We start from the raw sequence: 576,716 nt of genomic DNA, 5'->3' as shown, positions 1-576,716 counted from the left end.
TATGTCAGTAGATAGAATTGCATAATTGGTCATAAAATATGTAAGTTTATCTGGAAAAATGTGCACGGTCTGATGTGTAACGACAAGAAAAGCGACCTGCTAACCTTACCTTGCCGGGCACTTGCGAAGAAAAAATATGATAATCATCAGTAATTTTTCATATAAATATAATTGCATAAGTGGTCATAAATCAGAAAATGGCATTACAGTGTGATAAATGATAAAGTATGTTCATTCAATAAAGGGTTTAATATTGGAGACATGGTGATTGCCCCTGCTTTTTCTTGTTCTCAGAGTTTCGACGTGTACTACATTGGGGTGAGGAATGCTGCGAATTCGATATGGACCTGAGTATAGAAGCTCAAATTTACTGCATCTACTCTTTCCCCTGTTGGATAAATAATGTGTGCGTACTAATATCTTCTGTCCAATGTGAAAGTCACGGCGTGTACAAACCTGTTTTTGCTGTCTTCTCCGGCGCTCTGCGGCACGTTTGATGTTGTTCAGTGCAATGTCAATTATTTCATGGTGGCGTAGGCGACGAGATGTAGGAAAGGATACTAATTCTTTAATTTTGTTAGGTGGTTTAACATTTTTCAATATAACAGTCGGAGATAACATAGTAGATTCATGTGGTATGGAATTATGTGTGTCCCTATCAATATGTTTTTTATGGCAGTATATTCTACATAGGTTACCAATTTCTTTCATTAGTCGTTCACAAGGGTTCGAAGAAGCGTGATACTCGGATATATAGATCGGAGAAATGTTTCTTGTTCGTAACATACGTGTCCATATAGCAGATCGAAATTTTGATCCATTGTCGGAAATTACTTTCAATACATGCCCTACATGAAATAGAAAATGTTGCGTAACTGTGTGAAAGTTACAAATTTCGAAGTGAGTTCAACAGCGACAAAGATGTAACAAAAACCTCTATTAGTTCTGGGAATTGGACCAAAAATGTCTACAACAGCCATGTGTCTCAATTTAACAGGTACAGTGGGATGTAATTGAGGAATATGTGAAGTCGTGTCTGACTTAGCTTTCTGGCAGATTTTACATGACGCTAAAACTCGTCGAATACGTTTCTACATGATGGCAAAATAACAGTTCTGTCTCAGTATAAGAAAACATTTTCTGGCTCCATAATGTGCGTAACTTAAATGAGTATACCAAATTAATTTGTTAACAAGTTCGTGAGGAATGCATGGTAACCAGTTGTTGCTGTCAGGGCGAGAGCGGCGAAACAGAATGTTATTGCGTACAGTGTAATGGTTTCTGATGGTAACATTATTCCTATCTTGCCAAAGTCGTTTAATTTATTTCCACGCTAATGACCATAGCAGTTTTGCGCCCTAAAACCAAAACAAATTTCTTTCCAAAAGTTGTCTTTGCTCTGTTCCTGTGCTATGTCTCGTAATGATGTCGAAATAAAATTTTCGAATGCAATTTGTTGAATATACATTACGCTAAAATTTGCTTGGCAGAAGTTGGTTGCGATGTCTTGCTGATTGTTGCTGAGAGAACGGGATAGTGCGTCTGCTACAATATTTTGTGTACCGGGAATGTGAACAATTGTAAAATTAAATTCCTGTAAATAAAGTTTCCATCTCCTTAATCTGTGAGGTGTAAATTTAGCGGAAAGTAAAAACTGTATCGCTCTATGATCTGTGTAAACGGTCGTATGTCTTCCATAAAGAAAATGCCGAAATCTCGTAAATGCCCATACAACACATAATGTTTCAAGTTATGTAACAGAATAATTGCGTTCAGCAGGTGACAGAATACGACTCGCAAAGGCGATGTTTTTAATTACTGTAGTACGGTCTTCTTCATTTTCCTTAAAAACGTGTTCGCCTAAAGCAGTGTCAGAACTGTCGGTGGCAATGGGAAAATTTCTAGTAAGCTCTGGATGTGATAGAAGTGGTGCATTCAACAATGCTTGTTTCAGATTGACAAATTCAGAATGTGCTTGGCTATCCCAGGACCAAATAGTGTTTTTACCCGTCAATTGACATAATCTAGGGGTGCCTAAAGCAGAGCAATGAATAAATTTACGAAAAAAGTTAATTAATCCCAGAAAGCTGCGTAATTGTGTCTTCATCGTAGGAACAGTAATGTCACGTAAAGCTTGAAGTTTTTCCGGGTCAGGCGCAATGCCTTCTGCTGAAATTACATGCCCAAGAAATTTTTGCAAAAGTGTGATTTGCTAAGATTAACTGTGAGTCCTTGTGCACGAAAAGTTTGCAACAGTTGTTCAAGAATCAAATTGTGTTCAGACCAGTTAGCTTCTGCAGTAAGAATGTCGTCTACATACGTTGTGATTCTGTCTTTTAATTCTGTTGGAAGTATAGTATTCAAACCGCGAATAAATGCTGCTGAAGAAATAGTTAAACCGATCGGTAATTTGCAAAACTGTTAACAGTCACCAAAACAGAGAAATGCTGTGTACTTTCTGCAGTTCGGATGGAGCTGAATTTGCCAAAATCCAGATTTCAAATCTAATGTGGAATAAATAGCAGTACCATGAAATTTCTGTAGAAGTTTTTCTAGTGTCTGTGGGCGATCTGTTTCATTAATAATAATGTCATTGATGTGACGCGAATCAAGTACGAGGGGAAGTAAACCATCCTTTTTCTTAACAATATGGAGCGGGTTTATGTACGGACTAACTGCCCGTTCAGTAATTCCTTGGTCAAGCATAGCTTGCAATTCTTTCTTAACCTGTTCTCTATGAATATACGGAATGGGATAATGTTTGGCTTTAAATGTATCGTGCTGTTTAACTTGAAATTCATACATAAAACCGGACATAGTACCAGGAACGTTGTCAAAAACTGGAGCTTGCTGTAAAAGAATTTTGCGTAGTTGTGTGCGTTCGTCGTCTGTATTAGCACTGCTCTGTTTAACTTTATCAGAAATCGTCTGTTAAACGTCATAGTCGGTTTCGTCTGGAATTACAGTCTATGTTACGTGATGCGGAAATGACCTCTGTACGATTAATTGTTTGTTCTTCTGCAGATAAAGAGTGCTGAAATTCTAAAGCCAGTTGTCCATTTTCATCCTTCAACATTAAATAAGAATTTTGAAAGTCAATAATGGCATCGTGTTGTACCAGAAAATTCGTACCTAAAATAATGTCTGTCGTCAATAAGGGAACAATCCAAAAATTTGAGTGAAATGTATGACCTGCAATAAAAAATGATAAATGTGTCTGTAATTTTACATCCACTCCTTTACTAGATACTGCTCCTTTCACTTTTGTTTTGCCTAATGGTAACGTAGGATAGGTATTCTCTTTGTTACACTCGTTGAAAGTTTCTTCATTTATACCTGACGTAGGTGATCCAGAATCGATTACTGCTGAAAATTTCGATGAACCAATTTTAACTTCGATGACAGGGTGTGAAACGGTTTTTTGAACAACTGGTCTTTCCTGCAGAAGAGTGTCTCGGATATCGTCAAAAGTAATAACATTTTCGTGAACAAGATTCTGTGTATCTGAAGTATTGCTTACGTTGCTGGAAGATGCAACCTGTACTGTTGACGTGTTATTTTCAGGAGGATTCTGTGGCATTTCGACTATTTGAACTGTTCTGTTATTTCTTCCAGACGTATTACGCTCTGGATGATACCTACTGTCTGGTTCATTCATGATAATATGTTGTGTCGGATGTTCTTGCTGCTGATAAGACCGAGTGTTATTAAATGTACGCTGAAAATTGTGCTCATTACTTTTACGTCTGTCATGATAGTCATTTCTATACGGCGCATTGCGATAGGAATTGAAATAGTATGTTTTCTGTACGTACTGGTTTCCTTGTTGCTGTGCATTACTATTTGTTGGGGCCGACGCTATACGCGTACGCGGCGAAACATTCAAGCCTGGTTGACCTTGTACATTACATTGTTGGTTAGGTATGCTAACCGGTTGGTTTTGTTGCTGTTGTTGGGAAAAACGTCTATTGTTACCAAAATGTGGTTCCTGTTGCTGATAATTTTGACGATACTGATAACTAAAATTTTGCCTGTTATTTAAGTTATGGTGGTTGTCGTTCCTAAAGCATCTATTAGCTTTGCTATTGAAATTGCGTGGCTGATCGTAATTGCTATATGTTTTTTGACCTTGGTTATTATATTAAAAATTTTTGTTTATAAAGGAATAATCCGATTGCTGCACTTCCAAAAGCTGTAACAGATCTCTGAATGCCGAAATATTTTCTTTCTGTTGACCCGTTAAAAGTGACACTCTTAATGATCGTGGTAATTTAGAAATACGTAATTGAATAAGTGCAGATTCACTGTATGGTTCACTTAAGTACTGGTTTTGTTGGACCATGTGCTCAAAAAATTGCGTGACAGTGGAAAAATTTGAGTTCTCATAATTCGGTAAACTAATTAATTGATCCTTAATTCCGCGCTGTGTCGTCTTCGACCAATACGCCGACAGAAAAGCATTCTGAAATTCTTCTACCGAATAGCATTGCCTCGCGATCGGTCTCATACGAGTCGCCGGTTCGCCTTCCAAAAAACTGCAAATAAATTCAAGTTTGTGCGTTACAGGCCAAGTCGGTGGAAAATCAAAGCTAAATTGTTGTATCCAATCCAGGGGGTGAATCTGTGTTCTGTAATTTTTAAATACTTTAAATTTTCTCACTGATAGAAAATGTTTGTAATCAAAATTATCGTCTCTGTATGTCTGAATAGGTTCACGATTGTATGAGAATCTATTTGTCTGTGACTGTTCGGTCAGAGATTCTGTCATGCCTCACCCATCGCCGGCGAAGCATACCCCTTACAAGTGTTTATAAACATGTGCGTGCAAATGTACATGTTGAATGAAGTGACGTGTACTAAATCGATGGAGAAAAGAATGTTTTCCGGTACTAAAACGTTAAAAATGCTTTCCTTGGATGACGTGGTGAGTTTACACTGTTCATTTTCCACTATTTGGCACGTATTTTCCGCGTTCGACTTACGAAGTTCATAACAAAACATTAAATCTATTCGTGAGAGGTATATGTATTTCACCTCATTCAGGAGAAGAAATAAAACATGTATTAAGACAAATTACACCTGACAATGGATCCACAGGGTCCGAAATTCGTCGCGTAGTTAATAAAACACGAAAAAGTTGTGACTGAAGACGTTGCTTAATTCATACCTCCTATGTTTTGAATACAGTCTCTTTTTAAGCTGCAAAATATGGATGAAATTAAAATATTTTATGTTTCTGATACGTATTCAATGCACTAGTTGTATTCCATTTCCTACGCTCTACTGCGGATCTCAGGACAGTCTTTGCTGATTAAAACCGGTAGTCTCAGGACTGAAAGTTTTGTTATCATTGGCGGAAATAAAGGAAATTCATCATACACTTACTGGATCACTGTTTTATCCGCGACCATGTTACAATTTCTGAGAAACTTTTCATATACATTAGGTACTGATATGCAACAGTCACTAATGTAAATCTCTCCAGTTGCTAGTATCCAGAATGTTAATGCTATTCTTCCTTCAGGCTATGTAGGTCGTCAGTAATTCGTGTTCTGCTTTTAAATTTCCTCCACAATTTTAATGCGAGACAATCAAAAAGTGTCAACCTACACATGTTCAGTGCTGAGCTGGAACTGCAGTTCATTGTTGCTGAGGCATGCGGCTCGATGCGAATTTGTTTACTTCGTGATCTTAACTCGATTTCTAACCACATTTGTTCCCTATTTTTCTAATTTTATTTATTTAAGTCTTGCCTGACGACCATTGCTACATTATAACAATCTCGACACAGTGGTGGCTTCAGAATTTTTCTTCTCGAGATTTGTTTTGAATGTATATTCTGACACCTTTTCGTATTTTTCTTAAGCTTGGGATTCCAAGACAGGTTTTCAGAGGCTGTCCTCTCGTAACTCACCGGAAGCTTCATACAGCTGTTGGTGTTTTTGTAGAGAACCTTTTTTCCACATTCATCCATACTCCGCTAGCCACCTGACGGTGTGTGGCGGAGGGTACCTTGAGTACCTCTATCGGTTCTCCCTTCTATTCCAGTCTCGTATTGTTCGCGGAAAGAAAGATTGTAGGCATGCCTCTGTGTGGGCTCTAATCTTTTTGATTTTATCCTCATGGTCTCTTTCCGAGATATACGTAGGAGGGAGCAATATACTGTATGACTCTTCGGTGAAGGTATGTTCTCGAAACTTCAACAAAAGCCCGTACAGAGCTACTGAGCGTCTCTCCTGCAGAGTCTTCCACTGCAGTTTATGTATCATTTCTATAACTCATTTAACTCATTCGCGATTACTAAATGATCCTGTAACGAAACGTGCTGCTCTCCGTTGGATCTTCTCTATCACTTCTATCAACCCTATCTGGTACGGATCCCACAACGGTGAGCAGTATCCTAGCAGTGGGCGAAAAGGTGTACTGTAACCTACTTCCTTTGTTTTCAGACCGCGTTTCCTTAGGATTCTTCCAATGAATCTCAGTCTGGCATCTGCTTTACCGACGATTAATTTTATATGGTCATTCCATTTTAAATCACTCCTAATGCCTACTCCCAGATAATTTACGGAATTAACTGCTTCCAGTTGCTGACCAGCTTTTTTGTAGCTAAATGATATGGGATCTATCTTTCTGTGTATTCGCAGCACATTACACTTGTCTACATTGAGATTCAGTGCCCATTCCCTGCACCATGCGTCAATTCGTTGCAGATCCACCTGCATTTCAGTACAATTTACCGTTGTTACCACCTCTCGGTATGCTACAGGATCATCATCAAATAGCCTCAGTGAACTTCCGATGTTATCCACAAGGTCATTTATATATATTGTGAATAGTAACGGTCCTCCCTTGCAGCACACCTGAAATCACTCTTACTTCGGAAGACTTCTCTCCGTTGAGAATGACATGCTGCGTTCTGTTATCCAGGAACTATTTAAACCAATAACACAGTTGCTCTGATAGTCCATATGCTCTTACTTTGTTCATTAAACGACTGTAGGGAACTGTATCAAACGCCTTATGGAAGTACAGAAATTGCTTTTTAATTTATTCTCCGCGTCTTCTTCGGTAGCTAAGTTCCTCCCACGTGGAAAATCCGTAAAAGGAAAAACTTATTAATATGTTTGATGAATGCGACAATCGAATAAAAATAAAAAAATTGGAAATACTTGAAGACAGTATAAAACATAAATTCCTTTTATAGCTGTGTAGTCTTTTTCTTTATCGTAGCTGCATACTTCGTGAAGCAGGTATGTCTCTCATATTACATAAAGAACTAACTAAACGTATCCTCTGATAATAATGTCTCCTAGAAAACAATTTTATCTTGATACATGAAATGTTCTGTCTGCTTAAATTTCCAGAGCCAAAATGAATTATTGTAAGAGAGTATAGCCTTCTTCTTCATTATGATGAAACTAAATTTTTCTTAATGCTATATCTTGAAAATTATAATTCTTTCTTGAACGACAGGAACTGTTTCAAACTGAAGTATGTTCGGAAAAGCACTTTGGCCGAAATCAGTGATCTCTTTCATAGCGACACCAACAGGTCCTCAACGTACTGTTGACAGAGTGGCTAACGAGGAGTTTCAACAAGTTCTGCGCAGGAAGACGCTTCGCCGCAGTGCTGCTCAGGCGCTGTAACGAGCTGTGCAACCGACGCTTGTCACTGTAAATGGATATGACACCCTATACAGGATATTACAAAAAGGTACGGCCAAATTTTCAGGAAACATTCCTCACACACAAATAAAGAAAAGATGTTATGTGGACATGTTTCCGGAAACGCTTAATTTCCATGTTAGATCTCAGTTTAGTTTCGTCAGTATGTACTGTACTTCCTCGATTCACCGCCAGTTGGCCCAATTGAAGGAAGGTAATGTTGACTTCGGTGCTTGTGTTGACATGCGAGTCATTGCTCTACGGTACTAGCATCAAGCACATCAGTACGTAGCATCAACAGGTTAGTGTTCACCACGAACGTGGTTTTGCAGTCAGTGGAATGTTTACAAATGCGGAGTTGGCAGATGCCCATTTGATGCATGGATTAGCACGGGGCAATAGCCGTGGCGCGGTACGTTTGTATCGAGACAGATTTCCAGAACGAAGGTGTTCCGACAGGAAGACGTTCGAAGTAATTGATCGGCGTCTTAGGGAGCACGGAACATTCCAGCCTATTACTCGCGACTGAGGAAGACCTAGAACGACGAGGACACCTGCAATGGACGAGGCAATTCTTCGCGCAGTTGACGATAACCCTAATGTCAGCATCAGAGAAGTTGCTGCTGTACAAGGTGACGTTGACCACGTCACTGTATGGAGAGTGCTACGGGAGAACCAGTTGTTTCCGTACCACATACAGCGTGTGCTGGCACTATCAGCAGCTGATTGGCCTCCACGGGTACACTTCTGCGAATGGTTCATCCAACAATGTGTCAATCCTCATTTCAGTGCAAATGTTCTCTTTACGGATAAGGCTTCATTCCAACGTGATCAAATTGTAAATTTTCACAATCAATATGCGTGGGCTGACAAGAATCCGCACGCAGTTGTGCAATCACGTCATCAACACAGATTTTGTGTGAACGTTTGGGCAGGCATTGTTGGTGATGTCTTCATTGGGCTCCATGTTCTTCCACCTACGCTCAATGGAGCACGTTATCATGATTTCATACGGGATACTCTACCTGTGCTGCTAGAACATGTGCCTTTACAAGTACGACACAACATGTGGTTCATGCACGATGGAGCTCCGATACATTTCAGTCGAAGTATTCGTATGCTTCTCAACAACAGATTCGGTGACCGATGGATTGGTAGAGACGGACCAATTCCATGGCCTCCACGCTCTCATGACCTCAACCCTCTTGACTTTCATTTATGAGGGAATTTGAAAGCTCTTGTCTACGCAACCCCGGTAACAAACGTAGAGACTCTTCGTGCTCGTATTGTGGACGGCTGTGATACAATACGCAATTCTCCAGGGCTGCATCAGCGCATCAGGGATTCCATCCGATGGAGGGTGGATGCATGTATCCACGCTAACGGAGGACATTTTGAACATTTCCTGTAGCAAAGTGTTTGCAGTCACGCTGGTACGTTCTCTTGCTGTGTGCTTCCATTCCATGATTAATGTGATTTGAAGAGAAGTAATAAAACGATCTCTAACATGGAAAGTAAGCGTTTCCGGACACCTGTCCACATAACATCTTTTCTTTCTCTGCGTGTGAGGAATGTTTCCTGAACGTTTGGCCGTACCTTTTTGTAACATCCTGTATAGGGTGTCAAATCCATTTCCAGTGACAAGCGTCGGTTGCACAGCTCGTTACAGCGCATGAGCAGCACTGCGGCGAAGCGTCTTCCCGCGCAGAACTTGTTGAAACCCCTCGTTAGCCACGGTGTCAACAGTAAGTTGAGGACCTGTTGGTGTCGCTCCGTGGTTAGAGTTACACGACGATAATTCCTCAGAATCATCGTCTACATCCTCCTGAAGCAACAGTTTGATATGACGTGTTTCTTCTAAAGCTTTTTTGCAATGAGGCCGTTTGTATTCGACTTCTCCTCCCGGTGGTTGGTCTTTGCGTCTGCTATAGCCTAGCCTTCAGGCTTTGCTTCGTGGTGTCATGCTGTAGTTGTGGTACAGTATCCCCCAGTGTAGTGTCCGACATGATGTGCGTGACGTGAGCCATGTCGTCATCAGGTGGCGAACCGATAGCAGCCCGCAGTCACCTTCACATGTCCGCCGACTCGTCCGTAAAAAACACAACTGCGCAGGTACTTCGGCGAATACGCCGAGAGCACACGCAAAACTCCATAAGTGACCAACGCCTCTGATACGTATATCTTGCTCTGTTACATAGCACAGAGTGCATCACAAGTCTGTTCCGTTTTCTTACGTTTTCGTTTTACTCTCGCGTTTGATGCTCCTTTCTCTGTTTACATAATACATTTTATTAACAAGATTATTTTATTTTATGACTGTCACAATTTCTTATTTTACTTGTCTAGGAACAGCGTATTGCAGGGTGCGTGAGGTTCTATGGAGGCAAAGTTCCTCCGACTTCTCGCCTATGCTGCATTCTGGTAGCTATGCTAACAGATATCGCTGATAACTTACTTTAATCTTTTTTATTCATACTTTCGATTCTTTTCTTCGTTATTCTATCGATGTGGTGTAATTGGATTAGCTGCATAAGCTTGTTATTGGGTATATTATTATTTTTATCGAAAATCACCACAAGAGCGTCTCAAAATCTAATATTATTACTTAGCCATTCCTTTTTAAAATTTTAAAGATACGCTATTGAAGATTTTAATTACTGTCCTTAATCAGTGTAATAACTTATGTATTTGGCGAGACAACCAAAATTTTACCTATTGTATTCGTCACTTATTGTATACTGTACAGTTTTTACAAATAACGGCTATGTGTAGCGACATTTAACGGGCTTACGGCACAAACATAGGTTGTGGCTAGTGTACTGCAGTTTGTTATGGGCTGTAGCGATAGAGACAGTACGACAGTATGACACCTAATTTCCACCCCATGATAAACATGTGCGACAATGCTATGCTGATTTTGTATATATTTTGCGACGACGCTACTATGGCATTTTTAGTTTAGGACAATTTATAAGATTGGTATGCCTCGTCATATTTTAGGCGGAGTTTCCATATCCATGAAACTTATAATTTTTCGTTGTAATATATTTTATTGTTCTAAGACGTAATCCCATGATTTGCTGCAGATTTGAAGATGGTCACTGCAGACAGAAACCAGTAGTGTAAGGAGCAAAATTTTATCTGGTCATTGGCGGAAATAAGAGAAAGTTTCTGATATATGTAATGACATACGTGAAATTCTTCATGGATTTTATTACAGTTGCCTGTAAAGAATACAAAAAACATCATTAACGTAGTGTGAAATGCACATACGTCCTGTTACGTGGGTTACTTGATAAATTCTGCAACAAAATTTCTTGGGAGGAAGATATCGTGCTCTTGAGTAAACCATTTCCATTTATCATCAAAAATCTCTAACATAACAGTGATACATTCACCATGTACTTACAGAAAGTGTGAACGTACACAGTGAGAATGATCTGGCCTTTCGTATTTTTGTAGTTTTCATCAGCTTAATCGATATATATCTTAAAAAATGTATGTTTGTGTTTATGGGTGTACGTATACAGGGTGTTTGGGGAAGAAAGGTCAATATTTTACACACTGATACTATAGGTAATACTGAATAAAAAGTGCTGTATGACATAGGTTTGTCAATGCTTCGTTAGGGAGGTATGGGTATTGAAAAGAACTTTAATTCTGCTAACTGATGTGCACAGCTTGAACATATACGCAATGCAATTGGACCGTAACGTGCTTTTCTTGTAAACAGTGTTACAGAGAAGTACATTTACGTTACAAATTTTACGTAATGTTTGTCCACTTTGCATTTAGTAAATAATACATTACAACATGCATGTTACATGTATTCAGTTGAAAGAGACGTTACACGTCTTTTACAAACGGCTTTAACACTTATCTTGTAGCTGTTGTACAGTTAGCAGAACAGGTTTGAATATCCCACCATGAACGTTAATGCGCTTATGCGTTCTAGTGATAACCTGTTGCTTGTTCAATTGCCTGTGGTTGGTTCCTAATCAAATCAACAGCGTCCATGACGCGGCGAAGCAGTTCATCTCGTGTATTTACCTTCAGTTTGTGCACCTCTGATTTCATCCAATCCCATAAACAGAAATCTAAAGGTGTATGGTCAGGTGATATTGGAGGTCAGTTAATAGCACCGCTACGGCCAATCCAGCGATTAGGGTAGGTGCGGTTGAGATGATCCCTCACATGTAAGGTAACATTTGGAGGGGCACCGTCATGTTGAAAGTACATTCCAGCTTGCTTGGCTAAAGGAACGTCTTCCATTAGTGCCACAAATGAATTTTCCAAAAAATGCAGGTACATCTCTCCCGTAAATCGCTGACAGTTAATAAATGGACCTATTAAAAGGTTACCGATCATGCCGCACCAAACATTTATGGCCAAACGAACTTGGAAATTTGAATTCACTGAAGCGTGTGTATTTTCCCGTGACCATCGATGATCATTGCGTGTGTTGTTTATTCCATGTCGTGAAAACTGGGCTACGTCAGCGAATAGTATGTATGGAAGAAAATGACTATTCTCAATTACCTAGTGACAATACTGAAGTCGTTGGGCATTGTCGCCAATGTGGAGATTTTGGACACGCTGTATGTGAAATGGATACAGGTTTTTCGAATGTAATGATTTCCAACAAGTGTCAGGGTGACATTCACAGGTAGGGACATTCTTCGTATGCTCGTACCGGGACTTCGCTCAACACTTGGCGATGATTTCTTCCCCTTCTTGTAAAGTTTTTTGACTAGCGCGCTCGGACGAAAAATGTCTACTTGGAAGAGAGCTTGTCGCGCGCAAAGTCTCAACACTTTGGTAAGCTGCCCGGAGTGGCCAAGTGGTTCTAGACGCTACAGTCTGGAACCGCGCGACCGCTACGGTTGCAGGTTCGAATCCTGCCTCAGGTATGGATGTGTGTGATGTCCTTAGGTTAGTTAGGTTTAAGTAGTTCTAAGTTCTAGTGCTCAGAGCCATTTTTTGAACACTTTGGTAAACACCCTGCGATCAGATAATCGTTGAGTCGGAAAGTGCCTGTGGTATTCTTCTCTTGCAGCGGTAGCACTACCCTCGTAGAAGTCGTAAACACACAAGGTATCTGCGTATACCTCATTACTGTAGATGTGTGGCATTATTAGCAGCGCTTTTAGGAACACATTTAATACCATACACTACACAGCTAACCGTTCCGTCGCCGATACACTACACAATGCGGCTTACACGGTACAACTGTGCAAACAACGGGTGATTGTACTACGTACGTCACATGACCATAATATGTGGTAGGTTGCATGGCGTAAACATGGCATGTATCCGTGCAATGTCTGCAAGAAAATGACGTTACGGTCTAGCTGTATTGCGTATACGTTCACGTTGTGCATATCAATTTTGCAGACTTAAAGTTCGTTTCAGTACCCATATCTCCCAAACGAAGCATTGCAGACATATGTTCATAAAACATTTTTTGTTCAAATTTAAACTATCATTGATAAAATATTGACCTTTCCTCCCCAAACACCATGTATACGTCCACATCTTCTCATAAACCACTGGAACAATTTCAATTAAACGTGGTACGTATCTCTTACAGTCTGGAAATCATCACTGTGGGAATAAAAACCACATATCCATCAACGAGGTGGGAGAGGGTGTAAGGAAGTGTAGGCCACGACCCTGGAACAGCACGATTTTAGACATCCAGTGTTCGAGAATGAGAGCATTTAGTGAGGTGTAACGAACTATGCATGTAATTTGAAGCCCTACGAAAAATTTTTCTCTTGAGAACCTCCCAAAAGTAAATAATTAAAGGAAAAATGTTTATCGATTATTCCATTTTCGCTGTTCATGCAGTAAAAGTGCCTCGTAAAGCATGCCGTTTTAATTTATTACTTCCTTACCAAAAATTGTATTCGCGTAACATATTCAGATAGTATTCACATGCAGCACTTAATGTATCAGCCAAATAATATCATTTTACGACTCATAAATATGACGTCTTAAATACTGAGACGTGTAAAACACTGCAGAATCATACAAAACGTTTACATTTGTTACTTCTTTGTTACTAACTATTCGCAACGCATTTCGCAGACAGTATCCACATATGCCGCAGAATGGACCTAAAAATAAATATCATTGTATGAAGCATAACTCAGAAGGTATGTCATCAAAACCGACATTCGTGAGAAACAGCTGCATCGTGCATGACGATTTAGTTTATTACTCCTTTATTGCTAACTCTATTCACAACAAATTTTATTACAGTACCTACATATATCACGGGATGTACATGCAAAATCATATCATCGTACAGCAAACAGTTCAGGGAAGAAGACCTCATAAACATTAATCTGCGCGCAAATTAAACTGTAGGTTGAAGTTCTCTAAAGGTGAAATGTATGTACATATACGTGTGAAATATGTTTAATTTAACTGAAATATATTTGACATGTGCGTATGCGGGATAAGGCACGGTAGGAAGCTCTTCTTAAACCTCTAAAAAATGTCAACAAAATTTGGAACACATATTGGTTACGACATGGAAAGATATACTTTAGAAAGACACACTTTGGAAATCATCTATTTGGGTGAACTTGGCGAGCTAACATCCCCAGATATGTTCGGGCTCACATGCGGTTCCTCTTCGTCGAAATGTCTTGGCTCAAACTCGTCTAGGAGTTGAACCGCATGTGTAGCATTACACGTCTTAAATTAGACAGTTGTCACGCTTTGGTTAAATTGTCTGGCTGATGGCAACTTTGGGAAATACAAAGTTAATATAGCATATAATAACAGCAAAAACAATATCGGGAACTAAATTAACGACCAATGAATGATGTAGGCCGCACAGTTGCGATATTGTTAGAATAATGTTTATTCAGAAAGCAAACTAATAGGGAAATTGGTCGTATTTAGATTTACTGTTACACTAGAGGACATATCCATTTGACACAGTTCGATCATTGACAATCTCATCGTGAAATACAAGTTAGATACTGCACCTCGTTAACTACGCGAAAAGGTAGAGTTCACGCCATGCGCGCGGCTGTTCACCGCTCAGAGATTAAGTCCCGCGATACCACAGCACGAAATTTCCTAAGTGTCTTCCCATCTTAGCTACCTAAAGACCAACCGTCAGCTTTCGCGTCTCCACGAGCACTGCCCCCTGTGGTGTCTAGAAAAGAACTGTCCGTTCTCGCGTCTCCATCAGAAATTTCCCTTTCGTGTCTCCAGCCGAACAGCACTGCCTTGTACCCGTCTCCGACCGCGTTTCCCGTGCGCCGAACATCTTCGCTCAACTGACTAGCTCAGTTCCCTTTCCTGAAGCCGTCCATCTGATTGGCTACAGATTGTTCTACATTACTTCACAGTTTAACAAATTTAAATAATCAAAGCTTGACCACTTTCACATTCTAAATAAAGTAACAGTAACATCCATTACAAAACAAACGTTAAATTCTTTTGCAGAAAACCAACACAATTTCCTTCTTAGCTTTGAATACCATGGCCAGTACCCATGCCTTGCACCAATGTGCTTTCTGATAAATAAATAAAGGACAGAAGTAACCATTATGCACTAAATTTTACAACAAATATTCTATTACCTAATGCTTGATCGACCAAAGCGTTCAGATTTTAGAACTTAGGTCTTTACAATAAATCTTATTAATTTCACTTTAACAGTAAATCTTAAACTATAATAGATCAATATTCAAGTTTTACTGGGATCACCATGAAATTTTATGGGAGATGGCAGATTAAAATTACTGTGGCCTGATTGTCTGCATTACTACAGAATTAAATAATTTCCATAAATGTTTCCCTTTATGGGCGATCTTAGGTCCGCCACATTTAACACTGCTACGTATCTCTGGCTACAAAAGCTTCTTACTGGTTTTCCCTATGACGTCGGTTCCCATCTGTCTCACTCGCACACTACAGCGCTTAGGCCCCAATTGACAATAGATGCCTTTGAGTTACCGCACCTCGTGGTGAATCTGCGCCCTTTGTACTCGGTCCTGAACGACAGGGCTCGTTTCACAATTTGTGAAGGCTGACTCTTTCGGCCTTATACTTAAATGAGAGCGAAATGCTCGTTAACTCACAACTTGATAACGTGGAGAGAGAAAATGGGACGAAGAGATGGTCAGATAGTGAGGGGGAAGGCGGAGATGGACATCCCGTACGGGGGAGGGGTGGGGAGGGGAGTAGATGGATACATATAGGGGGAGGAGGAGATGGGCAGACACAGGAGAGTAGCATATAAACAGGGGAGAGAGGAGAAGATCGACTGATAAAGGAAAGGGGAAGAGATGGTCTGGCACAGGGGGAGGAAGAGATAGGCAGCCAGAGGGGGTTGGAGGAGTAGATTAACAGATGGTGGACTGAGGAGGAGGCAGAACAATAAAGGAAAAAGTAGGTGAACAGTAAGTGGTGATAAGGAGATCGACAGTGAGAGGGAGGGAGGAGAAGGACAGAGAAGTGGTGAAGCATAAGAAAGACAGAGAGAGGGGGTGGGGGGAGGAGTACAAGACTATTAGAAGACTGGAATACTTACATGCCCGTGTAACACCAGGTCCTTACCACAGGAGGTGCTCACTCATATTCAAACTTGAAACTTCCTGGCAGATTAAAACTATGTGCTGGATCGAGACTCGAACTCGGGACCTTTGTTTTTCGTGGGCAAGTACTCTACCATCTGAGCTACCGAAGCACGACTCGCGCCCCGTCCTCACAGCTTTAATTCCGCCAGTATCTCGTCCCCTACTTTCCAAACTTAACAGAAGCTCTCCTGCGTACCTTGCAGAAGAGCTTCTGTGAAGTTTGGAACGTATGTATGTAGTGGAATCCATGGGGATAAAATCATCGGTCCACTCTACTTCCCAGGTACACTGAAAGGTGAGTTATATCGCGCGTTTATAGTCGACAGTTTGGGTGGTGTCTACACACGAGAGTACATGTGTGGATGCAGTACGATGGTCACCCAGCCCATTCTGCACGTGCTGTGGTGGAAGAACTAAACAATGGGTTTGCAGGAAGGTGGTTGGGGTGCCATGGTTCCCATTCATGGCCAGCAAGGTCGCCCAATTTACCATTCGACTTCTTTTTGTAGCGATATCTAAAAAATCGTGTTCATGTCCTGAGCCCACTTCCCCAGATGATCTAAAACGGCGCATCGAGGACGCATGTTGCTCCGTGACACCGGCGATGTTACATCTCGTCCGCAGATCCTTTAGAAGGTGCATTGCATTGTGCATTCAGCAACATGGACACACATTTCAACATATCATTTAAATCAACCTGTCACCACAAGAACATCCATCACTCACCACACAGCCGTGTATCATGTACAGCGTGTCGTATCGGCCCCGGAAACTTTAAAGGATTGTTGCACCCAAAAAAAAGTGATAGGTTATGTAATTTAAATTGATGTATACATAGCTGGTATTACTGATTCCAGTGCATGATAGAAACAAATATTGTTCCATTAAAAAAATTTTAAAATTTTTGCTGTAACTCGTTGGATAATAACACAATAAACTATGTTCATAGATCCACAGACAGTGTAACGTTTCTTACGGTGACCTACCGCAATAAATATTTCCGTCGCCTATTACTTTGTAACTTACAGAGTCAAACACATTTAGTGAAACACCTATATAATGTTGTTGTTGTAGTCTTCAGTCCAGAGCTTGGTTTGATGCAGCTCTCCATGCTACTCTATCATTTGTAAGCTTCTTCATCCCAGCAGCCTACATCCTTCTCAATCTGTTTAGCGTATTCATCTCTTGGTCTCCCACTACGATTTTTACCCTCCGCACTGCACTCCAATATGAAATTGGTGATCCCTTGATGCCTCAGAATATGTCCTACCAATCGATCCCTTCTTCTAGTCTAGTTGTGCCACAAATTTCTCTTCCCCCCAATTTTATTCAATGCCTCCTCATTAGTTGTGTGATATACCCATCTAAACTTCAGCATTCTTCTGTCTCACCACATTTCCAATGCTTCTATTCTCATTTTGTTTAAACTACATATCTTCCACGTTTCACTTCCATACATGGCTACACTCCATACAAATACTTTCGGAAAAGACTTCCTGAGACTAAAATCTATACTAGATGTTAACAAATTTCTTTTCTTCAGAAACGCTTTCCGTGCTTTCCGTGATGTCCTGTCTACTTCAACCATCATCAGTTATCTTGCTTCACAAATAGCAAAACTCATTTACTACTTTAAGCGTCTCATATCCTAATCTAATACCCTCAGCAACATCCAATTTAATTCGACTACATTCCATTATCCTCGTTTTGCTTTTGTTGATGTTCATCTCATATCCTTCTTTCAAGACACTATCCCTATCGTTCAGCTACTCTCCCAGGTCCTTTGCTGTCTCTGACAGAATTACAATGTCATTGGCGAACCTCAAAGTTTTTATTTCTTCTCCATGGATATTAATTCCTACTCCGAATTTTTCTTTTGTTTCCTTTACTGCTTGCTCAATAGACAGATTGAATAACGTCGGGGATAGGTTACAACCCTGTCCACTCCCTTCCCAACCACTGCTTCCTTTTCATGCCCCTCGACTCTTGTAACTGCCACCTGGATTCTGTACAAATTGTAAATAGTGTTTTACCCTGCCACCTTCTGAATTTGAAAGAGAGTATTCCAGTCAACACTGTCAGAAGCATTTTCTAGGCCTACAAATGCTAGAAACGTAGGTCTCCTTTCCTTAATCTGTTTTCTAAGATAAGTCGTAGGGTCAGTATTGCCTCCCATGTTCCAACATTTCTACGGAATCCAAACTGATCTTCCCCGAGGTCCGCTTCTACCAGTTTTTCCATTCGTCTGTAAAGAATTCGCGTTAGTATTTTGCAGCCATGGCTTATTAAACTGAGAGTTCGGTAATTTTCACATTTGTCAACATCTGCTTTCCTTGGGACTGGAATTATTATATTCTTTTTGAAGTCTGAGGGTATTTCGCATGTCTCTTACTTCTTACTCACCAGATCGTAGAGTTTTGTCAGGGCTGGCTCTCCCAAGGCTATCAGCTACATCTAATGGAGTGTTGTCTACTGGGGGGCCTTGTTTCGACCTACGTCTTTCCGTGCTCTGTCAAACTCTGCACGCAGTGTCATATCTCCCATTTCATCTTCATCTACATACTCTTCCATTTCCATATTATTGTCCTCAAGAACATCGTCCTTGTATAGACCCCCTATATACTCCTTCCACCTTAGTGCTTTCCCTTCTTAGCTTTGAACTGGGTTCCCATCAGAGCTCTTGATAATCATGGAAGTGGTTCTCTTTTCTCCAAAGGTCTCTTTAATTTTCCCGTAGGCAGTATCTATCTAACCCCTAGTAACTTTTTTTTTTTTGGTCATCAGTCTACTGACTGGTTTGATGCGGCCCGCCACGAATTCCTTTCCTGTGCTAACCTCTTCATCTCAGAGTAGCACTTGCAACCTACGTCCTCAATTATTTGCTTGATGTATTCCAATCTCTGTCTTCCTCTACAGTTTTTGCCCTCTACAGCTCCCTCTAGTACCATGGAAGTCATTCTCTCATGTCTTAGCAGATGTCCTATCATCCCGTCCCTTCTCCTTATCAGTGTTTTCCACATATTCCTTTCCTCTCCGATTCTGCGTAGAACCTCCTCATTCCTTACCTTATCAGTCCACCTAATTTTCAACATTCGTCTATAGCACCACATCTCAAATGCTTCGATTCTCTTCTGTTCCTGTTTTCCCGCAGTCTATGTTTCACTACCATACAATGCTGTACTCCAGACGTACATCCTCAGAAATTTCTTCCTCAACTTAAGGCCGGTATTTGATATTAGTAGACTTCTCTTGGCCATAAATGTCTTTTTTGCCATAGCGAGTCTGCTTTTGATGTCCTCCTTGCTCCGTACATCATTGGTTATTTTACTGCCTAGGTAGCAGAATTCCTTAACTTCATTGACTTCGTGACCATCAATGCTGATGTTAAGTTTCTCGCTGTTCTCATTTCCACTACTCCTCATTACCTTCGTCTTTCTCCGATTTACTCTCTAACCATACTGTGTACTCATTAGACTGTTCATTCCGTTCAGTAGATCATTTAATTCTTCTTCACTTTCACTCAGGATAGCAATGTCATCAGCGAATCGTATCATTGATATCCTTTCACCTTGTATTTTAATTCTACTCCTGAACCTTTCTTTTATTTCCATCATTGCTTCCTCGATGTACAGATTGAAGAGTAGGGGCGAAAGGCTACAGCCTTGTCTTACACCCTTCTTAATACGAGCACTTCGTTCTTGATCGTCCTCTCTTATTATTCCCTCTTGGTTGTTGTACATATTGTATATGACCCGTCTCTCTCTATAGCTTACCCCTACTTTTTTCAGAATCTCGAACAGCTTGCACCATTTTATATTGTCGAACGCTTTTTCCAGGTCGACATATCCTATGAACGTGTCTTGATTTTTCTTTAGCCTTGCTTCCATTATTAGCCGTAACGTCAGAATTGCCTCTCTCGTCCCTTTACTTTTCCTAAAGCTAAACTGATCGTCACCTAGCGCATTCTCAATTTCCTTTTCCATTCTTCTGTATATTATTCTTGTAAGCAGCTTGGATGCATGAGCTGTTAAGCTGATTGTGCGATAATTCTCGCACTTTTCAGCTCTTGCCGTCTTCGGAATTGTGTGGATGATGTTTTTCCGAAAGTCAGATGGTATGTCGCCAGAATCATATGTTCTACACACCAACGTGAATAGTCGTTTTGTTGATACTTCCCCCAATGATTTAAGAAATTCTGATGGAATGTTATCTATCCCTTCTGCCTTATTTGACCGTAAGATCTCCAAAGCTCTTTTAAATTCCGATTCTTATGGGATCCCCTATCTCTTCTAAATCGACTCCTGTTTCTTCTTCTAACACATCAGACAAATCTTCACCCTCATAGAGGCTTCCAATGTATTCTTTCCTCCTATCTGCTCTCTCCTCAGCATTTAACAGTGGAATTCCCGTTGCACTCTTAATGTTACCACCGTTGCTTTCAATGTCACCAAAGGTTGTTTTGACTTTCCTGTATGCTGAGTCTGTCCTTCCGACAATCATATCTTTTTCGATGTCTTCACATTTTTCCTGCAGCCATTTCGTCTTACCTTCGCTGCACTTCCTATTTATTTCGATCCTCAGCGACTTGTATCTCTGTATTCCTGATTTTCCCGGAACATGTTTGTACTTCCTCCTTTAATCAATCAACTCAACTATTTCTTCTGTTACCCATGGTTTCTTCACAGCTACCTTCTTTGCACCTATGTTTTCCTTCCCAACTTCTGTGATGACCCTTTTTAGAGATGTCCATTCCTCTTCAACTGTACTGCCTACTGCGATATTCCTTATTGCTGTATCTATAGCGTTAGAGAACTTCAAACGTATCTCGTCATTCCTTAGTACTTCCCCTAGTAATATACACCTCTAAATCATTACATTTGTCCTGTAGCCTTCCCTGCTTAGTCATTTTGCACTTCCTGTCGATCTTATTTTTGAGACGTTTGTATTCCTTTTGGCCTGTTTCACTTACTGCATTTTTGTATTTTCTCCTTTCATCAATTAAATTCAGTATCTCCTCTCTTGCCCAGGGATTTCTATTAGCCCTCGTCTTTTTACGTACTTGATCCTCTTCTGCCTTTACTATTTCATCTCTCAAAGCTACCCATTCTTCTTCTACTGTATTTCTTTCCCCCATTCTTCTCAATCGTTCCCTAATGCTTTTCCTGAATCGCTCTACAACCTGTGGTTCTGTCAGTTTATCCAGGTCTCATCTCCTTAAATTCCCACTTTTTTGCAGTTTCTTCAGTTTTAACCTACAGTTCATAACCAATAGATTGTGGTCAGAGTCCATTTCTGCCGCTGCAAATGTCTTACAATTTAAAACCTGGTTCCTAAATCTCTGTCTTACCATTACATACATTATATAATATATCTGAAACTTTTCAGTATCTCCAGGCTTCATCCATGTATACAACAGTTTTGTATGATTCTTGAACCAAGTGTTTTCTATGATTAAGTTATGCTCTGTGCAAAATTTCTCTTTCTTTCCTTACCCCCATTCCATATTCACCTACTGCGTTAGCATCTATTCCTTTTCCTACTATGGAATTCCAGTCACCCATGACTATAAAATTTTCGTCTCCCTTCACTATGCGAATAATTTCTTTTATCTCATCATGCATTTCATCAATCTCTTCGTCATCTGCGGAGCTAGTCGGCATATAAACTTGTAGTACTGTGGTGCGCGTGGGTTTCGTATCTATCTTGGCCATAAAAATGCGTTCACTATGCTGTTTGTAGTTGCTTACCCACATTCGTATTTTTTTATTCATTATTAAACCTACTCCTGCATTACCCCTATTTGATTATGTATTTATAACCCTGTATTCACTTGACCAAAAGTCTTATTCCTCCTGCCACCGAACTTCACTAATTCCCACTATATCTAACTTTAACAATCCATTTCCCTTTTTAAATTTTCTAACCTACCTGCCCGATTAAGGGATCAGACATTCCACGCTCCGATCCGTAGAATGTGTTTTCTTTCTCCTGATAACGACGTCCTCCTGAGTAGTCCCCGCCCGGAGATCCGAATAGGGGACTATTTTAGCTCCTGAATATTTTACCCTCGAGGACGCCATCATCATTTAACCATACAGTACAGCTGCATTCCCTTGGGAAAAACTACGGCTGTAGTTTTCCCTTGCTTTCAGCCGTTCGCAGTACCAGCACAGCAAGGCCGTTTTGGTTAGTGTTACAAGGTGAGGTCAGTCAATAATCCAGACTGTTGCCCTTGCAACTACTGAAAAAGGCTGCTGCCCCTCTTCAGGAACCACACGTTTGTCTGGCCTCTCAATAGATACCCCTCCGTTGTGGTTGCACCTACAGTACACCTGTGTGTGTGTGTGTGTGTGTGTGTGTGTGTGTGTGTGTTTATAGGTAAACCGGTCGTCCCGCTTCTAGTTACACTGCACAATACACACAGGTCCCACCCATTACCCAGAGATCGTTGCACGAGGAGATATTCTCTATGCGACAAAGGCAGCAGAGTTGCTACATCCCCACTTCAACAAAAGGGTAATCGGTATTAAGGTTACTGAAATTTTGCAATTGAAGCTGCATTAAGTAAGTCGTCACGCACTGATTTGCACACACCCAATGAAGAGACGAATTTTGGTCCGATTCATGACGATCAAGCTTGACTCCCACTAGACAAGCAATCAATAAATTTTTCAGTATATCTCTCTAAAAACTTCCATTCACCACATTTTAGCATCCAGACGGTATGTGAGTCACCGCCGTAGCTTGGGTAAAAAACCGAGTAAATCGTCATTACATTATAATTCAATAATGTATCAGAAGGGATCTCGCGTTCCTTGTAACAAAATCGTCGGAAAATGACTCTGAACAATATCAGAAACTTCGCTGAAGAATTTAGAGTTCCTGCTGTACACAAATCTTAGCTGCAGGTAAAAGAATGTGATAATCTTTGAACCAACTATAGAAATAAGCCGAAATTGGGAAATTGGAGCGTGGCTCTACTTTTATTTCCTAGAATTTGATGTAAACTGCCTTCATTGGTGTTAGCACTTGAGGAAATTAATTCTCCTTTCGTGAAGCGTTTCCTTCTGACAGTGAGAGTAATTGCTACTGTAACGCGTCCAAGGTTGTAATGTGTGGAAAAATCACAAAAAACAAACTATTTCTTCGAAAATAAAATCCTAAATTCTTTTCGTAAGTTTGCTATGGTTGAAATTCTTGATAGACAGTGAAATCTTCTTAGATAGTAAGGTCCACTAGCCCTTAGCCATCGAGACATGTTATCAGAAACAATAAAAAGCAGGAGATATGATGGAAATTTTTATTTTACTTCAAAGAAATCTGCTTGGATCACTATTCGTGATTGAAAACTTCAGAAAAATTGCTGCAACATGTCGTTGTGCACAGATTTTATCCTTACTTAAATAAATTTGAAATATGATGGTATTACTGATGTTGTTAATCCATAATTTATAGGATGTAAACATCAGGCAGGGGCATCAACATTTTTATTCGTATCTGTCGCTCATGTTCGATATTTCCCTCTCCTTGATGATGGTCACTCGAATCTAGCACATAATCAAGAGATGCTTTACTGTTCTGCAGCAGAATAAAAATAGTTGTTTAACACAAATTCCGAACAATACTTAACGTTGTGTACCCATGCACCAATGATAAGAATTTTCTTTGTTACAATTTTATAAATTTATATCAAAACCTATTGTTTCTGTTTTGATTGATCACATTTTCATACGACTGTTAACGCACATTTCTTCCACAGGCATCATTAGACTAAACTACTACAGTTACGTGTGTTATATGCAGTCAAGCGATGTTCGATTCATCTCTCCACGTGTGCGTGACTGTCTTTCACTTGATAGTCTTCATGTCAGCTGATTCACGAATATTTCTTATGCCACTTTTAGGTGATCGATGTTACTTGTCCGCCATGACAGATGACAAAGAAAAGATGACATCCCTCAGATCCAAAGCGGTGAAGTAATAAGAAAAACAGAAATTTATCTCTCTGAAAAACCAACATGGTGCGACGTGACTACAGAAAGGAGGCCCTACCGGCGCTCTGTGTTTGACACTTGCACAGAACTTCAAACGCCCCACCTGTGCGTAATGCATGCATGAATAAGGCAGCACAAGTTTCTCGTTAGGCCCGGCGGGACCTTTTTAGCTATGCACGCAAGCCGACGGCTTAGATGTTGAAGTTCTGCATAAATGGTGGGCGTTCGTGTCGTTTCCAGGTCCGTGCTGTTTACAGTCCGGGTCTAACAGGGAGTCACGAACGTGGCTCGTGCATTAAAATTCAGTCTTACGCTTTCGCAGCTTCGTAGTGAAATCAGCTTATGTTGCTTCATTTATTAGTTGTGATCAATCATCACCTACTTGCAATAACTTCGTCGAAAACAGTGATAAGTTGCTTAAACAAAAAACTCAATATTCTTTAAACTTAAAATTAGATAGTTTATGTTATTTATTTATTTTTATTTGTTTCGTTCGGCGGCCATCTAAGGAAATGATACGCTTACGTTATTTATCTTCTGAAAAACAGTAGTAATGGCAAATATGAAGCACAAAACGATTCAGTTGATCATCAGATACGGAACAATGTAATAGTTTAAAATATCTGGGCTAGTGGATTACAGTTAATGGGCTACATAAAGGAGCGTACTGCGATCCGTGGTTGTACACGTTTAACTTTGACGTGATACCTTGGCTCTTGTGCCTACTGATTTCAATTAGCTCCCTCAAGTATTGAAATATTGAGAGTACAACATTTAGCAGATACCTGTCATGATCATTTTACGGTGGATTACAAAATAACCTATGCCGTTCCGAGCACTTTTTCAACTTTTGTTAAGTGCATGTTGTTACCAGCGGAGTTTGCGAGAAAGATATTTACGATCTCTTTCTTTTGTGTTCCCAAGCACAGAATTTCAAAAAACTCTCCTAGTACATGTGAATTGAATAAACAATGTGTGGTATAGTGTGATAATGTCTGGTATATTCTCCATGCCACATAAACGGTGAACAAGCTCGATATTAACATAAATTACTGTGATATAGTGTCCAACATCACTTGTTCGATGGAGGAGACCAAAAGGCATTAATGAAACACCGATTCAATCAGCCTTTGGCTCGCCTCCATGTATTGACAGTTTTATTGGTTACACTATACGAACAGTGGGGAAAAGGGAAATATATGCTAGTATAAGTACCGTAGACCCAATCAGCTGTCATAAATGGCAACCTAACATATATTAACATAAACAGCAAAGGCGTAAAGGGGAAAAAAACTTTTGAATCACTCCAGTACTAGAATGTTGGAACTACTGGACAGATTTTCAGGGCAGTTTGATCGAAATGGACAGAGCAGAGCTTAGGAGAAGGTGTTAAGAGCGGAAAAGGCTGCATTTACTAATGAAAGCTATAGACTTATGATTGCCGGGCCTGTCTCTGGCAATCAACTCATTTACTGTGTGGTCTACCCATCAAATCTTCAGCTTTCTTATCTAGTACCACGTTTCAAAGTTTTGCGTTTTCTCTTCTTGTCTGAACCGGTACTCGTTGACATTCACTTCCATACAAGACTACGTCACGACGAATATTTGCAGTAAAGACTTCCTAAAAATTCAGTTTACTGTAATTTCCTTACATGGTGAGGAGAGCGATCTCTAGATCAGTGTGAGAATACATGCAAAACAGAGGTTTCATTTCCCATACCGCAGCTGATAGATATCCTGTTCAGTAGTTCCAGCAAAGCTATATTGCCATCAAGGGACCTCAAGTGTTACAATTATGTTACAAAGGTTTATTATTATCAAACGCATATTCGAAAAACGTTGACTACGTTTTCCATAACATCGGATAAGCATATTTCAAAGTCTCTACGTGTGGTACATTGCCATCTGGCCACTGAAAACATGGGGGTATATTGTAAAATTAAAAGTATTGTATAAAATGAATACCTACAAAAACTTACTAAGACTCCATAGTCATAGACTAAAAATAGTATCTACATAACAGAACAGATACTCCCTTGCAAGAATAAATACACGATAACCGTATAAGTAAGGCACAGAGGTATCGAACACAACAGATAGAGTACACCCACTGCTGCCAGGTGTGTGTATGATGATAAACTGCTCCCTACCGCCGGAAGGTTGTCAAAAGAACTACGTAATACTATATATATACATATGTGTGGTGTGTGTGTGTGTGTGTGTGTGTGTGTATGTGTGTGTGTGTAGCTATGATTATCAGTGATCAACATTTTATACCAGACGAGCAAGATAATAATAGCAGCAACAAATCAACGTCATAAAATGTGGAAATATTCTTAACAAATTCGTTAAGGCTGTTAACATAATTATAACGTAAGCTGTGGTAAAGCATGAAATCTCATGAAAGTCCAACTGGACTATGGCAGTCTGCTAATTTGAGCTTGACCTTAAGTGTAACATGTATATTGGATCACACACTCCACAGCTCAATTAAGATGGTAACGGATAAAGTAGAGAAAACTTAGAGAAAAATATTACTTGCAGTTTACAACTAAGATGAGACATGATTCTGATAGTTAGTTAAACATGCCGAACGGTTGGTGCTCGAGATATAAGTGAGTTTATGGTTACAGTAGACACTGAGATAAGGTAGAACTCCGATTAATAAGTAAAACTTACCATTTGATGCTCGAAATCTGGATCTTTTCTGGTGTAGAACTATTTTGATACAATCTTTGATAACATATTGTTTCACAAAGAGCTACAGCACTTCAGATTAACAGGAAAGTGAGAATGAATTCAGTTTATTAATTTGAAACATGTACAAGAATTTGGTGCTGGAAGTCCTGATCAGTTCCGATATGGGAAACTGACGCTCACTTAACCTGTACTATATACAGAATTCCATGTACTCTATAAAAGAGCGAAGGTTAAATGAGCGGGAAGGAAACACATGGACGACAAAGTCAGTGACAAGATTCATTTACGTTTAACAACTATCATCAGACCGGATTCAAAGCGTATACATAAAAATGCCACCACTTGGTGCTTGTAGTCTAGATAAGTTACAGCTTAGGTAAACCAAGACATAATGCCGCTCCTGCAAGTGTGTGTGTTACACATGTTGTAAAGAAATACTAACACAGAATTATCATATGAAGAGCGATAACAGGCGTAGTGAAATTAAATTACAAAATTTCTTCAAAAACATTAGAAAAATCGTTTTGATGAATTTCTGGTTAGTCATTTAATATTTTTTGAGGTGACCTTGCATTACGAGTGTATATCTGTAGATATTCCAAGAGGTCCAGTTTCCTTCCTTTGGGTATTTTATGTAGTACCTTCATATTTTGTCTAATGTGTATTAGCTTATGCTTGGTATTGTTATTATTACTGTGCTCTCGGTATCTAATAGGAAAGGATCTTCCAATCTGTCGTATGTAAAATTCGTGTCAGTCACCACATTCCAATTTGTATATACCTGAACCAGTAGAAACTCCCCAATTCGTCTATATGTTGGTACAATTTTAATTTCAAAGATGCACTAAAAGATAATGTCACATTAGACTTTCGAAACCTATACTCCGTTTTCTTAGAAATTTTCCCTCTATATCTCATATTGTCTTATTTCATTTTAGTAGTACTTTTGTTTTGTGTTTGGATAGTGTCTTATACCTGTCATTGTCTTTCTTCAACTGCTAATAAACTGTATTAACTAGTTATGTGATATAAGGAAGCGACGATGATTTGTTTCTAGATGGCTAGTTCATTATTTACATTGACCGAGTCAATGAGAGGTTCAGAGTACAGGCCGAAAAACATCACGTCACACAATCATTCACGTCTCAGCTACTGATTCCCTTTCATATCATTCGACTCATATAAGTGCCGTATGGGTTCCATACAAGTTGGGTATATAAACGTTTACTCCCCGAATTTTCCTCTGCTGTTAACAGAATTTCGAAAACCGTCTCTATGTCTACAAATGTTATGAACTTAGGTTTGCCTTAACTTAGCCTGAGAGAAGTCATAGGGTCAGTATTGCCTCATGTGTTCTTAGATTTCTGCAAAACCCGAACAATTATTCCTTTCACCTATTAATAATTTGTATCAGTGGATTTACAACTATGGCGTATTAAAATGATAGTTCATTGGACAACGGAATTATCAAATTAAAGGATATGGTATCTCATTTGTCAGTTATAGTAAGTAGACGTGCGGAAAACTAAAATACACAAAAAAATAACCGTAAGGGTAAAAGACGAGCTAGTGTGTCAAACACAGAACCATCTTAGTGGTGGAATTTAGCTTATAAGTCTATATCTACTATGGTGCACAGCGGAGGATACCTTATGCTATTAAATGTTGTTTTCCATCCTGTAAACTCGTAAATGAATCAATGGAAAAACGGCTGGTTCTATACTTTTGCACGATCCCTAATTTCTCTTCAATCTACTTAACAGTCGTTACGCGGAATGTTTGTTGGTGGCAGCAGTACTGTTCCACAGTCAGCCGAAAACGCCGGTTCTCTAAACCTTGTCAACAGTGTTTCACGAAAAGAACACCTTCTTCGTTTAAGGGAGTCCCAAAGTACTTAACGCTTCATTTCCGTTCTAATCGCGTGTTGATCAAACCTTCTGGACTACTGAACTCAAAATTGCTTCGATGTCTTAACACTCGAACAGTACATACAAATGAGCCGCAGGAGGTTATCGTTGGAGTCTCCTTTATGAAGGGCTACATTCTACTAGAATTCTCACAATAAATAACTACCGTTCGACTATACGTACTTGATCCATTTCATGCCGCCTGCGACGGTACAAGTAGGTATTAAATCGACATGGCTGTTTCCAACAGCATACCACCAATATCGTATTCACATGATGCTGGATTATGTTTTTCTGCTCATCTGCGTTAATTTACATCTTTACACAATTTGTCACTCAGCAGAATGAATAGAGTCAACATGTATCCCCCTGGAGTCACTCACCGATGACAATTTTCTTTACACTACTGTGGCTTCGTTAAACAGTCCCAGACTGCTGGTAACCATTTCAGTCAGATACTTTATGCATACAGAGAACATGATCGGTCCTAACACACTTCCGTGGGGCGCTGCTGACGATAGCTTTGTCTCTGATGAACACGTGCCATCCAGGACCACGTACTTGATATTATTACGTAAAAATTCGTTTGGCCCCTTACATATCTGGCAACCTAATCTCTATGCTCGGTCCTTCGGAAATAATCTGCCTCGGAGCACAAGCAAAACGCTCGCCAGGGATCTAAGAATATAGAATCTGTTTGTTGCCTTTCATCTGTTGTTTCATATCTTGTGACATAAGACCAGCTGAGTTTTGCAAGAGCGACGTTTCCTAAATCCGCGTTAATTTATAGATTGAATCTTTTCTCTCTCAAGGAAATTTACCATATTCTGTCTTAGAATGTGCTCAAAAATTCTTCAGCTAACCGATGTGAAGGATATTGCTGTGTAATCTTGGGATTCTGCGTTCTAAACCTTCTTAGACACCGTAGTCATTGGTGCTTTTTCTCAGAGTCTTTGCGTTAGCAGGGAGATTCGCTGTAAGCGCAAGTTAAGATAGAAGCTATTACTGTGGAGTACTGTGTGTAAAACCGAATTACGGATCCATCTGGACCTACTGGCTTAATTTTTCCTCCATTTAGTTCAGCTGCTTATCAACGCCAGAGGCACCTACTTCAATATCTTCAACACTGCAGTTTTTGCAGCCGCCAGACGATGGTACAGGTGCTGGACAAAAACGTGGAAAAACAGCGAGAAATGCATGCTAGAAGATAAAAACAGATGATAACCAAGCCTACAGGTTGCGCTGATATCTTTGATTACGAACGGCAACTCTGTGAAATACTTAATATATTGCAAGTGTAAGTCGTGGACAGAACAGTGTTCTGTGTAGTTGTGAGTCGAATATGTCGGAGTTAAGTGAGTTCGGACATGGTAAATTTTTGGTGCTCGTGTGATCGGTGCTTACGTAGCCAAGCTAGCCGAAGTATCTGGTATTGGAAGAGACATCTTATTTCACATTTATACCACCTACAGGGAAAGCGGAAGTACATAGTCTGTTACGTCGCAACATGCATGAGAGTGTGTGTTGCCTGAACGTGACAGACGGTCATTGAAAACGATTGTGTAGAAAAACAAGAGAACTACAGCTGCAAGGGCCACTGCAGAACTAAATGTCGCACTCGGCAAATCCGGTCAGTACCAAAACAAACTAATGGAGCTGGTATGCTAAGAATCTCCGTGTGAAATGGAATATCAGTTGACGCAGATGCTCTGAGCTGGAAAGCGTGGTGCCTAAACCATAAAACCGACTATGAAGCAATGAAAGAAAGCAATTTGGACTGATAAGTCTCGTTTTACACATTCCGTAACTTCTGGCCGAGTTTATCGCCCATGAGTAAAGCATGGCCGTGATTCGGTGATGATTTGGGCAGCCACAGAGTGATATTCCAAGGGCCTCATGGTCGCATTACTGCCACGCATTATGTGACGATTTTGTGTGATAAGATAAATATTATAGAATGTTTGCCCCCCAATGTTGGTGCTGTGTTCCAATATGAAATAACATATGTTCTCAGTGTTCAAATCATCCGGAACTGGGCTTTTTGAGTACAAGGATGAGTTGTCGCATCTGTCTTAGCCACCGTATAGTCACCAGATTTACAAAAAAAAAAAAAAAAAAAAAAAAAAAATTGTTCAAATGGCTCTAAGCACTATGGGACTTAACATCTGAGGTCATCAGTCCCCTAGGCTTAGAACTACATAAACCTAACCAACCTAAGGACATCAAACACATCCATGCCCGAGGCAGGATTCGAACCCGCGACCGTAACAGCCGCGTGTTTCCAGACTGAAGCGGCTAGAACCGCTCGATCAGAGCGGCCAGTCAGATTTTCATATTATTTGCCTTTCTCGTCTACTTTGGAGAGAGAGGACCGTAATTGGGATACACCACCATAATCGTTATCTCAGCTTGACACTACTTTGCAGAAAGAATGGTGTACGATTCCATTACAAACCATACAGAACTCTGTTTCATCATTACTTGACAACAGGAAGCCGTTTTGAGTAATGCCGGTTTTCCTAGACCACATTAAGCATGGTAATGTATTGTGTTTCCAACAAATCTACATCTACATCTACATTTATACTCCGCATGCCACCCAACGGTGTGTGACGGAGAGCACTTTACGTGCCACTGTCATTACCTCCCTTTCCTGATCCAGTCGCGTATGTTTCGGGGGAAGAACGACTGCCGGAAAGCCTCCGTGCGCGCTCGAATCTCTCTAATTTTACATTCGTCATCTCCTCGGAAGGTATAAGTAGGGGGAAGCAATATATTCGATACCTCATCGAGAAACGCACCCTCTCGAAATCAGGACAGCAAGCTACACCGCGATGCAGAGTGCCTCTCTGGCAGAGTCTGCCACTTGAGTTTGCTAAACATCTCCGTAACGCTATCACGCTTACCAAATAACCCTGTGACGAAACGCGCCGCTCTTCTTTGGATCTTCTGTATCTCCTCTGTCAACCCGACCTGGTACAGATCCCACACTCATGAGATATACTCAAGTATAGGTCGAAATAGTGTTTTGCAAGCCACCTCCTTTGTTGATGGACTACATTTTCCAAGGACTCTCCCAATAATCTTAACCTGGCACCCGCCTTACCAACAACTAATTTTATATGATCTTTCTACTTCCAATCGTTCCATACGCATACTCCTAGATATTTCACAGAAGTAACTGATACCAGTGTTTGTTCCGCTATCATATAATCATATAATAAAGGATCCTTCTTTCTATGTCCTCACAATACATTGAAAGGTGGCTACACTGAGTCACAGCGCCAGAGATTGCGCCAAAGAGTATTATTCCGCCACCTCCACTGGCGCAGTAGTTGTTCAGAGAAGCTCAAGAGCAGTTGTAGTTCAGAGGTTGCCGTGGGAAGTGCTTGTTGAGAGGTTTCGAGAGCAGTACTAGTTGAAACCATGTCGTGTGCAGTTATTGTTCTGCTGGGCGAGAGAGTAGATGCTGTTCGGTTGGTGTAATGTATATATGGAAGATGTTGCAATGATCACAGTGTATTTTTCGTAAATATATATGGAGGTAACAAATTTTTTTTTTTTATTTCAAATCTCCTTAATAATAATGCCTCTTGGTCACAGGTTCAGTCAACAAAGCATCTGGCTCGTGTTCATGTATTAGACTTGTAATTCTGGTTTCTATGTGCAATTATAGTATTTCTGGTTTTTCAATTAGTTACACTTGTGCTATGTTGTTTCGTAGCTTTTATAGTTGCCGGGGACTTAATTAATCAATTGTGTTAACGGAAATTTTTCATTGTTTATTGTTATTTTATGCAGTCAGATTGCGTACTAATCTTACTCAGGGCCAACCAGATACGAGACTTCGTAACCGGATACACAATTAGTAACATTACTTTTATTGTATTTTTTTTTAAATTAAGCCCCCATGCACGCGGCGACCCCGCCAGGATCGTCCCTTGGAATTCTTTTGATAGTAAAAATAGCAGACATTAGTATTGTTGTAGTAATTTGTAGTTTAGTAATTGCAGTCTATAATGCACATATAGATTTTGTAATTGAACATTTGTAGTTGTCTTGTCATTCTTCTGATGGTATTTTTGTAGAATTTAATTTTTGATGTCTCGTGTACGGGTTTGACAATTTTGTGCAATTATGAAGATTTCAATTGTTCGTTAATCGCGTTTGTCGGGAAGCCATTCGTGTGAATGGTATAGTTTCTGATAAAGTGTTATATTGTGTGTAATTTTCGTATAATGACGAGTTTTGTATGAATACGCGATCGATGAAAAAGGCAAAAATGATGGATAGTCAGAATGACGAAATTGTTAGCATGGTGAACTCGCCAACAACAGGAGAACAGTACGATGAATAATGAAGTAGAGAACAATTTACTAAGCCGGGAAAATAGTCTGGAACAAGTTAAAAAATTTTCACAATCAAAAAATTTTCAGAATACGAGATTAACGACAGAAGATTCTGAAATAGTATCGAACACAGATAGCTTTGCGGCTATGACGAAGGAAGTTAGTTTTACAGGAGATGTTAGGGGCGAAGACAATTTTCAACCAGTTAATATGAACATGAAAAATAAATACAAAACTTTAGACAATTCACAACCATTACAAATATTAAAAAATACATAATCAAAACTCTAAATTAACTTATATTCACCTGCAAACTGGGCTGACACTGGTGGATGGGTGACGCTTCAATTTCACATCCCACTACACTACACACACATTTTGTTGAATCAATAAGCAGTATATACTTTTTTTTTGGAGAGAGGAAGTATTTGCATATCTTGGCACACTGACAGTTGTTCAGCAAGCGTACATTTTGATTTGACTTGGCAAACATTGGTCTTGACATGATGACTATGACGTTGACTAACTATTATTGACTGTTATACACTGTTACCACTACTACTTGATACACATGTTGAACATCAAATTTTGACAGAATTGCATTTACACATTTAACACTATTCAATTACACAGTAGTAATTATATGTGCATGAAAGATGAGTGAGCGTGTTTTGTGTGTTTTCCTTTCCTAACCCCAAATAATTGGTACCGATCCAACACTTATGTATTGAAGTGACAACACTAGGACATGAACGCATTATAAGTGTTTTTTAGAAGTTGTCTCCAAATGAGGCAAAATCTGTTCATTTTCTACCGGCAAGTTACTATGTGGGGGGGGGGATTTTTTTTTATCATCCTTGGTCACCCTAGTTTGTAACAATGCATGGTACACACATCATAAACAAACAAATAATAATAAAATAAGAAAATACATACATAAATAAATTACTATACTTAAATTGCTAGGTAGCTGCTGTGCGCTACTGCCTCTAAAGTCTGTGCTTGCGTATATGGTGTTTCTTTGTGTTCATGTTTGTATTACTTTTTCCTTCCATCAAATATCTTCTGCCCAGATTGGACAAAATATTATGAACCTAGCAAAAAAATAAATAAATAAGTGTACTGCAGCCCTCTAAAATCAGCATACATCCTTAGTGTTTTCATACTGAAAAATAGATTATTAAAATCCTCTGGCGTTACTTAGTGTCTCGTATTGTATTTTTCAGTGATCTTTGTAATGTTTTATTACATCAATCGTCAAACATAGTGACATTAATGGAACTTAGTGGATTTTCTCCGCCGATTGAAGTCTCGCAGTACCTCGCCGAGCGCCACCTGTAAATAATTGTTTGTTTCGGCGTTGCCTCATTTTTTTTTTTGGCTAGTTGGTTTACTGTAACTTACCTTCCTTATACATACTCCTTTGTTTTGTTATAGGAGACGGTGATATGTTTGCCTCAGTTAACATTCACTAATCGTATCTCAACATCGTATTTGCATTCAAACATGTATATAAAGTTGAAAACAAATTATGTGTATGACAGTAAAATCAGATAAGTTGTTATTCACGAATCCTATCTTTAGGAGCACTTTCCTTAGATTAGGTTACTGTGCGTATGATATATAGTACGCTAAACTTTCATTCATAGCTAGAAATCATTTTTATAATTGCAGATCCAAAACAAATTTACATCATTTTCCATGTGATACATTTATAGAGAAAACCTCGTGGTGTGGATACGTCAAAACACACAATACTTTCTCAGCAACCTATAGTGTACTTGCGTCACACATTTATCCTTTGTACCTTAGGGAGTCCAATATTTTTCTGTAACTTACCCTGTACCTTATTGCTTTGATACACAAATGGCATAAAAAAATAACTTACATCTATATTGTTCCGAGGTCTGTGCTAATTGTTCGCTCCAGATACCTCCGTATATAAACTTGAAACTAGAAATACCACCGTGACCAAACAAAAACATTCCCTCAACAAAAAGATTCCGCCAAAACTTACAAGTACACTTCGTCTTAAACATCTCTAGTCACCAACTGACGCGTATGTCCTAGCTTACCTGTGTCTTGCGTCCACGTTCACTGACAAATGTAAACAATAATAGTGAAACGTTCTTATTCATTTAGCTACATAAGATGTACTTTCTTTATCCTAACCGTGTTCGTTCTCTTTTTCACAGTAACTTATTTTATATGTGTGCATTAATAGGTATGGCGTGTGATACATAATTATAGTAGAATTTTCTTAAGTCTCTGTGTGCATACAGTTCTTTGATCCTGCCGTTGTGAGGGTATGCAAGTAAATAACATCCGTCGTGCAGAAAATGTACAATTACGTACGTACGGACCAGTATATTTTATTTGCTACTTAGCGTTTTTCTTAGCTAACAAGGAAGATGTCACATGAGTTTTGAGTAACACCTTTTCTCTGACCGCAAATTGGTAGCACCATGTAGGTGTTTATCATAATGCTTCTTTCGGCGTTGGGCTTGTGTGATAGATATTAATACTTGCCTTATTTTTTTCATTTAGGGCTACAGGTTGTCTAGGAACAGATGGGATAGGGTTTACCCATTCATTATTCCCTTTCTTATTGCATATCAGGACCAACATTGGGTAGCATAAAGGGACCATGTTCAGTTTAACGCTCCGCAGTTCACATCTGTTTGTTTCGTTTGTGACTTCAATTATATTTACCCCTGATGTGTTGTTCCTTGGCTGAATATTCCTGTCGTGGTTTTGCCCTGAGTTGAGAGGCATATTGTCGCCTAGTGTTTGAGATTGATAGGCTTGGCTCTTAACTGGATATTGCCATTGCCTACATTGATGATCTCCCGTGTGGTTGCGGCTAAATTGAGGTTGGAAATTATTGTAACTGTTTCCCTACTGGTTCCTGTTGCCATTTCTGTTCCAGTTACGTTTTCGGTCATCGGAATAACCAGAAAAATTCCTATCACCGTTTTTTTCTTTTTCTATTGTACTGTGGATTGTAGGTCTGGTTGTAGCTGTTGCCGTAATTTCCTCCCGAACTCGGGCCTGGCTGGCGTCTGTGCTGTCGGGGCGCGATCGACGAAAGCCGGTTGCGACTCAGCCACGCCCGCTACATTGTTGACGCCGACATGCGGCTGGCGATGCGCAGGCTGGTTGCTACCGCTGCCACGAAAATTGTTTTGGTGGGCTTGATTTTGCCTGGCATCCTCATTAATTAAATCGATAGATTCTAATACAGATAGGAAAAATTTCGAGATTGCTCTCTGGTACTTGTACTAATTTTTCTCGGATACTGAACGATAATTTTGCCTTAAGGATGCGCAGTACGTCTGTGTGTGCGACGGGCTCCTCCCAGAACCGCGTTTTATTTAAGTATTTTCCAAAATACTTCCGGAGTGATCCAAATTTTGGATTTTATTGCTCCGGCTTGAACAAAGCTTTCCTTAATACCTCTTGTACACCTTGTGACCAATACTTAGATAAAAATGCACCTTCAAATTGTTCTAAAGTCTGACGGTTTTCTGACATTTCCATTGCCTATAGGGCACCATCGCCTTGTATATATCCAGTTACATACTGTATTTTTTCTTTTCAGAACAAGGTCTTAGGCAACACATTCTTAAATGGCTTTATAAGCCCGCATCTCGTGGTCGTGCGGTAGCGTTCTCGCTTCCCACGCCCGGGTTCCCGGGTTCGATTCCCGGCGGGGTCAGGGATTTTCTCTGCCTCGTGATGGCTTGGTGTTGTGTGACGTCCTTAGGTTAGTTAGGTTTAAGTAGTTCTAAGTTCTAGGGGACTGATGACCATAGATGTTAAGTCCCATAGTGCTCAGAGCCATTTGAACAATTTTTTTGGCTTTATAAAAATTACCGGTTGGACGGATTTTTTTTCTGGGATAAACACTTGGAACTGCCTGTGTTTTATAAGGCTTTCCTCTAACAGAACAGCCGACAAAGTTGGTTCGATTGTCTGGTGTCTCTCTCGTTCGTCGCGGTAATGTCGGTTAACGTTACGACCTTGGTTAGGTGAAAACACGGGTACATCGGGATAAAGATAACTGTTTGCCGCATCGTCACTCTTACCTGTGCGTCTGTCATGAAATTCCTCTTCTGAATGTTGTTCTCTCTCGTTCTGTGTAGGGTGTTTACTCTTTAGTTGCTCGTCTACATGTTATTTCCAGTCAGGTAAGTCCTGTGTCAGAGTCTTTTGTAACTGAACTAGGTCAGTTTGTAGTTTAGTTACGGACGTGTTCTGGGTAGTGTACACCTGTTCTACAGTATGAGTTACTGCTTTTTTTAGTTCTGTCTCTAAAGTATGGTTGATATGTTTCTCTTTTTCCTCTAAAAATTCGTCAAACTGTTGTTTTTGCTGTTTCGTCATGTCATCAACTTCGTCTACAGCCTCCTGCATTTTGACACTAAGCTCGGTCTGCTGTAAACTCATAGCTTCAAAATTTTCGGTTAAGGTACGGATCTGTTCTGGCATATCCTTAACTGTGGGCTTTAAGTTGTCAATGCCTTGGCTCATGTAATTTAAAACTTCGCCTACTACCTCTATCGCTTGATCCGCTACCTCTCTTCTTAACTGGGTCAGTTGAGTCGTCAGGTAGTTTTGCATGTCGGTCAGGTTCTTCACGCCATTTTCTATTTTGTTCATTTGTGTCGTAATATTTTCTACACGCGTATTTACAGTACCTATTTGTGCTACAACATAATCTATCTGCAAGGTGACATTTTCTGTGTGAGCGTGCATTTGTGCTGTCACATTTTCTATATGAGCGTGCATTTGTGCTGCAACATTTTCTACACGTGTGTTAACAGTGCCTATTTGAGCTGTGACGCGAGCTGCAAACTGTGACATTAAATTCGTCTGCATCTCTCTAAACATGCGCATGAGGTCTGGTTCTACTGGGTCTTGTTTTATTTTCAGTATTCGTGTCTGTTTCTGTAGTCGACATGTTGTCGCCCGTCGCTTGCGACTGAGCACTGCCGGTCGCTGCGACTGTGTTTTCAGTATTCGCAGTACTTTCTGCCTCAAGGTTATGTAAAGGTTGGACTATGGTTTCCTCATCTGACGAACTATCCATGGTTTTGGTTTGAGATGTGAGTTTCACCATGCCGATTCACAACTCAGAACAGCGTGCAGCCGAACTTCACTATCACTACAGCTCGTACTACACGTAAATAAATCACAGATGGCTTTGCGCTCGTCCGTGGAAATTCACGTAGTAAAATATGTCTCTGGCAAAACACAAGACTGATAAATGACTCTTTTCTTTTTCGCGCGCAATTAATAAATTTTGTCCGCCATCTTGTGATGCATTTACATATAATGGCAAATGAACTATTGCAATTTTTGCCTAAAAAAATGGACAAGAATTTGGAAAAAAGGAACTGATTCGTTCTACGCAGTGGGTGTCGAAAAAATGAAAAAAACAATCCCACATTTACTTTCAACTAAAGCGTAGTAGTGCTTCTGCTCTTACCTTACGTGTTTTTTTCGGACGGTTTTGTAGTCAGAAGAATTAACATTAAATGGTCCAACACTTTTCTCTAAAAAATTGGTAATTTCTATGGGTTTTTTTCTTTTTTGGTACGCAGCTCGCGTAACATGCAACAGAAACAATGAGTTGTAATAGCAATAACGGATGGCAAAAATGGCTTAATAATTCAACTATAATTTCTACTTATTTGTAGTGAAATAATCGCCATGGCACTCGGTCGCCACTGTAGCGTACCCTCTCTGCTATTGTTTTTGTTTTTTTCTTATTGTTTTTTGTTATTGTAGTTGTAGAGATATGAAATTATTGTAGCGGATTGCTTAATCAGCCGTACCTCGGAATTTTTTTGACATTAAATGGAGCCAGAAACTTGCGTAATAAATACTTCGCGTGAAGTGCGAATTGCGGCATAAACAAAAATTAATTGCAGAGATGCAATCCCTAGAATATCAACAGAAAAGCTTTAGAACAATGCGCACGACTGACTAGACCCATTCAGAGGGTACGTACATTCGCGTACGAGTGGTTGCGATCTGATGAGAAAGATCTATCTTTTTTTGTGTAAAATAATTACGTTGTAACACACTCGGAGATTGCGAACCTACAATCAGGGTAGAGGCACGTACTTTCTATCATTCCCCGTGGTCTGGGTAAAAGAATTGCAATTATTTAAATTTAAGAATATTTCTTTTTCAATCGGACTCCTATTTTCATACGAAAAGGAAGATTGCAGGTTCTGAATGTCGCGGCAAAAACACATCGAAATTAATCTTAGCGGCCACCAAAGGAAAGTAGTGAGCACAATCATGTACCTCTATTGTTGAGCAGCGTCGTCGTAAAGATCGTCGCCTCCATCTAAAATTCGCCTTCTCGAATTAACAGAATAATTTGTACTCCATTGGTATGGGATTTAGGCTTGATCTTGACAGAAATTATAAAACACAATTTTCATCATTTAACACACACATAGACATGAAACTATACAGTAAGTCTTTACGACAGCACATTGGAACAAAAAGGTAGCTAGTACCAGAAGTAATAAAAGAATCTCGAATTTAGTCGTTTGTCTCTCAATGATAAAAAATTTTTTTAGAGTATTCCTCTGGTATGACAGTCGAACAAATTTTCTTCTTGTATCTTTGAGATTAAAATACAACATTTTTAGTTCCATTTCAAACTGTAAGTTGTGTATATCACAGTAGATGAAGATATCATAAAATATGCATTACAATGTGTTCCCGTGAATAATCAACACATGCAGGATCATCAGACCATTTCGATAAGAACTGGAAAAGTTGTAATTTATTACAGCAAAGGTATCTAAATTTGCCCAACGCATACCACCCGAGTATTAATTCAGTACCATGCAGAGAGACATTAAATGGCGGTACTCATCTGGAAGAGAGAGCCTCTTGCTGGTAGCTCCATGACACGCTGAAAAGAGCTCACGTCTCAGTAGCACGTGCGCACTGATAGCGCCGTTCGTTCTCACCGAGCACACGTGCGCTCTCAGACTGACACGTGTCAGCCACAACGGAGAGGAACAGCGGGTGGAGACGCCATCGCTCCTCCCTTTCTCTGCGCTTCGATTTTGGCCCCCGTATCAAGCACGTCTACTTCGCGCTTTTACAACTGCTCGGTCCAGATTGCCAGCGGCGTTTGCCCAGGTTAGTGCCAGGAAGGGTGCGGAACGGGTAAGCGTGAGGGTGTGATCAGCAGCCGTGATTTCCTCACCTGCTGTCGTCGGGAGCTGAAACTGAACGAACGTGAGAGGCACCTCCCTTTCTTGACTCGTTTGGCGATACTACTGCACAGATTTTATTTCCAAGTAACTTCTGCAAGGGCGCTGTATCCTCCCTCCTGCTGGTGCCGAGAATATTATAAGTTTCTGCTTATAAAGGGGCTTCATTGGACCTAGTGAGCAATGTGTTAAGTCATCTTTTGCTGAAATACAGGTTGGAGAGGTTCTTAGATCTATGAAGATGACGACCTTGAACATAGTACACATGACTGCACTCCATTTTAACGTCATGCAACAACACTTATTAAACATTCCTAAAATAGAAACGGTCACTGTTGCAAGCGTTTCAGTAATAGCTAGCTGTACACGGACACTCTTTGCTATGGCCCAGTCTGCCTAAATGGAAATGAAATATAAGAGGAAGCACATACTTCTAATACGTATGGGAACTGGATATACATCACAGTCTCCTTCTCTTCCCTGTCTCTGCCCATATCACCCTCCCCCTACCCATGTCCATCACCTCCTCCCTCCCCCTCTCTCTACACATTACCTCCTCCCCCTCTTTTTGGTGATATTCTCCCACTCTCTCTCCCTCCCTCTCATACCATCACCTCGTCCACCTTTCTCTGTCCATCTCCTCCTCTCATATTCTCTCTCCATCTCCTACAGCCCCTGCCCTCTATCCAACTCCTCCCTATGTCCCTTTCCTCCCATACTTCATCTCCTCTTCTCCCCCCCCCCCCCCTCTATTACCTTAAGTTCTGTTTATTGTTATTGCAATTTCGGATTCTGTAGTAGTATTCTAATCAGAAACCAATAAGACATAAATACAACTTTCTCGTTTGCTAACAACGTTTAATTATTCAATATTTTATGTCTACATACATTTATATATTAAAAAGTATATTGTCTTCATGTGTCTGAACGTTTGTTATAGTAGCATATCAAAATTTGAAGTAAATCGGAAAAGTACATTTCGAGATTTTTGGTAGCAGTATTTTCTCTTCATATTAAAGAAGCAAGTACCTAAAATCATGCCCCTACTAGAATTCAACCTAGAGCCAAACTTTCAAAGCCATCGGTCAAGAATGATTCTGAGCAAACTAACATTTACATTTTTATAACGTTACCCTCTTTATTACACATGTTTTACATGTTACATACCAGATTTCGTTAGAGTAGGTGTATAAATGCACAAAAGTATTCTGATATATTGTAGCCGAAAAACTTGAAAGAACTCGTGAACAGCTTTCAGAGACTTAACATTTTTTAGAGCCGAACATTTACGTTCGTAGAGAAACTGTAAATGTTCGTAATCACAAATCTCTGAAAGTTTTGAGCGCATGCTTCGAAATTTTGACTCAACTTTGCATTGGAATACGCGTACGTTTTTATATACGTATGTTTTCATTCAAAGGACTCAGTCAAGAATGTTTGGACACACTCATTTTTAACAAATGATCACTTTAATTTTTATTGATATAGATCACGTGAATACAGTATCTTCAGATTATATGCAATTAGTAACGAAAATATTGCTACGTAATAGTTCATTCGCTAGCCTATCTAGCATCGTCAATTGAGATGTAAAGTTATTCACTTGTCTTGAACAGCGGAGACGGCATTGGTAATATTTATAGCCATTGATACGATGGCGCTAAAGCCAAAATTGCAATCGCCAAACATGGACTAGGAAAGCCTGAAATGGCAAGTCTAAAAGTAAATAAAAAGGCATAAACTTACAATTTCAATAAGAAATTAAATACTCGTAAGCGCGCAGTTAGGCATGAATAAAGAAACATACCAAACCGTGGCAATAAGCGGTGCCAAAACAGATTAGTGATTCCAGTCATAAACACTATGTGATCAAAAGCATCCGGACAACTGGCTGAAAATGACTTACAACTTCGAGGCGCCCTCCATCGGTAATGCTGAAATACCATATGGTGTTGGACCACCCTTAGCCTTGATGACAGCTTCCTCTCTCGCAGGCAAAAGGTCAATCAGGTACTGAAGGTTTTTTGGGTAATGGCAGCCCATTCTTCACGGAGTGCTGGACTGAGGAGAGGTATCGATGTCGGTCGATGAGACCTGGCACAATGTCGGCGTTCCGAAACATCCCAAAGGTGTTGTTCTATATAATTCAGGTCAGGACGTCGTGCAGGCCAGTCCATTACAGAGATGTTATTGTCGTGTAACCACTCCGCCATAGGCCGTGCATTATGAACAGGTGCTCGATCGTGTTGAATGATGCAGTCGCCGTCCCCGATCTGCTCTTCGATAGTGGGAAGCAAGAAGGTACTTAAAACATCAATGTAGGCCTGTGCTGTGACAATGCCACGCAAAACAACAAGGGGTGCAAGACCCCTCAATGAAAAAGACGACCAGACCATAACACCACCGCCTCCGAATTTTACTTTTGGCACTACACACGCTGGAAGATATCGTTCATCGAACATTCGCCATACCCACACCCTGCCATCGGATCGCCGCTTTGAGCACCGTCATTCGTCACTTCACATAATAATTTTCCACAGTCAAATCGTCCAATGTTTACGCTTCTTACCCCAAGCAAGGAGTCATTTCGCATTTACCGGAGTGATGTGTGGCTTATGAGCAGCCGCTCGACCATGAAATCCAAGTTACCTCACCTCCGCCTAACTATCATAGTACGCAGTGGATCCTGATGCAATTTGGAATTCCTGTGTGATGATGTGGATATATGTCTGCCTGTTACACATTACGACCCTCTTCAACTGTCGGTGGTCTCTATCAGTCAACTGACGAGGTCGGGCTGTACGCTTTTGTGCTATACGTGTCCCTTCAAGTTTCCACTTTACTATCACATCGGAAACAGTGGAAGTAGAGATGTTTAGGAGTGTGGAATTCTCGCGTACAGACGTATGATACAAGTGACACGCAATCACCCGACCACGGTCGAAGTCCGTGAGTTCCGCGTAGCGCCCCATTCTGCTCTCTCACGATGTCTGTTGACTACTGAGATCACTGATATAGATTACCTGGCATTAGTTGACAGCGCAATGCACCTAATATGAAAAACGTATGTTTTTGGGGATGTCCGGATACTTTTGATCACATAGTGTATAGCAGTGGTGAACAATTGCTGACCTCGGCAGCGTATGTGCTGAAGCGAGTAGGCTACACAGAAGACCGAAGTGAGAAAGAATCATAATGAAAGCGATGAGTGCCGGCACTAATAGTAAAAAGGGATTGAAGTAAAGTAAATGATAAACGGAAGCAATAAAAAACGGGGAGTACAGAATAAAAATGCTTTTAAAATATTATAATTAAACGAACTAATGATACTTAAGCTCAGCAATGTTTGGTATCGCCTTTCGGTACTGCTGAGACTGTTGTAATTAATTTTCAGTTAAACAGCCGCAAGTCGCGCACTATTTTTATTTGGCCGGCTTCGCTTATCACACTTGAGCTTCATCAGATATTTACGCCCGGCTCAAAATCCGTTAGGGTTTGAAAAATTCGTTCGGTGCCAACGTCGACAACAGGTTGGTGATACGAGAAGTTGCGGATGGGATAATACTCTTCATGATATCGCTATATCGTGACGATTTCCACAAAGGGTAGGAAAGAAACTGATTTACTAGTATCCGGCTCTGGTTCAAGTGAAAGTCCACACTGAAAAGCACGATTAATTGATGATCGGTATATCCGTTGAGCTTGAAGACGGCCATAAAGATGATCCACTTCCTGTGTCACATTTTCTGAATCAGAAATGGTATAAGCTCTCTTGACAAATGAGATGAAGGTATTGTTGCAAAATTTGCTAAATTTTCTCATCAATCCTGTCAAAAATCCTTTTCTGTTCCCCAGCAACAACCACTGAGAGACTATTCCCTCTCCACTCCTTATTAAGATAATTATGGAAAAACACAAATTACAGTAACGTCGTCAACGTCGTAATTGAGTCAAGCATACCACACCAAATCTATGATGATAGCTTGGTCCTGTGTAGGGACGCCACAAACTTAAGAAATTAAGCTCCAGCTCTATACATTGAGCAATAGCGATTTCTTCTCGTTTATTGTTATCAGTCTTTCGATTGGCTTAAGGTTGTCTTACACCTTTTATTAGTTTCAGCTGATTTCTTTTCTCCCTACGTAACTATTACAGCCAAAAACATTATAATCTCTTTTTAATACTCTAGTCTTAGTCTGTAGCCACTGATTTTCCCATTTACTGCTCCCACCATCTCTATGGTAACCATTCCTTGATATGGTGGTGTCTCAGAAAGCTCGCTCGTCTTATACTCTACTAAACTCCTGACGTACCATTTCAACATCTTCATAAACGCTGCAAATCAGAACCTTGTCTCACTAGAGTTGTTTCATTGCCGAAAGTTCTCGTCATCAGATCTGGTCTGCTTCTCATAGCTTACTCGCTTCGGCCACCCTAGACTAAGTCTGCCATCTTTCCACTACAGTCTCGTTCTGTCCTGATGACTACTGTTAGTACATACAAAACATATAGCCAGAATGTGCAAGGCAAACAATTTTAATGTGAGATACTTTCTGCAAGTGGTGCTGAAGACCTTTCATGAAAGTAAGGAAATGCTGTACACATCGGCTGATATTTTTATTTGGACTATCCATTTCTGTCACTATCTGACCACCCTCGGAGTATCCGTACCAAGGAAGAATAAGTATTTATATAACAGCGGTACATAATGCTTCATAAAACATTTCTCGTCGAGTATACATCTACACTCCTGGAAATTGAAATAAGAACACCGTGAATTCATTGTCCCAGGAAGGGGAAACTTTATTGACACATTACTGGGGTCAGATACATCACATGATCACACTGACAGAACCACAGGCACATAGACACAGGCAACAGAGCATGCACAATGTCGGCACTAGTGCAGTGTATATCCACCTTTCGCAGCAATGCAGGCTGCTATTCTCCCATGGAGACGATCGTAGAGATGCTGGATGTAGTCCTGTGGAACGGCTTGCCATGCCATTTCCAACCTGGCGCCTCAGTTGGACCAGCGTTCGTGCTGGACGTGCAGACCGCGTGAGACGACGCTTCATCCAGTCCCAAACATGCTCAATGGGGGACATATCCGGAGATCTTGCTGGCCAGGGTAGTTGACATACACCTTCTAGAGCACGTTGGGTGGCACGGGATACATGCGGACGTGCATTGTCCTGTTGGAACAGCAAGTTCCCTTGCCGGTCTAGGAATGGTAGAACGATGGGTTCGATGACGGTTTGGATGTACCGTGCACTATTCAGTGTCCCCTCGACGATCACCAGTGGTGTACGGCCAGTGTAGGAGATCGCTCCCCACACCATGATGCCGGGTGTTGGCCCTGTGTGCCTCGGTCGTATGCAGTCCTGATTGTGGCGCTCACCTGCACGGCGCCAAACACGCATACGACCATCATTGGCACCAAGGCAGAAGCGACTCTCATCGCTGAAGACGACACGTCTCCATTCGTCCCTCCATTCACGCCTGTCGCGACACCACTGGAGGCGGGCTGCATGATGTTGGGGCGTGAGCGGAAGACGGCCTAACGGTGTGCGGGACCGTAGCCCAGCTTCATGGAGACGGTTGCGAATGGTCCTCGCCGATACCCCAGGAGCAACAGTGTCCCTAATTTGCTGGGAAGTGGCGGTGCGGTCCCCTACGGCACTGCGTAGGATCCTACGGTCTTGGCGTGCATCCGTGCGTCGCTGCGGTCCAGTCCCAGGTCGACGGGCACGTGCACCTTCCGCCGACCACTGGCGACAACATCGATGTACTGTGGAGACCTCACGCCCCACGTGTTGAGCAATTCGGCGGTACGTCCACCCGGCCTCCCGCATGCCCACTATACGCCCTCGCTCAAAGTCCGTCAACTGCACATACGGTTCACGTCCACGCTGTCGCGGCATGCTACCAGTGTTAAAGACTGCGATGGAGCTTCGTATGCCACGGCAAACTGGCTGACACTGACGGCGGCGGTGCACAAATGCTGCGCAGCTAGCGCCATTCGACGGCCAACACCGCGGTTCCTGGTGTGTCCGCTGTGCCGTGCGTGTGATCATTGCTTGTACAGCCCTCTCGCAGTGTCCGGAGCAAGTATGGTGGGTCTGACACACCGGTGTCAATGTGTTCTTTTTTCCATTTCCAGGAGTGTATTATTCACAGAGTATACAAAGCATATCTTAGCAGAAGATGTTTTTACTCTGTGTTACACCACTGCATTAACTTATCGTTCTTGAAAACTTCAATTGTGATATAACCAACATGTACTACTGTGTAGGAGTAGATAAGGTGCAAGGGTTGTATCACGCCCTTTAGTGTATACAGTGGATGATGGTACATGGTTTTGATATTACATGTTATAGAAAATTGGGACATTTCAAGATTGAATTTCCTGGAAATGTTGAATGCACAGTTAGTAACGACTGTTTTTGGTATATTCTTTGTATACTTCTTGTACAATTCACGTATAATCGATGAAAAATGTCCCGTGACGCTCTATGTATATTTGTTACATGCACCTTATACCTACTTCGTCTACTTTCGTAGAGATGGCTCAAGACTAGTCAGAATGTAATCGAAATACACTGACATCGAAAAAAGACAGTAACACCAAAGAAATATTATGTAGAATATTGAAATTTCGGGAATACATTTGTCTAGGTAACATATTTTTGTGTCTGAAGTTGCAGGTTCACAGGTTAATATAAGCACGAGATAAGCCAAGGAGAATATGGAATGCACGTGCATTAATAGCCGGTGTAACTGCCAGACTGTTGACTGTAAGCAGTGTTACATTGTATAGGTCCCAGATCTCAGTTTGAAGGATGGAGTTCCATGCCTATTACACATGGCTGGTCAAAACATTAACGGCTATCGACGGTCGAGTTGTCTTCCGATGATGTCCCACATGAGGTCAATTGGCGACAGTTCTGGTGATCGAGCAGGCCTAGGAAATATATCGAAACTCTGTAGTTCGACTACAACGGCGGTATATGGGCCAGCGTTATCCTGTTGGAAAGCAACGCCTGGTATGCTGTTCATGAACAGAAGCCACAATAGGTCGAATCACAAGACTGGCGTACAAATTTGCAACCAAGGTGCGTGGGACAACCACGAGAGTGATCCTGCTGTCATATGAAGTGGCACCCCGGACCATGAATCTAGGTCCAGTGTGTCTAGCACGCAGACAGGTTGTTGTAGGCCCTCAGATAAACAACACGCAGCCATCATTGGTACCGAGGCAGAACCAGCTGTCATCAGAAAATACAATAGACTTCCAGCCAGCCCTCCGATGAGCTCTCTATTGATATCACTGAAGTCGTACACGGCTGTGGTTTGTGTTTAGTGGAATGCACGCTACAGAGCGTCTGGCTCGGAGCTGCCCTTGAACTATCCAGCTTGTAACAGTTCATTGTGACACTGTGGTGCGAACTGCTGCTGCAAGTACTACTGTAGGAGCATCACGATTTGCCAGAGCCATACACCGAAAACAATGGTCTTAGCTCTCGGTAGTGGTACGTGGTCGTTCGGAGACCTGTCTTCTTCGCACAGTACATTCTCGTGACCACTGCTGTCAGCAAATATGTATAGGGACTACATTCTTTCCGTAATATCACAGAAGGAACATGTACCTTCTCGTAGCCCTATTACATGACCTAGTTCAAAGTCCGTAAGGTATTGATAACATCCTCTTTGTCGCCTTAAATGTATTCTTGACTGTAATAAATTCACTACATCTAATCTCAAAGATATGGTAACTAAGGCTCTGATCGTTAGAGCGAAAACTCAGAGGAAACCTGATTTGCATCCTCTTAGTGACACATCTAGTGCCACTGTTATGCGACTAGCGCGAAATTTGTATAGAGTTCATCTTACGGTACAGAAACATACCTAAGAACTTTCGTTTAAGTCGCACAACCCCTTCATGGTGTTGCGATTATTTTTCAGTCAGCTTACATAAAGAAAGTAATAAGAAGTACGACAGTCTATTGCGTGATGAAGCTCCGCACCAATCTGAATGTTTTTTCTATTTCTGGATGCCATTTTCAAGCAGCGCGGGGTAGGCGAATAGTCTATGGGCGCCTTGTCACGGTCCGCGAGCCTTTCCCGTCGGAGGTTCGAGTCCTCCCTCGGGCACAGACGTGTGTTTCGTCCTTAGCGTAAGTTAGTTTAAGTTAGATTAACTAGCTTGTAAGCTTAGGGACCGATGACCCCTGCAGTTTGGTTCCATAAGACCTTCCACAAATTTCCAATTTTTGCCATTTTGAAAATTTCAAATAATGATATTCGACCGCTACTTTGGGAAATAAACGACATCGGTAATTTAGATGCGAAGTGAATAAAATTCCTTTGCTCATAACTTTTGTTATATGTGTTATGTATTCTGAAACCAGAATGAGAATTTCACTCTGCAGCGGAGTGTGCGCTCATATGAAACTTCCTGGCAGATTAAAACTGTGTGCCGGACCGAGACTCGAACTCGGGACCTTTCCCTTTCGCGGGCAAGTGCTCCACCAACTGAGCTACTCAAGCACGACTCACGCCAACGTTTGGAATGTGGGAGACGAGGTACTGTCGTGAGTCGTGCTTGGGTAGCTCAGATGGTAGAGCACTTGCCCGCGAAAGGCAAAGGTCCCGAGTTCGAGTCTCGGTCTGGCACACAGTTTTAATCTGCCAGAAAGTTTAATTCTGAAACCGTTCAAAATTCAACGTTAAAAGAAAGCACTACGTATTTTTCTGAAAATAAATTGCTGTTCAATATACTCTACATAATTTTTCTTTATGCGAATTTACAACCGTATAGTGTGGTTTACTAGACTAAAATTCTGTTACCGGGACCCAACCGGAAAATATCCCTTAACAGTTGCTACAATTAGTACATGGCTACAGACTGCTGCTGATAATCTGAGACTTAAACTGATAAAAACATTCCTCAACGAGTATTTCACTCTGCAGCGGAGCGTGCACTGATATGAAACTTCCTGGCATACTAGATCCGTGCCGGACGGTGTCGCCGAGTGGTTCTAGGTGCTACAGTCTAGAACCGCGCGACCGCTACGGTCGCAGGTTCTATTCCTGCCTAGGGCAGGTCGTTAGGTTAGTTAGGTTTAAGTAGTTCTAAGTTCTAGGGGACTGATGACCTCAGATGTTGAGTCCCATAGTGCTCAGAGCCGTTTGAACCATGTTCAACTAGATCCGTGTGCCGGACCGGAACTCGAACCCGAGACCTTTGCCTTTTGTAGACAAGTGTCCTCTAGATATGCGTTTCATTATTTACTCGTTAACCTCTGGTAAATATTTATAGACTCTTTTAATGTAAATGTAAGGTACTGAAGTCACATAAGATCTAGAGCCCCAAAATCGGCCTAAATTACATGGAACATTGAAGCACTGATCAATTTGAAAAGAATCTGTTAGAACTACTCGATGTCATTGCCGTAAACCTGTGAGAGCTCTACAGCTTGCGACTGAAGACGTAGTGACGTATACGCCGAAATTTTGCTGCTGTAGAATCGTAGACACGGTAGAGGTTCGCCCTTTCGTATCACAAAGGGAATATCGTTTCAGTTCATAAGAGGGAGACCGATGAAAATCCCTTGAGCCAGAAGAGCTTAGGCAAAACTGATACCTACCGTCAATGGAGCGATTCAACCCTTCCTGTGGCCGCGGGCTGATCTTGTCACTGAAGCCCAGGCCTTCGAGTCAACATCAGCTGCTCCTGTCTTTAGAAAGAAGCTCAGCTCAGCACAAAAAGGCTAGAAACTAAGCGGTTGGCGTGAAAAGTCGCTCCTTTATGTTTCCATTTTTAGTACTCGCTGTTTCTGTATGCACTTCGTACCAGAGTGTGGCATGTGCGCAGTAAAGCATAAAAGTAGTTCCTTCATTTTCAGTCCGGCGGAATTCCAGAACGTAATACGGATAGATATTTTAAAACTCACAACTGAAAGGATTGTTGGCGGCTACAGATTACAGATAAGATTCAATAACGACAAAAGATTATCTGCGTAGCATTAGCATCGTCTCAGTAAATACGTCTACAGTTACCGTCATGCGTCTGGTTCATAATCTAAGTAAGTATGATTTTTGGAAAGTCATTGCTAAACTATAGTATGCCTATTTTCTTTGTGAAAAGACGGTATTTATGTCTCAGTAGAATATAAAACTGAGCCGATCGAGAAATAGGTTCAGCCCATCATCCACTGTCTATTTACGTTATTAATTAGCTGTAGCCTGCTACACAAGGCACTCTTTTCGGAATTTTCCCCCTGCTTTCATTTTCTTTATCATTATTTACGGTCTTGAGAGACTAATAAAGTTTTCACGGGTGATACAAATATTTGAAAAGTGTCATGTTACGGCCTTGAGCTACTGGCAAAAAATCATATCCACCGACCATTTTCAGTCGTCTAACCATCGGCAAGATCGAGAAGTGTAAAATTTTTATGATTCTAATGATCGTCAGACGACTGGAACTGGCTGTATAAACGAAGTATTTTAATAGCAGCTCAAGACGGTAATAGGCCATTTTTCAAAGTGCTATGGCGCACCACTTTCTGAAAACAAAAAGATGAAATTATTCATTCCCTTTTTGAAGAGATTTTCACCTTTAGTTTTCTTTCCATATTTTCAGTATAGTAATTTTACTTATTTGATTTTCTGATGTAGTTGGATTCACACTCTCAGTTTGTTGGTGGCTAACGTCTAACACATGGTTAATTTTCAAATGAGTAATTATTCGATAAATACCCGACTAAGATCATCAAATCAAAAGCATGAAAAGATCTGTTAGTATTCTGTGACTACTAAGTTGCAATATTGTTACGGTTATCGGGCAAAATTATCAGTAGACACTTAACCAAGTGTGGTGATACGATTGCTAAGGCACTTTCAACTTAACCGAGAAGAGCAGTTTTACGGTTCATATCTAGTAATTCATGGCGAGCCGAATCAAAACGGTCAGAAGATTGATGACCCCCCCCCCCCCCCAAAAGTTGACAATCCAGATTTAAGTACTCTGAATGTCCTTGAAGTGCTATATGGTAAATGCCAGTGTAGTTCGTATGATGGGGCCTTCCGAGTCTACTCCGCGACTATGAACCACGTCACCGTTTCTACAAAAATCACTCTTGTTCCACTTCGTTTCACGAGGCATCTCCTCTTACTTAAATTACGGTTAGTTATTACTGCAACATTTTAAAATCTCCAATACAATCGTTGTTTGAACCTCTTGATCGCCATAGGCCTTTAGTTCAATGACTGTTGCTTGGTAGTATCTCCATGAAAAAAGAATACTGTCACCTGTAAACTAACTGCTCTATCACTTGCAGAGGTTACACTAAACTGTGGAAATACCGTGAGAAAAGCATGCTTCAACATTAATGCATGTGCTACCCAATCCTGCAGGTTGCGCTGTTGTATCTGACCACGAACGGCACCTGTGTAGTGTCCTCATTATGTTGGAAGTGGCACTCGTGGTCAGAGCAGTAACCAGTTAGTTGTGAGACCTTTTGTGTCTGAGTAAGTGAATTCGAACTTGGGCGGATTGTTGGTGCTCGTATGGTAGTAGCTAAAGTGTTTGGTGTTTCCGGAGACACTTTATCGATGATTTACGCCGCATACAAGGAAAACAGAACAAAATCCGCTAAGCCACAACGCGGCCGAAACTGTATGTAAGTGAGCGCATCGGACGATCATTGAAGAGGATTCTAAAGAAACATAACTGAAGAACTACACGTCGCAATAGTGAACTCTGACAGTACCAAAGCAACATGATGGGAGCTCCATAACTGTGGAGTTGCTGGGCGAAATGGAATTCCACAAAATCAAAAAAGTGATGCAGATGCCCGTGAATAAGAAAACGTGACGACGAAGGAACAAAACTTGGTCTGTGAAGCAGTGGAAGAGTCATTTGGTAGAATGAGTCTTGCTGTATACTGTTTACACCTTATGGCCGAGTCTACGTTCTAAGTGAAACGTATCGAAAGTTCGATGATGATTTGGAGGGGTCGAGGACATGTGATATTCCATGGCCTCCTTAGTTACTCTGCTAGGTTGCATTACTGCCAACGATTATGTGACGATTTTGGCTGGTTGGGTGCATCACGGGGTATAATGTTTGTTCCGCAGTGGTGATGCTGTGTTCCAAGAAGACAGTGTCCTCGTTCTCGTAGTTAGCGTCGTCCAGGACTGCTTTCGTGGGTGCGAGAGTGAAGTGTTTCGTTTCCACTGGCCACCACATCACCCATCACCAGACCTTAACGTTATTGAGCCGCTATGGTCTACTTGGAGAGAGTGATGTTTCATCGCTTTCCACCTCCACCATCGTTACTTGAACTTTCCACAATTTTGCAGGAGGAATTTTATAACATTTCCTTAATAATCGTTTTCGAGAAGACTGGAAGCTGTTTTGTATGCCGACGGTTTTCCTGCAGCGTGTTAGGCACTAAAATGTGTGTCTGTTTGGTGTTTCCATACTTTTGTTCACGCCATTACATCTGTACATAATCTGCAGTAGGACTCTTTACTTACATTTGACGGGTAAGTCCTTGATGTAGGCCTTAGATCACCATGGCATCTAGGATCCACTAGAGCGATGACTAAGTTCATTACTGTCCTGCGATTTCCATTCTACATTAATATTCTTGAAGTTCATATGAAAACTTATAATTGGGTGAAATCTCTTTGCTGAATGCAGAAATATAGTGTGTCAAACAATCACATAAGGAGAATGTCGTTATCCCATGATTTGTTATGAATACGTAGCGATTCACTAGGCGTACTTCTGTGTGAGATGGTATGTCACTGAGTTTCTTTCTACAATGAATTTAGTAAGCCAACCAGTGATAGCTGTACCTACAATATAACCTGAGCTTAGAATCAGGGAAGAAGTTGGCATCTTTTACATTAACCCAATCATTTTCAGGGCAAGAGGAAAACAGGAATATGCAGTGGAAAACATATGCCAGATTTGAGATGTAATCCTGGAACTTTTCATTTGGTTCTTGGTTCACATTGGTTTCTGCCTACATCTTCTAATTCATTTGATTCAAAATTATCTACGTTGATGTTATCTCCTGGCTAAAGAAATTGTCTTCTCAAGAACTTTCTCGAAATTTTTATTATTCTTCGGTTATTTCGGAAGAAAATGAGAAAAGGCGTATGATGGGAGCATCAAATTGTGTTTGCTCAGATCACTACCGAAAAAACAGCTGCAACAAAATCTGTTCTCGTTTACAGATTGAGAAGTACGTTAGCTGGGGTTTCGAAAAATTCATCACTAATCTACAGCATCGTCACATCGGACGCACGACATTCTGAGAGTATTCACAGATTTTGTACATTTTATTTGGGAACGACTTTACGAGGTCGCGCTAGTACTTTCATATTTGAATTATGATTTTAGTAAGATTATGTTCTTCACGGGTATGTTGCCGGATATAATCGTCCTCAAAAAACGATATTTCGGCAATCCATCTGGCCGCCATCTTGAAGTGTGATCGCTGAGACACAATCACGCCGGAATTGAATGAACATCAGAAACGGCGACTCATTCATACCCCAGGTACAGGCCACTGCGCCGGCGCGAGAAGCGGAAGAGCTGCCCCTGTGAAGCGAAAAATTGCAGCACCGCCGGCGGTAGAAACTGGCGAAAGTAATAAATCGCAAATGTTATGTATCGAAAGCCAGACCGTTGTTGTCTTATATCAGATAAAATAGGGTTCCATGTCTTGCTTAAAGGAAAACCTCTATCTCTGTTAATAATGTCATCGGATAATCGTACTTCGATGGATAACTTGAGTACACAATCCCAGTAACGAGAAGCCGGAGCAACAACTTGCGCCCGCATCTCGTGGTCGTGCGGTAGCGTTCTCGCTTCCCACGCCCGGGTTCCCGGGTTCGATTCCCGGCGGGGTCAGGGATTTTCTCTGCCTCGTGATGGCTGGGTGTTGTGTGCTGTCCTTAGGTTACTTAGGTTTAAGTAGTTCTAAGTTCTAGGGGACTTATAACCACAGCAGTTGAGTCCCACAGTGCTCAGAGCCATTTGAATTTGAACAACTTGTGTCTCTGTAAACGACATGTTATGCCCTTCGTTGAGACAATGTTCGGCGACGGCAGATTTTCCGGCCTGGAGCAAATGTACGTGACGCTGATGTTCCACACATCGGTCTGTCCAACATAGGCCTTTCCGCAATGACAGGGTATTTTATACTAGTACCCAGCCCTGGTTCACTTGATGGTCCAAACTGAAAAGCACGATTAATTTGATGACGGTATATCTGTTGAGCTTGAAGACGGCCTTAAGAAGATCTAGTTCCTGTGTGAAATTTTCTGAATCAGAAATGGCATAAGCTCTCTTGACCAATGTACGTAGAAATCCCATGCACTGACGTGGTGGATGACAGCTCGTAGAATGAAGATAGCTGTCCGTATGTGTGGGTTGATAATATACGACATGTCCCAAGGAACTATTTTCTGTTTTGTGTACTAAAACATCCAAAAAAGGTAATTTGCCATCATTCTCAATTTCCATCGAAAATTTTATGCGTGGATCAAGACAGTTAAAATGATTTAAAAACCGATTAAGAGCTTCCATTCCATGTGGGCAAACAATGAAAATGTCATCCACGTATCTCCAAAAACATGTAGGTTGAAGAGAAGAAGTCCTGAGTCTGATATCTTCAAAACCTTCCATAAAATGATTGGCGACAATGGGGGAGAGAGGACTCCGCTTATCCACACCGTCAGTTTGTTCAAAAAACACGTCATTAAATAAAATTATGTCGATGTCAACACAAGGCGACATAGCTCGGTAGTTTTATCATCCAAAAGTTGACCAGTTAACAACAAAGACTCTTCCAAAGGTACCTGGGTAAAAAGAGAAATCACATCAAAGCTAACTAAAAGGTCAGATGTTCCAGTGAGTAAGGACTTCAACTGTTGAATAAAATCAGTCGAGTTGGATAAATGATGTTCACATTTCCCAATGTAAGGGCTGAGGACGGAAGCAAGACATTTAGCTTAATCGTAAGTGGGAGTGCGCAAATGACTAACGATAGGACGAAGAGGAATTCCAGGTTTATGCACTTTCGGTACTGCAACTTTGGTGGTACTGCAGCCCCAGGATGAAGTTTCTTGGTGGTGTCCTTGGCCAAGGAGCTCTTCTTAATATCTGGAATGGTCTTACACTTTATCAGGTCCGTAGTATCGCTCCGAAGTTTACGGTAAGCAGAATCATCCAATAAATACGACATTTTAGCCAAATAAACTTCACGAGACAAAAGCACAGTGGCACTACCCTTATCAGCAGGAAGAACTAAAAGATCCTTATCTTCCCTCAATGAACGAATGGCCTTCCTCTCACTGGAAGAAATGTTACTCTGCGGTGTCGGTGCACGACGAAGATGATGAGAAACTTTCTGTCTAATGTCCTCTGCCACCTCTTCAGGAAAATGAGAAGCGGCGTGCTCAAAGTGCTAATAAAATCAATAGTAGGCAGGTTCCTTAGTGTAGGAACAAACTTCATACCTTTCTCCAAAACCGACAAACTGGCACCATCCAATTCCTTGTCGGTTAAATTAATAACAGTCCGACGTGGCTGCCTTGGCCGACCTTCGCATATTATCATGTGGCGAGGCGTGACTCAGCGCCACCGTTGGAGTGCTGAGCACTCAGACTCGCCACATCTAACGTCTGATGGGTGGAAGCGACTCCGCACGTTAGTCATGACTTGGGGTCACTTGCTAAACTAAGCTTACTCCGGTGACCGAGACCAAACTTCGCCTCTGGGATCCTTACTGCTGTCTAACACCACCTTGATTGATGTATTCTGACGTGGAATAAATGAATACGTGAAATAGTTATCTCGATTATTGGGAATGGGACATCTAATGTGCACTGCTGCAGCCACGCTGAGGATGGAAAGCAGAAAGCCTTCCTGACCACTAGCAGTCCTGCTCGACCACGCACTGTGCAGATCTTTCATACCCAACCTCCACATTTATTACACGTCGTATTGCTATCTTATGCATACACTGAAAAAAAAACAGTTTTTTAAATTAAGAACTCTCTTCATGTTAATACTCACTTCATTCCAAAATATGAATTAAGTGTGTTTAATTTGATGTTTTTAGTTTTTGGATTTCCACAATACCGATGTGAATAAAAACTTATTAATCAAAGTTTGACATCAGGAGTCAGTACTAGCGAGGATGATTCTAACTAGGATTAATAAACTAGGGTTAATAAAAATTCCAGTATAAAAACGTCCATGAACAACTGTTTACCCTTTACATCATATCAGTAGTATCGACGCATTTGCCGTTTATCATAGTTCCAACATAAGCGTACCCTCAGAGTTGTAGGACATGGTCACTGTAGACAGTGAAAAGACTATGTCCCGTCTGCATTGTTTGAATATTTAATTACTCTCTAAATATCCTATCTTATAGTATTCAATTCCAGTTTCAACCTCACTATCATCAATCTCTTATTTAAGACAGATTTCTGTGTCCTTGTTTGATGCCGCCCTCGAAATCTTTCTTCTCACTTTTGCAGACTTTGTAGCCATACCTAGTAGATAATCAATTTTCCCCATTCTAACATTTCCTCACTGCTATAGCCTTCACCCTTCGCTACGTCTTCCAGTCCCAAACTTTTCATTCCTGAATGCCTCGGGTAATGCCCCTCCGGTAAAAGGGCCTTTAAAGGATTCCTTTTCTCACTTTCTCTTTGCTCTTGTTGATCTACATTTCTCCTTCTCTGCCATTCAGATTTTGTTTTTCTATCCTTTTTTCACTCAGCACTGGTGTACTTGTTAAGAAACATACGACAATTTCATTCTCACATCTTTATTTCAACGAGACAGAACTGTATATCACACTGACCATCTAGTTCACAAGACGTTATACCTCAACCTTCCCTCCTTGTATCCTCTATTTAAATGGCACCTTAATCGATGTAATAAGCTCTCATCAGTTTCTTTTTAGATCTTATTTAACGAAAGTTTTCTTCGACGAATTCCAGTCTCTGATACAACATTTTAAAAAAAAAGATTAGAATCCAAGGTCGTATTGCAGGCAATTTTGGTATCCGGGAATCAACGGCTCGAAAAGGAGAAAAGAAAGATTGGAACCCATAGTTCCTCTTTGTAAGATACTTTCCCGGAGATTATCTTAATTTATTTAGAAACATTCAGGAAAACGTAAATTTCGATAACCACAAGAGGACCTGAACCACGGTAGTCCCGAGCATGATTTCAATGCCTCAACACTGCACCATCTCAGTCAGTGAGATTACTTAATTTCATTTCTCAGTCGCTTAAGAATTCCTTGAATGATATTATGTTCTCTTCCTTTCCACGTTATTTGCATAATTTGAATCGCAGTTTTCTTCCAGACTCTTGAACTACCACTAAAAAGTATTTGAATTTTCTGTTGCATGTAGGTTTGGTTTCATTCTAAATATTATAAAATAAGCATTGTAAAACTAAATTCGTATCTCTTTCAAGCTGTATCGAGTAGAAATTTGTTGGTCATAAATATGTCAGTCATCAGAACAGTACGTTACCAGTTAACAAACAGCACCCTGAAATTTAATTCTAATTTACCTCTTCCACTGGCTTTCAACACTACAACACTTCATCGCTGTTAACGAAGCTGGTACAAAAAAATTTCGTCAGTGAGTGGCATTGTCGCTACCTTCGAGTAAAGTCAATAAAATTTCCAGAACGAAAGTGAAAACCAGATACAATCCCGGTATTCTTGCTACATTCTGTCCCAACTTTGCCGCCATAGCACGAATTCGAGAGGGCTGTTATAGTAATGTCTTCATCGTTTCAAGAAGCCAACCATATAATTTAGTCACATACGAAGTGACGATGTTGCCGAATATAGGAATACAGCGTAGTTCTCTGTTCAGTGAGGCTGAATCAATAAACTGCATATTTTCTCAGAATCTAATTATGCGGCATAGAAATTTGTATGGAAGTATTCATCACATCACTTCAAAGGCATTTCAGCGCGCGCGCTTCAACGAATAACGATTTCATCGGCGGCAAGGCAGCCAGGTGCTCTGCTTGGTGTTCAAACGCTACAGCCACTAAATTTAATTAAACCCTCCACCCAGCAATGACTAGGTAAAGCGTTACGTGAAGTTACATGGTCTATGGCAGTTCGTGTCAAAGCCTGTATCAAGCATCGTGGAAAATTAGTTTCCTTTGCTGACCGTACAAGCATTTGCTATACAACTCAGGCGGTACTGAAAACACCTAGTGACTGTATAAATACGTAATACCCACGTAGAGTAAATTAGTCTGTCCCAATGTTGTTACCTCTGTCAAACAGTTTAGACATTCCGCCAACAGACGGCATTTTCTGGTGGCTCATTGAATATTATTGAGCACAGGAGAGAGTCTAGTTGTTTGAACGGAAAGTGATGGTCACAGGAAAGCTTTTCGGTTTGAGTAAATTAATATTTAGTGCTTTACACTTCATATTTAATTATTGTTCATTAATGACGATAATTGAAAACATATAGTTTATACAGCAATTACTGTCTACTCTTCAAATATTTTCAGCTTTTTGCAATGTTGTCGCCTCAAAATGACAGGTCGAAATCTATGTAAAGGATATACTTAGGTCCTTCTCAATTATTTGCTTTAGTGCAAAGTCTGTTGCAACTTGAAAGGTTCATTCCAGTGCCAGAGAACTGTTGTGGTTCTCATACAGCTAAAAAGCAGAAAACAGATGTACGCTTTCTCATCAAAAATATCCGGACACTTATTAATGTGCCACCCTTCACTCTGATAACGGCTTGATATCTGCTAGGGACGGTTTAGAGAAGGTGTTTGACTGTCTGTGGAGGAATGATAGCTCATTCTTCATCAATAAAAATGTTCAAATGTGTGTGAAAACTCATGGGACTTAACTGCCAAGGTCATCACTCCCTAAGCTTACACACTACGTAACCTAAACTATCCTAAGGACAAACACACACACCCATGCCCGAGGGAGGACTTGAACCTCCGCCGGGACCAGCCACACAGTCCATGACTGCAGCGCCCAAGACCACTCGGCTAATCCCGCGCGGCTTTCTCATGAGCTGACCCGGTGAAGACAGTGATATTGGACGCTCGGTTCCGGGGTGAAGTCGGCGCTGTAACTTATACAAAAGGTGTTCCATTGGGCTCATGTCGGGACTCTAGGAGACCAGTCCCTTTCAGTAATTTTATTGCCCACAAGCCATTGGCACACAGTTGCTGCTATCTGGCAGGGTGTGTTTTAATGGTGATACACTCATTGTCTCCCAACTGCTCCTCTACTTTATGCAGTACAAAAAAATGGTTCAAATGGCTCTGAGCACTATGGGACTTAACATCTGAGGTCATCAGTCCCCTAGAACTTAGAACTACTTAAACCTAACTAACCTAAGGACATCACACACATCCATGCCCGAGGCAGGATTCGAACCTGCGACCGTAGCGGTCACGCGGTTCAAAACTGACGCGCTTAGAACCGCACGGCCACACCGGCCGGCTTTTATGCAGTACACAATGCCGTAAACTGTATTCACATCCTGCCGGATTTAGCGTTTTCTCAGGCGTAATAACGGGACCACAGAGAAGCACCAACACACACCGTAACACCACCTGTTCCGTACTTCGCTGTTGGTATGAAACATGACGGCAGGCAAGGTTACCCAAACACTGGCCAAAGCCAAGCCCTCCTGATAGTTTGCACACAGCGTACAGCCTGATTTCTCACTCCAAATCACTCGTTTCCACTCGTCCAGTATCCAGTGACGTCGCTCTTTACATCGCCCAAAGTGTCACTTAACACTGACTACAAAAATTTGGCTTACGAGGAGCTTCTTTCCGTTGTAATCATTCCCTTTACCTCACTATGAAGTCATTGTGATAGCTAGATTTCTGGTAGCACTCGGGAATTCATGAGTGATTTCTTCTGCTGATTTAGAAAGTTGCGTTTTAAACGGCATTTTCAGTATTTTAGAAATTTTTTTTCAGTTACTCGCGATATAGTATTACTGATACTTTGTATTGGAACAAATAAGCCCTCGGTCATAAATATTAAGTCAAAATTGACCTGGTTTCGACGCTACTATGAGAGTCGTCTTCAGTCTCGTTGCAACCCTTGTTCACAGTACGAGCAGCCCTTAGCGGCTCGCCATCTCACAACTGTTGATGACGTCGCCTTTCCGGCTTAGATCTTTTGTAATATGTGACTTGTAAGTACTACATCTTTTCTAGTCAGTACAAATTTTAATTTTATTAATGTACTATATACCTAATATGTTTTAGAACAGTTAGTGTAATTCTGAAGACGACGCTCATAGTAGCGTCGAAACCAGGTAAATTTTGACTTAATATTTATGACCGAGGGCTTATTTGTTCCAGTTTAATTCTGACACGGTCACTGAACCTTAGCAGCTACGTTCAAAGTTCTACTAATACTTTGCCCTGTAACTAGCATCGACTCTTACGACTGAGTTCTTTGTCTCTACGTAGTTGAGGAGAACGCATGAATCATCACCCTAGCGGTTGAAAGTGCACGTTCACGGACGTATTTGAAACAAGTTCTAGGAAGCTTGCTGTCTGCGGTCGGAGGGCAGATGCGGTGCGGCGTGAGAACCGATATTCATACGCGTAGTATTACAGAGCCTATGAACCTTCGTGCATTCAGTAATGTTGAAGCTGGTCACAGGAGAGTATTCTGGTCATTCCGTCAGAAGCATTAAGTATTCAGTTTCGTCACTCTCCATTTCAGTTAGTTCATTCTAAGTCATATTAATTCAGTGCTTACATATTTTATTTATTTATTTATTTATGCATTTATTTTACCTGGCAAGATTAGGTCCTTCAGGCCCTCTCTTACACCTAACCAGGCATACTCAGATTCAACAAATTTCAGTTGTGTGGCGGCGATGGCGAGGCATTGTAAAGTCTCTGACCAGAGAGCTATTTGTCGTTCCTTGTCTGCGCTTGACTGCGCGAGAGTGCAGTTCAGTTGCAGTTCTGTAGCGCGAGAGGGCAGTTGCGAGGCAGTTTTGTGGTAGTAGCGCGCGAGAGATTGTCGCAGTTGTGTGTGAGGAGTCGGCGGGCGTCGACATGGCACGCTGGTCAAGATTCACGACAAGGTATATTTTTTAATAAGGTAATGAAGCAGCATTGCGCACATCTGATAATGTAATGTAAATTAACTGTAACTAATTTGTTCAAGAAACGCCCCAATAATAATTTGTTTTCAAACCAAGCATTTTAACAAAAGAAACATTTTATTGAAAGAAATATTTCCCTTGGTATTCCTTAAAGAAAAGTTCCCCTTAAATTCAAAATTTTTGCAATGCATCTCCTTCGAGCTATGGCGAAAAATAAGAGCAGATGCAGTTTTACTGAGGTAAGAATTTGAGTTTAATTATTGAACAGGGCCTAAAGATTGAGATTGAAGAAGATGGCTCAACAGTAATTAGAACCATCACATTTGCAAGCCGGATTTTGTCACCTGCTGAACGAAATTATTCCGTTACAGAACTTGAAACATTATGTGTTGTTTGGGCATTTATGATATTTCGGCACTTTCTTTATGGCAGACATACCACCGTTTACACAGACCACAGAGCGATACAATTTTTCCTTTCAGCTAAATTCACACACTATAGATTAAGTAGATGGAAACTATATTTACAGGAATTTAATTTTATGATTGTTCACATTCCCGGCACACAAAATGTTGTAGCAGATGCATTATCTCGTTCTCTCAGCAACAATCAGCAAGACGTCGCAACCAACTTCTGCAAAGCAAATTTCAGCGTCATGTACATTCAGCAAGTTGCATTTGAAAATTTTATTTCGTCGTCATTACAAGACATAGCAAAAGAGCAAAGTAAAGACAACGTGTGGAAAGAAATTAAACACCTTTGGCAAGATATGAATAATGTTACGATTAGAAACCACTACACTGTACGTAATGACATTCTGATTCGCCGCTCTCATCCAGACAGCAACAATTGGTTATTATGCATTCCTGACGAACTAGTTAACAAATTAATATGGTATACTCATTTAAGTTATGCACATTACGGAGCAAGAAAATGTTTTCTTATACTGAGACAGAACTGTTATTTTACCAACATGGAGAAACGTATACGACGAGTTTTAGCGTCATGTAGAATTTGCCAGAAAGCTGTCAGACACCGCTTCACAGATTCCTCCATTATATCCCATTCTACCTGTTAAATTAAGACATATGGCCGCAGTAGACATTTTTGGTCCAATTCCGAGAACTAACAGAGGATTTTGCTACATCTTTGTCGCTATTGAACTCACTTCAAAATTTGTTACTTTCACTCCGTTACGCAAAGCTACTGCTAAAACTGTTTCGAAAGCATTTGTAAAACATTTTCTATTTCATGTAGGGCATGTGATGAGAGTAATTTCCGATAATGGATCACAATTTCGTTCTGCTACATGGACACGTATGTTACGAGCTAGAAACATTTCTCCGATCTATATATCCAAGTACCATGCTTCTTCGAACCCCTGTGGACGATTAATGAAAGAAATTGGTAAACCGTGTAGAATATACTGCCACAAAAGACATATTAATTGGGACACACACATATTCTCATTCCAAGGTGTAATTAATTCCATTCCAAATGAATCCACTAATCTATCTCCGTCTGTTGTACTGAAAAACGTTGAACCACCAAACAAAATTAAAGAATTAGTGACATTTCCTACATCTCGTCGATTACGACACCACGAAATAATTGACATTGCGCTAAACAACATCAAACGTGCCGCAGAGCGCCGGAGAAGACAACAAAAACAGGTTTGTACACGCCGAGACTTTCACATTGGACAGAAGATATTAATACGTACACACTATTTATCCAGCAGAATAAAAGGTAAGTGCAGTAAATTTGAACTTCTATACGCAGGTCCATATCGGATTCGCAGCATTCCTCATCCCAATGTTGTACACGTCGAAACTTTGAGAACCAGAAAATCGACAGGAAACCAACACATATCCAATATTAAACCCTTTATTGAATGAAGACACTTTATGATGTAACATGCTATGATGCCATTTACTAATTTTTATGACCACTTATGCAATTATATTCACATGACTAATAATTGATGATTATCGTATTTTTTCTTGGCAAGTGCCTGGCAAGGTAAGGTTAGCAGGTCGCTCTTCTTGTCGTTACACATCAGACCATGCATATTTTTCCAGATGAACTTACGTATTTTATGAATAATTATGCAATTGTATGTAGTGACGTATTAATTTTATCAAATTCTCTCTCCATTAAAGTCTTTAATTCTCGCCTCTATTAACTACACTTCATACAAGCTGAACACAACGAACGTCACATTTTGTCTTTTTTATGTACGATTGTTTTCATGTTTTGTTTGTATGCACTGTGAAATAGTTAAGGTATAATACACCATTTGACTTCGACATTTTTTGCCCTATGATATCTCAACATCGTGACTATTTTACATTTTTCTCTTTTTTCTGCTGCATTGTGATATTCTCTGTACATTTTTGCCTTTGAACACTGTCTATGCTTTTGACATATTACGTTTTCTGTCATGTTATGCTGTATGCTTAATTATGTCACCATTAACCAGTCATTATTTAGAGAGTATATGATTTAAATGCAAGACATTAATCTTTGTTCATCAATTTCATTAAGAAATGATGCGTAAAGGACATAAATTAAACACAAATGGGAATTTCACATACGGAATAGACGAAAGAAGATGCAAAAACCTTATGAGGAAGAGTAAATGGATCAGAATTAACAAGCATTAACAAGAATATACTATGCACATCGTAGAATAGCAGTCTTAACTAATTTTTTCTTTCAGAATACAAGGCGATTGATGCAGGCTGTCAGACAGAACTACACATCTTAGTTTTAGTGATGAAATATGCTAGAGATAAGGAATAGTTGTGTAATGAATAATGAAGTGATTTTTTTTGCAGATAATAATGAATGGTGATGAATAATGATGTAGAATATGCTACTATGAATAATGAAGTTTTTCTTTACAGGTGATGATAATAATGAAGTTATGATAATATGGATAATGAAGTGATGGATAATGAAGTTTTTTTCTTTACAGATGAGGATGATGTTGAAATTTAGGTATTTATGCTATGTAGTTATTTAAGTATTTTTTGCAGTTGGTTTTGACAGTATGTTTTATATCGTATGGTATGATGACTGAAGGTTTTGGAAAGAACAGCTATGGAACACATTTTTATACACATTTCACTACCTGTTAATTCGAAGTTCACTACTTTTCAGCTTAGTCTGCGTTTCTTCTTTCAGCTCAATAATCCATTTTGTATTTTTTTTTCAGGAGAAGCTTTTCATGATACTTACTAAACCTGTTACTTATTATACCTGTTCTAGTACTTGCATTTTTTTTACCCAGTTGTGTCTATCATTTATAAATGTGATCACATATACTGCTTTGTTACATAACTTTGCTACAGATGACGAATGACGTTACCTATCCTCATTTGCAGCAATAGGTTAAAAGCAAATATTGTTATGCCTCAGCAATTAATTATCGATCCCAACGCAATGCATTGCTAGCACAAAAACAAAAAAAATGTATTACCAGTCCCAAATAATGCTACTAGTTTAAGAGAATTCTGAATAATACTGATCAGCTCTGAATAGTATGTACCTTCAGTAATGACTTCTTAATGATACAAAAAAAATTATAAAATAATGCTTTGTAACTGGCAAATAATTGCCACTGTTTATTGTAATGAGACTACTTATAATGCCCATGATTATTAATGCTATGACTGTAATTAACTGATTTTTTAATAATGACTTCTTAATGATGTGTATCACCTGTTTCAAATAATGCTACTCATTTAAGAGAGTTCTGAATAATACTGAATGATGAACAATGTTTTATACTATTCAATACTTGCTGGCCATTAAGTGCTGATAATTAATGTAACTAAATGAATTATGTTATTAATTATGCCATTAATTAGCTCCTGTTTTCAATGATGACTTTTCATGTTTTGGTAACTGGCCAATGAGTGCCAATAATTTGTATAACTCAATGAATTATGTTAATGCTATGCCAATAATTGACTCTCCTTTTCAATGATGACTTTTGATGAACATTATTCTGTCATACTAAATATGCTTAGTGACTGGCCAAGGATTGCCACTGTTTATTTTAATACGATTACCCATGATGCCAATAATTAAATTTTATGAACATTATTCTGTAATACTAAATACATGGTACAGAAATGTTCAATAACTGGGCTATGAATGCCGCAAACTACTAATGTAATCAAGACTAGTCTGTGACTTAATGTCCTTCACCTTCTGACCTAACTACTTGGAATTACTGTAATATCCATTTGTCCTGTCCATCCTCATAATCATGGAGCACTATATTTGGTTTTTGCACTAATTCTACGTTGGTGTGCCTTGTAAGAGCGTGGTGTTGACACGACATGCTGTCCACCACCGTGAGCGATGAAGACGTTATTATGGTCCCACTGTTTGGTGTACCTGATGTACTGCCAAAATGATAACAGGAAATATTACTAGGACATTTCAGTGTCTTGGATACGCTGACAAATACTTCTGGGGAAAGGTCTGCAAATTGTCTCACTTGGTGTTGTACTCCTGTGGAAAGATATGGACTTTCAGTGCAGCTGTGTGCAACCTAAGTGCTACAACCATGATGCAATCCTTCCTATCCCTTCCCTAATTCTTGTAAAATGAAAAAGTCATATACAGTGCGTGTGCACTTCCTTTCTTTTGTTAATAAGATCAGTTATCCTGAAATTACTAAAGACTTGTATAGTGCATGTGCACTTTATCACACTCCTTGATTTGTTTGTTTGTTGTAGAAAAATACTAGAGAGTACGACAGTCCGTGTGCACTTTTGTCATTTGCCAATATAATTTGTACTCATTAGGTTTATTTGTCGTTAAAATATTAGAGAGTTTTTCAGTGCATGTGCACTTTATGCCATTTGTACTCATTCGTATATATTTTGTGACTTACTGATATGCTCTGTACTACAGTGCGTGTGTATTTTTGCCGTTTATTAATATTTTCTGATTTGATGATATATTCTCAACTGCACTGCATGTGCACTTATGTCACTTGTCAAAATAATTTTTTTTACCTTTGCGTTTATTTTTGTTATGAAAATACTAAAGAGTTTTTCAGTGCATGTGCACTTATGTTATATGTTAATATGTTTTCTACTGAACTTCAGTGCCTGTGCACTTTTCTCATTTTTTCAATATGATTTGTACTCATTCTGTATACTTTTTATGATTTCCTGATATGTTCAATACTTCAGTGCGTATGCACTTATGTCATTTGTTACTCATTGTATATACATTTTGTCATTTGCTGATATGTTCTCAACTGCAGTGCATGTGCACTCATGTCACTTGTCAACATGATTTTTTGCCATTCTGTTTATTTGTTCTGAATATGCTAAAGAATTTTTTCACTGCGTGTGCACTTTGTTATCTACCAAATAATTTGTATATACATTTTTCTGATTTGCTAATATGTTTTGTACTCACATTTTGTCTTTGTCTGAAATGTTTTGTACTCGGTGCATGTGCACCACATTTAATTCATGTACTACATCTGTATATATGCTGTAATTGTAAATTTAATTAGTTAAGAAAAAATTTTGCCGCGCTTGGCAAGTCCAAATGACTCACCATCGCTGCCAAATTTTTGCCCCCCAGTGGAGGGTTATGAAACACGTATGTTGTGTGGCGGCGATGGTGAGGCATTGTAGAGTCTCTGACCAGAGAGCTATTTGTCGTTCCTTGTCTCCGCTTGACTGCGCGAGAGTGCAGTTCAGTTGCAGTTCTGTAGCGCGAGAGGGCAGTTGCGAGGAAGTTTTGTGGTAGTAGCGCGCGAGAGATTGTCGCAGTTGTGTGTGAGGAGTCGGCGGGCGTCGACATGGCACGCTGGTCAAGATTCACGACAAGGTATATTTTTTAATAAGGTAATGAAGCAGCATTGCGCACATCTGATAATGTAATGTAAATTAACTGTAACTAATTTGTTCAAGAATCGCCCCAATAATAATTTGTTTTCAAACCAAGCATTTTAACAAAAGAAACATTTTATTGAAAGTAATATTTCCCTTGGTATTCCTTAACGAAAAGTTCCCCTTAAATTCAAAATTTTTGCAATGCATCTCCTTCGAGCTATGGCGAAAAATAAGAGCAGATGCAGTTTTACTGAGGTAAGAATTTGAGTTTAATTATTGAACAGGGCCTAAAGATCGACATTTCGGTCTATTTGCATTTTTATTGTGACTGAGATTTCATTATCATTGAATTGTCTTACATTTTTTGTGGGCAGCTTACATTTGGATCAGATTGCTATTTTATTTTCATTTAATTGTCATTGTCTTTAAATTTAATTGCTGTGAGGTTACACTAGGTTCTATTTCTATTCTCATTTAAAATATTGACCTTTTAGAAATTTCTATGGGGGGGTTACAATATACGTGTCTTCGTGATTGCGAGAACTTCCGATTTATTTTGCACTGTGAACCTTGCGTGTCAAACGGCTTGTGTTCTCTGTTACTTGATCTGAAGTCAGTGTGTCCTTTCATTACGTTTCATTTTCTTCACTTCCACTTCCGTAAGTCATTCATTGAATATTTATGTATATTTTGATGTGTCTGTCGCTATTACATACTCACATATTCCCAAACAATACATATGTCTATCTAACTGGAACATGATAAAATTGACGAAGTCATTTTTCAGGTGGTTTTCCAGTGTTCCTAGTAACAAATATCCCATTCACTGCATACATTGTTTCTGTTATGGGGGTAACTCTTAATGTCAGTGGCTGAGTGAAGAATTGCTGTGGAATAAATTCCACGCAGCGTAAGTTTTCATGTTCGATGAAACTGACTTTCATAGAGTGATGTATCCACAACTACACAATAGTTCATGCGTATTAACTTCTTTTGGAGCGCTTTTTTATTCATATAACTTGGTGATACGTTACTACCAGTTAGTCTTTTACGTGTTTGAAATCTTTGGTCACACAAGGGGCTCCCAACACTCACTGCACATTGATCGACTACAATTCGATTATTATGACACGTATTATTTTCTGATAGTATCTTCCGAGTGACTTTCACATTCATTTATGTTTCACTGTATCAACTATGTCTGCCATTCATTAGTTGCGCGATATAATGTAATTATGAGCTACACGACTAAATTTATTTTTCTTTATCGAAGTGAAATAGGTTTACATTGATTATTTAGGCGAAATTGTATTTATAACAATGTTAAGTTTCTTGAAATAAGGGCTTAACGATTCGGCTTTTGTTAGTAGTGTCAGTTTATAATAAAGGACATATCCTATAAAACTGACGAGCGTTTTGTCCAGATTTCCTTCCGGTTATCTTCTGCCCTGCTGCTACTGCAAGGCTTCTTATTTAAAATATTATCCTTCTAGTTTAAACCAATGACAAAATTGGTTTACCGTCTGATGATTTTTGATTCCTGTGTTATTCCGATTACTACACAAATTGACTGCAAGGTCTCCCAGTTAACTTTTTCTCTGTGTTCATCAAATTTACATATTGTTTTTAAGCTCTGAGAGTCACTGTTAACAGTGTTGGTACATTGCGGAAAACGTTTTACTGTCCTTTCTTCACTGTTGCTTTTTTCCTTCCTTAAAAAGAAAAAGAAGCGAACTACTGTGTGTAAATTTACCTGTAATATACTATTGCTGATTGGTTAGCGTTAGTGTATCTTAACCATTTTTAATACATGAAAGATAGTTAAGTCATAAGTAGGTCATACTCCGCTATTTTACTTTCCATTTTTGTGATGGATATAGAAGGTAACATTACTTTGCTACTGGTGGCGTATGATTTTGAAAATATCAGATGTTCGTAGAATAAGCAGAGGAGATACAGATTCCACTGCTTTCACTTGTGAATAATTGGGAAGTATTTAACGTGATGGAAGACTTAGTAGTATTGTTAAAATTATTGAAATTTTTGGAGTTAGTAACTAAAGACTTTCTTCTTGTGAGAATTAAAGTAACGAACGTGGAGAATTTTTGAATGTATGTTGTTAGTTAAGTAATCTTGGCGACAACAATGCAGTAACATTACTTGTTGCTATCTTGATTACGAAATATTTCCTTTTGGGATGCTTTAAACCACTGAAGAGTAATTTTGCACTGATTGTTACACTAATGTGCATTTATATTGCTTCACTTACACGTTTACTCTACAATCCTGCTTTTGAGATCAACTCACATCTATCATACAATACAACATATTTCTTAAGCTGTGGCTATACTTCAAGATACTATTAAAGAAAACTTATTGGTAGCACATGTAATGCTTACTATAGTTGAGATAGTAGTGATTTATTGCAGTTTCAATCCCTTCTTTGAAATCATATCTTATTTTATAATATTTAGAGTGAATATATATTTATGGTATTACTGTACTGCTGAGAAGATTCTCTAATTTTCTTGTGCTGAAATTGATATTGAAGGAAATTCTTTTGTCTGGCAATGTGTGAAAAATTTATGTCTTACATGTTGTCTGCAAGAATAGTGAAGAGTTGTGGGTTACATTCTGATAGGATATTAAGTTTAGAAGCTACAAAGAGCCGTGAGCTAAGGAAAGAATTTAAAGACAGTTATGATTCTGTTGAAATTTAATGCTACACTGAAAAGTATTTCTTTTTATAATCACACATTCTTGTGGCTTGGTTTCTGATAAACGCAGAGGAAGGTCAGTTATCACACGGTGAAGTGACATTATTTCCTTTTAATTTCATTCAATGTTTATGACAAGAGGTTTTCATTTATTAAGGAATATTGTGGTTATCATGTCTGAATTTTGAACCTAAGTATTATTTTAGAATGTGATATTCTTATGTGTATTTCATTGTCTCGGACATACATTTTAAAATCATTAATTGTTCACTGGAGATGAGCTTGCTGTGTGGAGTACAGCTGCGGCTTCACCAAATACGCACAAGTTAGTACCTCATATTTTAGGGGTTCATTTGTGGAGTTTGTTGTGGAGATGTCTAGAAGGTAGTGCATGCCTTGGAATTACCAGTTTTGATTTGTTGTCACAGTTTATTTAATATTAATTAACGGGTATTTTAGATACAGAAAATTTTTGTGTCGGAAGCTGATTTGAGGTATTACTGATACTTGTAGAATTTTGGTTGAGCCATTGCATGGTGCTAAAATTATTGAGCTACCTTTGGTGATGAGTCATAAACATTTGTTGATTGATTATTTAACTTATTGCCAGTAATTCTGTAGAGATCCTTGAATATTTTCGTAACAGATTACCTCTGTCGCATGTCGAGTACTGAGAAGGATGTCTGAGAATCATTGTCTTGTGCATTACCATTGCGGTATTTCGCGTTAAGCATCTGATCATTTATTGAGTGATTATTTTGTCTTTTGGCTAATTGTTGGATCTATGAATTCCATGCATTTGCGTGGCCTGTGCAACTTGACATGCCTAGATTATCATAATACACTATTGGCCATTAAAATTGCTACACCACGAAGATGACATGCTACAGATGCGAAATTTAACCGACAGGAAGAAGATGATGGTTATGCAAATTATTAGCTTTTCAGAGCATTCACACAAGGTTGGCGCTGGTGGCGACACCTACAACGTTCTGACATCAGGAAAGTTTCCAACCGATTTCTCATACACAAACAGCAGTTGACCGGCGTTGCCTGGTGAAACGTTGTAGTGATGCCGCGTGTAAGGAGGAGAAATGCGTACCATCACGTTTCCGACTTTCATAAAGGTCGGATTGTAGCCTATCGCGATTGCGGTTTATCGTATCGTGACACTGCTGCTCGCGTTGGTCGAGATCCAATGACTGTTAGCAGAATATGGAATCGGTGGGTTCAGGAGGGTAATACGGAAAACCTTGCTAGATCCCAATGGCCTCGTATCACTAGCAGTCGAGATGACAGGCATCTTATCCGCATGGCTGTAATGGATCGTGCAGCCACGTCTCGATCCCTGAGTCAACAGATGGAGACGTTTGCAAGACAACAGCCATCTGCACGAACAATTCGATTACGTTTGCAGCAGCATGGACTATCATCTCGGAAACCATGGCTGTGGTTACCCTTGACGCTGCATCACAGACAGGAGCGCCTGTAATGGTGTACTCAACGAAGAACCTGATTGCACGAAAGGCAAAACGTCATTTTTTCGGATGAATCCAAGTTCTGTTTACAGCATCATGATGGTCGCATCCGTGTTTGGCGACATCGCGGTGAACGCTCATTGGAAGTGTGTAATCGTCATCGCCACACTGGCGTATCACCCGGCGTGATGGTATGGGACGCCATTGGTTACACGTCTCGGTCACCTCCAGTTCGCATTGATGGCACTTTGAACAGTGGACGTTACATTTCAGATGTGTTACGACCCGTGGCTCTACGCTTCATTCGATCCCTGCGAAACCATACATTTAAGCAGGATAATACACGATCCCATGTTGCAGGTCCTGTACGGGAGTTTCTGGATACAGAAAATGTTCGACTGCTGCCCTGGCCATCACATTCTCCAGATCTCTCACCAATTGAAAACGTCTGGTCAATGGTGGCCGAGCAACTGGTTCGTCACAATACGCCAGTCACTACTCTTGATGAACTGTGGTATCGTAGTGAAGCTGCGTGGGCAGCTGTACCTGTACACGCCATCCAAGCTCTGTTTGACCCAATGCCCAGGTGTATCAAGGCCGTTATTACGGCGAGAAGTGGTTGTTCTGGGTACTGATTTCTCAGGATCTATGCACCCAAATTGCGTGAAAATATTGGTTGGTTGTTTGTGGGATTAACGGGACCAGACTGCTAGGGCCATCGGTCCCCGTGAAAATGTAATCACATGTCAGTTCTAGTATAATATATTTGTCCAATCAATACCCGTTTATCATCTGCATTCCTTCTTGATGTAGCAATTTTACTGGCCAGTAGCGTAGCTGCCGATACCAAATAATTACAATGTAACCAGCACTTATACACAGTGACTATGGTCACTGATCATGCATTTCCTATTTCTAATAACGGTTAAACTGTCAAACTGTCTATAATGTGATTAACATTATCTTATCTGGAATCATATTGTTCAAATGGTTCTGAGCCCTATGGGACTTAACTTCTGAGGCCATCAGTCCCCTAGAACTTAGAAATACTTAAACCGAACTAAGGACATCACACACATCCATGCCCGAGGCAGCATTCGAACCTGCGACCGTAGCGGTCGCGCGGTTTCTAGACTGTAGAGCCTAGAACCGTTCGGCCACACCGGCCGGCTCTGGAATCAAAGCAAAGATTGTATTTGTAGGATTCTGTTTTATTAAAGTGTGTATTAAAATTAGAATTTTTTGTTTCATTACATTTCAAGCGACTTACGAGATACGGAGACCGAGTTTGACATACAAATGCCCGCGACATGGGTTAAATTGTGAGGTGGCTGCTGGACAGTTAGAGTTGTCACATATTCGCGTTGGAGTTACACTGAACTCCATAATGTGAGCGAGCAGAATGGCCCTGATTTGTCTAAATGCTCTATGATTATGATATCCATGGGTCCATTCATATACTGCAACGAACTTATGTCGTCTGGGGTGCCTCACGAAGTCTGCCAACGAGCCGTGACATCGTTAACTAGTGATGTCCTCAACGTTCAACATGCTTCGTCCATCTATGCAGAACGTTGCTGTCAGATGACCGGTAAGTTAGTATTGTTTGCTCGTATGAAACCATGAGGTTAGTATTTTTATGTGTGCATCACGCAAATGCATTCTCAGAAGTACGCTCCGTCTGTGAAGTAAATGTTAATAATAAACGTTAATAATGCAGCTAGTTAGTTTGTTAAATTCCCTCCCCCCCCCCCCCCCCCACTGTGTCTTCGCCAGCACATTTTTCCTCGTCCTGTAACCTTTAACGTCCTGTACCCTGTGAGAGGAAATTACATAATATGTTTAGGATAGCGAATCCCTCATCGGCCGGTCACTAATTAAAATTCTGTAGCGCTGTTTCCTCTTTCTGATAGAAAGTATTACTCATAATCAAATAAAATTCATGGAAAATCAGCGATTTTGCACTCAGGGCTGAATAAATAATGTTAAGTGAGGTATTTGAACACAGGTAGAGCTCAGTTATCGAAAAACCTTGCTATAAAGCGAAGAGCATTATTTTGTTATAAAAGGCGGAGTTTAGTTGAAGTGTGAGCTGCACTTTTAGATTCCATGGGCCTCATCGAAGTGAGATGTTACATCGATTATTGACTCATGAATTTATTTATAACAATGCTTAGTCTCGTTAAATCAGGACTTAACGTTTCTGCTAGCGTTAATAGTTTCAATTTCTAATAAGGTAGCTATCTTAAAATTTCATGCAGTGTTTGCAACTACACTCGCAATTCTTGACCGTCTTTGTCCGTCAGTACATGAGGTGTGCCTGGTCTTGTTTAAACTGTGATTCCTTTGCGTTTCCACTTCATAATCGCATCAACAACACTCTACTTGGACAGCTTTAGAAAGGGTCAAACGTCTCTGATGGACTTCTTAGGTGACATCCAGTGATTAGTCGGCGTTCGATGCCCTGAGATGTGACTGAACCTTTCTGTGGTTACAGATTCTCTCCTGGAAACGCAATACTCCCTGCCTCCTTTAATACTGGCGCGTCCGATTCTGAAATGTAGCTCTCCATGCTACTCTATCCTGTGCAAGCTTCTTCATCTCCCAGTACCTACTGCAACTTACATCCTTCTGAATCTGCTTAGTGTATTCATCTCTTGGTCTCCCTCTACGATTTTTACCCTCCACGCTGCCCTCCAATGCTAAATTTGTGATCCCTTGATGCCTCAAAACATGTCCTACCAACCGATCCCTACTTCTAGTCAAGTTGTGCCACAAACTTCTCTTCTCCCCAATCCTATTCAATACCTCCTCATTAGTTACGTGATCTACCCACCCTATCTTCAGCATTCTTCTGTAGCACCACATTTCGAAAGCTTCTATTCTCTTCTTGTCCATACTAGTTATCGTCCATGTTTCACTTCCATACATGGCTACACTCCATACAAATACTTTCAGAAACGACTTCCTGACACTTAAATCTATACTTGATGTTAACAAATTTCTCTTCTTCAGAAACGATTTCCTTGCCATTGCCAGTCTACATTTTATATCCTCTCTACTTCGACCATCATCAGTTATTTTACTCCCTAAATAGCAAAACTCCTTTACTACTTTAAGTGTCTCATTTCCTAATCTAATTCCCTCAGCATCACCCGATTTAATTTGACTACATTCCATTATCCTCGTTTTGCTTTTGTTGATGTTCATCTTATAGCCTCCTTTCAAGACACTGTCCATTCCGTTCAACTGCTCTTCCAAGTCCTTTGCTGTCTCTGACAGAATTACAATGTCATCGGCGAACCTCAACGTTTTTACTTCTTCTCTATGAATTTTAATACCTACTCCGAATTTTTCTTTTGTTTCCTTTACTGCTTGCTCAATATACAGATTGAATAACATCGGGGAGAGGCTACAACTCTGTCTCACTCCTTTCCCAACCACTACTTCCCTTTCATGCCCCTCGACTCTTATAACTGCCATCTGGTTTCTGTACAAATTGTAAATAGCCTTTCGCTCCCTGTATTTTAGCCCTGCCACCTTTAGAATGTGAAAGAGAATATTCCAGTCAACATTGTCAAAAGCTTTCTCTAAGTCTACAAATGCTAAAAACGTAGGTTTGCCTTTTCTTAATCTTTCTTCTAAGATAAGTCGTAAGGTCAGTATTGCCTCACGTGTTCCAACATTTCTACGGAATCCAAACTGATCTTCCCCGAGGTCCGCTTCTACCAGTTTTTCCATTCGTCTGTAAAGAATTCGCGTTAGTATTTTGCAGCTGTGACTTATTAAACTGATAGTTCGGTAATTTTCACATCTGTCAACACCTGCTTTCTTTGGGATTGGAATTATTGTATTCTTCTTGAAGTCTGAGGTTATTTCACATGTCTCATACATCTTGCTCACCAGATGGTAGAGTTTTGTCGGGACTGGCTCTCCCAAGGCCATCAGTAGTTCTAATGGAATGTTGTCTACTCCCGGGGCCTTGCTTCGACTCAGGTCTTTCAGTGCTCTGTCAAACTCTTCACGCAGTATCGTATCTCCCATTTCATCTACATCCTCTTCCATTTCCATAATATTGTCCTCAAGTACATCGCCCTTGTATAAACCCTCTATATACTCTTTCCACCTTTCTGCCTTCCCTTCTTTGCTTAGAACTGGGTTGCCATCTGAGCTCTTGATATTCATACAAGTGGTTCACTTCTCTCCAAAGGTCTCTTTAATTTTCCTGTAGGCAGTATCTATCTTACCCCTAGTGAGACAAGCCTCTACATCCTTACATTTGTCCTCTAGCCATCCCTGCTTAGCCATTTTGCACTTCCGGTCGATCTCATTTTTTAGACGTTTGTATTCCTTTTTGCCTGCTTCATTTACTGCATTTTTATATTTTCTTCTTTCATCAATTAAATTCAATATTTCTTCTGTTACCCAAGGATTTATATTAGCCCTCGTCTTTTTACCTACTTGATCGTCTGCTGCTTTCACTACTTCATCCCTCAGAGCTACCCATTCTTCTTCTACTGTATTTCTTTCCCCCATTCCTGTCAATTGTTCCCTTATGCTCTCCCTGAAACTCTGTACAACCTCTGGTTCTTTCAGTTTATCCAGGTCCTATCTCCTTAAATTTCCACCTTTTGCAGTTACTTCAGTTTCAATCTGCAGTTCATAACCAAGAGATTGTGGTCAGAATCCATATCTTCCCGTGGAAATGTCTTACAATTTAAAACCTGGTTCCTAAATCTCTGCCTTACCATTATATAATCTATCTGATACCTTTTAGTATCTCCAGGATTCTGCCAGGTATACAACCTTCTTTTATGATTCTTGAACCAAGTGTTAGCTGTAATTAAGTTATGCTCTGTGCAAAATTCTACAAGGCGGCTTCCTCTTTCATTTCTTCCCCCCAATCCATATTCACCTACTATGTTTCCTTCTCTCCCTTTTCCTACTGACGAATTCCAGTGACCGATGACTATTAAATTTTCGTCTCCCTTCACTACCTGAATAATTTCTTTTATCTCGTCATACATTTCATCAATTACTTCATCATCTGCAGAGCTAGTTGGCATATAAACTTGTACTATTGTAGTAGGCAAGGGCTTTGTGTCTATCTTGGCCAAAATAATGCGTTCACTATGCTGTTTGTAGTAGCTAACCCGCACTTCTATTTTTTTATTCATTATTAAACCTACTCCTGCATTACCTCTATTTGATTTTGTATTTATAACCCTGTAATCACCTGACCAAAAGTCTTGTTCCTCCTGCCACCGAACTTCACTAATTCCCGCTATATATAACTTTAACCTATCCATTTCCCTTTTTAAATTTTCTAATCTACCTGCCCGATTAAGTAATCTGACATTCCACGCTCCGATCCGTAGAACGCCAGTTTTCTTTCTCCTGATAACGACGTCCTCTTGAGTAGTCCCCTCTCGGAGATCCGAATGGGGGACTATTTTACCTCCGGAATATTTTACCCAAGAGGACGCCATCATCATTTAATCATACAGTAAAACTGCATGTCCTCGGGAAAAATTACGGCTGTAGTTTCCCCTTGCTTTCAGCCGTTCGCAGTACCAGCACAGCAAGGCCGTTTTGGTTAATGTTACAAGGCCAGATCAGTCAATCATCCAGACTGTTGCCCCTGCAACTACTGAAAAGGCTGCTGCCCCTCTTCAGGAACCACATGTTGGTCTGGCCTCTCAACACATACCCCTCCGTTGTGGTTGCACCTACGGTACGGCCATCTGTATCGCTGAGGCACGCAAGCCTACCCACCAAGGCAAGGTCCATGGTTCATTTTACTTTTTACTTTCCTTTTTATTATCGTCGCAAAAGTCGAACACCGGCCATTATATAAAGCCGTAGCTGATGTCACTAAACCTCAGCTGAAGCTATCATGATCTTCCGTCTTTGTGTGCACGTTTCTTCACCATTGATTCTCCCGCAAGAAAATACAGCAAGCTAAATTTTTCATGCACTTCTAACAACGTTAACACAATACATTAAATCATATTTTCTGATTTTTCTCCTCCGAACACATTGTGTATCTATTTCAACTGTTCTGAAAAATAAATAACATTACTCCCTGTTATTTAAGTCAGCTGATGATTTTAAATAGACTGACAGCAAAGCACAACGCAGATGCTCAGGCTACGTATGAGACTCGTCGAAATATCTGCCCTCATTTAGCATTCATTGTACTCATTACAAACCTGTTATCCAACAAATAATAAGCTCTACCCTGAGACGAAGAGGTTGGCACAGGCAGGGATATCATGGTTGCTCATTTCAAATCAGTCAAAACAATAAAGATGAGACAAAAATTCTTTTGTGACATCTCTTACCACTGTATACCATAATTAAACATAATATTCCCTGGCGCCGGCCGCTCGTGGCCGAGCGGTTCTGGCGCTACAGTCTGGAACCGCGCGACCGCTACGGTCGCAGGTTCGAATCCTGCCTCGGGCATGGATGTGTGTGTTGTCCTTAGGTTAGTTAGGTTTAAGTAGTTCTAAGTTCTAGGGGACTTATGACCTCAGCAGTTGAGTCCCATAGTGCTCAGAGCCATTTGAACCATTTGAATTCCCTGGCACATTAAATCTACACTCCTGGAAATCGAAAAAAGAACACATTGACACCGGTGTGTCAGACCCACCATACTTGCTCCGGACACTGCGAGAGGGCTGTACAAGCAATGATCACACGCACGGCACAGCGGACACACCAGGAACCGCGGTGTTGGCCGTCGAATGGCGCTAGCTGCGCAGCATTTGTGCACCGCCGCCGTCAGTGTCAGCCAGTTTGCCGTGGCATACGGAGCTCCATCGCAGTCTTTAACACTGGTAGCATGCCGCGACAGCGTGGACGTGAACCGTATGTGCAGTTGACGGACTTTGAGCGAGGGCGTATAGTGGGCATGCGGGAGGCCGGGTGGACGTACCGCCGAATTGCTCAACACGTGGGGCGTGAGGTCTCCACAGTACATCGATGTTGTCGCCAGTGGTCGGCGGAAGGTGCACGTGCCCGTCGACCTGGGACCGGACCGCAGCGACGCACGGATGCACGCCAAGACCGTAGGATCCTACGCAGTGCCGTAGGGGACCGCACCGCCACTTCCCAGCAAATTAGGGACACTGTTGCTCCTGGGGTATCGGCGAGGACCATTCGCAACCGTCTCCATGAAGCTGGGCTACGGTCCCGCACACCGTTAGGCCGTCTTCCGCTCACGCCCCAACATCGTGCAGCCCGCCTCCAGTGGTGTCGCGACAGGCGTGAATGGAGGGACGAATGGAGACGTGTCGTCTTCAGCGATGAGAGTCGCTTCTGCCTTGGTGCCAATGATGGTCGTATGCGTGTTTGGCGCCGTGCAGGTGAGCGCCACAATGAGGACTGCATACGACCGAGGCACACAGGGCCAACACCCGGCATCATGGTGTGGGGAGCGATCTCCTACACTGGCCGTACACCACTGGTGATCGTCGAGGGGACACTGAATAGTGCACGGTACATCCAAACCGTCATCGAACCCATCGTTCTACCATTCCTAGACCGGCAAGGGAACTTGCTGTTCCAACAGGACAATGCACGTCCGCATGTATCGTGCCACCCAACGTGCTCTAGAAGGTGTAAGTCAACTACCCTGGCCAGCAAGATCACCGGATCTGTCCCCCATTGAGCATGTTTGGGACTGGATGAAGCGTCGTCTCACGCGGTCTGCACGTCCAGCACGAACGCTGGTCCAGCTGAGGTGCCAGGTGGAAATGGCATGGCAAGCCGTTCCACAGGACTACATCCAGCATCTCTACGATCGTCTCCATGGGAGAATAGCAGCCTGCATTGCTGCGAAAGGTGGATATACACTGTACTAGTGCCGACATTGTGCATGCTCTGTTGCCTGTGTCTATGTGCCTGTGGTTCTGTCAGTGTGATCATGTGATGTATCTGACCCCAGGAATGTGTCAATAAAGTTTCCCCTTCCTGGGACAATGAATTCACGGTGTTCTTATTTCAATTTTCAGGAGTGTATGTCCCACACAATTACTCTAATTCGGAATCTGGCCTTCCAAGTTCAACGGTCTTACAGGCTGAGCTATTCTGGAGTTACTAGCGACCCGCATTTATAGCCTTACTGACGCTAGTCTCACTCTTCTGCCTTCCAAAGTTTACACAAGTTCTTGTGCATACTTTGTGGGACTGCGATTGTGAGGGAGTTAGAAATTTCACAGCATATTCTGAATCCCAACCCGCATGCTCATGCGTCATGGCCATTGCAGAGGGCAAACGCTTGTATAAGCTGGCGAGGGCGATGCCGTGACTTGGGGAGAAGCGGCGTGCTGTCAGAGCAACGAGCAGCCTGACAATGGGAGTGGGTTCGGCCACATCGACTTATGGCCAGCATCAGGCCGCTGTTGGAAGTGTTGGGCAAGTCTTTCGGTTTGGCGCAGGACCATGGCATGGTGTGCTGACAAACCTTGTTGATGTTCACAGATCCGCTGGCCCACGGGTAGGTATCCTCATCGGATGAAGTAGCAGTTGTTCTCATATTGGAGCCTGGCATTTGTAGCCAATGCGGCAACTTCACCTGGTACAATTTCCGACCCACTGTGTGCTTCGGCTGACAAGTCGTCGGTGTGTTGCCAGAGACACGCATGATGCGACAGCTAAACTTCTTTGGGTATATGTTTCGCTGGCTTGGAACAGTCAGCGTCAGCGCATTTCCTTGTATACAGAAGAAGGGTCACCGTTGTCTCTAATTGGAACAGCCACCCATGGTGGAGCAGAAGTTAAATGTGATCAGCCAGCAAAACTGGAAACAGCTAGAAGTTTGGTGGTCAATAGCGGCCTTCTCGAGACTGAGCTGAATGCGTGGCACAGTAGTAAGGCACTTCGGCTGGCGGGCTGTCAATGCTGGTTGTGGATTGCTATCAAAATGAGACATCGTCCAACTGCAGCAGCAAAAGATATGAAATGTGGTTTTCTCTCCGACAAATGGAAGATAGTGTGCAGTGATGACTTGTGCTATCTTCTCGTCTAAACTGTTGAGCTTGTACTGTAATACTTAAGTAACCAAAGATTAGAGGTGGTGCAACATAGACGAGCCCGTTATGCCACAAATCTGTAGAGCACTGCTTGACGTTATTGAAATGTATTCTTGGTGAAGCACACTGAGGTCGCCGTTAGGTCTGGAATTTGTAGAGCATCATTTTATCTGACTGAATTATACAGGGTGTTTCAAAATAAATATACGGGTTTTAAGAATTTGTAGCAAATATTACATTCACCTTACAAATATAAACAATATGCCAAGTAAAAGAGGGACACCAACAGTTCTTCTTACAATTATTCAGTGTGAACACCGATCACACATCGAGTCGATAGGCGAGTTGTTCCGAAACCTTGATCAATGTGGCAGGAGTAGCTGTTACAATAACACTGTTTCTAAACTCGGATAGATCACCTGGCATCGGAGGCACATAAACGTGATCGCGTCAGATCGTGTGTGAACGTGGAGGTCATGCATAAAATTCTGTGTCAACAGGACCCTTACGCCCAATCCACCGGTCGGATGAAACGTCGTTTAAGGAGTCGCGTACTGAGTTATGCCAGTGAGGCGGCGCACCATCTTGTTCCCAAATAAGGGTGTGTTGTTCAGCTTCTTCCCATTGACGCACGGGCCATAGCTGTAGCACATCAAGATAAGAAACATCTGTTACAGTTCATTCACCAAAAAAGAAAGTCCCATAAACTTTCCGCGGGGATATTTCTTGGGGCTAAGCATGAAAGACTTGCACTCATTCAACACATTTTTCAGTCACTCTTAGTGATTACATACTCTTCCCATTGCGCACAGGTATACAAATAAAACTGTTTGACTTGCTCTTTCATTTGGTGTATTATTTAAAATTGTAAGTTGAACGTAATAAACGCTACAACGCCTTAAAACCGATACGTTCAATTTGAAACATCCTGTATTAAAGGAATAACATCACCTGTTTTGGTATTCCTTTCTTTGTATCCTTGCTATCGAACGTACATTTGGATAGTGTGTTACTGTAAATTGTGTGTGTCTGTTTCCATTGCCTATTTCATGCTTGTTTAAGGTGTCTGCTTTCGTTGGGCGACTTTAATGATTAGCTTCTGGAACAAGACCCTTGGTAAGGCGTCATTGTATTCTTCTCTTGATATGTTTGTTATTATTTAATATGATAAACTGTATCTCCTTTATTGTAAAGTTTTGATCTCAGAGGAGCGGAATATTGATACAGGATTCTGTACATTAGGTTAACTGTTTCCGATTTTGTAAGCTTTTTTGTGATCCTTCTGTAAAGCTGATTCTTCCCATGAGGCTAAGACTCTTATACTGCTTTATTTCCTTGTACTTGGTATTTCTTAAAATTAAGCGCTAGTTTTTGATTGTTGTTTCTCATGTACACACTCTGATTTATTAAATTGTCCAAATTGCTTAGTAAAATTTATTTGCATCTGGCCAAGATTCTTTGCCTGTGCAACCACCAACCAGTTTCCGCTGCCATTATCATCCTGCTCCACATTCCTCTGGAGGAAAGGGGGCAGAAAGGTGAAATTTCTACACCAAAAACAATGCCTAAGTCTTCGGCTAGGCCATTTCTTAACAGCATCGTTCCATCAGGATTGATAACACCAAAAGGTATTCAGCAGAACTGTGAATTTTAGAAGGTAGGAGAGAGGTATCGGCAGAAGTAAAGCTGTGAGGTTGGGTTCCGAGTCGGACGCGAATAGATCAATCGGTAAGAGAATTATTTGTGAAAGCTAGATACTAACTTTGTGTTCTGCCTTATGGCAGGTCTTGTCATGGGGGAAGCCTCGTCAGAGAGGTCCACCACATGAGGGTCTAGGGAAGTGATTCCAGAGGTGGTTTCCCGTTGTGTTCCACTGCTGATGATGAAATGATAATGAGGACAACACAAAACCCAGTTCCTGCGCAGAGAAAATCTCTGACCCAGCCGGGAATCGAACCCGGGCCCCTTGGCGTGACAGACCGCCACGCTGACAACTCAGCTATCGGAGCTGAATGCTTAGATACAACATACAGTTTTAATTTGCCAGGAATTTTAAAATCGGCGTACACTTCGTTAATTACGTTGCAGACGCGCTGGGTAGCCGCGCGGTCTGGGGCGCCTTCCCATGGTTCGCGCGGCTACCCTCGTAGGAGGTTTGAGTCGTCCCTCGGCCATGGGTGCGTATGTTAGTTTAAGGTAGATTAAGTAGTGTGTAAGCCTAGGGCCCGATTACCTCAGCAGTTTCGTCCCATAGGAACTTATCACAAATTTCCAAATTAAAAAATAAAAAAAACAAAAAAAAAAACATTATCATAATCAGGGGTGAATAAAGTACACTTTGCAATAAAATTGACGGATTACTTTTTCCATACACCGTACTTGTCTCCCATTTCGACACAAAAGTTTGAAATTTGAGTCAACTTGGGTCAACGGTGCTTGCAACCTTCCTCTGTAACGGTGCAAAAGCAACATCACGCTAGGTGTCGGCGACACACGTAAAAAGAAGGCTACAGCGCTGAAGTTCATTTGAGTTGTGACTAGTGATGTGATTTAATAATGTCACATCGGCACCAGATTTACCACAATTCTACCCAGTGCCACAAAGCACTTGTCATGACGCCTCAGCGATGGAGGTCGGAACTACGACAGCCTGCGTTGAAACGATGCGGTTTTCCTATGGTAGCCGAGGAAAACACTTCAGACACATTATCGCTCAGAATCTAAACGAAAAGGTGTCCAAGGGTGGCATAAACGTCTTCAATTAAATCATCCCTCTCTTGGACTGTTGATTTCCACACATTCGTCCGTCTAAAACGACTGTTATTATGATGAGCAACAGGACAACATTTTTGGAAACGTTCAACGCTACTGCCGTCTCCTAGGCGTTTCACTACTCTAAGGAGAACGTGGAGCGCGACCGTAGTGAAGCCATTTGTCATAACCACTGAGGCCTTTACGAGTCAATTACGAGTGACGGCGTGTTTGAAATGTTTTCCTCGGTCACCTATAAGAAAAACCTTATGATTTCAACGCTGGGTATCGCGGTCCTAACCTCCATCGCAGAGACGTCGGAAGATGGGGTGAAATATGGACAAGAGGGCGCTGTGACGACTTTCGCATCGCGTGACACGTACATGGTGGCATTGAGCAGAAGTATGGTAAAATTAGGTGCCAATGTGACATCATTAAACCACATTACTGTTCATATGAACTTCTGAACTGTAGCTTATTCTTACGTGGGTCGACACCTTTTTGAACTGTCGCCGAGCTTGAGGGTTGCGTCACAGGCGCACACTTTAGCAGTGTTACAGAGGAAGGTTGTTGTAATAACTAAATCAGATTTCAAACATATGCGTCAGAATGGAAGACAGTTAAGGGGTTTCAAAAATGAGATCCTGTTCTCTTGTTGCTCCGTGTAGTATGAACTCAAAAGAAAGTTTTGTAGAAAATCATATCTGTTTCCTCAGAAATGTAATTATGTTATTCTGCAATATACAGGGTAGTCCATTGATCGTGACCGGGCCCAATATCTCACGAAATAAGCGTCAAACGAATAAACTACAAAGAACGAAACATTTCTAGCTTGAAGGGGGAAACGAGGTGGCGCTATGGTTGACCGGCTAGATGGCGCTGCCATAGGTCAAACGGATATCAACTGCGTTTTTTTTAAATGGGAACACCCATTTTTTATTACATGTTCGAACAGTACGTAAAGAAATATGAATGTTTTTGTTGTACCACTTTTTTCGCTTTGTGGTAGATGGCGCTGTAATAGTCACAAACATATGCCTCACAATTTTGGACGAACAGTTGGTAACAGGCAGGTTTTTTAAATTAAAATACAGAACCTAGCTACGTTTCAACTTTTCATTTCGGTTGTTTTCAATGTGATACATCTACCTTTGTGAACTTATCATTTCTGAGAACGCATGTTGTTATAGCGTGATTACCTGTAAACACCACATTAATGCAATAAATGCTCAAAATGATGTCCGTCAACCTCAATGCATTTGGCAAGATGTGTAACGACCTTCCTCTCAACAGTGAGTAATTTGCCTTCCGTAATGTTCGCACATGCATTGACAATGCGCTGACGCATGTTGTCAGGCGTTGTCGGTGGATCACGAAAGCAAATATCCTTCAACTTTCCCCACAGAAAGAAATCCGGGGACGTCAGATCCGGTGAACGTGCGGGCGATGGTATGGTGCTTCGAGGACCAATCCACCTGTCATGAAATATGCTATTCAATACCGCTTCAACAACACGCGAGCTATGTGCCGGACATCCATCATGTTCGAAGTACATCGCGATTCTGTCATGCAGTGAAACGTCTTGTAGTAACATCGGTAGAACATTACGTAGGTAATCAGCATACATTGCTCCATTTACATTGCCATCAATAAAATGGGAGACAATTATCCTTCCTCCCATAATGCCGCACCATACATTAACCCGCCAAGGTCGCTGATGTTCCACTTGGCGCAGCCACCGTGGATTTTCCGTTGCCCAATAGTGCATATTATGCCGGTTTACGTTACCGCTGTCGCCAAATACAACGCGTGCAAAAAATCTGTCATCGGTAATTTCTCTTGTGCCCAGTGGCTGAACTGTACTCGACGTTCAAAGTCGTCACCATGCAACTCTTGGTGCATAGAAATATGGTACGGGTGAAATCGATGATGATGTAGCATTCTCAACACCGACGTTTCTGAGATTCCCGATTCTCGCGCAATTTGTCTGCTACTGATGTGTGGATTAGCCGGGACAACAGCTAAAACACCCCCTTTAGCATCATCATGTGTTGCAGGTCGTGGATGACGTTTCACACATGGCTGAACACTTCCTGTTTCCTTAAATAACGTAACTATCCGCCGAACTGTCCGGACACTTGGATGATGTCGTACAGGATAGCAAATATGGCACATGCCCGTTGGGCATTTTGATCACAATAACCATACATCAACACGATATCGAGCTTTTCCGCAATTGGTTACCGGTCCATTTTAACACGGATAATGTATCACGAAGCAAATACCGTCCGCACTGGCGGAATGTTGCGTGATACTATGTACTTATACGTTTAAGACTATTACAGCGCCATCTATCACAAAGCGAAAAAAGTGGTCCAACTAAAACATTCATATTTCTTTACGTACAACACGAATATATAATAAAGAATGAGGATTCCTATTTAAAAAACCGCAGTTGATATCTGTTTGACCTATGGCAGCGCCATCTAGCGGGCCAACCATAGCGCCATCTGGTTTCCCCCTTCAAGCTAGACGAGTTTCGTTCTTTGTAGTTTTTTATTTGGTGCTTATTTCGTGAGATATTAGGCCCGGTCACTATCAGTGGGCCACCCTGTATATAGTACTGTCACATCACTCACGCATGAAAGTTTGAAAAACAGTGCGAACGGAGGTGCGAGAGGGGCAGCAAAAATCCATGAGGGTGTTGTCACGGAGAGCGGTATACAAGCGCTGGTGCAAGTCGGCTTGTGAGACCAGCTGGACAAACAGGACAGAACTAGAACTAAGACTGACGGAGTAACATGGGAGGGAAGCGTGGAGTAACACCGAACAGGCGGACGGTGCGGATTTGTCCGGAAGCCAGAGCAGCGGCGGTCTATTCGGCCGATAAGAAGAATGTGCTGTCCGAAGAGAGGAAGTATGACACGCCCGGTGCTGTTTTCTATAGCGCAGTCCATTGCTGCTGACTCCTGTAGGATACGAATTGGGGAAGCATCTTTTATTGTGTGAGTGTGTTGTTACACAGCGGTGTCCTCATTTCTGGTCCAAGTTGTTATCGTGCTTATACATCAGACAGCGTTAGTCTTGTGTAGATAAGTAATTATTCTGTGCGACTATTTACTATCACGCAGTTGTTAAGCATTTTTGCAACTGATTACCCGCATTTCTACAGTAACCATTTCTGTTACTTGTGCAGCAGTACCCATAAGTAGTAAACCACAGTCTGGAACCGCGCTACCGCTACGGTCGCAGGTTCGAATCCTGCCTCGGGCATGGATGTGTGTGATGTCCTTAGGTTAGTTAGGTCTAAGTAGTTCTAAGTTCTAAGGGACTGATGACCTCAGCTGTTAAGTCCCATAGTGCTCAGAGCGATTTGAACCATTTTTTGAACCTTACGTCCTTTTATATTTCTGGTTTCTGGTCACTGTGTTAATTAGCAGAGAATGTGAGCACGACTATTCCGAGGAAACTTTCATATACATGTTCTGATTGTTATAGCAACATTTTTTGCGTTCTTGACCACGTGCGAGCAATTCATTTTTGAGTGCAGTATATGTTTTAAAATTTTTCTCATTCCGTGTGTTGCCCCAGCGCAATTTTATTATGTTACTAGATGAGTGCGCGGCATTGCCCTGGAATGCACTTATATCTATCTTCTATCAGTCCATCTGCTCTTTCCCCTATCTGTACCTCCCATCCCCCCCCCCTACACGCACACACTCTCTCTATCCATCTCTCCTTGCCCCCTCTGACTGTCCACCCTGTCCAACCTCTTCTGTCAGTCCATCTCCACCTGCCACTCTCCCTTCCCTTCTCCTCCTCAACCCTTCTGTACATCTCACCTCTCATCTGTCGATCTCCTCCTCCTCTTCTCTATACCAAATTCCTTCTCATTCCTCTCTGTGTACACCTTGTCCTCCCCCTTTCACTGTCCACCTCCTCCACTCCCACCCTCTGCCATTCTTCTCCTACCCCTCTCTTCATCCATGTCATTCTGCCTCTCTCTATGTCTGTCTCCTTCTCCTGCCATTATCTCTTTTTTCCCCTTTTTCTGTCAATCTCACCATGTCATACATCCCCCCCCCTCTCACTGTCCATCTCTACCCCGAAACCTATACATCGACCTGCCCTCTCTTTGTCCAACTCCTGCCGCTTTCTCTCTGTTCACCTCTCATCTGTCGAATTCCTCCTCCTCCCTCTACCAGACAATCCCATCTTCACCCTCTCCCTGCACGTCTCCTCCCTCTCACTCTGTCCATCTCCTCCTACTATCTATGACCATTCCTTCCTTCATTAAGTAAAATGCGTACATAGTTTTGTTGAGATCGATCTTGGGTTTTAGTAGTTTTTCCCCCCACCTGCAACCGTGAACGCATGTCACATATTCAAGGTGTCCATAATTAAAGTTCTATTTTGGATATGTTCAGTATGACGTCAAATTAGAACAACCTATTATTGAAGGCGGAAACGTCATGAAACAAGAAAAAGAAGCAAATTTTGCCAACATATGTCGTCTTAAAGTAGACGGGGTCGGCTACGAATGACAGACGAGTCGCAGTAAGCGGCTATGGTTTGATCTGGACATTACATCTTCCATACTGCTCAATGTACATGACCGCACAAGCACGGTAGTCAATAGTTGTGGCACTGTTAGTTTGGTAAGCCTATCCACCACGGTAAGGTCGTACCACATAACATAGGATAATCGATTTTTAACCATCCTGAGGCCAAAAACCGCTTAAAAGCGATATATCATTGGTTTTTTAGTGTTATCTCTCCAAAAACGGTGCAAAAAGTAAAATGAGATCGGTTTCTGATTGTCCTGGGGTTGAAAACTGCATAGAAATCAAAATAACGTCAGTTTCTAAATGTCATAATATCATGAGACTGGCGAAAGACATGTTCAATATGCTCTCCACCGTTTTTCTCCACAAGTAGAAATCGAGGAACAGCATGTTCCACAACAAATCGTAGTGTGTCGTCGGGGGGTCATCTTCAGAATGTGTTGCGCAATGCATGCCTTCAGCTATATTCTTCATTGGAGCGCTGACCAAAATGTCTTTCAGGTAACCCCACAGCCAAAAGTCACACCGATGGAGATCAAGTGATCTGCACGGCCAGGCTCTAGGACGACTGATAGTTACAGCATTTTCTAACTGCCTCCGGAGCAGCCGTTTCACTGGCTATGCAATGTGCAGAGGAGCGCCATCTAGCATAAAAATGGACCTACCCACATATCCACGCCGTTGAAGGGATAGAATGAAGTTGGTGCGCAGTAGACCCTCACAGTAACGGTAGAAGTAACCGGAGTAGCAGAACTTATCTCCTCCTCCCCCCCCCCAAAAAAAAATACGGCCCTACGATAAAGAATGCCGTCAAACTGCACCACACAGTCGCCTTTGCGGAACCAAGTGATAACGGTTGATGGGCATGAAGATTTTCCGTTGTCCATACTCAGCAATTCTACTTATTGGCATGTAACTGGAGATGTAAATGGGCTTCGTCCGTCCACAGAATTCCCATGACCATTCATCGTCCATTTCCAGACGAGCAAGAGATTCCAGTCTTGCTGACGGGTCAGGAGGAAACAACTCCTGATCATAGGTGATTTAATGTGGACGCCAATGCAGGATGTTTCGTAGGATTTTATTTACCGTGCTGGCAGTCATGTCTAACATTCGGGAAATTCACCGTGCACTGCATGTTTGCACACCAGCGCTCGACCCGTTCTGCAGTTCTGTAGCCACAGCTTCGATAGATACTTAACACTTTCCTCACTCTGCCACTCTACACTTCAAAAAGGATTGATCTTCCCTAGACCTTCAGCAGATATCAGATCAATACCTTTCTTCATACCTTTGTGTGTCCGGAGATTGTCGTGGGCTGGCGTACAGTCACCTTTCTTGCAAAAGAGCTTAGCCAAGAGCACGTGATCCTTCGTAGGGACAATCGTGTTGGGCATCTCGGTCACAAACTGAGGAACAGCCGCGTCAGTTTGTGTTCACATTCTGTCGCTTACAACGCCATCTAACGCTCAAATATTCATTAAAATTTTTTGTTTCATTACCTTCACTCCTACGTCAGTAATATGGTGTTCAAGTTTGAAGTCATTCTGAGTAGTGGTTCTCTTTTTACAGCGATTTGTAAATGGAACATTAATTGTGGATTACCCGTATGTATGTATGTTCCATATTTCCTGTTACACCATCAGATCAATTTCAAACTTTGCAGACGTATCACTCACTATTTAGAAAGAAGCATTATTGGCGTAATAACAAAAAGTGTGGGGGGCGAGATGAATAAGAAACGCAGGCCACGACGAACAAATACCTAGAATTTATTAATCCAGTATTTGAGAATGGGAGTTCTTAATCCCTTGCAACAAACAATATACATATTTCCAAACGTTTACGAAACTTCTTCTGGCGGACGCCACGCGCATCCACCTTATGGCCCCACAAAATGAAGAAAGGCAACTGTTTTTGTAGTTTCAGGAAGCCAAACTTCAGTATCAGGAGTGATGTTCAATCCATTACTTCTTTCATACTAACTGCGACACATTATGCAGACGGTATTCACATATACTACTGAATCTACTTGCAAAACTGTACTATTGTGCGACACATAGTTAAGGAGATAGCACGTTATAACTGCTGAAATGGATGAAAACTGCCGCATCACGCGTGGCTTTTTAATTTATTACTTCTTTACTACTAACTATAATATCCACATATTTCGGAGACGCTGGATATACCTGCAAAATTATATCACTGTACGACACATAAATAAGGATGTTTGAAAACAAAAATGAGCATTTTGAGCGACAGAGAACAACTGACTGTTCTACGCACCGTCAACTTCAGCTGATGGTCTGTCTGAAGGTGGCCTAAGCCTAGGATGAACCGTCATTTTAATGAAGTAGCATCACGATCTTGACTGTGTTTACACTGATTTTATGTAGATTAGATGATCGCTGATGTCAGAAAATTTTAACAAAACTTTTCAATCTTTTATACTGCAGCTTCCTCTTCATCATTACTTCATTGTGATCGGAGTCTGTACCTGCTCCTGGGTACCCCTTACAATCCAGTATCTGATTCCGGACTATCTGTCCGACAATGATTTTATTTAACTGAAATCTTCCCATATGAAGCGGTCTTTTCCAAGTAAACTTTCTCCTCTTATGATTCTTGAACAGAGTATTTGCTATTACTAGTTGAAATCTGATATGGCTACGAAGTCTTACGCGACGTATTTCTTGAATAAAAGTCTCTCGGTGTACATGCCGCGTCAATTCAGGATAAAACTCCAAGTTTTCGACCACTACCTCCATGGTCGTCTTCAGGGCTAAAACTGACTGTCGTCAACTAGCGAGACTACCACTTTTATGTGCAAAGGACGGCTTCTGATTGGCTGGAATACGTCATAGCAACAGCGATATGGTGCGTAGTGAAATGGTGCCCTCTACTTCCATTGATGTAGTTTCTATCCCGCGTTGCTTGCAGCGCCATCTCTTGAATCAGGAGGTAAAGTGCGGGAAGTTTTCCTCTGCGATTTTTCTTTATACAATGCACTCTTCCACCTGTTACTAAGTGCATAGCCGTTGTCTCTGTTAAACAGACAGTGGTGTGCAAATATGCATCGCAGAGGAATTGTTAGAATGTTGGACATAGCTGCCAGCAGGATGTATAAAATCGTACGAAATATCCTGCATTGCCGTCTATACAAAATCACTCATGTTCGAGAGTTCTTTCCTGCTGAGCTCTCAGTAAGACGTTTGCCTGTGAATTTCTTGCTCGCATGGACGTGGGCAATGAATGACTGTGGAACATTCTGTGAACATACGAAGCCCATTTCTATCTTCAAGTATATGTCGGTAAGTAGTAATGCAGAAATAGGCAACTGAAAATCCGCATGAACATCAACCTTTACCATTTCGTTCCGCGAAGTTGACTGGATGGTGGAGGTTGACGGCATCGTTTGTCGAAGGCCTTATTTTTTCAAGGAGATAAGTCCTGAGGGTCCTGTTACATGTACAATTACTGGTAAACGCTATTAATGTCTTCTGCTCATTAACGTCATTCCAGTCCTTCAACAGCGTGGTTGTTTGGGTGAGATTATTATTACGCAAGATGGAGCTTCTCGGCTCATCGCACAGCCACTGAAGCGACTTGTGCAAAGGTATATCGGAAATTCTACCATTATTATCCGTCATTTTCCTACAACCTAGCTGTCCAGATCATCCGATCTCAATCCGTGTGACTCCTGGCTGTGGAGTTATCTGAAAGAAGTTTTATTCAGTGTTCCAATTAAGAACGTAGCTGAATTGCAGCCATTCATTACACAATACATTCTTAACATGTTCCCCTAGACTCTCGGATACATTATATAACATACTGTTTTCAGATTCAAACTTGTGGCAGAAAACGGTCGACAGCATATTGAAAGTACCTTACGCCAGAGCCATGAAAAACCGAAATCGATGTAATTTTTCTTTCTATAAGGATTTTGGCCACAGAACAATTAAAAACCGATGGCATTCTGCTTTATATACGGTTACTGGCCTAATGAGAGTTAAAAACCAATTTTCCCATCCGATATTGTACGACCTTGCCGTGTTGGATGTGCCACAAAAGTTGAATGCCGAACTTGTACAATCATGAAAATCGAAAAGTATGGATGGTATAATGAGGAACTAAAATCGTAGCCGTTATTTGCAGCCGACTCCATTTACGTTAAGGCCCCTACAACATCCACTATTGGTTAAATTTTTCTTAATTTTTTTCGTTCCATGGCGTTTCCACCTGCGTCATTAAAATGGTCGTCAAATTTGATATCATTCCGGTCAGTAGCCTCTTTCAACAGCGTTTGGGATGTGAATTTTAATTATGTACACCCTGTACATCAGGGCTTCACGACATACGTGCTCGCGGAGCAAGCTGTGAGCAGCAAGGCGCGAGCACGGAGCAGCGCGAGCACGCTACCCCCGCTACCGGACCAGAGCGGTGAGTGGGGAGAGTCATGTGAGGCACACAACAGCTGCCGCCAGTCAATGTAAATCCGCGGCCACCTGCAGGGATATCACTCACGAATTATTACTGCGACAAATGAAACAATAAAGGAGAATGTACACGTGCCACATAATTTTAGTAGCTTAGTGTATGCCTCTACCATCTGTAGACACTGAAACTAATGAATTCCACGACAATCCTATATTTTCAACACTTTCTTCAACACTACTTAAAATATAACCTCTGGTTGTAGTGTTCTTCATGGCTACTACCTCGAGGAGCTCCTCCCTCACCTGAAGATCTCTATTAACACCTCTAATAAATATGGCAAGCTGCGCTGTTCCAGTGATATGAACACTTTCGTCCAGAGCTAGAGAATACGCCATAAAATCTTTACAGATATTAGCAAGCTGGCTCTGGACGTCGTCTGCCATGTCCTGTATGCGACGCATAATGGTCATGTTAGATAATGGCACAATCCGAAACTGTTCAACTTGAGATGGACACAAATGTTCCGCTGTAACTACAAAACATTCGTTTATTAAACTTCCTGGCAGATTAAAACTGTGTGCCCGACCGAGACTCGAACTCGGGACCTTTGCCTTCCGTGGGCAAGTGCTCTACCATCTGAGCTACCGAAGAACGACTCACGCCCGGTCCTCACAGCTTTACTTCTGCCAGCATCTCGTCTCCTACATTCCAAACTTTATTAAATCGCCATCAGTTAAGGGGCGCAGGGATTTTGCTAAAAGCAAAGCAATTTTGTAACCCACTCTGAGAGCTGCCTCAGTTGATTTTTCTTCGTCGTCCAGATCTTCTTCGGATAGCTTCCTTTTAAGTTTAATAACTTCCTGTGCACGATCTGGTCAATCACTTCTCCCACGTCCGTAGTCTTTCGCGTGGTACGACATATAATGTCGCTGCAAATTAAATTTCGTAAAAGAATTCAGTGTTTTGTGACATAGTAAACATTTTGCAACACCATCTTTTTCAGTAAACAGATACAATTCCTCCCAATGGGGGTTGAACTGCGAAAGCATGGTTGGGGTTACACAATGGCGACTTCACATGATTCTTAACCAGCGAAGTGACTGTTAAGAGCTGATCGTAGTACTTTAAACGTTACACAGTCGGCGCGAATTCAATAGGTACGCTGCGGCCCTATTCAAACGTGCGCGCGCATTTCCCCTCCCTCCCCTCCCTCCCTACTCCGCGACCTTGCAGCTGCTCGCGAGCACGTGCCTGAGCACACGCGAGTACTCGCGCTCAAATCCGGCCAGTTGTTAAGCCCTGCTGTACATTGTTATAATGCAGGGAGCGCCAAAAGGACTTTACAATTTTGTAATAAAGATGAAATTTATTGAGATAACTTAGAGAATCGGTAGATGTTTAATTTTTCAGGAAAAAAACGTCAGATTTCACATAAAGGTGTCAAGCGTAATTTTAGTTGGAGGACTATCACCTGTGAAGCTGCAAACATCCCACAAGTAATCAATTTCTTCTCACATTCGTTGCAGTAAATCTGGCGTAACTTGTGCAACGGCAGCGTGGATTTAGTTTTACAGGTCGACTAAACTGTTCGGTAGGGGAGGAAGATACACACGGTCTTCTTTCGCGGCCAATATACCATTTTGGGAATTGATTATCGAGAAAAATTCGAACATCTGTGACGAAATCAGGTTGTACAGCGTCCTGCTGGTAGTAAATCATCACATTTCGGTCATCTTCATGGATCTGTTGCGTATAATATTTTCAGTCATATCCAGATACAAAAAATCAGTGACTGGTTTTCCATGAAGAAGAAAGGGCCGTGCACTTTCAGTTTGTTAGAGGCTCAAAACACATTCACTTTGGGCGTTGTCACGAACGTGTTCCAGCGTTGCATGTGGATTTCGCTGCCCCACATTCTGTTGTTCTAGGTGTTCAACATGCCACGAATATTAAATGTTGACCCTTTGCTCAAGATTATTGTTTGGAGTGCTTGTCGTCCTCTATAGTAAACATCTTTTCCGCACGGAATTCCTGAAGAGCAACCTTATCTGCATCAGCAGTAATGTGCTATGTCAATGTGTAAATGTCAACGCAGCACTCGCCAAACAGTGTTTTGTGGAATTCCAGTCTCGCGGGACGCACGTCGCTTTAATTTTTTTGGACAAAGCTCTTCCTAACCTGTTCGACATAATCATCAAGTGAACAACCCGTCTCAAGAAAGTTCTTATGCCAAGAGTAAATCCTAATGTTTTTTAGGTATTCGGTTCGAAATTTACTCCGAACAGTTGCTGCAGAACTCGTTCCACGAAGCCGATATACACAACGAACACCCTCCGCAACAGTGGTAGTAGCCATTTTAGCTGCTCTTTATGCTGGTGCTCCTGGTGGCGCATTTGCTTGTTACGAAATGACTCACCTACCGATTCTGTAAGTTATCTCAATAAATTTCTATATCATTCCAAACTGTGAAGTCCTTTTTGACTCACCATCTATACGTGGATTTGTTTTCGATATTATGGTTTGCACTTTTAAGACTTGTTACCTAGTTTGTTGTTTATTCAACCATTCATGCTTGTTTTTTGTAAACACTGATTGTAATATATAATCTCTGCCATGCTGTTAAAATTAAGATCACTCACTGCTGAACCCATTTCTACCACTTCATGTTATGTGACGTTTACGTACTCCCTTAAGTCCGAAATAAATAATATGTATTTAAAAAGATAATGATCGGAGGACAGTTATCTCCGTGTTCATGTTCATCGTCGTGGTCGATTCTGGAGTGGTAGGCCGGCATCACAAGCTGCGAGTTCTCATCCCAGGTTCTCCGCGGCGTGTCGCACCCGCTGGACGCTGGACCGGCTCCCTGAGGCCCGGAAATCACACTGACGCTAGTGCGGGCTGCGGCGCCCTCGGTAATTGCCCTGGGAGGCCGGCAGCCCGCAACACGGCGCGCTAACACGATTCCGCGACCAAGCACGGCCCGAAGCGAGCAACACAGAGCGGCGCTTTGCTTATGGCTGGGGGCGCGGCGTCCACTCACCTGCTGTCGGCGCTGCGCGATCGACTGCGAGCAGGGTCGTTAGCGACGCTGCGGCACACACTGCGCGGTCGGCCGTGGACTCTGGCGGCTCAGGTGCGCAGATAGCTGCTGCGAGCCTCTCATCTCCTCTCATCCCCTATCTCGTCAGCGTCGCACGTGTTCAGGCTTACGTTTACCAATGGGGTGCGTACACTACACCGTGCTAGAAACTGCGCTGATAGCATTAAAAGGCAAAGAGAAACCCTGATAGGGTGGATCTAGACCACGTTTCCGCTCGAGAGAGAGACAAAGTGACGAAATGCAGAATTAGCACCAGCGTGAGCTCTGGTTTTCTTACAAGTGAAGTATTGTCACAGATACGAGCCAAGCAAAAGTTTGCAATTTTGTTTTTAACATTTCACACATAGTCTTACGTTTCCAGAGAATTATTCACAAAGTAATGTTTCTACAATCAATATCTCGTCTAAATTAACATTTCACATACAGCCTTACGTTACCAGAGAATTATTCACAAAGTAATGATTTAGCAATCCATATATCGTCTAAATAGCATGCCAATGTAGAACTTCATGTACAGTGTGCCGTGATTGGGACTATTACAACGTGTGACCTAAGCCTGGCAGTATGAGTACTTGCTCCATCTACCATTTACGAGATCGCTAACAGAAAGAGTTTTATCTACAGATCAGGTAGAAGGAAGTGGATAGTAACAGTATGATAGCTTGTGGGCAGAGGTTGTTTATGCTCTGAAAGAGTGTATGTCGTATGTCGTTATCCTGCTGGGACTGTACAATCTAAATCCGCCTGCTTAGCGGAATGGTAACGAGCTTGCTTCCCATGCCGCTGACCCGGGTCCGATTTCTGGCCGGGTTGGAAATTTTATCCGCTTGTGGAGAGGGTGTTGTGTGGTCCTCGTCATCATTTCATCTTCATCAGCGGTATGTGATTCACCCAATGTGGCATCGACTGAAATAAGATTCGCACTTGGCGGCCGAACTTCCCTGGTTGGGGCCTCCCGGCCAATAGTGCCATACGATCATTTCATTTTTTGTACAATGTAAGAGTGTACATTTGATGTGTGTGTAGCGAGCCTGTGATACCCTTGTTATTAGTGCAAAAAGATAACCTCATATTTGCTGAATTACGTCTTGGTTGGGCTGCAATGCATTAAAAAACATATTTTTAGTTGGGGCGCGGACATTTCTGCTTGCTGTTTTCTGAATCCGAGTTGCATTCACGTGATTAATTATTAGCTACTGATATTTACGCTGATCAGCAGTTCTAGTGAAAGGAAGAGGTGTCGAACTCTCTTGACCTTAAAAACAGTGATTACTGGCTATCAACAACTGTTTGTTGCAGGTCCGATTCCCTTCACATTTATTACTTGAAAGAGTCGATGTGCTAAATGTCTGCCCCTTGTGGGAAGGATACTGATGCCGGTGCAGCACGCATTTAACATTGGGAAGCTAACATTGTTTACGCATTTCACTATCATGAATGTACTGTGTCTCTTATAGTAGCATTTTATGATGTTAGTTGGACGTGTTGATAGTTCTCCTCATAATTACTGTAACATTCTCTAAGCAGTTTCATTCCCTGTGTTGGTGTAATAATATACCGAACAACACCATATGATCAAGACTTTCCTTCCGTTGTTGAGGTGATATGTGTGTACTGCCTGGGCTTCAATTTAATCTTTTACAGTGAAGTTACACTAGCAGGCCTGTCTTAACTAAAGCATATTTTCCTCAAGGACATTATGTTTTTTATGGCACAGTTAGATATTACTTGTCAGTTTGTTAATAACTAAAGCATTATTTTCTTCTTCAGATAAGAATTTTTCAAATTTAGTCGATTACAGCGCCATCTGTCATGAATCGAAGACATTGGTTTCTGAAAACCATACGTATTTTTTCGCGTAATATATAAAATAAAAATTGTGTTTCCCCATTTGAAAATACAAAGTTAACCCCACCCATGCTGGAGGTATGGTTAGGAGATGGTCAGTTGTAGTAGACACTGACGTCCCTGTTACTAACACCAACTTTTGAGCTAGAAGATTTTTTTTCACGATGTGTCATTTTCGAGATATTTAGTTGTCTCAAGTTAAAACAAACAGCTTGTACAACTTTCATACGTCTTTTTCTATCTTTCTTGTTATTGCAACACTCAACAGTGCACCCAATGTTTCTTTATGACGAGAACGGTCGTTAGCCGAGAAGGTTTCGTGGCAGCAATTGCATCTGAACTTTCAGCCGGTATCGTGTGACATCAACGGCAGAGTACTTGAGAGATGAAATCAATCTACAAAGGACCGACACCACGCGTGCGACCCATCCTAGAATATTGCTCAAGTGCTTGAGATCCATACCAAGTGCGAGTAACAGGGTATACTGAACGAATACAAACGAGGGCGGTACGAATGATCACATATTAGTTTGACTCTTCGGAGAGTGTCACGGACATGGTGAAGAAACTAAAACGTTAAACACGAAGGTAGTCATAAACTGTTCCGTGGAGGCCTATTTGCAAAGTCTGGATAACCAGATTTAAGTGGTGACTCTCGAAGGATACTACAACCCAATATGTGTCGTCCCCGTAAGGCAAGCAAAGACAAGATTATATTAACAACAGTGCATGCAGAGGCGTTCAAGCCATATTTCTCCCACTGTTCGATCGTGAATGAAATGGGGGAAAAAACCTAATAACTGGGACTGTGGGAAGTACCCTATGATATGCAATTCGCAGTGGTTTGTGAATACAGATACATATGTATACTGAATATTTGCATCGTATGTAATCTGTAGACGTCAAAATCACCTGATGATAGCTGTCGACAAATTATTGCTCGTAGGTAACCCAAGATGAATTAGGTAGAACTGCACACTTCGTGGAGGGATTTATCGACTGTGGCAGTACATAGCAGTCTAAAAACGTTTCACTGGAACTCTATATGTCAATTATGAACGAAAGTACAAATCCCTACACCGTGGTGCGCGACAAGGTGGCCTAAGTAACAACTGGATTGGAAGACTTATCTTGAAGCTGGGCTCCCATTGTAGTAGAAAGACTAGAGGCTTTCAGATACCAATGCATGACTCTGCAGTCCCGCGGCTTTAACAGAGTAGTAGGTCAGTCGTGTTTTGGGCCGGCATCAAGTATGCTGTATGACAGATCTCATCACTAATGACAGTAATTTGAGGGCTGTGCTGACCTTTGTGTCTCTTCAGTCCTACAGTCGACATTGCGTTGGGTCGGTTTTCCATTTCGATTATGAGTTCCAGCAGCTGAATATCTGAACCCTCTTCTCCTGGAGATACGGATGAACCACGTGGAATGGTAGGTATTTGCTCAGATGAACAGAGATTGAAAATTCTTGTGGCCAGTTGAAAATTACAGTGCATCATGGCATCTCACAGTGGAAGACCTTAGAGCCGTTATCGAATAAGGGTCGGGCTTGAGGAACAATATCTCGAGCATCTAGTGAACAGCATGCCAATAGTATACAAAAGTTTCTCACGTATACTCTCAGACAGCCAGGTGAACAATATACGCAGATGTCACCACTTGAGAGAGGATGTGCAGTTGGGCTCAGAGAAGCTGATTGGGATGGTCAACAAATAGCTCGACATTTGAATAGGAACGATGTCGCTAAATGACAATGTTGGCAGGAATGAGTGCACCATAGCATACATGGCGTCAAAAACGAAGCTATCGACCTAGAAAAACGACAGAACGTGAAGAGCGAGTAACCATCAGAGAGGCACTCAGAGACCCGGAATCATCGTTATCACTGATCCGACGTGCAACTGGTTCCTTAGTGACCACAGGGACCACTAATAGGCGCCTCACTGAAAGGTAATTGTGCTCACGGCCCCCAGGCGCTGACTGCCGTTAACCTCTGTACACCAACAAGCCCGTTCGCTTTGGCGTTTGCCACTTTCAGCCTGATATCTCATTTACTGGAGCAGAATTGTCTTCAGAAAGAGCCTCGCTTCGAAATGGGTCCCGATGACCAGCCGAGACATATCTGGAAACGCCTCGGGCAGCAGTGCGATACTTCCCTGACTCATTTCTTCCCGCCATAGACCCCGACATCCAGGAGTAACTGTCTGCAGTGGCTTTATATATTTTCGTTGTCATCCGCGGCACCCTTACACCATAGCGGTACGTCGACGAAATTCTACGCTTTGTTTCATTGCTCTTCATGGTAAGCCACCCGGAACTTACATTCCAACAAAGTCGCCGGATCTCTCCCTAACTGAGAACGTTTGGTGCGTTACGGGCAGAGCTCTCCAACCCACCCGGACTTTCGACGACCTAAAGCGCCAGTTGGACTGATTTTGGCATGATACCGGTCGAGAGGACATCCACTCTGTTAATCAATGCCAATCCAAATAACTGCTTGCAGAAGGGACAGAGGTGGACCATTGCCTTACTAACTCTCTCAATTTGTGAATCTATTTCTCTTCAATAAATCTTCATATTTTTATGAAAGTATGGTTTGTTTGTCTGTTTATGTTCATCACATCTACCAATTTCCATTCGGAAATCTTCTTCATGATGAGTCGTTTTTTGTCTGAGAGTGTACCTTGGTCATCAATTAATTATATTTATAACATTGTTATATAATATTATAAATTTGTAATCAAATAGACCGTATAAAAACTACAGAAGATGTTTAAAAAACGTGTTATTGGACAAATAGAGACAGTAAGTCCAATTTAGGATATAAATAAATTAACAAATTTTCGTTGAGTTAAATTCACCTAATAAGCACAGCACCTCCAACATAGATCATAGATGCCGAGTGGTTCAGTCGTGTTTATACAAAATCGACAATCTTAAGGGATCAAAGTTGTGAAATATAGGATACTAAATGATGTGGTGAGAGTAACCCGTCATCGAAAATTTATAATTCAGGAAGATGATCAAGTCGTGTCAGGCACAATTTTGTAAAATGTGTATGTTTCCTAAAGTCGTTGATGGCGCTACCCTGAAGAAAATACCAAATTTTTTTGTGGGCGTGCTGCATCTACATCTACATCTTAATGCTAACTGTGCATTGCTTCGTAATCGCTTACATGAACTACAGTATATGTATAAACTAAAGTCTAAGTGACAAGTAGTGTCGAAGCTGCTTAACTAATCTTAGAACAGAGTTCCTGCATATATGAAAGCGTGCCCAAAACTTCTGTGCTGTTGTAAAGAGGCACTTTGCAGTAAATGAAGAACTTTTTGAAACCAGGTTACTTTTTCTTCTTAGGAAAAGATACTCGAATCGCATTCACGTCAAAATCGTGTTCCTATTTCCTAATGTGCACATCGTATACTCTCAACTTGAAAATTCACTAAAAAGTAACGGTGCCCTCTGCGTCAGCACGACCTCTGTTTTCTGCTAGTAATGGTAAGTAATTTAGCGAGGTTAACAGAACCTGTCCACAGAGATGGTTTATGCGATCTCTTACTTTCTGGCCAATTTGGAACATGGTTGAGTTTTGGCGACCATATCAATGTTTCAATGAAGTATAAAAAAAGCCAATCTATTGTATAAATATTGTTGCACTGATCTGGTTTCGATACCGAGTAACGGTAACTTTATCAGAATAAGTTGCAGTTATCTGCATTTTTAATTAACATAAGAGAATAACAGCAGTATCAGAAACCATAAGTGGCACTAGAAATATTATTCTGTTTTAATTACTTCTAGTTCTACTTACGGTTTTGGATATGCTTGTTACTTTTATACAGACAAAAAAATTTTTGTAGGTAACTATGACTTATCCTGAAGGCCTAAGATAGACCCAAATATATTGTTGTGAGTGGAAGGACTGTTTTTGAATCAATAATTAACACAATCAGGGAAAGAATTTAGTTCAAAAATGGTTCAAATGGTTCTGAGCACTATGGGACTCAACTGCTGAGGTCATAAGTCCCCTAGAACTTAGAACTACTTAAACCTAACTATCCTAAGGACAACACAAACATCCATGCCCGAGGCAGGATTCGAACCTGTGACCGTAGCGGTCGCGCGGTTCCAGACTGTAGCGCCAGAACCGCTCGGCCACCAGCGGCCGGCAAAGAATTTAGTGCTTTGATGGTGAATCTTTCTAGGGAGTAGTGGACTTACCTCAGGTTTCCGTGCACAAGATACCATTTACAAATGGAGAGGAATTTTTCTGCATCCATTTCTCCGTCCCATCCGCGACTGAGCACGATTATAAGTAATGACCTGACGTTCATTATAGTTGCCAAAGTTTTCTACACTTCCTTCCCCAGATTTTCGTTTAGGTTAGCAACTACATCACGATTCTCTTAGCGCTGATCATCGCGAGTAACAGTCGCTGGAGATCTGAACGCAAAACACCCAGAATGGAAGTCACGCATACGAAATCATAACGGCAAAAAACTGTACGAACATTCACTAGGCAGAAACTAAATTATACTAGCGCCGACTGAACCGACGCACATTCTGTATCAGAGGGGACACAGGCCAGACGTGATAGACATGGCCCTCATCAAGGGCATTACAGCGACACTCAACGTCGCCGTTGAAAACGATCTGCCCTCAAACCACCAACCTGTAATACTATACATTGAGGAAACACTGCAGCACACGGAACAACGCAAGATGTTGGACTACGGGCGTGCGAATTGGACATTGTTCAAGCAAACGCTTGATAGCCACATCCCACCTATACACCAAATTAACGAAACAGCACAAATTGACGAGGCAGTAGAAACCCTCACCAACGCCTTCCATGACGCAATGGCAGGCACCATACCTGATCGCACCTCACAACAACGCAGTGCGGCCCTGCCCCAGGAAATCCTGGGCCTAATCTCAATGAGGAATCGCCTCAGGAGACAATGGCAGCCCGTACTTCAAACGGCACATTAACAGACTACAGGGCATCATACACGATAAAATACAAACACACAGAACACAACCGTGGAACCAAAAACTCGAAGGGCTGGACACCACACGACCTGGCGTGTGGCAACTAGCCCGACACTTCACCAGGGAGAAAATATACACCCCAACGCTTCAAGGGCCTGACGGACCTGCATACTCAGCGGGAGAGAAAGCAGAAGTAATGGCCCGAACACACGCAGCGTCATTCACACCGAACCTGGTACCATCAGAACCAGCGTTCACACTTGTTACTGACCAAGAGGTTACACGCATTCTAGCCCAACCATCGCGCGACGACATTCGACATGCTAGCACAGCCGAAGTCTCCTGGGCTATAATGCATTCCGCTGCTAGGAAAGCCCCTGGTCATGATGGCATTCAAAACCGTGTCCTCCAGGAGTTCACGGATAAAGCAACTGAGTACCTAACACACATAACGAATGCCATACTAAAACACCAACACTTCCCCGGCTTTAGGAACACGGCCAAGGTCCTGATGTTCAGGAAGCCGGGGAAAGACCACAGCCTCCCACAAAATTACCGACCCATCAGCCTTCTGAGCTCGTTCAGTAAGGTTGTTGAGAAGGTGATTCTCAAACGCATCACTAGGCACTGCATAACAAATGACATCCTGAGACCGGAGCAATTCGGCTTCAGGAATCACCACTCCACAACACAACAACTCCTACGGGTCGTTGAATATATAACACATGGCTTCAACATAAACAAAGCTACAGGGGCAGTGTTCCTGGACATCGAAAAGGCTTTCGACCGTCTATGGCACAACGGCCTCATCCGCAAACTCAGCGACGCGGGATTCCCCGACGGGCTGCTGCGTCTAATACACTCATACCTCACAGACAGGAGTTTCAACACTGACGTGCAGGGAAAACAATCAACACAACACGGTATACACGCGGGAGTACCACAGGGAAGCATCCTAGAGCCCCTACTGTTTAACCTCTACATAAACGATCTCCCAACCACACACAACACAATGATGGCAATCTACGCGGATGACACACCATCCTTGAGCAAGATTGGAAACCATCAAACATTACGTCACGCCTACAGACTGCACTCAGAGTGGCCGAGCCTTGGTTGGAGAAATGGCGTGTTAGAGTAAACGTCGACAAGTGCGAAGCCGTTCTGTTCACTAAAAGACCGAAGCAACTGCGCATACACCGCTACTGCAGACCAATAACTCTACATGCACGTCCAATACGTTTCCGCGAGAAAGTCAAATACCTCGGTGTCTGGCTGGACCGGAAATTACTCTGGGGGGACCACATACAACACATGACCAACCGAGCTAGCGCGAGGCTCAAACAGCTCTATCCTATGCTCAACAGGCGTAGCACACTGAAAAGAAGGGTGTCAAGGTCCGACTCCTGATGACGTACGCAGCTCCCGTCTGGGGATACGCTGCGCCTACACGCCTGCGCCGTCTGCAGCTCATACAAAAAAAAGTACTCAAAATCATAAGCAATGCTCCACGATACACACGCATCGCGGACCTTCACCGGGAATACCGACTTGAGACTCTCACCGAGGTAATCCACAAACTCACCACAAGACTATACAGAAACTCCAGACATTCGCAGAACCCGTTTATTCTGAATCTGGGGAACTACGACCACAACCATAGATGGAAACATAAAAGACCAAAAGACTACTTGCAAGGACATAACATCTATGGCCAAGCATACGCAAACATAACGCCACAGGCGAGCCCCTGTTAATCAGACGCATTTACTGGATATCCAGCTGAAATACACTGCCGAATAACTGGCACCACACAGGGAAGCCGTACCGTACACTGCATGGAAACAAGTTCCACACATCCCCCACACAGTGAGATGATCTATGGCCGATCTCCCACTACTGTATAACGATCTTGATTGTTCCAGGAATGTAGCAGCTGCAGCAACTGGGACACATCGCCATCGCTTGTCACGGTAATGATGCACGATACCTATACTAACAATTCCAACCTTGCATGAGCTATCGCAGCTAGTAAGCCACTACTGCTCCCACTGTCGCAGAGGTTTTTTTCCCACGGCACGAGCCATGGCACTTTTTTCCCTCTGCTCTTCAAATCGCTACCCTCACTCGCGTTTCGTCCACTATCTATCACCTGATGGACCGTGTTAATGCGTAGCCTTACACAGACGCACGGACAACATCACAGCCCAGCATCCTGTGATCCACTTACTAGATAACTAACATGTTTACGGAGGTGACAGTAGAACTTTTGGTTTGGTCACCACGTTGGTGCGGGCGTGGAGGGGCCCCATCTCTAATCTTAGCGCTGACATCTCAGAGAGCAACGCAAATGAATCAATCGCAATGTAGTCTAGATCATGGTGATGTACTTCTGAAATATGTGACTCTGCATCTATACCCCCCAAAACACACACGGTGTGTCGGAGATTAATTCTGGGACCGTTGTCATTTCCCTCATTTCCTTTTCCATTCGCGAATGCTGCGAGAGAAGAACAATTCCATATAAACCTTTCTATCAACGGCAATATATCTAAATCCCTCGTTAGAGTTATTTCACGGGGCATTTGTCGGAGAAAGTAATACGTAGCCCGCTCGGAATTTCAGTGGTAAATCTCTTCCTGCAGCACCCGCCACTCACGTTCTGTTGAGCACGTTCGTGACGCTATAGCGATCTTCTCTATCAGTTTGTTCATCTAACCGGCTGTAAACGTACAAGCATGATGGCTAATTAGTCAAGAATTGCTTTTAGAAGTGTTCTGTAAGCACCTCTTCTGTAGATAGATTATAATATTTTAATATTCTTCCAGTGAATGTCAGCTTTGAGATCTGAATCTTCTACAATAAGGTTTATGGGGCATTTTTATTTTAGAACTCTTCGGACAGAGTTCCTACATGTTTTTTGGGTTTTAATGTATCCTGTAATTTACCACCAATTGCCTGATCTAACCGTAATGAATCCTTTTCTTCGTTTTTGCGCTGTATGTTACTCTGAATTAATCACTGAGCCACCAGAGGTTTATCTGTATCGCTACCAATTTGAAGCATTCTCGTAAACAACAGTATCTTTTTGCGAAAAGCCTCATAGAGCCTCCGACGTGGTCCAGTACGCACTTACATGTATTGTAAAAGTAATTACCCTGTTGCACTTCCTAGGGAACTCTCCAAATTACTTCCACATCTCTCGATCTCATATTAACAATATTAAAAAAAATAATAAAGGAGAGTGTTTAATTTTGGACTAAAGCGTATAGGTCTGTGTCTTTTAGTCCTTATTACATATTTCAGCGGTCCAGGTACATCGTGCTCCGCAGCGACATTGCAGTTTCGAGTGCATATCCAGGAATTTTATTTGAATCGGGCAAAAAACGGAAAGGAGAATGCCCCATCAACCACTACCGCGAATCGCATTGTGACATCCCTCCCCCCTTTTCGCCGCCATCAGCAAGTCGACAGGGTCTTCCTAAAAGCCCCTCGCGCGCAACCTGTTACGTACATATCGCGTTCCATCGCAGTCCACGCGGATGGGATGGTGTGGGCGGACGACCGGGGCGGTAACACGGAGCAGCGCTTCTCGAGTTACCGTGCGGAACTCGTGCTCCCGCTGCTTCCGTCCTCCTCCTCCCCTCCCCCCTCCCCGCCCACATTCACCCCGCCCCGACACACTACAGCCATTGTAATCCCTGCTTCGGTACACAGCAGCTCGCTCGGATACGACACTGCGACCTGTAGTTCCACAGAACCCTCAGCAGGGCCCAGCGCTACGTGACTCAAATAGACTATGCTGGGCTATGGAATTGAATTGCAACTCCTTCTTCTGTTGTTGCTGCCTCTTTCTGGCTCTCTAAGACACTCCACCACTGTACCTCACGTTCGCCAGTCCAGGCAAGAGTACTACATTCTGTCAGCTATGTATACACTGATGGAAATAAAATTGCAACCAACAAAATAATTAACATGGAGCAACGAAATTTTTGGAATACATTTTTCTAGGTAACTCATGTAAGCGATGAATGCTACAAGATCACTGGTTAAAGCGCAACAGGAGCCATTGTAAATGTCAAAAGCTGGTACATTAATAACTGCTGTAGCCACCCGAATGTTGAATGCAAGCATGAAATCGTACATGCATTTTGTTGTATAGGTGAGCGATGTCAGTTTCTGGGTTGGGGTTCGGTGCCTGTAGCACGTGGTCGGTCAATACAGGGACGGTAACTCCCGTTTGTGGATGACGCTGGAGTTGTCGTCCTACGAATCCCAAACGTGCCAGATTGCAGACATATTTGATGATCGATCCGGCCCAGGCAACGTGACGACACTTTGTGGAGCACGTTGCGTTAGAACAGCAGTATGTGGGCGAGCGTTGTCCTGTTGGAAATTACCCCCTGCAATGCTGTTCATGACTGGCAGAACAACAGGTCCAATCACCAGATCGACATACATATTTGCAGTCAGAGTGTGTGGGATAATCACGAGAAATAGCTGCTGGCATACGAAATTGCATCCCACGCCATAACTCCAGGTTTAGGTCCTGTGTGCCTAGCACGCAGAGTGCCATCAACGCACCACGCTCAATTCCAAACTAACGCTCAGGATCGTTACAGCGTGCATTTTAAGAAAACCAGATTGGAATACTCATAGCGGCACTACTAGCGTCACTCTTATGCGACTGAAGTTAAATTTGTTTGAACAGACACCATATTTCAAGTGTATAAGCACTACCAACTTTCGTTTGTGTCATACAACCCCTTCTGGGTGTTGATATTGTTTTCCCGCCAGTGTATGTTGTTCGTGTTTCAGAGAGTGTCACCTTTGAATAACACTTACACCAATGGTTCCTATCACAGCACTCAATGACTTGTGATTGCATTATACCACAATTCGCAAGATTCTTTGAACAAACAACACATCTGCGCAAAATGTGACTGTGATTTGTGGTATGCATCAATATCCTCAGTGGCCGGTGGGTACAGCGCCATCTATATAATTTCTGTTGAGAAGCTTTCTAATGTCATATTTACAGTCTTTTCAGCAACAATTTACGTCTTAAGAAAAACCTTTCTGGAAGTTTATTTTGGATTATCTGGACCGTGGTCTGCCTGTGGGTAGATGTAATTCGCATGAATACGTTCCTTTTCTTGATGTCGGGCTTGGTATTGCATTTTGTCAGACATATGGCTTCGGGGGCTTCCATTCTTCTTGTTTCCCCTTCGTTCTTGTAAGTATTTGTGTTGCTCGTCTGCTCCCGTAGCGTATTCTTATATTCCTGATGCTTAAAACTCCTCGCCAATATACTTTCTCGACGGCTTTTACTTGGTCGATAAATCCTATGAACGTGTACTGACTTTTCTTCAGTTTGCCGGCCGGAGTGGCCGTGCGGTTCTGGGCGCTACAGTCTGGAGCCGAGCGACCGCTGCGGTCGCAGGTTCGAATCCTGCCTCGGGCATGGCTGTGTGTGATGTCCTTAGGTTAATTAGGTTTAATTAGTTCTAGGCGACTGATGACCTCAGAAGTTAAGTCGCATAGTGCTCAGAGCCATTTGAACCATTTTTTTTCCCTTCAGTTTCACGTCTATTGTCGATAGCAACATAAGAACAACGTCTTTCGTTCCTTTACCTTTCTCAAAGGCAAACTGATCTTATTCTAACACATGCTCTATTATTTTTTCGATTCTAGCGTACCCATTTTACCAACTTTATGGCATGAGATATTAAGGTGACTGAGCGGTTGTTGCTGCACCCTTCTGCGTTTGTTGTTTTCTTCATTGTATGGGCGCTATTCTCCGGATGTATGTGCGCAGTCGAATATATCGTACACTGAAATACACCTGTGCCACTTCCCGCAATGATTTTGAAAACGGCATTTAACTGTTTACATTTAACTGTTTGTCCTTTATTGTTCGTAAGTCGTCCAAAGGTGTCTCAAACTACGTCTCTAATAATGGATGCTCTATATCTTCTAACTACACTCCCATTTCTTCTACCACGCCATCAGTCAATCCATCCGTGTATTTGAGGAATCTGTTCTATCCCATGCGTTCTCTCCACTGAATTTAGCCATCTCAGTCCTTATGCAGCATATGGGCTAATCCAAATTTTATACTTTTGTAGCTGAGTGAATAAACTTAACTCCCTGTGATAGTAGCACATACTTTACTTATTGTGCTTCCAGGACATCACTTGTTTCCTTTTCTCCATGTTGCCAGTGAGTCGTAGCATCTACTTAAGAAGCAGTTTATCGCAGTGTCAGTATCTCTTTGTAGAAATAAACATAATATTTTTCTAATTTTAGTAATTTTGGACTGGGATATGTTTTATGATGTAGTATGATAATATACCGTGTGCTAATGAATAAGTGAGTATTTCATGGTAATAATACAACGGTACATTTTTATCGATGCAGCACTGAAACTACACTTGGCAAAGACTTTTACTTTCGCATTCCTGTGGAAAAGTTTTCATAATTTTTGGTTGAGAAATATTCAGTTTCTTTTTACTACTCCACACACTCCATTTATTTTCGAACATTTCCAATATTCACTTTAAAGTGTTTTAAAATTTTAGTGAGCCTTACCAACTGACGAACAATGTAAACATTTCATTGTTAAAACCAAAGTCCAGGGCTGAGAAGGTTAACAGTAGAATTCCACTTGCACTCTTTATACTTTTCGTGCCACTCATTTAATTTTTAAGACAAAGGTATCTCTAAAATCATATCTCGAAAGCATCCTCTCCAGCAACAGTGAAACAAAAATGCTTTACCCTCCACCTCTGAGTAATAATTTGATTTTGGACTTCCTTTTTAAACAAAAATTCTGTACTTTTTACATCCGATTAGTAATTAAATATCTGAATATCTTTTCAAATATCCCTGTAAATTATTTGTACATTTCCTATCATTTAAAAAATGATGTTACAGGCCAAAATTGAATGCAGTTTGTGAGAATGTTCGGTGACATGTGGCCGCGTAAGTACATTAATATTCCCACACAGAACAATGTTTTGAAGAACGATTATCGGACTTCGTATTGGAACTGCAGGCTCAACTTTCAGCAATAAAACAGCTAACAATAGAACGCTGTGGCGCTCGATCGTTGCGTCACCAAACTAACCACCTCAAACTAAGTTAAAACAGCCAAAAACTTATTTTCGTAACTCAGTTAACACAAATGGAATAATAGGTTTTGCAATTTTGGGAAATATGACAGTTCTGAACTTACATCTGTATCAATCAGCGTCCACAAAAGGAAGAAGGAATAATTGAAGCCATCTACCAACGTTTGTCCTTACACAGATAATGATTACTTTCAAAGGTAGTTGCCATAATATCTCTGTATTATATGTACTTTGCTTTCTCACTACTGATTAAAAGAAGTATTATCTCTGTACTGTATACACTTTCCTTTCTTACTACTGATTAAAAGAAGTGACTTAACATTACCTTCAATAAAATAACATCACATTACGAATACTTTGAGTAATAATCACTACACCGTAACTCATAAATAATTAATTGTTTAATAGCGCTCTTTCGTAAGTTATCAACTTTTGGAGTGGGAATTTGATAAAAGATACGCTATATGCTCTTGCCTTTAATTTCATCAAACGTTATTCTGTTTCTTCTATATGCTGAATCTGTCCTTGCGAACACGATTTAGTTTATTATTTCTTCATTTTTCAATGCAGCCATTTCATTTTAGCAGCCATGCCGGTCTTATTAATATCGTTCCTGACGTATCGTGCTGTGTTCCCTTCTGCTGCTGAAAATTTTTGTAGTTATTCCTTTAGTCAACCTGTTGAGTTACTTCCACTATAAACCAAGGTTTCATCGCGGTTACCACCATCATACATACAAGCAGTTCTCGGGTTACACAATACTTGTGGAGTGAACATGGGGGATTTAGGATAACCGGCCTCTGTGACCGAGCGGTTCTAGGCGCTTCAGTCGGGAGCCGCTCTGCCGCTGCGGTCGCAGGTGGGAATCCTGCCAAGGGAATGGATGTGCGTGATGTCCTTAGGTTAGTTACGTTTAAGTAGTTCTACGTCTAGGGCACTGATGACCTCAGATGTTAAGTCCCATCGTATTTAGACCCATTTGAACCATTTTTGATTTAGGCTATACAGTAGTTTGAGGTCCTTTGAAGATCACTCGCCAGTCGATACGCAGAGAGCGAAATCAGTCCGAGTAAAAAGTAAAGACCTTTTGGCTGTCATTGGTTTCAAGTAAATTGTCGAAGTACTTGTAACGGAGGTCCTGAATTCCCTGCAATACAGGAAAGTTATCACGTTCAGATTGATCTCGGAACAGAGAGCTGACTGAAATCCGAAGTGGAGAGCTCTGAAACGTATAGCGAGGCATAATACGTTTATCTAAAAGACATACTAAAAGCCACTGGAGCTGAACTATTCACTTCAGTAGACAGAAATATTGTTTATATCGAAGTCGAAATTGAGTGTAACATATTTTGATATCATAGATAGGGACTGTGATTGCCGTGTTTAGATGCGAGCAGAGCTGGTGACTCTTCATTCGTAGTTCCAGGCGATACTGACTTCAGTCACGCAGCTTGGGGTTGTTGCCAATGGAAATCGCTGCGTGGGGGGTTGACATGAGAATGAAAGATACGTCCAGCTTATCCCTCGTCTCGCCCGATGGGTCAACTACTGTACTCGCTTGGGAGATTATTTCAAAGTTTCAAAGTGTGGTCGGCAGTCAAAAGGCTTTCCAGTGGGAGTGGGGAGGGGGAGGGGATCGAACGCCTCCCCAGATCGTCTGACGAGCAATTCGGGCGTTATCTGTGACTGACCAAGGATCTGAGCCAGATGCAGTTGCTCGCCCTGTCCCAGAGGAAGCCTTTCAGGCTTCATGTTCTGAGCATTCACAGACGGTGGGTTTACTGGTGGTTTGGAGCGCCATTGTCAGGCACTTAATTGAGCCCCTTAGGGGTAAGGCTGCAAAAGAGGGGAACAATTCCAGTGTGCACTATGTGTGTGCACTGTCTGCATTCCAGATGTGTACGGAGTATTTCTGGATGCCATGAAGAGCTCAGGGTACAGACAACTGCAACTGGTACCTCTTCCGGTACTAATGACATGTGTCGCTTTGGATATGGAGAAGAGATTCTGTCTGGTTTCGATTGCTAGCTGAAGTAAAGGCTGCCAGATTTGCTTGCATGACGAAGGCAGAGGTCACCATCAGTAGTATCGTTGCCAGGGCCAACTGCAGACGTTTGGTACACAGCCGAGTGGAGGATGTCAACCAGAGACTCAGTAGGTTCTTCGACCAGGTACGTTGCAGATCTTTCGACTTCGCCATAGGGTGGTGACGTTTCGGGTTCGGTTTGATAAGTCAGGCATCCACAGCATACTGGAGGCGGCTACATGGGTAGTGGGGACTGTGTAGAATGAACTGGGCGGTTAGTTATGTTAGAGAGTCTCAGGAAAGTGCAGAAAAGGCTTCAATTTCAAAGCGTGTAGGACGAACGCAGGAAGAGAGTAGATATAGCAACAATAAATGTTGTGAACTTCGGCAGCTGTATTGGGAAAGAACTAGAGCTCTAAAAGTTTTAGAAAGTCTGAAACTCAAATCGTTATAGATACCAAAAGATGGCTAAAGCCAGAGATTAGCGCAGCTGAAGTTTCTACGAAATACGTAACTGTGTTTAGAACTAAATATAGTTGGTGGCGGCGTCTTTGTTGCTGTTAGAAGTAGCTTGGTTTGTGGCGAAACTGAAGACTGTAGTACTGTGAATTAGTATGGTTAGAGGCTATACTTGAAAAGTGTAATAAATTAATAAATGGTTCCTGTTACCGAACCCCGACTCAGATGGTAAGGTCTGAACAGCTCAAAGAAAACTTGAGTCTCATCACAAATAGATGCGCTACTCACACAATTGGGGGGGTGACTTTAATCTAACCTCGATTTATAGGCGAAAGTACGTATTCAACGCCGTTAGTAGGTATAAAACATCGCTAGAAATTGTGCTAACTGCTTATTAGGAAAATTATTTTGAGAAATTAATTCAGGAGCGCACTCGAAGTGCACAGTGTAAATTGTCGGGTAAATGTACTTAATCTCTAAACAACAAATAATGCCGAGCGTATAGGGAACATAATGACGGATGCAGAGATTGGTGTTCACAAGAACGTCCTAGCGAGACTAACCTCCGCAACATCGAAATCCGCCAAAACTAAACGCAAAATAAAGCTATAGCAGATAAAAATTCGCTTCACTCCTTCCTGAGAGAAGGGCTCCACTCCTTCCCACCTATTTAAATCTAGACGAGGTATGGCTTAAATTCAGGGAAGTACTATCTGACGCAATTGAGAAATTTGTACCAAATAAAGAAATGAAAGATGCTTCTGATTACCTATGGTACACAAAACACCTAACAACACTACTTCGGAGGCACTGGAGAAACAATGCCAAATTTAAAAAACACAAAATCTCTCTTGATTAACAATTTTACTTTCTCTCGAAACGTAGCACAGACTTCAATACCAGATGTTTTTAATAACTTCTACAATGAAACTCAGTCTCTAAATCTAACAGAAAAGCGAAAGATATTCTGGTTCTATGTGAAATACACCAGTGGTAAGTCACAATCAGTACTTCCATTGCGCAATACCAATGATGATATTATCGATGACAGCGTCACTAAAGCGGAGTTATTCAACACACCTTTCAAAAATTGATCCGCTAAAGCAGACGAAGTGAATATTTCAGAATTCTAACCTAGAACAGCTTCCAACATGAATAACTAAGAAGTGGATACCCCAGGTGTAGCGATAAAGCTCTTTTTTTCTGACTGGCTCGATGAATACCTTTCCTGTCCCAACGTCTTCATCTCAGAGTAGCGCATGCAACCTTTGTCCTCAGTTCTAATGAAATTTTGTCATATGATGACATGATTGGAGACCGTGGTTGTTATTTGAATACAAATGTTGATGGTGTTGAGACAGCAACTAGCCACAAATTTCTTTCAGTTCCTTTATTCAAAGTGTACCGTTACCGGTTTCTAACCATTACAATTAATCTTCAGACTGTTTTCATGCTTGCTTTACAACATGCGGTGCGTTTTTTTACAGATTAATTGTCCTAAAATATAAATAATACCTAATTATAGGAACGCCACACAAATGGTTGCGTTACGGATTTGCATTGGATATGACTTACGTGAAATGTGGTTTGGAGTATTTGTTTTCATACTTTTCGTCGAACAGATGTGAATACATTCCCACTGCATTCTTATAGTTGCACACGTAATGTTATCTCACTGAACACTTTAGATTTGTCACAGAATTGATTTCTAACATGCACCACATATTTTGATCCATACAAAGTGCTTACAAATATATGAGTGTCAAGATGCTATGATATATCGTAACATTATAAAGATGTTCCACGTTTGGAAAATGATCATATATTCACTTACGCAACAAACAAAAAATGGAACAACTTTATAATTAATGTAACAGTATTCGTTCTAAAACTCACAAAATCAATGCCTCTCTGTGGTAGTGTAAAAGGTGTTTCAGAATGCTGATGTTTTATATTTCTCGTTTAGGAGATCATTTACGCAGCAGGACTGTCCAAACATATATTCGTTTGTCCATCGCACAGCCTCAATGGAGGACATAACAATAGGCACCGCTGGCGTAAAGCAGCAACTGGAAAGGCTAAACTAAATAAGTCGCCAGGTCCGAATGCAATCATGGAACGGTGTTACAGAGAGTAGGGAAGACCGGTTCACATTTACGCACGGGACGCAATTGCGCGGATGACTTTTTTTGAGAACCATTTTTCATACAGCACTTCAGATCACCGAAGCTAAGTGCTATCGGGCTGGGCTAGAACTAGGATGGGTGACCATCCGGTCTGGATAGCACTGTTGGCAAGCGGGGTGCACTCAGCCCTTGTGAGGCAAACTGAGGAGCTACTTGATAGGGAAGAAGCGGCTGCTGTTCTCGTATACTGACATACGGCTGGGTGTGCCGACCACATGCCCCTACATATTCGCACTCAGTGATGCCTCAGGGCTGAGGGTGACACGGCGGCTGGTGAGTACCGTTGGGCCCTCATGGCCTCTTCGGTCGGAGTTTAGTTTTACTATCGACAGTGGAAGATTGATACTGCCACTGCTGAGGTCTCGCACGGACATAACGTGACCAGTTGTTTGAACTTCTGTACGTGAGAAACGTATTTGTGTTTTTCGTGCAAAGTGAGTAAATTCTGTTATTAAAACATCGAAGAGGTGGGAGCATTTTAGAACTGAAAGTAGATAGACACTAGAATATGTCGGTTTTCCACTTCACAAGGCACATTTGTATAAACAAAAAGCATGAAAGTTACTACCCGTAATTTGTAAACTAACTCAAACGTATCGATGGGAAACGTTTGAGCATTTCTGCTGAGCACATTTACGCACTATTTTGCATAGTCATCCTAACGGATACTCCAGTCAAGAGAATGTTCAGGCAAGAATTGTTGCAAACGCAATCTAAAGGGATTGAAGACGCAGCGGATTAAGAGGTGGAAACCGCTAAAAAAGTTGTTTGAACCTGATGAATCTCAAGCAGAAAGAATTAATTCTATGAGAGCAAGGTGCAATAAGGGCAAGAAATTGCTAAAAGCAAGAACAAGGAGAAATGTGGATAGGCTTACTGCTGATGTCATCATTAGTTTTCTACTCAAAAACAGGTTTTCACGTATGAGATCTCAATGCTCTCCTACCACCGTCTTCAGGTCAGCGTAATTTCCGCTTCCCTTTACGTCCCCGATAATCTTGTCTCTACTCCTCCCTCTCAACCTGCTCTCGGAAACTAGTTCTTCCAAAGCGTCAGTTAGCACGCACTCCCGTCTCAACGAATGTCCCATCTAGTCCTTTTCTCTTTCTGTTGTAATGAGCAGCAGTCTGATAAAGAGGAGGAAAAGTGCCTTTGGATTTACTGCTTGAAGCGGTACAACTAATCAAAAAGAAGTCAAGAATGGGTTTCGCGCTTATGATGCAAAAGGCGATAAATTGTAACGATTACGAATAAGCCTTAAATTAACATTCAAACTTTTCTTTAGGTCATATGTGCTAACAGGTGAAAGTACACCACAAAATTGTTTACTGGCAGTAAAAGTTTTGAATTTTACCATGTTAATTGCTGCAAGAAAGCCTTTAATTTTTTTACTGCCAATAAAAACACATTTTGAAAATTTTAGTTGTGTGTTTCCTCTACGTATTACTGTGTTCCATCATTTACGTGAACGTGTCCCATAGGTGTGTAATTCTGCCTCATACCTGAGGCACGTTTACGCACTCAACTTGAGCACATATAAAATTAGTTATCACCCTTAAATGTAGTGTTAAGTTAGAAGCATATACCCCAAAATATAGTTTAATAACAACGTTATAAGATTAAACAAGATCAATGAAACGAAAAAAAATTAAAATTCCGGAAAGAAATCAGTATAAAATAGCCGGCTTCTCCTATTCTACGACGTTGGCACCTCACTTGGCTGGCATCTATCGCTAATCTGCCGACGAGCGCAAAGTCCCATGGGTCTGGAATAAAGCACAGGTGACGACTGTATACAAGAAGCGTAAATGAACGGATCCGCAAAATTACAGACCAACCAAAAATCAGCATGGATTTAGAATGCAAAACTCGTGTGAACTTCAGGTCGCCCTTTTCTCACATGATTTCTTGCCAAACATGGATGAAGGGTAACAGACCAGATTCCATATACATTGATTTACAGAAAGCCTTTGACACGGTGCCCAACTTCAAATTGTTAACAAACGTACTTACATCCGGAATTGGTTCCCAGATATGTGAGTGACTCGAAGTGTTCTTTAATAATAGGACCCAGTAGGTTCTTCTCGTCGGGGAATATTCATCAGAGCCAGGGGTATCGTCAAGAATGCTCCATGGAAGTGTGATAGGACCGCTATCACTCTCTCTATATACATAAACTATCTGACGGGCAGGGTGATCAGCAGTCTGCATCCATTTGCCGATGACGCGGTAAGGTGTCGTCGTTCAGTGACTGCAGGAGAATACAAGATGACTTAGAAAAACGTTGTAGCTGATATAGTGAATGGTAGCTAGCTCTAACTGTAGAAAATTCCAGGCTAATGCAGATGAGCAGGAAAAAAATCCTAATTTCAGAATGAGATTGAATCGTGCATGACACATGTTCGTGCCTCCTTTTATTACTTGACATCTTGTCTTTGCGGAACTGCCGTCCAGTTTCTTATTCGATTTACTGGCGTCACTAAGTTGCTGGCCTGCCTGCCCGTGAGTGGTAGAGGCAGCGCTATAGATAAGAGCACTGTCGTACTGTCTTTGGAGCGACCGCTAGTATTTCCGGGTCGTGGTGTGTCGGAGTTCAGTCGGGATGGAGCTCCAGTGATGTCTGCAAAGCCAGTACTCTCCCGACCGCTGGCGACACGTATGCAGTGTCCGACGGAAGGAGACTTGAGCGGGGACGACCGTTGGTTGGTCGCTCGGTTGGTCGTCTCATCGGGTGACGTGTATTTGCTCTTCCGATCAGTTCTGGACTCCTTCAATTGTTCATCTAGCGGGACTTTGGTCGGTTCCTTCATTGTGCAGAGATGCCGGGTGGCCAATGGGCCGGTGTTCCCTCTGCATGGTTACGTCCGAGCCAGTGTCTCCGGGTCGTCGTGTGTCCGAGTTGCGAACGGACATCAAGGAAGTCTGGACGGAGCAGCAATTAGGTGAGGACAGCCATGACTTGCCCTACCATTGCCGACACAGATGGCTTGAATGGGGACGACCTTGCTTCGTCGTTCGGTCGGTCGTCTCATCGGACGACGTGTATTCTGAATTCTGTGTGTGTGTCGACGTGTGATTCGTCCTTGTTGTTCCACAGTCACCGTTTTAGTATTGTTCGAGTTGTTTGTGAAGGTGTTTTCGTGGAACCGTGTGTAGCTTGTGTGTCTTTGACTGTGCAGCTATTTTATTGCTGTCTGCGTGCTGCAGGGTGGTTATTGTTCCCCTGGCTGTTTTAGGCGTAGTGCTGTTCGTATTCTCGTCCTCGGCCGATATTCTCCATCGTTGTGCCTTTGGTCGGACGGAAGGGAATTGGTTAAATTATTGGTCTGTACTTAAGCCGTCCCTAGTTTGAGTTACTATCCGATTATCGAACCTCAACTCTGGGCTGCCAGTCTCACCTCAGCTTACGTTTGAGCTACCTTGTCATGCCGACTCATGGGACACTTCTGAGCACCACTTGTTCTGTTGTTTTTAAATTGTGATTTTAATTTTACTTGAAGTATTGTCCGAGGCCTTCCGCCGTGTATTAATTCAGTTTTTTTTTTTTAATTTACATAAAGGTCTTCAGCCGTGTTGAATTAAAATTTTGTGCATTGATTAATAAAAAAAAAATTTCTTAAAAATTTCTGTCTGAAATTGTTTGTAATCCAGGCCCTAAGCCGTTAGTTGTTCCATGTGTTACGAGTTTTCAGCCAAGGATTTGCGTGAACCCCTTAATAAGCCCTTCAGCCTTGTGTATTCTTTAAAGGAATTTTTTTTTAATAATTCAAAACTATTTATCTGACTCGTTGTCCAGGCCTTCAACCGTAGTTTCAAACTTGTTTGTGGCCTTCAGCCGTGAAATAAATATTTCCTTAATCAGGCTCCGGCCATTCTGTTGTAACTTCAAAAGGAAATTTCTTGGTTAGAAAAATCGTTTATTTATGTGCTTTAATTAGAGTTGTCCTTCAGATGTGTTGTGTAGGCCTTCAGCCGCTAATTGTATTCATTGCATGTTTAAAAAAATTACCTTCTACTTTTATTGCCTTTGATTTCTAAGCCAGGCCTTCAGCCATTCTTATGTTTGCTGTGGTTTTGGGGCCTTCAGCCCGGATAGCATCTCAAGTTTTCTTTAACTAGACCTTCTGCCGTATTGTTTAATTGTGATCTTTTAAGCCAATGTGTAAATAAGTGGTTCTTAGAAAATAAAGTTGTGTGTTTGATTGTGCAACCCACAGTATCTGTTTACAGCCCCATCCACAAACTTATCCTGTGCACTCTCTGGATACCTACCAATCAGGTCTCAGAGATTTTCACTCTGTAGCGGAGTGTGCGCTGATATGAAACTTCCTGGCAGACTAAAATTGTTTGCCACACCGATAATCGAATGAAGGACGTTTGCCTTTCCCTTCTACCGACTAAGCTACCCAAGTACGACTCAGGACCCCCATTCTCACAGCTTCAATTCTGCCAGTACCTCTCTTCCTACCTTCCAAACTTCACAAACTACCTTCCAAGGTTCACAGAAGAACTACTGTGAAGTTTGGAATGTAGGAGACTGGCAGAATTGAAGCTGTGAAGACGAATCGTCAGTCGTGCTTGGGTAGCTCAGTCGGTAGAGCACTTTCGCGGGAAAGGCGAAGGTCGGAGTTTGAGTCTCGGTCCGGCACACGGTTTCAATCTGCCAGGGAGTTTCACAATGCAATATCGTTAGAATACCGACGTATCAGTGTGCTGTCTGATGGCGTCATTTCGGTTAAATATCTAGACAAAACGTTGTGAAGCGATATGAAATGGAACGAGCTCATAAGAACGGTTGTAGGAAGGCGTATGATCGAATTAGATTTTTTGGTAGAATTTTGTGGGAGGTCTGGTTCATCTGCTAGTGACACAGCGAATAGAAGATTCTTTCGATCAATACTTGAGTATTGCTCGGTTGTTTGTGATCCTCTTTCTGTTGGATTAACGGAAGACACGGAAGCAATTTGGAAACTGTGCGCTAGGTTTGTTACCCGTACTTTCTTCGGATGGAAAGATGAAATTCTTTCGTGAAAACTACAGAGAAAATGTAAATAACCGGCATCTGAAGCAACCTTAGGGCGATTCTACTATCGTGAAAGTAAATTTCGAAACCTCGAGCATAAAACAAGATACGTTAGCGCTCGTAAGGAGGCATATAGACGGTCGTTTTTCCCTTGCTCTATTTATGAATGGAACAGGTAATGAAATGACTAGTAATCATAACTACTTGACATGTATGCAGATGTAGTCCAACTTCAGAGATTGCCCATTTTGGAGATGTCTGTTTCCCTTCAACTAAACAGTCTACTGTATTATTCATAGCAGCATTATTTACAGCCTCCGTAATCCTCAAATCAATTCACTCTGGAGTCAGCCCCGCACCCCGCCCCCCTCCTTTTCTACACGTTGACTCTTCACGACGACACTCTTAAACTTCAGTGTGGTCTTCATCATTACGAAAGTTATTATCTGAGTCTGTATCTGCTCCTGAGAATTTGGTGATGTAACCCTGCTAGCATCTTCTCAGTTGCAATATCCGTGTGCAATACCGACCTCGACAGCCTCTCTGTTTCAGCTGATTGGGTAGAAAATTCCACCTAAATTCCGTTACGCATGGTAGCTTCTCTTTAGAACTCATATTTTGAGTACTATAGGAAGCTACTGTAAGCCGTTGATAACGATAAGGAGATGAAGAGCGAGGGGAGTTTCTCTCGAAGGACATTTGGTTTGCAGCCTAGTGCCTCGACATGCTTTCGATCTGGCACCGGCAGCTGACGGCATCCGCTTAGCATAATACAGTCATTTCGCTCGACGGGCGACGGCAGTCTGTAACGGCGTCTTGGGCGCGCCGTCGACTGTGGGAGCCAGCAACCAGGCTCATATCTTGGAATATAGCGACCATCGCGGCGTTACCGGCAATATTCAGGCCTAGCTGTTACTACACCAGTCTTGTCGGCACTTCGCGAACGCCAGTGTATAGCTTTCTATGTGGGAACATTGGTGTTCCTGTCTCGCTAGTCTCAAGACGCGAACGCATTCAAGATACTGGTATGTGACTCGTCTTTAAAACTTTCAGACGATGTGGTTCCGTTTGAAGCCACCTATGATTTTCTCGTTTCGTGAAATATGTACAATTGCTACATCTGGAGCCATACTTTACGTGTCCAGTACATGCTGCCCTCTAGGGTTTGCAGCTTCAACAGCTTCAGGTGTTTCGAATCTAACCAGTTAGGCGAGCAGGTGTAGGAGCCGGTTTTGTATGCAGTGCACAACTGTCCTTCTTTTCAAATTGTGAGTGAATTTGTCTCTGTAAGGCACTGTTTGCGCATGGTTTAGGTACAGAAAACGGTCCTGTTCAAATTTGTACACTGTGTATTGCGCTAATAATTAAATTTATGTATTTATTTGCATAATTACTCTGACGGTTCCTTCTGAAACAACTGCGTCTCTAAGGGCAACATGAGTAGCTGTTGACAGGTTATTGTGTTTCCAGTTTCTCACGACGTTCTCTCTCAGAATAAAGGATGAGGTAACCCTGGTGTGCATTTTGGATGGGATTTCTTCTCATGCTGACGCAGGTTGATAGTATCAGTGAAGGATGAGATGATGTGTTAACTGAAGACCGTGATCTCGATTTTATAACGAAAAAGTCAATGTTTTATTGCGTTATTTCAGAGAGCATCATCAAAGAACCGTTAGCAAAAAAAGTTAAAACTATTGCTACATTTGAAAACCTTGCATCAGAAGCAAAGCGTCTACCAATACATGGCACCTCAATGCATTGTGTTCACTGTAGCAGAAAGGAAGAACATCACAGAAGCACATGGAAATGTGCTTTCTGTCAAGTAACACTGTGCCTAACTGCAGAAAGGAAGTGCTTTTCACGTTATCACGTTTCACGCACAGTGGCTCCATTTGAAACCACCATGAATGAGTTCAGTTAATGTGTATAACACTTGTTTTACACATCGTTTTGTCTCAATTTATGTCTAATAATCTAATTAAAACAAGAAGGATCAAAAAATATAATTTTTAATCTTTCAGGTCCGTAAGGGTTATGTATTCATTTCGGACCACGACGTCTCTAATAGTTACTAAGTATCAATAGTAAACGTAGAGGATTTTCCGAAATTTTTAGAGCCTTGTTGTTTCTGCATCGATTTGTTAATCTCCGTTTACTTATAAACGATTACATCGTTTATCACCAATTTTTGTGTTTCTGCTATCTCATACTACCCGCCGTGTATTTTCATATACAGATTGCCGCTCGTTGAAGAACTCGTATATCCAATGACAATTGTAGCGAGTATCATGTACTCCTCGTAAAACAATCACAGTATCCATTTGGTGGGTTCCAGTTTATACACAGCTTTCAGTTGAATGTATATCGTTCAGTACAGCGCAGGTTAAATCCCCATCAATTCATACAATTCATTTCAATACATTTAATTCATTTCGTGTACATCAGGACAGTGAACTCTTAGGTACCCCCACACAGTTAATCCTCTACCTGGATGACGACGTGAAGTAGGCTTGCTATGATTCTGTTGTTTACTTGAAGTGAAATGTTTGATAGATGTCGTCATTCCTTCCTTTCAATAGTTTTTATGATTATTCTTGATCGTGCATCTACATAACGCTACCTGCAGTTGAATATGTAGGTCCTGTAACATCCTCATGTCATTACAATTGAAAACAAATTAGTTTCAACAACTTCCCAGTATTTCCAATTGGAGAACCACTACAATCAGGTAATAACGGCTAAAGATTTCACCAGAGAAATTAAAATTACTGTCCCACAAGGCTCAAACGGCAGTGGACGTTGATAAATTCTTTTATGGTCGCCGGAATGGTGCCTCACAGTAAATTCAACTGTCCAATTACCTCTACTATATTACTCTATATAACTGTTAGTAACCCAATGATCTCATCTGTCCACAACTGAGTTGCGTCATGTGAGTCTCCAAATGGTAACTTCCGATGTCGTGTGCCAGGAGAATCTACCGTGATGTACTACTCTGCTAATAAACATTCAAGGTTCATTTGCTTTGAAACCTTATGGGAAGCTACTTGTGTTTTCTGTGTCACAGAGATGCATTGCTTTAAATGGTATTGATATTCTGTTTGTAATGACCAGTGTCTCAATTTTACATCTTATACCACAATAGTGGGCCCTTCATAAAGGTATTGTATTTTTGACTGCAGTATTTTGAACAACCCTACCCCGAATATGGATAAGGATATTATGTACCTGCGTCATAAAGACTGACAGCAAACAAGCTTCAAATTTTCGTGATCGCTGGCTATTCCACACATGACAGAGTTGTACTCTAATAATATGTTTCTTTCTTTCTGTCTACGACTTGGCACAATGCATTTTATCTTGGCCTTAAAAGATTTACATTTCTTGTGCAAACTTATATAGCGTGTCGCAGGAAAATCATTGTGCTCATGCTACAGATAAAGTCGGCGCATTGTTTTCCTTCCGCAAAACAACTGTTATTTCTTCGTGGTACCAGTGGCGAACGTTATTCTTTGATGTTTTGTTTTACCAGAAAATTACACGAAGAACTGCAAAGTCCCTGAGTGTGAGGGAGTACAACACTCTTGCTATGACAGTTATGGGAGCCATGTTGTGAACATTACGTTTTGTAAAAGTGACACAAGTAGGTGATAACACCATAAAACATACATAACCATGTGTAGACAAGTTACAAGCCACATCAATTTGAATATCTAAAAAATTGAAAATATGTATCAGGATCACACAGACCAAAGACGTATCAGGGTATCATGTCTGCTACATCTTATTCCATAGCCTGCTGTGAATTTCAATGTGGAAATTTTCTTTAGTAAAGTGCTCGAGCAGCGAAAGATTTTGCTGTCGATAGGCGAAATTCCTTTTGGAGGATTATTATCCGTGATTATTTGAGCAAACTCAACTCTTATGAAGGTATAAACAAAGGAATGTAATACTTGTAAACAAGAAAACTTATGCAACCTTTAAAAGGGGATTTAACAAACACAAAGTATTACAGGTAAGTACATCAGTATAAGAAAGCGAAACTATTAGCACAACTTTTTTTCCTTATCCTTGTATTTATGGATCCAGATACATGTTGCGCTGGGAGATACTGACATTTTGGCATTACGCTGTGTACTGGATGAGTAGCATCTAATTTATTTACACCTGATGGGCAGGAATCCATTGAAAGTCTTGTTACTCATGCATGTACGTTATTCTTGTTAGGATATACAGAACACAATAAGTCAGTGAATGAATGAATGAATGGATACGCACAGGTCCCCAGAAGGTATCGACAATAAACGGCAGAATTGCAGAAAACTTGTATCCCATATGGGAAATTTAATATAATAACTTACATACCAGCCAATATGTCAAGCTTCCTTGAAGGCCTTAGAATTCAAACCGTTTGAAATTTAGTCCTAAATTCACAACGCAGTACCCAATAATGTTTTTGAGAGTAGCTTTGTTTTTCGAGTCATCTGTCTTCTGACTGATTTGCTTTCGCTCGTCACGAACTTTCATCAAACGTCCTCGGTTATTTGATGAGTGCAGATCAGTCTCTGGTCTTCCTCAACTGTATTTACATCAAAATACAGTTCCTTCTTGTACCATGGCAGTTATTTTCTGAAGTTGAAACTAATGATCTATAATTCTGCCCCTTCTAATTGACAGTGTTTGCCATTTGCTCCCTTGTTCTCCGCTTCTGCGGAGAATCCCATCGTTCTTAATCAGTCCACCTAATTTTTAACATCCTTCTATAGCACAACAACTCATACACTTCGATTCGCTTCTTGTCCAATTTCCCACTTTCCGTGATTCACTACTGTACAATGCTGTGCTGCAAACTTACGGTGTGAGAAATGTTCTTCCTCAAAGTAAGTCCTACGTTTCATAATAGTCGACTTGTTTTGGCCAGGAATGCAATCTTCCTCTGTGCTGTTCATTTCTTTATGCCTTCCTTTCTTCGGCCGTTGTATGGTACCTTGCTTCCAAGGAAGCAAACTTCCTCTATTTCATCTACACCGTGGTCCCCAATTTCAACGTAATTTTATAGCTTATCGCATTTCTGCTTCTGTTCATTCCTTTCGTTGTTGTTCGGTTTTCTCTTAGTCATTATTATGTCCTCATTACACTGTTCTTTTCATTCAACAGATCCTGTAATTCTTCTTCACATTCACTCAGGTCAGCAATGTCGTCAGTAAATCTTATCGCTGACACCCTTTCACCTTGAATTTTAATCCCACTGCTCAACATTCTTTTTATGTCCGTCATTGTTTCATCGATAAATAGATTAAACAGTAAGACGAGAGAGTACATCCCCGCTTAACAAGCATCTAATTCGAGCACTTGATTCTTAGTCTTACAGTCTTATTGTCCCATCTTGGTTTGTGATTATATTGTATGTTGCGCGTCTATTCCTGTAGCGTACTCTGATTTTTGTCAGACTTCCCAACACTTTGCAATTTTCGCATTGTCCAACTCTTTTTTCAACAAATTATATCAATCATTACTTTCTGCATGGACCCCACACTCTCAGTAAATTTGAAGAACGACATTTTCCCCCCTGCACTGTGTAGCCAAATGTCTTACTAGAGACATAATTGTGAATAGGCAAAGCCCAAAACCGGTGGTGCGAGAAATAAAAAGACTTTATGCACAGTCTTCAAACAAATCCTGTAAACGTGTTTTGATTTTTCTTAAGTCCTTCTTCCCCCATAAGTCAAAACGTTAGAACTGCATCCTTGCTGCCCTTATATTCAGAAACATAAATGAACGTCATCCTCAGTTTTCTTTTCTATTTGTCTGTATATTACTTTAACTCTGTACTTGGCTCCATCAGTCGTTAAGCTGTCTGTGCAACAGTTTTCACACATTTTTTTTGCTATATTCGGCATTGTGTGCACCACATTTTTCCAAAAGTCTAATTGTAAACAACCAAACTCATAGATTCAACAGACCAAACTTAACAGTTGCTCTGTTGCCAGTGATTTTAGAAATAACGATCTAATGTTATATATCCCTCCTGCCGTTTTTGATCGCAAATCTTCCGAAGCTCTATTACCTAACCCTGCATCCATTATGGCTTCCATACTGACCACCATCTCTTCCTCAATGACATCATTAGACAAGTCCTCCCTCTCTCTGCTCTGTGTTTAATAGTGGAATTCCCTTTGCAGTCTTAATGTCGAAGCCCTTGCTTTTAGTTGCACCTAAAGCTGGTTATGATTTTCTGTATGCTGAGCCAGTCCTCCAAATGACATTATTTTTCAATTCCTTCACAATTTTCCCGCAGCATTTACAACTTGGTTACCCTGTACTTCCCATCCATTTCATTCCTAAATGATATCCTCTCTTCCTGAACATCCTTTAACTTTTCCTTCTTCCCTCTTTCGTCTGTCAATTGATTTCTTGTTTTACACAAGAATTCTTCGGAGTTATCTTGCGTATACGTATGATTATGAGTCCAGTTTCTGCGATTTCCATTTTTTGAGAAGTCTGCATGTAGATCTGCATGTATATGCACCATATAGTGCACTGCGGAGGGTCCCTGTTACCACTACTAATCATTACCTTCCCTGTTTCATTCGCAAATGAAGCTGTGGAAAGAAGACTAACTATATGCCTCCATTAAAGCTCAAATGTCTGTTATATAGCCTTCGGAGTCGTTACGTGAAATGTATGTTGACGAAAGTACAGTCATTCTGCAGTCGGCAGCAAATGTCGTTTATCTATATTTTCTCAACAATGTTTCGTGAAAATATTGTCGTCTTCCTCGAGAGATTACCACTTGAATTCCTGAAACAACTGATTTAATTAGTATGCCATTACATGTTTCGATGGTTCACACCATCATATTTGTGTGGATAACTGTTTAGTTACATACTTGGTGTTGCTGAAGCATACAGACAACTTTCTGCCGTGCAAGTTGAGTTATGTAAAGTCTCTTGAAAGGAAGTGGAGTCCAAATAAGCTGGATGCCAGTAGAATATCAGTATCAGTCTTAGACCAGATAACGATATTATCTTAAGGCTACTGGCAGGACTTCTGGGAACCAACCCAAACCCCTCCCCCCTCCTATCCTCCCTCAGAAAGTGAGAAGTCGCACCTACTATTGGCGGGAAAATGAAGGTCACCCACCAAAACTGTGACAGTTCTATATCAGACAATAATCTGTGTATGTTATAAATTTGCGGGAAAATCCACGCTTACTGTCCCCATCCCCTTCTCCCCATGCCAAAAGGAAAGAAATTTACCCACATTCTCTGCTTTTGTGAGCACTGTCATTCGAGATCTGTATGCCATAGGTAAGGAACGTCTTGAAGTGCCAGCTGCAGAGATATGCCTCAGGCTAGAATAAAGGGAATAGCAATTACTAGTAGGTCCATTATTATTATTAATATTATTATTATTACTCTCAATAGTATTAAAATCCTACATTTTCATCACTTTTTTTCTCAAAATCAAATGTACCCAGAATATGCTACGTTTGACTTACGCCATCGCAGCAACTTGCAGTCGGCCTTCCAGATTTACCTGAGCCACAACCACAGATATTGGAGCTTCTCAACCTGCTGAGCTGCGGTAAGGTAGTTGTCGGATACTTTTCATTGCCACCAGCAGTTCGATGTGCTTGAATGTAGGCCTAGCACTTGGTAGTGACTTTGATGTAAGAATTGAAAGCAAGCATGTTCAGTGGTCTGAGTAGGACTACCTGTGCACCATGACAGATTACGTTAAGAGGAAGATTAAATCTGAGACAATCCATTCCATACACGAACTGACCTCCATGTGCTTGGAAGCAATGTATCCATAGTGGATATGTCAGGAGAAGTAGTGCTTGAATTAACAAGTTCCCTGTAGAGAAAGATTTGATGTCTTGTCTGTACTGCTTATCGGCCCACTGGTGACGTAAAGAAAACGTTGCTGAATTGCGGCTTGATTCAACGGTGTCACGAACGCTGCGAGTGTAACTATACTTCTGTATGAAGTCATTCACTACAATGGTGCTTGCTGAACTGTCTATAGCAAAGAGTACATATCACTGCGTAAACTTCTGTAGTAGTGACCAGTTAGATCCCTAAATGAGACCGAAACAATTTTTTTGTTAGACATTTTTACTATACTGCTTTATTTGGCAAACACATACTTTACAGAAAACAAAACAAAAATCGTTTTCAAATAAACTTCGCAGTCTTTGGCGACTGCAATCTTAAAAAGTCAGTCTTGGTTTGCTTGTCTCTTGCATTTATTTATTTTTAAGGACATTTAATCCTGCTAATTTATTTACAGAACACATAAACAGATTATACAAGCTATACAAAAAGTAATACTTATTAACATACCATTTACACCACTTGAACACTGAAATTTTAAAAACTCATTTCATGTATGTGGGTCCCATTGACAGAACTAATTCTGATTTTAGGTTGTCCTGGACAGTAATTTCAGAAGATTGTAAATTTCTTATTTCTGTTATGTACTACATTTTTTCCTCTTTTTTGGCCACATCTCTTCTGGGAGCCAGAAGTTACTTTGCAGATGTTCAACTAATAATTCTACTTTGTGAGTCTTGTCATTTACCTTATTCGTTTGTGTGGCCATATTGTCCGTAGTTACCAAAAACTCCTGAGGATATTTTCTTTCCGTCGTTGCAGCGACAAGAGAATGCGTGTTTATCTCAACAGAAGCGTTTCTCTTTGTTAAGGTAAAGATCATCAGTGGTCTTTAATTAAAGATATTTACGATTTTTTTTGTTTATAAGGTACAAAATAGTTTACGTTTCCAGCGGCATCGTTATCAACAGAACACCAGCAAGATAATAATGCTAGAAATCGACCACAAGGCGTGGCGGCTTTTATAACTGTACTTTCGTGCAGTGGATTGTTTGATCAATAATGTCAAATACCTTGGACATAATTTAATTCCATAATTAACATTACGCCAATAAACTTGCCTACTTCTTCAACCCAATTAGCTAGACGAGCTATTTTTTTCCCTGCTATTTTGGTCAGTTTCTGTGCTGCATATCTGTTTGTTTTCAACAAAATATAATTTAGTACTTCGGATGGTAACGTAGTCCCTCCTCAGCTGAAGGTGCACTACACCTTCGTTGTTTCCTTGTTACTGGCAGCCTAGAAGTCGATGGATTCACTTCTAGCTAAACGTCCAATGAAACGTGATTAAAGTTGGTGGCCAATCATAATTATTATAAAATATCGTCTCATAACCGTAAACAACATTTCGCTACATACCTTAACGTTAGGAGGACCCTAAAGGTCAATCTGACACCGTAAGTGTTGTTTATTAGTTGATAAATACCGTAAGTTTTAATTTAGGGATCTTGTATTTCATGACATTTAGCATACTTTTATAAAAGACGAACATGTGTTACAAAGCAGAAATACTAAAAGCCTCGCATGGCGACCGTTTTATTTAGACTATAGTCTTGCGTGCTTTCTAATCGCCCTGTACATCAGCCTCTATGACTACGTCATCGGGATATACGTCGCGGTTATGAGCGCTTTTCCCTGTTCTTTCTTTCTTTTTTCGTGCATTTTGTGGGTTATCTTAAGTTAACCTTCTAATCCTGTTTCCTCTGCTGTTTGCTTCACGCTACACGCTTCGGTCTTCCGGGTTTGTGTTGTGTGTTTGCGGGAGGCTCGTTGGTTTTCGGCTTGGCGAGTTGTCAGTGTATCTGTTAACAGTTGGTCTCTTTGCTCTGGTCTGTCAGTGATTATACGAGTATAAGGCAAATTTCCTGCGGTCATCGTTCTGCGCTGCTCTGTGTACAGCTGTCGGAACAAACGGGTGTGCTGCGTCACTTTACCCATAGAGTAAATGAGCACGTACGTTCAGTGTCTCAGTGGCAGTATTTCCGTCGTCATTGTGATTCTTACTAAATCATCATTCGCATTTGGAGGTACTTCTACCTGAGGATGTATGCGTTGGTACGAAATGTCGACACTTTTTCTAGACGAGTTCAAAAGTTTGCTTAAATACATGGGTCTGTTAGTCCTTGACCTGTGTAAGTGAATGAACGCGAGTATTCTTGAGCTGAAATGTTTTGTGTGGGTATGTTGTTTTCAAACGTTCCGTTCAGCCACAATGAGAGAACTGCGCGGCATTACATCGTAAATCATTAACACTAACAACATTAATGGAAGGATGAGGAGAAGGACGACTTAATTTGTGCCTAACCTTCTCTAAATATTGTAGTCTATTCATGTAATTCTCACTTTATGTTTTTTAAAATGTATGTTTTTATGACAGTCTGCAACAATTAACGAAACTAGTATTTTCTTCCTTTCTTGTTGTGGTCAGAAAGTAATCCACCGCCCGTCCACATCCCGTTGGTTTTATACATCATTGAAAACGCATTGATATTCCTGGGGTTAAGCGCTGGAGCCCTTGTATTACCAGTAACGACGGGATGTGTTTCTCGGTAAAAATTTTCAAGCCAATGCCCACGTTAGAGTGTTCATTTGCTCGTCCATTTTTTTCCTGGGTGATATCAAATCCACGCCGTGAACAGTAAGTGACATTAGGAATGCAAGATGAAAACACGTTCAGCAAAACGAATCCCAACCTGCTTTATCATGTCATTTCAATGAAAAATATATACAGATCCCTCATTTTGAGTAATTACTCTAAAACAAGTTTCATAGTCACATAGTTACTGTGTACGATATTTGCAACGAAATTATATTGCAAGCCGGTTATCTCATGAAGATGCAACCTAATATATTCAAAGAGGTAGTCATCGAGTTCGGAAATCACGGGGTGTTTAAATCCGTATTGAGACCAAAATTTTTTAGTACAGCGATGAAACAACTTATTTGTGCTGTTGATGGTCATGTGTTATACAACAGTTGTCCAGCTGAACAGCTGTCTCGCTGTCCGCACATAATGCGGTTATCCATAAGAATGTAGCAATGCCACAAGACAGTACCGATTTACAAAATGACCTAGAGGGGACTGATGAATGGTGATGGCTATGGCAGTTGACGTAAATCAATGTAATATATTGCACATACACAGGAAAAGAAATCCACTACTGTAAAACTGCACTATTGATAACAAACTGCCGGCCGAAGTGGCCGTGCGGTTCTAGGCGCTGCAGTCTGGAACCGCGAGACCGCTACGGTCGCAGGTTCGAATCCTGCCTCGGGCATGGATATCTGTGATGTCCTTAGGTTAGTTAGGTTTAACTAGTTCTAAGTTCTAGGGGACTAATGACCTCAGCAGTTGAGTCCCATAGTGCTCAGAGCCATTTGAACCATTTGATAACAAACTGCTGGGAACAATATATGTTGTAAAATATCTAGGAGTAACTAACCAGAGCAACCGTAAGAGAAATGAGTACCTAAAAAAAATACTAGGTAAAGCATATTCCAGACTGAGATCCATAGGAAGAATCGTAAGCAAATGTAACACATCAAAGAAAGAAGTGGTCTACAAGGCGCTTGTTCGGCCGATTCTTGAGGATTCTTCATCAATCTACGACCGTTACCAGGTAGGACAGACGAGATAGAGAAGATCCAACGGGGAGTGATGTGTTTCGTCACAGGATTGTTTCGTTGGCACAAGAGCGTTACAGACATGCTCAATAGACACCAGTGGCAGACCCTACAAGAGAGTCGTTGTGCATCACTGAGTAGTTAATAAGTGAAATTTCGAGAGAGGACTTCTCATGAAGAGTCGGACAGTAGATAACATACTTCCGCATACAACTCACGTTAGGACCACTATGAGAAAATTCGAAAAATTTGAGATAAATCAGTGGCTTAGCGACAATCATTCTTCCCAGACGTCATTCATGAGATGAACAGGAAGGGGGATCCATTAGTATCACCGAAAGTACGCTCCACCAATCACCGTCAGATTGCTAGGGGACTTTTGAGGTAAATGTAGAAGAAGGAGAACAGCCCAAGCACAGTGGATATGTCTTGGTAAAAGAAATCTCCTAACATCAATTATTGAGCCTTTGCTAGCTATAACGTGGCGAATGAGAAGTGAAAAGGGGAAAATATGTGATTTCTTACTTGCTGGCCGCCAGGCTTGATCAACATTAATTAAATCAAAAACCACTTCCTCAGTAAGTATGTGGAAAACTTCGGATCGATGTACACATATATTAATAACAAAACAGTTTATTAAACAACGAAAAAGGCATCATTATTAGATACAGAGTCTCCAGAGCCCTTGGACTACCTAGCCACGGCACAAACGTGTTCTCTGAGGAGATGGGTTGTCGGTTACATCCACCGAAGTTCAGAATCGGCCACCTGCAGCGCAGTATTGCCTGTCGGCGGACGTCGATCTGCGGCAACACTTGTCATGTGCTGTTGTGTTGTCCTTCATCTCTGCGGGTGGCCGGTCCATGGCAGATGACTGAAAGCTCTCAGCGGTTGAAAGGCCTGTTCCGTAGGTGTAGGCCGAGAGGATCAGTGCCGCAATACACTGGCGAGAGCTACATGGCTTGCACGTTCACTGCTCAGGTATTCATCCAACGAAGGGTCGGCTCTCTGACTGTGGTGAACAATAAGCTGATTTATAGAGCCGGCACAGAGGTGAAGTGCCGGTCTCGTTCTGACTATCAATTCTTGAAGCTAAAGTCTCTTGGAGGAATCTTCGTAAACTCTCTCTGAACGATATCTCAACCTAAAAAATTCAATACTTGGCAACTAAATCTGACCACTTTGCCGAAGATCCTTCCGTTGTCTAGCTCGCTTGTTTTCATGCACATATTCCCAGACTTCTTCTGATAGAGGGTGAAATTTTGTTATCACATATTATCATTAGCTGACTACATTTCAGTGTCAGTGTACAGGCAATACCTCCTGGACAATTATCTTCCTCTTAATTCTTCTTTCCAGGGTTTCGACTTTCTGCTGAACTCTCCTAGAAGCCCCTAATACATTTCAGCTGCAGCCAGTTGTTATGGCTTGACTTTCACGGTCAAGTAAGCGTTCTCATAGCGTTGCCTAGCAGCATGTCTCACTGCATGTGGCAAACAAACCCTTCGAGAGATCTTCAGCTGACTGCGTGGTGATCGTACGCCTGCAGGAAGGTTAGCTCCCTTATTACGTTCCTCGCGGAGAAGCATATTTAGCGAAAGAATGTGGTTCAAATGGCTCTGAGCACTATGGGACTTAACTTCTGAGGTCATCAGTCCCCTAGAACTAAGAACAACTTAAACCTAACTAACCTAAGGACATCACACACATCCATTCCCCGGGGCAAGATTCAAACCTGCGACCGTAGCGGTCGCGCGGCTCCAGACTGTAGCGCCTAGAACCGCTCGGCCACCCGGCCGGCGAATGTGTTTTCCTAGCGCCGATACCCGTCTGTCAATCATAAGCCTTTCACATTAGGCCTCTTCAGCGTGAAGCAATATTCTTCTCGGCATGTTTGCATTGTCCATCGTTGGAATTTGTAGGAATATCCACAGCCCACCAACCAGCACTTAACGTTCGATTTTGTTTGTAAAGCCACTGTGTCCCAGTCACGCCCACTAAGTTTGTCACTCACTATGCTACATCTCAGGATCATTCTTGAGTTCATGGCACGAAAACTGTATTAATTATCGTAATATAGCACACTTATTATGCTCGAGCCTTGTTATGCTCACTTCCTACGAGAAGCCATTCAACTTTGGAAAAAAAATGTTACTCTTCACACGTGTGCCGAACTGTGGTTTGGAAGGGTGTACAAGCAGTTTAACGGCCATAAACGTGCCACGCCCATTAATTAAACAATTCAAATACACGATCCTGTACAAAGCAGAAGATACTTATAAAAAGTGCATATTAAGTCAAAAACAAAATATAGATGAGTGATACACACGAATGGATAGTGTGCTCCGTTATCCAGTAAATCCTCCAACACTTCAGAGGCCGGATAAAATGCAGATAAATAACGTTATAGCAAATAAGGAAAAGAGTGTAATACTTAACGTTACATCCAAAGGATGCCAAGTGGCAGAGGATAATATGGTGGCCAGTCGGCACACCATTGTCCTTCAGGCCCGGTCGCAAAGTTACCTTTGGGTATATATCTTTGAGGAAGGCAATATCTTTGAAACATTAACCATTAGAAGAGACAGGAAGGTAGGACATGTTTAAGTCATCAGTAAATGGCTACTTCAGAGAGCCCCGTGTGGGGAACACTGGAATTTATTCTATAGATAGTTAAAGAAGTTTTTACCTTCACAATAGCAAGAACCTATGCTATATCCGACACTGAACTGCGAAGGCTTCTTTATTTTGCTTACTTTCCTCTGTTGTGACACTTGTGCTATATTTTGAGGTAAATATGTGCACTCACGAAGAACATTCTTAATTCAATGCGCCCAGACTGACGCACGATGTCGGTTCGCGAATTTCATGTAGGCCGTTGTTCATTCTCCATATTTTAACTCTGCCTTACGTATACATACATTTAATCATGTGGCTTCTTGTTGACAACAATGATTCATTTAGAAGCGGCGGTACCGTGAATCCAGTAAATACTTCAAGGGAAAATTGTATTCACTAGGGCAACACTTCCTTAAGTTTTGTACGGGAAAGTGTGTACTATCTAGCACGTATTGCTTTGAACAGGTTTTTCAACAGACCTGAAGAAGCTGGTGATAGTCCCGAAGTTGAAAGTTACCCTTTCGGCACGCTTCTTCTATCGTGCAGAGGAGTTCCGTGCAGAAGATCATATGTATACTCTGTAATGCGTTGTTTAATCGTATATTCTCATTTTTTCGTATTTTATTAATTATTTCACTATTCTGTTTAAGTATTTCATCAGCATTCTGTAAACCGTATACTGACTCGTTCCAGGCCCAAGCAAATTTGGCTCCCGTGGTCGCACGGAAATTGATAAATAAATAAATAAGTGGATGTTGCTCTGATTGGCACAAGTAAGGAAACCTTCACGGGCCTCATCGTATCAGTTAAGTGTCTGACGGCCTAGACACTTACTCACTGAGCCACTGAGACATTGGGCGATGAAATATTAAATTTTCATGAAATTACTCATGCCATAACAAAACTGAAGTAGCATCGATTTCTTTCAGTTTGTGGAACTCAGTACCAAATAACGTTTGTATAGCGCATCATAGGGTAGTTGCTCTTCGTAAACAATTTTCAAATGTTCAAAGATTAACGTTCTTTGGGTTCAGAATCAAATTCTTAGCTATTGCGCAAGAATGCCAACTGACAAGGTAGGAACAAAACTCTTTTTGAATAACAAAGTTACTTAAGTTTTTCCTTTCTGTACACTTTATTATACTGATTGATAAAAGTTGCTGATGAGTGTAGTGAATATCGTTCGTAACAGAGAATGGCTTTGTTTAAAATAAATTTACAATAACGTCAGAGGAAAACTTGTGAATGTCAATGCCGCTGACGTCAGCACTACGCCCTCTAGAGGCCTGAGGGTAGGTGGGCGATGAACCATGCGTTGTTGACCACGGTAGTTCCAAGGATCTCGGCCAAGGAATGGGATGACGGGAACAGCGATGATTGTTGAGATGAAACGTAAAAGGTACTCGTACAGTGCCACGCCTGTGGGGATAACATGAACATCAAACAATTTCCAATAAATTCGCGGGTTAAAAAATCTTATGCTTAAATAAAATTGGGTAGTACAAACCACTTTCAGCTGAATAAATCACTGCACAACTATAATGAGTTCCACGAAGTATCAAGTCCTTTCAGACTGCGAACTATATGGTGTAGACTTCAGACTCACATACTGTGCCCATAAGCACACACACACATTCGTGCATTAAAGCAACATATTAGATGCACAAATGTTCATTAGTGCGATAACAATACCGCCCATTCAATTCATTGTCAAGCAAGATCCCTGCACATCACGCTGGAGATCGGCTTGCCATTCCGCTCAAAATCGGGAGTCTTCTCACAACAGCTTCCAGCAACCTGGAGAGGAAATGTTTTAATGACTTCCTCGCTTCTTCTTCAGAAATCAAGACCACCTCCAAATGATGTTCGTTGTCTTTGGCGCTAACCATCACTTGCAAGCACTCTGTTTATCTCTCTCGCCTGATTTTTTTAATGCAAACGTTAATACGAATATATTACGTAGGTGAAAGGATTATCACAACCAAATTACTGAATTTAGTGCAGCACAACTCCACCAAGAAACTTATCATTTATTCAGTAGAAGCAGGGACAGGTGGGTAGTTGGAGCGCAACGTATCTTACAAGAAATTGAACGATCCCTTTCACCAGTACTATCTAGCTTAACATTCCTAATTACTTATCCCAAACTGAACCACTTCCACTGGAGTGAAATAAATCAAACCTCAACATGTGATATATCATGGGAACATTATAAGTCTACAATAATCTGAGCCACTATACTTAAAAGTTATGAAATGTATGAGCCATAAACTGATAAAACTATATTTACCGAATGATAAATTCTTAATAGTCACAAAATCATTGGATGCATTTTATATTCATTATACATGATTCTGAAAGAAATTTTGATTGCTCACACACAAATTAGCAATACGTTTCTTACTCACTAATGGAAGTCTATAAGAAATTAATGTTATCACACGAATATGATGTACACATATACTTAATCACAAATGGGAATCGCAACATAGAACTAATTACGAACACCCGATAAAAATTTCTTTTATGTAAAACCTTACCGTAACATCAAAGGTCACTTACTTTACACTTCCCAGCTTAAGCACAAAGTTACGACCTCTGCGATCAAGAATTAAAACATTATTAACTGAATGGTCGTTAGACCAATTCCTCCTTCCTTCTTTGCACACGTAGTATACTCTGTAGAATTCATACTGTCCATATGCTTAATGATCGCTGGATGAAGTTCATCTGTCCTTCATATATAATATATTTTGAAATGCTGATGAGAGTGTAACCTATTTTATTTTATGTCTGCTTGGAGGGTGAGGGTAGGTACTATAGTATATAGCCTCTGGGGGGAAATATTCTGATTCAAATGGTTCCACAAATAAAAATTGCCACTCCTTGTCTTCTATAATAGCGGCATGTGGAGATAGGTCTTCCATAAAACTTTCTCTCCAACTTGACACTGTTGTAGTCAAATAAGCCCTCTGGCGCAGACGCGCGGAGTGGCCGCGGGGTCTCGGCGTCATGTCACTGATTGCGTGGCCCCTCCCGCTCGAGGTTCGAGTCCTCCATCGGGCATGGGTGCGTGTGTTGTTCTTAGCGTAAGTTAGTTTAAGTAGTGTGTAAGTCTAGGGACCGACGACCTCAGTAGTATGTTCCCTTTGGAATTCCCACACATCGACCATCGATCATCTGGCGCACCCGCTCTGTGTCGGCTAGCTAACTCAGTCAAGTTGATTACTGCTTCCGAATTTGCAGTTTCCATTGTTACGTACCATCTTGAGTCTTTGGAAACGTATTAATGCATTCCTTTTTCTCCACTTGCGGCAGGGACTATTGAATGGCTCTGTTGGATCCCATTCAAACATCTAGCAGATTTCTCCATCTACTTCGTTTCTTTGGACTCAGGGCATGCGGTAAAAGAAACGGCAATAAGCTTGATGTAGAAAGACATCTATTTGTAGAGGACGTGTATAAGCACGGGTAATACCTGTATGTTTCGGACACGATGGGATGTTGCTGAATTATGTCCGCTAACTAATGTTTCTGTGCATTTGTAAGGTTTTCTGGTACTTGTATCGTCGTATGCCCTATATCCTACTGTTGAAGTACGCTAATAATGAGGCAGGAAACTTACCAGATCTTCAGCGTTATTTCACTGCGAGATAGAGCTGACACACTCTGTAGTATCTCCGGTGTTCACCTTCCTTCCTAATTGTATTTCTGTTCCGTTGACCAAGAGAGTCACTTTACCCATAGAAAAATCTATTTTGACTTCCTTCTCATGTAGGAAATAATGCTCAAAATAAATCCAACCACCAATCCCACGCTCAGCAATGATGGGCATGAAGTTGCTCCATTGTAAAGGTCCGTTAATATTTGAGCTTATATCCGGTCATTTCTTATTGAAAAGTTCGTATGACTTGTAAGAAACCCACAACGATCAGCTACTCAGCACAACTTATCACACAATGTCTTATAAAAAAATGTACAACACCTTCAGTAATGTATCACAATAAAATTAGAACAGAGTTGCAGTACATTTACAATACACCCATCTCCTGTAACTGTCGCCACTTCCATTTTATTCATGTATAACAAGCAAGAGTTTAAGTGTGTTTGAAACTTCGCATTCTACGCTAAGTAGATATAAAGTTAATTTAGAATTAAAGTGTATTTATTTCATTAAGACAGCCTAACACACGTCACAGGAAATCTGTCGAATTAACTCTAACGAGAACTATGTATGATTTCTTGGTTCCGAAAGCTGAGATCACCTGTCTTCAATGCGCATTCAGTTTTTCTTGATTTCTCTGATTCTGTCTTCCTGTCTGCTGAAACTGCTGTTTCCTAAAGTTTATCTTGAGAGACCGTGCAATGAGGAAAAACATTTTTCTTACGCTTAAGACGGCAAGGAATAAGTACAGTGTGCGTACAGTATTGAAGGGAAGATGAAGACGACTGTGAACCTTTGTTGTATTGTAATGCAAATAAGGATCTGGATGCAAGAATTACTTTCACAAATGGGATTCATAAATGGGTGCAGGTTCTACCAGACACCCATTATCCCTTCATCCTTGTGATCCTAAGGCCACGCTCTGTGAAATATTCGGGGACACAAAACGCCATTTATAAATAAGTACCCATTCGTCAGTAATTTCAGCACATGTCCCTGACGTAATTAGTTTCTTAAATTTCCGTTCACGCGTGTACTTTTTCGTACAGCGCAATTTACGTTTACAGTGTAGCGCTTCTACAACGAACAGTCATCGTAATCAAGAGATGCATATATTCCCCCTTCATTGAGAGCCACATAAAAGTTGTTTATGTTTTCAGACGATGAAATATTAAATTTACAAGAATTTACTGATGCCATACCGAAACAGAAGTATGTGTCGACTTCATCCAGTTTGTGGAACTCAGTGCACAATAACTTTTGTACAGTTCAATGTATGGTATTTGCACTTAGTAAACACTCTTAAAATGTTCAGGATTAATGTTCTTTGGCTTAAAACTAAAGTCATAACCTTGCACAAGACTGATAACTGACGAAGGTCTCAATTGGAACGAAACTTTTTTGAGTAACAAAATTACGTGAGCTTTTCCAGTCTATGAATGCTCACTGGTAAGTGTTGCTGATGAATATAGTGAACAGCGTTCGTAGTTGAGCCTGGCTTTGGTGACAACAATTTGTGAGTAATTATAGTCACCGTTATTTGTGTACATACACGTCTCCTAAGAAAAATTGCGTTGCTCCTGCAAGGAGTGCTTCACGATCACAGGTGCTTTAATGCACTACACCGTTCACGGTGTTGGCTCTGCCGTCAAAGATGACTTAGAAATGTGGAAACTTTGGACAGCATTAGGAATTGTTAGAACGTAAATGTTTTTCACTAGGTTCTTCACCTTCGGAGTACCTCATATTCCAACATATTACGAAACATAGTAACTGGAGATTGCTATTACTCCAATGAAGAGGCTGAAACCGGGGTCAGTGCACTGTGAAGTCTTCAGACCACGTACGATGGCTTGCAGTGTGTTACATAAAACTATAAGTTAAATTATTACGCACGCTTTCTGGATATTCATCGCCACGTCGGAAAATTTCTCCGCACCTACGCAGTTGCCAGTTTCGGCCATGACATGTTGTAACTAAACCTTACTCTTTTATGTAAGAGCACTGTAACCAGCAAAATTTTTATTGCCATGAATAAATGTTTGGAGAAGTATCGTACACTTATTAAGGAAAACATTACTTACTTCAAAGGAACGAAAGACATATGTTTTCGGTTCGATGTAACACTATACGACTAGTTAACTAGATTGTCTAAAACATGAAAAAGGAACACAATTTCTTGATTATATAATAATACTTTCTGGAATAGTAGGCATATCCTTATCACTTGCACAAAATGTTGCTGTTGTGGTGGTTGTTTCCCGTTCGAAGTCTCGTCTGTTGCAGCTTTCCACGCCAGTGCACCCCTTACAATCTTCTTTATCTACGAATAACTGCTGCAAATTACATCAGTACTACGGTACTGAGATACTTCTGCCTAGGTCTCCCTACACAATTTTTTACGACCCACACTTCCTTCTATTACCAGTTGACCATTTCTTGATCCCTCAGGATGTGTCGTATCAAACGATCCGTTCTTTAGTCGTCGATGATACGTTATTTTGCTGTCCAAACAGCGAAACTCACCTACTACTTTTACTCTCTCATTTCTTAATCTAATCCCCTCAGAATACCCTGATTAAAATAGACTACATTCGGTTGTTTCATTTTTTATTTATCTGTTTAGTTATTTATTTTTGTGTATATTTAAGACACTGACCATTTCGTCCAATTTTTCCAGAAAGTCCGTCGCCGACTGTGGCAGAATTACAGTGTCATCGGCAAACCCCAAAGTGTCTATTTCTTCTCCCTGAAGTTTAATTCCCTTTCTAATCCTTGCTTTCCTTTACTGCTTGCTCAATGCACCGATCGAACAATATTGCTGATATGATACAAATTACTCTCACTCCCTTTTCAACCATTACTTCCGTTTCATCTTATTCGAGTCTTATATCTGTAGACTGGAAGTTGTAGATAATCTTTGGTTCTCTGTAGTTTATCCCTGGTACCTCATTGACAGAAAGAATGCTCTAATCAAAACTGACAGAATTTTTTTCCAAATATACAAATGCTACAATTGTAGGATTTCTAATCTTTAACCTCACTTCCTAGATAAGTCTCAAGTTTAGTATTTCACCGCGTGTTTCTACATTTTTCTGAAACCCAAACTGATGTACCCCGAAGTCGACTTCTACCAGTTTTTCCACTATCTGGGTAAATGATTCATGTTACCATTTTGCAGCCATAACTTGTTCAAACGAGGGTTCGATAAAAAATGGCTCTCGGCACTATGGGGCTTAATATCTAAGGTGATCAGTCCCATAGACTTAGAAATACTTAAACCTAACTAATCTAAGGACATCACACACATCCATGCCCGAGGCAGGATTCGAACCTGCGACGGTGAGTTCGATAACATTCACACCTTCCATACATTCTTCTGGAAGAAGAATGCTTGGATGTCGCGCACTCAGTTGGATAGTTTCATCACAGTTTTCTCTCTGTAGCGTCAGTGTAATAAAGTATATGTACAGTTACAATGGTTTCTGTTATCTAACATTAAATCACTCCTGTTAAGTGTGAATAATTAATAAAGACTTGGGTAAATGTTATGTTTAAACGTAAGTCAAATTGTAGCAGTGTTATTTCTTACAGTTGCGTTTGGTACTGTAACACTCAATGCAGTCTGCAAGGGTAAAATGTCGTATCGGAGTGGTTTATCTAAAGGTTCTCGCAGTTGCTTAAACCATTTACTCACGATGTGCCATAATATTGAGAAATTTTTGACCAGAGCAAACGTTAGTGAACCGTGACTGCAGTTTAGGTAACTTAGATACAAATGAGAAATGTGTATACGTAAATTTACTCTGGTTTCTAATAAAAATCAGTTCCCATATCATTACATAGATCGCTACGTCCCTGAGTGTCTTGCATCGATCTGGTGTACATATGCAGTCAGAACTGCATTCAGTTCGTACCATTGCCTACGCAGGAAGAAAAGCAGATGTAGTATTAAAAACTCGAACGTCTTGCTAAACAAATTACATATGAAAATTGATTAGCGATGTGATATTAAAACGTACCAGTTCTGTGTTGCATACATTAACTGCCCCAGTAAAATACATTAGTACTCAAGAAAAATAATAAATTACGCTTTAGCTATTACATCTCGCAAGAATCTCAATAATTGAGAGAGAATAACGTCTACACCAGGGGCTTTGCACCGGCTTAGTTCACTCGCTTCTGAGTCCAATTCATCTCGAAATATCGTACATCCCATCTCATGACCTCTCTAATTTCACTGAGCTGCTCCTCGTGGGAAATTGTAGCCGTTCTAACGCTATTATAAATTGCGATATAATGTGCGATATTAGATTAAGAAGTAAGAACCCAACACTCTCTCGTCTTTCACGAGTCTAAGATGATAGTAGAAATTTCATAATGTTATAGTTTGGTTTATAAATAAATATGAGACAAAATCAGCTGTGGGAACTGTAATGGCTTTCACTATCACTTAATGGTATTTGAGTTTCTGTAAGAACTAATTCTACTGTTGGATAAAAGACGAACAACTTTCGGCATACGATTGAGATTCGAAAAATGTACATGTGTTTAATTTAGAACAGTGTACATGGACTTTGATGAGCAGCTTTGATTCAAGTGATTGTCGTTGCCAACTGCTGTGTGGATAAAATTTGCCCTAGCTGTGTAACACGAATTTAGGTCTCCAATAAATTGTACGGAGGAATAGCTAGGTAGTTTCTCTGAGTCCGACTTGTTTCTCAGAAGTGATCACAGTTCCGACTTTTCTTGAAACTTTACCGACTGTGGAACTCTCAGCCATCAATATTTCAGTACAAACATTTTCCCTGAATGTTACTGTGGATCTGGTGTCAATATCTAGAAGAATTTAACATGTCATTTTAGTTGGACCTGACAGAGAGTCTCGAATGAAAAGGAACCAATAAAGAAATGTGGACTCCTGTATTTTCCAACGCTTTCAGCTGTACCTCTCTTAGATACATAATATCAGTTCTGCAACGTCCTTTTTCTTGCTCCAGTAGTCATAAAAATGTGATGGGAAGCGAACCTCTGCAATACTTGTTCGAATTGCTGCCCCTGCCTTGTCGCATAAAATTCGTACGTAGACCGTCTGCTGTAACTTTAATTAAAGTTGTAAGTAGTTTGTAGCCACACCAGCTGAGGCCCCGCCGTCGGGAGACAGGTTGTCCGAGAAGCAGTTACCGAACTTTATTGCGGCCGAAAAGTTTTTCACGGCTTCTTATCTGCTGCGGTGCTCTTCGCCCGCAGTCCCCGTGTGTGAGGATTACGTCAGTAGCTCGACTTCGCTGTCGCACAGATTCCCAGAGTGGTTCGGCGCTGTGCAGTGAGGTGTATCACAGGGATCACGGCAGTTCCACAAGAAACCGTAGCGGAAGGAAAGAAACAGAGTGGGTGTCCTGTCCGCGATTTCTGCCAAGACGAAAGGGTTTTATTTGCTGTAAGAATAGACTGCTATAGCACCTTTCCAGAGGAGGTTGAAGGCCATCACACTACTTTCACCTCATTAACGTTTTTGAACTTTCTTTTTTATGGTTTCAATAGATTAGGAGACCTACTGAGCTTTATCTATACAGCCGTCTCCAGTTTTTAGATGCAAAAAAACGGATAAGGAAAAAAAGAAACAACAAGAAACTACTCCTTCTGCCATGTTATTGCAACAACTTTCCCAGCATAGAATAGGAGCAATTTCTGCACTGTAAAAATAAGATCACTTTTTTTGTATTTCATAAGTGACGCAGATGATTTTTTTTCATTAACTTATTTACACATACATAGATGATTTACAGTTGTCGCAGATACCAGGAGAACTGTTACCATCTATCCGTAAACTGTATTTAAATAATAGAATGAAATTTTCACTCTACAGCGGAGTGTGCGCTGATATGAAATTTCCTGGCAGATTAAAACTCTGTGCACTTCCCCGCGAAAGCAAAGGTCCCGAGTTCGAGTCTCGGTCCACAGATTTAATCTGCCAGGAAGTTTCGTTTTATTTAAATACGTTTAAAATGGCGGGAAGTGGTGTTAAACCATCCAGACGGAAAATGTCTCATTTTTGACAAGCTAAAGAGATAAGTTTAAAAGGGTACATTTGTAATAAATAAAGAAAGTAAAAAGAAAGAGATTACTTCATGGAGCAGAATCAATAGCTTTCCGTTACGTACCAGAGCCGTTCTAATCAACAGATTAGTGATGGCACAAATGTTGTGATCATACCTGGGCTACAAACAAAGAGTACAACAGAGTACAAATGGCACATCAAATATACCAGAGAAATATCGACATAATCAGTCCCCAAATAAAAACAGAGAAACACCCAAATTTCATTTTCTCTAAAATTGTAGTTCTACAGGCTAAGTAGGAGGCTGCTAATATGGTACACATTAAATACACGAAGTAAACTTTGTCCGATCTATTTGTTTCAATGTTTTACACTTCAGGACTACCGTTTGACTCTCATATTAACACAGATACAACACTGTACTAAGTAAATAATAAACTTAGATTGTTTTCAAATAGTTTTGTGCCAACTGTAAATCATCGAACATGTTAATGTTTCATGGGAGAGGGCATGAAACGAAAAATGAAGCCAACACAATAATTTGTTTCTATTTAGTCATCAGCCTCTTGAATGGTTTTATGCGGCTCACCAGGACTTCCTCTCCTGCACCAAACTCTTCATATCATATCAGCACTTGCACCATTCGTCCTGAATTATTTGCTGGATGCATTCCTATCTCTGTGTTTCCTTACAGTTTTTACCCTCTACACTTCCCTATAGTACCATGGAGGTTACTCCCTGATACCATAACACATATTCCACCAATATATCCCTTCTTCTTGTCTGTGTTTTCGATATGTTCCTTGCTTCGCCAATTCTGCAGAGAACCTCCCAATTCCTCATCTTATCATTCCAGATAATTTTCAAAATTATTCAGTAACGCTATATTTCAAACACTTCGATTCTCTTCTGTTGCGATTTTTACACAGCCCATGACTCACTACCATACAAAGCTGCAATCCCATCGTACGTTCTCGGAAATTTCTTCCTCAAATTGAGATATATATTTCATACTTCTCTAGGCCAGGAACGCCCTCTTTGCCTGTGTTAGTGTGATTCTTGTATCCTCTTTGCTTCGTCTGTCAAGGTTTGTTTTCCTTCCAAGAGAGCAGAATTCCTTAAATTAGTGTACTTCGTGAGCACCAATTTTGTCGCCGTTCTCATTTCTGCGACTTCTGATTACTTTTCTCTTATTCCTGTTCACTGTCAATTCATATCCTGCACCTGTTAAACTGTTAATTTCATTTAGTAGATCCACAATTCTTCTTCACTTTCACCATCAGCGAAGCTCATCAATGACTCCCTTTCAATCCTGAATTTTAATCCCACTCCTGAAACTTTCTTTTATTTCCATCATTGCTCTTTCGCCGCTACGTGAGCAGTAGGGGCGAAAGGCTACATCCTTTTCTTGAACCCTTTTTAATCTGAGCTCTCTGTTCTTGTTCTTCCAGTCTAATTGCTCCATCTTAGTTCTTGTATATCACCCGTCTTTCCCTGTAGCTTACTCCAAATTTCTCATTATTTCGAACATCTTAGTAATTCCACATGGTCGAACGCTGTTTCTGGAGCGACAAACCTTATGAGTCTATCTTGGTTTTTCTTTAGTAAAGTTACAGAGAGTAAAAATCAGATCCGTAAAATCAAAAACCTGCTGCTGGGTAACATTCAACTTCATCTTGCCGAACACCAGGACCATTCACTTCAGTAGATACCAAAAGCCATTCCATTCGAATGATCGTATTCTGCTATAGGTGGGTGTTTGCTCAGTAAGCACTGTGCGATAGTAAATTAGTTTCTTGATAGAGTAAGTCCTAAACGTCGGTAGTGTGGGACAATAGATTCTTCATTTGTATGGCCATACTGTCCATAGTTCTTTATAATTCTTAAGGGCATTTTTGTACTGTACAACCATAAATCACCACCACTGCTGATGCGTTACCCCAATAAAGCAAAACGCGTCCGGTGAAAAAAAATCACGCATTTTTGTAGTTGAAACGACAGAACAAAAATACCCTAAAGAAGCTGGACCATAGATTTGTGAATCTTTTCGGATACGGCAAACCCCTGAAATTACCCTCGATACCATACAGTCCGTCCGTCGGCCCCCACCCCTCCCGCCCCACCACACCGATCACCAGTCGTCAAAAATTAGCCCTGTCGCTGAACGTCCACATTCTTCGAGCACGGTTTGTACAGTGATTCGTAACAGATGCCTACAAAGTAGTTTGATGTTGGTGGAAACCATTGAGTGCTATATGGGTGGAACAGCACTAACTGTTCTCTCTTAAGAAACATCTATAATGCACTGTATTGAGTCAACACCAACCTAGTTGGAAACGTCGAACAACTGGCGGAATTCGAAGTGTTAAGTTGTGTCTGTCTGAGTTTAATACGACATAATGTATATGTGAATGCAGTTTCTTCTTCAGTATGGTTAAGAAGTGTTGCTTGCCAAAGGATAATGGACATTACGCAGCACAAACAACGTTCATTCGTTCAAGTTTGCTAAAGACGATGAACAGAGACAGATACAGCACCATTCAATGACAAGGCAGGATTTTGAGGTTATTAATTATTCAGTGGTAAGTTTTTTCCGAATGTCATTTAGTAATGTATGTCTTACATTATGGTAGATGATTGTTCCACCTACCACTTGGTTTGAAAATATTATGATTACTGTACTTCACAGCTCATTTTTCAAGTGTATAATACTCATTTCAAAGCTAGTGACATTGCCTGGGAAGCCTACATCTACAGTCTTTCCTTTCTTCTTTTTTTTTGCTACTGCCTTTATCCTGCATTGTGCGCAGAGTGGGCAGGGTAAAGTACGGATATAGCATGTTTAATTTTAAAGGGTGCCCGGATGCCCTTCCTGCCGCCACCTCATACCCCCCGGTGACGGAATTGGTGTACCCCAGCTCTCTGCGTCTAGTGTAAATCGGGAAATAGTGTGAATGTGTGTCAAATGCCTGCTAGTCGTGTAACTGAGGCGGGACGTGGGGACCAGCCCGGAATTAAACTAGTAGGAGGTGAAAAACCGCCTAAAAACCACATCCAGGCTGGCCGGCACACCAGCCGCTGGGCGGATCCGATCCAGGGTCGGCGCGGCTACCCGACGCTCTCGGCTATCCTGGCGGGTGGAAGCCTACATCTACAGTGATACTCTGCAAATCATACTCAAGTGCCAGGTAGAAGGTTGACCGAACAACCTTCACAATATTTATCTATTATTCCAACATTGGAGAGCGCCAAAAAACATACACCTATGTCTTTCTGTGCGAGCTCAAATTTCCCTCATTTTATAATGAAGATATTTTCTCCCTATGTAGGTCGGTGTAGAAAATGACTGTAAGGTGTTCACCATCCTGCTGGAGCAAATGTAATTTCGATGTTGTGTTAACGCCCTGCCTGCGACAGAAAATATCTTTGCTGCAGTAGAGTCTCAGGTCAGAGCAGTCTCGGCAGTAGTTGCAGCCGCTCGCTGCTACAGGGCAGTTGTCACTGGTCCAGCACAGTTCATAGCCGTGTGTTGTAAGGTAAATTTTATTGTCTTTATTGGCATGCGTGTAGCTAAGTCAATTGTCAGAGATGTTAATATGAATTAGTTTCAATCTTTTTTGTGATTCGTCAGTACCAGTTGACCCAGATTTGTAATATTCAATTTTTCATATAATGGATTGCAGATCTTTATCAATAATGTAAAAGATTTTCAGAATATAATTTTTACCAGTCTACAAAAAAAGGAAAGGAATAATTTTGCCTTAAGTCATTACCAGTCCCGATCCAGTAATTTAGTTAAATTTAAATATTTCAAAAATTTTCGCAGATTATAGTCATGTGTTCTTTAGTAATCAGACGTGCAGCTGTGTCAGTAAGAAAAGTCAGTTTTTCTAATGATTCAGATCTCAGACATTATTAGTAGATAGACCAGTATTGCGCTAAGCTGTGCCATTCACGAGCAGACATATACAGAACTTTATTTTCCGACACCATCATAAGGTAAGAATTTTTTAGTTTATTCAGATTGATTTCACAGGGCCATGGAGTAGCGCTGCTTACGTGATAATTTATCAGTTTTCATGAGTGAACAAAAAATCATCATTTTTGTTATTTTTATATGGGAAGGTTACACTTGGCTATATCCATCCAGGATCGTAATTTTGAGGATTTTTCAGAAATGGTCAGCTATGTATCTGCTTTTACGTATCCAGGGTTAAGTGTAGTTTGAACCTGGAAAAATGCATTTGCTAATTTGTCATATTTTTTCACAGATCATCAGCAATTTATTGCTCCTGGTTATCACTGTACTTGCTCCACTTTGTGTCCACTTTGTCTTTGATTTTGTGTCCGTCAGTTACTACGAACTGTGACCTCTCTGACAGGAAATCACAAAACCAGTCACACAACTGAGACGGTATTCTTAAGCACGCAATTTGATTACAGCCAGCCTGTGAGATGCAGTTTCACAAGCCTTCTGGAAATATAGAAATACAGAATCAATTTGAAATCCCTTGTCGGTAGCACTTCGTGTGAGTAAAGGGCTAGTTGTGTTTCATAAGAACGACGTTCTCTAAACTCGTGTGTGTCAGTAGACCTTTCTCTTCGAGGTAATTCGTAATGTTCGAACACAATATAATTAAAAATCCATGCTGCATATCGACGTTAATGATATAGGAATGAAATTTAAAGTATTACTCCTACTTGCCTTTCTCGAATATTGGTGTGAACTTCGCAGCTTTTAGGCTTTGGGTACGAATTTTTCGTCGAGCGAGCAGTTGTATATCATTGTTAAGTATGGAGCTATCGCACCAGCATAATCTGAGAGCAACGTAATTGGTATACAATCTGGACCAGAAGACCTGCTTTTACTAAGTGATTTAAGTTGCTACACTCCTCCGAGGATATCTACTTGTAAGTTTCGCATATTGGCAGCTGCTCTCGATTCGAATTCTGGAAAATTTACTTCGACGTTTTTGGTGAAGGAATTCTGGAAGGCTGTGTTTAGTATCTGTACTTTAGCAGCACTGTCACCGGAAGTAAATGCCACAGATGGAAAAGTCGTAACAGCTCCACTTTCAGAACTGCGACTTGGTTCAAACGCGGTGCCAGGCATTGGTCTAGCCTATCAATCTTCAGCTGCAGTCCCATCCAGAGACGGAACAGAAAAAAGGAGCACGTTGAAGGCAACAGTACTGCAGGAAAGCGTTAAGATTAATGGAGCCAGCCAAATGAGTATTTAAAAATAATTTCTTGTAACAGCCTTCAGGACCTGAATAATAAATTTAATATATCATCCTTACAAAAGAATTGGGTGAAAATAATGAGTGAGGATTTTACTATTTTTTGTGTACCGATCTGCATATACAATCTCATTACTTAGCTTATAATGTGACTGATAATCGTTCGAACATGGTGGTCTGTTCCAAATAAGTTTTATTAAACAAAATTCGAGTCACTTAATTTGTTTTTTAAAGTGTTACTGGTACGATAAAATTGTTTGAATACAACTGACCGTGATGTCATACTTGAGTCTTGCATAAAACTATTATCTGTAAATGCGTGAATGTTTTACCAAACAACTACTGTGCATTTAAAAATGCCCCAATGCGCAAAAACAAGCAATTTTTTCAAAATCAGAAGCTCTGTTTACAAATGTGCTACTCATCCCGTCTATGTTACGGACTAAATTAATCATAACTGTGCGTTCTAATCGTTTTTGTCTCATTGCCATATAAACAACTATGTACATTTTCTCTCTCAACTAACTCCAAGCGTCCACTGAAAAATCGCTAATTTTACGAGCCACACAATTCCGTTTGCATTGCCTGCTTTACATTACGATCACTTCTTAGCTATGACATCACGATACGGCTATTTGGCGAAGTCTCTAGATATTGTTGATTGAGTTGGTGTGAGTTGTGATGTTTTTTACCTTCGTTACAGATCGCGTAAGATTCCAGAGATTCTACAAGCGCAAAAAATAAAACTCTCTGTCGACTTTTTGTTCTACTCGCTGGCTACTGGAACTTATAAAAGATCATTACGGTCAGTTTCAAGTCCCATTTTTTCTCTGTCCATCTCCTTGGCTCATGACCGTTGGTTAGAAGGTTCTTCTATTGTGTCTACAGAAATGAATTACATACTGAATTGAAATTCGTAGCTCTTTGTTCGTCACTCACAATATGGCCTTAATCACTCAAATTCGTATTGGCTATTCAAATTTTCTTCTAAATATTTTGTAGCACTAATAAAATATTAAAGTGTGTCATGCATTTAAGTTTCTATCTGGTAAATCTATAACTTAGAAGGTATACACCCACGTTTGTTACAGCGAATATTCTAAATTGCATTTTCATGTAAAATTTTCAAAATTAAATTAATTTTTCGTTTACAGTGAAATTAATCAGCCTTACGCCTTGAACACCAAATAGGAGGAGAAAATTTAACATCATTTATTTTCCTTTCGAATACGTTGCACATTATAACAGTCACCCATAGATAGGACGTTTTGTAACCAAAAGTATATCTAATTTTTCTGTTTCTGAAATGCTTGATAACCAGAAACTAGCAGAGGACACAAACGAGAAAAAGTGAAAAGTGTGGTGCACCGAGATAAGAAGAATTCCATCAGTGGACCGGTATCACAAATTTGAAATGAACTTACTCTTACAACGGATTTCTTGCTACCAAGTGTTAGTTCAAGGCTCAGCTTGGTAGTTTTAACCAATTCTTAGTTTAAACCTACGCTACGATTAGCAGTTTTACTTGTAGTCCAGGCAACGAAGGAAGACTGGAGGAAAGTATATATGAAGGTAGTATGTGTTCCTGAAAGAACAGATACCATTGATGACCGTGCAGTTTCTCTAGAATGAAATGATAATTAAATTGACACCCTAGCTGCAAACAGGCGTTGATATACATCATTGGGGACATGTTGAAAATGTGGGCCCAACCAGGACTCAAACCCAGGATCTCCTGCTTACATGGCAGACGCTGTATCCAACGGTGCCACCGAGGGCACAGAAAATAACGTGCCTGCAGTGCGAACGCACACGCTATACTCGTACGGGAGTTGGTAGATTAATCTGCCACGAGCAATGAGTGTGACTAGCAAACATCTATAAGGCGCATTACGAATGCACTGGTGTGCACATGTCGGGAATGTGTCTCACGGGAAGCGTGCAAGATATATGTCCCTGCAGGCGCGCTATCCACTGTGCTCTCGGTGGGTCAGATGGATAGTGTGTCTGCCAAGGAAGCAGGAGATCCGTCGTTCGAGTCCCGCTCGGGGCACTAATTTTCTACATGTCCCCAATGATGTGCATCAAAGCCTGTTTGCAGATAGGGTGTAAATTTAATTATCATTTCATTGGAGGAAAATTTTGCGTTTCTCAAACTTGTGTATAGCAATAAGATTTTTTACACCGTTTCTCACTGTTGTTGTTGTTGTGGTCTTCAGTCCTGAGACTGGTTTGATGCAGCTCTCCATGCTACTCTATCCTGTGCAAGCTTCTTCATCTCCCAGTACCTACTGCAACCTACATCCTTCTGAATCTGCTTAGTGTATTCATCTCTTGGTCTCCCCCTACGATTTTTACCCTCCACGCTGCCCTCCAATACTAAATTGGTGATCCCTTGACTCCTCAGAACATGACCTACCAACCGATCCCTTCTTCTGGTCAAGTTGTGCCACAAACTCCTCTTCTCCCCAATCCTATTCAGTACCTCCTCATTAGTTATGTGATCTAACCATCTAATCTTCAGCATTCTTCTGTAGCACCACATTTCGAAAGCTTCTATTCTCTTCTTGTCCAAACTATTTACCGTCCAAGTTTCACTTCCATACATGGCTACACTCCATACAAATACTTTCACAAATGACTTCCTGACACTTAAATCTAAATTCGATGTTAACAAATTTCTCTTCTTCAGAACCGCTTTCCTTGCCATTGCCAGTCTACATTTTATATCCTCTCTAGTTCTACCATCATCAGTTATTTTGCTCCCCAAATAGCAAAACTCCTTTACTACTTTAAGTGTCTCATTTCCTAATCTAATACCCTCAACATCACCCGACTTAATTCGACTACACTCGATTATCCTCGTTTTGCTTTTGTTGATGTGCATCTTATATCCTTCCTTCAAGACACCATCCATTCCGTTCAACTGCTCTTCCAAGTCCTTTGCTGTCTCTGACAGAATTACAATGTCATCGGCGAACCTCAAGGTTTTTATTTCTTCTCCATGGATTTTAATACCTATTCCGAATTTTTCTTTTGTTTCCTTTACTGCTTGCTCAATATACAGATTGAATAACATCGGGGAGAGGCTACAACCCTGTCTTACTCCCTTCCCAACCACTGCTTCCCTTTCATGTCCCTCGACTCTTATAACTGCCATCTGGTTTCTGTACAAATTGTAAATAGCCTTTCGCTCCCTGTATTTTACCCCTGCCACCTTCAGAATTTGAAAGAGAGTATTCCAGTCAACATTGTCAAAAGCTTTCTCTAAATCTACAAATGCTAGAAACGTAGGTTTGCCTTTCCTTAACCTTTCTTCTAAGATAAGTCGTAAGGTCAGTATTGCCTCACGTGTTCCAGTATTTCTACGGAATCCAAACTGATCTTCCCCGAGGTCAGCTTCTACTAGTTTTTCCATTCGTCTGTAAAGAATTCGTGTTATTATTTTGCAGCTGTGGCTTATTAAACTGATTGTTCGGTAATTCTCACATCTGTCAACACCTGCTTTCTTTGGGATTGGAATTATTATATTCTTCTTTAAGTCTGAGGGTATTTCGCCTGTTTCATACATCTTGCTCACCAGATGGTAGAGTTTTGTCAGGACTGGCTCTCCCAAGGCCGTCAGTAGTTCCAATGGAATGTTGTCTACTCCGGGGACCTTGTTTCGACTCAGGTCTTTCAGTGCTCTGTCAAACTCTTCACGCAGTATCGTATCTCCCATTTCATCTTCATCTACATCCTCTTCCATTTCCATAATATTGTCCTCAAGTACATCGCCCTTGTATAGACCCTCTGTATACTCCTTCCACCTTTCTGCTTTCCCTTCTTTGCTTAGAGCTGGGTTTCCATCTGATATCTTGATGTTCATACAAGTGGTTCTCTTTTCTCCAAAGGTCTCTTTAATTTTCCTGTAGGCAGTATCTATCTTACCCCTACTGAGATAAGCCTCTACATCCTTACATTTGTCCTCTAGCCATCCCTGCTTAGCCATTTTGCACTTCCTGTCGATCTCATTTTTGAGACGTTTGTATTCGGTTTTGCCTGCTTCATTTACTGCATTTTTATATTTTCTCCTTTCATCAATCAAATTCAATATTTCTTCTGTTACCCAAGGATTTCTACTAGCCCTCGTCTTTTTACCTACTTGATCCTCTGCTGCCTTCACTACTTCATCCCTCAAAGCTACCCATTCTTCTTCTACTGTATTTCTTTCCCCAATTCCTGTCAATTGTTCCCTTATGCTCTCCCTGAAACTCTGTACAACCTCTGGTTCTTTCAGTTTATCCAGGTCCCATCTCCTTAAATTCCCACCTTTTTGCAGTTTCTTCTCACTAGCGACTTCTAATCAAATCGCGTGTCTACAGAGTATCGTCTCAGTTGTGTGACTGGATTCATGCTGTCTATTCACGACGGTCACAGTTCGTAGTAATTTACGGAAAGTAATAGAATAAAACAGAAGTAATACCTAGCGTTTCTCAAGGAAGTGTTATAGGTCTTCTGGTATTTCTGATCTACATAAACGATTTAGGAAACAGTCAGAGCACCCTTCTTACACTTTTCCAGTTGACATTGTCATTTAACATCTTGTAAAGTGTTCGGATGATCAGAACTAATTGCGAAATGATTTAGATAACACATCTGTAAGGTCAGAAAAGTGGCAATTAACCCAAAATAATGAAGTGTGAAGTCGTCCACGTGAGTGCTAAAAGGAGTCTGCTAAATTGTACGAGAAATAACATCACTCTAATGGCCGACAATTGAACGAAATACAAAGGGACTAGTGTCATAAACAACTTAAATCGCAAAGATAACATCGATCATGTTATGGGGAAAGCGAACCAAAGACTGTGATTTGTGTGGAAAAAAAGAAAATGCGACTGGACTGCTACAACGTTTATCTGCCTTCTTCTGACTATTGATGTATGGTGTGGGATCCGCATCAGATACGATAAACGCAGGTCGTCGAAAACGTTCAAAGAAGGACTCCTCGCTCTTCACTGTCGCGAAATAAGGGAGAGAGTTTCACGTAAGAGGAGCAGACATTGAAACAAAGACGATTGTCATTGTTACACGATCTACTCATGGAATTTCGATCCCCAGTCCTCAGGGTTTGGCCACCTACATGGAGAGAACTGATCATCATAACAAAATAACAGAAATCAGAGCTCACGTAGAAAGATTTAAGCGTTAGTTTTTCCTGCTAAGTGTTGGAGAATGGAATGGTCGAGAAGCTGCATGAAGTTGTTTCGATGAACCCTCTCTGAGTCATTTATCTGTGAATTATAAAGTAATCATGTTGATGTGTGTGGAGATGTAGAGGGAGTGTCATGAACAGTTTACCAAAAATCCCTGGCGATAGGGTATGAGCGTAGCAATGAGGAGTGGGGAGTGCGTTGAAAGGTAACTTTTTAATATTTTTTCTTGAAAAACTCTAAAACCGCTGGTTCTAGCGAAACTATTACCCTGTAAAAAAGTAAACGACGTTAGGTTTCCTACAAAAAAAAATAACTAATTTTTTTCTCCAGGACCAATGTTCCCACGTTTCAGGGGTGGAGTAATAGCCGATTATTAAAAATAGGGGTTTCGTGGAAGAACATGTTTTGTTATATGAATCGTTCAGTGAACTGGGTTAAGAACAAATATTAAATGTGTGTATTTCATCGAAGTTCAGTAGAACTGTATTAAGGGACAAATTTGTTCTGGGGATGAAACATGCAGTAACTGGGGGTGGTATATGTGTGAGGGAAAATAAGCCGCTGGATTTAGTCATGCAGTTCCCTGCTCCATACATGGCTATAAAGTACTTGATCTCAAAAGGTAACGATCTCGAGTTCGAGTCTCGGTCTGGCACAGAGTTTTAATGTTCAAGGAATTTCTTTAACAATACTGTAAAATAAATACTTAAATGTAAGGTTTGTACGTAGCCATGCTGTTCCATGGCCATTAGAATATCTAGCGGAAAAAGGGCTTTTTAGCTGTGTTTGTAATAATGGGTTTTACAATATTTGTGGTGAGTTATGTTAATAACTGGTATTCTAAGTGCAAAAAAACGTGTGGGTGTGGACATGATTCCCCAAATTTTTACTTAAAACAAAACAGTAAGATGAAAATGTCACAACAAACATACTATGCATGTCGGTAAGCATAAATCGAAAAGGAAAACTATCTATTACCGCCGCCTTATTGCTACATAATGTGACCGTCATTACAGTTTCTCCGAAATAGTTTAAGTGTACAAATAAATCTAAGCACCTGTGTATTAAGACCTTAATGTAGGCACAGAGCTATATGAACGGAATGATGGAACAAGGTGTGAAGTTGTCACAGATGAGATTACATTACAATTAACAAAAGGAGAAAAAAAACTATGTTTGCCAGTTTACCATATTTAGGTGCAATCAAGAAAGCTAACTTAAGTTTCAGTTTCCGTGTATGCAACACTCAACGAAAGATAATCCGAAACATAACTCGTAGAACTAAACAGTTTTCTAGTTCTTGAGTCTACAAATCAAAATATGGTACTCGTTTGAAAGGTTATTTAGGACAAACAGGGCAACAGTTCAGTAAATTAAGAAACGACGCAGCTGATGCCTCTTGGTACACAAAACGGGTTAGGGCACTGTTGCAGAAACAATGAAAACAGCATGCCAAATCCAAACGAAAGCAGAATCTGCAAGATTGGCGATCTTTTACAGAAGCTCGAAATTTAGCGCGCACTTAAATGCAACATGCTTATCATAGTTTTACAACAAAACTTTGTCTCGAAAGCTGGCAGAAATTCCAAAGAGGTGCTGGTCGTATGCTAGGGGCAATGCCTTCTCTGCGCAATTTCAGTGGATATACTATCGATGGCAGTACTACTAAAGCAAATGTACTAAGCACAGCCTTCCGAAATTCATTCACAAAACAAGACGGAGTAAATATTCCAGAGTACGCAGCAAGAACAGCGATCAGCAAGAGCAATGTAAAAATAGATATCCTCGGAGTAGTGAAGCAACTTGAATAATTTAATGGAAGTAAGTCATTTGATCCAGATCGTATAAAAATTACGTTCCCTTCAGAGTATGCTGATGCAATAGCTCCGTACCTAACAATTATATACAACCGCTTGCTCGACGTAAGATCCTTACTCAGTGTCTGAATGCTGCACAGGTCACACCTATATTCAAGAAAGGCGGCAGGACTACCCCACAACACTACAGGCCCAGATCAGATAACGTCGACAGGCAGCAGTATTTAGGAACATATATTGTGCTCGAACATTAGGACTTACCTCAAAGAGATTATTGACAACCCGTCAACACGGATTTTGGAAACATCGTTCTTGTAAAACACAACAGGTTCTTTACTCACACAAAGCACTCAGTGCTGTTCACAGAGGATTTAAATTGATTCCGTATTTCTAGATTTCCAGAAGCCTGTTGTCACTACCTTACAAGCGGCTTGTAATCAAATTGCATTCTTATAGAATATCGTCTCAGTTATATGATATATGGATTCATGATTTCTCGTCACAGAGGTCACAGTTCGTAGTAACTTGCGGATAGTTATCCAGTAAAACAGAAGCGATTTCTAGCGTTCCCCTATGTAGCGCTGTAGCTCCTCTGCTGTTCCTTAACTGTATTAACGATTTAGGAGACAATCTGAGCAGCAGTCTTAGGTTGTTTGCAGATGATGCTGTCATTAATCGTCTAGTAAAGTCATCAGAAGATCAAAACAAATTGCAAAACAATTTCGAAAAGATATCTGAACGATGCGAAAACTGGCCATTGACGTTAAATAATGAAAGGCATGAGGATATCCACATGACTGCTAAAAGGAATCTCCTAAACTTCGGTTACACGATAAAGTAGTCCAATCTAAAGGCCGTGAATTCAGCTAAATACCTAGGAATCACAATTAGGAACAACTTAAAATGTAAAGAAAACATGAAAAATGTTGTGAGGAAGGCGAACCAAAGCTGCAGTGCAAAAAGCGACTATGATATCTTTAAAGAATTTTAGATGAGTGAGAGCTACAACCACGAGGAGCTGATCAATGTATATGTGTCTCTAGGAGATATATTTTAAGCGATCTGACACGCTTGAGTCTCGTGACTACAGCCTTCTCAAATTGGAGAGGTGCCAGAGATAAGCAACGCACACCTCTCCTGTACTCTCCCCCTCACCACTAGACCACAAGCAGTAGCAGTGCGACGTCTACATCAGGGATGCATAAACCACACCCTGCGAGCCACATGTGGCCCACCATTGCTCTGACAGAGGCCCACCCCCACTGTCCGTCATTTGTTTTTTGTTTTCACTCTTTTTTCATTCCCTTCCAGAAAGGAGAGGGCAGCTCCATGTTAAGCTTAGTTCTTTTGAGTCCAGTCTAGCAGGAATACGGATTGGGGGATTCCAATTCGGCATAATACTCTTTTTCAAGGGACGTTATTTCTTGACTTTCTGCCCTTAACATAGTCGTAGTGAGGTGTTTTCGGCCTGTGGTACTAGTATTTCCACACACTCCTGCCCTACATCTACATTTACATTTTACAAACAAATGCGACCACTCGACATGTAGCGGACTAAAGTACTACCCTAGATTCACCACATAAGAAATTTTCAAAGAATTATATCGCGGGACAATTTTCCAGTTCATTTCTTTCAGCGTGTCTTTAAAGCTTTTCAGTATGTCAAACAAACAAATAAAATTATTTGTATAAGTTCAATATCCCTTGCCACTCCTGTTAGGTATGGAGTACATTCATTTTGTGCAATATTCCAGGTTGAGTCAAACGTGTGTTCAAAAATCGATCTCTTTTGTAAACTGATTGCGTTTCTCTAGCATTTTACCAACAAACTACAGTCTGTCACGTGCTAAGGCTATGTAATCGTTCTATTTTATTGTTGTCCATGTCGTTGGCTTCTGTGAGCCGTGGTAAAAATTGCTGTTTTGAAGAGCGCGCCGCAGTGCGTAGTGTGAAGCAGCCGCCCTCCGTTTCTGGCGGTGGCGCCGCTGTGGCAATCGCAGCTTTGGTGTCTCCGTCTGTTGGGATAGGGAAAGGTTGCCTGTTCACGTGCATTTAAGGGGCGCTGTGAGCTCGCCAGTCAATCAGTCTGGGGTCAGTCTTACGTCCCTAGCTTGCTAGTCAGTCTCTCGTCCGCATTTGTTAGGCAGTTAGTGTCTGTCTGTCGTTCGGAGTGCTAGTATGTCTATCGTTCGGATCAAACTTTAAAGCCGGCAAAGTGAGAGTCTTTCCACTCCGCCAGTAAGAGAACTCAGCGAGTGGTTCGGACAGTTCGGGAGAGCGATTTGGGTGTTCTGCGCCAGGTCTTCTCCAGAAATCGCCGTTTATTAGAAATTAAGTGATTGGTGATATGTTGTTTCATTTACTTGTTAAACTCTACTTGTTTTCTTGGTCAGTCTCTCGTCCCCAGCTTGGTCGTCTGTCTGTGTTCCGCATTTGTTAGGTAGTTAGTGTCTGTCTGTCGTTCGGAGCTGCCTCTGTCATGTTTGTCGGATTCGGCGTGTTAACGAATTTATGGCTTGGAGTTTAACGGCCTAATTCCTGAAATATGTTTTGATCTTGCCTATCATCTTGAGAGGAGTTTTACGTGTACTGTAGAGCATGTTAACCCGTTTAGCCAACCTTGCATAATTTTATATAAGATTGCATTTCAGGGGCTTTTATTTAAATGGTCATTTTAATATATTAAGTTGCCACCCTTCCACCGTAAGACTTTTCTTAGAAGTTAAAATCAAGTTGCATCTTCGGTGGCAAGTTAATCTTTTAATTTTAATGTTTAGTCCTATTTCCATCCCCCCTACGGAGTGCATAGTTTGTGTGCTTGTGTGAATTGTTAAAACTTTTACTTTAAGGTAATCTGGTGTGTTGCAGATTTGCACCAGTGTAGTCTTTCAGAGGTTGTTGTGAGCGGTCCTGACTACGGCTGTGTCAAAAGGGAGCGGCAAGATTCTCATCCCGAAAGCTCATACACTCAAACATTTGTTTCTTTCTGCCTCTGATTAGATTGTAACTTGATATTTAGTGAGTGCTTCCTGCTTATAATTTTAAATCTGTTTCTAAAGAAAGGCTTTTAGGTATAAAAGTCCCATTTGTTAAAAGCAATTTGATTTTGATTTCATCAGTTACTCCCTGGCAACTACTTCCGCGCTCACATAGTGTGATTAAATGTGTTAATGTTCTTGATGAATCGCTAGTAGATAAAATATATTTTTAAGAATACTCTTTGAAATTAAATACACGGTTCATTCAGGCTGTAGATGGCTTGGTGCATCTCTCCAGTCTATCCCGTGCAAGTCCTTGTCTGCCCTGTGGAGGCCTCTTCATGTCTAAATAACTGCTCTAACGTAGAGACACTTGCTTTCTACAGTATATTCATGCCTAGGCCTCCCTGTACAGTTTTTACCACCAACACTTCCCTATATTTCCAAACCAACTATTGTTCAGGATGTGTCGTATCAACCGATCGCTTCGTTTAGTCGTCCAAGATCAGTTATTTTGCTGTCCAAATAGTACCTTACTTCTGAAATTAATACCCTTAGCATTGTTTGATATAATTCGACTACGTTCCGTTAGTAGTGTTTCCCTTTTTTTGGATGTTTTCATGACATTATGAGTTCATTTCATCTACTCTCTTTGCCGACCCTCGCATTATTACCATCATATCGACGAATCTCAGAGTACTTATTCCTTCTACCTGAACTTTAATTCCATTTCCAGATCAATCCCTGGATTTGTTTAATAAATACACAATGTCTATTACGTAATTATTTACATTTTGAGTTGTAAGTCTTGTTACTGATTTGATGTGGTCCACCACGAATATCTCTCCTGTGTCAAGCTCTTCTCCTCAGAGAAGTACATTCAGTCAATTATTTGTTAGATATGCTCCATTATCCACCCACTGTACCACCCTCTAATACCCTGAAGCTACCCCTCCCCCCCCCCATGTCTTCACACACAGCCTATAATCGTATCCCCCTGCCCCCCTCCTAGTCTCTATTTTTCTTTCTTCTCCGATTCTCCAGAAAACCTCCTCAATCCTTACCTCAGTAATCCACATGGATTTCAACATTCTTCTCTAGTACCACATATCAAACTCCTCGTTCTGTTCTGTTTTTGTTTTCCGACAGTCCATGATTCGCTAACCTCTGTGAATTCTGTGCTCCAACACGGTATGAATTGGTTGACGTTCGTAAGCTACTGGAAATCGCTCTGACTACTGTCGAACGATTGGCAACTGCTGCGAATGTGTGTGTTGGAAGAGCTCCCAAGAGTTGTGTATCTGTGATACCAGTACCAGAGGTACGTCAAGTTCTATCCTCATCTGTGGATCCTGTTTTCTTTGCAGTCCGCCTGACTATGAGTGGCGTGTCTAGGCGTCCTCTACGCGTTGGATGGGGATCATGTAGGACCCAATAACCAACAAGTTTAGTGTGCAGTCTCTCACTGAAACTGAGCCATTGGGATTCACTTCATCCATTTTCGGGAAACTTGTTTTTTCCAGCGTCAAGAAGAGCCAAACCAAAAGGGTAAGGGTCTATTAATCGTCGGTGTATCAAACGTACGACGAATGATATAACCCTTAAGGAAATAGTAGCAAGGGACAGAAGAGAAGACAAGGTGCACTTAGCGTGAACGGCATGGGGGACTCATTCAACATGGCTATTCCAGCAATCATTGAGGAAAAAGGATGCAGCCAATTGCACATTGTGGTACGTATTGGAACAAACGATACCTGTCGTCTAGGATCTGATGTAATACTTGGATCATTCCAGCGACTGGCAGAGAAGGTTGAGATGAACAGCCCTGCGCATAGAGTTTCAACGACGCTCACAATTTGCAGCATTGTCCCAAGAAATTATCGAGGCCAATTTGTTTTAAGGTTTTCAGTCGAGTGGAATGACTGAACTAGGGTCTTCGAAGGCTCTGTGACAAGCTAGGCTGAGACTTTCTGGACTTGCACCATAGGTTTGAGAACTGTAGGGCCCCTCTAAATGAGTGATATGCATGAAGGAAGAATAAATGAATTGCTGCTATAGCAGCAATAATAAATGGTAATACAAAATGGAATGTAAAGAATCGATTTAATGTTGCATTATCAACAGCAAAGGCTGCTACCCAGGTAGCTGATTGTGTGTGGGGTTAATAAAAGGGTTTCTCAGATTATGCGACTCTCCATCCAATTCAGGTAACGATAGCTTTAGGTGACCCAGAAGTGTCAATATAAGATCAAGAGAAATTGTTGTGTCGTCAGAGGTGCCGACACAGTGTGTTTGAGGGGGCCGAAATGCACGCTATAAGCGCACGAAGGATGGCGTGAGGTCTGAAACAAGATATGTAATGAATGCTATAAAGAAAAGTACGTAGCTGCGGAAATACTTAACTTTATTCCATCCTTGTGGTACATCGCTCTTGACGAATCAAGTGAGACTCTTAAGATACATGCAATGTTACAAATGGCGCCTTGCTAGGTCGTAGCCATGGACTTAGCTGAAGGCTATTCTAACTGTCTCTCGGCAAATGAGAGAAAGGCTTCGTCAGTGTAGTCGCTAGCAAAGTCGTCGTACAACTGGGGCGAGTGCTCGTCAGTTTCTCGAGACCTGCCTTGTGGTAGCGCTCGGTCTGCGATCCTGACAGTGGCGACACGCGGGTCCGACATGTACTAATGGACCGCGGCCGATTTAAACTACCACCTAGCAAGTGTGGTGTCTGGCGGTGACACCACATTCCTCCCCCGCAAATCGGCGAACGGTCGTGGTATAAGGCTTCCGCCCGCCGTGGGGAGGACCCCATGTTGTCGTATGCGATGAGGTGGGGAGCCTAACAACAGGCGGTCAGAGGGGAGCTAGGAAGCGCCTGAAAACCTAGTCCAGGGTGCACGTCAACATGCGGTGTATGCGCCCGTAATGAGACAGGAGGGGCCGAAGGGTCGACCTCCATTGCGTCGGGGGATCCGACGCGCGATGACGCCATGGGGTCCGGAGCGGGCAAGAGTTCCATGGCGGAGTACAGCTGGTCACGGGAAGCGATCGGCGGCGCGTGACCCAGGGAGGCGCCAGGCGGTTGCAGCGACGCGGCCACTGAGGGCGGCGCCAGCGGGAGAACAGGCGGCGGCGCGTCGCCATGAGGCAAAATGGAAGGCAGCGTCGGTAACACCTGGGGATGAGGCGAGCCAGTAGATGGGTCCCCAGGGCGCTTACCGGACGGCACCGTCGCTGAAAGCAGACGGGGAGCGGCAGAACCCAGGCGACGGCAGAGGCGCAGCTGATTGAGATGCCGACGCACCTCACCAGAGGCCCCCAAAACCAAATACATCGCACGGCCGAGGCAGCGAAGAATGCGCCCTGCGAGCCAATGCCGTGAACCGCGATAGGTGCGATAGAATACAACGTCGCCTGGAGCAAAAACAGGCGTCTGCCGCTGCACAGGAACCTGATGCGGCGGATGCAGCAAAGACATCAAGGTTCGATGAGGACGACCATGGAGCAACTCAGCCGTCGAGCGACCATCGCGGGGCTGAGAGCGATACGAAGACAAAAAGAGCAACAATGCGTCCTCCCGAGAATGCGACTCTTTCAACTTCAACATCTGTGACTTGAAAGTCCGGACCAATCGTTCAGCGGCACCGTTTGACTGAGGCGAAAACGGCGCGGATGTCAGACGTTGAATACCATTGGCCTTGCAGAATGACTGAAATTCTGCGGACATGAATTGTGGGCCATTGTCGGAAACAATAGTCTGTGGAAGACCTTCAATGCAAAAAATAGCGGATAACGCTTGGATGGTGGCAGATGACGTCGTGGAAGACATCTGGACAACAAAAGGAAAATTACTGAAAGCATCGACCACAACCAACCACCGAGCATTCCAGAATGGACCAGCAAAATCGATGTGCAAGCGTTGCCAAGGGGAAGTGGCTTGCGGCCATTCAGAGAATTGCCGTGGCGGTGCAGATTGTTGTTCGGCACACGCCATGCAAGAAGAGCACATATTCGAAATCGCAGCATCGATGCCGAACCAAGTACAGTGCTGACGAGCAAGTTGTTTCGTTCGAAGTATACCCCAATGTCCTTGCTGAAGAAGCAGTAAGACAGAGGACTGTAACGAACGTGGGACCACGACTCGGGACTGATCATTATCAGAACGCAACAGCAAAACACCACGTCGTACAAAAAGTCTCCCCTTGTGAGCAAAAAATCGGCGAAGCAACGGATCCTCGATCCGCGACTTTGACAAGGGCCATTGCGTAGCAACAATACGCAAAACAGTAGCAAGGACAGGGTCAGCAGCTGTGGCTGTAGCTACACGACGAAAATCAATCGGAAACGATTCGACCACGTCATCGGTTGCCGCATCAATGAACATGCAAGCAAGTTCGGAGGAATCGAATGCTCTATCCTCAGCAACAGGCAAACGGGACAAAGCATCAGCATTGCCATGCTTAGCAGTGGACCGATACAAGATATCGTAGCGGTTGGCGACCTCATAACGCAATGCGTGGGGAACATTGCGCGCTCGGAAAAATTTCGGTTGCGCGTTTACTTTCAGTTCCAATTGTGCTTCATAGTTCTTAGCGCAACCAAGGCCCGGTGCAAAAATGTCTGCAAATTCTTCACAAAGACGAGAAACACTGGCGGAAGGCACAGTCTGGTTCACTGATAGGACCTGATTGACGATTGACAAGTTAAACAACTGAAATAAATCTAAACCAAACAAGTTCACTGCAGTAGAAGAACGAAGGACGTAAAACGACACAAGTTTTGTTTGTCTCTTGTATGTTGCAAGAAAGTGCACTGTCCTAACACAGGGATAGCTTGTCCTGAATAACTATTTAACTTAACATTTGCGGCACGCAACGGAGGTTTGCCCAGTTGTTTGTACGTGTCGTGATTGATCAATGGAACTGCAGCTCCGGTATCGAGCTGGAATGGTATCACTTTGCCTTCGAAGTCCAAGTCGACAAAAAGTTTATTGTCCTGCTGACGACAAGAGTGACTTTCTCGTGCAATTTGAACTGATACGGGTATTGCATCACTTGCTAATTGACGTGATTTCCGGCGACGTCGACGCACACCATTTGTGGGACGAACACAGTCACTGTTAGAGAAAGTGGCACTGGACGGGGTGGAATTAACTACATGAATGTCCATGGGCGAAGGTCCACGAGCCGGATTGTCCTTGGTTCGATTCTGGCGCGAAGCAAAGGGCCTGGAATGGTTGTGATTGTCTGATCTGAGCTTTTCCTGGCAAACACTTTGAACATGTCCTTTCTTATGACAGTAAAAGCAAATAGCTTGGCGTGACGGGCAATGGTCACGCGAATGTCTAGTTGCACACCGCGGGCATGATTTCACTGCATTTGCTTGCCTACGCGGCACACGTGTGTGAGAGCTAGGCCGCAGCTGCGCGGACGTGCGCGAGGGCTGTTTAGCGGTCCGTGCAGCGCGTCCGGCGGGCCGGTTAATGTGACACTCGGCTGGCGAAGTTTTAAATGATTCCTGAGCAAAGTCAAGTGTGTCTTGCCTATCCAATATGTCTATCACATGTTGAAGGGAGGGATTGACTAGTTTCAAAATCTGTTCCCTGATACAAACATCAGAAACGTTCTGTGCAATTGCATGACACACCATAGTATCTGAATAAGGGAGTCCACATTCACACTCAAACGCACAATCCCTTGTAAGGCCTTGCAATGTTGCAACCCACTCCCTATTAGTCTGACCGGCCGTACGTTTTGTACGAAAGAACGTATACCGTTTTGCAACGACATTGACTGTTTCCTTGAAATAGGCATCTAAAGCAGATAAAATTTCCTCGTAGGACAGAGTTGCTACGTCGCGTCGGGGAAACAATTTCACTATCACACGGTAGGTGGACACACCTACACACGAAAGCAAAAACGGCTGCAGCTCATTACCTTCAATTCTGTAGGCGGCGAGATGGAATCCAAATTGGCGTGACCACTCCGTCCATGTTTCCAACGCTGCATCAAAGCTACGAAACGGGGGTGCAACTGCATGTTGTGGCTGTGGTAGCGGTGAAGCGGCGGCGACCGCATCGGTTTGCAGGGCACGTTGACCCTGGACGAGCTGTCCAAGGGCATCCAATAACGCCTGCGTCTGCTGATTCTGCAAGCGATAAAATTCGGACAGTACATCTGGAGAATGTGGCGAAGCCATGACACAAGCAAATGAATACAAACACTAAATCCACTTTTAAGCCTCGTCGCCACTTGTTGTGTCGATAGAGGTGCCGACACAGTGTGTTTGAGGGGGCCGAAATGCAAGCTATAAGCGCACGAAGGATGGCGTGAGGCCTGAAACAAGATACGTAATGAATGCTATAAAGAAAAGTACGTAGCTGCGGAAATACTTAACTTTATTCCATCCTTGTGGTACATCGCTCTTGACGAATCAAGTGAGACTCTTAAGATACATGCAGTGTTACAAATGGCGCCTTGCTAGGTCGTAGCCATGGACTTAGCTGAAGGCTATTCTAACTGTCTCTCGGCAAATGAGAGAAAGGCTTCGTCAGTGTAGTCGCTAGCAAAGTCGTCGTACAACTGGGGCGAGTGCTCGTCAGTTTCTCGAGACCTGCCTTGTGGTGGCGCTCGGTCTGCGATCCTGAAAGTGGCGACACGCGGGTCCGACATGTACTAATGGACCGCGGCCGATTTAAGCTACCACCTAGCAAGTGTGGTGTCTGGCGGTGACACCACAGAAATGCCTCCGATAGGTAAGAGTGTTAAAATCCTAATGATAAACTTCCGAAGCATTCGCAACAAAGTTCCATAGTTTGAAGCTCTCATGGAAAGCAGTGTAGCTCACATAATACAGGGTACACAAAACTGACTGAAACCTGAATTTTAAGTAAACTTTCTGGCGAAACTTTCAGTATATATTGAAAGCATAGGCGAATGGCAAATGAGAATGGTGTATTTATCGCGGTAGATAAGAAACTTAAATCTACTGAGATAGAAATTGAAGCTGCATTTGAGGTTGTTCGGAAAAGACTGAGTATCAGGGGTGGGCATAAAATGATAACTGGATCTTTCTATCGCCAACCAGACTCATCTCTTGAAGCAACCGATTTCTTTACAGAAAGACTCAGTTCACTTGCACAGAATTTCCCCAATTATCATTAGTGGAGACGTTAATCACGCAACAATTAATTGGAAAATTACTGGGCATGATAGACCATCCTGTGCAACATTACTAATCGTCGTCTCTGAAAATTATCTGGAACAGTTAGCTAGGAATCGCATTCATGATGGAAATATATTTCATCTAATGGAAAGAAGTAGACCCAATCTCTTTGAGGATGTGCACATCGAAACTGGTATCAGTGGCCATAATACAGCTGTGGATACAATTACCACCAAGTACAACCGAAAGAAGCAGAAAAACCTATATGCTCAGTAAAACATCATTAGTGTCACATCTCAATGGGGAACTTGAAACTTTGAGCACAGGGTAAGAGAATGTAGAGGAACTATGGCTCAAGTTTAGAAGAATAGTTGATCGTGCAGTGGATACAAATGCATCCAATAGAACAGTTCACGATGGGAGGGAACTTCCACTGTATATAGCAACTGTACAGAATTTTCCAAAGAAGCAGACATTACTGCGTAATGGGTATAAAACAAAGCGTTGGGCTATAGATAGAGAAATGCTGAATGGAACGGGTTTGGGTTTCAAGCGAGCAATGAATGATGCCTTCAATGACTACGGTGGCAGAATAATGTCAAATAATCTTTCACAGCACCCAAAGAAACTCTGGTCGTATGTAAAGGCTGTTAGTGGCACTAAAGTCAGTGTCCATCCCCTAGTGAATAGGACAGGAACTGAAATTTAGGGTACCATAGTAGAAGTTGAAATGCTTAACTTGGTTTTCAAGAGTTCCTTTAAAAACGGCATACCAGAAGATAAACCCAATTTAATCCTCGTAGCACTGAAAGGATGAACGAAATAAGTATTAGTCAGTGGTGTTGAGAAACAGCTGAAATCATTAAAACAAACAAAGCTCCAGGACCGATGGAACCCCTTTGAGAGACTATTTTGAATTTTCAGCTGAAGTATCCCATTCTCTTTCTATAACATGCCGTAGATCTCTTGAACAAATACTGTACCCAGTTCTTGAAAACAGTCACAGATAACTCCCATCGATGACAAGCCTAGTAGAAGTGAGGCACCAAACTAACGTCCATTATTCTTGACATCCATCCATTGTAGAATTTTAGAGCATAGGATTCTGAGCTCAGAAGTATTGAGGTATCTGGAACAGAATGATCTCCTCAATACTAACCAGCATGCGTTCCGAAAACATCGATCATGTGAAACCCAACCGCACTTTGCTCACATGACATACTTAAAACTTCGGATCAAGGCAATCAGATAGATAAAGTATCTCTTGATTTTCAAAAAGCATTTGACTCATAACTATACCGGCTGTCATAAGTACGATCATATGGAGTTGCAAGTGAAATTCGTGACTGGACTAAGGACTTTTTGTTAGGGAGGACGCAGCATGTCAACTTGAATGGAGGGTCATCGTCAGATCTAGAAGTAACTTCGTGTGTACCCTAGGGAATTGTGACGGGACTCTTGCTGTTAATGTTGTATATTATTGATCTTGCAGTCAATATTAATATTAACACCATGGTTTTTGCTGATGATGCAGTTATCTATAAAGAAGCAGTATGTGAAAGAAGCTGCATCATTATTAAGCAAAATCTTGATAAGATTTCAAAGTGTTACAAATATTGGTTAGTCTATTTCAATATCCAGAAGTGTAAAATTGTGCACTTCGCAAAATGGAAAACGTAGTATCCTGTGACTATAATATCAATGCGTCACTGTAATATCAATGGTTGACTGTCGGTCAACTCATACAAATACATGGGTGTAACACTTTGTAGGGATATAAATTGAAACGATCACATAGATTCGTGGGTAAAGCAGGTAGTAGACTTAGGTTTATTGGTAGAATACTGTAGAAATGCTGCCAGTCTACATAGGAGATTGCTTACAAGTCACTGGAGTGACACACCCTAGACTACTGCTCACGTGTGCAGGACCCATACCAAATAGGACTAACAGGGGATACTGAATATATACAGAGAAGGGGAGCACAAATGGTCAGAAGTTGGTTACATCTGTAGGAGAGTGTGACAGAGATATTGAAGGAACTGAAGATAGATGTAAACTACCCGTGAAAGTCTATTAACAAAGTATCAAGAACCGGCTGTAAATGTTCACTGCAGAAATATACTACAATGCCCTATGTACAGCACATAAGGGTAAAGCTTAGAATAATGACTGCATGCACAGAAGCATTCACACAGTAATTCTCGCTGTGCTCCATAGGTGAATGGAACGAATAGAACTTCTGATAACTGGTACACCTCACGGTGGTTTGCAGAGTATAGATGTAGTCGTAGATGATAATACAATGCTGTGCGTCAAACGAACAATCTCAGAAGTTTATTCGTCTTCTTCAGTGTGCAGATTTAATAACATCGAGGATAAACTACTGCTCTCACTGCCTTTCAATTACTGCTTCGCTTTCATGTTGTTCGAGTCTTATATCTGCAGTCTGGTTTCTGTACAATTTGCAAATAGCCTATTTTTTGTATATTGTCGCTGCCACTTTAAAAATTTCGGAGAGCGCAGTCGACGCCGCAGAAACGTTCTCTGAATGAACGGTTGCTACGTAGGTAGGTCTGTGTTTCTTCAGCTTCTACGTTATAACGTAGGGTCAGTATTGCGCCACGTGTTCCTACAATTCTTCTGCAAGCAAACTGTTCTCCTTTGTGGTCATTTTCTATCAGTTCTTTCCGTTATTCTGTGAATAATTTGCGTCCCTATTTTACAACCATGCTTTTCAAAATGATACTTCGATAGTATTTGCACCTACCTGGGCCTGCCTTTTTTGGAATTGGAATTCTCACAATATTCTTGAAGCCTAAAGGTACAGCTTCACCTAAATGTAATCACATACGACGTGTGGAATATGACACTAACACTACCACTACCCGCATCTGTTCTGTTCTCAAACAGAGCGAAGAATAATCGACTGTCTATATGCTTCCGAAAGATCGTTCACTTATCTTGTCTTGTCTTTACCGTCCTTACACGAAATGTACTTTGGCAGCATTCGAATGGTTTTACGATCGGCTATCAATGCCGGTTTTCTAAGTTTTCTTAGCAGTATTAGGCGAAGAGAACGTAACCTTTCCTCCAAGGGCTCTCATTTGAATTCACGAAGTTTCCCAAAACACTTACGTCTTGTTCGAATTTACCGATAACAAATCCAGCAACATGCCTCTGAATTGCTTCGTTGTCTTGCTTTAATCTGACTTAATGAGGATCCCAGTCACTCGGCCAGTACTCAGGTACGGGTCCTACAAGTGTTCTATACGCGTTTTCCTTTACAGATGAGCTTACACTTCCTTAAAATTCTCCCAATTAACCAAAGTCGACCATTCGCCTTCCCTACTACATTCGTACTGGTACTGGTACGCTTTGCAACGTTACGGCTAGATATTTAACGGACTTGAGTGTCTATAGCGGCACACCACTGATTCTGTATTCTAAGTTTACTGTGTTGTTTTTCCCAAACATCGGCCTTAACTTCCATTTCTCTACATTAGAGGAAGCTACAATTCAATCCACTAAATAGAAATTCTACCAAAGTTATTCTCTATCCATCTGCAGTCATTCATCGACGATACTTTCCCATATACTGCAGTGTCACCAGCAAACATCGCAGGCGGCTACAGTTATCTCATATACATCTTGCATATCAAGTGCATAGTTTTATCATGGCTAACTCTCCCAAGGATATCGGCAATTGAGAGGAATGTCATCTACTCCAGCGGCCTCGTTTTTACTTAGGTCTTTCAGTCCTCTGTCAAATTCATCTCACAGAACTATATTTCGTGTTTCATCTTCACTCTTCACTTACTTCCTCTTCTCTTTATGTAGTCGGGTCCTTATATTGTGTACGCAATATAGTTCATCTGTATATTGCTTGCACACTTCTGCCTTCCGTTATTTTCGTAGGTCAGGTTTAATATCGGAGCTCTTGATATTCATACAGCTGAGTATCACATGTCTACAGGCCCCTATAATTTTTCCATACGCATAGTCCTCCTTTCCCATACGATCGTATGTATCTACAGACTTATATTTTCGTATAGCTTTCACTGCTTACCCGCTTTACATTTCCTGTGCATATTCCTACATTATTCCGCCTGCTTCACTTGCTGCCTTTCTACATTTTCTCTTCGTATTTGTTAAATTCAATGTCTCCTCTGTTATGCAAGGAATAGTATTAAGCCCCGTCTTTTTATGTGTATGATCCTCTGCTGCCTTGACTATTTTATACCCCACAATTACCCATCGCTTTCTGTTGTACTCCTTTCCCTTGTTTCGGTGCAACTTTGCCTAATGCTTTCTCTGAAATTCTCAACAGCCGTTGGTTCTTTATATTCTCCAGATAACATTTCCTTAAGTACATGCCTTTCGTTTTTACATACCAAGAAATTTTCATACACAGGCATTTGTATGAGTTGACTGATTGCAGCTGTGATTCATCTATGTTGCAGCCATAGAAAAGTACATTTTTCCACTTTGTGAAGCGCAAAATTTTAGAACTCTGAAGATTTAAAGAAAGTTAGCAACTTGTTTACCACTTTGAAATCTTACCAAGATTTGGGTCAACATTTATGAATCATTTTTGAGATAGTATCACATTACAGATAAAGTTTTAGGTTACTGTTAATACTGCATGCTATGTCATTACTATATAACATGAACAGCAAGGATGCCAACACATCTCCCTGGGGCCCATCCAAAAAGAATTCTGCATGTGGCGATAACTATCCATCCAAAAGTACGTGCTGTACCCTCCTCACTAATGAAGCCTCAATCTATTTGTAAATCTCGCTTGATACCTCGTATAATTGTACTTTCGACAACAAGCACTTGCATAGTACTTTCGGAAAAGAACACTTTATCTGCCTGAGTGCCTAGATCCGTGGCTATCAGCAAGTCATGTGAGTTGCGTCTAACGTGAGCGACGCTTTTTGAACTCATGCTAGTTAGCATGGAGGCCATTCTGCTATGAATACCTCGTTATATTTGAGCCCAGAATCTGTCCTAAATTAAACAACAAACATGTGTCAATGATTTTGGACGGTAGTTTTGTGCATCACGTCTCCTGCCATTCTTGTACAAGGTGGCGAGCTGTGCCCTCTTCGAGCCTCTGAGCACAGTTTCTTGTCCGGGAGGCTCTTCGGCAAATTGTGGTAGGAAACCGAGGTGTAGGGGAAGAGTCTTTGTCTATTAACCAAGACCTCATGGAACCCGCGCTAGCATCCGGCAACTGCCTCAATTGTAACAAAAAAATTATATTTGTGATAGAGAAAGCTAGCCTTATGTCAGTATTTTTAAACAACCTGTTCATCCTATCAGACGCAGTTCCCAAATAGACCATTTGCGAGAAATACATTTTTGTAGTTGCCTGAGGTTGACGTAACTGTATCTTCTGAAAAATAATGTCAACCATTTTAGTGTCATAACCATTAACTGCTGCAATTTGTTTGAGAACAGAAATTTCTCTTTGTTTTTGATCTGATGAGCTAGCTTCCTCTACCACAAACATACCTGCAGATAAAATAAAACACAATGAAGGGAATTCAAAATATCGATTCTCAGGATCTAGGATATATAAATAATCATGTAAGGATTGCCATTAGGTATATATTGGACAGAATGGTAGGAGTTTTCAAACAAGGTTTGAAGATCATATGGAGGATTCATCCCCCAGAAAATCTGCATTTGGACAACATCTTCCGTGTAGTAACCAATCAGAATGTGATATAGAACACGACATGCAAATCCTATGTACTGTCAAAAAGGCTTCCTATTAGATAGCGTGGCAGAATTTGAGATTTTTGTTCACCAAAGAAACGGCCCATCCCTTCTCCTTAACGAACAAATAGAATTTCAGGATGAATCATATTTTGAACTTTTTCAGAATGTCATTTGAACCCAAGGATGTTTACGACTCATGCCTTATCTCCTGTCTTACCTTGATTTTATGAAAAGTAATTATCCTACCACTTTTTATTGACGTCTTACATGTATGTTAGCGCCACGTAGTTGTGAACAAGCAGTTTATCTCACATACGAGTAATGTTAATTTTATAGTGTACTTTGCGACCATCTAAGTTAAAATGTACTTTCGAATATCTATGTTTTTAACGTATTATGTTTCGTTTCCTGTAAATTAGTAGGCTAGCATTAATGTATCCCAATGCTATTAAGACCTGTATAGCCCTCTATCATCATATTACTCACGACACGATGTTGTATATGTACTCCAGTTTCTCGAAGCCCATGCCATGAAAATGTCCACACAGAGCTGACACTGTGTAACTATGGAAAATTTCAACAGCAGCTGCTCTTGCGGTTGATGTGTAGCCATATTTGGTCTCAATAACGATGCTGGAGAATACTAACCAGCTTTCCTGCAGCGTTTATTTATGAGTCGTCTGCACAAACAACTTTGATGATATGGACCTCAGTCGCTACCTTGATCGTAGTCGGTGTCCCCAGGCGTAGTTCTCTGATTTCTCGACTGCCACTTCGGCCATTACGATACCATGACAACGGCGTCCTTTTTAGGGCACACTTCTATGATTTCATGGCGGCCATCTTAACCCTTACGTTGTCTAGTTAACGGCATAGTTTAGAATTCTTATCACAGGGCACTGACTAGTAAATATGCCAAGGCATGTATATAGTTTAATGGTTGCATCTTTTAATGTAAATTTATCTCCCATTATCTCTTAACGTAATATCTGTATGTGCACATAATTACCACTATCTAGTTTATTCATTTATCGACAAAACATCAGTGAGGACGATGTGTCATAGTACATACTCACCTACAAACTAAGATTCTTCACAGAATAGGCAACATATTAATGAAACAGGGACTCCAAATATAATACTGGACAGAGAACACAACACAAAAAAAGATCAAAACGCAACAAACACCCACGGATAAATTTAACAGATCAGGAATATATGACCTCACATGCAACATTTGCCAGTCAGTGTACGTTGGACAAAAATGCAGAAACTTCAAAACCAGAAATTCAGAACATCTCAGAGCCTTAAAAAGCAACAGCCCCCACAGCACATTTGCTGGCCACCTTAGATCCCACAATCACCACCCAGCTACAATAGAAACTGACTTAAGAATGCTAAAACCCAGCCACAGCCTATACAGCAAACAGACCATTGAAGAAAACTTCCACATACTGAAAGCAATAGCAGAAGGAAAACAGGTCATAAATGAATTCACTACACTCTGCAAGGGCACACTGTTTAACACATTAAAGGAAGTTTCCAGAACGAAATGTTCACTCTGCAGTGGAAACATCAACCAGGCTGTGGCAAAGCCATGTCTCCGCAATATCCTTTCATCCCGGAGTGCTAGTTCTGCAAGGCTCCCAAGAGCTTCTGTGAAAGTTTGGAAGGTAGGAGACGAGCTACTGGCGGAAGTAAAGCTGTGAGGAGGGGGCGTGAGTCGTGCTTGGGTGGCTCAGATGCTAGAGCACTTGCCCGCGGAAGACAAAGGTATCGAGTTCGAGTATGGATCCGGCACACAGTTTTAATCTGTCAGGAAGATACATTAAAGGAACTTTACAGAAAAGACAACACAAACGGATAACGTCTAACCACACACACACACACAAACACACACACACACGAAAAATTGATACACTACCCTCTGCAAAGGCTTACTATTTTACACACGAAAGAAACACCGTGTAAAAGACAACGCAAATAGCAAAGAAGTGTACAGAAAACACGTACACACACAAACACAACGATGAAATGTAAACTAAATTCAAATTTGGCGCCGAACTCACTGGTGAACAAAAGAACACTGACTGAGATCTGACACACAAAAACCACCATTACACTGTGTTTTGGAGAAGTGCAAAGTGCTTTTACGACATTATTTGAGAAAATACGTGTTATATTTTCGAGTGAATCACGACACCTCACCATGATGCTCAGAATAAAAGGGCTTGCCACACGAAAACGTAAGTAAAAGCGAATATGGGTGCGAAATATCGAGACAAACAAAATTACGTTTAAAAATGGTTCAAATGGCTCTGAGCACTATGGGACTTAACATCTATGGTCATCAGTCCCCTAGATCTTAGAACTACTTAAACCTAACTAACGTAAGGACATCACATAACACCCAGTCATCACGAGGCAGAGAAAATTACGTTTAGATATTAGATTAAGTTGAAAGGGTACAGTACCGCCCGACATTGAAAATAGGTACAACATACTTCATTATTTTTGTCAGAACAACACATTTTTTTGTAAAATAACTCAATTTCAATTAATACAACGAAGCCGGATACCAGTGTGGGAAAGAATGACAATTTATTTATTTAATTGATCACATGTGCACTCCCACAAAGTAAATCCCTACATCCAGTTTGGTGAGATCTGTGAAATGAATGAATGTATGGTCGTCTGCTAACTGCAGATAGTGAATGTGAATATATGATCATCTTTGAGTCGATCCTTTGGCCACCTTTGGTGGGACCAAAGAGATGAAATTTACCTGAGCTTTGAGCGCCTGAAATGTGGCTGACCAATACGGTAGCATGGTCTTCCCCCACCTCGACAGAGGTGCAAGATGACCTAGAGAACGGCCATGTTTCAGCACTCTGCCACTGGATCTTGTGCTGTTAAGACCTGTTTCAGTTGTTCTCCGTAATGACGAAAGAGTGGAGACATGGTATGCATGTGGAATATTTAAGAGTAGTATGAAATAATAATTTCTCTATTTCAGGAACTTTTGTGGGAGAATTAAATGTCAGGCAGGTAATATTAATGGGATTGTAGTAATCTTCGGAAGTGACCAACCGTCACAATGAAACGCCGTGTAGCAATAAGTTGAAATACTTCCGTGTGCTTAAGTTAAGCTGAATTACTAGCGTGTGTACAATAAGTTGAAATATTTAAGAAATAGCGTGTGTACCATAAGTTGAAATATTTAAGAAATGGCGTGTGCAGGACTTGAAATTAGAGACGAGTACTTCCACGTGCTGAGTACTGTGTGAGTCTCAAACTGTGTATGAGACAAAAGATAAAGTACTCGTCCATGGTATCAGTTGAGGACTCGCGTGTGTGATGAATACGTTCTTAATATTACTTTGCGTGATATGATTCCGTGTGACGCTAGATTCAAACTCTGAGAGAGAAGCAAGGTGAGTCGGCCGTCTATCCAGCAACGCCACTTGGCTTGCATTGCACAGGAAGACGTGAATATATCTCCAGAGTTCATAGTAGGAAAGTAGAATTACGAAGTGGGGCAGTGTCGTGTGAAACTGGGATAAATATTAATTGAAGTGGGAAAGCTGAAAGTGATAGTGTTGTGACTATTTAGTGTTTTGTATTTCATGTCGTAGTGTGGTGTATGTCATGTAATTTGGGTATGTGTGGTTTGCATGGGAGAGTAGCAAGGTAGTTTCAAAAGATTAGTGGGTTATGCTTGTTCCTTCTGTACTGCTCGGTCTGGAGGATAGTTTCGTGATGATGATTGTGAGAGTCGAAGTGTGAGATATAATAAAAGATCCACCATCCTATCCAGAAAGTGCACTGTAGCGTTAAATAATTACGAGACCATAATATAGAGATTCACCAATGTAAAGCCATGCCCACTGGGCGGAATTTCTCATGTGTTATTGTTGTAGGTTATAGAATTTGTGTGTTTAGGTTAGAGAGTTTATCGGAATAAATAAGATAGTGAAAAGAAAAAGATTGGTGGACTTTTCCTTCGAATTGTATGTTGTCATAATGTCCCGAATTTATAATGTGTGCGCCATTCATATTCAGTGCGGTGGCCACGTGTTGACAAAAGCTGTTAAATAAAAAAAAAAAGAAAATGTAGTATTGCCAGTGCGTAGTGTACAGTCAGAGTTCTGTAAATTACTGATAGTCAGATGCCTGTTTCCGTTGCGTATTAATCATATAGGAGGATAACTTGTAACTTAAGTGTGAGTACTAGAGTTCATATTACTCGATAAATAAGAATGAATCCACTCGCTTGGCAGACCACTCATCTTGCAGGCCTGACTGCTTGATGCCACAGTATGAGCAATGCATGTGGTGGGTGCCTCTCAAAGTTCCAACAAAATTTCTCATCAACGTTGTTTGGTTGCAGATGACAAGCTACCTGTAATACAATACTGGCCATTAAATTTGCTACGCCACGAATATGTGCTACAGACACGAAATTTAACCGACAGGAAGAAGATGGTGTGATATGCAAATGATTAGTCGTATCGCGACATTGCTGCTCGCGTTGGTCGAGATCTGATGACTGTTACCAGAATATGGAATCGGTGGGTTCGGGAGGGTAGTACGGAACGCCGTGATGGATTCCAAAGGCTTCGTATCACTAGCAGTCGAGATGACAGGCATCGTAACCGCATGGCTGTAACGGATCGTGCAGCCACGTCTCGATCCCTGAGTTTGCAAGACAATAACCATCTGCACGAACAGTTCGACGACGTTTGCAGCAGCATGGACTATCAGCTCGGAGATCATAGCTGCGGTTACCCTTGACTGCGCAACACAGATGGTGTACTCAACGACGAACCTGGGTCCACGAACGGCAAAACGTCATTTTTTCGGATGAATCCAGGTTCTGTTTACAGCATCATGACGGTCGCATCCGTGTTTGGCGACATCTCGGTGAACGCACATTGAAAGCATGTATTCGTCATCACCATACTGGCCTATCACCCGGCGTGATAGTATGGGGTGCCATTGGTTACACGTCTCGGTCACCTCTGGTTCGATTGACGGCACTTGGAACAGTGGACGTTACATTGCAGATGTGTTACGACCCGTGGCTCTAACCTTCATTCGATCCCTGCGAAACCCTACATTTCGGCAGGATAATGCACAACAGCATGTTGCAGGTCCTGTACGGTCCTTTCTGGATACAGAAAATGTTCGACTGCTGCCCTGGCCAGCACATTCTCCTGATCTCTCACCAATTGAAAACGTCTGGTCAATGGTGGCCGAACAACCGGTTCGTGACAATACGCCAGTCACTACTCTTGATGAACTGTGGTATCGTGTTGAAGCAGCATGGGCAGCTGTACCTGTACACGCCATCCAAGCTCTGTTTGACTCAATGGCCAGGCGTATCAAGGCCGTTGTTACGGCCAGAGGTGGTTGTTCTGGGTACTGATTTCTCAGGATCTATGCACCCAAATTGCGTGAAAAGGTAATCACATGTCAGTTCTAGTATAATATATTTGTCCAATGAATAACCGTTTATCATCTGCATTTCTTCTTGGTGAAGCAATTTTAATGGCCACTAGTGTAAATAATATTCAAGTGATCCTGGAAAATCATGCACACCAAGGGTAAAGGTATTAACAGAAAGAAAAGGATTATTGTTTGAACTAAATATCTACAGAGTCATGTAATCATTTACTGAAAATTGTCACTTTACAGGTTAAATAATACGGAAACCCATTGATGAGGGCCCAGAGGTGCTGGAACAAGTTTGTGAGCTTGGAAAATACGGTGTTTTAGATAACTAGAGGGTCTTACACCCTACAATTTTAACTGCAATCACGGTAAACACAAGAAGCTGCAAATCTCAGTGAGGCATAAGAAGAATGTATTTGTCTTTCACGTCACTGTTAATAGATGAAACTGCTTCTTCTGTTGTTTTGTAAGTTTGTTTATTTTATTTCAACATAAATGACTACTTGCCATATGATGTACTCGTACGTGGTCTACGAGAACGTACTGTGCATATTTCATACAGCTCTTGTGGAAAGTTTGCCATTATCTGGTGACGATCTAATATACAGTCGGTGCGCGAATTGTACACAATTGTACCAGAGGTTCCACAGCCATCAATCACTGTATACGATTATGTTATCACGAGAAAACCGGGCACACGCCAGCAACAGCTGTAGGGCTAAACGCTGGAACCTTTCTCTGCTTTTAAGGCCATATGTAATAGTAGGCCTACTGTTAGTAATTTTTGCTACAGCTTTTCTATGTCTTATTTTTAAGGCCATTTGTAGTAGTACTATTAGTAACTTTGGTGTCTTACCCTTTCAGAGCCAACAATTCTGAAGATGACTTTAAGCCTAAACCGGTAAATAAACAAATATTATTGCGATCTCCACTGTTCAGAAGAAGTGATCCACCTGCATTTGAAGATTACGGCCCTTCGTTCTCATATATCATCGGATTGGGTTGATGAACTGACTTCAGCCAAGTTTGACTCGGTATGTAAGGATGGAAGTTATCGGGAAACGACAAAATTTGATCGTTTGGTGCCACAACAGACCCCACTACAGGTAGTACCTGCTCTATGTCCCGTTGTTAACGGAGAACAATTTGGATGATGCGACGCTGTCTTTTCTTATCTGTTTTGGCTAAAGGTCTCAATTTTGCACCTACACCAAGTGCACTACCTCTGATAAGTTTCTTGCCTCGTGTGGAAGAAGCTTTACAACGTCTTCCTATACACGTTGCCGAAGAATTAAGAAGGGAAACTTGCCGTGCTCTCTTGAAAGCTCCTCCTCAACGCAGTGATATAACCTCTGAAGACGGGACTGCAATGTGAAATCTCCGAGACGTTCTGGACGTAGTGATGCTGAAGGCTGATAAAGATTTTAATTCGCTGATTGGCTCCTGTGGTGTGCGTACTGTAAGACCTTCGGTACACACACCATCAGATTATTTGACTTGTCGCTCTAACGAAGTAGGCGAGTGTCAGCAATTTGTCTCGTGGTCTTATCGTGGCGTGTTCATCTTCTGCCGTTAGGTCAGACGATAGAAATGCCACTTGCACGGTGAGAGTAGCAGATTGACGGTGACCAACTTTAAACAGAACTTGATTAATTTTCACACACAATTATTAAAATAATAAAAAACATAGACATTACGTAACTTGATTCTGGATGCTGTTTACAATTGACAATCTGAAGTTCCTTTGGTCTTGGTACGTTGATCTTATTCTCACATATCTGTGATACTTGACAAAGTGTCTATTCATTCATCTTCATGGCTATGTACAGGAATATGGTAACCTTATTAGGTGCCGACTGAAACTTGACTGCAGACTAATGCAGACTAATGCAGATTGACTAATCGGAGGTCTGTACACTCGTTATAATACCTCGCGCATTCATGTATCACTGCGCGAGTGTGATCCGCGAGGAGAAAAGGTTCTAAGTTACCAGCAATTTCATTGGCTGCGTTACATATTAATACGCGGATCGGCGGAAGCAGAATTTGGCCCGTCTCTAAGACAGTGCCATCTCGTAGTGCGGAGACGGACGAGCGCTGCGCCTGCCTGCGCTGTTGCGCTTAGCGGGGCGCGCTCTAGTGGGAAAGTTGTGTACGCGCTGACTACGCGGAACTATGTACACAACAGCTCCCCTCAGCATACGCAAAGCCGAGGCTTGCTCCCCCAGCGTGGGCACAACGGCGCTGTCGGGATTTGTTACCAGGCCAGCAATACCGTCAACAGGGGGGATTCAATATGTTGACAACAGTTTGATTGGTTTGTACAACGTGGAGACGGGATTTTTCTGTTAATATGAGGCATGGTGGATGGTGTTTGTCATTCTTTGGTTTCTTCGTCTTTTGGTCCTCCCCTGGTGGGGAACTTCAAGTCTTTCCCTAGTGGGTATGCGACTTGTGGTGGACTAGGAGCCAGTGGCAGTTTCCAGCTGTATCGACAGTGGAACTGCATGTCATCTCGGACATATCGTGTGTAACGAGGGTGAACTTGTTCGTCCTAAGTCGGCCGTCTGACGTTTGACAATTCCAGCATACGTCGTCGTGCCTGTGAGTCAAACTGGTTTGCCACACCAGCGAACGGGTGCACCTCACATTGAAATCTGCCACGATTTCAGGGCACTGATAGTAAAGTTTCACGCGTTGTAATAATCAGAACGCCAGTCCGTGTAGTTTGCAAGTTTTCGCGCATGCATCAAAACATTACATGTGGTGCTACGCTCCGGCCCTCGCCCACAGCGTGTGAGTTTCTGTTGCCTATTGAACGAAAGTGAAAGGGTAACGTATTAATGCACCGGAATAGGGTTTTCAAATGATATTCACCGCTCCCTGTGCTCCGTGAACCATAGTTTGCGGTGTACCTGGTCGTAGTTGATTACATTTGAACAGAATTTCGATTCAGAGCGGATTCATGTAAACGAAGTCAGACTGCACTGTAAAAGGGATTAATTCATGGAAGAACTCGTAGAGTTTACACCCCAGTGAATGTTTTCTAATCAAGCATTTCTTTCCTGTTTTATGCTTGCCAGTTTCTTTGTGAGATTATGAGTTCGACTGTAGTTATGAAATGATGAATAAAAACTTACCATTTCTTTTGTAGCCTTAAATGCGCCACTGTTCTCATTTATATTCCGCAGCCATTCACAGTTTTTATTTCACTGTTGTGATACGTGGATGCCAGAATTGGGAATGCAGTCTTACTAATTTAGTTAACTTGATGATTAATTTGAGTTCTGAAAGTGACCGTAGACCAAGACAAAAAAAGTGCCATGAGTAAATTCACTAATTTCGTATATAAAAATTAAAAGTGTAGCTCACAATTTAAAGAGTATTCAGAAGACAGTAACATCTAGCATCACTTGGACACATATTTACGATAAAGCAAGCGACCGCTTGCACAACATAAAAAATAGGTACAATATTTATTGTTTCTCTGAAACCTTTTTGAGTTTACAAATTCGACAATAGCGTTCACTTGTGACAAATGCAAAAAATATACGTTCCTGTTTAGAGAAGAAGCTAATGTGTGACCGTAAGTTGGTTGTTTACAATAACTGTATATAACAAACACCGCTTTACTGCCAAATATGTTTTGTATAACACTTATAGCTCGCAAAATTTCGGAAAAAGTCGCTATATTTATGCAGATGTACTTTAACATATAAAATGGAATTAAGGAACGAATGTTTATGACCAAGGATAAAGCTACCAAAAGTTTCTGAAAAGCATAAATTGAGTTTACAGTTCACAACATAGGACGACTTTCTGAGGCATTGACAGAATTAGTGAAAAATTATGAAAAAATGCCGCCGGGGTGGCCGAGCGGTTCTAAGCGCTACAGCCCGGAACCGCGCGACCGCTACGGTCGCAGGTTCGAATCCTGCCTCGGGCATGGATGTGTGTGATGTTCTTAGGTTAGTTAGGTTTAAGTAGTTCTAAGTTCTAGGGGACTGATGACGTCAGAAGTTATGTCCCATAGTGCTTAGAGCCATTTGAACCATTTTTTTATGAAGAAAAAGGGACGAGCAGTGAAATATTAGGATACATAATTTCCAATCGGCCCTACCTGGCAAACTTCATCTTGCATAAAGGAAATTTCAGAAGTCAGCATTAAGTATGTAAATTAAGGTCTGAATCTTCCGTATGTAGTTGCAGATATGTCACGTTCTACACTGGCGCTCTAAAGATCAACGCTGCATCGTTAGTTTATTACAGTCAAAATTGCGCATTTTGTGGGGCACCAACAAAGCACCTCCACTGCTTGGGGCAGCTAACTGTACAAAATGTGTCTATGCGTCGTAGACTGACAATATGTTTCCTCTAGCAGCCCCCAAAGAGTTTACTTGCTCTACTCACCCAATCTTTCATGATCCGTAGGGATTTTAAAGGATACATTATGATTTGGGGCTGTGCAATCACCTACTCCAAGGCTAAAGCACCTGAGAGCTTTCTAATGTCATCACGTACGTGTCTGTTCAACAGTACTGCAGCAAGATAAGCTCTCTAGGCCTCACACAGACTGCCCGATTGGAAGTGGTCGATGACTGCGGTAAAGTGATCTGTTCCAAATCCTGCTTCATCTGGCAGAGAGTTGCCCTAAAGGAAACCACTATGATGCGTGCCCAGTGGGTAGACTGGACCCCTTTCAGCCATCTTGCGATATTAGAGAACCGTGACAGTGTCCAGAATTGACGGAGAATAATACCGAATAGAAGCACTACGTCACTGAAGTATCCAATCCAAACTCTTCGAGCTAGCAAATATTGCAACCCTCACTTGCTGGAACGACGAGTGCGGCTTCGTAATCAGGGCAAGGCTTGTAGCTCTGCGTAGCCCAACTGCAGAGAACCGTGCCACCTTTCGGTTATTTCAGGCGAAATGTCTCCCAATAATTAGAGGGAGCAAGAAGATCTCATGACAACAGTTCCGGAATATCATAAACGATTCCAGCCTCATTGCTGCTCTAACGAGGAACGAAAGTCTCCAGACCAACCCACGAGACATTGCCCAAATGGAGGAATACTTCGCCAGCGTAACCACCACTGCCAGTCACAAGCCAAGTTTCCGGTACTACAGCGGTCGCTGAGACGGGCATTTCGGACTTCACTCTCACCAATAAACATGCAATTGTTCTTTTTGCACGATGGAGTTAGATTATGGTTAAACTGTGGCTCGTGTCACGCCATCTGTTCACAACAGGGACCTCTACAGTACGTTAGGTTACCGGTTTCTAAATATCCAAGTAGTTATCGCGGTGTTGCTCTCACTATCTGCTTGGCGAAGACCTTGGAGTGAATAGTCAGTCGCTGCCTCCTCTGGTTCTTAGAATTCAGACAGCTCCTAAGCTGGTTTGAGTATCAGGTATCACTAAATCTTTGATACTTTGGCCTTCTTGGAAACGTCCACAAAGCAGGCTTCCCTCCTTCTTGGACTTCGAGAAGGCGTCCTACTTGGAAGGCCAATATTCTTGCACAGCCTCATGACTGGGGCTTGCGAGGGAGTCTTCACTTCTTTTTACGGCTCTCCCCTTCGCTTCACTACCTTAGATACGGCGTCACAGACGTCCTCTCTGCAGCCTCTGAACAAGAGCACAGTGTCCGTGGAGGTAGTGTTTGGCAAAGTTATTACAGTATAACGTCAAGTGTTCTTTGTCTTTGGATGACTTCTCTCCTTCTTCCTTCTCCAGCCTTGCAATAACCACTTATCAACTGCACCTACTATTAGAAGGTTAGAGAAATGGGCGAAAATAGAGACGATTCAGTTTCTCCACCGGGAACTCTGAGTTCTGTTTCTAGCTCCGCTGAAGATGAGGGCCTCTCTTCGTAATGTTAACAATCCAGTGGAGTTTCTTAGCCTCATATTTGGTTGTTATCACGTCTTAGGCACCTGAAAACACTATTTCTAAAAGCTCTAAATATTTTAAGATTTATTAGCCATGAATCATTGCCAGCAGCCTTGTCACAGTGGTAACATCGGTTCCCGTCAGATCACCGAAGCGAAGTGCTGTCGGGCTTGGCTTGCACGTGGATGGCTGCGCGTTGTTCAAATGGTTCAAATGTCTCTGAGCACTATGTGACTTAACATCTGAGGTCATCAGTGCCCTAGAACTTAGAACTACTTAAACCTAACTAACCTATGGACATCACACACATCCATGCCAGAGGCAAGATACGAACCTGCGACCTTAGCAGTCGCGCAGTTCAGGACTGAAGTGCCTAGAACCGCTCGGCCACCGCACCGGCGGTGAGCGCTGTTGACAAGCGGTGTGCACTATTACCTTGTGAGGCCAGTTGAGGCGCTACTTACCTGAGAAGTAGTGGCTCCGGTCTCGAAAACTGGCAACGGCCCGTTGCTTTTCAGATGCCCTTGCATATTCACATCCAGTGACGCCTATCGGCTGAGGACGACACGGCGATCGGGACGGAGCGTTCGGTCTTCCGAGGCCTGTTCTGACCGAGCAGACAGACCTAGTCCACAGAACATTAGTGTGATCTCGGGTTGATTGTGGGTGAATGGTATATGAGGGAAGGAATTAACCTGCCCACTAGGGCCTTACAAGGGGCCCATACCGACCCCCTGCGCTGAAGCTGCTTCTCAACAGAAGACGTAGAGTCCTCGTGATGTGATACACCTACAACAAATTATTCAGGCTACAGATAAGCCATTGTTACTGGGCCACCAATGGAAAGTCTTTGTAATAACCGCCAGCGTGCTAAGAGGGTCTTCGTAATTTTCGGGAATGATTGGCTTTTAAATGTGAATGTTGTTGATTTTCAAGTCTTACATCAAGGCAATAATCTGGCCTCCTACCGACTTTAAGAAATATTTTAGCCTGATAACCTTTAGGGACACTTCAGGGTTTTACAGTAGTATGCACTGACTGTTGAAAACAAGGGGATTCCCTTGGGAGATCAGTCGCACTCGCTGACCATGTCGTCACGGTTTCTTTCCTGCAAACATACAGAACTTCCTGCAGAGTTCCACGTGGTGCTGAGGACACTGGAGGAAATGAGGTGTCTTCGCAGCCAATAGTGACCTACAATCGTCGCTGAAGGAATCGTCAGCCAAGGAGAGCTAAGAGAGGGCGGTGTCAACAGTGAGCCATTCCCCTACAGTCTGTCATCCCACTATTGCCTCAGAGACCCATGCAACAGCCATAGGAGGGCAATTGACTATCAGTGTGGCACTTTAATCTGTGGTTACTGAAGTTAGCTGTCCGGCCATTGCGTTCATTATACCAGTCACTCCAGCGGAATACGTAAATGAAACGCCTCCGAATAGGTCACGGCCCCCTAATACACGACTTCATACGTTGGTGAGAGGAAATACCTCGTTCACCCACACACGTCCGTGACGCCTGTGGTCTGCAAGTTCTTATACGCCACCTCTTAAATGAGTGAAATTTGTGTCTTTATGAGTGATTATTTCAGTTTTATCTGATAACTACATGAGTGTGGTTTTTGAAGTTTTGTAAACTCTCTGGATAGCAGTCTCAGATTTTAGGTGACAAGTTTCAATGTGTTACCGTGTGAATGGTTCATCCGTTGTATACCAGCCATAAGCTAGCCACAGCTACTTGCTCCACAATTTTGAAACTTTCAGATCTAACAAACTATGTGATCTCTGTATTCACGTGTGTGTGTGTGTGTGTGTGTGTGTGTGTGTGTGTGTGTTTGTGTGTGTGTGTGTGTGTGTCTGTGTCTGTGTGTGAAGGATTTTTACCTTTTTAATCGTAGTTAAGGTTTTATTACACTGCGATATTTAGCCCCATTCGTTTCATAAAAATTTAGTACGGGTCTGAAATCCTTGCTGTCGTGCGCACATACCAACATACCATCATCATCATTATCGTAAACATCGTCTGTCACATTGCAACCTCCCCCTCACTTATCGACCTTAATGACAGTGAAAAATTAAACCGCGTGTACCTAATGGAAATTTGGGAAAAGCAATCGTCACCGAAGTTAATCTGTCGGTAAAGAGGGAGGAAAGGGTTACATCTAAATGAAAGGAAAAATGCAAATGAAACTGGTGGAAATTAATTTTGAAAAGGGGTAAAGTTAATAAAGAAAGTAAATGTGCGGCCGTTACGTTAACAATTAACTAGCGGTAATTAGATATTTGAGATTTGGGGGAAATTATGGTCGCCAGTTCTAAGGACAATTACTATAGTAACTGAAAAAAGAAAGGTTATTACACATATAATTAGCATTAGAAGCGTGGCAACTGAAGGTTGACACATGTAGTGTGAAAACTGAAAGTTTGTCAGTATTAATAAATTTCGCTACACTCTGACTTAATTTAGCAAAAGAATTAATAAAACCGGAAAATCGAAAGTTAATTTACTGACTGCAGTTAATAGTGAGCTTTCTTTCTGAAGCACATCGAAATTCAGTAAAATACGGTTAGTCTTCGAATACCTCAACAATCATTTCAAAAGCTACTTGAATCTACGCAATTTAGAAATAAGAGATTTAACTTTGAACTCGAATTAAATGATTCTGAACAATTAACAATAGTAAAATTTAGTACGTACCAAGCTGAGCTGCAGTCACAGGTAACTAAAATACGGTAACAAAACTCGCACTCTTAATTTGTGCTTGTGCAATCTAAATGTTGTATCCAGCTATGAATACCTTAATTGAACTTTGACATTAAAGCAGTGAAATCGAATGATGCTGGCGTTTGAATTTCAACGACACTCGGGCTCATTTCGGAAAAGGAAGGGACCCTGCTTGGCAATGCAATTGAGACAATGAGCAACAAAGGTTCATGCTAAGTTGCTGTAATTTTGTGATGCAACAGTTTTAAAAGTTTGAAAAGCTTAGGTCTGCCATACAGTTCTAAAACTTTACGTGCTTCCAGTCTTCCTTGTTGGCTGATTGAAGGTTTGAAGCCGTCGATCGAGGAGGTGGCGATAGTCACTCATTGTCGGCCGTCGCTGTTGCAGAAGCTGGATGTTGGCGCGCCTTCTTCCCGACACGGTCACCAGACGAAACGGGCTCTTGATGTGCGCCAGCTAATGCTTCCCGTCCGCGACACCATGTCAGAAACTATCGTCGCAAGTCGAGCTCAATTACATGCTGCCAAACCCCGAAAGCGCGGCAACTCGCGGGAGCTTCACACAACACACCTGCTCCACTGCACCACCCCAGCCAGACTCTCTCTGCTCTGCCCGCGCTCCACGCGGCAGAGTTAACACTACCAAAGATCCTCAACACTTTGGTTCTCCACACGACCTATCGATGTATTCGTTCGTTAGCATAGTTTTCCCTAGGCCAGACCCAGCGTATAAATACAAATAATATTCACAAAACAAACCAACATAAATGCACAAATATATATACACAAACAGTAAAACAATTACAATATATAAAGAGACAGAAATGTATCTTGAGGTAACAAAACAAGGAAAAAAAATTATAGTACAATAGATGGAAATAGGAGGATATGCATTTCCGGCGTTACAACATAATACAACAGACAAAGTTGTGCAGAAACCAACAGTATGTGTCTTACTCAACCTAACGGTTTGGTTTTCAGTAGGCTCAGAAAGACCATAACAGGACCTGAGGAAAACTGTAAGATATGACTTGGTCAGGTATTTAAACTTCTTCTCACATCGTAGTGTTAGTAATGTCAGAAAATATCATTCTCTACATCCTCTATGAGGACGCATATTTGACAGATGAAGTGTGGAACACACACAGACCAGTTTTGACTGTAGTGAGCAATGACTGGAGAGCATATGACTGCCTTTACTTAATCAGACCAAATTCTTATCGATGGCAGTCTCCAACTGATTAGTTTCCAGTCGGGAGGTACCTATCCACTGAAGGTAAAAAGGAAACTAAATGGTGAATAAAAAGAAAAGTGTCCCAACACATTACTGGTAAGCACTGGCGCAAGGTTGCCTGCGAGTGGAAGGATTGGAAAATATAAGGATTTAACATCGTTCGGATCAATATTTTTATTAACACTTCAGGAAAAGTAATTTCACCATTTAGTTCGAAGGACGCTAACATATTAAGACAAAACGATCCAATTAAATAAAACTTTTAACAACAAATACTGATAATCGATAAAACAATCTGTCCAAAGGATTGTTCCTTTGTTAAAAGGCTAAAAGATTAAGTACAAAACTTAAAAACGCCTCAAATAATAGTGTTCCATAACAATTATAACATGATAAAAACTGTCTTAAAAACACGCAGGCAGTAACCGTCTTTAGAATGTTTTTGGGTAAATTACCACAGGTGATTCAGGTTTATCAAAAAGAAGTTCGTTAAAAGGAAACAAAAACAATTAAAGCTGCTTAATATGAAACAACCACGCACTGGGCAACGTGGTCCGGACGAAAGGCGCCGAAATTACTTAGGGCAGGTCCGATACACAGCTCACCACACTGTTCCTTTTCTAAGCAATCATTTTGTACACATCCCAAGGTACAACATTCAATGATAGGCTGATGAACAGAGAAGAAACTTTTACCAACTAAAAGTCATCAGACTACATGCTGGCAGCATAGACAAGACAGTTGCACCAAGTCAGTAAGAGATAATGAGGTAACTTGCCAATGCAACCAACCCCACTTACACCTAATTGTAAAGAAGTTCAGCGGCCAACAGAGATTCAGCTTCAAATCACTCCAAAAGGAGGGAGCGGTAAATACTTGACCGTCGCACGGGACGGAAGACATAGGTGAAAGGGGCCCTTGTAAGAAACATAAGATTGTGGTCCCCGTATATGTAAAGAAAGCAACTTGACGATTTGGTGCACAACGAACCAGGAAAAAAAAATACTTTGAACTTCACGAGTAATTACACTAGAACGCAAAAAAGGAAAAAGTACGTGACCCCAAGCAATCCGAAACCATAATAGCTTAAAACGGACGGCTAAGTCAAACCAGTATGACAATTGCCAAATCGAGGCTGTTATATTTTCATACGAATGACGCGCTCTTCAAAGCTCCTGGCTAGGCAGTCGCACGGGGAAAAACAACAGCAAGAGGGGCAAGACACACTCACGTGCAGCAACCGAACCTGTCAAAATTATCAAGCTCACAGCAGGCAGCGAGATCAGTCTTTACGAATGCCACGTGGTTTCGAAAGCAATGAACTTAAAGTAGCTCACCGAGCGTCCGAAGCTGCTGCGTGGTGACCAACAGTGGAAAAACTAGGAGCCACCAGGAGATGCGTGGATCACTATGATATTCCACCAGTCTCCAAGCCTGGTAGGCCAAAGGCGTCCGCTCCAATTTCCGGTGCATGTCCCTTGTGTTCTGAAGATGCTGAGCAAGACAAACGTGGAAGTTACATGGGTGGCAGAACAGCCAGCTCATTGCCCGGCAGACCTGTGCTGCCCACTCAACGTCTCTCACAGAAGACAGCGGCAACGCTATTTGCAGAAAGCGTGCCACGCCCCTTTCACATCAAACATCGTGTTTCAGGAGAAGTGGTGTGAGCTATCGATCGCGCAAATGTTCATCCTTCTCTCCCGAAATGGGATCCCATTGGGGAGGGGGCTCAGGGCTCACAAGACGGACTTAATTAATACTACCTTGCTTAACTAGGCAAATGTGCTACTGAAACTCGTTTCCACTCTCTTCGTTACAGAGCCTAAGCCCTACCAAAGTGAGTATCTGCAACACGGACCCAAAAACTGCGATGACTGTTTTGTGGATGCCTTACTCGCAGAGTCGCTATCACCAAAATTTCTCACGAAGGCTGTGTCACCGACCTAAATGTTCCCCGGACGTCGTCCCTGGTTATACCGACCTACTTCCCTTTTATAGGCTCTCCAAAAGGTTGCCGTGGCTCTACGCCGGTTATCCGAGATTAACTCAGCACTAACATCTTTTGGAACAAATTATAGATTGTGACCAGATATTTGATACAGGGATAGTTAAGTGGACAGTAAAACATGAGAGAAGCAATGGTAGCTCTGTGCCCCTCATGTGTTGCAGCATTAAAGACTAGTTTCAGCTAAATGAAAAGGAAGGTCAGCTTCGGCCGTAATATTGATGTTTTATTGACAGCAAAATCGATTTTCAATCACATAGTGACCATGTTCAGTGCTGTGGTGTACAAATTAAACTCAGGCACTGGTATCGAGTCATCAGTAACCAAAACTGAGAAGCGATTACAATAACTCAGTTTCAGCTATGTTAAAGAAAGATCCAATTTAATTTGAGCCGCAGAGTGGAAAAAAATCAGAGAGGACATTAGATTTCTATTAACCCACTCCGTGAACAACGGCTGGGGTAATAAGGTGTTGTGTTGATATGTTTAACTCCAAATCGGAAACAGAAACTCCAAAACTCTCTTGAAGACAAACGAGATGCGTTATCGATGACAATGACCTTTGGATGACTGAACCAAGAGAAAACCACACTCAGATGCCAAATACTTTGCCCGGCAGTAATACCACTACTGGGGAGCAACCAGTTGAACCGAGTAAAACCATCAACCACCACAAATATATAGCACCTCCAGCTTTCAGTCCACGGAAGAGGACCTACGTAATCAATAAAAAGACGCTGCATGGAAACCTCTATCCAAGTTGACTGAAGTAACCCCCTACGCCCATCAGAATTCGGCTTAGCCGTCTTGTATTCCCAACACCGACTAACCAGTTTTCTAATATCACGATAAAGTGTTTGCCACGTTACGGACTCGTGGATCTTACCAACGGTTTTGCATACCCACAGATGGCCACCCACAACAGATTTGTGACAAAACAGCCGGAACAAATGCGGTAGGCAGACAGATTTTTAGCTCTTCAATCCTGGGGCCACTAGCAGCAGAGAATGGCTTCCACAATTCGTACCTGGGAACTTGGTGACCGGCTCTCAACCGCTCCCTAATAAAGCCCAACTTGGGGTACTGTTATGTTTGTTGCACTAGGCCAAAAAACAATGCTGGAACCTCGATAAGTACTGAATTAACAAGACCTTCTACCAACTTGGCCTCGAGGGGAGAAGATCCCCCTTCTTAGAACATTCTGCTCTTGGTATTTGCTACAATGTTATCGCAACCCCTAATATGGTGCAAGTTGAAGGGGAAGGTGGGTATTTGTAAAGCTAATCTCGCAATACGCCCAGTTTTACGAGGGCGAGCAAGAACGCAGCTATGAGCCTTTTTGTCCGTCTCCAGTGTGAATTCCCAGTGTCCGAGATAGTATTTAAATTTCTCTTGCGTGATGAGGACAGACAGTACTCATAAGTAGAGTATCTGTCCTCTGTTGGAGACAAGCACCTTTAGAAGTAGGCTAAGGGCCTCAGCTCGTCATCTAACTTCTGTAGCAACATGATGGCAACCCCTGAGTTAGTAACATCGGTTTGGACACAAAAGCTTGATTTGTGTCAGGAATGGCCAAAACAGGGGCATTACTCTAAGCGATTTGAAGCGCATCAAACGCAGCGTGCTAGCTGTTGGTTCAGACAAATGACTCACCCTTCCTTCGCAGCAGGTTTAACGGAACCACTTAACCATTCCAACTAAACAGGCTACCGCTTTTTTAGTCTTATGAGAGCGGGAACTGTAAATACCTCGGGCCCTAGACTGATGAATCCTAATCCCCTCAGACGAGTCTAGATGTGTGAGAAAAGATATCTCACGATACCCTAAGATAACTTTAGACGGTCTGACAGTCGCTCTTGCCATAGATGCTCCAAAACCTGTTGCAAATGCTCAAAATACCAGGAGAAGGTGGCTTCATAATCCAAGCAATTATACACACACTTAACTTCAGATCTCCAGGCATGTAATCGGTTAATCTAGAACGAACAGCAGCCCTCAGTAGACAGGCCTAAAGGCGCCCAGTTGAATTCGTATAAGTTCCAGTCAGTGCAAAGTTAGGGGCCGCCACAGCCTAAGCGTGATTAGAAGGGATTTGTGCAACATCAAACTCCGCTCCATCCCATTGACATAATCCAAAATTAATGCCATTTTACTAACAAAATCACTTACCAAGAGGAGGTTCGTGCTTAGGTTTCCACCATCAACAACTCCACGGGCCAACAAAATTCACCAAAACAACAAGAAATGTACACGGATTCTATCAAAGCAATTGCTTAACCATTAATAGTTCTAGCACTCCCCGACCTTGCTGAATTTTAGAAATACTTACCTAAGTTTGAATATCTAATAACTCTATTAGTTCTACTTTTCCATTTTTGACTTAAGCTATAACTATCTCATCATCAGGAACTGTTCTAACTTCGAAGTAACAATGAAATGTACCCCAGATTCTACTTTGGACAAATCACCTTCAGATTTTGGATTTGTTACTTTGACGGAACCATCGTTGTTAATTTTTATTTCAAATCCTGGGGATTCATCGTCATGGACTGGTTCTATCTTACCCTTCATATTATTATCAGATCCCTTTTGTAATAGCCTGTTAAAAACAGTTAACAAATGCTTTAAATATTCGTGATTTAATTTAATTGCTTGACCTCTACGAGCGATGCCGACGCGGTGTACCAGCAAAAGTGATGGGACGAATTGCGACGTAATGCAGAATACAGCTGTGTGGCGGTCAGGAAGACGGCGGGTATCGCCTGCTGCAGTAGCTTCAGAGGGGGGGAGGGGGAGGAGTGTAGGGAGCTGGGCACAGGTAAGCACGCACGGTAGCTTACAGGTAGCTTGCAGGTCCAAGGAGCTCCGTGATGATGCACCGTCTTCTTCTAAACTCAGCAACGGTGGTAGCCGCGATGTAGAGTCGTCTTCTTACCTCCTTCCGTCACGTTCAAGGTTACCGTGTCTCATATTCCGGATTTAGCCTCCACACTGACGAGTAATCTTAAGACTGTTCTCGCACTGGTTTCGACATATTTCATATCGGGATCCTGTTAGTGCCTACCGAGTTCCCAGTTTTGTACCGATCACTTTCACTGTTCAGTTTGCTGACCAAAAGCCTCGTATGTGGGACGGCGGGTAAATAATAAAATAATCTTCTTCGCCTTTTAAAATAGCCTAAAAACTATATTTCCTGGCAGCCAGGAAGAAATGGAGATCATACTGACCGTAATTTACAGTCTGTAATTACTCTTCATACTCACTGAAAGAAAATGTTCCTACTTACTAATTACCAAGTGCAATCAGGAATTATGATTATAAACAAATGTTTTGAGTTGTAACTGTTTAAAATATTGAATAACAGTTCACATGCACAAAATATAATAACATTCCTGATAATAGTAATAATGTCCCTATCGGAAATAACACTATTAACAGGTCAGAGGTGCCCTTTAATTGAAGTTTCAGATAAAATGGTCTATCGCTCTGACTTGTAATCACCAAAGTTAATTGCTTGCCTTAAAATTGGAAAATAATCTCGCACATGCCACGCGGTATTATCAATATTACGGGCGGCACACAAACAGGTACTGTCGTGACATGTAAGACATCCTCACAAGTTCACTTTCTACTTTTACTGAAAACGCGTTTGGTAGCTGCTTGATTGTGACGACATCCGAGGCACACCGTACGCAGGCGTTTGATTGATGTGGAAAGATTGATATCTCCATGTGAAGTGTCTCACCTCAGTGCCTCTCCGACCATATTTATATACGGGTGCAGCGGACTGCCGAATGGAACATCTGCTATTAATCGCTCTAGGCACAGGTAGCATCAACTAAATGGCCTCTTTCTCAGATGCATATTAATTAATATCTCTGTTGTTCGATAGCTTCTTAATTTTTATATAAAAAAGTGACTGAAAATTTTTTAGCTCGACTGCACTTAAACTTTGCCGGCTACACTTTTTAGAATGGAACCGACAGTAGAACATGACCTCTGATCTGCCTCTAAGATTCCTCGTAATGATTGTTGTTTACAGTAAAGTCTTGAAATTTGGTACAGCTGTATTAAAAAATGGTTAAAATGGCTCTGAGCACTATGGGACTTAACTTCAGAGGTCATCAGTCCCCTAGAACGTAGAACTACTTAAACCTAACTAACCTAAGAAAATCACACTCACCCATGCCCGAGGCAGGATTCGAACCCGCGACCGTAGCGGTCGCGCGGTTCCAGACTGTAGCGTCTAGAACCGCTCGACCACACCGGCCGGCGCAGCTGTATTACTTAATGAGTATAATCAAGTGCTGTAAATGGAACTTTCTATAACAAATACACATGATATGGAATTTGTTAAGATAAAGGACACTTCCATTCCAGATGTCGCTTTTAGTAAATAACTTGGAGGCCAATAGAGGTAGCTTAATAGAGTATTATAGTTAATGTTTGTTATATCAAACTGGGGCTACATTCGAATTTTCATCTTGTTGTGTTAACATTTAGCGCTTTCAAATTTTCGTAAAAACACTTGACTAAAATATTGTTCTCATCAAGCTGAGACTTTTAATTTTAGATTGTGATATACATTTGGACAATCTGGGCATTTTTAGCTTTCTAGCTTCATTACTCAGTGCCACTTTAGTTTTTCTTAAAGTAATTAAGTAGCGAAACTTATTCATTAGAATATTCCAAGACTTCACAATGTTTACATTTATATATTGAAGCAGTTCGCAAGAATTATTTTAATTTCACTCCTAGATCCTGTTGTGATCCTCTGTATGCTAAGCACAGGCGCGTTATGATGACATGGCGGTAGTAGCGGTGATATGGATTATCTCTCGCCACATTCACTCACGTCCGCAGCTCGTGGTCTAGTGGCACAGTCGGCTCTCAGCTGTGTTGTGAAGCGGACGCGCGTGGGGCTCTGTGCGGCGCTCCGCAAGCGGGCCGTATTTACTCGCGCGGGTAGTGGTATGGCAGTGTAAACAGATCACCTAGAACGACGATGGCGCTTTCTTATAGAAAGGCCGCGGATGAAAGTAACGTTCGATGCCCAGTACGCACGACCTAAAGCATACGAAGTAGAGCGTTTCCTGCGTGAAGTAAATCACGTCGATCCACAGAAACTTACCGGTATACTTCTTTTGATCATCTCCAGTACAGTTTACCTGAAACTTGTAGATGAAGCAGCGTGCGAACGACTTCTTCGACGGCAACGTGGATGTAGTGACTGTCGACCATGCAGGACTCGGTGTTCGAAACATACGTATCTTCGAACTGCCGTTTGAAGTTTCGTCGCCGGCCGAGGTGGCCTAGCCGTTCTAGGCACTACAGTCTGGAACCGCGCGACCGCTACGGTCGCAGGTTCAAATCCTTCCTCGGGCATGGCTGTGTGTGATGTCCTTAGGTTAGTTAGGTTTAAGTAATTGTAAGTTCTAGAGGACTAATGACCTTCGCAGTTAAGTCCCATAGTCCAGTGATCGTCATTTATGACGGTCAGCCGCGGAGTTGTTCAGGGTGCGGACGGAAAGGGCATGTACGCTCTGAATGCATGCAGCGACGCCTAGTCCAGATACCACGTGCAGACACAATGCCTACATCGCAACCGACAACGCTCCATATTACGTACGTTGAGGCAGCGAGGAATATGTCCGAAAGCAGAAGTCACCCAAACGACGAAAGAAAAGGAGGCTGTCTGCAGAAAATGATTCTCGCGATGTTGACACGTTGCAGGAGGATGAGGACAATCCATCTGCGGCCAGGGCTCTGGACCTCACACCAACGGTTCCTGGTTCGCTGCTGGCAACGCCCGCCCAAGGACAAAGCCAAGTTGACGATGCTCAGCTCACCGACGAGCTCCCTGGCGATTTTGCGGCTAAGACATCAGAAGATCGTCATGCGTCGCCTACCGTACCACATCTCCAGCTTGGTGACAGGGCGTCCGTGATGGAGATGGGAAGAATGATATCAAACTCGAGCGACAACCAGATGCCAGCGGCCGGCGGATCGTCGGACGGACATCATGTCTCAGCGGTCAATAATATACACGGTGCAGGTGACAGGGAAGGTCGGACGGATGATGTGGCGCATACTGGCTTAAACGACTGCAGGATACGTCATCGTACTATCAAATGGCGCAAGTGTATCGGATAGGTAAAGTCAATGTCAACGGCATTAGTGCCACGATCAAAGCTCAGATGTTAGACATGATTCGAGCGGCGGACATTGATATCGTGTTTCTTCAAGAGGTACGGCCTGGTATGCGCCTGGATGTTTATGGTTACGCGTCTTACGTCAACCTAGCTTCCGACGGTAGTGGTGGTACGGTCACGCGATGGCATCGAACCAACGGATTTTCAGTTTCTGCCATCAGCGAGAGGCATTGCGCTCACTATCGGCGCAGTACGTCTTGCGAATCTGTATGCCCCGTCTGGTACTGCGAAGCGCCGAGAGCGGACACTCTATTACTCCTATGAGGTAGCTCCATTGTTTCAAGGCGCTACAGAACACCTGGAGGTGGGCAGGGACATTAACAGCGTCTTACGTCCTGAAGATCAGATCCCTCACCATGTCTCATGTCCAGCCCTACATGCTATGGTCAGAGATCTCGTTTTCCATGATACATGGACGCTAATCGACGGTAACCGAGGCGGATATACACACTTCACCAGCCACTCGTCCAGCAGGTTGGACAGGATTTATGTCTCCCGAGGTCTCCGGGCAGCAACTGTCGGTGCTGAGCTGTGGCCCACTGCATTCACCGACCATCGGGCCTTCATCCGCACAGTGACTGTGCCACGACAACAGACGAGCCGTAGTAGAGGACCTTGGACTCTTAACGTTAGCATTCTCCGGGAAGAGGCTTGCCGTGTAGCCGTCACTAATACCTGGGACAAATATGAGCGACCTATGATTCCACGACACGATGGAGGACATACTGTGCCAAACCAGCTCTTCGTCGCACGTTCATGGCATATGGACGAGACTGGGCGCTTTGGCTCCGATCCACCTCCGAGTTTTACTACACGGTCTTGCGGGATCTAGCGTCTCAACCACCTTCACCAGAACGCCAAATGGCCGTCCACCGGACGGCTTCTGTTTCTGCAGATCACAGCTGACAGATTGGCCGGCACGCCGTTTCGAGCGAGACTGCAAGATTCCATCCCAGAGGAACGTGCCTCTCTTTATCACATCGTCAGAGAACGGAGACACCCTAAAAGACGATTCATCGCTACAGTTATTTCTGCGGACGGGCATCGCGCAGAGACACACACCACCATATCCCGTGCCCTCACAAATTATTACCGCACTCTCTATCTAGCAGATCAATGGCGTGACAATGACATTGTAGACGTCCTGCACGACCTGCCACCTTCGGACAGGGGATAGGTGACGCCACATTCTTGGAGGCCGTCACGTGGGAAGAAATGCGCATGGACTTCTCGCGGGTCGCGAGAAACAAATCACCTGGACCTGATGGTCTTCCGCTTGAATTTTATAGCACCTTTTCTGACCTGATGGGGGAAGTTTGGCAGCAGATGTGCTCCGAACTCCTGCATCCGGACTTCCGCGTCTGCCCCCCCCCCCCCCCCACCACCACCACCACCACGATGGAATTTCTGGAGGGCATGATCATTCCTGTGCCAATACCAAACGGGGGGTGCAGACCCCGAGACTTCTACCACTGACGTCACTGAATTCGGATTACAAGCTGTTCGCCCGCATTCTTCGTGCCCGCCTCCTTTACGATGTAGTATTCTTGGCGAGGTCGGCAGAAGATATATGTACGGCGATCGCGTGGCTTCAGCAATACGGAGAGGTGGCCGGAAGCCGTATCAACCTGCGAAAGTCGCACTACGTGGATGTGGGCAGAGGATTGCAAGTGAGTACTCCAGTGCCCATTACCAAAGTCCCGGCGATGAAGTGTTTGTGGAGTGACCTTCCATAGGAACGTGCAGCATACAGCAGCATACACGTATCGCAGACTACTTAATGCGATCCGCACGCAAGTTCGGTTCCATAACCTTCGAACACTTGACTTGAGCCTGCGGGTACATTTTGTTGTCTACCTCGCTCCGAAACTTAATCATTACACACAAGTTCTCCCGATGGCCGCTACTGTAGCTGCCAAGTTCCAGGCGGCCTTCGGTCATTTCGTCAGCGAGGGTAAGGCGTTCAAGAACCGTTACGAAACGCTAACGTTGCCCACACACGCAGGCGGCATTGGAATGATAAACGTGCACAACAGGGCGCGCGCTCTCTTCCTGCGGACGATGCATCGCCTACGCACTTCGGACAAGGCCACCCTCCCTGGTATACTGATTCAGGAGGTGGTGCCTCAATCCCTCTGTCAGCCGATTTCTGTTGGACATATCAGGCCAGCACTGTGTCACATTCGTACCTATCTGGTCGACATGAGTTATCTGTTGGATGTCTTGCGACCACACGGGATCCTAGCACCTAGGACTTCTACAGCTACTTTCATCGGACGCTGCATCCTAAGGTGGTTGAACGTCGACATCCGGCGATGGCTGGAGACGGGTGTGGAGTAACATATACTCCCCTTTCCTTCCCACCACGGGCAGGGCGCTGTGGTATGTGATAACGACTGAAAAATTCCCCACTCGACAACGTTTACACATGATCCGTCTTGCCGAGGATCCTCTCTGCCCCAGATGCATCGCTGTCGACACTGACATGCACCGTTTCATTTGTGGTACGGCTACCGACTGCTGGCTCCTCACACGGCGCATGTTGACATTGTTGCTGCGACGGATGCCTCAGTTCGTAGAGCCCACCGAGCTGATCCATCCCGACGTCACTTACTTCCCTGCTACTCGTCATAACGCCACGGTGTGGGTTAAGGATATGGCATTTTCATACATTTATAATGAGAGCGTTGCAGGGTTGTTAGATTTCTGGCATTATTTAACGAGTTATTACATGATTTTACGGGGCAAGACGTCGTATGGTAGGCTCTTTGCGAATTACGTGGGGTCGCTGTTTATGGGCCCTCCAGACCATTGGGGTGTGCCAGGTGTGAGAAGAGACTGAGAGATTGCACATGATGGGCTGATGAGAGACATCAACGGTAATTATAGGGTGTTTCACCAACGCTGAACGAGAAGACGACCAGGACATCCCGCAGTCTGGCTGCTGCGGACACCCCCTCGAGAAAAAAAGAAAAATATACAAAAAACAGAATTACAAATAAATACATAAGAACAAAATGAACAACAAATAAAATATAATGAAGTATTGTACCCTTTAACTTATCTTTGTCTTTTTTTACTAAAATGTTCACTAGCATATTTAATTTTTTTCGTGGGCGGAACCTGAAGTGGTGGTACATGACCGTCCTAGTTAGCTTTAGGATCAAATTGGCGGTGGCACTAGCTTTTGTTTTTATTTTTAGGTGAGATAGGTTTTTGGGGTAGTATGGGTGAAAGGGGACAATGCCAGACATAGAAGAAGTAATTTTCTTTATAGATAATAGAGTGCAAAAAAAATGTATCGTTTTTGTACCAAAAAAAGGAGAAATCGAAAAAAGAAAAAAAATAAGAAAAAAGTGTATAGCGTTGCTACCTCTGGATCTTAGGGTCCCGTGTTCGATTCCCGGCCGGGTTGGGGATTTTTCTTTGCCCGAAGACTGGGTGTTTGTGTTGCCCTTATCATTTCATTATCATCATTATTTCTGACAGCATCTAGATTGGATAGTGAAAAAATTGACTGTGTAAGAATTGGGACTTTGTACTGGCGCTGATGACCACGCAGTTGAGCGCCCCACGAACCAAACATTATCATCACACTCACTCACTTCTGTTTCGCTCACAGTGATACAGCGCTTGTTTCGCCCCAAGCTGTGGTATGTGGAAATTCCATTTTTCTTTCTGTTGTTCTTAATGCCACATCCGCGAAATATCTGCTACTAACACGTTGTTTATATTTTTAATGGGATATTTATAGTGTACACTTTCTTCTTCCTCTTTGGAGCTGATATGTGGATTCCACTCCACTCAGCATCGTATCCTTACTAGCACAGTTTACATAACTTCGGCCTACTCAGCATATCGTATTCATATTTCGTTGCCGTCTTATAGCCACTCCTTCCCCTTCTCACCGTTCACAAATTCGGTATGTTTATCAGTAAGCCATCGCAGCTATCCGCAAGCGCATTTTCCGTGATCACTCTCCGTGTTAGCATTGTGGTTCGCTTTGTGTAGTAATACATACGTAGAGCTTACTGCAGCGCCTACTCACAGTACTACATTTCGTTTCTTATGTTGGCAGTAATCGAAGGTTTGGTTGCCTGAACTTCACCAATTCTGAAATAAAGAGTCCAGCCAACAAATAACTAGGAAATGTCGTGTACATCTTTGATGGTGAAACTGCAGAGTGCGGGTGACGAAGTGTGGCTGTGGACAAAAGTTAGGAGGATGAAGCAACTTTTTAATCAATTGCGGATTGTGACTGCGAGGGGAGCCGCAGATAGCGACCGCGATGGACGAATACCTAGTGTGTTAGCAATTATAGCCGACATGCAGCCAGAACACACATTGAGCACAGAAAGACGTCATTCCTCATATACAGAGTGTCCCAGTGAGAGTGGTCAATACTCAGGCATATGACAGGAGCCATAATTCAAAACCAAAATATGTAATAGACATGGCCTCCGAAATGCTTTCCTCCTGTAAGATTATGCCTTCCATGTTTTGGGAGGAGGTAGTATCGAAAAAAGAAACGGTAAACATGTAATCTAAAATGCACACCTTAAAAGCTGTGAGCACTTGTTCAGTAAAAGAGATGTTTTTCATAGTATCGACAACAGAGAAGTGCTCATGGCCCTTAAGGTAAGCATTTTAGAGGCCATGTTTTCCAGAATTTTTGCTGCTAATGATCGTCCCGGTCATATCCTTATGTATTGACCATTCCTTCTGGACACCCTGTACGGACGACAAAGTGCCTTTTCCACTACGACAATGACAAAAATGAGGATCCAAACGAACTAAGGACATGATTTACATTGTGCATTTTCTGAGACCAAACCGATTATGAAAAATAGAAAGTAAAACGAAAAAGAAAAGCGTTGCTAGAAATGAGCAATACAATCGCGTAATTGACTACAACGACATGCGAGTTGTTTTTATTTGAAAGTGCAATTAATATATTTCTTATTTCATCATTCTAAAACAGTGGAACTGATACCTGAGGCAGGTCAGCGGTAATGGTATCAAAAAGATTGGGTATCTCTGTTCCAACACACATGGCGCTGCTTCAAAGAGGAAAGATGTCGGGTTCGAATCCGCATCGGGTACAAATGAGGGTTTCTATACGTGCCGTTACAGTGAGTTAATTTTCGTCCGTCCTGAGACATGCTTAAATCCAACAGAAATCCTTAATCCCGAAATGTAGCATTGTATCTATATAAAGGTGCCCTTCAAATGAAGAAACTTTAATGTAGTTGGATTTGGTCTGGCAGATAAATACAGAGGGGTCCTAAAAATGTATACACTTTTTAAAAGTCCATAACTGGCAAAGTAATTGACGGAGTTGTCTCATCTTTGGTAGTGTGAATAGTTTCTAGTTCTGGCAATCGCCACACGAGCGTTCTAATGCGTTGTTTTGTTTTCTCAGATGACAGTCGCCAGATAGTCAGTGTTTTGTTCTTAGTTGCACCTAGTTACTCGAGTGAACATGGCAGGCGCAAGGCTTACATTCGATGAAAGGTAGCCGGTTTTTAAGTGGTATTTTAATAAGAAAACATTAATGAGGTTCAACGGAAATGGCGAAATGAGTATCAAACAGAGCTACCGACACGTTGGACGATTCGTCGCATTCGAGACAAATTTGAAGCCGAAGGCTGTGTTAAATACGTACACAAACAACGATCTGGACGACCTGTAACAGTAACAAGTCCAGATAACTCCCGTCGTGTGTTACAACAATTCATTCGCTCACCACAGAAGTCTGTGAGACAGTGTTCCCGTGAAACTGGAGTGAGTCGCTCAAGTGTTCGGCGAATTTTGAAGACAGAAAAGTGGAATTGTTACATCTCACGATTGCTACACGCAATGAACGAGGACGACCCAGATTGTAGAATGGAGTACTGCGAGTGGTTTACTAACATGGTGCGCAACGATGAAGAGTTTGCAGAGATGATTGTGTGGTCTGATGAGGCACAGTTCAAACTCAGTGGTACAGTAAGTCGCCACAATTGCATCTACTGGGCCGCCGAAAATCCGAACGTCCATGTAGAAAAGGCCGTGAATTTTCCAGGAGTAAATGTGTGGTGTGGGTTGTCTTACCGGGGCTTGATTGGGCTATTCTTCTTTGACGGCACGGTTACCGGTGAGGTGTACCTTCAGAAGTTTCAGACATCCATTTTACCCGCCATCCAAGACTTGTATGGAGACGGAAGAGTTTACTTTCAACAAGATGGTGCCCCAGCCCACTACCAAAATCGTGTTAGGGCGTACCTCGACGAAAATCTACCAGGAAAATGGATAGGCCGTAGAGGTGCTGTCGAGTATCCACCACGTTCCCCAGACCTAACTCCTCTGGACTTTTACCTGTGGGGAACGCTAAAGGACGTCTTTTATCGACAAAAGCCACGCACAATGGATGAACTTCGAGAATCCATCGTACATTCATGTGAAAATATCCAACTGGACACGTTGCAGTCAGTAGTTCGTGCTGTTGTTCGGCGGCATCGTCAGTGTGTCGATGTTAATGGTGACCATTTCGAACACCTACAGTGATATCTTTAAGCTCGACTTTAAGCTAGACTTTCACCAAAAATGAGACAACTCCGTCAATTAGAATGCAAGTTATGGACTTTTCAACAATGGATACTTTTTTTTTGGGCCCCTCCGTATATCCACCTCGTATTCGAGTCGTTGTCATCTTAGCAAATTTCTGTGCTGCGTATTAATAGTAGTGACATTCATCACACTTTAAACTTTTGACGTTACTAGGTTACTATGTTCCAATTGAAAAGTAGCGTGCTCTGCTCAGAATCAACACTTGCATGGACAGCAGAAACGGAAATTTCCATCACTGGATTCACGATGGATTTCTGTTAACGTCTTAAATTTGTTAACAATGAGAAAGAGAAAGCGGTGTAGTGCTGACGAGGATGGTGACTGCAAGTGCAAGGAAGATCTGAATACTTCAATGACGTGTGTAGGTATTACGCGAGGGAAATAATGATTGACGGAATGGAATTCAGCTAAATGAGTGTACCTCAAAGATGGAGAATCAAAGTGAACCCATAATATAACTTCAAGGGTTATAAATTATAACATGATAGAAATGGGATTTGAATTTAAAGGGTGTCAGAAAATACGAGTCATGTGCGAAAGAAATTATATAGTTACTAAACTTCATTTCAAAGTAAAAATGAAGCATTAAAGTGCCCTGGCGAAACGTGTAGTATTACAGGTTTTTTAAATTGTTATCAAAATATGCAGTGAACTGTCTCACAAAAGTAGTGCACAACGTTTAACTGTTGTGCTTTGCAGGGGGTTGACGTGTAGACTTGAATCACGTTACATTGTTTCTTTTGTAAGAATACAACAGTGTATACTATTACTGCTTTCCTCTACATTGCACATATGTCGAGAGTAAACGCGACAGTGCTGCCACCCTGGTCAGATATTCATCTCGATTTTTTAAAAAATTCTCTTATCACTCAATGGGCATCCGACAATGTGCCGACACATAACTTTTTGCGTCTTCGATAAAAGTGTTACGCAATGCAAGAGCTCGCTCGGCAAAGCATATAATAGAGTAAGGTATAACCCTATTATACGAGTAACGTCTGTCTCAAATCACCTCATAAAATCATGGCCGTCTTTTTATATTTTAAGGCCCTATTAAACATTGTTAGGGACGGCTCATATACACTCATGCCACCCAACTAGAAAACAGTAGTGCACGATCCTTTCTTTTCCTTCAGATGTAGTGTACTGGAGTCCCGCCATTGTCCGACGAGATGGGCATCGTAAACAAGCAGAGCGCTGTTTTACTGCCACAGTGAACGTGGCGGCCATACCCGTTGCAGCCGCACAGAGTTCTATCTTGTCTTTGTATCTTAAGTGCACCACGTTAACATCAGTGAAAGAGGCACTCGAACTACGTTGGTGAATCTAGAGAATTACTCCCTCCAAACCAACGATGACGCAATGATACTGCCAGCAAAATTAGTATGTATTTCGTTGTTAAATTCACAATACCGGATCTAAGGAACTTCGAACGTACATAGTGGTTATTACCTCTCCTCTTACACGCTATAGACTACCAAACAGTGTCGGTACATTCTTAGAAAGCATTGTTTAAAGACATATAGAAATAATTCATTAACAAACAAGGTGTGATACCACAAGCCAATTCGTAGCTTATAAGAGTTGATACATATAACATTTATTGTTCACCAAAGTAAAAAAAACTAAGAAAAACCTAACAAAATCTTTCGGTGTCCGTAAGTGCAAAGATACCTCAGCATCAAAATTTCATGAAATATGTTTTCGGAAAGATTCTCAAGACAGTGATCAAGTCTGCTTAATGGAAACCAATTTTGCCAAAAGTTAGGTTTTGAAGAGTAGCAGCGAGCACATTTTTTGGCACAATGAAGACTGTTACAAACAAGTAATAGAGTAAAGTATGTATTTGGATATTTCGGTTTGACTTACCAGTCACTTACAATACATGTTGGCAATCATGGCCTAAGAGGACTGCTTCAGAAAGAAAATCATCAAATAAATTGAGCCGTCTCAGTAGACTGCCTATTGGCAGGAGCCCCAATAATAGGTAAACTCCGAACGTTTTTGAAGTATTTTTGTGCAGCTTTTGAAAAAGAATCGTTCAATAGGCTGTTGATAATGAATTATGTTGCTATACACATATTTCACCGTGGTATTCGACTGTAATAAACTCTATTGTTAAATGGCTTGTAATTGGAAGCAAACCTCAGGTGCATTCCATTGCGTTAAAGCATTCATTCGCGTGATTTGAAGAGGCCACAACCTCATCTACTTTTAGCAACGCCAACTGAGCCATGGCGGCGTTGTCCTCTCTTTGAATCCTCTGATTGACTGGCGTATCGGCTGGAAGCGCGAGTGCCACCCTGATTCGCTCGGTTTATCGCTGTTTGCGAGTGAGGGAAAGGCGGGACTCGTGTCACGGTTGGTGAGTTGGTGTTGGTACGAGTTGGCAGCAGGTACGGACTGAGTGGTCAGTCTGTTGACATGGTGGCCGTTGGGGGCCTCTTTTTGTATTCGGAGCCGTATCCACGATAGCATCCACTGTGGTAGATTTCTGGGTTTTGGAGAGAGAGTACAGGTACACTCCCGGAGTTTGTCTTCTGGAATGTTCTCGCCGTGCAGTTTGGATTTTGGCGGCCGGAATAGTGCTTTGAATGATGGCATATGGAGTACTAAAGAGTGGTGCGTATTGTATTTATTCTCTTAATGGAAATCGCCTGTGGAGTTTGAAAGATGAAGTGTTTTTGTAATTACCGTAACTATTTGAAAGTGCGTGGGTAACTTTGCTGATTCGCTTAGTGATTTCCATTTATGTATGAATAAGTACGTATGTTGTAAGTTTCGAGCAATATTGAGTGAGCTATTGATGTTGTAATGTGGTGTTCTTTTAAATTTATTTTAGATGGGTTTAAATGTTAAGGGTCTGCAACCTCAGCCTTGTCTGTAAATGTTAAGCCCAAAGCCCGTGCCAGGCTTATGTATTATTCTTTAGTTTCAAAAGAGCATTCTTTGTCTATCGGTAAATCTGCCAATGGTTATTGCCATTGGTTATCACAAGTGTCTTATACTTTCATTTGTAGCACAATAATAGAATTTTCTGCTTATAATTAAAAGGTGTAAACCATATTAACTTAATTTAGTGTTAACCAATTGAGTAGTGAACGTTACGTTACCTGTATAGTTTTTATTAAGTCTTAAAAGACCTGAACACTTTATTTCTGGAGCTCTTGACTTGAGTGTTGTAATTTGTGTGCTATTTGTTGATATCCTTGGCTTCCGATTCTTGACACTGTAATTGAAGCAGCGCTTGCCCGCGTGTACGTAGTCCTGTATTTCGGTTTCCGCATTTGCCCGGACGGCGTCTCCGGTAGCCGTTTGGGCTCGCTGGTGTTTTGATTCCAGCTGCAGCTGCTAAGCAAGTTAAGTTTCCCGGATATTTAATGTGTTTTTAAGTAACTGTCTTTCCGAGCTTGCCCTGTCTTGTGATCCAACGTAACGAAGCTAAGAATCTATTTTCTGTACTTGGGTTTACAAACAGTCACTGTGATTAAGTTTAAATTCTATCTATAATTCACTGCTCTTGATTGTTTGGCCTTACTTGGTTGCACACTTGTTGTAACTCAGTGAAAGATTACCAGACTTAAAGTAGTAAATTTTCCCTGTTTCTCAGAGGATTGATACTTATTCTTGGATGTTGCGTAATTCAGTTTTGGAACGATTATTTAATAAAACTCTTATGCTTGTGTGGGTCTTACTTAAGGGCCTTAAGGCCGTTTAAAATTTTGGTTTACGTTAGCTTGTAGTGTACTGAGTTTTAAGGGTGGCCCTTCGGTGGTAAGGGTGGCGGCTGCCTACTTATTGTGATAAACAGTTGTTATTTCAATTATTGTTTCACTGTTTTAAATTTGCTTGTGTACGTGAGACTAGTTTAAATCATTATGTAGGAGAATCTAGCTGTTCAATATTATACATCAAGTGCGGGAGAAGACTGTGGTTTTTAATTATCATTGTGATTCCTGTCATATTTTGAAATAAATTTGTAATTTCTTAAGGAAAAGTGATGTGTCAATCTGAGTTCCCCCTTCCATGTCTCCTATCCTTTGTCCATCCTCTGTTTCAATATTTCGTCAACAAAGTTTACGACGAAAGAAAAGAATAGAATAATAGGTCAGTCGACTTAGACCCTAATAAAGATGAGTAATTGCTTCGGACTGCAAAATATCAAAATACCCGCAGTAGCAATGGCAATGGAATATGTCTGCGATCGAGCAAAACATTCGGTCTTAACTATGGAAAATCCAAGTAGAGTGGACAGGTCTACATTGGAAACTCGTTACAGCAAAAACGAGTACAGTGGCGTTTTAGGGCATATTCTGATTGTGACACTCATTACAAATTCATACGTAGTTGTAGTCCTTAAATTAATGGAACAGCATTAACATCTAAATCTACATTATTTCTCTGCAATTCACAATTATATACCTGACAGAGAGGTCATCGAGCCACTTTGAAGCTATTTATTAGCCATTTCACACTCTAAGAGAGCGCATGGAAAAATGAACACTGAAATCTTTCCTTGCGAACTCTGATTTCTCTTATATTATTGCCGTGATCATTTCTCCCTATGAAGATGGGCACCAACCAAACATTTTCACACTTGGATGATGTTGTCTAGGATACCGAGCAGCATACATAGCACACGCCCGCTGGGCATTTTGATCACAAAGGCCATACATCAACACGATATTGACATTTTCCCCAATTGGTAAACGGTCCATTTTAACACGGGTAATGTATCACGAAGCAAATACCGTCCACACTGGTGGAATGTTACGTGATACCACGTAGTTATACGTTCGTGCCTATTACAGCGCCATCTATTACAAATCGAAAAAAGTGGTCCAACTAAAACATTCATATTTCTTTACGAAATAGTCGAATATGTAATAAAAATGGGGTTTCCTATTTAAAAAAAACGCAGTTCATATCCGTTTGACCTATGGCTGCGCCATCTAGCGGGCCAACCATAGCGCCATCTGGTTTCCCCCTTCAAGCTAGGTGAGTTTCGTTCTTTGTAGTTTTTTCGTTTGATGCTTATTTCGTGAGATATTTGGCCCGGTCATTATCAATGGACCAACCTGTATATATATATAATTTTATTCGGAAAACTGCAAAATTTGTTATAAGATAAAAATCCGAAAATGTTAAAAAAAATATTTTCTGTTCTAACTCCCCTTAAGGCAGGAGGTAAAATGTATCGAAAGAATCGGCACCTTTGGAGTGGTTATTACGTCACTGTATTTCTGGGTATGAAGCTCTGCCGTGCTAGGGCATCCTATTGGACACTGAGCCCGGAACAACAATTCTAAAAGTAACCTGCTGGCGACGGAAAGATGTATAGTAGCAATCTCAATTTTCCGAGTGATTTACTTTTCAAATAGGTCCAGTGTGTAAACCTAAGTAGACAAACATTTCTGTAATTTTCTGTTGCTGTTGCTCCTTATTCAGCTATATTTTGGGATTCTTTTTCGATTTTAATACTGCTATTTTTCCTGCAGTGTCATGTTCCTGGGTGAGCTCACCTTCTCTTGTTGAAATCAGCTGAGAAACAGCCAGATTAAATAAAATCGATTTACTAGCATTATTGAAACAATATGAAGACTGACATATAATTTATCATTAGAGTCCTTACAGTTGCATATTGTCTTTGAGTTACTTGCACTACCACCTGACATGATCAACATATAATGAAGGAGTCAAATGAAATTCATTTACGGGATTTTTTTTCCTTTAATTAATGTTTTCATTACTTATGAAGACTGTGGTGTCACCGCCAGACACCACACTTGCTAGGTGGTAGCTTAAATCGGCCGCGGTCCATTAGTACATGTCGGACCCGCGTGTCGCCACTGGCAGTGATCGCAGACCGAGCGCCACCACACGGCAGGTCTCGAGAGACTTACTAGCACTCGCCCAAGTTGTACGACGACGTTGCTAGCGACTACACTGACGAAGTCTTTCTCTCATTTGCCGAGAGACAGTTAGAATAGCCTTTAGCTAAGTTAATGGCTACGACCTAGCAAGGCGCCATTTGTACCATTGCATGTATCTCAAGATAGTCTCACTTGTATCATCAAGATTGCTGTATACCAAAGGACGATATAAAAGTTAAGTGTTCTAGTAGCTACGTTCTTTTCTTTATCACATTCATTACGAATCCTGTTCCAGACTTAACGCAAGACGGCGTGAGTTTACGCGTGCCCTTTCGGCTACTTCACTGTGGACTGGCTGCCTTAACAGTCCACTACAAAGACCACCCAAATGTCGACATTGCTCACAATCAGCATTACTGGCTGTTGACGGCAGCCACTGTTAGCAGTATGATCCTGTGTTCACTTACTGTAGCAGTAGTAGTAGTAGAGGTATTTTAATTCATACATAAGTCATTTTTAAAATAATGTTGGAGGTTCATGCCATTACTGATTTAGAGTATGGAAAACGGAATTACTGTATACGAGCATTTACATAAACGTCTATTTTGACACTTATGTGAGAAGTCTTCACCTTACAGAAGAAACCGTCTCGACGTTTGCTTTAAGTGAAGTATTCAAAGCATAGAAAGCCTAAATGAAGGTGGCCAGGTAAAAATGAAAGATTTCGCTTCGTCGGATAAAAGTGCAAACGATTCACAACAGTACAATCTCATTAGTTTTATCCTTAGGGCACAATGCTGTTTTGTTTATTTCATCCTAGAGAAAAGTTATTTCATAGTCTAAAAGCTAGTGCAGTCCTATCATTTATCAACAGCAGTCACTGTACATATTACACTCACACTGTCTCTCTCCATCAGGGTGATGACGATATCCCTTCTGCATTTTGTATACCACAAAGTCTTATTTGTTTACCTAAATAAAGTCAATAACCCTCCATAATGAGGGTAGCGCTGAACACATAAAGTGGTAATATGTTAATATTATGCATTACACATCTTTAGTTTCTCATTACAGAAAAGAAAAACTCGAATAAAATAAGTGGTCAAATCATTTGTAAAACGATTTGTCTAAAAGTAAAAATAAAATGTGTTACAGAAACATTTGACATACCTTTCAATTATGTTCAAAATCATGTACAGCTAATCACGTAAAGCTAATGTCTTGAAGAATTGAACTTTTTCACGCGTCACTCGATTTCTAAGCACATTCTGTTCTCAGAATGTCCTGAATTTAGTACGTGGTCACAAAATTGCAAATAGGCGCAGAGCACCGAAAAGTTATTGGTGGGTGACCAATCATGGATAGGGCTAGGACAAGATAAAAAGCAGACTCGCACTGGCAAAACAGACATATAAAAAGTAGACTAGCACTGGCAAAACACGTATTCCTCACCAAGAGAAGTCTGCTAACACCAAATACAGGCCTTAACTTGATGGAGAAAGTTCTGAGAAAGCACAGTTGTATGACAGTGACACACTGACTGTGGGAAAATCTGAACAGAAGAGAATCGAAGTAGTTGAGATTTGAGAATGTCTAGGACGTTGAAAATTTGGTAGAATGATAAGGAGAGAAATGAAGCGATCCACCACAAAATCGGCGAGGCAACGTATATACGGAAAACTTTGAAAAGAAGGCAGGATAGGATGATAGGACATCTTTTGAGACATCAGGGAATAATATACCTGGTACTAGAGGAAGCTATAGTGTGAGAAACTACAAAGGAAGACAGTGTCTGGAACACAACCCTCAAGTAATTGAGGACGCACGTTGCAACTGATTCTCTGAGATGAAATTGTTGGCACAGGAGAGGAATTCGTGAGGGGCCACATCAAACTATTACTAAGACTGATGAGTCAAAAACATAAAATAACATAAAAAAAACACAAATAGGGCGTTGACTTTTATGTAAGGATTTGTGTACCATGTGCATAACGAGTGGAGCTTTGTCACCGAAGAATTACTCGTATGTTACAAAACATACCCAAGGCCGATAAGCCGTTTCCAATGACTGGGGTGGATATTCTCCGGCCATTCGTGGAAACACCAGCAGGAAACCGTTATGTTTTGACGATAATCGATCATTTTTCATGTTTAGTTTTTATAGTAGCCATACCAAAACAGCAAGCCAAAACTATACCACATGAAAAGGTGAACCAATGGACACTCAAAATAAGAACAGGCTGAGATAATAAATAACAAAGGAAGAAACTTTATATCCAGTTTGTTGCAGATCAAGAAAGTGCTTTACATTGACAGGCAAACTGATAAACAGAAAAGGTTCATCAGATGATTCCAAAGATGTTACGCTGCTACACTAACTCGCAGCATAATAAATGGGATAATTTTCTTGCTTACACCAAGGGAGCATACAATTCAAAAATCCGCGAGAGTACAGGGTTGCCTCCATAAGAAGTTGTAATTGGTCAGAAAATGTCATCTTTTTTCTGTTAAGCTTCCACTGGGAGTTATATTTCTGCTGTAAACATTTTCTCTAAAAGTTTAAAAGCTATTTGGTGACAGGTGAAACATTTAAATCCCAAGGTCGGACAAGACACTAGATATAAGCATCACTTAGGTCAATGGGTGATGATGACTATACCATATGTGCCAAAAGAAAAAACTACGAAGTTGGTGGCACGTTTTCAGGGCTCCAGATGATAGAAATTATGTCACTTGTTAACATTAAGCTACCATTCCGAACTCGCCTCACAACGATCCACGCAAGTAGAATTCTTCCTTTCAAAGGAAGGGAGGGGAGATTCTGGAAAAATGCAACAAAGGGAAAAATCAGGCACATCACTACGCATTTAGGCCACGAGCAGAAATAACAAGGTACTTGGAGAAATGCATGTTACACACAGTGCTGCCTTACAGTACACGTATTCACTGCTGTTTTCGACCGTTGATCGTCTCCACAATTGAAAAACACCCATTGTAAAAACTTCACATGGCATATATAATTTTTAAACAGGAATCTATAAGCCATGGCTCACTTGAAAATCAGCAATGGGGTATACTTTCCTATTTAAATGGCATGTATGAGAGGTGAAGTTGTTACAACAGACATTTTTACACTGGTAAGACGGTCCATGATCGGAACCGCTAGTGAATAGACGAACTGAGACAGCACAGTATGCTTAATGCATTTCTCCATGTATATCGATGCTGTCGACAGTTGTTAATAATAAGGTAACTAAAGAATGGCAACATAACTGTGGACGCAAAGCGTTTATGAGTTTTGTGTGTTCTCCTACTAGTTATTTGGGTTACTTGCGTGTATATTTTATGGTTATATTGATGTTTTAGGAATGACTGAATTGTAGGGGATGTTGTTTTTGTGAAAGAGGCTGACAAGTGAAAATACAGGAAATGTTTGGTTTAAGTTCTAGGTTGAAAAAAATTTTGGTGAAACTGTGCTTGGAATATTACTAATGACATTTTCATTATAGCGCTTATGGAAAACACTGATATACGTTGCACAAGAAGCCAATTATTTTATGAAAAGTGCATACTTAGTCGACGAGGAAGTACTTATTCTCAGCCGGGTTGAACAGCCGGCAGACAGTTACTGTGGACGGCTGTGTATTTGTATACGCATTAGCCGTAGGCCTTTTTCGTTATGGGGAAAGATTCTTTGGAACCCAGTGTACTTATGAAAGATGAAGGGAAACATCAGAGAGTTCAAATCTACAAGAATCCACCACAGATTGTCCGAAAGAAGTCAGCTCGACAAATCAGAGTTTTTTCTTCTCAAAGAGTTGGTCAACACTGCTTCTGTCCCTTAATAAACCAAACAGTCGTTATCTGTACACGTACGAGCAAGGACGACAAAGTGGCGCAAAGGGAACAGAACTACATGGTCAGGCGTTTTAGTCAATGGTATCCAAGGAGTCAAGTTCGGACCAACATTCTGATTACCCGCCACCGTGGCACGCATCACCAAACTGAATAAAAGCAACACATCGTCTTCCTAACTATAGCTACCCCTGGACATTTTACCCACGGACAACCTAATTGTCCTAGCTAATACGTAAGATCCTCCATAGATCGAATTTTAGCCGCACAGCAAGGCTGAACGTCGTTGGAACACATTTTAGGGCACATAAATAAGTATTGCAGTTAACATCAGCGACGACTTGTAGTTATAGGATACTTAACCTTACCTTTGTGTATAATTTTGGCAGTAATAGTAGTCATATGTTATCAGTTCAAGCGGAAATTAGCCCAAATCCCATCCCTGCCAATCTTCAACCTATGGGTTCAAGCTAGTCATGACAGCACCAACCACAAGCCTTTTGAAGAGCGATAGTGCGCTATGAACAAAGACCTCTGTGGAGAGCTACGTGTTAGTGACATCGGACCGATAACGTAAATAGAGCTAAGGACAAAGTACTAGCATGAATGTAGGCGTAAAGGAGGAACGTAAATAAGTGTAAATGAACAAGTGTCAATAAGGCAGTAAAGTTCGAGGGAAAATTTTCTTCGTGCAAGGAAGGAATGTGAAGGAATAAATCGGTAAAAAAAATTTTGACCCATCAGTTCAACCAGGGCATACCCAGGCCTGTGGCCTCCATACTCAGCAGCTTCTGTACAGCCCCTGTGATGATAGACTACACACGCAGCGAGCCGTCACGGAAGTACTGCAGCCCGATTACAGCTAAACCATCGGCCCCAGCTCAGAACTTTCTGCGCGACCTACTAACGCCGACGTTACCATGTCAACGTGGAGGAGCAGTATATAAGGACTCGCGAATCAGCTCATCAATATCCTACAGCTCGGCAGTGGTGTGACGTCGAACCTGTGTTACTCTGCACCGTGCCGACGACACAGACGCTTATGTCTCAGCCGGGAGACAAACAAGGGCCGGCCGCCTGAGCGTCAGGGAAGTAGAGGTATATGCACACATGCCACGGTTCCCAGAGGATCCATCCGTCTCTGTCTTCGCTGGGGCACCAATGGGAGACCAATAAGCTCCGAGTCCTGGAGCAGGACATAGCCTGTCTTCCTCGTAGCCATAGCCGACGGTCACGCCTTCACGGGAACCTCGCGATTCAGCAGCAACAACAACAGCAAACGCACTCTCAGCAGCTGGAAGCGTCTTCCAATGGTGAGACGCCGTCATATCCACTGCGCCGCCCACTAGTGACGGTGATCAAGCGTCAGTAAAGTAGTTATTGCAGCCATCGTCGTTACTTCTTCATCTGCACAACACCTTCCTCAGCAGGGAATCCTAGCACACAATAAAGCCATCAGAATCGTCCTGCAATTAACTGATATATTTTCCCTAATAATAAATTTAACTCTTCTGAAACGATTGCCTCAGTTTTTCTTGTTACGATTAGCTCTACACGATGACGATCAAGGCAGTTAGCCGAAGCGGGGGGAGGGGGGGGGGGTTACAAACTTATATCTTTCCTTATATCGATCCGTGATAATTTTTCAATTCTGGGAACCCTGCCTTAGAAGTAAAATTAATAATCCCTCCTTCTTTCCATGTTTCACAGAGGAAGACTGCACTGTAGTTCCTTCTCTAGATTGTCGCACAGATGACAAAATGGTAGATATCGAAATAGACGACAGTGGCATAGAGAAACAATTAAAATTGCTCCAAAGTGGAAAGGCCGCTGGACCTGGTGGGGTTCCAGTTCGATTTTACACAGAGTACGCGAAGGAACTTGCCCCCCTTCTTGCAGCGGTGTACCGTAGAAGAGCGTAGCGTTCCAAAGGATTGGAAAAGGGCACAGGTCACCCCCGTTTTCAAGAAGGGACGTCGAACAGATGTGCAGAACTATTGACCTATATCTCTAACGTTGATCAGTTGTAGAATTTTGGAACACGTATTATGTTCGAGTATAATGACTTTTCTGGAGACTAGAAATCTACTCTGTAAGAATCAGCATGGGTTTCGAAAAAGACGGTCGTGTGAAACCCAGCTCGCGCTATTCGTCCACGAGACTCAGAGGGCCATAGACACGGGTTCACAGGTAGATGCCGTGTTTCTTGACTTCCGCAAGGCGTTCGATACAGTTCCCCACAGTCGTTTAATGAACAAAGTAAGAGCATATCGACTATCAGATCAATTGTGTGATTGGATTGAGGAGTTCCTAGATAACAGAACGCAGCATGTCATTCTCAATGGGGAGAAGTCTTCCGAAGTAAGAGTGATTTCAGATGTGCCACAGGGGAGTGTCATAGGACCGTTGCTATTCACAATATACATAAATGACCTGGTGGATGTCGTTGGAAGTTCACTGAGGCTTTTTGCACATGATGCTGTGGTGTATCGAGAGGTTGTAACAATGGAAAATTGTACTGAAATGCAGGAGTATCTGCAGCGAATTGACGCATGGTGCAGGGAATGGCAATTGAATCTCAATGTAGACAAGTCTAATGTGCTGCGAATACATAAAAAGATAGATCCCTTATCATTTAGCTACAAAATAGCAGGTCAGCAAATGGAAGCAGTTAATTCCATAAATTATCTGGGAGTACGCATTAGGAGTGATTTAAAATGGAATGATCATATAAAGTTGATCGTCGGTAAAGCAGATGCCAGACTGAGATTCATTGGAAGAATCCTAAGGAAATGCAATCCGAAAACAAAGGAAGTAGGTTACAGTACGCTTGTTCGCCCACTGCTTGAATACTGCTCAGCAGTGTGGGATCCGTACCAGATAGGGTTGATAGAAGAGATAGAGAAGATCCAACGGAGAGCAGCGCGCTTCGTTACAGGATCATTTAGTAATCGCGAAAGCGTTACGGAGATGATAGATAAACTCCAGTGGAAGACTCTGCAGGAGAGACGCTCATTAGCTCGGTACGGGCTTTTGTTAAAGTTTCGAGAACATACCTTCTCCGAAGAGTCAAGCAGTATATTGCTCCCTCCTACGTATATCTCGCGAAGAGTCCACGAGGACAAAATCAGAGAGATTAGAGCCTACACAGAAGCATACCGACAATCCTTCTTTCCGCGAACAATACGAGACTGGAATAGAAGGGAGAACCGATAGAGGTACTCAGGGTACCCTCCGCCACACACCGTCAGGTGGCTTGCGGAGTATGGATGTAGATGTAGATGTAGATGTAGATGTAGATGTTCAGCGCAAATGCTATACGTCGAACATATTCACGTGAGGCCTGGTGCTCTAGTGGTAAGGCGCTTGCTTAGAAACCGGAAGGTCATGGAATCGAATTCCGCTAGCACCATACAAAATCCTTTAATAAAGATCTCTTAACGATGTAATGATGACGATGATGATGATGATGTCTGCTCTGTGGGGCGCTCAACTGCGCCGTCATCAACGCTCGTACAAAGTCCCAATTCGTTCACAGTCCAGTTTTTTTCCCAGTCCAATCTAGCCACTGTGACAAATAATGAGGATGATGAAATCATGAAGACAACGCAAACACCAAGCTCCTGGGCGGAGAAAATCCCCAACGCGGCCGGGAATCGAACCAGGGGTGATACTGAGGTAGCAACGCTAGCCACTAGACCACGAGCTGCGGACGTTAATGATGTGAAGAGTCGCCAAGAATTACATGGTTCGGATTCCACGTTAAACTGTAAATCCCTTTTCCCTGGTTCGATAACTGCAGTATGTTAGGTTCACAATAGTCATTGAAGGGAGTCAAATTGAAATACTAAAAATGGTTCAAATGGCTCGGAGCACTATGGGACTTAACATCTGAGGTCATCAGTCCCCTAGAACTTAGAACTACTTAAACCTAGCTAAGCACATCACACACATCCATGCCCGAGGCAGGATTCGAGCCTGCGACCGCAGCAGTCACGCGGTTCCAGACAGACGCGCCTAGAACCGCACGGCCACCACGGCCGGCAAATTGAAATACTTGCACTCGGCCACCGAACCATAGACTTTACTTTTACTAAATAAGGAAAGACATGAGTTCACGTTTTTTTCTGCCCACAAGCTCTCGCAATGAGCTGACAGCGGTCACTCTCGTATAGTATTTCCGAATTCTTTCACACTGGACTCGCATTCCGGAGGACGACAGTTCAGTCCCGCGTCCGGCCATCCTGATTTAGGTTTTCCATGATTTCTCTAAATCGCTCCAGGCAAATGCCGGGATGGTTCCTTTGAAAGGGCACGGCCGACTTCCTTCCCCGTCCTTCCCTAATGATGGGACCGATGACCTCGCTGTCTGGTCTCCTCCCCCAAAGAAGCCAAGCCTAATTCTTTAAAAGTGTTGTCAATGAGTCACACCTTCGACTTAATCGCTTGAAATCGTTGGTGAATTGCTGCTCTACTAATTACAAACATAAGGGGGGGGGGGGCATAATATTCCCACGTCTAATACTGGTGTACTTCTGATTTTTGTCATTTCTGCGTCAGGATAACAAAAAAATGGTTCAAATGGCTCTGAGCACTATGGGACTCAACTGCTGTGGTCATAAGTCCTCTAGAACTTAGAACTACTTAAACCTAACTAACCTAAGGACAGCACACAACACCCAGCCATCACGAGGCAGAGAAAATCCCTGACCCCGCCGGGAATCGAACCCGGGAACCCGGGCGTGGGAAGCGAGAACGCTACCGCACGACCACGAGTTGCGGGCTCAGGATAACATAAATCGATGTATGATTATAGCGAAGAGTATTATGGAATATCAAAGACATTTAATTTTAGGGAAGTGTCACAGAGCTGCTGATAAATGCACTTTAAAGCATAAAAAACGCACCGAGATGAAATTGACCAAATGTGGCGGAAATGGTAGATGTGATGTACATGTGCAGAAAAAAATTAAAGATTCAAATTTGATAAAAATTGGATGAGTTATTCAAGAGAAGGTGCTTTCACACATTGGGCAAATCAATAGCACGTTGGTCCACATCCGGCCTTTATGCAAGCAGTTATTCGCTTGCCATTGAATTGTTGGAAGTCCTCCTGAGGGATAACGTGCCAGATGTTGTCCAACTGGTACAATATATCGTCAGTATCGCCAGTTTGTTCGAGAACCCTTGCTATACTGCTCCTAACGTTGTCAGTTGTTATGGCATTCCATATTCCTCAGCAGCACATCCAACAACTCTATCAATGAATGCCAATCTGAGTAACTGTTTGCGTAAGTGCCAGAGACAGAGCAACGCGTTATCGCTTTATTAAGTTTGTGAAGTTGTTTCTCTTCAATATATGATCCAATTGTTCTCAGATTCTTTTCGTCCGTTTGTCTGGACATGTACATGACATTTACCGATTTCCGTCACATAAGGATAATTTTTTCGTGGCACGTTTTTTTATTTTGTTTTATTTCATTTTTCAGAGTATATTCGTGACTGGAAGAGGAAAAGTGGGAAGTAACACAGCTAGACGAAATATCCGCCGAAACACACCTTGCGGATTAGACGTAGATGCAAATGTTGAATACGAATTGTAAGACGTTTGACGAAAGTCGCCAGTCTCCAAGCGAATGAATTTGTCCTCTGTGACGGATATTGAACTGCTCGCTTTACGAATATATTCCTCCCGGAAATCGAAGACATACAAACTTATTCACTTGTTGAGTATTTGGGAAATTGGTTAGTTGTGTGGTGATGGATAAACACGATTGGAATGTAGCCACCATGCTTCGTATGGGACAAAGAAAGCACCTCTTTAACTTTTATTTATATACTTCGAAAGTTGTGATGTCAGTTTGGACGCAGAGGTCGCATCATTCCCAGTTAAATTTCCTGCAGTCTGCCCTTGCAATACTTGAGTCACTACAGGAGATTCTCACATCTTCTGTGTGACTGACAGCTTTCGAGCAGAGACTCTGGTATATAAGAGACCATAAAAGATAAATTATGTTTTTGCGGATTCTGTCCTGCATTTTCTGTCGAACTCGAACAGATGGTTCTGCGAATAAATTCTGCAGACAGTTTACTATCGTCTGCTTCAGAAGGCTTTTGCATTGGGAGCACACCTTGTAGCCGTTCTTTCATCTCGAATATAACAGACAGCTCCTCAGATCCTTGTGTTTACAGTAGGCCGTCCTAATGCATTATGCATCGGCAGCGAGTGGCACACAGGCGAAAATCCTCAACTTGGAGAGCGAAGCTCGGCGGCGAAGGGATGGACCCTCGCTAACTCCATTTATCCGAGCAGGTGATGACGTGTTTAAGAGATTGTTGAGAATTTCGTCAAAGAAAAGTAGACAGGATATTACGTAATGGTTTTGTTAATCCAACCAATTTGGGAACAATTTGGCTGGCTTTGCTTCTCCTGAAAAGTGCTCTCTGAGGGTCCCCACAAAATCCTAAACTTACCTCTGGTCAGAATTTACTTTATTGGCATTAGTGGAATGTTCTTTCTTTTCTTGGTAATATAATTTCGTATTTAAGGGTGGAAAGCTAACACATTTGGCTTGATTGCACAATTAATTTACTATTAACAGCATTTAGTGCTCAATTCAGTCAGACGCGTTGACCACTCACCTGATGGGGTGAGCTGTAATTAGTGATCACTTGACAAAAGACACATTTTAGTAAGACGTATCACATGCATTGTAAGTGCGTCTGAAACGCCCTGCTAAACCCGCAGGACAGGAAAGGTAGTTGTAACTGTGGAAATGGGCCAAAATGAGCGGCTGTCAGTTTCACAGTTTCACATACAACTTTATTTATTTGACCAAACATTACAGTACAAATTCTTGAACCTGGTTATCGGCTGAATACGCCACACTATCTTATGCCTTAAGCGCAGAATCATTTTAATTTCTTTTAAAGTCTGAAGGCCCCATAACTTAAAACTCAAGGTAAAATAAATTTAAACAACAAAACTTTATCTTAGTTTAGGCAGAAGGCCCCAAGCAGTCTAACGCTTGACAAGCAAGGAACTTCAATTTTAAAACGGCTGAAGGCCCATGACTTAGAGCACAACTCAATATTCAGATGCCAAGAAGCTTATTTTGAAGGCAGAAGGCCTCACGTTAAGTAAGTTTGATAATGTGGCTGAAGGCTCAAAAATCTAACATTTGAAAAGCAACAACCTTAATTTAAAGACGGCTGAATGCCGATGATTTAAGACTCAAGGTAAAATCAAATAAGAAACACAAGACAGAAGCGACAACACGTTGAGGAAAGGATACTGCCTAAATTTACGTCAGTGGCCAGAGCACGTAACCCGAATGTTAGCAGCCACAATGCAGAAAAGTCCGCTGGTGCGCTGCAATTGCAAATAACCAAATTCAGTTAGACTCCATAGGACGGTGGCCAAGCCTTCGCCAACTCGAACACGCACGTTGTTTCTCGTGGGAATGTCCCAAGAGCCAACAACGAGAACCAAACGGCACAATGTGAACAGTCTTGACTTGCTGGTAAATTAAATCCAAACTCAACTTTCGTATCCAGGGTCGGTGAGCCACGGACCTCGTAGCAATAGGTACAGCCCCATACACTTCGACACTGTGTAGAGACCGCCAGCAGGCCTGGCCACACTACGCCCTGCGGAGATTTCATCGCTGTTACACGCCAGCCGACCGAGTGCTACACACCAGCACGGAGACAGCACTAAAATAACTGAGCAGTCGACATCACAAGCTACACACAGTTTCATGAACACTTGCACGAAGGACTAGACAGTACTAACGGCAGCGACTGTGCAATAACAAGGATGAATCACGAGTCGGCACACGCAGGCAACCCATAAGCAATCTCCGGCCAACATGCACGTCGTCCGACAAGACGACCGACCGACGACCAACAAAGGTGGTCCGCACCCAAGTGATATGTATCGGCAACCGTCGGGCGAGTCATGGCTGCCCGGACCTCACTGCAGCCGTGCCCCGACTGAACTTGAGCCGCGTCGTAAGTTAAACACTGCCAGCTCCGAACTGCATTGCTACCGCCTCCCAACTCACTGCCAGATCCGAACTATCTCCGAACACACGACAACTGTGAAGTAATAGCAGTCAGCAAAGATAATACCCCAGGGCTTACATAGATAAGCGCCGCTGCTGCCGCTCACAGGCACTCAAGGCGGCAAGGCGGCAATCAGAGACTCCAGTAATAGAAATTAACGTAAGGAGGTGGTAGTACAGTAAAAACAGGATGTCAAATGAGATATGGCACGAACACGAGACACGCACGTATCACGTCTACAATACAGAGTTTAACACATCCTAATTATTGTAAGTTCCTATTTTAGGGAGACTCACGTAACTACACTCTAGGACAAAAAAGAGACACACCTCAAAGGTATTATCCAGATGGGTCGCAAATCGGTAGTTCTACACAAACTCTGATTTTGGGCCCGAATGGTATGTGACAGTCAGTTTGGTATCCCACCGGTGTCTTCTAACTGACTTAATGCGGCCCGCCACATATTCCCCCCCCCCCCCCCCCCCCCCCCCGCACCGCACCCACCATGCCAATCATTTTACGTCAGTGTAGCAGTTGCACCTATGTCCTCAATTATTTACTAGATTTATTCTAATCTCTGTCTTCCTCTACAGTTTTTACCCTCTACAGCTCCCTCTAGTATGATAGAGGTTATCCCCTGATGCCTTAACAGATGTCCTATCATCCAATACCTTCGGCTTGTCAGTGTTTCCCATACGTTCCTTTCCTCACCGATACTGCGGAGAACCTCCTCATTCCTTACTTCATCCCACCCAATTTTTAACATTCTCCTGTGGCACTACCTTGCAAATTCTTCGATTCTCTTCTGTTTTTCCACAGTCCATGTCTCACTACCATAGACTTCCGTGCTCCAAACGTACATTCTCAGAAATTTCTTCCTCAACTTAAGACCTATTTTCATACTAGTAGACTTCTCTGTTGCCCCGGAATGCCTTTTTCGTGAGTGCTAGTTTCCTTTTTCTGTCCTCCTTGCTCCGCCCGTCATAGGTTATTTTCATTAACTTCCTTAATTTCTCCTACTTTGTGATCCCCAATCGTAATGTTAATTTTCTCGCTATTCTCGTTTCTGCTAGTTCTCATTATCTTGGTCTTTCTTCTATTTACTCTCCCTCCATATTCTGTACTGATTCTACTGTTCATTCCATTAAACATCTTGTAATTCTTCTTCGCTTTCAAACATGATAGCAAATTCGCAGCAAACCTTATCATTGATATCCTTTCACCAGTAATTTTAAGCATACTCTTGAAGCTTTCTTTTATTTCTGTCATTGCTCATTCTATATACAAATTTAGCAGTAAGGACGGAAGACAACATTCCCGTCTTGCTTGCATTCTTTTTAACCCGAGCACTTCGTTCTTGGTCTTCCAGTCTCGTTGTTCCTTCCTGGTTTCTGTATACATTATATGTTACTCGCCTATCCCTGCAGATTACCCCTTTTTTTCTCAGAACTTCGAACAACTTGTACATTTTACATTGTCGAACGCTTTTCCCAGGTCAACAAATCCTATGAACGTGTTTCAATTTTTCTTCAGTCTTGCTTCCATTATCAAACGCAACGTCAGAACAGCCCGTCTAACATCTTTACCTTTCCTAAGGCCAAACTGATCGTAATCTAACAGAACCTCACTTTCTTTTCCATTCTTCTTTATATTATCTATGTCAGCAACTTGGATACATGAGCATTTAGGCTCATTGTGCGGTGTTAAATTCTCGCGTTTGTTTGCTCTTGTTACCGTCGGAATTGTGTGGATGATGTTTTTCGGAAAGTCAAATGGAATATTGCCAGTCTCATACATTCTGCACATCAATGTATATATTTTGTTGCCACTTCCCCCAATTATTTCAGAAATTCTGATCGAATGTTGCCTATTCACTCTGCTGTATTTGAGCTTGAGTCTCACAAAGCTCTTTTAAATTCCATTCTGATTCTAGATCCCGTATCTCTTCACAGTTTCTATCACGTCATCAGATTAGTCTACCCCCTTGTGGAGGCGTTTAATATACTCTTACCACCTGCACGCTCTCTGCTTTGCATTCAGCAGTGAAATTCCCATTGCACACATAATGTTACAGCCGTTGCTTTTAATTTCACCGACAGTTGTTTTGTATTTTCTATATGCTGAATCAGTCCTTCCGATAATTATTTCTTTTTCAGTTTCTTCACATTTTTTTTTTTTTTTTTGCCTTAGCTTCCCTGCACTTCCTATTTATTTCGCTCCTAGGTGACACGTATTTCTGTATTGTTCATTTTCGCTGAACATTTTTGTACTTCCTCCTTTCGTCGATCATCTGAAAAATCTTATCTGTTATACATGTTTTCTTCACAGGTGTCCTCCTTATATTTACTTGTTTATTTTTTTTCTGCAGCTTCTGTCATTGCACTCTTTAGTAAAGTCCATTCCTTTTCAAATGTAGGTCCCACTGAAATATTCATTATTGAATTGTCTGTAGCTTCAGAGAACTGCAAACATATGTCCATTCCTTATTACTTCCATATCCCACGTCTTTGCGCACAGATTCTTCCTGACTAGTCTCTTAACCTTCAGCCTACTTCTGACCGTTACTAAATTGTGATCTGAGTCTACATCTGCTCCTGAGTAACCTTTACAATCCAATGTCTGATTTGACAATCTCTGCCTGACCATGGTGTAATCTAACTCAAATCTTCCCGTATCTCCCGGCCGTTTCGATGTATACCTTCTCCTCTTGTGATTCTTGAAAAGAGTATTCGCTATTACTAACTGATATTTATTGTAGAACTCAATTAGTCTTTCTCCTCCCCCTTTTATACTATCCAGCTCTTATTCTCCTGTGACCCTTTCTTCCACTCCATCCCCTACAACCGCATTCCAGTCCTTCATGACTATTACATTTTCATCTCCCTTTACTTACTGAATTACCCGTTCAGTAACCTCATATACTCATATCGACCATACAGCCCGATAACTAGTAGCGATTGCCAAGACTCCTACTCCTTTTCTTAGCAGGACTCCTTTGGGTTGACATCCGCGTCACCCTTGCAGCATAGCTGTACCTCGACGATATTTAAGCCAAATTGTGTTGCCATTCATGGCAAGCCATCCTAGACTTACATTTCAACATAATATGGCCTCCCGCACATTCCGACAGTTTCTACGACTTACCTTCGCGTTTGCGAAAGCATACCTTGGCTAGCTCGCTCGCGGCATCTTTCCCAAATTGAAAACGGTTGGAGTATTACGTGCAAAGCCCCTTCAACAAGCTCGAGATTCTGACAGTCTACAGCAGCACTGGGACAGAATTTACCACCATATCCCCCAGGAGGACATCCAATAACTCTGTGAATTAATGCCAATCCGAATAACTGATTGCGTAAGGGCGAGAGGTGAACCAACATGTTATTGTGTTGTTCAGATTGTGAGGCTCTTCTTCTTGAATGAAATTTTCACTCTACAGCGGGGTGTGCGCTGATATGAAACTTCCTGGCAGATTAAAACTGTGTGCCGGACCGAGACTCGAACTCGGTACCTTCCGCGACTCCTTCTCTTGATAAATTTTAATCATCTGTTTGTCTGTACAATTACACCACGTCTACCGCTTTCCGTCCCATTCGTATAATTCCTTCGTGGTGCGTGGTATTATAATTTTTTTGGTCTAAGAGTGTATATAGATGCATACACAACGCATTTCACTACAGAAATAGATACACAATTCACAATTACTTCATTTTATAACACATTAACCCGCAATTCAATGTACTTGGTCCATGTGTGTCGTGCACGCCAGTGCAACTGTCTCACGGCTTGTCATCGAAGCGTTTTGTTCGTTAACTACTCTTTGACAGAGCCACTGGACCTTCTAAGGTCAAGAATGCCGTTGGGAAAGTGTATTTAGGACGTGAGGTGCTAGGGTAGAGCAGTTGTTCATCCCGTGTGAGCGAAGTGTTAACGTCAAGAGGACGCCTGTAAGAGCCCTGTAGCGATGGGCAAGGAGCCACTCTGTTGCAGAAGGCTGAATTTTTCCATTGGCGGGAACCGTTGGAAGCAAGAACTGTTGGGCAGCGAAACAGTTACGACTTGTGACTACATGTACCGGAATTACCAGGAAGAACTGAATTTGTTATTTTGCTAGCTGACTAACGACTTCAGTTTCGGGGAGAATTTTTCTAATTTGGACTATGTTTAGGAAGTGCCAAATTGTGGCCATTTCTTGAATTTCTACCAACTCTGCGTGAACTGAACGTACTTTTAGAACTCTTCTGTCAGTTTTTAATTGGTAATACTGCTGTACCTCATTTGTATTTGTTCGCGGTCGTGTGCCTTGAGTAAATTGTGCGAAAGTCATACGACCGTTTGTGGTGCGTCCTTTGTATCTCTGAGTGTTTACAGTTAAACAGCGAGTGGCTGTGTATTTGTTTTCGTGTACTTTACTGGTTTTGCAAGTGATTCTACTGTATCTCGTGTCAGCATCCGATTGAAAATTGTTTACAATCGTATATCTTGAGTAAATGTTTTGTGAGTCGTACGGCAGCTGTTAGTTCTTTATTCTGCTGAATGTTCGAGCTGAACATCGACCAGCTCTTTATCTGTAGTTTTCTGGCTTATTATCTGATTTTATTCAGGTGTGTTTCAGTTGTTTTACCGTATGATTGGCAGGAAGCATGTCTGTGTGAGGTAGGTATCTTCCGTTTAAACTCCGCGATCGACGAACATCACGCACTACAAAATTTTAAGAAAGTGTGTTGTGTAAGGATGGTCACAGTGGACGAGGCACTTTTTGTTTGAAATTACACTGCCGAAAGTAAAAAGTAGTATACGAGTTCAGAGGTTTCCAAATAACTCAATATATATTATTGCAACAGTGCATGTGGAGTACATGAAAGGAATACATTTAAGATCAACAGGACCCATGGCCAAACACGTATGTTAGTTCGTTGGCTTCCACAGGCGCCAATGCTGGAGCTGACTCTAGCATCCAATCTATTGTACAGATGGAAAATACTGTCCTGGGATGTCACATCTGACCAACCTGTTCACATAGTTCTGTACGAATTGTTGGTTGACAAGTTGTACGAGTCACTTCTCGTCCCATCATATCCCACAAGTGCTCAAATTGAGAAAAGTCCAGAGATTGTGCTGGCAGGGCAATTTGCTACACGTCTTGCGGAGTAGGTTGTGTTTTCGCGGGCAGTGTGTCGACGAGCATTATCCTGTTGGAACAATTCATTACCTTATTGTGTAAGAACGGCAAAAGAACAGGTCCAACAACATTCCGTGCATACCGAGCTCTGGCCAGCGTCCCCTCCAGAAACACCAAAGGTGAACGAGAGTTCTAGCTTATGTCATACCAGACCATAAGGTGCCAGCGTGCCTTTGATTGATGCTGTCTACGAGACAGAGCTCACCAGATCTACATTGTACTCGCAAACGACCATCACTTGCGTGCATGAATAACCTGTTTCATCGCTGCAGACCTCAGCGCGCCATTCCACCTTCCAAATGATCCTCTGATGGCACCAGGCGAGCCGTGCACGTCCATGATGTGGCTTGAGTGACAGAGAGGCTAAATGCGTGCGTGCCTGCAGTCCCACTGCTAATAACCAAGCGGTTCGTAGCGGCTCGTGTTGACACTTCTGGGCTTCCAATCCCTCTTACCTGTGCTGTGGTAGCTGTACGATATACCATTGCTACTTTTACAATACGAGGATCCTGCGGGCGTCTGTACTACGTCGACATACAGAACCTCATCTATGGGTTTGAGAATGTTCACATGACCACGGATAGAAGGATCGTTACACAAATTATGCAGCATTTCCAACCTGTGTGGCCATTCTCCGAAAGGGCCATCCTGTCGTTGGAAGGCCACAGTTTAACCCCTTGCAAAGTCTTACAGTTGGCTGCAAAAATCACGAGTGGTCGCCTGCTTCGTTCACACGTTTGACCACACTGAGCTTTCGTGCTGTGAGCGTTCCCTATTACAGGGCAGACACAGGTGTCGCCCTGTTAGCGTGGTAGAAATAGAAATGACCATGAATTTTTAGCTCAAGGGCTATGGGTCAGACAATTACATTAAAGGTGTATTATAGCATTACTGAAATTATTGTTACGTGATCCGGCGCCAGTCTGAAATATAGGAAGTTGGTAAATTACTCTTATTGATTTTTAGTTAAGCTGTCACCAACCTGACGTAATTGCTATTGTAATGTGTGATGTCTATGTTGAAACTTGTTATTTTGTGTTTCAGGTGAGGAATCTTTCGGAATTGTGTTTGCCATCCTTGAGCCCAGCAAAGAGGTCGTTATTTTTCTGTTTTATCCTTTATATAACAATTATTCTTGTTTTGGTTTTGTTACTTGATCAATTTGTCTAAATTTAGGCTGTTGTTAATAACTGTAGTGATGTTGTAGTGCGGCTCCACCAGTTAAATTTTTCTGTTTGAAACAACGTACGAAATAATTTGGTGAAGTGTGAGCACGCGGTAAAGATAAACTGAGATTTATTGTTATTGGGTAATAGTTTCTGATATGAAATGTGTGGACCTCTGGAAAGAATTTCTTTTTTTCTGAAATAATTAATGAATTCGTTGCTGATATTAGACTGTGTTTATTTCGGTACCACCACTTTACGGCTCCAAAAATAGTCCCCTACCACCACAATATCGTTCCAGTATCTTTCCAAATTCATCAGAACAAATTCTTTGTTCAGCACTGGGCCATGTACAGACTCCTTGGTACACTTCTTCACCCGAAATGAATCGACCAACTCTTAATCCGTCTTTATGCTAACAGACATATGTAAATCCCACGAGACGAGGTATGGAAAGTATTTAAGATGCTCTAACATATCTAAGTACATATTCTGAAGTGTGTGAACAATTTTGATGGCGATTTATGGACTGACATTTCGATCCAAATTAAGCACACCGTTTGACAATCGATTCCGGTTTTTGTATCGAATTGCAAGCTTCTACATGGTGCACAGGGTATCACTGTAACGGTAAATCTTTAATGTTAGCTCTTATACAAGATATAACGTTCCATAATTGACCCTTTAGCGTATCAAGAAGTTATGAGCATGAAATTTATTTTTGCTGGCGATCCGGTATGTTTCCACTTCAATCAATGGCATTTGCTCTCTGATTCAAAGTGATGACCCAACTTCCACATTCGGTGATAACTGATTGAAGTATTTTACCTTCAATTGCATGACGGTCTAGTAACTGCTGGCAGATCGTCGTATGATTGCACTTGTGCGCTTCATTCAGCTGATTAGGGACCCATTTTCCAAATACGATGCAAAAACTGAGCCTGTTATCGATGGTGCCACATCCAGAACCGTCATGAATCTGAATTTGGTTTGCCGCTTTATCAGGAGACATTTGTCGGTCATTCGAGATTAGGCGGCGGACATGGCATCCGTCAAGGATGTGACTGGGCGTCCTGCACTTTGCTCGTCCTTCACACTTGTTTGTCGGCTTTTGAATTATTCAGGCCACTGGTAAATATTTCCCCGCAAACGGAGAGCAGCGCAGTGATGTTTACATTGCAAGACCACAAAGCGAGCTGCCGTGTAAACTCCCAAACCTCCCACAAACGAAATGTACCATCTAGCTGCTGGCGAACAGGATAAGCTGTACTGATAACATAAAGACGATTGGATCGAAGCTACAGACACTTATAACCTTACTCTTATATTATTGAGAGGGATGCTAAAGAATGACAGTGTAAAGATGAAAGAGTTTGAAATAATAGTTGACGTTAAAACTGGTATCACAACTCTATGGAATGTATATCATCATCACTAGTCCATTCAGTCAATTGACTCTGTCGATCTTTCGCACGTCTCCCATAAGTCTAGCGGTCTTCCTCATAGACTGTCTCTGTCTGTTGGATTCCACTGCAGCCCCACATTTGTTCAACAGTCATCATTTTCTACGGCAACATAAGCGTGAAATCAACACTTGCACATTGATCAAACACTATTTCTTCTTTTAATACCCAAACGTATTTCGATATTGTACCTCCATCTTTAGTGGGTCCAATTTACTTCTGTCAAGTAACATATACAGAGTTTTCACAGTATTTCTGTGGACAAATGATGTGGCTGAAACTATTAACAGAGCAGATATATACCATAGTATTACATATTGATGTTAACTGAGTGGCATTAGCAGTGCAATTCAGCTTCACTCTAGTTTGTCATCTGTAGTTAATCAGGGTCTTCCAGCATTACATTACATTATTTGCAAAATGTTAGAGATAAAATTAAACAATCAACTTTTCTTATATTGTGCTATAGTACTACAGTCATTATTTTAGTTTCTATCGTTGTATTCTTTCATCTTCGCTTGTTAGGTTAAGGTTCTAGTTTTCGAAAATGCCGTGGAGATATATTAATTGTGAATGCGCTTCGTAAATTTGTTGAGTCGATGTAAATTTCTCTTTTTCGTGCTGCTATCGGGTGGCTGAGCTGCGCTTCCTCGCACACATTTTTACCTGTTGGCTGATATTCATATTAGGTGCATTGAGCTACCACCTACTGCCAGGTACTCCATATCAGCACCTCAGTAATCATTAGACATCGTTCAAAAATGTTCAGATGTGTGTGAAATCTTATGGGACTTAACTGCTAAGGTCATCAGTCCATAAGCTTACACACTACTTAACCTAAATTATCCTAAGGACAAACACACACACCCATGCCCGAGGGAGGACTCGAACCTCCGCGGGACCAGCCGCACATCCCATGATTGCAGCGCCTAAGACCGCTCGGCTAATCCCGCGCGGCATTACAGACCGTGAGAGCCATTTTGTTCCATGTGTGCAGAGCAGGTATTCCAAGTTTTGCAATGATATTTAGCTTTGGGGATGCGGTGTCTTTGTTTGTGTGTGTGTTTGTGAGTGTCTTTACGTATCTTTTACTTCTGATACTTGTCAGAGAGCTGAGAATGGGGCTCCATTACAGAGCTTTTTGTATGTGGTGATTGTATTATAGGTTTCTGTGGAGGGCAGTTGCCGCATTTAACATTGCTTAAGTCAGTGTCTATATTAAGTGGTCAGAGTTTGAAGTTAATGAATTGATTAGTAAATATAGTATGAGTGCTGTTACGCGTTCACTATATCTGACGTTGAAATTTCTGCTTGTCTGTCAAATTTAGATTCACATATAAGTTTATAGTACCAGATGTGTTGCATTGTTCTACGGTAGTGTTGGCTGGACACACATTCTTTTTTACAGAGTTATCTGTTATGTAGGCTGTTTTCAGTCTTTGTTTTTAGAATATGTAGCATATCGTGTGAACTGCATTTTTATTATAGGTGAATGTGTGCCACTGGTTGTTGTTGATGACGTTTTTTAAATGTTATACGTGTTTTATTGTGTTCATGTTCTATGTGCCTATACGGATGCTCTTGTGTTTGGTGTGTCTCTCCTTTTTGTTTTAATTTTGAGGTTTTGTTTGCCTATAGTATTTGATTTTCATCAAATTTCCACAGGTATTTTCCTCAGTACCTTGAGCTTGTTTTTATGTCGATCGTAATTGAATGGGAATTTATTTCACCTGTTCAGCTTGTGTCAGAAACCTGCTTCCTTGTGGATAATTCAGTAGTTTGAGATTTTATATTTGATTGTGCTGGAGGGTTTTCTGAACTTGGAAAAATAATGTTGGTTGTAGTGAGATATCTAAGAAATCTAGCAGTTAGTCATTTTCTGGTTCTATGGAAATTTTTTGCAGTGGGTGGACTGTGTCAAGTCATTGTGCAGTTGTTGTCTATGGTTATGTGTTTCAGCCAGAGGATATATGATCTCATCCACATAAAAATGGCAGTCTGCTATTCTATACAATTTAGGTTCAAATGGTTCAAATGGCTCTGAGCACTATGGGACTCAACTGCTGAGGTCATTAGTCCCCTAGAACTTAGAACTAGTTAAACCTAACTAACCTAAGGACATCACAAACATCCATGCCCGAGGCAGGATTCGAACCTGCGACCGTAGCGTATACAATTTAGGAGTCACTATGGTTTCAACATTTTGTTTGCAATGTGATTCAAGATTATGTGGGCCAGAGTCCACTCTTTGATGATACCATAGAGAGTCCATCCCATTATACACTATGTGATTAAAAGTATCTTGACAGCTGGCTGAAAACGACTTACAAGTACGTGGCGCCTTCCATCGGTAATGCTGAAATTCAGTACAGTGTTGGCCCGCCCTTAACCTTGATGACAGCTTCCTCTTTCGCATGCATACATTCAATCATGTGGCGGAAGGTTTCATGGGTAATGGCAGCCCATTATTCACGGAGTAATGCACTGAGGAGGGGTATCAATGTCAGTCGGTGGGAGCTGGCCCAACGTCGGCGTTCCAAAACATTCTAAAGGTGTTCTGTAGGATTCAGGTCAGGAATCTGTGCAGGCCAGTCCATTACAGGGATGTTATTCTTGTGTAACCACTCCGCCACAGGCCGTGTGTTATGAACAGGTGATAGATCGTGTTAAAAGATGCAGTCCCCATCCCCGAATTGCTCTTCAACAGTGGGAAGGAAGAAGGTGCTTGAAACATCTGTGTAGGTCCTCTCCATGTAAAACATGACCACACCATAATGTCACCGCCTCCGAATTCTACTGTGGGCACTACACACGCTGGCAGATGGCGTTCACCAGGCATTAGTCATACCCAAATCCTGCCTTCAGATCGCCAAACTGTGTACCGTGATTCGGCACTCCACACAACGTTTTACCACTGTCCAATCGTTCAGTGTTTACGCTCCTTACACCACGCGAGGCGTCGTTTGGCACTTACCGGCTTGATGTGTGACTTCGAGCAGCCTCTCGACAATGAAATCCAAATTTTTCATCTCCGACATAACTGTCCCAGCACTTGCAGAGGATGCTGATGCCGTTTGGAATTCCTGTGTGATGGTGTAGATAGATGTCTGCCTATTACACATTACAGTCAACAGACGAGATCGGCCTGTACGCTTTTGTGCTGTAAGTGTACCTTCACGTTTCCACTCCACTATCACAACGGGAACAGTGGACCTAGGGATGTTTGCCGGCCGAAGTGGCCGTGCGGTTAAAGGCGCTGCAGTCTGGAACCGCAAGACCGCTACGGTCGCAGGTTCGAATCCTGCCTCGGGCATGGATGTTTGTGATGTCCTTAGGTTAGTTAGGTTTAACTAGTTCTAAGTTCTAGGGGACTAATGACCTCGGAAGTTGAGTCCCATAGTGCTCAGAGCCATTTGAACCATTTAGGGATGTTTAGGATTGTGCAAATATCGCGAGCCGACGTATGTCACACGTGACACCCAATCATGTTACTACGTTCGAAGTCCGTAACTTCCGCGGAGCTCCCCATTATGTTCTCTCGTAATGTCTGATGATTACTGAGGTCGCTGATATGGAGTACCTGGCAGTACGTGGCAGCAGAGTTCACCTAACATGAAGAAAAGTATGTTTCTGAGGGTGGTTGGATACTTTTGATCACATAGTGACAGTACAAATATTTGTGAAATACAAAATTGTTTCGCTCTGTGATTAACATTACAATGTTTATTATTTCATTTACGTTGGAATTTGGAATGACATTCTGTTCTTTTATTTGCTAATTGATAATGCTGATGGTTGGGATGATGTCTATTGACTGTGGCAGTTGTATGTTGATGTGTTAGATGTTTTGCATCAGTTCTTCATTGTTGTGTATAGTATTGTTATTTTGTATACATAACTTTTCTGGGAGTATGACTGTGGTTCTGTGGCCTCATGATATGTAAGAACACTTCTGAAAAACGTGTCTATCACGTTTGTGGAGTTTTTGTGGACTGTTTAGTATCGATGTCTTGAGGTACTTTCGTTTTAGCATTTCAGTTTGTGATTTGTGAAAGTGTGTGAGAAGATGGTTTTTAGAAGTTTTGAGAACTTAAATGTTGTGTTTCTACTGGCTGACTTGTTCTCTTTACTATGTTGTAATTTTCCAGATATTTTTGGATTCTGTTTTTGTACTCCTCCTGCTACGTTATTATGACGGCGTTGCCCTTGTCTGAACTCTTGCTTAGATCCCCGTTGTTTCTAAGTGTCTTAATTTTTGGATTTTTTCGTTATATTTTGTTCCTGTTAATACGTTATTTTTGTTTCCTTTTATTGTACATCTAATTTTCTCTTATATGTGCACTTTTCCGCTCTCCATGTACCATGAACTTTGCTGTTGGTGGGGTGGCTTGCGTGCCTCAACAATACAGATAGTCTGCAAGTGCAGCCATAGCAGAAGTATGTCTGTTGTAAGGGCAGACAATCGCGTGGTTTCTGACGAGGGACAGCAGCTTTTCAATACCTGGAGGGCCAATAGTCTGGAGATTTGACTGAACTGGCATTGTAACATCAAAGAAAACGGCCTTGCTGTGCTGGTACTGTGAACGACTGAGAGCAAGGGGAATATACAGCCGTAATTTTTCCCGAGGACATGCAACTGTATTGTATGGTCAAGTGATGATGGCATCCTCTTGAGTAAAATGTTCCAGAGGTAGAATAGTCCTCCAATTGGATCTCCAGGTGGGGGCTATGTAGGCGGATGCCGTTGTCAGGGAAAACAAGATTGACTTTCTACAGATGGAAGTGTGGAATTTTAGATCCCTTTATCTGACAGGTAGGTCAGACAATTCAAAACGGGAAATGGATAACCTGAAATAATGTATGGTTTCAATGAGTGAAATTCTGTGGGACGAGGAAGAGGTCATCTGGACAGGTGCGAACTGGGTTATAGGTACAAAAACAAATTGAGGTAAGGCAACTACATGGATACTCTGCCAATCACTCTTAAAAGCCTTGCAGAGCGTTCATCGAACGACCTTCACAATAATTCTGTATTACTCCAAACCCGAACAGCGCGCGGAAGAAACGAAAACCCAGAGTTTCCCATGTGAGATCGGATTTCCCTTATTTGAATATGACGATCATTTCTCCCTATATAAGTTGGCGCTAGCAAAATATTTCCATATTCGGAGGAAAAAGTTGGTGACTGAAATTTCGTGACAAGATCCCGCCTTTGTTTTAATGATGTCCCGTCCTAATCCTGTATCACGTCCGTAACACTCTCTCCCCTATTTCTCGATAGTAAAAAACGTGCTGCTCTTCCTTGAACTTTGTCGATATACTTCATTCATTCTATTTGATACGGATCTAACATTGCGCAGCATTACTCCATAAGACGACGGACATGTGTAGTGTTGGCAGTCTCTTTAGCTGGTCCGTTGCATCTTGTAAGTATTCTACCAATAAAGGCAGTCTTTGGTTCAGCTTCCCCATAAAATTTTCTACGTGTTCTTTCTAGTTCAAGTCATCCGTAACTGTAATTCCTAGATATTTAGTTGTATTCACGGCCTTTCGATTTGACTGATTTACCGTGTAACTGAAGTTCAACGGGTTCAAACTTTTCAGCTTTTAGGGTCAATTGCCAGTTTCGCGCCATACCGGTATCTTCTGTAAATCATTTTGAAATTAGTTTTGATCTTCTGATGATTTTAGTAGACGATAAACGACAGCATCATCTGCCAACAACCTAAGACGGCTGCTCAGATAGTCTCCTAAATCGTTTATATAGTAAAGGGTCTATACACTACCTCATGGAACACCAGAAATCACTTCTATTTTACTCGAAGAGTCTCCGTGAGTTACTACGAACTGCTATCTCTCTGGCAGGATACCATGAATCCAGTCTTAAGGAGAGACGATAGATATTCTTAAGCAAGCAATTTCGCTACAAGTCGCCTGTGAGGTACGGTGTCAAAAGCCTTCTCGAAACCTCTAAGTGTGCAATCCATTTGAAGTCCCTTGTCGATAGCACTCAAAATTTCGTGTGAATAGAGAGTTAGTTGTGTTTCACAAGAACGATATTTTCTACACTGGTGTCCAAAATTATAGCAACAAACACAATTTATCCTTCCTTCTGCATGGAAGATGACATTCTGGTCAACGCATAACCACGCCAAAGATGACGTCATGGCACCTATCAAACGGGATAGCGTTTTCTCGGTAGTCTTACATCCACAATCGCTGTGTACACAGTAACAGACGGTGCAGTATGGCACAGAGAAGACGCCTACCAGGCTCTCTGTGTGAAGAGGGCCTTGGGAAGAATGGAAGCAGGATAGTTGCAAACTTATGTAGCCCTATGGCTGAATGTGAATCGTTCTGTTGTTTCTCGGATGTGTCGTGAGTTTATAGAGATCTAAACGGTATTCCGAAGACCATGGACGGGCCGACCACCCGTAACAACAGAAAGAGAGAACCATTATTTCGCGACGGTACCGCCTTAGTACTGAGCGGCAACTGGCATCTGACCTCAAAGCATCCACTGACGAACGGTTTACAGAAGACTTCGACAGAGTGGCCTTTATTGTTGGACACCTACCGTATGTGTACCTCTGACGCTTCTTCACAGAACGAAACGTCTGGAGTGGAGCCGTTAACATGCCACCTGGATGATCGAACAGTGGACTTATGTTCATTTCACAGATGAGTCCCGATTTGGTCTGGACGGTGATTCCCGACGGATTCGCATCTGGATTGAACGTGGAACACGATTTCGCTACTAAACCATTGTTGACAGAGACTGATATCGAGGATGATTCCAAATAATGTGGGCAGGGATTATGCTCACCACTCGAACACCTCTTCATGAAACTGTACGCCTAACTCGGCGAGGAGTCGTGAGGAGGTCCTGGGACCTCATGTGGGATTCTTGCAAGACGCTGTGGGCCCGGACGTGGTATTGCTGGACGATAATGCTCGACCTCATAGAGCACACGCTTGGTTGATGTTTTCTTGGAAACAGCAGATAGTGCACTCATGGCGTGGCTGCTCGCTCTCCTGAGATCAATCCCATAGAGCACATTTGGGATGTACTTAGGACACGGGTTGCATCACGTCAGCATCCACCAGCCACTTCCAGTACTTGCGGGCAGCGCTGCAGGAAGAATGAGCGTTATGGCCTCAACATGAGATTGATGACATCATTCACAACATTCTCCGTCAGTTTCCAGTCCAGTATTGTTGCCACAGGTGGTCACACACCATACTGAGCACTTTAACCGGTTGGCTTAATATGTGTGTAAATCCGTCAAGTTGAAAAAAGGAAAAACAAAAAACAAGAACATCCTTGTCTACAGTTACGCATGTTGCAGTTATGTACATTCTGTATTCTGTACTTTGTTTCTACATTACTGTCACCTGTTTATCCTGTTTTGAGGCAAAGTAAATGTAACCTTGTAAAATTTCAGTTTGTTGCTTTAATTTAGGACACCAGCGTAAATCCGTGCTTACACTGACAGGAGACCGTTGTAATCGAGGTAATACCTAATGTTCGAACACAGTATATGTTCCTAAATATTGCTGCATACCGACGTTAATGATATGGGGCTCCAATTTAGTATATTATTACCTTTCTTTTACCCAGTTTTTTGGGTAGAGATCTTTCTTCCAGCGAGTGGTTGTATATGACTATCAAATATGGAGGAATTGTATCAGCATATTCTGAAAGGAATCTAATTGGTCTGCATTTATTTAGTGATTTAAGGAGACAAGGTACTTATAAATGGTGGAAAAATCTAAATTTTTTTATGACTTTATTAAATTCAACAGTCTTTCCTGATTACATTGATATACACATTATAGGGTTTCATATGAAAAAGACCAATATATACCAAATTGTAAAGTTACAGTCGTGTATGCCGTCATGCCCCCATTCTTTCTGTTACAGAAATCAGTATTATTTCGAAAAGAATTGTAAACTTTTTGTTTCGCTGAAGCAGTTTGTTCACAACTTACTGAATGTTTGTTGCCCAAGTGCTACATATATTTGTGGAAGTACATATCCTTTAGTGTGCAATAAATACGAACTATACCACACATCAAGAAATTCAATAAAAGAAAATTCCGCCGTAATCAGCTCACAAACAAGGCAATCCACACTGTTGAAAGTAACCTATGTATCAGTTCTTTAGGGAAGAAACTCCCACATGGCACGCCTCCTGGTGATTCAAATTTTTGTGTTAACAATGACGCTGTTTGTAGTGGATTTGTTGTTGTTGATATGGGCATCTTATCTTCTTTGATAAAATATATAGCGATATGTAAACAATGTTATGGAGTAGGCTGTCTGGAAATAACTGAACGACAAAGTGGTAGGAAGGGTTTAGCATCAAAATTAGTTGTTCTGTGTAGATCATGCAATAAATCTACGTCAAAAATGACTTGGTACGTTGTGCATAATTCATATGATGTGAATTTTAACTTATTGTATGCAATGTGTGCAATAGGAAAAGGAAAAAAGGCTGCTCAAACGTTTTGTGGTTTGATGGACCTTCCTTCTACGCCCGGTAGATTCAGCAAGTACATAAAAATACTTTCAGGTGCCTGACAGTTGTGTCTAAAGCATCTACGAAAAACTTGCAGTGAAAGACTCTGTAAATATTAGTAGAACGAGGGACATAGGGACATTGCTGCTGCACTTGATGGGACAATGCAACGTCGAGGACATCATTCCTTGAATAGTGTTGTTAGTGCTACTTCTCTCGAGAATGGAAATGTTGTTGATGTTGAGTGCTTATCTAAGTACTGCCACACCTGCCACGGTAACACTGAAGGACATATTGAACACCAGTGTTCTAAGAATTATGATGGTTACAGCGGAGGTATGGAGTGTGATCGGGCTCTAAAAATATTTCAGAGGCCGGTGCCCGTTTATAACGTTAGATATACGAAATACGTAGGCGATGGTTACTCTAAAGATATGTTTATGGTGATACCTTGGTAGCAAAACTTGAGTGTTGTGGACATGTGCAAAAGGGGATGGGTGCTAGATTGAGGAAGCTACGAAGAGAAATGAAAGGAAAGTTGTTATCTGATGGAAAAATCTCTATCTGGCCGAGGCAGATTGACATAAACTGAAATAGACCTTCTTCAGAGCTACTATGGATTGGCCTTTAGACGAAATTCATCTCTGAATGATGTTACATAAATGAGAAAAGCTGTATGGGCCTCCTACTTTCATACATTGTGCACAGGTGACCACCCTGTTCAAAGTCTTTGCCCTAAAGGTGCAGATTCATGGTGTGGTTACCAAAAAGCAATAGAAAGTGTTCAAACATACCATCATACGCATTTTCTTCCTGTTATGGATGAAATAAAACCAGTTTTTAGAGACCTGAGTGACTCCGTTTGGCTCAGTAAATGTCTTCATGGGGGCACTCAGAATACAAATGAAAGTTTCAACCAGTGCATATGGGAAATATTACCCAGGAATGTTTTTGTAGGCCTAATTACATTAGAAGTTGGTTTACTAGATGCAGTGATTGATTTAATGATACATTGATAGGAAGGTTGGAAGTCCTGAGAAATTTAGGCATAAAATGTGGCTCCTATATGGAAGATCAATTGCTTGCAAGTACCACAAATGGGTGCATGAAGCTGAAGGATTTGCTCTTCAATTTACCAAAGAAGCAAGAAGTGCTAAAACAAATGCCAAGAGGAAGCGTGAAGATGAAAAAATGCATTAGGTTGAAGACTATGCTTCAGGAATGTTCTGAGGCACAGTTTAATTCGACCCATATCTTCATCTGCAATTTCCCACTAGTTTTATTTTTCTGAATTCTGGTACGAATATTTCCTAAAGTTTATAAAGCTTTGCTCCGATTTTTTTCTATAACTTGTAATAGTCCGTAATTATGTAGTAGACCTAAGATTTATTGTAGAATCAACCACATTATAGAAAAAATAACATTTAATAATTAAAATTTAAGATGTGATACATTTTTATCCTTGTAATATAGATAATAGGTGGAATTAACTAGGTCCAGTACCTCAGCCATCATGTCACGCATATCTGGTAAAAATTTGGTCTCCTTAAAATTTATAATATAGGATTAAATGGTACCTCAATTTGAGGAAGCATTTTGGGAAAGAAATCCATCAATCTCTTTGTAATTCTTTTAATAACTCTAATCAGGTTCAAAAAATATTTCTAATTTGTTTAGAAAGTGTGCTGTGTCACCTGACATCAACAGAAAATATGTAAAACATACACATTATAAACAATGCCTGAAATAAGTAGGTGTTGATTTTTACATAATACTGAGCCAGAAAAACTACCCTGTATCCTTAAGTTTCTTCACTATTCCGAGGATATCTATTCCTAAGCTGTTCTTGATTCGACTTCTAGAATATTTACTTCGTCTTCTTTGGTAAAGTAATTTCGGAAGGCTGTGTTTAGTAAATCTGCGTAAGGAGCATTGCTATCGATCGTTTTTCCACTGCTATCACGCAGAGAAGGCATTGATTGTGTTCTTCCGCTAGCGTACTTTACATATGGCGGGTCTCTTTGGATTTTCTGCCATATTTCGAGACAATATTTCATTGTGGAAACTGCTGTAAGCATCTTGCATTGATGTCCGCGCTGAATTTCGAGCTTTTCTGTAAGATCGGTAATCTTGGGAATTTAGCCTTCGTTTGAATTTGGCATGTTTTTCCGTTGTTTCTGCAACACTATTCTGACTAGTTTTGTGTATCGAGGGAGATTAGCTCCATCGTTTGTTAATTTACTTGGTATAAATCTCTCAACTGCTGTCGATACTATTTCTCTGAATTCAAGCTACATCTGGTCTATGCTTACCGGCATTTGGTTAATTTAGAGGGAGTGGTGATTGTCTCTCAGACAGGCTTCAAACAAAATTTTTTCTGTTTTTGTGAATAATAAATGAGAAAATATGAACGCAGGTAAGCTACTAAGAACAGCGTAGCGAAAGCATTATCGTAACCAAGTTAGACACAAAGCCCTCACTCATCACAGTAGTAAAAGTTTATTTGCCAGTTAGCTCCGAAGATGACGAAAAGATTGAAAAACTGTATGATGAAAGAACTTATTGAGATAAGTGAGGGATGAAATTACAGTGAAATGAATAGCCTTAGCTGCATACAGGCGTTGATATAAGTCAACGGGGACAGTTGAAAATGTGTGCCCCGACCGGGACTCGAACCTGAGGTATCCGGCTTACATGGCAGATGATCAATCCATCTTTTTTTTTACATTTTTTTTCGTTGTTGATCGTTGTGTTTGGTCGTTGCGGACGTCATGTGACATCCGGTCAAGTTCGTTTGTTGATCCTTCCACTCAGTTTTTTATTACAGAGGCCGACCAGCTCTCTGACCGAACACACTGAGCTACCATGCCGGCATCCATCTCAGCCACCGAGGACACAACAAGTAGCATGACTGCAGGAACTTATCTCTGACACGCCTCCCGTGAGACCCACATTCGCAACTTATTGTCCCGCACTATATTCATAGGGCCTCTGCCCATTATACTCATCACTCGCGGCTTTACTGCCGATTTCTGTAAGAGTTCCGGCACTGTCTGTGCATCCTCACAGAAGAACATAGTCAAATGGCCGGTGAGCCTTAAATATATACGAATATGGTATCTGTTCTTTCGGACATGTTCATGAGTATGATGGGCAGGGGCACTATGAATACGGTCTATAGTGCGGGACAACAAGTTGCGAATGTGGGTCTCACGGGAGGCATGCCAGAGATAAGTCCCTGCAGTCGCACTATCCTCTGTGTCTTCGGTGGCTCAGATGGATAAACCGGGTTTGAGTCCCGGTCGCGGCACACTTTTTCAACTATCACCGTTGACTTATATAAACGCCTGTATGCAGCTAAGGGTATTCATTTAATTGAAAATTCTTTCTAACCAGCTGCAAGGTCACCGATCGTATGTCTTCTTTCGGATGTATTATATACGTATAATTAAGGCAGACAAAATTTAAATTGTGTAAGTGTGATTAGGTACTGAAATTCAGTATTAGGGAAAGGAAGAGAAGGAGATTACTGTAGATACTGGAAGTCGCCTGGTAAAATTTTGCACTGAGCGTAACTTAATCATCCGTAAAACGTAGTTTAAGAATCATAAAATTAGTTGTATACGTGGAAGAGTCATGGCGACATCTAAATGTTTCAGATTGATTATATAATGGTAAGAAAGAAGTTTCGGAACAATATTTTATATTTTAAGACATTCCCAGGGACAGATGTGGACACTGACCACAATTCATTCTTTAAGAACTGTAGATTAAAATTAAATAAATTGCAAAAGATAGGAAATTAAGAAATGGGACCTGGTTGGGTTGAAATTACCAGACGTTGTTGAGAGTTTCAAAGGGCGCATTAGGCAACAATTGACTAGATCATAGGAAAGGGATACAGGCGAAGAGGGATTGGGTAGTTTTGAGAGATGACATGGTGAAGGCTGCAGATGATCAAACGTACAAAAAGGTTATGTCTAATAGAAACCCTTGGATAGCAGAGGTGACATTGAATTTAACTGATGAAAAGAGAAAGTAAAAAAATGCAGCATGTGAAGCTCGCGGAAGGGAATGCAAACGTATAAAAATTGAGATTGACATTGCAGTAAATTGGCTAAGCAAGAATGGTTGGAGGACAAATGGAAGGATTTGGAAGCATACTTGACTAGGATATAGATGGATACCAATTACAGGAAAATTAAAGAGGCTTTTTTCAGACATGAGAGGCAGGTGCATATCAAGAGCTCATATGAAAAACCAGTCCCAACCAAAGAACGGAATTCTGAAAACTCTCTTAGCTTCTTTAGGCCGATTTTTATCTGTTAGTCTTCTTTATGTTACGTGTTTTGCTAGTTTTTTGTCCTTGATTCAAGTTTAGCAGTCCATGGCCTGTTAATGTTGTTCAGTAGATCTTTTATGTGACTTTTACTGACATAACGCGCTGTTTTTCTAAACTTATTCATTTACTTCTTGTACTTTAAATTTCTAGTTATTCTTAAACTCTCTGTCATGTAGCTCGTACAACGATATCTCAACTCTAGACGGCGTATCAGTGTTTGTGATACGTTGATATCTATTACTGAAGATATTCTAAATGAACTAGGCAGAAGGAGGCCCATAAGTTCTCGTGAATAAGTGGTGTATTTACTGAAATCTAACAAGCGCCTCTCGTTTCACGACCTTAAATCGTAATTAGAGAACTAGTCGTAATATTATGATTTATTCTTATTTTGAAATTGACATTTATTGACAAGTCGTTTAACAAGACTCATCCGAACACATGAGAAAACTTACGTTTGCACTTCATAGCTGAAGATTGGATCTTTCCTGTGACACACGTGGTAATCGTGCTAAAGTCGAAAGTCACAATTCTAATTCGAAATGGCGTTACGTAGATATAGAAAACTTGCACGGAGGCATATTCGCTACTCCAGACTCTCTGGGTGCTACGTGGCTGAAAGAAACTGAAACAAAGAGAGTACACCTCTTAAATATGTGAACTTGGTGATCAGTGTCAGGTGAAGTAAAATCGTTTTACCATTCGGGAGAGCCCGCATCTCGTGGTCGTGCGGTAGCGTTCTCGCTTCCCACGCCCGGGTTCCCGGGTTCGATTCCCGGCGGGGTCAGGGATTTTCTCTGCCTCGTGATGGCTGGGTGTTGTGTGCTGTCCTTAGGTTAGTTAGGTTTAAGTAGTTCTAAGTTCTGGGGGACTGATGACCATAGGTGTTAAGTCCCATAGTGCTCAGAGCCATTTGAACCATTTGAACCATTCGAGAGTGTCATTCGAAAGATCCAGATATGAAAGAACTGACGTTTCGATCGACGTGTGGCGGTACTGCTTTTTGAATGTTACCACTTACCTATATATCGTATACTATTTCTGTAGTCTTGCGACAGGGAAGGTCATCGTTCCCGAATGTCAGTTGTGCGCTGTCATTAAGACGTTTGTCGAGCAGTGATTACGTGGGAGACTGTTGTTCCTCTCATGAGTATTTATTTGCTTTGTCAGACCGAAACTATCTCATCAGTGACGTTACTAGAAAGTACACATGTCTAGCTCCGAACAACTTATAAATCATAAAATCATACAAACAGTTATGATCTATGAATAAAATCAGAATAGATACAACCGGCCGGTGTGGCCGAACGGCTCTAGGCGCTTCAGTCTGGAACCGCGCGACCGCTACGGTCGCAGGTTCGAATCCTGCCTCAGGCATTGATGTGTATGATGTCCTTAGGTTAGTTAGGTTTAAGTAGTTCCTAGTTCTAGGGGACTGATGACCTCAGCTGTTAAGTACCATAGTGATCAGAGCCTTTTGAACCATTTTCAGAATAGATAGACAAACAACAACAAAGCTCGATGTTGTTTTGTTACCACACATGGACGTTTTTCGGAATCGGACAGACCACGTTACCGGCCGCTGGGGTACAAAATCGATATTTCATTGATACCGTGAAACGCCTTCTCTTTGGGCAGTCGACGAAAATATCTGACCCGCATGGCTCAAAATCGAGAAACTTTGGTTCAGATTGTGTCTTGCGTTCGACTAGTTTCAACTCCAAAGCCCATTCTCATTGCGGAAGAACACGTTCGTTACAGCTACATAGATTCTGATATAATGGAAACGTTATACTTGGTTACGCTAACATCCACTAACAACAACTCCGTTTCACAGTCTATTATCATCTGAGAAATGGAGGAAAATCTCTGAAAATCCCAGACACTCGTACTGACGAAACGTCAGAAAAACCACTAAATGACCATCACCCGATTATCTAGACACGAGCGCAAACAGGCAACACGTCACGAAGTGGCTGATAAAGCTTCAACAACTATATAAATCCAGGAACTGTTAACGTGGCGCTGAATGCAGTGGTGCAAGGAAAAAAACCTTAGGAACAGACAATGCCTTCGATATTCAAAAAAGAACCGCGCGGATTTTCGCTGTACTAAGAGAGCAGTTATGAGAAGCTCAGTACAGTACAGAAAGGTGTGAAGCTCGGAATAAGACTGCTAGAAGAACTTGCTTACTTATTTCACCTCTGTCACATCACATGAATCATTTTTAAGAAATGTGAAAAAAATGTTATCTGTTCTTTTTATTTTCCTTTCATCTTGCAAACGAACTGCCATGTCCTGAACACTGGTGTAAAATCATCACAACACTTAAAGTAGTCAAAACTCAGTTCAACCGACTAAATGATACCCTTTCCTCGTTATCGTTTATATTACTCCTTCATTATTCGTTGGTAGATAAATCTTGAATGTGATGCCTTAAATGCATTCTTAAATATAAAATATACGAAAAGCATACCCACCTTACTCTAAGAACCGCCAGGAGCAGGTGGTCCACGGACCATCAACGGGTTCATAAAACATTTTCAACATCATAGTAGGCGATATAACAGCAATGGTGTTAAATAATATCTATGAATTCCTCACCATTGTCTTGGACTTTGTTATTTGCCGTCATTGATTTCATATCTCCTTGAATGATGTAAATGTTTTCTGCATCTGATGATGGTCCGTGGGTCGAAACTGGCTGTTCAATACAGAAATTTTGTTAGCAGCTCTTGGCTGTAAATCATGATGTTCTTCACATAAGTACGAATTTCATGGCACCACCTTCCAAAACACAGATTACTTACTGTTTTCCCTCTGCACAAAGCAATTATGTACACTATTTTATAGTGGAGAGACCACATTCCACGAAAATTAAAGAAGTAGCAGTGGAGTATGACCAGAGAAACAATGATTCCCTGAACCTGCCAGGAGGTAAGAAAAGTAGACTATATTTTGTTAACACATGTATTTCAAGTAAACTTTACCAGTAACGTAAAATGAGAAACCTGGATGTAGTTGTCAAATCACTGTGTGTGGAAAGTATAAATCTTCGCTCAACAAAACAGTTTTACGATTTATCGATCTACATCATTGTACAGTGGGGTGAAAAGAGCGACCAGGCTACGGTTTTGTACGATCTCATCCGGTCCTTTGCTGTTATAGCTTATTTCAAAGCCCGATCTTCCGCGTCAGTCGCACGCGAGCTGCAGCAGTTCCGCCTTCTCAATCGATCGGCTCCCGCGTTGTAATGAGCCTTTTATGGAGCCTGTAAAAGCGAATTAACCTGTCTGGCGAACAAAGACTGCCTACTTCTTTGTCCTCCAAAGTTCAAAGAAGCGAGCGTGCCATCATTCATCAGCACGTGGCCGCAAGCAGCGGGCACCAGGCAAGCTCAATGGTCCGCTCGAGTGGGGCGCAGATTGATGGTCGTCGCCGCGTCCTCGCTCCGATTAATACGTAATCGCCTGTTGTTTGTCGGGCGACCAATTACGCAGCCGAAATAGGTCTCCTAAATTGACAATACCTATCATGTCTGCTCGAGGTCACTTGAAACGTGATGAAACTTTCAAAAGTGTATTACGCCTTTCAAAAGAGCAATCCTTTAAACTTTCCTTTCCTCGCTCCTCTTCGCTAATGTACTGTCTGTTAGTTCGTGTGATTGCCTAAATACCTCTGGTATACAGTTTTCGTATGTTAAAATGCTGTTGGAATTTGGTTCACTGAATACTTGCTTTCACTGTTATTGACAAACACACGGAGTGCTACCATTCAAACCTAATACTGTCTCGCCACAGTGAGTCAGCAGTAGACAAATGCTTACCCTTAACCTAATCGCAGTTAGCCTGATTTCTAATATAGCCTATGGCGGGTGGCTTGGTTTACATAAAACAGGTACTACTATAAAATCACAATAATATTTGGTTAGATCGAGAAGTTACTTCTCGTGCCGTGCGAGATTAGCCAAGCGGTCATAGGCGCTGCAGTCATGGACTGTGCGGTTGGTCCCGGCGGAGGTTCGAGTCCTCCCTCGGGCATGGGTGCGTGTGTTTGTCCTTAGGATAATTTAGGTTAAGTAGTGTGTAAGCTTAGGGACTGATCACCTTAGCAGTTAAGTCCCATAAGATTTCACACACAGTTACTTCTCGGTTTTGAATGAATGACTGTGCATCGCCGTAACTACAGTGGGTTTGCCGGCCGCTGTGGACGAGCGGTTCTAGGCTCTTCAGTCCGGAAACGCGCGACTGCTACGGTCGATGGTTCGAATCCTGCCTCGGGCATGGATGTGTGCGATGTCCTTAGGTTAGTTAAGTTTAAGTAGTTCTACGTTCTAGGGGGCTGATGACCTCTGATGTTAGGTCCCACAGTGCTCAGAACCATTTGAACCATTTCAACAGTGGATTTCCTTACGCAAAGTTGCGGTTGTACCAACTGTCATGAATTATTACATCTATGTGACAGTCTGCGAGTAAAAGTGATGATCGGATGGAAACGATAACATGAAGTGTCTATCAAAAGATTATTTATGCAGCGTATTGAATTGTGCCAAAAAGTTCAGTTTCCTGAACATACACTGACATAAAATGGTATCAAGAAACAAATCTCTACAAAAAACATTCACTACTGTCATGGCCAATATTAAAATTCCATTTAATACACTGCCGTCAAGTAAGTATAATTTCACTGTCAAGTTTAAATATTGAGACAATACAGTTAGAGAATTTTGGATCTGAATGTAAAATGCAGTATATTCATTTCTTTTTTTTTGTTCTCGAATAACTTATTAGGCCTAGATTTCTTCACAATTTTTTATCTTTATATGAGAGTTACTACACAATGTTGTGTTCCAAGATGAAGTATCGTAATAATGGTTACCCCCAGCGATATGCCCTTTATTGTTCGACTGAGATGTGTCTTTGGCAGAAGGTGAGCATCGAAGAAACAATAGAGAGTAAACTTAAAAAGTCCACAGAGAGATCATGAAATGTTGGCTCTCGTCCTGCTTTTTAGACTTCGCTGATAAACCTTTTATAACCTTTAAAAGTGAAAATTGTAACGTGATGAGCTAGGGTGATATACAATACTGTTTAATAATGGACACTCACGTAACAACAGTTTTATAGCAGCTGCATCTACGTTATTTAAACTATCACTTCCTAGTTTAGAGCATGCGTTGGACCTCAGAATATGTGCCTTTCAACACTAATCTGTCAGTTCATTGTCCACCTTCTCGGACACAAGATTTACAGCATTCACTTTTTATAACACAGTCTGTATGACCAATGTAGCTCAAAGTTTCAGTCTGGTTCTCAGGCGAAATACTTCCTTTTACTGTTTTGTATCCACTCTCTGTCGATGCACGGTGAGTTGGCGTTTGGTCATGATGACTGCTTCCTTATTTTACTCTTCATGGCTCGGTAATCATCTGTCCTTCTGCGTCCACCTTCAGCAGAATTTTAAGATCTTGAAATCGTGTCTCCTGTGTATTCTTTCTCTTCTGTCTTCTCCACTGATAATTCCCAAACTCGTGGTCTCGTTTTAAATTTTAGTATTTTACATCAACAACGCTGTTATGGTGACTGGATGGCTATTTCTCCATTTCTCCCGTTTTGGCACTATAGAACTGCTTCCACGGCCCCAGCGCTGTCACTTTCTTCTCCACGTAGTAATTCCCGGGTACTGTTATAAATAAAACTGTTTCCTTTCCGCAAAAGTACCAGTTCGTTCCACTAATAAAACGACACGTCCTTTCCATCACTCTTTGCACAACCACTTCGCACCTTCAACAAACTCGTTTGCATTTTCACCTATGTCGTAACAAAATTTGCAGATACGGTTAAATTAGATAAACTTCAGGACGGCATTTGACGCCGTCCCAAAAGGCCGTTTACCGGGAAAAAAATATTGGCTTAAAGAATATCGGGTCAGTTTTGCGACTGGATTTAAGACATCCATACTCACAGACCTCAGCATCGTGCTGATAACGCAGGGTCTGCCACAGCGTGCCGTACTACAAAAATGCAGCGTATGCTGGCTGCGGGCGAGCCAAGGCCGCGCCATCCGGTCGGCTTTGCTCGGTCCTTCTCAGAATTACCCGGACATTTAATGCGACACTGCGGTGCCGCATTTTGCGTTTGCCACAACTCTCTGAGCTCGGCAGAATAGCGGTGTCAGGGCCGTTTACCCTTCACCATTTTTCATGGTATGAAGGCTATGTTAGTCCTCCGGGAACAGGAATATTCATTTATGGTTGACATGAAATGTTTACACAATAAAAGGAACTGATATTCAGCGTACGAAAGAGTACATAAAAATATTATCTCACAGCGATATGCATGAAAAGCAGTATCGATATTTCTTGACAAACTATGTTTTCTAGCTAAGATACTGAGAACGATGAAATAGATTTTCTTTATCTTTTTACTCTGAATATTCCTACGTGGAAGACATGGCTGGAGACATACGTATCTTGTAACGTATTTCTGGTAAATATGTGTTGTTATTGATAACCAATCAACTTTTTTCAGTATCATTAGCAATCTTACATGTATGACAAATTAATTGTATATTTTTTAGAGATTCATAACAAGCGGTAGAGCCAGAAGATGATGGATACGAAACTCATTGAAACGTTGCGACAAGACGACGCCACCACTCGGCTGATAACCCGGGAAGAATTCATCAGTGGAATAACCTGAGAAAGACTGAAATCACATGTAATTAGTATTGTTAACGGCCATTTGCAAGACAACAGAGTCCTTTCCAAATTATTGTAATATTACGAGGCGTAATGCCAAAGGGAGATGGGTTACAATTGATTTCTTGAATAAACAGACTAAAGTCAAGTTAATTTCATTCATTTTGCAAAGATTAATATCGATATCAAAACAGTTTCTTGTGGTTGTCCCTTCGCGGATATCTTTGGTTCAGGCGAAGAGATATTTTACAATTAAAATGCTCAGCTTTGGATTAATAGTAAGTGTACCACACAAAAGGTGTTTCTTCGCGTGAACCTATGAAAGTATAACTTATCATTCATCGAAAAATACATCCCTTACAATCCTGAGACGTTTCCAAAAGTAGACGATTGAGTTGCTTCACGCTAATCTCTTCCGAATTTATTTTATGTCCGTACGAATACTCCAAAGTGATTTATTTGTCGGGCACTTGAATGCAGAAAGCCTTAACAATATCAAAGATAAAATTTCATGCCTGTGGAATTAAATTGTAGTGAATATGTCGCACATAGTCTCATGTTATCTTACGATGTATTATTAACAACGTAAGTATAGTCACACCTATTGCTCAGTGACTAGTACCCACACAGGTTACACAGACACACTTCTAAAAGATACCCAATGACGCTAAGACAAACCTACACGCCCATATACATATGAGAAATCACTACAAGGTCCAGTGGCTGTTAGCACAAAAGAGGCTGTCTAGCAACTTATCATCACAATACTTTAAAATGAATGGGAATGACAGAAGAAATGGATGTGAATTCCTAATTCCCATTAGTAGTGGATACTTTTTATACGCTACGAAACGACGTTATAACACAGTGTTTCCCGACCTTTCTTAGACCATTAGCCCTGAGTGCAATCAGACATTACCTAGTACCTCCACTCTGCCCTCCTCCCTGCCGTATGTTGCTCCTCCCCCTCCCCCACATTTACACTAATTTTAGCACCTAACTAAACTGTAGAATGAAAGACTTTTCTTAGAACACTTTTATGCTTAAAGTGATGAAAGGTGAATGACATTTAGTTTTATGCGCGTGTATGTGTGAGTGTGGGGGTGGGGGTGTGGGGAGTTAGAATGAATGACAAAGGAATTCATGGCGCATTTCAAGTGCTATCTACAGCTTCTTTTCAGATAGGAAAGCTAACTATCCACAGTGATGATAGACGTTACAAAACAAACTTCCCCTGCATTACTCCTCTCCATTGTGGCACTTGCTTGGCCTGCACGCTGCAACCCCACTTAAAATCAACCAAGTTGAAATGTGTTCACTGTACTTACTGTTCGTAAATCACTTGATTGCTGCACGCCTTACTTGTGAACTGCTAAAAATGGGAAGGCTCCAGGCTGTTAACGCTTTGTATCAGACCATAGCTAGTAACAGTAAAAAATAATAATAATACTGTATACAGCACTATAGTAGCCCTTGTGTAGTTAGTGCTGTGTCGTGTTGTCAGTTGATTCATTTATCTGTTTCGAAGCGAGTGATGAAGCAATTTCTGGACTACTACAGGGATTTTCTACAACTTGGAGAAGATATTTTCTTGTGATATTTAGCATTTGTTACGTATATTTCTCACTTTTATGATCAGTGATGTACGGGACAACGCACAGTGTATGCGTATAGTGGGTGGGCTACGTAAGGAACCTGTAACCTCCACTGCAATAATTGTGCTAACTGAGAAAAGTAATTATTGATGACATATATAATCAAAGTCTTCAAAATTGTGATGAAAGTAATGATCTTTTCAAAATCACTTATTCCGATAGCTGAAACAGAATCGAATCATTTAGTTTTTACCCCTCAGAAAATTCCATTAACCCCAAGTTTGAAACAACTTACTTCCATGCAGAAAGAATTTAATCATGTAAATGACGATCGGAGATAATAAACTTGCAACGATCGAAAGGCGTGATTCATTATTCTTTACAGTAAGAAGCAATTTCTGCTAAATATGCAGATATGTAGCCCTTGAAGATATTAATGTTACAAATAATGAAATTTCAGAAGTCGCATCCATAATTCCATTTTCATTTGCTACAGTTTTCAGTTTAAATGAACGAACAGTATGGGGACATCATATATTACTTCTTAAGTACGTTGGTGAAGTCAAGGGGCGTGCCTGGAACGATTTTTCGATTTAAATATCGCGATTATCAGAATTAATGAAGGAAGATGCAGTGCAGTAACTAAAATTAGAAGATCCGTAATGGATTGCAGACTTCGATTTTTAAGTGGCCTTGACTGGACACTGGCCACAGTAAGACATTGCAAGGTAAGTTCTGTCAGATTTGGTGGGTATACATTTAAAAAGAAAATAACGCTGTAGAAGAGACACATTCCGATAAAAAGTATCCAGTTCCTTAAGGTCGTCGTTAAAGAAAGCGGGAGGTTTGAAGAATTGATTGTGGCCTTGCAAGAATTACTACAGTAGTTTTATAAAGGTTTTGAGGACGCAGTTTTCGAGCTGTTTTCGAGACCGTTTGCCGTTTCAGTGAATGCGCCCCTGTGCATGTGCAGTAATAACTGACTGAACTGTAAGTTAATTCCAGTTTTAATTACAAATTTTAGGGTTAATACTATGCAGCACGTTTACTTTGATTTTCTTAGGTAGACTTTCCAAGTTTTTATAATGAGGTTCCAAAAATGCTACAGTATTTCCATCGACATTTTTCTGTGAAAGACCTTCTTTAGATCATGAAACTAAATAGACACAATTACGAGGCAACTTGAGAGCAAAGCTACGAGAAATCCTCTGTGTGTGTCCATATACCGATAATTTGTAGGGCGCCAGAAATAATTAATTCACACTGAAAACTTGTTTCGTTTGTGATCTTCATTGTTCAGAAATGTGAGTTATAAATGCGACAGTACTGCCATTTAAATGTGGCACGCTTGCTGTTTTTACCTCTTACACATCTTCCTGTTCAGATAGCGCGGCGTGGCGGTGAGGGAAATGTGAAGCGTTTCGGCATCGGGCCTGGGCACCCTTATGTTATCGGAATCAAATCGGCAGATGTAAAGGCAATTTCCGGAGTACCACAAGGAAGTGTGGTAGAACTTTTACTGTTTTTCGATGTAGACAGGGTGTTCAAATAAAAGTGTGGAATAATTTGAGAGGTGGTACTACTGATCGAAACAAGAAAAATAAGTCCACTAAACGTGGGGCCGGAAACGCATACTTTGTAAGATAAACACGGGTTTATAAGAAGGCTGCGTGATACTTATTTGCAGATATTAGCACAGTCGTTGCACTGGTGCTCCCTCAAACGTGTCAGCAGGGTATTATGATGTCTTCAATACTCTACCTACCATTGCGCAGTTTGCAGTCAGTAGTGTGGTTCGAGTAATGTTGTAGGCTATGTTAGTTTTTGTAGTGTTTGTGTGCCTTATTGTACAGTACTGTCAATTCTGGGTATGTATTATGGTATTTTACCTCCTCGTAAAAGGGAATTCACTTACGTGTCTGCCGTTTTTGCGCTGTTTGTACCTACAGATGGTGTAGTGCTGTCTTCCACCGATTGTTACTACTCAACAACCGGAATGGCGGATATGAAATTCTGCTATTGTTTTACAAATGGATGTAGCATTACAGCCCACGCGCTCTACGCTGGAAAACATTCACAGCGCAGAGTGCCCTCTGATAAGCTGTTCGGCAGACTTTTCCAGTGTCCGAGGGACACACCATGGAAGAGTGACAATGGAAGGCCCCACACAGTCCGCATGCCTGACATGGAGTATCGTGTCGAACATTCGGTGGTAGAAAACACTAGGGTCGTTGTGCGACGATTAGCAGCAGCAAAAGGCGTGTCTCACTCTCCTGTGGGAGAGGGGGGAGGGGGGGGGGGGGTTACCCCACGAACAATTACTGTGCACATACGGCTATGTCAATGGCTGTTACAGAAGTGTACCCTGCAGATTCACTCTTCACACCCAAGATTTCACAAGTGCTGTTGTTGCGAATTTCCATAACCAGTATGTATAGGCTGATGTAAGTCCCCAAGCAATTCAGGAAAGAGGGCATCAAAACCGATTCCCAATCAAAGTATGGGCAGACGTACTTAGTGGCAGATTAACAGTATCATACGTGCTATCACAAACGTTAAGTGGACAGCGTTATCTTGACGTTCTCATTTATACATTGCCTACCATGCTGGAGCGTGTGCCACTGCAACAACGAATACAAATGTGGTGCATGCATGATGGTGCACCAGCACACTTCCCTCTCAAAGCGCACGAACATCTATCGCAGATATTTCTGGACTGCTGGATTGTTCAGGGTGGCCCCAGACCTTGGCCTACTCGTTCGCTACGCCTCAGTCCTCTAGACTATTGGTTTGGAGGCCACTTGAAGAAATTCGTCAACGCCACGGCAATCAGCGACGCGTGGATAGTCGCGTCTTCAAAGTATGCCAGCAGGTACAACAATAACTGGGTATACTTCAAAGGATGCGTCATTCCTCGCACCAAGGTGGTGCGGAGGTGTGCATTATCATGAACAGACGTCACGTTGAACACTTCCTGCAAATACATGTCTATCGCAGATGGTATGTGTTGTGTCTAGTTCATACAGCATAGACACAATGAGGTAGCTAGGTGCACGCTAAACTAACGCAGACGGGCTTGAAGTTCTGGAACATGAGACTTATTAATGAATAAGAAGAAAAGTACGTAGATGTTACTTAACTTTTATTCTCTTGTTGGAATACATCTCTCTTGAATATTAGTACGCTATAAGCACTGATACAAATGGCGCCTTGCTAGGTAGTAGCTATGGACTAAGCTGAAGGCTATTCAATCTGTCTCTCGGCAAATGAGAGGAAGACTTGGTAGGTCTAGTCGCAAGCAATGTCGTCCGTACAACTGGGGCGAGGTCCAGTCCGTGTCTTGTGACCTGCCATGTGGTGGCGCTAGGTTTGCGATTACACAGTGGCGACACGCGGGTCCGACATGTACTACAGGACCGCGGCCGATTTAAGTTACCACCTAGCAAGTGTGGTGTCTAGCGGTGACACCACAGTATGCATTTCCGGATCCATCTTTATTGTACTTATTTGTGTTGTTTCGATTAGTACTACCACCTCTCAAAGTATTCGACACTCTTTTTTTCCCTTTTTTTTATAACACTCTGTACAAATGATCTAGTAGAAAGAGTAATAGTGTCAGAAGCTAGGTATGTCGGATGGACACCATGCAGCAACAGCAATACACTCTGAAAATACTCAATAGCGTTTTGTTTATGTATCTTGATGCAGTCCAAAATGGTTCAAATGGCTGTGAGCACTACGGGACTTAACACCTGAGGTCATAAGTCCCCTAGAACTTAGTACTACTTAAACCTAACTAACCTAAGGACATCATACACATCCATGCCCGAGGCAGAATTCGAACCTGCGACCGTAGAGGTCGTGCGGTTCCAGACTGAAGCGCCTAGAACTGCTCGGCCACATCGGCCGGCTGATGCAGTCCAGTAGAGAATGGCAGCAACTTGGCCGAGGAATTCAGCTTTCAGGATTGCTCGCGGAGCGCGGCCGAAGCAGTCGTGATGCAACCTTCTCGGCCAGCGGCATTTTTTTGTGTTCAATGGCCTCTGCGAAACCCGTCATGGCGGTGGCGCGATCCTCGCATCGCATCTCCACGACGGTGTCGAAAGGCAGCTGACCTGTGAGCGGTGGGCAGTGAGTCACTGCATCAACCCTGGTGATCGCGGTTGCTTCCCGAGGCCGGCAATGGCCCGTTTCGTCAGCGGCTCCTCTATCGAACTGCTTCACGGCAGGCTGTCCCAGCTGAGATGTGAACTGAGGTCCTCAATCAGTACCCCATACAGCGGTCAGGGAAAACAGTAGCCTAGATCGTAGAGTTGTTCTAGTTCCAGGAGTTATTTCAGTACAGATGGCTTCAATGTCTGCACTAAGGTGACAAGAGTCATGGGACAGCAATTTGCAAATTTACAGGTGACAATAGTGTCGCGTACACAAGTGTCCGAACTGTCATTTGTAGTCGGGTGATTCATGTGAAAATGTTTCTGACGTTATTATGGCCGTACAGTGTGAATTAACAGACTTTGAACACGGAATGGCAATTGGAGCTAGACCCATTGAACGTTGGAGTTCGGAAGGCGTTACGGAATTCAGTATTCTGAGATCCTCAGTGTGAAGAGTGTGCCGAGAATACCAAATTTCAGGCTTTACCTCTCACTGCTGGCAACGCAGTAGCCGACGGTCTTCACTTAACGACCGAGAGCAATGCAATTCGCATAGAGTTTTCAGTGCTAACAGACAAGCAGTACTGCGTGAAGCAACTGCAGAAATCAATCTGGGACGTGCGACAAGCGTTTTCTTTAGGACAGTGTGGCGAAATGTGGCGTTAATGGTCTATGGCTGCAGACGACCGACGGGAGTGCCTTTGCTAACAGCAAGACATTCATTGTAGCGCATCTGCTGGGCTCGTGACCATATCGGTTGGATCCTAGAAGTTCGTAAAACCGTGGCCTGGTCATATGAGTCCCGATTTAAGCTGGTATGGGCTAATTGTAGGGATGTAGCATGGCACAGACCACCAAGCCATGAACACAAGTTGCCAACTGCAAGGTGGTCGTGGTTTCATGGTGTTGTTGGCTGTGTTTCTGGTCCAACTGCTATTTGGAGACCATTTGCTGCCATTCATGGACTTCGTGTTGCCAAATAACGATTGAATTTTTATGAATGAGAATGTGCCACATCACTTGGCGCCATTGTTCGCTATTGAACGAATGACTTGGCCACCTAGATATCCCGATATGAATCGCTTCAAACATTTATGGATGATAATGTAGAGTAAGTTCGCGCAGAGAATCCTGCACCGACAACAGTTTCGCAATTATGGAAGGATATAGAGGCAGCATGGCTCAGTATTTCTGCAGGGGACTTCCAAAGACTTGTTAAGGCCATGGCATGGAGAGCTGCTGCGCTATTCCGGGAAAAAGAAAGTCCGACACGATATTAAGATGTATCTCATGATTTTGGTCATCTTAGTGTACACTCTTCCGCTCTGCGCGTATTTACCATGTGCTACGCATATTGGCACATACATTAAACGTTTCGGTGATTGCCAGGTTGGAAAGACTTGTAACGCCTTGCTGCTTGAGTACTGCCTCATCAGTTGTTTCCACACAGTACCAGGATGGCTCGCTTCACAGCACAGCGACAGATGTGTTACATATCGTAAGGCACAACACCTGCACTCGCCAGCTTCTGGCGCTGCTGTAATTCTCTTTCTAACTTCGCTCATGTACCACCAAATATCATTGATGTAAAAGCATCATAAGCTCTGTTCACAGATGATGGGGTTGGCTACAAGAACGTAGCAACGCCAGCTGGCAGTGTCCATTTGCAGAATAACCTGCGGACGATTGATAAATGGTGCAGCTTCTGGCAATAGACTCTGAACGTAAATAAATGTAACATGTTGAGTATACACAGGAAAAGAAGTCCCCTATGTAATGTTGTTGCATTAATTTGTTATGAAAGCGGTGCTGATAGACAATAAAAGCGGTTTAAAAGCTGTGAGCTGTCTGGGGAAGTTAACCTTGCATTACTGCGCAACTGACAAACATTAATTATAATCTTTTAATAGTCATACGACAACCGGTGATATATATATATATATATATATATATATATATATATATATATATATATATAAGAGAATTTAAATAAAAAGAAATAAATCAGTTTATATTTGGAAATTTATTTTCACATTGATCATTGAAATTTCAACATATTAAACTTGATTCATAACTAAACTGGTGCTATATTTAGGATTGTGAAAATGTGAGTTTGTAATCTTACGGAACACATCAAATACGGTGCCAAGATTGGGAGACTGCTTACAACACTGCATTCAGTAAAATAACACACAAAGAACGTTGAAACATATGCAAGAGGAAATTAAGCACAACCAATCGATTCAAATTTCACCCAAAGAAGCTACGTTGGTAGCGCAATCCTGTTTGTCATGAAATTACCACACACTGGTATACTAAATTCATACTAACTCTCTGTGAAATCTTCCCGAAAAGAATAGCTGAGGGCTACTTTGATGCTTACACCACACGCTTCACGTGGTCAACATGGTTTACAAAAAGAGTGTAACTCCACAACAACGTTGATAATTAAAATTACGTTGGTAGCGCATTCCTGTTTGTCATGAAATTACCACACACTGGTATACTAAATTCATACTAACTCTCTGTGAAATCCTCCCGAAAAGAATATCTGAGGGCTACTTTGATGCTTACATCACATGCTTCACGTGGTCAACTTGGTTTACACAAAGAGAGCAACTCCACAATAATTTTGATAATTAAAATAAATTACATCGAAACGCAATTTACTAATGAAAAATCTCGAACTGGTTAATATCGTCTTCTTATTAACCTAATGGGTCAAACAGTTGTATAAGCACGTGGTACTGGTCTCACAAAGTACACCCCACGTGGGTTGAACATAAAGAAAAGTTGCAATTTTGAAAAATATTGTCAAGACGAGACGTTATAATCTCACGCACATTCCCATTTAAGATTGATGATCTTAGTTAGAGTTACTGATCAACACGTGGTTCCACTTTACTCACAAAGCAGTGACAAAGCAACTACTGGAAGATATTCTGAACTTCACACTCGAAATACACTGCGTTGCAATTTAAGAAAACATTAGATATTTTAGAGCTAAACCTGAAATAAAGGTGATTAAATTTTCAGTTAGGCTGAACTTAAGAAATCCATTGTCCTACGGACTTAGCAGAGACCCGCTTAGCCAGAAATCTTACCACTTCAGACGCTCGCCACGGACAGACTGCCATGGTCCCTTCCTGAGGGTCCTCACAGATACAAACGGAAGTGAGCAGAGAGGTAGCTCCTATACCAACATGACAAGGGACGGACATTAACATACTAAGAATGGAGACCTCTCTGCTTTTAGAAAGCGTAGCTACCTATTCCGACGTTGGTCCTACTGCTCTCTAGCAGACAGGCTTGTCTGCTACCATCAAGCATGCAACTAGAAATACAGTTGCTCGTTCATCCTGTCACACAGAAGGGAAGGGGGAAGACAGTATCTTATCATACACAGTATATAAAAGAAAGCGGATGTAGGTTCCGTATGAGACTGTGTGACATGAATTACATATAAACTGTGTTTTAAAGTGTAGTAGTGTGACAGATCGTTCTAGTTTATGTGTAAAAGTAACACGTTCCACTGCTCAGTCTCCTCCCAGATAGTCAGAAACACCAAGGTAAATTTAGAAGAGGAATTTATGCCATAAATGACAACATATTTAAGAAATTAACATGAAAGGAATCCAACAGAGACCTTTCATAATCCCAACGCTCCGGGAAAAGACTGTGCAGGGAATTTTCTGGCCATGCTATTTCCAAGCAGGCTTCTCACACCCAGCTTAAACCAAAAATGTAAAGAAAAGGCAAAAGGTCACCAGCTTTCTGCTGAAACACAATAATTTCAACACATCTTTAGAATCTACCAATTTCAAAGAATAAAAAAACAATCTCTGACACCTATTTAAAAGATAGTGTAGACCTAACTCGGTCAGCAAGTAAAAACAATGGTTGCTGTGTCATTAATATGAAAACAATTTCTGGTTGTTACCCTTATGGAGTTCACCAGTATTTGCTCATTGCAAGAGCCAACTGATCACAGGAAAATTTATGACTGTTTATTAACAAGTAAAATTTATGAAAATAGCAAAGGTGCCACAGCAATTAAAAAAAATATGAAAATAACATCAGTATTATAAAGCAGAACATTACAATGCACAATCTGCAAATGCAAAAAGAAGATAAGAGAAAAAACATGTTTTACGAAGTGGATATCGCCAAAAAATTCTATATCTTATAAAACTAATAATGTGTAGTATTAAAATAACTTTGTGGTACTAATTTAAATACTCTACTATACTTCAGTTAGTTAGCAAACAATGATCGCTGTGTCATTATACTGAAACTACAATTAATTATGTGTTGTTACCCTTAAGGGGTTCCTCGCTATAAATATGCCCCATGCAAAGGCTAAGCGATCACAGTCAAATGAGCATGAATAGCTATCTGACTGATAAACGAAGCAATGCCACAGGAATGAATTTACGAAACAAAATATCACAAATCTAATACATCAAACAAGAACAAACATTGATCAATAAAACAGCTCTGAAAGTACAATAGTCAATGTCTAAAAAAAAAAAAACATCAGTAAATAAAACACCTGCAAAATACAAGAGTTGAAGTCTGAAAAAACAATAAATAGAACACCTGCAAAATACAAGAGTCAGTCTAATAAACACCAATAAATTGAACCCCTGCAAAACACATGAGTCAGAGTTTCTCTGACAGAAACACACATATATGCATTGGACTAAGAACCGTATAATCACTGTTCACTGACACACTCAGTAGTTCCACTGTTCCGACGTACAATATAAGGGAAGGGGGGGGGGGTTCGTAGCCGCAGCTGTCAGTAGGGATTTTTGGCCATCTGTTGCGTGCAATCCCAAAGTCTCTGCCCTCTCATGACGTTTCTCTTGGTGGCCCGTGTCACGTACATCACGATTTGGTTCCATGTTTGTGTTGTCAAATTTGTGCGGTATCCTCATTTGACACGCCAGGTTGATATTCCTGGCGCAAGGATGACACTTAATGACTCTTCTTTGTGCCACCGTTAGTGACCAGAGAACATCAAACCATTATTTACTGTCACTTGACAGTGGGCATCTGTCAGGAAATGTTGATAGGCGTCGTTGAAGTTTGCCAATTTCTCTTGAAAGTACGTGTCAAAAGGCTCCACGCCCCTTGTGTTGTTAAATTCTTGAGCTTTCCTCAACTGGCTCGCCGGTTTGAAATTCCTGGGCAAGGATGACACTTATTGGCTCTTCTTTGTGCCACCCTTAGCAACCAGACAACATCGAACTATGATTTACTGTCGCTTGACAGTGGGCATCCGCCAGAAAATGTTGATAGTCGTCATTGACGCCTGCAAGTTTCTCTGGACAGTACCTGTCAAAAGGCTCGACGCCCCTTTATCCCTGTCATCTGTCGTTTCACCGCGGCCGTCTCATCATGGTCGCGTGTGTGTGGTGCGTTGCTAGCAGATGGATTTCCACGCGGTGGACCGCTCGGCCATCTCATGTCATCGCCTCCACGAAGGGTCGCACTGGTGTGGCCGGCTATTAGTTCCGGGAGCAAGGGAAAGTGTTTGTCCCGTACCTTTCTTTTGTTGTGACCATGCTCCCGAAGTGGCCTGGTTGACAGTGTGTCCTGCTGGGAAACCCGCCTGTTTACAACTAGTCCTCCTCCTCGCTGCTCCCGCTGTCTCATAAGAGTTGAGCCGGTTCGCTTTCACGTTCTCAACTGCATTCACAGAAATTGTTCATCATAGTTATGTGATTACACAATGTCATACATAATACCACTTAGTATTGTCTTTCACAATTTTTAAGAACAAAAGTGAGACTTGATTTTTTGAATAAAAAAGTTAGATGAATCGACAATATAAAAATAAAAGATAATTAACTTGACAATATAAAAAGTAAAAGTGAAGTGACTTGACAGTATAAAAATAAAAATTAAATGAACTGACAATATAATATCTACATTCACATCACTAATGTGGTTCACTTGCGTTCTAATAAATCAAATGCTACTTATTAATTCACTAAAATGAATAGGATTATGCCTTGTGTAAGTATAGGCCAGGAGAGCATAGGGTTAAAATGTTATTTACACACACACATGCACACCTGTTGACTATTCTACAAACTAACTACCCATAAACATGAATTACTCAAAATTCTACTTCAATCCAATACTAGTTAATGCAACAGGCTACTTAAATGCTACTTAAACCCTGTGTTTATGCCACTACAACATTGTTCTAATTCGTCCTCTTCATGACGCTCACGGCATATGTCTTGTCACATGATAAATATGGAGAAACTTTCCTTAAACATACATAGTACAAAGAACAATGGTTATTTGCACGCCAAAACATTTATACCAGTTGGCACACCTGATAAGAGACTCGCAGTTATACATTTATCATACTCATATGTTCATACATAAAACAGTAAGACAATTTCATCTAAGATTACGTTATCACAAGAATTAATCGCACAGATAACTATGAGAAGGGTAAAAATATTTTCATTATACAGGTTATACTACATTTTCTTACCCATTTCGTTCCTTCTTTAAGTTACCTTCCGCTTCCAAATCAGTTATTTCGCCTGTGGTGGTCATTCTGGATTCATTTCTCATGAATGGCAAAATTGTGATCACCTCTATTCTTAAACCAAGCTTTCCTTCGGTCCCATAATCAAAATTATTTAATCTTCCTCTACCTTCAAGAGAGACATTTCTTCAGTTCAAATCATATAGGTTGCAGTGCATCCCGCACCAGCGGAAACAGTAAGCTGTAATGCTCACAGCATCAGCAAAACACATAAACGTCGCTTTTGTAGGGCAAGTATTAATGCAGAATAATTTTTCAGGCTCTGGCTCAACATCAATCAAGGATCCATATTTCTTTTCCATTCTCCATTTGCTGAAACACTGCTCATATTTGGCTACCACAATAATATTTCAGGGCCACGTAAATTACACAAACCACAATTCTTATTTCACCTTGAAGGGAATCAATATACTGACGAAATACACAGACGGCAGACAGCAGACAGGTATAAAGAACAAAAAAGACATATATCATCAACATTAACATATCATCGCATACTGGGAAGCCATTGGTTAAACAATCGTATTTTCAAGATTCCAAACTTACTCATTCCTTTCTCAGAGTTCTCCTAACTTAAAATATTCATACAGCACGCATACTATAGTAAGAGATCCTCATTTATACTGACAGATATAGAATAGTAATAGATAGATAGTAGCACTGAAAGGAGAAAATCGGAAACAAGGCTACTAACAGCTGGGGACCTGGGTTAGCCAGACCCATAATACCCACAGATCGGATATTCCCCTGAGTTTTGCATTAATTCAACACAGATCTTGCTTCCCTCAGGAGCGACTCGTTTCAATTTACACACAAAAAAAAAAACATAAACAGCATTTCACTCGTTCACAAAGAAACCTTTTATCTTCACATTTGAACCAACCTAAATCCTATTTGCACAAGCAAAGAAAAAAACTACAAACATCACTTCAACCAATCACATAGAAACATCTTTATCATTATTTTTACCAACATATTATTCAAAATGCATATGTTACAAATGTAAACTAATCAATTCATTCTCATCTCTATACACCCTATGTACTCATTTGCCATATCACTCATTTGTTCCGATTGGGCACCTTCTGCGCTGATCATTTGTCATTGCCGGGTTTGTTCATTTCCATTTGCTGGATTATGTCTGGGGTTGGCCGGCCGAATTTCATCATCATGTGGTGCTCCGCCTACAATCCTATTCCCACCGTGTTCATCGTAGTATCGATTCTAGTTGCCGTACCTGTAGCGTTCACGATCTTGTCCACGTCCTCGATCATTTCCGTTGTTCCACCTGTGTTCGCGACTGTTACCCCAGTTTCTATACGGCCTGTCCCGATTATTGTTCCGTTCGCGTCGCGACGACCAGTCACACCCTTGATTAGTACTACGGCCACGACTGCGATCGCGCTGCTGTGCCCCGTAATAACTTTGTGCCTGATTAGGCGGGCATTCTGCTGTATTATATTCCAACTCTTGGAGAAGTGTCTTAAACGTTTCCACGTCCTCTTTGCATCTTCCCGCAAGAATGACGTGGCGCAAGTGCATCAGAAATTTGGTGATGCATATCCTAATTAGTTCCGCAGGCCCGTATGGGTCGTATAGAAATTGATTTGCCTGCAGCATGTGGTCGAATAGGCGTGCTGGGCTGCCGAAGCCAGACTGGTTCAAATTTGGCAGCATAATTATGCCATGCTTGACCCTATCTTGTGCCGCTTCCGACCAATAGGCGGAGAGAAAGGCTTGTCGAAACTCCCGAGTGGAGTTGCAGTGACGCGCTGCCGACCTCATGCGAATCGCTGGTTTGCCTTCCAAATAGCCACACATATATTCTATCTTATGTGAACTTGCCCAGTCGGGGGGAAGACAGAACTCAAATTGCTCGAGCCATGCTCGTGGATATATTCCTTTTTGCGAATTTCGAAATATCTCAAACTTTCTCACTGTAAGGAAATGTTTGAAATCAAATCCCCGCATTTCCTCCCGGCGAGGCCCTTGAATGTTCCTATTTTTCTCATATCTGCCCCTCAAAATACATTCTTCCCTGTCGTCAAAATCTCCCTCGTGGCCGGAGTCCCTCTCTGCACTGTTCGTACAGCTATTTGTAGTGCTATTGGCGAGTTCGGAATCACACCCCATGCAGCTTTCCAGATGCGCCACGTGTTCTTGTAATTCGCCTGTTACAGCTTTGTGCCGCCTGTTCACTTCGAACTGTCCCTTCTGAAATCTAAGAAGCGAACGCACTTCTTCGGTCTCTACAACTGTTACCGGTGTAGTATTGTTATTGCTCTCCGTCACCTTCATCGTGCCTACGATGTCCGCTAATGCCGTAATCTTATCATGTATTTGTCTGTTGTCCTCCGCCCCAGTCTGCTTCAATTGTTCTACTTGCTGTTCGAGTGTGTGAATCGCTTGACTGTGAGAACAGCAAGAAAACACACACACACACACACACACACACACACATATATATATATGTATATAAAAGACACAAATATAGAAAGCAAATAAACAAGACAAACAACACAACGCCGCTCAACAACGCCGTGAATCATTTGAAAGTCTGCTCAGAAACAACACAGATGTTGTTAACGGACGTGGGACAATGCGTTCCCACCTCCTGGACCCTCGAGAGTACCTGCTGGTGTTCCCTTTGGCATTCTTCTCTCAGCACTTGGAAATTCCTAAGCAGCTGCTCTTCGCTCTCTTTCGATTCCGCATCGCGACTCCGCTTGCCCTGTTCTAAGGCTTGCAGACGGTCATCGATTTGTTCAAATGTACGGCCTAATTCTTTCATAATATCACTTTTTATTTCACTTGCCAGATTGTTTATTCTTTGTGAGATATCATCGGACACTGTTTGCATCGACTTGTTGACTTTATTTGTCTTCTGGATTAGTTTTTCGTCTATTTGTTCGCCTAGCTCGCGGATCGATTTTTAAAAATTCTCTGGTCATTTGTTCGCCTAGCTCTCGGATCGATTTTTCAGATTTCTGCGTCATTTTTTCGCCTAGCTCTCGAATCGATTTTTCAGATTTCTGCGTCATTTGTTCGCCTAGCTCTCGGATCGATGTTTCAGATTTCTGCGTCATTTTTTCGCCTAGCTCTCGAATCGATTTTTCAGATTTCTGCGTCATTTGTTCGCCTAGTTCTCAGATCGATTTTTCTGATTTCTCTGCATTTTCTTTATTTTGTTGCAATAAGGCTTTCATGAGTTCTGCCAAATCAATGTGGTTAGTAGGAGGCAAATTAATTTCTGGCTCTGCTGTGATCCCGTTCGTCCTGTTTTGCATTTTGTCTGAAGTATTCCCCACAATAATGTTGATAATTAAAATAAATTACATCAAAACGCAATTTACTAATGAAAAATCTCGAACTGGTTAATATCGTCTTCTTATTAACCTAATGGGTCAAACAATTGTATAAGCACGTGGTACTGGTCTCACAAAGTACACCCCACGTGGGTTGAACATAAAGAAAAGTTGCAATTTTGAAAAATATTGTCAAGACGAGACGTTAAAATCTCACGCACATTCCCATTTAAGATTGATGATCTTAGTTAGAGTTACTAATCAACGCGTGGTTCCACTTTACTCACAAAGCAGTGACAAAGCAACTACTGGAAGATATTCTGAACTTCACACTCGAAATACACTGCGTTGCAATTTAAGAAAACATTAGATATTTTAGAGCTAAACCTGAAATAAAGGTGATTAAATTTTCAGTTAGGCTGAACTTAAGAAATCCATTGTCCTACGGACTTGGCAGAGACGCTCTTAGCCAGAGATCTTACCACTTCAGACGCTCGCCACGGACGGACTGCCATGGTCCCTTCCTGAGGGTCCTCACAGATACAAACGGAAGTGACCAGAGAGGCAGCTTCCTATACCAACATGACAAGGGACGGACAGGAACATACTAAGAATGGAGACCTCTCTGCTTTTAGAAAGCGTAGCTACCTGTTCCGACGTTGGTCCTACTGTTCTCTAGCAGACAGGCTTGTCTGCTACCATCAAGCATGCAACTAGAAATACATTTGCTCGTTCATACTGTCACACAGAAGGGAAGGGGGATGACAGTATCTTATCATATACAGTATATAAAAGAAAGCGGATGTAGGTTCCGTATGAGACTGTGTGACATGAATTACATATAAACTGTGTTTTAAAGTGTAATAGTGTGACATATCGTTCTAGTTTATGTGTAAAAGTAACACGTTCCACTGCTCAGTCTCCTCCCAGATTGTCAGAAACACCAAGGTAAATTTAGAAGAGGAATTTATGCCGTAAATGACAACAGATTTAAGAAATCAAACATGAAAGGAATCCAACAGAGACCTTTGAACTACTTTACAACCAGATTATTGACGAGAAAGTGCTGGGAACAGTATCTACGTATAACATTAAAGAATAACCATTCCGAACGACCTTAAGTGGAATGACCACAAAAAAACAAAGCAAAAGCAGATGCCAGACTGAGAGTCATCGAAAGAATCATAACGAAACGTAGTTCATCCACGAAAGAAGTGGCTTGCAAGGTTCTTGTTACATCGATTTTCGAGCCGTGTTCATCAGTCTGGTATCTGCACCTGGTAGGGCTGCTAGAAGAGGTAGAGGAGATCCAATGAAGAGTAGCGGTGACAGGTTTTTTTAACTGTCAGGAGAGCATAACAGAGATGCTGAAGAAACTCCGGTGGTAGACGTTACAAGAGAGACGTTGTGCATCACGGTGAATTTTTCTATTGACATTTCCAGTAAGCACATTTCGGCTATAGTTGGTCAACATATTATTTCCTCCCACATACATCTCACGAAACGACCACGACGAAATAATTCGAGAATTTAGAGCTAATACAGACGCTTGAATACAATCATTTGTCCCATGCGCTATGCGCGACTGGAACAGGAAAGTTGGAATCACTTAATGTTACTGGAAGTGTCCGCCACACACCGTTAGGTAGTTTGTGGAGTATGATGTAGATGTTGATCATATGTACAGAGTGCAGTGATTTGTTTACAATTAAATAAAAGCATAATGGTGTACAAATTATGTAAAATCATCATTGCCTTTTGTTTATCGCTGAAGCTAATATGGTATGTTGGTTTATGATGGAGTGAATCTCTGTTATACAGTGACGAAATCAGTAACAAGTAGTCACAATATTCTAGTAAAAGAGCAAACCATGATATATCCTGTTTGCGTTTATTGATTGGATGGTTGAGCTGGGGAGGGGGAGGGGAGACAACTGAGAAGTCATCGGTGCCATCAGATTAGGGAAGGATGTGGAAGGAAGTCGTTCGTGCCCTTTCGAAGGAATCATCCCGGCATTTGCCTGAAGCTATCCAGGGAACTCACGGAAAACCTATATCAGGAACCGGGTTTGAGCCGTCGTCCTCCAGAATGCTATTCCAGTGTGCTAACCACTGCGCCACCTCGATCGTTGTTTGTGTTTATACCTACTTCCGTACATAAATTTACCACCATCATAACGACCACAATAGACAGTGGCCAAAATGTTGATCAAATAATCAATATGACAATGCGCTCACCTTCATGTAAAAGCTTTATTGACGGTGATAGTGGCGACGCCGGAGGTCTATACGCGCCAAAAATGATATATTTATTTTAGTTCATACTAAAACAAAGTGTGTGTCTGTTGGACTCAAAATTTTATTTACGTTATATCTCCTAGTGGTAAAGTGACGTCTTTGTTATTGTTGACAAATGTTTTCTTCATTCAGTCTTTCGTTCTACACATCATTTACAGAGTGATCTGAAATTACGTTATCACTAAAGACTCATGAGTCTAAATGGAAGTTGCTGTAATTCGTAATTTACATGGTAATCTCACATGTTAGTTATCATGTGTAACACGTAGCAACTTACTTGGTGCGTCGTTAATACATATATATTGATTCAGTCTGAGTGGAAATATACTTTAAAACACAATTTTGAATCAAATTGTAAATTAAATAAAATAAGGAATTAATTGTTTACAGAGTTATGAACAGACCTACTAATTTTTAAATGGTATTTTTTGAAACAGATTAGCCACGTCTTCTTCAACAGACTAACAAATGCAGGCATTACACCCATGGCGTGTAAAGTTTCATAGCTCCGTTGACACAGCACATCTATTCGTCATAAAGGCTTTCAGTGGACTGTGTCACGTATGCGGGCTATGGCCTTCGTTACTAATGATTTAATTCTCTGACTGCTCTTGTTAACTTTGTTACTGCATTATTATTAACTACAAATATAGCGTTTCTCCACATGAAAACGTTATTTGAGAATGTGTTACTACCGTCATCAAATAGAATTACTTATTCAAATTGAATCTTACCTCTCGTTATGTTGTTGAATGTAAGTTACGAATAGTACAGTAAGTGCTGAACCTGTTGTTCATTAGGACACATTCACTTCATAGTGTTAATTAACTGCAGTAGTAAGTAGATATACAATATACACAAAGTGAAACAAAAAAAATTAGGGTGTAAAACCTCTGTATAGGGATTGAATAATTGTATTTAGGTACGAGTGATACTAGGTATTTAGAGATTCAGGAGATAAGAAGTGTTTAGAGAATCATCCAAACGACGCACGATGTATATTCTGGGCAAAGGGCTAAACTCTTATTCCACTCTGAAAGCACCATCAGTAACAGTACATGTTCAGAAAACTGCGCCTATTCTGCCTTGGGAAGTAGCGGTAGACCGCCGTGAGACATGAAGGGTACTCGTCAAAGCACAGGGTTTGAAATCCATTGCATCAAAGAAAACACTAGCACTAAGGAAACTATGACAGGACTTTATAACTCTACCCATCGCCAAACGCCACACAGTAGTTATATTGCAGCTCATAGACCAAAAACAACAAAATTTATGACCTACTTACTTATGCAGGCTACAGAGAAATCCATGTCAATACGAGTAATAAAACTGATGATAAGATGAAGCCTCTCCACATCCTGTCACGCATCGAACGCAACACTTTTTACAAACTTCGACCACATATTGTTGTTTCATCACAATTATATCGACTATAGAAGCGTAACAAGGGTACCAGGAGCCCAAGAGATTATTCGACTTCGCGTTTGTCTCCCTCTCCACGCCCCCACTCCCCGACCAATGCCACAACCGCCCCCCCATTAACAAGTAGCTTTTATTTAAACGTTATTGGTTAACACTCACCCAACAATATATGTAACTCGCGAGCTGCTGTAGTGTTTTGGGAAAAGGCTCCAACAAATGAAACGAACCTGGATAAAATGTTTAATTCAGAAGTAACACCCTATTTTATCTTCTTGCCATGCGTCACAGCACCGAGTTTTGATGAATCCACTCATGTTCCTGGGCGAATGAAGTATAAGTGAACACTTCCACTTCTCGTAACCAGATATCCATAAACACTGGGGCACGTTCCGTGCGAACTGAAGTCCCAGTGAGTAGGAATAATTTGGCACGCTACTTACCCAGTTTATTAGTACATAAAGAGCCGAAAAGTGCGAGAATTATCGCACAGTCTGATTAGCAGCTCATGAATCCAAGTTACTGACAAGAATAATATAAATAAGAACAGAAAAGAAAATTGGGACCTGTGACATGACGATCACGTTGGCTTTACGGATGGTAAAGGCACGAGAGAAGCAGTTCTGACGTTGCCGTTGATGATGGAAGTAAGACTGAAGGAAACTCGAGACACTTTAATAGTATCTGCGTACCTGGAAAAGCGTTCGACAGTGTAAAATACAACACGATGTTCGAAATTCTGAGGGAAATAGCGATAAGCTATAGGGAAAGACGGTTAATATACAACACATACAGGAAGGAAGAGGTAATAATAAGAGTGGAAGACAAGAACGAAGAGCTTGCATTAAAAAGAGTGTAAAGCATGGATACAGTCTTTCGGTCCTACTGTTCAGTCTATACATTGAAGAAGGAATGAGGGAAATACAAAAAGGTTCAAGAGTGAGATTAACGTTGATTGTGAAAGGATAAGAATGATAAGATTCGCTGATGACATTGCTATCCTCAGTGAAACTAAAGAAGACTTATAGGTTGTGATGAATGTGTTGAACAGCCTAATAAGTTCACAATGTGGACAGAGTAAATCGAAGAAAGACCAAAGTAATAAGAATTGCTATTCTCAGTGAAAGTGAAGACGAATTACAAGCTATCATGAATAGAATGGTCTAATGAGCACAGAAAAGGGACTGAGACTAAATCAAAGGAAGACGAAAGTAACTAGAAGTAGCAGGATTTGGGATGGCGAAGTAGACGTAGTTAAATAGTTATGCTACCTAGGCAGCAAAATTACCCATGATGGACGGAGGAAGGAGGACGTAAAAAGCAGACTAACACTGACATAAAGGGCATTTCTGTCCAAGAGAAGTCTGTTAGGATCAAACGTAGGTCTGAATTTGAGGAAGAAATTTATGACAGTGTACATTAGGCGCACACCATTGTATGATAGTGACAGATGGACTGTGAGAAAAACAGAACAGAAGAGAATCGAAACCTTTGAGATGTGGTGCATAAAAATTAAGTGGACTGATAAGGTAAGGAATAAGAAGTTCTTTTGGAGAAACATGAGGAGAGGAATATATGGGAAACACTAACAAGAAGAAAGGACAGAATGATAGGACGTCTGTTAAGTCATCAGGGAATATATTCCATTGTAAAAGATCAACGTGGTGCACGTTTCAGTCACTACTTCTGGACGATACAGTCATAAGGTAGCACAACACACAGTTTACAGTCGCATTCTGGAAACAACAATGCGGTTGCTTTTCTACTGTTTACTTCTATAATGTTTGCTAGTTGCACTAGAAATGTGAAAAAAGAACATAATTTAAATTCTAATAATCTGTAAGTTACGTTTGTTAATGTCAGTGGGAGGTTGCTCCGATTGACAGGTTGTGTCTTTTTAAAACATAAAGTGATTATTAAAACCGTTGTGTGGGTTGCAAACTATTTTTTTCCCGAAGGAGATATTTTGTGGCCAGGCACATCGAAGATGGAACTATCTTCGTGGCAGTAGAATTCTGGTAACTAACGACTTGTTCCTTACCTCAGACGTACATTAAATATACGATAGTGAGGTAACAAGAAATATCGATCGATCGTGGCCTTTGAATTGAAGTCTCAGTAAACGTCTTTAGAAAATGGGCACACATACAGTACTTAATCCAATAACAATAATCAGAATGCACGAACTCCTATATTTTGTCGACGATCTGTGAAATCCAATGATAAATAAAATTATTAATAATAGTAATCAGAATATAAGTACTCCTATATTTAGTCGATGATCGTACGGAATCCAAGGATAAATTAAGGTATGGTTGCAGTTAACACGTTCTCATGTGACACAATTATCAAGTTTTTGTCTCCTTGTAACGTCTCTCGACGTATTTTAATTTGAATCTTTTTTCCTTTATTTTACTTACGTTATACGGCCAGTGACCCACGAATCAAAAGACAATAATCATTCTTACATTTACGGCGTACGTATTTGTCTCATAGACCCAAAATATAGTTCCTATGAATATTTCTTTCCCAGCTGAATTCTTCTCACACATTTCGTAAATAAATTAGATGACTGAAATATATCAAACAAGCTTTCTCAATTCTAGTCACATACATTACCACAGTTAGGGGCTTCTTCTTCTTTTTAATGTCACGGAAAGGAAACGCAATACTATGTTAGTAAATGGCTCTGAGCACTATGGAACTCAACTTCCGAGGTCATCAGTCCCCTAGAACTTAGAACTACTTAAACGTAACTAAAACCTAAGGACATCACATACATCCATGCCCGAGGCAGGATTCGAACCTGCCACCGTAGCGTCGCGTAGTTCCAGACTGTAGCGCCTAGAACCGCTAGGCCACCCCGGCCGGCCTATATTAGTAATTTCAACTGAAACATAAAGTTAAATAAACACAAAATGGAACGGTACCATTGCGGAAATTGGGAGGGGGGGGGGGGGCCTCAGCGCACTGTAAGACCACAGACACAAGTTTAAAATTGCATCCATCAGCGATAAAAATTCTCCCTATTCCTGACAAAGACCATTTCACAGGCAAGTTATATTAACATCCACATATACAATGAAACGCCAATGAAACTGGTAAAGGCATGCGTTTTCAAACACAGAGATATGCAAAACCGGCAGAATATGGCGCTTCGGTCGGGAACCCCTATATAAGAGAAGAAGTGCCTGACGTAATTGTTAGATCGGTTACTGGTGCTACAATGGCAGCATATCAAGATTTAACTCAGTTTGAATGTGGTGTTATAGTCGCCGCAAAGAGATGGGACGCAGCATCTCCAAAGTGGCGATGAAGGTGGGATTTCCCCGTACGACCATTTCACGAGTAAACCGTGAACAAAAGGAATCCGGAAAAACATCAGTTCTCCGACATCTCTCCGGTCGGAGAAAGATTCCGCAAGAATGGGGCTAACGGCGACTGAAGAGAATCGTTCAACGTGGCAGAAGTGCAACCCTTCCACAACTTGATGCAGATTTCAATACTGGCTCATCAACAAGTGTGAGCGTGCGAACTGTTCAACGAAACATCATCGATATAGGCTTTCGGAGCCGAAGGCCCAATCGTGTACCTTTGATAAGTGTACGACACAAAGCTTTACAACTCGTCTGGGCTCGTCATCACCGACATTTGACTGTTGATGACTGGAAACATGTTGCCTGGTGGGACGAGTCTCGTTTTAAATTGTATCGAGCGGATAGACGTGTACGGGTATGGAGACAACGTCATGAATCCATAGACTCTGCATGTCAACAAGGGACTGTTCAAGCTGGTGAAGACTCTGTAACGGTATAGGCGTGTGCAGCCGGAGTGATATTGGACCCCTGATACGTCTAGATACGACTCTGACAGGTGAAACATACGTAAGCATCCACTCGGATCACGTGCATCGATTCATGTCCATTGTGCAATCCGTCGGACTTTGGGAATACTAGCAGGACATTGCGACACCCCCAAGTCCAGAATTGCTACAGAGTGGCACCAGGAATACTCTCCTGAGTTTAAACACTTTCTCTGGCTATTAAACTCCCCAGACATGAACATTATTGAGCATGTCTGGGATGCCTTGCAACGTACTGTTCAGAAAAGATCTCCACCACCTCGTACTCTTACGAATTTATGGTCAACCCTGCAAGATTCATGGTGTCAGTTCCCTCCAGCATTACTTCAGCCATTAGTCGAGTCCACGCCACGTCGTGTTGCGGCATTTCTGCGTGCTCGCTGGGGCCCTACATGATATTAGGCAGGTGTACAAGTTTCTTTTGCTCTTCACTGTTTATACTGAATTCTGTGTAAAGAACCGTTTAATGGATCTGACTGGTTCGATGCTGCCCGCCACGAGTTCTTTCCTTGTGGCAACATTTTCATGTTTGAGTAGCAGTTGGGACCTATGTCCTAAATCATAGTTGGATGTATTGTAATATCTGTATTCCTCTACAGTTTTTTCCCTCTACAGCTCCCTCCCAGCTCCAACTAGTACCAGAGAAGTTATTAGCCGATGTCTTAACAGATGTCCTATCGTACTGTCATTTGCGTATGTTCTTTCCTCGTCTACTCTGCGGAGAACCTCTTCATTCCTTATATTCCTTCCTATTTTTCAACATTCTCGTGGAGCAACTCATCTTAAAGACTTTGATTCTCTACTGTTTCGATTTGCCACAGTCCATTAGTCGCTACTACACAATTCTGCGCTCCAAACCAGAAACTTCTTCCAGAAATTAAAACTTATGTTTTATGCTAGAAGACTTCTTTTCGCAGACTTCTTAATTATTACAAGAAATGGCAATAATATGATTACAAATATTTTGACTTGTTTTATCACAGTAAAACAGATTCTTATAGTAACTAAAAATATTATTCATACATTTGTCTTTATTTGAGGAAGTGTGTTTCTGTTATTCTTTAAATCTGTGCTGAGATACTAACGCTCTATGGTGTCCACGGTTTCAATCAACGTGAATCGTCGAGCAAGCTACAGTTGTACATTTCCACTGGATATTTTGAGAGTATCCAAATCTCGCATTTTTAATACAAGACACATTCATTTAATGAAAGTGGAAGTAAATAATTAAATATGGTTTGAATTTTTATTCTTAGTGTTATATTATCCATGTTATCTTTGTGTCCATTAAACTTTCCTTATAGCTTATTGTCCCACCGAAAGAAACCCATGTTTCAGATGACAATTTCACTAACAAATTTCAAATAACGAAACGGGTCCTTGCAGACAGATGTATTCCAAAGGTTTGTTCTCTGATGGATCTGCAGCTGTGGTCAGTCAGTGAATTACATTGTATCACTCAGAGAGCAGTCTGTTACGTTCTACTTTTTCCGCAGCTCAGTAGTTTTATTAACTCGTTAGTTACATATGACGAGCCTAACTTCGGCTATTTTGCTATTTTCTAGCGGTCGTTTTATGTGCTACAATACAGCATCCTGGAATGCTTTTATGTGATTATTTCTCAGTTTTTCTGTTTTTGGAATTTGTGTTAAATTTACATATTGTGCTCACTGAAAAGTAATCAAAGCAATGCACTCCAGGGCACCATGTCACGCAGAGAGCCGTCTGCTACGTTCTAGTTTTTCATTGAGCCATTCGTGGTTTAATTTCATATACGTTTATTTTCTCCGGAAGCATCAACTTTATTTCATTTGTATTTGCTTTGTCTTCCAGTCACTTCAAATTATTTGCAGAGTTGCATAAAAAAAGGTTCAAATGGCTTTGAGGACTATGGGACTCAACTTCTGAGGTCATCAGTCCCCTAGAAATTAGAACTGCTTAAACCTAACTAACCTCAGGACATCACACACATCCATGCCCGAGGCAGGATTCGAACCTGCGACCATAGCTGTCTCTCGGTTCCAGACTGTAGCGCCTAGAAGCGCACGGCCACTCTGGCCGGCGCAGAGCTGCATAACCTGGTAAAAACTTTTTTCATTATTTGCATTGCTGTATGAGTTATTTTCGGAGTCTTTTTTTTACTTCAGTAGTTGATTTTAGACACAATTTTATTTTGGACGCCATTTTACGGGATCTAACAGTTTATCAGCAGTGAAAGCCAGTAATACAGCAACCTAGCAACGCAGACTAACATTTTCTGGTCGAAACTATGGCCTCATGGCATTCAGGGAGCCTGTAGGTCGTGGGTCACGCATACCATCGTAAACGTTGCCCGTGTGCCGTGCTGAGCAGCACTATGGGTGGTTAGCATGCTCATATGCTCTCACTTCTTGTGTACCGTGCGTCTTATTGCAGCATAACATGCGAACGCCGTGTCTCGCAGGTGGCAGCTGGTACCATGACATGGCTGCCAAAAGCGCAAGAACTTGGAGCATAAACTTTACTTGCACATCGAAGTGGGTGTTGACAGACGTTTGTCAACACTACTCAGCGAAAACTTTATATTTGAGTGCTACATACTTTCAGTCTTCTCATATTTACGCTTATGAACAACCTTCCACCTAAGATGACGAGATTTGTCGTTCAAAAGAAATACCTTCTACATTTTGGCCTTCTAAAACTACGCCTAAAGAAGTATTCAGTAATATGTGGTTTCCAATTAAGCCAAAGACGAAAGTTAACAGACGATAACAAATTCACAATCGCCAGAGAGAGATAAACAGTTCCAAAATCAATGACTCATCTTTACATAATGTTCTACAGCAAGATTCAGGAACATCTGAAATGTTTCACTACGTTGTGACTGAAACACACCTTTCAGGCAATGAGAAATCGAGAGATTAGTTTTTGTAATACGAAGAATGTAACACCTTAACCACCTAGAGCCACGTCAACGTAGAAAGCTATTAACGATTGCTTTTGCTTAGCCCGGATGAACGATTGGGAAGTGAGGACGGCATTTACCTTTTCATCTGGTTCTCCAGTAACCTCCAATTGTTCAAGTGAAAGACAGTTGCCCACTAGAGCTCAGGGTCATGAATCAGGGATACGTCCACCTCCAAGTTTTAATCTGGCAAGAAGTTTCACCTTGTCCCTTCGTGTAACATCACAAGGAATTTTTCGACAGCTGATTTAATTATGTAATTACGTCTCTTGAATATCTCATCTGATTTGAAACATGGCAATGATTCCTTCATAACATTTCCAATGTGATATTAAATTAATAACGAGATAACTAATGTAGTGTTCAGATAAAAAGTTCTTGGCTGATTTGCTTCATCAGATTCGAATTAAATCCCAAGATTTCGTTTACTGTCTCCATCATCGCCATTAGGGACTGAGTCTTGCTGTCGCGAAACTGTTTCTTTTTCTCATTCTGATTTCATTTTCTCACTTCTCTTCAGCCAAAGGTTACACAAGTTAGAAAGATGTTTTAAAATACAGAAACCGATGACAGTACAAAATTTTTTTTTAAACACGTTGGTGGTTAATATTTATGATTCTTACATAAGAATAAAAAAATGGAGCTTTTAAAAAACCACATTGGTTGACAATGTTGGTGTTTTTAAATATTTTAGATTGTTTTACATTAAGTTAAAATATAATCCCTGATGGTAATGTGAATGACACTGTGGTATAATGATGACGCTGCTGATACTTGAAAATAATCATGGTCGTTACCTATGTGGACTGATGATTGTGAGTATGGGACCCCGGAGCGCCGAAGGCAGCGATAGTTCAGGAGGATGGATATGGCACAAAGATGCGTGGAAGACGAAGCATGGATATAGTGGAGCGCCAGGGTACCTTGATTGCTGAGGGTTGGGTGGGATACCGAGTGTGGGAACTGGATTTGCGATTAATGTTTTGGATCTAAGGTGCTTCAGTGAAGAACCCAGACGTAGTGTGATGGTAATTTTAGTAGTTTAAGTCGGGTTCGGGGCTAGTACTGGTTGGTAAGAAGGTGTATATTCCAATTTTTTTTTTCTGTCGAGGATTAATCCTAAATCTTTTGCTGTGATAGACAAAGGAATGAAGTGGTTGTAGGTGGAGGGATGGAAATCTGGATAACGAAAACTTCTAGACCTGCGACGAAGCCGGTGACTATGCTTTCGGCTAATTTATTTCAAGTGCCCGTGTATTACACTACAAGGCAAGGAGATACAAGTGGCGCTGCAGGGAAGCCTGAGAGCGATGAAGTGTGGGGAGTGACTAGGTATGTGGTAATGTTATGACATTGCATTGCAGGAGGCAGATGGGGACTGGGGGTTTGGGAACGCCTGCAATTCCCCTCCCGTGCCAACCTTTTCATCTCTGAATTTCAGAAAAGAAGTTGCATCCTACGTCCTCAGTTATTTGCTGGGTGTATTCCAGTCTCTTTCTTCCTCTGCAGTTTTCACCCTCTACAACTCCCTCTGGTATGATGGATATAATGGAAGTTACATCCTGATGTCTTAACGTATGCCCCATCATCCTGTCTCTTCTTCTTGTCAGTGATTTTCATATGTTCTTTTTGTCCCCTGTTTCACGGAGAACCTGTTCATTCCTTATCTTAATGTCCACATAATTTTCAACATTCTTCTTTAGCACCACATCTCAACGCTTAGACTATCTTCTGCTCGGATTTACCCACAGTGCATGTCTCACTGTCATACAGTGCTGTGCTCCAAACGTATATTTTCCGAAATTTCTTCCCTACATTAAGACCTATGTGTGATATTTGTAGAATTAATTCAGAAATGCCATTTTTGCCAGTGCTGGTCTGCGTTTTACGTCCGCCTTGGTCACCTCTGCTGGGCTATTTTGCATCATAGGTAGCAGAATTCCTTAACTTTACCAGCTTGCGTATCACCAATTAAGATGTTAAGTTTCTCATTATTCTCATTTCTGCTACTTCTCGTTAATTTCATCGTCTTTCGATTTACTCTCAGCCCATATTCTGTATTTATTAGACCGCTGATTCCACTCACCAGATATTGTAATTCTTCTTCACTTTCACTGAAGATAGCACTGTCATCATGGAAACTTAACATTGATGTCTTTCACCTTGAATTTTAATAGCATTCTTGAAACTTGCTTTATTTCCCTCACTGCTTCTTCGAAATATAGACTGAACAGCGGGAGCGAAAGACTACATCCCTCTCTTACACCTTTTTTAATACTTGCACTTTGTTCTGGTCCTTCCATTTCAAAAGTTCCCTCTTGGTACTTGCCCATATTGTGTATTACCCGTTTTTCCCTATAGCTTACCCTATTTCTCTCAGCATTTAGAACATATAGCATAATTTTATGTCGTTGAACGCATTTTCCACGTCGAAAAATCCTATTCACGTGCATTACTTTTTCTGCAGTCTTGCTTTCATCATCAACCGCAACGTCAGAATTCCCTCTGTGCTGCCTTTACCTTTTCAAAGCCGTACTCATCATCCACTAGCATCTCAATTTTCTTTTCCATTCCTCTCTATATTAACCTGTCAGAAACATGGATTCATCAACTGTTATGCTGATTGTGTGATAATTCTCGTACTTTTCGGCTGTCGTAATCTTCGGAATTGTGTGGACAATATTTTTCCGAAATTCGGATGGTATATCGCCAGTCTCATACATTTTATAAGCCAACGTGAATAATCGCTTTATTGGCGCTTCCCCCCGAAGGTTTAGAATTTCCACTAAAATCTTATCAATCTCTTCCGCGTTAATTGACTCTAAGTCTTCCAAAGCTCTTTAAATTCAGGTTCTAATAGTGGATTATCTCTTTCCTATCTGCACCTGCTTCTTCTTCTATCGCGTCATCAGCAAAGTCCTCCCCCTCATAGAGCCCCGCATTATACTGTTACCAACTATCCTCTTTTTCCTCTGCGTTTAACAGTGGAATTGCCATTGCATTCTTAACGTACCTCCCCTGCTTTTAATTTCAGCAAAATTGTTTCGACTTCTCTATATGCAGAGTCAGTGCGTCTGACAATCATCTTCTTCTCGATTTCTTCACATTTTTCATGCAGCCATTTCGCCTTAGATTCACCACACTTCCGATTTATTTTATTCCCAAGGGACTTGTATTTCAGTATGCATGAATTTCCCTGAACGTTTTGTACTTCCTTTTTTTGTCGAAAAACTGAAGTATATATTCTGTCACCCATGGCTGCCTTTCTTCTACCTTAGTTTTCCTTTCCAACTTCTGTGATGGCCCTCTAAAGAGATGTTCATTACTCTTTAGCTGACTTGTCTCCTGAGCTACCCATTATCGCACTATCTGTATATATCCTCGGAGAACTTTAAGCTCATCTCCTTATCCCACTTCGTTGCGCAGCGCTTTCTTTCTGACTAGAAATTAAAATCATCCAAATCTTCATCATAACCAAATTTTGATGAGTGTCCATATTTGCTACGGGTACACCTTACCATCCAACATCTTATTTCGGATCTCTGCGTCATTATAATGTAATTCAAGTGAAATCTTCCTGTATCTTACGGTCTTTTCTAGTTATGTCTACTCCTCTAGTGATTTTTAATGGAACATTCCCTATTACTACCCGAAATTCTTCGCAGAAATCAGTTAGTCTTTCTCCTCTCGCATTGCTGGTATCAAGCCCATAGACAGCAGCAGTCCTTTCTTCTACTCCTTCCCTTACAACCACATTCCAGTTCCGCACGACTATTAGATTTTCATCTCCTCTACGTACTGATTACCCGCACAATATGCTCATATACTTTCAACAGACTGCGACGTCGGCATGTATACGTGAACTATCGTTGTCGGTGTTGGTTTGCTGTCTTTTCTGATGAGAACAGCACTATCACTAACTGTTCATACCAACTGACTCTCTATCCTAACTTCCTATTTATAACGATTCTTACTCCCATTATACCATCTACTGCTGTTGTTGATACTACGGCACATTCGTCTGACCAGAAATCCTTGTCTTCTTTCGATTTCAATTCAGTGACCTCCACTACATCTAGATTTAGCCTTTGCATTTCACTTTTCATATTCCGTAGCTTCCCTATGAATTTCAAACTTATGACATTAGACGCCCCGACACATAGAACGCTATCCTTTCGTTGGTTATTACGTATTTTTCTCGTGGTCATTTTCCCCTTGACAGGCCCCTCCTGGAGACCTTGAGTGGTACTGTTCTAAGTCTTTTGCCAATGGAGAGATCACCGCGACCCTTTTTCAGTTATTGGCCACATGTCCTGTGGATATACATAGTGTGTCTTTAATTCATTGGTTTCGATTGCTTTCTTCATCCTCATAGGGTTGAGCATTGCTGATTATTCCGACTTTTGGGGACAGTTTCCCACCCCAACGGGAAAGCACAGCCCTGAACCTCTGTCCGCTTCTCCTCCCTTTTTGATACGGCCGTTGGTAGTATGAGGGTTACTTCTTCGGCTGGATGTGTTCGGCCGCCGTTGCTGATGATTTTTACTCAAAGTTTATGCAGTGGCGGTGCTGGAACCCGGGACCAAGGTCGTTTTGGTTCCTAATAAACGACGCTACCCATTTTTTGTTTACATTATAGGAAAGAACGGACACAGTCAGCTTCAGGTTGTGTGGAGACATGGTCGGCACGGGTCAAATCCAGAAGCCTGACCCTGATGCCTCCCCCCGCCTGGCACTGTGCTAGTCCCTCACGTGTACAGGGTATTAGGTTTGTTTCTTCTTGCTTTTATTTTTAGCCTATTCAAAAGTTTTTGATTTTTATGAAAATAAAACTTTACAGGCATAAATTCCACAACTGAGAGACTCAAAAGTAAACAAATTTTTTCTCGAAGTAGAACGAAAAGGCTCCACCAAGAAGAAAGAAACAACAAACAAACGAAGGTATCCAATACCTCGACAATTAAAGACAAGGCACAACGTATTTCCCAGTATCGCCACAGGAAGTTCACCGTATATTGACGAAAAACACGGCGGCTGTCATTCGCCACTACATAGTGGGCCTAGTTTCTGAAGAGCCATGCGACTGAATCAGTCTTGTTCCAAGGGAAAACAGAAAGTTAATCGAGAAAGCAGCTTCAGCTGAAAGGGTAAGGAAAGCCATGTGGCGGCGAATCTAGTGCCAGTAGTCTCGTCAGCAAGAGACAACCCTGTGTGGCAATGTATCAGGTTGATCATGTATGTCGCAGATACCAGTCCGCTAACACGGATGCAAAGGAGGCGTTCATTGGTCAGGATCAGATTTTGAACGAGTCTACAACATGAGGCGACTTCCATTAGGAGTGTGGGAAGTCTAAAGTGAAACCACACTGTTTTTCATAATATCAGTGACGCAGCCACTTCAACCAGAGAGAGGGATGCTTGTACTCCCCAAACAGAAAGCAAAGATCTGATGGTAAGCTGCGTCACTGATAAAAAGTCGGCTGCCGGAAAACTAATTATAATATAAAATTCATGTATTTGCCGCAGCTTAGAGTTGGTCAGGCCAAAATTAGGGGGGGGGGAGTCAGGCTGGCCGGTCGAAGAAACGTAAATAAGCGAGATGTAATGGAATTAGCAGCTCGAGTACATGTTAAAACATCACTCTGTATAAACAATACTGAAGACTTCGCTATGATACTGGAAAGACCCGACCCTCCTAGGGGACAGGGCCTCGCTACTGCTTGACACTTACGTCGAAAATATGACTTTCCCAAAGTAAACGACTGGATAATTGTATTAATTTGCGGGCCATCATAGCCGGGAGTAAGAATATTGATACATCGTAGTACACTTTACTGACAATGAAGGAAGCTAAGATCCGTACATTGTAAAGACGACTAAAGGAACGGCGTACGTGTTCACGAATAGCCCTTGAACTCGATTCGTCATCTCCATCCAACTCAGCGCAGTCAGTTTCATCGGATAGCTGTCCAAGGTAATCCGCAACGATTTGTGGGTAGCGACTACCGTTTTCCATGGAATGACAACTTCCAAATCCCCAATAGTAAAATGGTGCATTCCGATTCACTAATGGAGTCCCACTGAGAGAAAAGAAGGAATCCAGTAAGTCCAAAAGCAAGGACATGTCACTGATATGAAGTAGCAGTAACATCAGGCGTGTACGCTCTTATCGAGAAGGTTTCTCCTAATATATTCCAGCCACATAATTAATCAACATAACGGCGAAGCAGAGGCTGTAGGCACAAGATAAAAAGCGACATGGAGAGGGTGCTCCCCTGCAGTGAGCCCCATCAGATGGTGATTCGGGGAGTAGCTTGTCTATTCACTATGACATAAGCGTGAATACTAGTAAAAAGGTTGAATAATACCTGAAACGCAGTATCATTGCGGCCAGTCGCCTTGTGCACCTCTATCAAAATGCTGTGAGTGACCTGGTCAAATGCCTTATTAAAATCAATAAAACGTAAAAGCAATAGTCTCTGAGCCACTGACACGGCATCTTGACATTATAAAACAAAAGTTAGGATCGTGCACCTTGCACAACTTTGGTGAAGGACAAGAATTTTTTCTGTAAATGTCGACAACGGCTATTAACCGCCAGGGCGATAGTTTTGGTTCAAATGGCTCTGAGCACTATGGGACTTAACATCTATGGTTATCAGTCCCCTAGAACATAGAACTACTTAAACCTAAATAACCTAAGGACATCACACAACACCCAGTCATCACCAGGAAGGGCGACAGTTTTCTAGCCGAAATTAAGTAATGTGGTAGGGCAAAATTCGTTGTTGTCTGGACGTTCGGTTGTCTTCCAAATTAGAACTGTTTTGCCAACCTTGACAGGGCTAGAATCAAATACCCTGTATCACCTCATTCACCAGTGACGTAATGGTATTACCTATAAGATGCCAAACAAGCACATAAAATTCGTTAGGAATACCATCGAGCCCCGGCGATTTTCACCATGGTGAACCAGCGATAAGGCGATATATATAATCGCAAACAAAGTCATTTAATGTGAGAGTAACTGCGTAATCCAGGAGAGGAGTAAATGCCTCAGCTAAAATCAGTATCAAGTACATAACAAATGTCGATAAAGTAGCTATAAATCGCTGTGGAAATATCACGTTGGGAGGTCGGTAAGTGACCATCGCTGTGAGTGAGCCATGCAATACGTGATCCTTTACGACGTGTTCCCAACCGGACAAGGTGATATAAGGATGTCAGTTCATCCTAAAGGTATGAGCGCTATTTTGATCGCACCCTGAGTCCTTTCATCTGTTATCTCTTTGGTTGAGGAAGCTTCGCCTTAACAAGGCGAACATCCATAATCTGTAAGGAAGTTTGTCTGGAACATTTATAAAGCTGTTACAAGACGGAATAATAAAATACCTGGATCCAACGCATATCCCTGTCCCTCTCAGCGCCATGACGCATTAACCCTTTCTAGAGCAATGGTCTTGCATGCACTCACCACCACTCCATAAAAGAAGGATAAACGTTCTGCGACCGTAAGCTACGGGCCTAAAGAATCCTTTAAGTGAGGCGATACTGTTTTATTGCTTGCGCCACATGATTTAAGATTACAGCTACGCCACAGTGATCAGTGAAACAAGAGGGTATCAGAGCTATCGCTGTTGCCCACATAAAGAATCAGGGAAATAAAAACGATCGATTCTGCTGTTGGAAGTAGCTGTAAAAAGCTTATACATGACGAGAGTGAAATAGTAATAGATCCTTGCATCGCCTGTTAGCGAAGAGCACATCAAATGATGTTACTTATTGAAATTAAAATTGGAAGTCTGATCCAAGTGAAGCAAACGCAATTAAAATCTTCACCTCAAGGAATTCTCTACAGAGTTTTATGACGTGGGAACTTCAAAAAGGACTGGTGGTGTTCTCTCTCTATAGAATAACGCAGTACTTGTAGATAGTTAAAGAGCCACATTAAAGAATGTAGAAAAGCTGGTAATGTAAAAATGGTCAAATAATGCAAAAATATCACGTCTGCATAAAATCGTAATTAAATTGTCGCAGCGCCGCAAATCTAAGCTCCGAACTAGCTCTGTTCATTTTCAAGGTAGGAAAGGTATAGGTATCTCGTTACTAGCAAAACAGTTCAGTTGATCATCTCCAAGTGACCTTTAAAGTTGTGTATGACCATCTTTTGCAGAGTCAATGGACGAATCTGAATGTAATCCGTCTCTTCCACTTTCTTGCTTTTTTTTTGTTTCCCGCGATGCAGGTTGCAAATGCTGTTTGTTGCGACTTTGTGGGTAGGTGGCTGCCGCACATGCCAATGTGGGGCGCGGGCAGAGGCGGTGGCGTTGGCGCGGAGGGAGGGAGGGGGGGGGCGGGGGGGAATGGTGGAGAACCTTAACCTGCTGAAATTCAGTATCGGCGGCGCAGAGGACACACCCCACCCTTTCGCAGGTGGGAGGTGCGGCTCCTGGGAATCAACGGAAACGAAAACTGACAGTATGTTTTTTACCGTCACCACGTATTCCACTGCCGCACTTGTCCCTATCTGGTTCTAATCAGCAGCTGTCTGTGGCATGCTCTTCCCACCATGGGGCGCCCATGATTCAGGGATGCCCAGCAAGCCCGTCGATACCGTAACAGGTCCATCATAATGTGATTCCGAAGAGGTAGTCTCGGTCTCGGGAGACATATCGAAGGTGGTGCTGAACGCTTTCGAGTCTTGAACAGCAGCTGATATGTTACCATGCGGTCTGAATTCGGGGAGAGGAGAGGTCTCCTCTAACGGAATCTTCTCAGTAGAGCGGAAAGGTAAAATAATTCGTCTGATTCCTCTCCACGTGGCGTCTGTCTACGCTTGTTTTGAAATAGAGGTGGCAGCAGCGAGGAAACTACTGTGGTGAAGACCCTCCGCAACGTTAACGGCAGAAGTGCGCTAGGACCATTAACGTCCACCAAAGTTAGCCTTTCACAATATTCATAAGTCGATTGTAAGACATGAAAAAACTCTGGCAATTAATGCAAGGATGTCTAACCTCATTACATATGAACAGGTCGCTTCCTATCCTTTGTAAATTGTAAGCACCCGGTATCCACACAGATGCAAATCAGACGAAATATTCCGTTCCGATGGAATACAACTGTAAACTTCTAAGCGATAGTGAGCGGACCAGTGGACCAGCATCCCTCCGTAAAATCCGTATGCCCTAACGGAAGCAAGACGGCCTTGAGGAAACTCTCATCAACTTCGAGCGAAGATTAAACACCCTAACATTCGTATGTTCTTCCTCTGCATGACCATGCAATTAGAGCCATCGCGATGAGTGAAAGGAGCTTGTTAGCCATGCCGCAAAAGGAGTCTGCCAACCTGAAGAGCGTCTGAAACATACGATTCGGAATTGAAGTAAGCCGAGAGAACCTGTTCTGGATTTACCTTGATCGAATCTACAAGTCAATCACGAGTTTCTAACGAACTTCGCTGCGCATGCTGCGTGGACATGTCGAATATGAAACGGACGATACTTGTACGTATAGCAGACCTGGTTGGCCGAGCGGTTCTAGGCGCTACAGTCTGGAACCGCGAGACCGATGCGGTCGCAGGTTCGAAGCCTGCCTCGGGCATGGATGTGTGTGATGTCCTTAGGTTATTTAGTTTTCTAAGTTCTAGGGGACTTATGACCTCAGAAGTTAAGTCCCATAGTGCTCAGACACATTTGAGCCATTTGTACGTATAAAATTGCTGATATCCATGGGTATCAGGGCGCAGGAAAACACCGTGTCAAATTTGAATCGCAAAAACGAGAGGCTCAGCACTACTATAGAGGCGGGAGCTGACAGAACCGTCTCGCTCGATACGCAAAGCGGGAACTCATCCCCTAGACCACAGAATGTGGATATTTTTGTCATTAAGAATATTGATAAATTGAAGCCACCGTTGTTTTTCAGCAGGTATGCTGGAGTGTAGCTGAACCCTCTCGCTAATGGCGTCCTCATATAGGGACATACTAAATAAATGCTTAGTATATTAAAATTCGTTACTTTTTAACAATTTTGAATGTTGTCCTCATATTGTCACAAGCAGAGAGATTATTTGCAAACAGTGTCGACATCTCCTGTCAATCTGTGGTACCACATAACGAAAATGAATGTGCACAGCCACATGGGAGCTTCCCAGTAATTTTTGTACCTCCCATCAGCCGGTTAATATCTTCGGAGATTCGGTAAAAAAAATTATTTGTGCGTTGAAAGGTGCATTCTTGAAGGTGAAAACAACAGGTGTTTTTCAGAACCAACGGTAAGTGACATATTTATAACTTAAACATGTCTCCAAATGAGGATATTGTGATTGAAAGGTTGTAATAGCATAGAAATTTAGGACATTATTTCACTGTCTTTTTAGTCATCTTACGGTGATTTCACAATGCCTCGAGTCCAAGATAGACGAAGGCCACTTACACAAGGAGGAATTACAGAGCTCCTTAATTCATATGAAATTGACAATCTATCCGATGACCCCGCCGATAATTTTGTACAAGAGGGCAATAATGGAGGTAATGTTAGACGTTTTATGTCATACGGTTTATTGTAAGCTAAGTAGCCTAGACACAAAGCCCGCTAACTGCATGATAAGTAACAGTGAGATAATCACGAAACACTCGTCCCATTCAAACGACTATGCATTGGCAGCGAGATTGTTATTGTTGCGTACGAATTTGTTACAGCGCAGCCAACGTAAAGCTGAATAAAAAGAATATCCATTCTTACCGTAACATACTGAGAGGTAGCTTTGAATGTCCAGATTGGGAAGTCTGATTCCTGTTCACGTGCTTTGCATTCGGACATAGCAGTGCGGCAGCCACGCCAACTGGGCATTTAGCGGGCTTTGCACCCGAACAGCTGCTGTTGAAACCGAACACGATTTACGACAGCCGTTTTCGACTGTTTATGGCCAGTTTTGCCACCTGAAACATACTCCATCACTTGGGCGCTGAAAAAATCTATGCGGTAGTGTGCCCACCTAAAAATTGTCATAAAATGAATTTAGCGGCTTTTTCATCTGGGTTACTCAGATGAACGTTTATTATGAGTTTTTCTTTTCGTAGCAGCATTTTTTATTATAGGGTATGGAGAAATAAGTTGAAATCGACCTGCCAGAAGCTATTCAAGTTTACAATCAACGTACGGGAGGGCTCGACGATATGGATTTTTTCATCACAATTTGTCGTACATTCATCAGATCATGAAAGTGCACGCTTCACTCGTTTGCTCATATAATTGATATTGCATGTGTAAATGCATGGATTGAGTACCAGAAGAATGAATCAGAATGAAGTGTTCCTAAAAAACAGGACCCTTGATTTCCTTCACTTTAGGACAATTCTGGCCAAAGAACTGACAAAAATAGATAAGCCAGCTGCCAGGGAAAGAGAGCGTCCCACTTGTGAGAGTCCAGTGCCATCTCCGAGAACTTCAAAACGAGCCAATGCGGAAGTTTGTCCAGAAGCTGATGTTCGTTTGGACTACATTTGGCATCTTCCACTGGTCAGTGATAAAAATTCATTTGACAGGTGCAAGAAACCAGGTTGCAAAGGCAAAACCACATTTTATAGTTTAAAATATAACGTTCACTTATGGCTGGATAGAGAAAAAAATGTTTTTTTGATTATCATTCTTCACAAATGTAAAACCACAGTTTATATATAATCATTAAGTAAGCTTTGTGTAGTTTATGTATTTTGGTGAAATAAAATCAAATAAAATACTTTTCCTTTTCGTCCACAGCAGCGACTATATATGTAGTAAACATTCGGTTATGTGGGTTAAGAAATCGTAATGGGAGGATTGGTTAGGGTGCATGTTTATTGTGGCTACCATTATCGTTGGTTTAGAGAGAAAGACGATCAGCATATAGTGTTCAGTTTAATCATTTAACTGTAGTTGGAGGGTAGAAGGAATATTTCGGAAATGGGCGATGGCTACTCTGCCATGAGCAATGGGATAAGAATTGTCAGTGCGATGTCGGTTGTAAGATGACTGTGTTTTGATGATGTTATTGAATGTATTAATATTTCTAAAACAAAATGATAAATTTGAAGGATTGTGGTCAGATAACCAGTTGTTAGGCAACGGTATCTGTGTCTGCCATGCCAGTACTGTGGAGTCGTAGAATCTTTGATTGTCAGTAGCGGACAGCGGCGGTGTGCAGCAGATTTTTCGTCGAGTGTACAGTGTAATACATGGGCGCACTTTTGGAACTAAGTGAACTGCAGATTTATCACGACGAGGAGTGATGGCTCAGAACGATGGCTGGATAGCATAACGACATAAATAAAGTTTCGAAATGAAGAACAAGATATTATTGGCGAAGTATATTTTTACCTTTGTAGACTTGTGTTGTTGGCCCAATTCACCCTCGTCGTAGTCGAGTTTTTGATAATTAGTTTATTGATTGATCTTCAGAGTTAATTTTTCTGTATCATGGAAAATATTTGATTAAATGAATTTTATTAATAGAGTTTCTCATTGCTTACTTTGATAAGTTTCTTCCTAACCGACATTTCAGAACTTAAAGGTTGAGTCATGTGTCTCATTGGCATTCTGTGCCACGATCATCAGCTCAGTTTCCGTGGACCAACAATAGATAGTTTTTAGCAGCATTTCTTTAGCTGTTGCGGAATCTTTCTGTGTTGTTGTTTCTGCCAGAACTTCATTTTACAAGTGAGATCCACATTACCTAATTGTTTCGTTTCCTTTGCCAAATGTAGCTTCAGTCAGTTTCTAGGGCTATATGTCAGTGCAGAAATTTTGGTGCGTTTCAGGTTACATTATTATACAGGTCAACATTCAATTTTTTTATACTCTTCCTTTTTTGTTTCAAACAGTTTCCACCGACTAAGTCTACCGAGCGTGAAATTATTAGTTTGCGTATTTATTTGCTTATGAGTGAAATCGGTTTTCACTCACAAGGGATTGTTCTCAGTTTCCTGTAAGTGATGTGGCTTTCAGCTTAGTATCACATTTAGTTCACATTCCCAGGTTTCTATTTAAGATACTATTTGTATTTAAGATAACACACAGTCAAGTAAAGGCTACTCACTTACTTGGTTTTTAAGGAGACATGCATATGGGATGATGGGTTTGGACGAAGGCTTTTTGAGAAAGAGGGATAGATTTTGTGTTGTTGCCTGTGTTTGGGTAAAAGGATCTTTACTGGGGCAAAGATATATATTGGTAAGTCTGTTGCACCATTTTGAAAAAAACAACTGGTGTTTCTGAGGTTTAAATACGTGGCTCTAGACGACGAAGATGGGCTTGACTTTGAGAGTAGGTGATCTATGTATTGAAATGGAAGACGGTGTGGTTGTCGAGGGTTATATGAGGTTTGATAGCGGGTCATTCTAAAAGGGAGATGCTTTGGAGGACTAGGGTTATGAAACGCATTATGTCTTCAGTGATGGGTGGAGGACAGCTGGGTAGGTTATTGAAACTTTCAGTAAGGTACTGATTGCAGTGTCATACAAAGCCATAATCAAGACCAAATCCGAATGCAAAGTCGTCAGTGAAGCACCACATTAAGAAGCAAGGCTATGTTTATTATTGATACTAACTCACAGCGAGACCAGAGTTATTCATCTGGACAGAGAGTGTAACTGTACTACTTCACCACCTATATCCTTTAGGTAGTTAACCTGTATAAGTATGTAGATTTCCAATGACGACTGTAACCTGTAATTTGTTGGCGAAATTAGTGTTCATGTCCAGTCGACAACGAGGTCATTAGAGACAGCGCACAAGCTCGGATTAGGGAAATATGGAGAGGGACACCGGAAGTGCACTTTCAAAGAAACCATTGAGCCATTAGCATTAAGCAATGTATAGAAATCACGGAGAACCTAAATCAAAATGGGCAGATGTGTGTTTGAACAGCCGTTCTCCCGAATGCGAGTCCAGTGTGCTCGCTCGGCCACCATTTTTTATACAAGATTTTTAACTAACAGTAAATTATGGACCTATGGATTTGAGAACGTTGGTAGAATAGTAACACTTTAATTTAATTTTATGATCAGTTGAGATACATATGAAATGAAAGTCAATGTTACCTTCAAGTTCTATGGTATGTTACAAGTTCTCACACAAAATGAGTGCAGTAACTGTCCATCATAATTATCCGGGCTGTTATGCCGTGGTCGGTTGATGAATTCTGTGTCGATTCCCAACGTTTCGTCTCCGACTGCGGGAGACATCTTCAAGGGGGTCCGTAGCTCGATGGAAGGTCCAACACACCCAGTGGCTCGCTACTGACAGTCGGAGACGAAACGTTGGGAATCGACACAGAATTCATCAACCGACCACGGCATAACAGCCCGGATAATTATAATGGACATGATATTTCCGGCCGTGAAAGTCTAAATTTTAGTGCAATAACTGCACTAAAGTGGAACATGAACACGTTTAATAACATCCCGTTCACTGACGAAGTACCGTATAACATGAGACACGTGCAAGTAGCTCAGGTTGGCAGAGATTCGAGACAAGAAACCGACATGTAGGTTACGACATTATTAGCACACTGACCCGCTTCCACGATATGACGACAGTGATTGCGGCAGTTTTAGTTCATAAAACTGTTCATGCTAGGAGGCAGACTTCGTCCTAATCATTAACTTTTACTGGGTACGTTGCGAGGTATACTCGCTGACCTTAATTTTTTTTTTATCGCATCGTTGTGTTGTCTGCCAGTGCTGCTGTCTGTAGCCAGTGTCGGATATGATGCCTGTAAATCAGGAAAAGTTACCAAGCGCAGATTTTACATCACGATCCACATGGAGCCGCAAAGTGAAATGGCTATTCTGAGAGCCGGAATCGAAGTGTTTCTCTCGCTAGAAGCACCCGAGGTGCCCATCACCTTCCCTCGTAGTACTCTCTCCTTCGAGAGCCAACCTTAGCCTCACAGAAACAGTCATCGAATGACAAGTGACCATTCTCTTGGAGTGTGCTCCCACTTCGCAATAATTTTCCAAAACTACTACGTCAGACCAGGCAGACCAATTAAAAGCTCGCATTTTCACGCCCAATGACCTACAGGTAAAGAAATAAATTTGTTTTGGCTCCGTCCTATCGGTACCTCAAAGGGGCACCTTTTCGTAAAACAGACACAATGCGGACGGCGGATAATTTCACGGCCGTCCGGACGTCGAGAAGAGGAAACATTGGAATCATGAAGGAGATGACTGCCCTCCCATGTTCTTTCTGAGTTTTTCTATTGTGAGGGCTTATATAGTACAGTAAAAGTCCCGGAAGGTGGCGACAATGAGCCTGTGGCGGAGAACGTGGAGAAGACGGCTCCAGTCTGCCGGTTACAGAACAATACACTAGTAGACATTATTCAGGCTGTGTGAAAGCTACAAGTATTTATGTCTCTCTCTCTCTCTCTCTCTCTCTCGCTCTCTCTCTCTCTCTCTCCCTCGGAATCTGCTTACTGTAATCATCTCTTGATCTCCCTCTACGATTTTTACATCAAACGCTTCCCTCCAGTACTAAATTGGTGAACCCTCGATGTATCAGAATGTGCCCAACACACCGATCCCTTCTTTTGGTCAGGTTGTACCACAAATTTCTCTTCTCCACAATTCTGTTTACTACCTCCTCATTAGTTACGTAATCTACCCATCTAATCTTCAGCTTTCTTCTGTGGCAGCAAATTTGAAATCCTTCTATTCTCCTCTAGTCTGAACTATTTATCGTCCATGTTTCACTTCGATACATAGCTACACTCAAAACAAATACTTTCAGAAAGGACTTCTTGACACTTAAATCTTTACTAGACGTTAACAAATTTTTCTGCTTCAGAAATGCTTTTCTTCCCATTGACAGTCTGCATTTTATATCCTCCATACTTCGACCATTATCAGTTACTTTGCTTCCCAAATAGCAACACTAATTTACTACTTTAAGTGTCTCATTTCCTAATCTAATTCCCCTCATCACCACCTGATTTTATTCGACTACATTCTATTATCCTCGTTTTGCTCTTGTTGATGTTTACGTTATATCCGCCTTTCTAGACACTGTCCATTCCGTTCAACTGCTCTTCCAAGTCCTTTGCTGTCTATGCCGAAATTCCAAAGTCATCGGCAAACCTCAAAGTTTTTATTTCTTTCCCCTGGACATTATATTCTACCCTAAAGTTTTCTTTGTTTCCTTTACCGCTTGTTCAGTATATCGATTGAATACCATTGAGGATAGACTACAACTCTGTCTCACTTCCTTCTCAACTATTGCTTCCCTTTCGTACACCTCGACCGTTATAACTGTCCTCTTGTTTCTATACAAATTGTACATAGCCTTTTACTCCTTGTATTTTAACTCTGCCACCTTTAGAATGTGAAAGAGCACTATCAAGTTAACATTGTCAAAAGCTTTCTCTAAGTCTACAAATGCTATTAACTAGGTATCGTATAGTACGGTCTATAAAATCTTCTGGGAGGCACAGCAGCCACAGCGATTCGTCTGTGTTCCTTCTATAGGTAAATACCTCTTTTCTCAGTAAATAGTACTGAGTGACATTTGCTTGGTTTTTGTCCTTCTATTTATTCTTAATGGCTAGTAGCACTGAGTCTTTACCTTGCCTTTTGCAGAGTCCCTTAGAATCTATCGAGGACCGTGATGATGTGACTGCCACAACATTCATCAAACCAGGTACGTATCTTATTGAAAAATCATACTCGATAAGACGTAAGATCCATCTGGTAAAAGTACCATGTCTCGATTGTGGTGTAAGTAGGATCTGTAATGCTTTATGATCAGAATAGATTCTTATTTTTCTCCAAATCAGAAAATAACGAAATTTAAGGAAATCCCGCACTGTTGCAAATGTCTCTAGCTCTGCCACAAAATATTTTTGCTGGTCTTTAGATAGCACACAAATGCCGAATGCTATTGCTTTCCTAATCATTCTGCCATTCTCTCTCATTATTGAAAGATCTCCCCATGAAACCCTGTCAATGCCATGTCTGTGATTATGCAGAAATGTTGTGACAGCTCTGGATGTGCAAGAATCGATGCATTAAATAGTGCTGACTTCAAGGCTTGGAATTCTCCCTCTGCCGTCTCGTCCCATACACAAGGTGTGTTCTTTCCTGTGAACTCACACATGTGAGGGGTCGCTAACATTTCAGTTTTTACGAATTTTTTTCTAGATGTTAATGACACCAACAAAGCTCCTCAATCTTTTCCTGATGTTTGGCGAAGGGTGTTAAGCAATTGCTTCAGTCTTCTGCAGATCAGGTTCTATTCGTTGTCTTGAGACAATGTGTCCCAATAACTTTACACGCAGCTATCCAAACGATGACTTGACAAAATTTACAGCAACGCCATGACTTTTTAATGTGGAAAGGTCGTCAATACCTCATCGTGTTCTCACCATGGGCTTTCAGCACACAAAATATCATTCACGTAGCTGGTGATACGTTGTTTTAAGGTATCATCCAAAGCAGCTGACGATATGTTTCATCAAAAAGGTAGATGTTTCCATTGGTTACATCTGCAGAAAGCTAGAAATGCTAGGTATTTGTGACAGCGTGGGTGGACCTTCATCTGCCAGAAACTGATCGTCGTAAATAGTGACATTCCACGAAACTTCAGTAATAAGGTCTCCAGCTTCTCCGGCCTGTCTGTTTCTGCCGCGGTAATAGTGTTCATCATTCGAGAGTGCAGCGTAAGGTGGATTGATTGCCGGCAGGAGTGGCCGAGCGGTTCTAGGCGCCACAGTCTGGAACCGCGCGACCGCTACGATCGCCGGTTCGAATCCTGCCTCGGGCATGGATGTGTGTGATGTCCTTAGGTTAGTTAGGTTTAAGAAGTTCTAAGTTCTAGGGGACTGCTGACCTCAGAAGTTAAGTCCCATAGTGCTCAGAGCCATTTGAACCATTTGTGGATTGATGGATTATTGTTTACCACCATGTGAAAGAGCCTGTTGTTAGGTCATGTATCGTACTCGATTATTCCCTCCTTCAGCATTTTGTTCATTTCTAGACAGACTTTATTTCTATGTACAAGTGATATTGCACATGGTATCGCGTGAAACGTCTGATAGTCACCGACTTTGTATTGCAGTTGCATCTGTCTTGGGTAAGAATATCTCCACATTACCTTATATAACCACATGGTTCTTGCTTGTGTTGATCCTCGACGTCATGCTTTGCCTCAAATATTTCTTCTGATCTATTTCACTCCTCATCTGTTTCTCCTCCTGTCGGAATCACCGCAATCGGTTGTACTCTACCTTCGCTTCTTGTCATAGACAGCGCACTGGGACCTGTGCCCTAACATCACTTTCTCTTTCTCTCTTTGAAGCGTAATTGCGCCACGTCCGTGTCTAATTTGGTCTTATTTTTCCTCATGAAATCTGTGTCGAATTTCAATTCTGTGACACGCTTGAATACAATGATGAAGTTACAGTCCAGTTCATGTCCCTGTCACGTAAATTCTACTCTAGTCTGCCTATTTACTTCCGTGTATTTGCCTACAATCGCCCCCCTTCATATCTTTTTTAAAGACGGCGCAGGCCATCGAGACTCCTCCTCACATATTCCAAAGGTAATTTCGGAAAATGCAGAAATTTCATTGTCTCTATAGAAAATTCCGTTTACTTCTACTCTCTCCACTCCTATTTTTATCACTCGGTGTAGCTCGTGACCGCACAACGCTTCCTTTTCTTGCAACAGTATTTCCGACATGCTTTCGTACTCGAGTGAATTAGGCTGTTTATCACTTCCTGTTTCACGCTGACATTGCTGTGGGTTGACCTCTTTGAACGCTGTTTACAGCTTTCCCATCTCTTATGCTTTGGTCCAGCTTGTGTTCCCGAATTACTAGCATACTTAAAATTTTCTTTCGAAGGTCCCAAATGTGATTCTACATCTACGTCTTGTTCATCGTCGGGAGTCGACTCCCAGCCTTCGTCGTCCGCTTCTCCCTCATTTTCGTCCTTCTCTAAAGCGCGTCTTAACGTATAAATGCTTATTCTGTGGTCCTCATCGTTATTTACAACTCGTTTCTCTTCCTTACTGCTGTCGTGTTCGTATTGTACATCTCTCCCATCATTTTCGTCTCTGTTTTGTTGCTCCCCCTCCGACATATTTATAGAATCTGTCTGCTCCGAGTTGCTCTGTGGGTATTATAATGACTGATTCCTCTTCAGACATTTGTTATGGTTGATTCTGATTTTCAGCGTGACCTCCGTTACGATCACCTGGTGGCCTAATCTCTGTGATTTCCGCTTGCTGCATGCTTTTATTAGGTTGTGGTCACGTTGATATAAATTCTGGGCGATTGTTCGGTTGAAAATAGTTTATTGGGCATCTGTTTGATAGTAATGGCGGGAACTGCCCATTCATGTCTGGTGGTCTGTTCTTGTTGTTTCTTCTGTTATTGTCCCATCGCGACGGTCAACGAAAATTGTTATAATTGTTGCTATTGTTATTCACTTCTCTCCTTCTTTCCTATTGTTATCCACTTCCCTCCTCCTTTCCTTCGCCTGATTCTCGTTGAAAGCAAAAACCCCCTGTAATATGCTACTATGTCCCCGTCACACCTTTTGATCAATACCTGCTGACCCCTGACACCTACTTTCATATAGAAAAACGTATTATTTAGTTCGCGCTATATGGCCTGTCCAAGTACTGGTTCTTGCGTAAACGGTTGCCAAAGAACTTCATTGGACTCCACTGTTCTGATGATTCTAAATCTTTGTACTTCGCAGTTTGTTGCTTGATGCACTCTTGAGTTGCTTTCGAACAATACATCGCAAGGAAAGCAGCTTTCTGCGATTTCACCCAGTCAGACTGCCGGATCTTCTTTAAATGTGCACACACGAAGTCAAGCTTGGGTTCCAATAGCCATGATGACAAACTGTACTGAGATATCCACATCTCGGGATGAATACATTTTCCGTTGTCCGTAAAGGTTTGAAATTTCTATACGGAAAGGAAGTGCCTAAAATCAAATGCTTCTTCCTCCTGAGCACACTTCCTGTCAGCTGTTTATGTTTCTGTTCATAAAATGGCTCTGAGCACTATGGGACAACTTCAGAGGTCATCAGTCCCCTAGAACGTAGAACTACTTAAACCTAACTGATCTAAGGACATCACTCACATCCATGCCCGAGGCAGGATTCGAACCTGTGACCGTAGCGGTCTCGCGGTTCCAGACTGTAGCCCCTAGAACCACTTTGCCACCGCGGGCGGCTATATGTTTCTGTGCAACCTGCTACACGTCAACGTATGTTCTGTTGACTCACTACTACTACTTTCCCTAGCGACAAACTCGTTAAGTCCGCTGCCTGTGTCCTCATGAGTGGAGTACAATTATTTCGTGGGTTGTCATCCGCCTCAAAACGTGAATATTGCGAGATCGGCTCACAAAAACCCTTCTTGTAACTAATTCTTCTTTCCTGTGCTGTACTTGACTGGACCAATGGTTGATTGTCCTCATTCTCCCTGGCTGAAACTGGGTCCAATCTTCATTCACTTTCTACCATGCGTGTTTCTTGTTCTTTCTGCATCCTTCTTACTTCGTCCAATTTCTTTTTCAGTACCGAAAGTTGCTGTAATTGCGTATTTATTCCTTCCTGTGCTTTCTGTACGTTTTCTGCAAACTGTTTAGCTGATTGTGCTACCTTCTTAGTTGCATAGCCTCACCCTTTGCTTCCGTCGCCAGTCATTCTACCTACATATTTAAAATTTTCGTTGAAACTATTCTGTTTATCCTTCATCTCTTGCCTGGGTACCTTCATTACAAGTAAAATTTCCTTTCCTCTGTTCCGCTTTCGGCGTATTTTTGGCATGCTTGTGCCAGGATCATGACAGTGATTATAGACTTTGTGATGTAGTCAGGAATAAAAACTAAGACTTAAAATTTTCGGTAATATTTTTAATATGTTTTTCGTAATGTAATGCTCTTAGAGCAAAGAGAGAAGTAAAATGTGTTACAGTTAAATTCATGTTAGTCACAGAACTTCTGCTGGGACGAATTAGATAATCAATTTATGGGATATGTCAGCTTTCTTTGGTTTGTGTGAATTTTGCTCCACATTCTATCCACCCATCGGCGTTGATACAGCGTCGACATTGTTTTGGTTGCCTTTAATTATCTTATACGCACCTATAAGTCAGATGTTTTCTACATGTGTTTGAATGAAGACCCGGAGTCAGACGAGTGCAGTGAGGAAGTTACTTAAGTTAACGGGAATTTTGATTGTGGAACGAGATCAATATAGAAAATTATTGGGTATGACGAAGGAGCAGATAACGCTTCCTATGGAACGGACAAATCAGAGTCCATCCGTTTTTCAAATTGGACAGACAAAGAAATTTGAGTCAGGGGGTATGATCGGATATGACAGGGATAACGAGAAGGAGGACGCCACCGTCACTTTATGACACGATGGCGCAGTTTCAAGGATCGGAGATTACTTGGTAGAAGGAGCAGCAGGGCGTTCACCACTGCAGACGCATTCTGAATTGAGTTCAGGAGCATCAACACCCAGTAGAAGAGATGAGTAATGTAACTCAGAACTTCCATTATTGCAAAATGTACAGCACCACTGCCTACGGATTTAGTTAATTAACGTGTATCAGTACGTTCATACTCAATGCATTCTGTAAATTATCATTGGTCATGCAAGGAATTTTTAATGAACGTTACATTATGGCCCTTCAGACTTCAAAAGGTTGGTGAGAAACTTGTGTCACGAAAATCAAAATTTTCATAAGTTCTGTTGTTTATTGTAAATCCTCACACAAAACGAGTGCAGTAGTTGGACTGAAGTAAAACATGAATATGTTTAATAGCATCCTATTTGCTGACAAATTATCACAAGAACCCAGCTGTAAGTAATTAAGATTAGCGGACATTCAGGACAAGGAACCGACAGGTATGTTACTACATTATAAGCACACAGATATGTTCCCAAGATCTGACGACGGTGATTGCCAAACTTTAAGTTCGTACGACTATGCATGCCAGAGGGGCGTCTTCCTCCTGCTCATTAACATTCTAACGCTTACTGAGTACGTTGCGATCTATACACACCATGCCGATGGCCGATATTACTATCTTTTAACAGCATCGAATTGTTTCCGCCAACTCTGCTATCGGCGGCTACTTTGCCGGATGTTATGCCCGTGTATGCCGTAAAAGTACGTAACGCAAACTTTACATCACGCTCCAGTTTGAGCAGCAAAGTGAAATAATACTTTTCGCACCGAATTCTGCGAGTAGAATTCGAAGTGTTTCTCTCACTAGCAGTGGACGAAGTGTTTCCTTAGTTCCTCCTGTTTTCCCTCGTAACATTCATCCTTTCTACAAGAGCCAATCCTAGCCTCTCACAAGCAGTCATCCAACGATAGGTGTCCGGTGTCCTGGGGCGTCCTCCCACTTGTACATAATTTCCCTAAACTGCTATGTCACACCAGACGGACCAATGAAATTCCCACATTTCCAAGTCCAGAGTCCTAGACAGCTAAAGAGAGGAATTTCTTTTGGCTTTGTCCTGTTGGTATCTCAAAGGAATGCATTGTTGCGTTAGAGCATATTGTTTCCTACGATACTCCTAAGATTTCTAGCCATAAATGCATAAGGCTACAAGGGGGTGGAGATTACTTCTCAACAGCATGTTGCAAGGCCTCCCAAATATGTTCAATAACGTTCATGTCTGGGGAATTTGGTCGCCAGCGAAAGAGTTCAAACTCAGAGGAGAGTTTCTGCAGCAACTCTGAAGCATTTCTGGACGTATGGTGTGTCGCATCTTTCTGCTGGAATTGCCAGGCTACGTCGGAATGCACAATGGACATGAATGGAAGCAGGTGATCAGAGAGGTTGCTGACATACGTTTCACATTTCAGAGTCGTACCTAGAGGTATCAAGAGTCCCATGTCGCTCCAACTGCACACACCCTACACTATTACAGATCATCCACCAGCTTGAACAGTCCCCTACTGACATGCAGGATCCATAAATTCATGAGGTTGTCTCCATACCCGTACACGTCCATCCCCCTATACAATTTGAAACGACGCTCTTCCGACCAGGCAACATGTTCCCAGTCATCAATGTCGGTGTTGACGGACCCAGGGGAGGCGTAAAGCTTTGTCTCGTGCAGTCATCAAGGGTACACGAGAGGGCCTTCGGCCCTGAAAGCCCATATCGACGATGTTTTGTTGAATGCTTCGCACGCTGACACTTGTTGATGGACCAGCATTGAAATCTGCATCAATTTGCGGAAGGATTGCACTACTGTTACGTAGAACGATTCTCTTTAGTCGTCGTAGGTCCTGTTCTTGCAGGATCTTCTTCCGCCCGCAGCGATTTCGCAAATTTGATGTTTTAGCGGGTTCCTGAAATTCACGGTACGGTCACGAAATGGTCGTGTGGGAAAATCCCCGTTTCAACGCTACCTCGGAGATGGTGTGTCCCATCGCTCGCGCGCCGGCTATAACACCACGTTGAAATTCACGTAAATCTTGATAACCTGCCATTGTAGCAGCAGTAAGCGATCTAACAACTGCGCTAGACACTTTTTGTCTTTTGTAGGCGTTGCCGAACTAAGCGCCATATTCTGCCTGTTTAAATATCTCTGTATTTGAATACGCATGCCTATATTAGTTACCGGCGCTTCAGTGCATATATACAGGTATTTCTGGACGGGTAAGTTGCAGTTACACACTTACAGAACCCTCACACCTCGCCTGCCCTGTTTTGCCCAGAGCATAGAGTCATGGATACCTGTAGCTTTCACAGAGCCTGCGTAGTGACCCCAGGAATATTGCACTCCTATCGGCAGACCGGCGCCAACTTGCCGCAATCCCTTGCCCAAGGCTCACTGTTGCCCACTCTCTTGGGCTTTTACTGTTCTTTGCAACGCCCTCATCGTAGGAAAAGGCTTTAGAAACGCGGGAGCAGCAGTCACCTCGTGCAGGAGTCCGACGACTTCTCTTCGGCTGTCAAGGTAGCTGCGGCGTTGCCTGCTGTCCGCATTATGTCTCATCGCGACTTGTGTCGCTCATCCTATCCCTTTCACACAACAGCTTTTGGGAAACGGTGCTAACCTGGTGTCAACGTCATCTTTTAAAGCCAGCTTTAAGTTAATGGTGCCCTTTGCCTGCTTTGAACTGCTGTCTGTGAAATTGCCAGCCCATCCCAACGTAAGTCCCAAGGAATAAAACACCTACATGTACTTCATGTGATCATGTTTGAAATGGAAACTAATAATACGCCTGCAACAAACGCCAAGCATTACGCTATGCGGCATGTGCCTAACTCTCTGGGTTGCTCCCTCTCTTGTAGAAGAAGTTTTTATTAGAGCCAATTATTGCTCGTATATTTAGTTCATGGCCATTTGGATGACGGCATATCATAGTTTTTTACTCATGGCGTTACAATTTCACCACTACTAAGAGCTTCTAAGATAGCCCCTGCGATCGAAGCTTCGCCATCATCGAGAGAGTCGTCAGTTACCTTGCACCTTCCATCGTCGATTTGCGCATCTGCACTGTAGTAGGGTTTCATACGGAGGACAAGAATGACGCCTCTGCGCTTTTGTCTTCTTGCTGAAGGATCTTAATCCTCAGCTTCGTATGTGACCTTCGACAAGCAATGAAGATACCATGTGGCCTAAATTTGTGCTTTAGTACCTTTTTCGATAGTCCCACTTTCCACACAGGGGTAAATGTCCTTACCATGTATTCTGGACTGCATTTCAATGGCCAGAGCTTGTAGTTACACGATTCTAGGTCTTTCTACTCGACGTTCAGCGTCCGTATGCAAGCCAGCATCCATGCTTATTTGGTCCTAGAGAAAGGTGTTTCACGTATTCATCCTGAGTATCATCCGGATGCAACAGGAACAGTGCATCACTTTTTTCTAAGGCCTCTAGACCATGGAGCCCTGTATTGTCTTGCTCTGCTGTGTTGTATGAGAATTTAATGACGACCAGTATTATTTCCCAGTCGACATAGATCAAAAGAATGTCTGTCGACATCTTACTAAAGCGCTCTGGGAGGCTCTTCGTCTGTGGATCGTAGGAAGTTTTCACCCTGCGGCTGGTGACGCACCGTACGGTTATCTTCGATCCTGGTCTCCACTGTAAAGCTTTTCTACTATCAGAGACTATCATAGTGCTCAGTGTTACAAAAGGACGTTTGCTAAAGGGGACATTGCTATATCTGGAGCTTCAACAATCGGGACAGCTTTGGTGACAACGTAGTGGGTGAGCTCAGTGTTGACGATTATTCATCCTTTCACGTTTATCGACTTCAGTAATATCCCCAATGATCGACTGCAGCTTGGTGGAACGATGCCTCTACAGGCGGGATAGGCATCAAATGCCCTGGAAATAGCCTAAGGACGTGATTTCGTCGTTGCATTCATTGCAGTCGCTAACGTAGTGCGTAATGGATTGGGGGAGATCTGCCCTGTGATACCTGCGTCTATTCGGTCAAGATTTTTCACTAGTCTCTGGTGGCCATATGCTGTGTAGTTATGGACAGGATCACTGGTCGCGGAGGAGTAAGAATGGTGGGAAACCATTTCGTAGGTCTTGTTACACAACGACCCATTTATTCATTGTAATCCACCATTGGTTGGTTCCTCCTTCTTCAAGGCTTTTGTGAATTCTATCAACGCTATTGGCAATCTGACTGTAGCTCCCTCCCCTGTGAAGTTTGTAGTGGTAGCAGAGCCCGATTCTTCGTCGCTAACACTTCGCTGCACCTCCTGAAATGCTTTGTTTGTGCCTACACACATACTTTTAGGAATAGTTTGCCGCTGCTGGTGACAGTGATACAAAGTTCCCCTGGCCCACCCACGATATTTATGATAGTTGGCAAGTAGATTTCTTTAGTGAGCATGACACTTTTTTTCCAATCGATAAATGTTTCACTCCTTTAATTGTATATAGCTACTGACGACAGGAACTCATCTCGTTGACGTTGGCGGTACTGCAACGCCTACAGTTCCGTCTTGGTTTTGGTGTTTTTGTGGTCTTCAGTCCGAAAACTGGTTTGAGGCAGTTGTCTAGGCTGCTCTGTCCTGTGCAAGGCTCTTCGTCTCCTTGTAACTACTGCAAGCTACACCCTTCTGAATCTGCTTACTGTATTCATCTCTTGCTCTCCCTCTACGACTTTTACCCCCACGCTGCCCTCCAGTACTAAATTGATGATCTCAAAACGCGTCCTACCAACCGATCTCTTCTTCTAGTCAGGTTATGCCACAAATTGTTTTTCTCCCCAACCCTATGCTGTACCTCCTTCTTAGTTACGTGATCTACCCATCTAATCTTCACCATCTACCCATCTAATCTTCACCATTCTTCTGTAGCAATGCATTTCTTGTCTGAACCGTTTTCGTCCATGTTTCACTTCCATACATGGCTACACTCCATACCAATATTTTCAGAAAAGATTTCCTGACAATTAAATCAATAGTATTTTCTTCAGAAACGCATTTCTTCCCATTGACGGTCAATGTTTTATATCGTTTCTACTGCCACCATCATGTTATTTTGTTACCCAAAAAGCAAAACTCATCTACTACCTTCTCATTTCCTAATCTAATTTCCCAGAGCATCACTTGATTTCATTTGCGTACATTCCATTATCTTCGTTTTCCTTTTCTTCATATTCATCTCATATCCTGCTTTGTCCATTCCGTCCACCTGCTCTTCCAAGTCCTTTGCCGTCTCTGACACAATTACAATGTCACTGGCAAACCTCAAACTTTTTATTTCTTCTCCCTGGAAATTCCTACTCCTGGTTTTTCTTTTGTTTCCTTTACAGCTTGCTCAGTATACCGAGTCAATAACTTTGCTCCCCTAACATGCCCATAGACTCTTATAACTGCCACCGGTTTCCGTAAAATCGTAAATAGCTTTTCTCACCCATCCTTGACTTATTAAAGAGATATTTCGGTAAGTTGCAATCGTGTCATCCACTGCCTTCTTTTCCAATGGAATTATTATATTCTTCTTGAAATCTGAGGGTATATCCCCTGCTTCATACATCGTGCTCACCACATGGAAGAGTTTTATCGTGGCTGGATGCCCCAAGGCTATCAATAGTTCCAACGGAACGTTGCCTACTTCCAGGTCTTGTTTCGACTCAGGTCTTTCAATGCTCTGTCAAATTCTTCACGCAGTATCATACCTTCCATCTCATATTGAGCTAAGTCCTCTTCCATTTTCGCAATATGGCTTACTTATCCAGGGAGTGTTTGGCTGCCATTGCTAATGATGTTTTATTCAAAATTTAAGAATTGGCAGGGTTGAAACCAGGGACCCAGGAATTTTAATTAATCGTCTAATACGGGGCTCAGAAAATTTCACGTTCGGACAAGACGTCATACAGTGACAGCTGAGCTTACATCGAGAACTAGGGGCTCAAGGAGGCGTAAATTAGTTCAACAGCGCGGGGCCGCTGACACTGAAGGTGCCCCATTATAGAAGCTACAGAAGTCGAGTCTAGGTTAGTTAAAAGATACCTTGGTGTGTACCATGAACTGTATGTAAAAAGACGCTGTCTGATAATAAACGTAAAGCACCCAGAAGAGGAGGAGTAAATGAAATGAAATTTCGCGGGTTTTGAACTTACGTGTTGTTACTTCAGTGACCCTCTGTAGCCGGCCGCGGTGGCCGAGCGGTTTTAGGAGCTCCAGTCCGGAGCCGCGCTGCTGCTACGGTCGCAGGCTCGAATCCTGCCTCGGGCATGGATGTGGTAAGTTAGGTTTAAGTAGTTATAAGTTATAGGGGACTGATGACCACAGCAGTTGAGTCCCATAGTTCTCAGAGCCATTTGAACCCTTTGACCCTCTATAAGCTAAACTCCGTCCGAAGAGGCCTCGGAAGGCCCAATGGTAGCAACCGATCGCTATGGCATTCTCAGTCGACAGGCGTCACTGAATACGGAAATGTGGTCAGCACAGCTCTCTCCCGACTGTTGTCAGGTTTCGTGACAGGAGCCGCTACTTCTTAGTCAAGTAGCTCCTCAATTGGCCGCACAAAGGCTGAGTGCATCCCTCTTGCCAACAGGACTCTGCAGATCAGGACGGTCACCAATCCAAGCACTAGCCAAGCCCAGTAGCTCTTATCTTCGGTGATCTGACAGATCCAGTGTTACCAATGCAGCACGGCCGTTGGCAGTGGTCCAGTATAATCGAGTCAATTTTACCAAGAACACTTAAGTGTGAGGCGCACTTATCACTATGATGTTTCAGTCCCAATGGTCTGAACGAATGCACTGATTCGATAGGGGTAGGTGTCCTCTCCTGAGGCAAGCTGACGAACAATTATTGTAATTGGTACTTGATATCCTGGACACCGGTACTGAGGCCGAGTTCCCCTGAGTTGTTATCGCCCCTGATTCTACCTGTAACAGGTCTGGGAATCTTGTAGGACACGGGAGAACCTCCACATCACGTTAACAGAGACTCGTGCACTGTGTGAACGAGAAGTGGCATTTGGAAAATGATACTGCGGTCCAGTCAAATGAGAGATAAGACTGGGGACACAGAATGTCCGTGACTTACGTGTACGAAGTTACATTACCTTCCGACCGTGTCCTCTCTGTGCATCACTTTTGTCTCTCTGGCTGTGATTTCATTTCCAATCGATATTCGAGCATATAGCTCTTCATCAGTGGCATTTGATACGGAGGAGCAAGAAATAAATTTTTACACGTTATTGGCGTCCACAACGTTACAGCAATTTGACCCATTTTGTTTGAATTTACCACCTTCGTCAGACAGGTCTGAGAAGGTTCAACAGTACTGGCCTACTGCCGTGTCTTCCTCAGCTGTTGCTGATATGGAGGGCCGTGGGGTTAGCACACTGCCCTCCAGCTCGTTGTCGGTTTTCGTGACCTGAAGCAGATATTATTCGATCATGTACTTCCTCAATTCGCGTCACGAGGTTGAGTGCACTCATGTAGGTCAACAGCGCATGGCGGCCCACGTGGTCACCCATCTAAGTGAGAACCAATCCGGACGGTGTTCGACTTCGGTGATCTGAAAGGAACCGGTGTATCCACTGCGGAACACTCGTTGACATATTGGAAATACAAGATTACTTAGGTAATTTGTTTATAACATATGTCGTATGTGTCCAGTATGAAACCTTTATGATGTGAAAATGGACGTGGGTCTTGTTGGAAATATAGAGCCCCGAGAGTATTTCAGATGTAATTGTAATCATGTCTACGTTATCATGATACGGTCCACATCTGTCTTACCTCTGTGGTTCATAGTTTGCCGTGTATGCGTGTTGTAGCTGTCAAGCCCTAAAAGGTCACTGGTGTCACTGGATGAAAACGTGAAACAGTTGGTCTGCGTAAAGAGTCTTGTTGATATCATTGATATTATGTCTACATACATCTGTGACAGGCACTCACAGTATATTGAATAACACGTTTGGAAAATGCGTAGTGTATAAGGGTAGAAAATATAAGGTACGAGTACATAAGTGTCGAATGTATATAAGGATACAATTGGTGTTACTTTTACGAACAACACACTGAGCAAGATAAACATAAGCCTAGTGCAACAAAATCTGTATCTACTACATAACAAGCTTGTTCACTCGGACCATGTTCTAAAAGTGAACCAAAAAGTCTTCTTAAAATGTCAACTTGACATGCAGGAACGCAGAGAAAACTCTAACATTGTCTGTTAAACCACTGTTGACATTCTGTACATAACACTACTTTTGTAGCTCTTCTTGTATGTGTTTCGTAATCTGATGGCATGTCTTTATTTCTACTAATATATTCAGTAATGTACCTTTTCCTGCCTTATGAAGATTGGTGATAATTTTACTGACGCCATTAAAACATAGCTTTCACTCTTTTATATACGCACGAAATGATGAGGAATATCTTTTTGCAGCTCTCCCTGTTTGTCGAAGATAAAACTTATTACAGTTAGTACATATACCTACACATGTTTTGTGCCAGAGTCTTATCGAAGCTGTGTATATGATCCCACGTGTTCTCTTTCCTGAAACACACTTTTCCGAAACAAACGACTTATCGGAACTTTGATCCCAGGATGGTAAAACTATAGACTTATCACTTTCTTGTGCTTACTACTTTCCTAATTTCTTCCTTCTGTTTCTCAATGTATCACCTCATTACTAGTGTTGGACCAAAGACTGATAGATGCTGACATTTCAGTGTACGAAACTGAGTATTAATTCAAAGGATATTTGACTCTCCTGTCGATCGCTGGGCACAAATACACTTCTTGATGAGATCGTGGACGGTAGAAACTCAGTGAATTACGTGATCAGATGAAATGGGTTGCGGAATGCACTGAACCATAAACACATCAATTTATTTTCCCCTCCGTACACCCGTTATCATCAGGCTGTATGGCGAAGTTGTTATGCAACGTATTAACCAGTTTTTACCATGTATTAGCTTCGTCACAAGTACCACCGAACATTTACAAATTGCGTTCTTAAGCGATGCTTACGGTCACGTCATCGTAGGAGGACGTATGATGCCCACTGATGTGTTGTTATGCCGTCAGAGTTTCCTTAATCACTTCTATCCGTAACCTGAACACAAACCCGATGACTCCCCACCCAATGGCTCCCCACACCATCACACCAGGATTAACACTGCTGTGCCTGCCTAAATTAGTGGAAGAATGGGACATCAACACATGTCACTACCGTACTCGCTGACGATAGTCGACTGTGACAGTGCAGAAACGTGATTCATCAATGGACCCAGTGTGACACCCTTCATCAGCAGTCCATGCTTCCCAGTCACATCACCACTTCAAGGTCAGTCGTTTGTGTTGTGGCGCTGACGGCAGCCGGCGGGTGGGACTGTAACTTCGTAGTCTGGCAGCTGCTGCTAGAACACTACTAACATTGCAGAATGGCACAGAAATTTGTTGACTGCCCAATACTTGTTCTCTGACGGTTGATGTTGATGTGAAGGGCTGACAATGTGCTTGGTGAACAATACAGCAATCCTCCATTGTGGAGGTCGGACGAAATACGAGGAGCGACAATAAAGTAATGAGACTGATGTGAAAAATAAATGTTGCTTAGTGTTTTAGTCAAGTTTAGTGTTGTCTCCTTCAAAGTAGTTCCCTTCTGATTGCACACACTTTTTCCAGCGCTTCTGCCATTGATGGTAACATTTCTGGAACTCATCTTCTGTAATATCCTCCAAGACCCTCGTCACAGCTTATTGGACATCTTGTGTTGTTTGAAAATAGTGTCCCTTGACCGCCGCTTTGACTCTTGGAACAGAAAAAAGTCGCATGGAGCGATATCTAGTGAATAAGGTGGCTGTGGTAGTATTGAAATTTGTTTTGAGGTAACAGTTGCTATACTGACAGAGCAGTATGAGATGGCGCATTGTCGTGATGCAGAATCCAATTATCAGCAATATTGGCACGGACACGAAGAACTCTTTTACGAAGTCTTTCCATAATTTCTTTGTGGTAATATTGGTTAACTATTTGTCCAGGAGGCACCCACTCTTTATGAACAATTCCCTTGGAATCAAAGAAGCACACAAGCATGCATTTCACTTTTGACTTTGACATGCGAGCTTTTTTTTTTTTTGGTTTGGGTGATCCCTTTGAGCACTATTGCGAACTTTGGCGTTTTGTCTCTGGATCGCACTGAAAAGATGGTTCAAATGGCTCTGAGCACTATGGGACTTAACGTCTGAGGTCATCAGTCCCCTAGAACTTAGAGTTACTTAAACCTAACTAACCTAACGACATCAAACACATCCATGCCCGAGGCAGGATTCGAACCTGCGTCAGTAGCAGTCGCGCGGTTCCAGACTGTATCGTACTGAAGAAACCAAGTTTCATCACCAGTGGTGGATTGATTTCCGTTTTCTCTAACAGATCGGCTGCCACATTTTTCCGTATTTCTCGCTGTTGTGGTGTGATATTTTTGGGGACCATTTTTGCACAAATCTTTCTCATACCAACATCTTCCTTTATTATCAGACGAACCGTTTCTAGATTGATGTTCAGTTCTTCTGCAATCATTGTCACGGATAATCTTCGATCAGATCGTACGAGTTCACGCACCCTGGCCAAGTTGACATCCGTCCGTGAGGTTGATGGTCGTCCACTGCGGTCTTCATCTTCAACATTCGTTCTGCCTTCACTAAACATTTTATGCCAACGAAAAACTGGAGCTCTTGACATTTCCTCCTTTCCAAAAGCCTTCTGCAGCTTAGCGTAGGTTGTCGTCGCGTTTTCACGTAATTTAACGTAAAAAGAAATGGCATACCGTTGTGCAATATTACGCGGTGCCATTTCCGTGACGAGAAACACAAAAATATGTTAATTTATTACAGCACAACTCACGACTGAGCAGTCGCATCGATGTGACGCTTGGACTATAAGCAGCTTATAGACCAAGGCCAAAGGTATTGTGCCTACGCAAGCCTCCAGGGTTGCCATATCTTGCAAAGAAAATCACTCTCATTACTTTATTGTCGCACCTCGTACGCGGCATCTCCAAGTCCTTCACAGTGACACCTCTCCTTTGTACTTCACCACCCTTGGTAACAACAATAAACATGAAGAACAGTAATACACTCTGTTGGTCCTTCTGCCTCTCATAGAGAATTACAACTCTGTTCATTCATGTAGCCACCGATGTTGCGTAGGTGTACGAAGTTTCTCATTTCTTCTTGGTGTTTCACGCTTTGTGTCAGGTCTTATATTAACGGGAATCGGGAGTTCCACATTTGGAATGTAACAAACCGTATTATTAAATTAATCAAAGGTCGCTCCAGTTGCTGATACATGTTTCAAGTCCAGTGACGTATAGATTAAAAAATTACAGACTTATTGATGTGATCGCCCCTAAATACGTTGCGATGAAATTACCAAACTATTTTCGAAAGATGAGAAAAAGCAACTGCAGAGGGCTTTCACTGAATGACTTAACAGCTGCGGAATAACAGCAGTCTCTGAATATGAAGAAACTAACAGATCGCGTTATTTCGCATCTGACTGAAAAAAATACCAGGAGACAATTAATTAGGGAGGTTATTAGTTACATTATGACTGAGATATCTTTTGAAGCACGTAAAACGTCCATCTCATCAGTACCTTAACGAGATGTTGGTATTAAAAGTCGTTTACGGAAATGTGGGAAAGGTAGTTTCTACGTGCTGAACCGAGTTTTTCATCCGAAGGCACCTGGGAAGTCTTAAATGTATCACTTAATATTACAACTTTCATGTGGTTAGAGATGAATTCATGTCAAAAAATACTTATACGTATGCGAAATGTGGTATAAATGACTTTCAGCATTTTAAATTACTGTTTATTACTAGTTTCTTGATATAATTTGGTTACCTTCTATTTCTCACCCTTCTCATTATGATCCACTTACATGACACCTGCGTTTGTTACGTCAGACTACACTTATTGCTTTTCTCTTTGTGAGTTCTAAAGTCTGCACTTAATATCAGCACATAAGACATAAATATTATTCTGAAGAGTTGAAACACAAACGCATCCGTTCAGTCCTCCGCTAGCTGAAGGAAAGCTTCAATTATCAGGTGTTCCGTATCGGGTTCACGCCTTCTGGAAATGATTTCTTGCTATATTAAGAAAGAATTATTCGTGTTAAATACAATAAAGTTAAATTTAACTTAATTTATAGAGTGTGACATACAGTAACTCTGCCATCTTTCAGTTTATGTTTAAACATTCAATTGACATCCTTTGCATGAACTCACATTCTGACAATGCAGAAAAATTATCTGAAGAGAAAAATGTAGAAAGAGATTGCTGTTGTAACTGTTAATACCCCTTACCATGAAGACACAAGAAGTCGTAGTTGTTACAACAAATAGTGTAACTGAGAAGTATTTGATTCCCTCTGCAGAGCCCAGAAATAATAAGCAGTCGAGCCAAGTTTAAAGGAAGAGAATGTTCTACATCACAGATTTTTATGTAGCTGTGGTAACTGGTTTCGGTCGAATTGGGCCTTCTTCAGCCGCTAAACTGAAACACAAACTAAAATAACAAAACGACATCTATATTGTTTGATCATACATCTCCAGTGAAGAGACATTAAGCAAAATATTCCTATGATTTCAGTATATTTATAAAAAATACTCTCTCCTGTCAGGGCTAACAACTTACCACGTTAGCTGAAACAGTATTTAACAGAACACAGCATTTAATTCACTGCAGTACTCTTGTGAAGATGGCCTTAACAACCATGTGAAAATTATCAAAAATAATAAGAATTACTTACAGCGCATATAATTTGTTTCATTTCCTTCACTAAGGATCGACCAAAATAAATAATATACATTTCTGACTTTGTTACAGTTCACTGGACTGACCTATTAGCGTCTATGTTATGAAGGCGTATCAAAGTTCATATACTGAGGAGCATAGTTGTACGTAGGATAGGATACTATACCATTTACGTACTAGCTGACACACCCGCCACTGCCGCGGATACATTTTTCCAGTTTTCTGTTGGAGACGTTCAGTTTCTGTGTCCTGGGCTCAACTGCTTCCCGTATCAACAACGCGAATTTGTAAACATCTGAATGGCAACGCAACTTCGTAGCTGTATATACAGAATTGTTTTCGGCTACAGTCGTTAGTGCTTCGCATTTGAATGCTGTCAAAAGCGCTGCCAGGTGTCAGGGATTTACTTAAGTTGACTCGATTGTGGGAGTTGTCTTATTGGTAAAGAATTAACGTACTAAATATTCATGCCTCATGCGACATTTTCATCACGCTTTTCAGTGTTAATGACGCCTATTTCTTGAACTGTGTCTCTTATATATTTGTTTAAGTACGTCCAACGGCATTCAGCCTGGGAAATATGTTGCGAATACAGCTATTAGCAAAGAAGCAGAAAATTTAAACAACATGCAGAATGAGGCAGTTATTCACGCAGCTCAACTTTTATAATGTCATATGCCCTTCACTATGCTGAATGGGTGGGTGGTTATTACACCTGTAGCGAGTGTCGCTTGACAGTAGGGCATACATTTACAAAGTTTGGCTGAAATCAGTCCAGTGGTTTAGGAGGAGCTGTGCAACACACACACACACACATACACACACACACACAAACACACACACACACACACACACACACACACACACACACACACACATTTTATAATATGTAAAGATTAGCTGCTATCCGCCTCTTATTTGTATTTCATTTCTTTATTACCTTCATAATCCATCTCATTATATCCCTCCAATTTACATAAATGGAAACAGAATATAAATTTAGCCGTTAGTCAGATAAAACAGGTAGAAACTTAAAAATTCGTAAACTTAGTCAGTGCTTCTTCAGAATAAAATCACTGATAACAAAAATGTGGGCAATGTGTATGGAGAGATACGTCACAGGGAAAATTTCAACCTATCACAAAAGACACTCTACGTAGTTTCGCTCCTCTGAAATATTATGCTTATGTGTGAATTAAGGAATTAAAACGTCCGCACTGGTTTCCATAAGTCAACAAACGAAGTTGTAGTCACTCTAAAAGTTGCAGAAAGTGTATAGAACACACTATACGCAAATATAAAACAAGAATATATTTTACCGGACATGGGACTGATGTTTACAGTGAAAATTATGGTATGTAAAGGCCTATATCATAATAAATGACGATTTTCACGACGAAAGCGACATATAAGAGGGAATAAAACTAAAGCCATGTTGACTGGTTTCGCCGAAAATATGAGTGTATTGAATACAGAAGCATGTAACTGAAACTCACTCACATTGACTTCTTATACAGAGAAACCCCTTTTTATCATTATAGAACAGTAGAACTAGTACTTGATTTAGATAGATTTCAAACCCCACCGAGACGAAATGTATCACATCTCGCACTTTGCACAACTTCGATTACAGTGGGACACGGAGTTTCCAATGGGGAAAGTATGAAAAGGAATTTCCATTTCCGGGTTTCGCCTTGGCAGTAAAAAACAGAACCACGAAAACTTTGATTGTAACTAAGTGATTATAATTATTTAAATTTATTGATGTAATAAGAACGAACCCGCTGAACACTAATAACCGTAGCCTCAGTGCGTGATAGTCGTTAAGTACGTCAAAGCGCTAAGTAGATGACGTCTTGACGCATTAGTGTACTTGCTGTCAGAAGCGTAGTACATATTACCCCATAAGGCGTTTTAAAGCGACATCATATTATTAAACATAGTCAATACGCATTCGGTACGTTTGTTCAATTGTCCTTGCGCCTCTGCAGATTTATATCTTAAACCTACATTCTAGCTCCCCTACGAACGTCGAGGGTAAGCTGGATTCAAAACCCAGAAAAATGTACGACCTATTTCCTTTCTAACTCATTTTGATTTAGTAAGTGCTCTCACACTGATGACCTAGACACTGAAGTGATACTCACCTCTGATCTTCCTCTTTTTTGTCCATTACGATGATGGTGATGGTATTAAATTACTGTCTTCTTTGTACAGTGCAATTGCCTGCAGACCCTAGTTTTAACCTATGTTCCACATTTCTTCATAAGTAAAATAATTAGAATTTACATTCTTCACTCAGTTGTTCCCACGTGATACATACACTTCAATTTGCCTAACTCTATTCATGCTCTCCGACAAGTACCTTTTGCTGGTATCATTCCCATTAGTTAGACCATCGGCCTTTAGTTCCTCGTTGTGTTATAGCATATTCATGCAGCCGCACTTCCGAACCACAGGCGGAGGAAGCGCCTCATACGTGGAGAGTGAGACACGATTCCCTTGTTAGGCAGGCTCCCTTGAGTAATTAGCGGCAGCACGCTGAGGTGCTTTCAAGTAGCTACGATGTTACCAAGAAGCATACAGCGCCGGAGGGAACCCGACCACTAGTGAGCAGTACGGTAACCATCAAAGACGACGTATGTTAGCGGATTTATCTCAACTTCTGATAGCGTTGCTGTCAACTTGCACTGTTTACGCAAAATCTTCTAGAATAATAAGCAGAATATACCGCAAAAATTAATATAAACGTAACAGGAGTGTCAGATATGTCAACAATGGCAGCAAAATATAGCTTTAAGTAGACTGAAGAGATACCTTAATTCTTCTCGTTTTCAAAGCGATGTCGCCGGGAAGCTAAAAAACGTTACTAGTATCCCATTACACTGACGATTATCAAGTTTAACTTACAGTTGCAGTCATTAATGTATCGTCTAAATACCTTAACGCATCTAGCGAGTGCAGACATCGACGGCAGCGGTGCAGCGACCGTTAGAAATTAAATTATACAGGCAGCATGTAACTTTCTTTTAAAGTAAGCTTCATTTAAAGTAAAGTTATATGCGACTTGTAGCTGCCTTACAGTTTAATCAGAAGGGTTTATTCGAAAATGTGATTACTGTGTAACTACTTTCATTAGTTGCCTGTTTATGTTGAAGTATATACTGGTAGGTCATTACATCGCGGCAGTTTCCCAACATTCGACATTTCGTGTATTCGGCTATTGTTAAAGGGCTTATTGCTCTTCTTCTTTTCGGCTAAACTGGCAACCATAATAATAAAAAAATGACTCTAAGTACTATGGAACTTAACTGCTTAGGTCATCAGTCCCCTAGAACTTAGAACTACTTACATCTAACTAACCTAAGGACATCAGACACATACATGCCCGAGGCAGGATTCGAAAGTGCAACCGTAGCGGTCGCACGGTTCCAGACTGTAGCGCCTAGAACCGTTCGGCCACACCGGCCGGACATATTATAATACAAACGCTGCATTTCATCGCACAAATACTTTCACATTCATTCAAATTAAGCAAATATTTGTCGGTTGATGTGGAAGAGGGTACTAAACTGCGAGGTCATCGGTCCCATCGGGTGAGAGAAGGATGAGAAGGAAATCGGTTATGCCCTATCGAAGAAACAATCCCGGCCTTTGCCTCAAGCGTTTGATGCACTAAACTGACATCAGTGTCCAGAATTTGTGATAATGACCAGGTATAATATGCAGTAACGTTTGCCGTATTATGTGCGACATAATAGTAATCTCATCAATCACCTGACATCTCAAGAGCGGCAATTAGAATGTACAAATAGTACAACATTTGTTGTCTTGCTGGTGATAATCTTTGAAACAGACCCTAGCGTCTAAGAAATGCTCTGCAGCAACTGAAGTTAAACCGGTAATTGTCCGGTTACCAGTTTACACGTTGTAGGTTCCTGTGTGCAGAACCACATATCGTAAGCAGGTAAAAAAACTGTAGAAATTGTGCCATTAGTTACCTAAACGCAAGCGTGTATTTAAATGACATCCATTTGCCTGCTTGAGAAGTAGTAAATGTCAAATGTAGTACATGGCATCGAACATTATTAACGCAAATTGAAGCAGAAGTCAAATGGGGCAATAAAAGAAACTGAGTCCTGTTACAGATCGGCCAAACTGCACAAATACGCTTGCGATATTGCTGAAAGTGTACGAGACATTTGTTTTGTATTGATTTTATGGGTTACACTGAGCAAAGAAAATTGTGCATGGTGATCCACATTCCAGAGTACAGTCGGAAACCTTAACAACTCAGAACATAAAATCTATACGACAGATCTTAGAACAAAAGCAACGCCTCTCCATGGTGCTGTATATTAGATAGAATTTTAGATATACATATAATTAGGTAAGTGTAAGATTTTTTAACTGACTACACTGCCCATACCTTGTGATGGATACATGCCTCGGGAATTATCGAATGTTTCATTGACCCCTCCGTAGCTTGATCTTATATTTGCGTTACGCACCTGTACTCAGAACGATACGTGTTGTTATCTGTATGCTTCTTAATCGCAGTTTCGACATATGGTACGATATTCAGCATCTCCCCTAAATCCTAGATATCCAGGCCACAGATTTATTCTAGACATATGGGAAGTTTATTCTTTTGAAAACAAATACTACAATTAGATCATTAACAAACTGATAACTAGTTAACAATTTTACACTCCTTTAATGGTGAATTCCCGCATTAATTACGAGGTAAAATAAAGCATTTATTTCACTATGTAATTTTCTTTCAGTCTGTTAGCTAAATTCTAACACAAAACGAATGTGGTACATAAGGCTCTGTATATATGAGTATAAGAAAATATTAACACAAAATTTCAACTATAATATTGAATTTCAGCGTCATGCTGCTTCAGGTAAGTTAAACAGGGAAGAAGAGAAATCGATAGAGTGAGAGACAGACGGGGCGAAAACACATGCAGAAAAGAAAGAGAAAGAAAGAGGAAGAGCAAGTAAAAAAAAGAAAAGAATGTTCCAGAATGAGATTTTCACTCTGCAGCGGAGTGTGCGCTGATATGAAACTAACTGGCAGATTAAAACTGTGTGCCCGACCGAGACTCGAACTCGGGACCTTTGCCTTTCGCGGGCAAGTGCTCTACCGACTGAGCTACCGAAGCAAGACTCACGCCCGCTACTCACAGCTTTACTTCTGCCAGTACCTCGTCTGTAAAGTTTGGAAGGTAGGAGACGAGGTACTGCCAGAAGTAAAGCTGTGAGTACCGGGCGTGAGTCGTGCTTCGGTAGCTCAGTCGGTAGAGCTCTTCCCCGCGAAAGGCAAAGGTCCCGAGTTCGAGTCTCGGTCGGGCACACAATTTTAATCTGCCAGGAAGTTTCAAAAGAACGTTAATATTCCATCTTTTTTCCCTTTGATACACAGTCAATGAAAGCAACTTGGTTAGAGGATTACAGCATGGAAATATTTACGTTTATTGTTATATCACCAATAAAAATTTGTATCTCCGGGCTAGGTTGACTCGTTACAAACACCACTCAGGCACTGGGCAAGAGGGGGAAGAAAACATTGTCTGATCTCCCCGCGTGACAGAATAATTTTCATGTGAAGGCGTGTCCGACGTAAGCAAGGATTGTTGTTGTTGTTGTTGTTGTTGTTGTGGTCTTCAGTCCTGAGACTGGTTTGATGCAGCTCTCCATGCTACTCTATCCTGTGCAAGCTTTTTCATATCCCAGTACCTACTGCAACCTACATCCTTCTGAATCTGCTTAGTGTATTCATCTCTTGGTCTCCCTCTACGATTTTTACCCTCGACACTGCCCTCCAATGCTAAATTTGTGATCCCTTGATGCCTCCGAACATATCCTCCCAACCGGTCCCTTCTTCTTGTCAAGTTGTGCCACAACCACAAACTCCTCTTCTCCCCAATTCTGTTCTATACCTCTTCATTAGCTATGTGATCTACCCATCTAATCTTCAGCATTCTTCTGTAGCACCACATTTCGAAAGCTTCTATTCTCTTCTTGTCCAAACTATTTATCGTCCATGTTTCACTACCATACATGGCTACACTCCATACAAATACTTTCAGAAACGACTTCCTGACACTTAAATCTATATTCGATGGTAACAAATATCTCTTCTTCAGAAACGATTTCCTTGCCATTGCCAGTCTACATTTTATATCCTCTCTACTTCGACCATCATCAGTTATTTTGCTCCCCAAATAGCAAAATTCCTTTACTACTTTAAGTGTCAATACCCGACTTAACTCGACTACAGTCCATTATCCTCGTTTTGCTTTTGTTGATGTTCATCTTATATCCTCCTTTCAAGACACTGTCCATTCCGTTCAACTGCTCTTCTAAGTCCTTTGCTGTCTCTGATAGAGTTACAATGTCATCGGCGAACCTCGAAGTTTTTACTTCTTCTCCATGGTTTTTAATACCTACTTCGAATTTTTCTTTTGTTTCCTTTACTGCTTGCTCAATATACAGATTGAATAATTTCGGGGAGAGGCTACAACCCTGTCTTACTCCCTTCCCAACCACTGCTTCCCTTTCATGCCCCACGACTCTTATAACTGCCAACTGGTTTCTGTACAAACTGTAAATAGCCTTTCGCTCCCTCTATTTTATCCCTACCACCTTCAGAATTTGTAAGAGAGTATTCCGGTCAACATTGTCAAAAGCTTTCTCTGAGTCTACAAATGCTAGAAACGTAGGTTTGCCTTTCCTTAATCTTTCATCTTTCTTCTAAGATACGTCGTAAGGTCAGTATTGCCTCACGTGTTCCAATATTTCTACGGAATCCAAACTGATCTTCCCGAGGTCGGCTTCTACCAGTTTTTTCATTCGTCTGTAAAGAATTCGTGTTATTATTTTGCAGCTGTGACTTATTAAACTGATAGTCCGGTAATTTTCAAATCTGTCACCACCTGCTTTCTTTGGGATTTGAATTATTAATTCTTCTTGAAGTCTGAAGGTATTTCGCCTGTCTCATACATCTTGCTCACCAGATGGTAGAGTTTTGTCAGGACTGACTCTCCCAAGGCCGTCAGTAGTTCTAATGGAATGTTGTCTACTCCCGGGGCCTTGTTTTGACTCAGGTCTTTCAGTGCTCTGTCAAACTCTTCACGCAGTATCGTATCTCCTATTTCATCTTCTTCTACATTCCCCTCCATTTCCATAATATTGCCCTCAAGTACATCGCCCTTGTATAGACCCTCTATATACTCCTTCCACTTTTCTGCTTTCCCTTCTTTGCTTAGAACTGGGTTTCCATAGGAGCTCTTGATATTCATACAAGTTGTTCTCTTTTCTCCAACGGTCTCTTCAATTTTCCTGTAGGCAGTATCTATCTTACTCCTAGTGAGATAACCCTCTACATCCTTACATTTGTCCTCTAGCCATCCCTGCTTAGCCATTTTGCACTTCATGTCGATCTCATTTTTGAGCCGTTTGTATTCCTTTTTGCCTGCTTCATTTACTGCATTTTTATATTTTCTCCTTTCATCCATTAAATTCAATATTTCTTCTGTTACCCAAGGATTCCTACTAGCCCTCATCTATTTACCTACTTGATCCTCTGCTGCCTTCACTACCTCATCCCTCAGAGATACCCATTCTTCTTCTACTGTATTTCTTTCCCCCATTCATGTCAGTTGTTCCCTTATGCTCTCCCTGAAACTCTGTACAACCTCTGGTTCTATCAGTTTTGCCCGCATCTCGTGGTCGTGTGGTAGCGTTCTCGCTTCCTACGCCCGAGTTCCCGGGTTCGATTCCCGGCGGGGTTAGGGATTTTCTCTGCCTCGTGATGGCTGGCTGTTGTGTGATGTCCTTAGGTTAGTTAGGTTTAAGTAGTTCTATTTTCTAGGGGACTGATGGCCATAGATGTTAAGTCCCATAGTAATCAGAGCCATTTGAACCATTCGAACCATCTTTCAGTTTATCCAGGTCCCATCTCCTTAAATTCCCACCTTTTTGCAGTGTCTTCACTTTTAATCTACAGTTCATAACAAATAGATTGTGGTCGGAGTCCACATCTGGCCCTGGAGATGTCTTGCAATTTAAAACCTGGTTCCTAAATCTCTGTCTTACCATTATATAATGTATCTGATACCTTCTAGTATCTCCAGGATTCTTCCATGTATACAACCTTCTTTCATGATTCTTGAACCAAGTGTTAGCTACGGTTAAGTTATGCTCTGTGTAAAACTCTACCAGGCGGCTTCCTCTTTCATTTCTTAGCCCCAATCCATATTCACCTACTATGTTTCCTTCTCTCCCTTTTCCTACTCTCGAATTCCAGTCACCCATGACTATTAACTTTTCGTCTCCCTTCACTATCTGAATAATTTATTTTATCTCATCATACATTTCATCAATTTCTTCGTCATCTACAGAGCTAGTAGGCATATAAACATGTATTGCTGTAGTAGGCGTGGGCTTCGTGTCTATCTTGGCCACAATAATGCGTTCACTATGCTGTTTGTAGTAGCTTACCCGCACTCCTTTTTTTTTATTCATTATTAAATCTACTCCTGCATTACCCTTATTTGATTTTGTATTTATAACCCTGTAGTCACCATGCCAAAAGTCTTGTTCCTCCTGCCAGCGAACTTCACTAATTCCCACTATATCTAACTTTAACCTATCCATTTCCCTTTTTAAATTTTCTATCCTACCTGCTCGATTAAGGGATCTGACATTCCACGTTCTGATCCGTAGAACGCCAGTTTTCTTTCTCCTGAGAACGATGTCCTCTTGAGTAGTCGCCGCCCGGAGATCCGAATGGGGGACTATTTTACCTCCGGAATATTTTACCCAAGAGGACGCCATCATCATTTAACCATACAGTAAAGCTGCATGCCCTCGGGAAAAATTACGGCCGTAGTTTCCCCTTGCTTTCAGCCGTTCGCAGTACCATCACAGCAAGCCCGTTTTGGTTAGTGTTACAAGGCCAGATCAGTCAAACATCCAGAGTGTTGCCCCTGCAACTACTGTAAAGGCTGCTGCCCCTCTTCAGGAACCACACGTTTGTCTGGCCTCTCAACAGATACTCCTCCGTTGTGGTTGCACCTACGGTACGGCCATCTGTATCGCTGAGGCACGCAAGCCTCCCCACCAAAGGCAAGGTCCATGGTTGATGGGGGGAGGGGATAACAGGACGCATAAATCACTCTTTTTTTTTATTCGGCGGCAGAGTGACCACGGCAGCTGCATCTTCCGTGTTTTGTGGCGACGAGCTTGGTGGCTTAATTTCATCCTTCTTCGGTGCTGGCTGCCTTAATAGTGGTCTTGTGTCTGTGTTTGCGCTCTCGGGGACTATTGTCCGTGGAAATTGTCTAGTAGACGCGGAGGCTGAGATCAGACAAGGAAGTGCACTTAAATGTTTAATGATCCAAGCACCGGACCGCAAGGAGGACAATTTGACATACAATGGAAAATGAATACATGACAAAGATATAAGCGTTGCCAAATTTCGCTTATAGTCTTCACATCATTCTACTAACCAGCTGAAGGAGCTACCCCTTTCACCATACTGAATGGAATATGTCTGATTACTGAGGTGACTGATAAAATGTTTTACTTCTGTTGCTCTGTACATACAATATCGTCGACAACTGTATGTGTAGTGATCGTAGTGAACCAGCATTAGATGGTAGATTACTTTTAGTGAATTTGGTGTTAGATACATCAAGGCGCTCTGTTCTACCATACGGTTGCAGGCATTTCTCTATAGATATATTTCTCATACTAAGAGGCAATAAATTTCTCGGATACTTCTATTATCCGAGAAGTCTCTTGTGGAATTTAATTTTATATGCATTTAACACGTATGGATGGCAGTATTAATAGGAGAGGAGAGCATGAAAAACGTGCATCAACTAGGAATAAGTTACAGCAACTGAATATTTATTACTTAGAATTCCGTTTCCACATGAAAAAGATTCATTACGCCATGAAAAAACATAGCTTCATTTAGGAAGTGTGTATCTCACTAATTAAATTATCTGCAATCTGAGATTTGTTGCTTTGGAAGTTAATAAACGGAACAGGATGGATTCGTAGTGAATATTCGATCACACAAATGTAGGAGAAATATTAAGTTCATCACATCTAATAAAGCGGATTATGTAAATAAAATCTGAACCACGTAATGAATATCTTGCATAGAGGGATTCGTTAGATTATGTGTGATTAGTACCGTGCAATTAAAGGAGTAGCCTAGAGATGGACAAGGAAAGCACTGAGTAACTCCACAAAGTAAAACAAGTTAATTCCAATAATATCGATATACTGATAATAGTAAGCATGTATTTAGGGATTTAATACACTGAGCAAGATTAATAGGTGTAATAGAAAGGATCTCTAAATGTAAAACCCGGAATCGAAAATTAGTGGTGGACAGTGCTACACAAAGTATGTTTTCAAATCACAGGATGTATAGTATGGAAATAAGACACCAAGAGATCACGGCTGAATATAATGTGAGAAGATCAATGAAGGTAATTAGATGAAAGAATGACAAATGGAAATTAGGTCAACTACGGGACAGTACAGTGAATCACCATTAATGATTAACACAGTAAACTTCGGCTACATCAGAAAATAGCTAATTCACTTTGCATGCCTTTTGTAGTTAATACTCCGCAAAGTCACTGGGACTGAACACAAGAAATATTCAACTTAGCAACAACTAACATCCCAAGTCCTCGTGCTCAGTAACGGACTACAGACAGAGCATATCAGCAAAATCGCACGTAATACGCGAGTTAATTAGACTGAAAGCGTGAGCCTCGCGAAAAGCATCAACATTTACTTGCTTGACATGAATGCGTTTACATACATCTACCGAATCCTAACCTGCACAAAAGAGCCTCCCTTAGACTAGATCATGTTCCAGAGGAAAACGCATACTCACACCAGGATGGCGACCGCGAGAGTGGTTCAAAAGAACATCTTCCAGGCATACATTTAAGACAGACGAGCTTTCTTTTTCTTTTCGCATGGAGGGGGATGATTCCAATCGGCCGGTCAATAGAATGGACAGGAAAAAGTTGAAGAGACCGGATTTGCAACATGATGTACATATTTAGAGTGGAAATATTTCGGTTAGTTTTGGTACTCTCCGAACCAAGGAAACTATAGTTATCTACCTCACTACATTTGGAAAACACCCACCCACGCACCATGACGTAGAGGCACACATTCTGAATGTTGTAAGGGACAAGAAGAGGGATATCTAATCTCAAATTAAACAAAACGGAACCGTTCCGTTATATCTTCTGCCCAGGTACCTGTACAACCTCAAACAGATAGCGAAGACAACAAAAACTTATTATATTAACAATCCATGTAATGTTAAATATGAAAATGGGCCAAAAGACGTGCCCCTTTAGACATCTTCGTCATCCAATTTTTAATTCCACCCTATGAAATGTGCTCACGGGAGTAGTGTGAAGATGAGCCTCAGGGAAAATCAGGAAGGATTTCCCGAGCCACTGACAATCATCTCACTATCTCTGTAACTCGTGCAGCATTGAAGTCCTGTGTGAATCCAGTAGCCTAGCAAAGCGGAAAAAGTGCGAGTATGAAGTTTTGCTTCTAACATCAAGTGCAGTAGCGTACTGTAGAATTATAAATTACGAAATCTATCGTGTAGCAATTCTGAATGAGAATTTACCTGTGCAATACTTTACCGTCAGGTTCTGAGGACGGAAGGAACAGTTAAGAGATACCTGGTACATGAGACATAATATAAACTCCAGACCTTGATGACTTTAGCTGAAATGTTCCCCTGCCTAGGGAAGAATATCTCCATGTAAAGTCTGCCGGAAAGCTACCGGGACACCGTCAAGTCACGAGCACCTGCGCTCATGTGAGACAGAACAAGTATTCCCGTTACAAACAGGTGGGTTCGTTGTTTTGTGTCTGCTATCTGGACAACTCAGGAATGCCGACAAACTCCTGAAGCAATACGCTAGGGAGCAGCAGCCCACAGTGCGAAGTACAACAACATGGAGACTACGAGACTGAAACAAGAGATCCCAAGTTACATGCCAGCCACCGGAAAACCATAAATTTTCACCTTTAGATACGCGGTTATGTAGTTCCTTTAGTTTATAGGGTGGAATTAAAAATTGGGTGACAAAGATGTTCTAAGGGGCACGTCTTTTTACCCTTTTTCATATTTAACACGACATGGATTGATAATGTCATAAGTTTTTGTTGTCTCTGCTGTCTGTCTGAGGTTGTACAGGTACCTGGGTGGAATATACAACGGGACGGTTCCGTTTTGTTTATTTTGATATTACCTATGCCTCCTTCTAGTCCCTTACAACGTTCAGAATGTTTGCCTGTACTATACGGCGCATGGGTGAGTGTTTTCCATATGTAGTGAGGTAGACAAGTGTAGTTTCCTTAGTTCGGAGAGTACCAAAACCAACCTAAAAGCCGGCCGGAGTGGCCGAGAGGTTCTAAGCGCTATAGTCTGGAACCACGCGACCGCTACGGTCGCAGGTTCGAATCCTGCCTCAGGCATGGATGTGTGTGATGTCCTTCGGTTAGTTAGGTTTAAGTAGTTCTAAGTTCTAGAGGACTGATGACCTCAGCAGTTAAGAACCTTAGTGATCAGAGCCATTTGAACCATTTTTGAACCAACCTAAATACTTCCACTATAAAAATGTACTCGAATACATCACTTTGCAAATACGGACTCTTCCAACTTTTTCCTGTACATTCTGTTGACCGGCCGAATAGATTCATCCCCTTCCATGCAAAAAAACGACATGTGTATCTTCAGTGAATGCCTGGTTCAAATGGTTCAAATGCTTCTGAGCACTATGAGACTTAACTTCTGAGGCCATCAGTCTCCTAGAACTTAGACCTACTGAAACCTAACTAACCTAAGGACAGCACACACATCCATGCCCGAAGCAGGATTCGAATCTGAGACCGGAGCGGTCGCGCGGTTCCAGACTGTAGCGCCTAGAACCGCTCGGCCACTCCGTCTATGCCTGGAGGCTGTTTGTTGTTTTGCCTTGAAGCGTCTCGAATTCATGGTGTATGACTTCCTCCAGTCTATCTCTTGCCCAGGTAGTGCTGCAGTTTGTAAGCAGATATTTTGTCTGTCAACAAGTAGACACCTTCATTACCCAAGACGTTTCTGTCCTAGCCCATAATATCTTGTCCACTGGCATCTCTGCCCTCTGTACAACACTGACGCATTTTTATTAAACAGGCGAGATATGACCCATATTTCGACAGGTTAAATATCACTCCTTTGGTCGACGAGAAGTATGATACTCTTGATCCTCCTCACCGTTTGCACATAGGAGTCAATATTACGAGAATATTTTCTGAAGCACATGTCATTAGGCCTCAGACGAGTGATAGTCATTAAGAAGCTACCTCATCAACGTTAGTTATCAAGTGATCGCATCAATAGGTTTATCTTTACATAAGCTAGTCCATAATTTCTTTCTCCCAAATGCCCCTAGGCGAAGTATTAAGTCTCCATACTAAATCGATATCTGCAATTACACCAACATCTCCATTGTCAGGAGCCGTTTTATCTACAACAAGTACCGTTACGTTTCGTTCAATGATGCTAATATGCTGCTTTTCAACATATGCTACTCTCTCCTTAATGATTGTGGAATATGACTGTCAGATCCTGTATGTCCTAAGCAACGGGATGATGGCCTTATTTGCAGTAAAAATACTTCAAGAGTGTAATCCCTAACGTAATATGGCGACGGGCACATTCGTAAACACATTGGAGAACCTCTACGATTGCTTGCAGCTCTGCTGTTCGAATAGTGATATTGGTAGGATGCGTACATTTTCCTTTGCTTCTCCTCGCAGTGTGGTAATAGTTTTTTTTTTTTTTCTTTATGTCATCAGTCTACTGACTGGTTTTATGCGGCCCGCCACAAATTCCTTTCCTCTGCTAATCTTTTCATCTCAGAGTATCTTTTGCAACCTACGTCCTCAATTATATGCTTGACGTATTCCAATCTCTGTCTTCCTCTACAGTTTTTGCCCTCTACAGCTCCCTCTAGTACCATAGCAGTCATTCCCTCATGTCTTAGCAGATGTCTTATCAACCTGTCCCTTCTCCTTATCAGTGTTTTCCACATATTCCTTTCCTCTCCGATTCTGCGTAGAACCTCCTCATTCCTTACCTTATCAGTCCACCTAATTTTCAACATTCGTCTATAGCACCAAATCTCAAATTCTTCGATTCTCTTCTTTTCCGGTTTTCCCACAGTCCATGTTTCACTACCATACAATGCTGTACTCCAGACGTACATCCTTAGAAATTTCTTCCTCAAATTAAGGCCGGTATTTGATATTAGTAGACGTATCTTGGCCAGAAATGCCTGTTTTGCCATAACGAGTCTGCTTTTGATGTCCTCCTTGCTCCATCCGTCATTGGTTATTTTACTGCCTAGGTAGCAGAATTCCTTAACTTCATTGACTTCGTGACCATCAATCCTGATGTTAAATTTCTCGCTGTTCTCATTTCTACTACTTCTCATTACCTTCGTCTTTCTCCGATTTACTGTCAAACCATACTGTGTACTCATTGGACTGTTCATTCCGTTCAGCAGATCATTTAATTCTTCTTCACTTTCACTCAGGATAGCAATGTCACCAGCGAATCGTATCATTGATATCCTTTCACCTTGTATTTTAATTCCACTCCTGAACCTTTCTTTTATTTCCATTATTGCTTCCTCGGTGTACAGATTAAAGAGTAGGGGCGAAAGGCTACAGCCTTGTCTTACACCCTTCTTAATACGAACACTTCTTGATCGTCTACTCTTGTTGTACATATTGTATATGACCCGTCTCTCCCTATAGCTTAACACTACTTTTTTTAGAATCTTGAAACGCTTGCACCATTTTATATTGTCGAACGCTTTTTCCAGGTCGACAAATCCTATGAAAGTGTCTTTTTTTTCTTTAGCCTTGCTTCCACTATTAGCCGTAATGTCAGAATTGCCTCTCTCGTCCCTCTACTTTTCCTAAAGCCAAACTGATCGTCACCTAGCGCATTCTCAATTTTCTTTTCCATTCTTCTGTATATTATCCTTGTAAGCAGGTTCAATGCATGAGCTGTTAAGCTGATTGTGCGATAATTCTCGCACTTGTCAGCTCTTGCCGTCTTCGGAATTGTGTGGATGATTCTTTTCCGAAAGTCAGATGGTATATCGCCAGACTCATATATTCTACACACCAACGTGAATAGTCGTTTTGTTGTCACTTCCCCCAATGATTTTAGAAATTCTGATGGAATGTTATCTATCCCTTCTGCCTTATTTGACCGTTAAGTCCTCCAAAGCTCTTTTAAATTCCGATTCTAATACTGGATCCCCTATCTCTTCTAAATCTACTCCTGTATCTTTTTCTATCACATCAGACAAATCTTCACCCTCGTAGAGGCTTTCAATGTATTCTTTCCGCCTATCTGTTCTCTCCTCTGCATTTAACAGTGGAATTCCCGTTGCGCTCTTAATGTTACCACCGTTGCTTTTAATGTCACCAAAGGTTGTTTTGACTTTCCTGTATGCTGAGTCTGTCCTTCCGACAATCATATCTTTTTCGATGTCTTCACATTTTTCCTGCAGCCATTTCGTCTTAGCTTCCCTGCACTTCCTATTTATTTCATTCCTCAGCGGCTTGTATTTCTGTATTCCTGATTTTCCCGGAACATGTTTGTACTTCCTCCTTTCATCAATCAACTGAAGTATTTCTTCTGTTACCCATTGTTTCGTCACAGCTATCTTCTTTGTGCCTATGTTTTCCTTCCCAACTTCTGTGATGGCCCTTTTTAGAGACGTCCATTCCTCTTCAACTGTACTGCCTACTGCGCTATTCCTTATTCCTGTATCTATAGCGTTAGAGAACTTCAAACGTATCTCGTCATTCCTTAGTACTTCCGTATCCCACTTCTTTGCGTATTGATTCTTCCTGACTAATGTCTTGAACTTCAGCCTACTCTTCATCACTACTATATTGTGATCTGAGTCTATACCTGCTCCTGGGTACGCTTTACAATCCAGTATCTGATTTCGGAATCTCTGTCTGACCATGATGTAATCTAATTGAAATCTTCCCGTATCTCCTGGCCTTTTCCAAGTATACCTCCTCCTCTTGTGATTCTTGAACAGGGTATTCGCTATTACTAGCTGAAACTTGTTACAGAACTCAATTAGTCTTTCTCCTCTTTCATTCCTTGTCCCAAGCCCATATTCTCCTGTAACCTTTTCTTCTACTCCTTCCCCTACAACTGCATTCCAGTCGCCCATGACTATTAGATTTTCGTCCTCCTTTACATACTGCATTACCCTTTCAATATCCTCATACACTTTCTCTATCTGTTCATCTTCAGCTTGCGACGTCGGCATGTATACCTGAACTATCGTTGTCGGTGTTGGTCTGCTGTCGATTCTGATTAGAACAACCCAGTCACATAACTGTTCATAGTAACACATCCTCTGCCCTACCTTCCTATTCATAACGAATTTTACACCTGTTGTACCATTTTCTGCTGCTGTTGATATTACCCGATACTCATCTGACCAGTAATCCTTGTCTTCCTTCCACTTCACTTCACTGACCCCTACTATATCTAGATTGAGCCTTTGCATTTTCCTTTTCAGATTTTCTAGTTTCCCTACCACGTTCAAGCTTCTGACATTCCACGCCCCGACTCGTAGAACGTTATCCTTTCGTTGATTATTCAATCTTTTTCTCATGGTAACCTCCCCCTTGGCAGTCCCCTCCCGGAGATCCGAATGGGGGACTATTCCGTAATCTTTTGCCAATGGAGAGATCATCATGACACTTCTTCAATAACAGGACACATGTCCTTTGGATACACGTTACGTGTCTTTAATGCAGTGGTTTCCATTGCCTTCTGCATCCTCATGTCGTTGATCATTGCTGATTCTTCCGCCTTTAGGGGCAATTTCCCACCCCTAGGGCAAGAGAGTGCCCTGAACCTCTATCCGCTCCTCCGCCCTCTTTGACAAGGCCTTTGGCAGAATGAGGCTGACTTCTTACGCCGGAAGACTTCGGCCGCCAATGCTGATTATTTATAAAAATTAGGCAGTGTCGGGGTTCGAACCCGGGACCGAAGACGTTTTGATAATGAATCAAAGACGCTACCCCTAGACCACTTTTTTTTTTTTAATCTCATTTTGTTCGCTTTTGTTCGTTGTGTCTGCTCGGGGCGGACGTCGTAAGACATCCGTTTAAGTTCGTTGATTATCGATTAACTCAGTTTCTTTGTTACAGAGGGCACGTAACCCTCTGACCGAACACGCTGAGCTACCGTGCCGGCTAGACCACGGTCATAGTATGCACACAGAAAACATTCTTCATTTAGGAATGTATTTGTATACATGGATCTGACGAATTTCCATTTGGACATGTATTTCGCTAGTCGGCCTACGTTCCCAGCGAATCCATCCTTGCTCATTAGGTATAACAACATTTTCGGTTCTTAGAAGGTTTATTAGTGGGTATCATTAGAGCCGTATAGCCTCTGGGCAGGTCGGCGTCTGGTGTGGTAAGGATGTGCTGTCGCTGACCTTTCCATGGCTACGAAGAGAAATCTGGAAGATACAGACCTTTTAGCCACTGAATAATACCTAAGAGCTTATTGTCTTTAAACCGCGCTCTTTTCGGTAAGCACCTAGCATTAAATATCAGTAGTTCTTGCATCTACACCGGTAGGGGGTTTGTAAGTGTAACAACAATGGTGCCAAGGAAACGTTTAAGAGTTTTGTACTGGCGTGTGACAAAGAGATCGGAACGGAATCCGCGCCATAGCGAAGGCAGGTTTAGTCAAAAGAGGACCCGGAATATGTAAACACATCTTGTAACAAAGGGCAGACGTTTCAAAGCCCATTATATCGGTCGGTAGTGTAAATCCGGGAACTTAAACATTTACTTTCATTCCATCTATTGAGAGCGATACAGAAGTGGCACTTGCATTTTAGCGGGTGATTTCGACCTCACACACATCTTCGTTCAATATATAGAGTTGTTTATTTGCATAAATGCGATCACTGTTGAATTTATTTTCCGCCGATATAGAATATTCGTTGTATCCAATAGTCCTTACCGTGGCGAGGAGGACTGTGCACTCTGCTGTGACCCAGAGAGCTATGCTGGAGAGGGCACAAGCTCCTGGCGGTGTCACCCCAGCCAGACAGGAGAGTCCACAACGTAGTGGGGTGTCGAAAGGGTGGCGGCGGGGGGAGGGGGGAGAGAGGAGGGCTCTTAGGCGTAGGGGAGTCGACCTTCCTAGAGGAGACAACCTTGATAAAAAAAACAGGTAAGGGCTCCCTACAAAATCTTGAGAGCTGGATACATAGCCGTAGTGAAGGCAACCATCCAAGGGGAGACGCCCCTTGAAGAGAAATAGAGGTGCTGGGATATCTAAAAGTGGAAGCCACACCACATAACTACACTAGCTACATGTTAGTTACAACATAATTCGACAAAATCAAATAGAAAATTGGACTGACCTTTTGATGACGACAAAAGCTATGAAAAAGGTTAAGAATAAAAGGAGTGGGAGGATCTTGAAAACAGCCACCACTAAAGAAGAACAGTTAACAAGGGAACTAAACACTGTAAAAATTGAAGTAGCTGCAATACCAGAAACAAAGAATAAACGACAAGGTTCTATAGGAATTAATAGTTATATAATGATATACAGTGAAGAAAGTAAAACTGAATGGGCAAGAGCTGGAGTTGCAGCTATGATAGAAAGTACCGACACAAGATGGAAGCAATCGTATACGTAGGTATGTGAAAGACGTCTACATTTAAGGTTAGAGATATTGGGGAAGCTTGTGAATTTAATTGGTTTATATCCGCCAGTGGAGGGAAAGAGAAAAGAAACGTATATAAACTACGAATGCACGCAAAAAACGATTAAAGGAATACCTAAAGCAGAATACTTAAGTTCAATGCGATGGTAGAAAAATGCAGCCTGCCGTTACAGGAGTTGGGGAGCCACGTGGAGAATATACTAAAAACTATAATGGACATGAATTACGAGATGTTTCTGCCTTCACTTAAGGATAACGAACGGTTTTCTCCCATAAAGGTATTCATAAATTTACACCGATTGCTTGGGGTACTAGATCTGTAATGGACTATGTTTTTGTAAACGAGAGTGCCATCACAGTGACAGGAGACACCAGAGTCTACGGAGGATGTGATGGTAGTATTGACCATTTTATGGTAATATCAAAACTAAGAATCCCACTGTAGAAAAACAAAAAGCACACTCAAAAAAAAACAAGAGAAGAAGACTGTAGAACATATTTTCTATAAGATCTGAGCATTAGGTGGATGTACAGAATGATTAGATGAAGTGTTAAATGTAAGAAACCGGCCTACCTCAAATATCTTCAATAAAGAAACAGTTGTTATCCAATTATTTAAAAAAAAGGATCACAGAAAAGTGACAATTATCAGTGTATTAGTCTTCTGAATATTGGATACAAGATACATGCAAAACTAATAACAAGCAGACTAAAGGTAATTTCGGAAACGCTTCTTACTGAAGAAGAGAATCGTTTTCATATGGGGAGATCTTGTTTAGTAAGTGTTTCTACAGTCTGCCAAGTTATTGAAAAACTAAGCGAATACAATAATCCCACATACACACCCTTTATTGACTATGAGAAAGTTTTTGATAACGATAATAAAATTAAAATATGCGAAATTTTAGAAAATATTTGCTTACCCTAGCATCTAATAAGTGTAATTCAAAGCATGTAACACATAACAAAATCCAAGTACAAAAATTATGTCCGGTTGCAAGAAACATCAGTAATGAAATAAGAGTGTTCTTTACCACCCACTTTATTCAATATATACGTAGACGACGTCATAATGTTACTGCAGAATAAAGTAGTGCACAATTATTACATTAATAATAAAGTTATAAATACACTTCGGGTTTGTGGATAATCAAATAATCGTAGCGTACCCAGAAGATAAGTTGCAAATAGAAATGTTGTCTTTGCACAATAATATGACAATATCTAAATGTAAAATGAAGATAATGGCATTCCATAGTAAGGAGCCTTTAAGAACAAAAATAAGAATTGATGAGACACCATTAGCACAAATAAATACGTTTAAATACCATGGATATGAGGTCTCACATAGTACACACAAACACACAATGATAAGGCACACAAACTGCAAAAATTCCAGTGATTGGTAGGTACTATAAGTCGCACACTCCTCAAAAAAACTTAGAAAATTGAGTGTACTAAAATTTTATAATGTGATGGCAGTACCGGTTTTAATGTATGGGTCAGAATCTTGGACCCTAACCGACAATGAAAGGAATAGGATTCGGGCAGCAGAGATGACACTCCTAATACCTCCAGCTGGTTACACATTCAACGATCGGATAAAAAATAGTGAAATAAGGAATGAACTGACTGCCACAGACATACTTCATAAAATAGATGAGTAGAGAAAGAAATGCCATGAATACATTCAAACGATGTCACAGTAACGAGTACCTAATTCAATACATAAATAAACACCTCAAGCGAAAAGCAATCTTGAGCGTCCCAAGAAGAGATGGATCAGGTTCATTCAACATGAAATTTTAATGGGCAAGGATGCCTAAACCACAACTGGATATGATGATGATGATGATGATTCAATAGTCCGTTATAGGTAGTAGATCCGTGACGAAGTGGATTAACACTGTTGCTTTCCAAACCTATCACAACACATACCGTAATTCGATGTAGTTCACATTTCTGTGTCTTTACTATAGTAAGTATACCAATAACGTTACCATTACAATTTCCACAAACAGATATTACAATAAGAAAATTACATTTCACAACCACTACACCGGGATACTTAAGTTCTCTGATATATTCTTTACAGAAAATGTACAAGCAATTCTAGACAACACTAGTGATGCGTCGCATTTTGTTCGAAAAATCCGGTTGTAAACAATGCACGGATTTTGTAGCTGAGTTTCTTAATGTTTATAGTGGTAGTTACGTCCCATAGTGCGTGGAAGGTGAGGTCTGTAAAAGGAGATACATTAACCTACATAAGATTTATTTGTTGATTCAATTATTTATTTTTTGCTTTGAGAGTGAAAGGGAAAATCACGGTTCTTAGAGACCAGTGAGAAAAATATTCGAAAGACTGGACATGGCGTTTAACATCTGAGGAGAGATAAGAAAGAGGCTGACTAAGGAGAAGTAGGTTGAAAACTAAGCTGAAGTCTCAGCCTTTTCGAAAGTGCAAGTACGGAGTATATGCACTTCTATTGCTGCAACAAAGAATGACCGACATTTAGAACATTAATCGTGTCACTGTCGGAATTCCTCTCAGGTACTGTGACAAGCCGTTCTAGTGTTTTAAGGAGTTAGATTCGTGGTGGTAAGAGATATGAAGGAGAAAGGAGTCGATGTAAAGTTGTGGCGTTATGGTGCGGAGCTTAGATTATCTAGAATAATTGTAATCTGACATTTATAATGACTGTTTCGCTATTTGGTTCGCGCTTTTATGATGAATAATGCAGATTCCATGCGAGGTAATAAAATCGTCAACAAGGGAAGATAAAAGTGTAGGTAAATTTGTACGAAAACTGTACAGACCTGAAACACAGTGTGCGATAAGTGGGAGTCCTAAAAATAGTGAAACGAACAAATCACTGAAAAGTCATTATACAACTGATTCATCAAATAGGACCAGAGTCACAAATCTATGCGTCTCACACTGAACCGTTATTTCATGAACACTATCGAACTTGTGCGGGGTTTAATTAAACCAAAAGTTACGGTTTGAAATAACACTTTTACGATACAAATTACGGAAAGTCTAGTGAACGAGGCTGTAAATAACGGCAGTGATTTGAAGTGAATCTTTTATGGAATAAGATCGAAGAATCGAAAGTAGGAGACGTTACAAGAGGAGAAAAAATTTATTAGTGGAGACAGTTAGATAAATATTGTCCTAACGATAGAATCCATTTCTAAAATAAAGCGACAATTGCTTTTTTTGAAACGTAACTTTTACGGACATAGGTGTTATTTGTGAGTTTTGAGAAACTTTTCACTCCCTCTCCCAACCCCCCCCCCCCCGCCCCCGCCTCTCTCTCTGATTCTCTCCCTCTCTGTATATATTTGCGCGCCCATGTGTGTGTGTGTGTGTGTGTGTGTGTGTGTGTGTGTGTGTGTGTAACAGTTCGCTTCTGGCACTTCCTGGGTGGAAGCAGTGCAACCACAATAAGTCTCACAAAATGATTCCATTCTTAGCTATGAGGATCCTAGTCCTATGATCAGATCTGCAGCGGCTATCGATCGAAATGCTAACCGTGTATACCGTGAATACCAGTAACGTTACATGCCTTTTATGGCGACCAATAATATCGCCCACAGAAAGGAAATAATCGCCAACGATAGGAGCATAGTGCAGAACAAAGATTCCAGTATATCGTCGTCATAACTTTCAGCCGTCAAAAAGCCCTTTCATATGAGATGAAGGTCCCTGCGTCCGTCAGGGCTGTTTCCTGGCCATATCATCAGCTCGCCACCATGATATTCGGATGTTTCATGCACAAATGTCGTGCTCTTTCGCGTGATACGTTGTCACGAGATGTAAACTCGTCGGCCGGCAATAAATAGCGACAGGTCAAGGAACTCACTATACATTCATTCTGTGTTTTCGTACCCATGATTACGCTCCAACTTTGGTCTTCGGGGACTGCCGTGGGCCATTACAAATACACTGCTCAGGAGCCAATTAACTAACTATTAGGTGGAAATGAATGAAGACGCGGGAGTCTTTTGCTAGAGGTCTCAGGGAGGCCTGTCACTCGGGTACGAAATAGTGGACGACAGAACAAAGTGAAGTGGGCGGCAGCTTTGCCCCAAACGAGGCTGCCGGCCGGAGTAGCCGAGCGGTTCTAGGCACTACAGACCGGAACCGCGCGACCGCTGCGGTCGCAGGTTCGAATCCTGCCTCGGGCATGGATGTGCGTGATGTCCTTAGGTTAGTTAGGTTTAAGTAGTTCTAAGTTCTAGGGGACTGATGACCTCAGAAGTTAAGTCCCATAGTGCTCAGAGCCATTTGAACCATTTTTTTGAACCAAACGAGGCTGATCCCGCGACATGGGACAGTTCAAGAACAGGGGAAAGACAGTGGGTGTCGATCATTCTGAGTAGCTATGCTGACTGTTGTGGTATTCTTCATTACATTATGGACCAGAGCTTCCAGGTGTTCAGCCAAATTGTTGTTTCCATTTTCGTGCTTAAAATGTTCTGTGAAACAATTGTCGACCTTTCCCGTGAATATCCGATGAAATGCGAACACCACATTCGCATCCCCGCCAAGTTCGTACATTGCCTCAGTCAACTTCGGCTCTAAAATACGGATATTATGGTGAGTTTCGAAGTACTCTCCCTCCTTACGAGAGCTCCACTTTCTGATTCCTTTGAACGCATTCCTGAAAAGTTCGACGACAGTTTCATAGTACTTTTTAGACACTTCTGACATCAACTTATTTTCTGTTCGACGGATTTTGAACACACCGATGGCATGGCGACGCGTAGTCCGTTATCGCCTGTTGTGACGAACCTTTACGACCTTGAAGCAAAGGCACCAGAATCAGTCAAGTTGAAAGCCACGTCCTTGTATCGGTACCTGGGCGACACTTTTATAGTATGGCCTCACGGAGCAGAAGAGCTTCAGGAGTTCCTGGAACACTTAGACTCTATGGAGCTTGAAAATGAGGACCAACTACCTTTCCTCTGCTTGTTAGTTAAAGAGAAAATCGTATGGGCCCCTGAGTCACAGTATACATAGTTACCGTACACACACACTGTCCTGCAACTCCATGCCTCGAGCCGTTACCGTCCGTCACAAAGGAAATCCGTGCCTGAGACTCTGGTCCACAGAGCTCGAACTGTTTCATACAAGGAGAGCCTCGCTGGATGATTGCGCTCCAAAGACAGGTCTTCCAAAGGAACAGGTAGTCAGAGCAGCAAACTGAATGGGCGATGCAGACCAAATGAAGAACGACTGAGAAAATGGTTGAGACGGAAATTGAGGAATCGAAGTCAAATACACTCCTGGAAATTGAAATAAGAACACCGTGAATTCATTGTCCCAGGAAGGGGAAACTTTATTGACACATTCCTGGGGTCAGATACATCACATGATCACACTGACAGAACCACAGGCACATAGACAAGGGCAACAGAGCATGCACAATGTCGGCACTAGTACAGTGTATATCCACCTTTCGCAGCAATGCAGGCTGCTATTCTCCCATGGAGACGATCGTAGAGATGCTGGATGTAGTCCTGTGGAACGGCTTGCCATGCCATTTCCACCTGGCGCCTCAGTTGGACCAGCGTTCGTGCTGGACGTGCAGGCCGCGTGAGACGACGCTTAATCCAGTCCCAAACATGCTCAATGGGGGACAGATCCGGAGATCTTGCTGGCCAGGGTAGTTGACTTACACCTTCTAGAGCACGTTGGGTGGCACGGGATACATGCGGACGTGCATTGTCTTGTTGGAACAGCAAGTTCCCTTGCCGGTCTAGGAATGGTAGAACGATGGGTTCGATGACGGTTTGGATGTACCGTGCACTATTCAGTGTCCCCTCGACGATCACCAGTGGTGTACGGCCAGTGTAGGAGATCGCTCCCCACACCATGATGCCGGGTGTTGGCCCTGTGTGCCTCGGTCGTATGCAGTCCTGATTGTGGCGCTCACCTGCACGGCGCCAAACACGCATACGACCATCATTGGCACCAAGGCAGAAGCGACTCTCATCGCTGAAGACGACACGTCTCCATTCGTCCCTCCATTCACGCCTGTCGCGACACCACTGGAGGCGGGCTGCACGATGTTGGGGCGTGAGCGGAAGACGGCCTAACGGTGTGCGGGACCGTAGCCCAGCTTCATGGAGACGGTTGCGAATGGTCCTCGCCGATACCCCAGGAGCAACAGTGTCCCTAATTTGCTGGGAAGTGGCGGTGCGGTACCCTACGGCACTGCGTAGGATCCTACGGTCTTGGCGTGCATCCGTGCGTCGCTGCGGTCCGGTCCCAGGTCGACGGGCACGTGCACCTTCCGCCGACCACTGGCGACAACATCGATGTGCTGTGGAGACCTCACGCCCCGCGTGTTAAGCAATTCGGCGGTACGTCCACCCGGCCTCCCGCATGCCCACTATACGCCCTCGCTCAAAGTCCGTCAACTGCACATACGGTTCACGTCCACGCTGTCGCGGCATGCTACCAGTGTTAAAGACTGCGATGGAGCTCCGTATGCCACGGCAAACTGGCTGACACTGACGGCGGCGGTGCACAAATGCTGCGCAGCTAGCGCCATTCGACGGCCAACACCGCGGTTCCTGGTGTGTCCGCTGTGCCGTGCGTGTGATCATTGCTTGTACAGCCCTCTCGCAGTGTCCGGAGCAAGTATGGTGGGTCTGACACACCGGTGTCAATGTGTTCTTTTTTCCATTTCCAGGAGTGTACAAGTACCTGTCTAGTGCTGGCCCACTATCGTGAAAGGTCTGTAGGCTTCTAAGAAAAAATCGCATCCAATGCATTCGCTCCCTTCAACTAAGGTCAATAGCATTCTTTGTTATGTTAAAGGCGATCTAGGTATCCAAAAGCCGGATGTGTAGTGAATTCCTTCCGAATGTTTTATGTTGGACAAACTATCAGGACAGCCTAGGGGAACTTCAGTGACACATCCGACTAAAACAACCAATCAAATCAGTATGTATAAAGATGGTATCTGTTCTTTCGGACATCTTCTTATAGATAAGGTGTACTAGCCAATGATCTTATTTCAGTGCGGATGCACTCACATTGCTCAAACTCTTAAAGGGGACCCGTAGACTGACTGCAGCGAGTAATGAGTATAGTGGGCAGGGGTACTACAAGTGTAGTTTGTGGACAGTAAGTTGGAAATGTTGGTCTCATGGGGAGCGTGGCAGAGATGAGTCCCAGCAGTCCCACAATCCTCAGTGTCCTCGATGGTTCAGTCGGATAGAGCATCTGACATGTAAGCAAGAGATCCAGAGTTCGAGTCCCGGTCTGGGCACACATTGTCAATTGTCCTTGATGACATATACCAACGTCTATAAGACGCTAATGGTCTGGATTTAATTGTAATTTCAATCAAATTAGCTGACGCCGAGCACTGCATCGAATGTGTTCACGAAATGAAATATGATGAGATCAGTATCGCGGCGCAAACTCCAAGCTTCTGGAACAGCATAATGAATGATTATATCGAGAAAAAATGCCAGAAAACCTTAAAAAGGAATGGAAGTTTTAATTTAAATAATGCGTAGGGTCCGGCACACATTTTACTAAAATCTCGCTGACCATCACATCCATAACAACTGGAAACTCAAGGAGTATCAGTGCATGCTCTGTAAACGAAAAGAGCATCTAAGGGTGCCGTGGCGTCGGGATTCGAACTCGGCTACAAACAGCAGCGTGAGACCAACAAAAGCTCACAGCCTGGTTGTAGTCCAAGCAGCGAGTACGCGCAATAGCAAAACTCGCAGCAAGTGAAGAAGATGGCTGGGTCGGTCGCCGAAGTATTATGCAGAAACTGGAAACAAGAACTCGGCTGAACACCCAGGAGTTCAGTATTTACCACTCACGCCGCAGGAACCTGTGATATTACATCTGAATGAGTTCACAAGACCGAAGGAAAATTGTAACACTGCAAGAACGGCGAAGTATGACAAGTGTAACCCAGGAGTTTGATATTGCTTGCAGTATTGTTTCACGTGCATTAGGATGTTCCTGAATCAGAGGTACTGTTGCCCGAATGGGACGAGATGGTCCACTACGGTCAACTACAGCGGCAGATGACCGCTGCATTTAGGACTCACATCAAACAGCGGGAGCAGTTGCAATCAAAGTTAACAGGACTGCATGGCACTCAGTCCCACGATCCACAGTGGCACGGCAACTGTATGGAGGTGGTTAGTTTGGCCAGCGAATAGTACTTTCTGTTCCACTTGCGCACTTCGGCAACACGGTGTGCAATGGTGTCATGAGCGTAGGGACTGGAATGACGGGGAAGTGGGGTCTTGTGCTCGTCTCGGAAGAGAGCAGATTGTCTGAGTAGCGACTCGTATAGCGAGAGGTGGGAAACGTAACGCTCCCATGAGCTTTGTCAAATATTACGGTTTTGGTGGTCTTGATGTTATGTCGACGGTAGGTACATTGTTGTACGTGAGAATGACCTCCAAATCTTCGAACACGTTACATTCACTAGTGAACGTTATTGTGGTAGTGTACTCCTTCTGAAGGCCCGTTTAAGGAATTTTGGGGCCCTGCGGAGTGTGAGGACCCCACTCTTTTACTGGCATGTGATTGTGTTTACGCTTTGTATGATTTTTGTGATTATGTATGACCATTACGTGTGTGTGTGTGTGTGTGTGTGTGTGTGTGTGTGTGTGTGTGTTTGCAGCTTACACAGGATTGAGGAATCTTTGACTCTAAGTACGAATGGGCCAGGAGTTCATTAATTACTAGCTTACCAGAACTTCACATTGTAAGCCCATACGAAGCCGCGAGTGAGATGGTATTCGTTGGTAAAAACGCATTCAGTTATTTTTTAAGCAGGATAGAACGTTACCTCGAGTTGTAAGAATGCCGGATAATGTAAAGTGCATAATATCTCCATTCAACTCTTTTTTTTAATGTAAACAGACGGTTCTGCTGCCCGGCTTGGATGACAGTTGACTTCGCCGTGTTGAATAGCACCTATGGACTACAATAGGCACAAAAATACCGGAACTATACACTAATTACAGGAAAATATGCACCAAAAGTATATTAATATGCACTTAAAATGAACGAATCTGCGCCTAAAACCAACACGAAATAGACCTGGAAAAACAGGAATCTAAAAATTTATTTGGCGTTTCTGACGTTACAAAAATACTGAACCATTTACAAAATGATTATAGTTGTATGTTCTAACAAATTACTAAAATTTTTTGCAAATCCTTTAGAAAGACCATCCTTACACTTGTCACACTAGCTTTCACATTTGAAAAAGTCCCCTCTGATTCACATTGTGATATAAGGTGGTGCTTCATTGTTACAAAGTCGCTTGCAACATAATCCTCGAAAATGACGTCCCGAATAATAATTCCTGATATAATCTTTTTCTGTAAGTCACATATTCAACAGCGTGCAAGTGAACGGCGATGTTCACACACAATAAAAAAAACCTACTTGTAGTATTTCTTGGAAACTGAGGGAAACACAGATTTTACAGACATTGTAATGGCTGTAACGGGGGAGCGTTACATCGTAAATTTTACTTTTTAAGGAGCAATAGCGGCTGGTTAAAAAATGGTTCAAATGGCTCTGAACACTATGGGACTCAACTTCTGAGGTCATCAGTCCCCTAGAACTTAGAACTACTTAAACCTAACTAACCTAAGGACATCACACACAACCATGCCCGAGGCAGGATTCGAACCTGCGACCGTAGCGGTCGCGTGGTTCCAGACTGTAGCGCCTAGAATCGCTTGGCCACCTCGGCCGGCGGCTTGCGTGGAACGTTGATCTCATTTTATATTCAAGCCAAGCAGGCGGTGAGAGCAGTCGTAGAAGTAAATTGTATTTAAATGCATTCTTAAAGTTGTGACGAAACCTTAGTAATATTTCACTATAGGTGGGAACGAAGAGCGGCTGACGTGATATCAATATTTTTTATATTCACCCTTGAGACCATGCACAATTAGACATATAATTTAATAGCTTCTGTCTAACAATAAACAAAACGCGTCAAAGCCTACTAAATTGTAAAAATATTATTTTAAAAGTCACTCACCTAGATCTTCACTTTATATGCTATTTGAGCAGCGAAGACCTACCAGTTTCTCCACGTCGAGCGAAAGTGCAGTCTCCCTTTCCGCTGCTATTATGGCAAGATCTCTTAGCCGTTCGTTGCTCATTAAACATTTAAGAAAGCTTTTAATGATCTTTAACTTGGAAAAGCTATGTTCTGCAGAAGCTGCAGACACCAGCATGCACAAAAATATTCTGAACGCAATTAACATTTGGAAAAAGTCTTGCAAGTTCATTTTGAAGATGTACTGAAGTACCTCTAAACATCTGTTCGCAGTTTGCGGAAGTATGGGGGACAACTGCTCCAACTCTTTTGCAATATCCTACCAATTTACGTCTCCTGAATGCATTTCAGGGTATCTCAAAGCTACCGCTAGTTTTCTGTATCATCTGTTGAGATTGTATTTCTTTGTTGGAAGTTCCAAATGTCGAAATTAACACTAAACACAACACAGCAGTTACTGAGCTGCTCTAACCTGTCCTTCAAAGAGATAATAGCCGTGTCTGCCCCAACATAGAAGAAGCTTAGCTTTAAGTGGTTCTTTTCCCCTGCAATGGGTTCATCCTTATTAACGTAGGAAAATTGCCTTTTAAGAGTTGCAGATCTGGATTCAGGATTCAGCAACTTTTCCTAAAGTTGCAACTAATTGATCTGCTTCCTCCTTATGCTTCCCAAAATCTTTGGCTCTCTGTTCTTCAATAACATTGTTGTTTTTCTTAATTTTACTATAGTGACTAACTGCACACGTTCTTCCTGAACTGCTATACTGAGTGTGTTGGCAATGGACATTATGCCATATGACAGCACACAAAGAGAACTTAAATTACGAGATTTCTTCCAAGATACTTCACTGGAACACATCGGATCATTTTGCATGTGTTCTGTAACTTTATTATCCCAAACAATATAAGTCTTATGTAATCATGCTCAAATCTTACATCCCTAACGCTTTCAATCCAAGCCTTCCATCTTGTGTCACACAGTGGTTTCATAGTCAGGTTTACGTAATTCCCAGTGCTTCACAGAGGCAGAAAATAATATGAACAACATTTGAAGTACACCTAATAAGTGTAGCGTAATTACAGATGATTTAACTGCACCAGTAATAACGAAGTTCACGTTATGAACACAGCAAGGGATATAATGAGCTAATGGATTTTCCTCGATGATAGGAGCTTGAGTACCACTCTTATTGTTCTTCATGTTGCTCCCGTTCTCGTAAGATTGTTCCCTACAATCTGCATGCGATATGCCAAGGTGCCAAGGTTATGTTGTATCTGAAATAACATATCTGTAAGACAATTTCCAGTAGTGTAACTCGATTCAAAAAGCAAAAAATATATTATTTAACTGCAGCTGGTGTCGAAAAACATCTAACACTTTTAACACAACGCTTCATTGTTCCTTGTCACTTAAATATGGTGTAAAGTACTGAATAATATTTATTTTTGAGTAAGGTATCCTTCATGATGGATGCCGTCTCATAAGAATTACGGTTTCATTTACTATGTCCTTACGTATGTATGTAACCAATTTTCCAGGTTTAGCCGCTAGATTAATATGATCATTGAATACAGAATCGAGCTAGGCCCTTAATTCTATTTGCCCGGAAAAGTTTTCATCACTAGATATTCCAACATTTCATGGGCGCCTCTTAATGGAAGGTTTTTTTCAGCAGGGAAACATACTATAGACAGGGAAATTCACAAAACTGATCTACATCTATTTTCTTCCAGGTCAATTTGATCTTGAGTAGCCTGATCAGTTAACTTTGAGTTTTTAATTTTCCCCGAAAGCTCTTTCCACTGGCACATTTCCGTAATTGATTGCGGGACAGTCCACGGTTAGACAGAACTTTTGACAAGTTTTGGCAGTCCCTCAAATCATTTCTTATGATAGCGCCAGCACTCATACTGAGCGACTTGCAACAGAAGCAATACATAGCGTCTTTTGTGTGAGATTATACAAGCCACGTTCGCTTAACGTGGTTTAAAAGAAGCAATGCAAAACATTAAAACACCTTCGTGTCTCGCTGTCCACAGGAAATGTGACATTTCTTTCGCTAATGCCTTGCATACCTACCCCCCTTCGTTGCCATCCTAAAATTATCATTTCTAATATCCGGCAAGGTTCCCGGATCGCTGAGCTCGTCGAAAATCTGAAAGCCATTATCTTTCTTAGGCGATTTTCTTTTATCTTAGAGAACTTACCTGATCCGGTGTCTTCCGCAGTAACATTGTTATTAGATGCTTCCGCTGTTGGGAGATTTCATCAGCCACTAGTTTTCTCTTACACGAAACGTACGGTGATTCTTCAGCATTGTCAACTAATGAAGCATTAGAAACATTACATTTTTTTGCATCACACTGTAATACTGTCAAATGGGCTTAAATAGTTATTTAAGGAGCCCTTATGCTGCAACTTCTCTTTTGAGATGTCACACCCGATGTGGCACCCGATAAATATTGACGATCCACTCAACACTATCATGAAACGTATCACAGGCTCCCGTAGTACCAGACACAGACCGCAGACTGCCTTCGAACGTCCCACCTGACTAAGTTGCTGACCGAAGATATTGTAAACATTAGGGCCCTTTACTCGAATGCGCGCGCCCGTGGATTAGCTGTGGAAATCCCAAACCGCTTGCTGGTCTACACTGTGCACACTGTAGGCAAGACGTAAAGCGCCGGTCAGTAACATTAAACATTTCTGGCATTTCCGTACAGGCCGTGACCAACTGGGATAGAAAGGAAAAATTCCTATTTTCGTCGGTTCACTGGCAGAGCCGATGAGAACTGTCCGGTTCACAAAAAAGTAGAATCAACAATGAAGCTGCACTCGACAGCGGGACTAGCATGAATGGAGGCAGTTGAATTCTTTTTTTTTTTTCTTTTAAGAGGAAATCAGACTTTACTAAGTAAGAACAAATATTTACAGGGATCGTGGCGCCCCTCTCTCCTCGCGACTGCAGGGATTGTGGAAGCATTAAACCGACCCTGCTCCTTCTCCAAATGCGCCATTTCAGGTGTGCATTCGATCATGCGCTGATTTTTGCGTAGCACAATGCGCGACCACATTGAACTGCACAGATGAAATAGCTCTTGGAACCTGATGATATTCGGCGAGGATATTACAGAGAAAGCATTGTTGTGCTTGATGACCACACAGCCCATGAAGAATCATGTGGGAAAATCATAAATCGCTGTGAGCTCAGGGCAGTTATTGCCTTTTAATAAATGCATCATCTCTGTTCGTCTCAAATCGTATTTATTTCTGGTACCTACGGTACTATACTGTAGCAGTTTTCTGTTCGTATGGTACGAGTTTCAGTTTCTTGGTAGAGACAAATAGTGCGAAATTTACTTTGCAGTATAGTCCACACAGCTCCCGCCTTCATTCCCTGATGTCGACATGACAGAACCTTCTGTAGCTTGGAATAGGGGTCGTTTCAAGGCCCAAGTGACGTAAGCCGCCGCTTGGTGTGACAAACAGAGAGGGGCACCAGACGTGGCACAACTAGAAAATTACTGTACGCGTTGTGTTGACAGTTAGTAGTTGCCGCCTTGAGCGCCAAGCTGAGAGCAAGAAAGTGCTTGATTTGTTTTTATTGATCCACAATAGGAACTGACCGTTCATTCGTATTTGGGTGGTGTTTTGGCTGCGGGTATGTTGACAACACGTTCAGGAATACTCTAAAGTGAACTGTTGTCTAAAATTCTCTAAAATGAATAGTACACTGCCAAATATAAATTTTCAAAAAAAGCTTCTTTATTGTAAATTATAGAAGAAGTTCCACTGTCTTTCATCAGTCATCGTTAAAACAACTAAGTAAAACAATGTTACAATTTTTGCTTTTATAAAAAGATTGAGACAAGGGCAAAACACTGTATATTTGAGTACTAATAGTATTTCTACGTTTACAGGCAAATAAGATAAGAACGGTGTAGTTGTGAAAAATTCTAAAACGCAGCACATGGCTAAAATGCTATATGCATTTTCTTCCTTACTGCGATGAAAGAACTAAAACGTAAGAACAAACAACTTCAGTCCACAATTATAAATATTTGGAAATATTTTGGAAAAAAAGGTAACAGAGTTGTCTGGCGTGGGATGGGCTCACAATCCACATATTCGACAGTTGTTTTTGCTTGACATCTTTTGCACACATACTTGTTGCAATTGAAGCACACGTTTGATGCTTTAATCCCCTGTTGTTGTTTGCAGGAAACCTGAATTTCACAATTCCTTCTATTTTCATACTGGACAGCGCCGGTATCGATTGCCTGCAATGTGAGATTGGCACCTCTCTGAAGTTTGTAGGGGGCAGCAAGCTCATCTGTTACACAGAGGGTGAAGTCCCGGCGTGAAGTCTTCTTACAGGCAATTAAATGAAAACTTATGTGATCATTGATCATGACAAGGTCAAGATTTCTGTAAAAGATATGCACATGCCATCTGTGGGTGCCAGCTCGGTCACTGTAATGGCTAGCCACTTGGTCAACTACACTCCTGGAAATGGAAAAAAGAACATTGACACCGGTGTGTCAGACCCACCATACTTGCTCCGGACACTGCGAGAGGGCTGTACAAGCAATGATCACACGCACGGCACAGCGGACACACCAGGAACCGCGGTGTTGGCCGTCGAATGGCGCTAGCTGCGCAGCATTTGTGCACCGCCGCCGTCAGTGTCAGCCAGTTTGCCGTGGCATACGGAGCTCCATCGCAGTCTTTAACACTGGTAGCATGCCGCGACAGCGTGGACGTGAACCGTATGTGCAGTTGACGGACTTTGAGCGAGGGCGTATAGTGGGCATGCGGGAGGCCGGGTGGACGTACCGCCGAATTGCTTAACACGCGGGGCGTGAGGTCTCCACAGCACATCGATGTTGTCGCCAGTGGTCGGCGGAAGGTGCATGTGCCCGTCGACCTGGGACCGGACCGCAGCGACGCACGGATGCACGCCAAGACCGTAGGATCCTACGCAGTGCCGTAGGGTACCGCACCGCCACTTCCCAGCAAATTAGGGACACTGTTGCTCCTGGGGTATCGGCGAGGACCATTCGCAACCGTCTCCATGAAGCTGGGCTACGGTCCCGCACACCGTTAGGCCGTCTTCCGCTCACGCCCCAACATCGTGCAGCCCGCCTCCAGTGGTGTCGCGACAGGCGTGAATGGAGGGACGAATGGAGACGTGTCGTCTTCAGCGATGAGAGTCGCTTCTGCCTTGGTGCCAATGATGGTCGTATGCGTGTTTGGCGCCGTGCAGGTGAGCGCCACAATCAGGACTGCATACGACCGAGGCTCACAGGGCCAACACCCGGCATCATGGTGTGGGGAGCGATCTCCTACACTGGCCGTACACCACTGGTGATCGTCGAGGGGACACTGAATAGTGCACGGTACATCCAAACCGTCATCGAACCCATCGTTCTACCATTCCTAGACCGGCAAGGGAACTTGCTGTTCCAACAGGACAATGCACGTCCGCATGTATCCCGTGCCACCCAACGTGCTCTAGAAGGTGTAAGTCAACTACCCTCGCCAGGAAGATCTCCGGATCTGTCCCCCATTGAGCATGTTTGGGACTGGATGAAGCGTCGTCTCACGCGGTCTGCACGTCCAGCACGAACGCTGGTCCAACTGAGGCGCCAGGTGGAAATGGCATGGCAAGCCGTTCCACAGGACTACATCCAGCATCTCTACGATCGTCTCCATGGGAGAATAGCAGCCTGCATTGTTGCGAAAGGTGGATATACACTGTACTAGTGCCGACATTGTGCATGCTCTGTTGCCTGTGTCTATGTGCCTGTGGTTCTGTCAGTGTGATCATGTGATGTATCTGACCCCAGGAATGTGTCAATAAAGTTTCCCCTTCCTGGGACAATGAATTCACGGTGTTCTTATTTCAATTTCCAGGAGTGTATATCAACTACACCCATAGGTTCATTATAAAACTTCAAAGTTTCTGGAAGTTTCGTCTCAGTATTTTCATTCACCTGGCATCCAGCATGGACGTTACACAGAATAAAGACTTTTCTGTTCCCCTTGGTATACTGTGAGAAGATATTCACCTGTCTTGTACAAGTGTGTTGCATACAATGCGTCGTCCCCACTTCGTGTCACAGGAAAATCTATTTGATTTCCAAAGGGTGCGAACTAAACTTGTACGTTTTTGTGTCAGCTCATCCACTATTTTCATGGAGGTGAAGAAGTTGTCATCATGATGTTACGACCACAGCTGAAGAATAGCTGTGCCAGCATCATAACGACATGGTGACCAAGACCCTTGCTTGGATCACAAGTTTCACGTTTGCCACGGTAAGGGAATCCATTCCCTTCTGTGATGCTTATTAGCGTCACATAAAAGCCAATATTTTATCCCAAACTTATCACTTGCACTTACAAGGATATAGTTGCTAGTCGACAGTCGTGTTCTCGACTGGCTTAGAGCACGCAATGCAATTGTCAGTAAGTAGATTCCATATTTCTGAAGCAAGGGAAAATATTTATCACTTTCCTTACGTTGTCTTCCTGATAACGTAGCATCAGACCTAAGACGACTGCATATTTCTGCAAATCTGTTCATTGACATGGTGCTCTGAAAGATAGGAGGTCCCCACTTATTGCTCCGTAAGTCTATTTATGAAATATCCCGAGCGCCATATGCTTAGAGACCACTCATTATTACCAACTGTGCTGTTTGCCTTTTCTTCTGTGTACTTTTTTATCAGTTTCAGGATCGAGTAGTTGACATATAGCCGCAACGCAGAATTTGACCAGTCATCCACAACATGTCGTTTTGCGAGATCTGTCGGACTGGGTACCTCCCGCAACACATTCTGGGAGCTACGCCTACCTGCTGTGTTACCTGGCTCAGGGAGTGGGGTTTCCTCTTCCTCGACCACGATGAGCTGTTGTACAACGTCGGACACCCAATGTACAGCGACCATGTCCATCTCCCGCCGCTCCGTCAGCTGCACCGACCGACACGTCGTAGCTGTCTTGTGCGTTGTCCACAACACCTGGATCCTCGACATTGTCAGTGGATATTGAATCGTATGTCAAAACTCTTCGTAACTAGTCAGACAGAGAGAATGAAAGGAAAAGACCTAACCTGACGCAATTTGACTTTCACGTTTGCATTAGATGATCAGTGATACTGCGTTTGAATTTTGAGTAAAGATTTATTTATCAGTGACTCTGCCGCGCTGCCGTCCTCGTCCTTCTCGAAGGCATCTTCATACACTGTCCACACGTTTGACTCGTAGTTGGGAGAGACGTCTTCTCCCTAGAGTGGAATCCGTATATTCGATACCTAAAGAATATAATAAAGGAAGCTGTATAGTGGACTGCACGCTCATTGATTCAAATACCTAGGTAGAATGATTCAGGGTTACGTTGTACAATAAGTCGGTCATCGTCAGACTGATCAGATTCTACTTGCTAGTCATTTCATGTATCTGAATCACTTGAGTCAGCAGTTTTCACTGGAACAAAATAGTCGTCCTCCTCGCACTCGTCTCACTACTGGGCTCATCACTCGATTCCGTTGGTGAAACATTCTCCAGACGGCAGAGAATCTCGGCCTCCGTAAAGCTAAGTCGTCTTACCACCGTAGCTTCATTGACGTGAACTCGCGAAAATAAACCGCAACCTCACGTTCCTGGCGTCAGGACTGGCCCAGCCAGCTCGCATTGACCACATATCACAACATACTGGCAGGAAACTTCTGTAAGGGCGACGTGCCTGATGTCTGCTGTCGTGTGAGAGAATTATTTGCAGTGTTTCTGGCAGGGGTGTATGACGGGAAAGGGGGGGGTGGGGGAGGACCTTCCACACTACATACTTTATGGCTTCCCAGTGTCACTTTGTAGGTCTTCATGTCGCCAGTCCGTAGAAAACGGAAAGCTGCGCTGATATAAAGTATTGCCCGACCTCCGATCCTTCGTATCTCACGTTCTTTTCGGCCCAAAATATCATAATATACCCCAAAGTTTCGTGAATAACGGCCAAGCACCCCCAGAAACTCTATAGTGTCTGAAAACCGGTGTTTCTCATATCTAATTGCGTTATAATGCGTATCGGTCAAAAATGACCTACGTGGTACTGCTGGTATAACAGGTAAATTTTCCTGCTTCTGGTTGGACTATCGGGATGAAATTTTGGTGAGTTGTATAACCCCATAAATTATGAAAAATCAAGATGGCGTTTCGTTCTTTTGTGATGATTGTGGTGGGAGATAGGGCCCTCGAAAAACCCTCATGAGTAAAAAATGGCGCACGTGGTACGTCTAGTGTTAACGAAGAATGTCGTTTATGAAGAAGTATGCTTGTATGGACGGTCTTGAGTTACTCGCTAAAGTGTATAGTAATACTGAAGAGAGATCTGAACAATGCAACTCGCAGCTCACGCAAGCCTTACAGAAAAACAACGACTACTTCCTTGGAAATAAACTGCCTCCCTTTGAAATAACTGGTCTCGTTTTTAACATCAAATATCGAGTAAATTTTGGGGTTATTGCAAAACATCGTTAGTCTCCTTGACATTTTTACGAAATTATATGTGTTTTTGACAGATGTGCAACTCAAATTCGTCATTAATAGTTTCAGGTAAACCCTCCTTGAAGTTCGTGGACTTACTGACACATTTATGGAGATGACTGCTGTTCAGCTACTACTGGTATATAATTGGATTACGGTTGATAAAAATAGGAATATAGTGGACAAAATTAGGAGAAATTGCATTCTCTTTGTCGTTTATTTGGTAATTGATAATTTTTTTTCCGTTACTTCCTCAGCTAAGGAACTCTTGTCCCCCATACATTTGGTCTGTGATCCATTACAAAGTAATTTAGTTGGAGCAGACACAGTTTCAGGAAACAATGTGATGGAGGTAACATCGGTACTCGCCGGTTGAATGTGTATACAACAAAAATGTGTAGAATAATTGAAACCCTTTAGAAATTGGAAAACGGACCACAGCGAACGCACTTCGTAAGTGACGAAAATTTCTTTCGTTTTAGGCTAGTCAAATCAAACAGTCACCCAATACCGACGGGTCAAGAGAGGATGAAAACGGTAAATTGTCTATAAAGAATGTTTGAACTATGACATACAGGAAAACTGGAAATTATTTTGATTGTGGTTTAATGTAGTAAAATTTTAGCAAAAGCAAGTTGTGTTCATAAATTAGTAAACGCTGGTAACGCCAGCGTTATAGGATAAATCGTTGTGTAAGTAAAGCAGGATAGAGAGCTAGAGGGTGACACACTGGACAGTCTTCGAGAATCTTCCCGTGTAGGCAAGATGATATTCGTTTACATTTGTGGAAGGTTTCAAACTGTATTACTGAAAGGCAAACTGATATTTAAGGAGTGTTATCATTACCATTATTTACTATATTCCTTTCTCATAGAAGATGTTATAATGATTATCCATAGTATACGATAAATATGCTAAAACAATCTCTGGTAATATTGAACAGAGTTACAAAATACTAAAAACATTCTACATGCTTTTACTTTAGCCATTGATATAGTCATGCACTTAGTACGGTTACGCACGATAGCTTCGATACAGGGATCTGCAGGTGAGCAGTCACTGGGCCTTTGCTTTAATATTTCACTTACATTATTTATTAAATGTCAAACACTTTCGTACATTGATACTGGAATAACATAATTTCAGACAAAAACAAGTTAATTAGCCAGAAATATATATCGCAGGTTTGACAATTGCAGTAACAAAATTTGTAATTCAATCATAAATATTTAAGGCAACCGCAAATATTATTATTTTAAGTTCAAAGGGATGGAAATTGACTAATATTTTTAAGCACAACTGACAATACTGAAAGAGATTCTAAATTCAAAGTAAGTTTACTGACTGCTTAGAGGGGAGGTTACCATGAGAAAAAGAGTGATTAACAAACGGAAACATAACATTCAGCGAATCGGGACGTGGAATGTCAGACGTGCGAACGTGGCACGTACGCTAGAAAATTTGAAATTTGAAATACTACAAAAATGGCTGTGAGCACTATGGGACTCAACTGCTGTGGTCATCAGTCCCCTAGAACTTAGAACTACTTAAACCTAACTAACCTAAGGACATCACACACATCCATGCCCGAGGCAGGATTCGAACCTGCGACCGTAGCAGGCGCACGGTTCCGGACAGCGCGCCTAGAACCGCGAGACCACCGCGGCCGGCTTGAAATACTACAGCTCAATCTATATGCAGTGGGGGCCAGTAAAGTAAAATGAAAAAAAGAGACAGACAAGGATTTGTGGTCATATGAGTATCGGGTAATATGAAACACCAAAAGCAAATGTTATAACGGGAGTAGCATTAACTATGAATAGGAAGGAAGGGCAGAGAGTGAGTTGCTGTGAATAGTGAAGTGATAGCGTTGTTCTCATCAGAATCGACACCAAACCAACACCGACAATGATACCTCAGGTACAAATGCTGACGTCACAATTCGAAGATGGAACGGTGGTGAAACTACACAAAGTGATCAAAAGTATCCGGACACCCAAAGAAACATAGGTTTTACATATTGGGCGAATTGTGCTGTTCCATACTGCCAGGTACTCCATTTCAGCGACCTCGTCAGGCATTACACACATGAAAGATCAGAAAGGGGCGCTCCATGGAACTCGAGGACTTCGAACGTTGTTAGGTGATTCGGTGTCACTTGTGTCACACGACTGTACGCGAGATTTCCACACTCCTAAACATCCCTAGGTCCACCGTTTCCGATGTGATAGTGAAGTGAAAACGTGAAGGGACACGTACAGCACAAAAGCGTACTGGCCGACCTCGTCTGTTTACTGACAAAGACCGCCAACAGTTGAAGTGGGTCGTAATGTGTAATAGGCAGACATCTATCCAGACAATCGCACAGGAATTCCAAACGGCATCAGCATCCACTGCAAGTACTATGACAGGCGGGGGTGAGAAAACTTGGATTCAAGGTCGAGTGGCTGCTCATAAGCTACATATCACGTCGGTAAATGCCAAACGACGCCTCGCTTGGTGTGACGAGCGTAAATATTGAACGATTGAACAGTTGGAAAACGTTGTTTGGAGTGAGGACACACGGTACACAATGTGGCGATCCGACGGCAGGGAGTGGGTATGGCGAATGCCCGGTGAGCGTCATCTGCCAACGTATGTAGTGCCAACAGTAAAATTCGGAGGTGGTTGTGTTGTGGTGTGGTCGTGTTTTTCATGGAGGGGGCATGCACCCCTTGCTGTTTTGCGTGACACTATCACAGCCCAGGACTACACTGACGTTTTGAGCACCTTCTTACATCCCTCTGTTGAAGAGAAATTCGGGGATGGCGATTGGGTCTTTCAACACGATCGAGGACCTGTTCATAATACACGGCCTGTGGTGGAGTGGTTACACGACAATAACATCCCTGTAATGGACTGGCCTGCATAGAGTCCTCACCTGAATCCTATAGAACACCTTTGGGATATTTTGTAACGCCGGCTTTGTGTCAGGCCTCACCGACCGACATCGATACCTCTTCTTAGTGCAACACTCGGCGAAGAATGGGCTGCCATTCCCCAAGAAATCTTCCAGCACCTGATTGAACGTATGCCTGCGAGAGTGGAAGATGTCGTCAAGGCTAAGGGTGGGCCAACACCATATTGAATTCCAGCATTACCGATGGAGTGCGCCACGAACTTGTAAGTCATTTTAAGCCAGGTGTCCGGATACTTTTGACATAGTGTATATGAGAATATTAAACGGATAATTCACTACGAAGAAGGTGGATGAAAATCCAATCTTAATGGGAAATTGGAACGCGGTTGTAGAGAAGAAAGGGTTACTATAATAAATGGCTTTGGTAATAGGAATGAGAGAGGAGATGGGTACTTGAGTTCTTCAATGAATTTCAGGTACTAAAAGCATATACTGTGTTCAAGAATCACAGGAGCAGGAAGCGTACTTGGTAAAGGCCGGGAGATACGCGAAGATTTCAGTTAGGTTACATCTTGGTCAGACAGACATTCCGAAATCAAATATTGTATTGCAAAGCTTACCCAGAAGCAGAAATAGACTCGGATCCGTTTTTTAGTAATGATGAAATGTAAACTGAAGTTTGAGAGTCTAGTCAGAAAGAATCAATGGGTAAAGAAGTGGGATACGGAAATACTAAGCTAGGATCTGTTACGCTGCTACAATGAATAGCTCAGTACGTAGTTCAGTTAAAGAGGAACAGATATCTCTAAATCGGACAATTTCAGACGTTGAAAACAAGAAATGGGTACAAGGATGGTAACATAACAAATACTTCAATTGATTGGCGTGAGAAGGAAATACAAAAATATACAGGGAGATTCAGGAACACAGACAGACAAGGAAAGTGTGACTCATAATATAGGAAATTCAAAACAACTATCGATGAAACTAAAAGGTAGCCTAGTAATATTAATATTACATTCTTAAGAGTGTAATATTAAGAATGCAATTGGAATTCCATAGTCAAATGCAAAGGAAAGAGCAGAATAGGGGGAAAGAGTACTCTAAAATTCTCCATCTTGAGGAGGACTTACGTAATAGCGCCACACAATAAGAACCTAGAGTCGGTAGGGAAGAGGTAGGCAACCCAGAATCAGAAACAAACTTTAAAAAGCTTTGAAAGACTTAAGCACAAGCAAGGCATAAGGAATGGATAACATCGCACTGCAGTTTTGAAAATATCGGGGGGGGGGGGAGTGGCAACAAAACAATTATTCACGTTGCCTTGTGAAGTGTATGACACTAGGGATATACTATCTGACGTTCGGAAAAACATTATCCACACTACTGAGAAAAAAGCAGTACCCGACAAGTGCAAGAATCGTCGCAACAATCAGCTTAAAAGCACCTGCGTCCAAGTTGATGGCAAGAATAACATCCACAACAAATGATAATCAATTTGGCTTGAGAAAAGGTAAAGGCACCAGAGAGGCAGTTCTGACGTTGTGGTTGATGATTGGGCCAGATTGAGGAAAACTCAAGACACGAACGTTGGATTTGTCGACCTGGAAAAGGTATTCGATAATGTAAAATGGTGCAGTATCTTCGAAATTCTGAGAAAAATTGGAGTAAGGAAAATAGGAGTAAGGAATAGGAGAATAGGAAAGACGGATAATCTACAAGATGTACAATAATCTAGAGGGAACATTAGAGTGGAAGGCCAAGAAAACAGTGCTCAGATTAAAAAGAATCTAAGACAAGTACAATAATCTAGAGGGAACATTAGAGTGGAAGGCCAAGAAAACAGTGCTCAGATTAAAAAGAATCTAAGACAACCATATAGTCTTTCGCCCCTACTGTTCAGTCTGTATATCGAAGAAGAAATGGCGTAAGTATAAGAGAGTTTCAAGAGTGATATTAATATTCTAGGTGAAAGGATATTAATGATTCAAGTCGTTGATTATATTGCAATCATCAGTGACAGGGAAGAATAACTACAGGAAATGTTGAATGGAATTAACAGCTTGATGTCTATAGAATATGGATTGAGAGTAAATCAAAGAAAAACAAAAGCAGCGGAAATGAGAACTACGGGAAACTTAACATCGTAACTGGGGATCGGGAAGTAGATGGACTTAAGGAATTCTGATAACTAGGCGGCAAAATTACAGATGATGGACGGAGCAAGAACAACACAAAAATCAGACTAGCACTGGAAAACAGAGCATTCCTCGTCAAGAAAAGTATACTCATACCAAATATAGGCCTTAATTTGAGGAAGAAATTTCTGGAAATTTACGTTAGGAGCACATCATTGTATGGTAGTGAAACATGGGCTGCGGGAAACCCAGAACTGAGACACATTTAAGATGTTGTGTTAGCGACGAATGCTGAAAATTTGGCGGACTGATAAATTGAGGAATGAGGAGGTTCTCCACACATACGGCGAGGAAATTGCGGACAAGAATGAGGAACAGAATGGTGGGACATTTGTTAAGACATAAAGGAATAACGTCCACGGTACTAGAGGAAGCTGTAGAAGGAGAGCGACTGTAATACATCCAGCAAATTACTGAGAATGTAGGTTGCATTTGTTACTCTGAGATGAAGAAGTAGGTATAGGAGAGTAATTCCCACAGGGGCGCATCAAAGTCGTCAAAAGACCGAGGACGCAAAAAAAAAAAAAAAAAAAAAAAATCATCCATAAATAATTCATTGTAATGGTAAGATGTGACGCAGCATGTGAAAGTTGCTGGATTTAGACGGGTTACTCCTGTAACTGAAATATCAGATCTGAAGATGGTTCTGAATGAACCGAAACCGGTCATATGAATAAAAAGAATTGCAATCAAGACGGATTTTAAGTAACAATATGTAATGGTAAGATGTGATTGATGTCACCACATGTCTTCAGTTTCAAATACTGAAACTAGCCATAAATTTTAATTCTGAAGTGTCATAGAGGTTCAGTTCTCCACTGCCTCGTCTGAATCATAGTCATTATTGTTGGTAGCGCAGATGACATGGAACTGGTGCAGTCAGTGTGTTAGGTAGGACTGTCAGGAATCCTATGCTGAAAATCGAACTACGAGTAAAGTACTGCTCACATTGCTGACAAGTACAAGGGATCGTGTAACCTATATCTCATAGTGCAGGGAAATGTGTCCCAGCAGACGCAGCGTTCACGCTGCTCAAGAGAATCAGGGAAACTTGAATTTGGGCGTCTCTCTCACTCCATTTCGCAGAAATTGAGGACTGGGTATTTTACCACCTTATACCTTTACCTTTTGCAAATTAAGTTTACAAAAAAAAAACGTCATTTAAACCTCGATCGTTTACATTAAATAAACTTAAATGTCTGTCAGACGTCGAAAACAAAGTGGAAACAATCGTTCGTCCCATCATCCTGGATGCATTTCACTGGACTTCGAAAGTTTCAGTAATCTGTGTGACCCCCATTAGCTCTTATCAACGCCTGACTCCTAAGCGGCATGCTCCGTTAAGTTTACGAAGGTCACTCTGTGGTGTACTTCCTCGTTCTTCAGTGAGAACTCATGAGAGTTCTTCGGAAGTCTGCGGTACAAGACGACCCACGGACACTTCGGTCGAGCATTTAACACGTACGCACTATAGGATTTAGGTCGGGGATCATTGATAGCCACTTCATTAATTCAATGTCCAGGCTTCGCATGACATCCCTACTGACGCCTGTCACATGGGCCATAGCAGTAGAAGAAATTCAATCACGCAACGGTATGCTGCAGCCATCACGTGGTCCAACTAGATCAGTTCGATGTGCTGCCTGACGATAAGGCGACCATGGACAAGGACAAGATCCGTATGTTTGTCAACACTGAAGCCTCCTGACAACACCACAGAACCTTGGAAATCTGTCAATTTCTTGGACAACATTCGATTGGCCAGATGCCGCTCACCACGGATGCCCACACACAAACACGGGCATGATCACCATCCATCAGACGATAGCTGGAATCGTCTGTGGATAACACGTTTCGCCATTGACGAAGTTGCCAGTTGACATGGGAAGGGCAGAACTGAAAGCGAGCTGCAATAGATTGTCGTGTCGTGTAGGGTACTCCAACAGGACAGCTGGATCGTAGTATCCTTTCTCGTATCCAGTTCGTTAGAGTCTGGTCGGACACAGCGGATCCAGCGACCCTTCTCAGAACGTTTTGCAGTGCTCAGTTGGTATCCGTATGACCTGCCTCCCTGTAGCGTTCCCACAACATGTGGGTGACACACGGCGAGGCATTGGCATCTGGAGCAACACCATCGAAATTCCATCACTTTTGGACAAGGCAGACCGCCTTTGTAACTTTCATTAAGACGTAGCACTGCTTATGTTTGATTGAATGCAGCTTCCAAAATGTCAACTGCCGTCTGTCCACCACACTGGGAAACACTGGGTCTCTGGTTCTCACTTCCTTTTGAGAGTTCACCTGACACTGTAATTCATAACACAATCCTCAGGTGACAAATAATTGTAATTGCTGACCTTATCGAGTTCGAAGAAATCAAGCCAGGCAGTATGACCGCAAGAAAAGACAGATTTAACATAAGAGACCTTGATTCACGTGTTCAGTTAATTCTTTTCAACAGTGCATTTACTAAGGAGAAGAGGTGGCATTGTCGGCTGTAATGGACGTAAATGAGTTGGTTTCTATAAGGGGAGCAGCAACTCTAGGAATAGAGACGGCATAATGAAACAAGATTCTAAAATGGCCATATACCTCTGTTCTCTGTTGTAGTAACACTGATTACAGAGGTAAACATCTAGCATAGTGCAGCACATACTGTACCCATTCGTAAGACATTAGAGAGATCTGAGCTTCCAGGAAAACAGTACCCATGCATACACTGCTCAGAAGTTACTTACTCTTTATAGATGCTCAAGTCTATTGACTGATAGGTTTGCCTTATCTGTCCTACTTTGGGATTGCATAAGACATGGTAGGAGACTGGCTGAAATATTCAGCGTTATTAAGATCAATATCCAATGCTCGTATCTACTGTCTGTAGAAATAGTTTATACTACTGCCTTCTAATATGACACTCTTTAGTTCAATGACAGTCTGTGCAAATGATTGATGGACAACGTCCAAGGTTCAAATGGTTCAAACGGCTCTGAGCACTATGGGACTTAACTTCTGAGGTCATCAGTCCCCTAGAACTTAGAACTACTTAAACCTAACTAACCTAAGGACAGCACACACATCCATGCCGGAGGCAGGATTCGAACCTGCGATCGTAGCAGTCGCGCGGTTCCAGACTGAAGCACCTAGAACTGCAGCGTCCAAGGTAGCACAGGCAATGCAGGACATTGAAATAGTCGTCGAAGAACATATTACATCTGTAATTATTCTATTATACAGTGAAGAGTACTGTAAACCAGCTATTCCTTGACTGCCATGGTTACTTTTACTCTAATACAACAAACGTTTTGCAGCTTTCTGCTGTTTCTCAGATGGGTGCTTACTGTATGGTGTTTGGTGGTTATGTTACATGAGTATACGCTTAATGACGACATATACCAAAGATTTTCTTGCGTAACAGTTGGTGAACCTGTTGCGACTTATAATTGTACACGAAAAAATTTGTTAAAACCAGGTTGCGCAAATTCCACTGATATCATTTAACTACAAAGTGATCGGTATTTTCAAATATATCATTTATGTTAACAGATTAATTCTCGAAACAGACTACTGGATAGTTTTTTGCTCACTTTTATATATCTGCCACTGTTGTATGATTTCTCAGATCAAGTGTATGACTTCTCCAATTCAGGGTTACTTTGCCCACTGGCCATCGTTACTGCAGGGTTACAGACACTCAGTTTATTAACCAATTTCGATGGCAATGGCATATACCATTGGTATACAGACAAAGACTCATTTGCAATTGGTGATGTTGTGGGGCAGCGGGTGGAAATAATTGTTAATGTTCCTACTATTTATTTAATGCTGTTGTTTGCCATTCTCAACACTGGCTCTCTAACTACAATATTGGCAACTAGAAAGTGATTAGCGAAACGTGAAGCCTGTAATTAGAATTCCTAGTGCCCACTTCATCTGAGAAATACATTTATAGCTACAGCTTATAGCTCTGAGGAATTAGGAGATTGTCTGGGATTCATAAACAAAAACCATTCTCTATAAAATGTTCACTATATTCTGAAAGTCACAGACCAAAAAGAATTCCACACAATCCAACTACCAGAACAGTTCAGAGTCTAATGCACTGATGCCACTATATCTGTTCAAATTAAATGTTTAAGTGAATGCTCGCCATAATTTGACGATAATGTTCATCAAACGCCACGCTAATAATGGTAGAATGTCTGTCCTGCGGCGGCACGTGAAAATACGACATACGCAAACTAAAGACAGATCATTAACGTCATCCCAAAACTAACACTTCCCTCGAAAACAATTTCATGGTTATGCATATCCCGAGTAACTTAATACTGCATACAACTGTTTATATCAACGATACCGACACGACGCGACTCCCGGCACAGGTGGTGCGCTAATCAGCGTCTGGAGAGAACTGGGGCCTTCCTTTTCTCACGCAGCGTTCTTACATATGAAGCCGCAGTGCGGACGGCTAAGGGAACGCCTGATCAAATCTGCTCTCCCAACTAGCCGCTGGGCTAGTAATGCACCACTTTAAGTTATCAAATAAATCATGGCTTCCTTTGCTGATGGCCGATGAAGCTTTCAATTTAATTGAGCAACCAGCACACAAGTAAGTAATCATAATAAAAGTCGCCTACTTAATCTATCTTGCTTCCTTAATTTCTAAGACAAAATCCAGAAAATCATGAATTTCAACTAAAATTTTAATTTGTGAGATCCAGAATACAGTTTCTACTAAATTATTATGTAAAAGGAATCTAAATATAAATTTTTAAGTTTCTAGCTCTTTTCCGTTGCGCCAAAGATCCTGATGATCTACGCCTGGCATTCCTCGTTCCAACGACCCAGCAACGTATTGATGATCTTGCTCTGACATTCTATGGCAACAAAATTAACTATAGTGCAGCTGTGATCGTATTAGAAGAGTTGTGGTTCTATAAACCTAATTTGCAACAACTTATTGAACAATTCCGTCTTGTCTACAGAGATTTTTGTTTTATGCCGAACGGTATTAGGTGCGCTCATAGGTATTTTGACTTTAGGCAAGGTAGATTCAGGCCTTTATGGTATACGTATTAGAGCCACAATAGTAATCTCAGAGTCCTTCTCAGACACACAGCCGTAGGCCATCCTAGAAAATGGCCTCACGGGTAGTGAGGTCTCCCAATCAGGGTAAAGAGAAGTATAGGCTTGTTCACAAGTTGTCATTTACAAAAGAGAACTGGCAGTGTAAATGTTGCTATCATCTTTGTGAACACTACCGTTCGGACTGGGTATTATGCTCTACTAAATTAGGAGCTACGTGTGTGGTACACCACCTTGGTACCTTTCATTATATTTATAATTTTAATGATGGATAACACTGACTTATTTACCGCACGAGGTTTTTTTATGATGCTTAGTAAAGTACTTAAGAAAACTTTAGATCAATGTATTTATTTTTGGATGGTCAAAGATTCATAGTGTTTTTCAGATATTGACCACAAATGGAATGATAACCGTCAGTTGTGGAGAAAGTATGGGCCAATCAATGTATTACCAGATTCCTGCTAACTTTGGCCATCTACATTCCTTTACATTACTTCCTCTGCATTTTATAAAATGTATTGTATTAATTGGTATGTAATCCTTTCATACAAATCCCTTTGCTGATTGACATAACTATCATAGAAATTAAAAAACAGTGATGATAAACACATTCGAACCCGGAAGTCGGGCGAAGTACACCCCGTTTATGGTACGCATAATGTATGAAAATTCGCCCTGTACGTGAACACTAGAACTGAACATACTTTTTCTTTTTTCAGATGCTGTAAAATCCTGGAGACGAGGCGCAATGGCAAGACAGCGGCCTCGTATTGGAGAAGATAGTGATTAAAATTCCCTTCCGATCATCGAGATTACGGTTTTCGTTATTTTCTTAAATAGTACAATCCTGGCTGCGCTGTTTGAAATGGCACAGACTATTATTTTTCCCATCCTTCCCCTGTCTGAACTTGCGCTCAGACTCTAATGCTACAGTTGTTGTCAACTCTTCGAAGTAAACACATCAAAAGACGAACTTGCGGAATCCAGATACTGAAGGCTCCAATATACAAGTATCGATATACACTATTGGACATTAAAGTTGTTACACCACGAAGATGAGGTGCTACAGACGCGAAATTTAACCGACAGGAAGATGATGCTGTGATATGCAAGTGATGAGCTTTTCAGAGCCTTCACACAAGGTTGGCGCCGGTGGCGACACCTACAATGTGCTGACATGAGGAAAGCTTCCAACCTATTTCTCACACACAAAGAGCCTTGTGAAACGTTGTTGTGATGCCTCGTGTATGGAGGAGAAATGCGTACCATCACGTTTACGACTTTGATAAAGGTCGGATTGTAGCCTATCGCGATTGCGGATTATCGTATCGTGACATTGCTGCTAGCGTTGGTCGAGATCCAATGACTGTTAGCAGAATATGGAATCGGTGGGTTCAGGAGGGTAATACGGAAAGCCGTGCTGTATCCCAACGGCCTCGTATCACTAGCAGTCGAGATGACAGACATCTTATCCGCATGGCTGTAACGGATCGTGCAGCCACGTCTCGATCCCTGACTGAACAGATGGGGACGTTTGCAAGACAACAGCAGCACGGACTATCAGCTCGGAGACCATGGCTACGTTTACCCTTGACGCTACATCACAGACAGTAGCGCCTGCGATGGTGTACTCAGCGACGAACCTGGGTGCACGAAAGGCAAAACTTCATTTTTTCGGATGAAAGCAGGTTCTGTTTACAGCATCATGATGATCGCATCCGTGTTTGGCGACATCGCGGTGAACGCACATTGGAAGCGTTTATTGCCGGCCGGTGTGGCCGTGCGGTTCTAGGCGCTTCAGTCTGGAACCGCGTGTCCGCTACGGTTGCAGGTTCGAATCCTGCCTCGGGCATGGATGTGTGTGATGTCCTTAGGTTAGTTAGGTTTAAGTAGTTCTACGTTCTAGGCGACTGATGACCACAGATGTTAAGTCCCATAGTGCTCCGAGCCATTTGAACCATATTGAAGCGTGTATTCGTCATCGCCATATCACCCGGGGTGATGGTATGGGGTGCCATTGGTTACACGTCTCGGCATTGACGGCACTTTGAACAGTGGACGTTACATTTCAGATGTGTTACGACTCGTGGCTCTACCCTTCATTCGATCCCTGCGAAACCCTACATTTCAGCAGGATAATGCACGACCGCATGTTGCAGGTCCTGTACGGGCCTTTCTGGATACAGAAAAAGTTCGACTGCTGCCCTGGTCAGCACATTCTCCAGATCTATCACCACATGAAAACGTCTGGTCAATGGTGGCCGAGCAACTTGCTTGTCACAATACGCCAGTCACTACTGTTGATGAACTGTGGTATCGTGTTGAAGCTGCATGGGCCATCCAAGCTCTGTTTGAGTTAATGCCCGGGCGTATCAAGGCCGTTATTAGTGCCAGAGGTGGGTGTTCTGGGTACTGATTTCTCAGGATCTATGCACCCAAATCGCGTGAAAATGTAATCACATGTCAGTTCTAGTATAATATACCTGTGCAATGAATACCCGTTTATCATCTGCATTTCTTCTTGGTGTAGCAATTTTAATGGCCAGTAGTGTAGTTCATCGTGTATACATGGAGTGCATAGGGGCCTCAATATGGCGCTACTGACATTCTGAAAATCGTTCTCTAAAATAACTTCTCAAAACATACGGCTCCTTCGTGATTTACCTTGCTTAATATTCAACCGACCGCAATTGCGCTTCCACAATGCACTACAGAGATGTCATCTGTATTGTCGCCTAGCCACCTGAGACTAAATTACTTGATAACGGAGGCGTGGTTTCCGCGCGATAAACACCTGGTCCGTACTTAAAGGGGAGCTGCGCTACGGCCAGCCCATTCACACTCCGCAGACTGGGACGCGGACACGCCCGCAGACCTGCGGCCGCTGCCGGACGGCGACTGACGCCGGGCGCCCGCGTGGTCGATAGCCCCGGCCGTGGAGGGCCGCGAGCCGCGAGCCGCGAGCCGCGAGCCGCAGGTCGCGGGCCGTGAGTCGCGCGCGGCCCGGCTTTTAGCCAGATTAATAATTGAAATATTCGCGCGCCCGCCGCCAGCAGAGGCACGCGCGTCTCGCCGCCCCGGCCTGGCCTGGCCCGGCCCGCTGTGGCCTTCCGCAGACTGCAGCCGCGTCAGAATCGATGACTGCCGCGTCACCGTGACTTATTCATCGCACGCGCCGTCACAGGATTGGCCACCCACTGAGTCATGGCGGAGCAAAAAATAAATGATAGTGTTGTGGAGATTTGTAACGATTCAAAGCGAACGCAGGAACGCGATTCCAAAATCAGAGCTGCAGCACTGTGAGGCTGCTCTCTCCTGTGTATAACGATACGGTTCCACTCTACTTCGGATAACTTACAAGTATGTTGGTAAAATACGAGACCAGTTTAGTCAGAAAATCTTAAGTAGGATCACAAGTATTGTAAGTAGTCTTCGCGGGTTTGCGTCGGCAACACGCTTTTGTGTGTCCATCCTTTTAGCAGGACCTCTCTGGGACGACGGCCGTTTACTATCGTGACAAAAAGTAAAAACACCTGCAGCCGTCCTTATGATTTTATTTTATTTTGTCGCTACCAGTTTCGACGCTTCATTGCGTCATCTTCAGGCTGTTTTGATGCGGTCCCCATGCATAACCTATCAGTGGCCAGCATTTCGGGATTCGCAGATAATGTCTCAGCACTTCAACCATCAACTGTCAACTGTCAGTTCAAGTGTCAACTGTCAGTTGACAGCTGACGGTTGGAGTGCTGACACACTATCTGCGAATCCAGTAATGCTGGCAATTGATGGGTCGGTTGACAGTTGATGGTTGGAGTGCTGACACATTATCTGCAAATCCAGTAATGATGGCAATTGATAGGTTATGCATGGGGATCGTATCAACCTGTACCGCATCGAAACAGCCTGAAGATGACGCAGTGAAGCGTCGAAACTGGTAGCAACCAAATAAAATAAAACAAAATCATAAGGACGGCTGTAGGTGTTTTTACTTTTTGTCACAATATTTACAACGTATCCTTCGGGAAAGCGTGAAGAGCCACGTCATAAGTATTGTCTAACGATTCTTCAATAGTGAATTAAATCTGTTATCGGAGACATAACACACAATCTACGTTACGTAACCGTCTCGTAATGTTCAAGCACTCTCAATGCAGTACTTTTCTACAGGTAAATGACATAAAAATCCAAATTAATTACTGCGTACTTACTCTATAACTGATAGGCTTCAATAAACTACCATTAATTACCTGCAAATGTTTGTCAGTGGATTTCGAAAACACAGCATACACGGTATTTCCGTAATAGCGTGCAAAACTGTAACAAGACATAGAGAATGCTCCATTGAACTATTTGAGGTAGTTAACTTGGGGTCGGAGAAGTCAACTTAAAGGGGAATGGAAGTAGTCTACCGCTTTGTCTAGTATTACTGTGTTCCAGCTTATTTACATGCATACAAGTTTACACGTACTGTGCTGTTTGTTTACATATACATTCTTCACTTCCTGCAAGAAAACAAGGAGGATGAGCCTGACTACTAGGAAGTCATGATGCAGGTTTTGTATCGTATTTACATTGTCCCACAACAGAACGTGTAATGAATCAACGGCAGACCTACTCATTACTCAATGCTATTCAGAGACGTACAGAACAATACGAGGGATCAAAACCGGCACAGTTTCGCAGAACTCACTTACATATACCTTGTGTATAGGGAAGTACGTTGCAATGCTCTCGTTGCTGAAAGGCTGTACGTGGAACGGTTTCCTAACAGGCATCATTCGTCAAGAAGAGTGTTTCGTTCTTTCTCGACCGACGAATGCAGGAGTCTGGTTCATTGGAAAGAAGGAACGACGGACCTGGCAACATGAGGATCACTCGCACACCCGATTTTGAAGAGGAGGTGCTGGAACCTGTAGTAGCGGACTCCACTACAAGTAGTACACGTCGTATTCCATGTCACTTGGGCGCTGCACTTACTAGCGTGTGGCGAGTACTCCACGAACAACAATTACATCCGTATCACCCACAACGAGTCCATGCAGTGTTTGTGACTTACTTGACCCAAGGGTCACATTGGGTCAGTGGTGGCTCCAACAATGGTTTGCTTGACCCGATTTCCTCAAGATCATGCTCTTTACTGACGAGACCTCATTTTGTCGTGATGGTATTTCGAACAACAAGAATACCTATGTTTCATACGAGAGAAGCCCTGACACTGTAATAGAGTCACACCATGAAGTACGTTTTGCTGTGGATATCTCGGCCGGCATTGCAGGCGGCAGGCTCATTGGGCCATATCGTCTATCTGGCCGTCTGAATAATCATCTGTACTTGAGGTTCGTGCAAAGAGAGCTCCTGAGTTATTGGAGAACGTACCCTCGGATGTTTGTGAGAGGATGTGGATACAACATGACGGTGCACCCCTATACATCAGTGTGTAAGTCCGCAGCCTTCTCAGTGCCGTATTTCCTGGTCGTTGGATTGGAAGTGGAGGTCGTATTCCATGTCTTGCTAGATCATCTGATCTAAATCTCCTTAATTATTTCCGATGGGGATATCTAAAGTCACTTGTGTATGAGATCCCAATCGATATGGAGATGGAATTATTTGCCAGAATTGCAGCTGCCTGTGATGTGCTTTGACACACACCAGGGGCATTTTTCAAGTTGCATCAGAATCTTGTTTGGCGATGTCATGCTTGCATTGAAGTTGATGGCGGTCAGTTTGTGCACATTTTGTAAGATACGGTACAAATGGTACGTTCATTGTGTCAATGAGGATATTTGTAGTTAACTGTAACTAATGTAAGAAAAGCCGGCCGGAGTGGCCGAGCGTTTCTAGGCGCTACAGTCTGGAACCGCGTGACCACTACGGTCGCAGTTTCGAATACTGCCTCGGGCATGGATGTGTGTGATGTCCTTAGGTTAGTTAGGTTTAAGTAGTTCTAAGTCTAGGGGACTGATGACCTTAGAAGTTAAGTCCCATAGTGCTCCGAGTAATTTGAAACATTTTTTTTAATGTAAGAAAAGTACACAGTAATTTGTTTTTATTCCTGTTATCTTCTTAAGCTGGCTTCTCCGATGCCAGGTTCCCTACCTCAAATTTTCAGTGGGGAGTCCTCCATGTCCAGACAAATTTTTGCACGCTCTTACGGAAACACTCTGTGTACAGAGTGAGTCACATAAGGCGTAACACAACTTTTATTTCATGAACGGTTACACATATTGAAACTTGGTTTTCCGGTAAATGTTAGAGTGTCGAGGGGCTCGTATTTTTTGTTTGGTTAATGTTTTTAAAATGTGTGTGAATTCCTAAGGGACCAAACTGCTGTGGTCATCGGTCTCTAGACTTGCACACTACTTAAACTAACTTATGCTAAGAACAAAACACAAACCCAAGCCCGAGCGAAGAGGAGGCCGCTGAATCCGTGATATGGCGCCTTCATGGTGGTATCAGCGAAGATACTGAAGCAAGTAAGTATCTTTTAAATGTAATCGTATACTTTTTATAACTGCATTTGATAGATCTTGAGAAGACAATTAGAGTGATATGGCATTTGTTGGTGTTGACGTTGAAACCTGTCGTAAAAAAAAATTGAAGAAATGGCCAAGAATTCGAGAGCACGGTGGCCCGAAGTGGCATTAGCGGTCCCAACACCGCGAAGCAGAGCTCTCGTGCTACGCTGTGTCAGAATGTTAACATATTTGGCTGTTTATTTAACTGCACTGCAGGCCGCTCATTTCTGCTTCAGCCGGCCGAAGTGGCCGTGTGGTTAAAGGCGCTGCAGTCTGGAACCGCAAGACCGCTACGGTCGCAGGTTCGAATCCTGCCTCGGGCATGGATGTTTGTGATGTCCTTAGGTTAGTTAGGTTTAACTAGTTCTAAGTTCTAGGGGACTAATGACCTCAGCAGTTGAGTCCCATAGTGCTCAGAGCCATTTGAACCATTTTTTTCTGCTTCAGCGTGCAAACATGTAAACCAATCAACAGAAGTTGGATGTACTACTTTTATATGATCAACGTAAAAGAAATACAGTAAAAACACTACATCGGTCTAAAGCTATCTATACGGTTCAAATGGTTCAAATGGCTCTGAGCACTATGGGACTCAACTGCTGAGGTCATTAGTCCCCTAGAACTTAGAACTAGTTAAACCTAACTAACCTAAGGACATCACAAACATCCATGCCCGAGGCAGGATTCGAACCTGCGACCGTAGCGGTCTTGCGGTTCCAGACTGCAGCGCCTTTAACCGCACGGCCACTTCGGCCGGCTATCTATACGGAACGCGAACGTTCTAAGCTCCTGGCAGTTGCACGAATTATTATGACGCTAGAGCGGACAGCCTGGTTGAACGTCAAAAAGAGGACAAGAAAGAAGACTCCAACTGACAGAGGATACGAACAAGCTCTTCTGGCTAGAACGCTAATAAATCCGCACAGTGGTACTAGACATACTGCCAAGGAATTTGGAATCAGTCAGACGAATGTAATTCATTCATCGACGGAATTTCCATTCCTATCATCTGTCGCTACATCAGGCACTTGACGATCGTGATTTAGAACGTCGTACAGACTTTTTTCTCTTTGCTCTTCAACAATTTAGAGGCGACTCTATGTCCCACCGATGTGTGCTCTTTACCGATGAAACAACATTTAATAAGCACTTCTTCGTCGCTCGCACCTACATACGGAAATCTGACGCACTAAGGCTTTTTTAAACCTGTAAACTCAGCCTGATTAATAACTGTTATTACACATATCACTGTATCAATAACGCCTCCAGGGGTAAATTGCATCACTCTCACACGTTGCGTGCCGAGCTGCCTGCACACATCTACACCCAAGCTCCCATGGTAGAGACAGTGGTAGTGGCTGCGTATCCTGTCCTCCATGTAGAATTTTTCTAAAAGTCAGAAGTTAGGTTTACGAGGTGCATTCAAGTTCTAAGGCCTCCGATTTTTTTTTCTCCGGACTGGAAAGAGATAGAAACATGTGCATTGTTTTAAAATGAGGCCGCGTTCATTGTCAATTTGTCCCAGAGATGGCAGCACCGTACGGCGGTTGGAATTTTACCGCCAGCGGCGAGAATGAGAACTGTTTTAAATACTTAAAATGGCGACGTTTTCCTTACTTGAACAGCGTGCAATCATTCGTTTTCTGAATTTGCGTGGTGTGAAACCAATTGAAATTCATCGACAGTTGAAGGAGACATGTGGTGATGGAGTTATGGATGTGTCGAAAGTGCGTTAGTGGGTGCGACAGTTTAATGAAGGCGGAACATCGTGTGACAACAAATCGAAACCACCTCGGGCTCGCACAAGCCGGTCTGATGACATGATCGAGAAAGTGGAGAAACTTGTTTTGGGGGATCACCGAATGACTGTTGGACAGATCGCTTCCAGAGTTGGCATTTCTGTGGGTTCTGTGCACACAATCCTGCATGACGACCTGAAAATGCGAAAAGTGTCATCCAGGTGGGTGTAACGAATGCTGCCCGTGTGGCATGTTGCCAAGCAATGTTGACGCGCAACGACAGCATGAATGGGACTTTCTTTTCGTCGGTTGTGACAATGGATGAGACGTGGATGCCATTTTTCAATCAAGAAACAAAGCGCCAGTCAGCTCAATGGAAGCACACAGATTCACCACCACCAAAAAAAATTTCGGGTAACCGCTAGTGCTGAAAAAATGATGGTGTCCATGTTCTGGGACAGTGAGGGCGTAATCCTTACCCATTGCGTTCCAAAGGGCACTACGGTAACAGGTGCATCCTACGAAAATGTTTTGAAGAACAAATTCCGTCCTGCACTGCAACAAAAACGTCCGGGAAGGGCTGCGCGTGTGCTGTTTCACCAAGACAACGCACCCGCACATCGAGCTAACGTTAAGCAACAGTTTCTTCGTGATAACAACTTTGAAGTGATTCCTCATGCTCTCTACTCACCTGACCTGGCTCCTAGTGACTTTTGGCTTTTTCCAACAATGAAAGACACTCTCCGTGGCCGCACATTCACCAGCCGTGCTGCAATTGCCTCAGCGATTTTCCAGTGGTCAAAACAGCCTCCTAAAGAAGCCTTAGCCTCTGCCATGGAATCATGGCTTCAGCGTTGTGAAAAATGTGTACGTCTGCAGGGCGATTACGTCGAGAAGTAACGCCAGTTTCATCGATTTCGGGCGAGTAGTTAATTAGAAAAAAAATCGGAGGCCTTAAAACTTGAATGCACCTCGTAAAAGAGGCACTTGTCGTGGTGAAGCTGTCTGGAGCACTCGTGGCCCAGAGGATGTCGGTGGCAACCTTTTTCTGCCGCCATCTCGCCCGTCTCTATATGTTGCTCACATGCACGTTCTGGTGCACGTTCTCCGAGTTTTGAGGAAACTACGCACTTCGCATTAGCGCTGTACACTTCCTGAGTAGTTAACAATATGCAACGTATGCTACGCAACTGAAGTTGCTAATTAATTGTATTTCTTCTTGGTCTCCTGTACTTTTCATTTGCGAGCTGCACAGTTTAGGAAAGCTCGAAGTGTTTTCCATGAAGACTTCAACGTAAGTGTTAGCGGGGTCTTCATGAAAGAACTAAACTTCTAGGGAGTTATCAGTTTCAGTATCTTAGACGACTCTGCGCTCGTTTCGTTGGATCAATTTGTCAGTCAGCATAAAAGATTTCATGTTCACTTTGGCGACAACTTACCTGTGGTCTGTTGTACTTGTATGGTGTACACCGGTATTTAAAAGACATGAATGATATATTAAATTAAGACTTGAACTGAATCTCGGTACCAATTAGTGATGTAAGGAAGGCTCCGGCACCCGGTGCTAGAGTCGGCACTGTAAGCACGGTGCCGCGATTTAAAGGGAACCAGTGCCAGAGATACTGCTGTAAAAATATATCTGTGAAACATTTGCAAGAACAAACATGTCTGTGATGTGAACATTGACCTTAAGGAACAACTCTTTATTTAGTAACGGCAACAATACACATCAATCAAGCCCGCTTTTGGATGAGTACACCGAACCCGAACAGCGGGGACGGGCAGTGGCATTGTTGCCGAGCGAAGCACTAGTGTGTGTGGCCACGTGACTGCGTCGGCCATTGTCTGGTACCAACGGCACGGCACGCATGGGCCAGTGCTTTCATATCCGCGCCGGTCACACTGGTAGTGCCAGGACAGATCTCTTCAACTAGCTTTCCCGTCCTACCAAGTGTTGACGGACCGGCTCGCGCTAAGCTTTATTGTCTTTCTTTATATTATTGATTGTCTTGTATTCTGTGTCAGTCGCAGAGAGACGACAACCTAGCCCTTTTGTGAAGCTGTTTCACTCCAAATGATAAAAGCAACTACGTAGCAGTGTGTAATATTTCTAAATATTGTATATCGTTCAATCGACGATAACATGTTTAAAATGCACATGTTTAGTCGACACTCAATTGTAATTTTGCCTCGAGATAGAGAAGTAAATCAATCGCCGAGAAACAGAAGAAAATGTGATGAACAACGGAAAGCACGGTGTCGAAATAGTGCTTCGAGTTCTAGTCGGCTCCTGTTACGTCATCGGCTACTCGATTTTCAGAGGTACCTATTTGAAATGCTAACAACCAGATGGCTGTATCTGCGTTCATCAGAAGAAAGCCAACTGTTCTTCAAAAGAAGTGAATAGACACCGCTTTAGCAAAAATGATCTACGTCGATTTACAGTTTGATTGAGGACACTGGATTTGCGAAGTACACTCAAATTCTGGATCCTGAATATGAGTCTTGTCAGCTTAAAGTACCAGATTACCTTCATCTACTATCTTCTGTCTGTCTAACTACTGGCTGTTAAACACCACTTAATACAGAAAGTTTCACGGCTGTCACCGCCCATTTTATTTTGCCAGACACTATAACCAAGCACAGTTCTTGTTAGAGCGTTTTACGTGTTCGTAGAGACATACTGCTGAAAATCTGTGTGTCCAGCTTAAGCACATCACAAATGAATGGATCATCAACGAGGAATTTGTTAACTGTAGCGTCCGGCAATGCTCCGAATATTATTCGCGCATTCGAACGAACCAAATTTAATAAACCTGACCGATCGTTCATACGTTGAACTTAACAGTGCAATATGAATTAAAGCAAGGTGAGTTACGATTTATTCTGCAGAAAGTGAGCGTGGAGTACTTTCAAAAAAGCACGATACCAATGTCAGCCATAAGAAACTGTTTACAGCGGAAGACCTGTTAATTGAAAAATTCATCCACGATGAATCAACTACATGGAACTTATTTTACATGAACGAACGTTTCGATAAACTTCTAAATGCTGTGAAAAGTACAGCTGCTGTGCTAGACGCTAAGGTTACCGCCACTGCAGTGGAAGTATGGGTCAATATGCGTGATATATGTGTAGTTTTCAAGGCATAAGAAATAGTGACACGCGAAATGAATCCAGGACAACATGCATGGCCGTCGGTGATTATTTTAAAGGAGGATTATTTTCTTCCTGCCAGAAAATGATCGATTCGGAGAAGTTTCATAACCTAGTGACGGAAGTTATGCATAGGCTAGTGGTCGGTTTAACCATATACTACGGAGACATTGAGAAGATCAAGACATTTGCAGTCTCTACATTTCTGGTGAAATCTGGTTTCTCAGGACAGACCGGATCAGGTTGTGGAAAGGGGCCCAGATCAATTACAGATAGTTATACAAAACACACACAACTTTACTACTCAATCCAAAGCAGAGTTTTCTCTTTAAAACAACAAAGATCAAATTATGGCTGAGGGCCCAAGTAACTTCTCCAGAATAAGTTTGAATGATTGCTTTTAAAACACCAGCATTTAGAGTAACGGCTGATGATCTTACTTAAGCAAAATTACATTCTCTTCTTGGCTAAAGGCCGAAATAATATTTCAGACCATCTAAGGAAATTCTTTAAAAGCCAAGAATTTACAAATTCCGGCTAAAGGCCATATTAAGGAAAATTCATGTTAATTCTTTGGCTGATAGCCAAATAAAAATTTTTCTTTACATAATAAATGAGAGGATTTAAAGATAACCTTTTAACGGAAAACATCTTAAGAAAACTTAACCTATCTTGTCTACTGAGGGCTCAAACAATTACTGAAGAATAATAAAATACAACCTTACGACAAATATTTACAGAACACGGCTGAAGGCCGTCTCAAGAATTCAAGACAGTTAAAGGGAAACCTTAAAGACAAGGATTTTCATACTAAAGCTACAGATTCTGAAACAAACTCGGCTGAAGGCCTAAATACAGAGCAACAAGTTGTTATGAAGTTCGGCTGAAGGCCATATACTAAACATAAAACAGACAATATTAATACACAGCTGAAGGCCTGGCCCAATACCTGCGACCAAATAAAGTTACAATCACAAACAACAAACAATGGTGCTCAGAAGTGTTCCAAGGGTCGGACTGGGGAGGAATCTCGAACCACAGTTTGGGTGAGACAGACAGCCAAGTGGAACACTAACCAATCGGGCTCCAGCAGGATCGCAGCAGAATTATGTCTTAACCATTGGCGTATAAACACCGTCAAGGCACAATAAAGACTCAAAGAGAGAAAGAGAACAACGCCAAGCTGTAGAACTAAACGCTGTGCTGGACAGCGAGGAAAAAAACACACAGCCGTAAAACTACGCTAACGACCAGGGCAGGTACCAGAACGTTAACGGCCACCAGGCAGAAGATACTGCTGGTGCACTTCACTAATAAATTATAATCATTTCAAAGGTTAAATACCATACAGGGAGACGGCTGCAAAAGCCAGCAATCAACGAAGAGCCGTGCGGGATTAGCCGAGCGGTCCGGGGCGCTGCAGTCATGGACTGTGCGGCTGGTCCCGGCGGAGGTTCGAGTCCTCCCTCGGGCATGGGTGTGTGTGTGTGTCTGTCCTAAGGATAATTTAGGTTAAGTAGTTTGTAAGCTTAGGGACTGATGACCTTAGCAGTTAAGTCCCATAAGATTTCACACACAATAAAAACAATCAACGAAGAGATGTCACTGCAGTTGAGCTTTTATGAAAGATTCACTGACTACTGAACTCCAGTATGTAGGCGATGAACTTAGCAGTTCTCGTAGCTAGTGCCACACAACTCCGACCGTGCGTGCACACCGCCAGCAGCCCCGGCCTGATCACACGCCGCAGAGACTTCCTCGCTGCTCCGCTGCAACCGACCAACTGCCATACAGACACACTCAAACACTCCATGACACCATGATACGGAAATATAACTTGCACACGAAAGAAGTTACTGCAGTACTAGTATTGATGGAGGCAAGTGAGCAACTCGTTCAGATAGTAATTGAGAGAGGAAGAAGACTCCACTCGATGGCCACAAAAAGCCCAAAAGTAAAAAGGGCATTACCTCGAGCTGACCACCGCTCAACCTCCCCCCACACAGACACCAACCTGGGGGGGGGGGGGAGGTCGACAGTTGGACTAACCAAATTGAACTTGGCCAAAGTGTATGTGGTACTGCTTACCGGTGTGGTTATCCTTAACCAGCAGGTTCACTGGGCCCAAAACCCGCAAAATGGTGGAAGGCCAAAAACATGGGGAGTGAATTTACTAAAATTTCCATCACACCCCTGCCTCGTGGGTAGGCTAATTGACAGGATAGGCAAGAATCAAGGAGGCTGGAGTGGCTTTTAAGGCCTCATGGTTGGCGGTATTGAAAGCAAAACTGAGGCAAGGCAAAGTAGAGTCCCACTTACTAGGCGTCTTCTGGTGGTAAATAATCAAAGCGGATTTAAGATTTCGATTGACCCTCTCCGCAAGGAATCGCTGTGGATAATACGGCTTAGTAGTGATGTGGTTAACACAATTGCGAGAACGGAAAGCCTTGAAGGGAGCCGAAAGGAAGGTAGTCGCATTATCACTAACTATTTGTTTGGGTTGTCCAAAAACACTGAAAACATTAGTTAAATGCGAAATAGTAGAGGTGGCAGTCAAATTGCGGCTTGGAAGGAGCCAGGTAAATCTAGAAGACGCATCGATAACAACCAATACGTACCGATTACCCCTCTAAGGGCCCTACATAATCGATATAGAGTTTGTGCATAGGACAGGATTCGCGCTCAGAACTCAACAGACCCTGTTGAAGAGCATTCTTAGGTTTGGCCATATTACATTTGCGACGCCGAGAAACCATCTCTCTCACGTCACGGTCCATGGAGGGCCAAGTCAGATGCTCTTTAATTTTTTGCAGCGTCTTTTAAGTTCCTAAGTGGCAACCCACCAATGATTCATGAAAATAACGGAAAACCGGGCGCACCAGAGCTACTGGCAAACAGATTTCAAATTTCTTAGCACGTCCCATCTCTTACACAAAATGCCCTGCTTGATAACATACTCATCCGACTGTTCCCCAGTCAAGAGGCGTTGCTTAACAGGTGCCCAAGCAGGGTCCTTATCCTGATGTGAGCAACACCATCAAATGGAAGGGAAATCTCACCTAATATGCTACAACTAAGACGGAATGCCCCTGCCTCCTGAATGTGCTCACTACGTGTAGACCCGGTGAACATGTGGCTGAGAACATCCGCAAGGACATTTGCAGTGCCTTTCACATGTTCAGATTCAAAGCAGAAATGCGAACTGCCCACTTGGCCAACGCCTCGCACTCGTAGACGGAATATTTGAGTTCGGCACCAGTTAACCGACGAGACGCCTAAGCTAATGGATGCCTCTGACCCTCGAACTTCTGGAGGAGCACAGTTGAAATACCGGTGGCGGCCTGCGTGGCCGAGCGGTTCTAGGCGCTACAGTCTGGAACCGCGCGAACACTGCGGTCGCAGGTTCGAATCCTGCCTCGTGCATGGATGTGTGTGATGTCCTTAGGTTAGTTAGGTTTAAGTAGTTCTAAGTTCTAGGGGACTGATGACCTCAGATGTTAAGTCCCATAGTGCTCAGAGTCATTTGAACCATTTTTGAAATACCGGCATGCGTCAGTGTGGACAATAAACCTTTTATTTAAGTCCAGTACTCCGAGAATGGGAGGGTTGGCTATAGCTGCCTTAATGTGCTCAAACGCAGCCTCTTGGGCGAGTCCCCATTGAGAGCGCACTCCTTTCGGAGGCAATTCAAAATTGGGTCCAAACGCCTAAAATAGTTGGCCATGCCTATGAGCCTAACAATTCCACGTTTATCCTTGGGTGGAGGCAGAGTTCGTAATGCTTTAGTTTGCTTCTGATCGACGCCAATACTCTGACCTGACACCAGGTGACCTAAGAATGATACCTGCTGTCTAGTTAACGTCACCTTACTGGGTTTAACAGTTAACCCAGCTCCCTGTAATCTCAAAAACTCTTGCTGGATATGATCCAAATGGTCCTGAAACGAACGGCTATAAATAACTAAGTCGTCCAGATAATTGTAGACACATACTAATTTCACGTCCCCAAGGATGTTATCCAGCAAACTAATAAGAACGGCTGCACCAGTAGCCAAACCAAAGGGAACCTTGTTAAACCCAAACAGATACCAATCTCTACAAAAGTCAGTAACATGTTTTCATTCCTTGGCTAATGGAATCTGGTAATAGGCTTGGTTCAAGTCGAGAACAGCAAACCAATTAGTACCGGCAAAACACGTAAAGATCAGGTAGAGGAACAGACTTGAGGAGAACCTTAGTATTCAGCTGTCGATAGTCAACAACAGGCATGAAATCCCGCCCCTGATTCTAAGGGGCTCAATCATTTTGGATATTTTAACTCTCAGTATTTTCACCTTAGGGGGTGAGAGGCGATATGGGGACTGCCTAACAGGAATATCGTCGGATAGACGGAATGGTAATTAAGAACAGTAGTAAACCCCAACAGATCACAAAGATGCTCCTGATGCATCTCGATGCACAGAAAGTTTAGCACATTCACAAAAACCAAACTGCTCCGCAGAAGTGAACTTAAAGAAGGTGTGCCCAGAATAATCCAAGATTAATCCAATTTTATCGATAAAATCACACTCCAAAATTAAATCTAGCGGCAACTTCTTGACCAAGGCTGACGATAAAGGCCAGGAGAATTCCCCAACCGATATACTCCTCCAGACCCAACCATGCAGAGGCAACACCTGGCCATTGGCCACTCGAGATCTCTGCATCGGAGAAGGGACCGACCGAAATTTCGTAAGATACCCAAATTCAAGAAACCATTCTAAGCTTAATAGTGAAAGGGAGCTACCAGAATCCAAAAGCACGAAATAGGTTCCCCGCCTACTCGAGAATAAATATAAGGCAACTATGGTGATGAGGGAGCAACAACAAGGGCACAATAAGGCTTAAAGGGCCGATGCCGGGGTGCTGGCCAGCCCAGCGTCATTTATCGGCTCCAGGCCCACGAGGTTGAACCAAGAGCGCACCAAATGAGCCGCGCTACCGCACCTGAAGCAATGCCGCGGTTCCCTCTTAACAATCGCAGCCGATGCAGTCGATTCTGAATCCCGCTTGACAATGCCCGTGGTCTGACCATCAACTTCCCGACACACATTGTCCGCACGTGGCAACGCAGATACAGCTACAACAGCGTCACTAAGCTCTTCCCAGGTTGACGGACGATTACGCAAAAAGTGCGACTTATCTGCCACCCGCATTCTCCTAAGAACAACAAACATCAATTCTAGCTCTGACAAATCGATCAACAAGGCCAAGCAGACCGTTGAATTCGGTCGGTATACTGTGAATCAGTATACTGCTATTCATCCTACTGCATCTTCCAGATGTAACGATATTCAAGCTGTTTCCAAACTCCGGTGGTCAATCTCTGCCTAATGACGAGCTCCCTCAATTGCAGTAAGGAGAACCCTTCCGCCATGGCTCGGGACAGGAGGTTCCGCAAGTCACCTCTAGCTAACGGATACAACATTGACAACACTACGTGGTGCGGAACATGAAAGGCAGCCGCATGTTGCTCAAGACAAACCAACAACTACACTAAGTTTTCGACCTCCTGAAGTCGATCTACCACTAGTTCAGTAATATCTCAAAATAAATACGCCAGATGATTAAACAATTTGGCAAAGGCTGCGTCTAAGTCCATAGAGGAAAGAACACCACCACCCCAGAGCTGCTTCTCGGTTCCCCTATGAAATAGCGATTCCCGCTCCTAAGGCCTCCTGCCATCCAATTCCAGACATGTAAGCTTCAACTGCAATGCATTAAATAAAGACCACAACTCAGTGGTTGATTTTTTATGATAATCTTCCAAAGCTAACATACCCAAATCTGCTATCCGATAGTTTAAGTGCACTAACTGTGCCCGCAGCTTATGCAATTGACTGTCACTCGGTTGAGTACCTTCCAAAACAGCAGTGGTGTCCTCAAGGCCCCTAATCGCCTTAAATATTTACTCCAAGGCTGTTTCTGTATCACTCACCACCGCCGGTGTAACGTCAGCCAGGTGGAGAACGGTAGCACGCAAGAGGGCCACTAAGCCCGGAACATTTCCCTCAATCAGCTAGCGCCGTTTGGCCAACTCAACAGAACTCTTCAACAGAACGATCCCCGGACACTGCCTGACCGCCATTTGATATGTCACCTGAAACAATTAACAACCAAACCAATATTGTGCAACACTAACAGAAACTAAATTCGAACTAACAGTAACCGAAATGGGAGTGGCACAAACGTAACCACGTTCTGCTACCAGATGAAATCTGGTTTCGCAGGACAGAGCGGATCAGGTTGTGGAAAGGGGTCAAGGTAAATTAATGTTAATTATACAAAACACACACAACTTTATTGCTCAAACCAATGCACAGTTATCTCTTTAAAACAACAAAGATTAATTCAAGACTGGGGGCCCAAGTAACTTCTCCAGAATAAGTTTGAATGATTGCTTTTAAAACAGCAGGATTTAGAGAAACGGCTGAAGGACTTACTTAAACAAAATTACATCTTCTTGGCTAAATGCCGAAATAATATTTCAGATCAGCTAAGGAAATTCTTTAAAAATCAAGCATTTACAGATTCCGCATAAAGGCCACATTAAGGAAAATCCAAGTTAATTCTTCGGCTGAAAGCTCAATAAAAATTTTTCTTTACATAATAAAGGAGAGACGTTAAAGATCAGCGATTAACAGAAAAACATCTTAAGAAAACTTGAAGTATCCTGTCGGCTGAAGGCCCAAACAATTACTCACGAATAATTTAAGAGAACCTTATGAAAAACATTTACAGAACACGGCAGAAGGACATTTCAAGAGTTAAAGATAGGGTCGGCCTGGGGAGGAAACTCTAACCACAGTTTAGGCGAGACAGGCAGCCAAGCATAACATTAAACAGTCGGGTTGCAGCACGACCTACAGGTGGCTGACGAACCAACAAAGCGCCTAATGAATTCCCTTCCATCCGACCAACAGCTCCACAACCAAAGGTATCAGCGAAGACGAGGATCGCAGCAGTCTTCATAACTGGCGTATAAACACAGTCAAGGCACAATAAACACTCGAAGAGAAAATGAGAAAAACACCAAGCTGTCGAACTACCAAAAAATGTTCAAATGTGTGAGAAATCTTAGGGGATTTAACTGCTTAGGTCATCAGTGCCTAAGCTTACACACTAATTAACCTAAATTATTCTAAGGACAAACACACACACCCATGCCCGAGGGAGGACTCGAACCTCCGCCGGGACCAGCCGCACAGTCCATGACTGCAGCGCTAGACGGCTCGGCTAATCCCGCGTGGCTGTCGAACTGCATACCGTACCAGACAGCATCAACACCGTGAGGAAAACACACTGCTGTAAAACTACGCTAACGACCAGAGCAGGTAACCAGAACGTTAACGGCCACAAGGCAATAAATTATATCATTTCAAAGGTTAAACACCGTACATTGAGACGGGTGCAAAATTTTTCCGTCTCCAACACACCATTACGTTGCTGCTTGCGGGGACAGCCCAGAATGCAACAACCAGCAGTCAATGAAGAGATGTCACAACGGTGGAGCTTTTATGACAAGTTCACTGATTACTGAACATCAGTACGCAGGTGAGGTGGGAGACGAACTTTTCAGTTTTCGCAGCTAGTGCCACACAACTCTGATATCGTGTGCACACTGCCAACAGTCTCGGCCTGATCACACGCTGCAGAGACTTCCTCGCTGCTCCGCCGCAACCGACCAACTTCCACACAGATACACCATGACACGGAAATGTAACTGCCACACCAAAGAAGTTACGGCAGTACTAGTATAGATAAACGCTGCTGTTGACACTGAAGGAGGCATGTGAGCAACTCGTTCAGACAGTAACTGAAGGAGGAATAGGATGCCACTCGTTGGTGGCAAAAAGGAAAAATGGCATTAGCGCCAGCCGATCACGGCTCACATGGATCCTAGGTTAACGAAAGAATGCATGTTTTACGATCTTCTTGATGCCGGAAAGATTAAAGTAGAAGTCATCACCGATGCAGATGACCCAATCTTTTTATCCCATCCAGAAGAGAGTTCTTGGGAACTGGAAGTCTTGTTGCTATAGATATAGTCGCTGATGAAGATGACCTAGGCGAATTTTCACCATGGGATACGTACAACGAGGACTTAGCTAGATGCCAGCAATCACAAATTTCAACCCCTACGTCTCAAGCTATTGTGGAAGTAAACAGATAAAGAAACTTCGTATATTTTTATTTCTGCTATCATTTCAATCACTTTAAAATATTCAGAGTGACTTTCTACTAAAACAAGAACTGGGTTATTGAACATTCAGATTAGAGAAATGATGTTTATTTCTATCTTTTTATTACAGTTACTTGAAAGACCTCTGAATAGCTAGGCAGACAGATCCGTTAAAGTGGTGATTGGGAAGTAAGCTTTAGTATCCCGACTTTCACTATTTAGCTGTCCGGAAGTTGAGCATTACAGGAACATCCGTCCCTGTCGAACATGTGTTTCCAAAAGCTGGTCAAATTTTGATTAATAGACGGAACAGCCTGTCAGCGAAAAAGTATTGTTGTTAAATGTGAATAAAAAAGTTATTTGAGAGTTATTTTGAAATGTTTTACGTGTAAATATTGATATAAATTGCCGTGTATCAATGTATAGCCCCCTTTTTTTTGGCAACACATGGTGCATAAACGTTTTTATACGAGACCAGTGAATGTGCAGGCAGCGGTGTTTTGGCACAGGGAGGCAGTCACAATGATACTGCGCACATCAGTGCCAGCATAGGCACTAGAATTTGCGTCACTGTTGTTCCACAATTTGCCCCGATTATATGCCCCTATAAGAATAACTATATCCACTGCATTCCTAATTCTCTTTCCTCATTGGGCCTTTGTTCCATCGAAACGCACGTGCCAACCCTTGTGTTTAAATATTAAATACGAGAGTATTTTGATCTTTGATTATGTTTTGTGAGATGATTGACGCACTGAGCTCGTCCTTGATGTGTATCCCAGAGGTACCAGTGGGTTAGGCCAAATATTTACATTTCACCTCGATCCTCATCCAGGATATTTCTTCTGAAGTCGTTTGATTTTTTCGCGCTCAGGACGGTTCATTGTAGCACAACTTAGGTTGCAAAATCAGTTGTAGTGAACATTTACTGTCCCAATTCATCTGGCTCGCGTTCAGCTGCTGCCCCATTGCTAATGTGAAGTGTATATTATTTTTTCTATGTTGTTGTATTTTGGGGGATTTGATAGTGACAAAGTGCATGTGAACTATTGTCTCTTGCTTGTGTAGATATTTGTGTGTTTACGTTTGTTCATTTGTGTACGATTTGTGTTTGTGATTGTTCGCTGAGTAGTACATTTTATAACCTCATTGTTTAAAAGGGATGGGGCACGTTCTAGAGAGCCTGGATCAATCACTGTGCAGAAGCATTCAACGTATTCGTTAGATCTAGTGTCGTCACTTTTTGAGGGAGAGGCATCGGGATCAGGTACCTGAAATAGAGGAAGCAGCACCGATGAAACACCAGAGTAAAAGTAGTATTGTTTGCGAAGCTGAGTTAAACGGAGCGATAGCAGCTAAGGTATTGGTGTGTGTGGGGGGGGGGGGGATATTCCACTCTGGTTCAAGTGATTGTTGAAAGAAGCACAAGGCAGAGAGGTAGAAGTGCTAAGGAGAGCAATTGAAAATCCGAGTACAGACAGAGGAAGCCGTAAACAGACAAGATTGAAGAACAGGTGGTCTATAAGAAAGCTGAAGCTGATAGAATTTGACTAAAGGCAGATAAAAGTAGAGGCTAATCAGACAGGAAAGGAGCAAATGAAGAAACAGAAATTTAGGAAAATATAGTGGAACTAATAATTTGATTCCGAGTAGAAAGCAGTGGACGGAAATTTCGTCAAAGTTTCTAAAACATTTGAAGGCGTGGCCAGCCAGGATAGATATTGGAAAAGGTAGAAGAAACCAACTCTTCATTTTCACAATTGGTGCAGGTGATAGAAGATGTGAAAATCTCTGCTGCGAATGGCGTCGGAGGTGACAGAACGGATGCAATATGAACAAACCGAACAATTAGTCTTGCTCAGATACAGTGTACAACGAATAAGACTGATGAACCGCAGGACCCGGCGCTACCAATATCAATAGTAGAGAGTACAAAGAGGATAATTAATCAACAGAAAATTAGCAAGAGTTCGTAATCAAGTATCGTGCCATTGTCGGAGCCAGACAGCGCCATTATGAGAGAATCATGTGCGGCGATGGGATCCGAGTCCCGTAACGTAAAAACTTTGATGGCAAACAATTCTCCTCGTTGAGAAACTATTTTATTTATGCTCTAGGTGGATACCCATATGTCAAAAAGTGAGTGGCGCGATTTAAAGAAATTTTAATGAACTACTGGCCAATCCTGAGACAATTAGAATTAGTTTGTAGAGAAGTACTTCAGAAGGTGCTGCCATTGTCATGAAACCGTGTAACGTTCGAAGAACTCGCCTCCTTAATCACCAAATTTTGTTGGTCTTTTGCAGAGCAACAAAAGGTCCGCAACAGCATCATAAGGGCTCCACCACTCGCTGCAACACGAATTTTGAAAATGGAACGTGCACCTTGACCATATAATAGTGACGAGCTGAACCGATAATTTATAAATACCATGCTGACAGACTGTAAGAAATCCCTCGTTTGGGTTGAGAAGAATGATCTTGAGGCATTCACATTAATTTTAATTCAGGTTGATGAATATCTGCGAAAAGAGAAGAGTAGACGTGTTGCACTGGAAAGAATACAGTGTGAAAATTCTGGGAATAGATCAACACTGGAAGCCGGTCTCTGAATGAGTGAGCAAATTGGCGAAATCAAAAATCCAGATGTTTCCAGGAAGAAGCACGACAGTGGAACGAAGAACCAGAGCAGTCGAGACAGAGAAAAAGCAACTATGAAGATTATTAGATCATGGAATCCACCTTTAGAACGAAATGAACAACCCTGACAATACTTGTACACGAGTATTTCCTTTAGTTTTAATTGGGTTTTTCTGTACGCTTTCGTGTTTTTTTGTGTGTGCATGTTTAGTGTATCGTGTTCATTAGCGTTTTTCACATGTGTGTTTCTTTTGGGCGTCATTAGTGTGAATTTTAATAGGCTGTGTATGTTTCGCAGTAGTTTGAGGCACTGCCAAAGACAGAACAGTATTTCAGTTTACAATCATATGGGGTAAGAATCCTTGATTGTACTAGTGCGATAAGTGTTTTACGAATGTTATAGATTAAGATGCGAGCTGCATCCACCAAGAACCGTTGGCGGGTCCAGTCGACATGTGTAATAGATGTACTTAACTTCAGTACCAATAAATCTAGATATGACAAACAAATAGGTAATGTGTCGTTTCTCAAAAGATGTAATGTATTTTTAGTTTTTATTGTGCCTCATCTTTTCATTGGAATATGTCTAATTGTGATGTGCTGTACGTTTTATGTTGTTAAATATCGGATTCATTTTTGTAAGTGGGAAAATTCTTGCCTCTGACAATTACACTGACGGAAAAAGCTCAACAGAAAAAAGGAATTAATGTATAGCAACGAAATTTCGGGAACACATTTGTCGAGGTAACATTTTTAAGTGATTACCATTGCAAGACCACGGGTTAATATAAACGCGAGATAAAGCATTGCAAATGTCAAAGGTTGGTGCATTAGTAACCGGTGTAACCGCCAGAATGTAGAAAGAAAGCATGGAAACGTGCATGCACTGTGTCGGCCAGGGACCGAATGTCAGTTTATGAGTAGCAGTTCCACGTCTGTTCCACTTGGTCGCTCAACACAGGGACGATTAATGGTGTTGGTGGATGACGCTGTAGTTGTCACCCGATGATGTCCCATCCGTGCTCGACTGGAAACAGATCTGGCGATTGAGTAGGCCCTAGCATAATGTCGATACTCCGTAGAGCAATTTGGGTTACAAGAGCTGTATGTAGGCGATCGTTATAAAATTGGAAACCATCCCCATCAAAGCTGTGCATTAATGGCAGCGCAAGTCTAGCCACCAGACTGGAATACAAATTTGTGGTCAGGGCGGGTGGGATAACCACGAGAGTGCTCCTGCTGTAATACGAAATCACATCCGAGACCATAACTCCGGGGTAGGTGCAAATTGTCCAGCACGTAGATAGGCTGGCCGTAGGCACTCGGCTGGCCACCGTCTAACAAACACACGGCCATCACTGCCACCGAGGCAGAACCAACTTCCATCAAGAAACACAACAGCCCTTCACCCTCCCCTCCACTTTCGCTTCACACCGTTGAAGACGCAAATTGTGGTCGTTTGGAGTCAGTGGAATGCATACTATAGTGCGTCCGACTCGGGGCTGTAATTAAAGTGTCACTGGGGTCCCAACTGCTGCTCAAATTGCTACTGCAGATGCAGTAGGATGCGCCAGAGATATACGCCGAACTCTATGGTCTTTCCTCTCGCCGGCCGCGGTGGTCTAGCGGTTCTGGCGCTGCAGTCCGGAACCGCGGGACTGCTACAGTCGCAGGTTCGAATCCTGCCTCGGGCATGGGTGTGTGTGATGTCCTTAGGTTAGTTAGGTTTAAGTAGTTCTAAGTTCTAGGGGACTTATGACCTAAGATGTTGAGTCCCATAGTGCTCAGAGCCATTTGAACCATTTTTTTTCTTTCCTCTCGGTAAAGCCAGATGGCCATCAGGAGCCCGATCTTCCCACAGCAGTACATTCTTGTGACCACCGCTGCCAGCAATCATGTACAGTGGCTACGTTCGTGGCAATTGTTTCTACAGTATTGCAGAAGGAAATCCAGCTTCTCGTAGCCCTGTTATGCGGCCTCAGTCAGGCTCCGTGAGGTATTAATAACGGTGTCTATGTCGCCTTAAAGGCATTCTTGACCAACGTCAGCTTACCACATCCAGTCTCCAAAGTAACAAACACTCACGGCCGTTACAGCGTGTATTTAAAGCAAACCTGATCTGTATGATCATAGTGCCCCTCTTCTGCGACTGGCGCGAAATTTGAATAGACATCTTCGTTTAGCTATAGAGACACGCCTAACAACTATCGTTTATGTCGCACAACTTGTTCTTGGTCACCATATTTGAGAATTTTGGAGGTTGTACCATTACACACTTACGGAGTGAGGGTCGATTTAGTGTCTATGAGGTGAGGAGAATTCATGTTTTTTTGTTCTGTATGGTTGTGGTACGCTCCGAAGATATTTTTAAGAAATCTGGCCCATCGCCGTCTGCGAATAACGCCCCTGGGTACTAGCCGATGTGACACGATTGTTAGTCGCCACCTTTAGCCAATTGAACGCCGAGCTTATTTATGTCAGGGGTTTTGTGTTCACGTACATAACCTCTCTGAGTCCTGCAGCTTTGTTTGCTAGTAGGTTTTGTACTATTTTTTTATGCCACCCATGCTAAACTTACTGTGATGAGTATACATCTCACTAGACGAATCATATTTAGAGCTTTGCCAATGAGCGAAGCAGATATATATTTAATACAAAAATTTGACCACCGACTTTCGTTTTTCTTTCAACAGAAACTTCTAGAACAACACAGGAACTGAAATTTCGAATGATCTACTAGCTTCAATGGGCTAGACGTGTGCTGTGGTTAAAGTTTTTTTCCATGCTTTGAGTGAAATTAAAATGAACAACACATGACGTAGTAAACCACTGCGTGATTATCTTCATCCCGGTTCTACATTCAAACGTATTAAACACTCTCAGTACAAGTAGTACCGTAGCACATGAAAATTGTGGGACCAACTGTGGGCCGGCCGCGGTGGTCCCGCGGTTCTAGGCGCGCAGTCCGGAACCGTGCGACCGCTACAGTCGCAGGTTCGAATCCTGCCTCGGGCATGGATGTGTGTGATGTCCTTAGGTTAGTTAGGTTTAAGTAGTTCTAAGTTCTAGGGGACTGATGACCACAGCAGTTGAGTCCCATAGTGCTCAGAGCCATTTGAACCATTTTTTGAACCAACTGCGGAGCTAGCCATAAGTGACGGGAACTTCCAACAACAGGTACGGCGAGATGGCCCACGGGACGAACTGGCTAACCGACCGCCCCTCGCGTTAAGCCTCTAAGGGCGCCACTGGCCTGTGCCTATTGTCACTGGCGTGTCCACCACCCCAAAATCCGTTTTGCGACAAATATTTTCAGCTTGCATACTTTCTGCCACAACAGCTTTTCTTCGTGCTACGAAGGGAAGCCCTACGTCATTAAACAATTCGTCAGAGCGATTTTGCTTTGTTGACCCACGAACATACAATTTATTTCCATGTGCAACTGAAGTGATTCGTATCAAACGTCTTAGCCACAATAAGAATTAAAGATAATACACACTCAATTACTGCCGGCCAGGGAGGCCGAGCGGTTTTAGGCGATACAGTCTGGAACCGCGCAACCGCTATGGTCGCAGGTTCGAATCCTGCCTCGGGCATGGATGTGTGTAATGTCCTTAGGTTAGTTAGGTTTAAGTAGTTCTAAGTTCTAGGGGACTGATGACTTCAGAGGTTAAGTCTCATAGTGCACAGAGCCATTTGCCACTCAATTACTTATGTGTGTAAATAACACAGCTGTGTTGAAGATCACCATTTTATTCTACGACATAACAGTTAGGGACAATAACGTTTCAATACTTAATTTCCTTTTGAAAATACGATTAGTTTTTAAGTTAAAATTTCATATTTTAAAGTGACATACACTTTATACATGATATTCAGTTAAAATGTTCCACAAAAGTTCTATTTATATGATCAAGTTAAAATCATGATCCTAGAACCAAGCCTGCAATGTTAATGCAGAACATTTTCTTAATTATTTTATTTGCATCAAACTTGACAGAAGTTTCCTGTTTTATGTTTAACGCTTTCTACCACACTTCTAATGTACTAATCTGTGTTCTTTTCGTTGGACCAGATTGTCGTTCACCATTACTTGATTTACACTTATTTTGCTGGTAACTTACCTATTCCCTGCTTTTTGATGTGGTATGCACCAACATTTTAAATAAATAAATGATGTACTAAATTTAGACTTGGTTTGAATCCCAGTAGAAAACTATCGTGCCAGAAACGATCCTGCTTAGTTGGTCCTATAGAATTACATCTAATCCTTGCATTCCCAATTGGCTTTCTTGCGAAGATATTCCATTGCAAAGCATGTGCAAACTCTTTCTCTTAGATATTAAATATTAATATTGGTCTGTGACTATGTTTTCAGATTTGTGTACAACACACTGAGCTCGTCCTTACTGCGCTTAAGGCAGGTACCAGAGGGACAAAGTTATGCCAAATGTTTATTTTCGTTACATGGTAGTGACGCATCAAGTGAAAATTACTGATGATTTGCACACCAGTGCTCTCTCGGACCACATTTCGACAGAATTTGGTATAAAATTTCCAATGCTGTTGCGAATTTTCCTGCAGCAGTCTCTTTATCGTAGGCTTCAGAGTATACACACACACACACACACACACACACACATTCTCCATAGTCTCCATAGTCCGTAGTGTCCTAAGGGGAAAATATTTCATCAGTCAGTCATGTAAGCTTCGTGTGCTGCCGAACAGAGCTCCTGAGAGCACAATGTCGAATAATATACAGCCGCCTCCCCTCTGCTCTGTCTGCTGTTCAGAATGCGCTCCTCACCGCCCGATTGCATATGTTCGTGGCTGGAGAGACGACTGCATCGGCGTCTGTGACCAGTGATGCCTGGCGGAACGCCGTGGCTGAGGAATGACGTCGACGTAGTTACTCCATCCACCCTGGCCACCAGCTCGTTGTGATCACTATGTGTCTTCTTAATTAGACCCTGAGCTGGCTTCCAAGACCTGCTGAGACAACTGCCACAGTCCTAGACGATTACATTGGTCTGGTATATATTTCGATGGCCTCGCTAACGACGTTGACCTTGTATTACGACTTTTGTGCTAAAATCTTGGTGGGTTCGTATTTCATCAAACGCGTCTCCGACAGTCAGTTGTTTGCCCCGGCGTCATATTAGGACAGGTACGTGGAGTGTGCCATACACCTATATACTGAATTACCCATTCAATATTCTGATCTACCTCCTCTCCCCTTACGTCTACTAACTGCAATATTGACATGCTACTGTTGTTGGTCTTGGTTTGCTACCGATTTTGAAAAGAACAACATTGTCATGAACTGTGCCATACCGTGCTACTTCCGTTATGCTATTTTCTGCTGCTCTTGGTATTACCCTACATCCAGCCGACCATAAATAGTCTTTTCTTTCCATTTCACTTCACTGACCCCTACTACACCTATACTGATCCTTTCTCATTTCAGATTTTCTATCTTCTTTACAACGTTCAACAACACCCAACGTGTAGACCCTATACTGTTACGGTTTCGTCCGTTATTCAGTCTTTTCCTCATTGTTACCTTTCCTTTGGCAATTCCCTCCCGGAAATTCGAATGGAGGACACCGTTTCAATTACAGGCCACAAGTCCTGTACATATACTTCATGTTTCTTTAATTCAGTGGTTTCCAGTGCTTTCTTCATCCTCATGTAGTTAATCATTGTTGATTCTTCAACTTTTGGGGCAGTTTTTCACCCCAAGAGCAAAAGGCTGCCTCTTTGACAAGCCACTGGAAGATCGAGTCTACCCCCAACGGCGAAGTATAGCAACTTATAAAAGTTATATGCTGTGTCTAATTCACTGTTTCTGAGTAACAGGCCTATTAAATACATCTCACCAAATATTAGATTTCTATAAATGTGTTATGATTGTAATTCATGTTCCCCTAATTTTTCCCACCTATACTTCCCACATCGCAGTTATTCTTTGGTTTTCACTTATTCTACTAACTTCGGTTCTAAGCCCTAGCTTCTTGTCCATTTTAATTTACGTCTATAGTGTAGGCATTGTCCTTTCTGCTGCCACTGTCAAGAGTAATGTTTCGTTCTTGGTACTTGCGTTTGCGGTGATGGAAATTTTTTTTTACTGTAGCAATAAGGCGTCAATTATGCCTGTTGTTTCTGTTACTGATACAGTTATCGTTGAGGAAGTACGAGATAAACATTGATATTGAATGTTATCCTATTTTATTAATATCATTGCTTTCAATAGTTGGTCTAAAGAGAAATACTATATCAGGGAAAACAAGAACGTGTACAAAATTAGAGAGATTCGGTATCACACGGAGGCTTCGCAGCAACCGCTCTTGTCGCAAAAATACGCGATTCAATTGGAAAGCCGGCCGGGGTGGCCGAGCGGTTCTAGGCGCTACAGTCTGGAACCGCGCGACCGCTACGGTCGCAGATTCCAATCCTATCTCGGGCATGGATGAACAATGGTTTCCTTACTGGATTGTTCTGGCTGGGAGAGCGGCAGCTGTGTCGTTTGCGAAGCCCTCTTCTGCGTGAGCAGCGGCGTCTGATTACGCCTGGCGGTGTGTACCTCGTGTCGCTTCTTTCGCGCAGTTGACTGGAGATGTGCATCGTGAGCTGGCCCGCTTAATTATTGAGAACTAAGTCTCGAATCGGATGGTGATATCTTGGATGTGGCGCCCCAGGGTTTCTCTTCTCTATGTGGCCGCGTGTGTCAGTGCTGTGCGTCGGCCAGCGGAGCGGCGCGGCGGAGGAAGGCCAGTGTCCTGGACTCGAAAAACGGACTCCAGCTTGCCAATCTCCGGCTGTAATATCTTCATCAATAGTTCACAGGTGACTGCTGATGTGAGGCCATCTCCTTCCCGTACTCACGAGTCACCTGTTTACGTAAAAATCAGTCTTCAAATACCTTCTAACTTCTGTCTTCTGGCGGCGAGGCTGCTGCTTGCTATTCCATTACAGCGGTGGACTTGGTGCTTCTGTGTACGATGTAGTCTCTTCCTGCATGACGGTCTTCAGCACCGACTGAACTGTACTGGAACTGAACTCGAACCGAAACTGAACTGAAAACTACTGTCGGGCCAACTGCGTCTCGTGTATTTATTTACTTCAGTTCACTGGAGGTGAACGACTTCACAGTCATTGCCTCTTCTGTCACGTTGAAAAGCTTCTCGAAGAATCTTCTTAAAGTCGGTCATTGGCTGTTGGAGTGTAGGTGAGGGCCTTTGATCACAAGTGACAATTGAGAAACATGTGAGCCAGTCGGGCGATGCCCTGAAGGGTGAATCGACAACTTCCGCTTATGTGGGGAGGGCGATGGCTTCTCCTGAACGTGCTGACTTGCAAGTGCCGGCCGTTGACACTGTTGCTCTGCCCGCTGTTTGCTAGTGTGTAAGTCTTCTAAACTAAACAAAGTTTTTCATTTATTTTCTAATATCTACTTCACATTGATTTCACTACTTTAATTACCTATCTTAAGTACCACTCAACACAGGGAAAACAAGAACATGTACAAAATTAGAAAGATTCGGTATCACATAGAGGCTTCGCAGCAACCGCTCTTGTCGCAACCATACGCGACTCTATTGGAAAGCCGACCGGGGTGGTCGAGTGGTTCTAGGCGCTACAGTGTGGAACCGCAAGACCGCTACAGTCGCAGGTTCAAATCCTGCCTCGGGCATGGATGTGTGTGATGTCCTTAGGCTAGTTAGGTTTAAGTAGTTTTAACTTCTAGGGGACTGATGACCTCAGAAGTTAAGTCCCATAGTGCTCAGAGCCATTATTTTCTATTGGAAAAAGAAATGACATTGGTTGCAGTGTATAAATGTAGGTGTACATATATATGCTGTGTGAAAAATTCTTTTATTATTGAGATATTAAATGATGTAATTTTTTATGGGAATTGTTTATATCCTTTCAAATTATTTCTGTAATTAATTAGAGGATGATATTGGAAACTGATTTAGGCTACAGTGGAAAATTTTCCAAGTATAGGGAGATGTAGACTATATATAAAGCTTCTGATCACTGGCATAGCACAGTCCACATACCACGATGTATTACGTAACGAACGAAGTTAAATTATATGTCTTGTTCTGAATATTTGGAACACTTCGAAATCCTGTAACGAAAGGCTGCCCTGCAAACGATTACAAGTCCCCTATGGCTATAGTGAAACATTGTTGCTTCTGTAGCAAGTCAATAGACTTACATGTGGTAAAAGTATAGCACTCTACCCTGCCGTGTTACAATCTGGAAATCTTGAACCATTTATAAGTCATGAAAGTGAACTCGTTTCGTATATACTCCGCATTAGTCACTCGGAAGGAAGCGAGCAGACATACTTTATAAGAACACGTATTTGTGTCTTGGTAATGTGGAATTCGCTTGCGGTCCATCCCAATTCATTGTTCAGGTTTCGCTATGCTTTAAGAGAATTCCTGTGCTTCTCCACTTGAGCTAGTGCCTCGGCTTCAACTTTGACGTCAGCGAGATGTCAGTCTTCCCTCTTCTTTTCCCGTTCCCTGATCCGTCAGCTAACCGGCTTCTGAATTAAACTAAGAAGCAAGAACCAAATTTCTCCGGTGAAAGAGGCGCACAACAATGACTATCGAGTCGGCTCTGAGGTAGCACCGTCACGCGTTTTCGTTACTTGAGGCGCAATTTAAGTTTTCAGACTCTCATTGGTCTCGAAGAGGGACTTCCGCTTTGGTGGGAGTTCCAGTTTATGAAACTTTTCAGTTGATCTCGAGCAGGCTTTGCGGAGGAGGTACTTTTGTGAAGTCTGGCCGCCGGAAGCGGGGCGAACTTGGCATCCCGCCTCTCCTCTCTGAATGCAAATGTGGCCGCCAGCGTCGGTCCGCACGGTTGGCCATCCGCAGCTCTGCACCAGACAGCAACCGCTCGCCCCCCCCCCCCCCCCCAGTTCTCTGGGGTAGAGCCTCTACACAAGTGGGCACGGCTGCGGAGTCTCAGCTGCCGCATCAGAAATACATAATATGCAACCCGCGCTGACCACAGCTCTTGATCACTAGCAATTACAGTTTTAAAATGCTGCATATACAAAGCTTTTCTCTTAACATTTCCCTATCTTGTGCTATAGTCTGTATTATAATAATGTTTCAGAACGTCTTAATTGATTAAATAAAGTCTAGGATTGCGCAACAATATAGCGCTCTTTGCAAATAATTTCTCTATTTTTTCACAATCTGTTTTAACCCAAAGTAGCAACAAAGGTGATAAGTTTGTAGCCGCCGGGTTAATTCATTAAATAATGGTAAAACAACAAAAGAGCCAGTGTCAATAATGCTGTTCAACATCATCAAATAGCTCCGTTATTGGTTGCAAACGGATAGATTCTTCTTCAGACGACTGTTCAAAACTTGCTCGTGGCATATACTGCATGTTTAATATTGGCTGGTTTTCGTTGTGGTGAATATTATTTGATTTGGTGGCTTTCTACAGCAAAACTACGATGTGTGAGATAATGCTAATTAACTGTAACTGGATCTCACTATGAACGAAAACAACGTAGAAAACTTTCCACGGTAAGGGACGATTTAGTTTTGTATTACCTATCCGTACTTTCTTCGTGGCACTGTTGACTGATTTTAAGGAAATACATTTTTCGTTAAATAGTATTCAAGGTTTAATACTTTTATACACTTTTAAGATACAGAGAGAGTAGATGAACACCCACACATCTAAATATTTTGGATCCACAGATGTTTGCTTACAAAGATGGTGAGCCCCCAAAGACAAAACACTGATTAACGTCCGTCGGAGACTTACCAAATGAACATAAAAACTGCAACACAAACGTATAACAATATCATCGTATTAATTTTCGATAAAATTGTTTTCTGACTGATTCGTAATATACTGACTTTCCCTTTTCTTCTCTATTTGTACGTTAACCGTCCCACAATTATTTTCTGGGGATGATGGAGCCAGGTTTGCGCCGATGAGTGTGTATTAAAGACTCCATCGCCACCCTTCCCACCCCAAGAAGCTGGCGCCACGGCGTCATAACTGGACGGGAAGGAAAGCCAGCTGCAGGTCGATATAGTAGTAGCACTCAACCGTGTGAAGGCTATAATTCTATGAGCGTAAGAAATTGATGTTCTCATTAGTCTTCTTACAAGATCGATCCTCTCTCTCCTTTGTCATAGCATACAATCCAACCAATTCCTTTCCCGCTTCCAATGTGGCTTCTTTTCTGCTTTTATCTCCTGTAGAAAGAATCGCATTTCTTGTTACACCAGGTCGATGGTTGGGTCCTTACAAGTCGTCATCCTGGTGAATGGCTGCACCAAGCATGCACCGCGCCTCAGATGCATGCCGATGAGCGCAGATTTACGCATTGGGGTACATGAGTTGGTCTTCCATGGGATCTGTGGTGGTAATAGAAGGTATAATGGCAGCAGTGAACTAAATCATTATTGCGGACCACCTGCATGGCTTCAAGCTTGAAGCCTCCACTTACTTCGATGAAAGTCCGCAGCTCGTGGTCTTGCGGTAGCGATCTCGCTTCCTGCGCACGGGGTCCCGGGTTCGATTCCCGGCGGGGTCAGGGATTTTTCTCTGTCTCGTGATGACTGGGTGTTGAGTGTTCATCATCATTTCATCCTCATTGACTCGCAAGTCGCCGAAGTGGCGTCAACTAAAAAGGACTTGCAATACGGCGGCCGAACTTCCCCGCATGGGGCCTCCCGGCCAACAAAGCCATACGATCATTTCATTTAATTTACTTCGACGAAAGCTTCAGCAGGACAACTGTCCGTGTTGCAAAACATTAAACACAAGATGCACAGTTGGTCTTCCGGACTGTCAACAACGAGACATTGGAAGACCGCTAGGCTGGGGTCTGCGATTCGATATTTACACGTACCCTTATGACCAATTTTGTATAGGTCCTTCTTATGTCTACACACATGCTCATAAATTAAGGATAATGCTGATACATGGTGAAACAACGCTCTGGTGGGTGGTTTGCGGGTTTAAATCACTTCAGGGTATGACAATGCGGTGCATTTGACCTGCGGTCGTTGCACGGTGGCGCTGGCAGCAGTCCTTATACGCAGAGGTGTGTTGGTGCATGTCAGAGTACGGTGCAGCGAGTAAGTGTGCAGACATTTTCAGACATTCTAATGGTTACTGTGTGTTGCAAATGGCTAAAAGAACACAACTGATGACGTTATGAGGGGTAGAATGCTCGGGCGAGCGGAGGCTGGTCAAACACAGCAGGTCGTAGCACGGGCTCTCCGTGTGCCACGAAGTGTGATCTCAAGATTATGGCAACGATTCCTGCAGACAGAAAACGTGTCCACACGCTGCAGTACGGGACGTCCACAGCGTAAAACACCACAGGAAGACCGATATCTCACCATCAGTGTCCGCACACGGCCACGGAGTACTGCAGGCAGCCTTGCTCGGGACCTTAACGCAGCCACTGGAACAGTTGTCCCCAGACACACAGCCTACAGACGACTTAACAGACATGGTGTTTATTCGTCTGGCGACCTGCAAGGTGCATTCCACTGACCGTTGGTCACAGGAGAGCCCGTAAAGCCTGGTGTCAAGAATATCGTACATGATCATTGGAACAGTGGCCCCAGGTTATGTTCACGGACGAGTCCAGGTATAGTCTGAACAGTGATTCTCACCGGGTTCACATCTGGCATGAAACACGAACCAGATACCAACCCCTTAATGTCCTTGAAAGGGACCTGTATGGAGGTCGTGGTTTGATGGTGTGGGGCGGGATTATCATTGGTGCACGTACACCCCTGCATGTCCTTGACAGAGGAACTGTAACAGGTCAGTTGTATCGGGACGTCATTTTGCACCAGTATGTCGCCTTTTCAGGGGTGCAATGGGTCCCACCTTCCTCCTGGTGGATGATACCGCACGGCACCACCGAGCTGCCATCGTGGAGGAGTACCTTGAAACAGAAGATATCAGGCGAATGGAGTGGCCTGCCTGTTCTCCAGACCTAAACTCCTTCGATCACGTCTGAGATGCTCTCGGTCGACGTATCGCAGCACGTCTTAAAACCCCTTCGACACTTCTGGAGCTCCGACAGGCACTGGTGCAAGAATGGGAGGCTATACCCCAGCAGGTGCTAGACCACTTGATCCAGAGTACGCCAACCGGTTGTGCGGCCTGTGTACGTGTGCATGGTGATCATATCCCAAATTGATGTCGGGGTGCATGCGCAGGACAGAGTGGCGTTTTGTAGCACATGTGTTTCGGGACGGTTTTCTCAACTTATCACCAATACCGTGGACTTACAGATCTGTATCGTGTGTGTTCCCTATGCGCCCATGCTATTAGCGCCAGTTTTGTGTAGTGCCACGTTGTGTGGCACCACATTCTGCAATTATCATTAATTTATGAGCATGAGTGTATTTTCCCGCGGATTTTACAAAGAAACAGACTGTTATAAACGACAAAAATTCTGCTTGAGCTTGCTAAGCTTGGTCGTTTTCGCGAAAAAAGAAAATGACAGCGATATTCAATACGGCAGAATCAAAGAGTTCGGGTCTATTTCATGCACACAAATGTAATAATTCCTTCCAAAGACAAATTTTTAAGATAGTATTTGTTCTGATGGCAGAAACTTTTTAGGTCGTAAACTCCGTTTTCATGTTATTTTAATTACATAATGGAATTACGACAGGATATTAAAAAATAAAGAGCTTTACCTGGCATTCACCACCCCATTACTTGCGGTGGATGACCAATTCATATTCATGTTCACTAGTTTTGATATCCACTTTGTCATACCCAGGTTGTTTTGCACTCTGACTACATTTATTACATGAGACTAAATTACAAGTTTTCCAGCAGACTTTCAGCATTTCTTTTGTTTGTTTGCGTATCACAGGTGCAAGCCGTGAGAGTAATTATTCAAATTTTTCACTGAATCGTTCGTGATGGTTTTGAGAGTGTGTACAAACATGCACAAAAGGTAATATAATGGTAGTCTACATTAGTAACGGCGAAGATACTTGTGTTAGAGCTCATATTGTTTGATGCCAAACCAGTTGCTTTGAATCAGCTGTTTACAAATTCACCACGCTTCATTTGTAAATACCTTTACTGCACAGTGTTTCACTTCTGTACAGATTACTTCGGTCATCTCTTGTCGTATACGTGTCTCTAGCTCTCCTAACAATGCAAATTTTCCAATTCCACTAAGAAAATTACTTCCACAAATTTGGCATTAATATTCTTCCACGCGAAACGATAGTGAACCAACTCGGCAAACAGTGTACACAGTGTACACAAATACCATGAAGTGTCCAGTCCACACTCCGCTTTATAAGCGAAGAATGTGACGAGGAAAGTGGGCCACGTGAGGCGCCAAATTCTGGGTCCTTGGTAATTTCGTGAGGAGAGCTAAAGTATCCTTAACTGTTCAGGTTCCATGGGCACCGCATCCATGCCATTGTCATCAGTCCGTGATACAGAAACTGTTTTCCTTCAGTACGAATTTAGACTTTGTTCTTCTCTTTCTTGTAACAAACGTACTTGATGACAAAATTTGTGAACTATTATAAGCTGGTTAAAGAGAACAGCGCAGCTGTTCGTACTTTTTTTCATATTCCTAGCTTCATAGCAGTTTTTGTCTACTTATACTGCAAGCAAGGTACAATTTTTCTTCTTAAGTTAGTCTGTAATGCTAACGATGTGCTCAGTCTGCTGGGATATTTTCTTTACATTAACTTACTATTGCAGAGTGTCACATACTGTCTGTTAAAAATTATTTTCGTTCCGTCATAACGAGGACATTTTTCAGCTATTGTTGATTTCGACGATTACGTTATTATCGTTTTTATCTGTCTGGCGACATCGTCTTTCACTGCTGAACTAGATTTTAGCCAGTTTCAAAAGATGATACTACAATCGAGACAACTAATTTTGTTTGTAGTCATGTGTAGCATGTTTATTCGCTCTTTGATTAGACTATCTCTCAGGTTTGTGTATACATACGGATCATATAATTATCTCACCTACCACCTTATATTTTAAAGATGTTTACTGCTCTCTTAGTTCTAGTTTAGTTCTAAATTAGTTTTTAGTGAGAATTTCATTCTAATTTATTTGAGGTCGAAGGCTGCCTTCAGATCGTTTTCCCTATGTTGTCCCATTCCCTGCTTTCACTGACGTGCTGCACTACTCCAGTGTCAGTATTTTTAACACTTGTGCTTTCTGTAGTATTTGCACTTTCGTATAAATTGATTTTATGTTTTACAATGTTCCTCCCCTTCTTTACCGATGACTGCCATTTATTTTTATTGCGCACACTGGTTTTTGCTTCGTGTCCTTTACATTTACAGTCTCTTTTCACTTGTGCCACATATTTTATCAACTCTTATATTTCGATTTAATCTGTCTAAAGTCTTCAACACGTAGTTGAAGTTACAGAGGTAACCACTTTCCTTTTCAAAAAGCCGCGCGGGGTAGCCATGAGGTCTTAGGCGTCTTGAAACGGTCCGCACGGCTCTCTCTGTCGGACGTTCGAGTCCCCCCTCGGGCAAGGGTGTGTGTGTTGTTCTCAGAATAAGTTAGATCAAGCAGTGCGTAGGCTTAGGGACCGATGACCTGAGCAGTTTGGTCCCATAAGACCTTACCACAAATTTCCAAAAATTTCCTTTGCAAAACAAAGTCAACAGCTGGTACACCAACTGTAATACATTATCCGTCTTCATTTGTCCCCTCCCTTGTCAGTAGCCACAATGCGGAGACACGGGGTACTAGTAAAATTGGTAGGTTTCACAGAGGACGGCTGTCTAGAGTCTCTGTCCTTGCCGTCACACTGCACTTGCTCTATTACGTTCGTTTGGTCTCTTCCCCCAAAACAACCCAACCCAACCCCTCTATGACGTTCCAAGGCAGAATGGACTAGCTGTCAAAGCTTGTGATTTGTAATCACGCCAGTCGCCTGGAACAAACATACGATAATTATGACCGCCATTACTAAAACGCTGTAACCTTAATCCGTAGCAATGCAGGTCGCCCATCGAACGGCTTTCAGAGCAATAAAAATTAGATTTTTAATATTTCAGTAATTATTGGGAGAATTTCAAAATATTAAATTCTATCAGATTCTGAAACTTCCTGACAGATTAAAACTGTGTGCCCGACCGAGACTCGAACTGGGGACCTTTGCCTTTCGCGGGCAAGTGCTCTACCATCTGAGCTACCGAAGCACGACTCACGCCCGGTACTCACAGCTTCACTTCTGCCAGTATCTCGTCTCCTACCTTTCAAACTTTACAGAAGCTCTTCTGCGAACCATGCAGAACTAGCACTCCTTATAGAAAGGATATAGCGGAGACATCCCCCAGGCTGTGGCTAAGCCATGTCTCCGCTATATCCTTTCTTTCAGGAGTGCTAGTTCTGCATGGTTCGCAGAAGAGCTTCTGTAAAGTTTGAAAGGTAGGAGACGAGATACTGGCAGAAGTAAAGCTGTGAGTACCGGGCGTGAGTCGTGCTTCGGTAGCTCAAATGGTAGAGCATTTGCCCGCGAAAGGCAAAGGTCCCGAGTTCGAGTCTCGGTCGGACACACAGTTTTAATCTGCCAGGAAGTTTCATATCAGCGCACACTCCGCTGCAGAGTGAAAATCTCATTCTATCAGATTCTACTCATTAACAGGTATAATGCCAAAAGTTTAACACAATGTGACAAATATTACAGTTACAAACTATGTGTTTGCCTTGAGGCAGCATAACTTGTGGCTCCCAGATACCTGTCTATATTCATCCAGTATTTCAGAGTGACAGCTCTTGGCGACTCCAAACGAACTTGACACGTAATTTCAAACATTTACGTACGAAATAAAAATGTGTAAAGCTTACTTCACTTTCGATGTTCATGCTGTCGAACTTCAGCATCAGGCATTATGTCTCAATTTATTGCTTATTTACTACCACCTCTCTTCCGAGCACAATTTTGAAGACAGTATCCTCGTACACCCTGAATGTACCCGCCAAATTATATTGGTTTCCTACTCATAGTTCGGGATATGAAATCATAAAGATTTAAATGCGTGGAGAACCAGCTTTTGCTTAAAATAGGGTGCAGTAAAACTAAATCAGGCGTCACGTTTTAATGTATTGTTTCTTTACTACTAACTCTATTAGCAAAACACCTTGCAGACAGTATGTACATGTATCATTAAATGTACCTGCAAAATTATATCGCTGCAAGACACATAGTTCAGGCGATATATCACAGACACAGAGATGCGTAAAAAACTAGCTTCTGCTTACACTAGTGCGCAGACTACCCAGATTATATTCATCCAGTGTTTCGTAAAGAGAGCACTTAGCAACTTCCAGCAAACTTTACGCATTATTTCAAACTTTTTCTACAGTTTTTTCTCCCTTACATATTTAAAATCAAGTACTTAATACACGAGCTCTTTTGTAAAAGAAAATCTGGTTTTGAAGTTGTCTTATACATGGGTGTCTGTTTCTCTGAAGAACGGTGGGATTCACTTGTATTATAGAGAAGTAAACCACTAGACCCTGCTGGATCGTAGACAATAATTGTTCCCGTAGGAAAACGAAACGCGACTAGTTCAACCCACAGGAAGGATCACTCACACCTCACCACGAGACGAAACTGCTTTATTGATGATTAGTTGATGGTAGCTGCTGTGGTTCAGCGAATGTAGTATGCATGTAATTTCCTCCGATAGAGCGACAGAATATCTCGACTGGCCGCATCAGAGGAACTAGGTCATACGTGAGTAATGTTCTCATCCATGCAATACGCAGATGTATGCATACCAGATGATCCCGTGTGACACCAAGTCCCACCATGGAACTTTGATCATAGCTGCGATGTGGTCGTGTGAATAGGGTTCTGCCATTGAGATACATCTCACAAAAACCAGCATGTTCTGAATTAATTAAAGTAAAATTTTGTCTCAGCGTATAGACCATAGGTATTAACTTTAAAGAAGAATGTATTATGATATAATACGGGGCATACATACACGGTTCACATACTGATAGTACTTACAACGAGGAAAAATTAACTGTGATCGTGGCAAACAATGTGAAAACAGCTTCTACTTACTACAAGGCTGTTGCAAGAAATGTGAAATGTTAATTTTTGCCGTAAATATGATAGAACTCAAATAATTACTAACTTCCGTCATGGAGTACAGATGGTTGGTAACGTGCTTTTCTCCCTTGCAAGTGGTCCCAGGTTCGATTCCCGACGGGGTTGGAAATATTCTCCGCTCGTGGACTGAAGCAGTCTCGCATATGCGGATGACTTAGTTGTGATGGTAGATTCGATTGAAAGTTTGCAAAGTAATATTTCAGATCTAGATCAGAAATGCGAGGACTATGGTGTGAAGATTAGCATCTCCAAAACGAAAGTAATGTCAGTGGGAAAGAGATATAAACGGATTGAGTGTCTAATAGGAGGAACAAAGTTAGAACAGGTGGACGGTTTCAAATACTTAGGATGCATATTCTCACAGGATGGAAACATAGTGAAAGCACTGGAAGCGAGGTGTAGCAAAGCTAATGCAGTGAGCGCTCAGCTACGATCTGCTCTCTTCTGCAAGAAGAAAGTCAGTAAGAAGACTAAGTTATCTGTGCACCGTTCAATCTTTCGAACAACTTTGTTGTATGGGAGCGAAAGCTGGGTGTATTCAGGTTACCTTATCAATAAGGTAGAGGTTACGGATATGAAAGTAGCTAGGATGATTGCAGGTACTAGTAGATGGGAACAATGGCAGGATGGTGTCCGCAATGAGGAAATCAAAGAAAAACTGGGAATGAACTCTATAGATGTAGCAGTCAGGGCGAACAGGCTTAGATGGTGGGGACATGTTACACGCATGGGAGAAGGAAGGTTACCCAAGAGACTCATGAGTTCAGCAGTAGAGGGTAGGAGGAGTCGGGGTAGACCAAGGAGAAGGTACCTGGATTCGGTTAAGAATGATTTTGAAGTAATAGGCTTAACATCAGAAGAGGCATCAATGTTAGCACTGAATAGGGGATCATGGAGGAATTTTATAAGGGGGACTATGCTCCAGACTGAACGCTGAAAGGCACAATCAGTCTTAAATGATGATGATGATGATGATGATCGTGGACTGAGTGTTCTCATCATCATTTCATCCATATCACCGGCGCGCAAGTCGCCCAATGTGGCATCGAATGAAATAAGACTTGCACTTTTCGGCCGAACTTCCCCGAATTGGGGCCTCCCGGCCAACGATGCCATTCGCTCATTTTCATTTTTTAAATGTATTAGTTCCTGAAAACGTGAGTACACTGTTGCACGTGTATAGACAGACATTTATATCAGCACCTACTTAACCGTCTTTACATTTTCATAACAGCGGTAATGGCCATTGTCCTACATGGGCTTATGCAAAATATAGCGCGTTCTATGCGCTTTATTTTAACTGATGCAATTTTCTACCTATTTCATATTTACATAGAAAATCTCAGGGTATTGGGCTTTATAAACTCTTTATTATTACGGAAAAGCTGACTTTTCTATTTTTCAGGTCGTTCTGGGTGTTGTCTGTAATTGCATAGGTAATTATGTGCTGATTTTTGTTTAAGCCGTCTCACATTTTTCGATAGCGCATGGAAAAAGCTCCTTTCGTAACACAGATGTGACACTACCCGACGTCCTACAGATTCCTACAACTTCAGTACTTTCGGGTATATATTTCGAAACATATCGAACGGACAATACCTTAACTAGTTGTTAAATATTAATTACTTATTATAGACCACAACATACACTTAGCATCTTGTGTTTTCTTTATAACGCAAGATAACGAAGACCATCTAATTTACGAAGCTTGTACATGGTGGCGTGTGAATTTCACTCCTGCAATACTTTCGAACGGTATCATGCTGACGCAGAATAGTTTGTGAAATATATGAGTTTTGGCAGTAAGGTATTTATGTAGGGTGAATCCCGATTACTGCACTAGTTTTCATAGCGATATTGTCACTAAAACTAAATAGTAAACCATTGTTATGGCACGAAATCTTTAATACGGTCTTTGATATATTAGAGGCATTCTTCATTGCACGTCAATCAGATAGTACTGTTCCACCATGACTTCTGAATTAGGAACAGAATCTTGTTAAGAAATATTAATACATCTGAAATATGAAAATGTAGCAGGAAAAGATGGAAAACAATTATTGTTATGTCAAGCTAGGCGTTCGCATGTATGGGGAGTTGACCGCCGACCTGCTAGTCATTGATTTAGCTACTCAAGTACCCAATGTTTTCGCGAATTATACCATGATGCGTCTTCTCATACGTCATGCGTCAATGTGGTTAAACTTTTTCAATCAACACAATTGATCATGATGTCTTACGAACGTGGAACTAGTCTTCCTTTAATCTGAAGTAGAGGAATCTCAAAGTGACTATGGAAGCATAATTAAACGTATAATCTAGAGGCCAAATACTGTTGCGTAATTAAAATGAACTGAGGATACTCATTCCCATTTCATCATCCCAATGCGAGTAACTAACTCGTTTTTTCAAATGTGGCTATATCCGCTTATTCTGTGAAATTTGTCACGCTCCAGAAAATCAAGTCAAACACTTTCACAGAAATGACTCTAAACATGTCGACCTTATACTGTAATATTCCTTTTCAAGAACAGCAACTTTGCTGCCTCGATTCTAGACAATGTGCTCCTTAAATTTTTGTTGTTGCCAGTTTTTTCAGTATGATTCATTCTGTTAATACGCATTCTTTTCGGTTACAGTAATGAAGTTCCACAAAAGTCTACTCCGTTTACCAAATTCTTAGGCTGTATTTCAACTTCAAATAATTTGTGGTTCATGAAAATTACATGGTTGGTCATTGGAAAAGCATGACAAGTCTGTGTAAAGGAACATACGTCTATCATAATTAGCCACTAAACAGTTCGCCATATAGCGATAATTTGCAGGAAAGTCCATAACACGAATCTAGGTTATCTTCTTTCCACTTCAGCACAATTTCGTATTCGCAAGAACATTGAGAATCACCATAGAAACAGGCACATACAATAAAAGGAGAAATATCTCTAAAGGTCCCAGAGTATTTGTCCAGATGCAGTACATTTTGGTGTCATCAGAGAAAGATAGGAAGCAAGGCTTTCATATGAAGTGAGGAACAATAAAAAGTAAATATTTACTCATGGCTAATTTCAGGGTCTCTATCATCTCTACGGTAAGACACACGATGGCTCTTAAACATCGCTCCGTTCCGTTTGAGAAATTTATTGCACACGTAATTTTGTACCATAATGAGATGTATGTTGAATGCTGCTAGGGCGACTGAAAAGTCACCTCAAGTAAGAGACCATATGGACTGCCTTTCATATATTTTCCGTAATATTTATGTTTCATATCTTGGTACTAAGAAATTGTGCCGTTCACTACCTGAAAATGTGATTTTTGTGAAAGTCACTAATTTTTCATGCTGAACTGTGGGTTCGGTCAAAGTAGGTCGGGAGTGGTACTCGCTGCGCATAGCAAGGAACGGCTGAGGCTGAGTTACTGTGCACTGTTCAGTGACAGCATTGTTCTCGACAGGAATCCAATGCGATCAACAATAGTTCAGTTGTACATATCACCGTCACAAGCAGAAATAGGTAAGAGAAAATAAATTACTTGTCGAACGAGTAATACAGTATGTAAAATAGAGGTGATAGTCTAATCATCTCAGGAGATTGAAATGCGGTTGTAAGAGAAGAAACGGAAGAGAGTGTTACACGAGAATATGGGTTGGTTGGTTGGTTGGTTTGTTTGGGGAAGGAGACCAGACAGTGAGGTCATCGGTCTCATCGGATTAGGGAAGGACGGGGAAGGAAGTCGGCCGTGCCCTTTGAAAGGAACCATCCCGGCATTTGCCTGGAGCGATTTAGGGAAATCACGGAAAACCTAAATCAGGATGGCCGGACGCGGGATTGAACCGTCGTCCTCCCGAATGTGAGTCTAGTGTCGAGAACATGGGCTTGGTAGTATGAATGACAAGGGTGAATGAGTAATATTGCTGTTCGCAATAAATATCAGTAAGAGCGAAAAATCCATTCAAAAATCACAAGCCGGGGAGGTATGTTTTGAAAAGATCCAGAGATACGGGAAGACAGCCGCTGGATTACATCATAATCTGTTATAAATTCTGCGATCGGGTACTGGACTGTAAGAAGTAACCAGCAGTATACATTGTGGTGACTTTACACGAATTGGCACCTCTAGATATGACCCTCTGGTAGAGATAAAACAAAAGATTTGGCTCTAAGCACATATGAAATGAAATTATGTAACAGTCTGTGTCGACTGGTGGGCAAAATTAATAAGACTGACAACAAAGAAATTAACGTTCTTCTTGATCTGATATAGATAATTAATAACTGTCTTTTTAGTTTGTTGATGTATAACAACTCTTGAAGTAACTATGTCTGAAATGGCCCTCAGCCACTGTAGAGAGTTTATCAATACAATTCTGTTCCATTCAGATTCCTATTATTGACGATAGTTTCTGAGGAAATTCACAATACTTAAATTACCCAAAGCATACCAATTCTGGATACAGAATCTACAGGAGGGCAACGTCAAAGATGTTAAGGCTCTGTCGGTGATTGCTGGCTGCTCGTTGTGGCGTATAGCCTAGGTTGGTGCGGTGGTGGGAACTGCCGGCTCCATCGTTGGACAGATGAATGAATAATGCTCGGTGTACTTTCAAGCACATGAGAAACGGAAGAATTACTACCATGCAGGTCGCACCGAAGTGGGCGCTGCTTGTCCTTCAGACTTCGGCCGGAGTTTCACACGAAAATAACCCTTGTCGATGTTGGCGACTGGAACAATTACTTGTGATCTAATGCGGTAACATTTCCTGCGTGACTGGTGTTTCGATAATCCACGAGATATGTTTATGTTACTGGTGGCCTGGTTGTCACGATTAAGTATCCCTTCCCAACCTAGATCGGGTTAACCATCTCGCCATCCTGCAGACTGGGCGTGTCGGTGGTGTCTGGTGCTGACGTCGTCCAGGGTCTGTCGATGTTGATCTCTGTTGGAACGGGGGGCGTCCGCTCCGGTACAATGCCCGTCTTTGAAATTGTAGTCAATATTTTGGCAGTGCTCCCACTGTGAAAACTGCTGAGGCTATCAGTACAGGTACTCACTTGAAAACCGGATGTACGTCTCAGCAGCAGAAATATTTCTAGAACCCTTGGAGAAGATTCCCGCACGCTTGCGAGGGCGAAGATGATTAATAGGTTTGTGGGCCAGAAACTTATCTGAATGATTGATCAGAGCAAGCTGGGGGTTCACATGATGTCTGCTTCTGGGAACCACGTTTGTTCCTGCGTTGGAGGTGTTCGGTCTTCAGAAAACTTACATCCATTTTGCACTGTATGGGGCCACAGTTCTGAAACAATTTGACATAAATGAGACAGGTCCAATACTCATGCGCAGTCAGTCCAGCAGCCCTTCTTACAGATTAGAACACACTTCGAAATTTTTCCAGTCAACTGACACTCCTCGTTCTTCCAGCAACATGTGGTAAACTAATACTGGTCCGCCACACACTCGAAAGGGAAAGTCAAAGACATCCCATCTTCTCCTGTTGTCATTCTTCCTTCGTGCGAGAAGAGCTGTTTCCCAATTTCGTGCTCGTTTATTTGTGTATCTGTCATTTTCACATCATTCTCTTAAGAACATTGATCTAACGACCTACTCTCAAGCGATTAATTTAATAGAAAATTCGAGCAGCAGAGAGAATTTCAGGATTTTAACCACGCATTAGCAAATGTTTAAAGATTAAAAAGTTAAATAACTAATATTGATAGACATAACGTTTCGCTGTGCAGGACGAATTTTACTGCACCACAAGGAAGAATGCAAGACAAAGATTAAATTTACTAAAATGAATTACTGTAAACAGTATTATTTCCAATAAAGGTGCAAGACTGTCATAATATTTTGTTCACCCCACATCGAAAGTGTCAGCTTAGAATGCGTCAAGTACTAAATTTATAGCTACATCCACATGCGTAACCTGCAGATCACACTTAAGTGTCTGGTAGAGGTGAAATCGATTCTGGTTATTGCAGTAAATAGCTGATTTGAAAAATAAATTTGTCGCAGTAATATAAACAGTGGAATCACAAAAACGAGGATGGCATGCGGTGTTACTTCCATAATACTAACGATTAGGTTTCTAACGTCAAAGTGGTGGGACTGATGTATAAAATCGTAACTCCACACTTTGCCTTTTTGAGGCCTCTATTCTAGAGTCGCAGTTTCATAAGCAATATTTCCACAGTTATACCTCGGAAAATAGTTTGAACTAATTATTATTTTTCAGTGAGTCAACGTAAGTAGTGGTAAGTATATGTTTTAAGTATCTTCTCGCAGGAAAGATAAGACAAACTTTCTCTCATCTCCTTTCAGCTACAAATTTAATACGAAGAAGTATGGTGTTAGCTTTTCTTGGACTTAAATCGTAGCAAGGAACTTCTACTATAAAGTTCATTTCTTCGAAGTACTTCCTGTCTCTCTTAGGTGTCTCCATAATTGCTAAAACTTTCCTTAATTACCATTACGAAGGAGTTACCGGGATTATTAAATCGAGGGATTTATGATCATATACTATGCTACAAGTACCAAATCCCTTTCCGTTTCAATGTGGCTGGCAGTCGTAAAGTCTTGTGAAATCAGTTGCGCCGTCGAAATTTATATCCACGATTTGCAGTAAATTTCCAAGTTCGGCTCATGGGAGGAAGACAAAAATAAGATCCTAGTAGGAAAGCCGTAAAACGCATGCAGTAAATAGTTACCTACGCAGAGTTAAAATCATCTTCTGAAAGCGTACTGATGGATTTTTTTAAAAAAAAATGTTGAATTAAGAAATAATTAGAGCAGATTAGGATCAAAAAATCTTTTACCGTTGTAAAATGCATTGAAAAAGGCATAACCAGCCAACATAAAGTCACAGAGAGTGACAGTGGAACTAGTTTAAATTAAACTATTTTTTAAGGAATTGTCTTAACAAAGTTTGTCGCACGACTCGTAGGTAAATTTTGTTTTTTAGTGTTTTACAAATTTTAGAAAAGTGACGGTCAGCAGGTACCGTAAAGTTTTATTTTATTCATGGAGGAGTGGGCAATGGATACATAGACATTCTTAAGGAAAGAAAGATGAAAGGTTGAAGTTATAATTTTTGTCGAACTCAACATTGACATCAGTAGAGAAAAGAACCTTACAAGAAATTTGTTGGGAAACTGCTACGGTGTTCATCTGAAGTGATTTATCGAAAGATGGGAAAGGACAGCTCCTTCTTGACGAAATGACTCAAGTTTCAAATGCAGAGAGAATCGCACTTGGTTTCAATATTACTGTGCCGATTTTCACGAATGCAGGCCGAACATCAGAATGAAAGGCGAAACTTTTCTGATAACAAGAACATTTCAAACAGATCTTCATTATGAAACTTATGCAGTAACATTTATTTTTAATGAGTGCCCATAAATCGGTTATAAATATGAATTAAGGCAGTATGACTTGCTTATAGGACTCATTAAAATTTATTGAGACATGTGGCGGCTTCCAACAGAGTGAGAAAAATGGTTCAAATGGCTCTGAGCACTATGGGACTCAACTTCTGAGGTCATTAGTCCCCTAGAACTCAGAACTAGGTAACCTAAGTAACGTAAGGACATCACAAACATCCATGCCCGGAGCAGGATTCGAACCTGCGACCGTAGCGGTCTTGCGGTTCCAGACTTTAACCGCACGGCCACTTCGGCCGGCTAGAGTGATAAACATATTACGCCAAAACACATGGTTGTAATGAAACATACCACACCTCAGTTTCCTTTAAAATTTCAGTCTTGAATATTCTATTTATTAGTCAATGTTAGTATGTAATTTTAGTTGTCATGGCTAATAAGTTTATCCCATTAGTTAAGTACCGGTGTCTTTGATTAAAGACCATTTTCTCCCTAGTGCAACTGACAACACAGAATGGAATTTACAGCCTAGGTGTGTGTAAATAATCGATTACGTTATTCAAAACTCAAAAGCACGAAAATATGTTGCAACAACTTCGTGATGATGATTTAAACTAAACTTTAATTAACGTGTTAGCAATTCAGAAAGGTTATTCTTTGTGAAACGTATATTTATTTCTCATGACAGTATGATGACGTTCAACGTGATAATGGCTCTGGGTTCTGATAAAAATCTGAAAAAATATTACGCTGGTTTAAATTTATCTAAATAACTATGCCATAGAAAAATCACAAAACATTTAGGAAAAACGTTCAGGGTCACAGCTTTACTGAATTTCATTGAAAATACGTGCACAGCAATTAATTGTGCTTTTGAAGTACTTATCGTAATGTTGAACAGAACGCTGATAAAAATGACCAGTCAGTACTATCACCTGATGGTGCTTACCTGCAACTGAAGTGTAAGTGAAGTGGAATGATCATATAAAATTAATTGTTGGTAAGGCGGGTACCAGGTTGAGATTCATTGGGAGAGTACTTAGAAAATGTAGTCCATCAACAAAGGAGGTGCCTTACAAAACACTCGTTCGACCTATACTTGAGTATTGCTCATCAGTGTGGGATCCGTACCAGATCTGGTTGACGGAGGAGATAGAGAAGATCCAAAGAAGAGCGGCGCGTTTCGTCACAGGGTTATTTGGTAACCGTGATAGCGTTACGGAGATGTTTAATACACTCAAGTGGCAGACTCTGCAAGAGAGGCGCTCTGCATCGCGGTGTAGCTTGCTCGCCAGGTTTCGAGAGGGTGCGTTTCTGGATGAAGTATCGAATATATTGCTTCCCCCTACTTATACCTCCCGAGGAGATCACGAATGTAAAATTAGAGAGATTAGAGCGCGCACGGAGGCTTTCAGACAGTCGTTCTTCCCGCGAACCATACGCGACTGGAACAGGAAAGGGAGGTAATGACAGTGGCACGTAGGGTGCCCTCCGCCACACACCGTTGGGTGGCTTGCGGAGTATAAATGTAGATGTAGATGTAGATGAACTGCATTTACCAGGTATATCTGCGTATGTAACTGAGAGACCATAGGACGTCATTAACCTCACCTACATGTTTCCTGAGTCTAATGTACTACACACGTGTATACCGTGTTCCCACAAATGACCCTGATATCCGAGGGTAGAGCCTTTCGCTGGCAAAGTCTTGATAGTGCGCAAAAATTTACAACAGTGGATTTGTTAGGACCCTCAAGGGGGTGATGTACTTTGCTGGTGCTTATTACGAGAGGCACTGAAAAAGTAATGCTGTGTTTTAAAAATCCGATTTATTTTATTCAAGATTTCACCGTATTATTCCCCACTATTTTGGATACAAAACCCTATTTCTCAACATAATCTCCGTTCGATGCGACGGCTATTACGTCACCCTGCTGGCAGAGACTGAATTCCTTGATGGAACCCCTCTACTGGTTAACGTCGGAGCCAATTTCTCGCTGCATCACTAACCTCCACAGCATTCACGTACTACTTCCCGCGTACGTAGCCTTCATTGAGCTAAACATACGGAGGTCGAACGGTGTGAGATCCGAGCTCTAGGGTGGAAGAGGAATTAGAGTCCAGTGAAGTTTTGTGAGCTCCATTCAGGTGGGTGAGCACGTGTGAAGCGTTACTTTCTGATTAAGAAGAATTTCGCTTACATCTTTGTAGCGAAGGATAAACTGAAGACGTTTCTTCAATTTCCTGATGGTGGCACAGTACACTTTGAGAGTTGATCGTTGCACAATGACAGACGACCTTAAACAAAATATCCACGTAAGAGTCCTAGGACACCGTCGCATTGAGTTTATCGCCTGAGTTTGCGGCTTTCAACTTTTTCTTCTTGGGAGAGTTACGTGGCTCCACTGCACGGATTGCAGTTTTGTTTCCAGTTTGAAGTGGTGAACCAGTGTTTCCACTCCTGTCTCGATCAGCCTCATAAAACGTAAGCAGTTTCGGAAAATGGACAGTGCCTGAATGAAAATGTCCTTCCACAGGTTTCAAATTTCATTTACTATAATGAATAACTGCGAGAGAGAAGCCGCAAACGCGTAAGTTCGCGTAATTGATACAGATCAGGAGAGACCTTACAACGTACAATGGAATCATACAGTAGCCTCGCTGGTTTTCATATGAAAATTTTACACTGCAATTGTTTAGGAAAGAAACAGTTTTAGTACGTATGTTTTTTCAGCATTCATATCTACTATCATTATTTTTTCGGTCTTCTGTTAGGTGGCGAGGTACCCAACGGGCATATAATGTTGAGTACTCCAACTGGTGGACGAGTGTGTCAATGCTATCAACAGAGACGCCAACTTGTGAAGCAAAGTGTTTGACTTCGATCTGTTGATCAACTCTGATGAGAGCGTCCGCATGTTCCAACGTTGCAGGTGTCACAGCACGTGGGAGATTGGGTAGGTTTGCCGCGACTTTGTTGCAATGAAGAAGGACATCTCTCCCAAATATTTACGTGCATTTGTTACTGATGGGTCTCCGTAGACACTCTGCAAGCGCCTGTGAATGTCTATAGATCTCTGGGTTTCCGTCAGTGGCAGCCCTCTGCCTGAAACGCTCCTCCGTTGCAAACGCCATTTTCCAGATTGCGTATAGCGCCGCCACATATCGGAACATCATGAAACCATGTGGGCTGAAGCCGGAATATTCCACGATGTTTCACAACAACTTCCGCGCATTTTTCAACCAAAAATGGCCGAGGAAAAAAGTGTTCCATTACTTACCGAACGTTCTTTTTTTTTTTTTTTTTTTTTTTTTTTTTGCCGTGGTGGACACGGCACTGTTACGCAGCTGCCAGAACTTGAATTCCGACACCTGGCCTCGAGAGGGCACTGATGCTATCATGGCGGAGCAGACAGGTCCTAACTGACTGGGTCTATTCCGGCCAGGCAACAAGATCGGCGATTACTATTGATTTAAAGCAGTGGGCTCACTTCAGTCGATTTTCGAAGTCTTGCCGAGTGTGGTGAGACCTTCCTATGAGGCCAAAACAAGAGCTGCTGTAAGCGTCAGATACTTAAGGGGGTTCCGTAGAATAAGGTGTTGAAGCAAACTCCGAAATTGCACTCGTGCACAATGACTAATCAAATTTGCGTGTTGATTTCTCTGTTTGTGTTGGTGCCAATGGCACGTTTGGTATAGGTTCGAAAATTCGAGCTGTTGCTCCTAATTTTAAGCTAATTATTGAATTTAACCATCTAGGTTCAAATAGGTTCATAGGTTCATAGGTAATTATGTGCTGATTTTTGTTTAAGCCGTCTCACATTTTTCGATAGCGCATGGAAAAAGCTCCTTTCGTAACACAGATGTGACACTACCCGACGTCCTACAGATTCCTACAACTTCAGTACTTTCGGGTATATATTTCGAAACATATCGAACGGACAATACCTTAACTAGTTGTTAAATATTAATTACTTATTATAGACCACAACATACACTTAGCATCTTGTGTTTTCTTTATAACGCAAGATAACGAAGACCATCTAATTTACGAAGCTTGTACATGGTGGCGTGTGAATTTCACTCCTGCAATACTTTCGAACGGTATCATGCTGACGCAGAATAGTTTGTGAAATATATGAGTTTTGGCAGTAAGGTATTTATGTAGGGTGAATCCCGATTACTGCACTAGTTTTCATAGCGATATTGTCACTAAAACTAAATAGTAAACCATTGTTATGGCACGAAATCTTTAATACGGTCTTTGATATATTAGAGGCATTCTTCATTGCACGTCAATCAGATAGTACTGTTCCACCATGACTTCTGAATTGGGAACAGAATCTTGTTAAGAAATATTAATACATCTGAAATATGAAAATGTAGCAGGAAAAGATGGAAAACAATTATTGTTATGTCAAGCTAGGCGTTCGCATGTATGGGGAGTTGACCGCCGACCTGCTAGTCATTGATTTAGCTACTCAAGTACCCAATGTTTTCGCGAATTATACCATGATGCGTCTTCTCATACGTCATGCGTCAATGTGGTTAAACTTTTTCAATCAACACAATTGATCATGATGTCTTACGAACGTGGAACTAGTCTTCCTTTAATCTGAAGTAGAGGAATCTCAAAGTGACTATGGAAGCATAATTAAACGTATAATCTAGAGGCCAAATACTGTTGCGTAATTAAAATGAACTGAGGATACTCATTCCCATTTCATCATCCCAATGCGAGTAACTAACTCGTTTTTTCAAATGTGGCTATATCCGCTTATTCTGTGAAATTTGTCACGCTCCAGAAAATCAAGTCAAACACTTTCACAGAAATGACTCTAAACATGTCGACCTTATACTGTAATATTCCTTTTCAAGAACAGCAACTTTGCTGCCTCGATTCTAGACAATGTGCTCCTTAAATTTTTGTTGTTGCCAGTTTTTTCAGTATGATTCATTCTGTTAATACGCATTCTTTTCGGTTTCAGTAATGAAGTTCCACAAAAGTCTACTCCGTTTACCAAATTATTAGGCTGTATTTCTACTTCAAATAATTTGTGGTTCATGAAAATTACTTCCGCCGGTTTATCGTTTTGATGTTGCTAATCGTAGCTTATGGTTTGAACTCTACACGGACTTCAAAAAGGTACCTACCTTACCGTCTTCCATGCCTACAAGTGCTTCCTTCATAGAGAAATTTTTCTGATGTCGGGTTGAGCTGACGGAACGAACAGTTAGTCGTAATAAAAAAACCGCGTTGTCCCCTTGCACTAAAGTACTACAGCTGCCAATAGTGCTATCAAATTTTCCAAAATTCAATACGAAGTATAATGCTTTTAATTGGTTTACTGTGATTTTTATGATTATTTCACTGGTGTGGTAATTCATTAATAAGGGCGAAATAATGAAACTACGTGGCACTTTCGATCACTTTAAGATATCGAGAGGGAGTTCTCTGTATTCTCCAATCAAATGACGCTTTATGAGAACCAGAGAAAGTTAATGTACTTGTAAACCAAATGTTACCCTATGAGATGTTATTTCCTATCAACCTCTATATCGCAGAATGGTTGGTCATTGGAAAAGCATGACAAGTCTGTGTAAAGGAACATACGTCTATCATAATTAGCCACTAAACAGTTCGCCATATAGCGATAATTTGCAGGAAAGTCCATAACACGAATCTAGGTTATCTTCTTTCCACTTCAGCACAATTTCGTATTCGCAAGAACATTGAGAATCACCATAGAAACAGGCACATACAACAAAAGGAGAAATATCTCTAAAGGTCCCAGAGTATTTGTCCAGACGCAGTACATTTTGGTGTCATCAGAGAAAGAAAGGAAGCAAGGCTTTCATATGAAGTGAGGAACAATAAAAAGTAAATATTTACTCATGGCTAATTTCAGGGTCTCTATCATCTCTACGGTAAGACACACGATGGCTCTTAAACATCGCTCCGTTCCGTTTGAGAAATTTATTGCACACGTAATTTTGTACCATAATGAGATGTATGTTGAATGCTGCTAGGGCGACTGAAAAGTCACCTCAAGTAAGAGACCATATGGACTGCCTTTCATATATTTTCCGTAATATTTATGTTTCACATCTTGGTACTAAGAAATTGTGCCGTTCACTACCTGAAAATGTGATTTTTGTGAAAGTCACTAATTTTTCATGCTGAACTATGGGTTCGGTCAAAGTAGGTCGGGAGTGGTACTCGCTGCGCATAGCAAGGAACGGCTGAGGCTGAGTTACCGTGCACTGTTCAGTGACAGCGTTGCTCTCGACAGGAATCCAATGCGATCAACAATAGTTCAGTTGTACATATCACCGTCACAAGCAGAAATAGGTAAGAGAAAATAAATTACTTGTCGAACGAGTAATACAGTATGTAAAATAGAGGTGATAGTCTAATCATCTCAGGAGATTGAAATGCGGTTGTAAGAGAAGAAACGGAAGAGAGTGTTACACGAGAATATGGGTTGGTTGGTTGGTTGGTTTGTTTGGGGAAGGAGACCAGACAGTGAGGTCATCGGTCTCATCGGATTAGGGAAGGACGGGGAAGGAAGTCGGCCGTGCCCTTTGAAAGGAACCATCCCGGCATTTGCCTGGAGCGATTTAGGGAAATCACGGAAAACCTAAATCAGGATGGCCGGACGCGGGATTGTCTTTTTAGTTTGTTGATGTATAACAACTTTTGAAGTAACTATGTCTGAAATGGCCCTCAGCCACTGTAGAGAGTTTATCAATACAATTCTGTTCCATTCAGATTCCTATTATTGACGATAGTTTCTGAGGAAATTCACAATACTTAAATTACCCAAAGCATACCAATTCTGGATACAGAATCTACAGGAGGGCAACGTCAAAGATGTTAAGGCTCTGTCGGTGATTGCTGGCTGCTCGTTGTGGCATATAGCCTAGGTTGGTGCGATGGTGGGAACTGCCGGCTCCATCGTTGGACAGATGAATGAATAATGCTCGGTGTACTTTCAAGCACATGAGAAACGGAGGAATTAGTACCATGCAGGTCTCACCGAAGTGGGCACTGCTTGTCCTTCAGACTTCGGCCGGAGTTTCACAAGAAAATAACCCTTGTCGATGTTGGCGACTGGAACAATTACTTGTGATCTGATGCGGTAACATTTCCTGCGTGACTGGTGTTTCGATAATCCACGAGATATGTTTATGTTACTGGTGGCCTGGTTGTGACGATTAAGTATCCCTTCCCAACCTAGATCGGGTTAACCATCTCGCCATCCTGCAGACTGGGCGTGTCGGTGGTGTCTGGTGCTGACGTCGTCCAGGGTCTGTCGATGTTGATCTCTGTTGGAACGGGGGGCGTCCGCCCCGGTGGAATGCCCGTCTTTGAAACTGTAGTCAATATTTTGGCAGTGCTCCCACTGTGAAAATTGCTGAGGCTATCAGTACAGGTACTCACTTTTTTTTGCCGTGGTGGACACGGCACTGTTACGCAGCTGCCAGAACTTGAATTCCGACACCTGGCCTCGAGAGGGCACTGATGCTATCATGGCGGAGCAGACAGGTCCTAACTGACTGGGTCTATTCCGGCCAGGCAACAAGATCGGCGATTACTATTGATTTAAAGCAGTGGGCTCACTTCAGTCGATTTTCGAAGTCTTGCCGAGTGTGGTGAGACCTTCCTATGAGGCCAAAACAAGAGCTGCTGTAAGCGTCAGATACTTAAGGGGGTTCCGTAGAATAAGGTGTTGAAGCAAACTCCGAAATTGCACTCGTGCACAATGACTAATCAAATTTGCGTGTTGATTTCTCTGTTTGTGTTGGTGCCAATGGCACGTTTGGTATGGGTTCGAAAATTCGAGCTGTTGCTCCTAATTTTAAGCTAATTATTGAATTTAACCATCTAGGTTCAAATAGCTCTGAGTTCCATGGGACTTAACCTCCGAGTTAATCAGTACCCTAGAACTTAGAACTACTTAAACCTAACTAACCTAAGGATATCCATGCTCGAGGCGGGATAGGACCCACAACAATTAATATTAATTGTAGGTTGTTCTTAGAAGAGTATTATTTACAGTTACCAATCTGTTGGAGGACAAATGTACAACTTTCAATTGTTTTAATTTTGGGGTCTTTTTTTTATAATGCGTATCATGTAATATTGGGATTCAAGGCAAATGTATCGGCACGGGTAAGATATATGTATAATGACAGTTTTGCGTTCTGAATCGGTTTATTACAGAATCTCATACAATAATGCAACAATAAACGCATTAACGTACATTTCTTTTACTAGTGGAATTTTCTGAAGCAGTTGCTGTCTTTGTTGAAGCACAGAAAAACATTGCATTTTTGGAATTGATCAAAAGTATTCTGTTTCTTGGAAATTTTGCACCTTCCTCTTGTGTTATTCCTCTGCAGTGGTATGTTTCTTCAATTTTTTAGACATATCTTCAGTACTTGGACGTTCCCTCAGCGCACTGGAAAGATTAGCTTGAAACTGTCTGAGAGAAAAATGTTTTTCAGGCAGGACCTTGCAGTATTCTCTACATTTCAGCCAGCTATTGACAGCAGCTACGGTTATTGTGTGCCAGATGATATAAAAATACCATCATCTGGATTTAATGGGATATTTGTACAGCGATGTCAACATATGTTCTCCCATATTATAATTGTACTTTTGAACAATGGATGGTCTTGGGACAAGAATATGTTCCTTCTTGGCACTGTCCAATCTTTTTGCCATGTTAGCGAAGATAACAAATAACACCATTGTTATCATACCATTTCACAATGATGAACTTGCCCATTGTGAGAACTTGGGAAGCCAGAGTACCGTGTCCTAGCTCTTTCCTTGCGTGTTCATCTGCTTTTCGTCGGGAAGAGTACACTGCTTGAATCTTCCAGCCCTTATTGTGCCTGTATAATAAATACCCCTCTTCAGTAGGTTCTCAGTAATATGATACGATGTGAAGATATTGTCTGCATAAACTCTAAAAAAGCGATTGCCTTCCAATGCTGCAGTTAGCTTCATCACAACATGGTAACCACGACTTTCCTGGTACATGCTTTGTTGCCTTAAAAGCTGCACCTTGGTAAACGTCAGATTTATACAAATAACTTGAGTAACCTGTCAAAGCCTACATTTTGAGTTCCCATCTTGTTGGCTAGTCTTGTATATATTGTCGAAGACTACTGCGTCCTTTGAAAGGGATCATTATTACGTCAACTCACTGGTTCCGCTCACGCAGTTTTCTCAGACCAGCTTGTGAGAACAAGGTAAATCAACGACGAAATTTCCATAGCTTATCTTCTTTCTGTATTAGTTCAGTAACAACAATATTGTACTGGAAATGCAACAGGTGTCATTGTATCAGAAACCAGATTATACGCCATAAATTTTTCCCAATCACATCGCATCCTAGGCACCTGCGCAAAGCCCATTCGCAAATAAATACCTAAAACTGCTCCAACTCAGCTAGGGTAATGTCAATAGTTTTACCCAATTTCTGAATACTATAAATATTAATTTGTTGAACACGGAGTCTCAGCATTTCAAGTGTCACGAGAGATCGGAAGTACTGCAAAGGGGTGAGCACTTCTTCAGGTTCGTCTTCTGGAAGCTGCACAAATGGATGAAGTTCTGGAGTAAAGTCACCATCGATCCACGACAACTCCGTATCTTCTGGAACATCCTCATGGCGTTACTGAATCAAAAACAGCCGACTCTTGCAACACCTCTGTAGTACAACTTTCCCCACTGTCATGATGTGCGCTACCATTAGAAGGAATTTCACCATCACCCTCATCAGCTATTTCAGAAAAACCACTTTCATCGGGATTATTTAGAACCTCAAGAATGTCATCAACCATTAACTGAAAGTAAAAGAAAATGCCTAAACAACACAATACGAACATTCACAAACATAACCCTAAATTACCACTATTACACATATATAACATGAGGTCATGTCAACATTCCTAGGGTATTTCAATACGCAGAACCAAAAGAATACAAATAATTCGTCCACTAGTACTTACTTAAAGAGAAAATATTTAATACATACAGATTAAAAACATATTATCCCCACAAACAGAGGATCCCACATACATTGCGCGACATGAAGGCGACCAGCTTCAGCCCTGGAGCACCTAAGAAGTTACAAACATGGTCAAAGATAATATCTCTACAGAAGTTCCTATTATTCCCCACATAATGCGCTGCGTGGATTGTACAATTGGACATAGGAGAACTAGCATTGGCTAAAGACCAGTAAAACCCATATAAAGTTTGCGTTACATACAAGTAACTAGGGGTACTAGAGGATTATGTTGATTCCTTTTAAGTACCTGTTGTGTCTCCATCGTTAATATGAATAATTTTTTCGGTAAAAATCCACTGATCGTAACGGCTATAGATTTGTTTTTTCATACTGGAGACGATTAAGTTTTGTTGCAATTTATTAGTTTTAATAAACGTTGTTACGAATAATCCACTTAACCAGCAAGCTCTTCGACTCTCCTGTCACTCTGTTGCACTATTTTCGCTATGTTGAAAAAGATAAACTGTCACTACAGTGTTCACATTTGGCAAGTTAATGTGTAAAATGCTATGAATTTGGTTACGAAAAAGAAACCGTGTATTTAACCCATATGAGCTGACTTTATATTTATCCTTTCCATCAGGCCGTGTGTGCCAGACAGGTTCCTTTCGAACTCAGAGAATTCTGACATGTCACTGTTCGTGATGTCTTCCATAAACCGTCATCGACTCTGTCACCACCCTTTCGTGTCATGACTGTCATTTATTTCTGAACGTTCGTTAGTATTGTCCAAAACTCATCCTATAACATAAATTGTAAACTACATTTTTGCTTCTTAGATGTTTCTGCAGCAATATCGTTGTTAAGTCTTAGCCGCCTATTAAGAGGAAAACAGTATAGTTTTGAGAAATTTTGGATCCTTGTGAATGTTGCTGGTGAAGTATTTCTCAGTAAATTTTGAGCTACAGTTGTGCATACCTTTAACATTATCGGCAGTATGTGATGTGTCCAATATGGTAGCACATAGTCAACAATTGATTACCCCTGGTCGTAGTTAATTAGCATGGAATTTAATTCCACACAAAAAGGCTAAAATGCAACCTGGCGAGTTCAGGATCGGTATAGCACACCGACCGGACATTACCACAAATTAATGATTGATAAACTATAAAAATTATTTAGTCTCTGTGCATGAAGGTGCTCGAAATATTATCAGTTCTGCAGAAGAAATCACTGTGACGGGAGTAACTGAACTACTATACCAAATGCATAAGACGTTGTACGTTCAGTTAGCATAGGAGTCCAAGCCAGGGAAGGCGAAGTTCCCAGGGCGTTATCTACCTGCTCTTAGTGACTGTGGTGCGCTATCCTGCTGATTGGGCTGCTGCCAGGACCGGTGGCGTATATCTTGGTGGTCACTGCACTTTGGAATTAGCGCAGCTTATATCCGTCGTACCGGCTGGAGTTCCAGCAGACCGGAGTGTTTTGGACACGATCCAACTTGTTAAGGTTGATAGGCCACGCCTGCTGTACTCTTGCCTTCTTGGTCTGCCAAGGAAGTGTCTCCTGCGAAGCCACATCTTTGGCAATTTGCAGAACACGTCTGTAATGCAGGTAGCTGTGATCGCAGGCGAAGGCCTTAGATTCATCAATATCTTTTGCAAATTCTCTTTTCACTTTATTGCATTGCAGGTACTTATTTGATTCGTGCAATATTCCCACTTCCCCCGTATACTGAAATTAGAACACAAATTGTGAACTACATTATTGCTTCTTAGAACTTTTTGCAGCAGCACCGTTGTTAAATCCTCTAAGTAAGTTTTTGAAATTACGTGCTTGCGATCTAAACTATTGAAAAGTTAACTGCTACAAAGAAATATTGTTTGAGCATATGTTTAATCAGTCATTTACGTCCTCCTTCCTTTCAACACCAGTGTATATTTTTGGCCTCTGTCACGCATTGTAACCTTTGTTGACATGGCTACAAGAATCGTGAGCATAATCTCAACAAAAGTTCGATGCACAAAGTTATCTTCAAATGATCTGTAAACTGTATCTTGCTGTATCAGGGATTAATTTCTTGGGTGTTACAGCTTCGGATTATACAAGAGGATTACAATCCTTTTACCAATCAGAACTTAGTCCCACAGTAAATCTTGTTTTCGGGTACGGAATGTGTTCGTTTCTATTCATAAGTAGTTGGGTGTATCTGCAACTGCTGTTAAGCAGTTGGAAGCTGCTTCAAATGGGCCTATTGGGAAAAATTCCGAGACTCTGTTAGCAAAGTACTGTACCTTGCCATGGGTACTTGGCACCCTACAGGAAGCACAGGACCTACCGACACTAGTCCCCTTTACTATGAATGACGTATCACTTCTTAGATCAAGGATCCTTGTACAGGGAAGGCAGGGGCGAAGAACTACGGCACATAACTCGATGATCTACAAGATTCAAATGCTGCCCTCTACCTTAATTGACTCTGAGTCACTAAGAAACCTTTCGCCTTTAGAGAAGCCTCCTGTCAATGGGAAGCTAGTGCAAAAGGTTAGGAGCCCACTTACCGTCGGCAGTTGAAATCTACATGTTAGGAAAATGGCAGTAAGGGATGGTAGACATCACATCAGCCCTCTACGTATTCCTGGATCTGTTTGAGAGGCTATTTGTGACCCCACTTTGAGTTACCAGGATTACGTATGTTGAAAGAAATGGCGCCTGAGTACCGGTTTAGTACAGTACCTGCCAGATAAGGTTAGAAAGCCAGTTTTGTTCACGGAATTGAATGAATGACTCCGGGGTGTGCTACCCAGGTGTCTGAATGTGTAAGGACTGTACACAATGATTTTTTGTAATTTAGGGAACTTTCTGTCCAGTCTACAAAGTGATAGCTCTAGTAGACCCGCAAGTACACTGCTGCCCATTTCATTTCCAGAGGGAACAATGGCAAATACGGAAATTAAAATATTGTGCGTATACAATATAGGAGGAGGAATAATATTAAATCTGAATGTTATCTGGGTTTACTCAGGGCGCCAAATTTAGTACACAGACCTGTTGTCTCTGGCAGCTAGAATGGCTCTCAATGAGCCGGAAGTCGAGGTGATGTGAACGTGGATGACAGACACTGGTACGCATTCTATGATGCTTTAACCCAACACCAAGAGTTCACAAATAAAAATGTATATGTATGTGGGCTGAGGGGGGGGGGGGAGGGGGACTGTTGCTGTGTGAGTCCATTGGCTATTCCCGAACAAACATTTTCATTTATTGAGAGATCTGGACAAAGTGCTTATCAGGACAGTAGTGAAACACATTTCGCACTGAGGTAGTTCAGGACAGCATAGTGAAACTTCTGACAAAACTTCTGTCTTCATAACGTCACGAAGGATTCAGAGTTGGACACATCTACCAGACTTAACAGTTATGGCTATGTGGACCACAACAGATCGTATATTGTATCCACTGGTATCCAGTAGCTTCGTATACTTTGACACTTTGAAGATTGTGACAGTAAAATGCCGATGCTGTATTCTACTCAGAGGATGCGTCCATAGCGATATACAAATAGCTGTAACTCATCTGGAGAGATGACGTTGTGACATTTCAGTGTTGCACCATTTTCAGTACACCACTTGCTGCTTAAGGAGAGTTGGTTCAAATGGTTCCAATGGCTCTGAGCACTATGGGGCTTAACTTCTAAGGTCATCAGTCCGTAGAACTTAGAACTACTCAAACCTAACTAACCTAAGGACATCACACACATCCATGCCCGAGGCAGGATTTGAACCTGCGACAATAGCGGTCGCGCGGTTTCAGACTGTAGTGCCTAGAACCGCTCGGCCACCACGGCCGGCAAGTGGAGTTGAAAGGCCCTACCACGACGATGTTAAATTTAGTGACGGAACCACTGTAGCCAATGACTTGAAACTATTACAGGACATCAAACTGTATGTTCTGAGTCTACTGAACGACAATAATTGCATTTCAGCCGCTGCTCTTGGAAATACAATTTTAATAACACAGTTAAAATTCTGTGTACTTTTTTGTACGTTATCCTAAATAATTTTAATTATACATAACATTATGTTCTTCATTTATTTCAGTAGACTCTGGATATGTATGTCATTACTCCCTGAAAATTTGAATGCTCTAATCGAAGTGCTTTCTGAGATATAGAGAAAAATGCAACAGAAAATGTAAATTTACAGGAACGGCTTCAAAGTTTCAAAAGACCGTAACTCATTTAATACAAGCTTAATTTTTTTAAATTTTTAGTCACTGAGAAGCACCTTGCAACATACTCTACATCACCCTCTCAATCGTTTTCCAAGTTTTTTCTTCTTTTCTAGTTTCTGTTGTCCTTAGTGGCCAACTGTGCTGCCTACTCTGCTTTATTAATTCGAACCTTGTCCATCTGATGCAGTTTGCTCCAGGATTAATTCCCACATGCTGTAGCACTTTCACCCTACCGATGTTGCCATCTTCAAAAGCAATAACAGCATCACTGACCCTCACATTAGTGTCTTTATTTCAACAAAAACTTTTTTGGGTAAGCATGTCCAAATAAGATTATTGAGCGACTAATTGGAATTTTGAGTCCGACCTGCAGACACTTCAAGATTTGGTCGGACTCTGTAAACAGGTTTTATGATATCCATGACTGCTGCTAGGATGGAATATTTGTGGCCGTATGAACTATTTGAGTACTGGGCATTGTGGTAATTCCACCATTACTCAGGTCTAGAAGGGCAAAGGTGGTGTACCGTTTTTTCATCAGTTGACAGTCTGTGGAAGAAGGTAGCCCATACTGCGTGCTTCATTTTCAACAAATCCTCAGTATTTTTATTAATGGCCATCCTATAATACTGCTGTAGTTCATTAGTCATTTTGGCTGTCAGCCTGTCTCTTATTGCTTTACCTTCAGAAAGTTTCTTGTCTCTTGAACTTTGTTGTAACTTCCTCAAGCTGGTGCCCATCCTCTTCTGGACATGATCAGCACATTCCAGTTTTGCGATAATCTTCTCACCATAAAGCTGAGCGGCTATTACAATGTTATATGCCTTTGAGTCTCCATCACCGAAGAACTTAGTGTAACACACACCCCTTTCGTTCACAGATCGACTAAAAATTTGAATAGCTGCACAGGCCCCCATTCCACCACTTGTTCCTTCAAAATTTCTGACACAGATATAGCCTTCTTCATTCCCTGATTTACACTTATAACAGTGTTTGGTTAAAACATGGAAATGTATTACCTTTCCAGTATCCACACTGGTCACCGTAGCAACAGAATTCTTAACTGTAGCTGTGCTTCCCCCAAGTGCCATCAAAAGCAACTGATATGTCAGTCATACCATCATTTATTTCAACAGCTTCGCCTGCAGCACCTTTTGTTGACTCACATGCAACAGATTCCACAGCAGCTCCAATAAATTCTGCATACTTGTCGATTTTACAAGGTGGGTGTGGCATATTCATCACGGTACACATTGTTTCTGCTGCAATGTGTCGTTTGCCAATAGCTCTCAATCCATAAAACCACCTAAACTTTGCTTCAAAATTAGTATCTTTACACTTATGAGAATTGCAAAATAATTGAGTATATTTACAAGTGGCACAATTTAAGATTCGTTACCTGGCTAGTCCATTTGATACCTCACTGTCTTCATGTAAACTAACTGGCCCTCCACACATTCACCTAGCACCCTTGTTAGACGTGTAAATCTTTCAGAATATAACCTAACCTACCATTTACATCACTTTCGTTTTGAGAAAATTGACTCACAACGTTTTATTTTAATTTTCGAAGCACTAATGGGTGTTTCTCTACAACTGACGAGTTGTATTTCATTGACTGTAACTACACACGCCACATGTTGAACAAAGTGTTCCTCTTTATCGAAAATCTATTACTATGAAGACCACATCTCTTAACAACACTTCGTTTTGGCTTCATACTTTACTTTTTGAGAGATTTACCAACCTATTTGTCACTTTTACTCGGAAAAACGTTAGCACTTCGACATACAACGCGTGATTATACTTCGAAACGATACGATACTCTTTTTGACAGTGCTACCAATACAAAACGTAATCTCACCTTTATAACACAACAATCCAAAGCCTACTACATAAAAATTACAGATTTTATTAGATCTAGAAGTAATGCACGTAAAAGTTTTAACATTTTCAACTGGTGTAGATTATATTTAAAAAAATAGAATACATCCCATCTGAGTTTATAAGTGAACCACGCACCCACCCACCCACCCACCCACCCACACCACACACACACACACACACACACACACACACACACACACACACACACACACACACACACACACACAATTTTATATTGAGATAAAAACCCAAAAACGTTAAAAAAATTTTTTTCCTTTCTAGCTACCCTTAAGCATCAAGGAAATCCATCAAAATGGTCAAAGTACTGACAGTCAGCGGTCACACTGTCCCTTCCGATACTTGTCTTCATGCAGAAGAACAAATTTCCTCACTCCATGAACGGTCGATCGTATTCACATGCGCTGGTCGCACATAGTCACCGCTGAAAGCCGAAATGTGCTGATAGTTGTTTATCCTTCTTACATGAGGCATAACACGAACACCTTTAAACAAATAACATTGAAATGCGCCTTCTGGTTGATAAAAATGATGCGTAACATTTTCTCGTATAAAGACTGTAATCAGAATATCCACTTTCTTCGACTCAACAGAGCCACTTAAGACCTTAATAAGGATCGTGAAGATTCTCCAGAGTGTAAGTCCCATGTCTCAACATGGTTCCACTTTGATCGTTTGAAACATTTCTGTAAAAGTCAGTCATGTGTTACAGATAAATTAAATATTTCATTGACCTGTACAGTGCTTGTAAGAGCTTATTTTCAGCAGTGTGTGCCAGTTAATTTGTCTTCAGTACTTCTGTATGCGAACAATAGGCATCGATTGAAATATTCAATCTGCCTGTTTCTCCGTCCGTCCGGCAGCGGTTTCCCACGCTGATATCGGTGAGGCTTCGTACGGAGAGTAAAAAAAAATGGTTCAAATGGCTCTGAGCACTATGAGACTCAACTGCTGTGGTCATAAGTCCCCTAGAACTTAGAACTGCTTAAACCTAACTAACCTAAGGACAGCACACAACACCCAGCCATCACGAGGCAGAGAAAATCCCTGACCCCGCCGGGAATCGAACCCGGGAACCCGGGCGTGGGAAGCGAGAACGCTACCGCACGACCACGAGATGCGCGCTACGGAGAGTCAAGAGGGTGTAAATGCTGCCCAGGAGGACATCAGTATGGCTGGCCGGTGGTGACTGCTATCAACAGTGTTGTCTGAGGACTCATCGGCGGTAATCTTTAGTATTGGCTGTAAACAAGTAGTCGATTTGGTATCGCAAGACGTGATTGCAATTCGGCTGTTGGAGTTTGGTGAAAGGTTTATTTGCGAGTACTGCTTAACCGCCGGCGCTTTATGGATTAGTCGCAAGGTCATAGTTAACCTGCAAGCCAGTGTGGTCCTTTGTTGAATGGTGCTATTTTTGTGAGCGTATGTTGGTATGGTTGCTGCTCTCACACCGTGGTTATGGAGTGGATAGTGGTGTGTGCAAATTACTCGTGTTAGGAATCAGTTTCTGTTTACATGCAGTAACAAGAAAACAAGCGCCAGACGGCATACTGCCGTGAAGTATAAATTTTGCTTTGTGTTACTGCTCTGTATCCAATAAAATCTGATTGAAATAATGAGGTTAGTTGGTGTTTAATTGGTTCCGCTTGTGATCGAGTGGGAATTAACGCCTTGTTCACTAACCTGATCTGTGGAACCTTGTGTTGCGGCTGTGTGTACACCTGCTACCTGAAGGGTATGATTGTTTTGTAATTGATTATTTGGGTAAGTCCTGCAAAGCGTAATCATTTGATTTCCGTAAGATTATGTGGCAGCGGACCTTCTAGTGTGGAAGGATTGGGGTGAGTCTGATTTATCTTGTCGAATGGTCAGACGACTCCGAGAGTGGAATATTATTTGGAAAAGAGTTGATTTTGGTCGTTACTGAAAGGCGTTCATCTTGTTTCTTTGATTTCAAAATCTATTATCGTAGGACTGTTCCGTCTTCTGTGGCGGATGTTACGTGCTGTACCGTCACGAAAGTAGTTATACTGACCCTTGCCTAACATAGTAGTTGTGTACTACCGTAGTTAGAGGTTAACGTAAGTAATAGGTTGGCCATGATTATTTTTCTGAGTACTGTCGCTTGCAAGGCATTTGATCCGCAGCACACATTTGTTCCGCTTATTCGACGGTACACAAAAGCCGACCTAATCCGTACATAGGCAGTCTTATTGCGACATGAGGTAGACCGTTAGGGCGGCAAGGGATCGTGGTATTCTAAGTGGCTTGTTGTTTGATGTGTGTGGCTGTACTGCACTGGTGCCGGAGTTGCACTTTGTGAAATATTTCGCAGCCGTTACATTATGAGAAGTGTAGTTATTTAAAACGGCAAGCCCGATTTGTTATCCTGTGCAAACTTGTAATTTTTTTTTTTTTACCTGGTGGTCTTATTTCGAGAATTTAGCCTACCTTATTGCCTTGCCAGAGGGAAAATAAGTGTCGTAACGAGTTACGCAACTCAAACTGTATACGATTGACCCTATCACAATACCTAAAAATACGCCTTCGTTTCTGACGATACTTTTCCGTAATGAACGACAGAGGCCTGTTCCGGAACTGTTCTTCGCAATCTGTTCCGATATTCCGTGTGAACGCAATTTTTTTAACAGGTGACTGCGGAATTCGTTCAACACGATCTAAAATTCAAAAGAGTAAGCTGTTTGTTAGAAGCACATGAAAAATGTCTCCAGACTGACAGAAGAAACGCCTGGAACTCCAGGTGGGACAGCAGGGCCGAGACGCACAGTGGAGACATCGCCATCTGCGCTGGCACGGTCGTGATTTCCCCCGCGGCGGCCGCCCGAATTGTTATCGGTTTTCACCCGCAGCTGCATATTAATGTCTTCTGCGTTCGGTTTAATCAGACTGACAATTGGAATTCGCATTCCTGAATTTTCCGCCCCACCCCTACACTTCCTCCCACCCCCGTCCCACTCCTCCCACCTCTCCATCACTGTGAATGTCAGCACGCTACCTGTGCCACCCGCTGGTAACATGTTTAACGTAACAAACGTCACATTTACATCCGCGTTCAGTAAATCGTTGTGCCGTGCTCTGACGCTGCCGCTGTCGCTCCGAACTTGTTCAGAGCATGTGAAAATAATCATTAGGTGGTACATACCATGCGTCATGGCAAGGACACTTTTTGACATTTATCTGCCACAAGTGGATAAGCTTAAGATACATTTTAGGATATGTTCTACAACAGTAACATACGTACATTCCACAATTAAAGTGATCTATACAGTGTCCATAAGATGCCCCCTTTGAACAATAAGATAATTCCGGGAACTGATTACGAAACGTACGCATGTAATAAAATAACTAAATGTTTAGTACCGCTTATTACTGAATTCAGGTGCATGCATGGAAAATATTGTGCCCATGGTAGTAATAGTGATGTGTTTATTTCAAATCTGATGCGCATAGAAGTTAAAGTGACCTATTTATTGTAGTATTTCCCTAACTGACCTTAAAAATTCGGAAACCTTTTAATACAGATAGGCCTCATCTGATATTCAAAATGTCTGTATCCTGTTTGGAATCGAATAGTATGACGATCTGATCGCTAAAACCATTACACTATCTTCAGCATGCCGTAGAACTGCAAACAGGTGGTATGATTTTCTTCCAGGAGATGTAACGTACAGTTATGATGTACGAGGAGAATAAAATAAAAGTAGGCTATACGGACCATTTTATATTTTTTCATCGAACGGTGACAAATGTTTTCTGCTTTTCGCTGTGCTGTCTCCTCTTCCATTGATTCAGCTCGCTTGAAGAAATTGGGTAAAAGCATCTACACTGCTAATATTTTGGAAATCGTCGTACTGGTTGAAACTGTGTTCGCTGAATTGACCGGGTGATCAAAAAGTTAGTATAAATTTGAGAACTGAATAAATCACGGAATAATGTAGATAGAGAGGTAAAAATTGACGCACATGCTTGGAATGACATGGGGTTTTATTAGAACCAAAAAAATGCAAAAGTTAAAAAATGTCCGACAGATGGCGCTTCATCTGATCAGAATAGCAACAATTGGCATAACAAAGTAAGACAAAGCAAAGATGATGTTCTTTACAGGAAATACTCAGTATGTCCACCGTCATTCCTCAACAATAGCTGTAGTCGAGGAATAATGTTGTGAACAGCGCTGTAAAGCATGTCCGGAGTTATGGTGAGGCATTGGCGTCGGATGTTGTCTTTCAGCATCCCTAGAGATGTCGGTCGATCACGATACACTTGCGACTTCAGGTAACCCCAAAGCCAATAATCGCACGGACTGAGGTCTGGGGACCTGGGAGGCCAAGCATGACGAAAGTGGCGGCTGAGCACACGATGATCACCAGCGACGCGCGCAAGAGATCTTTCACGCGTCTAGCAATATGGGGTGGAGCGCCATCCTGCATAAACATCGTACGTTCCAGCAGGTGTTTATCAGCCTGGCTGGGGATGATGCGATTCTGCAACATATCGGCGTACCTCTCACCCGTCATGGTAACAGTTACTGACGTTTTGCTGTCCGCGCCATCTGTCGGACATTTTGTGCACTTTGTTTTGTTTTTGGTTCTAATTAAAACCCCATGTCATTCCAAGCATGTGTGTCAATTTTATACTGGCTTTTTGATCACCCGGTATATTAAACTCAGTAACAACTCTGTTGCATTACTCTTCACAACAGAATTGCTAATGTCCTTTAGATCCTCACCGTACCAGTAATTTCATGTTCTCGCTCTTATTACTAGTAAATGAAGTGTCCCAACAAATTTCATATTGTACCATATCACTCGTTAGAATAGCTCTAAATGGGACTGGCAAAATTCGAACTTTAAGCACTGTGTGTACCAACCACATGAACCTAGATTGCTTTCCCAGCTTTGAAAAGTCTTAATAGACTGGTATAACGAAGATCAAGATGTTCCCAGTCATAAACATAACTAATAGTTTCTGACTGTCACGGATGATCGTTCCGGAAAACGTTTCAATTAATTTCATGTGTCTGCTGATGAGTGATCTTCAGGCTCGGAGTTCCAGTCTTAGCTTGTAAATACGAGGATGATGAAACTTCTAAGAGAAAGTAGAACAGATCGGTGTATTACATGTATGTGAGTAAAAAAAGCTTTTGCAATAGGAATTCTGGAGAAATATGATTTGAGTGTTCTGCGGGGCTCTGCATGGAATGCAAGGATCTTACACTTAGACTGCCACAGATTTCATTTTTTGTAGGTGACACTATGAAGCGTAAGAGTATAACACCTGTGGCCTTACTCAAAAGCTTCAATAGTAATATACTTGTAACTAACAACATACGGATGGAAACTAATGGGTAGTCATTTGTGCATTGACGAAAAGCAAATCTCAACACCAAAAGGTAATTAATGCACAGTAAAGAAATTTCTGCAATACTTTTGTCTAGATAATGTCTTGAAGAGATTAACTTTCCAGGATCACAGGTTAATGGAATTGAGAGCTAAGCCACTGCAAAACCCATATCATGGTACACTAAAAACCGCGTTAACCCCCAGACTGTTGAATGTAAGCATGGAAACGTGAATACATTGCGCTGTACAGATGCAGAACGTCAGTTCGTAAAATGGAACTCCATGCCTGTTGAACTTGCTCGGACAATACTTGTACAGCTAATATTGTTTGTGGATGACGTTGGAGTTGCCCGATGATGTCCCGTATGTGCTCGATTGGAGACAGATCTGGTGATTGAGCTGGCCAAGATAACAAGTCGACACTCTGTAAAGCATATTGGGTTACAACAGTGGTATGTGGACGGGCGTTATCCTGCTAGTTAAACTCCCTTGGATTCTGTTCATGAGTAACAGCACGAAAGTTGCATTACCAGATTTACATAAAGTGTAGCAGTCATGGTGCGTGGGATAGCCACAAGAGTGCTACTGCAGTCATACGAAATCACACCCCAGACGATAACTTCACGAGTAGGTTCTGAGTGTCTATCACTCGGACAGGTCGTTTGCAGGCCTTCAACTGTCCTCTTTCTATCTAACATACGGGAATCACTAGCATGGAGGCAGAACCAGGTTCCACCACAAACCTCAAGACAGGTCCACCCTGGCCTCCAATGAACTCTCGCTTGACACTGCTAAATTCTCAAATATCTGTGGTCTGAGGTCAGTGGAATGCATGCTATAAGGCATCTGATTCGGTACTGTCCTTGAAGTAACCGGTTTGTAAGTGATCGTTGTGTCACTGTGGTACAAAACTGCTGCTGCAGATGCAGTACTTCGCACCAGAGCCATGCATGGAACACAATGGTCATCCCTCTCATTAGGGCCACGTGACCATACAGAATCAGGTCGTCTTCCGAATGTACACGCTAGTGACCACCGCTGCCATCAGTCATGTACAGTGGCTACATTCCGGTCAAGTCCTTCTGCAGTATCGGAGAAGGAATATCTAGCTGCTCAAAGCCCTATTTCTCGACCTCGTTCAAAACTCTCTGAGGTGCTGGAAATGGCATCTTTGTCGCTTTAAAGACCGTCTTCACTAACGTCAACTCACCACGTCCAATATCCAATGTAACTAACACTCAGAACCATTACAGCGTCTCCTTAAAAAAAACTTGATTTGCACCCTCATAACGGCGCTACTAGCGCATCTCGTATGCGGCTGGTGCGAAATTTGAATAGACGTCGTCTTTCAGATGTGATAACCCGTTTACCCACTTTCATTTATGTAGCACAACTCCTTCTTGGTGTGGGTTTTCTCCGTAACTGTATGTTGGTAACACTCAATCCACAATGTTAAATACTCCGCACAGAATGCAGAATACGCGGTTTTAATCAGTTCAGTTAAAGAGTTATTCAAAGTCCCCTAAAGTTTCAGACCAATAATGGGTCATAACTTGTATCTGAAAAGCCACATCCTATACTTAAAAAATCTCTTAGTAAAGATAAACTTTTACACACTGGTTACAACTTCAGGTCAATAAAAGGAATAATAAATTTGTATTAGCACTTTAGTAGGCAATGGATAACAAGCGTTAAATGTTTTCTGAAAGTCATGACTGTATCACTTAGATATTCAGACAACATTTTGTTCACTACACATCGACACTCAGTCCGAAATCGACATCATCAATTACTTGCCTCACATTATATTGAATAGTAAGCAAAAGTGTAAACACATAATTAGAAGCTACAAAAACTGCATACATTAAATTGAATGACACATTGAATTCTGTGTACATACGTAAAGGCGCAACAAATTTTACTAACTTCTACAGGTTTGAAGCTACTTTCAATATCAGTCGAAATGATGAAACTATTGATCTGAGAAGAACAGCTAACATAAATATAATACCTGAAATATTAACCGAATGTAAAACGTTACTCAGATATGTAGAGTTTGCAACACGTTGTGCATCTGTCAGTGTTGGTTTGATTGTTACTGATACTCAAATTCGTTATGGAATTTATAATATTTTCCAATAACTGCTGGATTTTTATCTGCGCATTTTTCATTAAAATTTGAAGCTATATTGACGTATCTAATGTTAAATCCGTGATACAAATTTTTCCCAGATCAACGCATTGAGCATTTTTAAGATGTGGTAAGAATACTGTTAAACTTCCAGAACTCAGTAACGTCACATCCTCATGTAAATGCACATCCCTCAATGTACAGGTGTTTCATTACTTCTTGTTATCCATGTACACTTTTGCTTCTTTTATTTTCTGAGACAACTGAAATGACGGTGGACTATTTGAGATCGAAACCAGCTGTGCAACCATAATTCGTCTAAACAGATGACTGACATAGTCATGTCATCAGGGACATAATTTTTCGTTGGAAAGTCCATCCACTAATTACATACAAGGTTCTTTCTCGTAACTCATAAAAGCAGTAAGGTATTGGGAACATAAAAGCAAATTATGAGACTTCTGTTTAGTGTTAGCAGTGAAATGTCTTGCCGAGAGCACTTAAAAAAGCTTAGTCTTTTGACACATGGTTCGTCTACTTAGGGCAAAGATTAGAGTTCTGATGTCTTTATCAACATACTTAATTAATGCTACATTCACGGTTTCTGACCAAGTTTCGTCTTCACGCTTTAGTCAGCCCAGCCAGAAACCTAAGAATGTACAATTAGAATAATAAACGGTAATAATACTGTAATCAACACAATCACCATGAAGACTAACACAAACGACGATTAAAAATACATTTTCAACTGGACTAAACCAGAGGTTGTACAGAGTTTTAGGGACAGCATAAGGGAACAATTGACAGGAATGGGGGAAAGAAATACAGTAGAAGACGAATGGGTAGCTCTGAGGGATGAAGTAGTGAAGGCAGCAGAGGATCAAGTAGGTAAAAAGACGAGGGCTAGTAGAAATCCTTGGGTAACAGAAGAAATATTGAATTTAATTGATGAAAGGAGAAAATATAAAAATGCAGTAAATGAAGCAGGCAAAAAAGAATGCAAACGTCTCAAAAATGAGATCGACAGGAAGTGCAAAATGGCTAAGCAGGCATGGCTAGAGGATAAATGTAAGAATATAGAGGCATATCTCACTAGGGGTAAGATAGATACAGCCTACAGGAAAATTAAAGAGACCTTTGGAGAAAAGAGAGCCACTTGTATGAATATCAAGAGCTCAGATGGAAAGCCACTTCTAAGCAAAGAGGGGAAAGCAGAAAGGTGGAAGGAGTACATAGAGGGTCTATACAAGGGCGATGTACTTGAGGACAATATTATGGAAAGGGAAGAGGATGTAGATGAAGATGAAATGGGAGATACGACACTGCGTGAGGAGTTTGACAGAGCACTGAAAGACCTGAGTCGAAACAAGGCCCCAGGAGTAGACAACATTCCATTAGAACTACTGACGGCCTTGGGAGAGACAGGCCTGACCAAACTCTACCATCTGGTGAGCGAGATGTATGAGACAGGCGAAATACCATCAGACTTCAAGAACAATTTAATAATTCCAATCCCAAAGAAAGCAGGTGTTGACAGATGTGAAAATTACCGAACTATCAGTTTAATAAGTCACAGCTGCAAAATACTAAATCGAATTATTTACAGACGAATGGAAAAACTGGTAGAAGCCGACCTCGGGGAAGATCAGTTTGGATTCCGTAGAAATGTTGGAACACGTGAGGCAATACTGACCTTAGGACTTATCTTAGAAGGAAGATTAAGGAAAGGCAAACCTACGTTTCTAGCATTTGTAGACTTAGAGAAAGCTTTTGATAATGTTGACTGGAATACTCTCTTTCAAATTCTACAGGTGGCAGGGGTAAAATACAGAGAGCGAAAGGCTATTTACAATTTGTACAGAAACCAGATGGCAGTTATAAGAGTCGAGGGACATGGAAGGGAAGCAGTGGTTGGGAAGGGAGTGAAACAGGGTTGTAGCCTCTCCCCAATGTTATTCAATCTGTGTATTGAGCAAGCAGTAAAGGATATAAAAGAAAAATTTGGAGTAGGTATTAAAGTCCAGGGAGAGGAAATAAAAACTTTGATGTTCGCCGATGACATTGTAATTCTGTCAGAGACAGCAAAGGTCTTGGAAGAGCAGTTGAACGGAATGGACAGTGTCTTGAAAGGAGGATATAAGATTAACATCAACAAAAGCAAAACTAGGATAATGGAATGTAGTCGAATTAAGTCGGGTGATGCTGAGGGAATTAGATTAGGAAATGAGAGACTTAAAGTAGTAAAGGAGTTTTGCTATTTGGGGAGCAAAATAACTGATGACGGTCGAAGTAGAGAAGATATAAAATGTAGACTGGCAATGGCAAGAAAAGCTTTTCTGAAGAAGAGAAATTTGTTAACATCGAGTATAGATTTAAGTATCAGGAAGTTGTTTCTGAAAGTATTTGTATGGAGTGTAACCATGTATGGAAGTGAAACATGGGCAATAAATAGTTTGGACAAGAAGATAATAGAAGCTTTCGAAATGTGGTGCTACAGAAGAATGTTGAAGATTAGGTGGGTAGAACACGTAACTAATGAGGAGGTATTGAATAGGATTGGGGAGAAGAGAAGTTTGTGGCACAACTTGACTAGAAGAGGGGATCTGTTAGTAGGACATGTCCTGAGACATCAAGGGATCACAAATTTAGCATTTGAGGGCAGCGTGGAGGTTAAAAATCGTAGAGGGAGACCAAGAGATGAATACACTAAGCAGATTCAGAAGGATGTAGGTTGCAGTAGGTACTGGAAGATGAAAGAGCTTGCACAGGATAGATTAGCATGGAGAGCTGCATCAAACCAGTCTCAGGACTGAAGACCACAACAACAACAATGGGCTGTTTCAATGCCTTTCAGATAGAAGTGTAGAATCTATAAGCGTATTAAAGAATTTTCTGATGATGTATTGTTGATTTATCAAGCGACTTGTAGAGTCACAGCAATGTTATATGTTTCCTAATTCACATCTTCAGGTGACAGATTTCAGTCTGGTGTGATCATTCATGATTAGTAGTACTCTGTCGCCGAAGATTAGCTGTAAAGGAAACCAACATTTCACATGAAGATGACGACTGGGAACCAGTTGAAACCTTGCTTCAAGATACCACTGCCACTCAGCTGTTAATGTAGGAGGAAGTTATCGCCAAATGAAGCTACTGAAGTCTGTTATTCCTGAAAATATTCCCTGTAGCGTAACACCATCCACATGCATTCGGTCAGTACGTGTGACTAAGTCATGGGACAGCAAAGACCTCTGTCTAGTTATGTCTACCAGAGGGAAAGTAGTAAGCTGGTAACCTCTATGTGGGCGCTCAGACTGTTGAATGATGGCGATAATAGCAGTAGGCAGTGTTCTGGTCACTCACTGTATCATACAAACGCTAATGACCGTTGTATCTCAACGTTACTAAGTAACTGCTTCAGCAATTAAACAGAGAACCCACTCGTGGCGATAACGTATTACACCTTCTGGTGACAAACAGACCCCTTCTATTTGAAACAGTTAACACAGAAAAGGTAATACTCTATCATAAAGAGGTTACAGCATCGGTGATTTCAGCTGTAAAAAGAAATATTAAAAAAGGTACGAAGATTTTTCTGTTTAGCAAAAATGACAAAAAGCAGATTTCGGAGCACATGACGTTTCACCACAGATGTTTTATCCCAAGTACAGATAGTGTTGAGGATCAGTGGACCAAATCCAAAACCATCGTACAATATGCATTAGATGAGTGTGTGACATGCAAGATCGTAAGAAATGGCAAAGAGCCACCGTGGTACAACAACCGAGCTAGAAAACTGCTACGGAATCAAAGGGAACTTAACAGCAAACATAAACATAGCCAAAGCCTTGGAGACAAACAAAAATTACATGAAGCGAAATGTAGTGTGGCTCTGAGCGCTATGCGACTTAACTTCTGAGGTCATCAGTCGCCTAGAACTTAGAACTAATTAAACCTAACTAACCTAAGGACATCACACACATCCATGCCCGAGGCAGGATTCGAACCTGCGACCGTAGCGGTCACGCGGTTCCAGACTGAAGCGCCTAGAACCGCACGGCCACACCGGCCGGCGAAATGTAGTGTGAGGAGGGCTATGCGAGAGAGGCGTTCAACGAATTCGAAAGTATAGTTCTATGTACTGACTTGGCAGAATATCCTAAGAAATTTTGGTCTTATGTCAAAGCGGTAGGTGGATCAAAACAAAATGTCCAGACACTCTGTGACCAAAATGGTACTGAAACAGAGGCTGACAGACTAAAGGCCGAAATACTAAATGTCTTTTTCCCAAGCAGTTTCACAGAGAAAGACTGCATGGTAGTTCCTTCTCTACATTGTCGCACAAATGACAAAATGGTAGATATCGAAATAGGCGACCGAGGGATACAGAAACAATTAAAATCGCTCAAAAGAGGAAAAGCCGCTGGACCTGATAGGATACCAGTTCGAGTGTACACAGAGTACGCGAAAGAACTTGCCTCCCTTCCTGCAGCGGTGTACCGTAGGTCTCTAGAAGAGCGTAGCGTTCCAAAGGATTGGAAAAGGGCACAGGTCATTACCGTTTCCAAGATGGGACGTCGAACAGATGTGCAGAACTATAGACCTAAATCTCTAACGTCGATCAGTTGTATAATTTAGGAACATGTATTATGTTCGAGTATAGCGACTTTTCTGGAGACTAGAAATCTACTATGCAGGAATCAGCATGGGTTTCGAAAAAGGACGGTCGTGTGAAACCCTGCTCGCGCTATTCGTCCACGAGACTCAGTGGGCCACAGACACGGGTTGCTAACTATATGCCATGTTTATTGACTTCCGCAAGGCGTTTGATACAGTTTCCCACAGTCGTTTAATGAACAAAGTAAGAGCATATGGACTACCATACCAATTGTGTGATTGGATTGAAGAGTTCCTAGATAACAGAACACAGCATGCCACTCTCAACGTAGAGAAGTCTTCCGGTGTGCCGCAGGGGAGTGTCGTAGCACCGTTGCCATTCACAATATACATAAATGACCTTGTGGATAACATCGGAAGTTCACTGAGGCTTTTTGCGGATGATGCTGTAGTATATCGAGAGTTTTTAACAATGGAAATGCAGGAGGATGTGCAACGAATTGACGCATGGTGCAGGGAATGGCAACTGAATCTCAATGTAGACAAATGTAATGTGCTGTGAATACATAGAAAAATGATGCTACAATACAGCAGGTCGTCAACTGGAAGCAGTTAATTCCATAAATTATCTGGTAGTGTGCATTAGGAATGCTTTAAAATGGAATGATCATATAAAATTAATTGATGGTAAAGCAGATGCCAGACTGAGATTCATAGGAAGAATCTTTAGGAAATGCAGTCCGAAAACAAAACGAAGTGGGTTACAGTATGCTTGTTCGCCCACTGCTTGAATACTGCTCACCGGTGTGGGATCCGTACCAGAGAGTGTTGATAGAAGAGATAGAAAACATCCAACGGAGAGCAGCGCGCTTCGTTACAGGATCGTTTAGTAATCGCGAAAGCGTTACGGAGATGATAGATAAACTCCAGTGGAAAACTCTGCAAGAGAGACGCTCAGTAGCTCGGTATAGGCTTTTGTTGAAGTTTCGAGAACATACCTTCACTGAGGAAGCAAGTTGTATATTGCACCCTCCTACATGTCGTGAAGAGACCATGAGGACAAAATCAGAGAGATTAGAGCCCATACAAAGGCATACCGACAATCTTTCTTTCCACGAACAATACGAGACTGGAATAGAACTGAGAACAGATAGAGGTACGCAAGGTACCCTCAGCCACACAACGTCAGGTGGCTTGCGGAGTATACATGTAGTTGTTGATGTAGATGTAGATATGTGGAATCCTGAACTAAGAAATTGTAATGTGAAGATATAACTTATTTATGAATAATAAGTATATCCCCAGTAACCTTCGTAAACATTCCCACTACTGTTGGATAGCCTTCAAGAAAATTCGTAATATTAATGCCTTCAATTAAGCAGAAATCATTTTAGAATGTTTAAATTATGTTATTTCATAATTCTATGTTATAGCAATCGATCTTTGTCGAATAGAATCTTTGTCTTCTTGCCTAACCCCAGAGGTATCGGCTTTATACTCTTAATATGACTTGTGTACTGTAATGTAATATAGAATTTTCCTTAATAATATGCAGCTGAACGTCTTTGCTTGTGTTTGCAAGGAATGCTGTTTACCTGGAGACAGGTGGAAAGGAGTCACCGGCAGCAACACGTGAGCGCGCCGCCCGTGGCGCTGCGGTCGCGCCGGCGTGTCCGTAGCAGCAGCGCCCAGCTGGCAACGTCGCCGGACCGGACGACCGCAGCGTGTGCGGCCAGCACATCCGTTTGTGGGGAGGACGCATCCTCCCTACCACAAAGGCAGCGCCCGCAGCGGCAGCGGCAGCGGCGGCGACAGCAGCAGCGCTCGCGCCTGAGTTACTGTCGACATTAACACCGTGACGCCTCCACCGCAGATAAAACTGAAATTTGTGCGCCACCATTCCTCCTACGGCACGTCGTTGTTCTTTCTCTGACCGCACGTAGCTTGTATGGTATAAACTGCTGAGCCTCGTCGTCACAATAATCTGAAACTTGTACACACTCACTAGAGTGACGTCATCATCAACGTGCCATCGATGATATCTGCAGACCACTACTCCTGAGGTGTATCAAGAGATGGGCACTGTCAATGGGAATAAGAAAGGGATGCCTTGCATGGTCTTACATTCATTATTTGTAATTCACTACACACTCCAATACAAAACATTTAGAAATCCGGTCCACTCATGCCATAGGCCATCTTTGAAAGCTGAAAATTGAATGGGCATTCTTCTACTCCTACAATTGGAGAGAGGAAAGCTAACTGACTCTACGATTACTCATGCGCTTCGAATTAAACACACATTTATTCATCAAAAATTTACTCATGATGAGGTTATGGCTATGTTGTTGTGGTCTTCAGTCCTGAGACTGGTTTGATGCAGCTCTCCATGCTACTCTACCCTGTGCAAGCTTCTTCATCTCCCAGTACCTACTGCAACCTACATCCTTCTGAATCTGATTAGTGTATTCATCTCTTGGTCTCCCCCTACGATTTTTACCCTCCACGCTGCCCTCCAATACTAAATTGGTGATCCCTTGATGCCTCAGAACATGTCCTACCAACCGATCCCTTCTTCTGGTCAAGTTGTGCCACAAACTCCTCTTCTCCCCAATCCTATTCAGTACCTCCTCATTAGTTATGTGATCTACCCATCTAATCTTCAGCATTCTTCTGTAGCACCACATTTCGAAAGCTTCTATTCTCTTCTTGTCCAAACTATTTATCGTCCATGTTTCACTTCCATACATGGCTACACTCCATACAAATACTTTCAGAAACAACTTCCTGACACTTAAATCTATACTCGATGTTAACAAATTTCTCTTCTTCAGAAACGCTTTCCTTGCCATTGCCAGTCTACATTTGATATCCTCTCTACTTCGACCATCATCAGTTATTTTGCTCCCCAAATAGCAAAACTCCTTTACTACTTTAAGTGTCTCATTTCCTAATCTAATACCCTCAACATCACCCGACTTAATTCGACTACATTCCATTATCCTCGTTTTGCTTTTGTTGATGTTCATCTTATATCCTCCCTTCAAGACACCATCCATTCCGTTCAACTGCTCTTCCAAGTCCTTTGCTGTCTCTGACAGAATTACAATGTCATCGGCGAACCTCAAAGTTTTTATTTCTTCTCCATGGATTTTAATACCTACTCCGAATTTTTCTTTTGTTTCCTTTACTGCTTGCTCAATATACAGATTGAATAACATCGGGGAGAGGCTACAACCCTGTCTTACTCCCTTCCCAACCACTGCTTCCCTTTCATGTCCCTCGACTCTTATAACTGCCATCTGGTTTCTGTACAAATTGTAAATAGGTTATGGCTAAAGGGTAACATATAACGCCGATACGAGGTAAAAGTAAATAAAGTAAGTATTGTAGTTTCCCCAAGCAATCGTTCTCCGACCCATGTATATATAATAAGCAAATAGTAGCAAAACAATCAGTTGTGCTAGATGAGACAAGGTTGGTTATTAAAAATCATATTTCCATAGTGGGTGTCTTTGACAGATGCCTTTCATTACTCTATTCACGCTGTACCTCATGTATATCATCACGATGTAGCGAATTTTTTTCTTGTTATTCAGCCTGATACAATGGTGAGATTCCAGTGGGGAACCTTACCCCTATTGCTCCGCCACAAACTTCAATTATTATTTTAACAGCACAGACATAATTAGGAAACACAAAGAAAATATTAAGAAGCAAAACGATTACAAAATTTTTACGTGAAATATTATTCCAAGGAGATTTGTTCTGATCCTCACTCGAGCCATGCACAATTAAAAAAAAAGAAATAAAAATACTAGTTACATAATTCCACAAAATGTTCATTCACATAAAAAATGAATGTACCTGATACGTCAGTTCAAGCCGAGCTTCATGATTCCCACAACTAAAAGTTACCTTGACATGTAAGTTTCAACACAAACAACATGATTATGTATGAGGTGTGTGATCAATCACCTCTTTCGTTTTCAATGACCTAAGCTAACTGCATTACAGACTGATCGCTGAATCAACTAATGTTATTAAGACACATTTTGGTGGTCACGCAAAGAAATGTAGGTGCAGCTGCATTCTACAGGTCAATACAGATCTCTTGCTTGCATCACGATCATAAGTCCAGCGCCGGTGCACAGGTATTGTAGTTAAGGGGTTGTCCTGTCACAACTACCAGTTTTCCTTGGCCGCACTACCATTCGCCTTACACGTAACATCGTTGTGGAGAGCGTCCATTGTCTTCTGGGGCATACACAGCGGTAGCAACTGACGGGAATATCAGTGCCCCAACCTGCAGGAACTATCCGCAGTTAGTTGACGTGTTACCGCCAAGGTTCACCTGTAATCAGAAGAGGGGAGGTAGAGTTGCTTTCGTGCCATTATGAGCCTATAAATTGCCGCTGTGGAGAGGTATGAGTCATCTTACTAATGATCAACTGTGGGGGGGGGGGGGGTAGTGAGACACCCGTTGACTCTGTGTGCTCCGCTAGGAAGCTTTGCTGCTACCCTCCCAGACATTGGGACATTACCCTATCGTAGTGCGAAATGATCTTCAACGTACACAAAAAATACTTGGTCTACATACAAAATAAACCTTTACACAGAATATTAATAAAAATTTTCATTACATACCAAACAATCTACAAAGACTATTACAAGCTGTATGTTAATGTACCTTTGTATGTCTCCCTTGGAATTGTACATACGTCAGGAACACTCAGTTCAACTGCTTACTAACGCTTCCATAATACTGGGTAGCAGCTCTTTTTTAGATCATCCAAACACTTCAAGATTTAGGACAACGAGGCTCTATTTAGGATGAGGATGGTTTTAGTTTACAAGGCCAACCCTCCCATTACCATGAAACAAACTATATAACAAAAACATATTACCAGACAAAAAAAAACTCCCTATCAACTCTACCAACACGATACAGCAGACTTCCGCTGTTACAGTAGTGGATCATCTTTTCCTTGTACTCTTCACACAAATCCACTATCGCAAACTGCAATACATACTGAATAATACACTAAATGGTTGTCACCATTGCTCTTCATTCTTGACCCTCTACTAGATTTACAGAATCAACAGCTATAAGATCTACATACCTACACAAATGTTCGCTCATGATATACATACCAGTCAAAGGCAACTCGAAGTTGTTAGTACTGAGCAGCGGTAAGAGTTACACAAAGAGCAAAACAGTGTATTCGTTACGGCGGTCATTCCTGTCTTGTTTGAACAGCATCTAAGACCCCTTTTAATCTCGGATCTGTGAACGCATACAACAAGCTACATAAATGGTTAAGCACTACGCAAAAAAAAATCTCAGTCATAAACCCCCACACTGACATAAACAAATTAACACGCGCCTTCCTTTCCTTGTAATATACTCCATCTCTTCATTTGTATTCCCATCTCTTCTTGATACCTTCTCACTGGAGCCTTATAGGCTTAGATTCTTCAATTTCCTCGTTGTGACTGTATGGAATAATTCTATTTCTTAATTACTTTTGACCTACTTATCTTTGGGCATTGTGGTCACAATGATTTTCCTCTGGTTCGGTGACACATGGTCACACTACCTCAAGCGCTAAAAAAAAAAAAAAAAAAAAACAGACAAGAATCGAGCTCACAAGCTTTCAATTCTCTTCGCTTCTTCGATTCACCTCTGCTTTACTGGAAATCCATTACAACATCTACACAACTCTACCCACCTCTACATTCATTTGCAGGAACTAACATCAAAAATCAACAAGCAATCTCTTCGCTACTAACACTTAAATTCCATAAAACCTTTTTTTCAGCAACATTAGTCATACATTCGCAATATGACACCAGAAAAATTTTCTTCTTCACTGCTTTATCGTTCACAGAAATGAAAACCGCTACTGCGAATATTCTGTCATCTACAATGCGTCTGAGAGATCAAGTCAAATCAGTATTCATATCTTCAAAAAAGAAACTAATAACTTTCCAGCACTTTATTAGAGGACAGTGGTGAAATCAGGAGCTGGCTGTGGATGATATATCGATCTTAGACATTTACCAACCAGATTCTATCTCATCAGGTTAGTCCCAAAATATCTTGTTCTTCAATACATGACGTATGCTATACCAGGAAATCTTTTCGTGATAAGCATCACTACGTGAACCACATTCACATGAAGGACTCTGCGGATGCAAAATGGTCCTCTATATACATTAAACATAATATTACAACAGATTACTGTTTTCTGGATGAACTGTAAGCCTTCATCAGCACTTTAACTCTCTCTGTCAAACGTATACCATGAAATGGTCCCTTCTGATTTGCTTTTCGTCTCTCAGCGGCTCTCCATATTTCCTCAGTCACCAACCATACAATTACAGCGGGTCTCTCCCTATGGATCGAAAGTAATCAACTTCCCTGATCATATTAGCTGGTCGTTTGTTCTTCGAAACTATGATGGTTGCCATCATTGTTGCTCCATGCACGAATTTTTTAATTACTAAACATTTTCCAAGAGTATATCCGAGTTCCCGTTTCGTGCATGCCAGTACAAAGAAATCATCATCTCTAGCGCTTTCGTTACCCTCACTCCTGCATTTGATGCAGGGTGATACTGAGAACGATATACTGTCATAATCATCATATGATGTAGAAGTTTTTGCCGTCTGTGAGATCACCATTGAGGTCCATCATCTGACATTATCTTGTCTACAATTCCCGCATCGCTTACAAGCCCCTCTGCAAACGGCTTGGGCACAGCCTTTGTGTAGTACTTTACAAGGGTGCAAACGACACGTATTTTGAAGTCACTTCAATCATGTCCAATACATTATAGAACCAAAAATGCTCGAAAAGGAAACACAGAGATTTCGATTGCAGAAACTGAATAGGCGAATAGGAGAACACATGTCCACAACTCAATTAATTGCACGTCCATAAATAAAAGATAGGTACTACAAACCTGAAGCTCTGCACGTAAATGAAACACAAATTCTCAACACAAACGATAATACGGGAAGCATCCTAAAGAAAGAACAAGCGACTATGCCAAAAATTCTTGGCTCAGGCGCGGTGTAGCTGTGCGGTCTATGGCGCCTTGCCATGGTTCAGGTAGCTCCCCCGCTTGGAGATTCGATTCTTCCCTAGGGCATGGGTGTGTATGTTGTCCTTAGAGTAGTTAGTAGAAGTTAAATTTAGTAGTGTGTAAGCCTAGGGACCGATGACCTCAACGGTTTGGTCCCATAGGCACTTACCATAGGTTTACAAAACTTTTCTTGGCTCAGAGGGATGAATGCAGATAGAAATCCGAGTAATTAAGAGAGAAATTCAGATCTGGCGGTAAACATTAGAAAACGGAGACTGAAATGATATGAACGTATCAGAAGCCTACAAACAAAATTATGACAAATATAGAAAAAATAAGGGAGAGTGGAATTAGTAAGTGGGAAACTGTTAAGGCAGTGGGAAATTTGTTGTGTGGTACAGCTGGAGAATGAAGTTCCAAAAAGGGACTGAATAAGGGAAACTAGTCCGTAGAGAGAACAGGAGAGCAATACGGAAGATTAAGACATTGATTCTAGAAGCACTGCACGATTTAACATGGCCCGTATGCAGATAAGAATAATAATACACAAGAATGAAAAAGCTGATACACGCCGACCTCGGGTTAAATCGGTTTTCAGTCCAAATAAGTGTGGGAACATGCGAGGCCTCTCTGACTACATGATTTATCTTAGGAGATAGACCGCAGAAAGGGAAACTTACACTTTCAGTATTTGTAACTTCACAGAAAGCTTTTGACACAATGTTGACCGAAATACACACTTTGAAACGCTGAAGATAGCAACAGTAAACTACAGAGAGGGTAAGCGTACCTATGACTTAATTCAAACTGCGAAATAAAAGAGTCGAAGGGTATAAAAGGAAGGTAATGGTTGAGGAACGAGACAGACGTGTAGCCTTTTCCCATTGTTCTTCGCTCTGTACACTGTGCAAGCAGTGAAGGAAACTCAGACGTATTTGGAGACATAATTAAAGTTTAGGAAGAACAAATAAAAAGTTGTTCTTTTCCAGTCATAAATTCTACCAGAGTTGGCAAATGACTTGCAGAGAAGTTGAATGGGGTGGACAGTGACTTGAGAAAAGGTTATATGACGATCAACAAAACTAAAACTAAGATAATGGAATACTGTCGAATCACATCATCTATGCAAATACAATTATAGTAGAAAATAGGGCACTAAAAGTAGTTGACGTGTTTTGCTGTTTCGGCAGCTGACGGTGGCTGAAATAGAGCCGATATAAAATAAAGACTGTCCACAGCACGAAAAGTGTTTCTGAAAAAAAGCATAGTATTTATATTTAAATTCTAGGAATTATATTCTGAAGGTATCTGTAAGAGAAAAAATAAATTTGTGTTCTAATGTGACTACAAGGAAGGGGCGGTCATTAGGACATATCGTTAAGAGACACCAAAACTTGAAACCAATAAGCGAGTTCAAATGGATGTAGATTGTAGTATCTATGTTGAAGGAGGACCACAACTTCGATAAATCTAATGTAGCTCATCTTGTAAGAACGACGATATGGAAATTCTGACTATAGTTTGACTTAGAAATATTTTCGAATGACGCTGGGCATTAAAATATTTCGGAGAGTCGTTGCACATCGAAATATTATCCACAGATGTCGAACTTAGAATTCGAGGTCGTGGAAAATTTGATTTTACGGAGGGAGCTCTGTACTTCAAAATATTTCGACTTTCTGACTAAAGTATTATATATAAAGTGAATATGACAGGAAACTATTGGAGCGAAGAACAGTAGCCCATTAAAATCAACGAGACAAGCATTGTTACTGTGTTGCGGATTTAATAAATGCAATGATTCTGATAAACTCTTTCATTTTAAAGACTATCGCTGTCACTGTATTTTCATAACAAAAAGCATCGCTATTCCGAGAACTGATGACGGTTAAATTTCAATGAGCACGAAAATAAACCACGCATGTCCCTAGGCCCCCGGTAACTCCATAACTACAAGACTCTTAAAAGAATTATTTTATAAAATTCCAGAGAGAGTGGAAAAATAAGTGGAATTATAAAGAATCTCCTAATGTCTTCCAAATTAAAATACAGGAGAAGACTCTAACTAATTTATTAAAGGAGACACCATTTCATATCTACAGTACGAACCCCATACAATGACCATCATACACATTGAGAACCAAATGTAATATATACTTGACAGCTGGTGAGAAATATTCATCGACCATTCGTTCAGTTCTGTAATTAATTATATCGGGTCGTGTGACATATTAAACAATATTTAAGTAAGTGAAGGAATGGGAGAAACAGAACGATCCAAAAGTGGAATGTGTAATTCAGTCGACCAATCGCATCTCGAATTTTGTTGTAAGTTACACGCAACTTTAGTTTTTGTGATAAATTGTTAAAAATGAGACCGAAAATATGAGAACGATCTGATGACTTCTTTGTCTGTGAACATAAAGCCTCAAACTAGTTGCCGAAAGTGTTTCCTGATGCAGCATTAGTGGTGCGTGCTCTGACCTTCATCAGCCTGCTTTTGGTAAGGAGAGTACAGGCGGCGCGTCTCTAGGCGTATAGGATTACTATCGACGCAACCACTGTAGCTTGCCAGTGCCTCTATTGTCTGGTGAGCTTTGAGCTTTCTGTAGGCGACGATAACCAACGTGTGACGCAGGTTCACGCCAGTGATCTCTGCGCGTTGCACTGCAGCTCCCAATTAATCAGAGTGCAGTGCTCTACTGGCACAAAGTGTAGGGTAGTTACGTGGTTGCCTCAGGGCGCCTATTTAGACTACTAGTGAAGCCACGGTGCAACTGTTACAATGAGATTTGTTTGTAAATCCGGAGGCAGATGAATCCCATGTATGTGAATTCGCGTGCGTAAACGAGGTTCAAAAAGAAGGTAGTCCTCATTGGATATATAGATTCCCATCACGTCCTACCTATATCATTCAAGGTCTAGATTTTTACCACTTTCAGTTCCTCCTCACAAAATCGATGTGCATTTATGTACCACTGTCAGGAACTGTTGGCTGTCTCTAGAATCATGTATACTCTTGCAAAACTACTCTGATGTCTTCTTTTCTACCATAAATTTTAATATGCACCGTGGAATCAGAATAACTTCAAGGCAGTATAAATCAACACACTCATTGCTGATGATCACTCTAAAGCCATCGAAAGGTTTTGTTGATTCCGAAGGGGGTTACTGAGGCATCCCCTTGTCATTTACATCTACACATGTTCTTTGCAAGTCGCTACGAAGTACTTGGGAGAGCATACTTTTTACTGTACTAGATATTATGCCTTCTTGCTGTTTCATTCACAGATGAAATGTGGGATGAATGACTGCTTGTACGTGTCTGCGTGTAACTTTCCCAACACGATCTGTGTCGGTTAAATACACAAGGAACCGAAGAATGTGGTAATCTTTGCCATAGAAGCTGTTCTCATTTTCCTAAGAAGTTCGCTTGAGATTTACGTGTACATATATGTACGTAACTCCGCAAGCCAGCATACTGTGCATGGCGGAGGCTACCTTGCATCACTACCAGTAATTCTCTTTTTCTAATCCACTCTGAGTTCAAGCAAGGGAGAACCAACTATATGTATACCTCCCATCGAGCCTTGATTTCCCTTAACACGTCTTTGAAGGCTTCACCAATTTGTACGCCGATAGCAGAAGATTCGGTATGTTGTTAGCAACAAATTCCGGTTCTCTTACCTTTCGAAGTTATGTCCTACGCAAAGAACGACATCTTCCTCCACAATACAGTATCTCAAATAGATCATTCAGTTACTAGCCACACCACAACAGCTTGCTATTAAGCGACTTTGATCTGCAGAGATGGCAAAAGCAGGAAGACTGGCTGCTCGTGAGCATCGCAGAGCACAGTTACCGGCGTTCACCTGTTTAGACTGTAAGGCGCTGTAAGAGCTGTCTGCGGAAACACGTTGTTACGTAAAAATCGTGCGGCGTGAGCTAGCGAGGTGAAATGCATTAGATACAGAATGTCATACACTCACCTCAAGCTTTGTTGCGCACTAAGATAAAAACGTATCTATCAAACATCGTTGGTTCAATTAAGAATACATAAATTTTATATAAAATTTAAAATAAGCGTTTCCATCCAAATCTATAAATGTACATTTTTTGTTTGATGACCTGACAGGTGCCTCTGAAAGTCAGACACTGCTATTGGATTCCCAATGTTTTACTCGTTACCTTCCGTATATTCTCGTCGTCCATTCACCTTCCCCGTTCTTTGCCCTTATACTGTACTGCTACGTTCTGATTTCAGGTAGCGTTTCTTTGCGTGTTGCTTTACAGCGGCCTGCTCATTTCTTCAAAAGTGGTTCAAATGGCTCTGAGCACAATGGGACTCAACTGCTGTGGTCATTAGTCCCCTAGAACTTAGAACTACTTAAACCTAACTAACCTAAGGACATCACACACATCCAAGCCCGAGGCAGGATTCGAACCTGCGACCGTAGCGGTCGTGCGGTTCCAGACTGTAGCGCCTTTAACCGCTCGGCCACTCTGGCCGGCTGCTCATTTCTCATCCGTTGTTACCACCATTGTTTTTTTTTTGTTGAAGTAGCGTTTATTTTTGGCGTAAACGATCTTTTTTTATAAAATATATATTTCGTATCTTTTTCTTTGTATTTCACTCTTATTTACTGTGTTTTTAATAGTGCAGTGAATAAACATAATAGTCACAGTCTGTCTATTTTATTCCGACGTGACCTGAATAACTATCCATTTCCATGCAGCGTACTCTGTATCGCAATGATCCATTGAGATATTGTAATTGCTTACGTTTAGTATTTAGCAACATTTTTACTTTTATTATTAGCAGTATCACTACGATGAGGAATATGTAAACCAGTTAGCAGACGTAACATAATTTTGGTCAAACTAAAAGTCAGACATTTAAGTAAGTAACATCAATCTGGTAGTTACCAAGTTGTGTATTTGAATATATCCTTAGAGTGTTGCAACTGTGAACAACAAATTATTTGAATTCTGTTTTGAAACACTCTGCATCTTGTAATGGTCCGCCTAAGTCGTTGATATCTTGCTAATTGCTGTAAACGCACTATTTCACTCCCATTTACGGAGCTTGTTAGCACTTGATGTTAGGTTGGCGCCATTACAATGTATTGTATTGTAGTAATCGCTGCTGCTTGCTGGATCGCTGCTGTGTCTCGTTGCTGATGCTGGCTCTAAATCTGGTTGTCTAGGGTAAACACATGAGGTCCCGTGTTTTTCATGTGCTTTTGATGATAAAGAACGAGCGAAACCAACACATATGTAAATATCAAATATTTATTACTTTAGTGGCCATATTAATTCCACTGTCCACCAAAGACCATAACACAACACAAAGTAGTACTTCCTTTACATGTTCTTTGCATTGTTTTGCCAAACAATAACACAGAAACACACTTCACCAAAGTGACATTCCGACTGCCCCACTGCCTCCGACCGTTCTCTCGACCCTTCTTGCTGCTTGTATTTATAACATTGTCAAAGAACTACTAAAAAGAGATATAGTTTATGAGTCACATGTACATCTGTTATCATAATTTGTGCAGAAAAGTTATTAATTTGCATCGAGTGACATAATTTAACATATTATGAAAATGACAGACAGATTTGTTGACTTGACAGAATAATTCTCTGTTACAAAAAGGCCGTTTTTTAGAAGTTTGTCAATTGACTTCTCTAATTTGCATAAATAAGTAAGTAACGTGAATTATGAAGAATTACATTGGTTTTCGTCTAAAATAGGATTGATTACGTGAATACTGAGTGAAAACGCTCCTAGTGAACAAATAGGTTTCACTGGGTGATTTTTATTTAAGGAGATCCAAAATACCTATGTTGGCCACTATTTTTCGTACTTCATATTAATTATTTAAGATAAACTTAGTGTTTTTCATGATGACATTTGCTGTATCAATGATCAAGTGATATTAACTTTTGTGTGGGTCAGTTATTCAGTATAATTTAATGGGTTGACTGTTTATGGAGACATGTTGTGCAATCATTGTTAACATACACAATAACTTTTCTATAATCATAAATACTCATTAAACTGGTTGAATTTGGAAGGGATCGCATACTTCATTAAAGTAAAGCCTTTAATATGTTCCGTTACAATACCCCCCTCGGGTAATATCATTTACAGAATGTTAATGATATTAGCCGACTAGGACAAATGTGTCAATTACTATGCATAATGTGTATGTATACAACAACCGTTACACCGTTTCAAAATGACTTTTTCCTGCAAATATTTTAGTTGTGTTGTTTCAAATGCACTTTGTGTTATGGCTCTCAGTATGACAGCATCATAAAAATATTTAGTAATATATGAAAGTAAAAAAAAAATGTTAATCTTTGCTCCCAGTGAGCCACATGGAAAATGATCAAAAACAGACACAAATATATCACATGTGATTTTAAGATATATAAAAAATATATGTAAATTATTTCAAAGTCAATTCTCATTGAGTCACAGATTAATCAAGATAATAGAAGGAACATAAATATATTACATAGATGGACAGGTCAGATGTCCATAGGAAAATATTGCAACTGTCTGCTCGTTTAGAGCCACATAAAGGAAATGAAAACAAAGAACATAATTATAAGTATGGACATGATATATAAACACAAACACTAGAGAAGTCACATGTATGAATATAATATGCATTTAAAAAAAGAAAATATTAAAAAAACTTGTCTCCCATTGAGACACATAGTCAAGATAGTACAAGAACATATTAATACCAAAATTGCACACTTAATTTGGTCACAACATAACACGAACATCAAACTGGTGAACATCTGATTAGCTGTAGAAAATTGTACACAAATCTTATGCCTAAAAAAGAATAGTAACAAAATGATGGGTCTTGCACAACAATTTTTTCATTGTCTTTTATATTTGGTGCAAGTATGTCCCATATTCAACAATACAAAAGAAAGTAATAAATGTTTGTCACCTTCTTGCCCATTGCAAGTAAAGAAGATATCACAATATTTAATATTCAATAGTGACAATAAAAATATAAAAACATTCTCTCAGAGATCTGGAACTTTTCCAGGGTCTGTAGCATGAGTGGTAGTTGCTATTTGACACACCCAGTAAAAACTTTGCTGATAACATGCTTTATGGAAACTGGGGAAGTAATTGTATTCAAACAGGGAAATGTGCTTAATCATGTTTATATGGTTTCAATTCAGTGATGTTTCTTAATCCAAATAACCTTCTTGATCTGGGAAAGATAAGTCTACACGCATTAGGATGTGGGCTTTCTTTTATTTCAAATGGACAAATGTCAATGTTTACTTTAACATATGGATAACCTAGCTCAACATCTTTGTCTATTTCAGTATTTTCAAGCAATAGATCATTTTCAATTTCTTTAGTTCTTAAGTCTAATGTCTCTTTCCTACATTTAGACACATCCCTCTCTGTTTGCAAAGCATTGACATTTAAATATAAACCTTTGTTTTTATCTGTTCCTCTTAACACGGTGTTGCCACTCAACAAATTATTGTTTTCACCCCATTTTTTATAAAGTCCACTACGGATCCTTATCCTCCATATAGGATACAAGGTTGCACTTACCTTTGCTAATTCTTTCCAAAAGGCATCTTTGTATATACAGTTCCCATAGTTGTTCCACAAAACTTCTAAAAACTTTTCCCCTTTTTATTGAAAACACACATTTACATTCAATCCCTTTATATTTTCTTTAATATTATTATTAGTACCATTCTCATAGATTAGCATTTCATAGTTCCCAATAGGCAATAGTTTGTCCTCAGATACACATTCCCTAGTCTGCATTTCACTTAAATTAACCTCATTATTACCCATGTTTGTCACATCACTTACCTTTACCACATCATCACTTTTCAATTCTGCAAATACTTTTATTTCTTCCTTCACACTCTCATCAATAACATCACTTGATTTAGGATCATTATTTAAATGTCCCTCTATTACTTCTTCCTCCTCCTCCACAACAACCCCATCTTCAGTTTCCCCCCTATGTATCTGAATCTCAGCAATTGAGTCTTTGGCTCCATTAAACACATCGTCATCCCCCTTCTTATCAAATAAACCCCCCAAAATAGATTCTACTTGTGGTGTGTCTGACTTGTTATTCACACCAGTATCCTTTTCAGCCCAACTATGGAACTCTGCAATACCTTCAACTTCTGCACTTTCACTAACTACCTGTGCTTGAACACAGTTTTTATTAACTGTATCACTTTTACTCATAGTATCCCAAAACCTTTTATTAAATTCTAATTTATTCATTCTAACAACTTCAGTATTTTCATGGTATTTACTCTTTACATTGTATCCTCTCCTTTTCCAGTTTCGGTTATGTGTTGTCCTGTCATAATATTGTCTAGCCCCAAAACTACGGACATCTAGTGGGACTGTCCACCGTTTCCCGGCTGGTTTCCTCGGTCTGTCCGTTTGTAGTTGTCGTTTTGTTCACTAGTTTCAACAAACCCCCTTCTCTCTTGTTCTCTTCCCCAATACCTATTTCTATCATTCCTGTTATCTCTCCTCCATCCTCCCTCCTGTGTATTGTTTCTGAAATCATTTTCATATCTCCTATCTCCCTTATTTGGAGCATTATTTCCAGAATTTTCAAAGTCTCTCCTCCCATAATAATCTCTATTTACATTCCTGTTCCACCCCCCATACTGGTTGTTGCCAGAGCCAAAACTTTGGTTATTCTCTCTTTCCATGGCCCTATCTAATCTATCTACAAATTTCAGGAACTCTTCCATTGAATCGTCTGGTCCATGGACCAATTCCCACTGCAGTCTCTCTGGTAATCTTCTTTCTAAAACATCAATTTGTGTCATAATATCAAAAGAGTTATTCAAGTGAGCAAGTTTTTTCAATTGATCTCTGCAAAATTTTTGCATTCCCCCTACTTTCCCTCTATACACTGGTCCATTTAGAAATTCTGACTTTAATCTGGCTTGTATGGACTGTGACCAAAATTTACAAATAAATTTAGCTTCAAACTCTTCAAACGTATTCCAAGAATCATTATCCTCATTTGCCCAGGATAGGGCCTCCCCTTCTAGAAACCGTTTTACTAACTTAATTTGTATGTTATCTGACATTCCTACAACAAACATATCCTTACATTGGTGAATAAAGTCAATAGGGTGCAGATTTTCACCAGGAAAGCATTTCACTTGGATGTGCCCATACATTGTATTTTGATTGTAAAACATTTGTTTTGACATTAATGCGTCCTCCAATTGTGTATATTTAGTGTGTATATTTTCTACTTTTGTATCTACATTAGTGGTGTACAGGTTGTATTCCTGTCTAAGGTTTTCTGATGTTTTGTCTATTCTCTGATCTAATCTTTTAGCTTCAGTATCTACTCTGTTGTAGATGACAGAAATGCTGTCTGTGTTCGCTTGTATGTTTTCATTTAAACTTTCAACTTTAACTTGAAATTCTTTTCTGAAGTGTATCAACTGTTCACTAGTGTTCTTACTGAGAGTAGTTTTAAATTCCTCACACTTCTCATTGAGATGAGTACTTAATAGATCAAAATCCAAACTTAACTTATCCAGTCTGTCTGTGTTTTCTTTAAGTTTCAAAGTTACTTGTTCATTTGATTGTTTAAAATCCAAACTTAGCTTATCCAGTCTATCTGTGTTTTCTTCACTTGATTGTTTAAAATCCAAACTTAACTTATTCAGTCTATCTGTGTTTTCTTCTCTTGATTGTTTAAAATCCAAACTTAACTTATTCAGTCTATCTGTGTTTTCTTCACTTGATTGTTTAAGTTGTGAGCTTATTTGAGTTGCAAACCCTGCTAGCCACTCTGTTAAGTTTAATTGTTCACCATCCCCTGGTTCAATTTTTACATTTCCTACGATCTCACCCCTCTCAGGTAGAGACATGTTAACAATTAATTATTTTAAATGACAACAACAACAAAATACCTTGCTTTATGTCTATGCTATGATGTCGTGGTCGGTGTTCTTGTTGGCTTTCTTCACTTATATTCGGTTTTATTGAAGCTGAAGTCTTGATTGATGAAATCCATTGACATAATCCAGACGTTAATCTTCCGAGCGGTGTGATGATAGTTTTTCGTAGTCTCACAAACACAATTTATTTATTTATTTTTGACATATTTTCACTGTTGACACACTGCACAAATAAACTTTTTTTTGGAATGCTAAGCACTTACGAAATTTATCGCTGCACTACTATCATCGATGCACTTAAACATCCCGGACGAGCCCCCGCTTTTGTAATGGTCCGCCTAAGTCGTTGATATCTTGCTAATTGCTGTAAACGCACTATTTCACTCCCATTTACGGAGCTTGTTAGGACTTGATGTTAGGTTGGCGCCATTACAATGTATTGTATTGTAGTAATCGCTGCTGCTTGCTGGATCGCTGCTGTGTCTCGTTGCTGATGCTGGCTCTAAATCTGGTTGTCTAGGGTAAACACATGAGGTCCCGTGTTTTCCATGTGCTTTTGATGATAAAGAACGAGCGAAACCAACACATATGTAAATATCAAATATTTATTACTTTAGTGGCCATATTAATTCCACTGTCCACCAAAGACCATAACACAACACAAAGTAGTACTTCCTTTACATGTTCTTTGCATTGCTTTGTCAAACAATAACACAGAAACACACTTCACCAAAGTGACATTCCGACTGCCCCACTGCCTCCGACTGTTCTCTCGACCCTTCTCGCTGCTTGTATTTATAACATTGTCAAAGAACTACTAAAAAGAGATATAGTTTATGAGTCACATGTACATCTGTTATCATAATTTGTGCAGAAAAGTTATTAATTTGCATCGAGTGACATAATTTAACATATTATGAAAATGACAGACAGATTTGTTGACTTGACAGAATAATTCTCTGTTACAAAAAGGCCGTTTTTTAGAAGTTTGTCAATTGACTTCTCTAATTTGCATAAATAAGTAAGTAACGTGAATTATGAAGAATTACATTGGTTTTCGTCTAAAATAGGATTGATTACGTGAATACTGAGTGAAAACGCTCCTAGTGAACAAATAGGTTTCACTGGGTGATTTTTATTTAAGGAGATCCAAAATACCTATGTTGGCCACTATTTTTCGTACTTCATATTAATTATTTAAGATAAACTTAGTGTTTTTCATGATGACATTTGCTGTATCAATGATCAAGTGATATTAACTTTTGTGTGGGTCAGTTATTCAGTATAATTTAATGGGTTGACTGTTTATGGAGACATGTTGTGCAATCATTGTTAACATACACAATAACTTTTCTATAATCATAAATACTCATTAAACTGGTTGAATTTGGAAGGGATCGCATACTTCATTAAAGTAAAGCCTTTAATATGTTCCGTTACAATCTCCAGTGCCGTAGTTCATCTCCAGGCTTAGGCCGCCTGCCACTGCCTCAATTGTAGCTTGCATCTCTCCCTGCTTCAATCTCCTTCTATTATTCCATAGTGGGCCTGATATATCACCGTCCATCTTCAGTTCTGTCAATTTCTAGATACCTATTCTAACCATCACTACCTTCTTATAACCCCAAAGTCGATTAATTAATTCTGAAGTAAGTTTAAATCTGGGTGGCTGGCCAAAATTGTACAGCACTTGATACACTGAGATAGTGAGAGGTAGCAATGGCAGAATATAAATAAACGGCTTGCATAGTACTCATTCATTATTGTTATTCATTGTTGCCGAAAGTTGTAGGTTCGTAATCCATGACCCTGCCACATTCTCAAATGCAAATTCATATACTGGTCTAGGGGGTGTTCAGTTACATTTTCTTAAATGGTATGAACAGTAATTGAGTTTCTGTTGTTGTCGAATAGATATATTTTTAGTTATTTCACTTCAGAATTCAAATAAGGTCAACCTCCATGTTAACACAGACATTTAATGTTTAATAACATTTAATGTTTAATAACTTTGGAACCAAATATCGCATCGAAGGCACGTTTTCACTCACGCAGCCGTCTAATGTTTGTCTTTTCAATTTTGTGACTGGTTTTTCTGTACGGGTATGTTTCGGTTTTTATTTAGAGTTTCCCTTATTTCGTATTTGCTTTATTCAGATAGTTCGGCTGTGGCAGCTACCCTCTGCAGAACCCAGGAACGGTCGGTATTTCCCCACCTTATGTTCAGAGCGTTCGGCTAGCTGACCTGCAGTCAGGATACATTAAATATATTCGCAGCTGCAAACATGGAGAACCATCATTTGTACAATGGAATGGCGACAATGGAAACTGGTACCGGACCCGGATGGAACACGGATTTCCCGCTTGTTGTGAGCGGTGCCCTTACCTTCTGGCTATCCGGGCGCGACCCACGGCCACACCTAAACTTCCATATGTCGTCAACCATGTATCTGGGTCCTGTGCTCGTACACCTATTGCGTATATTCCAGTAGAAGTGAGACATTTTACTTGGAAGTCGCTTGCCCGGTGTCGACGGATAAATAAGATATTTAGTTCCTGGGCTATTCAGAAATACGACGAAAAGTTGCATCAGACATGTATGTGCAGCCACCTACTGATCACGCCGTAAAGCTCGTCCGGCCTAGCATGATCCCTTCTGTTGCTATTGTTTTAATAGGCATTTTCGAGATGTATGTCCTCAGTATGTATCACCTTTAGTTATTGGATACTCGTTATTTGATGTGATATTCCGATGAGAGGGTAATTGGTATCAAGACAAAGGGGAATGTTGTGGCTGACTACTTAAAGAAATACAGACCTATGTAACACCATCCCTAGTACGGTTGGCAGAGAGGGAGGCGAACTCACTGGGGTATTAGTTGGCTGCAACAACTTCAGTTTAAAAGTAACAGGTCGCTTCCTTAGAGAAACGTTGCTTTCCACAATTTTTTTCTATTTTTTGCAGAACACTGTAGTACGTGTTTTCCTGCCAGACAAGAGTAAATTGTACACTACTTACTCATGCTGTAAATTTTTAATACAGGCGGTAAGTTTTTCATCTAATGAGGACATTAGTCGGTCGCATATGAGGCCTCCTACCGAGCGGTAGGGAGCAGCACCTTACCCTCGCAGTGTGGCGACGTAGTTTATTTGAACCCATTTGAGTAATTACTCCTTTGAGGTTCTTAATTTTCCTACCAAAAAGCTTCAAGGCGTTCACGATACGTCTCACAAAGCAGGACACGCGCGCCTGAGAGTAGAGCGAAACACGCATTTTCTTCCTTTTCTTACCCTGCATAACAGATGAGGAGCATAGTCGGTGTGCACCTTTCATCTTTCTCTCGTAAAACTTCAAAGGGCTAGTTTCCACTTCACATTTTATTTACAGCAGCAACAGTATTGTTTCTCAGACCCTACAATAACGTTACGGTGAGCGACCCCCGTTAAGGCATTACGCGTTTAACGTGACTTCTTGTGAGCAGTCGTCAGTATTTTCGCCATCTTAAAGGAGCAGTAGCTTCCGTAATCAGCTTGTAAAACAGTGGCGATGCATGATACATGTGTGGAAAGTACTTTGGATATTTGTGGGGAAAATTGCCGCATCGCGACGTTTCAGAGTATTTGTAAACGAATCTTGCGTAGAGTACGGATTTATTCTCACAATACTGCTGTTATAGACTGTAACTAAGTCTGTACTACGGCGATTCTTTTACCTCTTTTCGACGCTTGGGTAAAAAATTTCCAGATGTTCTTTGCGCTTGCCGCTTACCATTAAGTCATTTCATTTCCCACTACAGCCGACATATTCTTCCGAGAGAATCAGCAACTGTACTGTTATGTAAAATAATTCACATTTATTCTTTGGTATATGTTGCATATTTTTGATTGAAATTGTGTGACTTATTTCGATCACTCTGGACCGACTTCAGAGCTGAGTATTTGCGTCAGCAGCCTGTCTTGTGTGCTGAACAGACATGACGGGTTGCTGACGGAACTACTTGGGTCTAATTCGGAATGATCAAAACACGTCATATAATTACAAATGTGTAGCAGAGTCTTAAGAATGAATGAGAATTTTTTTAGCAGCATATGTCGTTTGGATTGACACAGACCATGTGTACAATGCAAGTGTATGGTGAGAGGTTCAGGGTAAAAAATAATATGAAGGAAAGGAAGGAAATATCAAAATGATAACGGTACTAGGTGGAGAAGACCAGACGTGATAATTATAATAGGGCAGGCTAGTGGACATCGAGTCGAGCGACATGTTCCACGTAACCACAGGTCTTAAATGGGCAGTTGCTGAGCTACGGCCATAAAACAACAGCCACTTTACGATGACATCTGAAAGAGTTTACATTTAAATGGTCTCGTTCCAGATAACACATCTTATGTTAATGAGTGCAGTTACTAATTGAATTAACACCAAAACTGATGCAGATTTGAAGTTTCTATCCGCTGAGGGCTACTTTGTATGCGAATATTCTCTGATGTTTGCCAGGTAAGGCATGCTGGTGACATAACTATGGAAGTAGTATTCTTAAATTAAAATTAAAAGGAAGGTCAGAGTTGGCCGTAATATTGATGTTTTATTGATATCAGAGTCGAGTTCCGATCACACAGTGATTGTCTTCAGTGCTGTTCAAATTAAACTCAGACACTTGTATCAAGTTATCAATAACCAAAACTAGAAGCGATCACAATAATAGTATTCATTTGCTAAGATTATAAGAAGTCCTACAGAAATAGATTGCAACAAAATATTGGACATGTGATTGAGTTCGATGCAATATTATTTATGTTAATGGTTTTTAATGCACTGAGATCACGCCCAATATATCAGTAAGTCTGACGGTGAAAAGGGAAAAATAAATTAAATTTAAAGTCTTTCGCAGAACAAATTTTTGACAGCAAAAGCTTCAAATTCTTTACTCCGGCTCTGCATACTGAAACATAACAATAAATATGCACAGCAGCAGCTCACTTCAACGAATCTGCGCCGTTTTACACTCTTATACACGTTTGCTAACTGGACAAATTACACGTTCTTATTATTGATTGGCCGTCATTTTATGGGTGTAACCCCACAGCAGTGCGTTTCAGAACCATGGTTATCTGGAAAATTCTGCTCCATGTGAAGTACCTTACCATGCTATGACTTCATTATAAGGTTGTTTGTCTCCAAATTGTTTATGCTATCGAGTAAGTATATTTGCTATTCTTTTTGTGTGTGTGCACGGAACCATTCGCGTCGACCACAGGCCTCGAAACTTAGAAGTACTCCTGTCTTGTCTGAGACTGCTATAGTCCTGACACCGTTGAGTACAGCTATACACGAGTACAGTGTTTCGTCTAACCTTCTGGCCCTAGACCGACAAGTGTAACATTAGTAGAATTATCAGAGACTTCAAATTTGGTCGGTCGTTTCTAGATGGGGCAATAGTGATACGGAAATACGGGACTTGGAGGAACACAAGTAACAGTACGAGATGAATCGGATCGAGTGCCTGTGTGCACAGCGACAGCCGAATAATGATACTTTAAGAAGTGCAGCAGTGAGTCGCAGAAATCCGTAATTTATTGCAGATCTATATTTCGACTACAACACAGGCAACAAGGGTGCATTACCAGAAGAGTCATACAGTTACCTTTACGTCAGGACATAAACGTGTCACAAATGACACTAACTTTTATATGGCACTGTCATGTAAAGGCTAGTGTCAATTGTTACAAGTTCCTGCCCTGTTACATTAGTACCTGTAAGGCTCTTCTGATAATGCACCGTTTATGAGTATATTATAGGCTAAATCTATATCTACAATGAATTAAGGATTTTTGGGATTAATATTTGCCCTTCCTTAAATTTCAGTGGTATTCGGCTATGATGTACGCTCTGGCTACTTACGTATGCGTACCCTGCTATCAGAAGTATCGCTAACTAAAAACTTTAAATACACACACATTCATGCTACTTTTTATGTAAAGACAATCACACAGCCTTAGCTTGTGAAATGAGTCAATGGAAATGGAATGTAAATAAAATGAAACTGGATGTTGCTGGCTTATAATAATTTCGGATAAAATAACGGAAACAAAACAGGCTTAAAATCACTTTCATTAAAGAAGAATTGAGTGGGTTTAAAATTAATATGACGCGTTTGCTGTAAACATGGGAGTTTTAGAAATCGATATGGATGGCACCTAAGACAGAATAGCAAGAATTCTGTCTAAAATAAACAAACGAAATCCCTCGAAAGTTACTGAGTACACGAAACTGACTGCCCACATCCTGTGTACCAAATATTTTGAAAAGTTGTTGAAACTTAAAATGCAGCAAATCTCATTACATGGTGATAGAGAGAGATTTTAATGTTAAAGGAAAGCAAAATGACAGATTTCTTCTTCAGTAGTAACTAGAGACAGGTTTCCAAAAATGAGAAGGACAGTACGATAGTAGAACTGGGCTTCAAGAGAAACCTGTATGCTCTTATTGCATTTTAACAGAGTAAAACGAATAGAAAATAGATTTGGCACGAACTGAACGGAAATAGAAATGAAATTCACAATGTTTTATTTCGTAAGAAAGAAGTTACACAAATATGATGGTCCTAAAAGAGTTTCATAGTTTTTATAGATTTGTAAGATGCAAATAAAATACAGGCAGAAAGCTAATAAGAAACTAATTCATCGGGGAAAAATCCAGAAATGAGCATGTATTCAAACATAGGGGTACATCACATTAAATTAAGCAACGTCTCGGAAAATGAAAATTGTACTGACAGACGAAAGAAGCAATTATTTAATGAATGTGCTTTTGTATGCAGATAACGAAATTGCAAGCACAAAGAAAAAAACAAACAACTTTAGGAATATGATATAATCTGCTAAAGCAAGCAAAACAACTCGTCTTTGACTTCGAGTGAATCTGAAATTTTACTGTAAAACTTTGTTAAGTGAAACAACAGAAAACAGTAGAAGTATGGGGAAACAAAGTTTAAGTTGGGCAAAAAAAGTATTTCATAAATTAAGAAGTCACAATAGCAAAGAAGGAGTCCCACAATTGTTTCAAGATTCCTTTAATGTTTTATTGTTTAGTAGAAGATACTTCAGAAGAAGAACTGAATCATTCCGTAAGTTCTGTTAGATGATGTGTACAGAATTGTTCGAGGTATGAGGAAAGGAAACACATCTGGAAGTGGTGTTTCAATAGAACAGCGCCAAACAGGAGTTTACTTTATAATAAAGTACTTTCTATCCACAGACAGTTTGCAGGTGGAGACAAATCCACGGATCATAAAGGTGCTGTAATTGATTTCTTTGTAGGAATCTTGACAGAAGGTGTAAAACTATCAGTCTCCTGTGCATAATGCACACGACAGCTACAGCAGTTATATTCACTTGCACAGGCAGAGCATTTGATGCCACACTGAGCAGAAGCTTTTACTATTCTAGATGAATATAGCAACTGGACCACATTTTAGTCTTAAATGGCACTTTAAGAAAGAGTATTCAGCACGGTTTAGGGTTTTCCTTTGGCTTGTAGATTTCTCGAAACTTTATACTCATTTTCAACAAAAATGTGTACCACCCTCCTTGTAAAGAAAGGAAAGTATTTAACTTATTGACCTCATGACGAATGTTTACATTATTACTACACCTTTTATTAGATTAAACCGGACAAATGGAAGATTTCATTCTGAAAACCTAGTCAAAGAAGTGAATTCATATAGTCAATTCTGTCGTCAACAGCTCTACACGAAGTTATGAAATTTGCAAAACTCAGAAACAATACTGTTTAATAACGCGTAATGTGAATCATCAACATTATGTTGATAATATTGTTATCTTCTCATTTAACGCAGATAACCTCCACATGAATGGAAGGCCGTAATAGAGAAGGTAAGAGTTTATATCCTCAAATCAATTATACAATACTAAAATAAAGCGTAATCAAAACATAGACAAAGAAATATTAGAAATCAGTAACGAATCAGGGAATGAGGTGAGGGAATCACATACTCCGAGGATTTTAGAACAATGGCCACATTAAAAGAAAATTAGAAAAAAGAACAGTAGTGTGAACAGCTCTTGGTAAACTCCAGTTATCAAACCAAATTTCCAGTGAGTTTGAAACGGAGAGTTTAGCATTGCCAGATGTCACGAGATTTGACCTACATTGAGACATGATCCTTTAATGTGGAAGTTATGCTACATCAATGACTTTTTCAGAGGGAACTGATCAGTCGCAGATTGGGAATTATAGTGAGTCGCAGATTGGGAATTATAGGTGGAGAGAGGTATGAGTCCCTTATATTACGAAATAAGGTGATGGGGAAGATGTAATTGCGACTAAGGAAGTTATTTACTAGGTTGCAAGACACAAGTAATACCGAGATTTTATTGGAAAACCTTCAGAAGCAGCGTCTAACAGGGTAGATGAAAATTTTGATGTTGCAGAAATTTAGAAGGCACCTGTAGTGGTGATTACAAAATGCTTCAAATGGCTCTAAGCACTATGGGACTTAACATCTGAGGTCATCAGTGCCCTAGACTTAGAACTACTTAAACCTAACTAACCTAAGGACATGAAACACATCCATGCCCTGGGCACGATTCGAACCTGCGACCGCAGCAGCAGCACTGTTTCGGACCGAAGCGCCTAGAACCGCTCGGCCACAGCGGCCGGCGGTGATTACAGATGCCTAAATTCTAGATTCGGCACTTTTACGATGGTACATATGAATTACTTGTAGAAAGAAAACTTTTTAAAGGAATTGTAAAAAAATGGGGAGAGTTCTACAAACAACCTTCACAATTCTGGTATTCATTGTGCCACTGAGATGACTTCACACATCATCACAGTTTTCCATTATCCATCAGGCTACCTGGAGTTACTTTTTTACCGTTATTAGTCTAAATGACTTTGCCGCGCGGGATTAGCCGAGCGGTCTACGGCGCTGCAGTCATGGACTGTGCGGCTGGTCCCGGCGGAAGTTCGAGTCCTCCCTCGGGCATGGGTGTGTGTGTTTGCCCTTAGGATAATTTAGGTTTAGTAGTGTGTAAGCGTACAGGCTGATGACCTTAGCAGTTAAGTCCCATAAAATTTCACACATATTTGAACATTTTTTTCTAAATGACTTTGGGTAATTCCCCTTCACTACTTATCCCAATGTGACCTTCTGTTGGGTATCTCTTGACTTCTATGTCGACTGAACGTGAAAAGCTGCTTTTACTTTACTAAACTTCAGTTTTATTAACTAACGCAATGCTGCAGTGTGCAACCTATGTTACTCCATCTGGGTGCTATGTTTGACTGGGAAACGTGTTTACATCAGTTCACAACAATATACGGTGTTTGACGTCGTTTAATACGCATCGGTTTCCATCCGGAAAAGCTGCGCGTGAAAGGGCGACTGTCAGTAGCACCCCGTAGTAGCTGTTATTTCTCTGACTTCACCGCTGGAGTCATTTCAGAAGACTTGTGCGGAAGAAGTAATACGTCTACTGATTCTCCTTGAACGAATGCTCGCGAAAGTCTAACTGTAAACCTGCCCGTGACGCACAACCCTTGGCATGTGATGTTTGCTGCCGTCGGTTGCTAGAGCTTGAGGAATCTCTCTGTAACGCTCAGTGGCTTACTGAACGTAACGCGACATTTTATTACGAAACTTCTCAATTTCTCCTTGTAATCCTTCGTGATGAGGACACCATATCATCATGTGATACACAGAAGTTGGTTGAATGAGTGTTTTGCAAGCCAGTTATCTTGTTGATAAAATACATTTCTCTTGGATTCATCCCTACAAATGTAAGCCTGACCTCTGCTTCCATATAACTACTTTTAAGTTGTCTTCTCACTTAAGATATCCTATAAATTTTACAGTCTCTATTGTTTAATTTACCATCAATAGTGCAACCGAATACTGCCACCCACCAGGGTAGTCGAGAGCGCTAATGAGCTGCTGCCTGGACTGAAGTAGGTGCGCCAGCCCCGGGTCGAATCCGCCCAGAGGATTAACGACGATGGCCGGTCCGTCGGCCAGCCTGGATGTGGTTTTAGGCGGTTTTCCACATCCTGCTAGGTGAATACCGGACTGGTCCCCATGTTCCGCCTCAGTTACACGACTCGCAGAGATTTAAAAACGTTCGCACTATTCCATGGCTCACACTAGATGCAGACAGCTGTAGTGCGCTAATTCCGTCCCAGGGGGTTCGGGGTGGAGGCAGGAAGGGCATCCTCTACAACTGACATCGCCAACTCTATAGTAACACGGCCAACCCCGCGTGATGCAGGACGAAGGCCCCCAAGGAAGAAAGAAAAAGTGTAACTGGCTACTTCATCGCATTAAGAACGAGGTGTTGCGTTTTATATACTACGAATATCTGAAAATGCAGTCATAAAGCTGGTCCTATAATCAGTAACCTAGAATTCTGGTCACCAACAGACACTTAATGCGCTACAGAAGTCAAGGAATACGGTAACAAGGTAGTCTCCTATATCTGAGGTTTTCTTTTTCTCATGGACGCATTGCACCAGCTGAGTTTCAGCTCTCTGAGGAATTAATTTTGGTATGGGAGATTTGTGAAGTGTATAACTCAAAACACGGTAACATCAATCTTCTGACGCTGTCAAGAAGTCGTTTTACAAAACATCCACAAATGATCTTCCTGTAGGAATCTTGAGTTATCTGGCAATCTGTAAATTATAGCGCGGTAGAAATCTTTGAAATTAGTTGTGACACACCAGGAACGATACAAGGAATTCATCTATTTCTTTCAACCTTTTAAGCAGCTTCATAAATACTCCTCCTTCTTCATTCCCTTCGACTCCTTATTGTGAGTTACCACGTGTTTATGAAGATGTAAAAGCTACTAGAGGCCAGTGCGTCATTTGTGGTCGCCATTGTTCTGTCAGGCATTCACGAAACCGTCGCGTCGACTTCGCATCACGTGCTGCTGCCCTTAATTTCTCGAATAACGGGCGTACTCCCAAACATAACACGCTGATATTTTCTCAGTGAAGCAGCCCGTTAAATTGAGTCTGCTTGCCACGACTGTTGATTTATGATCAGCTACAAGGTATGGTTGCATGTTTCCATTCGCACATGTAGGGAATAATATCCACGACCAAATAACCTTGTCGGAAGGTAAATATACAATGTACTAAAGTTTGCAGTAATGATGCCACATGCAATTCACGTACGATTTTATGGTAAGCACTTTGACTACTGTGCAGACTATATACACTCCTGGAAATTGAAATAAGAACACCGTGAATTCATTGTCCCAGGAAGGGGAAACTTTATTGACACATTCCTGGGGTCAGATACATCACATGATCACACTGACAGAACCACAGGCACATAGACACAGGCAACAGAGCATGCACAATGTCGGCACTAGTACAGTGTATATCCACCTTTCGCAGCAATGCAGGCTGCTATTCTCCCATAGAGACGATCGTAGAGATGCTGGATGTAGTCCTGTGGAACGGCTTGCCATGCCATTTCCACCTGGCGCCTCAGTTGGACCAGCGTTCGTGCTGGACGTGCAGACCGCGTGAGACGACGCTTCATCCAGTCCCAAACATGCTCAATGGGGGACAGATCCGGAGATCTTGCTGGCCAGGGTAGTTGACTTACACCTTCTAGAGCACGTTGGGTGGCACGGGATACATGCGGACGTGCATTGTCCTGTTGGAACAGCAAGTTCCCTTGCCGGTCTAGGAATGGTAGAACGATGGGTTCGATGACGGTTTGGATGTACCGTGCACTATTCAGTGTCCCCTCGACGATCACCAGTGGTGTACGGCCAGTGTAGGAGATCGCTCCCCACACCATGATGCCGGGTGTTGGCCCTGTGTGCCTCGGTCGTATGCAGTCCTGATTGTGGCGCTCACCTGCACGGCGCCAAACACGCATACGACCATCATTGGCACCAAGGCAGAAGCGACTCTCATCGCTGAAGACGACACGTCTCCATTCGTCCCTCCATTCAAGCCTGTCGCGACACCACTGGAGGCGGGCTGCACGATGTTGGGGCGTGAGCGGAAGACGGCCTAACGGTGTGCGGGACCGTAGCCCAGCTTCATGGAGACGGTTGCGAATGGTCCTCGCCGATACCCCAGGAGCAACAGTGTCCCTAATTTGCTGGGAAGTGGCGGTGCGGTCCCCTACGGCACTGCGTAGGATCCTACGGTCTTGGCGTGCATCCGTGCGTCGCTGCGGTCCGGTCCCAGGTCGACGGGCACGTGCACCTTCCGCCGACCACTGGGGACAACATCGATGTACTGTGGAGACCTCACGCCCCACGTGTTGAGCAATTCGGCGGTACGTCCACCCGGCCTCCCGCATGCCCACTATACGCCCTCGCTCAAAGTCCGTCAACTGCACATACGGTTCACGTCCACGCTGTCGCGGCATGCTACCAGTGTTAAAGACTGCGATGGAGCTCCGTATGCCACGGAAAACTGGCTGACACTGACGGCGGCGGTGCACAAATGCTGCGCAGCTAGCGCCATTCGACGGCCAACACCGCGGGTCCTGGTGTGTCCGCTGTGCCGTGCGTGTGATCATTGCTTGTACAGCCCTCTCGCAGTGTCCGGAGCAAGTATGGTGGGTCTGACACACCGGTGTCAATGTGTTCTTTTTTCCATTTCCAGGAGTGTATGTGTACAGAGTGTTTCACTACATGTGTTTGCCTCTGTAAGTTACGAAGTTATAGGCGACGGAAATATTTATTGCGGTAGGTCACCATAATTAACGTTACGCTGTCTGTGGAGCTATGAACATAGTTTATTGTGTAATTATCCAAAGAGTTACAGCAAAGAGATACAATTTTTTAACGGGAACAATAGTTGTTTCTATCGTGCACTGAAGTTAGTAACACCAAGCGCCTAGAACTGCGAGACTGTTACGGTCGCAGGTTCGAATCCTGCCTCGGGCATGGATGTGTGTGACGTCCTTCAGTTTGTTAGGTTTAAGTAGTTCTAAGTTCTAGGGGACTGATGACCTCAGATGTTAAGTCCCATAGTGCTCAGAGCCATTTGAACCATTTTGTGTATACATCCGTTTAAATTACACTCCTATCACTTCTAGTGTGGGAGCTACAACCCTTCTAAGTTTCAGGGGCAGATACCACACACGCTGCGCATAACCCAATGCGCCTTATAAATGAGGAGCTGCCGAGTTGTAACGTCGACGGTACTACGGAGTGAGAAGCTTCATGGACGCGCTGTTAGACTGCCAACTGTCGCCGCACAGGGCATTATACCCGACAGTTCGAGCCACACAGACAAACGGGGCTCAATATACCACAGTTACTGACATCGGATGAAGATGGCATACACGAACAACGAGTACGTTGACATGTTGCTGATGCGCGGGGAGTGACGACATGATGCCACTGAAGCAGCCATGCCGTACGCCGTGAGATGTTTAGCTCCGGTAGCCATTACGTTCTTACGTGCCGAACAACGACTTCGGGAAATAGACCGCTCGGTAATGCGCCGCAGTAACAGCCGAACAACTGCAAGAAATGAGGAGATGGAGGTATTTGTTTTAGCTGCAGTACATCACGATCCTTATGTCAGCTTACGAGCCGTTGCTGCAGTCGCTTGTGTCGGACTCACATCTGTATGGCGTATAGTGCACGGCCCCAGGTATCACCTGTATCGGCTGTCACTGACCCAGGAGCTGCACGGGAACGATTTCCGTGCGAGAGTAACATTCTGTAAATGGGCCATGCGTAATTTCACGCTGGAGTCTTTACAAGGTGTTATGTTCTCTTATGAGTCCACGTTCACAAATTATGGTGCAGTGAATCGCCATAACGTGCCCTACTGGGCCCCAGACAATCCTCAGTGGATACGACCTGTCGACCGTCAACGTAGGTGGTCTATCAATGTATGGTGTAGAATCCTTGGGGATGAAATTATCGGTCCACACTACTTCCCAGGTACACTGGCGGGTGAGTTATATCGCGCGTTTATAGTCGACAGTTTGGGTGGTCACCCTGAACATCTGTGTCTACACACGACAGTCCATGTGTGGATACACCACGATGGTCACCCAGCCCATTCTGCGCGTGCTGTTGTGGAAGAACTAAACAATGGGTTTGCAGGAAGGTGGTTGGGACGCCATGGTCCTCATTCATGGCCAGCAACGTCGCCCGATTTAATAGCATTAGATTTCTTTTTGTGGGCATATCTAAGTATCGTGTTTATGTCACTGAGCCAACATCCCCAGATGGTCTAAAACGGCGCATTGAGGACGCATATTGCTCCGTGACACCGGCGATGTTACATCTATTCCGCAGATCCTTTAGAAGGCGCATCGCATTGTGCATTCAGGAACATGAACACATATTTGAACATCTCATTTAAACCAGCTTCCCACCACCAAAACATCCTTCACCCACCAAACGGCCATGTATTATGTACAGCGTGTGGTACCTGCCCCTGAAATTTCGAAGGGTTGTAGCTCCCAAAATAAAAATGATACGAATGTAATTTAAATTGATATATAAACAGCTGATGTTACTGATTCCAGTGCATGATAGAAACAACTATTATTACATTTAAAAATTGTATCTTTTTGCTGTAACTCTTTGGATAATAACACAATAAACAATGTTCATAGCTCCGCAGACAGTGTAACGTTTCTTATATTTCCGTAACCTATTACTTTGTAACTTACAGAGGCAAACACATTTAGTGAAACAAGTAGTTAAAGTGCCTAGCATAAAATCGTAGGTGAACTGTACGTGGCATCATATATATTACACAGTACTAGCAACAGATGGAAATAAACATGAAAAATAAACTACATACAAACACCCACAAATGAAACAAAAACACGAAAGATTCAAGGGAAACTAAAAATGAGTGACATGGTGAGGCACAAAAGTTTACTTATTGTAAAACGGAGTTTCCAGATGCAGTGGATGTGGACCTGGGGTGTTGAACAACAATGTAAATAGATGTAATCTTACGTGGGGAAGCTGCAGTCTCAATTAAACTTACGAGTACATCAACAAGAAGTTAATCGGATTGCTCACTCAGATAAAAAGTTTCAGGAACGACCAGTTGAGACTGACTGATTAAGACCGAGTAGATGAACCCTAAATAATTGTAATTCATCCAACAAATTCATGAGGTTTAACCAGTTTTGACTATTGGCGTCAGACTGATCCCCTTACCAGGTGTGATTACTACAAAAAATTCAAATAGGATCACTTTGTTTAGTCCCAGAACTGTTTCATCAGGCAAGAACTTCGATGATGTTGCCATCCAACTTGGTACCAGGCGCTATTTTTAAATTTAGAGAGCATACATATTAAGAAAAATAGAAGTACGTTGTCTCGCGAATCGAACAATTTGTGGGTGGTAGATTGTGTCGCATGTTTGGGAGGGGTAGAGAGTAACAGGTAACTGCTATATAAGCGCTGCCGAAAACCGTAAAGAGGCTTGTGACATACAAACACAGATCTGAATTTACGTAAACTAGATGGAAGTTCAAAATTCATTTTACAAAATCATATTTATGAAAACTATTATTTCTATCGTTATTTTCAATGACTTTGGAATCGAAAGGAGAACTCGACACGTTTAGAATGAAATATGGATTTCGGAAGTTTAACTCTAACGTCAAGAAAATAGTTGCACTTTGAACGTCACTGGTTGAAATGTTGGTAATTTCAGGGTCATTTTGTAAAAATTAGAATAGTTAGAATAGTGATAGTTAACACGTGCTACATTTCAATATTGAACAGTATCCATTTATGGCAGACCCGTAAAGATTTCGCTGGTCCATTGTAAAACATAGCATAATTGATTTCCGTTCCTAAATGGGAATGTAGCTGTGCTCATAATGTATGAACTGCCTGCATACCACAAATGTACAGCCAAGGAAGAATAACAGCCTCAAGTATAACAATAAATTAATTAAACCCGTAACATACTGTTAATTCTTTAACATTGATACCTACGTCCCAGTTTGGAAATGGGTGCCTTTGCATGGGGGAATAGAGAGGATGTTAAATGACACGTACTCCACATGCAGACGAAGCAAGGACTCAATCTGATCACATTTTCCTCTTCGCTTTCGTGGAATTAATGACTTTTATTCGACAACGGATCCCTAATCGCTGTTTCAGGAAGTTTTTTTACGATCCGGATATTTCGATCACCGTAGCGAAATAAAATGAGATTTATGGGCACATAAGCGCCTCCGAGAGGAAGGCCAGATGTCGAGACAGCTATAAAGTTTGGTTGGCGGAAGTAGCGCGCTCATGATTTACGAACAACTGCGCTAAGGCATTGCGGAGTTATATTTCACTTTCACTCGAAACCGTTTCCTCTGGCTTAAGCAGCGTTCCGCCGAGAGCAATTCTGCTGACGCTAAGCGCAGCGAGTGTATTTTACTTCGCTTTGGCAACTAATCTGTTTATTCCTTTGTTTAATAATGGACTCTTTTCGCTTGCAAGGGCCAAGGTTTTGAGATAGCCTCTCTGACCCAGTTATTGTTTAGCGGTATGTGACGCAGTACATTTAATTTAGTAATTGTAAGAAACCATACAATGGACATATAGATTCTATGCATAAAATAAAATTCAGAAATAAGATAAACAGTAACAAAAATGGAAACGATATTACGATGATTAGATAGGCAATTACACTCAACATTAAAAACAAGTAATGACCACATGTATTGCAGTTTTATTGAGAAGGATGATCGAAAATGGAAAGACAGAAGACAAAACCTAAATGCAAGGGACTGCCGAGTAAACCGTGGTATAACAGAATGAGTAAACAGCACCAGAGCTCCATAATAACACTCCAGTTGCGACTAGAATGTTGCTCCAGTCACCAATATAAAATTAAAGCTGTCAGTTCACCAATGTGTAGTCACGACAGTAAAGCAGAAGGAGACCTAAATTATGTAATATCTGCATTCCAACAAATGTCGGTAGCAGCAAGCAAACACCGCAGATTGACCCAGCTGAAGATTCTATTGCTGACATCCACTACTACTCTTTTAAATAAGAATGATGTAATGATTTGCCACAGAGTAGGTACGTATCTGAGAGACGCGGACATCAATATTTACATATATCTCGAATGGTTGTATATGTATACAGGTCCATGGCATTAATATTTAATTTAATTTCGTTAAATATATACTATTGCTAAATTTTATTTCACTTACAAGGATTCTATACTGCGTAGTGATTGTATGTACATCAAGAAGATAATTGAAGCCAATACTACCGTATGAAAACTGTATTGATCTGTATTCCCTACAACAGTCATAGGTTACCCATTCGCCATCCAGAAAGAACTGAATACAAAGACCATGTAAAGCTCCGAATTACTTAATACAAACGCTTCTTTATCCTCGTATTACCGGTGCCGAAATGTTACGTATTCATCCATATCTCTGTTGCCTTTTGCCGTTGAAAAGCGCTCCATAGTATACACATGTTTATCAAATGCATTATTAGTAGCCTACAATACTCTCCAAGTGTATTTTGTGCTGCTTTTACAAATAAATTTCATAGATCCTCCCGTAATATACTGCTTTTACGCTATTTGTTTCACTATGTGTAATATTAGTAATGTTTCTAAAGTGCGTCAAGTCTTTTTTTTTTTTTTTGCTTTTTTTTTTTTTTTTGTTGTTTGTCTTGATATTCCTTTAAATCGTTTCATGCAGTGATGCGGCCGCCGAGAATTCTCCACTAGTGCTGTATTCTTTTGTCTATTAACATCACGTCGCTAATTCAACGACTTTTTTAACGTATCATCATGAATGACATACCGTCATATTAATCGTTGAGCGAGGGGAGTGATGACCTCAGACGTTAAGTCCCATAGTGCTCAGAGCCATTTAAACCATCATTTGCAACCTACGTCCTCGATTATTTGCTGGATGTATTCCAATCTCTGTCTTCCTCTACAGTTTTTACCCTCTACAGTTCCCTCTAGTATTTTGGAAGTCATTCCCTGATATCTTAACAGATGTTTTATCATACTGTCCACTCTGGTTGTTGTACTTTCCACGTGTTCTTTTCCTCTCCGATTCTGCGCAGAAGCTCCTCATTCCTTATCAGTCCACGTAATTTTCAACATTCGTCTGTAACACCAAATTTCATATGCTTCGATTACACGTACCCGGAAATTTCTTCCCCAAATTAAGACCTATGTTTGATACTAGTAGACTTCTCCTGGCCATGAATGCCCTTTTTGCCAGGGACAGTCTGCTTTTGAAGTCCTCCCTGCTCCGTCCGTCATTGGTTATTTTACTGATGAGGTAGTAGAATTCCTTAACTTCACCTACATCATGGCTACTAACCCCGAAGTCAAATTTCTCGCTGTTCTCATTTCAACTACTTTTCATTATTTTAGTCTTTCTTCGATTTACGCTCAGTCCATATTCTGTCTTCATTAGATTGTTCGTTCCATTCAGCATATCACGTAATTCTTCTTCACATTCACTCTGGGTAGCAATATCATCAGCTATTCAATTTTAATTCTAATCCGTTCTTTTATTTCCGTCACTTCTTCGATGTACAGATGGAACAGTAGTGGCGGAAGACTACATTCCTGTCTTATACCCTTTTTAATCCGAGCGCTTTGTTCTTGGTCGCCTACCCTTATTATTCCCTGTTGGCTCTTGTTCATATTGTATTTTACCCATCTACCCCAACAGCTTCTAACTAATTCTCTCAGACTTCCGAACATCTTGCACCATTTTACATTGTTGAACGCTTTTTCCTGGTCGACAAATACTATGAACGTGTCTTGATTTTCCTTTAGTCTTGCTTCCTTTATCAACTGTAACGTCAGAATTGCCTCTCTGGTGCCTTTGCCTTTCCTTGCAACAAACTAATCATCATCTAATACATCCTTAATTTTCTTTTCGATTTTCTGTATATTACTCTTGTGAGCAACTTGGATGCATGAGCTGTTAAGGTGATTCTGCGATAAGGCTCACACCTGTGAGCTCTGCTAAATTCTGATTCTTATAGTGGATCTCATATCTCTTCTAAATCGACTCCTGTTTCTCCTTCTATCACATCAGACAAATCTTCCCCCTCATAGAGGCTTTCAATGTATTCTTTCCACCTATCCGCACTGTCCTCTGCATTTAACAGTGGAATTCCCGTTGCACTCTTAATGTTACCCCCTTGCTTTCAATTTCACCGAAGATTGTTTTGACTTTCCTATATGCTGAGTCACTCCTTCTGACAGTCATTTCTTTTTCGATTTCTTCACATTTTTCACGCAGCCATTTTGTCTTAGCTTACCTGCACCTCCTATCTGTTTCCTTCCTCAGCGTCTTGTATTTCTGTATTCCTGAATTTCCTTGACCATTTTTGTTCTTCCTTCTTTCATCGATTAACTGAAGTATTTCTTCTGTTACCCATGATTTCTTCGTAGTTTCCTTCTTTGTAGTGATATTTTTCTTTCCAACTTCTGTGATTGCCCTTATTATGGACGTCCATTCCCCTCCTACTGTACTGCCGACTGAGCTATTCCTTATTACTATACCTATAGCCTTACAGAACTTCAAGCGTATCTAGTCATTTCGTATCTCACTTCTTTACTATTGATCCTCCCTGACTAATGTCTTAAACTTCAGCCTACATATTGAAGAAAAGTAGGCTTACTGTTTTTATGGAACACAGAAGAAATTACTGGGAAAATTAGATGTTTCAGCTCCAAGTATATTTTCACATAGTTTCATCACTAAGAGCGATTCTGTTTCCACTCAGTACCGCCCTAGCAATGCACAATATCGGACTACGTCCCAGATCAAAAGTGTATAAACTGCGAGACCCTATTTCTTCAGAGGGCCGACACGCTAGTACAGCAATTCATCTCTAGCTATGTACGACAACGGCCACTTTAAGGCCCAGGCGGCAATTGTAGCCGCTCGGAGCGCCGAGTTGAGGGGGCCGCCCGACTGTAAGATTTGTGTCCAGCGCGTATCACTGTTAGGAGTGAAAATTGACTCGGATGAAAGTATACTAGGGAAAAGTTGGGAGGGAGGTCCAAATGGTAAGTTTCTGTGGTGAGAACCTCGAACCTACCCGACATACAATTTTGTTAGAATAAGGTACAACGAAGTTTTTGGCAATGTGCCTGCTACGTCTCCCAGCCACTGGCCGTCGACTAATTCGTCGAGATGGCCTGCAGTGTGGAAGGTGTACATATTAGGAGAAAAAATCAATGGTTATGAAAGACGACGAGAAATTACAGTCTGTTCGGCATAGTTGACAGTTTATTTGGAGTGTTTGTCACAATGAGAATCTTTGCATGGCTGAACACACGAGTTACAACGAATTATTTGGCTACCAGAAGTTTTAGTAGGTAAATAATATTTTACGCGAATTAAAAATCGTGTATGAATGTAATTTGTACGGTGTAATACATCGTTGAGAAAATGTTATTTTTCTTGCTACTTCGAGTTTCTTTTATGTCTCATTGAAAGGATTCAGCATACCTGTAGAACATTTACCTTAGATCATTTATAAGTATTGGACTAAAGCTTATCCTCAGTGTTAGATAAAAAGTGTGTATCATAAAACCTCTAATGTCACGCCATGTACTATTGCGTGGACAGTGAATTGTACCTTTCGATTAGAATGAAAGATTTATTTACGAAAGTGAAATAAGGCCGTTTGCCAAGCAGTGATTTACTTCAGAAACATGCAGTCCTACACTTCATATTCTTGCAGTGTACAGACAGAGTAGAGTTAAGAAATCAGTTGCAAAGGTAGGTAACAACTGTAGTTCCTAAGCAAATATTCTGAACTGAAATAAGGAACAGTAGACGAGTCTTTCTAAACATAGCAAATTTTGCATACATAGCGGTTAGCTATTGCGTGTGATTGTTTCACGAGAAAACGATTCTGAATATCATTGACAGTCATTCTTTATATCCAACCTAATTTAAAGATAGTTCGACGCAGTTTAGATTAACTGATACCACACGCATGGAAAGAACTTAGCACAGCTGTATACATATTCAGATACAGGGTGGATAAAGCTACTCTGTATCATAATCTGTAATCAGAGTTTCAATTTTACGCAGTGACCAAGTAATATGTAATAGTTGCGTCGCGTTCATTCAGTTACAATAGTAGAACCCAATTTAGAAAGTTTCAACTGCCACTTCCCGCGGCCATAGATAAGCGCAAGGACTGGTTGTTAAGAATTCGTCCGCTCCACGTGTAACAGGAACAAAACATAAAATTGTTTTAATATCTTGATGGCGAAGTAAAGCGATCGCTATTCACCTGACGCCACACAGGCTGGAAATGACGTTTGCTTTATTAGGCTATTCTGAAATACTATGAGCCATGCTATCCACATTCTAACTGTAAATCTCAGTATAAACATGGTTGTTCCTCATTAGAAGAAGACACCCGTGCCGTTAAAAATCAGCGTTAGGAAATGGAGTAATTCCATCTATATTTATACACAATCATCTTAAATTTAATGATTTTTCGAAGTGCTCTGTTGCTACTCATAGTGATAATTAGCCGTAAATGAATTGGTCGTACACATGAATGCATCAGCGATCACATAAATATTCTTATCAGAACTGAGTAGATAACACATTAGCGCCTTGACGTTGAGAAATTACACTTTACACAATTATGAGAATCTGAGATTCAGTTTTTTTTTGTGTATCTTTTAAAATGCGAAGGCTTCCGTGGAGCAATTCTCCTGGATTCTAAATTGTTTTTCTATTGCTGTAAGCTACGCCTTCGCTAACACGTTTAGATCCGACATCAAAGCAGAAGCGAGGCAGGAGTTTATTAAATTCCTCGTTTTTGCTTTGTTCTGAAACGGAAGCAATATAGACGCCGTAAAGAGTTTTAATTTCCCCGCACTGAGTGCCTCAGAGGAAGTGGCGAAAAATAAGCAGTTATATTGAACATAGGCGAGCGTGCGACACGTACGTCCTGAGCAAGAACAATCTCGCAAGAACAGAAGGTCGTGCGCCAGTAAATTTCACAGCGGCGTTTGTCGGGGCTGTGCGATTTCCAGCTGCTGATTTAGCCGGTCACGAGGCGGCAAGCAGGATGTATTGTGTCAGAAGCGCGTCCCGGCCGCCGCGCCGGAGAAGTTACAGGAATTGGAAATACCAGTCTCCCTCTCACCCTGCTCTTTCTATCCCTCCCTCACTCTCTCCCTCCCTCCCTCTCCCTCTCTCTCTCTCTCTCTCTCTCTCTCTCTCTTTTCCCAGGGTAGCAGAAGTGAGTAAGGGTGCTGGCAGGAGAAGGGGGAGGCGTGAGCGGACGTTCAAAGTTGTGCATCGAGGAGGTCAGGGGATCGAACGATTTAATACTCAAAGTAGGGGAGTCTGCGAACTGCGGCTTCCGCGGCTAAAGTGATTTATAACAGGCCCGAGGATATTTCTCCCGTGACAAGTGCGGAGCGCAGATGGAATACTGATAATCGACGACTCTGAAGCTGCCAGTGGTCAATCTGCCCTGAACTCAATCCTCGATATACCAGCTCATCTCGATGGTACCAGAACAATTTGACTTAGCCAATGGCACAACGGACATCGTTTAGCACTTCTCTGCTTTTCTCTCCAAAATTACCATTTACCAATTACAGAAGCCGAAACGGCAGGTATGGAGATAAGCGATAGCGGAAGAGAAAATACACTCAAATTTCTCAACAGTGGACGAGGAAATCGGTCTGACGAGATACCTTTGAGATTCTACGGAGGTTACGCAAAAGAGTTCACTCGTCTTTCTAGCTGCAGGTGATTAAAGCTCACTGGGGCAACGAATGGTACATAACGGTTGGGAAAACGTGCAGGTTTTGTCAAGGTATGGACGTATGGATGTACATAATTAAAGGCCTGTGTCGCTGGCATCCATCTATTGTGGAATTATTGAGCATGATTTATGCTCACACATCTGACGGTTTTGGAAAAGGAAATTCTGCTCTATAAATAACAACTCAGCCCTCTCTGTTCCTCCATAAGATCATGAACGCCCAGGTTGAAACAGTCTTCCTTGAAACTTCCAGGCGGATTAAAACTGTGTGCCGGACCGAGACTCGAACTCGAGACCTTTGCCTTTCGTGGTCAAGTGCTCCACCAACTGAGCTACCCATGAAAAGGCAAAGGTCCCGAATTCGAGTCTCGATCCGGCACACAGTTTTAATCCGCCAGGAGGTTTCATAACAGCGCACACTCTGCTGCAGAGTGAAAATCTCATTCTGTTCTTTGACTTGCAGAAGACATTTTATACAGCTCTGCAAGATCGTTTAGTGAACATAAGCAGAGCTTAGCATTTATCGGAGCAGATTCGTGATCGGATACATGACTTTCTGGCAGAAACACATCGTTATTACAGTAACAATATCGATAGATGTATAGTCAAACACATCTCACAGTAATGGTGCACTGGCGGCCTAAAATGTAAGGCATTACATCAGCAGACGTTGGAGCACCAATCATACAAGCTGCACAGGCCAGCAGGTGGCAGGCAAACGACAACAGAGATCGCTGGGCATGCATATCTGTTTTCATTCGTGCGGCGGGTAATGGCAAAGGGTTCCTTTAGTGTCTCTATGCGGCCTGCGCATTTAGTGTGGCACAAAACCTCTCCGAGCCATCTTTCGTCGAACTCTGTGCTAGGCGCCGACTGAACCCACAGTTCTTGATTCAGAGTCTCGATGTAATTTTCAATAAACCTGTTCAACATTGTTTATCGGGACTGGGTTCTCATTTTGCCTCAACTGGCGTCTCAGGGGTAGTTATAGGACAGTAGATGTCATTCATACAAATGATGGAGACAACATTGCGGGTTACATGACGCTATTCCTATTTTATACTGTTGTCTATAGGGACACTTGAGTGCCAGAAGGCTGTAAAGAAATGTAGGAAGATGTTAGTTTAATGCGAATTGGTGCGAAAAACTCTCCTGTAACGTTCGAATATAGCATTCCTGGGGTGCAGCTAGACACACCCATTTCGATTGAATACCTAGGCGTTGCGTTATAAGGCGATGTGTGGTGGGGAAGGCGAATGCTCCATTTCGTTATATTTCGAGAATTTCGGGAAAATGTAGCTCATCCACATAGGTGACGGTGTATAGAACGCTACAGCGACGTATTCTTCATCATCGTTCGAGTGTTTGGGATCCACACCACGTTGTATTAAAGGAATACATCGAAGCAATTCTGCGGCGTGATGCTAGGTTTGTTACCGGTAACCCGTGTTCTAGGAGTAGCATCTTTGAGTAGTAATTAAAACGCCCTTGGCCCTGCGTTATAAACCCCACCACCGCGAAAAATTTTGAATTAAACTCATCAGCAAGTCACCCTAAACAAGGACAACAAGTCACCCTCATTCTGGCAACGGCTTTGTCAAAGAGAGCGGAGGAGGGGACAAAGTTTCAGGGCACTCTGTTGCCCTTGAGTGGGAAACTGCTCCTAAGAGCAGGAACAATCAACAATGATCGACTGGTTGAGGGTGACGAAGGCAGTGGAAACCAACGTATTAACGACACATAAATAACGTGTATCCACAGGATATGGGACCAGTAATTGAAAAAGTGTCATGATGATATCTTAATTTGTAAAAGATTGCGGAATAGTCCCCCATTATGACATCCGGGAGGGGACTTCCAAGGGGTACGTGACCATGAGAAAAAGATTGAGTAATCAATGACAAGACAACGTTCTACAAGACGGGGCGTGGAATGTCAGAAGTTGTTACGTGGTAGGAAAGCTAGAAGATCTGGAAAGGCAAATTCTAAGGCTCAGTCTAGTTATAGTGGGTGTCAGTGAACTGGAATGGAAAGAAGACAAGGATTTATAGTCAGGAGAGTATATGGTAAAATCAACAGCAGGAGAAAATGCTATAACAGGAGTAGGATTGGTTATGAATAGGAAGGTAAGACAGGGAGCGTGTTATTGTGAACAGTTCAGTGATAGCGATATTCTCATCAGAATCGACAGCAAACCACCACCGACAATGAGAGTTCTCATACACGTGCCGACATCGCAAACTAAAGATAAAGAGAAAGTATACGAGTATACTAAACGGATATTTCAGTTTCTAAAAAGGGTGATGAAAATCTAATCATCATGGGGGACTGGGACGCGGCTGTAGGGGAAGAAAGAAATATGGTAAATATGAAATTGGTACAATGAATGAGGGGGAGGAAAGATTAACTGAGTTCGGTGATAAATTTCAGGTGCTAATACTCAGTTCAAGAATCACAAGAGGAGGATGTATACTAAGAGGAGACTGAGAGATACGGGAAGATTGCAGGTAGATTACATTATGATTCAGAAATCAGATAGTGGATTGTAAGTCGTCCCCAGAAGCAGATATTGACTCAGATCACAATTGCGTAGTGATGAAGAGTAGGCTAAAGTTAAGAGACCAGTCATGAAGAATCAGTAAGCAAGCAGGTGGGAACGGAAGTACTAAGGAATGAAGAGATACGCTTGAGATTCTCTGAGGCTATAGATACTGCGATAAAGTGAAGCTCAGTAGGCAATTCAATTGAAGAGAAGTGGACATCTCTAAAATGGCAGTCACAAAAATTGGAAAGAAACCATGGGTAACAGAAGAAAACGTCAGTTGCTCGATGAAAGAACGATGTACAAGAATGTTCACGGAAGTCAGGAATGTATAAATGCAAATCTCTAAGGAATGAAGAAATAGAAAATGTCAGGAAGCCAATGTGAAATGGCTGCATGAAAAATGTGAAGAAATCGAAAAAGAAATCATTGTCGAAACGACGGACGTGCCATATCGGAGAGCCAAAACAACCTTCGGTGAAATTAAAAGCAAGGGGGACAACCTTAAGAGTGTAATGGGAATTCCTGTATTAAATGCAGAGAAGATACAAGGTAGATGGAAACTGTGCACTGAGGGCCTCATGAGGAGGAAAGTTCGTCTGATGTGATAGAACAAGCAACGGGAAGAAAAGAGATTAGTCATCTAGTATTTGAATCAGAATTATAAGAGCTTCTATAGACTTAAATTCCTAAAATCATTGAGGGACGTGGCAACAAAACGCTTATTCACATTGGTGTAAAGAATGTGTGAGATTGGCGATAAACTATCTTACTTTCGGAAAAATGTCGAAGACGGTAAGGGCCGACATATAGCCCAATCCGTTTAACAGCTCCTACATCCAAGTTGCTAACAATTGTGTAATATACAGAAGAATGGAAAAGAAAATTAAGGATGTGTTAGAAGATGACCATTTTGGCCTTAGGAAAGGTAAGTGCAGCATAGTGGGACTTTTGACGCTGCGGTCGAAATGGAAGCAATATAAAGAAGAAACAAGACACGTTCATAGGATTTATCGACCTGCAAAAAGCGTTAGACAATGTAAATGCATCGAAGATGTTCGAAATTCTGAGGAACATTGGTGTAAGCTGTAGGGAGAGACGGGTAATATACCACATGTACAAGAGACAAGAGGGAGTAATAAGAGTGGAAGACCCAGAACGAAGTGCTCGGATTAAAGATGATGGAAGATAGGCACGGAAATAAAAAAAATGGTTTAAGAGCGGAATTAAAATTCAATGTGAAAGGATATCAATAGTACGATTCGCTGATCACATTGCTATCCGTAGTTAAGTGAAGAAGAAAAACAGGTTATGCTGAATGGAATAAACAGTCTAATGAATATAGAATATGGATTGAGAGCAAATCGAAGAAACACGAACATAATGAGAAGTAGCAGACATGAGGTCATAGAGAAACTTCACATCAGCATTGGAGGTCAGGAAGTAGATGACGTTAATTAAACACTTTTTAAACATTTTTGGAAGGTTACTACCAACAGCCGTCAAGTAATGTATAAAATGCATGTTTGACGAGGAGCTGCTTTTATTTTAAACCAATATATCAACCGATTTCAGTTTTGGACTATCTTAACGGATAAGGGTTAAAATGTTTTAAGCCACCACATTACATTTGTCATTACTTAAATAATGTGTAGAGAATGTCATGGATATCAACATACGACACAGGACTTTTAGAAGCAAAATTAAGAATTCTAAATATACCCAGAGCAGTACTGATTTTCTAAGTTTATCGATTCTGTCGTCACGCAGTATGCTGTACATTAGTGATGTTTTCACTCCAATGTGAACGGTTCCTGTTTCTTAAAATATACCAATCGCTGTTCAAAACGCGGTATTCGTGAATTACATGACCTCGAATTACTGTTTGTGATCTCACAGTAATTCCAACACAGTCAAGGAAATATATGCCTTAACTTTCCTTCCTTCGAACTAATCTCTTTCTCTCAGAACAGCTGGAATTCCTTGTACTGTGACATAGAGTGTTTCGGGATTCTTTAGACTATTGTGTATCTAGGAAAATTATTTAATACCGTGTTCTTTCAGCAAAGAATCAGTCACTACCATTATTTTAAATTCTTACACTTCTCACGTTTTAGGTAGTTGGTATTAAATTACAGCAACACATACAACATAACTTCCAGCCATCTGCACTCACATAGGTTGGTATTACGCGCTACTCAGATTGTCACATGTGTGGTACTTTGTGGATTTCAGTGATGACGACGATAGCAACTGAGGCGAAATTTTCTAAAGGAAGCAAAACCGATCCACTGCCGCCTACAATCGACACCACAGCAAAATTTCAACTACGACGACGGCGAAACTGTAGCCTGAGAGTATCATAGGGTTTCATAGTGACTTTTGCAGTTTTTATTCGCAGTGAATTTTGACCAGATTATACGCAGGAGTTAGTTTTATCATCGACCATCATATGCCTTTGGTACAGCACAATACTGATCCAAAACGCTTCATTACCTGCGAAGGTTCCTCTATCTCTATTTCTTGCGAGGATCACCGAAAATACTGTGGCAGAAGAAAGTAAATAAACATTACTGTTACAATATTTACTTGTGTTTTAAGTCAACAAGGACCTAGGCCTCAGAATTCAGCGCGAAAAGCAGGAATTCAAGCAGAAGTGCAGGCGGACAACACTTGCGAATGCACGTAAACATCAGACAAAATTGGAGGACTGATGATATTTTAAATGAATGAAACTATGCACATACTTCAGGTTATCACAATGTCCCTTGAAAAAAGGATGTGAGTGACCGTCGTTTAACTTCCCGATAGCTCTTCTAGAGAATTGTACAAATCGAAAGCAACAAGTCTCATCTTGCCCATTTCAATAACACAGTCATCCATAAATATTTAAGTATCTCAGTGTTGTCCAAAAGCATCTATCAGTTTCACACAACACAGATACACACTTCACACATACAGCAGGCAAATAAAGAGCATATCTCTTTTAGAATTTTAGTGAATTCCATGTCTATGAAAACTTATCAACGTAAATGGTAGGATAGATAGAACTAATATTTCATAAATGGTTTAGGAAATTGCAAGGATAATTTTGGTACTGGATTTGTGGTACACTTAAAATCTTCTTCACAGGTGTGAGTAAACTAGGTATCAAAATGTTGTAAATATTTGAGATTTTCTCAACTGGCCGAAATATAACGATATATATATGGGCAATGAAGAAACTGCAAAAAGGTGGGAATTTAAGGAGATGGGACTTGGATAAACTGGAAGAACCAGAGGTTGTACAGAGTTTCAGGGAGAGCATAAGGGAACAACTGACAGGAATGGGGGAAAGATATACAGTAGAAGAAGAATGGATAGCTTTGAGGAATGAAATAGTGAAGGCAGCAGAGGATCAAGTAGGTAAAAAGACGAGGTCTAGTAGAAATCCTTGGGTAACAGAAGAGAAACTGAATTTAATTGATGAAAGGAGAAAATACAAAAATGTAGTAAGTGAAGCAGGCAAAAAGGAATACAAACGTCTCAAAAATTAGATCGACAGGAAGTGAAAATGGCTAAGCAGGGATGGCTAGAGGACAAATGTAAGGATGTAGAGGCTTATCTCACGAGGGGTAAGATAGACACTGCCTACAAGAAAATTAAAGAGACATTTGGAGAAAAGAGAACCACTTGCATGAATATCAAGAGCTCACAGCTGCAAAATACTAATACGAATTCCTTACAGACGAATGGAAGAACTGGTAGAAGCCGACCTCGGGGAAGATCAGTTTGGATTCCGTAGAAATGTTGGGTGAGGCAGTACTGACCCTACGACTTATCTTAGAAGAAAGATTAAGGAAAGGCAAACCTACGTTTCTAGCATTTGTAGACTTAGAGAAAGCTTTTGACAATGTTGACTGGAATACTCTCTTTCAAATTATGAAGGTGGCAGGGGTAAAATAAAGGGAGCGAAAGGCTGTTTACAATTTGTACAGAAAGCAGATGGCAATTATAAGAGTCGAGGAGCATGAAAGGGAAGCAGTGGTTGGGAAGGGAGTGAAACAGGGTTGTAGCCACTCCCCGACCTGTATATTGAACAAGCAGTAAAGAAAACAAAAGAAAAGATCGGAGTAGGTATTAAAATCCATGGAGAAGAAATAAGAACTTTGAGGTTCGCCGATGACATTGTAATTCTGTCAGAGACAGCAAAGGACTTGAAAGAGCAGGTGAACGGAATGTACAGTGTCTTGAAAGGAGGGTATAAGATGAACATCAACAAAAGCAAAACGAGGATAATGGAATGTAGTCGAATTAAGTCGGGTTATGCTGAGGGATTTAGATTAGGAAATGCGACACTTGAAGTAGTAAAAGAGTTTTGTTATTTGGGGAGCAAAATAACTGATGATGGTCGAAGTAGAGAGGATATGAAATGTACACTGGCAGTGGCAAGGAAAGCGTTTCTGAAGAAGAGAAATTTGTTAACATCGAGTATAGATTTAAATGCCAGGAAGTCGTTTCTGAAAGTATTTGTATGGAGTGTAGCCATGTATGGAAGTGAAACATGGACGATAAAAAGTTTGGACAAGAAGAGAATAGAAGCTTTCGAAATGTGGTGCAACAGAAGAATGTTGAAGATTAGATGGGTAGATCACATAACTAATGAGGAGGTATTGAATAGAATTGAGGAGGAGTTTGTGGTATAACTTGACTAGAAGAAGGGATCGGTTGGTAGGACATGTTCTGAGGCATCAAGGGATCACCAATTTAGCACAGGAGGGCAGCGTGGAGGGTAAAAATCGTAGAGGGAGACCAAGAGATGAATACACTAAGCAGATTCGGAAGGATGTAGCCTGCAGTAGGTACTGGGAGATGAAGAAGCTTGCTCAGGATACAGTAGCACGGAGAGCTGCATCAAACCAGTCTCAGGACTGAAGACCACAACAACAACAATAACAACCACAACATGAGCAATGGACAACCATAAGTAGAGAAATTTTAAAATACAAACGTCGAGGGAGTAAGACTATGGAGACGCCAGGTTCAACCCGTATCAACACCCAGTAGAACAACGATTTTAGCCAACGTAAGCTCACAGGTGCCACAAATTTTCTTGCAGGCGACCGTTGTCGATGTACAGATGTAGATGTTGTTGCTTCTGAAATGCAAATATCTGTTTTAGTGGGCCCAAATCTTTGTAACCCATTGGCCGCAAACCGTAAGGGTCTCGAGAGACTTTTGTTGGACTTGTATCGAGACCAAAACTATTTTAATTTGTTTTGAAATTAGTGTCTTTGTACTGGCTGACGTCTTTACGAAAGTCTGTAAGACCTTTTGATGTACATCTGGTACATTTACTGGTTTTCCCTGGGCTTTCTAAGCTCGAACATTTGTATTACAACAGTACGCTTGCGCAAGCTGAAAGCCGAGACGAGAGAGGAACAACAACTATTTAGTTTTTTCTTGTATGTGAGTTGTCGTCTCTCCAACGCCCCTGCATTCGATTACTCGAAAAGAATTCCAACAATAAAACAACTATAATCTTCAATTAATGAAGCCAGTAACCGAATACAATTATTTTCCATCAAAAATTGTTTTCTGTGTATCTGTCACAAATTGCTTTCTGTGTATTTTCCACTACGTGTTTTAACGTTGTGTAATAACACGCTGGGCCACTTACTGAGAATAACGAGAATCAGCTAACGAATACAGTCCATAAAAAAGTGTCTGTAGCTACATATAATAGGTCATTCCAATTTCCTATCTTACAGATCTTGATATTACTCCCACTAGCTCTCAGTTACACAAATGGTCTCCTTATTGACTGCAATCTTAAGAAAGCATAACCATTGAATTTATGTAATATGTTCCCGACTACGACGACTTCTCACAGACTTTACAACTTATATCTCCGGATTTTTCCAAGCGACAGCAAAGTAATTAATGGAGTAAGAAGTCTCCTTCTTTCATTTGTTTTAGGATATTTATTAGGTGCCTTGCGTGAGTTTATTATGAAATATAAGAAAGTTAAGATACTTCAAATGTCCTCAGTATTTCTTCATATGTAGAGCTTCCATTTATCATAAGAAGTGGACTGAGAGAAAGCAAAACGTTTGAGCGCTGGATTTTTCGGAAAGTAACAGGTTCGAAAATAGCAAACGGACACTGTACACTGCGAGGAGAAGATGGGAATTGCAGGTACACTGAACGGCTGATGGAGCCAATAATGAAACGACAATTAATGTTGTACAGACAAGTGTTAACAATGGATGCAACACAACTAACGAAGCAGAGTTTCAACGTACGGAAGGACCGACCAAACGTTTCCTATAAGTGGTTCGATGAAGTAACGAAAGGTCTACAGAGTATTAGACTGCGTCAGGAAGAAATCGTTAACCGATCAAAGTACAGACCACAAATCAACAACTTCAAGGGCTCCCAAAATGAGCAGTAATGTTCAAATGTGTGTGAATTCCCATGGAACCAAACAGCTGAGGTAATCGATCCCTAGACTTGCACACTACTTAAGCTAAATTAATATAACTGCCGCTAAGGACAACACACACATCCATGCCCGAGGGAGGACTCGAACCTCCGACGGAAGTGGCAGCCTGATTCGTGATATGGCGCCTCTAACAGGGCGGCAACTCCGCGTAGCTCACAATGAATAGAAACAGAACAGTAACCGGAGAGAGGAGAGAAGGTAGCGACCATATAAAGAATGCAACGCTTTTGAGGTGCAAAAAAGGTTTACAGAAATACCCCATACTTATCTGCTGTGAACTCTAATAGCTAAAAATTATAAAAATTGCAAGTGGAATGAGACACACAGTTATAAATTTCATCTCTTCCCTGCAATACAATTTGAGTCTAATGCAAGCACTGAATAACGAGAGAAATGAGAAATAAACATTTAACTGATAATAAATAACATGCATAAAAGTAGCGTGGCACCATTGTATACAGTTTTAAAATTATTGTTACCAGAGGTGAGATGTTAAGCGAAGCTAATAGGATCATGTATTTGTACTTGTTTCCTACCACGATCTGAATAGTCAGAACTATCCGAAAAATCACCATATCGAAAATTTAGGACATGAGCAACTTGCACTCAAATTATTGAAGAAGATTTTGGAATGATTAGTAAACTTAAAACTAAACCCCAACAATCAAATAACCAATGGATTAACTAATGATTAAATTCAAGCCAAATCCCGAACACTTTATGTGGCATATTTACTTGCACAGATTACTTTAAAAAGGACAAGTTCTTTAAAAGAGAAGGACCGAAATTTTTCAGTAGTAATAAAACGTCGAGTACCCCATAAATAAAACAGCTTTGCTGTATTGAGTATGGTGGAGAAACAGATATAAATCATTTAAAACTTTATGCGTTTCAGAACTAATAGAAATTGCTTGCGATCCTAATAAACATCAAAACAATCAACTTAAGTTCTTAAATATAGTATTCTATATATCTTCCTCAACTGTAGATGAATATAATGAAATAATAAGCAACCAGTTGTATGTAAGAATTTTAATTTCTTGACTGGTTTCGGGGACTTAGTGCCCTTCTTCAGATGGTTATGGCTATCTCATTATTTGCGAGTGTAAATTGCATACAGCATTGTGCTTCATACACTTTATATTGACATTCACAAATAATGAGATAGCCATAACGTTCTGAAGAAGGCACTAAGTGCGTGAAACTGGTCAAGAAATTAAATTTCTTATATGCAACTGCCTGCTTATTATTTCTTTATAAACAATATCTGAACGCACTTACGTCTGAAGGACCTGTGCGTTTTAGACTGCACATACGAAAAGTTTGGGACAGAACAGACTAAAATCGTATCATTAAACAAAAGGCTGTAAAGGATAAGTGTTTAATACAGAGAACAGTTCACAGGAAGAAAAAAATATGTGAAGGAAGAAAGAACTGCATTCACATTAAAAACTGATCTGATGAAAATAACAAAGATGTGAAATCGTTTTAGGCGGAGCACTGATAATCAGAGTCATGAGAAACTGAAATCGTTGAGGGTTTCTTTTCCGTCGTTGTGGTTGTTGGCAACGGTTTAGCAGACAATAACAAACCTCGCAGCTGGATGGTATCATACCACTACCTGTGTGATAGTCTACTAGTCTCATCCAGAGAGCTTCCTGGCATGATTTCAGCATGGTAACTCCAATACACATTCATTGGAAGAAAGAAATCTATGTTCTGTTCATTTCGAGCTTATTTCCTTTCTTTCAGAAGGTATTTACCTGCATATGTAGCTTAGTTTATGCTCTCGATAAAAAAAAATTGTGTCTTCGAATTTTGCAAACCGTGTTGCACAGCTCAGTGGTGAAGCATGATAAGAGATTCAGCTTGAAATACTAAAATAACGTTACAATAAATAAAGCAGTGTTGTCTACTTACACACAACTTCCGATGAAGGTTTCAGGTCAACGTTCAAGCCAGAATACGTTGTGGAAAACATTACAGAGAAAGTGGCGTTGGTACATGCATTCTCCGGCTCTGGGCTCTAACGCAGCATACCAATACAGGTGAAATTGTGAAAATTGCAGATTCGCGCGGCAACCATCCATCAAAAAACAAACAAATAACAAGTGACCGAATAATCCAAGAACCACGTCGGCAGACAGAATATCATGAGTATTGTTTATTGTTTTACATGATCTTCACAACGGAGTGCCAATAGTACCACAATGAAGTTGACGGCTTAAGGCAGGTACATTATATATTGTACCAAGAAATGCCAATAAAGGAATAAAAACAGATATTTGTCAAATATATTTGCAGGCGCGTGCACATGGAGGATTAGTTTCATATACATTGAACATATCAAACCGAAAGAGTTTTATCTTTTACGATCAATCGAACGTAGTAGGATAATTCCTAATTTAGTGGTTACAGACACCAGTATTTGTTCGAAATTGCGAAGAAAACGGAGGGAAGAGGTAAGTACAGGTATGTGAAACAAAAGAAGTGAGTAGAAAATTTATTTGGAAGTAGCTGAATTTCTTTCTGTGAATGTTGTGCCACATTGAAATCAGCAACAAATAATGTAGAGGAAACAATTCTGAGACAAGGAACCGAGGAATCAGGTATTTGAAAGAAAAGAACTACCATCATTATTCATGAATATTTCAGTAAGTGGTCGTACTGTACCAATTTTTTGTCACACATGACGAGCGTAATACAACACAGAGATTTTCGCATCAGTTGTGACCGAGCATCTTAAAATACGGAACATACGTTCTTTTTATGTAGACAATAACGACAACGCAATTTCATTTGGGATTTTCTGACGAGAAATATGTGCAAACTATACATGGAAAATTGTTGTAAAAGTGTTTACGCAACAAAGAGATCAGTAAACTAAACCCTGCAATTTCATCACAGGTCACCAACATTGTGCTGGAAGCTCTTCTGGACCTCTGCAGTTACAATCGTTGCTTGAAGCAAGCACCATAGAAAGGATTAATGTGCCAAGAAGGCTCAATCTACGAGGCAGCTTAAATGGCAGCCTTTGCTTTCGCAGACAAAAGAGCATATCTCGAGAACAAAGAAAAGTCCTCTCCTTCTTTCTCTACATAGACTCCTCCAGCAACTTAGATCCTTCGCCAGAGACATTTATGAGTAAAAATGCCTCTCGTGGGAGTCACACGCTCGTCGCTGTGATGTAGCGCCCCTCTCGGAACACTTTATACGTGACAATAAAATCTGGCGGCAGAGTGCGTAGCGGCGACAGCGGTAGCGAAAGCAAGCCACCCTGCGGCGGCGACGCGGCGAGATGGAGACACCGCCTGATGTATAGACTTACCCGCGACGCAATGCAGACACACACCTAGATAACAAGTCCTTTTACATTTGTTACCTCAGGTTTTATAGCAACATTAGAAATTTCATGGCGGTCTGTATTGGAAATTCTAACTTTTAGACTCTCTCGTATATGGTTATACTTTGTAGAATATCATCTTTACTGCTTTCATAGCCGTGCACTCCATCCAACGTAGAATCAGGCACACATCTATACCACCTCATCATGTTTCCATTCCAGCACCCATTTTTCCTTTTAAAACTAAATTATAAAAAAAAACGAAGTAATAGATATGCCATCAAACATGTCTAAATATCACGTTTCAGTGTGCTCATTTACGATCATTTAATCGAAACACAGAAACGAATCAACCTACCCATCGACAGTTATACAACATGAAAATTCCATCTGCTGAACAAATTTCAAGCAGATTACAAGAAAATGAAACTAATAAACCCTGTAGCCGACTGACCAGAGGGTAAGTAAAACATGCTACATTGTCAAGCCCTGCAGATCACTAATTTTAATATCTCAAGTGATGGTGGTGTTGCTTTATTTTCCTGAAGCTGGACCAGCAGCTGCAAATGCTTACCGAATGTGCAGGCATAAAACATATAATGTTAAACCAGTTTCCAGAGAATTAAACAACATTCATATAGTTCATGCGCAAAAATGGGTTAACTATCAATGCATAACTAAAATAAAGATCGAGTTAGTCGCACAGAAATATGCACTCCAACACGAAACCAGTAATTAGTACAAAGAGATGGCCACAGCAACGAAACAAGGAAACGTGTAAGGGCCATCTGAAGATGACTTTGTAATAAATCCAAAACCAGCCACATTTTGATTTAAATAAACTTTTGAGAACGCTACTATGGCTTTCTGCTGTTTAAATGATAAACCATATCAGGAATAGGCAGTTCTTAGGTTGCTCTTGATAATGGAAGCAAGACTTAAGAAAAATAGACACTCCTTCATAGCATTTGTCGATATCGAAACAGTTTTCCAGGATACAATATGGTGAAAGGTGTTCGAAGTTCTGAGAAATATAGAAGTAAGCTGCAGAGGAAGATGTATAATATGCAACGTGAACAAGAACCAAGCAACCAAGCGGAAACAGATAAAAAGGTAAATTAAGAGCAAAGTGCCCGGATTAGAATGGATGTAGGACAGGAATGTAGTCTCTAACCCCTACTATTCAATCTCTATATCGAAGAAGCAGTGGCATAAGTAAAAGAAAGGTTGGACAGTGGGATTAAGGTCGAGATGAACGGATTTCAATGGTAGGATTTGCTGATGACTTGGGTTCCTCAGAAAAAGTTAAGAAGAATAACAGGATATGTTGAATCGAATAAATATAATGAGAAAAGATTACCCATTGAGAATAACCTGAAAGGATGCGAAAGTAATGGGGAGTAGAAGAAATGAGATTAACGGTAAACTTAATATCAAAACTGATTATCAGAAAGTATTCTAAGTCTAAGAATTTTGCAACTTTGTAAGCTAAGCAACACATGCCGGAAGAACCAAGAAGCAGGTAAATGGAAGGAAGGAGGACGTACTTGGCCAAAAGAAGGCTATTATTATCAAACATAGACCTTAATTTGAGCAAGAAATTTCTAAGAATCTAGTTTAGAACACAAAATTGAATGTTTTGGTATCAAGGACTGTGGAAAAACCGGAAAAGCAGAGAAGCGAAGTGTTTAAGATGTTGGTTCTATAGAAGGATATCGAAAATAAGGTGGATCCGTAAGATAAGGAATGAGGAGTATCTGGGTGGAATCGGGGAGAAAGGAACCTGTGGAAAACACGGACAAGAAGAAGGGACAGGATGACATGACATTTAAGACGTCAATAAATAAGGGATCTGTACAGGACCAACTGCATTGTAAGAAAGACATTGGAATACAGCCAACAAGTAATGGAGGACCAAGGGTGCATGTGCTGTACTGTGGTGAAGAGGATGGCAAAGGAGAGAAATTCATGACGGGAAGTAGCAAACCAGTTATAAGATCGATGATCCGAATGAAAATTATCTATTGGGGCCTGTTGTATTTGATGTCTGCTTACAGCTGATGGTCCCTTTTCTATCGAAACGGCCCTGAATTGTACGACACAGTTACACATTTTGTCAATAATATTGTGGAGCCTATTTCGAACATAAGTACGTTACTGGCATCTGCTGTATGATCCACTTTGCTGATGATCGGACAGCTGCGTCCAGTAACGCTTCATGCCTCTGGGTCATTTGTAGCTCGGGGCCATAACAGAGAACTAACGCTTGGTGGGTATTAAACGTTAGCATTGCGTTGCCAACTCATTTATTGGCATGTGGTGTGGCACCCACGCCGAATGTGTAGCAGATTTTAGTGTCAATACTCGGACCGGACATCATGTTGAGAGGCCTTATGACCAATTACTTTAGTGAATTACGTCAGATGCAAACGAGACTGATACCTCGTAAGCCGGAAATGCAAGATCTGTGAAGGCTTTCTGCCTGATACTGAAAAGTGCATCATACTAAGAAGCATACAGACCGTAATGAACCGTGATAATGAGAATCAATAATGTTTTATCTGATATATAATCAAGCCTGCATAGTGGACCCTCAAAGCATATATCTGACAAATACAAGTCGGTATGCCTCTCTCTCTCTCTCTCTCTCTCTCCCTCTCTCTCTATCTGCATGTATGTACGTGCGTGATTGTGTGTGTGTGTGTGAGTGTGTGTGTGTGTGTGTGTGTGTGTGTGTGTTTGTGTGTATTTTCCATATGTTCTTCTTCTCCTGCATCGTAAATGTTAGTGTAGGACAACATATCAACCTCAGATATACATCACACTGTTACAGAAACTGAACGATGTACAGACGAGATATTTATCTCATCCACAGACAATTTATTCTTCACCAATAAAAAAGGTGAGAGTGGTTATATAAGCGGAGAATGCTGAGGGAGATTTTGATTTTATAAGCGGAGAATGCTGAGGAAAATGTCTGTTAGCAGTTATTTTACATGGTTGTCATTTTATACAAAATATTTTTTTCTAGGTATATATATAGACTCTGATAACAATCTATTGGTTATGAACTGTAGATTAAAACTGAAGAAACTGCAAAACGGTGAGAAATTAAGGATATAGGACCTATATACACTGAAAGAACCAGAGGTTTTAGAGAGTTTCAGAGAGAGCATTAGGAAACTATTGACAAGAAGGAGGAAAGATATACAGCAGAAGAGGAATGCTGAGAAATGAAATAGTTTCAGCGTCAAGAGACGAAATAGTAAAAGCAACAGAGGATCAAGTACGTAAAAAAACGAGGGGTAGCAGAAATCCTTGGGTAACAGAAGAGATATTAAATTTAATTGAGGAAAGGAGAAAATATAAACATGCAGTAAATGAAGCAGGCAAAAAGGAATACTAAAGTCTCATCAAGCATATCAAGTGTTCAGATGGAAAACCAGTTCTAAGAAGAGAAGGGAATGCAGAAAGGTGGAAGGAGTATATATTGGGTCTGTACAAGGGCGATGTAGTTGAGGTCAGTATTATGGAAATGGAAGAGGTCGTAGATGAAGATAAAACGGGAGACGTGATACTGCGTGAAGAGTTTGACACAGCACTGAAAGACTAAAGTCGAAACAAGACCCTGGGAGTAGAGAAAATTTCATTAGCCTCGTGAGAGCCAGCCCTGAGAAAACTCTACCATGTGGTGACAAGATGTATGAGACATGCAGTAACACCATAGCTCTAATGCTCTCCTCATCTATTTTGCTTTTTTTTTTCATTTAATATTACATCGTTAAGAACCTGTAAATGTTTTTGATTGAATAGATAACACAAAATTGTATACTCTTTTCTTTGTTAAAACTTTGATGTCGTAGTTTGTTTCAATGCAAAGTAGTGTATCTGTACTGTAAATACTTTGTCCCATTTGGAGGGAACAAAACTTACTGTATATAATTGTAATCCTGTGTAAATAATTTTTTGTAGAAGTGTTAATATGTGAAAATGTTCTGTTTTATTTAATGTGTTTGTTTGCTGTTATGTAAACTGCTGACCTTCACTTAGGGGTCTTAGTTATTCTGTATGTAAAAGGTGTAGTGGTTCCCCTCCGGAACGGAACTGTGTAGCGCGCGCAAATTGTGGTTGGCCTAGGTAGAAAAGGTGGAACAAGAGTCAGTCGGGGACGAGCCAGCAGTCAGAGATGAGCTACGAGTCCGTGCACTGCCGTGTAAAAGTTGCATAGTGCTGGTTTCGAGAGAGGCTTTTCTGTTAATTTCCAATGCCTCGGATGGATGGATAAATAGCTGGGCTATTCTGGAATTTGTATCTATCATCGCCACCAAGAAATGACAGAGTCCAGCAATTCTGCCTGCAATTCCACCTACCAACATGCAGTTGCCACCACATTGCGCAATCATTGCAACGTAACACTATAATGATGTACAGTGAAGGATCAGCTTAATGGATGTGTTATTGTGCTGAAATATAAGGTAATTTATATCTGAATTTATGTACCTACCTTGACTTTTCTCCTCATCATAACACCTCTCAGGGTCCTCTCCGTTTGAACTAAAGTGATTACCGAGTGTCCTTACTGAAAGTACGTTAAAAATCCAGTTTTCTAACTAATGCCTCTTGAACATAGTAAAGTGAAAGTTAAAGTTAATGTGGCAAGAGAGTGAGTTAGAGTTAATGATGCTTGCTGAAAATAACATTCTTAGTAAAAATGTTTATTAATGTGTTGTGGTCAACTTCAAATTAAAATCCCTCAAGACTGAGGCTTATAGAGTTTTGCTTAGTAAATGATCACATTACTGCCGGTTGTTGATCTCAGAAAGTGGGTCAGTATCTTACATTAATGTTAATTTTATGTCTCACGGTAGTAAAAGTAGAAAACTGCATAGTAGGAAATTATATGTTCATGATTACTAAGTGCTTGTCTATCTTGTGTGCATATTAACAGTATAAAGACCACTCAGTTTGTGTAAGCCCTGAAAGAGATAGTGTTTTTCTGTACCTGTTATAATTTAGCAAATAGTTTGTGTTGCTCCAGTTGTTAGCTTCAATCTTAAAACGTATGTGTGTGCCAGAGTTCATTGCACTCGCGTGTAGCCAAGTTTAGGTTGTATTTGTCCGTTATAGTTACTTATACCTACTTTCTTAAACGAGAATGTTAATCATTCTATTGCCTAGTTAGGCTGGCGGCCGTTTTCTTTATCCGTTAAACAGTGCATATAGGCAATATTTTGTTTGTCACTGTTTAAATATTTACGTAATTCTGACTTTCATTTCCGATAAGCCACCTCCGTTAGGGACAACACGGTCAACATAACACAATTCCTCTCAGAGGGTAACACTGCTCTGTTGCTTTGTACCATAATTGCTTTTACAAAATAGTTTTATGTCACAACCTGTTTCTAGCATTGAGGTTATGGTGCAGTAGTAACAGAGGACAGGAGTGTTAAACGTGGCGCAGCGTGACAGGACGTTGTTCGATTTGCACTGACAAGCGGAAAAAAATTATAAATAATTAGCATTTTACAAACATATAGTGAACATAAAACGTCCAGCTGCACGAACCTGTAATTCATTTGACAGAACGGGTAGTGAAAGTTCAGTTTAAATTGAAAATATAAGGTATCAGTACTTAGTAATAGCTAAAATGGACGGGAAACTAGAAGTGAACCTAGATACGCGAGAGCAGAATGCGATCGAGAACAGTTCAGGCAGCACACCAACAGATGGCATTACGCGCGAGTTAAATTACGTACGCTACCACGCCGATGTCAATAAACAGATAGAAGCTATGAATGTCGCTCGTACTAAGGAAGACAATATGAGCGATGTTGTGGAAGACAGTGGCTATGTTAATGAATCGCGGGATATGTTCAATCACCAGAACCTGAGAGGGAAGCAAGACTCGAACCTGAAAATGCGGTAGAAACCAAAAGTGAAAAGACACCAGATCTGACTGATTTACTTAGAATACTGTCTGCGCAATTTGCAGCACACAGTGACAATATTAATGCACAAATTACAGAACAAAGGCAACTAATTGCAGCACAGGGACAACAAAATGCTGCGCAAAATGACAATATTAATGCACAAATCGCAGCACTGGGGCAACAAAATGTAGAACAAAGACAGCTAATTGCAGCACTGGGGCAACAAAATGCAGAACAAAGGCAGCTAATTACAATACAGGGTAGTGATATTAGTAAACAAATGCAAGAGCAGGGCAAGAATCTTGGTAAACAGATTGAGAAGTTTGATATAAATGTAGACGTTGTGAGTAATGAAATTAAAAACCTCAAAAGCGAAATTACTGTCATCAATGGCAATATTGCCAACATACAGGGACAAATTGATGACATTAATGAAAGATTTGACACTGAAGTAATTAAAATCCAAGATCAAATAGAACCCTTAGTCTGTACTAAAGTGGATGAAAAGGTATTCGGTATTAAATCCGAGATACAAACAGAATGTAACGCAGAATTTGCACAGATTAAATAATCTGTAACAGAAAAAAGTAGGGAACTAACCAAACAGATTGTTAATTGCGAAAATAAGTGCGACCATAACACTTCACAAATCCAAGACAAAATGTATGACTTGGAAAGAAAAATACAAACAGGACCTTCACAATTTACAGAAAGGATCCCTTTCAGTAAAATATTAGAGGGCGAAGAGAAATTCGACCCTGCAAAGAGGCATAACGGATGGCACCCCCTAGACTTTATAAAGAACTGCGAAAGAAATTTTCCTGAATATTTGTCCGACCAGGAAAAAATTAATGTCGTAATTAGTGCACTAACGAGAGAAGCAAAATGATGGGGGTTGAATCTGGATAATAACCAGATGTCTTTTGAGACCTTTAAACAAAAATTTATAGACGAGTACTGGTCAGAACAAAAACAAGACCAGCTGTGGCGTGAATTTCTAATGGCCAGACTGCATGATGTCAGAGGTAGGCAAACCATGAAAGAATTCTGCGAATCATGGTACAGAAAACTGATACATTTGAAGGCTAGAAGGACTGAAGCTGAGATCGTTTGGGTTCTTTGGCAGAAACTGCCTGAGGATTCTAAGCGATATGTTGGGAGTACACACGGAAGTTTTTCTGCGTTTCTGGAAAGAGTAGAGGATGAAGATCACTGGCGAAGAAATCGCGAGTCCCGTCCCCATCATAGCAATTACTCGCGCGAAAGCAATGGCCAAAACGAACGACCTGAAAACGATAGATATCGTGTAAACACGATTCAAAGAGGTCGTGCGAGAGGCAGGGAAATTATACTACGCGCGGTAGAGGATACATGACGCGGAATTTCCAAAATAGAGACGAAATGGAAAACTGAAAACCGCGTGTGTTACGGGCCGGATTCACGCGGAAACCGGTTTTGGGCCCAAAGAAAAGATGTCAAATATTAGATTCGAGAAGGAAAAATGTAAACTACGGGGCAGGAAGGTTAAGGGCGCGCCTATAGCAGACGGGCGCGGAGTGATACATAGTGGCGTTCCCAGTGCGAAGTCACTTGACCGTTCGTGCTTGGGCCAGCGGTTGCCGGAGCAGCGTACATTGCACTTGGCAGCAGACACAAATGGCAGATGTCAGAACAAGATGGCTGCCGTAGAGAGAGACAGAAGAGGCGGGACCGGACACTTCCGATGGCCGGTTTCAGTAGTAAATGAATATAAAAATGAAAATAAAGTTAATATGTCATACGCTAAAGATAACTCAGTATCGGAATCGTGCGAAAAGACTTTATTAAAGAATGAAAGGGAGACAGAAAAGGCGAGTGAAAAGGGGAATATTGGCACTGTTAATGATGTGTATGAGGTAAAGGACGTAGATGTGGGGGAAGTTATGATGAATAAAGAGAAAAGGGAGGTAGAATATGCCACGCAAAAGACGTGTGCACAATTAAAGATAGGTAAAAATTATGTAGAGGAGGACGTTAGTAAACATGACATTATAAGCAGTGCAGATGAAATTATTGTTGATGGAAAGGTGCTTAATGATTTTGATGCAGAAGGGACTAGTAAGAATTTCGCACGATTACCTGAAAATGACAGTATGGAAGAATATGAAATGAAAGTTATCGAAGTATATGACAATTATACTAAGTATGAAGTTAAGGCTGAAATCGTTCAAAGTGATATAACAGAAGTGCCTGACTGTCCAAACGATGTGCATTGTCTAGAAAATGAGTCGAAAAACGAAGTGGCTGAAACATCTAGTGATAATCTGCCTCACTGTTTAAAAGTTGCCTTACTGCTCGAATCTGATAACGAAATAGAACCTAGTGATAGCTCAGACGAAGGAGAGACGACAGATTCAGATACAGATGAGTTTTCGGAGGTAGACAAACATAATTATACCTTTACAGAAAGAGGTTACGAAAAAATTAACGACATCTTTTCGAAGCAAAATCCGGAATGTGTAACTGAAACAAAACCGAAAGAGCAGCCGGATGACACTATATTAGGGCAGGCTTTACTTAATGTAATGACAGAAATAGATTTACAGAAACTTAAACAATGTCCAGAGATAAATATAGTAGAACGTGAACTGTTAAAGATCTGTAAAGATGTAGAGGTCCACAAACCCAAAAAGCCACCTGATATACAACTGAAATCAGTAGGTAATATTTCCTGGAAAGACATTATGGTTGAGCAGGATTTGTTATGGGAAGAACAGGAGGAAAAGGAACAGAGAATTATTAAACAAACTATAATACCTGTAAATGTTTGTAACATTGAACTGCAAGTACTTTTAGACACAGGATCCCAAATCAGTGCCATATCAGAATCATTCTTTGATCATATTTCATGTAAACCAGGGTTAGTAATAATGTCTGTTAGTGGAGTGAAAATTATTGGAGCTACTGGTAGGTCCAGCAAGCCCATTCAAAAACAAGTATTGATGGACTTTGAAATAGGAAACCAAAAATTTGAAGATGATTTTTTAGTGGTCCCTGAACTAAGTGCTGAAATGATTCTAGGTATTGATTGGCTAGACAAGGAAAAAGTAATCTTAGATTGTGGTAGTGGAACTGTTAAGATTAATAGGGAAACCGAAACAATAGAAATTAAATTTGAAGGTGACAACCAGGTCCAAGTTGTGAATGTAGAACCCATTTTGTTAAAAATAGAATCTGAAAATGATGGTTTATCCCAACTATTTGAAATATACCATGTGAGAGGTTTATTGCAGGGTGATGAAAAAACTGACAGTTTTAGGGAAATTGTTGATGTTATCCAAGAAATATCATGTGAACAGAAAGATTATTTATTTGATATCTTGAATAGTAATAAGAAAGTGTTCTCTGATAAACCAGGTGTATGGATATCCTGGAACATGAACCATTCTTTGTCAGACCATATCCAATACCTATAGCTAAGAAAGAAGCAGTACAAGCTGAAATTGATAAAATGTTGGAGTGAGGGGGTAATAGAAAGAAGCAATAGTGAATACAATAGTCCACTTATTATAGTCAATAAAAAGGATGGAGGTGTAAGAGTAGTCATTGATGCACGGACTTTGAATAAAATTGTCAGGAGAGAAGTAGACAGGCCTGAAAATTTAGATGATTTATTACAAAAGTTCCATAATGTAAAGTATCTAACTAGTTTAGACCTCACTGCTGGATATTGGCGGATCCCATTATACAAAGATTCTAGGAAATATACAGCTTTTTTGTTTGCAGGAAAATGTTACCAATACAAAGTTGTACCATTTGGTTTAAATACTTCTGTTTCTGTCTTCATTAGGGCTTTGGATTCTGTATTAGGAAAAGAACTTTGTGCCAAATTGACTGTATATGTAGCTGACCTATTGATTGCTACTGATAACTGGGAGGAGAATTGTGACCTGTTAAACAAAACCCTTATTGCTCTTCAAGCAGGGGGCATGACTTTAAAATTAAAAAAGTGTCAATTTGTGAGACAAGAAATTAAGTTTTTAGGACACATAATAACCACATCTGGGATTAGCAAGGACCCAGAAAAGCTTAATGCTAATGAAAAATGCCCTCCTCCAAAGAACAGGAAACAGTTGAAAGCGTTTTTAGGTCTGTGTGGGTTTTACCGCAAATTTGTGAAGGGGCAAGCTTTTATCAGCCCACATTTGAATAGCTTGTTAAAGAAAAATAGTGTATATATTTGGACATCTGAATGTCAGAAAGATTTTGAAAATTTGAAAACTGAGTTAGTGAGGGAATACATTTTACATCACCCAGTTTTAAGTAAGCCATTCCACATGATTACATACAGTAGTGCTTATGGTATTGGTGTTGAAATATTTCAGGAAAACATAAAATCTGGGGAAACAGAACATAATACCATTGCTTTTGCTAGTAGGACTTTAACTAAATATGAGAAAAACTACACTATTTCAGAGAAAGAGGCCTTAGCAATCATTTGGGGATTAAAGAAATTTAGGATTTATTTAGGGGGGCATAAAACTATAATTCATACAGACCACAAGGCATTAACCTTTTTGAAAAACTGTCGACTGTTTACCGGCAGGTTGAGTCGATGGGCCCTGTACTTACAACAGTTTGATTATGAGATATTGTATATTAAAGGTAGTGACAATTATGTAGCTGACGCTTTATCACGGTTGCCTGAAGGTATGAACAACTTACCAAGGGAATGTAATGAAGATGGCAAATTTCATATTATATTAAGGAGGTTCCAGGTAGGAAAAGAATTGAGCAAGTTTGTAAAAGTATGAGGTTCCACCAGAATGAGGATGAAATTTGGAAGTCAGTGAAAATTAATTTTAGTAACTCTAATTTCCCACAAATCAGTAGATTTTACAAGATAATTTAATGGAGTTTTGTACAGGAGAAAGAATACCAGCACTGAAGAATGGAAGGTGTGTTGGCCTAGGCAATTTGAGACTGAAGTGATTGATTATTTTCATCTTGCCTTAGGGCATTGTGGTCCCAAGAAATGTATTGAAAATTTCTGATGTGGTTGCGATTAATGTAGGTGCTACTATGAAAATTACTGATAGAATAAGATCTTGTGATGTACGTCAGAGGGCGAAAGTAACAAATAGAGTAAATCAAGGTTTCATACAGAATACAGTACCAGAGGACACATTAGAATTACTGTCAGTGGATTTGTATGGTCCTTTACCTAAAACCTCAGGTAATTGGTCTTACATTGTTGTAGTGTTGGAAGTGTTCTCTAAATTTATTAAAAATATATCCAATCAGGGAAGCCACTGCTAAAGCAGTCTTTAGCAAGATGACTGAGTATTTTAACACCATTGGTAAACCTAAAGCAGTTTTGTCTGATAATGGACCACAGTTTATCTCAAAAATCTGGAAGGAAGGCATGAAGCAACATGGTGTTCAAGTTAAATATATTTCAGCTTACCACCTGGCTAGTAACCCTGTCGAAAGATATATGCGTGAATCAGGAAGGTTAGGTAGAACCTACTGTCACCATAACCATAAGGCTTGGGGCAGATTTGTAAGTGACTTTGAAAAGACCATGAACACCTTATACCATGAAACTACCGGTTCTACCCCTGAAGAAATTCTGTTGGACCGTAAAAGTAAAAGTATTATTGAAGAGATCTTGCAATTCCCCCCTATTGTAGGAATTAACCTGCATGAGAAAAAAGAGTTAGTTAAGAAAAGAATGAAAGAGAAAGCGGTCGCTAGATCCAAAAGGCATGATAATAACCTTAAAACAACTAAATTTAAGTTTGGAGATTATGTCTTACTGAAGACCCATGAAAAATCAAGTGAAATTAATAATGAAATTTCTAAATTCAAATACATTTACAATGGGCCTTTTGAAGTGCAAGGAACTCCACATGCAAATGCTTATTTTCTCGTGTACCCTAGGTCAAAGAAACCTTTAGGAGTTAGAAATATAGTCGACCTGAAGTTGTATGTCCACAGAAACCAATGATGAGTGAAATGTAGTAGCCTCAGGGGACATGCACTCTTCGCATTGTCAGGTGCCTGACGAGCACCAGGGACCCGAGTTGTTGCCAGCACTACTTCCATTTCTTTTCGTGCTGTCAACCTTCCTCTTCATCATTCAGAACTTTTGCTATCTTCTCTCCTTCTTCTCTATCAGAATAAACTGAAAAGTGTAGAAATAATGTAACATACTGTGTACTGTTTGTGGACAAGTAAATGGATAAATAATATGGGTACACTAGAAAATGACTAAGAACAATGAAAGTATAGTGGGTACAGTAAAAAGGAATATGAACATGCAGTTAAAGTAAATGAATAAATGGTTCTATGCAGAAAGATGCAAGTGTGAATAAAGGTAATGTTTAAAGTGAATAATCTAATATGATTAATGCCTAAAGATGGTTGTATAGAAATGGGCAAGAACGGCGATGAAAAATGTTCTGTGTCAAAACTGAGCAGAGAAACCTGATTAATATGTGTAAAGTAGATATGAGATATATGTGTCCAGTGCCACAAAGAGTAGGCAGAAGTCACTTAGAGTAGGATGTAATATAATTGTTCTGAGCTTGACATATCTGATGACCTGATACTGTCTTTAAAAGAAATATTACTGAGTAAGAAAGTGGGGAGAAAAACCACAAATCAGGGACTCAAACAACCCCTGAACATTGTCATTATGCCAAAAATGTCATTTAAAATTTCCTTGATAAATGTATATGTTTTCTGGTGTTGTCATTTGAAAAGAAATGGTTTTGTTGCCAGTGTCTAGTTACTGTTTCAAAGTTGCAGATTTTATGTTTTATACCATTAATGCAATTGGTAAAAAAGATGTGACATAATGATGGAAAACTTGGAGATGATGACAATAAACTGCTCAAAAAGATATGCTGTTGGGCAGAGAAACAAGACAAAACTACAAAATTGCTGTAGTCCTGAAGTTGAGGGCTACCAAATATGCCGTGTTGAGCAGTAGCCAAAGGACTTGCCATTGTGGGGCAAGGAGCTGATAAGTGGTCACGAACTGCCAAACCCAGAGGATGGGGCAGTGTGTAAATTTAAAAATGTGTTTTCTTTAGTGGTTTTAATCTAAATTGTGTTTTTGTGCCTAAATGTTTATAAAAGACTGACAAAACAATAATGGGCAGAATGTGTAACATGGACTGCTAGCACTGAGGCAAGCAGTGAAGTAAGTTAGGTTTTTTTGATCAGTGTGTTATGAACTGACTATTCTTTCTGAAGTCAGTGAAAAGTTGTTATAAAATATATATCAATTCTTATTCAAATGGATGTAGATGATTGTTTTGGACTGTCTTGTTTTAAAAATACAGCAGTGATGATTAAAGATAGGTTTTGAATAGGTTAACGTGTTTATGTGCTACAAACATTTTGGACTGCTATTAATGAAGAGCAGCTTTAAAGTTAATTGTTTTGAGAGAACATTGAAAAGTTAATTTTTTATTTAAGGAATCAGTTTGAAAAAAAAAGTATTCTTAGCTGTTTGTGTAAATATTTGTGCATATGTGAATGCAAACTGAAATTTTCAACATTCCATTAATTGCTGAACCTTGTAAAATGTACTATGATCATTAACATGCATGTGTGTCTGGATATTTACATTCCTTTAAAAATATTGAAAGACATATTTCTGCTTTGTTATGTTAAAATCTTCTGTGCTATTGTATATGTGTTTACTGTTTCTATTTTATTTGAAGGCTATACCTTTTCTACTAATTTGCAGAGTATTTGTGTACTGTTTTGTCTTTTATTTGAACTGTGTGTATATGAAATGAACATGCTTGAAGGTATCCTGTGTATTGATGAAAATTAATTTCCTTAAACCAGTCTGTGGATGAAAATTACTGTAAATGCTTTACTTTGAAAATATTTTGGAAGAAGTGTATGAATTTCCTGAGTGTATATACTGTATATTTGTAATATGTGTATTTTTTTCTCTCCCAACTGAAGTTGGATGAAATTTTTTTTGTTTGCAGCCAACACCACTTTGGTGTTATGGATGTTTCCTTGAAGTATCCCTGACGAGAAACTTCAACGAAACATGGGGCATGTGTAACAATATAGCTCTAATGCTCTACTCGTCTATTTTGCTTTTTTTTTCATTTAATATTACATCGTTAAGAACCTGTAAATGTTTTTGATTGAATAGATAACACAAAATTGTATACTCTTTTCTTTGTTAAACTTTGATGTTGTAGTTTGTTTCAATGCAAAGTAGTGTATCTGTACTGTAAATACTTGGTCCCATTTGGAGGGAACAACACTTACTGTATATAATTGTAATCCTGTGTAAATAATTTTTTGTAGAAGTGTTAATATGTGAAAATGTTCTGTTTTATTTAATGTGTTTGTTTGCTGTTATGTAAACTGCTGACCTTCACTTAGGGCTCTTAGTTATTCTGTATGTAAAAGGTGTAGTGGTTCCCCTCAGGAACGGAACTGTGTAGCGCGTGCAAATTGTGGTTGGCCTAGGTAGAAAAGGTGGAACAGTCCGTGCACTGCCGTGTAAAAGTTGCATATTGCTGGTTTCGAGAGAGGCTTTTCTGTTATTTTCCAATGCCTCGGATGGATGGATAAATAGCTGGGCTATTCTGGAATTTGTATCTATCATCGCCACCAAGAAATGACAGAGTCCAGCAATTCTGCCTGCAATTCCACCTACCAACATGCTGTTGCCACCACATTGCGCAATCATTGCAACGTAACACTATAATGATGTACAGTGAAGGATCAGCTTAATGGATGTGTTATTGTGCTGAAATATAAGGTAATTTATATCTGAATTTATGTACCTACCTTGACTTTTCTCCTCATCATAACACCTCTCAGGGTCCTCTCCGTTTGAACTAAAGTGATTACCGAGTGTCCTTACTGAAAGTACGTTAAAAATCCAGTTTTCTAACTAATGCCTCTTGAACATAGTAAAGTGAAAGTTAAAGTTAATGTGGCAAGAGAGTGAGTTAGAGTTAATGATGCTTGCTGAAAATAACATTCTTAGTAAAAATGTTTATTAATGTGTTGTTGCCAACTTCAAATTAAAATCCCTCAAGACTGAGGCTTATAGAGTTTTGCTTAGTAAATGATCACATTACTGCCGGTTGTTGATCTCAGAAAGTGGGTCAGTAGCTTACATTATTGTTAATTTTATGTCTCACGGTAGTAAAAGTAGAAAACTGCACAGTAGGAAATTATATGTTCATGATTACTAAGTGCTGGTCTATCTTGTGTGCATATTAACAGTATAAAGACCACTCAGTTTGTGTAAGCCCTGAAAGTGATAGTGTTTTTCTGTACCTGTTATAATTTAGCAAATAGTTTGTGTTGCTCCAGTTGTTAGCTTCAATCTTAAAACATATGTGTGTGTCAGAGTTCATTGCACTCGCGTGTAGCCAAGTTTAGGTTGTATTTGTCCGTTATGGTTACTTATACCTACTTTCTTAAACGAGAATGTTAATCATTCTTTTGCCTAGTTAGGCTGGCGGCCGTTTTCTTTATCCGTTAAACAGTGCAGATAGGCAATATTTTGTTTGTCACTGTTTAAATATTTACGTAATTCTGACTTTCATTTCCGATAAGCCACCTTCGTTAGGGACAACACGGTCAACAAAACAAAATTCCTCTCAGAGGGTAACACTGCTCTGTTGCTTTGTACCATAATTGCTTTTACAAAATAGTTTTACGTCACAAACTGTTTCTAGCATTGAGGTTATGGTGCAATAGTAACAGAGGACAGGAGTGTTATAAATCGAAATACCCTCAGAATTCAAGGAGAATATAATAATTCCAATCCCAAAGAAAGCAGGTGTTAATAGGTGTGAAAGTTTAATTCGTCACGTTTGCAAAATACTAATAAGAATTCTTTACCAACGAATGGAAAAACTGGTAGAAGCCAACCTCGGGGCTCATCAGTTTGGATTCTGTAGAAATGATGGAACACGCGAGGCAATACTGACCATAAGACTTACCTCAGAAAATAGACTAAGGAAAGGCTAACCTATGTTTCTAGCATTTGTAGACTCGAATACTCTCTTTCAAATTCTGAAGGTGGCAGGGGTCAAATACGGGGAGCGAAAGGCTATTTACAATTTGTACAGAAACCAGAGGGCAGTTATAAGAGTTGAGGGAAGCAGTAGTTGAGAAGGGAGTGAGACAGAGTTGTAACCTATCTCCGATGTTATTCACATTGTGTATTGATCAAGCAGTAAAGGAAAAGAAGAGAAAATCGTGAGTAGGAATTAAAATCCACGGAGAAGCAATAAACATTTTGAGGTTTTCTGACGATGTTGCAGTTCTGTCAGAGACGGCAAAGGACCAGGAAAAGCAGTTGATTGGAATGGACAGTGTCTTGAAAGGAGGATATAAGATGAACATCAACAAAATCAAAACAAGGATAATGGAATGTAGTCGAATTAAATCAGGTTTTGCTGAAGGAATTACATTAGGAAATGAGACATTTAAAGTAGTAATGAGTTTTGCTATTTGGGGACCAAATAACTAATGATGGTCGAAGTAAGGAGGATATAAAATGTAAACTGGCAATGGCAAGGAAAGCCTTTCTGTAGAAGAGAAATTTGTTAACATCGAGTACAGATTTAAGTGTCAAGAAGTCATTTCTGAACGTATTTGTATGCAGTGTAGTCATGTATTGAAGTGAAACATGGACGATAGATAGTTTAGACAAGAAGAGAACAGAAGCTTTCGAAATGTGATGCTACAGAAGAATGCTGAAGATTAGAGTGTTAGATCACGTAACTAATGAAGAGGCACTGAATAGAACTTGGGAGAAGAGAAATTTGTGGCACAACTTGAAGATGGGATCGGTTGGTAGGACACGTTTTGAGGCATCAAGGGATCATCAATTTAGTATTGGAGGGAGGTGTAGAGGATAAAAATCGTACAGGGAGATCAACGCATGAATACACAAAACCGATTCAGAAGGATGTAGGTTGCAGTAGTTACTCATTGATCCAGAAGCTTGCACAGGATTGAGTAGCATAGAGACCTTCATCATACCAGTCTCTGGAGTGAAGACCAAAAGAACAACAACATACATTAAGCTGCATCTTACAGAAGTACAATGCAGTGTGCTAGGTGACAGGCACGAAGAATTAGGAACCCACGTGCACAGTATCCCGTACATGTTCAAGTTACTACAGATGGGATGCCAGCGAGAATCAACACTAGTATGTGGGAGGAAGCCGTCCACGGCTTGGTTTGTGGAATTCTTCTGAAATTTACGCAGTGACATGACACCGAAGAAGGAAGATAGATACTGCATCGGAGCAGACCTCAGCGTGAAAATGCAATAGTCTGAAGGGTCGGGCTAGTCACACACCAATGGTAGCTACACGCCAAACGCTATTAGTTGTCCACTTCAGTCACTGCACCGCAATTGGATTGCATTCAATCCACTGAGAACAATCATGTCACTGCAATGCTGTCTGGCTCTCGTGTTTTGCATTACAATGTTTATAGCTTCAATTCCAAAATATTGAAAACAATCAAATTTAAATAAGACTTATTACAGGTTTTGCAAGGATTATGTTATTGTAACGTGAGGTTTTGTCATTGTCATTCGGCTTAAGAAGTGTTTCGGTAAGTAACGTACTGTTCTGATCACGTTTTTATGTTGGCTTTAATTACTATAAGGATCTGTTCTACAGTCCTTAATCTAAAATTAGTACCTCGGCTTTTAATAGTTCCTTTATTTCATATTATCTTTTCTTATAGATCTATAAATTCTCTTTCTGATTATTTGTTTTTATATATTTTAATAAATATGTTTAATATGTTTCCACATTTTCTGAAAGTTTTTCGAATATTTTAGTCATCTTGTGTGGAACGTTCAGCGCTTTGGGGGGGTTGTGAAATTGCCTCATCTTACCAGACCTTGAACATGTGGTAAACTGGGTGCATTTTTAAACATTTCATAAGTTATTTTAGTGCCTGTGGAGCATATGATTCTATTTCTTAGGTACTTCCAATTAACTTGCGTAAATTTTATTCTTTCCTGTAAAGAGCCCCATGAAGTCAAATAAAATACGAGTAATTTAAATTTCTTGACAAATGAGCTCTTACTAATACTTTCTACCCCTAGCTCCTGGCTGTCTATCTTTACTGTAGCACAGTGTAATTGAGTGAGTGTTGGAGCAAAAAACTGTTCAAAAATGCAGTTTTGAGTATTTAGTAAAAACATCGAATGTTTGGTATTTAAATGTGGTGTCTCTAATGAAGTTGATATGAGACATACCTTTGTCACCAATTATGGATCCAATGGGCATATTTGGGAGGCTGTGTCTTAAAAAAGAAACAAACCCAGTATGTGCTGAATGTCTGTAGTCAACTGGCAGAAGGTAATGTTGCTGAGCTGTGCACATGGCTCCGTGGCCGGTGGGGCTGCTTGTTACTAATCACCATGGGAAAAGTACGAATGACACGTGTCACTGTGTGCCTTTTCCCTGCGTTACTCTCCAGTATGCAGCAAGATATTGAGTTTTTAGAGTTCGGTAACCATTCTCTAGCTCAAATATACTAGGTTCAGGTTTGGGTTAACCACGTGTCTAGTCGAGTCCAAGACCTAAGGTCAGTAAATATAGATCGAAACAAATTCCAGTAATTTGTTCAAATACAAAATAGGGTTATTCAGTTGCACATCAGACTTAATGTATTAGGTTGGCTGTGCATGTCGTTTGACAGTAAGTTATATAACGCATCAGTTAGATGTACTGTTTAAGTTTATTTATTTCAGCTGCTAACAGTTTGCGGAAGTGAATATTGACACATTTTTATGAAGAACAGGAATTTGTATTGAATCAGAAACTGTACGATTAATCCGTTACTCACTTCAGACACTTTGGAATGCACTTGGCTTTAGCAATATTTCCCATACCATCAAGTAACATTAATCGTATCACAATGAAACCTTAAAAAGTACACAACAGGTCATGCATAAATAATATGATAAGAAATTCGACAAATACCTTCGAGCAGTAGCGGTACACACGTATCCCAGCTCCACAGCACATTTGGCACACGATACTCAGAATAGATAAGTAACACATAATGTTAAATTTACAGGCACTGTTTAAATAATGGATGTGGTGACGGGCTTACCTAACTGATAGTGATACAACTGTTGACTACCTAATGTGTGCAGTCACGCACATTCATCAGTACAGATGTAACGTGCAACCCAAACCATAGCCGTCCTATTGCAATTCATCTGTAATTTTAGCTGACACCATTTATTTTAAGGCGCTTACAGCGCCTTCTATTGGTCAAATTTTCGTTCAAGTTATTTTGTTCAATGACGTTTCCCACTGTCTCAATAACCACGCTATTAAAATTTTACATCATTCTCAGCATTGGACCCATCCCCACAGCGTTTCGAAACTGGAACTGTGGACACTCTGTTTAGAAATGACACAAGTTAAGTCGACGGATGTTGATGATTAATGGATTCAGAGATGGAAAAAGACAATATAAGGGGCAGAGCTGGGACTGTGGCATACAGTTTACAGAGATAATTAAAAAAATACTTTTGAATCTAAAATATCCAGATATACCAATTTTGCGTAGTCCTATTTTCTCTTAATCACTCACTGCACTGACAAGTGCTCTGCTTCGTGGAGAACTGATCGACACTGAAAGTATGCCACACAAAATACAAGGCATGTCCTGTCACTCAACTACACGTGATCTTGTTGACAGTCTGCTCCCATGCTGACGCAGTCGGGAGATGATCTTGCAGCTCCACCTCGTTCTCTCACCGTCGACTGGAGTGCCACTCGGCGGAAGGCAGGCTAGCTATTGGTCTAGCATCTAGTAAAATAGTACTGCTCCAAAGAATTAGTTGTTTGCAATCATGACGTCACATTAGTAGTAGTAGTAGCTTTATTCATCCGTAAATCTCTTTTTACAAGGATATAGGACACGCCAAAGTATTTACAAGTTTAGATCAATTTAAAGTAAGCTAATTCATATACACACATATTTACAGAATTCTAGTTAGAGACAATCATTAGATTTACTCCTGGCGTACAATTCTTTTTTTTTACAAATAACTTGTTAAATGCTGTAATGCCACACTGTTCACTCAAATCTCACTATCAGTCACTGCACACACTATTCACACATTGTTTCATAACACTTCACTCACTACATATGCAAACACACACACACTCACACACTTACACACACACACACACACACACACACACGGTGACGTAGTGTCTCATGTCACTTATCCAAACACAGATAGCAAACAGAGGGCAGTATCAAGCCTGAACAAAACTCGTGCTTCGATTTTACACGAAGTACACGAAGAAACTTGCCCCCTTCTTGCAGCGGTGGTCATCCCCGTTTTCAAGAAGGGACGTCGAACAGATGTGCAGAACTATAGACCTATATCTCTAACGTCAATCAGTTGTAGAATTTTGGAACACGTATTATGTTCGAGTATAATGACTTATCTGGAGACTAGAAATCTACTCTGTAGGAATCAGCATGGGTTTCGAGAAAGACGATAGTGTGAAACCCAGCTTGCGCTATTCGTCCACGAGACTCAGAGGGCCATAGACACGGGTTCCCATGGAGGTGCCGTGTTCATTGACTTTCGCAAAGCGTTTGACACAGTTACCCACAGTCGTTTAATGAACAAATTAAGAGCATATGGACTATGAGACAAATTATGTGATTGGATGGAAGAGTTTCTAGATAACAGAACGCAACATGTCATTCTCAATGGAGAGAATTCTTCCGAAATAAGAGTGATTTCAGGTAAGCCGCAGGGGAGTGTCGTAGGACCGTGGCTATTCACAATATTTGTAAATGACCTTGTGGATAGCATCAGAAGTTCACTGAGGCTTTTTGCCGATGATGTTGTAGTATATCGAGAGGTTGTAACAACGGAAAATTGTACTGAAATGAGGGAGGATATGCAACGAATTGACGCATGGTGCAGAGAATGGCAATTGAATCTCAATTTAGACAAGTGTAACGTGCTGCGAATACATAGAAAGAAAGATCCTATAATATAGCAGGTCAGCAACTGGAAGCAGTTAATTCCATAATGTATCTGGGAATAGGCATTAGGAGTGATTTAAAACGGAATGACCATATAAAATTAATCGTCGGTAAAGCAGATGTCAGACTGAGATTCATTGGAAGAATCCTAAGGAAATGCAGTCCGAAAACAAAGGAAGTAGGTTACAGTACACTTGTTCGCCCACTGCTTGAATGCTGCTCACCGGTTTGGGATCCGTACCACATGGGGTTGATAGAAGAGATAGAAAGATCCAACGGGGAGCAGCGCGCTTTGTTACAGGGTCATTTAGTAATCGTGAAAGCGTTACGCAGATGATAGATAAACTCCAGTGGAAGACTCTGCAAGAGAGACGCTCAGTAGCTCGGTACAGGCTTTTGTGGAAGTTTCGAGAACATACCTTCACCGACGAGTTAAACAGTATATTGCTCCCTCCTACGTATATCTCGCGAAGAGACCATGAGGATAAAATCAGAGAGATTAGAGCCCACACAGAGGCATACCGACAATCTTCCTTTCCACAAACAGTACGAGACTGGAATAGAAGGGAGAACCGATAGAGGTACTCAAGCTAACGTCCGCCACACACCGTCAGGTGGCTTGCGGAGTATGGGTGTAGATGTACTGTAGATGTAGAAGAAACTGAGTAGCGGCATGGTGTAGTGGTTATGATACCCTATAGTTGCATGGCGGGTCGTGAAGTCAAAACTCACCTTGACTGTACAACTTGAATTTCTATATTAGGTTCGAGTACATTCTAGAAGCATCCACAAAGGACATGAATCATTGTACTGGAATGTTCCGTAGTTGTATATATAGTGTGTGTGTTCCGGCCGGAGGCAGTTCCCTCCGTGTCCTTGAATGTGCATGTACTGAATAAACCTACAGGTGAAGTTACTGTTCGACATTCACCTACTTACACATTCTTGTACGTTGCATTATTCTGGTGGAGACGCTGGGTATTGGAACTTGTGATAGCGCACGTTATCCGCGACACAGTAGCTCCCATGAGGTTACGACAGAGCCGCCGTTTACGTAGCGACAAACCCGAGTTCGAGCCATATTCAACAGATCGCAATCTACCGGAGACAGAAGAAGAAGATGTTACGATGACAGCAAATGTGTGCCACCACATGAGACATCATTCCGCGTTATCTGGTGACGATGGCCAAGATCCAAACAAGAGGCTGAAGGTATATGAGCGTAACAAATGGAATGAGACCGTGTGTTTGGCTAACGTATTTTTCTGCTTGGAGGGCACCGCCAAGCAATGATATGAGAACAACGAGGAGAAGTCCACAAGCTGGAAAGTATTACAGGTGGAACTGCGCAAGTATTTCGGCGACACACAATTACATAAGTGGAAGTCTGAAGACAAAGTGCAGGGCACGGCGTCCAGGAGAAACTAAAGCATCCTACATTCAAGACGTCTTGGAACTGTGCAAAATAGTGGATCCTAGAATGAAGGAGGAAATTAAGGTTGCACATCTCATGAAGGGTGTTCCTGAGGACATGTATCAAGCCATACTCCTGAAACAGGTTTCGACAGCAGACGACTTCATAAAATGGTGACAGTATATCGAGATAATGCATCAAAAAAGAATTACGCCCAATAAGTTTGAACGGCTTCCAAACGTCGTATCGATGTCTGTGATGGGGGAAGAGACTGATTTCACAAGTGTTCTTCGTCAGACAGAGAGAGAGGAAGTTCAGAAGGGACTTGGATTTCAAGGCGAGCAAAAAACCGAGACGCTTCAAGAGGTAATAAGGGATTAAGTGGAACAGACATTGAACCCAATCTCTCGTCCTTCATTTCCCTTTAAAACGGTGAAAAAGTCGAGACCCAAGAGGAGTTACGTTTCTACAATGCCGCAAGAGGAACCTGTTTGGGCACCAAGGAAGACTTACATCTCAAGGACCAAGGATAACAAGCAATATGTTTCCACTGCGGACGACCTGGACATGTGGTGCGTTATTGTCGAGAAAGGCGGCGGATATTTGATGACGCCCGCGCCAGAAGACAGCAGGCTGATCTGAGCTGACGCCAGCTCTGGGACGACGAAGATGAACAAGAAGATGTGGGTGAAAGATGACGTAGATCACCATAGCCACAAGCTAGCCGCTGGAGAGGACGCTCCCCAACACGACGATCAAGGTCTCCATCGCCGTTTAGAAGCTCGAGGTGATCACCTAGCCACCTCAACCTGGAAAACTAAAGGGTGCGACCTTCCTTGGAGGGGAGGCCGCCAAAGAGATAAATCTTCCTCCGTCGATAACTACAAAAATAATAGGAAACTACGTCGAAATACTCATGGATGGCCGAACAGCCCAAGTTCTTGTGGACTCTGGAGCATTACATTCAGTCATTTCGGAGAAGTGCCGTCGACAGTTCCAGAAAACCGTATTCGTCGGCAACAAAACATCTGTGCTGAAGGTGGCTAATGGGAACTATATAAAACCTTCAGGAAGATCTACCATTCGTGTGGGTCTAGGTGGCCATACACATCCCTTAGAATTCATCGTGGAGAGTAAGCGTGATGGACGAAGTGATCATTCCTGCGGCCAGCGCTAGAAAGTGTCATGTGTCACATGTATCATGCCATGCATCAACCCATGCTCTTCTAGTGGAATGTAAGAGAAGCATTCCACTTTAGAATAACTTGGTCATCCCAGCCTCTGTCGTCTCGTTTAAGAACGGATTCGGTGAACTGTGGATAGTTAACTGTCGCCTAGTACCGCAGATCCTCCCAAGACGCATTTGTGTAACAAACGCTGAGCCGTTAATTTCAGAACAGCTGAGCGTCATAGAAACCTCCCATGCCGATTCAGTGGGCGAAATTAGCGCTACCACTCCGAGACAAGATCTTGTAGCTCGACTATCACGAAATCTCCCTAATGAACGCCAGAAGAAGCGGCATGCCATTCTTCAAGCATTCTCTGAATGCTTCAATCCACAGGTGAAGAGCAAAGTAGACAAACTGACGGTGAAGCACCGGATTAGCACTGGAGACCATCAACAAATAAGCCAGAGAGAATACCATGGGTCAGCAACTGAAAGTCGAATAATTCGTGCCGAGGTAGAGAAAATGATGAATAATGACATCATTCAGTCTTCGCAGAGCCCATGGTCGTCACCAGTGGTCCTCGTCAGGAAGAAGGATGGCGGCGCTTTTGTGTTGATTACAGGAAGCTTAATAAGGTAATTAAAAAAGAACGTTTACCCTCTTCTACGAATTTCGGATACACTACATTGTCTGGAGGGGGCTAAGTTTTTCTCAACCATGGACATGTACTCGGAATACTGGCAAATCGAAGTTGATAAGGTTGATCGTGAGAAAACTCTTTCATCACCCCTGAGGGCCTGTATGAGTTTAAGGTAATGACATTTGGTTAGTGTAATGCACCAGCAACTTTTCAACGGACGATGGATAATCTGCGTCAACGTAAGTGGACGACTGGTTTTTGTTATTTAGAAGACATTATAGTGTCCTCAGAGACATTTGATGAACATATAAAAAGACTGAGGGCCGTTTTGAAGAGTCTCCAACAAGGCGGACTGAAACTTAATCCAAGAAAGTGTCTCTTTGGAGCAAAAGAAATCAAAATACATGGACACCTTGTGTCAAACGAAGGTGTGCGGCCAGATCCAGAAAAGGTGAGAGCTATAACAGAATTTACTATTCCTAAAAGTATTAGAGATATGAGAAGCTTCCTCGGATTTTGTTCTTATTACCGTCATTTTACCGAAGACTTTTGTATAAAAGCCAGGCCACTGCAAGAGTTGTTAAAAGCTGATGCTAAATATATGTGGAATGTTGCTCAACAAGATTCTTTCGATGTGCTGCGACAAGCTCAGACGACTGATCCTGTACTTGGTCTGTATGATGAGAGAGCACCAACAGAACTATACACAGATTCCAGTGGGTATGGGGTCGATGCTGTTCGGGTGCAAATTTCGGATGGAAAAGAGAAGGTTATAGCCTATGCTTCTTGGACACTTACAAAAGCCGAGAGAAACTACTCACCTACAGAAAGAGAATGTCTTGCTGTGATCTGGGCCATGGGCAAATTTCACAGTATCTTTACAGAAGAGCATTCACAGTTGTTACAGACCATCATCCACTTTGTTGGTTGACAGGTCTTAAGGATCCTAACAGTACAACTCGCCAGGTGGGCACTACGTCTAAAAGAGTATGCCAATACCATGTTATACAAAAGTGGAAAAAACACTAAGATGCCGACTGTCTCTCAAGAAACCCTGTGCAAGACCATCAAGACTTTGATGAAGATAGTGGTGTCTCGCTGCACTCCAGGATCTCCCTGCTGAGCAGAAGAAGGACGCCAAGATATCTTTAATTATGCTTGCCTTAAATGGGTCAGAGAATGTGAAAGGGCAATTTAAGGATTGCTTTGCAAGAAAAACTTTGTTCCGTTTGCAAAGAGGTGGATACCAGTGATTCCGAAACACATGCAAGTAAAGGCCCTACAGAAATTCCATGACACGCCTAAGGCCGGACATTTAGGATTTATTAAGACATACGATAGAATCTGCAAGAAGTTTTTTTATCCAGGTTTATTTAGGAGTGTCCGTCACTATGTTTAGCTGTGTAGCACTGTCGAGAGTGCGACAGGAGAAAGGCAGTGCCTCAGAAACCACCTGGCCGACTCATACCAATTCCACCAGCCGAAACGCCTTTCCAGTGTGTTGGGGTTGACCTCCTCGGACGATTTCCAACCTTTGCTAGTGGCAATAAAAGGATTATTGTTTGCACTGATTATCTGACACGCTATGCCGTTACAAAAGCAGTGAAAACAGCCGAAGCGTCCGAGGTAGCCAAATTCATCGTGGAAGACATTGTATTAAAACACGGTGCCCCAAGGTCGTTAATTAAGGATCGAGGGAAAGTTTTCAATCGAATCTTGTGACAGAGATAAACCGTCGGTGCAACATGACTCATCCACGACGACTGCCTCCCATCGACGAACTAACGGGCTTACTGAACGCCTTAATAAGAACTTGGACGACATGCTATCAATGTTCGTCAATGTTAAACAGAGCACCTGGGATGAGACGCTACCTTTCGTGACGTTTGCCTACAACACCGTCAAACAAGACACCACAGGATTTACGCGATTTTTCCTGATGCATGGACGTGAGGCGAAAACGACGATGGACACTGTGTTTCCGTTACATCCTGATGACGTGGACGACGACTCCATTGGCCACGTGTTAACCAGAGCTGAGGAAGCTCGGCAGTTAGCTTGACGCCGCACCCTGCGGGCTCAAGAATACGATCGCCGTAGGTATGACGCGAGTCACCGACCTGTTGTCTATCAGCCTGGTGACCTCGTCTGAATCTTCACTCCTGTTCGGAAGGTTGGTCTCTCTGAGAAGCTCCTCACCGCGCTACTTTGGACCTTTTAAGGTTGTAAGACAGTTGTCTGATGTTACTTACGAAGTTGAAAATTTCGACCCCGACACAAGATAACGAAAGATCAGATATACGGTCCACGTCCTTCGAATGAAGCCCTCCAAGGATCCTGCAATCCAGGGTAATTTAGAAGCTCCAGCGACAGGCAGCAAGTGGAAATGTGACGAAGAGCGTAGCGGCAAAAGATGTTCTAAGAAGATCACCGCCAGGGCGAGCATTAGATATCGGGAGTCGGAGTATGCAGGACCGATGACTCGTTCCCGGACTAGGACGACGTAACACCGAAACGCTGTTCTCTTAAGGTGGGAGAAATGTTGCTACAGAAGCAGAGTAGCTCCTTGGTGTAGTGGTTATGATACTAAAGTGTAGCATAGAGAGTCGTGAGTTCAAAACTCACCTGTAGTGTACAATTTTAGTTTCTATATTCGGTTCGAATACATTCTAGAAGTATTCAAAAATGACAAGAATCATTTTACTGGAATGTTCTGTAGCTGTATGTATACTGTATGTGTTATGGCTGGAGGAAGATCGCTCCGCGCTTTAGTATGTGCATGTACTGAATAAACCTCCGTTAAGTGAAGTTAGTGTTCGTCATTCGGCTAATCACAGACTAGAAATTACTTTTTAACGGTGTAACGACGTTAAATACAAAGTAATTTTTGAAATCACTAATGAATCCCTACACACAGTTTTGAAAGTTAGCACAAGTTAGGATCACTCGAAAGTAAACATCGAATTGCCCGCGCGGTGTGACGCGCTGTTTTCCGGCACGAATCCGCTCGGCGGATTAGTGTCCAGGTCTGGGGTGTCGGTCAGCCCTGTGGAAGGCTTTTAGGGTGGTTTTCCATCTACCTCGCCGAATGCGGGCTGGTTCCCCTTATTCCGCCTCCGTTACACTATGTCGGCGACTGCTGCGCAAACACTGTCTCCACGTATGAGTACAGCATAACTACTCTACCATGCAAATATTTAGGGTTACACTCGTCTGGTATGAGACGATCCAGGGGGGTGGGGGCCGAACCGCACAATAACCCTGGGTTCGGTGTGCGCGGCGGTGGGGTGAGTGGACTGCAGTGGCCTGTTGTGGGTCAGTGAACCAATGATGCCCACGGCGGGACGAAGCCTCTCCGTCGTTTCAATGTCCCCGGTTTACACACCCAGACATGGAATTTCTTCTCTTTGCAGACACTTTTTCTCATCTTCGTCCTATAGTGAGCTTACGATATCCTTCTTTTTCTTCTTCTGAAAATGTTTTCTCCATTTCAATTTCTTCTCAAAAACTGTTATACTCATGGAGTTTTTTGTTCAAGTTAAGTTCATAATCATCAAGTTCTTTTCTTAAATCTGAGGTTAATTTTTTTATTAGTTATTGTTATTTGACTTCTGAGCATCTGCACTAATTTTGTAATTATCAGTACTTATTTCTCGATTATTCCCCTTCGAGTTCTTGTCACAAATACAATGTCGTATCATCTCTTCCTACATTCTTAACATTGTTACTGTCTATTATGATTCAATGTCCACGTTTCGGTTTGAACTGTCATCTTGAGTTGTGTCAACAATTTTATTTTTGATAATTAATTCCTATTCACTAATGCGTTCCATAGCGACACACTTCCAACCATCACTCTTCTCTCCACTCTTGATTCGACTAGCAATTGTTATTCAAATATATAAACTGCTCTGAAGAATCGAGGCGCCGCTGAAAATTTTAATTCACACACCATACTCTGACGCTGGCAATCGGGCCTCGGAACCGAAGACATTTCAGTACGCGACGTCCTCGTTACCAGTCTCCACTTGTGACACGACGGGTATGTGCGCTATATAACGACGACGCAGCCTCTCTCCATTCCAAAAAGTTAACAATACATTTAATCTTTTATTGATAGTTTGACGAAGCAGATATCGATGTCTTAGATTAAGAACATTGATTGTTTGCAGATTACAAACTGTACGGTTTATTACCGAAGTCACTACTGATTTCGAACACTTTCAAATGCCCTCAGATTTAGTAATATTCTACATACCACCATATAACGCTAATCTTAAAATGAGTAGAACGCGGTACCAATCAGTAATTTTACTCCGATAGTCGGCCACATCCATAACTGAGCTACTGGATCCGCAAGGATACAGGAAGCTGAATAAGGACCCCACTAATAGCGTTCTCAGAACCGTCTCGCGGTTAATAAAATGTCCTCCATTGAAGAGAGTGTCCAGAAATGTCTCTGCAATTCGGTTGCGCTACCACCGAGGCTTTATGGATTGCCCAAAATTCATAAAAAAAATGTGCCGTTAAGACCGATACTAAGTGCCATTGGTTCGCCCAACTACTCGTTAGCCAAGTTTTTGACTACGCTGCTAAAACCACATGTCGGCCGTTCGGACTCTTATATAAAGAATTCGACACATTTCATCAGCAGATTGAATGGCATAGTGGTCCAGCCGGAGGACATATTGGTCAGCTTCGATGTGGTATCGCTGTTTACCATGGTTGCACTTAATGATGTATTGGAACAGCCGGATCGAATTTTTCCTGCCGATATTTCAGAACTGTTTAAGTGTTGTTTGACGTCCACATACTTCAAGTGGAATGAACAGTTTTATGAGCAAACGGATGGCGTGGCTATGGGAAACCCCCTAATTCTCGTAATTGCAAACTTCTTTATGGAGAAATTCGAAGAACGGGCCTTAGGTACTGCCAGCAAAAAACCAAATGTATGGTTCCGATACGTGGATGACGCGTTTGGGCTGTGGAGACATCGTAGGGACGAACTAAGCTGATTCCACGAACATCTGAACAGTATAAACTCGAGAATTCGGTTTACAATGGAGGAGGAGGTAGACGGCAAGCTACATTTCCTCGATGTGCTTGTTTTTAAAAACGAAAATGGTAGTTTGGCCACTCAGTATACCGCAAACCCACGCACACGGACCGTTATTTGCACCGGGATTCGAACCACCACCCACAACAGAAGCGGGGTGTTATCAAGACGTTAGCGGACAGAGCTAGAAATATTTGTGAACCTGAGTTGTTCGACGCTGAGATGGAACATCTCCACAATGCACTAATGAAGAAAGGATATTCGTCCGCCGAAATAAAACGTGCGTTGAGGCAGCCACGGAGAAATCATACTGACGTACAGGCTACTACAAAATCTAAGGTCTTCCTGCCGTTTGTTAAAAATGTAACGGAAAGAATGGATCTTGATGAAGCGGAATATTACCGTAATTTACAAGCCCACCAGGAAGATACAGGAATACCTTAAGCCTGCCAAGGACGCTCGCAAACTACAGGAGAAAGCTGGAGTGTATAGGATCCCATGCAGCTGTGGTGATGTTTATGTGGGTACTACTAAAACAACTGTTTCTAAACGTTTGGAAGAGCATAAGGGAAATTGTAGAAGAGGAGAAACGGAACGATCAGCTGTTGCGGAGCATGCTTTCCAGCCAGGGAACCACAATATTCGTTTCGAGGAGACGCAAGTAGTAGCGGCCACAAGCGGATATTACGAAAGGCTCTACAGAGAGGCAATCGAAATCGCTAAACACCCAAATAATTTCAACCGAAAGGAGGAGGGTGTGAAATTAAACGGTATATGGATGCCGGTGTTAAAGAAGATGTGTACCACCCGTCCACTACTGGGTGATGGCAACGGCGATCGACGGCGACGGACAGCGGCCAATTGCACTGACGTTTTCAAAACACGTGACGTCACGCCGCGGCGTGGGAGCGCGCGGACACGGAATTTAGCGGCAGTCAGTAGCGAGCCAGTGGGTGTGTTGGACCTTCCATTGAGCTGCGGACCCCCTTGAAGATGTCTCCCGCAGTCGGAGACGAAACGTTGGGAATCGACACAGAATTCATCAACCAACCACGGCATAACAGCCCGAATAATTATAATGGACATGATATTTCCGGCCGTGAAAGTCTACAGTTTAGAATCAATACGGTAGTCTTAAACTGTCGTACCCGTGTTGTGAGAGATCCAGAACGCCAAGCGCTAATACAAAGCACTGAATATTATATAGTTATACGTACAGAAAGCTGGCTAAAGCCGGAAATAAGGTGAACCAGTATCTTTACAAAGTACCTAACAGCCTATCCTTGGATATCACACCCGTTATGACGGAAATTATCCACAATAAGCATGTGTTAGCTACGTTTGCATGAGAGTCACTGGCCGTGTAGTAAGGTTGGATGGCAGACCAATGAGACTAGGCAGAAGCGGCTGTCAAAATTAGCACTTTATTACCAATTGATACATTGATTTTGTGGCATGGTGGAGAGGCAATCATGCCTCTGACCCATAGGAGCGTACTGGTAGTCGGTCAGCCAGCGGACTGGTCCATGCAACTAGCTGCAACATGTGTTGGCATACTGCATCCAAAATTGGCGCTACGCCCGTGGCTGTGCTGCAAGAGACACAACACTGGCGTCAGAAGCGCATACTGGGATCTTGAAGAGGTAGCCCATATTCGAAGAATGACCACAGCAAAGCAGCCAAGGCTAATTATAAAAGACATGTCTGATTCGTCCGTAGGAAGGTGCTGCGCCCAGGGTGCGACCCAATGCCACCTGGCAGGAGTCTAGTTGCTGCTGTAATGGATCGGCAGGCATTGCTGCACTGTCCGGATGCGGACATAGTGCAGGAAGGGGCGCTCGAATCTGGGGCAGCAACTGGAGGTTCCATGTTGTCTCCTGGTCTCGTGTAGCCTCTAAATCTTGGTGGTAAAGCTGGATTCGGTATGACTCTGCTACAAAATCAACGGTTATTTATACCAGATAGCAGGGCACTTGTTGCGTCAATACGCAACACCAGCTCACATTCTCGGCTACACCTTTAGAATCCCTGTGACAGAGACATTGCCTTTCCTACACCATGTGATACTGATGTGTTGGCAAGTTACGCCGAGCTAAGCTAGCCCATCTCGCAGTAATTTCATACGCTTCTTGTTTTAAGCCAAATGGCGTATGTCGTGCTTACCGGTGACCAGCAGCAAATGCAACGTCCCACTGCATCTTCTTAGAAGTTTGTTTGTTAACCTGGTGGTGGTGTTACGTTACCACCCTCCAGTGAGAAAAAACGGCCCCCTGGGTCTTCTTTAGGACTGATTCCCCACAGATGTTTGCCTGTAGAACAGGAGTTCACCTTACAAAGCATCTTCCGGTACAATTTTCAAAGGTCAGTGCTCACATCTAACTTCAGCCCTTACATGCTAAATGACTCCTCACGCTTATTGACATGTACGCCACTTAACAGTCTATAAGTTGCTCTTGAAATTCATTCAGATTGAGCCTCTACAGTCCTGACATTCTGTAAAAACATACGTTCTCTACAATTACTAATATTACCACTTATTCTGTGATCTTATTCCTTCTCACACCAAAAAAATCAGTTCTCTCCGAAAATTATACAATATGCCCAATAAAGTTAATATGGCTTCTCATCCTGGAATCTCTTGTCGTATCGCCTAATCTCACTACATCTCTTAAGGATTCGTTGCCTTGGACATTATTTCAAATTCTACGAAATATATTTGACTGCAAGGCCTCTTGCCATGCTAATGCTCACACAACTTCCAGCACTCGATTCAACACTTACAAACTGAATGTGACACTCTGTATTTCTTAATACTCCTTATTTATGCTTAACGTATGACCTTTGACACTGCATGCTCTGGCTCCGCTAAACTCTTACACTTGGTACTCCTTCTACGTATCTGGTGGCTTTTTTTTACCATTTTTGTGGTAAAACTTTCGGAACGTTGTCCTCGTGACAGCAGTTCCCCTTCTGCTTTCTCAGAAAATCTACATTCAGCAAACCTACTTCCATCACTATCCTCTGAATTCCGTTCAAAATCCTTTGTTTTCTGGTAGTCCTGGTCACCCGAAACAACTTCCTGGTTTCTGGTGGTACCATACCATGAAAACTGCGCTTCAATGTGTATGTGTCGGTTTAGCTGGTTTATCCCATACGTGAGACTCACCTCGTGAGAGCTCTGCATTGTAACAACATTCTGTCACCGAAGAATAACTCTGGCACGATGTTCAGTCAGAATGTTTACCTTCAGGCTCGCTTTGCAATCTTCATGCCTTTTGTACTAAAAAATGGTTCAAATGGCTCTGAGCACTATGGGACTCAACTGCTGAGGTCATTAGTCCCCTAGAACTTAGAACTAGTTAAACCTAACTAACCTAAGGACATCACAAACATCTATGCCCGAGGCAGGATTCGAACCTGCGACCGTAGCGGTCTCGCGGTTCCAGACTGCAGCGCCTTTAACCGCACGGCCACTTCGGCCGGCCCTTTTGTACTCCTCATGTCCATCAGATAGTGGCTGTGCAGTAAAGACGTCGCTGTGTACGTCAGCTGTTTACCCTGGCAGGCTGTCACCCAGTACTTGCTCTCGCACTACGTTCTGAACCTCTGGCGTACACTCTTCAACCGATTCACCCCCGCCGACTCGATCATCCGATCTACCAACTTTCCTCCTCTTCCTTTTCCTCTGTTCATCCTTCTTCCGAGGGAATTCGTATTCCTATACCGTTTCAGCCACAATATCCGCAATACGATTATCAACAACTTCTTGTGCATTCCCTGTAGTGCCTTAAACAATAACTTTGCTTCGCCTGCAGTTCACGACGAATCACCGTCACATGCACGTCTCTCTGCATCTGGCCCAGGCTCTCCTTCAGCAACGTAACACCCAAAGGGACACGTAAATCACTGATTATGCTCTCCTGACACTCAGTCACTTCGGTGGAGCCCACACTCGTCCCTACCTCAGACTTCCAAATTCCTTGATATCGGAACTGGTACTTCTACATCAGTTTCCTTAACTTAAGCTACGCCATTATTCTGTGGCCTGCGGTCTAAATTCTCAGGAGCCCGTATTACGTCATCATCAGCCATCCCAATCTTCCAAATAAAAAAGTTGCCGATCCCCGTGAAGTTCTTTCCGGATCTCCACAGGCCCGGGAGGGTTAACTAATGAAACGTCTTTCCGGATCTCCACAGGCCCGGGAGGGTTAACTAATGAAACGGTAACCGGCAGTTCTACAGCAAAAGCTGAACTATCCACAAAGCTGCTCCTCTCCCTTACAGCTTCCTCCTTGCTCCTCCTCTCTGCTTCCTCTCTCTCCCTACAATCTATACTCGCCTGACACTTAAACACTTTGGTACAGCCCACACTCATTCCTATCTCACATGCCTCACCTCCCGAGGAACGTTTTCGATCATCCAGTTGGCGTGCCCTCTCTGCAGCTTCTGCCTATTCTCTGGTGATTTGTCATAAGTTCTTTCCTTCTCCTCAGCCAGAATCGCTTCCAGTTTTTTAAACAACTCCGCACTGTCTGCTCTCACTCACCTTCGTCTTTTACAGTTCTTAATACCCCTGGTGCCGGTGGCAATGAAACTGTTATCAATTTAAAAAACATAAACGAAAAGAAACACTTTAACTACCATTATTCCAACACTTTTCACTATCTTACCTGCTTCAATTCCGAACCATATTCCTTGCTCTGCCCAAATCAAATTACGAGGACGGTTATACGTAATAGTATCATATTACGTCTTATTATAACTTAACTACTCTCCCCTGATTAACTATTACCACACATCTAAACAATGACTGAGCTTCACCTCTCGAACCGTTACTCGTAGTTAACAGCTGAGATATTACTGCGCAATAAGCCACAGCTCTTGTTCGTGACACCTATTTTACCAATATGTACCAGGTGATAACGAATACCAAATACAATCAATGTTCACCTGTTACATACAAAGTATACGAATACAACTCAATCCCTGGCAGAAGCACTGAATAGTCATAACACTTGCAGCCGAAACAAAGAATCAACGAAGTTGAACCCCCTCAGTAGTCGAATGACCTCCTTCATCCACAGATGGCAATTCTAGGTGTTACCGCTTCTTCTGCTGTCGCCAAACGGCGTAGTGACAGGCGCGGAAGTCCGGTAGCAGACACCTCTTTAAAGCTGCAACCAGGGCTGATGTAGGGAGGCTTCGTTGGTAGGAGGCTGAGCGGCTGTAGTGTGTCGCTGAATGGCAGGCCTATGAGTCACAGGAAGAAACAGCTGTCGAAATTAACGTTTTAATACCAGGCGATGTATTGATTCTGTGGAGAAGTGAGGAGGAGATCATGTCTTTGCCCCACAGGAGTGGACCAGTAGTCGGTCAGCCGGCAACCAGCATCTGTGTAGCTGGCTGCAACGGCTGTTGGCGTTCTGCAATTGTTCAATTGTGTGTGGATTTTTAAGGGACCAAATTGCTTAGGTCATCGGTCCCTAGACTTACACACTACTTAAACTAATCTTTGCAAAGAACCACACACACAGACACCCATGTCCGAGGGAGGACTCGAACCTCCATGAAATGACGCCTCAAACCACGTGGCCACACCGCGCGGCGGCGTTCTGCTTTGCTGACGTCTACCATTGGCGCCGGCCCGCGGCTGCGTTGTGCGTGCCATGCCACCGAAGTCAGTGTTGTGTAATGGAATCTTGCAGGGGCAACTTCTATTCAGTGAATGACTGTACCCAGGCAACCAAGGCCAGCATGCAAGAGCCAGGCAAGTTGCATTGTCGTTAGGATGCTGTGACCGGGGTGCGACCCGCTGATCCTGGATGGTGTCTGGCTGCTGCTGGCGTGGACTGGTAGGTGCGCTACACTAAGTACCAAGTCCGGAGCTTAGAGGCGGATATAGTGAAGAAAGCAGATACCCCATCAGGTACTCGTAACCAGCAGCTGCGGCTGGCGGCTCCATGTTGTCTTTTTGTCTGGCATAGCCCATGCGTCATAGGGGTCTCCACTTGATTCTGCTACACTTGTGTCACTGCACCATCCTGGTGACATATTCGGCAACACTATCGAAACCGTAGCGTTGGAGACATCGCCTTGTTTGGACTCTGTATAACTACTGCATTGGCAAGATACGCTGAGTGAGGCTAGACCATTGCGTAATAATTTCACAAGCTTGTTGTCTTAAGCCAAATATTGACACGAGGCACTCAGCGGTCACCTGCGGCTAATGCTGTTTTACACTGCAGCTTCTCACAAATTTTACTCTTAACTGGTAGCGGCGCTACTGTATTTTCACGAATACTTGCTTGAAGGACATTTTCAAATCATTTAAACTATAATGAAAATTAATCCGCACTCTAAATGACCTACATTAAACACGTGTGTACTCGTAAGAAGGCTGCATGACGAGTGTGAAACCTGTATGATCGTTAAGCCTAGTCTTATTACTTGTTGTGGTTTCCTCTATTTAACCTCTGAAAAGAAGTACATGAAAAAGTTTTCGTGGAATATTTTGGTCGCCGTTCATTTAGTAAGAACAATAGTAACAAATATAGATTTCTTGAAGCACATACATTCTCTAGTTTTTTGTGGCATATACCCAGTAAAGAGATGACAACAAGAATATCTATTCAATATCTGGCTAATGATGTGTTTTCTCTTTTTTACCTCCTGTGAGCTTAGTTGTTGAAGCTTCCCGCATTTGTGTCTAGAGAATTAGGAAGCTCTGCTTGGGAAATGGGCTAACTCATATTATTACCTTCATTCCATACGGTCCGCGGCATTCTCTTGCACTTTAATCTTATATGCGCTCCTGATTGTTTACGATAATCATTCACAGCTAACTCGGGTAGGTCCACAGCTTGATGAATTTCACCTTTAATCGTACTGTTCATTAGACCCATAGGACAACTCTAGCTAGCCTAATGTTTGCTTCATCCCGTAATTCATCTATATTAATCGGTGCTCCATTGATTATATCCGTCAAGGCCACGTCAGCCCCGGTATCATCCAGCGAAATAGGATCTTTCTGAAAAGTAACACTGATCTTGGAAACCGAAGAAAGTCTGGCAGATACATTAGGGATGGGTATCACGCCACGGTACCCATGGAAGAAGACGCCTTTGTTAAAAATTCTGACATCAAAAGCGGAGGATAAGGAAATCTACATTTTTATTGTCATGCTTTGTTGGATCTTGCAAGTTTGTTAAGATTCTCACTCCAGTCACCCTCTTGATTAGGAATTGGGCTACCAATAACACCAATCATGTAAGTCAGGTTGAATCTGGTAACTGTAAAAAATACTGCAAGACAGTAAGAACGTGTAGATGAAGTTAACTGTGGAGGGTGGATGATAAAAAGTAGGAAAAAGGAATGGCTATGACATTAATTAGACTGTATGCGCCTGATTCCAAATCAGCTGGAAAACTTGGTCTCACGGGCTAATTTGTTGTTGCTGTCTGTTCGCAGGGGTTTCTCGTAGCTAAGTACAACAGGGAATACTAGAGACTAGAAAATAGCCGAATATATTGATCATAAACACATGAAATTCGAGGTAGCTTCTTACAATTTAATAAAAGTTATTCCACACATTATATAAGGGAACAATCTGACACGAGCAAAGTCTTGATGTAGGTCAAGGTAAATTTACAGAAATGGTTGAAATAGCTGAATACAAACTAGACGATTCGAAAAATCATCCAGTTCATACTTATAGAGAGACAAAGTGAAAATAGAGAGTTTCATTAAAAATAATGAATAACCAAGTCAACGGTGTTGACTGAAGCCCTGGTAGGGGTGGCACGAAACTAAATTTTCTCGGAAGCGTGGGTAGCTCCATCACGCTTGTCTTCTAGATGCCAGCGGAAGCATCACTACGAAAGCACGACCGAAATACCCACGAACCGTACCACTGAAAAAATGTAGTTGCACAGTACATGATACCCACCAAGAACAGGAAGAGTGCACAAAGAAGTGAAAATGGCGGCAAAGCCTGCGCCAGTGCTGACCCCTATTATTGTCTGGGGGGAAACATGTACGATCCGCATCACAGCTAGTTTCGGTCATGAGTATTAAGAAATACGATAGAGATAACACGTGCCGCCAAACTAGCAAACATAGTTGTTTATGAATTCTGGAATTATAGGAACCTTATTACATTGTCCTATCACGGCCACCACGTCTGTAGATGCTGTTAACAACGACACGGCTGGGTGATGATACAATTACAGAAGGAATAGCTGTGAAATTAATTAAACTGTCTGCCCTTACTTCCCAATTAGCTGGAACACCTGATATCACCACTGATTTCTCGTTCTTTCGACCGTTGTGGCACGGGACTCCTTTTCGTCCAGCAGGGGATTCTGTAGCTAAATATAAATTTTTATTTATTGCAACAAGGGAATACCGCAGAGCAGAAGACAGAGAGATGTTTCAAAAATTCGAATATAATGATCATAAACACAAGAAATGCAGGGTACCACCTGACACTATACTCGACACGCAATATACAGTCACACCCAGAGACGATAAATGTCTTGATGTAGGTCACAAATAGCTGAATACATGTTAGACGGTATGAACAACTCATTCGTCCCTTTGTAAGAGAGGAAAAGAGACGCAGTGGTCGCTAACAGTTTCGTTGGAAATAATTAATAATCATAAATCGGTATTGATTGAAGAACAAGGACGGACAGCACAAAGTTACTTATCGCGTATGAACGGGTAGCTTCAACACAGCTATCGATCGGGATCCTAGCGAAAGCATTACTAAGAAATTACAACCGAAATAATCACGAACCATATTACTGGTACTAACAGGAGAAGCACAATCCACGGTAACAAGAAAAAAGTAAAAAATGAGGAAGCATGCACACAGACATGAAAACTGCTGCAACTGCCAAGTTAATATGCCAGCGGTAGCCCGACCTGTCAACTGAGAAGTTAGCGGTACTGGAACGGTGGCAATTCCGCGAAACGTAGGATGGTCTGTTAGCCCTACGCCTCGGCGTATCCGTGATTTGAAGTTTAAAGTAACAGCTTGGCAATTTTTGTAGAATATAGTCATCATGGAAATTTTTAGGACTCATTTGTAAGTGTGTAAGAAAATTAAACTCCTACAGCCGTCCTTATGATCTTATTTTTTGTGCAGCTATCAGTTTCGGCGCTTCAGTAGGCCATTTTCAGGCCATAGTTGATGCTGAAGGGGTTATCACGACCCAACCCATATATATATATATATATATATATATATATATATATATATATACTCCTGGAAATGGAAAAACGAACACATTGACACCGGTGTGTCAGACCCACCATACTTGCTCCGGACACTGCGAGAGGGCTGTACAAGCAATGATCACACGCACGGCACAGCGGACACACCAGGAACCGCGGTGTTGGCCGTCGAATGGCGCTAGCTGCGCAGAATTTGTGCACCGCCGCCGTCAGTGTCAGCCAGTTTGCCGTGGCATACGGAGCTCCATCGCAGTCTTTAACACTGGTAGCATGCCGCGACAGCGTGGACGTGAACCGTATGTGCAGTTGACGGACTTTGAGCGAGGGCGTATAGTGGGCATGCGGGAGGCCGGGTGGACGTACCGCCGAATTGCTCAACACGTGGGGCGTGAGGTCTCCACAGTACATCGATGTTGTCGCCAGTGGTCGGCGGAAGGTGCACGTGCCCGTCGACCTGGGACCGGACCGCAGCGACGCACGGATGCACGCCAAGACCGTAGGATCCTACGCAGTGACGTAGGGGACCGCACCGCCACTTCCCAGCAAATTAGGGACACTGTTGCTCTTGGGGTATCGGCGAGGACCATTCGCAACCGTCTCCATGAAGCTGGGCTACGGTCCCGCACACCGTTAGGCCGTCTTCCGCTCACGCCCCAACATCGTGCAGCCCGCCTCCAGTGGTGTCGCGACAGGCGTGAATGGAGGGACGAATGGAGACGTGTCGTCTTCAGCGATGAGAGTCGCTTCTGCCTTGGTGCCAATGATGGTCGTATGCGTGTTTGGCACCGTGCAGGTGAGCGCCACAATCAGGACTGCATACGACCGAGGCACACAGGGCCAACACCCGGCATCATGGTGTGGGGAGCGATCTCCTACACTGGCCGTACACCACTGGTGATCGTCGAGGGGACACTGAATAGTGAACGGTACATCCAAACCGTCATCGAACCCATCGTTCTACCATTCCTAGACCGGCAAGGGAACTTGCTGTTCCAACAGGACAATGCACGTCTGCATGTATCCCGTGCCACCCAACGTGCTCTAGAAGGTGTAAGTCAACTACCCTGGCCAGCAAGATCTGCGGATCTGTCCCCCATTGAGCATGTTTGGGACTGGATGAAGCGTCGTCTCACGCGGTCTGCACGTCCAGCACGAACGCTGGTCCAACTGAGGCGCCAGGTGGAAATGGCATGGCAAGCCGTTCCACAGGACTACATCCAGCATCTCTACGATCGTCTCCATGGGAGAATAGCAGCCTGCATTGCTGCGAAAGGTGGATATACACTGTACAAGTGCCGACATTGTGCATGCTCTGTTGCCTGTGTCTATGTGCCTGTGGTTCTGTCAGTGTGATCATGTGATGTATCTGACCCCAGGAATGTGTCAATAAAGTTTCCCCTTCCTGGGACAATGCATTCACGGTGTTCTTATTTCAATTTCCAGGAGTGTATATATGCTGATGCAGCATATATATATATGCTGCATCAGTGGCCAACACAACGGGTTTACGCAGACTATCTGTAACTGTGATGTCAGCACTCCAACCATCAACTGCCAACTGAGTCAGTTGGCAGTTGACTGTTACGGATAGCCTACGTATCCCAGTTACGTTGGCCACTGATGCAGCATGTATATGCATCGTGATAACCACTTCAGCATCAGCTAAGGCCTGAAGATGGCTCATTGAAGCGCCGAAACTGGGAACTACACAATAAATAAGATCATAAGTGCGGCTGTAGGGGTCTCATTTTCTTACAATAGTGAACGGCCGTGGTCCCCATTACCTCTAATTAGAAGGATGGACACACAAAAATTTATCTTTGTTGTGAAAAATTCCTCCTCAGGACGAGACGATAGTTTACGGTTTAGGCAGGGACACCGTTGTCTCTAATAGCCAGGAAAATTTGTTTAATGTCATTTATTGATCAATGAATTCCATCGACTTTTGAATTAATAATCTGACCAGCCCTTGACCTATATCCCCCCACTCGTTATTGTACGAGCATTCGAATCTGTGATCGGAATTATAAATGAAATATTATTTGATCGCTCTCTCTCTCTCTGTCTGTCTTTGTCAGGAGGCTGGAAGGGACTGCAGCCGTGACTTCTGCGTGCCTTGTTGTAGGTCAGAGAAACGTCACTGCTCTACAAGCTCCATAATAGTTTCATCTCTCCTGCAGTATTTGTAAGAGGTGGATATTGAGCCGTTTACCGCCTCACAAACCGACTCTCCAAAGTAGTCTTCACTCTATTATAACCTAGCAATGGGTGCTATCCCGTAACGCTAGAGAATGCAGTATGCCCCACCAGCTCGATTTAAGAGAGCCTTGTGTGCAGTTTTGTCTGAGTGTACGATCGTCGCTTAGTGAATTAAATTCTAAATAACCACAAAACTGTTAGAATCTTCGATAGAGAGACGCAGTGTCATTATTTGTGTTGTATGTGAAGTCTTACTTAACTGTCTGCCGTATGCATAATTGTGTCAGAAGTGTTCGATGCTCCCACCCACCGACCAGTTGTAGAAAACACACAGGGTATACTGCACTTGCAGAGACCTTGGCCTAAACGTACTATCGTCTGTAGGGGTGGTCTAGCCGCAGATCAACGACAGCTGCACGCAAAACGCCAGTGGAGCACCGAGGAAAATTTATCCACAAAGAAACATTGTATCGTTGCAGTGCTGTCTGGCGCCCGTTGTGTTTCCCATTATAGTAGCTATATATCCATAGCCAGAATATTTAAAAAAAGAATATGTGTTTAATCATGACTGGTTTTGGGGAAATTATGCGCACAAATTATTATCACCTGAGATTCTGCCATTGTTTGTTGCCAATGTGCTAAAGAAATGTTTCTCTATATGTGTGTATGCATCCATATATGTGCTCACTAGATTATGTTCTGTTCTAATGGTGTTTTGGACGTTGGCGTTAGTCACTGTAAGCGCTCGTTCTATGGTACTTATACTTAATCTCAAGTTTGTCACACTGGTTACTACAGTTTATCCAACTTGGGTATTTACAATGTTAATCTTTAATTTTATATTGTGAGCTCTGATGGATTTATAAATCGTAATTTAAAAATCAGATTTTTTTATTATGCGTGCTTTATCTGTTTCCACATTTTATGATAATTTGTAAAATGTTTTAGTTGTCATATGTGGTCAATACAATGTTCTGGGAAATACACAGAATTGTATCACCCTACCAGACAGTGTGTATGTCAAGACTGTCAGTAGCAGGGGTTGGATGCTTACTGTAAAGGGGGTGCATTAATGCGCCTTTCATAAATTCTTTTAGTACCTTTGGAGCACTTGTTCCTAATTATTATGTACTCGTGTTAAACCAGTCGGCGGTGAACTTCTGTATATTTTATTGCTTTTAAAACGCACCACTGTCCTCGAGTCAAATACAATAATTCCGTCTTTTTGGGTAAATAGTTTTTACTCCAAGTTTCAACTTCCAGCTCCCTACCCTCTATCTTTTCAGGCAGTATATTTGCACCCCTGGAGAAACCACGCATAATATGATAAAGGATCTGCGAAATTACGAGCCAAAGACAACAGCGAAAAAGTTATTTAACAATATGTTTATACCTGACCTATCATTTTGCCCTTTCATCATGACAGTAATTTCCCTATGTTCCTTTCAACGCCGATTCTTCGAAGAATCTCATTTCTTATCCCTCTACATAATTTTCAATCTCCTTCTGTTGTACTAATTTTCAGTCTCCTTCTGTTGCACTTCATCTTAAATACTTCTGTTCCGATTTCATCATAATTCACGTTTGACCATGGACCAAATGTACATTCTCAGCTAATTCTTCCTCAAATTAAGGCCTACTAGTACACGTCTCTTGGTCAGCCGTAACTTCTTCGCCTGTGCTGGACTACTTTTTATATACTAGCTGTATGTGTTATTTTGCTTCAAAGGTTCCGGGATTCCTTAACTTCATCTACTTCTTGGTTACCGTTTTTGTTGTTAAGTTGATCTCTAGTCTCAGGTCTGCTACTCCTCATAACTTTTGCCTTTTTTCGGTTTACTCATGACTGTTTATTCGATTCAACTGGTTCTGTAATTTTTCTTGAGTTCCGATGAGGATAGCAGCGTTAGCAGAGAATATTCCCATTCATATTCTTTCACCCTGAATGAAAACCCGCTCTCGAATCTTTGTTTTATTTCCGTTGTTGATTCTTCAATGTATAAATTGACCATTAGGAGCGAAAGACTACTTCCCTGTTTTACACTGTTTTTTATTCAAGCACTTTGTTCTTAGTCTTCTATCTCATTGTTTCCTCTCCGTTGCCGCAAATATTGCACTGTATATCACCAGTATTTCCCTACAGTGTACGCCTGGTTCTTTGAATATTTCAAAAATTCTCACATTTCATGTTGTTGAACGCTTTTTATACGTCGACAGAACTTACGGTGTCTTTGTTTCCTTAAGCTGTTGATCAATTATCAAGATTAAAGTCTGTTCCACATTTACTTTTCCGAAAGCCAAATTGATCATCTACAGAAAAAATTTAATTTTTGTTTTTCTCACTTGTGTACATTATTCCTATTGTCAGCTTGGATACATGAGATAATAATAAGATTTTCAAAAGCATTGTCGGTATCATAAATTCTACAAACCCACTAGAGTAGTCATTTAGTTGCCACTTTCACCAATGATTACAGATATTCTGAAGAAATGTTATCTTTCCCATCTGAAGTATTTTATGTGAGTCGCTGACTTTAATATTATATCCCTTATCTTTTATATACAAAGTCCCAATTCTTCTTCTATCGCGTCATCAGACAAGTCCCTTTTCTCATAGTGGTCTTCTATTACTCTTTCCACATTTTCGCTTTCTCCTGTGCATTTAACATTGGAATTCTCAGAAGACTCTTATTGATGACGCTCTTGCTGTAGTTTCAAAGATTGCTTTCGTTTTTCTGTTTGCTAAATCAATCCTTCCGGTACCCATTTGTTTTTGATTTCTTCACATGTTGCCAACAGTCATTTAGTCTCCGCCTTCACGAATTACCTATTCATTTCTTTCCTAAGAGACATATGTTGCTGCATTCCTGTCTTTCTATGTTCATTTTTATACTTCTTTCTTTCGTCAGTCGAAGGATTTCATCCGTTACTCAAGGTCTCCTCGCAGTTATCTTCTTAGTAACTATGTTCGTCTTTCAAACATCAGTGATCGCTCTCTTTATAGATAGTCAATTGTCTTCAACTTAAGAGCTAACTCTGGCATTCCTTATGACTGTATCCACATCTTCAAACACGTCTCATCATTGCTCAGTACTTTAGTCTTCCACTGCCTACATCTGTCTGTCTAACTACAGTGATTACACATTTTTCAGGCGTCCATGCCTTTTCAATTGAAGTACCTATTGCTCTGTTCGTTACTACAGTATCTATGCCCTTACGAAACTTAAAAACCATTACATTATTCCTCAGTACTTCAGAATCCAACTTCCTTTCAGATTGATTCTATTGATCTCCAGTCTACTCTTACGATCAAATTGTGATCCCAGCCTTTATGTGCTCCAGAGAATGACTTAAATCCTAAATTTGATTTCGGAATCCCGTCAAATAATGATGTATTCCAGCTGGAATCTTTCCGTGTCTTCTTGTGGTCTCCAAATTTACCTCCTTTCTTTGAGATTTTTGATCGATGTATTTGCTGCAACTAACTGATACTTTTTACAGTATTTTATTAGTTTCTCTCATTTCCACTACCAGCCTCACATCCTCGGTAACTCTGTCTTCTGTTCCCTCTCCTTCGTCCGCGTTAGGTTCCCTCATTATTATTGGATTATCATCTCAGTTCACATACTGAATTACCCACTGAGTATCCTCATATACTTTCTGTACCGCTTCATGTATTTGCGACTTCGGCAAGTATACGCTAAATACTGTTATTTACATTGGTTTGCTGTCGATTCTGATAAAAACAACACTGTCACTAATAAGTTCATAGAAAGCCACTCCCTGCCGTACTTTCCAGTTCATAAAGAATCCTATTCCCATTATAACATTTTCTGCTGTAGTTAGTTTGAACATAAATCCTTGTCTTCCTGCTATGTTACTACCCTGTTCTTCACTAAGCTTCAGATTTACGGTTTAGAATTTTGGTTTCCGTATCACGTTCAAACTTCTCATATCCCACGCCCTTACCCGTACCTTTCCGTTGGTTATTCAATTTTTGTCTGATGGTTACAATCGCTTGGCGATCCCCTCCTTGAGATCTGGATGGGCTACTAAACAAGAACATTTTTCTTCTGAAGAGTTCATCGTTACACGTCTTTAACTGCAGGTTACACGTGAGTTTGCAGCTATGGCTTCCATTGCTAACTGCATCCTCATGCGTCTAATCATGTCTGATTCTTCTGCATTTTAGGGCAGTTTCCCATCCAAAGGGCATGGGTTGCCCTGAAATTCTGACTGCTCTTCCGCCCTCTTTGACAACACAGTTGGTAGAATGACTTCGTGTGTCGCTAGTCCTCGGGCCAACATCGCGATGAAACGGGGACCGAAAATTTTTTATTTGCAGTCAATACCGCCACCGACGACTATGGGCTCAGTTGCAACTTCAAAATGAATAGGATTGTGGGACCTGGAACACGCAACAAGGAAGTGTACCTAGTTAGTGGACACAAACAGTCAGAACCCAGAGGAAACATTACGGAAAAACCATTGAACATCTTTTGTTACTAAATACTCGTCCACATTTTTACTAACCAAAAAGCAAATTTTTTTTCGAAACAGTAACGAGGTACAACCATCAACGTTCTCTTTTCTATTTAAAAAGACAAAAAATATTAAAGCTTAGTTTTAAGAAACCATACTAAACTCCATATGCCAATGAATATGCCACATGTTTCAGGATTTTGAAAGGATTACAAAACATCAAACACAGGAAATTTTAATAAATTACAACTGTCCAGCCCGACGTCACATAGGGGCACAGGCCCGCTGGTGACTCAACAGGCCCCAGACATAGGCCTTGGACACTGGCCGCTGGCGACAACAAGGCAAGCGACATTAACTTAACCGCTGCAATATGTACCGGAAATACTTCCTTAAATGGTGAAAAAGTAAAACTGAACTAAAGCCTTTGGCCCAGTTCTCAAAGTTACTGAGTGGCTATAAACTCTGGAGTAACCAAGAATCAGAGGTTAATTATACCTTAAATGGCACCACAATCATGACAAATGCAAGAGACACCTGCAAACTGGTATCCAAAACTGAAAAGGTCCCTGACCTTTCCCATGTTTTAAATACTTCCTCCTGATACAACTTCATTAATAATTTAAGAGCTGTAAGAACCATGTGAGTATCATATAAAGCATTGCACTAATTCCGCTAAAGAGTAGTTGCGCTTTCTAAGGAGGGAGATACGCTGCTGGCTGAAAGAACAAAGACACTGCCAGTGGTTAAAGTGGATCCCCTTTCTTAAGTTCAGTACATTGGCAAAGATGAAATCTACAAATGAAACTGAGCACAGGCCGCAAGGCCCTAAAATCAAAATCTCAAGCAAACAATAGTTTGAACTTCTAAAATAGGGCTCCATAAATTTTAAAAGAAAACATACTCTAAAGATGTAAGTCAATTTCCATACGGGGGGGAGCTGAGCAGATTCCAGCAGCTCCTTCAAATAATTACCAATTAAATACAAAATGGGAACGTCACACAACTGAAGTTAAAAACGGAGGGGAAGGCAAGCACCAAACTGCTTCAAACAAACAGCTGGCAACATAGTCAAAAGTCGCTCACTCATAGACACAAGGACGTGGCTCTGTCCTCGACCGAGAACCCAAGAAGGTAATTGCCCGGTGTCCGGCAAAATCCCACGGTGAAGGCGTTCCGAGTGACTAGCGCAGGCCGAAACACGATCCATAGGCTTCGCCGAATCGCATTGACTTCTAATGGAGGGACCCCGAGACCACACGAACTAGTGCAGACAGAATAGGGGTAGCCTCCCCAAGCACGTCACGACAACAACGGCACCTTGCTGTACGGTAAACGCCGGCTCACGAGGCTTGCACCAGAAAATCCATACGCCAGCAATACTGGCCATTTGCTCCCCAACAAGCACGTACGCTCAGCCACACACCACTACCAATCCCGCCAACCACGACCACCTCGTTCCTTCCGATCACAGAGAGTCAAAGAACCTCGAACATGGAAAGAATGTGCTCAGCTCGCCGGGCGCGAGTTACCGATGTCACAACACGGCTCAGTACTAGAATGAGAAAGATTTTTATGTGACATTCCCTTGGTTAGCTAAATAACTGCATGTTTCATGAATCATGTATGCAACAAACTATACAATATACTCTTCTTCTTCTTCTTCTTCTTCTTCTTCTTCTCTCTTCAGGTTTTACGCATTTACCTGTTACGTCGTCTTGTTCGATGCATATTTGATCTTTACACCTTTCTTTGTCTAGCCCCGACGTATCGATCTCTTGCAAAAATGGTCGATGATTAATTACTGTTTCGTGCATTCCGTTTTCACTCTTATGACATGATCTCTCCATTTACTTTCATACCCCTCGATCTGTTCTTGTCAAATTGTTGTATTTGTTATCATATTTGTTTATAACCATATGCTCTTCTTAAATATCTAATTCTGCAACTTGGAATATTGTACTATTCTAACTGCCTTAAAGTGTAGATGATACTGCCATTGATTTGTCATACATTATTACGATTCCTAACTTCTTTTATCCAGGATTCTGCATTTGATACAGTTAACATAGGTGTACTTTTACATTTTTGGATTGTACTTTTTGCATTTGTGAAGGAGATACTGTTCCTCAATAAGTGTAATTCTTTCACTTTACCTCCCTTACCTGGTCTTTCACATCAATTTTAGTTGGACATCCACAGATTATACCTATCAATAAATTCATATATGAAGCTAATCTGTCTTCAAAGGAAAAGATTTAGATTTGTTCTTGAAACAGTTCTGATTACCTGCCAGCAACTGTAGGTCACGAGGGGAGTGGTCAAATATTTAAATGCCAGTAAACTCAGTTCCCTTTCGTATAAGAGTGAGGCCAGGTGTAGTTAATTTATTCCGTTTTCGTTTCTAGTGTTGCTATTGTTTCCATACGGTGGATAATTGTTCTAAACGATCTTCATAAGAGGGACTGTAGTTAATACGCCTCGTCTATTAAATAGTTACCTACTTGAGGTTAAGGGATAACACGAGAAATTATCTTTGCAATATGTTTTGTGCGTGCAAAAGTGCAAAGTTTAGGTGGTTGTGTCAAACGGGACAGTATCTTAAACAGATTGAGGTTTAATAAAATAGGCTAAAATTACTTAATTACATTCTCAGTAGAGTAAACACCTCGCCATGTACAGACACTGCATTGCATTGTCTCATTGTTGAGCACATGCGAGGTTGTCAAAGCTAGCACGTTGTACATAAGCACTATGAGCGGTCTCGAGAGTCAGCAGTCCGTGAAACAACAATGTACCCCCTCTCTCGTGCATCTCTGATTTGCGTCCGTGTACGTAGCGACAGCTGCTAAGGGTGCCTCTGATAATCAGTGCAGCGTGAAACTACGTTGTAGTTGCTCATTAAACGCGGTAAGCGCAGAGGAATACATCCCTGCTCACAACTATGATGTAATCATTACAGAGGATTGCATGTAAACTGGTAGAGCGTCAACATTTACTTTACGGGCATGCCTAATACACCTACCACACGGAATAATTCTTCTTTGGAAACTTAGATAGTGAAAGCAGTGGTCAGAAACAAAACTCTAAGAGAAACACGTCTTTTCCACAGTTGTGAGACTAAATGTAAATTCTCGAAGTAAGGTACAAGCACGATTAAAAACTGGATGGTGCCGTCGACGTTATTTCGGACTCAATGACACTAACGAAATACATTAGGTTGCACTGTCTCATGTAAGAATAAGCAAACTGCTTTATATTGATAATTCGATAGAATAAGTTCCACTTAATAAACCTCCATGCCACTCATCAATTTCTGAGGTTTATTCTGCAGATGAAGTAAACATAACAAGTAACTGATATCGACAGTCCTTTTCCTTCTCTTTCGTCTTCTTACTAAAGGTCTGTCTCCATACTGCAGCAGAACAAGTGACGACCTTCCACATTTGTTACTCCCAGTTACATGTTGTGAATTATTTCTCTCTCTCTGTACTTTACACCAACTGTAAATGGATTGTGGAGATCTTATTCGATGTTACATAACCGAATGTTTCCCGTAGGTTCAAAAACTGTGAAGCTATCTTAAATTATCTTCAGCTACCATCCACTACCAAATTAAACAGAACTGCCTCTCTCGTTCGTTTTCCCTTCCTCTTAACAAAATGTTATTCTGTACATTATTATGACCAATATCGTGGCTCCTCATACTAATAGCCTAATAGTTTTTGTGTTTCTTCGAACATGCCTAGTTTGGTAATGTGGCAGTAATAAGTTACTAGAAATCTGATGGTAAGTTAGTTAACATCTACGTATTCTTCACAGTTTGTCCCAATGACGTCGTCCTATATGACCAAGAAACAAGTCTAGAGATTTGTCCATCCATCTGTATCCAAAAGACCCCACGTTGTCCTAGGCATGGCCTCTCCTCTCCACGCCCCTCCTCCTAATTTATCCCCTCCCCAATTCTGACCTTTCTTTTTTAGCAATTTTCTCCGTGGTTTCTCCGAACCTGCTTTTACCGTATATTACAGTACACAAACTCTTATCATACGGACACTTCATCCTTAAATAAACAGCTAAATCAATGGAAAATATTGTCATAAAACACGTATGTTATAGTAACTTTCGAACACCTTCTGGACGCCTGCACACCAGTGCCGTTCGGAGTGTAGGGAGAAACGGTGCGGTGGGTAGTCGAGGTGGTCTGCGTGCGCGCGGGACGTTAAGGAACGCTGTCGGTGGTGAGAGGAGGAACGGCACTAAAAACTAACAGCAGAGGCCGTGGTATGCCTGGTGCAGTCTTTTGCCGCACTGGCTGTAGGCCGGAGCAAAGCAGTGTGAGGAGGGATAATTCGTCTTGTTTAAAGCGACCTGGCCGACGTGGAGTGTTTGATGCAACGCGAAATAACGTACCGTATCGTGTCTGCGTTCCTAATTTGGGCTATGCCTGTAAATGTCTTTATACTTTTGATACGAAAGCCGGCTCCAGCTGTATGTCAAAATGAATTACCAGGCATCCACCACCTAAAAGTATCTCATGCACGCTTTAAAACTGACTGCAGTACACAAGAGTGGTGTGAGCAGGGGAGTAATTGCATGTTGCCGTTTCGTAGGTAAGAGTATTTACCGGTGGTATTTATTTCATGGATGCCTCTACTTTGTGATGTGTGACGAATGTGTTTGCTGGATAGTGTTTAACTGTTTCCAACTGAACTGCTTCGTCATACGAGGGCAAGTTTTCGGATTTTCGTTGTTATTCAGTGGTATTTACACTGAGGCGACAAAATTCATCGGATACCTCCCAGTATCACGTCGGACCTCCTTTCGCCCGGCGTAGTGCAGCAACTCGAGTAGTATGGTCTCACCTGGTGATTGGAAGTCTCCTGCAGCGATATTGAGCCATGCTGCCCCTATAGCCGTCCATAATAGCGAAAGTATTGCCGGTGCTGGATTTTGGGTACGAACTGACATCTCGACATCATGTCTTGTAAATGAGCGATGGAATTCATGTCGAGAGATATGGGTGACCAAACCAGTCCCTCGAATTGTCCAGAATGTCCTTCAAATCAATCGCGAATAACTATGGCCCAGTGACATGGCGTATTTTCATCCATAAAATTCCATCCCTGTTTGGTAACATGAAGTCCATGAACGTCTGGAATTGGTCACCAAGTTGCTGAATATAATTATTTCCAATCAGTGATTGGTTCAGTTGGACACAAACCTCCATGAAGACACCATCATCTTGCACAGTGCCTTATTGAGAACTTGGCTTCGTGGCTCCGTGGACTCTACACCACACTCAAACCCTACTATCATCTCTTGCCAACTGAAGTCAGGACTTATCTGATCCGATCAATCTTTTACAGGCGTCTAGGGTGAAACCGATGGGGTCACAAGTCCAGGAAAGGCGCTGCAGGCGATGTAGTACTGTTAGCAAAGGCAATCGAGTTAGTCGTTGGCACCCATAGCCCATTAGCGCTCAAATTAGCCGCACTATCTTAATCGACATGTTTGTCGTTAGTCCCATATTGATATTTGCGGTTATTTCAAGGAGTGTTGCTTGTGTGTTAGCACTGACAAGTCTCCGCAAACGCCGCTGAACACGGTCGTCAAGTGAAGGACGTCGGCCACAGCATTGTCCTTGGTCAGAGATAATGCCTGAAATCTGGCATTGTCGCCGCACTCTTGACACTGTTGACGACGTAGTACTGAAAATCCTGATTTCCGAAAGGAATTATCCGATGCGATTAGTTCCAACCACCATTACGCGTTCAAAGTCTATTAATTCACGTGATGCTGCCATAATCAAGTCGGAAACATTTTCACATGGATTCGTCAATGCACTGCTGCTTTATACCTCGTGTACTCGATACTACTGCCTTATGTATATCTGCTTATGGCTATACCATGCCTTATTCTTTGATAAAGACTTCATCAAACGTGTTACTCCGGTTCAAAGAGGATTAAGATTAAATTAAGTGTCCGTTTTATGAAGAAATAGAAAGATTTAATTTAATGTTTTACCTTTTGGGTAAGTGAGAGGGACGTTAAGATTGAACTGAATTTCCTGCTTTGATCAGGTTTGTTAAGAGTATGCCTAACGAATAAATGCAAAGAATAGGTCTAAAGTTTTTGAGTGAATCAGTCAGGTCCAACACTCCACCATTTTGAAATAAATTTCTATCTTTTTGTTTAAATTGAAAGCAGTCTTCTGGGTCACATTTTCATGTGGCACCCGAATACTATAAACGATGTATGTCTCTGATAGGCTTTATAATGTGGATCGCTGACTGTGTACCCCCGCATACCCAAAGATACTGTTTATGATCTGGCGTAAGAAGGCGCTGAATGCTGAGGTGTAGATAGCTGTCTGTGAGGGAAAGACGATGCTGTAAGTAATTTTTGTGGTGTGCTGCGTGAAGCCACCAAGCTTTACAGTAATTTAGGTATGTCAATATTGTTGAACTTGGAAGCAGAAGTCTTCATACAAGCAAGGTAAAGATGTTAAATAATTATGAATTCTGTTTTTGCCTGCGCGTTAGTATAGACGGGTTGGCAGATAATTTCTAACTGTTGATTGATCCCAAAATGAACGTAAACTGTTTTGATAGAAAGGCTAGTCAGATATTTCACTTTTGTAATGCTTATAAGATTTTTTAAAAGAGCTACATGTAGTTTGATGGTTTGCATTTCTGTTGGTGTAATCGGGTTAGATATTACTTGCCTTTTTAAATGTCATTGTTTTTTAGTCATGAGTTATGCAACTTCAATTGTCAGAATTTTTTAAAAGGACAAACTTAACTTGCTATATAATTTTGCTAAAAAAGAAAAGTTTTGTGTTAGTAATTCACCACAATCAGTACCGCCTTCTAGTCCAGGTCATATGTTTTTCAAAGAGGTTGGATTTTTCTTAAATATTTTCATTTATCAGCCAAAACAATGTCATATGCATTTCAAAGTATTACAGCCAACATTGCACATCGCTGAGCCTGTAGCTAGCATATTTTTTGTAAGAGACAATAACATATCACGTTACTCCGCTGCTGCTTTAGAGGTAAGACAATTTAATTTATTTGTTATGTGCACAGGGACCAAAGTTATCAGTTTTGAACAGGGCCAGATGATTCAGTGCCTAAGGGGCTGAATGTATTTTACGGTGACTGTATTTCTTTATTGGTTATGGGAGTTGCATTACCCAATCAATTCGTATAAAGTTTTTGCTAACAATAACACAGTAGACACGCCACTTGCAGTTACAACACGCAACACGGTAATTCGAATTATGTAGCCATTCCACAGTTCAGACATTGAATCAACGTAATCTTATAAAGTTTATTTTTATTAAAGAAGGATACACTTGGTGACACCTGTGCTTTGTGAAATCTTAGGTATTAAAATAGTCATATATATATATATATATATATATATAATTGGTGTTTTGCCCTTAAAGAGCGCATTTGGACTAAACTACATGGCCAGTTCCTTTTGCTGCCTTCCTTGCTGCCCAAACTTCCCTCTTTCGCTTGCTGTGTTTCTGTTTCCGGTCCTCTGTCCATGCTTTTTGTCGGCTTTGTGTCTTCGGCTTCATCTTGATTGCCTTTTTGGTTGCCCATATTTCTTTCATCTTCTGGCTATGATCCTGCTTGCGTTCTTCGGTCCATTTTATGCCTGTTCGTTTGTCACATTGTATCTCATGTAGTTTACTTTTCTTAATGATGTTTCTGAATTTTATTCTGTCGTTTATTGGGTCTGCTGTTATGTTGAGTTGGTTCAGGTCGTTTTCTACCTCTGCCACCCATTTGTTGTTTCTAGTGGTTACCCAGTCAAAGATCTGTTTGGTCAGCCTGTGTGATGGCATTCTGTATAGGTGTCCATAGAATTGTAGTCTGCGTTTTCTAATCTTTTCTGTGATTGTCTCCGTATGTTTGTACAGTTCCTCTGTAGGTTTCTTCATCCATATTCCATTGTTGTTAGTTGCGCCAAACATTTTCCAAAGTATTTTCCGTTCTAATTTTTCTAATTGTCTGATACGTGTATGCCCTAGGATTAGTGTGGTCTCTGCTTCATATAGTGCCTCGGGGAGCACCACCGTGTCGTAATGGCGTAATTTGGCTTTTTGTGAGATAGACTTCTTGTTGTAATGATTCCACACTACTTTGTATGCCTTGTCCTGTTTAGTTTTTCTTTCTTCGTTTGAGTCTCTGTTATGTCCACTCATTTGTAGTGTTTCACCGAGTTATTTGAAGTTTGCCGTTTTGTAAATCGTGCCATACTTTGTGTTCAGTGATGAGAGTTTCTTTGTGCTCATAAACTGTGTCTTTTCGTAAGAGATCTGTAGTCCAGTTTTGGAAGCGATTTCGTGCAGTTTTTCAATAGCGTCTTTTGTTTCCTTTATACCTTTCGTGACAATCGCCAAATCGTCTGCAAAAGCCAGGCATTTAATCTATAGGTTTCCTAAGGTTATCCCCTGTTGTGATGTTTCCCATTCTTTTATGACCTTATCTAACACCAGATTGAAAAGGAGAGGTGAGAGGCCATCGCCTTGTCGGACACCTGTGCGAATTTCAAAGGGTTCTGATGGTTCCCCACAGAACTTTACTTTGGAGGTCGTGCTGGTTAAAGTTTGCTCTATGATAGCCCGTGTTCTGTTGTCTACTTTGTATTCTTCTAGAATTTTGAAGAGAGTTTTCCGGTCGATAGAGTCGTACGCCTTTTTGAAGTCAAGAAAGGTAATGATCAGGTTCTGTTTGTGTTGTAAAATCATTTTCAGGTTCCAAATTTGTTCCGCACAAGACCGCCCTTTACGGAAGCCTGCTTGGTATTCCCCAATCAAGTGGTCGGTCTGGCATTCTAGTCTGTTCAGTAAAGCTTTAGAGAGGATCTTGTATGTGACCGGTAGTAGGGATATTCCTCTGTAGTTGTTCGGGTCAGTCTTGTCACCTTTTTTGTGTAGTGGGTGTATCAGGGCAGTTTTCCAGTCGTCAGGAATTTTCATGGTCTTCCAGACGTCTTCCAAGATCCTGTGGATGTCTTTGGTGAGTTCTGGGTCTTGTAACTTCCAGATTTCCGCGATGATGCCATCTTCTCCTGGTGCTCTACGATTCTTGAGTGACTTAATTATTTCTTTAACTTCTTCTAGAGTTGGAGGTTCACTATCTGGATTGTATGTGCTCGTTTCTGTAATTATTTCTTCCATAGGGGGGTCCGTGTTGAGCGGTTTTTCAAAGTACTTTGCCAGAATGTCACAATTGTTTTTGGTATTGGTTTCTAGGGTTCCATCCGGCCTTCTGAAGCACAAGTTTGGTCGTTGATATCCAGTCATATTTTCTCTGAACGTTCTGTAGAAGTTTCTTGTATTGTTCTTCATGAAGTCCGATTCGATCTCTGTTAGTCGCCGTTTGTCATACTGTCGTTTTTCACTGCGAATGATTTTACTTGATTGCTTCTGTGTTTTCAAGAAGTTCATCCAATTCTCTTGGGATTTATGGCTACTAAATTTTTTCCATTCACTGATTCGTTGGTCAATAGCTTGGTCACATGTGTGGTTCCACCAACGGTGTTTCCGTGTGCGTGGTGCTTTTGCTAGTTTCATGGCCTCTCGGATTCTTCTTGAAAGTTGTGTCCAGTCTGTCGTTTTCTCCATTTTAATTTTGTGTAATATTTGTGTCTGGTTTAAAGTAACGTATTCTGGATCTGGTCTAACAATTTTGTTCTTCTGGAGCTTTTCCTTGGGCAAAAGGCGAATCCTGATCTGTAGTAGGTGGTGGTCTGAGTCGAAGTAGCCTTTACGGGTGTCTATGTTCAAAATTTTTTTTTGTGAGTCTTTCTGGACTATTACGTGGTCGATTTGTAGTTTTTGCTTTCCGCTGGGGAATTTCCATGTGGTAAGTTTTCGTGTTGATTTCTTGAATTTTGTTGACATAATGGTGAGGTCGTGGCTTTTGCAAAAGTCTATCAGATGTTTTCCGTTTTTGTTGGTGTCCTTGTGTGGAGTATGTTTTCCTGCGATATGTCTGTATATCTTTTCCGAGTTTAGCGTTGAAGTCTCCCAGTATTATTTTGACTCTATGTGCAGGAATTTTTCTGATAGTTTCTTCCATTGTCGTCCAGAAGTCATCAATTTCGTCCGGGTTTTTCGTGTTGTAGTCATTAGTCGGTGCATGTGCGTTGATTATTGTGTAGGATTTATTGGCTGATTTCACTGTGATGGTGCTGATTCTTTAGTTTGGTGACGAAAAGTCGATTATGCTGTCCGTGATGGACCTGTGTACTGCAAATCCTGTGCCAAAAAGCCTTAGGTTTTTCAGTTGACTCGGTGGTTTTCCTTTGTATATTCTGAAATTCTCCGTGTTGAAATGGTCTTCGTCTGTGAATCGTGTTTCTTGCAGTGCACATATTTTGATTTGAAATTTTTCGAGAGTGTCTGTCAGTTGTTTCATCTTTCCTGTCTTCATCAGTGTGTTCACGTTGAGTGTGCCGATGTAGTGTTTGCGTTTGGTCTTGAGGGAGTTTGACAAGCTCCGATTCTTCTCATGATGTCCGTGAGCCCTCGGAATCCGATGCTCACGACGATCTCAGTCTATTGACTGGGGCCCGGGGTAATGAGATTTTTCTCGTTGTACCATCATCATGATTAGTAGTTGGATGTATGGCATGATGCCGACTACAACCTGACTTTCCAGATCAGGAGGTTGGTTGAGGCCGCCACTGACATATGGAGCAGACGCCTTTTGTAGCCGCCCACTGTGGGAACAGACGCTACTAGTAGTTTTGGTCCACCCCGAGTATTTCATTTCCTCGGTACCACCTATATCCCCTATCCTGTCTTCTCAACCACTCTGTAGCGATAATAGTAGTTAGATATTTTTTGGCGCAGCGCAAGTTACCAACTAGTTAACTTGTGTAAAATTCCTTCCACAATGCATTCTTATGCTTCGCCTTGGTTTTTGTTTTTTCCCATTGAGTTGAGTGTTGAATTATTGTCTTTGGATTTGTACTCTGTATTTGATACGACGCCGCGCGAAAGGGTCGAAGGTCCGGTGCGTAATGTTACAATTAAAGATAGCGTAATGGACGGCCTTCCGATTATTGACAACAATGTTGAGAACGATAGTGACACTCCGCGCTGCAACAGTTACAATGCACCACAGAAAAGGTAAGCTCCGTGGCCCAAAGTAACGAACAGTTTCCTGGAACTATATATATTTCACGCATTAATTTGACTAGTAATCAGATGGCAGATTCCGGCATTGTGGACGCCGCTGTCTGAACAGTGCTGATGTGCACAATTCAAAGCTTGATTATTTACCGGATGAAGTTAGTGATTTACCTACTTTTCACACAATTAATCAGATTGCCAATATTATGTCAGAGGAAACAACAGTGCCAAGTACTGAGTCTGCTTTTAAACATCTCAGATTCCATTAGCGGTAATTATGCAGATAATGCAACAAACGAGACGTCCATGGTTGTAGATGTCTCCACACCACAAAGCACAACACAGGTGACACCCGACGCATCAACTGAAAAGAATACGTAAACGATGCTCCAAAATTTCATGCAAATGATGGTGAAACTGTTTATTAATTTTAATGAACGATTTAGTAAAAGGTTTTAACAGTTCTCCAGCATAATAAAAACACTAGATGACATCAATACACAGTTAAATGAATGGCGTACTCGGTTCAGTGAACAAATTTCCCGCATATCTGGCGAGCTTAAATCGTAGAGATACGACCGATAACTGTTTTAAACAACCAGATACATATACTACGGCTATATAAAATAATCCCGAAAATTATTTTACTGTGGAATTAACCATGACCTCTATTAAGCGGCACGAAATTTTCAGTTTTTCCTCCGATGCTACCGTCGGCGACAGCGGTTTGATAATCGCGAAAAACATTAATGAAACCATTGTGCCTACTAAATCTCATAACAAAGCTAAGTTTTCCACGTCAGAAATTTCATTTCATTTCATTGATGCGGACGACAATACCGTGTGTTGAGCCGCATATGACCGCTCTGTTGAGCCAGCCACGCAGTCTGAAACAATTAATAGTAAATAATCGAGCCCCTTATTGAGCATGACGACACTATCAGTAAAGACGTTTTCTGTCACCAGAAAAATGTTGCACACATCACAGCTTTTTGTCATGAAAACCTTCCGTTCACTCCACAGCTTTCCGCTTCAACGTATGCAAACACTTCTGCTTCAGTCAACCTTTGTGCTGGTAAATGCTGTTTCTCACCAATCGATTTGCAAAACAGATTCATACAGCAAAGTCAAACCTCAACAAATAACTTCTATTTCACTCACAATGCGAACAATCAAGCAACAGACGTCACATTCATTCTAAACAAAGGACAGAATTTGTTTCCTTCCGTGACGCAACCAGAAATATTGCATTGTCACTGTATCACAACGGTAAATTATTTGAAGAACAAGAGGATTTCTCTTACACTGAATCTTTGAATTGTGCAACTAATACTGCTCAAAAGAAAACTATGTATACCCCTCACAGCCAACTGACATACTCGGCAGCCTATTCTGAGAAGCAAAATTTTTCTAACTACACTTCTGTTCTATCTACTATTGCTACGGACGCAAAAGGTCACCATTCCGTTTATCTCTTTCAAAGCAGCTATGTATAATCATGGCAACCTACAGTCAGAGCCCAAAATTTACAGCTACGAGAAGACGATATCCATCACTAAAGAAAATAAAACACAGCAACTTCGAGGAAGTCACATTAAGAATTTCAGCATGTATGCAGATGTTGTTTGAAGAAACAGGTTTTATTATCGACGATAAGCCAGGCCAATCTGGTGTCACAGCCCGTGAGAATGATGATAACAACAGTTCGAATTTATTTCAACATTCAACTTCTATTTCTAACGAACAGCATATTCACTCTGATTACGCTAGAGAACTACAATTGACAGCAGGTATCATAGAAAAATTACCTTCTGGCACAGTTGACCTTACACTGTCAAGCAACATTTGCGATATTTGAGATAAAATTTGTGAAACCGCTCACAGTAATACTTTCAGCACCAGTACAGAAAAGCCTAAGCCACGAAAGCAGTCTCGTATGAAGCATATTCAGAAGACCAGTACATATGTCATTTTGTGTCAGCAGGATTTTATTATCTACGATCAATCAATTCTATCTAACGAGTCAGCCCGTCAGGATAATGCTAAAACAGTTCCAAAACTTTCGCAGCAGACTACGCAAGGGGAAGAAATTTTTTTATACTAAATTGGCTATTTATTTAATACAAGCACAGAGATTCCGATACATCGACCCCGCCAGTTATCCCATACAAACTGAAAACAGCTCTAAAAACGCTAAGATTTCTCAAATCTTACAAATTAGTCAAGGTCACGGGCAATGGGTACTCCAGCCGACTGGAAACACACAGGCCGCGGACAGAGGAACTGTGATATCTGCAACAGGTAAATGCTATGCCGTCCTTGAAACCAGCAGCGCCGCAGTCAACAATACCGTCGGGCGGCACAACGTCACGCCACAGCTTACTTCAAAGCAATGTAACGGTACGCCGATCAAAACAAAACTGTGCTCCGCATATATCAGACCCACTGACGTCAAGGCTACTTCCTTTTACTTGGCAAGCCAATGTGATTTAACAGCAGTGGACAGATTCTACAGGGTGTTACAAAAAGGTGAGGCCAAACTTTTAGGAAACATTCCTCACACACACACAAAAACAAGAAAAGATGTTATGTGGACATGTGTCCGGAAACGCTTAATTTCCATGTTAGAGCTCATTTTAGTTTCGTCAGTATGTACTGTACTTCCTCGATTCACCGCCAGTTGGCCCTATTGAAGGAAGGTAATGTTGACTTCGGTGCTTGTGTTGACATGCGACTCGTTGCTCTACAGTACTAGCATCAAGCACATCAGTACATAGCATCGGTCTAGCGGTTATAGGCGCTCAGTCCGGAACCGCGCGACTGCTACGGTCGCAGGTTCGAATCCTGCCTCGGGCATGGATGTGTGTGATGTCCTTAGGTTAGTTAGGTTTAAGTAGTTCTAAGTTCTAGGGGACTGATGACCACAGATGTTAAGTCCCATAGTGCTCAGAGCCATTTGAACCATTTTTTTAGTACATAGCATCTACAGGTTAGTGTTCATCACGAATGTGGTTTTGCAGGCAGTGCAATGTTTACAAATGTGGAGTTGGCAGATGTCCATTTGATGCATGGATTAGCACGGGGCAATAGCCGTGGCGCGGTACGTTTGTATTGAGACAGATTTCCAGAACGAAGGTATCCCGACAGGAAGACGTTCGAAGCAATTGACTGGCGTCTTAGGGAGCACCGAACATACCAGCCTATGACTCGTGACTGGGGAAGACCTAGAACGACGAGGACACCTGCAATGGACGAGGCAATTCTTCGTGCAGTTGACGATAACCCTAATGTCAGCGTCAGAGAAGTTCTGCTGTACAAGGTAACGTTGACCACGTCACTGTTTCCGTACCATGTACAGCGTGTGCGGGCACTATCAGCAGCTGATTGGCCTCCAAGGGTACACTTCTGCGAATGGTTCATCCAACAATGTGTCAATCCACATTTCAGTGCAAATGTTCTCTTTACGGATGAGGCTTCATTCCAACGTGATCAAATTGTAAATTTTGACAATCAACATGTGTGGGCTGACGAGAATCCGCACGCAATTGTGCAATCACGTCATCAACACAGATTTTCTGTGAACGTTTGGGGTCCGCAGCTCGTGGTCGTGCGGTAGCGTTCTCGCTTCCCGCACCCGGGTTCCCGGGTTCGATTCCCGACGGGGTAAGGGATTTTCTCTGCCTCGTGATGACCGGGTGTTGTGTGCTGTCTTTACGTTAGTTAGGTTTAAGTAGTTCTAAGTTCTAGGGGACTGATGACCATAGATGTTAAGTCTCATAGTGCTCAGAGCCATTTAAACCGTTTTGCACGTTTGGGCAGGCATTGTTGGTGATGTCTTGATTGGGCCCCATGTTCTTCCACCTACGCTCAATGGAGCACGTTATTATGATTTCATACGGGATACTCTACCTGTGCTGCTAGAACATGTGCCTTTACAAGTCCGACACAACATGTGGTTCATGCACGATGGAGCTCCTGCACATTTCAGTCGAAGTGTTCGCACGCTTCTCAACAACAGATTCGGTGACTGATGGATTGGTAGAGGCGGAACAATTCCATGGCCTCCACGCTCTCCTGACCTCAACCCTCTTGACTTTCATTTATGGGGTCATTTGAAAGCTCTTGTCTACGCAACCCCGGTACCAAATGTAGAGACTCTTCGTGCTCGTATTGTGGACGGCTGTGATACAATACGCCATTCTCCAGGGCTGCATCAGTGCATCAGGGGCTCCATGCGAAGGAGTGTGGATGCATGTCTCCTCGCTAAAGGAGGACATTTTGAACATTTCCTGTAACAAAGTGAAGTCACGCTGGTACGTTCTGTTGCTGTGTGTTTCCATTCCATGATTAATGTGATTTGAAGAGAAGTAATAAAATGAGCTCTAACATGGAAAATAAGCGTTTCCGGACACATGTCCACATAACATATTTTCTTTCTTTGTGTGTGCGGAATGTTTCCTGAAAGTTTGGCCGTACCTTTTTGTAACACCCTGTATAAAATTAAACGCCAAGTCATCAGCAGCAAATAAAAGAAGCAGGGTCAGTACCACCAGCTCCTAACTGTCAAGCATTTTTACATGACAACATTGATTTCCAAAGCTAAGCAAATCTACATTCATCTCAAAAACATTATGCCAAGTCAAACACAGAGCTGGATCAATTATATCGCGCTACGTAAATACAACATAGCAGATTCTGACATTGAGTAAATTACCTTTTATACTATTTTGCTTTCCCGGACTGCGACGTTACACACGATTATGACACTGATACACAGGATTTGTGTAATTTTTTTTACGTCTTATGTAGCTGTGCAACACCTGAAACATCAGTACCGAATTTAAATTTTCATCGTATAGCAATAATCAGAAATCATTGAAATGTCAATTTTACACCCAAGAATACGGCAGCGTTTATGAACGAAACTATACGCACGCTTCTTTCAGCAGCAAGAATTGCACAAGAAACTTTTACGGCATTTATTCTACGAAATTTCTATGTAACTAGCTACTTAATTTACGCTACAGATCTGCACCGATTTGGACGACATAAATTATTTCTTCACATCGAAGTCTTGCGTTCTGAAGACATCACATTACTGCTATTTATATATTCCTCTTAAGAATTTTCAGCTTTGTATGAAGTTTTTTGCTACTTTTCAGGAAATCTGATGTTTGCTATCTATATTGCAAAAGTCGTTATTTGCATTAGCAGTAAATTTCAACTTATGCTTATTTTGATTTTACATACCAGTCCTCGTAACTGTAAAACACATTAGACCTCTTCCTTCACACATTTCCCATGCTTATACAAATTGTATTGGTACTTTTATATAATACTGTTATTTATGCACTTTGTTCTTATAAAAGCCATGCTGAGTTGCGTATTCTCATTGGGAATTGTGCACAGGTCTCTGAGTGCCATATAAAGTTAAATTTTAGGATACTTTCTCAGCTTTGATGTTGATGCTATGTGAAACTAGGCCACCTTGAGGGAGAAAGATCTTTTCTGTCTCATTTGCTATTAAGGTCAACAATTACTTCATGTAAAACTAGGCCACTTCAACCCCCAATCTTTTTATAGCTATTTAGATCAGCATTTATGTATGTAGAAAGGCCTCTTGGAGACTCTGATTGATATTTCCTCTACAGTGGTTTCAGTTATTAAGATTTGAATGGATTCCAAGTACAATGCCACCTGGAGCCATTCAGTTCTTGATTTTACTGTTAGGTTTCCTTATGTAATTACGTCCCAGTATTGCATATACAAGGCCACTAAGAGCCGCAGTGTAGTGTTATGATCCAGTGATGTTCTGTGTAATGTTTGGTTATTCAACGTCTAATTGGCAGCCTAATGCAGTATTTATTGATGTTGTCTTATTCAGAGATCACTTTCATTTTAGCCTATTCAGTCTGAAGTAAAGCACTGTTACTTCATCCAGTACGTAATTTCATTAAGATACTGAACTTTTTCTAATCGGATAGATTTCTCGATGATGATGTAGGTAGAAATCGTCATGTTCCACTACCTTACCTTTGCTAATTTTTTTCACCTTCAGTTATCCAGTCTCCGACATTTGTTCGTTGTAGCGAAGCAATTTACTCCTGGTATTCATACTCCAACATAGGTGACCATATATGTATTTCGATATCAGGAGAATCTCTACTCTGAAGAGCAGTTACGATGCTGGTCATCACATTACTGACATTAAGATAATTGTCAACTAAAGCTGTTGGTAATTTTTTGCTGAGTACCTCTTGTATCTCTGGACATGACTGAGGAACATAATACGGAGTACAGATGTCTTGGTACACTGAATGCAATCCAGATTGGTCACTACTGACGCCGTGTCCTACGTGAGCAACAGAAGCGAGCGTCAGTGCGCGACAGCTTCAGGCGACAAAACACAACCGCAGGTGTAGGGGGAAGTGTCCTGCGTGAGCGACATCTGTGCCGCTGCCTGTCTCCCGCTGCAACTGGCGACGTTTGAATTCAAACGTGTTTGAATCCTGTCGCTGCAGCACGCGCGACACAGAGTGACAGCCACGGGTCTTCTTGGCAAAGCAGTGGAGCAGACGCGACGGCAGCTATGAATTACTTAACATCCTATTTTAAGAAAACTATTCGGTGAAAAGATTTGATTCTTCCGCAACCTATAGCTTAATATCCTTCAATGATAAAGGTGAGAATTTATTTTCGTTATTCGTCGTAGTTACCGTGCTGCACGAAATTGAGTACATGGCTGCACGAAATTTTTAAGGATTTTCAGAGGTAAAATCACGTTGTTGTAGCATTTATGTATAGTACATTTAACGCCATACATTATTGCGTATGAAATATAACCAATACATCTAGATCGTAATTAAAGTTGAGACCGGAATGATATTTCTTTTCATTCTTGAGATACAGATACTGGTAGTTATATCCGCGGACGGGTCGCTTGCGGCGCGTCCGAACTTTTCCTGCGCTTCGGGAATCAAGTGGTCGTGAAATTCGTCGTATCTCATTAGGGGTTCAAGATATCGAAACGACGAATTTTGGAAATGACAGCACTTAGAAAGGACTATTTTATCATATGATTAACACTCCATACGGTTTTGTAAACGCATGAGGAGAGCGAAAACAAGACTCCCTATAACTTACACCATGAGGTTTTGTACAAATTTTCGAAGCCAAACAAAGGGAGAGGAACAGGTAAACGGGGTATTAAAGAGACCAGCATGAGGTCTAGTTTGGCATGAAAATATTTAACTGCTTGAAAGTGCTCAGGGTAATGAACGAAAACTTAATTGATAAGCTGAGGAAAAATTGAAATATTTCACGAAAAGCTGCTGTAAATAAAGTGTCAAAAATGTCATCTGTTCAAGACCTAGCTATTTTGCTTGTAAAAAGATACATTGGTGCGGTATTTAAATGCCAAAAAGGATTCCTTCGAATCATGTACATGAGGAAGGCAAACGAGGAGTCAGTAAGATCATGCTTTCTGAATAAAACTTGAAATTCAAAAATGGAAGAAATCAGTCAAATATTTTATGAAATGATTTTTGTAAAGGAAATAAGTAGATCAGAGAAGCGTTCCACATGCCTTTGAATGATGATCGAAATCATGAACAGAAAAAGAGGTGCACCAAATGTTTCCCTAATATTTTTTTTTTCGTACTTTCAGGCAAATCATTACACAAAACGTTTGACTTTCTTTTCAAAAATTTTGTAAGCTTCACTTTTACACACTATTTGGAGTAATTGAAACGCTTGGCCTTAACACTGACTGCTGATGAATTACGTACGCAACATCAAATATCTGTAAAATTTCATGATTCATTGTATTTTATTAGGAATTAAATGTGTGTGATATACTGGGATAGGTGTGAGATCAAGTTCTTTGGCAATATCTTAAAAATATACTTAGCGATGCAGTGTAAACAGTATACATGGAACTTTGTATACAGAATCGTAACTGAGTCAGTAAAAATAGAAGAACGACCGGGTATCGAACCCACGACCTTTCCCCTCACATGTGATTATGAATTGTATACGGCAACCCTACACCACAGCCACTTGTTTTGCAATGGTGTGAAATTATGTACTTATGTTGGTATTTAGAATCATTTGTCATGTAATAGTCATTCCTCTGCATTTATTGGCTGTTAAAAAGTCGTATTTAATTTATTGATCAGATAGTCGAATGCTCCTCTGCTCATTCACGTGTATTCGAAGAACTTGTCCAGTGATCTTCGCAGTTGACGATACTTATTAAATTCTCCATGGAGATTCCTCCCTTTGTAAATTTCATGTACAGCATTCCTTTTCGCTTTACTTTCTTAGATATACGTAATTCTGAAGCCTTACTCTCCAGCTACAGTATTCTACAGGTTAAGGACGTCGTTTTATAAAAACAGATGGTTGGCTCTAAGCAGCCATCTTGCAGCGCGACACGGTCACTCACACGCAGGACACCTAAGGTTTTCACCCGATGTTGCTGCTTGTCCCAGGAGTGTCGCGTATCCGGAAGTCGCTCGCTTCTGTCGCTCATGTAGGACATGGCCTAAGTTGTTGAACCTCCATAAGACAAAAAGAAATTGACTTTATGATTCAGTCACTTCAACATGCTCATAGGCTTCAGCCATAACTCTTCCTTTCCCTTGCCCAATCCTATACCATTATCTTCACGAATAGGATGGTATACTGATTTTGTTTTACATGATTTATTTGACAGCAGTCTTGTTTATGGGACAATTTACTCATAATATCACCACCAATTCTTTCGCGTTTAATGATATTATACAGTTAGATAAATTTACCACAGATTTGTTGTACAAGGTACTTGCAAATATCTGTCAAATTAGTTAAACCCTGCTGGAGTGCTGTGAAAGGAGTCTATTGGGGCACATTTGTATGTGGCATCCGAATACTATAAACGATGTATCTCTCTGATAGGCTTTATAATGCGGATCGCTGAGTGTGTACCCCCGCAGACCCAAAGATACTGTTTCTGGTCTGAGATTATAGTGTTGGAGTAAGAGAGCAGTCGGCTATCTGTTGTAGGTAGCTGTCTGTGTGGGAAAGACGAAGCAGTAAGCAGTTTTTGTGGTGTGCTGCATGAAGCCACCAAGTGTTGAGTAATTAGGGTATGTCAATATTGTTGAACTTGGAAGCAGAAGTCTTCATATAACCAAGGTAAAGATGTTGAATAATTATGATTTCAATTTTTGCAGTGCGTTAGTGTAGATGAGTTAACAGGTAACTTGTAACTGTTGATAAAAGGTTAGTTAGATATTTCATTTTTGTAATGCTTATAAGACTTGTTAACAGAGCTATATGTAATTTGATGATTTGCATTTATACCGGTTTAATGACATTAGAGAATACTTGCTGCTTAAATCTCATTTTTTTGATTCAATTGTGGATAATGTAACTACAATTGTCAGGTGTTTTTAAAAAGACGAACTTAACTTGCAATATAAATTTGATAAAAGAGAAACTCTGTGTTAGTAAATCACCATAATCAGTAATGCCTCCAAGTCCAGGTCATATGTTTTTCATTTATCAGCCAAGACAATTCATGTGCATTTCAAAGAATTACAGCAAGCATTGCCCATCGCAGAGCCTGTAGATGGCATATTTCTTGTGAGACACCATAATATATTGCGTTACTCCATTGCTGCTTTAGAGGTAAGACAATTTAATTTATTTGTTATATGCACAGGGACCAAAGTTACAAGTTTTGAACAGGGCCAGATGTTCCAGTGCATAAAGGGTTGAATGTGTTTTACAATGATTGTATTTCTTTATTGGTGTTGGGAGTTGCATTACCCAATCAGATCGTATATAGTTTTTGCTAACAATAACACGGAGTAGGCACACCACTTTCAGTTACAATAGGCAACACGATAATTCGAGTTTTGTATCCATTCCACAGTATAGACATTCATTAAACATAATCTTAAAGCTTTAACCGTTTTAAAAAAAACGTTACAAAATGCCAGATAGTTTACTTTTACCTACGGGTATACCCTTTGATATGTATATTTCTTTACAATTATTCTGTATGACGAGCGTATGTAATGGTTACTATTCTCAGTGCACCCGCAACCCTTGTGTGGTGACATATAAAAGCATTAAAAATTATACAAAATACCTTGAATCGTGTTTATCACATCGTTTTTGTCAGTTGTTCCTTTGGAATCGCTCATGACTTCTTGTAAAAAGATGCACTTTTGAGTTCCAGTTCACTATTTAATTTTAGTTTGGCATATTAATATTACTCGGAACACTTAACGCAATGTTTAAGTACTTCTATGGTTTGCCTCTCTCTCTCTCTCTGCTTCTACAGATTGTGCCAACAATCTCCTTATCTATTCAGATACGTTATAAAAGCAAACGTCTACAGCACTCGCAATAAAAATCACCTAATATATACACATTAATTTTAACCATATTTCCCATTGTGCCTTTCGAAGAGACCTCAAAGACACCCGGTAGGCTGGGCTTTGTATCACGCAGTTCATTTTGAACACTCACAGAACGCACTATAACAATTTGCTTCAATTACAATAATGATGTTTGGTTTGTGGGGCGCTCAACTGTGCGGTTACCACCGCTCGCACTAATGCCCAAACTTTGCTCAATCCGATCTCGCCATTTACATAAATGATCATTAAATGAAGAGGACAACGCCAACACCCAGTCATCTCGAGGCAGGTGAAAATCCCTGACACCACTGGGAATCGAATCCGGGTCCCCATGCTCGGGAAGCTAGAACGCGACCGCAAGACTACGAGCTGCAGACAATTTGCTTCGACTGACACGTGTTTGTGCGACAAGACGTCAAGTAAGTCATTTGATCTGAGGTTGGTCTGATGTAAGTTTTTACACCGGGGATACGCAGTAAGTCGCTACACATTGCATGATCCAAGCATATCCTTTCAAGTGCTAGCTGTGACGTCATCTATGATTTAGCACTTTGGTCTGTATATTTTCGTACAACTATATTTTAAAATTAGTCCCTGTTACTGAATTTATTTTCTAAGACATTCACTTCTTCCAAATCTTTTGTGCCTTCTCAAGTTGATACTGTACCAACAAGATTCCAGAGCGTTTTATTCCGGCAGTCATAAGACTGTGAATTAGTTTACTTCTATCTGTAACTGATGTACTTGTTCTTTTACGTGGTTGATCACAAGATCTCCAAAGTGTCCCATCCTTGACCGATTTAACTGTTAGATACGAGAGTGTGCTGAAAAGTAATGCCTCCGAGTTTTTCATGTGAAAATTCATAGAGCATTTATAAACAAAACAAACATTATTAACATTCGACACCATTATTCGTCATTTCTACTATTCTGCAGCCCTCTGCCGCTAGTGGGCTCCGAATTGTAGGGTGTAACATGGCAGTCCCCCCATGAACCATGGACCTTGCCGTTTGTGGGGAGGCTTGCGTGCCTCAGCGATACAAATGGCCGTACCGTAGGTGCAACCACAACGGAGGGGTATCTGTTGAGAGGCCAGATTAACATGTGGTTCCTGAAGAGGGGCAGCAGCCTTTTCAGTAGTTGCAGGGGCAACAGTCTGGATGATGGACTGATCTGGCCTCGTAACATTAACCAAAACGGCCTTGCTGTTCTGGTACTGCGAACGGCTGAAAGCAAGGGGAAACTACAGCCGTAATTTTTCCCGAGGGCGTGCAGCTTTACTGTATGATTAAATGATGATGGCGTCCTCTTGGGTAAAATATTCCGGAGGTAAAATAGTCCCCCATTCGGATCTCCGGGCGGAGACTACTCAAGAGGACGTCGTTATCAGGAGAAAGAAATCTGGCGTTCTACGGATCGGAGCGTGGAATGACAGATCCCTTAATCGGGCAGGTAGGTTAGAAAATTTAAAAAGGGAAATGGATAGGTTAAAGTTAGATATAGTGGGAATTAGTGAAGTTCGGTGGCAGGAGGAACAAGACTTTAGGTCAGGTGAATACAGGGTTATAAATAGAAAATCAAATAGGGTTAATGCAGGAGTAGGTTTAATAATGAATAAAAAAATAGGAGTGCGGGTTAGCTACTACAAACAGCATAGTGAACGCATTATTGTGGCCAAGATAGACACAAAGCCCATGCCCACTACAGTAGTACAAGTTTATATGCCAACTAGCTCTGCAGATGATGAAGAAATTGAAGAAATGTATGATGAGATAAAAGAAATTATTCGGGTAGTGAAGGGAGAAGAAAATTTAATAGTCATGGGTGACTGGAATTCGAGAGTAGGAAAAGGGAGAGAAGGAAACATAGTAGGTGAGTATGGATTGGGGTTAAGAAATAAAAGAGGAAGCCGTCTGGTAGATTTTTGCAGAGAGCATAACTTCATCAAGCTAACACTTGGTTCAAGAATCATAAAAGAAGGTTGTATACCTGGAAGAATCCTGGAGATACTATAAGGTATCAGATAGATTATATAATGGTAAGACAGAGATTTAGGAACCAGGTTTTAAATTGTAAGACATTTCCAGGGGCAGATGTGGACTCTGACCACGATCTATTGGTTATGAACTGCAGATTGAAACTGAAGAAACTGCAAAAAGGTGGGAATTTAAGTAGTTGGGACCTGGCTAAACTGAAAGAACCAGAGGTTGTAGAGAGTTTCAGGGAGAGCATAAGGGAACAATTGACAGGAATGGGGGAAAGAAATACAGTGGAAGATGAATGGGTAGCTCTGAGGGATGAAGTAGTGAAGGCAGCAGACGATCAAGTAGGTAAAAAGACGAGGGCTAGTAGAAATCCTTGGGTAACAGAAGAAATATTGAATTTAATTGACGAAAGGAGAAAATATAAAAATGCAGTAAATGAAGCAGGCAAAAAGGAATACAAACGTCTCAAAAATGAGATCGACAGGAAGTGCAAAATGGCTAGGCAGGGATGGCTAGAGGAGAAATGTAAGGATGTAGAGGCTTGTCTCACTAGGGGTAAGATAGATACTGCCTACAGGAATATTAAAGAGACCTTTGGAGAGAATAGAACCACTTGTATGAATATCAAGAACTCAGATGGAAACCCAGTTCTAAGCAAAGAAGGGAAGGCAGAAAGGTGAAAGAAGTATATAGAGGGTTTATACAAAGGGCGATGTGCTTGAGGACAATATTATGGAAATGGAAGACGATGTAGATGAAGAAGAAATGGGAGATAAGATACTGCGTGAAGAGTTTGACAGAGCACTGAAAGACCTGAGTCGAAACAAGGCCCTGGGAGTAGACAACATTCCATTAGAACTACTGATGGCCTTGGGAGAGCCAGTCACGACAAAACTCTACCATCTGGTGAGCAAGATGTATGAGACAGGCGAAATACCCTCAGACTTCAAGAATATAATAATAATTCTTATCCCAAAGAAAGCAGGTGTTGACAGATGTGAAAATTACCGAACTATCAGTTTAATAATTCACAGCTGCAAAATACTAACGCGAATTCTTTACAGACGAATGGAAAAACTGGTAGAAGCGGACCTCGGGGAAGATCAGTTTGGATTCCGCTGAAATGTTGGAACACGTGAGGCAATACTAACCTTACGACTTATCTTAGAAGAAAGGTTAAGGAAAGGCAAACCTACGTTTCTAGCATTTGTAGACTTAGAGAAAGGTTTTGACAATGTCGAGGGGCATGAAAGGGAAGCAGTGGTTGGGAAAGGAGTGAGACAGGGTTGTAGCCTCTCCCCGATGTTATTCAATCTGTATATTGAGCAAGCAGTAAAGAAAGCAAGAGAAAAATTCGGAGTTGGTATTAAAATTCATGGAGAAGAAGTAAAAACTTTGAGGTTCGCTAATGACATTGTAATTCTGTCAGAGACAGCAAAGGACTTGGAAGAGCAGTTGAACGGAATGGACAGTGTCTTGAAAGGAGGATATAAGATGAACATCAACAAAAGCAAAACGAGGATAATGGAATGTAGTCAAATTAAATCGGGTGACGCTGAGGGAATTAGATTAGGAAATGAGACACTTAAAGTAGTAAAGGAGTTTTGCTATTTAGGGAGTAAAATAACTGATGATGGTCGAAGTAGAGAGGATATAAAATGTAGACTGGCAATGGCAAGGAAAGTGTTTCTGAAGAAGAAAAATTTGTTAACATCGAGTATAGATATAACTCTCAGGATGTCGTTTCTGAAAGTATTTGTATGGAGTGTAGCCATGTATGGAAGTGAAACATGGACGATAACTAGTTTGGACAAGAAGAGAATAGAAGCTTTCGAAATGTGGTGCTACAGAAGAATGCTGAAGATTAGATGGGTAGATCACATAACTAATGAGGAGGTGTTGAATAGCATTGGGGAGAAGAGAAGTTTGTGGCACAACTTGACTAGAAGAAGGGATCGGTTGGTAGGACATGTTTTGAGGCATCAAGGGATCACAAATTTAGCATTGGAGGGCAGCGTGGAGGGTAAAAATCGTAGAGGGAGACCAAGAGATGAATACACTAAGCAGATTCAGAAGGATGTAGGTTGCAGTAGGTACTGGGAGATGAAAAAGCTTGCACAGGATAGAGTAGCATGGAGAGCTGCATCAAACCAGTCTCAGGACTGAAGACCACAACAACAACAACAACAACATGGCAGTCTGCAACTTAACATGTTGGTGCGTGGGCAACAGCGTACTGTACTCGTGTTTCGAACGCAAAGAGTTCGTACATACATGGATCACCCTCTCGTTCACCATGACCATGGATTAATCAAGGAATAGAGGTATCTTATAAAACAAAAAGAAAACTGTATCTGTCAATCCAAAACAGTTCTGATGTTGATGATATAGCACATTACAAGAAATACTGCAAAATATCAATGATGTAATATACACATCAAAGCAAAGATATTACAAGGAAAATATAGTCATATCAGATAACAAAATAAAGACAATATGGAGTATAGTGGAGGAGGAGACCGGTAAAACCAGACATGAAGAGGGACAAATAGCATTAAGAGTAAATGATACATTGGTGACAGATGTGTATAGTGTTGCAGAACTTTTTAACAAAAATTTTATAAATGTTACTTAAAAGAAGGGGTTATCAAGTTCTGTAGATGGTACTATGGAATATCTCAGACCAGACATTTCAAAGAACATCCATAATATCAATTTGACCCTCACTACCCCAGCAGAAGTAATGTCCATCATAAAATCTTTAAAATCAAAAACATCTAGTGGGTATGATGAAATATCAACAAAGTTCATTAAAGAATGTGTTTCTGAGGTAAGTAAGATATTAAGCTATCTGAGTAAACAGTAGTTCACCAGTGGAATATTTCCTGAATGGTTGAAATATGCTGAAGCTAAGCCACTGTTTAAGAAGGGAGATAAAGAAATAGCATAAAATTTCTGTCCAATTTCAATTTTGCCAGCATTCTCGAAAATTTTGAAAAGGTAATGTAAAATCAGTTTTATAACAATCTTATCACAAATAACATACTGTCAAAGTAGCAGTTCGGGTTTTTAAAGGGTTCTATTATTGAGAGGGCTATCTGCACTTTCAGTGAAAACGTACTTAATTCATTAGACAAAAATTTGCAGGCAACTAGTATATTTTGTGATCTATCAAAATCTGGGTAAATCACAATGTCCTTTTAAGGAAATTATAATATTATGGTGTAACAGGAAATCCTGCGAAATGGTTTAAATCTTATATCTCTAGCAGGAAACAAAGGGTGCTGTTAGGAAAGAGACATGTATTAAGCTATCAGGCATCAACATATAGGGACTAATTACATGTGAGGTCTGACAAGGTTACATCTTAGGGCCTTTACTTTTTCTGTGTATATCAATAACCTTTCATCAGTAATATTACCAGATGCGAAGTTTGTTTTGTTTGTCGATGATACAAACATTCCAATAATTAGCAAATCAAGTGTAGTCTTAGAAAGATCGGCTAGTAAAATATTTGTGGACATTAATCACTGGTTCCTAGCCAGTTCTTTGTCATCGAAGTTTGAAGAAACACACTACGTGTAGTTCAGAACAGGTAAGGGGTGTCCCACGAGTATATGCCTAACATGCGATGACAAGCAGATAGAAGAAGTGGAAAGTGTTAAATTCTTGGGATTACAGCTTTATAATAACTGTTTGGAGCACACCACAGAGCTGCTGAAGCGCCTTAACAAATATCTATTTGCAATGCGGTGTCAGACAAAGGCGATTTAAAAATGAAAAAGCTACTATGCTTACTTTCATTCTATAATGTCATATGGGATTATTTGTTGGGGTAATTCATCAAGAGAAGCTAAAGTTTTCTGGGCACAAAAACGTGCAATAAGGGTTATATGTGGCGTGAACTCAAGAACATCATGCAGAAGACTGTTTATCGAACTAGGGATACTGACTACTACTTCCCAATATATTTATTTCTTAATGAAATTTGACACTAAAAATATATCACTTATTCAAACCGACAGCTCAATTCATGGAATCAATGCTAGAAATAAGAATAATCTTCACAAGCCTTTAAAGTCACTTACTCTTGTACAAAAAGATGTGCGCTATTTGGGAACACAGATTTTCAATTACTTGCCAGCAACCATAAAAGGCTTACCAACCAATGAAATTCAGTTTAAGAGAAGTCTAGAGGATTTATTGGTGGCCATCTCCTTCTACTCCATTTATGGATTTCTCAGTAGAACCAACTGATGTGTGTGTGTGAATGTGTGTGTGTGTGTGTGTGTGTGTGTGTGTGTAAGTACAATCGACCTTCTGCGCCATTTCAGTGCAGTAATGTGTTCACTGTAAACAAGCATTGTAGTAGTTCTTTTATATGTTTATTACCTTATAAAAAAATTTAATTTTAAATTCAGTGCATCAATGCGATCTTAGTAAATGAGTGTTTGTAAAATGATTATTTCATACTGTGTTCATTAAAAAAAATGACGATCTTTCCACTTGGGAGCTGTGGAAGGTAAATTAGTTTATTTGTTTCAGTTGCAAATATTTCTCATGTATTATTGTTTTTCTCACGTGTTCTACATCCTGGAGGACTTCCTCAATTCGGATCAAATGGAATGAAAGTAAATCTAATCTAAAAAGTCTAAGACAACGCCAGGCTACTCACGAGTGCTGTGGCATCTGCAACAAACCGACGACCTGGATTCACTGTCACCGATCATCCTCCTTACAGTGCTGACTTGGTCGCATTCTATTTCCATCCGTTACCATAACTTACAGAACACGTTCTGGGACTTCCATTTGATAGAAGTGAAGCTGTGCTAACAGAGGTGAGGTGAGGAGGTTGCGTCAACGAACTCAAACATCCCACACTAACAGTACCAACAAATCGGCCTCTTGTTCCGAGAAATGTGTTCGTCACCAGGGTGACTATGTTGAGAAATACATTTGTAGGGGTATAGGGTAAAGATGTAGAAAGCTAACAAGGTTTGCTGTGTTTCAAAAGGTTAAGACGTTTCGCATTAAAAATTCCGAGGTATTATTTTTCAGCACGTCCTTCTACAGTTAAATTATGCATATCCTTCCGCGAAAACAAGTGGAAGTAATTGAAGAAAGGGCAGTCACAGTTGAAGTTACTAAGAACACAGAAGGCAATTGCCTCCGACAGGCCAACAGACCTTGCAGAGCGTTGCAAACGGCACCAGATTACAGTAACGGCTGAGCGCCGGCGCAGAACGGTGTCACATGTTCGCTGCGCTATTGCGACCGATTTCAATTCAGCAAGCGCTGCCATCAGGCGCACAGAGCTGCGAACTGTGCAGCCGGCGCACGGACAACTCGAGTAGACAGCGGCGTGGGGTGAGGAGGGGGCGGTGGTGGTCGGAGGGGGAGGGGGGAGGCAATGGGGTTGACTTGTAAATGCAGCGCCAGGTGCCGGCCTGAGATTAGAGCGCCCGCAGTAATAGATGAATGCAACACGCGTGGTTGCACTTACGGTAGAAACAGGTCTACGGTAGAAGAAGTTCTAAAAATCGATTCCCTTACTTTTCACCGCTTTATCAGTTATTATCATACTTAAAATGTATGCTTATATAATATCTGTTTTCGAAAAATATGAAGAATAGAATTTTTTCCCTAAATTACACCGCTATACCATTGCAAAAGCACGTTTTCCACGGGAAAAATTCAAAAATTGTATTTTTATAACTGGTACACAGAGAACAATGAAGATACTTACTGATTGTAATGATATCGTATTAACTGTTTTCAATGACGGCAGACAGAAAGAAAATAGGAAAATTTTTCCGTAAAAATAATGTGCTGTGTTTTTATTTGTAGAGGCGACAAGGACAGAGCAGGTACTTTCAGCAGGACATGAAGAATTATTGCGCATGATTAGAGGGATATGTCAAAGTAGGCCCAAGCAGTGACGTTTGTGTAAGTTTATTAGCACACGGCGTGTGTCTTAAATAAGGGTGTGAACTATGGTCGTAGGGAGGAGAAATTAATTGCAACAAAATACTGAAGGAATACACATCCAGGCAACTGTATTTTTATACTCTTTTCGTGACACACCCAACTGTCGCTACAAGAATGGTACGACATCATAATACCCAAACAACCACATGAAGATGAGATTTACATACTGAAACTCGGGTCGTGTGTACGATTTTATCCAAATAAAAAAGTTGTCAAGTACAGCTAGAGAGGATTTATCCATCAGGAACAATGTATTTTTGCTGTTGGTAATGACTATAATCTTCTTCTCCGAGTAGAACTTACATTCAGCTTCCAGAGTTATTTATTCTCTACACTCCAATGTACGTCTACCTCCACACGCCTTCCTCTAATCTTAAGCAAATTATTCGATGATGTGTTAATGCACATTTCCTCATTCCGTGCATTACGTTAGCAACAGGTGAACTTAGACAGTATATTATATAAAAATTACTTCGGTTAGCACAAATAAAGGCACAAACATGCCAGTGAGAATGGGACGGACCGAAAGAAGAGGTGTACTGAACGTTATTACAGATGAGAGTAGATAACGTCGGCGAACTCACGTTAGTTATCCTGCCCTGTTTCTACACATTTTCTATAAACCGGAGAGAATTAATGTAATTATGGGTCTCTTAATTAAATGGTTTCATTTTAAATACGGTTTAAAATTGACAGAATAATCTTAAGTATTATGCACTTTCTAGTGTGATGCACTGGACTATCAATTATAATAAGAATTAGTAGCTAAAATAAAAATTTATTAAGACTTTATTCACTGTCCATCAGAAGAAAGGTGACTCTCAGACCCACGCTACTTAATCTCTATGGCACAGTTTGTCAATTATAGTGGATGGTGACAGGTGGATACGTCCATCATCACGCTGTAAGCACTACTCAAAAGATGACACAGTGGCACTCTTCCGCCAGCGCTGTTGCCGCGACCTCTATTCTCGTCACGACCCTCTGTTGTCGCATCAAGGGAAGCCGCAACAATAGGCTGCTTGTTGACAGTCCATGATGCTCAAGACCTCGACGCAGTGTCCATGTCGATCCGTTACCAAACTGGTCGGCGGACCTCAAGAAGTATTCGTGTGGCCCGCGGTTCTCACCCAGATCCTCTGCAGCTAGCATCTAACTACCGAATCCGAAAACGTCAGCTAACATTAAGAGCTTCTTAAAAATGTAGTTATCCTGCTCACTGACAAACAAAAGTGTTACAAGACAGTTATATTTTAAAATGTGCTTCATTTTAACTGATGATGGTGAATTAGATCGTGAGCCAAGTAAAGTTGGTCTCTTACGTAAGGGACACAAGGTAAGCACACACAGCGTGGCTAGAGGATGAAAGAGTCATTATATTTTACTGTTTATCTTCCACTACGGACAACTCACGGGCGTGCGTGTGTCCTATGGACCGTCTGGTATGATACTCGTATAAGTCTGGATACGGAAGTAACATGAGCTCGTGAACGCGAGTTACAGAGATGGTAAACTTCAAATGCAGTACATATTTGTAGCAAGATCTATGAAACTAAATTGGGGCTCTTGTAATAAAATACAGTGAGTAGAATAGAAATGAAATTCAAACATTTAGTAAGGATATGTGATCGTTTCTCATTGTGCATAATACGTTGAAGTACCCGTAGAATTATTTTACTTTTTTTAATCAGTTAATCATTTACTCACACAGATATCACACCGGCGCTTCGTCAGGTAGGTGTGGTGTCACAGCTTTGTGTTGCCGCGGTTGGCAGCAATCTGAAACAGAACAATCGACACGATGTGCTCATATGATACCGACTTAACAATCAGTACTTAGGATCAGCGAAGAAATTATCGCTCGCTTGCTATAGCTAGACTATTGGGGGGGGGGGGTCTTAAATACTAATTCATGTAGGTTATCAGTTAATAATAAGATGGGTACAATGCAGCCCGAGATGCCATCCCACAATCCAGTATATGCTTTTGAGCAAAATAGTTTAACGACCAGTGGTGTGGATGTTTCTCTTTCTGAAAGAAACTCACTTCCTTATTCAAATATGTCCTCTGTGGCGCTAGCAGCATGTGGTCGTTGAGAACATATTTGGCATTCCTTGTTGTCAGCCTGAAACCATCGATTTCAAATTCACTAAACAGTCGGGGTACCTCCAACAACACCAGCAGTAATATCCCGGAACGACAACGGCTGTTTCATTAGGTCACCATCCTGCGACTGTCAAATTCGTACATGCTGGTAGAAGTTTCTTCTTCTTATTCTGGACGTAACACGATATTCTCATAAACAACCACCAGTGACAAGCTATTTTCAGTGAGAATGCCAGTCCATTATCTTTCCTTGTGTACAATGTACATAACATTATTCCTGCTAACTTGACGCAGCTGCCCTGAAATGTTAATCATTTGCATAACGAAGCACGTATCAGGATAGAGTGTTGTACCTTCGAACATTTCTAGAGTTTCCTTTGTAGCCAGCTTTCTAATATAAGTTTAGTACTCCTTACTCCATTTGAAACGTTAGCATTCACTTTATCTATGGGCAGTCATTTTCTGTTACTTTCCAAATTACTTTAGAATAGTGAGATATTTAGAAATTTGAAAAACTGTAACAATGAACAATCTATGAACAAATATTATATCCAAATTTAAATGTGTTGTATTTTATTCTATCGAAACTTTATTTAATACTATACTAAATTATTTCTTTAAACACCCATCAATAATTAGTAAATGAAATCAAGGTAAGAAGATCTATCACAAAGAAAACAAAAGTTAAAAACATTCTGCAATAGACACTATTGACAACTAACACAAATTTCGATTTTCATGACAAGGAAAATTGTAAAGATGTTGAAGAAGTTAGAAGAGCCTGACACTGTGAGGGAGGAGACGACGCTCTTAGTGTAATTAATTCAATGAAAACTTTTTTTAATATAAGTAACTTTTAAGACGTACACCACAGTTTGTAGTTTACATTTCAGACACGTGATATGTTTCGATTGTTTTCTACAACCATCTTCAGATCTTTGATGTAAAAAACCGCTAAATATGCACTGAAAAACATCATTATTAGTTGTAGTCATGCGGTGACATGCATTCGTATTGCAGGCCAACAAGACTTTGACGGTATTAGTTCAAATCTTCATCGAGAACGAGGTGGATAGTAAACCATAGTCTCACAAGATGACGGTAATAAAGACGGAAAATGGTCAGTTGACTTAGTAAAAATTGCATCACATGCCCTTGAATTGCAGTTGCATAGCAGGTGTTATAGTGAGAACAGTATATGTTGAAAATTTTTATTACCGTCGCATGAATAGTTCTCTCTAAAGTAGCTGCTGTGGAAGTGCAAATAAAAGGCACGTGACGCAACTTTTACTTACTCAGGTGGCCATTTTCCGTCTTTATTACCTCAAATTGCGAGACTATGGTTTACAACCCGCCTCGTTCTCGATGAAATTTTAACTACCTACTGGCATAGTCTTGTTGGCTCGTAATACGAATACATTTCATATCACGAACATAACTAATATTGATGTTTTTCAATGCACATTCAGCGCTTTGTCGACGATCTCAAGATAGTTGTGGGAAACAACGGAAACTAATCATCGCGCCTCAATAGTACACTGAAAATTGCCATGAAGGCATTGATAGTTTTACATTAAAATTTTTTATGTGACCCTTTAATGAAACATTGTTCATTTGCAAATATATGTAACCCATTAATTAAATATTGTTCATTTGCAAATAGCATGTGTTCACTGAAAGGAGACCTTCCTTATCAACACGGTATACGACTTACGAAGAATGGCGTTAGTGCACAAGACATGTAATTAGTTTTAAAAATTTGCTTAATTGCACTCACCATAAAACTGTGGAACTAAAGAATTAACAAAATCATCAAAATAGCTTAAATATACCACATAGCATTAAAATGTGTAGATTTCCTAGTATTTATAAACGCATCTCAAAACACATCATGTCTCACAACAACACAACGGGTTGAAGGTACTGAGAACTGCTTACGGCGGTCTCTAGTGAGCGTTGCTATATGTGATTCTAATAGCCAGTGCTTGTAGTATTAAGTTGTACGTTGCCTTGTTCATTCAGATATACACCGATGTCCAAAAGAACACTGCATCGTACTTATTAATGACGCAGGCGCTACTGTTTCGTATTTATTCGCCACTACCAGATCCTCGACTCAATAAAAACGTCCTTCGTGGACGGGAACATACATAACGTACGAGTGCAGGATGTGACACACGGACAGTGAAATATGGAAGTTGGGATGTGGCCGTTACTCGGGCTCAGATGGCCGAATCTGTTACTCGACAACTAGCGTGAAGTGGGGAATTCGTGTTCGAGTTTCGGTCCAGCACAGATCCTCATTGTCCTCTTTCCAATATAGAGCCGAAGGTGGTTCACATTTACAACTGCGAATAGATGTCCGGTGTTTTTTGACGGTTGTGGGCGCTGCAATACCTGTTCCAACTGCATCGTACTTCTTAGTAACAGAGGTACTGCTGTTTTGTATTTATCGGCCAATACCAGCTCCTCGCCTTACAGTAAATAATAACGGGAAGATTAACTCACGATCGCAAATTGTGAAATATGAATGACGACATATGGAAACTTGAGTCTGCCCGTGATTCGCGTTCGGATGCCGGAAGCGGTTAAGGCGACAGTTCGCATAAAGAGATAAATCCGTGTACGGGTCCTGGTGCGGCACAAATTTTCATTGTCGGCATATTAACATACAGCCGAAGGGGCTTCATATTAACAAATGCGAATACATTTCCTGTAATATCGGCCACATCGAAGAGGAAACATCATGTGTTCCTAGCTACGCTATGCTCTAGGTACAGCACTTTCCCCTACACTTCAATATAGCTTGACACTAGTTGCAAACTGTCTTTACGTTCTTCTGATTTTAACAGCCAGCAGTGAGTCTGAACCAGTGTTCTCTATATTCGTTAGTTATCATCGGAGAACTAATCAGGCACAAAAATGCGAGTGTTTAGTTATTATGTATTTGAATTACAAACCTGGTTTCAGACAACAGCGCCAGTCTGTGCTGATCAATAAATAAAACAATAACACTAAAGCGTGTAGTTTTTTCAGTATTATTAAACTCGTACTAAAATATTGTACCTATAATGTCATGTTGATTTAAGAAATGAAAATTCAATATTCTTCGCAGGTAGTGGACGCACGACGTAAGTCTAGAAGGAGTTCTTTGTTAATAGCTTAGATTTTCTTTATCAGTGTAATGAAGCATATGAGGAAACAGAATCAATAGTGGATCCCTGAAAGACACTGTATGAAATCTGGAAGTGTCGAGCAAATAGGCAAGTAGTAGAGAATTTGAGTACAGAAGGGAACTTCGCAGGAAGGGCTGACGTCTGCTGCACAGTGAGCTGGCGAGAGAACACACTAAACGCGTGCTTTGTATTCAGGGCGGGAGCGCGGTGTCGACCGCGAACCCATGAGCCACGGGTCGGCGGCCGGAGCCTTGGCGTATCGCGAAAGAGCCGCCGCTCTCCACCTCCACCTCCCTGGCTCTTCTCCCCTTTCCCTGCAGCTCTTCGCATACGTCACAGGCAGACCTCGGGGACGCATAAAAGAAAGCGTCCGCTGACAAAGACCTTTCGTTTCCTCTTTGTTGTGCTGCGTCAACCGCAAGTCGCTGAAAAGAAGAGGAGAACCAACGCGGTCGCTGACCTCAAATGAGTAATGGACGTCCCCAATGGACTACCACAACAACGTTGCTGCCCCTGGGAGGCCATTACTACGATTTCCGCTTCAGGAAGCTCTTTAAAACTGTTGTTTAAAACCTTTACAGTAATTATAAAGTCCTGAGTATATCCGCGGTAGATTATCGAAAGACCAGTTGTATGTCCACGTCGTCATGTTCTTTTATAGCCCACAGTTTTGGTCCCTGTTTCAAGTGGACTTCGTCAACCAAACTTTCAGGCTGCTAACACCAAAACGCATTTACAGTATTTAATGGAACTCTACCTCGTCTTTGATATACTTTAAATTTTATGTTGACCCATAGCACACTGCAACGAATTTTCGAACATGTCCAGGCCATGAGTAATGACTCATTTAGGAAAAGTGGTTCACTACATTTAATTTGGCTGGCTTATATGTCTGATCCCAAAGATCTCTGCTATTTTCTGCATATTCGTCTACACCAGCGAACCCCATGCCATCATGAATGGAGTTTTGAACGGACATAGAAAGCAATGTTTTTTTTAACCATTTCTTATGGAGCTTTGTTTTTGGGATTTCATTCTCAGACCTTTGAGAGATAGACAAAATGAAAACAAGAACCACATCTCTTACATAGGTAAAAATACTGACAATAACTCCTCGTGCGGGAGTGTGATCGCCAAGTACAAAACTGTCCCAGTCATTCGCAGCCATCTGTAACATCACCATCCTACAGATCAAAATTCTGATTTTATAAGCCTAATCTTAATTGAACGTTTGTGGGGCTATAATTATGTTGTCTTCACCGCCGCAGATTGATCACCATTATCTCTCGTTAAGGTATCAGATATTACTATGACCTAAGTCCTTCAACCTCAGAAGACAACCATCATCTTTGGTGCCAACAGAAAGATACACCGATTGACCCACAGATCAATATTCATCAAGCGAACATCCAAAACGCTATATTATGTTAGTACGTGTAAGTTCATAGTGTTTTTGTTTTGCGTGGTGATATTTAGATTGATGTGGGTTTATTTATAAATTATCACTTTTGTTTGTAGTTCACTGTTGCTATTTGAGTTTACATATTATGATTTTGTCACTTGAAAATAGTGAGTGGAGGTATAGACGCTAGAAAATGGAGCGCCAAGTGAAGAAATAGAAACATTTCAGACATATTCTTCTATTTGAGTCCAACAGAAGAGTGAATATTTGTGCCATTAATGAGCTTAATGCAATTGGACAGAGCATGGAAAGATAATTGTATTATCGCTTTAAGGAGAATCGTTTTGACATTACTGATTTTCAGGAGGACCTTCGATGTCGATGAAGAACGTTTAAACGCATTTGTGTACAGTGATCCCAGTCATTGTACCCAACGACTGGCAAGGGTTTTTTTTTTTTTTTTTTGTGGTTTTCGGGCGCACAACTTCAATGGTCATTAGCGCCCTGACTACTCTAAGAATGCACCGCGAGGCACAAGTTGACAACAACAACTAAAAGGGAAAACACAATAAAAGACAGACTGACAGGCATAGGATTAAAAAACATCATCAAATGTCCTTAGCGAGGTTTGTCAAATTGATAAAAGAAAGAACACGAGCAGCTGCTCGTGGGTCATCCGCTAAAATGGCATCTAAAGTAGTAGGCAGGTTAAGATCGAGGCGCAGTGTTTTAAGATTGGGACAGGACATTAAAATGTGACGAACTGTCAGCAAGTGCCCACATGGGCAGAACGGCGCCGGCGCAGCCGTCAGCAGATGGCGATGGCTGAACCGGCAGTGTCCAATTCTTAACCTTGCTAAAACGACCTCCTCCCGCCGAGAAGGGCGTGAGGAGGACGTCCAAGCCACGGGAAGAGGTTTTAAGGCCCGAAGCTTGTTGTCGGTAAGTGCAGCCCAATCGGCATGCCACAGCGACACAACGCGCCGACAAATGACCCTGCTAAAATCGGACGAAGGGACACAACAAGAAGCTGTCCGAGGCTGGAGGACCGCAGCCTTGGCCGCGGCATCTGCAGCTTCGTTCCCAGGGATACCGACATGGCCAGGAACCCACATAAAGCTAACCGGCGTACCGACGTCCACCAGCTGCTGAAGAGAGCGTTGGATCCGGTGTACGAAAGGGTGAACCGGGTACGGATCACTGAGGCTCTGGATGGCGCTCAGGGAATCTGAGCAGATGACATAAGCAGAATGTCGGTGGCGGCAGATGTACAGAACAGCCTGGTAGAGGGCAAAGAGCTCAGCTGTGAAGACCGAACAATGGCCATGGAGCCGGTATTGGAAACTTTGTGCCCCGACAATAAAGGAACACCCGACCCCGTCATTGGTCTTAGAGCCATCTGTATAAATGAAAGTCATGTTGGTGAACTTCGAACGAAGTTCCAAAAAACGGGAGTGGTAGACCGAACCGGGGGTGACCTCTTTTGGGAGCGAGCTGAGGTCGAGGTGAACGCGGACCTGAGCCTGGAGCCAAGGAGGCGTGCGGCTCTCGCCCACTCGAAAGGTTGCAGGGAGTGAAAAATGAAGGTGTTGAAGGAGGCGACGAAAGCGAACTCCAGGGGGTAGCAAGGCAGAGACATACAACCCGTATTGAAGGTCAAGAGAGTCGTCAAAAAAGGAACGATAAGAAGGATGGTCGGGCATTGACAGTAGCCGACAGGCATACCGACAAAGCAGTATATCGCGCCGGTAGGTGAGTGGCAATTCGCCAGCGTCAGCATGAAGACTCTCTACGGGACTGGTATAAAATGCTCCGATCGCAAGTCGTAAACCCCGATGTTGTATGGAGTTGAGGCGGCGTAAGATGGATGGCCGTGCAGAGGAGTATACGAAGCTCCCATAATCCAGCTTGGAGCGGACGATCGACCGATATAGACGAAGTAGGACGGTTCGATCCGCTCCCCACGACATACCACTGAGAACACGGAGGACATTTAAAGAACGGGTACAACGGGCGGCCAAATATGACACATGTGGAGACCAGCTAAGTTTCCTGTCAAAGGTAAGGCCTAAAAATTTGATTGTCTCCACGAGTGGGAGAGCAACGGGACCGAGTCGTAAGGACGGTGGGAGAAACTCTTTGTAGCGCCAGAAGTTAATACAGACCGTCTTCTCGGCAGAAAAACGGAAGCCATTGGCGACACTCCAGGAGTAAAGACGGTCAAGAGAACGCTGAAGACAGCGCTCCAAGACACGTGGACACTGCGCGCTGCAATAGATGGTAAAATCGTCCACGAAAAGGGAGCCTGATACATCAGCTGGGAGGCAATCCATTATTGGATTGATCGCGATGGCGAAGAGAGCGACGCTCAAAACTGAGCCCTGTGGCACCCCATTCTCCTGGCGAAAGGTGTCGGACAGGACAGAACCCACACGTACCCGAAACTGTCGATCCATTAAAAAGGAACGAATAAAAAGAGGGAGGCGACCGCGAAAGCCCCACGTATGCATGGTGCGGAGAATGCCCGCCCTCCAACAGGTGTCGTAAGCCTTCTCCAAATCAAAGAACACAGCCGCGGTCGGGCGCTTCCGCAAGAAGTTATTCATGATGAAGGTCGACAAGGTAACCAGATGGTCGACAGCAGAGCGGCGCCTTCGAAATCCACATTGTACATTGGTAAGTAGGCGTCGAGACTCGAGCAGCCAAACCAATCGAGAGTTAACCATTCGCTCCATCACTTTACAGACACAGCTGGTAAGCGAGATAGGTCGATAACTGGAAGGCAAGTGCTTGTCCTTCCCCGGCTTAGGAATCGGGACAACAATAGACTCGCGCCAGCATGCGGGAACATGTCCCTCAATCCAGATGCGATTGTATGTACGAAGAAGAAAACCTTTACCCGCAGGAGAAAGGTTCTTCAGCATCTGAATATGAATAGAATCAGGCCCTGGAGCGGAGGACCGTGATCGGCCAAGTGCGGTTTCGAGTTCCCGCATGGTGAATGGGGCATTATAACTTTCACAATTCGAGGAGCGGAAGTCACGTGGCCTAGCCTCCTCGGCCTGTTTGCGGGGGAGGAAGGCAGGGTGGTAATGAGCGGAGCTCGAAACCTCGGCGAAAAAGCGGCCGAAGGCATTGGAGACAGCCTCAGGGGCCACAAGGACTTCATTCGCAACCTTCAAGCCAGAAATTGGGGAGTGGACCTTAGTGCCAGATAGCCGGCGCAGGCTACCCCAGACAACAGAAGAAGGAGTAGAACTGTTGAAGGTGCTGGTGAAAGCAGCCCAGCTGGCTTTCTTGCTTTCTTTAATAATACGACGACACTGAGCACGTAATCGTTTATAATTAATACAATTCGCCACTGTAGGGTGGCGTTGAAAGGTGCGTAAAGCACGTCGACGAGCACGTATAGCGTCCCTACATGCTGCGGTCCACCAGGGGACCGGTACGCGACGTGGAGAAGAGGTAGGGTGAGGGATGGAATATTCAGCAGCAGCGAGAATGACTTCCGTGAGGTGTGCGACCTGACGATCGCAGCTTGTGAAGGTTTGATCCTGAAAGGTCGCCCTGGAAGAGAAGAGCCCCCAGTCTGCCTTGGAGATGGTCCAACGAGAGGAGCACGGAGAGGGAGTATGCTGCAGGAGATGGATAATACACGGGAAGTGGTCGCTCGAATACGTATCAGCAAGGGCATACCACTCAAACCGGCGTGCAAGTTGGGGAGTACATATAGAGAGGTCTAAATGGGAATAGGTATGAGATGTGTCCGAAAGAAAAGTAGGGGCGCCAGTATTGAGGCAGACAAGATTGAGCTGGTTGAAAAGGTCTGCTAACAAGGAGCCCCTCGGGCAGGATGCTGGAGAGCCCCAAAGAGGATGGTGGGCATTGAAGTCTCCAGTTAACAAAAATGGTGCAGGTAGCTGAGCAACAAGTTGCGTCATGTCTGCCCTGGTAACGGCAGATGACGATGGAGCGTAAACGGTACAAAAGGAAAACGTAAAAGTGGGGAGAGTAATGCGGATGGCAACTGCCTGCAGGCCGGTGTGCAACGTGATGGGATCGTAGTAAATATCATCCCGGACCAGCAACATAACCCCTCCATGAGCTGGGATACCTACCACAGGGGGTAGGTCAAAACGCACAGAGGTGTAGTGTGCCAAGGCAATTTGATCGCATGGGCGTAGCTTCGTTTCCTGGAGGGCTACGACGAGCGGACGATGCGAGCGGAGCAGCAACTTCAAGTCCTCTCGGTTGGAGCGAACGCTGCGAATATTCCAGTTAATAAGTGCCATCGGAAGAAAAGGAAGATGAGAGAAGGGGTCACCTCGAAGGCCGCTGAGGGCCTGGCTTCGAGCGAGCACTGCCGCCGCTATCAGTAGGCGGACAGTCATCGTCCATTGGTTCTATAGGTTCATCGGCCATCTTGGGAAGATGGCCGGGAGGGGGAGCTTCCTCCGCCGGTGAACGGCCAGATGTTCGGCTACCAGTGGTGCGGCCAGGCGAAAGGGATGACGGCCTGGGGCGGCAACCGCTGGGTGGCGCAGGAGAAGAAATGCGCCGTGGCGGAGAAGGAGAACTGTGCTTCCTATTAGCCTTCTTGGATGGTCGTTTGGTGGAAGTACCGGACGAAGGCTGGGAGGTCGAGGTACGTAGGAAGTCTGCACGGGACGGTTCCTTCTTGAAGGCCCGTGCATCTGACTTCTGGTTCTTCGTCTTAGCAGAAGCTGATGAAGGGGCTGGTGTCTGTGGGGTGATGGGACGAAGAGGAGACGTCGACCTCGCGATCTTAGCACTGGCCGAACGGACGACCGTGGTGCTGAAGGTCAGATCGCATGTCTGGGTTGCTACCTCCCGGGTAGTCCGAGGAGAGGCGAGGACAGTGCTGTATTTCCCCGCTGGGAGCAGCGTGGGCTTCCTACTAGCCAATAGCTTGCGAGCAGCCGAGGTGGACACTTTCTCTTTGACTCGAATTTCCTGGATACAGCGTTCTTCCTTATAGACAGGACAGTCGCGGGAGGATGCGGCATGGTCACCCTGACAGTTCACACAACGAGGAGACGGAGGTGGACAGTCACCCTCATGGGCATCCCTGCCACAAGTGACACATTTAGCCGCATTGGAACAAGACTGTCGAGTGTGATTGAAACGCTGACACTGGTAGCAGCGCGTAGGTGTCGGGACATAGGGGCGAACAGAAATAACCTCGTAGCCCGCCTTGATGCGCGATGGCAGCTTAACACTATCGAAGGTTAAGAAAAGTGTCCGGGTCGGTACAAGGTCATTGTTGACCTTTTTCATGACCCGATGGACAGCCGTCACGCCCTGCTCATCGAGGAAAGATTGAATCTCCTCGTCAGTCAAACCGTCGAGGGATCTAGTGTAGACCACACCACGAGACGAATTCAAAGTTCGGTGAGCCTCCACCCGGACAGGGAATGTGTACAGGAGTGTGGCCCGAAGCAGTTTCTGTGCCTGAAAGGCGCTCTCAGTTTCTAGTAATAAGGTACCGTTACGCAACCTGGTACAAGATTTGACAGATCCGGCTATGGCATCTACGCCCTTCTGGATAACGAAAGGGTTGACAGAGGAAAAATCCTTTCCGTCCTCAGATCGAGAAACGACGAGGAACTGTGGGGCAGGCGGTAGTATTTTTGTCACTGTTGGCTGGTCACGTTTCCGTTTGTGGGTCGAAGTCGAAAGCGATGGAGTAGAATCCATTGCGGAGGAATCCCCCATGATTGCCAGCGTCTCCGATGGCGCGCTCCTTCCTTGTGGGGACGCTCTCAGAGGGCACTCCCGCCTTAGGTGAATGTTTACACCTCAGGTCACACCTCCCGAGAAACAGACGGAGGGACCAATCGGCATGGTCAGAAGGTATCAGCTCAGGCAATCACCCCTCCCCGGGCCTGGCCTTTACCAGGGGGTACGCGCGTGCCTTACATGTCTACCCAGGGCGGGGACTTACGCGTTACCCCGTCACCGGCTACGCGTGCGAACGCGTGGGTCGGCCTTCAGACACGCACAGGGAGGAAGGAAGAAGAGGAAAAAGAAGAGAGAGGGAGAAAGAGGACAGACTGTCTCAAACGCCGAGGCGGAGACCAGAGAAGGCAAGGAGAAGAAGGCAATGAGAAAGCAAGGAGAAGGAGGCAAGGAGAAGGCAAGGAGAAGAAGGCAATGAGAAGACAAGGAGAAGTCAAGGGAAAAAGTAAGGAAGACAGTGAAGTGGAGAAGAGCAAAGAAAGGAACCAACAAAAGGAAGGAAGAAACGAGAAGGAAAAACCAAAAAGACCACGATTATAGGTCGTGAAACCGTCCGTCTCCGGACGCAGGCGCTAACTACCCCCGTGAGGGGGATGGACTCCTTTTAGTCGCCTCTTACGACAGGCAGGAATACCTCGGGCCTATTCTAATCCCCGGACCCGCAGGGGGGCTGGCAAGGGTGAATAACTGTGATCATTCCATTATTGTGCGATATTTGTATGCCGTGCGGAAGGTTCAGGAATACTGTGTATGAATGCCTCATTATCTACGCCAAAATTAAAAAAATCAGCAGATGGCGATATGTCCCCCTCTGCTTCCTCGTAATCAGTTGGCTCGTAAACAGCACCGACCATTCCCATCCGGTGTCGTTACTGGTGACAAGAGATGATGTCTCTACGCTAACATGAGGAAATGAAAGCAATGGTTGATCCCAAACAAAGCAGCAACCCTCCTGCTAAGACCCGCGTGCATCTACAGAAGATGATGTTATGCATCTGGTAGAACAGTAAGGGTGTGGTGTGATATGAGTGTGAATTGCTTCCCGATGCACAACCATCACTGCTGATTTTTGTTGTCCTGCAGACGCAATCCGAGAACAATTACAAGTAAGACCGTGGGTAGCGATGTTACTCCACGAAAAACCGGTCTTTCATTCTGTTAGACTGAGATAAAACGCGGTACAGTGCTTTTTGGTGACTAGATTGGCTACTTGAAAAAAGAGGGGTTGCCCAAAAATTGGGATTAAAAAACTGAAGAAAACGGGACACTAGACAAAAAGAAAATATTCTGCATACGTGACTAAATCGCTTTATTAAAAAATTCACACGCATAAAAAGGCATATACACTCCTGGAAATGGAAAAAAGAACACATTGACACCGGTGTCAGACCCACCATACTTGCTCCGGACACTGCGAGAGGGCTGTACAAGCAATGATCACACGCACGGCACAGCGGACACACCAGGAACCGCGGTGTTGGCCGTCGAATGGCGCTAGCTGCGCAGCATTTGTGCACCGCCGCCGTCAGTGTCAGCCAGTTTGCCGTGGCATACGGAGCTCCATCGCAGTCTTTAACACTGGTAGCATGCCGCGACAGCGTGGACGTGAACCGTATGTGCAGTTGACGGACTTTGAGCGAGGGCGTATAGTGGGCATGCGGGAGGCCGGGTGGACGTACCGCCGAATTGCTCAACACGTGGGGCGTGAGGTCTCCACAGTACATCGATGTTGTCGCCAGTGGTCGGTGGAAGGTGCACGTGCCCGTCGACCTGGGACCGGACCGCAGCGACGCACGGATGCACGTCAAGATCGTAGGATCCTACGCAGTGCCGTAGGGGACCGCACCGCCACTTCCCAGCAAATTAGGGACACTGTTGCTCCTGGGGTATCGGCGAGGACCATTCGCAACCGTCTCCATGAAGCTGGGCTACGGTCCCGCACACCGTTAGGCCGTCTTCCGCTCACGCCCCAACATCGTGCAGCCCGCCTCCAGTGGTGTCGCGACAGGCGTGAATGGAGGGACGAATGGAGACGTGTCGTCTTCAGCGATGAGAGTCGCTTCTGCCTTGGTGCCAATGATGGTCGTATGCGTGTTTGGCGCCGTGCAGGTGAGCGCCACAATCAGGACTGCATACGACCGAGGCACACAGGGCCAACACCCGGCATCATGGTGTGGGGAGCGATCTCCTACACTGGCCGTACACCACTGGTGATCGTCGAGGGGACACTGAATAGTGCACGGTACATCCAAACCGTCATCGAACCCATCGTTCTACCATTCCTAGACCGGCAAGGGAACTTGCTGTTCCAACAGGACAATGCACGTCCGCATGTATCCCGTGCCACCCAACGTGCTCTAGAAGGTGTAAGTCAACTACCCTGGCCAGCAAGATCTCCGGATCTGTCCCCCATTGAGCATGTTTGGGACTTGATGAAGCGTCGTCTCACGCGGTCTGCACGTCCAGCACGAACGCTGGTCCAACTGAGGCGCCAGGTGGAAATGGCATGGCAAGCCGTTCCACAGGACTACATCCAGCATCTCTACGATCGTCTCCATGGGAGAATTGCTGCCTGCATTGCTGCGAAAGGTGGATATACACCGTACTCAAATCAAATGGCTCTGAGCACTATGGGACTCAACATCTTAGGTCATAAGTCCCCTAGAACTTAGAACTACTTAAACCTAACTAACCTAAGGACATCACACACACCCATGCCCGAGGCAGGATTCGAACCTGCGACCGTAGCAGTCCTGCGGTTCCGGACTACAGCGCGAGAACCGCTAGACCACCGCGGCCGGCTACACTGTACTAGTGCCGACATTGTGCATGCTCTGTTGCCTGTGTCTATGTGCTTGTGGTTCTGTCAGTGTGATGATGTGATGTATCTGACCCCAGGAATGTGTCAATAAAGCTTCCCCTTCCTGGGACAATGAATTCACGGTGTTCTTATTTCAATTTCCAGGAGTGTATATTAACAACACACTCCAAAACATGCTTGTAATGGCACTGCATCATATGACAATTCATTATTCTTCCAAGAACCGACTATAACTCAAAATACTGAGAAAGTGGTAGATTGATATCTAAACTGATATTAAGAAAAGAACACTAATGTAAACATCAAAAATCCGTAAACTGTTTATGTGCTGTATCAGGAACACTGCAACTAACGACCTAATATCTTTTAAAAGCTTTGATTTGGTTAATAGCAGGTTACAGAGCTCCTTGCATGTAAGGTCTTGATAACGAGTCTTAACTATTACAATTGCTTCAGTACTTTTAGTGGTAAAACGGTGTTCCTCATCAATTTAAATGGAATTCAAAATGGAAAATACCCTTTCCCCAACAGCATTGGTACCTGGTACAGCATTAGCCAAACTCGCAAGTGTCTCTACTTTTTTACATGAAGTATCTGTACTTTTAAGGGAATGGAATACATCACACCATCTCTTATCTGTTTCCTAATTAGCTTTCTCCAATTCCTCAAGTTTCGTGAATATAACGTTGTTCACGCATCCTATCTCATATAATAATGCATCTTCAAATATCTCAAATGTTGCACATGCATATACTGTCTTCAGAAATCTCAGATGGCTTAAAAGATCATCCCAAGAAACAGAATGTTTCAGTGTTACCGTTAATGAAATGATTTCTGATGTTGAAAAGGAGAAGCCCAAGTTTCTAAGTAAGTCACAAAAGGGTCATAGAATAAAGTGGTAATCGCCTCGTATTCTGACTGAGTGAAAATACCTTCCTCTACCAACTTAATGAAAATTGAAGAAACAACTGAAGTTTGAAATTAGCTAAATTTCCAGTTAATGATTTTTTCTTTAAGCAGCTATGGCTCAGCAGCTAATTCTGTAGCTAAAATCGTGGCTCTTTCCAACTTTTGGGTCGAATTGGAAACATTTTCACTTGAATTTGTGAGAAATATAGCCAAAGAGGTGACTGTGGGTTCTCAAAAAACTGTTACAGTAATGTTGGACCCGTATCCTGAGACAGAAAATAAGATTTCAAATCATCATGCATATTAATAAGTCCTGGCAGCAATGAGAAAAATCTAGTTTTAACTGTATCTGGAACACACTTGTATGCAGTATTAATGAAAACACAGAACGATTTTAGTTTCTCCACAAGCACAATGTAAATGTGAAAATATTATAAATTGTATACACTACGATTCTATGTCAATGGTAAGAATGTCTGCACTTGTTTGAACTCCATAGGCTGCACAGCCGATGCCTTGAATGTTCATATTGAGAACACTATTGAGTTTGGAACAAACATTGTTCACTATTCAGTTTGAAACAAACATTGTTCGTTCCTGGCCTCTAGTACCCACAGAAGTTCGTACTATAGTTATCTGAATGAAATAGGACGACCTTGTGAACTATATTTTGCTTTCTTAAATATCCAGACTTTAGCTAGCCAATAATTCTGCCTTTTCTCCGTTAGTGTACTGGAGACAGATTACTTTGCACTGAACACCATTGGTAGGAGTAATATACCTAGCTGTAACCGGCACTAGTCCTAAGATTTTGTTATTTGATGCATCAGCCATCACAGCCACATACTTGGCATCTTTTTATGTTCTGACTGAGATTCTTGCATTGTGTACAGCCATGAAACGTTCAATAAATTCGACCCGCATTTTGTCCAAGAACATGTGAATTTCTTCTCAAATACGCCTTTGATGAGAAGAACCGTGCACTCCATTGAACGGAAAGAATGATAAAGTTTTGCTATATGGAACGCAAACAGCCCTTCTTCTGCTGCGATACGTTTTTCTTCCACTGTTTGTAGTTTATTCGTGCTTACAAACAAAGTTATGTTGCTAGAACTTATCGCAGAAATTGCAAACAGGTGTTTCTTTTTCTTCATGTGCTGCGTTATATCGGCATGTCCTCCTTGTTCAGTGGAAAAAACTGAACGGCACAACTATATTCTACCTTTGTGCTTGTGGTTTCCTTCAAGAAACAGAATTCTTCTTTCATGGTCTTCCAGAAAGAACACGCACACTATTTAGTTTACAGACAACAGGCAATGGAGCGCACCAGTAAAGCAAGCTTGCTGAACCCTGTGTTGAAATTGCCGCCCATTTGTCATTGTCGTCTGTAACAGTCCGTAAACAATGTGTGGATTTCGTCAACTTAAAATTGTCATCTAATACGAATAGCTATTTCGAAATTACAAATAAAACGGAACATTGAAAGCCGTATAAAGGTTCTTAACAAAAACTTGTTACATCGTTCGCCATTTCGCCAGTGGCAAATAATCGATATGAATCGCGAAGCTCACGCGTAAGTCACTGACATTGAGCATGATGACATAAAATCTTCTGTTCACAACTCGTCTCATACGTGACCAAAATAATGCATCTTTATTCCATCTTTGCGTTCAAGACAGACCATGACGCAAGAAAATGGTAAAGAACCATGTCTGTGACACTAAATTGACGGAAAAATAAGTAAACACACGAAATAAAACGAAATAGATAAGGCTACGGCTGATTACGAAAAAAAAACGGGCCAGTTGGCATCCCATTGAATATTTTGTGGGAGAGAGGGACACAGAAAGAAAAAAAGGACAGTCCTGTTAAGAAACGGGACGTGTGGTCACCCTACAGTATAAGTGTTGGAACGTCACCACCCACCTTATTCACCTGATCTTGCACGCTCATATTTTCCCTGCTTTGCAGCTCTCTGTCGACCAACCTTCAGGCAACTTCCCATCCTTAAAAAATGCGCTCCGAACATGGCTCGCCGAGTTCTTCGCCGCAAAACAATGTAATTTCTACAGTCGCGATATCTGAGAGTTAGTCCATCCCAGCAGACTATTGCAAAGAATGAGGGGGAATATATTATTGATGACTAATGTCGCCGGCCGGAGTGGCCGTGCGGTTCTAGGCGCTACAGTCTGGAACCGAGCGATCGCTAAGGACGCAGGTTCGAATCCTGCCTCGGGCATGGGTGTGTATGATGTCCTTAGGTTAGTTAGGTTTAAGTAGTTCTAAGTTCTATGGGACTGATGACCTCAGAAGTTAAGTCGCATAGTGCTGAGAGCCATTTGAACCATTTTTGACTAATGTCCCTGTTGTGTGCATCTGTTGTTTTTATTAAACTCACGGGAAAACACTACTAACTTATGCATCAGCCTGAAAGTCTGCTGTTTCCCGTCTCTCTGTTGTTGTACATAGGCTAAAATCAACACTCTAGATTGCAGTAACAGTTGTTTACCGACCGATTTCGTCTTAGGTTAAAACTATCCATAGAATATTTTGGCCTCCTGCGGCTGTTGCTGGCGGCTGCTCGGTTTTGCACGTGATAGAACTATTGTACACTGTGGTATCACATCAGAAACCGAGGAGCCACCAGCACCAGCCATAGGGGGCCCAAAAATTCTGTGGGTGGCTTTAACACACGTGGAAATCGGTCAATAAACAAATTGTATAGTGATCTCGACTGTTGATTTTATCCAAAGTATAGCACTAGATCGCTACGCTCCACAAACAATGTTGTCTAAATTTATGTCTATATTGTTGCACAAATACAGTCTTTTCAGCCGTATACGGCAGCCCTTCAGGCAGCTTTCTCCATTCACAAGCTAACTCTCCCCTCAGCACTACCACAGACAGTGACTACGCGATACCGGAATGAATACGTATAACGTGGAGCGATCATGTGACGGGAGACCATATGTAGCTGCAAGTCTGCGAAGTATTATACTACATCTCTGGCTGGCTATCACTTGCTCTTCCATATTTCGTTACAGAATTGAGACTCCGTTGTATTTTGCTAGTAACAATAGCTTCCCTGCGGAGGTTCGAGTCCTCCCTCGGGCATGTGAGTTTGTCCTTAGGATAATTTAGGTTAAGTAGTGTGCCAGCTTAGGGACTGATGACCTTAGCAGTTAAGTCCCATAAAATTAAAAACAAATAAAAAAACAATAGCTGGCTGTTACGTCGGACTTTAATGATTCTGGCCATGTTTATAACTCCACCTATGTTCCTATGGCTGTCTTCTAGGCCGTTGCTTGTTACCGTGTTAATGTTACTGGAATTGTTTGAAACTAAGCTATTGTTATACAGATTTAGCTGTAAAACGATTCGTTGAACGTTTGCAAATTCTTCTGTTGATTGTTTCCCTGATTCAACGAATTTATAAACATATGAAATCGTGTTGCTGGTAAAGTGGTAACTAGTATTTCGATGGGACGTTAGAACATGATCCCAGTGATTGTCAATAGTAAGAAACTCGTACCTTGTGCGCAGAGCACATTGTACAAACATAGAGCTTAGTAAAAGGCAACCCTGTTTGGTGTGTCACCATGTTTTCACGTTCTGTTATTCAGCATGTTTTTATTTTTGGCAACACAAGGTGTTTCGTTTTGTGCTGCGTTGAGTTCGCCAGTTTACAAACGACCTGCATGAAGAGCAATGTAAGTTTTAAGGCATCTCTAAAATAGAGTCTGACGTTCATTATACTCAAGGGAGCATGGGAGAAGACTTTATAATTTTTTTTTCAGACATAGGATCATTTTACACCAGCACAGGCCACATTAAAGA

This window comes from Schistocerca nitens, chromosome 1, assembly GCF_023898315.1.
Source record: "Schistocerca nitens isolate TAMUIC-IGC-003100 chromosome 1, iqSchNite1.1, whole genome shotgun sequence".
In the NCBI taxonomy this organism is placed as follows: domain Eukaryota; kingdom Metazoa; phylum Arthropoda; class Insecta; order Orthoptera; family Acrididae; genus Schistocerca; species Schistocerca nitens.
Note: the sequence above shows the minus strand (reverse complement) of the source record.